Source organism: Dromiciops gliroides, chromosome 1 (genome assembly GCF_019393635.1).
Source record: "Dromiciops gliroides isolate mDroGli1 chromosome 1, mDroGli1.pri, whole genome shotgun sequence".
In the NCBI taxonomy this organism is placed as follows: Eukaryota; Metazoa; Chordata; class Mammalia; order Microbiotheria; family Microbiotheriidae; genus Dromiciops; species Dromiciops gliroides.
The window spans coordinates 511,550,343-512,127,058 of NC_057861.1; the positions used below are offsets into that span (position 1 = coordinate 511,550,343).

The window sequence follows — 576,716 nt, forward strand, 5'->3', positions numbered from 1 at the left end:
TTGGCAAAATCATTTTATCTTTATGTACCCCAATATTTTTTAAGGTTTTAAATTACAGATGAATTATCTTTATGAACATATTTTATTCATTTAATGTTTCTCAAATATATGTAAAATTTTAATTATCTTTTTAGAAAAAATTCAAGTTTCATTTTTATGCCTTCCTCCTCTCTCAGTCATTCTTGATGAGGCAGGCAATTTGACATCAGTTATACATGTGAAGTCAGGCAAAACATTCTCATATTATCCATACTGCAAAGAAAACATAGACAAAGAAATAAAACAAAAATAATGAAACTATGCTTCAATCTGCACTGAAACTTCATGAACTCTCTGTCTGGAGGTGGAGAGCATTTGGATGTGCCTTGGATTTTTGTCATTATAAGAGTAACTAAGGCTTTGAAAGTTCATCTTTGTTACAATAGTGCTGTTAGAGTATACAACGTTCTACTGGTTATGCTTACTTAATTTTGTATCAGGTCACTTTAAAATTTTGGTTCTATAATTTTCTATTTCATTTTTAATATATTCTTCTGTGGCCTTTTATTAAATTATTTTTTTTCATTATAGCCTGAAAAAATGTTTCATTTAATGTTTCTGCTTTTCTGCATTTGCTTGTGAGAATTTATGTCCCAATATATGGTTAATTTCTGTGATAATGTCATATATCTTTCTGTACTGTTATATTTCTATCATCTATGTATGTGTGTATCTATAAGAAAACAAGTATAGTCCTTTCTACTCCCATTTAGTTTACTCTAGAGGTCTATCATATCTGACTTCTCTCTTTTTTTTTTTTTTTTGGTGAGTCAATTGGAGTTAAGTGACTTGCCTGGTGTCACACAGCTAATAAGTATTAACTGTCTGAGGCCGGATTTGAACTCAGGTACTCCTGACTCCAGGGCTGGTGCTCTATCCACTGTGCCACCTAGCTGCCCCTATAGCTGACTTTTCTAAAACTCTATTAATCTTTTTTACTTCTTTCTTATTTTATGGTTAGATTTATCCAAATGGGAGATGGGAGAGTTAAAGTTCCCTACTAATAGATTTATTGCCTATTTTCTCAAGCAATTCATTGAACTTTTCCTTTTAATTATTTGGATTTTGTGCCATTTGGCATATATATATATATATATATAAATTTAATTATTGTAATTGCTTCATTGTCTGATTCCTTTTTAGTAAGATGTAGTTTCCCTATTTATCCCTTTTAATTAGTTTATTTAATATAGAAATTAATTTTTGGGGGGAAACAAGGCAATGAGGGTTAAGTGACTTTCCCAGGGTCACACAGCTAGAAAATGTCAAGTGTCTGAGGCCATATTTGAACTCAGGTCCTCCTGAATCCATAGCCAGTGCTTTATCCACTGTACCACCTAGCTGCCCCAGAATTAATTTATTTTTAAATGTTTGATAGAATTAACTTGTAAATACATCTGTTCCTGATGTTTCACCACCACTTGTAGGCCATTCATTTATGGCCCCTTCAGATTATTTTTCTAAAATATTTCATCTTCATTAGTGGTATATTCTCTTTTTTCATTTTAGATTGTAGTGATTTCATTTTCTTCTCTCTTTAAACAAAATGTTCACCAATGGTTTAATCTATTTTATTATTCTCTAAAAACAACTCCTAGTTTTAATTATTAATTCAACAGTTTTTTCTTCCATTCAATTTTATTAATATGACCTTTAATATTTTGTATATCAAATTTGCTATTTAATTGGGGATTTTAAATTTGTTTAGCTTGCCTCTTTTATGTCAGATGTGATTCCTAACTTTTTCCTCTCCCTTCCTTCTTCTCCTAGAGGAACCTACTTTCTTATCTCTTCATTATTTTTTTTGCATCATTCCAACATAATTGACTCACTCCCACACCCTCTTTTTATGTAGAATACTTCTAATTGCTCTAAGAATGATAAAGTTCTTAGAATTTATGTGTATTATCTTCCCAAATAGAAAAATATATAATTTAACCTTATTGAATTTCCTATTATTGCTCTTTCTCTTCACCTTTTTATGCTTCTATTAAATCTTGAAAGCAATTTTAAAAATTCACTTCTTTTTTTCCCCTTTCATCAGTAATGCTTGAAGGTACTGTATTTTATTGAATATCTTTTTTTTAACATTGGAATATTGTACTCATTTTTATTGCATAGGTTATTTTTACATGTACCCCTCACTCTTTTTCCCTTTTAGAATATCAGATTCTATGCCCTCCACACCATTAATGTGGTAACTGCTAAATCTTATGTGATCCTGACTGTGACACTGTGGTATTTAAATAGTTCTTTTCTGACTACTTGAATAATTTTCTTTTGAACCTGGGAGCTTTGGAATTTGGCTACAATATTACTGGGATTTTTTATTTGGGGATATCTTTTGGATTGTCACAAGTGGATTCTTTTAATTTCTATTTTTACCCTCTCATTCTAGGACATCAGGGCAATTTTCCTTGATAATTTCTCAAAAGATGATATATTTTTTTAACATGACTTTCAGATAGTCTAATATTTCTTGAATTATCTCTGCTATTTTCCAGGTCAGTTGTTCTTCTGGAATTGTCTCTTAATGAATCATGCAATCATTAGCTTATACTTGCACAATTCTAATTCTTAAGGAATTATTTCCTTCACTTACCTTTTGCACCTCTTTAAAAAAAAAAAGACTAGGGCAGCTAAGTGGTACAGTAGATTAAGTGCCCGCCCTGGATTCAGGAGGACCTCAGTTTAAATCTGGCTTCAGACACTTGACTCTTACTAGCTGTGTGACCTTGGGCAAGTCACTTAACCCTCATTGCCCCCAAAACATTTTCCAAAAAAATTGGCCAATTCTATTTTTTAAGATATTTTCTCTAATAATTTTATGCCTCTTTTGCCAATCTGTTGATTTTCTCTTCATAATTTTATTTCCTTATATTCATTTATTATTTTAATTTTCCTTGACTATTATTTGAGTTTGACATTTTTTTAAACTTAAAGGCATTCCTGTTGTTCTTGTGTTCATTTTACATTTTTCTTTGAGGCTTTCCTTGTTGCTGTTTTAACTTCATTGTCTTCTGAATTTTTATCTTGATCTTACCATGTCACCATAATAGATTTTTATGGTCAGGTTCTTTTTTTGTTTGGTTGGTTGCTGTTGCTTGCTCATTTTTCACTTTATGTTATAGTTGGGCTCTGTTACTGGTAAGGGGAGAGAGACTGGAAATTGACAACATTTCAAGCTTTGGGCTTTCTTCCACTGCTGTTCTCATAATTAGATCCATGGGTTAGGAAGTTTTTGAAGCTTCCAAAGTGGTATGATTTGGAGACAGCTGTGGACACTGCTCTCCTGGTCTGTACTCATCTCCCTATGAAGAAATGGTCTCTGACACCTGGGAGTGCAATTGAATGAAATTGCTCATCTCTACCTTTGAACTATGACCCAGAAGTAGATATAGGCAATGTAGTTTCCACATGGTGTCTGGTCCTGCCTCCAGTGTTAGAATAGGGGATACCTGTTTTCTCTTTCTGCCCCAGTTACCACATCCCCTTACCATCTCTGTCTTGAAATTCCCTAAAGATACTGATGATTCTGTCACTACCACCTGCTACCACCACTGTTGTTTCATCCACATAAGATTTGTGTCACCCTCCATACTTGTTTCATTAATCTCTCTTTCTGATCTTCTAAATTGCTTTGGGCTGAAAGAGTGTCTCACTCATTTTGGTGGCTTTGCCACGCCAGAATTCAATGTTATGTGTTATTTTAAACTTGTTTGGAAAGGAATGTTGAGATAGCTCAGCTGATTACTCTCTTTACTGTTATATTAGCTCTGCCCCTAGAACAGACATGAATTTTTTATCTGTATTGGTGGAGGGAATTTTCATGCTAAAAGTTTCCCACACTGAAATACAGCTCAATCAATCCAAGTTCCAGACTAAAATATTGAATAAATTCAATACAAACAAAATTATTCAATCAATATTAAAGGAATTAGGAATATGACATTAAAAATGAAAAAAAAAAACAATCACTGCCCTTAATAGGGAGGAGGATCAGGCCTACACAAGGTCTCTGATTGACTTTATAAACTTACAAGACATTATCTGCCACATTTATTCTACTCTCAGTTTGTTATTTTACTTCTGTGTTCATTATTATCACCTTGTGTATTTGCCATTGATTAATTCTGTCTTGTATTCTCAACCATGTGGTCCTAGAAAAAAGGATATTATACTACTAAGGAGTAAGAACTCCTTAAATCCATCTTTCTATGGAGAAGAGGGTTTCTAAGCTATGCTAACCTTAGATTTGCCTCTTTAGAAGCCTTAATTTGAGAATGTTAGAATTCAGCCTTTAAAAAACCATGTATAGTTCTTGAGTATTACTCTCTCTTTGAGAGTGGAGATAATCCCAAGTTGCAGCCTTCCACTGAGAGAAGAGAAAATTCCTGTATATTCCCACCATGTGGGAAGGGTCCCATAAACTATGCACCAATGACCAAAGCAAAAGATTATGCACCAATGACTAAATGACCAATGACCAAAGGAAAAAAAAACTAGGAGATAGAGAAAGACCTGTGTACTGGCCTATGCTGTCATTGCAATTGATTTGGAAAGGAAAAGCCCACAACTTTTGTCTACTATAATAATTGGAACATTCAATGGATAATATATTTTAAATGTTTATTATGAAGGATAAGTCATTCATGCATATCCTAGGGAGTACTTAATTGATTAATTAAAATCATAATAAATATTTTAACAATAAGAGAGAGAGAGATGTTGAATGCAGTCTAAAATAAGGATTGGCAATCCTGTTCTTAAGTGTTGCTAGGGAAAATTAAAGACAAGTGTCTGATGAATATATAAGGAAAACTTCCATATACTTGTAGAGGGGGAAAGGGTTGCTATAGAAGATGAGCTTTTTGTAACTAAACTAGGATGAGGTTTGTCTTTTGTAGGATCTCTGAATGCATGCATGGAAGAAATCCAAGAGAATGTAGGATTATGGAAAATATAATTATTTCATCAAGTTACCACATGACCTTGATTCCTTCTTTTAGGTCTCTATATTTTGAGAGCTTTTCATTATATGGAGTTTAGAAGTTATGAGGATCATTATTGATTAGAGAGATGCAAATTAAAACAACTCTGAGGTACCACCTGACACCCATCACATTGGCTAATATGACAAAAAAGGAAAATAATAAATGTTGAAGAAGCTGTGGAAAAATTGGAACACTAATGCATTGTTGGTGGAGCTGTGAACTGATCTAACCATTCTGGAGAGCAATTTGGAATTATACCCAAAGGGCTATAAAGTTGTGCATACCCTTTGACCCAGTAATACCACTTCTGGGTCTTTTTCCCAAAGAGATCATAAAAAGGGGGAAAGGACCCACATGTACAAAAATATTTATAGCTGCTCTTTTTGTTGTGGCAAGGAATTGGAAATTGAGGGGCTACCTATCAATTGGGGAATGGCTGGACAAGTTGTGGTATATGAATGTAATGGAATTCTATTGTGATGTAAGAAATGATGAGCAGGAGGAGTTCAGAGAAACCTGGAAGGACTTGCATAAACTGATGATGAGTGAAATGAGCAGAACCAGGAGAAAATTTACACAGTATCAACAACATTGTGTGTTGATCAACTGTGATAGACTATATTCTTCTCACCAATACAATGGTACAAGAAAGTTCCAAAGGACTCATGATGGAAAAGTCTCTCCAAATCCAGGAAAAAAAAAAGGAACTGTGGAATATGGATGCTGATTGAACCATACTATTTCTTTTGTTTTTTGGTGCTGTTGTTTTTCTTTTTTGAGGTTTTTCCTTTTTGCTCTGATTCTTCTCTTGTAACATGACTAATGCAGAAATATGTTTGATGTTATTGTATCTATATATATATATATCAGATTACCTGCTGTCTAGGGGAGGAGGGAAGGGAGGGAATATACAGAGAAAAATTGGAAATTCGAAATCTTATATAAAAAAAATGTTGAAAACTATCTCTACATGTAACTAGAAAATAATAAAATACTTTTATTTTTAAAAAAGTTACAAGGATATGTGTATGTAACATCTGTCAAAAATGTGATTTTTAAATTATTATGGGTCAATGTTATGTCTGGCTGATTTAAAGAAATATTTCCCCACCTTGGGATGATGCTATAGTCTCAAGAGAGTCTATTTGTAGAAAACTCTAGGACATTTTGAAATTTTTACTTCTAATGTACATAATTTTGTTTATTACTTATGAAGGCTAGAGAGATTTTGGTAGATAATTCTGACCTAATTATGTATTTTGGGGTATTTTGCAGGTTCAAAATTTTGCAATATAGAATTATATATTACACATTATCTCCTTTTTTTCCCTTGTATCATCTTAATTGATCACTAAGTCTAGGCTCATTAAATTTCTAATGGTCACAATCTGATCTTGAGTCACAAATCAAAAAGTTCTCTTTTGAGGAAACAAATCCACATAACAGTCATTGATTCAATAATTTTATGTTGAAATACCATTGTTTGAATTTATGTGTATGTTGCCCATGAAGGGCTTTTTGGCTTTTCTCTTGAATCTTTGCCATCTCATAGACTCTAATGAAAGGTAAGGAGATATTGGTTACATTTGATAAATCCATTGGGGTATATCACTCATCAAGCTTTACATGGTGAAAGAGTGTCTGTTACAAATGTCTTTTTTCTAAGTTTTGAATGTGTTTATCATGTGCTATGAGAATATCTAATAATAAATTTCTTCCTTTTTGATGTTGAAGTATTAATTTTTTTTGAGATATTTTATTTTTTCCGTTACATGTAAAGATAGTTCTCAACTTTTGTTTATACATGCTTTACAATTTCAGATTTTTCTCCCTCCCTCCCCTCCCTCCCCCTTCCCCTAGACAGCAGGTAATCTGATATAGGTTATATCTATATATCTCTATACATATACATATATATATATATATATACACACACATATATATACACATAATAACATTAATCCTATTTCTGCATTAATCCTCTTACAAGAGAAAGAATCAGAGCAGTGATGCAAAACCTCAAAATAGAAAAAAAAAACAACAGCACCCAAAACAAAAGAAATAATATGGTTCAATCAGCATCTATACTCCACAGTTCTTTCTTTCTTTTTTTTTCTTGGATTTGGAGATCCTCTTCTATCATGAGTTCCCTGGAACTCTTCTGTACCATTGCATTGGTGAGAAGAATATAGTCCATCACAGTAGGTCAACACTCAATGTTGATGATACTGTGTACAATGTTCTCCTGGTTCTGCTCATCTCACTCATCATCAGCTCACGTGAGACCCTCCAGGTTTCTCTGAACTCTTCCTGCTCATCATTTCTTACAGCACAATAGTATTCCATTGTATTCATATACCACAACTTGTCCAGCCATTCCCCAATTGATGGGCACCCCCTCAACTTCCAATTCCTTGCTACCACGTAAAGAGCAGCTATAAATATTTTTGTACATGTGGGTACCTTTCCCCCTTCCATGATTTCTTTGGGCAAAAGACCTAAAAGTGGGATTGCTGGGTCAAAGGGTATGCACAGCTTTATCGCCCTTTGGGCATAATTCCAAATTGCTCTCCAGAATGGTTGGATCAGCTCACAGCTCCACCAACAATGCATTAGTGTTCCAATTTTCCCACAGCCTCTCCAACATTTATTATCTTCCTTTTTTGTCATTTTAGCCAATCTGATAGGTGTCAGGTGGTACCTCAGAGTTGTTATATTAATTATTTTTTAAAAAAAACCTTTCAGTGATTAACAAGTATTTCATTAATGTTATACAGATTTTCATAGAATATTTTATAAATATCTTGTTTGTTTTACGGTGCCAAATGTCTATGTTGTTTTCCAAAGTGAAGATATGACATTCTCTAAACATGGTCTTCCCTCTAAGCTTTGATTTCAGAATAACAGGAAGTTTCTTGTTAAATAATCACAGCTTTCTTCTATGCTTAAGGTGTCCTGTATAAAGGAAACAAAGCTATCTAGATATATGACTGTTTTTCAATGTTCTGAATTTGTCTCTAGGTTGAATTCAAATTATTAGTCATCTTCCCTTTTGTACCTCCCTGATATACATTAAGAATTTTTTTTTCTGCGTATAAATAACATTTGGATATCACTGACAAAATATTCCAGGATATGATTAAGGACAATACTTATTTTCACTCCCATTTTCTCAGATCTGAGCTTAAAGGTGAAGTGTTTTATTGCTTAAGATTTCCCTACTTTGATCTGAAGGACATAACTTTGCAAGTTGGAGCTAAGATCATCATAGACAAAAAGCAGCATGAAGTCCTTACCTATAATTTCTAAGATTTACTTCCAGTTTTCTTATATTACTGGCACATAATGAAAACATTAATATAATCCACCTTTTTATGTGGACTAATCATTTAAACATGTAAGAAGATAGAATAATGATATTATAGATTTGTTCCAATGAGTCTTGCTTTCTTGCTCTATTAAAACTCTTAGGAATGCTCTTCTATGTCAAACTAATCATGTCAATTCCAAGTATAACTAACCACCAACCCTCTTCTGTCGCCCTATTTATTTCTTTAATTCCTGGAACCACATGTATTACACTAACCATAATTCTAAACCAATTTATGGAACCTAGAACTTATATCCAAAGTTCCAGGGATCTTTTCTTATTTTCACAGTTACAGGTTTGTTTGTTTTTTAAGTCAGAACTTTTATTTTTTTAATATTTTTTCTTTTTAGGTGATATAGTAAAATCATGTTAAACATATTTCCACATTGGTTTTCTTTTTTCACAGTTGCTTTTAAACTAAACCATGACACATTCTATTTCACCCTGGTTGTTATTCTCTTACTTTGTTATTTTTTCTCCCTTTTAACTTATGGTATGGATAAGGTATTACTACTATTACAATCGCCATTTTTATTGGTATTTTACTGTTACCTAGATTTAATACAATACTCTATATGTGACAGAATGCTTTATATGAATTATGTCATTTATTTTTCACAATCAGTTCTTACATACAATAGGTACAAACTCTGCTTTAAGATACCAGTTGCACTGATCTTTACAGGCATATGTTCTTTTTTTAAAATGTTGATTGTTACTTTCTTTATCTCGAATAAGAATTTACCATTGCATTTCATCCTGCATTAGGTTAGCGTTTCAATGGAAAAAAATAACTTGGCTCAAAGATATAGTATAATTTTTGTAAATTTAGAACAATAAGATCAAGCCAATAGACAAAAGGTCAAAGACTATGAACAAATAGTTTTTAATTTTAAAAAGTAAAAAATCACTAATAATTAGAGAAATTCCAATTAAAATATCTATGTTGTATAATATGCTAACCATATTGGCCAATATAAGAAAATTCAAAGTTAGAGAGATTCTGAGAGGCCAGACTGCCGGTACAAGTGTGAATTGGCTCAAATATTATATAAAAACTTTGAATTGTGGGGAAAAATTCACTAAATTATTCACACATTTTGGTCCATTTACTATTAGAATTATAGACCTGTTGTGGGTTAGTGATGAGGGAAAAATTCCATATGTGTGAAGATCTTGCTCCCTGGTCCACTTTTTTATTATACCTCATTCTTAGAAATAATAATTACTACAAATTATAAAGACAATAGAAATTTTGTCCCAAGATAACAATTCTCCTATCTTTACCTCACTTTGTCTATCCCGTGACTTTTTTTTTTTTTCAGCAGCTCAGCTCCTTTATTGGGAAAGACTAAGAAGATTCTGTTCTGAGATACAGTGCAGCCAGCCAAGCCTAGCCAGCATTGCTATCCAGTGGGGGCTTCCTCCATCTTTGGGCAGCCTCAGGGGCCACCTCCACTGCAGATGTCTTGGTGGATACATCTGTGGGCATTGCCAACAACTTGGGATGCACGTAAGAGCCCATGTCTGCTGCCCACTCTGCTTCTTCCTGAATGAAGGGTTCTACTGTCAGCTGCTTCAGCCTTTTCTTGTGATCTTTGGACTTCAAATGATTCTTTGAGGCTAGCGGTATCAATGGAGTATCTCGTGCAGGCCAAGCAGCAGCGGTGGCTGCCTCTAGGGAGGCTGGGGCCAGCAGGAGGCACTGTCAGCCCGATGTATATCTTCCAGGTCTGGTGGCTGCCTCTACTTGGCCTTCAGCTGGTGGGCCAAGTAGCGTTTGTGGTGAAAGCCAGTGGTGCAGGAGTGGGCCTAGCCTCTATTCAGGGTTGAGGCTCGGGGTTGGGGCTGCCCAGCTCATGGGAGCTCAGCTTCCAGTGCCATTTTTTAAATGAAAAATTTTCCCTGGGTCCATGCTCTCCCACTCTTCTGGACATCAATTGACTCCGGGAGCTCTGATTCCCTTTATTCTAAAGCAGGAAAAATGGTATCTCTAAGTATTATATTCCTGAAGATTATACACATTAAGTTTTTATCTCACTTTATTCTCTCTTCCTCCATTGGGTGCATTCTTTGGTGGCATCATCCATTGCCATCACTCAAACAACATTTGTCTCTGTTTTAAATCTATTTTTTTCTTCACATCCATGATCCTGTAGGGCCTCTTATTCCTGAAAGATTATAGAAATTACTTTATTTTTCCTTTCATTGTTAACATGATGATTCAGACATATGATATATTCATCTCTATGGAAAAGGAAATAGGTTTTCCTGTAACTATCACAGGACATAAAGTTTTCTCTGGTAAGATTCTTGGCACGGTCTTTTTTCACATGATCCTTACCTTGGAAGATGGTCTCCTGCCTAAGAGCCACTGTGGCTTAACAAAAGGCCAAAGAATGATTGATATGGTGTTTGCTGCCCAATGACTCCAGGAGAAATGTGAGGAGCAGAAAAGAGAGGTCTGTACACACATTTATCAATTTGACCAAGGCCTTTGATAGTTTTAGTTGTGAGGGCTTGTGGGAAAGCAAAGTGCAGTTGCCTGGATAAGTTCATCAGTATAATATACCATTTCCATGATGGCATACTTGCATGCATTCTGGATAATGCATAATGCTCTCACACTTTCCCAGTAACCAATGGAGTTAAGAGGGGCCATGTTTTACCCCCAGGATTTTTAGCATCATGTTTTCAGTAATGTTGTCAGATGCCTTCAAAAAGGATAAAAACAGCATCAAAGATTAATTTACCACACTGCTGGTAAATTATTTAGCTTGATAAGGCTACAAGCCAAGACTAAAGTGGAGGGAGAGTTGGTGAGTGACTTTTTGTTTCAGATGATCGTGTACTCAATGTAGCCTATGAGGCTAAAATGCAACAAAGTATAAATTGATTTTCTGCCACTTGTGCCAATTTTGACCTGCAAATTAATGCCAAAAAACATGCCATCCAAGTGAGGATAGGATATAGCAAATCGAGAAATTTTGAATGCTGTGGACAAGTTCACTTACCTTGGCAATATAACTTTCCAGGGATGTACACATAGATGATAAGGTGGACACATGCATTGCCAGAGATAGCTCAGTGTTTGGGAGACTCTGAAAAATAGTATTAGAGATAAGAGATATTAGGCCATTTGCCAAACTGAAGGTCTACAGAGTTGTTCTGCTAACTTCATTGTTGTATAACCATGAAACTGGGACAGTATACCACTGCCATTCCAATAAAATGGATTGCTTCAATTAGAATTACCTTAGGAAGATTCTGAAGATCACCTGCCAAGATCAGGTACTAGACACTGATTTCCATTCTCAAGCTTATCTGCCAAGCTTTCAAAGCCTATTGCAGAGAATGCCACTCCAGTGGTCTGACCACATTGTTCAAATGCCAAATATACATTTGCCTAAAAGACTATTTTACAAAAAAAAAATAATACAAGGCAAGCACTCACAAAGCAGTGAGAAGAAGTGATACAAAGACATTCAGAAGTGATACAGGACATATCACAAGAAGTGATACAATGACATTCTCTCTGAAGAACTTTGAAATCAATTATGAGACATGGGAGACACTGGTCCAAGACTGTCCAGCATGGTGTGTCCACATCAAAGAAGGTACTGTGCTCTCTGAGCAAAGAAAATTACAGTAGCTCAAAAGAAACACAAGATGTGCAAATTTAGATATATCTCCATTCTAAATGTTCATATGGACTATTTGTGCTTAACCTGTGGTAGAAATTTCTGAGCTCATAATGATCTGATCAGCCATAGTCAGACCCATTGTACATTGACCCCAATATAGTGAGACCATTTTGGTCTCTTCAATTATAAATGCTAACAATCATATTCATCTCTGTCTTCTTTCTCCCCTCTCCTCATTTAGGTGCATCCTTTTTAGTCCCACAAAACAATCAAACAGATATAGAAGCAAAAAACCAAAACCAAAACAAAACAAAAAACTGCACAACCCTAAACAAAACAACACTGTAGATGGGTGTTGTGAGTTATAGTCCATGATGTTTCAATCTACTTTTCTCCCATCACTTCAACTTGATTTCTACTTTCATTATTATGTCCTTGTTTACTTTAGAAAGAAATTTCTCAATAATCCTTCTGTTGTTATTTTTGTTGTTGTTTTTACTTAGGCTATTCATGTATTTTTTCAATCTAATTATTTTCCCCCTTTTTGGGGGGTAATTATGTTTTCTTGTTTGCTGTATTTGATTACCTTCTTGTAATCATTTGTCTTTGGGGGATATTATAAAGCAAATGATCTGCTCAGGTCTGCTATTTGTAGGAATGTTTCAAATTCTTCTTTTTTGAATATCAATGTTTTTTCTTGATAAATAGGTTCAGGTTTTCAATGTTTCATCTTTTCATGTTAAAAGATTTTGCTCTTTATAATAAATTATATCAACCTTTCTTTGGTTTCTAGTGGCCACAGAATAGTTTTATATAATTCAAAATTCCTTTCTTTTGAAGGTACTTGACATGGTTGCTTGCTGGAATTTTTTTTTGCTTGATATAATTGTTTACTTTAAGTACTATAAATGTTGGATTTTTCATTTGGTACATTGTTTTCAGTTTTCAAATGTTCAAGATAATTTCCCCAATAATATGCATAACTATACATATATAAGGACATGAAAGCATTATGCTGTTAAAGTTTTTTTTTATTTATGTTCTTCTAGGAGATTTGTTATCCTAAATTTGTCAGTATTCATCTTGTCTTTGAGAACAATATGTTTTGTGTGCATATATATCTTGTTTCAATGTTAGAGTAACTTTACTTCACTTTACTTCCTGTTATTTCTCTTCTTCCATATTGTCCTTTACTTCTGCATATTTGCTTTCCCAATGAGTTTTTCTCTCTTTGGTTTTTGGTGGAGTTTATTATGGTATTAAGATATATATATTTCTTCTCAAAGGCTATAAATTCTCCTTTAACAATGATTAGTTCCTTGTTGATTTAGTTACTTAAAAGAGTGTTCTTTGTTTTGAGATATTTGGTCATTTTAATCTTTGGGGAGAAATTTTTACTCTTTTTTTGTTTGGTAAGTTTAATATTTTATGGGTAAGTGGGAATTTCCCTATAAAACACTTTATGACACCTTTCTCTTTGATAAGTAGATTACATGGGGATTTAAATCTCAAAACTTAGTCAACTTCTTCCCATGCTGGGAACTTCATGTTTCACAGGCTTAAGACTATAAAGGGACTTCAAGTGACTTCTGGTGTCACAGAACTGACCATATCTGAATGTCAGTCCTATTTCCCATAAACCTAGTAGAATATGAAAATTACCCTGTTGCCTTAGACCATTTTGGTCTTTTTAAATTCTCTGTTCAGAATTTTATGAATTTCCTATCCCCAGAAGAGTGTTATGGAAGAGTTGGCAAAATTTAATTATGTTGTAAATTTTGGGGTGGAATGGTGCATCCCTGCCAAAATATGTTAACTGAAATGGGAAATGGTACTGAATAAGTCTATTAAGACTTAAAAATAAGCTTTTATTATTGGGTTGGGTTGTTACTTCTTTAGGGTTCTTTGTTTCTTAGAGCAGGGATGTCAAACAAACAGCCAGTAGACTGCATGCAGCCCACAATCCTGAACAGATTAAAATGTAATTGAGAAACATTTAATAAAATAAATAAAAATACAATAAAGCATGGACAATGTTAACATATGATTTTCTAAGTCAACACATTGCCTTTAGCTATCCTTACATATGGTTTACTGTCCCCTATTTCTTTTTTAATTTGAAACCATCTTAGACCATGACGATATCTGAAATTGCCTTATTTTCTTTGCATAATTCTTTATTTGAAGAGCTTTGAATGTATGAGAGAATCAGACAAAGGGTCTAGTCCTTCATCTTGTTTGTCACATGACCCAGAAGTCTCCCATGTATAGGTAACAGAATGCTGGAGAACTACACAGTAGTGGGTAGGGAATTCCCAAATGTGCTTTAACTAAGCTCCTGAAGAACTTAGCCCTTATAATTACCAAAGGGTGGTGAGTATGAGGAGATAAGCTTAAGTGTAAATCAGGAAAGATTGTAAAAGCATAAACAAAGGGCTCCTAATGATAAATGGAAATTTTCTTACCCACCAGCTGGTAGCTTGTCTCAAATCTCCTATAACATTTATGCAAGTATTTACAACATGTGTGATAACAAAGATTGGAAATTGAAAAAAAAATTGCTATTATGGAATACCTGAACCCAAGGGATAAAACTAAACTACATAAAGAAATGTCATGAAACATTATTTTTCAGAAAGCAAGAAGAAATGTGAGTGGGGGCAGCTAGGTAGTGCAGTGGATAAAGCACCAGCCCTGGATTCAGGAGTACCTGAGTTCAAATATGACCTCAGACACTTGACACTTACTGGCTGTGTGACCCTGGGCAAGTCACTTAACCCCCATTGCCCCGCAAAAAAGAAGAAATGTGAGTGCTTCTGAAAAATATAGGAAGACTTCTATGAAGTAATTTAGGGTGAATAAACCATATCCAAAGGAAAACCATAGGCAAGAATTTGTATAAATATAAAGATAAATATATTTTGTTGTTGTTCTGTACCCATTAGTTAATTGGAAAAGTAGATCACCAAATTGATTTAAATTAATTTAATCTAATTAACTAGTACATCAGCAAATTTTCTACAACTTATACTCATGGAAATCTGTCTGGTATACTGAGAAATTAGTAGGTTTTCCATGACTGCAAAGGGGTGAGACTGGATGTCCTAAATTAGAAGCATGTTATTTTTCCACTGACATATATTCTTTCCTAGAAAATCCACAAAAACCAATGAATCTGAGTTATAAGGCAATAGGTACCAACATTTTAAAGATAAAGCAAACTGTCTGTAGTTAATAAAAGTAGGAAGTGATGTGGGTTAGCAGATGCAATCATCCTGTTAGTTTGTTTTGAAAAATAATTTCTAGGGAATGCATTTGGAGGAATGCACTGGGAATAGGAGTGGAGCCTCATTTGGGAGTTTGTTGGACACTGTCTGTTATGTTAAAAAACAAAATTCAATAGTCTTTTTTGTGTTAAAAGACCATAGCAAAATTTAAATATATCACAAATGTCAGGATTTGAAAGAACTTCAGAGTTTATCTTATTGAAACTATACCTGAAGAAGACTCTCCAATGCAGTATGTTAAATGACCATTTAGCCATTGTTGCAAGAACTCTAGTGATAGGTAATACATGACTTACCAGTACAATCAATTCCATTTTAGATTGTATCTAAGTGTTAAGAAGTTTATCCTAATAGCAAGTTGAATTCTGCCTTTGGCATTTGCAGAACAAGTAGTACTTTTCTAAAAAATAGTAGTGGTACTCAAAATCATTCTTTCAAATTAAATTTTATTGAGGGCCTACTAGCATGCATCAGGAGTTGTGTGGGATACAAAGTTGAATAATATGGTTTCTACTTTCAAGGAGCTTATAAGCTAGTCAACAAAGAACAAATGTTGTTCTTCAACTTAAAACACTATACTAGATAAGATAATATACTTTCTCCTTTTATTGGAGTGAAAGATAGATTTCTTAGACTTCCTGGGATTTGAATTTAATTATGTACCATATCTATATTTCAAAGTAGAAAAATGGATTTTATGATGTTAACTGTTCCTTATAAAGAATTTCATTTTATTTTTGTCTGACATTTAAAAAAGAAAAAAAACTTATTTAGGCTGTAAGAACACTAAGTTAGTTACATTGAAATTCAGTTTATCCTTCAGCAATCTGGGTATAACAGATTTTTAAAAATTATAGAAGTTCTAATTTCAGTAGAGTTATAGTGAAATTATATAGTAAAGGAATGGAAGTCCTCTTTGTTTTTTAAACACTCTCACACCAAATTTCTCTAGTGGTTACTGAAACCTAGAAAAGACAAAAAACTTTGAAGAGTATATTGAGAATTGGAGTTCTCCCTCAGAATCATGAACAACAGATATTCTTTATCTTCTTTCCCCAGATCAGAATAATTTGAACATTGATGGCATTAAGCACTTTTAATTACCAAAGAAGTCATAACTAATCTATGCCTCCATATACAACTGATTGACATTTCTCAAAAATGGGTATTAGCCTTGTCTTGATCTTAGAGCCAGTACAACAAATTAAACAAGATTCCATAACATGATAGATCATATATTGTGGCTGGATAACTCAGCTAGCTAGAAAATTGTGCTAATACTTAGATTTGGAATTCTCTATTAGTAGAGGTTGGAGACAGGAAGAATCTGGTCAATCTTAGTTACTAGACCAAGTCATGTGGTTCCCTCTATATAATTCACTTATCGTGTAATGTGTGACATGGTTATTTCTATTTACATCTTATCATCCCACTAGACTAAAACTTGTGTTTTCCTAAACACTCAACATAGTGTTCTATATCCGATTGATGAGTAAATGTTTATGGAGTCCTCAAATGACTAATTAATGGAATGAATTAATGAATGAATGACTTGACTACTATTTTCTATAACAGAGATAAAAGGAATGCCTGTAACTTCAACTAGACTTCTCACAAATACATACCTTTTTTCATGAGAGTAACTGAAAAAAGACAGATGGATCATTAAAACTCATAAACAACTTTTTGTAAACACAGGTCAAAATGTATACATCCCTGACAGTGAGGCAGAAATGACATTTTCAGATTTGTTATTATCACAGCATAATTAGTCAGTTATTAAACATTTGCTCAATGTCAGTCGTTATTTCACTCATGGCTTTATATTCTTGCATTTCATTCTCTTTAGTTTGTTGAATAAAATGTGTATTTTTGTATCACCAGAAGGCACATTATTAAGACAGGTTTGTTTATATTTTATAATATGTGTGGAGACATGAGGGGGCAGGTGTCTTAGATTTATGCATAAAATTAAACTAAACAAAAGCAAGCTTCAAAGGCTATCCAGATTTTTGTTTGCTTTCCACTTTGTGTCCATCTTGTCAAATTAATCTAAATTTACCTTTTTTCTTCCAAGAAGTATCTGTTTGGATGAGTTTATCCTCTCAAGGGATATATCATTTATTGACACGCATGACATTTTTCACAAGAACAAAAGACCTTAGAGGGTTACAAATTACATTATGCATAGACACATATATCCACAACTTCTGTCATTTCACTTAGAGACACAACATAGCCAGCTGCTTCTGAGATGATATCAGGTGGCAACTAAAATAGTACCAACAATGTTGAGCTCAAGTTTAGGCAGAGAAAAAAATACTACATGAAGAAACAGAGATATTTAGATAGCTAGAATGTAAGTGCTCAAATTAATGGGGAGATGATATGAATAACTTCAATATTTAGCTCTGGGATGCTCAGCTATATTGGGTACTACACATGCCAGTGACTGTCTTTGCTAGACACCAGTCAGGCCTATAACTCTGTCTATTAAAAAAGGGCACAGTATGAATTTGAAGAAATGAGTGACTGAAATTGCCATAAAACCTAACTAGAGAGATATTCATATTTCACTTAGTTTCCTTCCCCACTCCTGTAAATCATAGTGTGATAATTGATGTACCCCATGGGATTGGCAGTCATTATTTCAATACCTGTTATTGACATGCATATGGTATCTCATTCTTTGGAGAGTGATGCATGTCTCCACTTGTACAAGCTAACTCTTAACTGATCAAGCATCTGTGAAAGCAGCTGCAGTAGAAGGGGCAGACACAATTCCTTATATACTAGCTATTTAGAACATAAGCAGCATTTATGACCCAGCTTTGAGACCTATGCCCACAACCTAAGTCTGTGGCAAGTAGAAAGCCTTAAACCCTTTCTATTTTCTACTCATAGGACTTTGTAATAATTCAGCAGTGGGAAGACTTGAGGGGCTCCATTGGAATTCCAAAAGAGGGAGGAATCTTTTGTATATTACACTTTATGGATAATTTAAATAGAGAGTTGATAGAATCAAAACCAGATTCAAATCCTGATGTCCTGGTGTATGTGTGTGTGTGTGTGTGTGTGTGTGTGTGTGTGTGTTAGTATTCTCATCATTCAATTCTGTGATCATTTGCTAAACAGTTCATTACCTAATTCCTTCTGAGATCAACACTCTGCATTTTGTATTTTTGGCTGTAGTTCTTTCTCTTCTTCCCTGGGATCACTTATGTGATACTCTAAAAGCTTCTGCTAAGAATATTAGAGGAAAATGTGATTTTCACTTCACCTCCACTGGTCTGCAAAAGTAAACATGAGTCCAATACAGAAATTTTAAGGAAATTGATAATTTATTAGAGAGAAAAAATTAATGAAGGAACTATGTCAGTGTAACCTCATTTCACAAACTCTGTAGGAGTCAGGGACATACAATTAGTTATCATTACATACAAGAGCTATACCGCCCCCCCCCCCCCCCGGCCAGGTAGACCTGGAACCCAACCTATTCCTGGCTGTCCCTAAGATCTAGGAAAACCAGTACAAGTCCAGACCCACTCTAGTTTAGACCCCACATATTTGTTCTTTTGTTTTCTTTTGTTTAAGAAGGATTACTATACAGTCTTTACTTGACACCTATCATTAGGACCACTATAAAATAGTGAAGAACATTGCCTTTGATATTCTTTCACATTTCTATATTCTTCTATTTTCTGGTGACCCTTTTACCAGCTATGGTGGTATGAAGCACTGGACTTGAAATAAAAAATATCTGAATTTAAATCTATTCTTAGACATTTCTAAATGTGTGACCCTAGGTAAGTCACATAACTTCCATCTGCCTCAGTTTTCTCCTCTCTTAAATGGGGATAATAATAGCACCTATATGCTAGGGGAGTTGTAAAGATCAAATGAAATAATATCTGTAAAGCACTTTCCAAAATTTGAAGAATTGTTTATATATGCATATACACACATATATATATGTATGCACATTTATGTAAATGTATATATGCTATTACTATTATTGTTAATATTTTAGCATTACTATGGTACCATATTCTAATACCTGGTTCATTCTAACATTCCATTCAGTTCTTGTTCCCCTTTATAACTCTCCATTATATGAATTACCTTCCTTTATTCACCTTCCTCCTCCACTTACCTCACAAAAAATTCCTAATTCCTCAATTTGATGTAAGGGAAAACATAGTTCACCTTAAGATGCATGGGGCATCATATTAAGCTTTGGGAATTGTAGTCCAATTGAATCTACCAATGGTAGAATTTCAAGCAAGATAAATGAAGTACAGTAGATATTTTAAAATCTGAGTGAAGAAGGCCCTCCTGGTATCATTAGAAGTATCTTGTAATTAAAACAGCTTAATGTGAAAAAAATAAGTATTGTGTTTACGTTAGCTTTACATTCTTCTGTGAAAGATGTTAAGATACTACAGCATTGTTTGGAAGTAATAATCTTTGTAAATCACCTCTAAGTGTGCGTGTATGTGTATACACACACATACACACACACACACACACACACACACATATATATATATATACATATATATGCATGCCTAAAGGAAATGGTGAGAGAGCTGATATAATAGTTCTATACATGTTACTTCTAATTGTATGATCATATGAAGCAAGAACATAATCAAATACTTTATAAAACTAAACAAAAATATTTGGAGAAACAAAGTATCTAGGTTCATAAGGGAAGTAAGTTTTTTTTTTAATGAGAATGAATGGGAACATCATTTTCAGATCTCAAATTATATTATAAAGCAGAAATTATATCTAAAACTATTAGGTTCTGGTAAAAATATAGAAAACAGAATAGTATTAATAGGTTACATAAGGAAGAATAAAAATGATTGAATTCAATAATCTAGTGCTTGATAAACATGAGATCATGTGTTTTGAAGAACTCTTTGACAAGAATTGTTAAGAAAACTAGACATTTCATAGAAATTAGGTTTATATAAACATTAAATAACATAAGCTACAAATGAGTTATAAATGAATGAAACCTGAATATTGAAGATAATATTATAAAATATTATAAGGGGCAGCTAGGTGGCACAGTGGATAAAGCACCGGTCCTGGATTCAGGAGGACCTGAGTTCAAATCTGGCTTCAGACACTTGGCACTTACTAGCTGTGTGACCCCTGGGCAAGTCACTTAACCCCAATTGCCTCACCAAAAATATATATATATATTATAACAGCATCAGGTAAGGTACTTTCATATCTAGTGTGAGGTCTTAAGGGGCAGGCATAATTAGAAAAAATAAAGAATTTTATTGCATAAAATTGAAAAACTTGTGCTTAAATAAAATCAATGTGATTCAGATATTAAGGGAAGTTGTCAAGAAGAAAATGATCTTTATACTAAATATCTCTGATGAAGGTATTATATCTAAGATATACAAGTAACACAAGAACAAAAGCTCTTCTTTCTCCAAAAGAAGAGCAATATATTAATGACTGTATAAACTATTTGTTACATAATACTAAACAGAATAAAAATAAGAAATTTGCAAATCAAAAACAACCCAAAGATACTTCATACTCAGAAAATTAGCAAAGATGATGACAGGTTAACATAACCCAAGTCCAATGAGTTGTCATGAATTAGTCAAATTATTCTAAAAGCTAGTTGTAATGATTCTTTAAAATCATTTAAAACATTAATAGAATGCCGATGCTTTTAAAATATTATTGAGGGCAGGGATTTGTCTTTTTATATCCTATACTTAGAACACTCTTTGGTACATAGCAGGCACATAACAAATACTTCTTTGTCGATTTATTAATTCATCCAGAGATCCCATTCCTAAGTATAGATGGCAAGAAAGTCAAAGATAGAAAAAGTCCCACATATACTGAACTATTCATAGCTATACTTTTTGTACAAAATAGGTGCTAAGGAAATGGGGAATGGCTAAACAAAGTGGTAGGTGATAAATTCAGAGTGAAATAGGATCAGGAAAATAATTGCCACCATTACTACCACAATCTAGAGAAAGAGTTAAAAAATAAGCTGAATGATATACTATTACACTGTAATGACAGTGCTGGAAAATAGAAATGAAAATGAAAATGAAATTCCTTCACTTCTTTGAAAATGTGGAAGGACTCATGTACAGAGCATTGACTATATTGATATACAGTTCATACATTGGTTAATTTTATTAGATTGATTTTTTCTTTTTTTCTTTTGTTGTTTGTAAAAAGGACAATTTACTGAACATAGAGAACAGAAATGCATTTTAAAATGAAGCACAAACTGTACAACACATGAAGCACTCCATTAATTATTCACTCTTGGTAGATTTGTCTTTAACCATGCCTGTGCACCTCTACTGAGTAAGATTTTTAATTGACTGAAAAATGAATGGTAACTAGCCATAAGTTATATTAAAGAGAAGAGTTGAGAAAGTTAAAAATTAAACCAGTTGCAGAAGCAATTGCAACTCATATGTTTATATCCAGTAAGAATGACAAAAACTTGGACCATTCTAAGTCTTTTGATACACATTAATACCCCAAAATAATGCCCATACCATCACTTCAGTGACAAAATTCTACACATTTTTTAAAAATAAAAGTATTTTATTATTTTCCAGTTACATATAGAGATAGCTTTCAGCATTTGTTTACATAAGATTTTCAATTTCAAATTTTTCTCCCTTCCTCCCCTCCCTCCCCCCTCCCCCCAGACAGCAGACACATTTTAAATTAAATATATGTCCACTTAAAACCATTTGGTAAATTTTTAAATACTTGATACCATTTTCATTATAGGATAATTTCCCAATTAAGACATAATCTCAATTTATCTGGATGTTTCAAATATTTTTGTGTCTAGGAATGAAGTAGCTGACATTTTTGTGATAAAATAAACATGGAAGTATATCTACTTCTGAATCCAACAAAATCTTTCATATATACTGGTAAGAATAAGAGCCACATGCAAGAGTAGTTTTGATTAATGTCAGTTTTGGATAAAGTAGATTCAAATCTTAAGGTTTCTTCCCTCCAAATCTTAGAATTTTTGTTCTTTCAGTCATTTCAATTGTGTCTGACTCTTTGTGACCTATTTGGGGTTTTCTTGACAAAGAGATTGGAGTGCTTTGCCATTTCCTTCTCCAGCACATTTTGCAGATGAATAAATGGAAGGAAACAGGGTTAAGTGGTTTGCCCTGGGTCACATAACTGGTAAGTGTCTGAGGCCAGATTTGAACTCAGGAAGATGTCTTCCTGACTCCAGGTTTATTGAGCCTTCTATTCACCCAAGCCACCTAGCTGTCCTTAGAATTTCTAGTTCCTTTCATTATAACCTCAAGTCCTACATTCTTTTGAAGTCCTTTCTTGATCTTCCGAGTTACTCATCCCCTCACAAAAAGAATTGGATTTATTTGCTATTTAGACATTTAATGGTGTTTTTGCCAGTAGAATTAAGCTCTTTGAAATTTTTTTTTTCTTTTTCTTTTTTGTATCACCAACCCTAGCACAGTGCTCATCCCAAGAAGGAATCTAATAAATAATGGTTCATTAATTTTTTGACTAACCATTGTTGAATCCCAAGTAAATGTTCTATACCCTCTTCTCTTTTTACTCTATGTTCTAGAATTTATAATTCAAATTATCAGGATCTTTAAATAAATTTACCATGTGACTTTGAACCCTGAAGTATGGATTTTTTTCCTACTTGCAAAATAGATACTATTCTTGTTGTCAAGTAACTTTTTCTTTTGTGGGTTAAAGGTGCTATAAAAAGTTACATCTACAACTGCGTGCCAATCAAAGTCAATTGTGAGTGGCACCATCATATATTTTAGTACAGCAGGAGTGTGAAGCTAAATGTAAACATTTAAATTTATATTAATAATCCATATTCATGTAGCTCATTCAACAGATATTTCTTGAGTGTCTAAATTGGATTTGGTGACACTTTAGTTCTCACAGGTTCAATTAGTATCTCTATGCAGATTATTCACAACATTATATCCATATCTATTGTCTGGCCTGAGCTCCATTCCAGCCTCTGCCTATGGTGCATTTCAAATTGGATGTCCTTTAGACAATTTGAAATCAACCTCTTATGAACAGAACCCATTATCTTTCACATGAAACCCATTGTTCTTATAAAAATTGTCTTGTTACTCTCAAGGGAATCACGATCCTTGTGATTACTCAAGTTCATAATTCTGTTGTTATGCTCTTATCTTCACTCATATATACAAATCAGTTGCTAAATCTTTCTATATCCACAATATCTCTAACATATATCCCCTTCCTTCCATTTACATAGTGACCACACTATTTCAGGTCCTTATTATTTGTAATCTGAATTATTTAAATGGTCTTATAATGTGTCCCCATGCTTCATGTCTCTCTCTACTCCATTTTCTCTGAAAAGCAGTGATTTCCCTAAAAGGCAGATCTGACCATGTCAATCTCTCCTCACTACTGCCAATCACACTCAATGAATTTCTGTGGCTTTTTATCACCTCTAGGTCAAAATAGAAATTATTCTATTTAGTATCCAAAGCTCTTCACAACCTGGGGCATTCCTATTTCTCCAGTTTCTTGACATATTATCTCCTTCTACCTATTATCAGATTCAACAAGGTGGCTCAGTGGATAAAGCACTGGGTCAGGATGACCTGAAATCAGTTCCGGCCTCAGACACTTGTTAGCTATGTGACCTTGGCCAGGTCACTTAAGCTATTTGCCTTAATCCACTAGAAAAGGAAATAGCAAACTACTCCAGTATCTTTGCAAGAAATCCACAGAGTGGTACTTGTGTGCTATTGTCCACAGGGTCATGAAGAAAAAAAAAATTATTAATGATTTAATGACTGAACAACAACAAATTATCTAGTTTAGCCATAAAAGGATTCTTGTTTTTCCAGAGGTAGATGGTGGCACAGTGGCTAGAGAACTGCATTTGAAGTCAGAAAGATGAGTTCAAATTTGTCTCTCGACACGTAATAGAAGTGCGACCTTGGAAAAGTTACTTAACTTTTTTCTTCCTCAGTGTCCTCAATTATAAAATGAAGAGAATAGCTCTTACCTTGCAAGGTATATATACATGGTGTCCTTGTTAGAGTGAAGGATTACTTTTCAATCTTTAGTATCATCAGTAGCTAGCATAGTGTCTGATACATAGCAGTGTAACGATTGGAATGATGCCACCTGCTGGAGACTTACCAAATTGTACATACCACTTTGATGCAGCAACACTAATACTAGGTCTGTATCACAAAGAGATCATAAAAAAGGAGGAAAGGACCTACATGTGTAAAAATATATATAGCATCTCTTTTCATGGTGGCAAAATATTGGAAACTGAAGGAATATCCATCATTTGTAGGATGCCTGAATGACTTGTGATATAAGAAGTTAATGGAATACTATTGTACAATAAGAAAAGATGAAGAGGAAGATTTCAGAAAAATCTGGAAAAACTTGTATGAATTGATACAAAGTGAAATGAGCAGAACCAAAAAAACATTACACAGTATCAGCAACATAGTGCAATGATGAACTATGAATGATTCACCTTTTCTCAGCAATACTATGATCTAAGATAAGTACAAAGAACTGACAAAGGAAAATGCCATCCATGTCTAGATAAAGAACTGATGGGCTCTGAAAGGAGAATGAAGTAAACTTTGTTCACTTGCCTTATTCTCTTTCATGTTTTTCCCATTTTGATCTGTTTCTTCTTTTTACAACTTTGACTAATATGTAAATGGTTTTACATGATAGAACATGTATAACCTATATCAAATTGCCTACCATTTTAGAAAAAGGGGAGGAAAGGGAGAATAATTTGGAACTCAACATCTTGCAAAAATGATTGTTAAAAATTGTCTTGGGGGCAGCTGGGTGGCGCAGTGGATAGAGCACTGGCCCTGGAGTCAGGAGTACCTGAGTTCAAATCTGGCGTCAGACACTTAACACTTACTAGCTGTGTGACCCTGGGCAAGTCATTTAACCCTCATTGCCCCACCCCCACCCCCCAAAATAGCAATTCAATTGAGTAATAACAATTTGGAAACAAGTTCTACAAGTTATCAGGAAAAATAATTTCCAATATAAAGAAAAAAGTGTTCAAATAATATGAGTATTCTGTACCCACTAGAAAATATATTAGGGGGACAGCTAGGTGGCACAGTGGATACACCACTGACCCTGGATTCAGGAGGAGTCCTCCTGAATACTTGATACTTGAAAACTTGATACTTACTACCTGTGTGACCTTGGGCAAATCACTTCACCTTCATTGTTCCATGCAAAAAAAAGAAAAAGAAAAATATAGGAGGAAATAGAAAAATGTGTTCTGAAGAACAATGGAGCTCAGTATGCATCTCAGGGTGAAGTAATCTGAGCTTAAACATACAAGTGAAAAGATGGACATCTGATAATAGAGAGAGGTTTGAAGGAGTTTTAGCAAGAAAATCAGAACTAAAAGAGATTGTTTGCTTTTCAAAGAGCAGTGCAAGAGGAGTGTGAATAAATGCAGTAGATAAGGACACTAAAAACAACAGAGAGAAAAGAGAGACCAATAAGAATATTCTTTCTAAGGGTGAACACAGAAATCTGGTAGAGGTAAGAGTGAAGAGACAGGTAAAGTGTATTATGGATAGAACCTTTGCTCACAGATGAATCCATGTGGTTTTTTAAATTAAATTAAATTTTGTTTTGTTTTGTTTTCTTGGGGAAATGTGGACTATATTACAACGTGAGGGCTGTTGTTATTATTTGTCCTTCATTCTCAAAGAGCACTGTGACATCAGGGTGATATCATGATTTGTACTGAATTAGATTTAAGCGAGAGAGGGCTGTGCAAGGTAAAAGAGCAGAGGAATAGAGAAGATTCTGGATGTGTGAGGGTCAAATCAATGACTAGCAATGAGGAGAATGTGACCTCTCTGGCCTCAGAAAGAGAAGAGCCTGCAATATGTGGGGGGGGGGGGTATTGAAATGGTGGAGGGGAAAGGAAAGGGGCTTTAATTTGGTGATGGGAGCTGAGAGATGTTGAATAATCATACAGGTGAAGAAAGATGGTATGTTAAAGGAAACAAGCATTTAAAACCGGATGAAGCCCGAGAAATCTGATTATTAAAAAGGATACTCATTCTATATCAGGAGGATGAGCAAATGAAATTTGGGATATTTATAGAGCATGGCCCCACAGAACACATTTTTAGGTAAAGGTGGAAAAAGCTAACCAGGGGAGGATTCAGATTAGTGATGGGCTGCATAATCAGAGATGTAGTGGTGAGGGAACCTACCCAGGGGTAGAGTCCCCAGCAACACCTAAAATAATTGGCATTGTTCTGAGAGGGAGGCTCAATGGAAAATGTGAATTCATGAGACAAGCCCTTCAAAACAGTATCAGAACTACCTTAAGGGGAGGGCCTAGAATGGATACATTGAAAACTTTGATTGTATGATGAATATAGAGAAAAGAAAGAGGCCCTATAATTAAAGGGCTCATGAATCAGAGAATAAAGGTCTAGAAGAAACAGAAAGAGAAAATAGATAATGAAGAGAGTTAAATAAATACTTAGAAAGGGACACACACACAAGGATCTATCAAAATTCAAAATGGAAGGGGGTAACAAATCAAAAGAGGAGATCAGGGGTGAGAGGAAGAGAACCAGTTGAACGGAACTATTTTTCTTCTTTTTTATTTTTTAAGGACTAAAGGAAAGTAACTAAAGGAACATAAAGTAGTTGTACAACAAATATTTAAAAATATTAAAGATAGATGGAGAAAAATGTAAACCTAACTCATAACCTTAAATGTGACTAGATTAAAATCTCCCCCACAATAAGAGTGATTAGGTAGGAAAACAAAACTTTAGGAACTGTAGTTTATGAGACACATATAAAAAAAGATATACACAAAAGAAAACTGAAGGTATGAAAAAAATTAATATGCATCAAGTGAATCCAAAAGAAACAGGAATTGTAATCGTACTACCTGTTGAAGCAAAAACAAAGATTTAAAAAATAAAAAAAAAATAAGGAAGGAAAATATATTATGCTGAAAGGAATTATAGAAAAAAAAAGAGTAATTAACTTATATGCTCCAAATATCTTAGTATCCAAATTCATTAAAGAAACAGTAACTGAGCTTGAAGAAGACATAGGAGACCTCACAATTTTTCTTTCAGTTTTTGAAAAGTTTAACAGAAAGAAAAACAAGAGAAAAAGTGTGTTAAGATAATGGAATTTGGTAGACACCCAGGGGTCTGACTTGATTGACTAAGTAGTGTTTGAATTGGCTGTGAATGAGGAGCTACTGGGTGCCCACTTAGAAGTGGTGATTAGATCTTGAATTTGAATTTGGCCAGCCCTGAGAAGGAGTGTTCTCAGAGGCTATGGACTGCTGCATCATCAGGAGACCACTCTCAGCCAATCAACTTGAAGAGCCTCCCATTTCTGGGAGGAGGACATGAAGTAGCAAGTGCATGCTGGCAGAGGGCTTCTTCCTCTTTTGGTTGGAGACATCAGCTTGGTGGCAGGACTTCATGTCAGTGGTTAGGAAGGCTAGGATTTCCATGCTTTAAGGAATCTGTTCTCAATCTTTCTCTCTTTTTACTATCTTATATCTTTAATAAACCCTTAAAAGCCTAAACTCTTGGTAAATTTATCAGTGATTTTAGCCAGTTTCCCCCCAAAACTGGGGAGGGGGACAGATTAGAACCCACATTTAGATTTTTAAACACCACAAAAGGATGGAAATTAACAAATTTCAGGAGAAACTAGAGCTGAAATGGCATTTTTTAAATAAGGAGAGCAAAAGTATGTAGATGTTCCTCAGCAACACATGGAACTTCTGCAAAAACTAAGATATATTAATTAGGACACGAAGACATTACTAGTAAATTTTAAAAGTCAGAAGTAGTTAATGATACCTTATAGATCATAAGGCAATAAAAATTTAAATTTGTTCAGAGACCACAAAGAAAATATATAAATCCAAATAGAGACTTAATCATGATATCTTAAATAAATGGATCAATGAAAAAATCTTAGGAAAAAAATAATGACAAATTAGCATAACAAAATATCTGTAATGCAGCTAAAGGTTTTTTTTTTCCCCATGGGAAAAATAATAACCTTACCATAATACATTGACGAAATAGAAAAAAAAATAATTAATTGATTATGTACATAAATAATTTTTCAAAGTAAACACACAAACAAGTCTAAAATAAGCACAAAAGAGGAGATATTTAAAAAGGGGAGTCAATCAAGGGGAGGTAGATTAATTGGAAACAACAATAAAAAATTGAAATGACAAAACTAAAAGATGGTTCTTGGAAAAGACCGATGAAATTGATAAACCTTTAGCTAATTAAAAAGAAGAGAGCAAAAAAAAACCCCACAAAAATGTAAAATAGCAAATGAGCAAGGTAAAATTATGGTGAAACTGGAATAAATAAAAATAATAATTAGAACATAAAATACATAATTCTATGACAATAATACTGAAAACACAAAATAAATGGAGAAATGCCTTCATAATATAAACTGTCTAAACTATTCGATGGGTAGATATCTTAACTACCCAATTTCATAAACAAAGGAAATAGATCTAAGTTTAAAAAAACTACCAAAGGGTAGAAGGATGACAACTCCTGATATTGATGGATTCATAGGAGAATTCTATAAAAGTTCTAAAAAACAGTTACTATCCATAGTTCATAAATTATTCTCAGAAACTGAGAAAGAGGGGGTAGAGCCAAGATGGCTGAGAGAAGACATGAAGTTCACTGAGCTCTCTCCAGTTTCCCCCCAAAACAACAATAAATCAAGGCTCTAAATAGATTCTGGAACTACAGAACCTACAAAAAGACAGACACAATCTTCCAACTTGAGATAATTTAGAAGACTTCAAGAAAGATCTATCTCACTTGGGCGAGAGGATAGTGCAGTGCAGTTCAGTTCAGTATGGCAGGAGTCTGGGTAAATCATTAGGAAGCTCCTGGTCACAGCACAGCAACTGAGGCTCCTTGGTCCTGGCTTAGTAAAACTATACTAGTGGGGGATCTTAGCATTCCCCTCTCAGAACTAGATAAATCTAACCAAAAAAATAAATAAGAAAGAATTTAAAGAGGTGAATAGAATTTTAGAAAAGTTAGATATGACAAACCTCTGGAGAAAATTGAATGGGGGTAGAAAGGAATATACCTTTTTCTCAGGAATATAGGGTATGTACACAAATATTGACTATGTATTAGTGCACAAAACACCTCACAGTCAAATGTAGAAAGGCAGAAATATTAAATGAATCAGATCATGATGCAATAAAAATTACATGTAATAAAAAGCCATGTAAAGATTGACTGAAAATTAATTTGAAACTAAATAATCTCATCCTAAAGAATGAATGGGTCAAACAACAAATCATAGAAACAGTAAACAACTTCATCCAACAGAATGACAATAATGAGATAGCAAGATGCAGCCAGAGAAGTTCTTAGTGGAAATTTCATATCTCTAAATTCTTACATGAATAAAATAGAGAAAAAAGAGATCAATTAATTTAGCATGAAACTAAAAAAGTTAGAAAAAGAACAAATTAAAAATCCCCAATTAAATACTAAATTAGAAATTCTGAAAATCAATGGAGAGATTAATAAAATTTAAAGTAAGAAAACTATAGAATTAATAAATAAACCTAAGAGCTAATTTTATTAAAAATCAATAAAATAGACAAACCTTTGGTTAATTTGATTTTAAAAAGATAGGAAAACCAAATTACCAGTATCAAAAATGCAAGCGGTGAGCTATTTTTTACAACTGTATGCCAATCAATTTGATAATCTAAATTAAATGGATGAATATTTACAAAAAATATAAATGGCCCAGAATTAAAAAAACTGAATAGCCCCATTTTAGAAAAAGAAATTGAACAAGCCATCAATGAAGTCCCTAAGAAAAATTCTCCAGGGCCAGATGCGTTTACAAGTGAATTCTACCAAACATTTAAAGAACAATTAATTTCACTATAAATTATCTGCAAAAAAAAAAAATGTGAAGGAGTTTTACCAAATTCCTTTTATGTAATAAAGATGGTGTTGATACATAAACAAGGAAGAGCCTAAGCAAAGAAAGAAAATTATAGACCAAATTCCCTAATGAATATCATTGCTAAAATCTTAAATAAAATATTAGCAAGGAGATTGCAAAATTTTTTTTCACCAGGATAATATAGTATGGTCAAGTGGGATTTATAGCAAGAATATAGGGATGGTTCAACATTAGGAAAACTATCAACATAATCAACTACATCAATAACACAACTAACCAAAATCTCATGATTATCTTAATAGATGCAGAAAAGGCTGTTGACAAAATACAGCACTCATTCCTATTAAAAATACTAGAGAGCATAAAAAAAGGTGGAACTTTCCTTAAAATAATGAGCAGTATCTACCTAAAACTATCAGCAAACATCATACGTAATTGGGATAAGTTAGAGGCATTTCTGTAAGATCAGGGGTGAAACAGGGATGTCCATTATCACCTCTATTATTTAATATTGTACTAGACAAGTTAGCTTTATCAATAAGAGAAGGAAAAGGAATTTAATTAGAATAGGCAAGGAGGAAACAAAACTATCACTCTTTGCAGATGATATGATGGTATACTTACAGACTACTCGAGAATCAACTAAAAAACTACATGAAACAATTAACAACTTTAGAAAAGTTACAGGATATAAAATAAATCCCCACACATCATTGGCATTTCTATACATGACCAAAATATCTCAGCAGCAAGAGAGAGAAAGAGAAATTCAATTTAAATTAACTGTAGACAATATAAAATATTTGGGACTCTACCTGCAAAGACAAACCCAGACACGCTATGAACACAATTATAAAACACTTTTCACACAAATAAAATTAGATCTAAATAATTGGAAAAATATCAATTGCTCATGGATAGGCTGAACTAATATAATAAAAATGACAATTCAGCCTAAATTAATTTACTTATTCAGTGCTATACCAATCAGACTACCAAAAATTATTTTATAGCACTAGAAAAAATAATAGCAAAATTCATCTGGAAGAACAAAACATCAAGACTATCAAGGGAACCAATAGAAAAAAAATACACAGAAAGGTTGGCTAGCTGTACTAAATTTGTTTTGTTTTGTTTTGGTTTTTTGTTTGTTTTGGCAAGGCAATGAGGGGTTAAGTGACTTGCCCAGGATCACACAGCTAGTAAGTGTCAAGTGTCTGAGGCCAGATTTGAACTCAGGTACTACTGAATTCAGGGCCGGTGCTTTATCCACTGTGCCACCTAGCCGCCCCCTAGCTGTACCAAATTTGAAGCTATCCTACAAAGTGATAGTCATCAAAACTATTTTGTACAGGTTAAGAAATATAGTGGTAGATCACTAGAATATCTTAGGCACAGAAGACACAGTAGTAAATTACTTTAGCAATCTATTTGATAAACCCAAAAACTCCATCTTCTGGTATAAGAACTTAGTATTTGACAAAAACTGCTGGAAAAACTGGAAGATAGTAAGGCAGAAACTGGGCATAGACTAACATCTTATACTGTATACCAAAATAAGGTCAACATGGGTACATTTTTTTAGACATAAAGGGTGATACCATACATAAATTAGGAAAGGAAGGAGTAGTTTACCTCTCAGATTTGTGGGGAGAAAATCAATTGATGTTCAAACAAGAGATAGAGAATATCATTAAGTGCAAAGTTGATGATTTTTATTACACAAAATTTAAAAAGGTTTTATACATACAGAAGCAATGCATCCAAAATTACAAGGGAAGCAGAAAGCTGGGAAACAATTTTTACAGGCAGTGTTTCTGATAAAGTCCTCATTTCTAAAATATATATAGGGAACTAAATCAAATTTATAATTCTGCAAGTCATTCCCTAATTGAGAAATAGTCAAAGGATATGAGCAGGAAGTTTTCAGATGAAGAAATCAAAGCTATCCTTTGCTATATGAAAACATGCTCTAAATCACTATTGATTAGAGAAATGCAAATTATAGCAACTCTGAGGTACCACCTCACTCCTGTAAGCTTGGCTAATATGACAAAAAAGGAAAATAATAAATGTTGGAGAAGCTGTGGAAAAATTGGAACACTAATGCATTTTTGGTGGAGCTGTGAACTAATCCAACCATTCTGGAGAGCAATTTGGAACTATGCCCAAAAGGCTATGGGATTGTGTATTCCCTTTGACCCAGTAATACCACTACTAGGTCTGTATCCCAAAGAGATCATAAAAGAGGGAACAGAACCCACATTTACAAAAATATTTACAGCAGCTCTCTTTCAGTAGCAAAGAAATGGAAATTGAGGGAATACCTTTCATGGTATATGATTGTAATAGAATATTATTGTGCTATAAGAAATGATGAGCAGGCAGATTTCAGAAAAAACAGGAAAGACTTAAGGGGCCTGATGCTGAATGAAGTGAGCAGAACCAGAACACTGTAACAGCAACATTGTATGATGATCAATAGTGATAGACTTAGCTCTACTCAGTAATACTCTGATCCAAGACAATTCCAAAGGACTCATGATGGAAAATACTCTCCATGTCCAGAAAAAAGAACTGTGGTGTCTGAATGCAGATTGAACCATACTGTTTCTCCTTTTTTTTGAGGTTTTTCCCTTTTCTGATTCTTCTTTTACAACATGACTAATGCAGATATATGTTTATTTTGATTGTACCTATGTAACGTATATCAAATTGCTTTCTGTCTTAGGGAGCAGGGGTGGAGGGGAGGGAGGGAGAAAAATTTGGAAATAAAAATCTTATAAAAACAAATAATGATTGAATTGGAGGTGGGGTGGGGAGGGAGGGAAGAAGAGAGCTTAGAACACAAAGTTTTAAAAATTGCTGTAAAAGTTTGTTTTTGCATGTAATTTGGAAAAAAAAATTCCATGGATTAAATACCCCCCAAAATAAAAAAAAAAATAATGAAAACCATCTTTTCATGACACTGGAAAATAACAAAATCTTTTTTTGATTAAAAAAAACTGAAAAGGAAATAACCCTACCAGATTCATTTTATGAGACAAAATAATAATAATAATACCTACGTCAAGGAAATATAAACAAAACACTATAAGCCAATATCATTAATTAGCATTGACTCCAAAATGTTGAACAAAATTCTATTAAACAGATGAGACTTTTCTATGAAATCATGGTATTGCTCTCGGCAGAATTGGCTCAAAGATGGTATCACGTACACACACATTTGTGTCTAGAAATCTCTCTTACAATGCATAAAAGTAAGAATTGTAGGGGCTAGAATAACTGGAGGAGAATAGAAGGAAAAGCAGATGGGGGAGACAGTGGTCAGAAGCAAAACACTTTTCAGAGGTGACAGGGTGAAAGGAAAAAGAATACATAGAAAAATAGAGACAGAGGGAAATACACAGTTAATAATAAAACATTATAGCAAATTTTTTTGATAAATTGTTTCCCAAATATATTGAGTACTGAGTCAAATTTATAAGAATATGTCATTTTGTTTAAATGATCTTTACATACAATTGGAAAGAATAGTAATAACAAAGAATGTCATTCCCCAATTGATAAATGGTCAAAGGATATGAAAGGGCATGTTTTAGATGAAGAAATCACTGCTATTTATAGTCATATAGAAATGTTCTAAATCACTATTCATGGGGCAGCTAGGTGCTGCAGTGGATAAAACACCAGCCCTGGGTTCAGGAGCACCTGAGTTCAAATCTGTCCTCAGACACTTGACACTAACTGTTTGACCCTGGACAAGTCACATACCCCTAATTGCCTCACCAAAAAACCAAAACAAAACAAAACAAAAAACTATGAGGTATTACCTCATGTCTATTAGCTTGGCTAATACAACAGAAAAGGAAAATGACAAATGTTGAAGGGGATGTGGGAAAACTGGGACCTTAAAGCATTGCAAGTGAATTTATGAAATGATTCAGCCATTCTAGAGAACAATTTGGAACTATGCCCAAAGGGCTATAATACTATGAAATAACCAGAAATACCACTATTAGGGAAAAAATATTTAAAAAATATGCCAAAAAAGACATAAAATACTCCAAAAATTTAGTTTAATATGGATACTATTATTTTAATATAATTATGCTAGTAAAGATGTATGTAATAGTGACTCATAGATCATATACAACCCTCTTTTTCTCTTGAATGTATGAGATATTAATGTTTTTTATATTTGTCAAGTTCATAAAATTCTTTAAAGAAAAAGAATTGTGTAAATTTATGTGGAGTGAAATAATTGGAATCAGGAGAAAAGTTTAAGTGATGGTCATTATTATAATCTGAAAAGAAACAACTTAGAAAGAACTCATTAATCTGACCAAGGCAATGAATGACAAATAGTGTTTTCAAAGGACATACAAGTAAACATACCTTCCATCTCTTGGCAGAGAGATGATGAACTAAATATGTAGAATTAGACATGCATTCTCAGACATGGAAATGGTGTTAATTCGTTTTGCATTGCTAAACATATTATTACAAGGGAAAATCATTAGGTATAGACACACATTAAGAAAAGAGCATCAATAAAATTTTAAAAGATTAAAAAGCTGTGTTTAAAAATTCACAGAGAGGGAAAAAAAGAAATGCAGAAGGTACACAAACAGAACATTTTGTTGTTTCCTTATTAACAATAAAATTGGGGAGTATAAATATGAGAACCAACTGATATTTTGGGATTTATAGTTCAAATGACCAAGTGTTCCTTCTCTTCCCTGGCAGAGATTTGGAAAAAAGATACACAGATTTCAGAAGAACATAATGAGAAAAATGTAGACTTCAGGAACTGAGCATTGACTGCCATGGTGGGTACTATACTCAACCTGGCCCAGGACTTAAATGAACTGAGCAGTGGGGAAGCAGCAGGCAAGAGGACAATGAACAATCAAAGGGAAATAAAGAAAAAAGAGCCTGGCTTCTGCAGAGAAAGAAGTAATCATAACAGGCCATTAGGTCCCTGTAGGTGACTTACAACAAATAACACAGACTGTAGCCAGTGGTTGTTATTCTCTCTTCAAGGATAGGTCTAAGTTGCTAAAGGTCTATTATTCTTTTTCCAACTTCCCCTCTACATGCTTGTAACATAATTGGCCTAGTTATATATTATTTTTTTCCTGGTTTCTTTTTAACTATGCTCTTTCCTTTATCCATAATTTCCTTTGTTTAAAAGTCCATGGTTGATCATGAAGACATCTCACAAGTCTGTTTACATAGCATTTTCCAAACAAGGGGAAATGGGGAATGATTAGGGCAAGCTGAAAATTAAAAAACAAAAAAACAAAAACACAACAACTAATAAGTAGGACAAAGTTCTAAACCTCTGCCAAAATGTTAGAAAAATTCCTAACTTAGGGCTGTGATCTGTCATAATTTTATTAATAACTTTTGTATAATAAAAATTCCACAAACTATGAAGAGAAAGGGATCACATGGACCCAAGTACTGTTCTATTTCTAGAAAGCTAAATGTGAGCAATTGCATATGTTAATTCAGTGTTAAATAAACAAGAACCAATTTATTGGTAAATGAACAAGAAAAGCTGGGGAAACTCTAAAGTATTTGGAATAAACTAGGTTTAGATGAGCCTCTTACATCTTACACTAAAATCAATTTTAAAAGGTATTAATTCAAAATAAAATCACACAAATACCTACTCCAAAACATGAGAAAATTATCAGTTACCCTATAAGCTTTAAGACTTATACCTGATTATCTGAAGGCTTAAGTTAATCCAAACCAGGTGGGAAAATGCTCAAATAATCAGTATGGATAAACCTGCCAGTCTTTTCAAATATTTCTATTTCATAAAGAATTTTTTTTATTTTCAAGAATGAAAGATAAATCTATGTTTTAAATATTTGTATTTATATATATAATATATATACATACATACATACGTATATATATACCAAATCATAATAGCATGCATATTGGAAAATAATATTTTAGATGTTATTCTTATTATATTGAAAGAACAAAATAAGTAAATAAGAGCCTTCCATGTAGATGTGTGTATTGTATAGGAAAGCTTTAAAAATTCAGCATTTTATATAACTTCCACATTACCTAGAAAATATTTTGCTATGCAATAAGATTCAAAGCAGTGTACAAAACTCATTACAAGATATTTGAATTAATATGTGTCTACATCAGCAGGAGACTCATATATTTTGGATAACAAATGTGAGTGATCAGAGAATCTCTTTGCATTGTACTTCATTATAGTCTTTTTTATTTTTATGAGTGGTGAAATAAAGTATCTACCCAGCCAAAAAAATAAAAATAAAAGTATTTTAAACCCATTTTCCCCAATAGAAAGAAGAAAAGAGAAATGATAAATAAGGGGTAGTAAATTAGAAGAAGAAATGACATTGCTAGAAAGACTAGCGAGAAATTCAATAAATCTAAATGGGTGGTTCATCTGTCTGTTCAAGTCTTTGTGATCTATGCAAATGTGTGACTATGTGTGATGGATGTAAGAAAGAAAGAGAATGAGAGTTTTTGTACTGGAAGCCCCTTAGATATTAAAATAATTTAGGAAATTATGTGTATGTATGTGTATGTTTGAAGAAAGCATGTAACAAAGATGATTATTCATTTTTGTGCTGCTACTTGATATTATAAAATAGACTTCAGAAGAATACAAGATCTTTTTTGATCACACATATTATTATTCCTTAAGATATAAAAGTCTTGTATTGATGGGTCTGTTTCTTTGCTCATCCCTTCCTTGATAAGGAACTAGTAGGGAATTCGACTTTGTAACTAAGTTATCTTTTAGTGGTTATTGGGAGGACCTAATGATAGAAATCCAAATCTATATTCCCAAGTTCATTTGTATGACTGTACTGCACCCCTATGCCTTTTGTGCCATCTCCATTACTTTTGCTGTCATCAAATAACCCTGATCTTCTGGTCATACAATCAATTAATATGTATCCTACATTGACCTACAAATAATTTTTCCTTCCTCTCCCCCTCCCTCTTTTTTTCCCCCTTTCTCCTTTCCTTCCTTCTGTCATGGGGAAAATAGGGTAGGGAGTTTGGGAAAGGAATAGAGGTTTCAGGTAGGAATTTGGGGTCCTTAGGAATTCCTATTTAAAGAATTACACCCTCTTGCACACAAAAGCAATTAGAATAAGATAGTAGGAAGAGAAGGGAAGGGAAACCATGAAAGAAATCCTTGGACTTCTCATGGGGAGAAAGGCATGGCAGAGTGTGGCTCTGAGATACCAATCTCCTTGAGGTACTTTTATAGAGGACTGATGGGAGTGACCATCTGACTGTGGAAAGTTACTTTAGTGAGGGAGGATTATCCCCTACTGGTGGTGGCTGAAGGAATTGGATGAGGGGTGGCTGCAGATCTCTCAAGTGATCTCTCTCTTCAGGACACAAAGGCAACAGCCACACCTAATCTTATCACTCCAGGTTTGAGGGAGACTAGAGTGAAGGGTGGGAGTCCCAGAGCTAGCTCAGTCCAATCTGGTTCCACTTATCTCTCTAGGTGTGTCTGTCCTCTGGTTTAGTTTCTCTAGGAGAAGATTCTTTGATGTGCCCCAGAGAACTTCTGGGGTGCTATGGGCCCATAACACTTCCCAAAGAAATGCTAAACATTGAACTAAGTTGTGACAAATCATAGATGAAAATAAAAAGACACTTCACCCTCACATAAGTTGTACCCTACTAAGGGGAATGTAACACATGTGTATGAGAATCTTAGTGAATATTAAATAATCATGTCTTCAGAAGAAAAACAAAAGGCACAATATGTTGTTGTTGTCTTCATTGTGGCTGTTGTTGTTGGCAGCTAGGCAGCTAGGTGGCAGTCAATAGAGTGCCAGGCCTGGAATTAGGAAGATTCATGTCCCTGAATTCAAATCTGGGCTCAAATATTGATTAGCTTTGTAACTCTGAGCAAACCACTTAAGCTTGTTTGTGTCAGTTTCCTCATTTGTAAAATGAGCTGGAAAAGGGAATAGCAAAATGGTCTAGTATATTTGTCAAGAAAACCCCCAAATGGAGTCATGTAGAGTCAGACATGAATGAAACAACTGAACAACAACAAATTGATATTCACTTTCTTAAGTTTAGATAATTAGCAAAACAAATCAAATTCTAAAAATTTAACAATTGGCTGGTCCCAGCACAACCTTGCATGTATGCAAATAAATATATGTATTCTGTGTTCCAGGTCCCCTCATGACCTTTCTCCTTTCTACTCTGGACTTTGCATAGGTTTTTGTTTGTTTGTTTGTTTGTTTAAATGGAAGCTTCCCTCAAGGTAAAGTTCTTTCTTTGATCTATTCTGCTCACCTAGAATTGCTTCAGTAAACTTCTTAGTATTGTTATGGGCCTGCAGTACCCCAGAAGTATTCTGGGGGAGATCAAGGAACCTTCTCCTTGAAACTTAACCAAAGGACAGATGCACTTAAAGAGATAAGCAGCACTGTATTGGGACTGAGATAACTTCATGACCAGCACCCTTCATTCCAGTCTCTACCATCCCTCTAGGAGAGAATACTGTTGTGCAGTGTCTGTGGTTGTACCAAGAGGAGACAGAACAACGGCCCCTTACCAGACTGTTTCCAATTCACCACCCAATAAGGGACATTTCATCCTCACTTGGGTGGTCATGCCATCTAGGTTGTATAAAAGGGTGCTCCCCAGTCTGGTTGGGGGAGGAAAAAGTTTTAAACTTTCCTCCCAGCCAGTTTCTCTTGTACCAAGTAAAACTGTTCTTTTATTTCTAACTAGGACATGTGTGAGAGTGTAATTCTTTACAGAGGAATCCTAAGGACTCACGAGATTTCCCCATAACAGTATTATGAAGGTATATTTAATTCCTGTCTAAGTTTCTCTAAATGTGGGAACAAGCATTTCTAGTTCTGATATAAGCATTCAAGGTATAACAGTTTAAGTGGTACAAGGCATTTAAAAATATATATTCACTTCATAGAGAAGACAAATAATTCAAACCTTATAAAATGATACAGTAACACATGAAACATTCAGATAGCCCACTGGCTTCCCTCGGAAAGGAAATTGATTGGAAATTATAACTGCAACATCTCTTTGATACTCCTTTCCCAGAGAGTCCTAAAAAAATCTCTGCCAAGAATTTTAGTAGCACCCAATGTGTTTGAGTCACCTGCCCAATATATAAACTTACTTCAGGGGAATTTCTTAATTTTTTTTTCTTCACATTGGACTTATACTGTCCAAGGAACTCAATGGTTTTGATTTTAAGGTAGTATTCTTTGAAGAACTATATGCATAAGCATTATTTTTCTTCAAGTAGTACAATTCATCAAGTAATCCCCCTCTTTCTCCAAAAAATCATATGAGAAATGTTTGAGGTAAGGATTCAAGTTGCTGGACAGAAGATCTGCCTTATCTAAATGAAATATAAAATCCAGGATTATGTTGCCAAAAGGATTTAAAATTGCACCCTAACTCCTCATAATAAGATTTTGGGGTTCATAAACATTTTCAATGAACTTTGTCTTGGCCATATACCCACCTATTCTATGGGATTCAGTGAGGTTTTTTTTTTTTTTTCATTTCCCTAACTGATTCTATGCCCTGGACTAAAGAACTCCTAGCTCTACCTTGTGCAAAGAAAAAAAAAATCCCTCTTCTCTGACCACCCGGAAAAGTACAAATCTCACAAATCACCATTAACTGCTCCTGGTCAGAAGAAAATGTGAATGGGCACAGATTTCCTCTCAGGATGAGAGGATTTTACTTGTGTAAAATGTGTTATCTCTATAAGGTTTGTTGCAGAATTAAATTTTTCCACAATTCTAAGTTATAGTTATTTCAAAAGATAGTTGCTGGGAGTTATTGTGACTAAGAGTAATGAGAAAGGCTATTGTTGAGTTTTTAATGTGATAAGCTGTTATAAACTGGGAAGAAATAGAGAACAGAACTGTGGCATGATTATGAGATAAATGTAATTTATCTGATTATAATTTTAGCCTAGAAAGATAAGGGGAAAAAGAGAGGTGAAAGGACAGATTTATGATTTCTATCAGCTAAACTGGAAGTAGTAAATTTTGATTTTACAATTGCTTTTGAGTCATAAGTCTAGCTGAGCAGAAGAGCATATTGGAGGCAGAGAATAAGAAAATTCATTCAGCAGATCAACTAGTTTGATACAGAGATGTTAGTTAAGCAAAAAAAAAATGTATCAACTTAGTTTAACACTGGAATCCTCTATTCAACACAGAGCTACATTCATCAAGGAACTTTTTATGGGCAATTCCTGAAATAGAAGTAAATCTCACAGTTCCAGAGTTTTAAAGTATTCTAAGTATATATTTTTTTCCGACTCACGGGCCTCACTGGCAGTTTTCTCTATGTGTCCACTCTCTCCCACAGATACTGCATACTTTGCTGTGTGAGAAAAGAATTATTAATAATGGATTTCTAGGAAAGATCCAGACATTAACTTAATTTTTCTTTCCCCCTCAGCCCAGAAAGTTCAGCCCCTGCCAGGGACGAGCCCAGGTGAACAAAAGGAATACAGATTGATACTTTTGTTTAGCTAGGGGAAGAAACACACCTAGATGGCAGGAATTTAGCCTTTTGTATATTCTTTAAACCATCCTAAAGTCATGTCAATCAATGGAACTATATGATGCTATAATCAATTAGCTTAGGCCTGAAGGTCTAAGGCTACGAGAAAGTTAGGGAGAGATGTGGTCAATTCTTTACTGGTAGATATGATATTAATTAATAAATGCTTGCTGCCATAAAGGGTACAGTAGCCATTAATATATAAGTAGCAATAATTTTAGAAAGTACAGTTAAGCACAATAAATTAAAAAACATAGCTGGGAGAATTTGAATATAGATTTATATGTGGATTATAATATTTTTATCATTTATGAATTTGTCATAGTATTGGCCTTGATAAGTTACTTGTTTTAATATTATTGAACCTAATGAATCATTCTATTTTGCTTTATTATTAAGTAAATGGATGTATTTAAAATTCCAAAGTGACATTATTGTGAGTCTTGTAAAAAAGACAAACATTGGCAGGGACTGGAGCAAAACTGGTGAGTAGGGGAGAGCTGTTTCTCTTAAAAATGTTGCCCCTAGGCCTCTAAGAGAATTTGTTTGTAATGCTTTGATAATGGCCTTTCTAGGGGAACTTAGACCTGCCAGTAAGAGGGTAGGCTGGAAAGATTAAGGCAACACAGATAGTAAGTATCCATATGCTAAGGGGTCCAGTTTGAAATATCACAATGTGTTTAGATCACCTAACAAACCTATTTCAAACCTCTGCTTGTATGGTATGAGGCCAGTAGTAGTCCCTGGTATTATCAGAGTTGGATTGCTTGGGAATGTAGGCCTAGAGATTATTTATTCATTCATGGATAATTACTGACATGATAGTGACTGTCAATAAATACCCAAAAGGAAAGCTTAAAACCACTTTAGAGAATTTAATTGGCTGAGATATAAGTGTAAGGGGAGGAACCAGAGAATGAGCTATGGAGAAAATACAATTTAAAAGACTAAAACTTAAAATATACAAAGACAAAAGTCTCAATAAAAACCTAATGCATAAAGAGATACAACTTGAGAGATGATCCTAAAAAGAGAATGAAAATTTGGCAGAAGAAAAATAGAAAGACAGTAACATTAGAAACAAACATGAATGTTATTTGAGACAAAGTTACTGACTTTGAAAACAGGATTCACAGGCTGGTTTGTTTCTAAATTTTATTTTTCATTACAAAAATATTTTAATACACACAGAAAAATTAAAAAGGGCAATACATAGAAAATGGTAAACTACTTAAGTTTATCACAGTAGTAACAAAATTATTCTGCTTGTCTATATCTATTTCCAAACCTCTGCTATATTAATCATATGTTTCATTAATGCTCTTTTCTTATTTCTTATTTTTATATCTCTATTACTATTTACCAATTTGCTCATTCCTTCCCACCTCCAAAATAAAGTTCTTCTTTCTATAGACCAACATTATATATGCCCATATAAAAATTTTAAAAAAAATTACAATAAATATTTTTATTTATAGTTTGGGGTTCCAATTATTATACCACTTTCTCTCCCTTCCCTCCTCCCTCCCTGAGGCGTCAAACAATCATATATGGGTTATACATGTATAATTAAGTAAAAAATTAGCATATTTGTCATTTTGTACAAGAAAACTAAATTAAAAGAAAAAAATGAAAGTGAAAAATAGCATGCTTCAGTCTGTTCCATCAATATAAGTTCTTTCTTTTGAGGTGGATAGTATGTTTTTTCAATGGTCCTTTGGGATTGTTTTGGACAATTGTATTGTTGAGAATACCAAATCATTCACACTTCTTCATCAAACAATATTGCTGTCTCTGTGTAAAATGTTCATTTGGTTCTGCTCACTTTATGATACATAATTACATACATGTCTTTCTAAGCCTTTCTGAAGTCATCCTGCTTGTCATTTCTTATAGCACAATAATATTCCATCAACATCATTGTGTAGCCATGCCCCAATTGATGGGCACTCCTTTGATTTCCAATTCTTAGTTACAACAAAAAGAGCTGCTATAAACATTTTTGTGCTAATAGGTATTTTTATCTTGTGAGGGAATCTCTTTGGGATATAAGCCTAGCAGTGGTATTGCTGGATCGACGGGTATGCAGTTTTATAGCCCTTTGGGCATAGTTCCAAATTGCTCTCCAGAATGGTTGGATGTTGGGGGCAGCTAGGAGGCATAGTGGATAAAGCACTGGCCTTGGATAATCAATGATCTTTTACTAAGATGCATATACCACTTATAAGAATATAGGTAAAAATCCTCTTTAAAGAAATAGATGGATTAATTTATTGTTGCTATATAACATAATAAAAGATAATGCTATCTTAATTTTCTTATAGATTCAATGCCATACTCACAATACTATGAAATAAAATTATAATACTAAGCAAAATAATAAAATGCAAATGGGGAAACAGTATACCAAAAATTTTAATAATAGTGCCTAGCAGCACCAGATCTTAAACTATACTACAAAGCAATATTCATCATAGTAAAAGATCTTCTAAACACTTTTGGTATGTTTAAAGTTATTTTTAAAGTAATTTCTTTTTCTCTCTCTTTCTGCCACATTATATTCCACTATTTGAGATTGTTAAGGGTCTCAAAATATGGGAGTATAGCAGAGTTCAGTTGACATTTGACCTTTAGGCTATAATCAATGATGCTATCTGAAAATATGTATGGTGGCCAAAGAAAAAATTAATTTGAGGTTACTGATGAAATCACACTGATGCTTGAAATCACAAAAGTTGTATGTGCAATTGTTGAAGATTGACTGTATATTTATTTTTTATGGAAGATGTATCATTCTAAATTTATGTCTTTGCTTTCTACATCCAAGCTCTATCACTTTGATTTAAATTCATGTATTCAGTCAAAACTGTTTTTTGCTTCTCATCTATGCAATATTCTACCACCTCTCTTTCTCCTTCTCTCTCTCTCTCTATCTCTCTCTCTCTCTCTTATCTGTCTGTCAATCTATCTATCATCTATCTATCCATTTTTGTTAAAGATCAGCTATTTGCTTATTGAGAGGTTATTCTGTGATTCTTCATCATATGCTTTTATATTGCTTTTCTTATTTATAGCTTTTATGATTTTTATTGTAAATTGATTTCTACCTTAATATCCTATTTTAAAAGTGTATTTCTTTTTTGAACCATCCTGAAATTTCTTACTATCATCTAACAAATCTGCAGAATGATTTTTTTCTATTTTAATGAAGTTTTATGATTTGCATTTTAAAAAATGAAGATATGAGATAATCATGTATTTAGCTACTTGAAACTTAAACACTCTGACAGCAATAGTTAAAACCTCTCCCCTTTTTCTAACTTGACTTTGCTTGTTTCTACTCCTACCTTCACTCTTGCTTTTGTAACTGCTTCTGTTGACCCTACTTCTATTCGGTATTCTGTGATCATTTTTTGTTACGCCTGGCATAAATTTCCCTGGAAAGAAACAACCCAGGTGAGCATCTAGGACCTTTTGTATGTAGAACCTTGGGCATGTTGTGTATTTTAATTCTGTGATAGGATTCAGGAGAGACAGGAAAGAGAATGTCTGAATGGTTGACTGCCTGAAAATCTGACTAAGTTTCCAATGCTATCATCGCTGGAGACAGAAAGAGGAAGCAACAAAGATAGGTGGTGCCTGCAAGTAGGCTGTATGCTACTCTATTCAATTCTCATACATGCCAATGATTTTTCATTTGCATCCCCTAGGGTGCACATATAGCATGTTAGAGATCAGTCTTCTACAAATATAAAGTTGTTATTGGTCCCCATGATGACATTTATAAAGGCATGAAAAGAAATAATTATGTGTCCTATAGAATTAAATTCATATAATAAAAAATTGGCTGTTTGAAATGTTACCAATCATTATTTTAACTGACCTTGTTCATGACTTCTAGTTTCTTTGTACCTGGACTGTTATATACATTTGGAATATAATATAATTTTCTCTGCAATTTAGGAATTATTTAGGCATATAGTTGATATAGAGGTTGTGATAAACAGGATGCTATGGGGAAAAAATATAAAATGATATTTAAATGCTAAGAAAACTTAATGTTTCTTCTTTGCTAAATTAACATTAGTAAAACCTCCCAGATATTTTTTACCTGAAATAAGATAATTGAGGCAAAATATCTTTATCTCTCACCTCCAACCACTATGGAATATGACCTTAATTCTCCTTAGTATTGCTATACTATAGCTTAACTTAGAATTCAATTTGTTGTTCAGTTATTTTCAATTGTGCTGGACACTTCAATACCCCATTTGGAGATTTCTTGGAAAAGATATTGGAGTGGTTTGTCATTTCCTTCTTCAGCTCAGGATTAAATGATTTGTCCACGGTCTTGCAGCTATTATGTATCTAAGGCAAGATTTGAAATCAGAAAGATGAGTCCTCTTTACCATAAGCCTGACACTCTACTCACTATACCACTTAGCTTCCCTGTTTATTAGCATATTTTTAAAAGATATCCTGTACACTTTGGAATTTGCCCTTTCTTCAACTGGAATAGAGGCAAATAGTATCCTTCTGAGCATATAACTGGGAAAACTCTTCTTTATCTATGCTTCATTATTCCTTCTACCACTGGAAAATGGCTCCACATCTACAGTATTATCTACTTAAGAGGTTCCCTCATTCCCTGAAAAAATAGCACAGACTATACCTACAAAAGTGCATATAGAGTCCAGCATTTAGGAAATTCCTTAAATGTATACATCTTCTCTAGAATATCCCAGAGATGCTTTCTTTAGAGGGTATATAGTCATCAGCTAGGTGGCTCAGTGGATAGAGAACTGGCCCTGAAGTTGGGAGGACCTGAGTCCAAATCTCACTTCAGACAATTAATAATTGTGTGACCTTGGGCAAGCCACTTAACTCCAATTGCCTTAAAAATCCAGGGCCATCTCCAGTTGTCCTGATCTAAATCTTGCCACTGGACCCAGATGATTCTTGAGAAGAGAGTGAAGTTGGTGACCTTGCATAGATATTCCTCACTTGAATCCAGTTCACTGCAAATCATGGCATCACCCTGATGTCATAGTCCTCTTCCAGAACAAAGAACAGACAACAACAAGTTTACCATAGTAGAAGTACCTTGCCCAGTTATAAAGGCATATTTTCACTATTACCAAAAGGCTATGGATTTAAATTTGTCAAACATCTGTGAGAAAATAACAGGATTTGGCAGATACTCAAAGGCTCACCTGGAGATTAATCTAAACTGACTGAATTAAGAAAGAGTGATTGACTTTGCTGATTAGCCTACTTCAAGTTAATTAGATTGTAACCACACCTGGCTGGCCCTTAAGGAGGTATTGTTCTCAGAAGCTAAGGACTTTGAAATCAACTCGAGACCACCTTCAAGTCCAGTGAACCAATGGATTTTGATGATGTCTACCAATCAGCTTGAAGCAGTGTGTAAGGATTGCCTCTGCTCCAGACCTATAAAACGCTTCCACACTCAGTTTGAGAGAAGTTCATGGTTGAAACAGGCTCGTGGCAGAGGACTTGAGGAAGAACCAGATGAGGTTGGAACTCTAGGTTAGATGGGCCTTTTCTTTTCTTTTTTCTTTTCTTTTCTTTTTTTTTAATGGGGCAATGGGGTTAAGTGACTTGCCCAGGGTCACACAGCTAGTAAGTGTCAAGTGTCTGAGGCCAGATTTGAACTCAGGGACTCCCAAATCCAGGGCCGGTACTTTATCCACTGTGCCACCTTGCCGCCCCGATAGGCCTTTTCTTAACTCCATGTGTTCTTTTGTTTTTTGTTCTAATACCTAGTATGCTTTAATAAATGCTTAATGACTAAGACTGGTGCTAAAGCTTCTAATTTAAGGTGACAACTCATTAGATTTTAGACATCATAGCTAGAATTTTAGCCCCTTACACATCAGTTAATAAACATTAGCATTCGTGTAATGATTTAAGGTTTTTAAAGTACTTTATATGTTACCTCATTTGATCCTCACAACAGTACTGGGAGATGGATGCTATCATAATCACTATTTTCAGATGAGCAAACCAGGACTGGTAAAGGTTAAGTGACTTGTCAGGGTCTCACAGCCAGAATATGAACTCATCTTATTGATTCAAAAGCTAGCATACTATGCAATGTGCCCCTAGTTGGTTAAGCAATTAATATATTAAATATACTATGCTATGAATATATATATATATATATATATATTCAAATTACTACATATTACTATTATCCAGCAGGATCATTTCCTTTTTTTTTCTTTTATATACTATTTTATTTTTCCTAATTACATGTAAAAACAATTTTCATATTTACTTTTGACAAAATTTCAGTTCCAAATTCTGCCCCCCTCCCCTTCCCCCTCCCCCTCTCCCCTTTTCCCTCGTTGAAAAAGAAAGCAATTTCCCATAGGTTATACATATTCAGTAATGCAAAATTATTTCCACATTAGTTATTTGGTGAAAGAAAACAAAGACCAAAAAAAAAAGTTAAATAAGTATTCTTCCATCTGCATTCAGAATTCATCAGTTCTTTCTCTGGAAGTGGATAACATTTTTCCTCATAAGTCCTTCAGAATTGTCTTGTATCCTTGTATTGCTGAGAATAGCTAAGTCATTCACAACTGATCATTGTGCAATATGGCTGTTAATATGTACAATGTTCTCCTGGTTCTGCTTACTTCACTTTGCATCAATTAATGTATTTCCAGGTGTTTTTTTTTTTTCTGAAAGCATCCTATTTATGATCTCTTATATCACAATATTTGATTACATTCATATACCAACAGCTTTTTCAGCCATTCCTCAATTGATGGACATCCCCTCAATTTCCAAATCTTTGCCATATCAAAAAGAGCTGACATAAATACTTTTTTTGTACAAATAGATCCTTTTCCTTTTTTTTTTTTTTGGTGGGGCTATGGGAGTTAAGTGACTTGCCCAGGGTCACACAGCTAGTAAGTGTCAAGTGTCTGAGGCTGGATTTTAACTCAGGTACTCCTGAATCCAGGGCTGGTGCTTTATCCACTGCACCACCTAGATGCCCCCCCCCCTTTCCTTTTTCTGAAAAAATCTCTTTGGAATACAAAACTAATATTGGTATTTCTGGGTCAATGTTATATATCCTTTGGGGTTTTTTTGTTTGTTTGTTTTGGGTTTTGTTTGTTTTTTGTTGTTTTTGTGGGGCAATGAGGGTTAAGTGACTTGCCCAAGGTCACACAGCTAGTAAGTGTCAAGTGTGTGAGGTCAGATTTGAACTCAGTTCCTCCTGAATCCAGGGCCAGTGCTTTATCCACTGTGCCATCTAGCTGCCTCCCCCACCTTTTTTAGGGTATGTATATTTTATAGCTCTTTGGACATAGTGCCAAAATACTCTCCAAAATGGTTAGATCAGTTAACAACTCCACTGACAGTGCATAAGTGTCCCCATATTACCAGATCACCTTCAACATTTGTCATTTTTCTTCTTTCATATTAGCCAATTTGATAGGTGTGGAGTTTTAACTCAGTTTTCTTATTTTGCATTTTTAAATCAATATTGATTTAGAACATTTTTCATATGATTTCATATATTTCATATGTTTCATATAGCTTTGATTTTTTTCACGTGAAAATTGCCTGAACTGTCTTCACATGAACTTTGGCCATTTATCAAATTGGGAATGGTATATATTTTTATAAATTTTACTTTGACCTTCCTCTACTATTGAAATGAGACCATTATCAGAGATACTTTTGAACACTTTCCTACTTTCCTTTTAATTTTGGTCATATTGGTTTGGTTTGTGCAAAACCTTTTCAATTTAACATAATTAAAATTATCCATTTTATATTCTGTAATGTTCTCTATATCTTGTATGGTCATAAATTATTCCCTTATCTATAGATTTGATAGATAAACCATTCCATGTTCCCCTAATTTGTTTATGGTATCACTTTTTATGTCTAAACAATGTAACACACTTCTGTTTTATGAGTGAGTTCATCCCATTTATATTTCCTCTTATGATTAATAACTATGCATTTCCTTCCCTCCTATTTTTTCTCCTGTTTGTCTATCTCTCTCTTTTCATCCTGTCCCCTCTCAAATGTGTATTGCTTCATACTACAGCCTTCCCCAAGTCACTCTTCCTTCCTTTATCCTTTCTCATATCTTATCCTCCTCCCTTCCTCCTTCCCAGTGGAGTAAATTAAAAAAAAAAAAAAACTTAAAGCCAACTGAGTGCGTATTGTATTCCCTCTTTGAGCCAATTCCAATGACAGTAAGGTTTAAAAATTGTCCACCAATTCCCTTTCTTCTCCTCCACTGTAAAAGCTCATTTTAGCTATGATATGTGACATAATTTATCCCAAGCTACCTCTCCCTTCCCACTGATCTCAATGTAGTCCTCTTTTCTCACCCCTTAATTTAATTTTTTTAAATATCATCCCATCATAGTCAATTGATATTTGTTCCATATATGTATATACATAATCCGTCTAACCCTAATAATGATAAAGTACTTAGGATTTAAAATTATCATCCTCCTAGGAAGGAATGTAAACAGTTTAAACTTTTTTAAACTGAATTTCTTATGATTTCTTTTTCCTATCTATCTTTTTATGCTTCTCTTGAGTCATAAGTTTGAAAGTCAAATTTTCTATTCAACTCTTGTCTTTTCATCAATCATGACCAAAGGTCCTCTAATTTTTTGAATGCTCATTTTCCCCCCTGAAAAACTATACACAATTTTTATGGGTAGGTGATTCTTGCTTGTAATACTAGTTCTTTTGCACTCTGAAATGTCATATCTCAAGCCTCTGATCTTTTTTCAGAAGCTGTGAAATCCTGGATTATTCTGTTTGTGGTTCCACAACATTTGAATTGCTTCATTCTGTCTGCTTACAGTATTTTCTCTTTGATATAAAAGTTCTGCAATTGGGCTATACTATTCCTGGGAGTTTCCTTTTTGGTATCTTTTTCACAGGTGCTCAGTGGATTCTTTCATTTACTATTTTATGATGTCCAGACAAATTTTTTATCATTCCTTTCTGGTAGTAAAATGATTCATAAATTATCTCTCCTCAATCTATTTTTCAGGTCAGCTATATTTCCCATGAGATATTTTTCTTCTATTTTTTCCACTCCTTTGTTTTGTTTTTTTGTAAATTGTGTGGGGCAATGAGTGTTAAGTGACTTGCCCAGGGTCACACAGCTAATAATTGTCAAATGTATATGGCTGGATTTGAACTCAGGTCCTTCTGAATCCAGGGCCAGTGCTTTATCCACTGTGTCATTTAGCTGCCCCGCCCTTTCCACTCTTTTGATATTGTTTTTATTATTTCCTGGTGTCTCATGGAGTCATTAGCTTCCACTTGCCCAATTCTAATTTTAAAGTAGTTATTGTCTTCAGTTAACTTTTGTAGCTTTTTTTTTTCATTTAGCCAATTCTGCTTTTTAAGGTGTTCTTTTCTTCATTTAGTTTTTTAACAACTTTTTTCCATGTGGACAACTCTGATGTTTAAGTGGTTCTTCTCATCTGTGGATTTTTGTGCCTTTTTCTTAACCATCTGGTCAATTTTAAGATGTTATTATACCCATTGCACAAAAATATTTATAGCTGCTCTTTTTGTGGTGGCGAGGAATTGGAAATTGAGGGGTTGCCCATTAATTGGAGAATGGCTAGGAATACTATTGTGCTGTAAGAAATGATGTGCAGGTGGATTTCAGAGAAATCTGAAAGGACTTACATGAACTGATGCCAAACAAGATGCGTAGAACCAGGAGAACAATGTACACAGTATCAACAACATTATGTGTTGATCAAGTGTGATAGACTTGATTCTTCTCAGCAATACAATGATCCAAGATAGTTCCAAAGGACTCATGATGGTAAATGCTCTCCAAATCCAGAAAAAAAAAAGTACTGTGGAATCTAGATGCAGATTGAACCATACTATTTCTATTGTTTTTGTTGTTGTTTTTCTTTTTTGAGGTTTTTCTTTTTTGCTCTGATTCTTCTTTCACAACATGACTATTGCAGAAATACGTTAAATGTGATTGTACATATGTAACCTATATCAGATTACTTACTGTCTTGGGGAGTAGAGAGGAAGGGGAAGGGGGAAGAAAGGAGAAAAAATTGAAACCAGAAATCTTATAAAACAAATGTTGAAAACTATCTCTACATGTAAGTGGAAAATAAAATACTTTTATGAAAAAATAAAGATGTTATTTTGTTCACCATTTTTGTTCCTCTTTTACCAAGCTGTTGATATTTTCTCATGGTTTTCTTTCTTTTCCTTTTCTTTCTTTCTTGCAGGGAAATAAGGGTTAAGTGACTTGCCCAGGGTCACACAGCTAGTAAGTATCAAGTGTCTGTAGCCAGATTTGAACTCAGGTCCTCCTGAATCCAGGGCTGGTGCTTTATCTACTGTGCCACCTGGCTGCCCTTACATGGTTTTCTTTTATCACTCTCATTAGTTTTCCATATTTTCCCTCTAATTATCTTATGTGATATTTAAAACCTTTTTTTTTTTTTACCGAGGAATTATTTGGTGGTGGGGGGTTGAGACCTATTCACATTTTTCTCTGAGGCTTTACATTTAGCTGTTTTGACATTGTTGTCTTCTGACTTTATGCTTTGATCTTCTGTGTCACCATAGTAACTTTCTATGGTCGGGTTTTTGTTCATTTGCTCATTTTTGTAGCCTATTTCTTAACATTATTTTCAAGTTAAAATTGGGCTCTTCTCCTGGGTTGGATTAGGTACTATCTTGGGCTGCAGGTTTTTACTTCTTCTAAGATGGTATTATCTAAGGAAAGGTGTGGTTACTGCTCTCCTGGCCTGTGTTCTAGTCCTTGAGCCACCACAAGCACTCTGTTCCACCCTGAAACTTTTTCCAGGGTTTCAACTTCATCTAGTATTCCTCCTTACCCTGGGATCAAAAGTTTGAACCACATATGGCTAATGCAACAGAGTCCTGCTTTCCATTCCAGCAAAGGGTTCCCTATAACCTCCTTCTTACTAGTTTTCCAATTCCCTTAACACATATAGGCTGAGAGCTTGGGAAGCTGCTACCACCCTTAATACTATTGTGCCCAAGGCTTGCTGCTAACTTTTGTTGTTTCTGCCACTTCAAAATTCATTTTTAGACATTTTAACATTTTGTGGAGGGGAATTTGAAAGAAGTAAAGAGAGTCCCTGTCTTTACCATACCATCTTGACTCTGCCCTAGAAGGATTAAATTTCAACATAGCTTCCCAAATGTTACCTTTATGAGATTAAAATAACAATTTGAGAATGTTTACTATTAGACCATTCTTTCCCAAGAGACATTAAATCTTGTTCTGAAAACTAAAAGTAGTGATTTTTAAAAATGTTATTTATATATTTATTTTGTGGGGCAATGAGGGTTAAGTGACTTGCCCAGCGTCTCACAGCTAGTAAGTGTCAAGCATCTGAGGCCGGTTTTGAACTGAGGTCCTCCTGAATCCAGAGCCGGTGTTTTATCTACTGCAACACCTACATGCCCCTGTGATTCTTAAATACCTGGAGAAATCATAGAGAGAATCAGGTAAAATATGCTACAACAAGAATAAAGCATAATAGCATGAAAAGAATCTAGTCTGGTAAAACTCCCCAAAAGAGTTAACACCAAAAGCAGTTTTAATATGTTCTGTTCAAGTTAATTTTCAATGACACTGACTAGTATCATATAAAGTCTTAACAGTATAGGAGAAAAAAATAGTTCACCTTAATTTTTTCCATATTAAATTTCACCTGCCATTATGTGCCCTATTTCTTTTATTTGTCTGCTTTTGCTACTGGAAGGAACAATTGACATGGCTCATGCACACTGATGAATTTTGAATTACTTTTAACCATTCTGGAAAATGATTTTGTCCACACTGGGGATAAGTTAATGAAGACATTTTCCCTAATATAAATGCAACAGCCAAGGGGGAAAAATACCATAAAGATGCAAAATAAGTAAGGAAAACTTGATGATATGAAAAGAAACAGTGATCTCCTAGCTGTTCCATGAACATGACACTGCCTTGCCTCCAGAAGTTTTCTCTGGCTTTCCCTTACACATGGAATGCTTTCCTTTCTCTACTCTGATCTCCCTTGTTTTCTTAAAGTCCATACTAAATCCCACCTTCTTTAACTAGCCTTTCTGAATCCTTAATTCAAGTTCCTTCTATTTATTATTTCCTCTTTATCCTGTATATATCTTGAATATATATGCATATACATATGTTCATGTATTTGCATGTTGCTTCCCCCACTAAACTGAAAGTTCCTTGTGGACAGGGACACTTTTAAAAAAAATTTTTTTATATTCCCAGAACTTAGCACGATGTCTGTCACATAGTAGGTTCTATACACACATATATACATATATACATATATATACACACATTATTCAATTTATATACAATTTAATTGCATATATAATTATAATATACAAACATGATAATATAATTATCTATGATATATGAAGTTATAAATATATTCTATATACATTATAAACATATAAAATTATGGATATTTATGTATTATATGTATGCTGATTAATAGATCATAGCGTATCAGGTTATAAAATCTAAGGTTAGAAGAATGCCATGTATCTTTGCTAAGCACAAAACTAAAAGAAAGTCATCAAAGAAGGCATACAAGCAAACATTTTTAGTAGGATAGTCTCGGTTAACAGCACGCGCTTGACTCGGTCTCTCTCCCCAAAAGTAGCCTTGGGTTTTGGTGAGTTTTATACAGAATATAGACTAAGCCTAGACTTAAGATGATTTGTATTGTATTTCTACTTTCCTATCCTTCTAATCAACATCACCTTGTGACTACCATACAATAAAGGCTCTATCTAGAAAACCAGAAGTTTCTTCCATTTACTAGTCTGGGAGATAAATTAAGGGAAAGGTTAAGTAGGGGAGATTTATGATCTAATATCCAATTTTAATCTCACAATAGGTAGAAATTAATAAGAAAAAAGTTCATATTTCATAGAAAAGAAAAAGAAGAGGTTTGTATTTTAGAAACATGGACTGAACTTCAAGATGAACATATAACATATGTGAGAAACATAAGCTACATGTATTTACTATATAAAATATCCATAAAATAGTATGAAATTATGACTCCTGTACAGAATTTGCCAATAGAATTGACTGTTGTTACAATACTTGAAGCTTAAAAAGATCAGGTATTCCAATGAACAGGAAATAGTATATACTCTGACTAGAATCAATGTTATTATGACATAATATTTTTGGCGTGTGCATGTGCACTACAGGGGCTAAAGTGATGAAATGGAGTCAACATAAAATTGAAACCATGGTTTATATCATTTAAAAAAATTTTCCCACTTATTTATTTATTTAAAGTTTTGAGTTCCAAATTCTATCTATCCCTCTCTCATTCCCTCCCTCCCTACCATCCCCCCTCCCAGAGGTGGTAAGGAATCATATATAGGTTATACATGTGCAATTATGTAAAACATTACCATATAAGTCATTTTATATAAAAAGATTCAAGTAAAAAAAAAAGAAAACACATAATAGCATTCTTCAGTCTGTGTTAAACCAATATCAGTTCTTCCTCTTGAAGTGACCAGTATACTTTATCTTTAGTTCTAAGGGATTTTCTTGGATCATCATATTGCTGAGAATAGTTAATTCATGCTCATAGAACAGAAATTCTGCCACTGTGCACAATGGTCTCCTGGTTCTGCTCACTTCACTATACATCAATTCATATAAGTCCAGGCTTTTCTGAAATCATCCTGCTTGTCATTTCTTATAGCACAGTAATATTCCATTACAATCATGTACCACAGTTTCTTTAGTCATTCCCCATTTAATGAGCATTCCTTTGATTTCCAATTCTTAGCCACCACAAAGAGTTGCTATAAATATTTTTTACATTTTTTTCCTTTTCCTTTACTATTGTTAACTGTTTCCCTCCATCCTATTTCCTTCCCCATGATATTTATTCTACTATGTATCTTCTTTCACCCTCTTTCCTCAAAGAGGATTTGCTTCTGACTGTCCCCCCCACCCAATTCTGCCCTCCCTTCTTTCATTCCTCCCTCCTTATCCCCTTCCCCTACTACTTTCCTGCAGATTACTCCACCCAATTGAGTGTGTATGTTAATCCCTCCTTGAGTCAGCTCTGATGAGATTAAGCTATTTGAGCCACTTCTGATGAGTGTAAGGTTCATTTATTACCCTGCTCCTCCCCTATCTCTCCAGTCACCCCATAAGCCCTTTCCTGTTTCTTTCATGTGGGATTTCATCCCTTTCTACCTCTCTCCTTCCCCTTCCCCCAGTGAAATCCTCTCATTCCTCAATTTTACCCTAAAGATGTCACCATGAGGCAGCTAGAAGACACAGTGGACAAAACCCCTACCCTGGATGCAGGATGAATGGAGCCCAAATCCAGCCCCAGTCACAAGACACTCATCCACTGCTTGTCCCCAGGTGTATTACCCTACTCTGACCACCGCACAAAGAAAAAAATAAACAAAAAATAAATGCTTTACAGATATCATCCCTTCATAATGAATTCCCTCTGTCTAAATTTATTTCTATCATCTTCCCTAATACTGAGAAATTTCTTATGAGCTAGATGTATCATATTCCCAAGGAGGAATATAAGCAGTTTGACCTTTAACATACCTCTTAATTTCTTTTACTGTTTAACTTTTTATGCTTCTCTTGGGTCTTGTATTTGAAAGTCAAATTTTGCATTGAGTTCAGGTCTTTTCATTACAAATACCTGAAAGTCTTCTTTTTCATTGAAGTCCCATTTTTTCCCCTGAAATATTATATTCAGTTTTGCAGGGTAGGTGATTTTTGGTTGTAATCCCAATTCCTTTGCCCTCTGCAATATTATATTCCTTGCCCTCAAGTCCTCTAATGTAGAAGCTCCTAGATCTTGTGCTATCCTGACTGTGGCTCCACAGTACTTGAATTGTTTCTTTCTGGCTACTTGCAATATTTTCTCCTTGACCTAGGAGCTCTGGAGTTTGACTATAATATCCTGGGAGTTTTCTTTTTGGGATCCTAGTTTTACCTTCTTTTTATTTAGAATTTTATTTTTTTTCCAAATTACATGTAAAAACAAAATTTTTTATCAATTTTTTTAAACTTTGTGTTCCAACTTCTCTTTCTCCCTTCCTCCCTACACCTTCCCCTAAGAATTTAAGCAATTCAATATAATTTATACATGAGTAGTCATACAAAACATCTCCACATTAGGAAAGTTGTGAAAGAAAACAGAGAAAAACAAAACTTCAGATTAAGGAGTCATCAAAAAAAATTATGCTGCAATCTCTTTTCAGATACCATCAGTTCGTTCTCTGTAGATGGATTGCAACTTTAATAAGTCTTTCAGAGTTCTCTTTGCATTGCTGAAAATAACCTAGTCATTCATAGCAGATCATCTTAGTTATTTCATACAGAGTGTATTTCACTCTACATCAGTTCATGTAGGTTTTTCCAGGTTTTTCTGATAGCATCCTACTCATCATTTCATTTTTTTGTTTGTTTCTGATAAAGTAACTAACAAAAATAATTATGTTTCAATCCATATTAAAATACCATCAGTTCTCTCTCTGTAGACGGATTGCATTTTTCATAAGACCTTCTGAGTTGTCTAGGATGATTGTATTGCTTAAAATATCCGAGTCATTCATAGCAGAACATCTCACAATATTACTGTTATTTTGTATACAGTAGATTTCACTTTGAATCAGCTCATGCAGGTCCCTCCAGGTCTTTTTGATAGTGTCCTGCTCATCATTTTAAAAATAGTAAAGTACGTTCATATAGTACTTTAAAGAGCTATTTCCTTACAATGAACCCATAAGGTTGGTTATTGAAACAACAGTAATAGCTGACTTTTATATAGTACCTTAAAGTTGACAAAGATGTTTCTTCACAGTAGCCCAGAAAAATAAATATCATACATTTTCCTATCATGATCATCAATCAAGCATCATCCATAAATCCTTATCATTATCCTTAGTCAGTCCTCATCATTGTCAATCCTCCTTCCTTCTTTCAATCCTCCTCATCAATCCTCACCTTCATCCAATCATCATCAATCCATCAGTCAATCAATCCATCATCATCATCCATCATCATCATCTTACATTAATCTTGCCTCTGCTTCAATTTTTTTCACAATTACTATTGTTTTTTTTTTTTTTTTTTTTTTTTTAGTGAGGCAATTGGGGTTAAGTGACTTGCCCAGGGTCACACAGCTAGTAAGTGTTAAGTGTCTGAGGCCGGATTTGAACTCAGGTACTCCTGACTCCAGGGCCGGTGCTTTATCCACTGCGCCACCTAGCTGCCCCACACAATTACTATTGTTAACTGTTTAATAATTAACCCCTGTAATCTCCCTCCTGGCCAACCTCTCAGCCCTCTCACCAGGCTGTGAGCTTAGTTCCAGATGACGCTGGTCCTGCAGCTGATTCAGAGGCTCTGGGGGTTCTCTTTCTCTGCTGAGGCCTGCCTGGGACTGGATCTGTGTATGAGTGACTGTGGGGTTGGGCTTTACTCCCACCCAGCACAGTAGCGCCCTCCTGCTGACCTTCTAAGCCATATTTGGCTAGAAAATAATCTCAGCCTGTTCTTTTGTGGGTTCTACTACTCTAGGAATTGTCCTATGACAGTTATTTGGAGGTTTGTGTTGTGAGTTCCAAGAGCTTACGCTATGGGTTATATTATTGCAGATTTTACAGGATTTTCACCAATTTTCCTGTGCCTTTAAATTTTCTGATTTCACATAATTATCAAATTGGGGAAAGCAAGACTAAAATCAAGGTCTTCTTTATCTGTTCAGTGGTTGTTAAATTATACTTGAGGTTGATGGTATTTAAAACTGGAAAACACTTTTAAAACCATCTAATCCAGCTATAATATGACAGTTGAGAAAACTGAAACCTCTCAAAAGATGAAATGATTTGTTCAAAATCACACAGGTCAATCCAAAATTCAAATATAATTTCTTAATTCACATCTTAAATTATATCATATTATATTCTCTATACTACCTTCAGCATTTAAGCTGTAATATGTTCCACATGTCCTTTCCTACTATAATGAAATAGGGTATTTGCTAAGTGATGAACTACATCCTACTGTTCATTCAGAAATTAGGTAATAGTATTTCCTTGCTTAAGAAATAAAACAAAACAAAACAAAAGGAAAAAAAAAAACAACAAAATGCTACCTCCCTACCCATTTTTTTTTTTTTGACTGATTCTATAAAGTATAGGGCCTGTGTTGCAAGAAAAGGAATAGTCAGGGCAGCTAGGTCACACAGTGGATAAAACACTGGCTCTGGATTCAGAAGGACCTGAGTTCAAATCCCACCTCAAACACTTGACACTAGCTGTGTGACCCTAGGCAAGTCACTTAACCCTCATTGCCCTGCAAAAAAAAAAAAAAAAGGAGTAAGCTGTCTAAGCACCTGGTAGTTCAAGAATCTGGGGATAAGTCTGTGATAGGTTTTGTCGTGAGTGTAACATTAATGATCCAAGGAGCAAGGAGTAAACTTGAGTGTTAAACCCTGCAGTAGTTGAGATGAGGATTCATCTGGCAGTGATACTGATAATTATATTGTTGGGACCAGTAGTCCTGCTGCCATTGGGGTCTTTCTTATCTAGTACTTCAAGAACCCTCATGACTATCCCTATTAATTAACAATTCCATGAATTAATTAGCAATTCACTCTCTTACTGCTCTTCAGCAATTCACTTAACTTTTTGTGGTCTTGATTTCCTTTTCAGTAAAATGAGAGAGTTTTAGATCTAGATGAACCCTAATAGTATTTTATAGCTCTATCATTAATTTTATAATTATATTTTAACCTATGGATCAGTTACCCTTTCTCATGTGGGGCACCTGCTTTGAAGTCACACAGAATGCAGATTCTTCTTGGGGATAACCTTGTCCAAAAGAGATAGAGTCAGGTTTTTTCACCTCATTGTGGCCATACTTCAAAATACTTGGAGAAATATTTACCACAAATCTTGATGTTCATATCTATGATGTTCACATGATGTTTATTTATGTTTTCCCTATAAGGATTAATAATATCCCTTCTCAGAAAAAGTGCTCAATATACAAAATACATATTAAGGATAATGCAGCTGTTTATTTCCTCTTTTACAAGAGAAATGATTTAAACACAAAAGATCTATAAATGCCATTTAGTAAATATGGAATATCAATAAATCATATGATTCTCTTCTATGAGGTAAAGATAGTTTTTGAGGTTGTCGAACAGACATTTCTCATTCAACTTAGATAAGAATTCTTCAAAAAAAAAAACCTCTTAAAGTTCTGATCTCTTGCTCAAGCAGGAATGGTCTTTCAATCATTTTAGATTCGCGATTATCTTTTTGGTTTTCATTTTCTCTGAGAAGAAATGTAATAGCAGAACACATATCCAATAAGGCATATTTCAGAAAAACAGCAACCTAGAAGTTCTCAGATTTATGAGCTATACAAAGACACTGGACATGTCCACCTTACTGAAATACCATTTGGTGACTTGTATTAAGAAAAAGAAACTCAAAACTGAAGAGACAACTAGGGACTAAGGGTTCACTTTTAGGCTTCCCTAGGCAAGTATGTGTTCTTGCTTATAGAGTCTCATAGCTATAATACCCCTCCCTGAAAATCTGAGGGAGAACTATCAGAGCCAAAAAGTATTGTGATCAAAAGAGGGTGGATCCTTTTAATAGCCTTTAAAAGGGGTGAGTCTTCTTGTATTAGTAATCAATCATCTTTGACACAGCAGCCTAAATCCCCAATTATGAAGTTGAAGGGACCAACTAAGAGCCTCTGTGTAATTAATTCCTTTTAGCCTAGGGAAGGTTTACAAGTCCCAGAGAAAACTGACAAAATTCCTGACTGATAAGTGCCTTAATCTGTCAAGAAATGTTACACTTCACTACTCCATTATCTTGTTGAAGATCATGATTCTTCTAAACCCATCTATATTTAATACTTGAGAGTTTGCATGTGTATGTGTAAGCTAATCCCCTACAAATTGAATGATTTGCATATATATGGGGGTAATAAGAGCCAATCTTGCAATCCAATCCTCTTGCCACAGAACTAGTATCATTCCTATTTCTCCACACATTTTGTTAGGAGGGGATATTTTATATTGAATGGAGTACTAGCCTTGAGTCTATAAAGCAAAGGTTCCTATCTGGCTTCACACACTGTATAATGACAGGCAAGTTAGTCTCTTTGATTTCTTGGTTTCTTTACCTATAAAGAGAAAGGGGGCAGTTTATATGAACTCCAAATTTAAAAATATAAGCTTACCATTAGTTGAAATTTAGCCTCAAAGATACATTGGAACAATAACAAGTTATGCCTTGTTCTGTCCTTGGGAAATACACAATTAATTTACCAATTTTTGTCTTTTCTTTCTGTACTAGTCCTGTTTTCTCCTGGATCCATACACATTCATTTTCATCTTGTTCAGAAGGAAGACATTTATTTATGTTTTCAAACATGCTCAACTAATCTTACAAATAAAATTAATTAGAGTCATTTTAAAGAATTAAATAAAAAATTCTAACAAAGTCTTTCATAAACTTTTTTCATGTCATGGTTGCTTTTGGCATTCTGTTGAAGTTTATGGACCCCTCTCAAGTTTCATTTGTCTCAGGTACCCACCAAGTATGAGAGGCCCTGACTACAAAATGGCTCAGACATTTCATGGCCTAAGATAAAGAAGTTTCATGAAGGTGGGACATTCCAGATTGTAGGCAGGGAGGAACATTTGAATTGAAACCTATAAATGAAGGAAGTTGCATCAGGAAACTACTGTTCCTATCACACAAGGGGTAGGTTTCATTCCTTTATGCAGGTATCTATCTATCTATCTATCTATCTATCTATCTAATCTTTCTATCTTTGTATCTATCTATCATCTGTAGTGGATGATACTACATACTTACATAACAAGTTCCCCAGGATTAGGATACTGTATCAGAATATATATAGCCAGTGTGACTAGAATATGAAATTTGTAACAGGGAATAAAAATAAATAAGGCATAAAAATTAAGTTGGAATAAGATTTTGTAGATTACACTTTCAGCTAAGAAGTTTATATTTTATCCTATAGACCCAAGGAAATCATTAAAATGCTTTGAGTAGGGAACTAATTGTGATAAAGTAAAAAGGAGGAACCAAGGAATATGCTTATTTGTTTCTCATGTCTCTGTGAGGTAAAGAATATGAGTGAAGGGGAAGTTGGCATTGGAGAGGGAAGAAAAAAATATTATGTCTTCAGGAAAAAAAATTTTTTTTCCTAGCCTCTGTGAAGATAAGTGCTAATTCACTGTGAAAGAGTGAATGAATTTGTAGCTCTATCAATTAAAACTTAGATCCAGAAACTCATTCACTAGTGAATAGGACCTATTTCATCTCTAATCTTGCTGTTCTTCAGTGAGAACTAGTTATGTAGTCGACACAATAACATGAGTGTTACAGGGAGGGGGGGAAGGGAAGAATGCATATACAAAGAAACAATAACCAATACCAAGAGAACAAAATAAATGTCATATGTTTCTGGGGTTAGGCAATTGCTCAGACTTGGCTGAGAGACCTCTCCATGTGGTAAAGCTGGGAACTTGTTTTTTGAATTGTTTTTGAAAATATTGAATGGAAATGTGGAAATGCCTCAGAGAGACAGTGGAGAATATATGGACATTCTGTAACTGCTTCAGTTCAGCTAGCCACATGATGAAGAGGAGGCACTTTTACTAGGCATGGAGACATTCAAAAAGACTTGTCAAATTCAGATACTTTAGTAGTAGTAGTAATGGTAATAGTAGTAGTAGCAGCAGCAAAGAGCTTTACAAACGAGGATCATAATAGTATTTACATCATAAGGTTTTTGTGAAGATCAAATGAGATAATATTTATAATGCACTTAGCACAGCTGGTGGAATATTTTATGCAATTCATAAAAGTTTATCCTCTTCTCTTGTACTGCCTATTGGTTCATACAGAGGTGAATCAGTGGGATTGATTAGATACATAATATATAGAAGCAATGGAAGACTAGCTTCATGTTTTACAAGTCCAAAGACTCTGGCTACTGAAATAAAAATTCACTATTTGATAAAAACGATTGGGAAAACTGGACACAATTCTGGAAGAAATTAGGGTTTGACCAACACTTTAAAGTATACAATAAGCAGCATCCAAATAGATACATTACCTAGTTATAAAAAGATCTTAGATCTATGAATAAAGGAACAATTCATGACTAAACAAGGGATAGAGAATATCCTAGAAGATTAGAGTTAAATTATATAAAATTAAAAAATATATATTTTGCATAAAATATTCAAAATAGCTAATATTAAAATAAAACAGTCAAATGCATCATTTCTCCTAAAAACATCTCATTTCTAACAAGCATAGGGACATGATTCAAATTGTTATGAATAAGAGCCATATAGAAACTGAAAAATTCTCAAGAAATATGAATAGGTATCTTTTTTGAGTAGGCATTTCTTGAGGAAAGAAATCTAAACTATTCATAACCATATAAAATAGTCCAAATTATTTATAATTAGGGAAATGCAAATAAAAGCAACTCTGAGGTTTTGCCTCAGATCCATCAGTTTGTCACAGTTGACCATGAAGGAAAATGACAAATGTTGGAGGGGCTGCTGAAAATCAGGGACATTGATGCACTGTGAATACAAATCTATAAGTTGATCCAGCTATTCTGTTTATCATTGTGTGTGTGTGTGTGTGTGTGTGTGTGTGTGTGTGAATTGGGGTTAAGTGACTTGCCCAGGCTCACACAGCTCATAAGCGTTAAATGTCTGAGGCTGGATTTGAACTCTGATCCTCCTGACTCCAGGGCCAGTGTTCCATCCACTGTGCCACCTAGCTGCCAGATGTAGTCATTCTGGAAAACAATTTGGAACTATGCCAAAAAAGCTACTAACATTTCTGTATTCTTTGACGGAGAAATGTCACTATTAACCTTACATACCACAGATATCAAAAAATGAAGTATATGTTTCAAATTTTTTTTTAGTTTTGAATAGAATTTTATTTTCCAAAATAAATGTAAAAACAAAATTTTAACATCAATTTTTTAAAAACTTTGTGTTCCAACTTCTCTTCTCCCCCTCCATTTGCACCCCCAACCCACAAGAACTCAAGCAATTCAAAATAAGTTATACATGAGTAGTCACGGAAAAATTCTCATATTAGCTAGTTGTGAGAGAAAACAGTCAAAAAACCCCAAAACTTCAGATTAAGGAATTGGCAAAGAGGAAAAGAAAAAAAAATTAAATGTGTTTCCATCTGTTTTCAGATACTATCAGTTCTTTCTCTGCAGATGGGCTGCAATCCTCATAAGTCCTTCAGGGTTATATTGGATCATTGCCTTGCTGAAAATAACCACATGCTTCCCAGCAGATCATTCCCCACTATTGCTGTTATTTTGTATACAGTATATTTCACTCTGCTTCAGTTCATGTAGGTCTTTCCAGGTTTTTCTGATAGTATCCTGTTCATCATAACCTGTATATAGTACCTTAAGCTTGACAGAGAATTTTCTTCATAAAAGCCCAGCAAAGTAGGTACCATACATTTTGCCATTATAATCACTAATCATAACTATTTTCCTCCATCCCACTCCCTTCCCACGACATTTACTCTCTCTTCTTTTTACCTATTCTTCCTCAGAAGTGTTTTACTTCTGACTATCCTCTCCCTCACTCTGCACTCCTTTTTTTTAACCCTTCCTTCCTTATCTTCTTCCCCTCCTATTTTCCTGCATAGTTAAATAGATAGCTCCTCCCAATTGGGCATGAAAGCTATCCCCTCCATGAGCCCACTCCAATGAGATCAGGGTCCCTGAGCTAATATCTCCAAGGAGATATTTCACATTGCCCTCTATTTTTTCATTCAATTTGGCTTGCTTTACTGTGTCTTGGTTTCTCATAAGGTCACTAGCTTCCATTTGTTCTTCCTCCCTCCCTCCCTCCTCAACCCTCGCTATGAGATCGAGCAATTCAATATGTCATACTGGTGCAGTAATGCAGAACATCTTCATGTTCCTTGAAAGTGTTTTGCTTTTTACTGCTCTCTCCTCCAATCTGCCCTTTCCTCCTTCCCTTCTCCCCCCCCCCACCCCTTTTCTCCCTCCCCTGCCACCTCAGGGCAAAAATATATTACTATACCTACTTGAGTATGTATGTTAGTCCTTTTTTGAGCCAATTCTGATGATATTAAGGTTCACTCACTCCCCAACTCCTTCCCCCTCTTGTACTCTCCTCCATAAGCTTTTTTCTTATTTCCTTCATGTGAACTACTTCTCCCCAGACCATCTCTCCCCTTCTCCCTCCCCCAGTTTATTCCTTCTACATCTCAACCCTATTTTAATGAAGTCTTTTTCCTGTTTACCTTTTTATGCTTCTCCAGGGTCTTGTATTTGAAAGTCAAATTTTCTATTCAGTTCAGGTCTTTTCATCACTAATGCTTAAAAGACGTCTTTTCTTATTGAAATCCCATTTTTGCCTCTGAAAGATTATACTCAGTTTTGCTGGGTATGTGATTTTTGGCTGAAGTCCCAGTTCTTCTGCCCTCTGAAATATCATATTCCATGCCCTTCAGTCCTTTAATGTAGAAGCTGCTAGATCTTGCTTTATCCTTATTAGAGCTCCACAGTATTTGAATTCCTTTTTTCTAGCTGCTTGCAGTATTTTCTCCTTGACCTGGGAGTTCTGGAATTTGGCTATAATATTCCTGGAGGTTTTCCTTTTGGGATCTCTTGTAGGAGGTGATCAGTGGATTCTTTCAATTCCTATTTTAGCTTCTGCTTCTAGAATATCAGGGCAATTTTCCCTCACAATCTCTTGGAGGATAGTGTCTAAGTTTTTGTTTTGGTCATGGTTTTCAGGAAGTCCAGTGATTTTCAAATTCTCTCTCTAGGTCAGCTGTTTTTCCAAGGAGATGTTTCACATTGCCCTCTATTTTTTCATTCAGTTTGGCTTGCTTTACTGTGTCTTGGTTTCTCATAAGGTCACTAGCTTCCATTTGTTCAATCCTAATTCTTAGGCAGTTATTTTCATCAGACAGTTTTTTAATCTCCTTTTCCATTTGACTTTTCAAACTGTTGACTTTTTTCTCATGACTCTCCTGCACCACTCTCATTTCCCTTTCCATTCTTTCCTCCTTTTCTCTACTTCTTCTTTCTATTTCTCCTACTTTCTCTTCAAAGTCCCTTTCGAGAGCTTCCATGGCCTGAGACCAGTTCATATTTTTCCTGGAAGCTTTGGATATTGGAGTTTTGACTTCTGAGGCTGTATTGTAGTCTACCTTACCCCCAAAGAAGTTTTTGATGGCCTTCTGCTTTCTCTGCCTACTCATCCTGGCTTACTATTTCTTGGCTTTTAACTCCTTCTTAAAGTGTGGCTCTGCTTCCAGGACACATTGTTTAAGCTACAGCATGGCCTGGGGGATCGTTGGGCTTCTTCTCAGCCTGCCTGGCCTCGCTTTCATTTGATTTTAAACTCTCCACTGGAGGATGGGGGGGGGGGCTGCTTCTCGGCTCCACTCCTATTCTCAGCTTCAAAGGGTCCCAGGTGTTTGGGGTTGAGGCGGGGCAGGTTTCAATCTCACCTGGCCTGTTCTCAGGTCCAGAGATAACCTCAGGCCTACTTTACTAAGCAACCAACCAGCAAAGCTTTCCGTGGTGTAGTTCTCAGCTTCCTATGAGACTGCTCCCCTGCTCTTCTCCTCTACCTGGGCCTTCAGCCTCTCAGAATTTCTTCCTGGTTGCCTGCTGGGGTGGGAAAGTCAAATCCTTCCCCCTAGCATACTGTACCCCTGCACTTACCCCCCACGCCAGTCGTTCAGCCTGACCGCACGCTCGGTTCCAGAAGATGCCTGTGCTGCAGCCGATTCAGAGGCATTGGGGCAAATTCCTCTGGGGGGTGTCTAGTGTGTCGGTCTGACTGCAGGGTTAGGCTTTATTTGTGGCCCAGCACGGGCCCCTGAAATCTATCTATAACTGGAGAAACTTCTCAGCCAGTGTTTTTGTGTGTTTTTCTGCCCGAGGGTTATTTTATTGGTATTTTGGGGGCAAATTGTATCAGGAGCCCTGTGCATTTAATGTCTTTCCTCCAATATCTTGGCTCCACCCCCATCAAAAACTTTACAGCAACTTTTTTATAGTGAGAAAAAACACCAAATTAAGAGGTTTTTTATCAATTGGGCAATGGCTGAACCAATCATGCTATACAACTGTAGTGGGAAGCTATTGTTCTATAAAATAATGAAGAAAGTGTCCAAGAATCCTGGGAATGCCTCCATGGGTTGATGTAGAGTAAAGATATAATCAGGAGAACAATTTATAACATCAATTTTGTATATATATACACAAATATATTTTGTGTATGTATATATATGTGTGTTTGTATGTATATATATACACACACACACTTTAAATTCCTGAGATGTATAATCAATGCACTAATTAACCATGATTCAAGAAGACTAATGAAGAATGCTACCTTCTTCTTTATAGAGAGGTAATGATCTAATACACAGAATAAGACACACAATTTTGAACAAAGAAAATGTGGTCATTTGTTTTGTTTATGCTTGTTTTAATGTTAAAATGACTTGGTTTTCTTTTTCAGTAAGAAAGAAAATTCTGAAAAGAAAAAAATAATTCTTATTTTTTTTAATTGATAATAGAAAAAAAAGGATCTGTCAGAATGAATTGAATTTTTACTGGTAATTCTCCTTTGAGGAAATAAAAATACATTAAAAGTTGTAATGAAAAATTATAGAAAACTGATTAAATTAAATTGTGTAAAACAGACAGATCACTTAGTAAACTCCTGTGCTGAGATTGGGAAGAAGGTAGTGTGGAATAGTGCACTGGCTTTAGCATCAGAGGACCTGAATTTAAATCCTGCCTGCCTATTCTTAGACAGGTCACTTAACTTCCTTAGTCTTCAGTTCCCTAATCTGAAAAATGAGAACTTTGGAATCTGACATTATGATCCTTTTTTACTAGGGATTAAAAGTCACTGATTCTCCTGCACTGAATACATAAACAAAGATTACATACTCAAATCAGTCAAATGGCAGTGATATCTTTGGGTAGCCTAATCTGCCTAAAGTGGAGAAAATTCAAGTGACTGTACCAAAAAATCCAACTCCCCAAAATAGTATTTCTTCTTAAATCCAATAGGAAAAAAATAATGAATACTGGGGCTTAGAAAAAGAATAAAACATGATAAGTCTTACTTATGATGAAGGAACATGGATGACTGATGTGTATTTTTTTTTGCAGGCCAATGAGCATTAAGTGACTTGCCTAGGGTCACACAGCTAGTAAGTGTCTAGTGTTTGAGGTTGGGCTTGAACTCAGGTCCTCCTGAATCCAGGGTTGGTGCTTTATACCCTGAGCCACCTAGCTGCCCCCTGATGTGTATTTTTGAGATGAAGGGATCAAAGAGTGAAAGAGCAAGGAGGATCCTCTTTGTTTTGTTTGTTTGTTTGTTTGTTTTTTGGTTGGTTATTATTTATCTTTCTTCTGTTTAGAATTTTATTTTTGATATTATATGCAAAAAACAATTTGACATCAATTTTTTAAAACTTTGTGTTCCAACTTCTCTTCCTCCCTCCCTTCCTACACCTACCCAAAGAACTCAAGCAAATCAATGTAAGTTATACATAAGCAGTCATGGAAAACATCTCTACATTAGCTAGATTGTGAGAGAAAAACAGATAAAAAATAAGACTTCAGATTAAGGAGTTGTCAAAAAAAAAATGTGTTTCACTCTGTTTTCAGATACCATCAGTTCGTTCTCTGTAGGTGTATTGCAATTTTCATAAGTCCTTCAGAGTTATATTGGATCATTGCCTTGGGTAAAATAACCACATCCTTCCCAGCAGATCATCTTACACTATTGCTGCTATTCTGTATACAGTACATTTCTCTCTGCCTCAGTTCATGTGGGTCTTTCCAAGTTTTTTTGATAGCATCCTGTTCATCATAACTTTTATATAGTACCTTAAACTTCACAAATAATTTTCTTCACAATAGCCAAGCAGAGTAGGCACCATACCTTTTGCCATTGTAGTCAATCATCGTAACTATTTTCCTCCATCCCATTCCTTTCCAATGATATTTGCTCTATTTTCTATCTTATTTTGCCCTTTTCCTCCTCAAAAGTGTTTTACTTCTGACTGCCCCATCCCCCACTCTACCCTCCCTTCATTTGCCCTTCCCTCCTTATCCTCTTCCCCTCCTACTTTTCTGTAGGGTTAAATAAATTACTCCTCCCAATTGGGTGTGTATGTTATTCCCTCCTCTAGCCCATTCTGATGAGGTTAAGGTCTTTGAGCCAATTCTGGTCTCTTAAATTTTTCTTCCTCCCTCCCCCCTCAACCCTTCCTATGAAATCAAGCAATTCAGTACATGCCATGCATATGCTGTTATGCAGAACATCTTCACCTTCCTCAAAAGTGTTTTGCTTTTTACAGCTCCCTCCCCTAAACTTCCCTTCCCTTAATCCCCTTTTCTCCCACCCCACCCATCCTATCCCCTCCCCCATCCACTTTTCCACAGGGCAAAGATATTTTACTATACCCCTTGAGTATGTATGTTATTCCTTCTTTGGGACAATTCTGATGATAGTAAGGTTCACTCACTGCCCTATTCCTTCACCTTCTTCCCCTCCCCTCCATAAGCTTTTTTCTTGTTTCCTTCATGTGAGCTACCTGTCCCCAGTCCATCTCTCCCATTCACCCTCCCCCAGTCTATTCTTCCTACCCCTCAGCCCTATTTTAAAGATGTCATCATGGGTTAGTTAGGTGGCACAGTGGATAAAGCACCAGACCTAGACCTAGGAGGCCCAGAGCCAAAATCTGGCCCCAGACATAAGACAACCCACCCTGTTTGACCCACAAAGGACAAAGATAAACAAAAAATAAATGCTTTACAGATATCTCCCCATCATATTCAGTTCAAACCTGTGTCCTCTGTGTATTCTTTACTAAGAAAGTTCTTATAAGTTGGAAGTATTATCTTCTCATTTAAGAATGTAAACAGTTTAACCTTTTCATGTCCCTCATGATTTCTTTTTCCTGTTTACCTTTTTTTTTTTTTTTTTGCAGGGCAGTGAGGGTTAAGTGAGTTGCCCAGGGTCACACAGCTAGTGAGTATCAAGTATCTGAGGCCAGATTTGAACTCAGGTCTTCCTGAATCCAAGGCCAGTGCTTTATCCACTGTGTCACCTAGCTGCCCCCTCCTGTTTACCTTTTATGCTTCTCCAGGGTCTTGTATTTGAAACTCAAATTTTCTATTCAGTTCAGATCTTTTCATCACAAATGCCTAAAAGTCCTCTTTTTCACTGAAATCACATTTTTTTCCTCTGAAAAGTTATACACAGTTTTGCTGGGTATGTGATTCTTGGCTGTAGTCCCAATTCCTTTGCCCTCTGGAATATCATATAGCATGCCCTCCGTTCCTTTAGTGTAGATGATGCTAGATCTTGTTTTATCCTTATTAGATCTCCACAGTATTCAAATTTCTTTTTTCTATCTGTATGCAATATTTTCTTGTTGGGAGCTCTGGAATTAGGCTGTAATATTCCTGGAAGTTTTCCTTTTGGGATCTCTTCCTGGAGGTGATAAGCTCAAGCCAACTTACTATTTAACCAACCAGCAAAGCTTTCTGTGTGGTGGTTTTCAGCTTCAATGAACCTGCACCCCTCCCCCACCTGAGCCTTCTTTCACTCAGGATTTCTTCCTGGTTCCTTGCTGGGGTGGGACAGCCAAATTCCTCCCTAGGTCCAGCTTACACCTCTGTACTTTCTCTGCCAGCCAGCCATTCAGCCCTCTCACCTGACAGAAAGCTCAGTTCCAGAAGACACTGGTGCTGCAGCTGATTTAGAGGCTCTGGGGTAAACTCCTCTCATGTAGCATGCCTGGGGTCTCTGTTGGAGTGATCACAGGGTTGGACTTTATTCGCAGACCAGCACGCCCCCCTTTAATCTGTCTATGACTGGAAAATAATCTCAGCCCATATTTTTATGGGTTCTTTTATTGCTGTTTTGGGGGTAATTTTATCAGGAACTCTGAGCATTTAATGTCTTGCCTCTGCCATCTTGGCTCCACCCAGGATCCTCTTTTTTTTTTTTAAGGATGGGGAGTAAAATCTAAAAGGAGACTTTTGTTGCATTTTATGTACATGTTTGTGCATTTTTGTGTGTGAATAAAGGCAAAGGAAATGTTTTTTAAGCTGAGTGGTGTAGTGGATAGGAATATGTCTTTGAAGTCAGGAAAACCTGGATTTCAATTCTGCTTCTGACATATATTGGCTATGTGAAGTTGGGTAAGACACTTAGACTCTCAGGCCCCCAGTCAACTCCAAGACTACAAGAGTGCCTTCTGCATTAATAAAGTACTTCACTGAGCTCTCCCTACATGATGGGAGAAAAAAATTTAAAAGTTTATGCATATTATAAAGCATTTTGCATTGTACATTGAACAGAGCAGGGATGATATAAATACTGGTTATTAGCTATTAAGTGTAGGCTACAACTCTCTTCTTGTATGTTATCTATGATAGTTCCCATCACTATGACTCCTTTCCTGTAGAATTCTGACTCATTGGTCTTTGATCAAAAACATTAAATGGTTCCCTATAGGGTAACAAAAAGGCAATGAAAAGTTGTCAAAGTCCATTCCATTCCAACAGCAAAATAGAGAAATGCAATGAAGATGTCATGTGCCCTGAGACTATCATAATAATTTTGAAAAACAGGCAGGATTTATGATGTGTTGATCATCGGGGTTCTGAGGAGAAAACTGATTGGATTAGCACCCCAGCCAGTGGGATGCGACTCCTTCCAAGAACCAAAGAAGTAGGCATAGAATTTGTAGGCATGAAGCTGCTGCTTTTTGAAACTGCTATGATAATCAGCTTGGAATGAAGGATGACAGAGCGCTCTTATGTTTTCTGGTACATCAGGAAGCCAAGGTAAACTGGAAAAAATCAGAGATAACAATAACCTACCTATTGGAATATTTCATTGAAGAAAATGCAGACTACTAAAGGAGGCAACTTTGAATGTACTAAAAAGAAATATTTACAATAAATGACAATATTATGTCATACAATAATTGGAAAGTTATTTTACCAGTTATAACGAAAGGCTTCATAATTTTTTTTTTCTTAATAGTACCCTAAGCTTTGAGTCATACAACAAAGTATTGCCAAGCAAATAAGGATAACCATAAACTTCATGCCTAAACTCAGAAGAGATGAATTTGAGTATTTTCTGACATCTGAAGAGTAAAAGTTTGATGAACCTGAAGCCACTGAGTATCTCCTATTAATGTAAATCCCAGAATATTGTAAATCAAATTAAAATGGTTGACAAAAATAATAACAATGTCTCAAACGACTTTGCAAAGGAAAGTGGTCATACCTTTAGATTAGAATTGCAACAGTGTGAGTCCATTTAGTACAACAATTATGACAAAGAATGGTTTTTAATGCCATTTGATTCAACATTCATGAATGAAACATTCTCCTATAATATTTGATAAAAGGTATAAAAACTCAGGACCTGTACACACCTATGTATGCAGTGGCCATTCCCATGGTAAGATGCATAGGAAGAAATGTGCACCTACCACAGAATGCTCCTGAGGATGGAAGTCTGATATCATTTCTTTCTTTTTTTTTTTACTTCTTCAGGGCAGTGAGGGTTAAGTGATTTGTCCAGGGTTACACAGCTAATAAGTGTCAAGTGTCTGAGGCCGTATTTGAACTCAGGTCCTCCTAAATCCAGGGCTGGAGCTCTAACCACTGTGCAACCTAGCTGCCCCTGGATGTCTGATATCATGATGACAAAAATGATTTGAAATCTGTAGAAAGGTGATTTCACCAGAACATATCAAGTAGAAAACTTGAGTAGCATCAATCGAGTGACCTTTTAAAGGCAACAAGAAAGAAATTAAGAAAATGGAAATATAGAAAATAAAGTGTACGTATATATGTGTTTATATATATACATGCATATGTATATACACACACATATGGGTGTATATGATTACCTCAGTCAGCAGAAAACAAAAGTCAAAAAGTTTAAGTTACTGGGTAGAGTGCTATACTTGGACTCAGTAAGAGCTGAGTTAGAATCCTGCCTCAGACACCTACCTAGTGTGTGACACTGAACAAGTCTGTTAACCTTCCTAAGCCTCAGTTTCTTCATCTATAAAATGAGGATAACACTAATAATACTAAACTCACAAGGTCATTGTGATGATCAAATGAGCTGACATATATGTGTGTATACATATATATTCATATATGTTAAATGTTTTAGAAACCTTAAAATTCTGTCTAGATACTATTATTATTATTATTTTTTAGTGAGGCAGTTGGGGTTAAGTGAATTGCCCAGGGTCACACAGCTAGTAAGTGTTAAGTGTCTGAGGCCGGATTTGAACTTAGGTCCTCCTGACTCCAGGGCCGGTGCTCTATCCACTGCGCCATCTAGCTGCCCCTCTAGATACTATTATTATTAATAATTACATGATAATTTTAGATCAATTAAAAATTGCTACAGAGGCTGAAAAAACAAACCAGAGGACGGGGAAAACCACCAACACAATGTTGTGGAAAATATCTGGTCTCTCTGCATCACAAGAAATCTAGCAGTAAAATAACTGAGACTGTACAAATAAGAAATAGGTAAATATGAGAGAAGTTGCATCAATGGAGATAATAAAAATTAGTGTCTCAACAAAACTGGAAAATGGCAGAGCTGGATAGGATTCATGATATTGGCTTAAACGCTTCAGAGTAGCACATGGATTTCTAGTGAAGCATTTTGCCAGTTTCCTCTCCAATGCAAGTCTGATCATATCCTTCTTAACAGAAGGCATCACCTATTTACTGCCAAAAAATGAGAACACCAGTGATTCCTCCAAATATAGGCCAATTATGCATTTATGTACTTTATATAAAGCATTCACAGCTTGGATCACAAAAAAATATGTAGCTTAGAAGAAAGAAATATGTTGGCTAAGGAGCTAAGAGGGTGTGCCAAAAAGCCTCAAGGTTATAAAGAGCAACTTCTTATTAATTTGGGAATTTTGGAATAAAGATCCCCACATGCCCTACTAGCCCTTTTATAATAGCCTATACAGATTAATTGATTATTAAAATTGATTATTTTACTTCAGTCCTTATCCATGACTTGTCCTTGTATAGCAATTTATAAAACTGAAAAAAAAACTATAGTGAGAATTTTGCGTATATGATCTTCACATAGAAAACTTTACTCCATTATAAACATGCCAGCAATAAGCCTAGGACAACTGATTTTAAAAATTCAGAGTGACAATTTAAGAACATTATGACTATGCCTGACCTAAATCCAAATCTACTTGCAAAAAGAACTAAGTATTACTTTCAAGTTAAAGAAGGAGTAGAATCACAAAATCAGGCAACATAACATAGTTGATAAAGTACTGGCCTTGGAGTCCAGAAGATGGGAATCCTACCTTCAATACTTACTGGCTACATAACCATGGACATATTACTTAACCTTCCAATGTCTTAGTTTTCTCACTTGTAAAATAAGGGGGTTGAAATTAATGACTTCTAATTTCCCTTCCAGCTCTTTCTGGGATGCTATAATCTTATTAATTACTTATACATATCTGACAAAGTAATATGTATTGGTTTATTGAAAAATACCTTAAATACCTTCTTTCACATTGGTCAATCTTCCTCAAGTGATAGAAATAACCATTTGGTATCAATGAATATGAAATTACCAAGATATTTCAATGAAAGTTAGAGATGCAGTTGCTAATCTTGAATCTAGAGGTCATATTGAAAGAACAAATGAAGATGTGAATAACAACAAGAGTAATAATAACAGTGGCAATATCTTCCAAAATAATAACAAATCTCTTCAAGTCCTAGTATGTCTTCAACAAATAGAAGAAAGAGGACACAACTGTCAAAAATAATGATAACAAGAGTTATATGTAGTGGGACTTTCTATGTTCTGAGACTACTATAGTAGCTACTATGATAGCTGAGATGGACTGGCAAGAACATTGAAATATTAGCTAACTGACTACTAATGACTGGGCTAGTAACCCAGCAAATGTGATAAAACTACTTCTATAAATCTAAAATTTAGAAGGGGCAGCACAGTTCTTTTATAATGGCTATATTCAAAACCAGGAATCAGGCTATTCAAAACCCAGTGGAAGGCTGCATTTAGCCCTTGGCAACCCCTATTCTAAACCAGCATGATAACCAGATTAAAAATGGGACAATGGAGTCAGTAGTGTTTTCATTTCTGTTCTGATATATACATGTGTATCATGTATGTACATATATGTGGATCCATGTAAAAATTATGAATATCAATAACCTATTTTCTGGAAATGATTTCTGTAGATAATAATGACAACTAAAGTGGGCAAACCTGAAGTGTGTATGAAGTAAATAGGAAAAAAAATGGGTGTCTTCATTATTTTTCAGTATTATATCACAGCAAAATTAGAAGCAGATTTGACCAAGCAACAATGGTACCCTTAGCTCTGGGTAATGTGACAAATTCTTACCATCCCTATTACTAGATTAGGAAAAAAAGATGAAATTTTAAAATCCGTCTTTAAGACAATTGAAAAACCCTAAAGTCACAAAAATATTTAATTCAAATTCCAGAAATTATACCTAATAGCAATGGATGATTTAAAAAAGCAATGCTTACTCAAATGATTTTGAAAAGGAAATGAGCATACTTACACTTGGGTTATACAAAGTCACTTTTGAATTTGATAGTGTAAATCTAACAAGCAGACTTATTACAACAAAACAGCCAGCATCTACTGAAGCCATCATGGATTAAGAAGATATTTTGCCACATTATTTAACAGAAAGCATAAAAAACAATTTCAGGGTCTCCACAAAGCAGTATATGTAATAACCATTTTCATGGTGAGAATAATAGAAGGAAAAGTGGTGCTACCAAGAAGAATTCCTAAGAATGGCTGTTAAACACTAAGGTGGCAGAAGCAACTACAAGTTTTAAGGTACTGTTAATTTTTATTTGCCAAAAAAGAATTATTTTTATTCAATCAATATTGTCCCCAAAATAAGTAGTTCCTGTATATGAACTGAGATAGAAAACTCACTTAATTAGGGTAAAAATCTTCCCAATTTGATTAATCAAGTATCATTATATATAGATTAAGTAAAGAAAATTAGTCTTGATTCAATGCAATCCTACCCACTAAATGCTTTATCTCATTCCAACCAGTTCTTCACCCCCCTTTTTTTCCTAAAATAGATACCCATGTGCTAATCAAGACAAATTGAAAAATGTGGTCAAACACCAAAAGACATGACATATAACCTCATTGGTTGGAACAATACCCTTTTCTTTTGTGTTGTTCCTTATCCAGTGAAGGGAATCAATAGACTTCCAATCAGAAAGAAACGTGTTCCATGCCCATTACTTGATTTTAGCCTGAATATGTTTAGCCTTCTCAATAACTTGTTCATCAGTAAAAGTGTACATATTTTATGTGATTCTATTGGTTAAAGGAAAATAGATGTCCATGATAAGGTCTCCTTGCTTTCCAAATTTGAATTGAGTTGAATCACAGGCAAAATGAGCTGACACCTGAGGAATAAAGGAAAAGACTTCCAGCTAGGAATATACACCCCAAGGCACTGAAGCCATTCCTTGATTTCAGGAAACTAAGTAGGAATCTTTCATTTTTTATTTTTTTATTTTTTGTGTGGGGCATTGAGGGTTAAGTGACTTGCCCAGGGTCACACAGCTAGTGTCAAGTGTCTGAGGCCAAATGTGAACTCAGGTCCTCCTGAATCCTGGGCTGGTGCTTTATCCATTGCACCACCTATCTGCCCCTATTTTTTTTTTTTTTTGCTTTGTGTGAGAACATAATAGCTACTCCAACCTTTTTTAAAGTTCAGTTGAAACATATTACATTCTGCTTCAAAGCTTTATGTCTGTATAATTGTGTGGTGTGTCTTTCTGTTTCATGTGTTTTTCATAAACAATATGTTGTTGAGTTCTGTTTTTTAATCCATTTTGTTATCCACTTTTCTTTCATGGGTGAGCTTATCCCATTCACAAAAACTGTTATTACTGTCTCTATAGGTCCCTCCATCGAATTTTCTTTTATTTATTAGTCTCTACCTCTTTTTATCCTGTGCATCCTCAAAATCTATTTTGTCTCTAAACCACTACCTCCATTAATTTCTTCTCCTTTTCATTATCCCTTCTTTTTCCCCGTGTCCCATTTCCTTCCTCTTTTCCTATTGGGTAAGATACATTATTATGTACAACTGAGTGTATATATGTATGTATGTATATAATATACACATATATCCACACATATATATGCACGAAATTGTTTTTGTGTGTTTAAATATACATTTGCACATGTGTTCATATAGGTATAGTTGCACATGTGTGTATATGCATATGGATATTGTGTGTGTGTATATATGTGTGTGTATGTATGAACCAATTCCAAGGAGAATGAAGTTCCAGCATTGCCTGCCACCCATGACTTCCCTTTCTGCTGTAAAATTTTGTCTTTATATGCCTCTTTTATGTGAGAACATTTTTGGCATTCTATCTTTCTCTTTCCCCTTCTCCCAGTGCATTTCTTTTTTTAACCTCTCCATTTATTTTTTTGGAGATGATTTCAACATATTTGTCTCACCTTCATGCCCTCACGTACACTCCTTTTAACTGTCCTAATAATGATAAAGTTCTTAGGAATTACATGTATCATCTTCCCATATTGGAATGTAAATAGTTTAACTTTATTGAGACTCTTATGAATACTGTCATATTTACATAAACATAAAGTTTTTTTTTAACCTTGTGTTTGATAGTAAAATTTTCTATTCAGCTCTGGTCTTTTCATTAGGAATGCTTTAAAGTCTTTTATTTTATTAAATTTTTATTTTTCCCCTGAGGGATAATACTAAGTTTTGCTGGGTAGGAGACCCTCGGTTATAATCCTGTCTTCTTTGTCTTTCATGTTGAAAGCCTTCCACTCCATTAATGTGGAAGCCACTGCATCATGTGTGTTCCCAAGTGTAGCTCACAATATTTGAATTGTGTCCTTCTGTTTGCTTCAAGTATTTTCTCTTGTATCTGGGAGCTATGGAATTTGGCTATAACATTCCTGGAAGTTTTCATTTTGGGATCCTTTTCTGGAGGTGATTGGTGCATTCTTTCAATTTCTATTTTACCTCTTTACCTAAGATATCAGTGAGGTTTCCTTGATAATTTCTTGAAAGATGATGTCTAGGCTCTTTTTTATTTTTATTTTTTTAATCATGGCTTTCAGATTATCCCATAATTTTAAATTATCTCTCCTAGATATCTATTTTCCTGGTCAGTTTTTCCCCTCAGATATTTCACATTTTCTTCTATTTTTTTTTTTCATTCTTTTGACTTTGTTTCATTGTGTCTTGATGTCTCATGCATTCATTAGGTTCCACTGGCCTAATTCTAATTTATATGTAATTTTTTTCTTCAGTGAGCCTTTGTACCTCTTTTTCCAGTTGTCCTATTCTTCTCTTTTAAGGAATTCATTTCTTCAGTGAATGTTTTTGCCTTTTTCCAAACCAGGGCAATTCTGTTTTTAACGTGCTATTTTCTTTGGTATTTTTGTACCTCTTTTACCAAGCTTTCAATTTTATTTTCATAATTTTCTTGAATTGCCTCTCATTCATCCTCCTCCCTTCCAATTTTTTTTTCTCTACCACTCATCACTTTCTTTAACTCTTCTAAGAATTTTTGATATACTTGATTCTATTTTTTTTTTGATTTTTTTTCCACATTGTCATCGTCTTAGTTTATATCTTGGCCTTCCCTTCCACTATAGTAGCTTTTAAGGTCAAATTCTTTTTTATTTTTATTTTTTTTTTGCTTGGTTAATTTTCCAGCCTACTTCTTGACTTTGATCTCTATGTTAAAGCTGGACTCTGTTCACCTGGGGGGGTGGGGAAGCATTGCTCCAAGCTTAAGACTTTTTTTGTGCTTTGATTTTCAAAGCTAGTTCTGGAGGTTTCCAAATTTTTGGTCCTTTCAAGGTATTGTGATCCTAGAAGAGGTATGGTCAATGCTTTCCTGGTCTGCACTCTGGTCTTTACACAAGAAGGGCCCCTAGTCCCTGTACCACAATCACTGCAAACTTTCTTTGCCTTCGAACTGCAACCAGGTTCTCTGCTCCCTTTTGACTGAATCCCATCACTCGACTCTGCTACAGAACTGTGTTTCAGAAATATATATAGGCAATAGACTTGCCAATTAGCATCAGATATACCCAGTACCAGTAAAAGATCTGCTCTAATTTCTTTCTGACCTTTTGTCTTGACCCCCTTATGATATCTGGGGTGAAAGTACTCAAAGCTACTGCTACTACTTCTGTGGGTGCTGTTGCTGCCACCACATGTGGGGAAGAGACTTCGACTTCAGTGTCATACAAATTTCTTGGCAATCTCCTAAGTTGTCTTAGGCAAGAAAACTGTTTCACCCTGACCTTTTGTTGGATCTGGAACTCCAAAATTTAATATGAGACGTTATTTTAAAATTCTTTTTAAAAGAATTTAGTGAAAAGATGGCAGAGGAAAGGCAGTGGGCTCTTGAACTCATCACATGATTGCTCAAAAAACCATCCAAATAATGCCATAGGACAATAACTGGAATAGCAAAACCCACAGAAAAATGTGCTGAAACCATCTTCCAACCAAGGACAGGTTAGAAAGTTGGAAGGAGGGAGCCGCTGTGCTGAGACAGGAGTGGAGCCTGACCCCACAGTCACCCTGACACAGATCCAGTCCCAGGAAAGCCTTACCAGAAAAAGAGACCCCCCCACACCCTCAGAGCCTCTGAATCAGCTGCAGTGCCAATGTCATCTGGAACTAAGCTCACAGTCTGGTTAGAGGGCTGAGCCTTTGTCAGCAGTGAGATTACAGGGGTCTATGCTGGTGCTGATGCAGAATTTGGGTTTTTCACCCCTGCTGGGAACCAGGAGTTAGGCTTGAATAGCAGTGGCCCAGGCTGGGGAGGGGGCACAGACTCATCAGAGCTGACAACCACAACACACAAAGATGGTTGGTTAGCAAGTTGGTCTGGGGTCATCTACAGACATGGGAACCTGATCCTCCTTAAATCATACCACTTGGGACTTCTGAAGCTTGGGATACTGCAGCCTGGAAACAGTGCCCCAGTTTAAGGAGCTAAAAGTCAAGTAAAAGAAAGACAAGATGAGCAGACAGAGAAAGGTGAGGACCATAGAAAATTTCTTTAGTGACAAGGAAGATCAAGGTGCACTGTTACAGGAAGAGTTCAATGTCAGGGCCTCTATATCTAAAGCTTCCAAGAAAAATATGAATTGGTCTCAGGCCATATAGGCACTCAAAAAGGACATTGAAGATAAAGTTAGAGTTAGAGGAAAAAATGGAAAGAGAAATGAGGGTGATGCAGGAATGACATGAGAAAAAAGTCAACAGCTTGGAAAGCCTAATTGGCTAAATGGAAAAGGTGGTACAAAAGCTCTCTAACAAAAAATAATGCCTAAGAATTAGGATTGAACAAATGGAAGCTAGTGACTTTATGAGAAATCAAGAGAAAATAAAGCAAATCCAAATGAATAAAAAATAGATGGCAATGTGAAATATCTCCTTGGAAAAACTGCTGACCTGGAAAATCTGTCCAGGAGAGATAATTTGGAAATTATTGGTCTACCTGAAAACCATGATGAAGGAAAGAGCTTAGACATCATCTTCCAAGAAATTGTCTGGGGAAATTGCCCTGATATTCTAGAATTAGAAGGTAAAATAGAAATTGAAAGAATTCACTGATCATCTCCTGAACGAGATCCCCAAAGGAAAACCCCTAGGAATATTATAGCCAAATTTCAGAGCTCTCAAGTCAAGGAGAAAACATCAAGAGCTGCCGAAATGATAGAATTCAAGTACTGTGGAGCTCCAGTCAGGATAGCACAAGATCTAGCAGCTTCTACATTAAAGGTTCAGAAGGCTTGGAATATGATATTCCAGAGGAGACAGGAATTGAGATTACAAGCAAGAATCATGTATCCAAAAAACTAAGCATAATCTTGAGGGCAACTAGGTGGCACAGTGGATAAAGCACCAGTCCTGGATTCAGGAGGACCTGAGTTCAAATCCAGCCTCAGACATTTGACAGTTACTAGGTGTGTGACCATGGGCAAGTCACTTAACCCTCATTGCCCTACCCCCCCCCCACATTAAAAAAAAACAAAACAAAACTGATCAATCTTTCAGAAGAAAAAGTGGGACTTCAATGAAAAAGAGGTCTTTCGGGTATTTGTGATGAAAAGATCTGAAGTGAATGGCAAATTTGACTTTCAAATAAAAGACCCTAGAGAACCAAAAATAACTGGAGTTGGAATACATACCTGGACTTGTACGGTGGGTGAATGTCTTGTGTCTGAGGCCAGGTTTTGGCTGGGATCCCCTTGGGTCTAGGGTGGATGATTTGTCCACTGTGTCACCTAGCTGGCCCATGAAGAGATCTTTAGCATTAAATTGAGGGGTGAGGGAAATGCACTGGGGGAGGGGGAAGGGTAGAGGTAGCATGGATTGAAATCCCACATGAAAGAAAGAGGATAGGGCTTATGGAGTAGAGGAAGAGGTGGGGGAGGAGCAGGGAAGTAAATAAATTTTACATTCATCAGAATTGGCTCAAAGATCTCAAACTCATCAGAATTGACTCAAGGAGGGAATAACTTACATATTCAATTGACTGGAATAATCTATCTAACCTGCAGGAAAATAGGAGGGGGAGGGGATAAAGAGGGAGGGGCAAAAAAGGGAGGGCAGATTTGGGGAGGGGACAGACAGAAGCAAATCCCTTTTGAAGAGGGAAAGGGTGAAAGAAGATACATAATAGATTAAATGTCATGGGGAAGGTAATAGGATGGAGGGAAAAAGTTAACAATAGTAATCATGAAAAAGAGAAGAGGGGAAAATTGTACAAAAATATTTGTAGCAACTGTTGTGGCTAAGAAGTGGAAATCAAGGGAATGTCCATCAATTGAGGAATGACTGAAGAAACTGTAGTATATGATTGTAGTGGAATGGTATTGTGCTCTAGGAAATGACAAACAGGATGATCCCAGAAAAACCTGGAAAGACTCATATGAACTGATATATAGTGAAGTGAGCAGAACTTGGAGGACATTGTACATAATGACAGCAATATTGTTTGATGAGCAATTGTGAATGACTTAACTAATCTCAGCAATACAATGATCCAAGACAATCCCAAGGGACTAATGATGGAGCATACTATCCGCCACCATAGAAACAACTGATAAAATGAGCACTTGTGGATTGTACATATATAATCTGGTTGATGTCTTGTGGAGAGAGGAGGAAAGGGAGAGAGGGTGAAAAATTTGGAACTCTAAATCTTACGAAAATGAGTGTTGAAAACTACCCTTTCATGTAACTGGAAAAAATAAAATAAGTATTGCAAAAAAGAAATTGAATGAGAAGAAAAGAAAAAAATAATAATAATTTAGTGAGATTTCAGCTGGGTTTCCTCTAATATTACATCTTGATCCCTTTGGTTCCTGGACTATTTCTTGCCTTTGAACTTTATGTTAAAATTGGGATCTTCTTATCTGGATATGATAAGTCACTTTCACAAGCTTGAGGCTTTTTTGTGTTGCTATTTTCAGAGATAATTCTCAGGGTCAGCAGGTTTTTGGTGCTTCTAAGGTTATGTGATCTAAGGGGAGGTGTGATTGCTGCTTTCTTGCTCTGTGCTCTGGTTTTTACCCAGGAAGGACCTCTGCTCACCTGAAGTCATAAGCATTGGTACTCCTCTGAGCCCTGGAACTGAGACCAGGTCCCCCACTCTTTTGAAACACACATTGCTAGAGATCCTGTCTGCACTGGAACTGCCACCGGGGTCCCTGTTCTCTTGTAATCAACAACAAGTTCTCCTCTCCTCCTTGGAATTGCAACCAGGTACCACCTATGGATAATATAGTTGTTGATCTGTGCCAGGTATACCAAGTGCTAGCAAAGGATTCCCTGTGATTTATTTCTCTGACCTCCTTACTGTCTCTAGTATGAGAGCTAAAGAAGCTATTGTTGCTATTGTCACCACTGTTGTGGTGACCTCATATTTATACTCTGCTCTATCCTCTTCCTTGGTGTTACAGACTTCTCCTTTTGAATGCCTAAGTTTTCTTAGATTAGAAAAATGTCTCAACTCGATTTTTTGCTTGTTCTGGCTGTAAAAAACTTGATTTGAGCTGTTTGGAGGGAATTATTGAGGAAGTTCAGCTGTGTTGCTGTCTCTAATCCACCATTTTGGCTCCACCTTGAAATGACTTTTTAAAAACTGTGGAAAAGCATAAAAAGATTATGGCAATACCTACCTGGTACATTCAGCAGAAAACTTAAATACTGCAAACTTCTATATTATATTGCCTAATTAATGGCAATAATGAAGATGTGTGTGGAAAGGAATATAGAAAACAATAGTATGTCAGAAATTCTATATTCCCTTAATCATCAATTAAAATAAACATAAAAAGCTAAAAAATAAAAAGAGTCAAAGTGCCACCAAGAATATGACAAGTACTGATCAACAACTTTACTACAGATTTATTTCATTCAAGATAATTGCCTAGATAGAAAAGAAACACCCAACTCTCATATACCAACTCTGGAAAAAACTTAAAATTCATATTGGGTTACATGATGACCAAGAAACCCAATGAAAAATTACAATAAACAACTTCTTCTGATCTAGAATTACACAAAAAGTCAGCCATAATTCTACAGGCATAAAGAAAGGGTGATGCTAATAGTTCTAGGACAGACAAATATGATGGAAGCCTTTCTGTTCAACTGGAAAAGGGACAGAGACACATGAAGCTTGGAATTCTTTATTTATGGGGGCAGAGATACCTAAATATCCCACCAAAGAGCACCAAAGAGCCTCAGGGAATTTAGAAAGCCCCAGCCTGATCAGAAAGACTGAGCAATAACATTTGAAGCTATGTAGAAGAGCCACTAACAGTGCTATGTGGTAACACTCAGACAATCCAGGTTCAAAGGGAATCCAAGGTTCTAGTAGTCTATCCTATGACATTATAACACCAAAGATTTAGAACTCTGAACTTCAAAATTCCAGGGTGGGACTAAGCTTATGAGGTGTAGAACAGTGGAGCAAGTCAGAGAACCCACAGGGAGACCAGGAGAGCCAATTACCACAACAAAATGACATGGATGGTGGAGAAAAAATGGACTATTGATTTATTTTTGATTCTTTCATTAGTGATGAAAAAGCCAGATGGAAGTAGGAACTTTGAAATACTAGCATGAGCATGAAGAGAAACCTAGAAAGATTTGAGCAATTGGAAGTGTATTTATGATACTGTAGTGCACCCTAATAATTATAATGGGGGAGATAAAATAATATGCTTTCAGAACTTTAATGTCTTTGAAGCATACCAATTAAATTTAATAATGATAAATAAATAATATCTGTAAACATATTCGTTTGGCTTTCAGAATCTCAAAGGGAAAAGAGAAAGGAGGGCAAATGGTATAAACTAGAAGATAAAGGAATAAGAAATGGGTGTAACTTCTTAATTTTCATAATTGAAGTAGGTTAAAAGAAGAGTATACAAATGTGGAAGAAGGAGTAAGGGGACCAGGACTCAGATCAACATCATTGCTATCTGAAATGGATAAAACAGGGTGGAACATGAAGTATTATATAGAAAGTATAGAAATACACCAAATTTATCTGGGAAACAAGTGAAGATAAGGAGGGTATGGTTAAATAGCAAGAAAATACCAAACAGGGAACAGTTACAAGCAAAGTAAACTCGCTAACCTTCAAAGGAGAATTAAAAGAAGAAAAATAAGAACTAGAATCAAAGGAAGGAATGCCCATCAATTGGGCAATAGTTGCATAAATTTAGACATTTATATATAATGGAATATTATTGTGCCAAAGAAAGAAAATATGTTAAATGTTTCTAGTTTGTATGAGTGAACAGAGTGAAGTGAGAAGAATCAGAAGAATGGCATAGAAGTATTATAAAGAAAAAAACATCTTTTAAAGGTGATAGAACTCTTATCAATGCAATGATCAACCGTTTTCTCTAAAATTCTTGCTATAAAGCATGTCAATAATTTCCTGACAAAGATGTGATCAACACAGGGTGTTATATATCTTTCTGTTCTCCCCCCCCCCCCCCCCGTCTCTGTCTCTGTCTCTCTGTCTATAGTATATGGCAAGATTTTTGCTGGACTATAATTATTTGTCATAAGGTTCCCGCACCTTTTCTCAGTTATTCCTTGGGGATGACGGTAGGAAGAAGATAATTTAGTAAGTGAAGCAAAGGAAAAAAAGGCATGTGAAACATTTTAATGCACCAAAAGAAGCAGAAGTACTGTGAAAAGGAAAGATGGATGAGGAGAAAGTAGCAGGTGGAATTATTATATTGTTTAAAAGCAAGACACATGAAATGGAAATTCAGAGTTTCACATGCGATTCTCTTTTTCTGTTCTACTGTCTTTTGGAAATGCTTTTCATGTTTTGAGACTTCAGGAAAAAAACATAGAACCAAACTTTATTATAGAAACTAGAAAAGTAAAGAAATCCGAGGTGAGAAATATCTTCTGAAGAAAGAGGGTGTAGGTAATTTCTTGTTCTCTAAAAAGAAGTATTCTAATATATTTAAAGTGCAAGTCCTCGGTACTGGAAATTGGAAAAGATGGATAAGAACCATGATTAATGATCAAATCTTTCACAAAGGGACATGGATTATGAACAAGGCATTTAATAGCTTATCAAATTCCAGTGTGATTCTACCTTTTGTAACAGGAGACATCATATACCTATTACTAAAAGAAAAGAACACCAATTCCCCTACAAATGTAGTGAATTCATCTTTGTGAATTTCATACAAAGTATTCAGTTTGTATCACTAAAGACAAACAAAAATCCTATAAACATAAGAAATAAATTTATTTTCTGAGTAGCTAAAAGGGTGTGTTAACAAGCCCCAGAGTTGCAGAATATAATTTATTCTTGATTTGTTAGTTATTGAATAATCTATCTCAAACCACCATGATATTTATTCTGCCTGCAGTGATTATCACAAAACTTTTGATTCAGTTCTGCACTTAAGGCTTATTTATGTACTGCAAAAATAGAAAACAGATGCAAATGTAGTGAGAATGCCAGAGTATTTTATGTCCACATGGAAAATGCTTTGAAACACTCTACCAACAGAATAATGCCAAGAACAATTGATATAAAATATGTCATTTTTCAGGCAGACAGTTTAAATATATTTTGGTTGTACCTAGGCTTAAATTCATGATATTCTCTCCACTATAAAACCAAAGAAGTCCTTCAAATTAAAAGGATTCAAACCAAATATCTTATTAATCTATAGATATATATTCAATTGTTGTCACTCCACCAAACCACATATTAAACAGATCATTCATCTTATGGATTTCATATCCCTAAGGATATGAAAATATCATTTGAACTTCATAAATGTAAAATTATAATGTAAAAAAGTTTAAAGACAGACAGAGAGAGCGAGAGCAAGAGCGAGAGCTAGAGCGAGAGCGAGAGCGAGAGAGAGAGAGAGAGAGAGAGAGAGAGAGAGAGAGAGAGAGAGAGAGAGACCAAAGGATTGAAGCTTTAACCCATAGGTTACATTGAACTGATGAATGAAGATGATGCCAACAATTAACTTGGTCTTCCTCAAGATGGCCATATTCACAAAAAAGACTTTAAAGAGATGACTATGAATAAATATATAAAGAAACTGCCAGTCCAAAATCAAAACCAAAAGAGAAAAACACATGTAAAGCAAATAACACCTTTGCAATACCTTGACACCTTTATACCCTACTTTCAGAATTGTAAAATGGATTGTAAAGTATTTTCCAACCGTTATCACAAAAACCTGAATACTTTAAACAAAACATAAGGCCAATAACTCTGAGGCAGATATGTAAAGATTGATATTTCTTCACCAAAAATAAGAGATTTATTAGACATAGAATACATAAAAATGGATTGGGGCCATTTCAGTCATCTTTATTTTCATCTTGCCGGTAGACTGATGACCCTGAAGGAGAGAGTGAAGCTGATGACTTTTCACACTTCTGCTTTACTTAAATACAATTCACTTGCAAGTCAAGACACCACACTCCTGATGTCATTAGGCCTCTTCAAACAAAGGACTAACAACAAAGATACATGGATTATAAACAACAACAACATAAATACTATTGGAATGGGCAGATATTTCTTCACAGAGCTATCATAGCTGATCACAAGTACATGCTACTATTTTGTCTCATGTAATTGAATATGACTTATTTTCAGTTGGAAATTTTGAAATGTCTCAGATCATAGAATGGACTAAAAAGTCTCAGTATAGGTAATATGCATAGACTCAGCAAGTAATTTAATGACAAAGAAGAATCAAACAAATGGTTAATTCATATTTACTGGCTTAAATGAAGGTCACAAATTAAAGAATCATTATCATTAAATAGTTAGGAAAAAAAAACCTGGTCACTAATCCACTGTTGGTGGAGTTGTGAACTGATCAAACCATTCTGGAGAGCAGTTTGGAACTATGCTCCAAAGGCTATAAAACTGTGCATGCCCTTTAATCCAGTAGTACCACTGCTGGGTTTATATCCCAAAGACATCCAAAAAAAAGACCTATATGTACCAAAAAATATTTGTAGCAGCACTTTTTGTAGTGGCTAAGAATTGGAAATCAAAGGGATGCCCATCAATTGGGAATGGCTAAACAAGTTGTGGTATGTGATTGTAATGGGATATTATTGTGCTATAAGAAATTAAAAACAGGACAATTTCAGAAATTCCTGGAAAGACTTATATGGATTGATGTATAGTGAAGAGAGCAGAACCAGGAGAACATCAGGCACAGTGACTTCATTATTGTTTAATGAAGAACTATTAATAACAAGTATTCTCAGCAATACAGTGATCCTAGACAATCCCAAAGGACTAATGATAAAGCATACTATCCACCAAGGGAGGAAGAACTGATATTGATTGAACACAGTCTGAAGCATGCTGTTTTTCACATTCTCTTTCATTTTATTTTAGTCTTCTTATACAAATCAACTAATACAATATGAAAAAGGTTTTGCTTAATTGCATACATAGAACCTATATCTGATTGCTGCCTGAGGGACAAGGGAGGGGAGGAGGGAGGGAGGGTCAGATAACATTTCTAAGTCAACACTTTAAATAAAAATGTTCATTAAAATAAAGAAGAGTTCAGACTTAAGCTGAGAGTCTGGGAGCCTCCGTCAGCGTCAGTCAAAAAAACATTTATAAAACCCCTACTTTGTGTCAGGCACTGACTCTGCTAAACTGGGAATACAGAGAAAGACAATAGACTGTGCCTGCTTTCAATGAGCCCACAGTCTAAAAGGGGAGAAAATATCCAGACAACTATGTATGATCAAGTTATATACAGGATACACTAGAAATAATCAAGCAAGGGAAGGCAATGAAATTAAAAGGAATAATAATACTAATAAAAAATCTGTAGAAGGTGATGTTTTAACCAGACTTGATTTACTAGCCATCCATCTAGTAAGTGCCTGAAGCAGGTTCAGACCTAGATCTTCTTCATTCCAAAACAAGGACTTAGCAACTAAGACAGTCTCTCATACTTTTCAGGTTGGATTTTGAGGACCTACACAGTTTGACTCCACCCCTCCTTTACAGCTCGGGCCCAAAGCCCTTCCCAATTGTAAGCAAGCCTACTGGAAATATAGTATCTGTGAAAAATCCACGCGATTACCGTTTATACATTCTAGAATTCAGTGGAAGAAAAATAACTAGATGCTTTGAGAAATGTCTTGCACTCTCCCACTAAGGGGACATAGAACAATTTTTGTTCCCCTGTTTAAATATTCTTCTTTCAAGGTGTATTGATGCCTTTGGACTCATCACCTCCATCAAGCTGTCACTGATTCCACCAGTTAAAAGGCTTTTCAAATTCTCCTAGTCTTTTTTTTTCAATATCTCTTTTTGCCCCTATCAAATTATAATTGGTATCTTAACTTGTGTGTGTGTGTGTGAATCTCCTTAGATTATATGCTTCTTGAAGGTAGGGCCCACGGTGTTTGTTGTTGTTTAATATGGCTTAATAAATGCTTGTTGAATTGGTTTGAATGTGTTCTTCAAGGTTGGAGGAAAGATTATGGCAATGATGAGACGGGCAGAAAACCCTAAATTGAACCACGTATCTGAACATCAGTACATACTATGTTTGGCAAAGGGATCCAGGCGGGATGGTTTGCGCCTTCCTTTCCCTCCTGGGCTCCCTCTGCTTTTTCCCGTGTGTGCCTGCGTGAGGGAAAGAGGGAGTGCGTGTGCAAGAGTGGTGTGTCGGGCAGGCAGGCGCAGGCGCGCTGTTCACCAGTCTGCAGCCCGGGCGCTCTCAGTGCAGTTTCTCTGGGAGTTGATGGCAGCACCACAGTGCGGCCGCCTGGCAGAGAACGAAGAGCAGAGACCCGCTGTTCAGGAAGAACCAAACATGTTGGGGGAGCAGGGTGGCTGCGGCTCCAGAGCCAGAGACCGGGGCACACAGCTCCCACTTGACCAACTGTCCTGACCTGCCTCTCCTGCCCACCTGCCCCAGCCCCCAAAGTATGTCAGCCAAGTCCAAGGGGACCACCTCCTCTTCTCCAAACGAGGGGCAGCCGGTAGCCTCCAAAACCAAGGTGAAGGAGCAGATCAAGATCATCGTAGAGGATTTGGAATTAGTCTTGGGGGACCTGAAGGACGTGGCCAAGGAACTTAAAGAGGTGAGAGGCGACAGGGTGGAGAGGGAATGCTGCGTTTCGCGTTCTTTGGAGTATCGGGGGCGCCCAATTTCCCTGGGAACTGGCAGATTTCTAAACTCCTGGGAAACTACTAAGAAGCCTTCCGCAGACATACTTTCCTTGCTCCATCCCCTTCTGCGGAGACTTGTTACACTTTTTTTTTTTCCAATCGTGAAGAAATCAACTAGTGTTTCTATGCACCGGTAGTTGGAGGAGTGCGTGTGGTTGTGTAAGGAGAGGAGTGGATGGGGGGTTGGGTTCGCCTTGGAAAAGAAATAATCAGCGGTACAGGAGAGGGTTTATGATGTTTCTTTTCCTTCCGCCTCCTCCGTCACCCGATCCCTTTTTTAATTTGGAAAGTCCGCTCTCTCAGTACTGGGGAATGAGCTCGTTCCGGACACGCGGATTAGGCGCTTTTGGCTAGGGTTGGCTGGGTTAGACTAGGGGCAGTTCATTTTTCCAGATCTGGTGAAGGTTCGGCCATAAGGAAGGAGGTAGTGTTTGGGACAGAGGGATCCCAACCCTAGTATTTTTGAAAAGGGTTTCGGTCAGTTCTTGAAGCATCCTCCTTCTCCACACCTCCCTGAACTCCCTCTGCTGCCTTCTCCCTCCCTCTCCGTCGATTCATTGCATTCATGCTGGGATACGTGATGTGTGTGTGTGTGTGTGTGTGTGTGTGTGTGTGTGTGTGTGTGTGTGTGTTTACGCACGCTTCTTGGCACTTGGTCACTCTCTTCTTGGAATAGGGTAGCACTGGTGAATATTTCTATTGCTTGTTCTCCGTGGTTTTATGTGATCTTAATGGGAAGGCTAGGAGAATGTCTTCAGTTCTGAGACCACCGAACTCATCACAGCTCGGAGATGGAGGAGTGTGCGGAGTTACTGAGGAGCTGGGCGGGGCAGAACCGGGTGACCGCCTCCGCTAGTGGGGCTTGGTTTGGCTTGGTTTGGAGCAGAGCAGGGAGCTGGCATGACTCTGCTACTGCTGCCGCTATTCTGCTTCCTAATTGGCGCCCCCGGTTTCCTTCTCAGAGAGAGGATTCTGATCCTAGGGTTGACTGAGAGCTAAAATGATCACTTAAAAAGGTGGCAGCCCTGGGAATAAGATACTGAAGGAGGGTTATCTCTGATATTTAAACCTGTTAGGGAAACCAAAGAGGTGAAATGTGTGACTGATTTTGGCATCTGGATTCCAAGGGTTACCCCTCACCCCAATACACACACACACACACACACACACACACACACACACACACACACACACACACACACACACACTTCGTTCCTCTACTTGGGTAATAGCCAAAACAAAGATTTCCTCCCTCTACACCCTCTCCCCTCTTCCCACAAGTGTGTTAAAACATCACATTCATCAACGTGGTTCAATTTGCCAGTAGCAAGTGTCAGTTCCTGTAGGTTAATCTGCAGACAGAAATGTAATTACCATGATTTCCCCCTCAGTGGCAAATGCTGTTGTAGCTGAAAGAATAAAACTTGTCCATTTTTCCTCATATTACTAGCTGACAGATGTTTAGGTTATAGGCTGAAATTTTACATCTAAAGATCCTGTTCATTATTTTGTTTACCTTTTATTTTACATTTATGGCACCATATTTTTTTTTTGTCAGAAGCACGTTTGTTGTTTTTTTTTTAATTAAAATTTGAACACATTCCTTTCATTAGGCTTCTGTTTAATGGAATAAGCTTTTGCTGTTACACTACTGCTGAGGAGCTGGGAAAGCTGCAATAACAATATGTTTTTGCTGTCTTCAAAAGAATACGATTGAAACAGAGAGAAGCAGTCAATCATAATTTGTTATGTCTTTTTAGTTGTGCGCAATCCTTTATCTTCCTTATTTTATACAACGTATTTTTGATTTCACAAATCCCATATATTCTTTTATTCATATTTGAAACATTACTCCTTGGTCAATTGGGATCTACATGCCTAGTAAAGTTTTAACTACCTTATAGCTCTTTAAAAAACCTTTTAGATTCTTGTATGACGAAAAAAAAAAGATGTAAATCAGTCTCCCCTCCCACCCACCCCCCATTTCTAATGAGCTAACTAACTGTCTTGGTAGACTTAGGATCAAGAGTCATCATTTATAAAGGTCACTTTATTTTAACTAAGATTGCTTGTTAAAATTGGAAAGCTAGTGGCCTGAAGGGGATTTATTTGACATACAATATCCTCATAAGCAACTCTTTAGCTTAGAATAAAGATAGAAAAAAAGATATAGGAAATATGAAAAACAAATAGATCAAATGTTTTAACTATGAGAGACCATAATCTAATAATGCACTGTTAAGAATATGCAAGAAATGCAAGTAAGCATAGATGTTTTCATTGATCTCCAGCATTTTTCTCCCTTTGGGGGGGGGAGTTAATAATACAAAATGAATCAGTGTAATGTCAAAACTTTGAATGCTGGATTAGACTGTATAATTGAATGTTTATGTTCCAAACACATAGTGTTTGCATGTTAAGCTATATATATTGTGACTTTTAAAAACATTGGCCCTTTCAGTTAAATATAACATTAACTGTCACTATTCTGAGAAAACTTACAAAGCATGTTTACCCTATGACATCCTGCAGTTGTTCACTATGTGTTTTTATAAGTTAGGTTGCACATGCTACTGAGCATTGGGTTAAATTTATTTTTGATGAATGCCCTGGAGACTTTCCAAATTACAGTATGGCTATATTAGACACATAAAGTGTGAAAAAATAAATGTTATAATCATTCATAAACATTCACAAGAAATGTCCAAGAAGATTATATTCTTCCCCACCCAGTCTGAGTTTTCATTGATGAAAGGAACTCCTACAGACATACAGTTCCATAATTTATAGTCTTCATTGACTGGGGCATTGTCAAGTTGTAACTTGTCTATGTTCACATAGACACTGTGTCAGATAATAAATTTGAACCCAGGTCTTCCTGTCTCTGAAGCAAATTCTCAATCTACTATGTCAAGCTGCCTTTCCAGTTTATAATTAGTATGTAATAAATCTAGAGTATCACATTTGGATTTTGCCTTCCTGCAACATTAGTGACATGTTTTGAAACAGAAGATGTTTTGACATGGATTAGTAAATAATTCTTACTCACAAAGAACAGGATTATTTTTTTAATGGTCATGAATGAATCAGTGTGCCAGTAGCCATATGGTATTTGCTTTTTTTTCTTTTCCATTGATTTTACTTTAATTAAAATATAATATTATATTTTAAAATATTCTGCTTTTTTATAATATAAACCCTTTGCTTTGATCATGGAATTGAACTTTTGTTTGAATTTCCCTTCAGTTGCATCAACATCAGTATGATATAATATTGTTTTCCTAATTAAACTGATTTTCCTCAGGTCATCAAAAACAGATAAGATAATAAACACATGCTTAAATGTCCAAGAACTAGCCCCCATTATGGACAAGGTAGATATCATAGATGTGATTTATTACTGAATTCAGAAAGTACCCCTTTCAGACCTCTTGGATGAAAGTTGAGAAAAAAAAGTAGGAATGATAGGAACTTTTCTGTTTTAGCATTTTATTTTGAGGAATTAAAGGATTATATGTAAACCTAAATCTTTCTGGGGCCCTCATAGTATGCTCGTCTTACTAAAACATGGCTTATTACATAGATTCAGAGGTTAAATGATGGTTCTCCAAATAAAACAACTAAACCCTGAAAAATCCTGATATAATGAGATTAGTTTATAAAGTTCCCTCGCCCTAATCATATAACAAGAGAACTTTGTTTTTAGGAATCTTTTGATCATTCTGTTCTTAGAAAGAGGAAATAAAGATGTGACTAAAAAAGTGAAAGTTTAAGAAGTTCTTATTGAGTTCTGCAGCGATATATCTATGTGGGATGAAAGAAAAAAAAGGTAAAGCATGGACTTCAAGGGGCTTACATTCAATGTGAGAAGAAAAGACTAACACAAAACAATGTGAAATAATACAAGCAGATAAATTACTGGTAGATAGGAGTTGCACTCTAGAGGGCTATCAGTGAGTATTCCTGGGAAGCTTCAACAAGAAAGGAGGATTTTAGTTGAGCCTTAGAGGATGGCTAACATTTGGATTGCCATAGGGGAGCAATAGAAAACAGCTCATCCAAACAGTGTTTTTCTACGTGTCTAATGTTGAAAATAGATGTAAAGCTCAAGAGTATTTGGAGCAAATATAACCCCTTAAGTTGTAGCAGGTGTAGGATAATCCATTTCCCCTAAGAAATATGCAAGGATGACATTCTTCTAAATATTGGTTTCTTAAAAATAGTGCCTGAGCAGTCTAACAGAAGCCATTTGCAGTTTGTATGTCCTTCTCTGGAAATCATAAAGCAGAAAAAACTGCCCTCTTGGTTGACTGAGAAGTATAATGACAACTTTGGTAATGAGACTGTTCGGACTGGTTGTTGGTGTTCATTTGGTGCAGGCACTCCTGCTGACTACTATATGGACATGAAAATCTGGTATTAATCTCCTTTATGGTCTCCCTTTAATACCAAATATATTACTTTTATATGGTCATTTCTGGAATCATATTTTCTAGTGTTTCTCTTTATTATTTTGGTTAAGAAAATTACCACAAGAGAAATCTAACTCTAAGGAAGTTTGATGATATTTATGAGCCAAAAACAAATAAACAAATAAATAAATGACTCTGGCCTGAGTTTTCAAAGCTTTCCCCTAATCATTGCTGTTACAAAACTGGTTGGCAGATGGATCACTGGGATACAGGGATTAGTTCTGAAAGTTGTTTTTCATTTATTATTCTTTTATTTGACCTCTATGGAGGGCAATACATACATTGTTATGATTTTTAAAAACATTGATAAATCTGAATATGTTCCTTTTTCTTAGATATTTCTTAAGTGTCTGAAGCCTGGAGAGATATAGAAGTAACAAGAATGATATTGGCAAGGAAAAATTACCACACTTTAATTTTTATAAAGCACTATACATAAAAGTGCCTTCCCTCAGGGAGCTTACAAACATGTTTTCCTTTTTATTCTGTATTATTTGAAACTGTATTTTAAAATGTACTATTAAAAATAGTTATGACTATTTTGTAAAACAACAACAAAATTCATTTAACTTGTGTATACTCTACATATTGAATGATAAGGCATTTAAAGAAAAAAATAAAGCTTTGTATTATTCCATTTTTATCCTGACAAAATTCATTTTGGGTGTATGACCAGTTTGTGGGAAAATATTTGGGAGTCCTAGATTTTTAATACACTGAGATCAAGCTAACCTCCAATTTTGAACTCTGAAGAAAAATGTAGTTTGCATGGTATGGTAGAAAGATCATTAGACACAAAACTTGAAGCTGTGGTTTGTTTTTCTTTCTTTCTTTTTATTTTTCCTAAAGCTTTGGTTATAATCCAACTTATGATCCTGAGCAAATGGAAATCTCTGAGTTTTAGTTTATTCATTTGTAAAATGATCAAGTTCTATGAAAGTATCACTAAGGTATCTTCCAGCTAAAATCTTTTGATTTTATATTAATTTCCTGATAACATACTGTTACCAAGAAAAGACTAAGATCATATGTAGATCACATATGCCACAATGAGACTTCAGAGTAGAGTGTTATTGGAGGCATACAAAAATTATATTAAAATATTTGCTGTGTTTTAATATTTTCAATTCAAATAAAGATGTTGATTCTATATTTTTAATTATCCTGTCTCTCTTCATTGTAGTCATTTTGAGTATTGTTCTCTTCCAACAATATATCATCTTCACTTTCATCTACTGCATTCAAAAGATTTTTTCCCCCAAAGCAACTGTTGAGAGATGCAGGAGATATTCTTAACAGTGCAATTAAAATCTAGCAAATGCTTTCCTTCTCTACCTTCACCTCTTGACTCCCCCTGGCTTCCTTTCAGACTCAGTTTAAATCCCACCTGCTGTAAAAGGCTTTTCTTTTTGGTTGCAATCCTTCACTCTCTACCCATCCCCTGCCACATCTTTCCTCTGAGATTACCTCATATTTACATTTAATATATCTTGCATTCCTAGGGTCAAACATTATTTTGTACACTCTAGTAAAACACAAATAAATATTTCTTACTTTAAATTGGGTTTTAACATAGGTAATAACTCTGTTGTAAAATATGTAGTAACTGGTAGATAAATTATCTTGGTTAAAAACAGCAGGGATTCACAAAATCCCTTATAAAGAAATAGAAGGGACAGTGCTTTTCATAAGAAAGCCACTGAACTTTGTTTTTTGTTTTTGTTTTTGTTTCTAAATGAATTCTCAAAGAGCACGGAAAACTTGGATTGGGGCTTGGAGAATGACACTTTGTATTTAAGAATTTGAAGAGATACTATGTGGAAGAGGGATTTTACTTATTCTGTTGACCACAGAAAGCAGATTAAGGAGCAATGAGTAGAAACTACAAAGAAGTAAATTTGGGATCACATAAAGAAAATTTCTTGACAATTAAAGATATGCAAAGATTCAATCAGCTATGTCAAGTGAAAGTGAATTCATAGTCACTTAAGGTCTTCAAACAATGGCTGACATGCCACTTACTGGTTTATTTGTAGATAGGACTTCGTTCCAGTCCACACTGGACTAGATGATTTCTGAGATCTCTTACAATTTTGAAATTCTATAGCAGTGCATTTTATTGAATTAGAACCTGCCTTCAAAAAAATAACATATTTTGGAAGATAAGGCTAGTTTATATCATTTTGGCTCAATGGGATACACACACATGTACAGACTGATAATTTAAACATTTTTATTAGTTTGTTTTTGTTCCTTTGTTTGCAATTTCTAAATAACTCTCATTCCTTTGAAATTCTATAACATTTCATTTGAAAGATACTATATGATTATTATGTTTTGGTTAATCTATATATCTAGCTATGTATATGCACATGTGCATATATATGCTGCATTAATAATAATAACAAATACCTAATACTTATATAATACCTACCATGGTACTGTGCTAAGTCCTTTACAATTATGATCTCAGTTGACTCTCACAAAAGCCCTGCCTGAAGGTAGGTGTTATTATTATCCCCATTTTATAGTTGAGAAAACTAAAGCAGAGATTATGTAACTTGCCCAGTCACACAGTGTCTGATGTCAGATTTAAATTCAGATATTATCCTGACTATAAGCCTGTTGCTCTATCTACTGTACCAGCTAGTTGCCTTGGTCAAAATTAATTTCAGAAAATATTCTGTAGAACATTGTCACACTTTTTCATCATTGAATTCGTTTTGATATGTTATCAAATCCCAAAAGCAATTGTACTTTTTTTTTTGCCAATGCACACAGTAATATAATTAGTAAGTTTAAGATGGGTTATTCAAATAAAAAAAAGAAAAGAAAATTTATGAGTGCCCTCCCTTCCTCCCTTATTTTTTTGGAGCAAAGTTGCTCATTGTTACAATGTAGTTTTTAAAAATGTGTTTGTAGTCTGATCATTAAACACATCCTGCACCCCCACCCATGCATTTAGATTATCCCTAGAACCAATTTGAAGTAGTTGTTTCAAAATTCAGGTACCAATAAAAATACTATAATGTTTCAAGTAATATTGAAATAATAAATAAAATCGTTTAATTTTTTTCATTATTACTTTCATATATTTCTTTTAAATCATGTTGCTTTTGTGAATCTCTTGTAATTAAATCAAAATACTTTGCAAAGGTGGAAATCCAAGGATAATAAAAGGATAATTTGAGCATGCATCATATAACGTGAGCAAACCGCAATACCTCCAATAAGACTCAGCATAGTACCTTGACCATTCAGATATTTGTTGGATTAATTAAATTTAGGTTTTAAACATCAAAGAAAAATTCTGAACATAGGAAAGGTGTTTCAGGATTTTTAGGAATCAAATTGGTGCTGATAGAGTACTGAATAGATTGTTTCTTACTAGTATCCTGCTGAAAAGAAGGCAATTCCTCTCCCTTCCTCCATTTAGAACCTGCATTCAGAAGAACAAATGCATATCTAGACTGTTGTTTCTTATTTTATGTCTATGTCATTTTCTTTTCCAAATATATACCTACTCTTAGCAAGTCATCATTTATAATAAAGAGTAAATTAAAGGGGGAGGGGAATCAATTGAGCAAAAAAACAGCAAACAGGAAAAAATCAATTGTCTAGCAATATATCCAATAAAGTATATATGTAACATTCTACCTATTTAAAGAAAGGAGGGAAATAGAGTTTTTAACCTTATTTAATGAGGACAGAGTATACTATCTACTTGATTTTAGTATAATGTTATATTGAATATATCCATACATACAAACACACATCTATTTATCTCTATCTACCTATTTATCAATGCTATTAAAAACAGCATTTATATCATTTGCAGAAAACTAAAAATTCCAGACTCCTATATTAAAATAAATCTATCAGTTTATTAGTCCAATCAATCAATGAGCATCTATTAAGTACTTATAAAAGACAGGCACAGGGATTACAAATAAAAAACAACAACAACCTGACACTGTTTCTGCCTTCCAGGAAAGTACACATGAAAACTTTAACTCACAAATATTACCTGTTGCCTACCAAATAGAATCCAACCTTCAATATTTTGTTTTGAAATCCTTCTGCAAACTGGTTTTAATCTACCACTCCAGCCTTGTCTGACACAAGTATTCAAAGCTCTTGGATTAGTCTCCATTCTATGACCATCTTGTCCATTTCCTCTCTTCCCTCCCCCTTTCTTTCTTCTTCTTTTTTTTTTTTTTGAGACTATTGGGGATAAGCAACTTGCCTAGGGTTATACAGCGAGTAAGTGTTGAGTGTCTGAGGCCAAATTTGAACTTAGGTCCTCCTGAATTCAGGGTCAGTGCTTTATCCACTGCACCACCTAGCTGCCCCCCTCCACCTTTCTTTTTTCACAGCATTCCCTATGATTGAAATGTCCTCCCATTCTCATCCCCCACTTGGCCAAATTTCAGTTCAAATACCACCAACAAAAATTAGACTGGCCTTTCCTTGGCTTTCAGTAGCTAAACTCTAGGGACAGCTAGTGAGTTTGAGGTAATTCTAAATTAAGGGACAGAAGCAGAGTATGAAACAGGCCCCTGAGCGGTCATCACTTTTGAGGAGGAGTAGAAGATTTCTCTCCTCTTCCCTTATAATGCCTCATCTGTTATGCCAGGCAGGAGACATTCTGTCTAGCAAGGAATACAATGTAGTGACTCACCTAGCAGAGATACTGTGTCCTGTGACATCCAGATGAGCATGTGTGTCTCTCTAATATTGTACTTTTAAATTGGCTTCCTCTCTTCCCTGAGGTAGGTATTTGTGGGAGAGTGAATGCCAGTATTATGTTAGTGAATGGTATGTAGTAACTGCATTTACTTAATCATCTTTGTAAATGTCTTTGTTAAGAGTTAATTTTGTCTATTCACTGATCATTAATGGGAATCACACTGGTATTGATAAGAGATTGTGAGCTATAGTTTTTACAAAGTGGGCCCAGATGTTATCACTTTGATTGCTAAAGTATTAACCATCCACTGGATACCAAATAAATTAGTATTAGTTCTAATTGGGGAAATAGAGCTTCTGTGTGGATATATCCAAAATACTTTTGGCTTCTACGCACATTTTTAGGGACTCACTGAAGAGAGTCTGCATTCAGAAGAGTCTTATTCATTGATACTCTAGTAATGACATATTGGAGAAAAATAAGCATGTGTTTATATATTTGTTTTTGACTATAATTAGGCATTATTTCTTATGGTTTATATACAAGTCATAAGTTTGTTTTATATAACTGTGTCATAGTTGGATGATAAGGCACTGAAATTTATTGTATTTGTAGCCTTTATATTTTTAGAAGCTCATACCAACATTATGAATTTTTTCATCTTTAGAGTCTTGGTTTTTATCTGTTTGCTTAGAACACAGTCTTAGAAGTCATAAATGTTTCCTTTCTACCCCTTTCCCTTCCTCATTCCCCTTCCTTATGCCGTCCCTTCTTTTCTTTCTTCATTCCTTTCTTCCTCCATTTCTTTCTTCCTCCCTCTTTTCTTGCCTCCCTCCTTCCTTCCCCCAAATGCATGTATATACATATAAAAATTCTCATACATGTGTATATATTTGCATGTATATTTGTATATGTCTGTATGTACACACAGACAATGCATATATACATGTACAAGTGCATGCATGCATGTATGTGTGAATATATCTATATCTATATGCATCTGCATCTATCTCTATCTCTATCCACATCCACATCCATATTCATATCCATAGCATATCATATCTCTGTCTCTATCCCTATCTATATATATCCTATCATGTAAACACTTGTAGTCAAGCAAAAATAAATTCATGCATAAGCTATGCTTGAAAATATATTAGATAAATAATTTAGAAGGATTATATGCTATATAGTAGGGACAACACTAAGGACAGCACATACACTCTGATGCTTCTTTTATTTTCCAGGCAAAAAGCATTGCCACTGGAAGGCCTGGCCCGAGGGGATTTTGTCCCTTAATCCTTAACATGGACATTGTAGAAATTTTTGGTAAACGATGCCATAATCTGAACCATGGCTTGACATCATTAGAAACATATTTGGATGTAGAAATAAATAGGGTAATATGCTAAAAGTCAGTTTATTTATATATACATATACACCGATGTATACATACATAAATCTCACACACACACACACACTTGTGTGTGTCTCTGTGTGTGTGTGTGTATCTTTCCAGGAGTCAACATTCACTTGCAAAGGTAATTTTTAACCATTCATCTCCTCTCTTCCACTTTATATTATAAAATTTTTTTCCCAAAGTCAGTAATCCTTAAAACATGTCTACTGGATACAAAACATTATTTCAGTGAAAAAAAAATGTTTCATTGTGTGTGCTAAGACAATTAAATGGAAGTCTTGTTTTTTAACCAGTTGTTTGATAAAATGTACATGGAAGCCTAAATATTTATCTCTGCCATTATCTGAGCCAGTGGTTTTGGCAAATGATACAAAATTTTTGCTATCATAGTTTTATCCCAAGGAGAATTTGGGATACTTTTGGATAAACTTTGTTTTGCATTTAGTGGGTCTTTTGCTTTAGTTTACTATTGTTATATTTATGTAGGCTTTAATAATTAGAAATTATCTTCTCTAAATAGAATGTTTGTAGCATGCTCTCCTCCAAAAAATATAATTAAATACTCATGTTTACCTAAAGATTGATTTCTTCATTCACTTTTATTTCTCATTTTGCATGCCAAAGTGAGTAATGAAGTTTCATGTCATAAAGGGTAGAATGTTTTTTAGAACATGAGGATGGAGCTTAAAAATGGTTTTTAAATTGAACCTTACTTTATACTGAATTTTGAAACTTATTCTTTGCTTTTCTGAGAACTTTCTTGGGATGTTCCTATGCTGATTCATTGTAAAAGCATTTATGAGCACCACCTAGATAAGAAGGATATGGAGGAAGAGAAGGAATAATGTGTGTAATAACTGATACAACTTCAACATTAGCAAGACAGGAGATTTGGAGCCATTAAAAAGAAAAAAAAAACTGATTAAAATCCTACCTCTGCCACCTCTCAATGTAGTATTGCCTCTAGTTCAACTTCTTGAACTATGGTTCCAAACTCACCATTTGGAGTCCCTAAAAGATAGCCAACTACTAGTATATGTGTATAGAAGGGGCTTGGGCTGAAACACTATGTTACTACAGATCAAAGTGACCTAACTTGTTCTCAAGTAAAGGTTGGTTAAAGCCAATTGTTTCTCTAGTAATGACCACATGTAAATACAAGTAAGGAATCCAAAGGAGACTCAAGATTACAGTATATATCCATCTATAGAAAAAAGGGTTGACTCAATGATACCTTAGCAATTTAAGTCCTTTAAAAAAAACAACAACCTTGTGTAGTCCTCATGAAGTTATTCTTAGACATAATTCTCTGCTTGACTTTGAATATTGGTGGTGTCCTTTTAGAAGCCATAGCTGGTCTGTTATTCTTCCAAGGTTTTTCCTTCTGAAATCGAGACTATCCTCGAATGTGTGTGCACATGTACATATATATGCACACATATACATGTACATGTATGCACGTATAGAGAGATATATAGACAGACTTATACAGTTATTTTAGGGTAGCTTCAGATCTCTATCACAATATAATAATATAGCTATAGCTATAGGTATAGATATCTGAGGCTATACTGGATTGACTATATAAATCTCTCTCTCATATCTATCAATTTATCTATCTATGTGTACATGCATATATGTACATGCACAATGCACATGTATGTTCACACATTCATGTGCACACACATACATTTATTTGTACATATACACATACATACAATATATTGCTATAGCTACCTATATCATCTATATCTAAATCTGTCTATTACTGAGGCTATCTTGAACTCTCTCTCTCTCTGACTATCCTGGAGTGACCACACACATACAAACACACATGCATACATAGGTAGATATATAGACATAAATATCTATGTAAATATGTATATATAAATATACATACACAAATATAGGTATAGGTATAGGTATGGGTATGGGTGTGGGTATGGGTATGGGTATGGGTATGGGTATAGGTATGGGTATAGGTATAGGTATAGGTATAGGTATAGGTATAGGTATAGGTATAGGTATAGGTATAGGTATAGGTATAGGTATAGGTATAGGTATAGGTATAGGTATAGGTATAGGTATAGGTATAGGTATAGGTATAGGTATAGGTATAGGTATAGGTATGCAATTCCACTACCAAGAAGTTATCAGCTCTCTTTCGCCTCCTGATAGTCGCCATCATGGGTCGCATGCACGCTCCTGGGAAGGGCCTGTCCCAGTAGGCTTTGCCATACCCCCACAGCGTGCCCACGTGGCTGAAGCTCACCTCGGACCATGTGAAGGAACAGATCTACAAGCTGGCCAAGAAGGGCCCGATGCCCTCCCAGATCGGTGTGATCCCAGGGGAATCTCATGGTGTGGCACAAGTGTGCTTTGTAACTGGCAACAAAATTTTGAGAATTCTCAAGTCCAAGGGACTTGCCCCTGATCTTCCTGAAGATCTTTATCACTTGATCAAGAAAGCTGTTGCCGTTCGCAAGCATCTTGGGAGAAACAGAAAGGATAAGGATTCTAAATTCCATCTGATTCTCAAGGAGAGCCGAATTCACAAGCTGGCTTGTTACTACAAAACCAAGAGAGTGCTCCCACCCTATTGGAACTATGAATCATCAACAGCCTCTGCTCTAGTTGCATAAATTTTGGTTTATGTACTAAAATAATAAAATCACATCTAGATAAAAAAAAAAAAGAAATTATCAGCTACTATCTGGCTTGGCTTTTTGCTGGGTTAGGCTGCTCCTTTGCCCCTTTCAGTCTCTACATATTTTCCCATGCCCAATAGATTGCTTATTTTGGCATATTCTGCTCACCATTGTTTTTTAACTTCTTAAAACCTCTGACTATTAATACCAACTCTGGTGGTTTCTGAGACTGACTATTGATAGGTATAGTACCTTTGATGGAAAATCAATACCTCTCCATATCACACTGTCACCGTATCCTTATATCTTGGTGTGAACATGCATCTAAGATCAAGAAGGTTTAAAAAAAAAGCAATATGTGTTTGATGACACATGGCAACTTGGTGAGATAGTGGGATTTTCTTCCCAGCCTCTTTCCTTGCAGCTTATAGAAGTCCTGCCTCCCTCATTGTAAAGAAGGAAAAGAGAGTGAGCTGATACTGGAATTGTCCTATTTGTATGTATGCTTAGTTCTGGATTAGTATATCATGAGTTATTCATGATTTGAGTCCTATAGCCAATTAGGAGATTTTTCATCATCACAAAATAATAACTCCTCTATCCTGTATGACTGTCTGGCTTGCCAGGATAGCTAGGTAATGCAGTGGATAGAGTACCAGACCTGTCAGGAAGATCTGAATTCAAATCTGGCCTTAGACAGTAGTTGTGTGACTCTGGGCAAGTCACTGAACCATTATTTGTCTCATTTCCTCATCTATAAAATGAGGACACATTGGAAAAGGAAATGGCCAACCACTCCAGCATCACTGACAAGAAAACGCCATGGAACTTGAAATATAGAGGTGGACAAGACTGCACAACTCAATAATGATAACGTGCCTGACTGGAAACATTCCAGTTGAAATGTTAGGCCTGGAAACCAGCAGGTAATATCTGCAAATGCTCTAAAATAAACAAACAAACAAACAAACAAACAAAAAACCCACTAGGACAAGCAAATCTCAACATGCTATAAGGACTGAGCCCTCATTGACCAGTCCCTCCATTACACTATCTAATTTTATTTTATTTTTTATCAACCTGAGCAATTCATACTACCACTGTATGCTTCAGTGTCCTCCCTGGAAAAGTAAACATAGTACTTTGTTACCTACTACCCAGCATTGTTGCTAGGGGAAAAAAAAGAACATTTTTTTTTCTATATCAGCATAAAGATAAATGATGTTATTATGCAAAACTTTGTTATTACATATAGATATCTGATATCTTGAAAATAGGGATTTCATAAAAGCAGAATAATTGCATATAGATAATTGTGATGTGATGCAGAATATGGTAAAGGCCATATCAAAGGAAGGTAAGAATCAATTCAGATGATACAGCATGATTCACTTGAAAGACTGATGTTTTGTCAGGAGACCTCAGATTATTCCCTTCTGCCGCTTAATAGTATTGTGACCTTTACCAAATTACTTAAATCTCTGCACCTTATTTTCTTTATCAATAAAATGAGAGTATTGTACTATATGATCTCTTCTTGCTCTAAATCCATGATCCTAATTGCAATGTCAAATTTTAGTGCATTCTCCATGATTTCTAAGTTTTTGTTTAATAAGGCATTTAGAAACTTAACACTACATTACTATTTGGAAAATGTGAGCCATCCTTTGAAAATTGAATATTCTAATTCCGAATTTAACCATTTCCCCTCAGTGACTTGTCATATTCTAAAGTATCAAGTACTATTCAATGCTACTTTAATGAAATAGGTTCATGTAATATATCAGAAGAGCTCCTGTAGGAAAATTCAGAACAAATGCAAAAGATTCAATGTGAGCCATCTGTCTTCTTACTAAAATGTGCTAAAAATGAATCATTCCTTTTTGCACATGGTTGTTCATGAAGTACTTACTCTTTTTTGTATTTGATTTCTTATATTTCATTTTAACTGAAAAAAACCCTGGAAAACCAAGGCATATTTAATACATTGAATATATTCAATATATTTAAAGTACATTAGAAACTTTAAAGCTTATTAGTTGATTGAGTTATATATTCTATTAAAGATAATTATTACTCTGAATTTAGGATCCTATCATTCCTCATAAATTCCACCTCTTCAAGCATCACAGTTGGCTGTTTGTTTCATGGCTATACCTTGATAGTGTAAACACTATCAAGTTTGTGTAAACACAACCATCTTGAGCTCCTTGAGCTCTCTTCTGTTGATATTCTTCCTTTTCTTTCTACTTTTACCACCCTTTCAATTTCACCTTCTTTGTTATTGCTTCCTTTGCCTATCTTTTTTTCTTTGCCCAATATCTTAATCCTTCTTCCTCACCTACCTTCTTTCACATTATACACTTATAGAACCAAAGGACTCCTTATCTTTCTTCTATTTCCTCACTTCTTTCATATAACTGCTTTTCCATAATACATTTTCTACCACCATCTTTCTTTGCTCCCTTATCTGATTTCTTTTTTAAAAAATACACATTTATCTAGTATTTTGCTTTCAAACCAAAATTCTCACAAGAATCCCATTTTCTGCAATCATTCTCTTTCTCTAACTTCTCATTTTTCATACCCTAAAGATCCCCAGGGATCTTAAAAAATTCACAAGGGTTTTTCATTCTGTGAAATTGCATGTTTTTGAGCTTTAGAAAGAGAAGGGTAACTGGAAATTTTAACAAGCATTTTTCTAAATATTATTTGTGTGTCCCTGTGCTAGGTACTGGAAGAGATACACAATTTCTAAAAAAAAAATGGTTGGCTCTCTCCCCATGGAATTGGAGAACATCACACATAAGCAAATAATTATAATACAAATGATATGTGAAAAATGCATATGAGAGGTACGAACTAAAGGCTATTTATGGTCTAATTTTGAGGAGTATGGAAATAATTTTTACTAATTGGGCAAGGGGGAAGTATAATTGGGGCAGCCTCCAAATGGTAATAAAGCATTTGAGCTAGGTCTCAAAGGATCTTCAGGATTCCAAAAGATAGAAATGAAGTGTATGTACAAGGAGAGCATTCTGGTCACAGGGAATAGAAGGAACAAAAGCATAGAAGGCAAATGGCACAAGACATTTACCCAGGATGAGAAATAGTCTAGTTTGTCTGGAGCAAAGCACTGTGAACAAGAACCAGCTGAATTCAGGGCTAGAAAGGTATGCTTGAATGCTGGGCTAAAAAGTTTAAACATAATTAGACAGTCACTAGGAATTTTTTGAAGGATGCTGAGGTGAAGAGAATTGAAAGCATTTGTAAATTAGATATGTAAGATTCTATGGCCTAAGGGTCTAAAAATGAAATTGAGTCAGGAGATTTGGGGCTCCACAGAATGAAATTCTGGGAACTTAAATTTTAAAAAATATAAGAGACTGAAATGAGGGAAATTATCTATGGAGAAATGCAAAAAAGTATCAAGATCTTCTAAGAATAGAAGACCTAAGGCCTAATAATAGAAGGTTGTCTCCCACCCCATACTTCTTTAACTAGGTCAAGAAGATCACACAAAGACTAGAACTAGTGGAAGGGGTAAAAGGAAAATTGGCAGTAGAAACAAGGTGGAATTAGCTAGATTCTGTTTGGTTTTTGTTTGTTTGTTTGTTTTTTTGTATTTGTTACTGGAGGAAAGTAGTAAAGAACAAAAATGGTTTAAAGGGAATTGAAAAATCATTTTCCTTCCAGCTTTTTTGCATATGAAAGTCCTATGGAAGAAGGCACAGGAAAAGGATAATGATTTAAGTTGAGGAAAAAAAATATGAAGGATTTTTAGGGCTTTGGAATTATGAGGAAAGTCAAAGTATTTCTTTCATTTGAGCATGTCAAAGGATAGATAGATGATAAAGATGACATGGATATTTTAAACTTGGATGAGTTGAGGATGATTGCACAATTAATCAAGAAGACTGGAGTATGAATAAGGTATTTTGGGAGAAGGAGGATTATACAGAACTTAGCTTTTTGTTTTGTTTTGTTTTGTTTTTGCAGGGTAATGAGGGTTAACTGACTTGCCCAGGGTCACACAGCTAGTTAGTGTCAAGTTACTGAGGCCAGATTTGAACTCAGGTCCTCCTGAATCCAGGGCTGGTGCTTTATCCACTGTGCCACCTAGCTGCCCCCGAGCTTGAGCTTAGCTTTTGAAATATTGATTTTGGGTGGGATCACTAAGCGAAGATGCCCCAACAGTCATGGAATAGAAATGTGAGAAATATAACATTTTAAAACATATTTATTCACTTAAATATTTTATTAAAATATATAAAATTATATTTTTATATTATATTATTTATATTCTATATTCTATAACATTTAAATATTTACTTCATTTAAAGCTCATGGTTATGTCTCTTAAGTCACTGGAAATTTTTCCTTCCCCTAATAATAAATGTGTAGCAATCCCTCTAGACTCCTATCCAAATATGAATTACCACGGACAGTGGGAGATTGGGTCATCTGTTGCTGATTTCTACATTGGATTCTAGGGAGTACCCTATAGATGAATCACTACTCCTAAGACTGGAGCTCAGAGGCCTCCAGGAGTGTGTTTCCCATTAACAGTCAAAGTACTTTCAGTTAACTTTAGAAAACTTACTTTAGGCATTTATTCAAATACTATGACAAAAAGTAGTTACAAAGCAACCCCTTCCCCTAAAGTGTGGGATATAAATTGTTTTTTTCTGCATAAAAGTATTTTATTATTTTCCAGTAACATGTAGAGATAGTTTTTAACATTTGTTTTGATAAGATTTCTAGTTTCATATTTTTCTCCTTTGCTCCCCTCCTTCCCCCTTCCCCATGACAGCAAGCAATCTGATATAGGTTATATATGTACAATCACATTAAACATATTTCTGCATTAGTCATGCTGTGAAAGAAAAATCAGAGCAAAAAAAGGAAAAATGAAAAAAAATAGAAATAGTATGGTTCAATCTGCATCTAGTTTCCATAGTTCTTTTTTTCATGATTTGGAGAGCATTTTCCTTCATGAGTCCTTTGGAACTATCTTGGACCATGCACTGCTGAGAAGAGTCAAGTCTGTCATAGATCATCAATGCACAATGTTGCTGATACTGTGTACAGTGTTCTCCTGGTTCTGCTCATCTCACTCAGTATCAGTCTATGTAAGCCCTTCCAGGTTTCTCTAAAATTCTCCTGCTCATCATTTCTTATAGCACAATAGAATTCCATTACATTCATATACCACAACTTGTTCAGCCATTCCCCAATTTCCAATTCCTTGCCACCACAAAAAGAGCAGCTATAAATATTTTGTACATGTGGGTCCTTTTCCCTTTTTTATGATCTCTTTGGGAAAAAGACCTAATAGTGGTATTGCTGGTTCAAAGGGTATGCACAGTCATATAGCTCTTTGGGCATTATTCCAAATTGCTGTCCAGAGTGTTTGGATCTTTTGTTCTATATTAAAGATTTTCTCCACAAGTGGTTCCTCATACTAATGAAATTACATAACAACAATAACAAAAAATGAAGAGAAAAATCTATAGAATTTCCTTTTTCCCCTATATATTTTTCATCTTCTTCCTTCTTAATCATTCCACATTTCAAATAATATAAAACAAAATAAACAACATATAATTTAGATGCAAACTTATTTATAATAATAATTTTTAAACTGTACTTTAAGATTACAAAGCACTTTACAAGTATCTCATTTTATGCTTGCAACAACCCTGATAGGTAGGTGCCATTTTTAGCCCCATATTACAGATGAAGTAGCTAGGTGGGGCAATGGATGGGATGAGGGGCTTGGAGTCAGGAAGTCCTCAATTTAAATCTAGCCTCAGACGCTTACTTGCTGTGTGACTCCTGACCTGTAATTGTTTGCCCCAGTTTTCTCAAGTAAAAAATGAGGACAATAATAGCACCTACATCCTAGGGTTGTTGTGTGGAACAAATAAGGTAATACATGTAAAGCACTTAGAACAACACCTGCCACATAGTAGGACCTACATAAATGCTAATTGTTGTTGTTATTATAATTATTATAGGAAATTGAGGCCCACAGAGGGTCTAAGCATCCAACACTGGATTTGAATCCAGGTCTTCCTGTTCTATGTCCATTATTCTATCTACTGTATCAACTAGCTGCCTTTAATTTAACTGTTGCCTTTCATCAATAGTCTGCTACAGTAGAGATAAATATGTTCGTTATTTATTCTCTGGAATCATAAGTAGTTTTTTAGCTGTTTAACTTTCACCTTATGGGGAAGCTAGGTGGCCCAGTGGATAGAGCACTGGCCCGGGATTCAGGAGGACCTGAGTTCAAATATGACCTCAGACATTTAACACTTACTAGCTGTGTGACCCTGGGCAAGTCACTTAACCCCAATTGCCTTGTCAAAAAAAAAGTTTCACCTTAATTTGAAAATTTGTTGATTTATTTTTTTCTTGTCATGTTCTATATTATTAATTTTCTTTTCCCCATTTTTCTTTTCATTATTTTTGCACATTTCCCCATATTTCTGTCAATTTTCATGCTCCATTTCTTACTGCACAATAATATTAACATACCATAATGGGGGCAGCTAGATGGCGCAGTGGATAAAGCACTGGCCCTGGATTCAGGAGTACCTGAGTTCAAATCTGACCTCAGACACTTAACACTTACTAGCTGTGTGACCCTGGGCAAGTCACTTAACTCCAATTGCCTCACCAAAAACATTAAAAAAAAAATTAAAAAAAATATATATACCATAGTGTTTTCCCTCAATCATTCTAAGTCCATATTTGCCTACTTTGTTTCCAAATCTTTGTTCTATAGTTATTCCAATACATACATACATGCACACATGCACACAAATGCATACATACATGTCTTTTGCTTATGTTTTTTATTTCTTAGGGGTTCCTAATAGTGGGATATCTGTGTCAAAAAAAATACAGGAAATATAAATATTTTTGTTCATAAAAATATGCAAATATTTGATGAACTCTGAATTTGAAATTGGAATACTGAATTTTTTTCCTCTTAGCTACTCCCTCTAGTGTCCACAAATATTACTTATTTTATTAAATAGTATGTTCTATCAACAGCAAAAGGACACTATTAAAATGGGACCATTAAAAAATACTAATATGTTGAGTTATATCCAGGAGAACATGATGCCCTTTGCAAGAAGTTTGAAAAATTTTGCATTACATGAAAATTACCATTTTAATTCTTACTTTATCTGAGAACTTTCATTCACTTTATATGCAGCTCTATGGATTTTATATGACTTTTTTATTAAACCTACTGAAAATGCAAAAAGAGAATTGCAATAATTGGCTCTAAATATATAGGTCATCTTAAAAGAAAATTAATATTACAATGGAATCTACCCATTAGTTATCTATCTACTTTGATATACTGTACAGAAAATAGCTGAACCATTTCTGTAGATATTAAATATGAAATAAGAGCCATGCAAAATTTCTGTGAAGAAGTAAATTTCACAAGATATAATTTTATTAGTTTCGAAATTATTAATACCTTATTTTAATTGTTCTTTTCACCAGTGTAAAATGAAGCTCTGGAGCTTGTTTAGTGAAATACTAATGGTATCCCTAAGTATGAAAGGATAGTGAGATGACTTCATTCAGTTTTCCTAATTTAATAAGAAAAGAAAAAAAATAAACCTCAACTCAATTGTGAACTTAAGTACTATTACCATTGATCTACTGCTTTTAAAAATAATGAAATAGTATTGAAGCTTATTGTATTGTCCTTTGCAGGCAAAATACGGGAGATAAAGAGTTAGGAGGAAAGCCAATGAAAAATGAGCATCTTCTTAAGGCTTGCCAGTGTACTTTATTCCCCTTTCTCTATGGCTTGTTGAAGTATTTTTGTTTTGTACTAAATTCACTTTTAAATAGAATTATAGATTCAGCAATAAAACACTTTTTTTTTCAGGGAAATTTATATCTGTTTGAAACTTAACCTCATTCATGTCAGGTTCCATTGTATACCCTTGAGGGAAACTATTCTTCTTAATGTAGCAGTAACAGAATAGTATGATGTAGCATGAATGTTTATGGTTGTCTGATTAATCACAGACAATAGGTAGCAGGAAGTTTTAAAGTTTAACATCTGCTTTATGTGAACCTTAATGTTTATGAATATAATGTCTAATGAATGTTCTACCTCATCAACAGACTAACATTCTAATATTTGTCTTAATATACTGTATGCTGATTATTAACTTGAAAGAAAATATCTTTAAAGGTTTTCCCTTTGGGAACCATCATAGAAAAGCTGCTAAAGATAATATCTTATTTGCAATGCTCTTCCTTTTATTTATCCATTAGAAAGGATAGACCTCTATGCAAATTTATCATTTAATTTTGATCAGGATTGACTTCTACAGTGTGGTAAATTCTCAGGTTGTGTTTCAATATATATGGCATATTGACTATTGATAATATATTTAATTTGCACAGGGAATTTTAAGGGAAGGGAAAAGGAATATTGAGGAGAAAACAATGAAATTTATGACCCAAAGATTGAATTGAAAATGGGAAAGAGAAATATATTGGGTGGTGATATTAGAAGGAATAGAATAAAAAGCCAGCAAAATAGTTTTCCATACAGTAAGTATTAGAACATTGTGTGCTAGAATAGTCAAGTTTTCTGTGGCCATGCAATTGTTTCTTTGAAAATGCAAGGTAATGCAGAGTAACAAAAGTGAAAAAAGTTCATATTGGCTCCCAATAATATAAAATTATGAGAAGTCTTAAATAGCTATTTCTATAAGAAATCTAGAATTGTTGGGCTTTTATGGACCCATTTTATAGTATTTTTATTTCTTCTCCAATTTAATTGCAGTAAGAAATCCAACCTATAGGAGGCTTGGTACATTAGATGTCTTCAAAACTCTACAAAATCCACCTTCCGTGATTCTTATCAACTCAGTATTTTGCATTAAAGTCAATAGGTGGGATGACTCTACTCTGCTACAGTTTGACTGACTTTTTTCAATTAGCCAATTAAGGACCTACTATGTGCTAGACACCATTAGGCACCAATGATAAACACAGGGGAAAAAATAAAACAATTGCTATGCTATGAAGGAGCTTTTATTCTCACTGGGGGACAACACATGTATACATAAATAAATACAAAATAAATGTAAGGTATTTAAATATAACATAGCAAGTATTTTTGTATCATCAGTTTTAGGAATCTGGATGGGCTTCATGTAGAAAGTTCCTGAAATCTATCTTGAAGGGAGAAAGTGAATGAGGAAGAAGAGAGGGTAAACTGCAGTGTAGAAATGGAGGCTAGACAGTGAAAAGACAGAGAACCTGGAGATGAAGTATCACATTTAAGGAACATAAGGAAATCTAGTTTGCCTTGATTGTAGCATACAGGAAAGGAAGTAATATAAAATGAAACAGGAAAGGTGCATTGGGATCAGGTTGTGAAAGTTTTAAAGAGCCATAAATAGGAATTCATATTATACACTTTAAAAAATAGGTAGTAAATGGGATTTATGAGATAGGGGTTAGTCCTTGAGGAAAATCACTTTGGTAACTCTATGGAGGACAGACTGTAGTGGGGAGAAATTAGAAGCAGAGGGTGGCAATTAGGACAATTCAGTCTAATATGGTGGCTGTGTGAGTGGAGAGCTGTCAGATGTGAAACATATGGGGGATAGAAAATATATGACTTGGCAACTAATTGGATATGTTGGTAAAGGGAGAGAATGATAGCATAGCAAGGTTATGAATCTATGTGACTTGGAATAATCATAGTGCCTATGACAGAAGATTTGTTTTGGGAAAAGAGAACAATTTTTTTTTGTGTGGGGCAATGAGAGTTAAGTGACTTGCCCAGGGTCACACAGGTAGTAAGTGTCAAGTGTCTGAGGTTAGATTTGAACTCAGGTCCTCCTGAATCCAGGGCTGATGCTTTATGCACTGAACTAATTATCTGCTCCTGAGACTGCATTCTTTTTTGGAATATATCATGTTTAAGATGCTTTTAGCAATTCAATTGGAAATGCCCAATAGATACTGGGTGATATATAATTTTCCTATTATAGCTGTTATTGTAATGTATTAATCACCACCACTTTACCAAGAGTTTTTATGTATTCACAAAGGGCCTTCATTTTTACTTAGGAAGACAATCAGTCATTGTCAGCTATGTATTTTTCTATTTTTTTAGAGATTAGAGATAAAACTGTATTTTTTGTCTTTCCTCCATGAAACCCAAATTTCTTGTGATTATTTTGAAAACAGATATGAAATTATGAAGATGTAACAAAGACAATAAGGATAGATAGGAGATTGTACTAAATTTAATCATGTTTTGCTATTTTATTTCAGAAGAGGTCAGAAAGTCAAATATGAGGTATTTGTGGTAATTTTGAAATTCCTTTTTTTTTTTTTTTAGTTGGGCAATTGGGGTTAAGTGACTTGCCCAAGGTCACACAGCTAGTAAGTGTTAAGTGTCTGAGGCCGGATTTGAACTCAGGTACTCTTGACTCCAGGGCCAGTGCTCTATCCACTGGGCCACCTAGCTGCCCGTTAATTTTAAAATTCTAATGAGTTTTGTCTTGTTTCTCTAAAAACATGTTTTTGTTTTTGTTTTTTGTGGGGCAATGGGGGTTAAGTGACTTGCCCAGGGTCACACAGCTAGTAAGTGTCTGAGGCCAGATTTGAACTCAGGTACTCCTGAATCCAGGGCCGGTGCTTTATGCACTGTGCCACCTAGCCGCCCCCAAAACATGTTTTTTAAAAGCTTTTAATTACAGTATTTTTTTATGGAATGCAGTGAACTATTTTGGTTAAATATAACCACTCAGCATTAGATCTTTTTTCATTTGACAGGTATACCTCTTCTTCCATCTTTGCAGTTAAACTCTTATAATAATCTCTGTGATCATGCTTCCTCTCATAGTAACTTACCTGAATCACTCTTTCTAGTGACTTCTGATATTTGCCTGTTGAATCAAGATAGAGACATTCAATTACTGTCTTTTTTCTCTTTTCTATCCTTTGAACTCCTTCCATCTCCTTCTCCCTTTCACCCTTTTCCTTCTCCCCCTCTCCTTCTTCTCCTCCTCATCATTTTGCTCCTCCTCCTCTTCCTCATCCTCCACCTTCTGCTTTTTTCTTCTTCTGTTCTTTTTTGCTATTTCTTTTCCTTCTTCTCCTTCTTTTCTTCCCCTTCCTCTCTTTTTTTTTCTTTCCCCTCCTCCATGTCCTTTCCTTGCTCCTTGTTCTCCCCTTTTGCTATTTCCTCCTTGGCTTTTCCTCTTCTCATTCTCATTCTCTACTTGGACCTGAAAAGTACCAATGACCTTATGTAGAAATATGCTGAATTTGGCTCTTTCCAGGGAATAATTATATACTGTAAATTCTTAGGGATATTATTTAGCATTCTATTTTAATATAACCAAGATTTTAAGGAAAGTAGAAAACTGGGAAAGAATTTTTGAAACAAATATCTCTGATAAAGGCCTCATTTCTTAAATATATGGAGAACTAAAACAAATTTATAAAAATACAAGTCATTCTCCAATGAATAAATGGTCAAAGGAAATGAACAGGCAGTATTCAGACAAATAAATTAAAGCTATCTCTAGTCATATGAAAAAAATGCTCCAGATCACTATTGATCAGAGAAATGCAAATTAAAATAACTCTGAGGTATCACCTTATACCTATCAGAGTGGCAAATATAACAAAAAGAGGAAATGTTTGATGTAGGAGGGGATGAAGGAAAACTCGGATGCTAATCCACTGTTGGTGGAGTTGTGAAGGGATCCAAGCATTCTGGAGAACAATTTGGAACTATGCCCAAACAGTAATCAAACTGTGCATACTTTTTCATCTAGCAATACCACTGCTAGGCTTATATCCCAAAGAGATCCTTCCCAAAGAGAAAAATATCTATTTGCACAAAAAATATTTATAGCAGCTCTTTTTGTGGTGGCTAAGAATTGGGAATCAAATGAACGCTCATCAATTAGGGAATGGCTAAACAAGCTGTGGTATATGATTGTGATGGAATATTATTGTGCTGTAAGGAATGACAAGTAAGAAGGTTTCAGAAAGGCCCAGAAAGACTTAAATGAACTGAGCTATAGTGAAGTGTGCAGAACCCAGAGAATGTTATGCACAGCACGAGTTAAATTGTTTGATGAAGAACTGTGAATGATTTAACTATTCTCAGCAATACAATGATCCAGGAGAATCCCAAAGGACTAATGATGAAGTATACTTTCCACCTTCAAAGAAAGAACTGATAATGATTGAATACAGACTGAAGCATGGTTTTTTCACTTTCATTTTTTCCCTTTTACACAAGTGTTCTTATACAAAATGACTAATGTTAATGTTTTACATAATCATTCATGTATAATTCATGTTTGATTGCTTACTGCCTCAGAGAGGGGAGAAGAGAGAGAGGGGAGGAGAGATAGAATTTGGAATTCTAAACTTTAAATAAAAATGTTTATTATTTTTAAAAATTCTATTTTAAACATATATATATATTCAATCAATTTGTAAGTTCATGATTTTCTTTCTTTTTGTACTTGGATAATTGCAATAACTTCCTAATTGTGTTTCTCCTGCCTCCAATATCTCTCTTCAGCATTATTATAGGTCCTTAGCGTGACATTTAAGGCTCTCTAAAATTTGACCCCAGATTGCCTTTCCATGGTCTTCTCCTATTACTCTCCTCTATATTTTCAAATCTTTGAGTAAATTCTACTTTTCACTCTTCCCCTAACAAACTGTCTTTTATGACCTGTGGGCTTTTGGCCACATTATTTTCACCACTCAGATTATAGCAAAGTTGCCCAGTGGATAGACCTCTAGACTTGGAGTCAGGAAGATATGAGGTCAAATTTGACCTTAAGACTTTTTTTTATCTTTGTGACCCTTGATAAGTCTTTAAGCTCTGACTGCCTTAATTTTTTCAACTGTAAAGGGATAATAATAACATCTTCACAGGGTTGTTGTGAGAATCAAATGACATAATTTATAAATCACTTTGCACATTGCCTGGCACATATTTAGGGACCTAATAAATGCATGATCCCTTCCATCCTATCTCTACTGTTTGAAGTTCTACACATTTTAAAATGCCAATTCAGGGGCAGCTAGGTGGCATAGTGGATAGAGCACTGGCCCTGGAGTAAGGAGTACCTGAGTTCAAATCCGGCCTCAGACACGTACTAGCTGTGTGACCCTGGGCAAGTCACTTAACCCTAATTGCCTTGCTAAAAAAAAAAATGCCAATTCAGAGGCTTCTTCTTCCATGAGACATTCCATGACAACTCCTTCCTTACCACATCCTCCAGTAGGAAGTAGCCTCTTCTAATTTGGCATTAATTGCACTTCATTGAATTGAATTAAACCTTTAAAAGAGTTTTTTGTTTGCCACTTTCATGGTATAGACGTTATTCTTAGCTCAAGAAACAAGACTATATCAGTGAAATGAAAGTTTATAGGTCCTATGAATCTCTGTACATGGGCAATTAAATAGTCAGTTCTTGGCCAAAGCTAACTGCAAAGAGGCTCATCACCAAAAAATAAGAAAAACAAATCTCTAAGTAATGAATTACATGAAGTCACTGACCCATGAAGTACTTGTTATGATATCTAAAAATGCAATAGAATTTTAAAAGTTATTTTTACTAATATCTAAATTTCTTATTCTGCAAAATTTTGTTGAATGGTAGCACTATGTGATAAGTATAACTGTAGCACTATCAGTCTGCGTTGTGAGGATGCATACATGATTTCTGTTTTACACTTTTGTTCAGCATACCTTTTTATTAGTAATTTAGTTATTTATCCACATATTCTGCTAATTTACTACATTGGATTGAGATTTTAACCACACTATAGGAGTTAATAAATTATGTGATCATATACAGCTAATTTGAAAGAGCTGTTTTTAAAGTTTTCTTTTACATATTGTGTACAAATACTAATTTGTAAATGTATAAATTATAATATTCCTTTCCTCTCTCATCCTGCTTTTACCTAGAAAAGTAAGGATGGATTTATTATTAGAAGGGATGAAAAATGCATTGGTTTCAGTTAGAGGCATTTTTCTTTTCAAATAACACAAATAAAAGAACAATAAACATAATCTAATTTGTTCTTCAACATGTTCATTGTTCATTCATTTTGAACTATGAAGAGTGGCAAGATTTAATGGACAAAATATCATTACCCAACTGCTTATGGCATCTGTTTGTGGCTGTTCTAATATACTAGAGTTTTCTAGAAAGGCAAGATAGAGCCTACCATGACCCATTTGGGCTACAATGAAAAATTCATAAAAGTAGTGAATATTTTTCTTTGTAATTTTTAGTTTGTACTTAGCTTCTGTTAGATATTTTTATTTCATATGTTGTGCATAGAATTAACAATAGGAGATCATTGTAAATGGTAGAAAATTTCTTGGAGCCAGGTGACTCATTTTCTCAGAGAACTGAAGAAATATTTGACATACTATCATCATATCTATATTAGATCCCAGGGACAAGAATTACATAACTTTCTTTTGTTGATCTAGGAATTGGAGAATGATGTTACTATGGTGCAGTACAATGGAAAGATCACTGAATCTGAGTCATGATTCCATTATGATCTAAAGATATTTTATGCTATTTTTTAAAAAGCCACTTTAAACTCTCTGAGTCTCAGTTTTTCTTCTTTAAAGTGGGAATAATAACACTGCTAGTACTAGCCTCAGTATGTTATTGGGAAGGAAAAATTTAAACATTACACAAATGTAAGATGTTATTATATTCATTAATTAGTACACAGAATGCCAGAAAGAAAAGTAATTTGTTAGTATTTATATAATTAAGAGAAGCCCAAAGAAAATAACCTATTTTTAAATATGGGCAAATAAAATCTGTGGGCACCTCTACAGTGAAAGTATAGAATATCCAGTAGTCTTTACATTTTCTTCTATTTTTTTTTCATCCTTTTGATTCTGTTTGATTCCTGATGTCTTATAGAGATGTTAGCTTCCACCTGCCCCATTATAATTTTTAAGGAATTTTTTTTTCAGTCAGCTTTTGTACCTCTTGTTATGTTTGGCTATTTCTTCTTTTAAATAAGTTGTTTTCTTCAGTGAATTTTTCCCCATTTATCCAATTGTATTTTTTAAGGAAGTGTTTTTCCTCACTTAATTTTTGTACTTCTTTTTCTAAGCTATTGAGTCTTTCTTGCATATCCCTCATTTCTTTTACCTCTCTAATTAGATTTTTAAAATACTTTTGGAGCTCTTCCAAGAAGGCTTTTTGGTCTTGAGATCAATTCATCTTCGCATTTGAGGTGTCACATGTAAACATTTTGACAGTGTTGTTTTCTTCTGAGTTTGTTTTGGTCTTTCCTCTGGCCAGAGTAGCTTTTTATTGTGAGGGTTCTTTTAGTTTCTTACTCATATATTAACCTATTTCATGCCTTTTAAAGTTGAACTCTGCTCCTGGGGCACAGGGAGCACTGTCCCAAACTTCTTGTACTTGGGGCCAGGGGCTTGATCACTGGCTTTCTGGTCAGAGACGTTAGGGACTAATGAGTTGCTCACTGCTCTGGTGTGGCCTGGCCTATTCATACATGTTGTGTAGGGGATACCCCAGCTGGAAGATTGCCTTCTGCACTGTGGCTGGAAGTCTCACAACTGGCCTGCTGTGATATTAGTCTGCTGAAACATGACTGAGGAGCCTTAACTCCTGATCTATGGCTAAGTCTCCTACTGGCATGCCCAAATACCCTCTGTGCTGCACTGCACTCCCCTTTTATCCAAGTCAGACAAACTCTTCCTGAAGTCCTTCTAAGTTTTCTTAAGCTGGAAGATTGTTCTACTATATCATTTTGTAGGTTCTGTGGCTCCATAATCTATTTAGAGATTTGATTTAATATTGTTTCTAAGGGAAATTTGGGAGAGCTCAGGCAACTTCTTGGTTTCTCCCTGCCATTTTGACTCTGCCTTCGAAAGTCTTAATACCATTTTTAAAAAAAATTATTTATTTATTTTGCGGTGCAAAGGGGTTTAAGTGACTTGCCCAAGGTCACACAGCTAGTAAGGGTCAAGTGTCTGAGGCCGGATTTGAACTCAGGAACTCCTGAATCCAGGGCTGTTGCTTTATCCACTGTGCCACCTAGCCACCCCAATACCATTTTTTAAAAATCATAAAAGTATTTTATTATTTTCCAGTTATGTATAAAGGTAGTTTTCAACATTTGTTTTCATAAGATATTTAATTCCAAATTTTTCTCCCTCCCTACATTACTACCCCCCTCTCCAAGACAGAAAGTGATCTGATACAGGTTATATATGTACAATCACATTAAATATATTTCTGCATTAGTCAAATTGTGAAAGAAGAATATGAATACAAGGGAAAAAACCTCAAAAAAGAAAAAAAAATACAGCCAAAAAGCAGAAACAGTATGGTTCAATCTGCATTCAAAATCCACAGTTCTTTTTTTTTTTCTGGATGTGGAGAACATTTTTGATCATGAGTTCTTTAGAATTGTCTTGGATCACTGCACTGCTGAGAAGAGACAAGTCTATCACAGTTGCTGTTACAATGTTCTCCTGGTTCTGCTCATCTCACTCAGCATCATTAAGTCTTTCCAGATTTTTCTGAAATCTGCCTGCTCCTCATTTCTAACAGCACAATATTATCCCATTACATTAATATACTACACCTTGTTCAGCCATTCCTGAATTGATGGGCATTCCCTTGATTTCCAATTCTTTGCCACCACAAGGAGAGATGCTATACGTATTTTTGTACATGTGGGTCCTTTTCCCTTTTCTTTGATCTCTTTGGGATACAGACCTAGTAGGGTCAAAGGATATGCACAGTCCCATAGCCCTTTGGGCATAGTTCCAAATTGCCCTCCAGAATGGTTGGATTGGTTTACAACTCCATCAACAATGCATTAGTATTTCAATTTTTCCACAGATTCTCCAACATTTATTACTTTCCTTTTTTTTTGTCATATTAGCCAATCTGATAGGTGTGAAGTGGTACCTCAGAGTTGTTTTAATTTGCATTTCTCTAATGAATAGTGATTTACAGCATTTTAAAAATAGGTATCTTTGATTTATTCATCTGAAAACTACCTGTTTATATCCTTTGACCATTTCTGAGTTAAAGGAATAACTTGCAATATTATAAATTTGATTATTTCCCTATATATTTTAGAAATGAGACCTTTATCAGAAACACTGTCTCTAAAAATTGTTCCCCAGCTATCTGCTTCCCTTCTAATTTTGGCTGCCTTGCTTCTGTTTGTAAAAAATAAACAAAAAACAAAAAAACTTTTAAATTTAATGTAATCAAAATCATCCATTTTGCATTTCATAATATTCTCTATCTCTTGTTTGGTCATAAATTGTTCTCCTATTTATAGATCTGAGGGGTAAATTATTTTTTCCTTTCCTGATTTACATATGGTATCACCCTTTATGTCTAAATCATATACCCATTATGACCTTCTCAATGCTATTTTAAAGCTTCAATGTACATTTGTGAATATATTTACTGACTTTGTTGTATTCATAATCTGAACCCTGAAAGCCTATTTCTTAACAGCTAATGTCTTAAGAATATATATTGGGAATATTTTTGTTTAAAAGGATGTTAGATCATAGCAATGGACACTCATTGTGAACTTCTATATATTCCCAAAGACAGAGAATAAGTAAGGTAAGTCATGACATATTAAGGAAATGCATGATTGGAAATGAAGGTAGAATAATCATTTTAGCAGGAGCAAAGAATGCCATTTTTTTGTGGGGCAATGAGGGTTAAGTGATTTGCCCAGGGTCACTCAGCTAGTAAGTGTCAAGTGTCTGAGGCCAGATTTGAACTCAGGTCATCCTGAATCCAGGGCTGGTGCTTTATCCACTGCGCCACCTAGCTGCCTCCAGAATGCCAAATTGATAGCCAAGTGGACAATAATTACAAAGGTTGAAAATATATAAATGGGGGGGGGGGGCAGCTAGGTGGTGCAGTGGATAGAGCACCGGCCCTGGAGTCAGGAGGACCAGAGTTCAGATCCGACCTCAGACACTTAACACTTACTAGCTGTGTGACCTTAGGCAAGTCACTTGACCCCAATTGCCTCACTAAAAAAAAAAAAAAAGAAAAAAAAAAGAAAATATATAAATGGATGTTATTAAAGCATCAATACATGCTTTTAAGAAATTAGAAATCCTTTGAATAAATTAAAGAACAAGAGAGGATAATAATTTGGACATACATATATTCTTTAATCTGCTATTTTTATTTTTATTTATTTTAGAAATACTAATACTTGATGTTTATATTGTTTATAAAACACCCCCCCACACACACACAACACACATTTTATATCATTTTATTCTTACAAGTCTTTGAAGTAGGTCCTATAGGTCTGTTTATGTCCTCTAGACAGATAAGGAAATTGAGGCTGAGAAAAGTGTAATTATTTTTCTTATGGTAACACAAGTAGGAAGTGTCAGAGATGAATGATTTGGGCCTAGCATTTCTCTGATTTCAGGTCCAGCACACTATCCCATACAAAATACTGACTTCTCATCAATGAATAGGTTGATTAAAATTGGGAATCATTTAACAATATCATCATTTAACAAAAACTTATTTGCAAACCTACTGTGTTCAGAGTCCTATGGTAAAGGAGGTTAAAAAATAGATTTAAGAGATACATTTTTTAACATAAACATGTGTAAATGGTATTCAAATTAAGGCATTTTCTGGTGAAATGTTGGCTTTGGATCATGAATCACAATTAAAGATATTGTATTCACTAAAGAGCAGCATTTATTTCCTAGTTATTTCCTGATCCTTTTTAACTAATGGAGGTATTACATGGCAAATTGATTCACACTTAAAGGATCTGAAATATCAATTCAGATTAAACCCAATTCATTGTCATAACCTGTTAATTAACTTCATTAAATGTATATTATTTTCAGTCTGCTTTTTAAGCAAGTCAGCAGCATGCTATTAAAGAACCTTAAGAAGACTTACAACAGGTAAATTCTTCATTTTCTTTAATAGCATGCTGCTGACTTGTTTAAAAAGCAGATTGAAAATAATAATATACATTTTTACATAAAAAGCTCACACAGGCTAAAGGACATGTGTAAGGCCACATAGCTAGCTGGTTACAAAGCCATAACTACAACCTAAGCCTCCTTTCTCCCAGTTTTACCACTTTCCCACTGTTCTTATATTTATTCTTTAAAAATAAATCCTCAAAATCCTCCTTATTTTTTCTTGACTGGAAATTCATTTAAAGAAATGAAGCTTTTGATTTCTTGAATGCTTTTAAGTGGAAATATACTGACCTTACATTTAGAAAGAGTACTCAAATGGTCTAAGTGAACAAAATTAGCTACCATAAAGAGTGAAAGAATTGGGAATATGCTTGGCAGTGATCTGAAAGTGCATAGAAGAGAGGAGGGAAGTGCATCCATTAACAGTTTAACACAGTACTAGATATTTATTTTGTCTAAGAAGTAAAAATAGCTGTGGGATTTGAAATTGCTGGAAATTGGTCCTGGCTAAGCAAGGAAGAACTAGAAAGAAACCAAGTCTCTGATAATATACTTTTGCATTTATTTATCAATTTATTTTTATTAAACCAGTTTCACTGGTATAGGGAGTTCTTAGTGAAGACTTTCCTCTATGTGTTTGTATATCATCATCTCCTTGGTAACTTGTAGTTTGGGAGAACTGCCTGGAGAGGCAGCATTTCACAGTAAAGTAAACTGAGAGCTGTCCTCAGGGTCAGGTGGTACACATTCTGCTTTTGGCCAGCAGGTCTTAGTAGTTCTGAGACTTTGGGCAAATCACTTAATCTCTCAGTGCCATAGTCAACTCTATCCCCAAACTTTTATAATATTCTCTCAAAAGAATTGAGAAAATATTAAGGCTATTAGGAAAAAAAAAAAGCTAAGGTCCTTTGATTGAAACATACATCAACTCAAATGGTTCTGGAATTGTTCCACATATCTTTTTTAGTCTGATATACATACTTACAAAGGCACACATGTCTCTCTGTCTATCTTTTCTTCCTTCCTTCCTTCCTTCCTTCCTTCCTTCCTTCCTTCCTTCCTTCCTTCCTTCCTTCCTTCCTTCCTTCCTTCCTTCCTTCCTTCCTTTCTGTCTTGTCTGTCTATATATCTTTTCTTTCTCTTTCTTTCTTTCTTTCTTTCTTTCTTTCTTTCTTTCTTTCTTTCTTTCTTTCTTTCTTTCTTTCTTTCTTTCTTTCTTTCTTTCTTTCTTTCTTTCTTTCTTCCTTCCTTCCTTTCCTTCCTTCCTTCCTTCCTTCCTTCCTCCTTCCTTCCTTCCTTCCTTCCTTCCTTCCTTCCTTCCTTCCTTCCTTCCTTCCTTCCTTCCTTCCTTCCTTCCTTCCTTCCTTCCTTCCTTTCTTTCTTTCTTTCTTTCTTTCTTTCTTTCTTTCTTTCTTTCTTTCTTTCTTTCTTTCTTTTTTCTATATTTTCCTTCCTTCCTGTCCATGCATCTCTCTGCCCAGAGGTCTGCCTGCCTTCCTAATTCAGCTCTCAATGTACTTTGATGCACAATTCTGCCTCTCCAGGAATTTCTCCCAAAGTACAAGTTGCCAAAAGATGCTAATATGCCAAAGCATAGAAAAGGGTCCTCAATGAAAGTTCCCTATTTGAGTGAAACCACTAGGCTAGTAAAAAATAGTATGTGTATGTACACACATATAAATATAACTACATATACACACACATACATGGATAAGAATATATATAAATTTTCATATACTATATTAAATCTTGCTGCATCATATCCACTTGTAAACCCATATTATGTGACAAGTAATAGCTGCAGAGACATAAACATTGCCATCTCTGGTAATGAGAACTTATAAATAAATAAACAAATATCTAACACGTACCAGAGCTCTTTTATTCATCTGCTTGAATTCTTACTTGGTTTCCTTGTATTAATTTAGTTCTTGGATTTAAAAAAATGAAAGCAGTTTCTGAATTCATTATATGGTGTGTTTGTTTTTTACTTCTATATTTCTTTCAGGAGAAGAATAAAATCTTAGACTGAAATTATTCCTGGAGGCTAAAAGTTAGAGCCTGAAGAATAAGGTATTTTGATCAAACATTTCAGAAGAAGCTTGTGCTCTCAAAATTAATTGGTATTTTCTTAAAGTGAAAGTACAGTTAGTGGCATGTCATAATGGCTGATGAGATTTCTGTGATGTAATAACACTTTTTTGAATAAATTTCTGTCATTTGATAGGGCCAAAGACCCCTACATCATTTCCTGTCCATCTTTAGGCATTTCTCTTCTTCCCTTCCCCATTCCTCTTCTGAATATAGATTTGAAAGTAATTATTAAATCAACACTACCCCCTCTTAAAAGAATGTATCTATAAATTGATTTATGACACCGATCACTATCCCTTTTCCTTCCTCAGCTAAAATACTACTTTCTGACCACCAATTCCTTGTATTCCTTATCTTCCTCTATTAGAATGTAAGCTCCTTGAGAGCAGAGAAAGTCTTGCTTACTTATATTTTCATCTCCAGTGCTTAGCATAGTGCCCTGTAAATAGTAAGGATTTAATAAATGTTTTATTATTAATTAATTGCTTTTTGTATTCATTCAATTCATTCATTTATAAAGTCTAATATATTTCTTTAAGGAAAGGGAAGCCAGAAAGGGTATTTTAGGCTGAGAAACTTTATTAACTGATGAGTATCAGGGTGGGCCATGCTGAGGGGTCCTAATAAGAAACAGAATTTGGTTGAAATCCTGAATATATATGTTTAAATATATATGCACACATATATGAAGCACACACATATCTACATATATAATTATGAAATAAGTGGACTGTCTGATTCCAATTAGCTTATTTAACATGGTGCAAGCCGTGTGATTTATTGGATTTGACTTATGATATTTATTATAAAGACAAAGCAAACAAACAGTTCAATTTCATTTTAGAGAAAAGCCTGTGAATGTAAAACTCACATTTTATACTTTTTCTTTTCTTCAACATGCTCTTTCCATGATAACCATTTCTGGTTCTTTTAGACTCCAAACTTGGAATTGTGAAAGGAAGGCAGAGAAGGGGGGTTGGAGGAGAAATTTTATTATGAATACCTATTGCTTCTTATTATGTAGGGGTGGATCAGACATTCAAATACAGCTGTTTGAATTTGTTTGAAGTAACAGACAGAAATATTACTCATATTCCTGTCTGATAAAAGAATTAGCAGACAAAATGAATTTGGTCTTCCAGAGACTTTCTAATCTGTGACCTAGTGGTTATTTATTCAGAATGAACTGCTTTACAAAGCAGTAAATTTATAATTCAGAAGGACCTAGATTGGAAAATTACTTCTTTGTACAGCAGGATTTACTTTTATATATTTGCTATACTCAACAATTGAATTAGGTGGGTAAAAATTAAGGAAACCCCAAATTCCTTTTTTTTTGTTTGTTTGGTTTTTTTGTCTGTTTTTTTTCTTGTTTTTGATTTTTTTAATTTTATTGAATAGAATTTCATTTTCCAAAAAATATGTAAAAAAAATTTAAATTTTTTTAAAAAAATTGTGTTCCAACTTCTCTTCCTCCTCCATTCCCCCCCCACACACACACACTAGAACTCAAGCATTTCAAAATAAGTTATACATGAGTAGTCATGGAAAACATTCCCACATTAGCTAGGTTGTGAGAGAAAACAGTAAAAAAACAAAACAAAAAAACCCCAAAACTTCAGATTGAGGAATTGTCAAAAAGAAAAAAAAAATTCTTAAAAAGGTGTTTCCAGGGGCAGCTAGGTGGTGCAGTGCCGGCCCTGGAACCAGGAGTACCCGAGTTCAAATCCGGCCTCAGACACTCAACACTCACCAGCTGTGTGACCCTGGGCAAGTCACCCAACCCCAATTGCCTCAACAACAACAAAAAAATAAATGTGTTTCTATCTATTTTAAGATACTATCACTTTTTTTCTCTGTAGATGGGTTGCAATTTTCTTAAGTCCTTCAGGGTTATATTGGATCATTGCCTTGCTGAAAATAACCACATGCTTCCCAGCAGAGCATCTTACACTATTGCTGTTATTTTGTATACAGTACATTTCACTCTGCTGCAGTTCATGTAGGTCTTTCCAGGTTTTTCTGATAGTATCCTGTTCATCATAACCTAAATAAAGCACCTTAAACTTGACAAAGAATTTTCTTCATATTAGTCCAGCAAAGTAGGTACCATACGTTTTGCCATTATATTCAATCATCATAACTATTTCCCTCCATCCTATTCCCTTCCCATGGTATTTACTCTATTTTCTATCTTCTTTTAAACTATTCCTCCTCAAAAGTGGAGGACTTCTGACTGCCCCTCCCCTACTCTGCACTCCCTTTTTTTTTACCCTTCCTTCCTTATCCTCTTCCCCTCATACTTTTCTGTAGGGTTAAATAGATTACTCCTCCCATCTGGGTGTGAATGTCATTCCCTCCATGAGCCAACTCTGATGAGTTTAAGGTCTTTGAGCTAATTCTGTGTTCCTCCCTCTCTCCTCAATCCTCCCTACGAAATCAAGCAATTCACTATGTCATACTTGTGTAGTTATGCAGAACATCTTGTTTCCCTTACAAAAGACAAAAGTTATACATTTGTGATAGAAGTACCAACTATCTTAATGGTAGGTGATTTCTTTTTCAATATTGAGTTCTATCCTACTGGAACTGAGGCATCACTTGATGATCATCAATGATGAGTACAGTATCAGCATAAAAACAGGAAATTCTTATTCAATGTATGTAGAGATAATATCTGGAAGACATTACTTTTGCATTCTCTGTTTTAGTGTTTTATTCTTTTCTACTGTCACTGGGTATTCAAATGTAGGTAAGTATTATAAGGAATTAATTGTGATTTGGGGTTTTCATAACCCTATCTTTGCTTCATTATGATCAGATTATAATGGAGACAGCCCATGTGGGTGTGCTGAGCAAATTGAGGACTCAGCATGGCTAAGAGCCACCCCTTCCTGTGGGAGAGGCAGTTAGAGGCAGTTAGAGGAAGAGGGAGAGGGGAGTTTTTCTGAGAGAGACAGGGAAGGAAGGTAGACAGAGGAGCTGTTGGTGTTTGACCTTCAGACCAAAACAGAAGAGACTGCAAACTAATTCTCCTTGGAGCTACAGATTTTGGGTGGTGGTAAGTTTGTGCTTTTGAGGCAAAGCTAGTTGGAAGCAGTTTCAGGGTGCCTGGAACCTTTTTACCCCAGAGATTTAGATTCTTTCTCATTGTTCCTAGTTCTATTAATTTCACTTGTGTTGTAAATTTGTTCCCATTAATAAATGTGTTTTGGGGCAGCTAGGTGGCGCAGTGGATAAAGCACTGGCCTTAGATTCAGGAATACCTGAGTTCAAATCCAGCCTCAGACACTTGACAGTTACTAGCTGTGTGACCCTGGGCAAGTCACTTAACCCTCATTGCCCTCCAGAAAAAAAATAAACGTGTCTTGTTTTTGAAAGAGGCTGTTTCTTTTCTTACTCCAATATTAAGGCAAGCCACTCAATTAACTCTTCCCATACTAAATTTGGCCCTTACAGTACTCAGACTTTCACTGTGGGGAAGGAAAGACTCTGAATGTCAATGTTCAGTTCATTATCACCTTTCCTTAAACCTTACTCAATGATTATAATTTAATATCTACTTACAATATTGATCAATTCAATGATGTAATAACTGCTTTTTGCCAGAAAACAAAATCATTTTAATTATGTAGCATAGACAGAAACAACCTAATGTATCATTGTTTATAGATAAACATTATTAAAGTTAGTTACTTAGTAATTCATGCCATTATTTACTATAAAACAAGTCTGATACTTAAGAGGAGAGAATGGAAATTTGGATAGGTAAGATGAAAGTTTGAATACTTAAAATAATCTACATTAACAATTTTTCTTTCAAAATGTGTAATTTATAATCTTTAGTTACATATTTATTTTGTCCATAAACCTACATTATGAAATTTTTTTTGGCTGGCAAAAAATAGCATAACAATGTATCCTTGTCCTTTATAATAATTTGCCTTTCGTATTTCAGGTATTCATTTTATAAATATTTATATTCACACAGTTTATAACCATCACAGCCTGTTATACCCATGAAGTTCACTATGATTTAATCATAATCTAAGGCAGATTTTCTCTTTAGTGTCTATGTAGTTCCCTATAACTAGCTGTAGGATAGCCTTTTGGTGTTATGTTAGGAATATGGAAAATTGTCTAGATATATTAGAAGATTTGCAGCATTAATGTGCTCCTTGGGCAGATGCAATCTCATTTTTGAAAGTGTCAGATATTTTGTTAAAGCTTTATATTGATTTATATTTTACAGGTTCTATGAAATACAATGGTATTAATTTAACAAATGTTTATTAAGTGTTTACTCTGAAGAGAGACCATGGCTAGAGAAAGTTTAGAAATGATATGGCAAGTTATTTTCTTTCAGGAAGCTTTCAGTCTAGTGTCAAATATATGACAGCCTCATTATTTTGGTGATTGCAATTTAAAATAGCTAAAAAGCTTGGTGAAAGCAGCCATTATCATTATCTTGTGTATGTCAGGGTATTAAAGAAATTAATTACAAATATCTTTCATTCTTCTCTTCTTTCCCTCTAATTCTCACAATACTTAGGAACAATTTAAGAACCTAAGAATAGGAAGAATTTAAGTAGTTAGTAAACCGGCCATTTAAAATGAAAATAAAACAATTTAAAAAAAACTACACCACTTATTCTAGTCCTAGCTTATGCAGATTTTTGTGGAGCATAACTAAGGAATCCATATGTGTTCTGCTTTAGTGTTTGAGATTCCACAATTTTTGTGCCTTAGATTGCTTTAATTCAAAGTAAAAAAAAAAAATTAGAAGACATGATTGTGATCTACTTGTGAACAAGACAATTTCACTACAATTAAAATAGACCATAATGGTGTCTTTTCTCTCTGACTCACATGGCCTTTCTCCATTTTCTGATTTTACCTTTTATTTTTCCAAGCTGAGTTTCACATCTCTTCCAGCTCTTCTTACCCAGATTCATCTCTTTCCTCTTGGCCTTTCACTTTCTCTGCTACCTATATTCTATGTCCATTTTTTAAACTTCTTCACTTATTTTACTTTCAGCTTTCCTTGAAAACTTCTCATAATTTTTCATTATTGTTGATTGTGTATTAACTTCCTCCTTTCACTTATTTATTTTCTCTCTGGTAAGCTTTTTAAAAAATTTCTTTAAAAGTATATCAGATGTTGGGCATCTAGGTGGTACAGTGGATAGAGCACTGGCCCTGGAGTCAGGAGTATCTGAGTTCAAATCCAGCCTCAGATACTTAACACTTACTAGCTGTGTGACCCTGGGAAAGTCACTTAACCCCAATTGCATCACTTAAAAAAAAAGTATATCAAATGTCGTATTAATGGATACTAAGCATGTGGTAGCCAACAATTTAAAAAAGTGATATTAGTTATTTGTGGGTAAATTTTACATTGAAGTCTTTCTCCAATGTCCCATCATTATATGGAGAAGCTGCATTCTTATAGGCTAAACTAATGGATTCTAAGTTATGGTAGGGTCTACCAAACTGGAAGGAATGAATTCCTTTGAGTAATGGACTGCAATTCAAGGACCAGTTTAAGGGAGACAGAAAGGGTTTATCACCAGATGCCTGCTTACTGGGTTCGACTTACTGGGTTTGCTGCCTAGCAAATCATGATATGAAAGAGAGTATTAAGTATTTTCATTGATGAATGGAGTATTTATATTCTTCTCCCAACCAACACACACACACACACACACACACACACACACACACACACACACACACACACACACCTTAATGGAAGTTGAAGGTAATGAAGTTAAAAAATCATTTCAGTGGCATTTAGTCCCACTAAATGCCTAATACTGTTACTAGCTCCATGCAGAGAAGACATAAATAGTAGACCCATTCTCTGCCTACAAGGAAGTTAAAATGTTGCTGGGGACACTACACATGAATACATGAAACAATCAGTGAACATGACTCCCCTCATTTAATTATGAACTTCTCTAGGACAGGGATTGCCTTTTATTTATATTATACAATTGTATGGGAAAGACATTAAGCACAAATGGAACAAAGAGAGATAGATGTGGAATAGAATAATTAGTCAATACATCAGACATTAAGGAATAACATCAGTTATCAGGGAATGCCATCAGTCATCAGAGAATGTCAAAACTTAGCACAATATTGGCTTATCTGCCTCAAACACTGAGTCTTGCCAGATGAGATTGATTAATCTTCTGAATGAGAACTGGGTACCAGCTCTATTAATGCTTAATACGTTCTCATTCTAGTATATAAAAGCAGGTAAAATACATAGCCTCTGCACTCTCTTAGTCTTATTATCTTAAGTCAGTTCCAATTTTGTCCTTAAATCATAATGATTGAATTTTATTGCTTCATTGGTAAAAACGGGAAAACATTTCCTGCATGAAATCAGTTAGATATCACTATGAACATATAAAACCATGATTGACAGAACCTGTTTTGTTCCGAAGTGCCATGTAAATTCTAAATAACTACATTAGATATATAAGGCAGTATCCAGCTAATGTATGTAGGAATACAATTTATAATAGAAATGTTGGAAACTGATATGCCTTTATAGCTGAAACTGCTTCTTAGTTGAAATTATTAAGATTTATTTTCAAGAATTACTCTCTGTCTCACTTATTGTGAAGCAGGAGCCTATTATTTGCATGGCTTAGAGTACTGTGCAGTCACTATTGAACAAAAGGATCATGCCTTATGAAAAGCCAAATATGCACATATATATATATAGTAATTTATACAGTACATCTTATATATGTGTGCACACACATACATAATATATGTATATGTGTGCATGTATGTTCATTTTTACATGGAATGATCTAAACATTTTGGAAGAAAGTTATCAGTAGAACAAGATGAAAGGAATTCAGTTGATTGTGCCAAACTTCTTAATTTGAAAAGTGGGGTATGATTTCAGGATGCTCAGTTTAGCTTCACTACTTTACTTTCCAGAAATTAAATACCTAAAGGGTACTTGCCCAGCTTTGATCCAGGTATTTTATCACAAAAGAGAGTATCAGATCCCCAAATAACTATTACACATAATATGAGGCACTAGAGAACAGAGTGTCTTTGCATAAAGTATCTAAACATAAGTTCAAGGATATTGCCAAAATAAGATTTACCAGAATATACCACTATCAGTTTCTGAGCATGAGAGATATAAGATAATGTGTCTGCTTACTCTAGATTTAGGAGTTAGAACTGGTTGAAGTTTATAGCTCTTATATTCCTAGTTTTCAGGTGAACACTGAGACTTGATGTTGTCACACTGATTAAAATATTTATTAAAAGACCTGAGATTCAAACTGTATTCCTCTGAAACTTAATCTGACACTATTTCCATTACACCATGATCCAAGAACCATAGACTTAGAGCTGGAAGGAAAATTATAGATCATCTAGTTCAACCACTTCATTTTAAAGGATAAGGCCTTTGAAGGTTAAAGGACTTACATTAATAGTATATAAGATCACTGAGTATAGAGATGATTTCATTGTTCCTTTAGTATCCCCAGTGCTTAACAGTTCCTGGCACATAGGATGCATTTATTAAATGTTTATTGACCAAATGATTTCCTAATGTCACACATCTAGTACATGGAGTTCTTTGACTCTTTTTATTTGGGGGGGGCAGGGCAATGAGGGTTAAATTACTTGCCCAGGGTCACACAGCTAGTAAGTGTCAAGTGGCTGAGGCCAGATTTGAACTCAGGTCCTCCTGGATCCAGGGCTGATGCTTTTTCTATTGCGCCACTCAGCTGCCCTGTTCCTTGACTCTTATGTCCAAAACTCTAAAGCATGCTATTTCCCCAAATACTATACACCATGGGCAAAACACTTCTCTTCCTCATTAACACTGTCAAAATCTCTTTAAAATACTGCTTTATCCATCAGGTTAATGTACAACTTTTGATTATCTCTGCTGTATTTATTTATTTCCTCATTTTGCCCCCTACTTCAGGCTACCTTGACAAATCACACTGTTCTGACCTAGACAAATTCTAGCTGTTAAATCCCAAATTTTCTGCCCTAATATCTTTCTGATTGTCTATCTCTGTGTGTGTATATGTATTTATGTATATTTATATATATATATGCACACAAATATACACATAAATGTATATATGTAAATATATGTGTGTATATATATATATATATATATATATATATATATATACACACAGGTAATGCATTATCTGTGTGTTTTTCTCCTTATCTATTATCTTGTTCTTTTCCTTTTGAAGGTTAATACTTATATCAGTACTGTTAATACCATGCCCTCTGAGTATCTTCTTGATCTCTACCATCTGTGGTCTCTTTTTGTTGAACCCTAAGATCACAAGGAATAGAGCAAAAGCAACCTTAGAGATCATCTCATCCAATTCCTAATTTTAAAGGTGAGAATATTGAGTGTAAGAGAGGCTAAGTGACTTACCCTAGATTATAGACAGAGTTATGGAATTTTCGGTTGTATGTTAGTATGGTTTTTAGATTTCAATTTCATTCTCTCAGAAATGAAGTATAACAAATTATAAAGAACACTAACAAGCCAAACAGAAGGGTACTCCCACTATTACCTTGGCATCATCCTAGCAAACACACTAAAAAGTATCACCAATATCTAATTTATATGAGGTTTGTGTGCAAATGAAAGAGGATGATTTAAGAATCCCTTTGAAGCAGGGGTCCAACATTTTCATCCAAGCAAACAAAAACCTACTAAGCAAGAATAATAAATACCTCTCATATTTATCTTGGTCCTATGGAAAGATAATAGTTTACTGTGAGATCTAATGGAACCCTAAGAAAGTACATTACCTACTAGTGGAAGAAAAAAAATCATTATCAATTAACCCCTGAAAACCATTGTGATAACTGATGTTTATATTTTTAAAATATTTTGTGAATATTATTTTACTTAAGTTTACAAGAACTCTGTGAGTTAGGGTCAAAGAGGCTGAAATACATTTCCCTTAATCCTGCAGGTAGTGAATGTTCAGAAAAAGAACTGGAACATCCAGTAATTTATCCACATACTACCTCTCTAGGCAGGGATCAAAGAATCATAACATTTTAGAGCTATATGAAATCACTCTGTCAATCAGTGGCAGAACTGGATCTAAATCTCTGGTTTTCTAATTTCAATTCATGAGTATTTTTACTAAGCCATTTCTAAAATTTAGTGAGCATTTCTTCTAGGCTCTCAACCCCCAGCAGGATAAAATTGCCTGGCTTTCAATTCTCTTTATGGTAGCCCCATTCCCATTCTAATCCAGGATATATCCATTGCAGTCTCTGCTTTCTTTCTGTATACATAGTGCAAAACCTTTTTTTTTTTTTTTTTGTGGGGCAATGGGGGTTAAGTGACTTGCCCAGGGTCACACAGCTAGTAAGTGTTAAGTGTCTGAGGCTGGATTTGAACTCAGGTATTCCTGAATCCAGGGCCAGTGCTTTAACCACTGTGCCATCTAGCTGCCCGCGTGCAAAAACTTTTAATGGGAGAGTTCCTTCTTGACCCAGTCAAGGGCAAAATGACAACCTGAAATTCTTTTACTGCTTTGGCAAGGTGGTGATACTACCATGACATTTTAGCAATTCAGTTACACACTGGCTTCTTTCTCTACATACAGTTTCCAACTTCTAAAGGGGAATTACTAGGTACTTTCTCTATACACAAATTCCAGTCTTTTAAGGGGAATCACTTACTTTTCCCATAAGTTCTATGTTTGAGTGATAGAGAGGAACATCTTGGTAATTGAATCCATGAGTTGAATGATGGTGAGGGCTGGGCTTCTCTTCTGAGTGTGCTTTCCTCCTTGATGGAAATTAATTAAAGGAATACATTAAGATAGTACAGGTTCAATTCTAGATTTTTTTTTTTTTAGTTTCCCAGTGCATATAAAAGTTATGTTTATATTATACAGCAGTCTATTAGGTATGCCATAGTATTATGTGTGAAAAATGTAGATACCTTAATTAGAAATAATTTTTTGATAAAAAATGCTAACCATCACTCACTTTCAGTGAGTCATAACCATTTTCGGTCAAGAATCTTGCCTTAACATTGTTGACTGCTGACTGATCAGGGTTGTTGTTGCTGAAGTTTGAGGTAGCTTTGGTAGTTTCTAAAATAAGACAACACTGAAGTTTGTCACATTATTTGACTCTTCCTTTCATAAAATATTTCTCTATAGCTTATGATATTGTTTGCATTTTACCTATAAAGGAAAATCTTTATGTTTGTTTGTTTGTTTTTTTTGCTGAAGCAATGAGGGTTAAGTGACTTTCCCAAGGTCACGCAGCTAGTAAGTGTCAAGTGTCTGAGGCCAGATTTGAACTCAGGCCCTCCTGAATCCAGGGCTAGTGCTTTATCCACTGCACCACCTAGATGCTTCCCACAATAGAAATTCTTGGAAAATTAGTCAGTCCCATCAAACCCTGCCACTAATAAGCTTATGTGATAATCTTCAATATTGTTATGTCTCAGGGAATAGGGAGGTCCAAGAAGGAGAAAAACAGAACAAGTTATAATCAGTTGGTGGAGTAGTCAGAACAGTTTGTTGTATTATATGGGTGTGTTTCACAGGGCCTCCCAGCAGTTACAACAGTAATATCAAACATCAGTTTTCACAAATCACCATAACAGATATAATAATGATGAAAATTTTGAAACATTGAGATAATTACCAAATTGTGACACAGCATGAGCACTTACTTTTGAAAAAGAAATGACACTGATATACTTGTTTGATTCAGGGTTGTGAAAAACTTGTAGTGTCTTAATTTTCACATATCCTCTTCAACACTTATTATTTTCCTTTTCTGTCATATTAGTCAATCTGAAATGTGTGAGGTGGTTCCTTAGAGTTGTTTTAATTTTCATTTCTCTAATCAATAATGATTTCAAGCATTTTTTTTATATGGCTATATATATCTTTGATTTTTTCATCTAAAAGCTGCCTGTTCATATCCTTTGACCATTTATAAATTTGGTTATTACTTTTATTATTATAAATTTGACTCAATTCTTTATAAATTTGAGAAATGAGGCCTTTATTAGATACGGTTTGTAAAAATTGTTCCCCAGCTTTCTGCTTTTCTTTTAATCTTGGTTGCAGTGATTTTTTTTTTGTTCTAAAACTTTTAAATGTAATATAATCAATACTTGTTTATTATCACATAGCTTATAAATGTCTAAGAATGGATTTGAACTCATCTTACTACCTCCAAGTTCAGTGCTATATCAATTGAGCCACCTAGCTACCTTCATTACAATAATGTGCTGTTCAATTGTAGAAATTATCTTGGAAGAACTCCCAAATGAGATTTCAAGCTTTATAAGTAGATTTCTATTGTACCCTCCTGTCAACTTCTGTTCTCAGGAAGGAGTTGTAACTTCCTCTCCCAAAATTCATTGTTTTAGCAAGAAAGAAATCAAATTTGTAAATGTAACCAGGTTCTCTGTTTCTTGAAATGTGAAAAGTTAACTTAAGAATATCCCATGGATCTTGAGATCTCAGAGTAATGTGCTGATGACACTTTTATTGCAGTTTTCCCTGAAAACAAAGGTAGACTAAATCTGAATCAGTTATATGATATTATGACACCTGTTCTAGCCTGATGATTTCACACAAACCAAAAGTTTAGAGCCAGAATAGACATTGGAGATGAACGACTACAACCCTTCATTTTATAGAGAAAGAGAATGAGGCCCAGGGAGGTGAAGTAACTTGTTCAAAGTAGTAAAATACTAAACAACAGAGCTATGTATTAATATTTGATTACAGTTTTACATGAACAAATCTTCTCACACAATTTAAAAAGCGAAATGGCACAAGATTTTAATAGTAAAAGTCCTTGAAGAATGTATAATTCATATGTAAGTTTTGTCTCACATTTCTTTCTAGAAAAGTGGTTTTAAACTTCTGTGAACTACTTAAGTATCAATAAGAATTGTTTGTTTTAAAAGAATAATGGCATTGGATTCAGGAGGACCTGAATTCAAATCTGGCCTCAGACACTTGATACTTACTAGCTGTGTGACCCTGGGCGAGTCACTTAACCCTCATTGCCCCAAAACCAACAAAACAAAAGAATAATGACAGTGATTAGAAGTTGAGATGTATCTGCCCTTTTTACAAGGGATAATTTCATGGCTGTGGAGGTATGGAAATTTACAGTTAAAAACCAAAACTACAGAACATTACAAAGGAAGAATCCACAAGGAAGATACACTTATATTGTCAATTTAAGCTTTCAAAGATTTAAGAATTTGAGTGAGCTCCTGAACTCATGACACGATCGCTCCAAAAAACATCCAAATAAGGCCATAGGAAAATGCCCAGAGCAGCAAAACTCACAGAAGAATGTGCTGAAATCATCTTCTAACCAAGAACGGCTTGGAAGGTCAGAAGGAGGGAGCTGCTATGCTGATACAGGAATTGGGTCCAACCCCACAGTCACCATGACACAGATCCAGTCTCAGGAAGTCCTCACCAGAGAAGGAGACCCCCCAGAGCCTTTGAATCAGCTGAAGCACCAGTGTCATCTGGAACTAAGCTCACAGTCTGGTGAGTGGGCTGAGCCCTGGGCAAGGGGGGAGACTACAGGGGTCTACGCTGGTGCTAAGGCAGAACTTGTATTTTATACCCCTACTGAGAACCAGGTGGTAGGCTTGAGTAGAAGTGGCCCAGGACGGGGAGGGGCACAGGCTCCTCGGAGCTAACAACCACAACACACAAAGCTGGTTGATTAGTAAGTTGGTCTGGGGTCATCTAGGACCAGGAAACAGGCTAGGCGAGGGAAGAACCTGATTCTCCTTAAATCATACCACCTGGGACTTCTTAAGCTTGGGATACTGCAGCCTGGAAACAGTGCCCCACAATAACAAGGAAGACCAAGGGGCACACTCAGAGGAAGATGTCAACATCAGGGCCCCTATATCTGAAGCAAAGATATAAGAATTTGAGAAGTGCTCTGAAATACCGAAATGTAAAGACGTGAAACTTTTACATGGGATAAAAAAAGTCATGTTCAAATACATTCTGATAAAATACTATGTGCATTTTTGTACATTTTTAATTTTGGTGTAATATCTTTTCTCTACAAAATATTCTGTCTTTCCTACTATATATAGAGCATTACAAGACAAAAAGAGGTAGAAAAGACTACATAATACATTAAATATCTGAGTCCTTTAAATAATTTATAGAAACTTGGGATTTTCACAGGTGGTGAATTTTCCTCCTTTTTGAACAGTCCTTCCTGAAACCCCCAACCAGATATAACTTCTTTTGAAATTCTATAGTGTTATTATTGTTGTTGTTCAGTTGTTTTCAGTTGTGGATGACTCTTTATGACCCCATTTAAGTTGTGGGTTTTTTTTGGGGGGGGTCAGAGATACTGCAGTAGTTTCCCATGTCCTTTTCCACCTTATTTTATGACAAAACTGAGACAAACAGGGTTGTGTCTTGCCCAGGATCACACAGCTAGTAAGTGTCTGAGGCCAAATTTTAACTCAGTTAAATAAATCTTCGAATCTCCAGGCTTTCAATCCACTGTACCACCTATCTACGAAATCCCCACTTCCCAATCCCACAATTCATTATTACTCTGTACTATTCACAATAAACTTTAAAAATCATCCTGTGTATTACATTTTATGGCCCAAATTTGGTGCCCTATCCTCCTCAATGCCTACTCTCATCACTCTAAATATAAATTTGGAATAAATGAAAAGTTTTTCACTTGTGTCCCAAAACACAAATGGCCTCACAGACATAATGTGGAGGAGGCATGGATAGATAGCAATTGACCTAAAAAAAATCTTTGGATTTTAGTGTAGTACAAAATCAATATGAGTAGTTAGCAGTATGAAGTGGGGGCTAAAAAAAAAAAAAGATAATGTGAGTCTGAGCTTCCAGCAATAGGGGAATAATAGTCCCAATGTACTCTTCTTTTGACAGACTGTGTTCTGGGTGCTATGCATAAAGATGGATATGGTTAAGATAGAGAATGTCCATAAGACAAAAATCAGGTTGGAGAAGAGCTTCACCTTCTTGACATATGAGGATAGGTTCTGAGACATTTTTATCCTGAAGGAAACTGACATTAATCTTCAGGTATCTGAAGGGCTATCATATAAGAGGAGGGTATCATATAGTGGTTGTTCTGCTTGTCCTCAAGGGACAAATCAAAGGCAAGCATCTAAGTTATAAAGAGTCAAAATTAGGCTTCATGTCAGGAGAAAAAGCAAACAAATGAACAAACTTCCTAACATCAAAACTGTGAAAAAGTAGAATGGGCTACTTTTAGTAATGGTAGGTTTCCCCTTATAAAAGATCTTTAAGCAGAGAATGAATGATAACAGACTGGAGATTCCTTTTATAAATGGATTGTACTACATGGATACTGAGGTAATAGTAATATTAGCTAACAATTATATAGCCCTTACTATGTGTCTGGGACTGTGTTAAGTACTTTACATTTATTATCTCATTTAATCCTCACAACAAACTTAGGAAATAAGGAATTTAAGGAAAGGTATAAAAGAAGCTTGAGTAGATCCAGAAAGAGATTGAGAAAACATATCAAATTATGATGAGTGAAGGAAAATATTGTAACTGCATCTGAGTATTTAAAAGGCTTCTTTGTGGAAGAGAATGGGGCAATCTGCTTGACTTTAGACTAAGTCAGAATAATGGGCTGAAATTTGAAGTATATTTAGGCTTTAAATTGTGGAAAATACCCAACATCCTTTTAACAATTAAAACTTCAAAAGCTGTCTTGAAACTATCAAAAGTCTTCTCTTTGTAGCTGTGTGACCATGGGCAAGTCACTTTACTCTCATTGACCCAAAACAAAAAACAAAAACAAAACAAAAAGTCTTCTCTTTGGATGTTTTTAAAAGACTAGAAGATCAGAAGGGATTTTGGTCAGGTATTTGTTGAATATCTGAATTCCTTTTCATAGTTTAGAAAAAAAGCACTCCAGGATTTCTAGTCAAATCCATAAACATTTATTATATATTTACTATATGCTTGGCAAATAGTAGGTGCTTAAGATGTTAATTGATGGATTGATTGATTTTAGTACGTAATTTCACCTGGGCCCCCTTACTCAGCTCATGGATTTTTTTTTCTTCTGTACTCTTTATTACCTATCTTCACCATTCTCTCTTTTTCCAAGCTTCCCTATCCATCTCTGTTCTCTTCTTTTCCTGAAAATTTACACCAAAGACTATTCCTTCACTGAGAGGATTTTTGAGCACTTTTATTTTTTTTTTTAGAAATCTTTCAACTCTGAGCAAAATTTCACAGTGTCAGTTTCTCATGGAGGTATATAAGATTCTTGATTCTTTATTGACTCTCTGGAACTTGGGAATTGCATTTCTAGAAGACTTCAATAAATGTATAACTTAGTCTTGTCTGAAAATGTATATTCCAATTTACAACTCATCTTCCCTACTTCTCTCGCAGGTGGTGGATAAGCAATCTCCATCAGCAGTATCCTGGAGTCCTGATTATTGATCAAAATTCTTAAGACATTCCAAGATATATATATATATATATATATATATATATATATATATATATATATATATGTTTTGGGTTTTATATGTATATTTTTTCCTTTTCTGCCAACTTCACTCTCCATTTGCATTGTTGTTGTTCAATTGTTTCAATTGTGTCTTACTCTTTGTGACCCCATGTAGTGTTTTCTTGGCAAAGATACTGGAGTGGATTACTCTTTCTTTCCCTTGCTCATTTCTCAGATGAGGAAACTGTTAATTAGTGTCTGAGACCTGATCATGATCCAAAAATGATACATGTTCTATTTCTGCCTTTCTGCATTTGACTGTGAGATTTTTATGCCCTAATATATGGTCAATTTTGGATTAGGTGCCATATACTACTGAGAAAAAAGGTATATTCCTTTCTATCCCCATTCAGTTTTCTCTAGAGGTCTATCATATCTAACTTTTCTGAAATTTCATTTACCTTCTACACATCTTTCTTGTTTATTTTATGGTTAGATTTATCTAGTTCTGAGATGAGGTTGAGGTACCCCACTAAAGTAATTTTTCTATTTATTTCTTTCTGTAACTAACTTAACTTCTCTCAGAATTTGGATTGTTTGGTGCACATATGTTTAGTATCAATATTATTTCATTGACTATGGTAACTTTTATTAAGATGCAGTTTCCTTCCTTGTCTCTCTTAATTAAACATATTTTTGCTTTTGCTTTGTCTGAGATCAGGATTGCTTCCCCTGATTTTTTATTTTCTTTCTTCCTTTTTTTTTTTACTTCAGTTAAATCATAATATAATCTGTTCCAGCCTTTTACCTTTATTTTGTGTGTATCTCTCTGCTTCAGATGTGTTTCTTATAAACAATGTCTTGTAGGATTCTTGTTTTTAATCCACTCTCCTATTTGCTTCTTTTTTTATGGGAGAGTTCATCCCATTCATGTTCACAGTTATGATTACTGTGTATTTCCCTCCATGTTATTTTCTCCCCTGTTTTTACTTTTCTTTATCCTTTCACCCTTTTCTTCCTCACTAGTACTTCTGACTACACCCTCCTTCAATCATTTCTCCCTTCCATGAGCTCCCCCTTCCTTTCTTTCCTCTTTCCCCTCTTACTTCTTCCCTTTCCTCTTCCTTCCCTTCTATCAGCTTCCTCCTTTTTCTCTTTTCCTTGCCCTTTCCACTCCTACTGCCTTAATGGTGAGATAAATTTCTAGACCCAACTGAATATGCATGTTATTCACTCTTTGAGCTGAGTCCAATGAGTGTAAGGTTCAAACAATGCTCATCCCCTCCCTTCTTTCCCTTTCCTCTAATAGGTTTTTTGTGCCTCTTCATGTGATGTAATTTACTCTCTACATCTTCCACCTTTCCTCTTCTACTAGTACAATCCTTTTGTCACCCCTTATTTTTTTATATCACATAAAAGTCAACTTATACCCATGTGAGATTTAAAATTGGATATAAGAGCATTAAACTCCCCTTTAACCTTTCCCTTATATATCCCCCAGACCAGTAAGAGGAAGAAACCTCTGAGCTTTAGTTAGAAATGGATTACTTAGCTTTTATTGTTTGGGAATTAATTAGCCAACAAACAAGGTGATGCTGATTAGAGAAATAGGAAAGTAGAAATACAAATAAATAGTCTTAGATCTAAGCTTAGTCTATATTCCGTATAGAACTCACCAAAACCCCAAGGCCACCTCTGAGGCTGAGAACCACGTCAAGCACGTGCTATTACGGAGGACCAGGCCAATCACCAAGGACCACCCTGTAGAACCTGAGTCAGTGTGTGTGTGTGCAGAGCGAGCGAGTGGGTGAGGAGAGAAAAAGGCACCACTTCTGTTCTCTCCTTGCCTTTAAGCTCGCACCCGAGAAGTGGAGTACTTAGCAGACTCACAGCTGTTCATCATGGTCTCCTCCCCGAAAGGGCAGTCCTTCAAAAACTGGTGTCCTTCAGTTATTGCTAACCCACTCTACAAGGTTTCACTTTTTACCACACCCACATCCTCTATGTTTACTACTTCTAACTGCCCTGATATGTAAAGTTTCACCTTATTGAATAACATGTTTTTTTTTATTTCCTGTTTACATTTTTATGCTTCTCTTGAGTTTTCTATTTGAAGATCAATTTTTCTGTTCTGTTCTGACATTTTCATCAAGAAAATTTTAAAAAATACCTAATTCATTGAATGTCCATCTTTTCCCCTGAAAGATTATACTCAGTTTTGCTGGGTGGTTTATTCATGGTTGTAACCCAAGCTCTTTTGCCTTCTGGAATAACATGTTGTAAGCCCTCAATTCCTTTAATATAGAATCTGCTAAATCCTGTGTAATCCTGACCATGGCTCTTTGATATTTGAATTGTCTCTTTCTAGCTGCTAGCAGTTTTTTCTCCTTCCCTTGATCATTCTGGAATTTGACTACAATATTCCATGGAGTTTTCATTTTGGGATCTCTGTCAGGAGGTGATCAGTGGATTTTTTCAATGACCTTATATCCTGTTTACCCTCTCTTTCTAGGACACCAGTGCAGTTTTCCTTGCTAACTTCTTGTTTGTTTTTGTTTTTTGTTTATTGTTTTGTTTTGCTTTGTTTTATTGTGTGGCAACGAGGGTTAAGTGACTCACCCAGGGTCACACAGCTAGTAAGTGTCAAGTGGCTATGGCCAGATTTGAACTCAGGTCCTCCTGAATCCAGGGCTGGTGCTTCCACTGTGCCACTTAGCTGCACTCTCATTGATAACTTCTTGAAAGATGGTGTCCAGGATTTTTTTTTTATCATGGCTTTCAGGTAATCCAATAATGCTTAAATTATCTCTCCTAGATCTATTTTACAGGTTTCTTGTTTTTGAAAAAAGGTGTTTTATATTTTCTTCTATTTTCTTATTCTTTTGATTTATTTGACTAATTCTTGATGCCTCAGTGTTATTAGGTTCCACTTACCAAATCCTAATTTTTAAGGAATTATTTTCTTCAGTTAACTTTTGTATTTTCTTTTCAGTTTGGCCAATTCTACTTTTAAAGGAATTGTTTTGCTCAGAGGACTTTTTTCCCCATTTGGCCAATTGTATTTTTAAAGACATGATTTCCTTTTCCAAGCTGTTGACTCTTGCATACCTCTCATTTATTTTCCAATTTTTTCTTCTACCTTTCTTATTTGATTTTAAAAATGTTTTTGAACTCTTCCAAGAATGATTCTTGGTCTTGTGATCAATTCATATTCCCATTTGAGACTTCACATGTAGTCATTTTGACATTGTAACTTTATATGGTTAGAGATTTTTTTCTCATTTTCCTTATTTTTAGTATATTTTGTGACTGTTAAAGTGGAACTCTGCTCCTGGGATACAAGGAATACTGTCCCAAGCTTCTTGCACTGGAGGCCAAGGACCTGTTCAAGGGCTTTCTGTGGTGTGGTCTTTGGAGCTCATGTCTTGCCCACTGTGCTGGCTTGGTCTGGCCTAGTTTTGCCTGTAGTGTCCTGTTCCTGGGCTGGAAATTTGCCTTCTCCACTGGGGCTGGTGGCTTCATAGCTGTCATTCTGTGCCACCAGCCTGTTGAGGCAGGACCAAGGTTCCTCAGTAGCTGATCTGTGTTATATCTGAGTGCCTCCCAATAACTAGCCAAGACACTGCTTCAGCTGGGCTGAACTCGCCTTCTATCCATGTGAGACAGACATTTCCTGAAGTCCCTCCAAGTTATCTTGAGCTGGAAAATTGTTTCACTATGTCTTTTTGTGGGTTCTGTCACTCTAAAATTCATTTAGAGCCTAGATTTAAAGTTATTTTTGAGGGAAACTGGGGAGAGCTCAGGCAGCTTCCCTCTACCATCTTGGCTCTACACCCCAAGAATTACATTTTGTTTCTTTCGTTTAGGGCTTCTTAAACTTTTTTTTCACTGGCAACCCATTTTCACCCCAGAAATTTTTACTCAACCTCAGGTATATAGGTATATAGGTACATAAAATAGTTATACTTTTACTTTTGCCAAATTTCTAATGACACCCACATTCAGTTATGTGACCCCATATCTTAGCTTAAGAAGCTAGGCTTTTGGATAAAATGCAGCTAACTCCCCCTCTCCTGCCCCAAATAGCTATATAATGTAATCCTTTTATAGTTTGATTAGTATAGCACTGAATAACTAAAGTAATTCAGTAAATTTATTGTTATATTTATTTTATTGGTATGGCCTAAGTATAATAAGCAAAACCAAAAAATAATGCCATTATATAAAGTTTGAACAGTTACAAAGTGATAGTCATTGTCTCATTTAGTCCCCAATGGTGTAAAGACGGTCTGTTTATCAAGCTAGGTTCTGATTAGTTTGAATAGAGTCTCATGACATGGTCACATTGTTTCATTTTGCACTATATCAAGTTATAATAATATGTTGTCCTCTATACCTCTCTCTCATCCTTCATAACCAATCTGTTGCCTAGGCCTGTAGATTCCACTTTTGCAATGTCTTTCAAATATTTCCTATTCTCTCCTTTGATAATGTCACCACTCTGGTACAGGTTCTTATCCCTGCATGCCTCGACTTTTATAATAGTCGGCTCATGGGTCTGCCTGTCTCAAGTATCTCCTCACTCTTATCCATCCTTCATTCAGCCACCAAAGGGTTTTCTAAAGTGCAGGTCTGTCCATTTCACCCCTTTTTTTCAGTAAGACCCAGTGTTTCCTTATTGCTTTCAGGATCAAATAAACAATTCTCTATTTGGCATTCAAATCCATTCAACACCTAGCTACTTTTCACCTTTCCAGTTTTCTTATACCTTACTCCATGAAATATTTTCTTCAATCCAGTGGCATTGGCCTTCTTACTGTCCCATGAACAAGACACTCCTTTCAGATTCAAGCATTTTCTCTGGCAGTCCTCCATGCCTATAAGAGTCTCTATTTATTTCTGCCTACTGGCTTCCCTGGCTTTTCTTAAGACCTAAATAAAATTCTATCTTCTACAGGAAGCCTTTCTCAAATCATATTAATTCAAGTGCCTGCCCTCTATTAAATATTTCACATCTACCCCGCATATAATTTTTTAAAATAAATATTTGTCTTTATGTTGTATCCTCCTTTAGAGTGTGTGGTCCTTGAAGTCAGGGACTATCTTTTGCTTCTTTTTGTATCTCCAGGTTGGCACAGTATGTGGGACACAGTAAAAACTTAATAAATTTTTGGTGATCCATTTATATATAAAATAGGTTAATTGGTTCCATTCCAAGGGAAATATATCATGAAAACTTAAAATAATTTAAAATCTATTAACAGCAATAGATAAAAAATATCTTTATTTCAAGTTTATTCCAAATTAATATAAAGGAAGCAAATTTCTTTTAAAAATCCAAAATTGCCACAATTTTAAAGACAGCATTAATGTCACTTCAAATATTTTAGTAGCTTAGACTGAACTATCTTCTTTTTGTTTAAATAGCTAGGTGCAGAGAGCTTCATCTGCATCTCAGTGAATTTGCATGCTTCCATTGATATTTGGGTCAGCATCCATTTTTTTTCTTTGTGACTTTTACAGGTCAAAACATATCTTCAAATTCAGTGACAGTGAACTATGCGGTTTGCATATTATCTTCTTTTTAGCACCATTGTCAGGTTCTTCGAACATCCATTGATCTAAATGAACATAATCAGTTCTTCCAAGTTGTAATCAAGTAGTTCCCACATATTATCATTTTCTAGTTATCAAAAGCACAATGTCTTTCTTTTTTCTTCTATAACAATCTGCTTTGACAGGGGAAACTTTCAAAATCAGTATTTGCATAATTTGGAAAAATGTTCTTCTACACTGCTGCATCCTCACCTGTATTGGCAACTGACTTTAATTTTTTAGCATAAAAAAAACAAGTTCTAGGGGAAGCTAGGTGGTTTAGTGGATAGAGCTCCAGCCCTGGAGTCAGGGGGACCTGAGTTCAAATCTGACATCAGACATTTAACACTTATTTAACTGTATGACCCTAGGCGAGTCACTTACCCCCAATTGCTTCACCAAAAAAAAAAGTTCCAAATTCCTTCCCTCCATCTCCTCCCTTGCTCCATTGAGAAGGCAAGGAGTATGATATCCATTTTACAAATGAAGTCGTTCTAAATTAGCCATGTTGCAAAAATAAACACAATGAAATTATATATATATATATATATATATATATATATATATATATATATATATATATATATATATATATATATATACATATATATATAAACATATTTATGTATGTGTGTATATCTACATCTAACCTCTACCGCACACACAAACACAGACTTCAATCTGCACTCAGAGTCTATCAGTTCTCTTTCTTGAGGTGGATAACATTTTTACTTCAAGTTCTTTAAATTTGAATTGGATCATTTTATCGCTTAGAGTAGCCAAATTGTTCACAGTTTATCACTGTTACAAAATTGCTATTATTCTATACAATGTTCTCTTGATTCTGTTCATATCAGTTCACATGAATTCATGTCTTCCCAGATTTTCCTGAAACCAAATCCCTCATAGTTTCATATAACCCCATAATATTCTGTCATGATAATATACTATAAGTTCTTTAGCCATTCCTGAATTGATGAAAATTCCTTCAATTTAAAGTACTTTATCATTAAAAAAAAGAACTTCTATAAATATTTTTGCACATCTAAGCTCTTTTCCAATTCCTATGAACTTTTTGGGTTACAGACCTAGTGGTGGTAATGCCCTGACCTCAATTTTTAAAGCTATTGAACCTATCAGTGCTTGCAGTAAAAGTTTTTTAACTATCCACTTCATTTCCATTTTCTTTTACTACCTTAAATAAATGATTATTTTTTAATGGCTACTCTGCCATATTTCATTGCAGTCTTCAATTCATAAAGCTAAAAGATATTCCATTTCTATAACTGTAATACTTCTGTTCCATATAGTTGTTTGCAAACCACACACACATGATTGGTGGATGCTATTTTTTTCTTTCCTTATTGCTATAGCTAGTATTTCTTAGACTACATCAAATAATAGTGATAATAAGCAACATAATTGCTTTATCCTTAATCTTTTTGGAAAGACTTCTAACATTTATCCTTTATATATAATATTAGCTCTTTGTTTTAGATAGATATTCATTGTATTAAGATTTTTTAGTCTTATGATTTTTAGTGTTTATTAAAAATGAGAGGGTGGACACAAGATGGCAGAGGAAAAGCTGTGACTCCCCCAAGCTCCCAATAGACCTGTCCACACACTACAAAAATAATGCCATAGGACAACTTCTGAAGAAGACTAACCCACATAAGAGGAGAGTGAAACTATTTTCTAGCCAAAGATGGCAACTGGGATCACCTGCTGCGCTGGCTGAAAGAGGAGCTCAGCACATGGTGTGGACCCAGCTAAGAACAGACTATGTTCTAGGAACCTCCAGTGCCTAGGAGTCTTCATTGCCAGTGGTTTCTTCTGAGGCTTGACTCATAGACCAATGAGGAGGTTTGGTGGTTGGCCAAGTTGAAGTAGCTGTGGTCTCTGCTGGAGTTAGGGCAAAGTGTCCAGGTTCTGAATCAGGGGGCTGACTAGTGGTGAGGGCCTAGTGGGGGAGGGGCACAGGCACACCAGGCTTCTGACCATAGAGAATCAGATTTCAATCAGACATCTGCTTCTGGGTCTGCAGAAGTAGGCAAAGAAAACAGCGGACCATAGAGAACTTCTTTGGGGGAAAGGTAGAACAGAATACACTCTCAGAAGAAGATAACAAAGTCAAAGCTCCAACATCCAAAGTTTCCAAGACAAATATGAATTGGTCTCAGGCCATTCAAGTCCTCAAAAGGGACTTTGAAGAGAAAGTAGGAGAGATAGAAGAAAGATTTAGAAAGGTGGAGGAAAGAATGGAAAGAGAAATTAGAGCAATGCAGGAGAGTCATGAGAAAAAAGTCAACAGCTTAAAAAGCCAAATGGAAAAGGAGATACAAAAGCTCTCAGAAGAAAATAATTGCCTAAGAATTAGGATTGAACAAATGGAAGCCAGTGACTTTAGGAGAAATCAAGACACAGTAAAGCAAATCCAAATGAATAAAACAAATTGAGGGTAATACAAAATATCTCCTTAGAAAAAACAGCTGACCTGGAAAATATATCAAGGAGAGATTAATTTGAAAATCATTAGACTACCTGAAAACCATGATTAAAATAAAAATTTAGACATCATCTTCCAATAAATTGTTAGGGAAAATTGCCCTAATATTCTAGAAGCAGAAGTAAAATAGAAATTTAAAGAATCTACCAATCACCTCCTGAAAGAGATCCCAAAAGGAAAACTTCCAGGAATATTATAGTAAAATTCCAGAGATCCCAGGTCAAGGAGAAAATATTGCAAGCAGCTAGAAAAAAGGAATTTAGATATTGTGGTGCTACTGTAAGGATAAAACAAGATTTAGTAGCATCTACAGTAAAGGACCAGAGGGCATGGAACATGATATTCACAGAGGGCAAAGGAACTGGGACTACAGTCAAGAATCACCTGGACTACAGCCAAGAATCACCTACCCAGCAAAACTGATTATGATCTTTCAGAGGGGAAAATGGGACTTCAATGAAAAAGAGGACTTTCAGGCATTCGTGATGAAAAGACATGAACAGAATAGAAAATTAAATGCAAGACCCTAGAGAAGCATAAAAAGGTAAACAGGAAAAATAAATTATGAGGGATATTAAAAGATTAAACTGTTTACATTCTTACTTGGGAAGATAATACATTTCTTAACTCATAAGAACATTAATATAATCATGTGATTTTTACTTTTCTTAATAAAATATTCTATTTATACTTTAGAACATTAAAATAGCTCAAGGTCCTCTTTTTATTTTATTTAATTCCTTATATCTCTAAAAGATCTTATATATATATTTGTGAGGCAATTGGGATTAAGCGACTTGCCCAGGGTCACACAGCTAGTAAGTGTTAAGTGTCTGAGGCCGGATTTGAACTCAGGTACTCCTGACTCCAGGACCGGTGCTTTATCCACTGCGCCAACTAGCCACCCCAAGATCTTATATTTTTGAAATGACATGTTTTTCTTCTCTAAAACATAAAATTTTATCTTCATCAAATATATTTACCTTTCTAGGTCTCTCTTTACACTTGAATTTCCATTTCAGGTTTTCCCCAGATATATTATTTTCTGCAAGAATTCTTGAAAGGCTTCTATTCCATTAAGCATCCTCCTCCCTAATATCCTTGTAATATTATATTCACTTTTGTTGGGATATTTTTCTTGTTTATAAATTTTTATCTTTTGCATTTTGGAATATTGCCTTCTAAGATCTTCTCTTCTTCATATTTGTACTTGGCAAATCTTGGGTAATCATGAATATAGATATTTTGTGTTTCAACTCTATTTTCATATGTTTATAGCATTCTCTCTTTGATTTAGAAGTTTACAATTTTGACTACCATTTTCCTAAGAAATTTTATTTGGGAATTTCATTTATCAGGTGTTCAACAGATTCTTTCTATTTTTGTTTTTGTTTTTTGCTCTCTTCACATAGATTTCCAGAATGACTTATAATTAATACATGATTTTATGAAATATATTATTTATATTTTTAATTTAAATTTTGGCATTTAAAGACTTTGATTATTCTTGGATTATCTCTTGTTCTGTTTTCCAATTCCTATTTTTTTGATATTTTTATCTTTCATTTTCTCCTCTTTTCCTTAAACTTTATATTTTGTTCTAATATTTTTTAAAATTTTCTATTTTTTTATTTAATTCTAAATTTTAGGAGTCTGTTGTTCCAGTAAAGTTTGCTTCTTTTTATTCTAAACTATTGATTCTTTTTTTTTTTGCATTTCACCCTCAAAACTACTATGTCTTCTTTCTGTTCCTTACTTTATATAGTCTAGATATTATTGTCATTTTTGTGTCCAGGTACTTTTTTTCTTCTGAGGGTTTGCTTGCAATTGGAGTAATTTTTGTCTTCTTTCAAATTGGTCTTCAGTAGTTCTGGACTAATAATATCTTTTTTATTGTACTCAAACTCATTTTTACCAATACATTCAAATTTATTTCCTAAGTGGAAACTTTGTGTTAGGGTTACATTCTTTTTGTTGGTGGTAGTTTACTCCTGTTTGACATTGATATTGATTATCTAGTCTCTTGCCTGTCACTTACATTTCTATGGGTCCTGATAGGTTGCAGGTCCCCTTGGATCATGTGATATGTGTATTTGATATTGAGGTCTTTTGACTCCTGGAACTCATGTGGTTGGATGGCCTTAGCACTTTTTTTTTATTATTGTTTTTTTTTGGTAGGGCAGTGGGGGTTTAGTGACTTGCCCAGGGTCACACAGCTAGTGTCAAGTGTCTGAGGTCGGATTTGAACTCAGGTCCTCCTGAATCCAGGGCTGGTGCTTTATACACTGTACCACCTAGCTGCCCCTTAGAAATTTCAAAACAGTCCTGGATTCTGTTAGCTCAAATTGAGTCTTTGGTCACAGAACTGTATAATTTCAACTAACCTGAAGTTTCCTCATTTGAATCCTCTAGCATTCCAGGTTCTGGAAAAGGCTTCTATAGGCATTCATTGTCTCATGCTGGGAGGTTTGTGTTTGTTGTTATTGTTTGTTTGTCTAGGGCCCATTAATATTGTTTGTAAGATTCTGATTGACTTTTTGTTCATTGTTGGGCTGAAGAAAAAGACTAATACAGTTTTTATTTGGATTTATGGATCATTGTTTAGTCTAATACTATTTTCAGATCTTTCTTTTGGTGCTTGTGTGAGAGTTGAGTTCCTTTGTTTTCATTGTCTCAATATACTTTTCTTTAAATTTGTTAATTGACTTTTCATACACATATGGGATTTCATGAAGCTTTGGGTTGTTTTTTTGGGGGGGTATAATGTAGCATTGTGTGATTATTATTTTAATTTCTTTTGGAGATTTCATTATTCACCATATTTTATTTAGTGTGTTAAGACCTTTTTTGCATATTCCTTCATTTTTTCCTTTTGTTCTATGAGATAGTTCATTTTTTTATTACTTCATTTCCCCCTTCTGTTCACTTATTCTTTTATTTTATTTGGTACATTTCATGCTGTCTAGATGTGGATATGAGGAGCTGGGATTAGACAGAATTTATCTGTCCTTTGATACATTTTCCCCATCTTTGATGTTTAAGCCCAAGGAAGGCAGAAACAAATGTGTTTATATTAAAATATTCATAGCAACACTTTTTGTAAGAGTAAAGATCTTCAGGGGCAGCTAGGTGGCACAGTTTGCAGAGCACCTGCCCTGGATTCAGGAGGACCTGAGTTCAAATCTGGCCTCAGACACTTGATAGCTACTAGCTATGTGACCTTCAATAAGTCATTTAACCCTCATTACCCTGCAAAACAAAAGGAGTAAAGAGCTGCAAACAATGAAACAATGTTGAGATTTATCAGTTGCACAATGGGTAAGTAAATTGTGGTACATGAATATAAGGTAATATAGTAATATTATAAAAATGAAAATAGGAAAAATTACATGAAGCATGGAAACATATAAACACTGATACATATGGAAGAGAATAGACTCTGGCTAACAATATAAACAATAGATTCAATAATGTAAATGGAAATAATAAAGAATTTAAATGCAAAACTGTCTAATTATAATGAGTTTGCCTGACCCAGAGAAAAATTGAGAAAATGAATTCTTTTTCCTGTTCTATGTAGAGTAGAGAATATGAATGAATGTATAATATTACAAATACAATTAGAGTGAATCTATTGTTCAATTTTTCTGAATCATTTTTTCTCCTTTTATTATTCTTCATCACAGGGCATGGTCACTGGGTAGGGCAAGGGAATGACATATGTTTGGAAATTAAGGTAATATCAATGAAAGTAAGGAAAAATTTATATATATACTCATATCTCTATTTGCTTATTAGCCTCTTTCTCCTTACATTCATCTAGTTTCAGTTACAATCTATTTAACTGATTCTTTCAAAGATCTACAATAATCTGAGAATTGCCATATCTATTGATTTCATTTAAATCTTAGACTCACGATATGAATATAATATTTTAAATGGTTAATTATTCTCTCCTTCTGAATATTCTCTATTGACTTGACTTCTAAGGTATCATGCCCTTATTGTTCTCCTTTTTTATTTCCTTAATTTCTCAATATCCACTTCTTGTCTCATAATGTTTGCTTACCAAGGTTCAGTCTAGAGCCTTTTCTGTATTTTTTCCCTTGGCAATCTTAATCATTTATATCCTCTCTACTTTGATTACTCCCACATATGAAATCTAGTCTATACCTCTCTTTTAAGCTCCAAACATAGTCTATAGGATGGTTCCATCAGGAAAACTGAAGCATTTTTTCAGAAAATTGTATATTACTTACTATTTATGATGATATCCAAAGATGATGCTTTCCTGGATAGTATAATATGGTTATATTATCTCTTCCAGACTCCATCTGATTTTATTCACACTTTAAAGTGAGTTTTTACCAAACTGCTCCAAAATAGATTCCACTTTCAATGTGATGCCATGATCTCAGTGGTCAATTCCCCCACCCTCCACCCTGACCCTTGTGTACAAAGTACTTTGTCTGCATAACACACCAATTGTTTATAATCTAATTATTTATGGGTGTTTTCTATCCCTCACCAAGAATACAAACTTTATAAGGATAGCAATCATGTATTATCCACACTTTTTATCTCATCAAGGACTTGATTAATACAAATGATTTGGATCAATCTTTCTTAAAATGATTTTCTTTTATTCTTTTTTTTCTTCTGAAATATGATTTTTTTCCGTTGAGATTATATTTGAATATCTTCTCCAGCTGTGTGACCTTTGTTTAATTTTCACAAACTATTTCTATTATTTGTAATATCACTGAAATGCAAATGTATGTCTTTGTTTTTGAGGGAGAGGCAAAGTTATATAAATGAAACACAGCAACATTAGAATCAATGATAAATAATAGCTTTTAAAAATGAATCATTTATTTTTGGTTACTAGGGTATTTTGAATTTTTAAAAAAATTGTCTTGGCTGATGTGCTTTACTTTTCTCAGAAAATACACACACACACACACACACACACACACACAGCAGGATGGTTTTTCTGCCAGGATATTAATATTATTCCTTTATAGATTACTGGACTTTCTGTTTACCTGATAAGACATATTTAGATTGTTCCTGTACAGCCATTTTTAATGCCATCAGAACCATATAAAGCAAGCCTTCCTTAGTTTAAGACAAGGTTTTGGGAAGAAGGACAGGTGTTTCAATCACATGACTCAATCTTAAATTAAGCTGCTTTAATCTAGGTAGACAAAATATTCAATATTTTTTTGACTTGCTACCTCATGAAGACATAAACATAATCTCTTAGTAAATTTCTGGGAAATAATGCATCATTTCAATTCCAATAGTATCATATTAATTTATACTTAGGATGTTTAAAAGCATAGGTCTTGTTTTTCTCCTCGGATCTGCTGGCGGTTTGTTGTATCTTCGCGGGAAAAAGAAGGAGGAGCTACTTAAACAGTTAGGTGATTTAAAGGTGGAACTTTACCATTTGAGAGTGGCTAAGGTCTCTGGAGGAGCTGCATCCAAGCTATCTAAGATCCGAGTTGTCCGAAAATCTATTGCCTGAGTCCTGACTGTCATTAACCAAACACAGAAAGAGAACCTCAGGAAATTCTATAAGGGCAAGAAATACAAGCCCCAGGACCTTTAGCCCAAGAAGACCCGTGCTATGTGCCGCAGGCTTAATAAGCACGAGGAAAGCCTGAAGACTAAAAAACAGAGGAAGGAACGCCTGTACCCTCTTTGGAAATTTGCTGTATAGGCATAATTTGTAGAAGTGCTAAATAAAAAGACAAATTTTTATTAAAAACATAGGTCTTGATTTCTCACACACAAACACAAATTCCATTGAAAATGTTTAGGGGTGAATTATATCTCTTAAAACAATGTAATTTAATGCAATGATAATATTACTAATTACAGTGTACAATACCTCTATACACTGCTATAATATTTAATATTATGACTGGTGATGTAATTTTACCCATTAGAAGAGTCATGTTTTTAATAGTAGTCATTATTACTGTCAATCTTTAGACAAAGAGACTTATAAGGGAATGACTATTAGTAAGTTTACTTAATTACTGTTGTGTTCACTCTATTGTCAACTAAAATTACTTTTTTTCTGAAGTTTTATAGATCATTGAAATCATTATAGCCTGTTAATGAGATGATCTGCATCATTAGCTATGCATTAGGCTGCGATTGTTGTTTATTTCCCTGTCACGATTAGGATGTTTAATTTTTGATTATGACATATTAGTAGCATACGTTGTCACTGAGACCATAAATGAATTTAAATATTGCACTATAAAGCTACATAGCTCACTATATCTAATCAGTCCCAATCCAGATCATGTTGTTTATTCTATTTTTTTTTGTTGTTGTTGTAGTGCAACTCACACTCCGTTGACACTGACTTTCTACCTCATAATCTGTGCACAAAAATCAAATCAATAGTACAATACCATTGTTGCTGGAATGTGTGTCAATTAACTGCCTTTTAGACCAACCCACTCTATTTATGACTCACTAGACCAAAATTATCTTACCTGGACACCACTCCCTTTTGGATTTATTACCTTTTTTAGCATTTAAGCTCCTTGAAAACGGGTTGCTTCTTCTTTGTAGTCATATTCTCTGAAGTTAACACAGGAATAGCCCATATTAAATGCCAAATTAATAATTTTGCATTCCTTAATATACACATCAAGTTAATGTTTCTTTGAGGGGCAGCTAGTTGATTCAGTGGATAAAGTATAGGACTTGAAGTGAAGAAGACTCATCAAATTCAAATCTTGCCTCAGACACTACCTAGCTGTGTGACAGTGGGAAAGTCACTTAGCCTTGTTTGCCTGTTTTCTCATCTTTAAAATGAGCTAGAGAAGGAAATGGAAAACCACTCCAGTATCTCTGATAAGAAAAGCCTAAATGAAGCCACAACACAAGGAGTTGGATATGACTGAAAAATTACTGAACAACAATGATTTTCGAGGCATATGTTGTATCTGCCTTTGTACTACCTAAGGTTGTAAAAATGAAAATGATTTCATTTTCATCTATTCTTTACGTAAAATGTGGAGATATATACATATATTTTTTTTTCTACTTGGGGCTAGAGGTGGGAGTGGGGAAATTGAAAATGTTTCAATTATTTTAATGAAGTAAAATAGTTTATTTATTCTAGTTAAGGTTGTGATGACTTTAAGAAATAGTTGTGTAATGGAACACTTATGTACCACAAAATCCAAACAAATAAATTTATTTACTTTAATAAGAGATCAAAATTATGTAGTTAATAATTAAAATAGATGATGCCACCACATTCCCATGGCTGCAATGTCTTGAATAACTGGGGTAATGCCACTAAAATTCCAGTTTTCAATAGGATGAACTTTTTAGGCTTCATGTGATGAGACCATAATACCAATGGTTCAACTCCCAATCCCCTACACCAATCAAATTACAAGGATAGCCTTCTTACTTCCTTAAAAGAAGACATTCCTACATACCTAAAATTAATGCTGCTCCTACTTCAGCCTGTCATCTGAAAATATGTAGCAGCATTCTAGTTGTTTACACTATAGCAGCTAGAGATGGCTAGGCTTTTTATATTTTATTATTATTTCTACTGAGAAAAGAAACAAATTCCTACCATGCTACAGCAAGAACATATAGTGATATAATTTTTGTCTCTTTGCCTCATGTTTTTCTTAAATATTTTCACAAAGAAAAAGAAATACTTTCAAATGCACCATAGTTCCAGAATATATTGGAATAATCTAAAGAGCATACCAGTTGTTGAAATAAAATGAAAAATGTCATCAATAATGTCTGTACATGCTCATGAGACAAGGATATAATTAAGAATAAGAGTTGGCATTTATATAGCACCTTAAGATTTGTAAAGTGCTTCATATATACATACACACATAGAGACACACACACACACAATCTATTTGATATTCACGGCAAGCCAAGAAAGTAACTACTATATTATCACCATTTTACAAATAAGGAAATGGATAGAAAGGTTAAGTGACTCTCCCTGAGTCACAGAGTTAGCATATGTATTTATCTCTATCTCCATCTCCATCTCCATCTCTATCTCATCTGTATCTACTTGTCTCTCTCTCTCGATCTCTCTTTCTTGCAGTTAGGTAGTATAATGGATTAAGCACTGGACTAATTCAAGAAAACCTGAGTTTGAATGTTGACCCAGGCATTTACTAGCTCTATGAACATAGCCATCATTCTTGATGTTTGAAGCAGTACATACATACATACATACATACGTACATACATACATACATACATAAACACACATATACATAAATATACGAACTATGTATAAGAACTAAGCTTATACAGAGTTTTAATCAATCTTTGAAAGAGCTGTTTTGAATGAAGTCTGAAAAATATTAAATTTGGATGGATAAATAAAGAAATACAATGCTTGTATCTCTGTATCCCAAATAGGATAATATGTTCAATGAAATATAGCAGTTTTTCTGGGTTCCAGTACTACAGTATCTTCCAATAAACTAGGACACTTATTAACCTCTTTGGTTTGTACTAATATAGTTGGTCTCTCAAAGGAATTAATTGCCATGGTGATAGGTGTTTTAAAAATGCATAGGTAAAGTCACTCAATTATCATATGAGGAAATATTAGAACAGCATATTTATATTCAAGGGATTTCCATTTCTGTTTTCTATGTTCACCTATTTTCTATCACATGAAAGAAATTTTTTTTTATTTGTTTGGGTTTTTGTTTGTTTGTTTGTTTTGTCCTGAAGTAGGAATGGAAATATGCTTTGTACTTTTGCATTAGATTTATTTTGGGTTTATTGTTGTTTTTCTGGTTGTTTTTTTACAATACTCCAATCAACCTTTTCTCTTACTCGAAAAGCTAAGAAAAATATGGACACTGCCTTTCACTTGTGATATTTTGAACTTCTAAATGGTTGATTGCACTGATTTCTTCTCCATATAGTTGCCTCACTCTCTAGATAGCAGCCAAGCTGATCTGGAATAATGTTCCCCTCTAGTGGCCAATGCTAGCAGAAGTCCTTTCCAGGCTGTACTTCTGACTCCCCAGGACTTTCTCTAGGATGCTTCCCAAACTACTTTCTATCCTGGAAGCTTATTCTGCCCTTGGACTTCACACACTGGGAGTGTCCTCTACCCCTCTCTCTGATTGTCTCTTTCCTTTCAGAGCCTTTATTTTATGAACTGCCCAGGCCAGCCACATCTTTATTATTCTCCAGGCTATACACCTGATCCTGGAGGATATTATTTTCAATAGCTGGATACTGCAATGAATAGTTTCAGTTGCTCCTTGAAAAATAGAAAAGTATCATTAAAACATTTTTTCAATAAACCTGGGGAATCCTTACCATAAATATAGGCTCCATCAGTGGGAAGAGAGGGTTAACATATGGAGCACATATTACCAGGGTAATTCATAATTCCTACACTGCTGTGTCACTGCAGTGTCACTGCAATGTCTTTGGGTGATGCCATAAACCTATTTCTTCCTCATTACCACTGGATGCTTAGCCTGCACCAGACGGTCTTCTAGAGAACAGTGCTCCACTTAATGCTGCTTTACTGGACACATAGTCTGTTGTATGCTATATTCTGCCAAGTGCATAATCTTTAATGTATCTTGCCAGAAATGACCTTATTAGGTATTTGGTGCTCAGATTACAACTTCTGGTTTTAGCTATAATGCTTGGCTACTTATGAGAAAAGTGGGCTCTGCAGTTCTCTTTTAGCCATAGGAAATGTAACTAATTTGCAGAAAAAAAAAAGAAACAAAACAATTTCAAGTTGGCTTTCTGGGGTTCTAATCTCCAATAAGAGAATTTCAGCCTCCAGTGACAAGCATTTTAGATTCTACAGAAGTCTTGGCCAGCAGACCACATGCTCCTATAAAATTGAGGGGTGGGGAACAGATTAAAATATAATTGAGATGGGGCAGCTAGGTGGCTCAGTGGATAAAACACTGGCCCTGGATTCAGGAGTCCGTGAGTTCAAATTTGGCATCATATACTTGACACTTACTAGCTCTGTGACCTTGGACAAGTCACTTAACCCCCATTGCCCCACAAAAACAAACAAAATATATAATTGAGAACGTTTAACACAATAAATAAAAATACAATTCATTATAAAAAATGATAATGCGTGCTCTTCTATGTCAGTATACAACCTGAAGGAATTGTTTTCTATATCAATTTCATATTCCTTCCTTAGAATCAAAAGCCACTTAAGAACCAGTAATCTTAAGATCAAGCTTGTGTTTTCTCTGAATTCAAATTTCTATTATAGAGGCTTTCATCTTTCTGTTAAAAATCTCTCCACAGTTTGAGGTGATTATTCTCTATGACTCCCAGTTTTAATCTATGAAGCCTAGGCCATTCCTTGGCAAGGACTGTGCAAGGGCTATTTGCCCAGTAACCACCAAACAACTCTAAGATTAAAAGTTCCCCAGTTTTTCAGTTACAAGTCTCTCTTTATATCCCAAATAGATGAGTAGGTAATGGTTTTCGAAATTAAAGTCTCTTCTACATGCTCAGCCACATTCTTGTCCTTCTGTATGTATACATGGCCAACTAAAAATGAAAGGGGCTATGAAATCAGTTTTAAAAGGAATATACTCAACCCACTGCTTTTTAGATCACCCATAATTTTGATTCTTTAGAGATTATGTTATTCCATGACTTAGAGCCATAGGACATGACAGGAGAATATTGGTATTTAAAAGAAAATCTGTTGTGCAAGTGTATATACATGTGAGTGTATAAGTGTTTAGGATGACTTAAACACTGTGAAGTCTCTTAAGTAGAATCTATTCTGTTACCTTACTCCTTTTCAATTCAGGTCCCAATTCTTAAATAGACACATATAGATAGATAGATAGATAGAGATAGATAGATAGATAGATAGATAGATAGATAGATAGATAGATAGATAGATAGATAGATAGATAGATGCTACATATTGATGTAATATAGCCATACAGGTTTTCTGCTTGGGGAGGCAACACTTCTTTCTGTTTTACCCTCTCTTTATTCCTTTGTGTTTATTCTTTTTTTTTTCTCTTATCTCATCCCTCTCCCTGTCTTCATATAGCTTCCTTCTCTCTCTTCTTGGTTAATATGTGAACCAAAATTCCTAACCTGATCATTGCTATTCAGCATAAGAATAGTACTATTGATCAAGAAAAAGGAAAAGTAAACATTTCAAAGTGAACTTAGATGTAATATAAAATTGGCATCATCAATATCTAAAAACCCTTGAAAGTCTACAGGAGGCCTCATATTTGTCAAGTCTCCAGCTGTAACTCCACACTCCTATTAAAAATAACAACAAAAACTACTTTTCCTGAAGCATCAGCATTCATAGAATCATTATCTAGAGCTAGAAGCGACCTCAAAGGCCATCTAGGTTAACCCCATTTGACAGCTGAGAAAATCAAGACCTAAGGAAATTAAATGATTTGCTTAGTATCACACAGTTGTCAGAGTGGAGATTTGAATTCAGGCTTATCAACTCCAGAGGGATTACTCTTTCCACTGTACCACATAACATTAAAAATTCATGTTTAAAATATTTTTACTCAGCTTTTTTGTTTGCAACAGAAATATTTTCTATTTTTTCCATTGTTCATTTATGTCCTACATATGTTCATTTTTGTCTTACATTATCAGTTAAGTTATCATAACTTCTGTTTATTATAAGAATGCTTCAGAGGAGATCCTCTTCCTAAGATCTCTAATAAATGGTTCAAAGTAAGGAACACTTAAGATATAAATTTGCAAAGGCTGATTTTTATGGTAGCTGTTTGTAGGCTAAACAAATTGGGGAAAAGGGGAGGCTACTAAGAGCCTCTTTTATCAATTGGTTTATAATCTGGATTTGCACTTAAGAGTTCTTATAGTCTAGAAGAAGTATAAAGTGTGAAGATTTTAGATCAAAGGAATTATTCAGGATTACCTGAGGTTGGCCAAGGAATATATTGTTCAATTTGGTCAAGATATGAGTAACATTAATTTGCCTGACTGATGCCCTAATTATGTGATAGTTCAAATAAGCTTTTTCCCTATGTTATTTTATTTTATTTTATTTTATTTTATTTTTGCGGGGCAATGAGGGTTAAGTGACTTGCCCAGGGTCACACACAGTTAATAAGTGTCAAGTGTTTGAGGCTGGATTTGAACTCAAATCCTCATGAATCCAGGGCCAGTTCTTTACCCACTGTGCTATCTAGCTGCCCCCCTCTCCTATGTTATTAAAAAAAAATAGAACTGTACTTTTTAGTTAAGCATTAAGAAAATAATTGATGAACATAAACAAATGATAGCATTAAGTATCTTATGTAAAGAAATGGAATAAAAATGAAGCAGCCTGCTAAAGCTAGATTAGTATTTAGATAAGTATCATTTTCTTTGCCCATCAAGAGCTAAGCAGGTTATTATCCCAAGTAAGAAAATTGTTTCCTACAAGTTGTAGCAAAAAGAAGAATGTCAGTCTTACAAAGAAATTTGGCACAAATCTAGCCTTCATCTCTTTATTGAGAGTAGTTTTGACAGTTGATTAAATGAAGATAGTCACCATATGAATAAAATTTCTACCTTAGATTTAAGATACGCTGGACTTAAACTATAGCAACTTCCTTTATGATGCCTCATCCATCCTCCTACTTTTCTCCATAGGCAGGCATATATATGATACCTTCCCACAAAGGACTATTCATAATGTCTCAAATTGATACACATTTCTTAGAGAAAAACAGGAGGGGAGGTAGAGAATGTATTCTCAGCTCAGTATAATACTAAACTGTGAATATTTAATCTTGTTATGCATATTCAAATGTGTAAAAATGGCACCAAGTATAATTAATTCATTGAAGTTCTGCTATTGGACTGTTGAACAGCAAGCTGATGAGACAGTGATAAAAGAGTTTCAAACTGACATGTAATGAGTTGAAGAAATCATCGTTCAGCTTGTTAACAGGCAGTTAATGTGAATGTTAATTCCAACACCAACTCAGTCAGGAATTACAGGCCTTTTTGTTTGTTTGTTGATTTTGTTCTTACATTGATTTCTCTCATTCTTTTTTCCATTTTACTAAAATGATTGGGAATAAATTTAGACTTGTATGAAGATTAATGTTCATAATCCTCCTCCTCACATCTTTCATTTATTTAGTTTAATGGTTCTCAAACTGTAGTCCAGGGACCCCTGAAGAACCATGAGACCCACTCAGGGAGTCCATAAGGTCAAAACTTATTACATAATAATAGTAAACTATTTTAGTTGCTGAAATAGTATATATCAATAGATATAACCTATGTGAACAAAAGAAATTTTAGGGCTTTTCAATACTTTTTCACAATGTAAATGGGTCCTATGACTAAAACATTTTAGAACTATTTATTTAGAAATTTTCAGTTTTGAAAGTAGGTTGAGGTAAGTTCTGGATCTCTCTAGGATTTGGATTTTGTTCTATCAAATCAGATTCTAGTTTGTATAATATTAATCTTTGTCCTTGTGCAATTCCATAACTAAATCCTTAAGATCTAAGATTCCTGTTCCTGTTCATATTTGTTTAACTGTGATTCTTTAGGCCTCTGAAGGCCAGATGCATTACATTTCCACCTCCCAGAGTTCTGCAGTACTTTTGAGGGTTTGAGGATCTCCCATCTTTGTGATTGGCTAAAGCCTTCACTGATTGGGTTCCTCCATTTTTGAATCTAGCGCCTTCAGATCCAATTAACCACTTAACAATAAGATTAGCTTTCATGGAGGAAAATTTACCTTAAAGATATAATAATAGGAAACATACATTTTCCTTAACACCTCAGAAGCATTCATAACCTCCCCACTCCCCCCCACCAACACACACTACCTCATTGGGTTAGGCTCACAAGTTAATTTAGTTCCAATATAAAATATGTCCCACCAAATTCCAAATCCCAAACACTTTTTAGGATTGCATTCTGGACCCTAGCTTCTTAGGGTTTCCCTTCTGGTCTGGTTACAACTTCTGTCCTGGAATTCTGGGCTCCAAAATTCCCATGACTTTAATTATAAATTCTAGACTCCAGTTAGTGCACCTAGAATTGAAAAAGACAAAAACCCCTCAGGGTCATAAAGCCTAAGAGGAGGGGAAGGTGGTCCAATATGGTAGCTCTCAGAGAATATGTCCTTCACCTCTGGATACCTCTGCAAAGAGACAAACTGTGTCTGTCAGTTAGATACTTTCTGCTCCATAACTTATGGAGAATAAGCTGCTCTAATCTACATTGTAGGTCAACACAAAATGCCCAAACATTCAAAAATCCTCTTGTCTCATAGAATCAGGTCCCTGACATCTTCCTTGTAGGTCCTTCTATTTTGGGTGTTTTGTACATGCGCCAAACTTGTTACATCTGCATCACAAGGGGTGTGCTGGCACCAATTTAAACCATTCACTAGAGTAATTGCTAAATTTTCAATGTGAACATGTATACCTTGGGAATTGGCAAAGTCTACAAGTAAGGTCCTGATTTATTGTTTTATTGATTGTCTAGAATTAAGAAAGTGATGCAGATAAAATTTAAAGGTTCATAAAATTCCCTCCTCCCACTCTCATTTGTTAATCATTTAGTAGCACAGACCTGTGCATTTCCAACCCAAAGCCAAATACTCTAAGTATAGAAAATGAAGCACAATGTTAGAGCCCAAAGATCACTAGATTTGGTGTCATAAAATCTGGGTTGGAGTTTTCATTATATTACAGACTGTCTTTGTTATCTTGGACAGGTCAGGTTGGTTCTTCTCTCCAGGATCAGTTTCCTTAATAGTAAAATGAGTATGTTTTATAGGTCACCTTTAAGGCCCTTTCAACCGGCAATCTATCGTCCTACTAAATGCTTGCTTAATAAACGTTTTCTTGAATTGAGTAATATCCATTCAACTTTTAATTGTGAAACACATTATGTATTTATTGAGAATACTTATCTACCCATTCCTTTAAAGTACACATGAAACCCATATGTGGAAAAACATTTATAGTATTTTTTTCTTGCTGTCAAAGTGCTGAAAACTAAGGAATTACCTATCAGTTGGGAAATAACTGAACAAATTATGGTATAGGCATTTGATGTAATACTGTTGAGCTGTAAGAAATTTTGAAGAGGACTATTCTGAACCCTAAGACTTATATGTACTGTGAGGCAGGGTGGAATGAGCAGAACCAGAATAACATTTCATATACTATTGTAAAGACAAACTACTTCTGAAGATTTAAGAACTATTCAGTGGAATGATCAACCATGATTCCAGAGAATATATGATAAATCATGTTTCCAGCCTCTTAATAGAGAGATGTTAGAGTTTAAGACATATTTTTTTGGACATAGCCAATGTGAGAATTTGTTTTCCTGGACTTATTTGTTTCAAGGATATCATTGTGCTTTTTACCCCATATGGGAGGATTTTGAGTGAGAGAAAATAATTCTATTTATTGGAAAAAATTAAATTAATTAATTTAATTAAATTAAAAATAAAGTTCCCTTTCTTTCCTCCTTTGTCCCCCCCTCCTTCCTCCTTTTCTTTTTTTAAATATATTTTTTCTTTTCTTTCTTCTTTTTTTCTTTTTTGGGTGGGACAATGAGGGCTAAGTGACTTGCCCAAAGTCACACAGCTAGTAAGTGTCAAGCGTCTGAGGCTGGATTTGAACTCAGGTCCTCCTGAATCCAAGGCCAGTGCTTTATCCACTGCACCACCTAGCTGCCCCCTTCTTTTCTAACTAGAAGGAAACAGTAACAATTAAGGCTAGCACCTTCTTGTTGCTTTACAGATGAAGTAAGTAAGGTCAAAAGAAGTTAAGTGGATTTTACACGATCACAGAGATATTAGTATTAGAAACAAAGTATGAAACTAGGTCCTCTGACTTTAAACATAGTACTATCATGCCATTTTCACATATATTGTTTTAATTTTTTTAAAAAAGTACAACTGAGATGAGAAAGTGAAATAAAATAAATGTTATATAAAATCCTATTATGATATGGTATATTAGAAAAATAACTAAGAGATACATCTAGATCTTCCACAATTCTAGAGAATGTGGAGCATTGCTTATACATTACGCTATTAGTTATTTTTGATGAATTGTATTTTATGCCATTTCATTTCCTTTTATTTGGTGTTGTTATTTTTAATAAAATTCTTTGTGTTGGGATATAGTGGAAAAGAAGGTAATATAAAAATCAATAATATATGAATAGATTCATATATACATGTATGTTTAATTATATTATGTATGGATATAAATATTTGTGTACATGCAGATATATCTATATCTCTTTCTATCTATCGTTTATCTATCAAGTGTACCCCTCCACTCAGGAAAAAATACAGGTTTCTTAGTCTATCATTTCAATCCCTGAACTGTGTGCTTCAAAAATAATATTTCAGCATATTTTACCTTTAGAAGTAAACTGTAGTTTCAGAATTTTCTTTTAGCTTTTACAAAGAGATATTCACTTTGAAGATACAGCAAAACCAAAAAACATTTTCCCCCCAACACTTTCAGGAAACACTCTTGGCTCAATGCCTATATAATATTGACTCCACCAAGTTCACATCCAGATGCTGGCTGAATGCTGGGTTTGTCTTCATTCCAATTACCTCTGGCCTGGGTCCAGAAGATCGTGCCCTTTCCTATCTGGGTACCAATAATGCCTAACAGCAAAACTCTGATTCTGAACTATGGTTTTTCTGACCCTTTCTTCTTTACCTATTTGTTACTTTTTGTTTAAATCTTTGTAAATATTAAATCCCTTTTTAAAATATAATTCTTTAAGTCCCAATCACTTTTCAGAAATATTCGAGTAAACAAAAGTATAACACAACAAAACAATGAGGTTCTTTATAATATAGTTTGGTCCTTTGGAGCAAAAGGCATTCAGCCAGTCAGTCAGGAAAAAATCATACAGGGTTGACCTTCTCTATCTTTTGCAAAATGTTTAAATTTGGAAAGATATGGTTTGTTCTTATAAGCATTGTAACTAAACTGACAGTAACTTCTTCTTTGTTTTGTTTTTTTGGTTTTTTTTTTTTTTAGGGAGGCAATTGGGATTAAGTGACTTGCCCAGGGTCGCACAGCTAGTAAGTGTTAAGTGTCTGAGGCCAGATTTGAACTCAGGTACTCCTGACTCTAGGGCTGGTGCTCTATCCCCTGTGCCACCTAGCTGCCCCAGTAACTTCTTCTTGTCAAGAAATGAAAGCCCTATTGTACTCTTAAAAAAAGTTTCTTAATTCTATAAGCAGTTTTCCCAGGTTTCTCTTTCCCCTAACCCAATGTAATATGGTTTCAGTGAACCTATGAGTACATTATTATAAAATGTTCTAGAACATGTTTCAACCTATTGCATAAAATACAATAGTTAACAAATGTAGTACTAGAATTTAGAGAATATGGAACTTAGAGCAGGAATTCAGCCAACCCATTGAATTTATAGAATATCTGTGGATGGAATGTCTATCTTTGTGTCTCTGTTTATTTCTGCCTCTTTCTGTCATTCTATGTCTGTCTGTCTTGTCAGTCCCCCTAAGATAGTATGGGAACTATCTATGTTTTCTTATGAAGCAAGAAAGAAAACTCAATACAATTCCACCCTTCATTCAGGCTAAGCCAGAATCAAATTTGACAGTCACCATGAAGCAGAAGACTCCTTATAAACCAACCCAGCTTAATGGAAGTTGTCTTCACATCTTTGTTTGTTGAAATGTATTAAGTGACTTATCTAGAGTTACAAAAATATTAAGTAGCAGAGCTGGAATTTGCATATATGTCCTCAAAATCCAATGCATGGATATGCATTGTTTTATGACTAGCCATATATTTACTATTAGAGTAGGGCACTCTTTATGCAGAAGGTTGAAAACAGTCATAATATTTAGAAAGATAAAACATATGCTTTCCAAGAAATTATGATTTTATCTAACAACAATATTTGGGGGATTTTTTTGTTTGTCTGTTTGTTTGTTTTTGCAGGGCAATGAGGGTTAAGTGACTTGCCCAGGGTCACACAGCTAGTAAGTGTCAAGTGTCTGAGGCCGGATTTGGTGTAAGTCCATTCCTTCAGTATGAAGTAGGACTAGCAGCGGAAAGCTATGTGCTATGAGGACCACAAGCAAGGATCAGGATACCAGTTTTATTCAGTATGGAAGATAAATAGTTTATAATCTAGTGTTTTAGCCACTTTGAATAAGTATACAAACCTTTGGAGGGCAGATGAGTTGAGTTGAGTGGAAGAAGTAGACAACAGCAAAATTAAATTAGTCAGTCAAATCCACCAGTTAAAATTAAGTGACTGATGTAAGGGATGTCACAGAAAAGCCAGCAGGCTAGAGGTTTCAGTCCAGACAAGGGAGATTTAGGGAATCATGACCATCAGAATATATAATCCAAAGGACTCTCCAAGTCTACTTCATTCCTGATAAACTCACTGATTCTGACTTATGAGTTGGTTCAGGACTTTAACTATTTAACTAGAGCGTTATTCAAACTTTTTGAGTAAGCTTGGAGTTGGGGGATGTATGAATAGCTAAGGTGTTTTTTAAAATGAAAGTACATTTAGTATTTATAATTATAATTATGCCAATTATTATTAATATACATTTATTTTAGTTTAGTTTTTAAAAAATTACTACAAAAGCAATTTCTTCAAGATTATCAATCAGTGGGGCAGCTAGATGGCACAGTGGATAGAGTACCAGCCCTGGACTCAGTAGTACCTGAGTTCAAATCTGGCCTCAGACACTTAACACTTACTAGCTGTGTGACCTTGGGCAAGTCACTTAACCCCAATTGCCTCACTCAAAAAAAAAAAAAGATTATCAATCAGCAGCATTGTACTAGTACCCATGAAGTATAATGAAAAAGAAGAAATCAGTTAAATTTGGAAAGGATTCCCATGTAATATTTTTACATTTTTTTGGGGGGGAACCCCTTCTCCCATTAGATTCTGAGCTCCTCGCAGGCAGGGATTTCTTTTACCTTTCTTTTTATCCCCATTATTTAGCACAGTGTCTAGGATATAGTAGGTATTGGAAAAAATGCTCATTGATTTGCTATCTCACCCAGGCTGTAAATGCAGTAACCATTTCTGTTTCTAACCTGGAATAGTCTGTCATTGCTTAGATAATCTAGTGGCCTCTAGCTCCCTGGGAGCTGACTGTAATGGTAACAAACAATGTAGATGCCTCATGAATTTTAGTCTTTCTGTAGTTCACAGCTTGTAAAATCATGAGATCCACCAGCTTCAGCCTCTCCAAGATATGGAATTAAAGGCACGTGTCCTACCTAAATTGTATATAGTACTAATCTTCAGAGTACCTAATAGTGGGGTGTGGAAGTGGTAAGTTTGGTGGGGGGAGTATGAATAAAGTGTTTTTATTGAAATGCTTGAGCTCTAGTGGGTGGGGGGTGAGAATGGAGGAAGAAGAGAAGTTGGAACACAATTTTTAAAAAAAATTGATGTTAAAATCTGTTTTTACATATATTTTGGAAAATAAAATTCTATCCAATCAAAAAAAAAGTTTTTCACTGGTAGTGAAGCCTGAGATAGGTAATCTGAGACTACTTTTAAACTCACAATAGAATTGAATATGATTCTATCATAAATTTATCCATTTTTAGGTGGAAGGGAACTTAGAAGTCATTAGATCAAAACACTGATTATATAGCTAGAAAATGGCAGATCTAGAAGTTGAACTGAAATTTTCTAATGCCTGTTCTCATCTTCTCCTGCTGCTTTGAGTGTTGAATGGGAAGGAGTTTTGTTTCTATCCTGCAGGATGAAGAAGCTCAAAGAGGCTTCAAGGAGTTGGTAGCATAATGAAATGAGCTTTGTAGAATAGCTAGGATTTTGATAGTTGGAGAAGGGAGATAAAAAAGTGTGCATCATAGGAATAGGGAACTCCATGGTCTAAGACAAAAAATTATGGTAATTGTTCTGAAGAATTTTATTATAATGCTTTAACCAGATTTATATAGGTATTTCAATGCTAGGTTTAGGAGTTTGCATTTTTTTCAGAAGCAATGTGTAACCACTGCAGATTTTGATCAATATAATGATTGTGATCAGAGCTGTACATTAAGACAATTAATCTGGAAGTCATGTATTGGACTGGAGGGGAAGAGACTGGAGAGAAAAATGAAGAGAAAAATTATATTACTCTAAACAGAAGTAATGAAATGACCTAGAGTTATGTTAGTAGAAATAGTAAAGAGAAAGGGAACAGATATTTTAGACACAGTACTTGTTAACTATCTAGTAATTAGGAAGTAAGAGGAGTCTAAAGATTATAAGTGTGACTGATTGAAAGAATTGTAGTCTTATGAATATAACTAAGAAAATGACAAAGAATAACCTGCATAGGAGGAAATTTGAGGAGTTTTATATTAAATTTGTTGAATCTGAGCCACCATTGGAATATCTAGGCACATGTCCAACAGAGAGTTAAAGAGGTGAGTTTGGAGCTTGGTCAGAGGCAAGGCTAAAGATATAGTTTAGGAGTCATTTTAAAAGAAAGTGAAAGTTGAAGCCAGGTATGAACATGAGGTCACTGACAGAAAGGATGCTGTGTTTGCTTCTTTCTTAATAATAATATAAGTTTTTGGACTTGTGGTATGAAGCCAAAGAAATCATGGCAGGGGCAGAGGAGATATACCTCTAAACATTTTATTCAATAAAAGAGATCAATGAGTTGGGCATCAATTAATAAGTCTTGGAACAAAAATTTATTTTTTCCTATGTTCTAGGATCAGTGGTAAACAAGAGAAAAGAAATGAACCAAAAACACACCTTGTCTTCAAGTAGCTTTAAAATTATAACAAAAGGGAATTAAAATTTATTTAAAAATGCATATGTAAGATGCTTACAAAGTAGATATCAGCTAAAACTTAAAGGAAACCAGAGCTCCTGGGAAGCAAAGGTGAGGAAGAAGAGCATTTCAGGGATAGGGCACAGTGCTAACCAAGACAGACAGGAGATAAAACAGCCTGCTATCAACAATCAAGTGGAACTTTATGGATGGATAATAGAGTATGTAGAACAGAATAATACATAAAAAGATGGAACCAAGAACATGTTAAAATGAACCTGTGACAAACAATATGGTTTGTGTTTGATCCTAGAGGTAGAACTAGTCACTGGATTTTATAAAACAAAGAAACAAAAAACAAATTATAAAAGTAACAAGTAAAAAGAATGCAAAACCCCCTGCAAAACCTAAATGAACACAAAATTAAAATTCTGAAAATAAAGGAGAAAAAACTGAACATAAAAAGGATTAATAAATAAAATTAGCTTTTTTTAAAAACACTAATAATAGATAAACATTAGCCAATCTGATTAAAATTAGATGAAAAAAACAAAACTAGAAACATTATTGTTCAATCTTCATTCAGAATGCACAGTTCTTTTTTCTGGATGTGGAGAACATTTTCCATCATGAGTCCTTTGGAATTGTCTTGGATCATTGTATTGCCAAGAAGAGCAAAGTCTATTAGAGTTGATCATCCCACAATATTGCTGTTACTGGGTACAATGTTTTCTCGGTTCTGCTCACTTCACTCAGCATCATTCCACTTAAGTCTTTCCAGGTTTAAAAAGGGCATTTTTAATATATTTCTACATCAACATAAGGTTAAATAAAGATTTCCTTAACCTGGTAAGCATCATCTCTTAAAGCCTAGATGAGATGCAAATCATGAGAAGCACTCCTCAATCAGAAAAGCATGGGCCCTAGAAGAAGTGTTCCAGCATAAAAAAGTTTAAGTTCCAGAGGGCAACATCATTGGTCCAGAGTGAGCAAGCTGTTGAGGCCATTGAATGTATTTACCTTGTACCTGTTTTGTATAGACCTACATATGCACTCATTTCCCCTGATAAGATACTTATATAGAGGTACTCCCCCCATTAGTAACTTCCTTAAGGGCACTGATGGCCAGCATTTTTTCTTTGTATCTACTTTGCTTAGCATAGTGCCTGGCAAAAAAGCAGGTACTCAATAAATATTTGCTGATTAGTTGGTTATATTAGTGGAGATTGAGTTAATGGTATCATGCAAAGTTTGTAATATTATCAGTCATTTTAATTTAGGTAATATAATTTGGCATTTGTTATTTTTGGAGGACATCTTCCCCTCTTTGCCCCGGCTCACAAACCAGGTCATCTTATGTTTTTTTTATTCTGGAGAATTCCTTAGCCAAATGCAAGTAACTAGTGGAATACTCAGTGGAATCTGAATCTTGAATTTTTGTCACAGCTCTTTGACACTACCTGTCAAGAAATGACATGGTAGACCACCTAAACTCCCCTTTTACTTGGTTTGCTCGGTTGCCCTGCCTTGAAATTTAGTTCATGCCTGGTCCCTGGAAGTAATCAAATGGTGATTAAATGAACATTTTAAAGCATCATTTCAGATGTTATTATTCAGTCATTTTTTTCAGGCATGTCCAACTCTTCATGGCTCCCTTTGGGGTTTCCTTGACAAAGTAGTTTGCCATTTCCTTCTCAAGGTCATTTTATAGAAGAGAAAATTGAGGCAAGCAGGATTAAATGACTTTCCCCTGGTCTCAAAGCTAGCAAGTGAGGCCAGATTTGAACAACAGACTTCCTGATTTCACCACTGTACCACCTAGCTGTCTCTTGATAGGATTTTAGTAGGGATTGGACGGCAAGAATTTTGAAATTTATGCCAACTCTAAAAACTGTAAAAATGAGGGAGGGTGGGGTTTAGATAACTTATAAACTGCCTTTCAAACTCTAAAATTCTATGAACTTCTATTCTACATTAGGCTGTGGGGAACTCATGTCCTATGTTCTAAATCTCTGGAACATAAAATTATGCAATCTCCTAACTAGAGGAGAATTCAGAGATCAAACTGAATCTCTAGTATAATCTGAATCAGAATCCCCTCTATAACATATTCAACATTTCCAGTGCCTCTGTGCTTATTATACAAATGAGGGTTTGCATTACATTAAAGATGGTCTACTGAACCTGCTCCTATAAAGAACTGCTCTGTGAAAATCTATTGTAATACTAGGATAGAAAGCCCTCATTATATTGGTTACTTCTTAGAAATACAAAGTTACTGATTTATTGGAGAGGATAAGTCATATATATCCTTTTTGAAACTGAATTTTTGATACTCTTCCATCTTAGGAAATTAGAAGGAGAGAAAGAACTGAAAAATATTCAGTCTTCGTAGACAGCCTTAAGGTCATTCCCCATCTAGGAATGCCTCCAAGACAGTGTCATCATCCTTGTTTCAGAACATAGTTTGGACAGACTATATCACTGATGTGAATGCATTTCATGGTAAATTCTTGTGGAACCCACAAGCTCCATGCTATGTCCTTTATCACTATACTGGAGTAGTATTTTTCAAGCATAAGGGTGATCTCAAAATACCTTTGAAACTTAGTTAGACCAAGATAAGATCAAAATGTATAAATGATTTAGACATAAAGGGTGATAGATTTATGTTTCTTTTTGTTTGTTTGTTTGTTTGTTTGGTTTTTTTTGCAGGGCAATGAGGGTGAAGTGACTTGCCCAGGGTCACCCAGCTAGTAAGTGTCAAGTGTCTGATGCTGGATCTGAACTCGGGTCCTCCTGAATCCAAGGCCGGTGCTTTATCCACTGAGCCACCTAGCTACCCAGGATGATAGATTTAAATTAGAGAAGCATGAAAAAAATGGACCTGTCAGATTTATGGATAAATACCAAATAAGAGATAGAAAAGGTCATGGGAAATAAAATAGATAATTTTGATTACATGAAATTAAAAAAGTTTTTGCTCAAACAGAAATAATACAGTTTAAATTAGTAGGAAAACTGAAAACTGAAAAAAATAGCTTTTCTCTGATAAAGGCCTCATTTCTCAAATATATAGTGAATTGATCCAAATTTATAAAAATAAGAGCCATTTCCCAGTTGATCAATGGTCAAAATATATGAAAAGGAAGTTCTCAGAAGAAATAATGGAAGCTAATTTCTAGTCACAGGAAAAAATGCTCTAAATCATGGGGAATCAATGAAATGAAGATTAAAATAATCATGGGGTACCTATCAGATTGGCTAACATGACAGAAAAGGAACATGACAAATGCTAAAGGAGATGGGGGAAATTTGAAATACTAATGAACTGTTGGAGTTGTGAACTGATTCAACCATTCTGCAGAACAATCTGGAAATATGACCAAAGAACTATAAAACTGCATATCCTTTTAAAAATAAACATTTTAATTTAAAGTTTAGAATAACAAATCCTATCCCTCTTTCCCTCCTTCCTGCCCCGCTCCCCCTGAGGCAGTAAGCATTATGTTATAGGTTATACATTTGCAATTATGTAAAACATTACCATATCAGTCATTTTGTTTAAAAAAAAAACTTAAATAAAAGGAAAAAATAATGAAAGAAATAAAGTGAAAACATATCATGCTTCAATGTGTGTTCAATCAATATCAGTTCTTTCTTTGGAAGTGGTTAGTATACTTCATCATTATTCCTTTGATATTAACTTGGATCCTTGTATTTCTGAGAATAGTTTAGTCATTCACAGTTCTTCATCCAATAATATTGCTGTCAATGTGCACATCATGCTCTTGGCTCTGCTTACTTCACTATATATTAGTTCATGTATGTCTTTTTAAGCCTTTCTGAAATCATCTTGCTTGTCATTTCTTATATGTGTATACCCTTTGACCCAGCATCATCACTACTGAGTCTGTTTTCAAAGAGTTCAAAGAAAAGGGAAGATGATCTATTTATCCAAAAAATATTTATAGCAGCTCTTTTTTATGGTAAGTGTAAAGAATTAATTGTTATTTGAGGTTTTCATGACCCCATCTTTTGGCTAGAATTAAAAAAACCCAGAAGTGGACTGGCCTGGGGCTCAGGTACCTGACCTCTGCAACAGCATGATGCTCCACCCACTGGTTGTAGCTGTCGACATGGCACCGGCACCTCATGTCATCATTACTCACCGAGGCCTACATGGGCTGGCAAAATTATAATGACTGGAAGCCCAGTGAGGGCAGTCATGTGACTGTCAGTCAGGGCTGCCAGCCAATTGGCTTGGGGCTGTGTGTGGTTAGCCTGGGTTCTGCTGGGAAGGAGAAGGGAGGAATTACACCATTCTAACTTGAACCTGGAAAGTGACAGGATGCAGCATGTGTTTTCAGCTGATCACTGGAAGGTGGTATTATTCAGGTTGTATTGTCTCCCTTCCCCCATTATTTTTTTTTCCTTTCCCTTAATTCTACTTATCTTGCTTGTGTTTTGTGGGTTTTGTTTTGTTTTGTTTTGTTTTTTTTAGTGAGGCAATTGGGGTTAAGTGACTTGCCCAGGGTCACGCAGCTAGTAAGTGTCAAGTGTCTGAGACTGGATTTGAACTCAGGTCCTCCTGAATCCAGGGCTGGTGATCTAGCCACTGTACCACCTAGCTGCCCCCATTGCTTGTGTTTTTAAGTTTGTTCTTGTTAATAAACCCTGTTCTGTTTTTGAAGGAGGCTATTGGTCTCCTTCCTTGCCCCAGTATTGCAGCGAGCCACCTAGCTAACACTCCCCAATTAAAATTTGGCCCCTACAGAAGGAATTGTAAATTGAGGGCATGCACATCATCTAGGGAATGGCTGAACAAATTGTGGTATATTATTATGATGGAATACTATTATATATAAGAAATGACAAGCAAGATGCTTTAAAAAAAACTGGGAAGACAAATAAACTGATGCAAAATGAAGGGGGAAGAACCAGGAGAACATTGTACACAGTAACAGCAATAATATAAAGGTGGTCAACTGTGAAAGACTTAGCTACTCTAATAAGACAATCATCTAAGACATTTCCAAAGGACCCATGATGAAAAATGCTGTCAATCTCCAGAGAACTATTTAACTCTTAATATATATTGAAGCATACATTTTTAACTTTATTTTTCTTTTTGCAACTTGGCTAATATGGAAATATGTTTTCCATGATATCACATATATAATTGAAATAAATTTGCTTGCATTCTTAAGGAGGGGGAGGGGAGGAGAGATTATGGAACACAAAACGTTAAAAAATAGAATGTCATTTTTACATCTAAATTGGTAAATATTTAACTTCATGAACCCATTTGGTGCTTTCTTGGCAAAGACACTGCAGTGATTTTCATTTCCTTCTCCAGCTCATTCTACAGATGAATAAAATGAAGCAAACAGGGTTAAGTGATTTGTCCAGGGTCAAACAGCTAGTAAGTGTCCTAAATAAGCAGCAGTAGTATAGTCTTATAAGGGCAGGAGCAACAGTAGTAGGACTAGAGTATTGCTAGTAACCATAGTACTCTGGGGCATGGCATCACCTTTTCTTCCCTTGAGAGCATAGATTCAAAGACTTCAGCTAAAGTCAGAAGCTGTAGATAGTGATGTATCCAGAGGGGCCATGTTGAACTCATAAAGTCTACAGTTGCAGTTAAGCAGCACCTAAGGGAGCAATATCTGGAAGAGAAATAGCTGGTGGATACTCAGTGACCAGTAGAATAATATCCATTGGAAATCAACAGGGAGTAGACCCAGAGAGAGCAGTGCAATGACATCACTAGCCCTGCTACACTGAATCATGAAGTGACCCTCCACTTGTGCACCTTGGCCATATATGTGTCAGCTTTTCTCATTGGTGTTGTATATATTTGTGGAAAAGTTATCTTTGATTTATGAGGGGAATGTTTGGCTAGTTTACCCACAATACCTTTTTGATAAATACTTTTGCATTGAACTATTAATATCCTTTGGCTAACTATTAAAGGTAATCACATTGGGACAAGGGGCTTGTAAGATGAAGTTTTAATGGCTGTGGTCCCACTGTCTATCCGGAAAATAGGGTAGCTTTTTATGGGAACCTACTCTGTGAGTTGGGGAGTCCCCTCCCTTCTAGAACTAACAAGGTCATTTTAAAAATCAATGTACTATGAAATCCTAGTATTCCCAATTTGTTGACCACCCAGATGAATTTGTTGTTTTCCCCATTTGTATGAGTTCCTTGTAAGTAGTATTCCCAGTGCATAGCCAGTACTTGGCACACAATAGGCATTTAATAAATGCTTCTGGATTGAATTTTTTAGAAAAGGCAAAAGACAGTCTCTGCCTTTAAGAAACTTATAGTCATACTGGGAAGACAACATATAAACAAATTCATTCAAAGCAAGTAATATGCAAGATCACTAGGAAATAATTAGCCAGAGGGAAGTCACTAGAGTTAAGAGGGGTTGGGGAAGGCTTCCTGTAGAAGGTGGTACTTTACTTGAGATGTAAAGGGACCCAAGGAGGTCAGTAGGCCAGCGTGGGGGACAGACAGAGAAAATGCCCAGAACCAAGAGATAGAGTGTTTATAGTTATTTTTTTTTCATATATACAAATAGATTTAGCTGAGTTAGGCCAAGTCCCTGCTTTATTTATGATGAAAAAAAAGAAAGACTAAGTGAAAGGCAGTGCATTTAGTAAATGCAAATAGAGACATTGGTATGTATTTTTACTTGACCAACAGTTTATGGTCTTTTAATCTGGCATTCATTTTTAAGCTTTAAATATATCTCCCACATAATTAAAAAAAAAGGCTTTTGGAATGGCATGGTGTCTTTTACAATATGACATGGGAAATCTGAAAGGCATCACCTCACACTTTTCCCCCTTAATGGCTATGTCAAATAAATGGGGCTTATTTTTAGGAGAAAACTTTGGCATGGAAATGTGACTCTTTTATAAAATATATGAAAATATGATATAACACAATGCTTTAAAAATTAGATTTAAAATGCTTCATGGATGGTTTTATGGTTCTTAAAATATATCCATTGAGGTGAAAAAGCCTAAAATAAAATTTTTGCAATAAAATATTTGGGAGTACATTTTTCTTTGGGTCTCAGGGCAATGTTTCACTAGATTATTAATTGCCTCATAAAAATAAAAGAAATGGTGAAATTTGGAGATATGATCTTTTTGTTGATGATTCTCAAGTTCTTATATACAAATTGGATGTTCAGTCTTTATGTGAAGACATTCCTCAGTCTGCTGAGCAGTTGATGTTTGCCAAGAAGGTTGCTTGTCTTTGTCCTTTCAGAGTTCTGAAGAAAACGAATTCAGAATCCCACTTTTCTTATTAAATCACATCAATTTAGACAACACAGTAGGCTAAGATTACCTATTTTAAGGTAGACTTTATATTTTTCTGAAGAGAGTTTGCTTAGTTACTGGCAAAAATTTATTAATAGAATAACATTAATTAAAGTACACAACTCTTTTGAGTACATGGGAGGATTCTGTTTCATACAGATCTGTCTTGCATAGAAAATTGAACTGGTGGTTAATATAAAGTCTCTAAGTTCTCATAGGAGGAGGAAATATACTGGGAAAAGATCATTATAACAGTCTCCTTGCTAGTTTCTCTGTTTCCACTTTTACTGCACTATAAACCTTATTTCACATTCCTGCCAAAATATCCTTTCAAAGGCACTGTTCTGATGTCACTCCCTTATACAAAATCTTAAGTGGTTCCATACTGCCTTTAGGATAAAATGTACACTCTCTCAGCCCAGCATTTATGATCCTCCCAAGAGTACACCCAACCTATATTTCCATCCTTGTTTCATTCTTCCTTCCTTGCACGTAATATGTTCTAGCCAAATTGGACTAATAGCTCTACTTTGATTTTGTCTTGGAATCTCCCACTTTGTTCTTTTTGTGTATATGTATGTATATATGCATGTAAGTATATATGTTTCCATGTGTATGCATGTGTGTGCATATATATGTATAGGCATGTGTATATACAAACATCCATCCATCTCTATATACATACACATATATATGTGTATACCTATATGCATATATGTTTATCTATCATATATCTATCCATCTATCTATATGTATTTCCCATATATATCCCATGCCTAGAGTACAGAATTTCCTCATATCCAAGTTTTGAAATGCTTCATGATTCAACTCAATTGCTGACACCTCTACTATATTTCCCCTTTTCAAATTTTTTCAAGATAATTCTTTCAGAAAATTTCCTTTGCTCCTATAACAGTCTATCTTATATTATACCATTTCATGCACATGTCATATTCCTTGTAGTACATGTTAAGCTTCTTAGGGTAGTGACTGTATCACTAGTTCATCTTTGTATGCTTGGCACCTAATTTACATACAATGTATAATTAAAATGAACAGAGTTCTTGACTACCTACATTTATCCTTAAGATTTACAGGGATTTGTGGTTATCAATAAAATCAGACTGCCAAATCAAGGGATTCATATTCTAACTCTAGTGTCTAATAGTTCTGAGGGTATATATTATTCTCCAAAAGGAGCAGACTTAAATGCCCTAGAAAAGGAAATCAATTTTCTTTTTTCACTCCCTATTCTCAATTTCATTCCCATCATGATGATGTCCCTACTTCCCTATGGAGGTTCATGAGGGAGAAACATGTGCAATCATATGTAATTTTCATCTCTTAACAAATGAATCATCTTCGGGTGATGGTCCAAAAATAAATGACATAATTTGTTGTTGTTGTTGTTGCTGTTTTTATCTCATGAGATATGAAAAAGGTAGAATGTAAACCAAAGAAACACTCAGACTATTCAACTATTTAGATTATTTTAAAGATTTTTGTTCCAACCTCAAATTTTAAATGTCCTGTGAGACTGAGGATGTAGGGAAAGTTTGTAGGTCACTGGGAATAGCACAAAATACACTTATTGAAAGTAATCTTAACACAAACTTGAATGAGTAATTTATTCTTTATTGAGGGTCTACTAAAGCAAGATATATATATATATATATATATATATATATATATATATATATATATATATATATATATATATATATATAAGTTAGAGTGGTGGTATAAGGGAAATTGGAAGGAAAATGGATATGAAAACAAGCAGTTTTGAAAATTTTAATTACAGGTAGTTTGGGATTAGATCTGATTCCGGGATAACATAGAACTTTTCTGATTGGGATGATAATACTATGAAGATAGTGAAGGTAAATGAGAAGATGGTTTTAGATTTCTTTACATTGTTAAGTTAGGGGGCAGCTAGGTGGTGCAGTGGATAAAGCACCTGTCCTGGATTCAGGAGGACCTGAGTTGAAATCCGGCCTCAGACACTTGACACTTACTAGCTGTGTGACAATAGGCAAGTTACTTAACCCTCATTGCCCTGCAAAAACAAACAGACAAACAAAAAAAAAACCCAAATATTGTTAAGTTAGATAAAATCATAATTCCTTGGAAAGCATATGTTTTATCTTTCTAAATATTATGACGGTTTTCAACTTTCTGCATAAGGAGTGCCCTACTCTAATAGTAATATATAGGACATATATTCAAATTCGAGCTCTTAATACTTTTGTAACTCTAGATAAGTCACTTAATACCTTTCAACAAATAAAGATGTGAAGACAACTTCCATTATGCTGGGTTGGTTATAAGGAGTCTTCTGCTTCATGGTGACCATCAAATTTGATTCTGGCTTAGCCTGAATGAAGGGTGGAGTTGTATTGAGTTTTCTTTCTTGCTTCATAAGAAAACATAGTTAGTTCCCATACTATCTTAGGGGGACTGACAAGACAGACAGACATAGAATGACAGAAAGAGGTAGAAATAAACAGAGACACAAAGATAGACATTCCATGCACAGATATACTATAAATTCAATGGGTTGGCTGAATTCCTACTCTAAATTCCATATTCTCTAAATTCTAGTACTACATGTGGTAATTATTATATTTTATGCAATAGGTTTATAGATGTTCTAGAACATTTTATAATAATATACTCATAGGTTCACTGAAACCATATTACATTGGGTTAGGGGAAAGAGAAACCTGGGAAAACTGTTTATAGAATTAAGAAACTTTTTTTTAAGAGTACAATAGGGCTTTCATTTCTTGGCAAGAAGAAGTTACTGTCAGTTTAGTTACATTACTTTTAAGAATAAATCATATCTTTTCACATTTAAATGTTTTGCAAAAGATAGAGAAGGTCGGGGCAGCTAGATGGCGCAGTGGTTAAAGCACTGGCTCTGGATTCAGGAGTACCTGAGTTCAAATCCGACCTCAGACACTTAACACTTACTAGCTGTGTGACCCTGGGCAAGTCACTTAACCCCCATTGCCTAAAAAAAAAAAAAAAAAGATAGAGAAGGTCAACCCTTTATGGTTTTTTTCCTGACTGACTGACTGACTGAATGGCTTTTGCTCTAAAGGACCAAACTATATTATAAAGAACCTCATTGTTTTGTTGTGTTATACTTTTGTTTACTTGAATATTTCTGAAAAGTGATTGGGACTTAAAGAATTATATTTTAAAAAGGGAAATTGTTGATTTAATGGGACCATAATTGTATTTGATTTGCCAGTCACTAGAAATTATACAATATGTAACAAATTAATATGAATAGTCCTACAAAATCTAAACTTCTGGTTTTTCTCATATCAATACATCTGTATTGATATATTTGTCAAGGATAAGTCACAATCTTACTCTTGCATTTGTCTGACATGAAATGAACTACTTATAAAATTTTAAAACTTTTTACTCTTGGTGTGACAAAAATACCAGTTTATTTTCCCCCATTATTACTGAAGGCTGTAATTGTCTATAATGTGCCTAAAATAGGTTTGCCCTTCTCAAGGATTTTTTTCATCCTAATATTCCTCTCCTTTTTTTTCCTACTTCCACTGTTTTGAAATAAATAGCTAGACAAATAATTTTAAAACAACAATATTATTACCTTGCTAAAGAACCAAAATATAACTGTATTGCTTTAATCATAAAGTGCCAGGTCCTGAATAATCTGACTTTATTTTAGCTCTAACTCTGTCGCTTTGCTTTTCACTATTTTGTAATATATACCCTATATGGTCAAGCTGATTTCCTCATTGTCTCCACACATGCCATGATCATTATCTCCTTCATGACTTTTTTATCCATGTGACCTGTCCAATGTAGAACTATCTCAATGTTAAAACTATATGTACCTGTCAAAGTCCATACCTAATTCTGTTCTAACTCTTTTCCATGATCCTTTTCTGACTAGTCAGAATTATATCTTTACAATAGTGTTGTATTTTGATGTGGATTAGAATCCCATTTCTATTACCTATGACTTCTGCAGCCTTGGGCAAATCCAAAAGCCCTAATTTCTTCATGTTTAAAATATGAACCAAATTCACCTTTAAGGTCTTTTCCAGTTCTAAATCTATGGTACTATGACTATTCAAACTCACATTTTCACCATTTTCTATTGCCTATGTAGTCAATATTAGGAAAATTTGTTTTTAATTATTCTTGAAATGTTTCATATGGCTTAGTTTTTTTTTTCTTTTCTCAACCAGATTTCTAATTTCTTGTGGTTGAAACTATTGCACTGTACTAACTTTATTCCACACAACTCCCAATTCAGTTCTAGATGCCTAATTAGTCTTCAACCTTCAATGAATTCTAGTCTCTGTAGTCAACTGAATTATGCCCCTAGGCACAGAAAGAACTGACAAATAAGATTTCTGAATTACTATCAATGGTTTTTACAAATCATGGGAAATAAGAGAAGTGCTATAGGACTAGGGAAGAGCCAATGTAATTTTGGTCTTCAAAAAAGGGAAGTGAGAAGAGTTTTCAAAATATAGGCTGGAATATTTGAATTCAATTCCTGTCCACATTATTAAATTCAACATAAAAGAAATAAATTCTCAGCATTTAAGAAATGAAAAAGATCTCAAAGAGCCAGAATGCCTTCATTAGAAATTGTGGGAGCCTAAATTTATTTTTAGACAGTTACTAAATTGGTTGATTTTGGGATTAACATATATGTATTAGTAGCAGGATTTCAGTAAGACATTTATCAAGTCTGATATTTGTAATTGAAATGAGTTAATAGTATAGTTAAGAGAGTGATGAATATAATTACACTTTTCATTAAAAGAAGCAGATGATTCATAAGAATGGAAGTAATTATCTCCCTATATTCTGTACTGTTCAGGACACTTTGTGAGTTTTATTTGCATTGATAGTCATGGTCTTTTAAGGGGACAATTAATAAACTAGATATGTCCAGAGAATGGTGATTGGGATGGGTTGACAGAATGTATAATGATGAATAGTGATTAGCATAGAAAAGATAAAATTATCTGGGGAGAGGAGAATGTACGAGATAGCTAACCAGATATTTGAAGTGCAAATGTGAGAGGGAGAAGGTTTATTATACCTGGCTATAATAATAGAGGGATAATACCAGAGGATTATACCAATGGATACAATTATATGGAGACAAATGTAGGTCTGATGAAATGTAATGGACTATCCTGTGAAGTAGTGAGTCACTTGACACTGTAAATTTTAAGTTAAATTTAGTTTGGTCTGTTGTAATATAAAGAAAATTCCCTTTTTGAGTGGGAAGTTGAAATAGATGTCCTCTGATGTCATTTCCAGCTCTAGTTTTCTAAGAGTATATAAATTCACATATTTGGGTCTCCAAGGTTGAAATTTTTTAAATATCATAAGAATTCCTGGAACATGAGGCAGTCCTATTCAAATATAATTATGAATACTAAATCTTTGCTGCATTAGTGTAGATAATTGAGAATTAGCTGCATTTCTTTATATCAAAGCATTATCACACTAAAATTTGTAATAGAGGATGGATTATTGATCAAAGCATGTTAGATGTTGAACATCTACAATATTATACAGCATTCCTTTATATAACATAGCTTACTCTTCAATTTTTTCTTATAAATTTTTAAGTTGCAATTATTTTCATGAACTTTATACTATTTAGAAAAATCATACTGGTCATTTGTCATTTTAATTTTTTCATATCATTCCCAATAGTTAGAAAGTATTTATCTTTTCTAAGAACACAATTAAGTAGCTGGTCTTTTTTTTGAAAACTCTAATAGTTTTAATTTAGAAAATAGAGCTTTTTAATTTTTTTTCTTTTTCAATCTTTTTTGAACTTCTTTTGAGTGTTTTATAAAGGCAGAATACAAGTAATATCTACTTCATGGAGGAGAGCAAAACATATACTATAGCCAAACCAATACTATATGTAATTGCAAGAAAAAAGTTTAAACTTCTCTACATGTATGGATTCTACCACCTATAAGTACCAGAGAAGAAAAAAAAATTGGTTAAATTCTTTGCTCTAGTGGGACTGCAGTTCAGCTCTGAGTTTCCTCAGAACATCATGAATTTCCTTTCAATGGAGATCTTCAAAAATAGGTTTGATGAATACTGGTCACTAATGTTATAGAAGGAAATAGGTTGGATTAAATATATTAGATCCAAAAACTTTGTAATTCTACAATTCTCTCATTCCAAAAAATGGTAATCCTACTTATTCTTCAATGTCTGACTCAAATATAATCTCCTTTATTAAGCGTTTCATGATCTTTGTGATGATTATCCTTCAGAAATGACCAATCCCCTTTATTTCTTTTGGCCTTTATAAATATATGGAGAACTTTTATCCACTTTCATAATCTAGAAGTATAGACTATAAGTTGCAAGGAAACTCATGGATCATTTGCTGACAATCTCCATTGGAAATATGAAATGATGTTACAATAATCTTGGATAAATAATTTTTAGTATGTGTTTCTTTATATTTAGCCAAAACCTTCCTTCTTGTAATTTTCAGCTATACCCCCTAGTTATACATTCATTGTACAATAGAGAATAAGTTATATGCCTCTTCTGCATAGGAGCCCTTCCAAAAAATTAATTAAATTAAATTATTAGTATGTGAGAGGCACTATGCTAGTTCCTATATATACAAAGATGTACGTAACATTAAACTTTCTTTCAAAAAAAAATTCAACCTAATCATTAGGAGGACACATATACAAGTATCACATTCTTTCATTGCTCCCCTATCTCACTTCTATTTTTACTCTGAACATCCCTAGTTTCTGGTTAAATAAAGAAAAGTTAACTGTGTTTGTAGATCAGGGAAATGTAGGAATTACTGACATATATTTAATAGGGCAGTGAACAAAATTCTCATGCTATTCTTGTGGAAAACATGTAGATATGTATCAGCGACTTAGAAAAGTCTAGTGGTTTACTCATCAAATTTACTTGGAGAAATAGCTAACACATTGGGTGGAAAAGTTGGAATCCATAAATATTATTTGAATTAAATTATATGATATAAAGGGATAAGGAATAGATTTATGTTTTGATATAGTTAATTACCTGAAGTAGAAACTCCTTTACTGAGATACTTATAGCCATAGAAAGTTTACTAAAATATTGAGAACTTAGGCATCTTTCCCAATATTTCCTAACTAGTGTCAGAATTCAACCTGGGTTTTTTTTTTTTCTGATACTGAGACCAGCCCATTAACCACTATCAAGCATTGCCTCTCAAGATGAAATTTAATGTACCTAAATGTAAAAACCTATACTTGGATCTAAAAATCATCTTCACAAGTACAGGATGGATGGCAACATTAGGTAGGGGCTGTATATCTGAAAAAAATCTTGAAATTTTAAAGACTGAATGAAGCACATAAATTAATGGTATGAAAAAACAGTTTTAAAATTAATGCAATATTATTATGGTTTAAGACAGAAATTCTCCAGTACTAAGAGAGGGAAATCATAGTACCAATGTATGTTTACTTGATCACACCACATTTGGAGTATTGTGTTCTGATTTGAACTCCTCTTTTAGGAAAAATATCAATAAGCTGGAGGGGAACCAGAAAGATGAAGGAATTTTAGATCATGTCAAATCAAGTAAAGTCTATTTTACTGAATGCACATGCTTTTATTTTTTATGATAAAAGTATTTTATAATTTTCTACTTAAATGTAGAGATAGTTTTCAACATTTGTTTTTATAAGATTTCTAGTTCCAAATTTTTCTCTTTCCTTCCCTTCTTACCTCCCCAAGACAGCAACCAATATGATACAGGTTATATTTGTACAATCACATAAAACATATTTCTGCATTAGTCATATTCTGAAAGAAGAATCAGAACAAAAGAAAAAAAAACTCAAAAAAAAAAAAACAAAAACAAAAAGTAGAAACAGTATGGTTCAATCTGCATCTAAATTCCACAGTTCTTTTTTTCTGGATGTGGAAAGTACTTTCCATCCTGAGCCCTTTGGAATAATCTTGGATCATTGTATTGATGTGAAGAGTTAAGTCTATCACAGTTGGTTATCACACAATGTTGTCGATACTGTGTACAATGTTCTCCTGGTTTTGCTCATCTAACTGAGCATCAGTTCATGTAAGTCTTTCCAGGTTTCTCTGAAATCTGCCTGCTCATCATTTCTTATAGCACAATAGTATTCCATTGTATTCCTATACCACAAATTGTTTAGCCATTCCTCAATTGATGGACATCCCCTCAATTTCCAATTCTTTGCCACTACAAAAAGAGCAATTATAAATATCTTTATACAAGTGGGTATTTTCCCCTTTTTTATGATGTTTTTGGGATAAATACCTAAAAGTGGTATTGCTGGGTCAAAGTTTATGAACAGTTTTATAGCTCTTTGCCTATAGTTCCAACTTGCTCTCCAGAATGGTTGGATCAGTTCACAGCTCCACCAACAATGCATTAGTGTTCCAATTTTTCCACAACTTATCCAACATTTATTATTTTCCCCTTTTTGTCATATTAGCCAAGGTGATAGTGTTAGGTGGTACCTCAGAGTTGTTTTAATTTGCATTTCTATAATCAGTATTGATTTAGAGCATTCGTTCATATGGCAATAGGTAGCTTTGATTTCTTCATCTGAAAACTGCCTTTTTCTCCTCTTCATAGATGTAAGAGTTAAACTATTGCTTCCTTTCCTAATTTACCTATTATATCACCCTTTATATCTAAATCATGTGCTCATTTTGACCTCATTTTGATGTACAGTGCACATGCTTTTTATTAAGTACCTACTATATGCCAGGTACTAGGTTGAGCACTAAGAATAAAAAGAAAACCTGTGCAATCTCTCTCTCTCTCTCTCTCTCTCTCTCTCTCTCTCTCTCTCTCTCTCTCTCTCTCTCTTTCTCTCTACCCCTCCTTTCTTTATCTCATAAATTGGAGAGGATTTCTGAGGGAAACACTAACAATGAGGAGGATTGGGAAGCCTTCTTGAACAAGAAGGAATTTTAGCTGAGACTTCTAGAAGCAAGAGAATCCAGAATGTGGAAGTATGGAGGGAACTAATTTGAGGTATAGGGGACATGTGTTGAAAATGGACAATCAATAGTTGGCATGTATTGTTTGTGAAATTTCAAGGAGGTAAAAGTCACTAGATCACAGAGTAGTTGAAGGTGTAGAAAAGGGTAATGACATGGTTAGACATTTGCTTTAGGAAGAAAACTTTGATAGCAGATTAGAGAATGAACTGTACTAGGGAAAAGAAAGAAGGTAGACCAATAGGCTATAGTGATAGTCTATTCATGAGATGATTAGATCCTATACCAAAATAGTTACAGTGTCAAAGGAGAGAATATATTGCGTATATGTGGTTTTGTGAAGGTAAAATCAATAGGATTTCAAAATAAATTGGGCTCAGGGGTAGTGGATGTGAGGTGAAAAGGATTTCTTTTAGGTTATGATTCTTGGTAACTGGGAGGATGGCAGTAACTTTGGCAGTAATAGGGAAGTTGGAAGAGCATGTTGGATGAAGGAAAATTACTTAAGTTTGAGACATATTGATTTGAAGATGTTTATGGAAATTCCAGTTCAAGATGTCCAATCAGCATTTGCAGCTAGGTGGCACAGTGGATAAAGCACCAGCCCTGGATTCAGGAGTACATGAGTTCAAATCTGGCCTCAGACACTTAACACTTACTAGCTGTGTGACCCTGGGTATGTCACTTAACCCTCATTGCCCCCCAAAAACAAAAAGAAAAAGAAAGAAAGGAAGAGAGAGAGAGAGAGAGAGAGAGAGAGAGAGAGAGAGAGAGAGAGAGAGACTGTAGGTCAGAAGAAAGATTAGGACTGGCTAAATATATCTGCAAATCAGCTCCATAGAAATATCAATTGAATTTAGAGGTATTGATGAGATCACCAAGCAAGATTTTATAGAGGAAAGAACAGGGCCCAAGGCGGAAACATAAGGTTACTCACAGTCATAGGGTATTACCTGGATAATGAAAGATGTTACAAAAGACACAATTTGATTTTTAAAGTTTCAGATGGTATTAAAAAAGGAGTAGGTCTATCAAATACATTGTTTGATAAAAATTAGTGGGGAAAAGGATCTTTGGAGGGCAAAATGATAAGCCCCAAAGGGGACAAATATAAACTTCTGCAATTGGATTTTAAATATAAATAGAATGAATTTGATGTTGTTAGAAATAATACTTCTTAAAGAGAAAGACAGTTGTGTGGGCAAAGATAGCATTTATATAGCAGCTTATCATCATTAAATATCTTTCTGAACTATTTAGGATGTCAGTAGATCCTTTGAAGCTAGTGATCAGGTATGGGAAAACATTGTGCATATTCTTGGTATAGTATAGAATGTTTTTAAATGAGTAAATTAGAACCTAGTTGAATCACTGACAATGGAGAAGAAAGCAGAATCAAAAAGGAAGAGTAAGATAGGGACTCACCTGAGCTCTCCTAAATTTCCCCCATCAAAAAGAATCCCGGAGTGGAAGAACCAAGAAAAGGATAGGCTAAAACAATTTCCTAGCCTAAGATATCTTAGAAAGTCACCATGAAAGTTCTGTCTCACTAAGGTGAGAGTAGAGCACATTGCAAGCAATACCCACGCAAATCAGAAGTAGGCCTAAGGAGCAAATAAATTGTCACCAGGAGTTTCCTCACCTCTTAGTAAACAGACTATAAGGGAGTCAGATGACTGGTCAGAAGGAGTTTGCAAGGCACTCTTTGTTGACTGGGTACAGAACTGTTGCATTGTCCATAAAAGATTCTGGGTCACAGTTCCAGGGAGAGGAGGAACATTAGGAACTAGAGTATATGGCTGCAAAAGAGTGGGGACCCTGGTGAGAGCTCCAGGGTGGAAAAGAGTGTTTGTAGCTGCTCACTGAAAAGAGCACAGGGCATAAGAGCAGTGACCACACATTTCCTTAGATTATACCATCTTGGAAGAACTGAAAAATTGTAGATCCTGAGAATAAGTTCTGAAAATAGCAGCACACACACACACACACACACACACACACACACACACACACACACACAAATAAAACAGAAGCTTGGGACAGTTTTCCCTCTTTTCCAGGAATAGAGGTCTACTTTAACATAAAGTTATAAGTCAAGAAATAGGCTGGACAAATGAATAAACAGACAAAATAAACCCCTGACTATAGAAAGTTACTGTGGTGATAGGGAAGATCAAAACACAAACTCAGAAGACAATAATGACAAAACAGCTACATTGAAAGCATCAAAGAAAAATGTGAATTGGTCTCAGGCCCCAAAAGTAATTTTAGAAAGAGCTCAAAAATATTTTAAAAATCAAATAAGAGAGGCAGAGGAAAAAATTGGAAAAATAAATGAGAGTGATGCAAGAAAATAATGAAAATAAGAGTCAAAAGCTTGGTAAAGGAAATCCCAAAATACTGAAGAAAATAACTCCTTAAAAACAGAATAGTCAAAGGATAAAAGAGACACAAAAATCCAACAAAGAAAAGAACTGTAAAAGCAAAATTGGCCAAAAAATGTACAAAAATCAATGAAGAAAATAAAAGCCACTTTAAAAAAACAGAGAATAAAATAGAAAATGAAAGAATCTAATGATCACCTGAAACAAGATCCCAAAATGAAATCTTCCAGGAATATTATAGCCAAGTTCCAGAGCTCTTAAACCAAGAAGAAAATACTTCAAGTAGCCAGAATGAAATAATTCTAATACTGTGGAACCATGGTCAGGATGACCCCAAATTTATCAGCTTCTTCATTGAAAGATCAGAGGTTTGGAATATGATAATCCTAGGGACAGAGAAGCTAGGATTATAACCAAGTATAACCTATCCAGCAAAACTAAATATAATCCTTCAGGGAGAAAATGGATATTTAGTGAATTAGTGGATTGTCAAGTATTCCTGATGAAAATACCAGAGCTGCATAGCAAATTTGACTTTAAAATTACATGACTGAAGAGAACCATAAAGAAATCTTAAGCAATTCAATAGGTTGAACTATATGCATTCCTACATAGGGAAATGATACTTATCATTCCTAAGAACTTTCTCATTATTAGGACAATTAAAATTAGTAGACATACATACATGCATGCATACATATACACACATAGATGGTATGGATGTAAGTTGACTATGATAGGATGATATCTAAAAAAATAAAATTAAGGGGTGAGAAAGAAGGATGCACTGGGAGAAGGGGGAAAAAAGAGGTAGAATGGAATAAATTTCCTTCCATAGAAGATGTCCAAAAGAGCTTTCACTGAGGAAAGGAAGATGGGGGGAATGGCATACAGTGATTGAACCTTATGTTCACAAGAATTCACTAAAAAGGGGGTGATAGGAGAGAGGACAAATTTGGGGAGACAATGGTCAGAAGTAAAACACTGGGGAGGGGTATGATGAGAGAGAGAAGGATAAATAGGGCAAAATAAGATGGAGAAAAATACACTAATCATAACAAAAAATTGCAGCAAGTTTCTCTGATAAAAAAGTAATTTCTCAAATATATTTATCAATTCTCAAATGATGAACTGAAGCAAAGTGAAGTGAATAGGAACAGAACAGTGTACACAATAGCCGAAATATTGTATGATAATCAACTATGAATAACAGCTATTTTCAGGAAGACAATGATCTAGACTATTCCAAAGGATTCATGATGAAAAATGCTACACACTTATACAGAATGAACTGATGGATTATTAATACAAATCCAAGCATATCTTTGGGGAAAAAAAACTTTGTCTTGTTTTATTTTTGTTTATGTTTTCTTTTGCAACTAAACCTAAATCAAACTGTATCACATTTATTTGTACCGATTGTTCTTTTTTACAAAGAAGGACAAATCCAGTCACTCTTCCATATGACAGCCTTTTAAATGCTTGAAGATAATTTTCCTTCACCCACAGTGTTTTTCTTCTCCAGGCTAAATATTGCCAATTGCATCAACCAAACTTTATAAGTCACCAACTCTGCATTGGCTATAATAATTTCCCTTTCTCATCTTGTCCCATTGGCAAAACAGTTCAACTCTACACTATCATATTCTCTTGAGTTGCTTGTCCTATTATACTATCACTGATCTTGTCCTGTCAAGCTCCAGGCTTGAATTGCCCCACACATCCATTCTCTTCTATATTATTCAAGGAAGTTGAAACATAATAGTGATAAGCACACAGCCTTGTACCACTCCAATCATAACCAACTTCAAAACTGATATTGATCCATTAATCAATACTGGACCAAGGAGAAAGTAGTGGCAATGGTAATTGAATTTATATGGCACTTTAAGGTTTTGAAATCACCTTACAAATATTGTTTCATTTTATCTTTACAATAGGCATGCTACATGCAAGTACTTCATGCCAGGTTTTCTGTAAATAATGGGTTGGAAGAAATAGTTAAGACTGGTATCACCCTGAGCCAGTTTAAGCTGATCCAAGTCCCCCAAAATTTAGAGGAACTGTTTGTGTTACTTTTAAAGAAAAGTTGTATTTCTTCCAGTGTAGGTCCCTGTGCATATCCCCTCTCAGAGAAAGGACATAAAAATTCTCTAAGGAAAAACATTGAATTACTATATGGAAGCAGACAGAAACTTCCAGATTCCTGGAAATTAGTTCATAGTTGTAACTACCACATTGCAGAAGCTAATCTTTTGTTTAAGTATACTCTGTAAACTTTTTGGATAGTGAAAACATAGTTGCATCAAAAATTAAAAAAATATCTTGGGATCATAATATTAATGAGAGAGATGAAATTTCCCTATATGAGGATAATAATACTTAAAGTGCACAAAGATATTTGGAAGAAGGTAAACATTAAAGTGATATATAAACAGGTATGAACTTATGAGAAGTCTTTGCTTTTCTAGGAGCTTATTTAAGGTTAAGTAGGAATTTCCTTGGGTGTGGTATGTGCTTTTCCATTATAAAATCCCATAGTTTGAGACCAAGTGAAAAAATTGAATTGAATTAGGTGAAATATCTACAGTGTTAAAGGAGGAGATATGTCCTGCTGGCCACACACTCAATTTGGCTGAAAGAGTATAGAAGCCACATTATAAGAGTCTTCATCATAGAGCAGCTTGAGGGACGTTGGCAAACTGCATCCTGTTTCCTTCCTTTGACCTAGCTACTGGAACTTTCATATGCCATACTTCTATCTTCTGTTCTTTTTTTTTTCTCTTTAGTTTCTCACCCAGGACCTCTTTCAATAATCTAATCATTTATTCAGCAAATCTTTATTCCCAGTATTTTTTTAACCTGAATTATCCTTTATCAACTAACCAGATAGCCAAGACAGCAGCACTCATTTTTACTACAGAATTTTTGGAAAGGAGATCCTTCTAGAGACTAATTTAGATTCTTGAATGTCTACATAAGATCATTGCATTAAGTAGAATTACTTGCAGAGAATACAGGTTCAGTTCTTTTAAATTAGCATGGTTCTATCAGAAACGTTGCTACAGAAAGAGTTCCAACAATCATTTTGTCTTAGTTTTTTCCTTCTTTTTTCTCTTTTTTTGTTTCATGTCAGAAGGAAGAAACACTTTTGTATTAACTTCCATTATGTTTTGCATGAGTTATGATAATGAAGACAGGCAGTTTTGCGATGGTTGGTCAAAAAGAACAAAAACATTCATGATTTGTATGATTTTTGTTTTCAATAACTATTTTTTCATCTAAAACCATGTCAGAAAATGGTTACCATCATTTTCCATTAGTTATGCATTGCAACTCAATAGAAAAAAATACTTTTAAGAGATTCAGCTTCCATAAGACAAGTTTTTTGAAAGATGGGAGAATTCCAAGAAATAGTTCAAAATGGATGAATAATTGAATGTTCTTGTGGATTCTCACTAATATGATTCATACCTCATTGCAGACAGTAGGAAGAACAGACGTAGATATTGTTTGTGGCCTTTTTCATTATTTAATTTTCTCAGCAATTTAGAAAACATTAAGGCTTTTACATTTTTACACAAAATCTTTTTTTATAGTAGTCCTAGCTCTACATTGATAAAATTTTGGAATAATGGGATCTTAGTTAAAGACACTACTTATATGGCCTGAAAATTACAATGACTTGACGTATATACATACATACATACATACATGTGTATATATATGTGTATGTATGTATGTGTGATATATTTTTTAGATCTGGGGATAATTTTATGGCTTCCATAATCTCCACTAACAATGTCTGGTTCAATGTATTAGTCTAAATTTGAGGGGGAAAATAGAAGAAAGAAAAAAAATGAAACTTAGAGTGTTTAAAGATTGTTTAATTTTTGTAGTTTTCATTTCTATAATACATTGAAATATCTTCATCATATTTCTTTTTGGAAACAGTCCTCCACTGACAATGTGATCTTTGACAAGTCATAGAAGCTTTCTGGGTTTCCCAAATTGTATGTGTTCCACTTTTATGTTCCTGATATGCCTTTCTCTTGTTCCCAAACTACTATAGGTCCCATCTTTCCTAGTAATCCCATCTGAATATTTGGAAGGGACCCTGATGGACCAAAATTGTTTCAAAATAAGGTTACATAATATGATTGAATAATTACCACAAACATAAAGTCTATGTCTAGTCTAGTAAATTTTAGAAATAAATTCACTTTTCAAATTAATGAAATATTTTTTCAAGTACTCTAAGATGAATTAGAAATTTCTAAAAGCTTATTTTATTTAGACATTTATTTGTTAATTATTGTGTCTCTACAGGAAATTAATTTAGTTATTTATGGATAGCATTGTAATCAACTCATTTGGTCATGTTATTTTAACATTTGAAGAAAGTGATTTCCTTTCAGCTAGATACTCATTTGCTCTTAAATAATTGAATAAAATGGTTCTTTTACAAATTTCAGAGTTGGAATTTTGGTTCAGTTAATGTCAATTTCTACCTCAAATGTGATTCTACTAGGGGACAACTAGGTGGCACAGTGGATAGAGGACCTGCCCTGGATTCAGGAGGACCAGAGTTCAAATATGACCCTAGATACTTGACACTTACTAGCTGTGTGATCCTGGGCAAGTCACTTAACCCTCATTACCCTGCAAAAAAAAAAAAAGACTTTAGAAGCTATGTAATCCAACCCCTCAAATGGGATTCCACATCCAGCTTTGTTAAGTGTCTAGATTCAATGCAGAAAGGGTACTGTTTACCCGAGCTCATGAGAGTAGAGACAACAACATTAAATAGTTCTGGGTATTTGATGTGGACCTGAAGTCAGGAGTCAGACATTTTAATTTGTGTAATGATCAGTTTCAAACAATGTTGTTGTTTTTTTTAAGCACAAATGTAGCAATGAAAATATAAAACCTTTCATTCAGATTCTTTATTAAAACTGTATATTTTGTTGGATCTAAATAAAGACCACTTTTATTGATTTTTTTTTCCATTTTGGCAATGTGTTTTTCTCTCCTTTTATATTTTTAATCAAAATAACTTAATTTCATTTGTTTTTGTTAGCATTTTTTAAAAACTCATTTTTATTTTGTCCATCATTTCTAAAGAGTTTTGTTTCTTTTCTTATCTTTCTTCTATAATTTGCAAATTTTCTCCATTTTATTTCTTTTGAGTTTATTTATTGATTTTATTTTTTAAGTGTGTATAGAGTTCATTAATACTTTTTTTTCTTTACTTTGTTAATATGTGTTTCTGAGATTCCCCTCAGGAATGACTTAACTGCAAGAAAGATATTTTCATTATTATCCCTTTCTCAATTCCCCCCCCCCCCCGTGTTTTGTAGTTTGAATTACTTATTATTAAAATGACATTGTTTAGTTTTCTTTTAGGTGTTTTTTTGTTTCCTCTCCTATTTGTTATTTTATTGCATTATCATATGAAAGGCTATTTTTAATATTCATTCTTCCATTTATTTAAAATTTCTCAGGGGCAGCTAGGTGGCGCAGTGGATAGAGCACCAGCCCTGGAGTCAGGAGTACCTGAGTACCTGAGTTCAAATCCGACCTCAGACATTTAACGCTTACTAGCTATGTGACCCTGGGCAAGTCACTTAATCCCAATTGCCTCACTAAAAACAAACAAACAAAAAATTCTCTGTAATCTATCACACAGGGTTTTTTTAAAGCATAATGTAAAACCTATGTATATTCATTAAGTTTACCATTCAGAATGCATTACACACTCATACTGTTTAATTATAATTACATTTTATTCAACTCTGCCCCCTTTTGTTTAACATTCTTTTCTAGTTAGGATTGAAAGAGGATATCTTAATATTACTTTGATAGTATTTTTTTCTTTTTTTGAAGTTAGTAAACTTTTTCTTTTTTACTATTATGGACTTTTAATTTTTTCACCTTTTTATTTTATTTATTCTATTTAGGGAAAAAAACAGGTATAGAACAACATTTCACACTGTATTCCAAGATAAGGTCAAAATGAGTACATGATCTAGATATAAAGGGTAATATCTAGGGAAATTGGGAGAGGAAGGAATAGTCTGTCTGTCAGTTATATAGAGAATGGAAAACTTTATAACCAGACAAATGATAAAGAACATTCTGAAATGCAAAATGAATAATTTTGATTATATCAAATTAAAAAGGTTTTGCAGGGAGGAAAAAACAAAACAAAACAAAAAAATACTGCAACCAAGATCAGAAGGAAAGCAAAAAGCCTGGCAATAATTTTTATAGCCAGTGGTTTTGGTAAAGGCTTTATTCCTTAAATATATAGAGAATTGAGTCAAATTTATAGGAATACAAGTCATTCCCCAGGTGAGAAATGACCAAAGGATATACACAGGCAATTTTCAGATGAAGAAATTAAAGCTATCTATAGTCATATGAAAAAATGTTCTAAATCACTATTAATTAGAGAAATGTAGATTAAAACAACTCTGACACCTACTGAACAACATGACAGAAAAGGAAAATTATATATTTTGGAGAAGATGTGAAAAAAATTGGAACCATTCTGGAAAACAATTTGGAACAATGCCCAAAGGGCCATAAAACTGTGCATTACCATTTGACCCAGGCAATACCATTACTAAGTCTGTATCCCAAACAGATCATGTAAAAAGGAAAAGGACCTGCATGTACAAAAGTTTTTATAGCAGTTCTTTTTGTGGTGGTAAAAACTGGAAATTGAGGGGCTGCCCATAAATTTGGGATCGGCTGAACAAGTTGTGTTATATGAATGTAATGGAATACTACTATTGTGTTCTAAGAAATGATGAGCAGGCTGATTTCAGAAAAACTTGGAAAGACTTATATGAACTGATGCTGAGTGAAATGAGCAGAACTAACAGAACATTATACACAATAACCACAACATTGTGGAATGATTGACTGTGATATAATGAGTTTTTCTCAGTAATACAATGATCCAAAACAATCCAAAAGACACATGATGGAAAATGCTATCCACATCCAGAGAAAGAACTATGAAGTTTGGATGCAGATTGAGGCATATTATTTTTGTTTTTGTTTTTTGTTTGATTTTCCCTTTCATTCTGATTTTTCTTGAACAACATGACTAATGTGGAAATATATTTAACATTATTATACTGTGTAACCTATGTCAGATTGCTTGCTGTCTTGGGGAGGAAGGAGGGAAGGGAAGGAGGGAGAAAAATTTGGAACTCAAAATCTTACAAAAATGAATGTCGAAAGCTATCTTTATATGTAATTGGGAAAATAAAATACTCTTAAGTGAAAAAAAGAATCACTGATTTTTAGATAATTATGTACTGGATTATAATGCCTAAATAAACAAAAAATAGTCTCAACTAATATTTGGTTTTCACCATGTGGAGCCAACTCAAAAAAGAAAAATAAACATAAGCCCAAACCACAAATTTAGTTTTGACTTGGACATTTATAATAAAATACCATATATGAAGCCCATACTCAAGAGGAGGGGGCCAGGTAGGTATAATGGGAAAGGTAGATCCAGAAAAAAAGAAAAATGTCCATATTATCTTCTTTTTAAAAAGAAAGGCCTACTAGAAAGAAAAGTGTCTGTCAAATACCATAACATATATAGAAAAAAAATTCACTTATGCTTGAATTGTTATTCAACAATAATTTATTGTCTGCTATGCTCAAAGTGCTACACTAGGCATTAGTATGAAGAAAATCCATAAGCAATTATTATGGGCAAAATGTATGAAAACATTATATATTACACATTACAGATGAAGGAACTATAGGGTCCTCTCAAAGATATTGCAATCAGACTGATTATAGGGAACAATATAATTTGAAGAGGCAAAAAAAAAAAAGTAAAAATTAGGAAAACAAAAATTTCATCCCATAAAAGAATGCACATAAGCTGACAAATGGTACATGATTATTTCTTACAAGTATAGAAAGAATAATAAGGCTTGTAAATTTATAATTAGTTTACAACAACTATATGTGCATAAGAAAAGTATAAATCTTATCTTGTGAATATATTGGGGGTAAAAGTCATTGCTTTCCATGAAGATCAAGCAAGTCTTCAGGGGAAAAATTGGTTTTAATCAAGATTTTGAGGGTGAGATAGGAACAGAGTAGTACATTCTAGGAATAGGACACACATAAGCAAAGATGTAGAGGTTGGGGAAGAGAGACAAAGGTGCTTTCTGGGGAAATGAAAAATAATTCAGTTTATCCAGAATATAGAGTTTGAAGGGGAGAGGAAAAGTTAGGCTTCAGATAGTTTGTGGAGGGGTTTGACTCTAAATTAACAAGTTTGGATTTTCTCGCAGAAAATGAAAATGTCATAAAAGATGATCACTGGGGAATGCTGTGATTATAATTTTGGAGTAAAAAAATATTTTGGTAGCACTATGTAGGATTTATGAGGGTAGAAGCTGGAAGCAAGACCTGCAGAAACATGCAGAAAATTAAAAGAAAACAACCATTACATCTTCTTTAAACATGTATTACCTTTAACTATTAGCATGTTTGATCTAATTTCCTATTGTTATGGCTATGTTATGACATCAATTTTATTTTTTTCACACATAAAGCATGCTTTTTTACTGTATACATTTTTCATCATCATCATCATCAGGTCATAATTTATAATACTTCACATTAAATGCTTTTAATTTTCTCTTGATGTGACTCATGACTCTGAACTAAAAGAACTCAATTGGGCACTTTAGGATATGGTCTAAACGCTTTTATTTATATGTTGTTATGACTTATGAATATACTTCATCATTATGTCATTTATCTATAAATCCCAAGAACATATGAGTTGTTTCCAAAACCAGAGAGTATTATTTGAATTTGATTGTTTCATGTGTCTTTAAGATCGAAAGAAGAGAATGCACCTTCTTCAGAATTTCTTATCAGTGATCGTTTTGTCTGAGGCAATTTCATGTATGTATTTTCTAATAGTGCTATATTTACTATATTTTTCAGTCCCATAACTGAATTATTTGATTTTAAAATTTCTTACCTTTCAGGAAATGTAAATTTACATATTTTATATGAACATTTTGAATTTGTTTTTATGACATGTGGCTGTATTTCAAATCAGTTGAATCTTTAAAAATGAATAGAATTAATTGATATGATAATAATTAGGTCATATTCAAATACTGCTTTGTAGCACTGCTCCTGTTTAAATTGAAGGCAAATAAAAACTTTACAAATGATTTTTTCCTTTTTTATTAGTAAACCTCAGGTAACAAGTATATCATCCATCACTTTCCCCATAATATAAGTCTTTCTAGTTTGTAAGCTTGGTTGGAATCACCAGAGGTTTTCTTATTCTTTTTTCATTATTTGCATGGTGAACAGAATGGAAGTCATAGCCTTCAGGAATCCAGAGTTAACACAATGTAATGATCAGACAGCATAAAAAATGACTTTATTGGTGGCTATAAAAATTCTCTAACATTTACCAAGTGCAAAGAACTCTGATAGATGCTTACTTAGGGACATATGGATGTATAACTGGAAGATCATAAAATTATTTTTATATAGGTTATCTAGGTTAACCCCTATGCAAGAAGGAATCACATCTTGAAATATCTACTGTAAATAATCAGACTGAGTTTATTTGGACAGCACTAATTAAGTAGATTTCTAGCCATAGGTCTGTCCTCTGGTGTGAAGTAACCTAAATTTAATCCCTTTTCCACAAGGGAAGAATCACCTTCTGGTGATTGTTTACCTGAGTCATGGGATAATACCGTCTAGAATTACAGTTGAGTATCACCCAAATGGCAATGGAGAGATGCATTTTAGACCTGTGTAAGGTATAGCACATTATCAGCTAAGAATTGTAAAGGACAAAGTGTTGTAAAGAATATTATGAAAGAGATGTTTGACTGGAAAAGAAGATAAATTAGTCCTATGGTGAGAGTGAGATTATCAGTACATGTCCAAACCACATGTACCTTTGTTATCCACTAAATGTCAAAAGGTTTAGAAGAAGATTCCAAGTCAGTTGGCTAGATATCCAGTGGATAATTTAAGGAAAGACATGAATAGGAGCCCTCAAGTTTGAAAGAGGATGAATTTGGTAGCTTTGGAAGGAGGATCTAGATTAAAGAGATCATCGATTCATCAAAGTACCATATTCCTTTCTAAGCACCACTTCATAGGTCCTGTAAAAGAAATTTGCAATTTTGAGCAACACATTTTAAACCAAAGCAATCCCCTGAAGGAATTTTACTAACTATGGCTGGGATTAGATGTCTCAAGTAGAAATGTACATTATCTCTCTGTGCTTCACACACCTTGGTTATGTATTATCATACTGAAAATTTGTCTTGTGGTATATGAGAGAATTTTTTTAGGAACTGAAATACAATTTAAAAAATGAAACAAAATCAAAAATTTGAGTTTTAAATAGGATGCTTTGGTCATAAAAGCTTGCAAATAATTTTTTCAAGTCTGTAAAAATAAGAAGAAACCAAAGTATTAATTATTGAATGTAGCATTTATTGAATACTTACTATTTATAATCCACTGTACTTAGTGCTAGACAAAAAAAGAAAAGTAAGATAGTTCTATCTCTCAAGCTCATATTCTAATGGGGAAAAGAGTTTGTACAGAAGGTTTCAGTGGCCAGTCAGATGGAAAAGTTTAGTGGGTCCTTAAGTAGTTGTGTTTAAATCACATGTAATGGCTCATCTTAGATGTCATTTTTTTTTTTGTTTTTTGTTTTTTGTTTTTTGCGGGGCAATGGGGGTTAAGTGACTTGCCCAGGGTCACACAGCTAGTAAGTGTCAAGTGTCTGAGGCCGGATTTGAACTCAGGTACTCCTGAATCCAGGGCCGGTGCTTTATCCACTGCGCCACCTAGCCGCCCCTTAGATGTCATTTACACAAATAAAATCATATAAATTCCTGATGTTGAGCCATTTACAATGAACAGGATTTTGGTGGTGAGAACTTTCTTCTCTGGGTCTTTAGTATCTTTGACTGTAATTTGTGTAGGAGCTATTGATAGGCTACACCTCCACAGCCAGGGTAGGAGCATTGCTATTCCCAAGGATCATAATTTCATGATGCTGGGTTCTCTCCATAAGGGTCTGAGTAATCAAAGTAGATTAATAGGCATACCAGCTATTGGGATTTCTTAATTCTGAGTATGAATTTCAAAAATACTGATAACATTAAAAACTAATTGAGCTGCAAGAAAACCAGAAACCCATTCTATTCCTACCTGCATCTTCCATTCTAATTATGTAATGAGAAAGGAAAGTTTCAATTGTTGAAACACATTTAAAAATCAATGAATTTTCAATTGATAAACAATAGATATGAAAAAAAATTGTCAATTCTACTGTAACATTTAATGAACACGTACCTTTTATTGTAGTTGGTTTGATTTTTAATCATTAGAATTCCCAAACAGCAGAATAATAGTATTCACTTCTACATAATATTTCAGGAGAGGCTGACAATTGAAATTCTCTGCAGTGCTTAGAAAAATATTTCTGATCATAAAGTCTTGCTGTTGCTGAAACTGGAGGCAAATAATAGCACTTTAAAGTAAAACAAACACGGGGCAGCTAGGTGTCTTTTCAACTATTTTCTCTATTAAATTTCTAATTTCTAAGATATATAAGGAACTTATTCAAATTTATAAGAATAGTAGTCATTTCCTAACTAATTAAAAAAATATGAAAAGACAGTTCTCAAACAAAGAAAACCAGGCTCTCTATACTCATATGTAGAAAGTGTCTAAATCACTACAAATGGAAACATGCAAATTTAAGCAATTCTAAGAATCCAACTCATATCCATCTGAATGACAAAGATTACAAATTAGAAAAATGCTAAATGTTAGAGTAGCTGTGGAAAATCAAGAACATTGATATACTGGTGTTGGACTGTGAATGGGCAGCAGCATTCTGGAAACAATTTTGAATAATATATATACACACAAAAATGTTTAAGCATAGTTGCCTTTTTATCCAGCTATATCACTGGTAAGACTAAATCCAAAAGATATCAAAGAAAGAAAAAAGTCCTCTATGGAATGTATGTATTGTAACGATTGGAATGACGCCACCTGCTGGATACTTATTGTAGAAGAGTTCTGCCCATGAAGCGAAGGTCTTTGAGGGCAAGACCAGGAGTCTTTTCTTTGGCGGGGAGGAAGTGACGCAGACTAGTGGGAGGAGGAAGGAAGAGACTGGCGCTCGGTCTGGCTCTCTTTCCTCTGGACTCTGGCGGAGAAGAGAGCTAGAAATGCGCTCTCCCTTTAATAGATAGGAATCTAGACCTTTCTCTCTCTCTTTACCAAATTCTTATTCTCCTTAATAAATGCTTAAAAGTCTAACTCTTGCTAAAGCTTATAATTTATTGGCGACCACTCATTAAATATTTTAGACAGTTTAGCTAGAATTTTAGCCCTTAACAGTATATATATGCACAAATGTATGTATGTATATATACAATATGTACATATGAGTATAATCAAATAATGAATATATAGGAGAAAATGTAAGATGTCTTACAAACAAACAACTGATATTTTAAAAAAAAGGTCTGGAGAGATAAATTAAGAATCACTGGATTCCCTGAAAGGCATGACTTAAGAAAAAAAAATAAATAAACAAAGAAAGAAAGAAAAACCAAAAAACAAACCTGGACACTTTATTTCAAGAAATCATAAATGTAAACTTCTCTGTTAGGAGCAGGAAGCTTCTTTTTTGAAATCATGTTTCCTTGTTCTTTCAGCACAATAATATTCCACTACATGTGTATACCATTATACACATACACACACATAAATATGGGCATGTGGGTGTGTACATGGATGGATGAATGGATATGTGCATTATTGAAATAAAATGTTCATTTTTTTCTTTTTTAACATCATGGTTTTCAGGGAATCCAATTATTCTTTTTGATTTTGTTTTTGCTCTTCTGGGGCATTGAGGATTAAGTGATTTGCCCAGGGTCATACAGCTAGTGTCAAGTGTCTGAGGCCATATTTGAACTCAGGTCCTCCTGAATCCAGGGCCGGTGCTTTATCCACTGCACCATGTAGCTGCCCCCAAATTCAATTATTCTTAACTCCTGACCTTTTTTTCCCCATGTAAGTTGTTTGTAATGTTTTCTTCTATTTTTTTTTAAATCTTTGATTTTCTTTTAACATTTACTGTTCCTTTATTGAGTCACATTTCTATTTGTTTTTTTTTCTATTCTAGTTTCTAGGTATTCTATTTCTTGGGTAATTTTTCATCTAAAACTTCTAAACTTTTTTTCCCTCTTGTTCCATTATTTCTAGGTATTCATGTAGTACTTATGTAAAATCTGTTTTTTCCACTTTGAATCTATGCTTGAAGTTGTAATACAGTTGGACTTTTATATATGTATGCATAATACACATGCATATAATAAACATGCATACAATATACATGTATACACCTGCATACAAACATTTTTTTTTTTAGTTTAGTTACTGAAGTAGGAATTCGTGCCAGGGCCATCCTCCTCCTTTTATTGTAGTTTTTTAGTGGGGCAGTTTACTGTGTTTGTTCTCTCTCTGGATCCTTGGAGTCCATAAGCTGATCAACACCACCCAGAATCAGTCCACTGGATTTTCAATGTCCTCAGTATTCAGTTTTCAAATTGCTTTCCATGTCTCAAAATAAAAGGATCCTTGAGTCCCCTTGACCCAAGCTCTCCTGTCTGAATACTGACACACTCTTTACTGGTTGGGACTACATTTGTTACTGTAAAAAACCGCTGTCTGAGCTTCACTGTTCACACTCCCTGGCCTTCTGAAAACCTGTTGGTTTTCTCAGAGAAGCCCTCTACTCTTACTTCCTCTGGAGACAGAGTTTTGCAGGTTGCTATCTTGAATTGGTGTTAACTTTTTGTGGAAGTCAGGGATGAAAGAAATCAGTTACTGTAATTTACAATTTAATTTCTTGATCATTATTCAATCTGGGATGAACTACAGATAATTGATGGAATAGGTATGTGGAAGTTAATATGCCACACCTTCTTAGCAGGAAGTCTATGGCCAAAATTTAAACATGCATTTTGAAAGTGCCCAAAACTACATAGATCCCTATTATTTCTATTGTGCATACAAATAGACATAATTGTATATTGCTTAATAATTTTGCAAGTTGATAGCATTGCTCAGCTTGAAGTTCAAGAAGTTATTATTTGAAGAGTTAACACACTACAAAGTAAATTGCAAAGTTAATTATTCTTGTATATACTGATGCATTTGATATTTTGCTCACTCCTAAAAATAATTTTGGCAGAAAAAAAAAGTTTTGACTTTGTTTTCTTTTTTATACTTGAATTTTTTGGAAATGTCTTCAATTCTTTATGCAATACTGTATTATAGAGGTTTCCTGAGTATGCAAGATATTTAGGTAAATTTTAATGTTTAGAATTGAAAATAATATTTATAATCTGATAAAGGAAGTTAGGTGACACAATGAACAGAATATTGGGCCTAGAATCAGAAACACTTGGGTTCATATCTAGTCTCACTTATTAGATATGTGTTTAGGTAGGCATGTTATTTAACCTCTATTTGACTCAATTTCTTTGTGAACAATGGGAAAACAATAGCACCTCACTTACAAGATTGTTGTGAAGATCAGAAGAGATAATATTTTTAATAGTACTTAGCACAGGGCCCATACACAGTAGGAGATTTATGAATGCTTATTTGCTAACACCTTCAGGTTTAATATAGGAATCTTTATCCCTTCATCTTGAGGCTTAAGTTCAGGTAAAAGGTAAAACTTTCAGGATGATATTAATTTTCAATTGTCATATGTAAATCAGTGTAAATGTCTGCAATAGCTGGAACAGAAAGTGAATTCTTTATTTGAAGCAAAGAATAATACTGAAATGCCTTTTATTTTTTTCAAATAGTGCAACCAATTTCAATTCTTGTTAGATTAAAAAAATATTATGTTCATGATCAAAATGTTTGAAAGAGATAAACATTCATAACAAAAGTATTAAACTATTGAGAGAGTTTGGGCATATGTAATGATTTATTTGCTACATAACCTTTCTATAAATTTAGACAGCAAACAGAACCTGGTTTGATGGTTATATGATATTTCAAAAATTCAGTTTTCATTGCAATAAATTATAAAGAAAGCATTCAATTTCCTACCCTGGAAAATGCACATGGATGTCTGGAAAATGAAATGCAGTACAGCACCCAATGTTCTCTGTACAGTGAGTGTTTAGTATAGAATAACTTACTGGCAGGTGGTATAGCCTTGTTGTTGAAATGACATATTATATATATATATATATATATATATATATATATATATATATATACACAGGAGGAAATGGAATGCTATGTTTCTTTTTTTCCTTTTACAATTTCAAGGCAAACACATTATTTGTGAGAGACAGAACAATCATCTGTTGATATTGTGTTCAGAAGCAATACAGAATCTTGCAACTAAACATACTAGTGAGTAATTATTTGTCTTTCTCTGAAAAAAAACAAACACCAGCACAAAACTCAAACTTTTTTTTACTAAAATCTCGACAGCAAGAAATTAAATTTATTTATCTATCTTTATAATATTGCATATCATTTTTGATCTGAATGAGCTCTGAGGCAAAATTTGCTTTTTCACATTTTCATTTTTACTAATAATCATCTTTTGTAATAGCATAAAATCCCAATTATAAGTAGTAAGGTCTCCGAAGTCATGTAGCTCCATTCTCTAAAGTCTAATGTATGATAATTATTTTAATCTGAAATCCTCAGCACAGGGGTGAAAATGTAACATTGAATATGCTTAGTGTATTTTTTTTCTCAGCAATTGGTAAAATTTGCTTAAATTAGCTTTTGAAGCTTTCTATGAATTTCTAACTGTCTATTAAGATAGCTTTCCCCCCCACATATTACTATCCATTTTTTGCCAAAGAATTCAAAGTTATCAAGTATAGATTACAGTGGATGTCTAAGTAGAGTTCCTCTAAAATCAGAGGTCCTAAACAAAAATCCCACATCTGGCAGTTGCTACTTCAATTTCCTTATCTATAAAATGAGGACTCTAAAATATCCTCCAACTCTTAATCTATGATCTTATGGAAACATTGGTCTCCTTATTCAAGTTATAATCAAAAAGCCTTTATTAAATACTTATTATGTGCTAAAAGCTGTGCACTTTTTCTGTTTACATTTCACAAATTTCTCAGCCTCTGTCCCAGTAAGCCATCCCACATAATTTTTAAGAGAAAAAAAGAAGAAAACACACATACACACATATATTTCAGCAAAATCAATCAGTACATCCAAATGTATTTTATTATGTATGAAATATCCCATTCCTGTGACCAACCTCCCAACCCTAACCTGGAAGAAGTAACGAGAGTCTCCTTCCTCATAGCTCTTCTTTGAGGCAAGGCTTGTATAGTAATTTTTGTATTATTAATATTTGGTTGTCATGTTGTTGTAGTACTGAACTGCATTGGAAGAGTTATTTTCTAATGAGGCTACTGTTCCGGTATTTATCTCTAGACCCTTCAACAAATAAGAGTCATGTAAAATGAGTTTCTTCTATATACATACTCAAACAATTATAGATGTCTGGACTTGATTAATTGGTCAATGTATAATTGGCATGGTACTAAGTTTAGTATTGGTGTTGTCATGGATTAGACTCTTTTTGCAGACTGAAGTTTGCAGAATCAGGAGAATAATTTATACAGTAACATTATTGAAAAAGACTATGCTTTGAAAGTTTGAAGAACTGTCAAAATGACTAATCATAACTGAGAGAATTGATTGAATTAATGTTTGATGTTCACATTTTTTCACTTTTGAGTTTGTTCTAATACTTCATGTCTTGTTTAATTATTGAAATCTCTTTATTTCATTCTGTTTGTAGGGAGTCTAATACTTTGGTGATATTTTCCATGTTCTATTAAAATATATTTGGTATCTTTTCATTTTTTTCTGTCTAAATATCTATAATATCATTTTTTCCTTTCTTGTTTCACATGATGGCTCTACGGTTTTATAATTGTGATCAAAACATTCTTTATTTTCTGAGACATTTCTAGTATTTATCCTTATCATAGCATTGTTCTCTGTCTTTGTGCTGCTACTATCATAGTATTTTTTTATTATATTCCATGTTCAAAAGATGAAAAAAAATCTTTCATCTCTAAATTCTTCAGTAGGTTTTCTTTTTCTGGTCTATATTTCCCTTTTCTCTTTTCATTAAAAATATCCAGCTCTGTGAAAAAAATGTTAAATTCTCCTGCAGTCATTGTGTTAGTATCTATATCTTTTTACAATTCTGTTAACGTTTTTATCATTCAATTTTTTAAAATTTTGAGCCCCAATTTTTCCCTCCCTTTATCCCCTTCCCCTCCCATTGAGAAAGCCAACAATATGTTATCAATTATTCACATGAAGTCAACCAAAACAATTTCTCATATTAGACAATTTGAAAAGAAAAGGGAAAAAAAGTGAAAAAGCAAGATCAAAAATCAAAAATAAATTCCTTTGGCATTTAAATCCCTATGCAACTTGACTTCTTCCTCTTTTTCCTTATCTTCTTTTACTTTACTCCTTTCCATATACTTAACAATCCAGTTACATTTACTTACTTGCTATTCTTCACCTATGGCATCATATCTCCCAACTCTTTCAAATTTCCAGGCTATTCCTCATACCTAGAATGTTTCCCCTCTTAGCTTCTCTGACCTCTTTCAATACTCACTCTTCTGTAGGTGTCCTTTCCCTACTCCACCCCTGCCCTACTTCACTGATAGTTGCTTTTCTGTGAGATTACCTTCCATTTATAGGCACTAGGCTCCCACTCACCTAATTCCACTCACACTAAGGGTTGGGTCTCCAGGTGCAACACTAAAGAAATAAAGGATTTTTTGTTAATTATTTTGGCTTGATCCTCTATTCAGTGTTTTCCCCCCAATACTAATCCACTTATCTTTTCCATAATTGCTAAACAGTGATTAGTTCCCAACAGAATTTTGACCAGTTGAGATATCCTCAATCGTATTGATAACAAGTTATATCAATTAGCTTTGATAATGTGATATTTAGTTAAAAAAAAAAAGTTGTAGCAGGAACCCAACATTCTCTCAACTAGGGCAGACCCTCCTCTATAGTTTGGTTCCTGGGAAGAGTGAGTAGGCAAAAACTTAAAATAGTAGCTACACATCTTTTCTCCCCCAAAAAAGTCACTTCTGGGATTGATAGAACTGATGAAAAAAGTCACTCTCTTGATTACAGGGCACAATATTTTCTCAGTGGCAGACTCCTGGAGAAGTTTGAGCAAGCCACTTAGTCCTTAGGATTGGTTTCTCCCCAGGTTCAGCTGCTGGTAAAATATGCTATGGGCACAAACTCCTGGAATTCAAGTGGTTCTTCTAACCCTTTGAAGCTCACAAGATTTTGTCCTGGTATGTTTTATCTCCAACTCTTATTCACCTAAGATTAGGAAAGAATGGAGATAAAGAGACAAAAAACAGTGGCACTATATGTTTTGTTGGCCTACATGAGAAAGAGATAATAAAGCATTTCAAATTCCCTTCACTGATTTTAATTCTTGACTCTCTCTCTCTCTCTCTCTCTCTCTCTCTCTCTCTCTCTCTCTCTCTCTCTCTCTCTCTCTCTCTGTGAATTTGGGGCTTAGAAAAGGAGACATATCTCTCTCTCTCTCTCTCACTCTCTCTCATATCTATCATCTTCATTTCTGTATTTGTTTTTATGCTGTCTTAGTGTGTGGGGAAAAAAGACCTGAATAGACATTTTTTTTACTTGATATAATTCTCTTGAGAATGCTAATTTTATAAGACATGTAGATGTGACCCTTGGTTACTCTTGTCTCTAAGAGACAGTGAGGTTCTTGCCACAGCTTACCTGAATACATGTGCTGGCTTTGGAATAAATAGCCCATCATCCATGTATTTTATCTATGAATTACCTAAAAGATAAATAAAATAAACCAAGAATGTAAACCATAGTAAAGTTTGTATCTTAAATTATGCTACAAGTTCTTTCACTGGGATTTTCAACCTCATAAAAGTTTTGTCTTTTTTATTTATTAATCATTCTGTAGTTGTGGAATCATACATTTGGAAGTAACTTAATAGGTCATTTAAGACAACTTCTTTGATGCTGTGTGTGAAGGCAATGCGATTTTATTCTTTACATTAAATACCAAGGGCAAGGAGAGGAAAAAAAAACAAAATAGCTAATCATCTGGCTATTCTACTCTATTTTCTAAAGAGTGTTGTAGCTATTGTTGTTGCTACTGCTGGTGCTGCTGCTCTTGCTTTTGCTGTTATTTCCTTTTGGAATGCAGTTTGTGCCTTGATGAGATAAGTGTCTAAACCTGACTACATGGATCCAGACATAAATGCTTAGGATTCATACACACACACACACACACACACACACACACACACACACATATAATTTATACATTCTACCTATTCTGACAGCTTCTTATAGATACTGCAGTAATTATTGCTGTATTGTTTTATGAAATTAAACTTCTATGCTGAAAGGACAATGGAGATGCAGATTCTGTTGGCAGTCTTTATCATTAGAAAGGATCATAGATTCAGAGGTAGAGGAATGTAAAATGCAGTTTAGTTCAATCATCTCATTTTACAGTTGAAGGAACTGAGATCCAGAGAGGTCAAATGATTTGCCCAAGGCCACACATATAGGAAATGACAGAGCCATGGTTTTAACTAAGGTCATCTGACTACAAATCTAGAGAGCTTTTATTTTATCACTATACACACTGTTTAGTGATGTATAACTTTTTTTTTGTTTGTTTACTTCTTCCCTCATTTCCAGTGTCAGATGAAAACATTTTCTTTATTTCCATTGACTCTAAAAATATAGTACTGGGATCATTTAAAATTTGTTTTTTAATTTTGGGGAGGGGAGATCCAGAACATACATTCAATTAGTATAAAGATCTCACAGTATGGAAATTCCTCAAAGCGGTCAGAGATTCAAAGTGTTTTCCCACAGGAAATATGAAGTAGAGATAGGGCTTGAACCTATTTCTTCCTGAGACTAAGGCTAATTAGTCACTATGTCACATAGCACCACTTTTTAGATATTAGTGATCTCTTACAGTAACAACGATAATATTAATGTCCAGGGGCAGCTAGGTGGTGCAGTGGATAAAGCACTGGCCCTGGATTCAGGAGGACCTGAGTTCAAATTTGGCCTTCAGACACTTAACACTTACTAGCTGTGTGACCCTGGGCAAGTTACTTAACCCCCATTGACCAGCAAAAAAAAAAAAAAGATAATAATAATGTCCATAATGTGACAATGTGGTTTATAATTTTTAAGAGTAGTTTTTTATTTTGTTTTTCCTGAAGCACCAAGATTAAAACTTTTATTGTACTGTGAAGCATGATTTAGGATACCATGAAAAGATATATGAACAGATATTTGCCTTCTAAATTAATTGAATGTAAATACACTCAGCCTTTTAGAGTGGTTATTCATCTTTCTTGTTTTGTTTTGTTTCATTTCCTTTGGACTCACCAGTATTCTAATATCATATTTTGGTTCTGAAACCTCACAGCAGGTTTTTTTTTTTAACCAAAATGAATGATTGGTTGAGTAGGCATCATAGCTTACTCTCTCATATAACATAAAATTGTATTGGTGGTATTCCAAGGACATTTGAGAATTATCTTTAGGGTGTAGTTTATTGGCAAAGCATCTTGGTAGCAATTTTGATAGAAATGGGATTTACATGAGTTTGTAAATCCATATACTTGTATATGTTGTATATGTTTGTCACATATATCTGGAATCTAAATATGGTCATGTAATTCTACATATATGTGTGTAAATATTCATGTATTGTATATATACATATATATATATCTTTATATACATACTTTTTGTAAAATAGCAAATGTTTTCTAATTCAGTGGTTTATTTTCTGCCTAATGTATGTCGAAGTAGAAAGTTTGATCCTATTATTTTGTAAATGAGGAAATTTGATGTTTAGAGATCTTAGTTTAAATTTTAGCAGTAATCTTTGAAAGTTAAATGTGTTTTTATAACTTGCCACATGGAAAATTCTAGATTCCTTTTTAAAAGCAGTACTTCAGTGAATTTTCAGCAAAAATCCTAAGATCTTCAGGAGCTAAAAAATCTTTGATAAAGTAAGGGGGAAAAGAAACCCTAGGATGCCAGATGGATCATCCCTACAGATTGTCAACAATTTTATTACATATGAAGACTTTAGAAATACAAGAAATGGTGCCTCCATTCCATAAGCTACCTCAATAACTTTGTTCCTAGTCACTAGTCTACTAAAATTCCCAAAAGGCTATTGGAGGTGAAAATGATTGAACTCAAAACCAGGAAGAAATTGCTGATAAGAGAGGCCAGCTCTTGCCTTTCTTTTGACATGATCCTTTGAACTGAGATGACCAAGGTGTTAAATGGGGGAGGCTTCTGTCAACCCCAAAATAAGGCTCATTTCCTTAGCAGAATGAGTTTTGTAGGATTCCAGCTAAAAAGAGATTAATACTCCAGGGAAAGTTTATGACCTAGCCCAGGATCTGAAAGTAGAAAAAGACTGAGTGCCACTGTAGCTGCCCATTGAAGAGTAAACCCAGAAGACCAGTTCATTGATCTGTCCAATAGCAAGGGTATCCTGAGAAGAACCCAGAACAGTAACAACCTGTTGAGCTCAGACTCACAGCTGATGGTGAATGCCAAAGTGGCCAATCCTGCCAGATTTAGCAGCCACTGTCTAGCAGCTTCCTAGCCAAGCTTCAGCAGTGACAGAACTTGTTAAAGACCCACTACACCTACCAAGTAATTTGTTCAGCTCAGGAACAAGTTTTCTTATCCAAACAAGATACTGAATTGTAGGAATAGTAAGCAGCTAAGTTTCTAGTCCACTGGAGATATGATTGTCTTTATAGATGAACAAGAATATAACTCACAGCTGACTCTGAGAACTCTCTGAAGAAAGAAAGTACCTTTCGGACCTGCTATTTCAGAGTTGCATGTTACCTTGCCCACATGCGTTACCCATATTACCATTGTACAATAAGTTTATTTGTATTCTCCCATCATAGACACTTGGGGTATTTTTGGGAGATTGTAAAACTGGTGTTAAGGAAAATAATTTGAAATTTCTCTTATTGCTATATAATTTGACTAAGTGCTTTTGCTAATGGACTGCTAAAGGACTATTTGCTGATTTTTAATAGAAACCCACCAATGAGGGCTTTTGAGCTAGCATTTAGAAAGCTAGGTACTCAAAGGATTATCTCCATGACCCTTGGAGTGATAACAACTTCCTCTCTGGTGAGCCAACAACTTAGTGGTGGTGATGTGATTTTGATAAGTGAGTAGCAAGGAAATATTATACTGTCTACTAATTTCTTTTCCTTCAATAACCTGAAATAAATTGATTTTTTACTTATGTACAAAGGACACACTAGGGAGAAAGCACTGAACTGATACAAAACAAGATATAAAATATCTCTTCAGACTCTTACTTGGTTTGAGACCCTGGGCAACTCATATACCATTTTTCAGTCTCAGTCTTTTTACCTTTAAAATGGAAACAATAATGGCACCTATCTTCAAGGGTTTCCATGAGTATCAAGTGAGATGACAAATATAAGGTCTTCGTAAATCTTAAAGTATGATATAAAAGCCAGTTATTGTTTTGCTAGTAATAATGATTATAAATATATGGTCTGTGAAGCTTTCAGGATTTAATAATTTAATTTAATAAATTCTATGACTTTTAAAGTGATTAGACAAATTATTTATTTCCATAACAATATTACATAGAAAACACTAATATTTCTGTTTTGTAGATAGAAGCACTACTTTGATTTTCTATAGTTAGGCCCTAGGAAGAACAAACCAAAAAATATGACTCATTGCATCAAATTACTTTTTTAAAGTCACTAGAAAAGGCTTATGTCTCTGGTCATTTAAAAAAAAAAATTCTGTTCATCACGAACCCTTTCTGTGATTGAAGTGATAGTGATTCTTTCATATTCCCCATCAATTCAGTTTGACAAACAACAATTAAGATGTATCTGATTGTGTTAGGCACTGAAGATACAAAAATGTAAAATGGCACATCTCTACCCTAAAGCAGTTTATAATATAATTGGGAGGAGAATAGAACATATATACAAAAAGGTTCATATTTTATTAGATAAAGAATGAAAGTGTAAAATATGTGTTATGTGCTTATTATATTCAAAGCTCTGTGCTACGTACTGGGGATGCAGATAGAAAAAAATAAGAGTTTCTGCTCTCAAAAAGCTCATGTTATAAATGGGGGAGTCAAAAGGTTTTAGATGCTAATCAGTTGGAAAGGTCCTATGGTCCTTAGTGTGCAGGAAGGAGGGAAACAGTGAATAATGCCTCTTCTTTAGTATCATTCTCAGTAATATAATTCTCAAAATAGTACGAAAATTCTAATGGGATATTAGGTCACATTAAAGACTAGCCTAGGGACCAGTTCAACAGATGTGACAGTTCTATTTTACTCTACTTTAGGGTCATAGATTTAGAGTTGGAAAGACTTATAACTACTACATAGCCAAACACTCTCATTTTACAGATGAAGAAATTTAGGACCAAAAAGGTGATTTATCCAAAGTCACCCAGATCCTCTAACTCCAGATCAGTATTCCTTGCATTTCATCACATTGCCCTAGGGTAAGAGTACCTTCTGAGTATTGCATTCAATATTGGACATTAAATTTAGAAAAAGCATTAATAAGCTGGGAGATAAGCATGATTGTGAATAGCCTTATACCATCATACAAATACTTATCTTCAAGATTTGAAAGGCTCAATATGTAACTAGAGAGATTAAAATTGCTTTACTTGGCCTCAGAACACAGAATGTTCTCTTTCCTCACTTCTTGAAAACTCTGGCATCCTTTGAAGCTAAGCTAAAATGTCATCTCCCAAATGAGATATTCTGTGATCCCTCCCTTATTAGTGCTTTCCCCGTGCCTCCCCAAGTTACTTTATATTTAATTTGTATATATTTCTTGTTGGTTTATATGTGTCATTTATTATCATACAAGTATAAACATATAACATCAACTAGAGTTGAGAAATTTTCCATTTGATTATGGGCACATGATAACTGGGAAACAAAGTAAGTTTATATATGTGTATATATATGTGTGTATGTATATGTATATATGTGTATATATGTGATCTTCCTTTGCTTTATTGCTTCTCTCAACATTTACATATAAAAACCATATGCATATATACATATGCATGTGTAAGCATGCATACATACATATATACACATTGTAGATCATTTCTCTACAATTTAAATTTGATTTGGCTAACTTGACCTGACACCATGTCTAAGTCAAATGAGGTAATTTTTCAGCTAACCTTTTCTAAGAAACTGAACAGAGCATAAATAAAATGGCTCACTAAGAGTTTTTGCCAGGTAAACAGGCACTCTCAGTAAGACAAGAAAATAGAGTCTGTTTATAAATAATTAAAATCCAATGTTAATTCTTCATGGTGTCATAGAGAGAACTCTGGCTTTTCACATGCTATTCTAGTGAATAAAACAAGCTCTGGCAACTAGTTGAAGGGACTTGAAGTGTTCTAAGTTATAGATTATATACCTAACATACAAGAATAACCAACCTAGTTAAGTGTAGATGGTCTCTTCCCCAGAGGTTCTCTATGATGTGATCATTTATTTGCAGGAAGAGAGAAACTTATAAAGATAGCCTATTGAAATGCAGATAGAATTACAATTTTTAATATCTGAGGGAGAAGACACATGTGAAATCATGAATCTTTCAAGTTTTGAAGTTCATAATATGTGAGTGTACATATGCATATGTGTTCATGTGTATACAAACGTGTATGTTGTATGTATGCATGCGTGCATTACACGGATGCATGTGTGTATGTATATTAACTCTTCATTGCTATAATTTCCACTCTGGGACTTCTCTACACTCATGAAATTCTTTGTTTAGAATATAAATATATAGGGACAGCTAGGTGGTACAGTAGATAGAGCACCGGCCCTGGAGTCAGGAGTACCTGAGTTCAAATCCGGCCTCAGACACTTAACACTTACTAGCTGTGTGACCCTGGGCAAATCACTTAACCCCAATTGCCTCACTAAAAAAAAAAAAGAATGTAAATATATGTGTGAATAATATAGATATCACATATATGTTTACTTATATATATACATCATTCTTCACACATATTAAAAACACAAAAATGGAGGAGGAAAGCAGAGGTATTTATACAGCTAGGAAATTCTTTGTGTATTTTTGCTTTGTGTGTAGTGAAATATGAGTGCCAAATATCAGAAATTGGTCATGCTTCTACTATATACAAATGCATTCCTTGACCTTTGTGGAGATAAGAAGACATGTGGAGTGAGTCTGTGATTTTGAGTCATTCATCCCAGGAGTTCTGAGGGCTTCTGTTGAGAGAAAGAATGTTCTAGGCAATGGTCATACAATATAAATATGGGGACTGCACTTCCACTCTCCTACTTACTTAGTTTAAACTAAATATCTGGATTCTATGGATGGAGGTGCAGATTAGGGCTTAATTTTAGAAGCAGTATTTTCAAAATTTAAAATATATATTTTTTTTCTTTAAGCTCAGGAACATTTTGGCCATTGTCTTCCCCCCAACTCTATATTTAAAAATATATTTCTCAAATGTCAGAGGAAATATTTCTTTCTTGTTGTTGTAAATGATGTAATTTTATCATTTCCTCATTTCTCTACTGTCAGTTCCATTGTTAACTTAGAAGCACTCAATTTAATAAAAACATTCAATTCAATAAGTTTTTATTGAATATTATAAGCACAATGACAAAAAAGTAACTGGATGGGATTTTAAGAAGTTACTTCACAAATGTGTAAATATCTGGGTTATAGTTGTTCTCCAACTTTGTAGTACTACAAAATTTTTCCAACACAATTCTTGAAACTAATGTTTCTTTTTAAAATTGTGGAAATGCTTGTCAGTTTTTTTTTTTTCTGAGTTATGTCTCAAACCTATTTATAGCTATATTTTTTCTTCTGTCATTGTTCTGAGGTTAAGTTCATGGAGTTAATTGGCTGTTGACTTGTAAAGCAGCAAGGGGTTGAGGCTGACTGTGTTCCATCTGCTAAGCAAAGAGCCTATATGATATGATATGATTTCTCTCTTCTCTGCTTTCAAACTCAGGCAGCTTGTTAATGGTGTCCTGACTCAGACGATCTAAAAGAGATGTAGAATGTTAGATTCAGAAGTAATTTTTCCAAGGTTATACAGTTGCTTGATGATAAAATGGTAGATTAGGGAGTAGAACATTTTGGACCAACAATTCAATATTTATTCTTCTAAGTCTTTCCTATTTACTACTTTTTTACTCCTCTAGTCTGAGATATAAGGTAGGGTAGCAAAACTGAGAAGTTCTAAAGGCCCTGAAAGGAAATCTATTTGATATCTCTTTGTTGTTATGTAGAATTCTGAGAAATATATTGGTATATTGAATAGAGACTTGGCTTCAATTTCAGGAAATTATTGGTTCAAGTCACATTACCTCTGACATGTGGTGGCTGTGTGACCATTAGAGTTACTCTTAGAATCCTATTCAACCCTTAGAGTATATTTTGCAAAGCATTTGTTATATGTCCGACCAACCTTCCCTAGAAATGATCACATTTGTTTATATTTTATTTTTCTTCATAGTTTAGATAAATAAGATTGGTTTTAAAAAAAGATTAGTTTAGCTGTGTGTCATTTGAAATTATATAGAGGTGCCTATGTCCTAGATTTTAGGGAATTTAGCTGTGGTTTCTAATATATTGCTATTTATAAATTAGAGGCTTTAGCATATTAAATGTTAGTAAAGAGAGAAAGCACATTGCTCAGAATTAGAATCCCCACATACCTAGGTAGAGGGGGGGGGCCTATGACTGCCTCCCCCAACACTCTAGGCCAAGCTTAAAATCACAGAATGGAGAGAGGCTCAGTGAGAAGAGCAACGGAAAGAAGAGCATGACCCCCCTCTCCCAAGGATTTTTATCCTTTCTCAGGTAGAGGTGGATTGATCCAAGCTAATTGGCCAGGCCATTGATTGACATGACTTGGGGGTTGCCTGGGTGAGTAAACTTCCTTAAGGTAGTCAGGAAGGTCAATCTACATTTCTTTTGCAATTCTGCTGACTCTGGGCTGGCTTTAAAAGAGGTCAGGTAAGGCTCCCAGAAGTCCATTATTTTCTCACAGCTGGTTCAACTTACTATGTCCTTTGGCAGTTGTGTCAGTTTTAGATCAAAGTTTGATTATTGTTTCCTCTACCTACCATATCTAGGCCTTACCTTCCTGTTGCCCATCAAATTTTCCATCTTTTTTTGTGATTCCTTTTTTTTTTTTTTGGTTCAGATATTATTTAGAATTTTATTTTCCCAAATTACATGTAAATACAAATTTTGACATCAATTAAAAAAAAAAGTGTTCCAAATTCTCTTCTTCCCTCACTCCCCCACCCCCACCAAGAACTCAAGCAATTCAATACAAGCTATACATAAGCAGTCATGAAAAATATTTTCACATTAGCCAGATTGTGAAAGAAAACAGACAAAAACAAAACTTCAGATAAAGGAAATAACAAGAAAAATTATGATTAAATCTGTATTCAGACGCCATCAATACTGTCTCTCTATATGGACTGCATTCTTTATAAGACTTTCAGAGCTGTCTTGGATCATTGTATTGATGAAAATAATCTAGTCATTCACAGCAAACCATCTTGCACTATTGCTGTTATTTTGTATACAGTACATTTCACATTGTATCATTTTATGCAGGGCTTTCCAGATTTTTCTGATAGCATTCTGCTCATCATTTTTTAATAGAAAATTACATTTATATAATACTTTAAGGAGAGATTTCTATACAATAAACCCATAAGGTGTAATTCACTTTTGATTTCTTCAGTATAAGAAACTCAAGTTGAGGGATACATTTTGTCTAGGCAGATATGTGCTTAGTCTTCAACTTATAGTCTTGGAAAGGAACAAGAATTAAATTTTAAGAAGTGGATACTGGGGGGCGGCTAGGTGGCGCAGTGGATAGAGCACCGGCCCTGGATTCAGGAGTACCTGAGTTCAAATCCGACCTCAGACACTTAACAGTTACTAGCTGTGTGACTCTGGGCAAGTCACTTAACCCCCATTGCCCCACAAAACAAAAAACAAAAACAAAAACAAAAAAAACAAACAAAAAAAGAAGTGGATACTGTTCCCTTTTCATCTATTTCTACTCTTCTCCACCTAATATAATACATTTGGTAAAATGTAAATCTCAACTTGATGAGCTGGATTTCTTTGGTGTTGGGATCTAGGTAAAGAATTCTTATTCATCCTTAGAAATGAAAGGGAAAGAAAGGGGTAAAAAATTCATTTAACAAACAATCCAGTTATAGTGTTCATGGTTTTAAAAAAAGATATCTCAGCAAAATGTTTGCATTGGATACTTTGTAAGAAGAAACAAAATTGGGAAGTTTGCAATTATGAGCTCTTCATTTCTAGGTTCAAATAAATTGATAGATTATTTTAAAATTCACCAAAATAATGAAAATAAGTTTCTTGATTTTTGACAAGAGATGCTGTTGATAGACTGTTTACATTGACTGATTTATTTTTTCTATTTCGATCATTCTTCCACATGTTTTCAGTATATATATCCCCCATCTATCAAATCCTCTTTGTCCTCCATTCAACTTTTCCATAAGTAACATGACTCATTCTTACTGAATAACATCTACCTTTTCATAAACTCCAGCACCTTGTTCAGTGTATTTTGGACAACATGAGGTAAATATACTATTTTTAAAAGTTTTCTAATTCTCTTAACAGAAGCTCCATAACCTACTCCCACCTCCCCACATGATGAAAACAGGGGAAACAATGCTGCAGGCAGACAATGGCAACAGGACAACAGGAAATACTTGAAAAGGTCAGCCCCACCTTGAAATGATGTTTTCAGTAATTTGGACACCACATCCAGTTTATTTAAGTTAGGTGTAGTCCCACTATATCAATTATTGTTTGAAATATTCTAGTTGAATATTTTCAAAAGTTGAGGTTATTAAATTGACTTCCTTTGAATATTTATATAACAATTGAAACATGGCAGGAATTATCAATGCAAAAATAGAATGAACATAGAGTTTCCCATTTTAAGATAACAAGAGGAAATATTTGATTCCTCAAAGGTTGATTTTTAGAGCATATCATTTATTCATAATGAGGACTTGTTAGTTGGTTTTCCATATGTAACTATCATAAACATCATTTCTTTTACAAAAGTGAAAGTTAATGGAGTCACAACATATACTGCTTAAGGTCAGCAAATTTCTTTAGCTATAATTTCGTATTTTAATATCACCAAAACTACCACTATATGTTCCACAAGATTAGTATTTTCCTTTGTATCAAGGGACATGGGTTTCGTATTCAGAGTATATCTACCCCAACAGAGCCTCTAGTTATTCTGATTATCTCACTTAAAACACACTTAGTAAAATTCACTTCCATCAGAGCTCTAAGAATTGTTAGGATCATTCAAGTAGCTTTTGTTTTTGTTTTCTGAAATGGAAACTAAATAAATCTGAAAGAACAAGAAAAGATAAAATGTTTCTAGCAATGTTCAAGTTTCAAGCTTGTAGCATATTATTTTCAATCCATACATGTTGATATCCTTACTTTTTTTTTAATTGCTTATTTCACTAACTCAGTGATACTGAAATAAATTTAATAGGACTCATTTATCTATTTTTTTTTTCAAATAGCTTATAAAGTATTGGGATTAATTGCATTTAAAATGTTTGGTAGAATTTATTTGAAAATTCATCTGGTCCTAGGGATTTGTTCTTAAGGAACTAATTTATGACTTGCTAAATTTCTTTTTCTAAGCTATGGTTATTTAAGTATTCTATTTCCTCTTTTATTAATCTGGGTATTTATGTTATTAGAAATATTCATCCATTTCATTTAGATGATCAGTTTTGCTGACATAATTGGACAAAATAACTTTTTAAAAAATTCTTGAATTTAATCTATTGGTACATTGACCCTTTTCATTTTAGATATTGGTAATTTTGTTTTCTCTTATTAAAAAATAACTAACTAATATTTTAACTATTTTATTTTTTTTAATAAAGCCAGCTCCTAGCTAAATTTATTACCTCCTTTTTAAAATTTCAATTGTTAATCTCTCCATTTATTTCCAGGGTTTCCATTTTGATGTTTAATTGATGATTTTTAATTTATTCTTTGTTTTACAATTGTTTTAGATGCATGCACTATTTACTGATTTTGCTTTCATTTTGTATGAGATGATTGCCACCACTGCTTTTATTTTTCTTTTACTTCAGATGAACTATAATAGATTCTATTGCAGCCTGTTATTTTAACTCTATGTGTATCTTTCCATTTTAAGTGTGTTTAATGTAAAGAGCATATTATTTGGTTCCTTTTCCATTCCACTATCTGCTTCTGCTTTATAGGTGAACTCGCCACATTTTCATTCACTGTTATGATTACTTATTGTTCATTTCTTTCCATTTTATTTTTCTGTTTATCTTTTTCTTTTTCTCTTTTTTTCTTGTCCTTCCTCTATTCTATTTTACATTTGACTACCAGCTCCATTAATCCACCTTTCCTTTTATCGCCACTTCTTTCCCTTAGTCTCTTTCCCACCTACTTCTTTGTTAACTGTAGGAAAATTTTTTTAAACTTAATTGTGTTTATTAATATTTCTTCCCTTTGAACCAATTTATATGTGAATGATTTTCAAGAATTTCCATCCACTATAACCATTTTCTTCTCTGCTGTAAAAGTGCTTCCTTCCTTGCTACTTTTACATGAGGTAATTTTCCCCAATCTTTTTCTCCCTTTTCCCTTTCCCCAGTGTAGCCTTCTTTCTTGCTCAACCATTTTTATACCATGCTGTCATGATTGAATCACTCCTGTGCCTTCTGTATAGAATCCTTCTAACTGCCCTAATAATGATACTGTTTTATAGGTTACAGTTATCATCTTCCCATATAGAAATGTAAACAGGTTAACCTTATTCAGTCCTTTATGATTTCCCTTTATTTATTTTTTGCTTCTCTTGAGTTTTGTATTTAAAAGTCAAATTTTGTTTTGAGTCTGATTTTTTTTTTAATCAGGAATGTTTGAAAGTCCTCTACTTCTTAAATATAAATGTTTTCCTCTTAAGGATTACAATCAGTTTTTTTGTTTGTTTGTTTGTTTTGTTTTGTTTTGTTTTTTACAATCAGTTTTGCTGGATACTTTTTCATTGGTTGTAATCCTACTTCTTTTGCCTTCCAGAATATAACACTTCAAGCTGTTTATTCCTTTAATGTGGTAGTTGTTAAATCTTGTGTGAACCTGATTCTGGTTCCATGATGTTTCAATGGTTTCTTTTGACTGCTTGAAGAATTTTCTCTTTGACCTGGGAGCTCTGCAATATAGCTATAATGTTCCTGGTAGTTTCCATTATGGGAGCCCTTTAAAGAGGTGATTTTTGGATTCTTTCAATTTCTATTCTCCCCTCCAGTTCTAAGATATCAGAAAAGTTTTCCTTTATAATTTCCTGAAATATGATATCTATGTTGTTTTTTATTTTTCTGAAAATTGTTTCAGGTATTCCAATAGTTCTTAAATCACCTGTCCTCATTTTTCGTGTCATTTGTTTTCTGAGTTATTTCACATTTTCTTCCATTTTTTCATTCTTTTGACTTTGTTTTATAGTTTCTTGATGTCTCCTGGAGTCAGTTTTCACCAGACTACTTCTAATTTTGAAGAGAATATTTTCTTCAATTAATTTTTTTAAACCTTTTTTTCCATTTGGCTATTCTGTTTTTAAGGTGTTATTTTCTTTGGCATTTTAATGCCTCTTTTAGAAAGCTGTTAATATTTTCCCCCATAATTGTCTTCCTTCACTTTCATTCTTTATTTAATTTTTCTGGTACCACTCTTATTTTGAGATGCATTTCTTAGGTCTCTCAAGAAATTATCTTTGGCTTCTATCCTATTTACATTTGTTTTCCCCTTGAGGTTTTGCTGTTTTTTCTTTATTCTCTTTTGAGTTTGTATCTTTAATTTCCATGTCAATATAGTTGCTTTTTTATGCTTAGTGTCTTCAACTTTTTTCTTGGTGGTTTCTCTTTTTTCTACCTTATTTATAGATTTATAACTTTATGTAAAGGTTAACTTCTTATCTTAGAGTATAGGGTGCTGTGGCATTGTCTTAAGGTTTAGGGTTTTTTGCATTGCTGTTTTCAGAGTTAATTCTGTGAGTTTGTTAGTTTTTGATGCATCCAAGGTGCTGTGATCTAAGAAGAAATATGGTTACTATTATGTTGATCTGTGCTCTGATCCTTACCCAGGAACAGTACCTAATCCCTTAGGATTGCAATTGATATTGCTTCTCAGTGTCCCTGGTTCTATTCTGGAAGTAGCACTGCTCTTCAGGTCCCTTGTTTTATTTTGTTGGAAAGTCCTCCTCTCTGCATATGAACTAGGACTAAATAGGTATACACAATAGAATACCCAAACAGCATCTGGTCCTATTTCCAGGGCTGTTACAGGGGTTCCCATTTATCATCTTCCCTTACAATTTCTGACTTTAGATAAACTCCAGAAGCTCCTGTTACTTCTGTTGCCACCACATATTTCCACTACTGTTGTTTCTTCCATGTGGATTCTGTGCCAGCCTATACCACCAAGACATACATCTCTCCTTCTGACCTCCTAAATTGTCTTGGGCTGAAAGAATGTCTCAATGTTACCCTGTTGGTATAGAGTCTACCATTCCAAATTTTGATTTAAGAAGCTGTTTTAAAGTTATTTGGAAGGGAATATTGTGAAAGCTCAGCCAAGTATTTCCTCTATTCCACCATTTTGGCTCTGCCCCTGGAATACTGGGAACTTTTTAGAAGGAACTCTTGACTAGTAGAATTTATTAAGTATATAAAATACAAGTACTAATTTTTTATATGATTTATGAAAAAAATAGTTGAAGTTGAAATGATAAAACATGCTGAGAGTTCCCAATTAGAAATGTGAATGGTTGATACTCAAATGAACCTGTGATGCCACCAATTTCTACATTGCATCCAAATTATGTACATCATGATCCATCCATATCAAATGGTTATGGCTTTGGCCATATCTTTGCATAAGTTAGCCAAAGGGGATCCACCTAAAATGGCTAAGCCCTTCTTCAATTTCTTTTAATAACTTGAGAATATCAACGAAGCACTTTGGTCATTCACCTGTCATTTTTCATTCTTACTACACAACCTGTTTATGTTGTTGTTGTTGTTGTTGTTTTCCTGTCATTTAATTCTTTGACAACATGCTTATACTTTCTCCTCATTGGTTTTCTGTTTTAGTATGCTTACATCCAGTCTGAACTTGACAGTTGCCCTCTATATGATGCTTTTCAGGCAATGTTATGCCATATATTGCTGCTACATGGTATTAGCAAGTTTTTTTTTTCTATTAAAGACATGATCCAATCCAAATCTGGAAATCTTAAGATTGTAAAAATGCTTTGTAATTTTACCAAAAATAAGCCATCCCACTTTTCTCCTCCTTTACAAAATTGGGTCCATTTTTTTATTCATCTATAGCTTAAGATAGAGTTGGACAATCTTTATATGTTGTCCATTCAGCTGTGTGTTGAGATTTGTGCAATATACATTTTCGATCCATTTGGCCTTTCTCGAGGTGATAGGTAGATCAAACTCCATTGAGTCATTACAGAATTCTTCCTGGAGCCTCTGCCTTGTCTTGGGGCTTGATGAAATAAGCGCAACATTCACATATAGATGGACTGCTGGAGGACTTTATCATACATAACAAATCCCTCCTCTACCTCAGTTCTGCCCTGGGTATCCTTCATTAGAATTGTTCATGCTTCTCTCAAGTACATAGGCCTCTTTGTTATTCCTCAGCTGTGGTTTATTCTCAGAAAGTTATTTAACAGAAGTGTTCTGTTGTACATATCCCAAAAAACCCTGAAGATTCTTGATGCAAAACTGAAAGACATCCTGTTTTAAAAGAGCTAGAATTATAAGATTTATCAAATGGATAGTTGATATCAGGTTGTCTGATCTCATTATAATATGAAAATCCTACACATTAATTTCAGTTTTAATCCTTTTAAAATTAGATGGAAATAAAAAGTCAATAATCCTGTTTATGTGCCAAAAAATATCAAATAACACTAGAGTCATTTTCTTTCCTATGAGATAAATCATTATTGTTATATAGCAGGTACTCTCCCCTTTCACCATTTCTCCCTCGTTCTCTTCCATCTTAAGGTGTTTTAGGAAGGTACCAAAATATTAAGGTCTTATTCATTACTTTGTGACTACTCTCACTGAGAGCAGAACATTAAATAGATTTAAAAAATGTCACTTTAGAATTAGAATAGGCAAGGAGGAAACAAAACTATCACTCTTTGCAGATGATATGATGGTATACTTAAGGAATCCTCGAGAATCAAGTCAAAAATTACTTGAAACAATTAACAACTTTAGCAAAGTAGCAGGATATAAAATAAATCCACATAAATCATCAGCATTTCTATACATGACCAACAAACTCCAGCAGCAAGAGATAGAAAGAGAAATTCCATTTAAAGTAACGGTAGGTAATATAAAATACCTGGGAGTCTACTTGCCAAGACAAACCCAGGAACTCTATGAACACAACTACCAAACACTCTTCACACAAATCAAATCAGATCTAAATAATTGGAAAGATATCAATTGCTCATGGATAGGCAGAGCTAATATAGTAAAAATGACAATACTGCCTAAATTAATTTACTTATTCAGTGCCATACCAATCAGGCTACCTAAAAATTATTTTTTAGAGCTAGAAAAAATAATAACAAAATTCATCTGGAAAAACAAAAAATCAAGAATATCCAGGGAAATAATGAAAAAAAATTCACAGGAAGGTGGGTTAGCGGTACCAAACTTGGAGCTTTACTATAAAGCGGCAGTCATCAAAACTATCTGGTACTGGCTAAAAAATAGAGTGGTAGATCAATGGAATAGGCTAGGCTCAGGAAATACAGTAGTAAATGACACTAGTAATGTAGTGTTTGATAAACCCAAAGACTCCAGCTTCTGGGATAGGAACTCAGTATTTGACAAAAACTGCTGGGAAAACTGGAAGATAGTATGGCAGAAATTAGGCTTAGACCAACATCTTACACCTTATACTAAAATAAGGTCAAAATGGATACATGATTTAGACATAAGAGGTGATACCATAGGTAAATTAGGAGAGAAAGGAATAGTGTACCTATCAGATCTTTGGAAAGGAGAACAGTTTCTGACCAAACATGAGATAGAGTATATTATAAAATGCAAAGTGGATGATTTTGATTATATTAAATTAAAAAATTTTTGTACAAACAGAAGCAATGCATCCAAAATTGGAAGGGAGGCAGAAAGCTGGGAAACAATTTTTGAGACCAGTGCTTCTGATAAAGGCCTCATCTCTAAAATATATAGGGAATTAAATCAAATTTATAAGAATCCAAGTCATTCCCCAATTGAGAAATGGTCAAAGGATATGAACAGGCAGTTTTCTGATGAAGAAACCAAAGCTATCTATTCCCATATGAAAAAATGCTCTAAATCTCTAATGATTAGAGAGATGCAAATTAAAACAACTCTGAGGTACCACCTGACACCTATCAGATTGGCTAAAATGACAAAAAAGGAAGATAATAAATGTTGGAGAGGCTGTGGGAAAATTGGAACACTAATGAATTGTTGGTGGAGCTGTGAGCTGATCCAACCATTCTGGAGAGCAATTTGGAATTATGCCCAAAGGGCGATAAAGCTGTGCATACCCTTTGACCCAGCAATCCCACTTTTATGTCTTTTGCCCAAAGAAATAATGGAAGGGGGAAAGGGACCCACATGTACAAAAATATTTATAGCTGCTCTTTATGTGGTAGCAAGGAATTGGAAGTTGAGGGGGTGCCCATCAATTGGGGAATGGCTGGACAAGTTGTGGTATATGAATACAATGGAATACTATTGTGCTGTAAGAAATGATGAGCATGAAGAGTTCAGAGAAACCTGGAGGGTCTTATGTGAGCTGATGATGAGTGAGATGAGCAGAACCAGAAGAACATTGTACACAGTATCATCAACATTGAGTGTTGACCTACTGTGATGGACTATATTCTTCTCACCAATGCAATGGTACAGAAGAGTTCCAGGGAACTCATGATAGAAGAGGATCTCCAACAACAAGAAAAAAAAAGAAAGAAAGAGCTGTGGAGTATAGATGCTGATTGAACCATATTATTTCTTTTGTTTTGGGTGCTGTTGTTTTTTTTTTTCTATTTTGAGGTTTTGCATCACTGCTCTGATTCTTTTTCTTGTAACAGGATTAATGCAGAAATAGGATTAATGTTATTATGTGTATATATATATATATATATGTATATGTATAGAGATATATAGATATAACCTATATCAGATTACCTGCTGTCTAGGGGAGGGGGGGGAGGGAGGGGAGGGAGGGAGAAAAATCTGAAATTGTAAAGCATGTATAAACAAAAGTTGAGAACTATCTTTACATGTAACGGAAAAAATAAAATATCTCATAAAAAAAATGTCACTTTAAATAATTTTTAACAACTTGCATCTATCTTTAAATCTTGCACATTTTCCTGTATATTATTTAAAAGAAGCTTTAAAGAAATCAGAATTTTATTTGTAGAAACATTAGCAGTGCCTCTCTTTCTAAAATATTCAAGAGGAAGCATGAAGAATAAAAGTTAGCTTAATCTTCTTAAAAATACAACACAATTTTGGGGACACTAATCCACTGCTAGTTGAATCATGAACTGATCCAACCATTCTGGAGAGCAATTTGGAACTATGCCCAAAAGGCTATCAAACTGTGCATGCTCTTTGATGCAGCAATACCACTAATAGCTCTGAATCCCAAAGAATTTTTTTTCAAGGAAAAGGACTGATATGTAAAAAAATATTTATAGCAGTACTTTTTGTAGTGACTGAGATTTAGAAATTGAGGTGATAATCATTAATTGGGGATAGTTTAACAAGTTTTTGATATATTGTTGTAATGTAATGCTATTGTTCTATAAGAAATGATGAGCAGGACAATTTCAGAAAAATCTGAAAAAAACATTCGTTTACTGATACAAAGTGGAGTGAGAAAAACCTGGAGAACACTGTAAAAAGTAACAACATTATATAATGATCCACTGTGAATGACTTAGCTTTTCTGTATATAATCATCCAAGACAATTCCGCAGGCCTCAAAATTAAAAATTCTGTCCATCTTCAGAGAAAGAACTGATGAAGTCTGACTACAGATTGAAGCATGCTATTTTTCACTTTTCTAATTTTTCTTACTTGTATGTTTTGGTCTGTGTCTTCTTTTTCAACATAACTAATATGATAATATGTTTTACATGACTGTGAATGTGTAGCCTATATTATATTGTTTACTGTCTCAAAGAGGAAGGAGAGTAGGGAAGATATGTGTGTGTGTATTCTTATCAAAATCAAGAGGGTAGATATCCATTTTATTATTCTTTGTATTTATATCAAAGTTTTTTTTAAATCTATGATTAGTTTAAAAAAAGGATAAAATGAAAACCAGTAAATAACAAAGAGGACATGAATAAATGAAAAAAGCATTATGATCATTTGTTATTAAATACATAAGAAGTTAATTTGAGGAATGAAAATGACAAACCAAAGTCAAGGATGAATATATTAGAGCAAGATGGGACCTCAGAGATCACTTAGCCCAATTCTTTAATTTTATAGATGATAGGCTATTTAGAACAACAAGCTTAGTGAGCCTGGAAGTGACCCATATGCAGAGAATGATGTATAGGGGATTTGGGGGTTCCAAACTCTACATCAGGAATTCTGATGTGAAAAGCTAAAGACATAGTTGGAAATATAGTAATTTTTCTATAATTTATACTTGAAATAGGCAAAGTTGGACATTTAATCTCATGATCAAATATGTTTAAGACAATACTCCAAATTAGAAACTACATCACTGGCAAAAAGCAGGTTTAATATTGAATTTCTTTTAGAAAAATACATTCTATCCTGAAACAAAAATGCAAATGAATGAAGAATTCAGTTACATTATTACTTGAGCACTAAACACTCTTCTTTTTCTCATCACTGACTTTTTTCTTAACTGAATATAACACAGTGTTTTCTTGGTACAATCAATATATCCTTTTGCCATAGCACAGTCCTTTCACTATAAATAGATTTTCTTTTTTTAATTTTTGCAGGGCAGTGAGGGTTAAGTGATTTGCCCAGGGTCACACAGCTAGTGTCAAGTGTCTGAGGCTGGATTTGAACTCAGGTACTCCTGAATCCAAAGCCAGTGCTTTATCCACCATGCCACCTAGCTGCCCCTAGATTTTCCTATATATTCTATTTTGTTCCATATATCTGATTGAGTTTTAGATATTATTTGCATGACACTAGGTTGGTGAAAGAAAAATGACTATTTTTTACATTATTTTAAAAAAGACAATTAATTGGCAATACCTTCATCCTAGAGATTTTGACATTAAACATTCACAGAAAATGATAATTAGAATTATATTTCCTTAGCATAAGGCATTTTTTGTGTTAGGTTGCTTAACAATAATGGACATCCTCCTTTCTTGACTCAATCCTTTCCTTTTGAATAGCAACCCACTTTTATGCTGTATTGTTGGTGGCTATTTTTGATTTTTAACACATGCAGTGGATATTCCTGATAATGTAGCTTTTTTCCTTCTTTTTCCTATCTTGCTCCAATTTTCTCTCCTGTGACTCATCTAGGAAAACAGCAGGAAGTGTCTCCTCTAAGGAAGCTATGCGATTCTGCTGCCAACACTTTTAAGCCTATTCACATGTGGTCAAAAACAATGAAGATGGATAGCTACTTCCTTGGCGCGCGAGCGCACACACACACACACACACACACACACACACACACACACACACACACACACACACACACACTTAGTTCAACTCCCACCTTCAAAACAAACTAATTATGTGATCTTGGCAATTCACTTAACCATCATTAGCCTCAATTTCCCTATAAAATGGGATAACAAAACTTGCCTCCCAGGGTTGTTGTGAAGATCAAATCAGATAATATTAAAAGGTGCTTAGTACTGTGTTTGGCACATAGGTGCTATGTCAATGTTAACTCCCCTCCACACCCCATACACATACCTTATTTCCTTCTTATGTTCAAGAATAGAAAATTGTGGGGATAGTATACAGTGATTATCCTGAAAGTAAGACAATAGAGACAGAAAAAAATAAAATCTTATTTTAGCAATGTTACAGCTCTCTTAAATGGCCATAGACATTAGGGCATAAATTGTGTGGGAGCCTGACAGAAGTAATACTGCTGCATGTGATTCCATATTTATGATTTAGTATTTTGTGATCAATCCCTATTCTGTAAAGATTTTTTAAAATTTCAATCCTAAAATTTGAGCATAGCACTTACTTATAGTTCAATGATGAGGGCCAACCAAACCTAATACCAAGTTAGAAAACACAAATCTTACATATAAACTATTATGGGGAAATAGGTGGGGGTTTGGGATAAGGGTAGGGATAGGGGTTGGGCTAGGGGTCCTTACAAATTCCTCTTTAAAGAATTACACTCTCTTGCACATGAAACTAATTGAATGAGATAATAGTTTATTTAGGGGCTAGGGAAGGGAAACCAAGAGAGAAATCCTTATACTTCTCATGGAGAAAAGGCATGGCACAGAGGTGTGGCTCTGAGATACCTATCTTTTTGAGCAGGAGATAGGCAGGTACTTTTATAGAGGATTAATGGGGGTGATCATCTGATTGTGGAAAGTTCCCTTACTGAGGGAGGACCATCCCCCACCTGTGGTGGCTGAGGGAGTTTGGTGAGGGATGGCTGTGGATCTCTCAAACCATCTCTCTCCTCCTCCCACCACAAAGGTAGCAGCCACACCTAATCTTATCTCCCCAGGGGTGAGAAAGACTGGAATGAAGGGTGGTGGTCCAGGAGCTAGCTGAGTTCCAATCTGCTGCCACTTATCTCTTTAGGTGTGTCTGTCCTTTGGTTTAGTTTCTCAAGGATAAGTTTCTCTGTTGTACCCCAGAAAACTTCTGGGTTTCTAGGCCCATAACATAAACAAATTTGTATGTGTGGGTGTGCATATATATATGCGCACATATAAAATACATAAATAATACATACATATATAATGCCAACACAAACTCCCATCTTCCATGAAGTTAATATGTGGAATAAAATTAAAAATCATAATAATTTACTACTCACCTGAGCAAATTATGATTTATATTACTGATAATAAGGGAAGATTTAATTTCATTGGAAATGTAGAGTTGTCTGATATTGTTGATTTGTTTTCTTTAGTGTGATACACTAATAGTTGCATATGAAGTATATTCAAGATTATATTCCTTTTATAACATTTCTTCAAATTAGAAATTGTAATGGGTGGCACCATGGTGGCATCCAGTTGCATTTCATGCTGACAGTCTACAAAGTAGCTTTTGCAATCATTCTTCTGTACCCAGCTTAAGAAACTTCATAAAAATACTAGTAGGTTGCAGAGTTGTTTAAATTATTTCATATGACTTTGAACATCAAAATGGGTGGAGGTGTAAAATCTGTTTTAAATACTTTCAACAGCACTGGCTTTGAACCATTATTAACCTCAAATTATAATATGGGTTCACCAACATTAAAGTTCTGAAATGGAGCCATAGGTATGTTGAGCATGGATAAAGAGTGCTCATTGAACAGGTGGAAGAAATTAGAGGATTCATAACAACATAAATAAATTATTGTATTACTGGTCCCTAATCTTTGTGAAGTAGGGAAAAAGAATAATAAAAAACCCAAAAAACTTAGGTCATAATGTCTATTTCCTTTTCAGTATCTCAAAACATCAATAACTCCATCAAATAAATTTAGATCAGATTTTTTTTAAAGAAGGAGGGAAATACTCAAATAATAAACATTGCAGAAATTTTGGAAGAGAGATTGATAAAACTAGTAAGCAAAAAATAAGTTCTAATAAATTTAGTAGATACCAAAGGATATGGAAGGAAGCATGTGGAAAGTTAAACAATGATACTACAATAATAACTATGCATGCAGAAGAGAGACAGAAACAATACAAAAAACTTAAATGTTTAAACTGTCTTGGTCACATTATAGCTATTATTCTGTGTGACAGGTTGAGTCTGATAAACAAAGCAGTATTAAAAAATAAAGTAAATTATAAGTGTGGAAATTAGAGCTATAAAGAATAACTCAAAATTCAAACAAAATATTTCTTTAGAACAAATGGTGGAAAAATCTTAAATAAGTAGTTAATGTCGAGTCTTAATTTTGAATAAGGCTTTTGGCCACATAAGAGAAAACCTTTTATATATTTAATTTTTAACATTTTCAAAAATTAATGTGTCATTTTTATCAAAGACCATTTTCTCTTACAAACACATACTTCACAAAATTTCAAGTTAATATCCCTAAAATCCATTATTTTGCATTATAGGATTATGTGGGATAAAGCAAGCTTTCCTTGTTTCCACTATTATTTAACATTTGACATGTGAATATAATGACTACCTATGATAAGAAAAGGGAAATTAGTATTTATTCGTATATGTTTGGCAAAATTATCTCTGTGGAAGATATCATTGTTTACTATGCAAATCCTAGAAAGTCAACAAAAAATCGAGTCAACCAATTGCTTCAATAAAATAGTAGGATCCAAAACTTAATCTAATTGTTAATAAGGCCAACAGGTTATTAGTAAAAAGGATGGTCATTGGCCATCTCTCTCAGATCAAAGACCAAAATCATGGTGGGCTTACAAATTGTATATTTTTCCAAATAGTAGGTAGTTCATCCAAGAACAATCAAATCTAATTGATTGGGGTGATAAGAGGTGGGTTAAATTAATATGAGGTCTCTGGATACATGTTTCAGGTCACTCAAATGTTGGTCAAAGAAAAATCAGAGAAAGCATGTAGACCCCACACAAGCTCATCAAAACACAACAGGTTCCACCTGGGTGTGGTTTGGTACAATAGAGTAAGTCAAAATCTCATCAATAAGGAAGGTAAAGATAAACTCAAGCATTAGTAAGAAGTGGGGGGAGCTCTGAATATAACCAAGATACTGGTTACAAATAATCCTTTCTTACAAAAAGAAAGGCACAAAATGACCAGTGTTGCTGTATATTGCTTTTTTTTTTTAGACCATAGGAAAAAATAAACAAATAATTCTCAAATTGTTTTGTAATATCAGCAATGTGTACATTTTCCCATCCTTGTTTTCTTATCAACTACATCTCTTTCCTACATCTTCCCATCAGTTTTACCTAATTCTATGAGTTTTGCTCCAGATCTTCTGATAGTACAAGTATACTAGTGGAGCAGGTAGGTTGCCCTTTGCTTACTTTTATTATGCAGTAAACATATCTTCCTTTTTGTCCATGCATTTCTTTGACTTTTAGAGGTGCCTTTTCCATGCTTCACCTTCAAAGTTGCTTGTTTGTAATGTTTTGAAGCATAATTCTGCCCACCAGGTGACTTCTCTTTTGCCCTTTCAATGATTCTCAACTTCTCTCTCTCTCTCTCTCTCTCTCTCTCTCTCTCTCTCTCTCTCTCTCTCTTTCTCTCTCTCTCTCTCTCTGTCTCTCTCAATCTTTGTGGGGCAATGAGGGTTAAGTGTCACAAAGCTAGTAAGTTTCAAGTGTCTGAGGCCAGATTTGAACTCAGATCCCAAATCCAGGACCAGTGCCTTATCCACTGTGCCACCTAGCTGCCCCCTCAACTTCTTTTCTTAAAAGACTCTTGAAAGTTCTATGATATATAGCTTTATATAAAATACATACATGTATAATATTAATGAAAAAATTGGCATTTAATTTCAAAAATGGCTGTATTCCAGAAAGAGACATTTCATTTGCAATAGCAATTTATAATATATCTTAGAGTTAGCTTCTTAAGAAATATATGAATATTGTAAAAACATGTTGATTATTAAAATTTTAAAGAAGTATAATATTGGAAATAGTTCAGAGGGAAGAAAGCAACAACAGCAAGAGCAAACCAACAAAATAAACGTTAAAAACAATGCAAATACAAGAAGTGATTTTGGTGCTAAATTATTAAATTTAAATTAGACATATTTCCTTTAATCTTTTATTGTTAACTTTAAAATATGGAAAGTAGAATGCATTATCAATTATAGTCACATTATTTTGTTTTTGTTTTTGTTTTTTTGCTTTTTTGCAGGGCAATGAGGGTTAAGTGACTTGCCCAGGGTCACACAGCTAGTAAATGTCAAGTGCCTGAGGCCTGATTTGAACTCAGGTCCTCCTGAATTCAGGGTCAGTGCTTTATCCACTGCCCCACCCAGCTGCACATTATTACTGCACAATATCACATTATTAATAAACTTTGCTTACATATTTAGAAATTGGGATTGGGATATTTGGGTCTTTGTTGCAATGTTTCTATTGTGTCAAAACAAAATATACTCCCCCAAAATGTGAGAAAAAACATCACAGATCATGTGTGTTTAATTCCCCCTTCCAATAAAACATATTAATTCTGATTTTTGAAGCTTTTTTATTGAGTGAGGCAATGAGAAAAAGAACTCTGGTTATCACAATTTGGTGGATGCTGATAGCACATTGTTCTTCTTCACAGAAAAACAAACAAGTAAGCAAACAAACAGAAAATACCCCAAAGATAAAACATTGAGTTTAGAATCTAGTTTGAAAAAATAAGTATTTACAATAGGATATTGCCACTTCCCTTAACCCAACCAGGTTAATCTTTTCCTAACACAGGCTATTCTTCTTACAGGGTGAGCCTGGGGAAGAATGTCTCAAGGTGTCCTAGGTCTCTGTCAAATTTTCTTCTTCTGTAAAATCCAGGGATAATACTTGAACTAATTACCTTATAGAGTTGTTATATAACCCCTCTTCCAGAGAGGCTGCCATCAAAACAGGAAAGACTTGCAAACCAGAGTGTATGCAAACCATATAGAAAGTTTGAGGTCCTTCTAGCTTGCCATGACCTCGAAAAGAAATTCTGTGGAGAAGCCACTGGCCAAGAAAGAGAGAAATCACATGATAGAGATGGAAAAGGTTGAAGACTATGAGCTGTTTGGGTCCCCTTATGCTTCTCCAAATGAATTACAGGAAGTAAAGGAGAGGCTCTGTGAGCTGCCTTCTGGGAAATAAAGCAAGGAAAAAGAGCTGAACTTAGACCTTGTGGTGGAGTATTTACTCACCTGCTTCTTCCTTCCATCCATATTCTGTGGAGCCCCCAATGTTTGTTTCAGGGAACAGTGTGAAGTACCCCTTCTAATGCCATCTTGTTCCATGAAAGCTTAGGTAGGGAAGAGGTTGGAGGGGAGGAACTAGCATGGCTTCAGATAGATAATTATATTTTTAATCAGTATTAATCATCAATATTTTGTAAACTTTCTTCCTCTGCTAAGAGGAGGTAAGAGGACTATAAGACAAATGATGTTAGAATTTAAAGTACTTTCTTGTTAAGAGCCTTAGCACATCTCCTGCCTTTGGAATTCATCATTATCATTCTTATTATTTTTGTTCTTCTTGTTTTTCTATATTTATATATAGTGTTTTAGGGTTTGCAAATTTCTTTACATATATTATCTTATTTTATCCACACCACCTGGAATTATTACCCCAGCCTTACATATGAGTAAACTGAGGTAGATAGAGATTAAATGTCTTGTCCAGAGTCATACAGCTATGTGTCTGAGGCCATATTTTAACTCGGATTTTACTGATAACATGTCAGATATTTAGATGCATTCATCTAAATGTTAATATCTTTAATGAATTTGTATTTATATCTTTAAAATGCAATGTATTCTGTTAGGTACTAGGGGATATAAGTATAAATACGTAACAGTCCTTGACCTCATAAGGCTACTTATATTGATCTTGATTAGACACTTGCAGAGACTAGTGTTACTCAAATTTTTTTAAAAAGTCATAAATACAGATTGCCATATGATTTAATATTAAGGGATGAGTTATTGCTTGGAGGAGTATGTCAGTTATTGTCATTATTTAGTTCATAGTAATTACATTATTCCACTGTTCCTAATTCTTGTCTTTTAGATTTAGCAGAAAATAAATAGCTAACTTTTTTTTTTTTTGGTGAGGCACTTAGGGTTAAGTGACTTGTCTAAGGTCACACAGCTAGTTAAGTGTCAAGTGTCTGAAGCTGGATTTGAACTCAGGTCCTCCTGAATCCAGGGCCGGTGCTTTATCCACTGTGCCATCTAGCTGCCCCAATAGCTAACTTTTTAACCTTTTTTTCATTATTTTTGAATATTTGATTTATATTTGAAGTTTTTTTTAATGGAAGACTGACCTTGAAGACTTAATGTATTACTTTTTTTTTATGATCCTTTTCTTTTCATTTTATGGTTTTCATCGTCAGAACCTAACATTCTTGTTGGCAGTGGAATTAAGATTGTCTTCCTTTCAAAATGTAATGCAAATTGTAAAAATATGAAGCATTTTACTGGTTACATTATTCTGTACTTAAGTGATAGATGCTTTTTAAATATAAGTGGTCCACATGGTGTAAAGGTAACATAAAACATATGTACTGGAAAATTTCACAAATACTTGCTAGACTCTGTCTCGTGATATAGAAAAACAATGAATTCTGTTTCTTACAATGCAGGACTTTTAAAAAGTAGGAGATGTGTGCTAATTAGTACCCTATTCTTTTCTCAGGACTCTGAAGAGCATATGAAAGAGGGAAAAGGGGGAAGACATGATGGAATTGGGAATAGTAGGGAAGATTAAATATATCCAGGGTATGAGCTAATCCTCTATCACCTAAGTAAAAAAAAAAATTAATTAGGAAAAAAAAATGTTAAGCACCTACTATGTTCAACATAATGCTCTACATGCTTCTTCAAGTTATGAAACTGATGTTGTTTGAGGGGAGAGAGACAGACAGAGACAGTAAAAAAAAAAACAGAAAGAGAAAGCAGAACAGATATAATAGTCAATCAGGTTTTTGCATTTGTACTTTATTTTATTTTTTTAAAAAGGCAAATAATGACATAAATTAGCTTGTATCAGAGATTTACTTCAAAATAGAGCTTCTAGGGAATATTATGGGATCATTAGAGAAGAATACCAATCTACTTTGCTTTCCACATATGTATCTGTATTGAAGCACAATGAGAGGTAATGATTACAATATAGACTGATGACAGTGAGGTACTTGAAAAATCCTTAGCCATTTAAAAATAATCATCTTCACCTGCCTTTAAAATTTTTTGTAAATGACATAAATAGGATAGCTTTTAAACGTGTGAAAGTAAGCAAATTAGAACGATAATATCATGCATGTGTAGCAGAGGTTCTAGGTTCATTATCCCAACTCTGACTCAACTAGTATATTGGGTGTTCAGAAGGTAGGGTAACTGTGGGGTTTCTAAAACTGTCACTCAATAGAGTCAGTTGGTGTGTCACCCATTATCAAATCAGTTAGTCTGTTAGACAACAATCATTTATTAAGTGCTTCTTATGTGTCAGGCTCTTCATTCTCCTATAACCAATCAGTTAAGAAGTATTATCAGTTCTGACTTTAAAAAAATTGTCACATTTGTCCTCTTCTAGCTGTTCCCAGTGGAAAATTGCATTCTTCCCACTTTAGGCCATTCCATTACCATTTTGTTGACTGAACTATGGCAATGGACTTCTAATTGATAGGTAGGAAGCACAGTGGACAGAATGTTGTACCTGAAGTGAGGAAAAACTGGGTTCAAATGTAGCTTCATTTACTGTCTGCCTGACTCAGTTTCCTCACCTGAAATAGGATCTACCAAGTGATGCTGTGAGGATCAAATGAGATATCTATAGATCACTTTGTAAAAATTAAAGCAATATGTAAATGCTACCTATTATTATCATTTATTACTTGTTCTTCTTTAATCCAATATTCTCCTACTCCAAGCTAATCTCCACATAGTTAAGAAACAAGTTTTCCAATAAAAATTCCTCGATTAGAATTTAATTGGATTTTTTTTCACAGTGTAATTCCAGGCTTATTGTACATTCCTCATTAAGTTCCAGCCATACTGGTCTCTTTGTTGCTCTTGATAGCTTTATACAGACATGTCTTCCAGGGCTGAAATGTATTTTCTCATCAAATTTGGTTCTTCAACTTCTGAACTTAATTCAAAAGTCAGTTCAAATGCCTCCTCCTGTATAAGACCTTTTCTATCCCTCAAACTACTGTTATAAGTATTTTTATATATGTAGATTCTTTCATTTTGATGTTTGATCATTTTGTGGTATATGTCTTCTAAAAGTATTCCTAGCCTGAGTTATATTCAAAGATTCATAAAATTGGGGGTACAGTTTCAAATTTCCTTCTAGAATTGTAGGATGAATTTATAGTTCTAGAAACAGTACATGTCCTTGGGGCAGCTACGTGGACAAGTTAATAAAGAACTGGCACTGGATTCAGGAGGACCTGAGTTCAAATCTAGCCTCAGTCACTTGAGATTTATTAGCTGTGTGACCCTGGGCAAATCACTTAAACCTCACTGCCCCACCAAAAAAAAAAATTAATATATTTTTAAAAAGTACATGTCCTCACACAATTACCTCCCCCCCGCCCAGTTTTTAGGGGAAACTAGCTAAGATTTACTGATAAATAAAGCAAGAGTTTAGACTTTTAAGTATTTATTAAAGAGTAAAGACAACACACATATTCTGTAATGCTAGAAAAGTCTATCTATGTTCCTCTCCTTTTCTCTGCCTGCCACCAAACTGAAGTCCCAAACAAAAAAAGCCAATCCAGGGAGCCAGCCTAATCTTCCTACTTCCTGTCTCCCTCCCCAAAAGGGCAGGTCTTTCAAGCTGATTGGTTAAGAGTAATCTCCTGATGATGTTGTAGTCCACAGCCTCTGATAACAATACCCCACTCAGGGCCAGCCAGGTGTGGTCTCAATTTAATTTTCCTTAAGTAGGTTCTCAGTCTCTCAGTCTCACCCAATTCAATCAATTCCAAATCAATCATCAGGTGGGGGGCCAATTCATCAATTAGAGAATGTTGTTTTTTCTTATATCTTTGTATTAATTCTTTTGCTATTAAATATTGTTGTGTTTTTTTTTCAGAAAAACTTGCTGCAGTGTTCTATTCCCCATAGGTAGCAGTTTCTTTTCTAATTGTAAATTCACTGACCTTTATATTTTTTCCATTTCTTGTTACAAAAAACATCTCCTCTCTTCTACTTTTTTATGGTCCAATTTATCTATTAGGTCTAACATATCTAATTGGAGCCTATTGAATATATAGAGCAAAATATTAACTTGAGTATATAACTTTTCCTATATTGCTGACCATAGGTACATAAGTGCTAGTGAAAAATGGACTGTCTTGCTTTACTTCTGAATTTATTTGAAAATCTTCTAGTTTTTTTTTCCCATCATAGATAATGCCAGCTCTTCATGATAGGTAGATACATTTTAACATATTAAAGAAAGGTTCATCTAATCCAATGCTTTCAAATGTTTAAAATATAAAAGGCAAATGATTAAAAAAAGTTTTTTCTATAGTGATATAATCATGTTATTATTATTAATAATAAAAGCATAGATTGATATATTTATAGTCAGGGGTGTGCTGGTACATTCAGAATTCTGAATAATATTACTTTGTTATTGTTCTTTAAATTGTAGATATAATAATGGTATAAATTTCTTCAACTATCAAGTCCACAGCAAATTATTCTCATTCTTTATTTAAAATGGTGATTAGTGAAGTCTGGGACTCAAGTAACATAGGTAGCAAAAGATTGAAACCTATTATTATATTTCAACTTGATTTTTTTGTGTTTTTTAACATGATAGATTATTTTATTGCTTATATTGGACAATAGATTCTATCAAAATCTCATGCTGACTGTATTAATGTATATCACTTTTCTTGAAGTAAAAAATTAAATTGATGACATTCTTCATTAATAAGCTATTCTGTTTATGTTTAAATGTCTCACAAATCATTATTGTGCATTAGAATATCAGTTATATAGAATTTACAATGTCAGTTATATTTTGAAATTTAGCCAATGTACTATTTAGGCAATAGTAAAATTATCACTTTCAGGAGTTTTGCTTTCTCACTTATGAATACTGTAAAACATTTAATAATTTGCAAAGAAATTAAACTCTGCTTAAGTCAGCTTCATGACAAGGCTTTTAGGTGGAGAAATGGAGAATTTTCTAGTGAATTACATTTTTGAGAGATTTTTCTCATTGACATATTAAAAACTTATTAATTTATTCTATAATTAGACTATTGTTAAGATTGCAGAATGGACAAAACAATGATTAACTTGAAATGCTTTCAACAACCATTTGATATCAACCACAATGTGCAAAGTATATAGTAGTAGTAGTAGTAGTAGTAGAAGATATAGATGTAGATAAGAGCTGATCTTTGAGTCAAAGGATGGAGGTCAAGTCCTGCCTTTGACAGATACGTGCTCTTTGATGCTCAGCACTTAAAATTATCAATGCCCATGGCAATTCTCTAAGGAGATAAGTTGCAGAGTAAATTTGAATTTTTATTAATCTTTAATACATATTGTAATTTAAAAACAATGTTATTAAAATAAGTTTCATCTCACTAAATCTAAGATGTTTGGGTAGATTATGAAATTTATTCACCTTTCTATCTTTCTGTCTGTCTATGAACCTGTCATGCAGGTACATATGTATATATCTATCTATATTCCTTTTTATGTATCTATCATGTATCTACCTAATTCTCTCAATATAGCATGTGCACATATAAACATATGTAGACATATGCCAACATTTTTATAGACAGGTAAGACTACTATGATGAAAACCTAAAATTTAATTGTCATTGTTCTAACATGATTACTTTTTAAAAAAAAAATTTCCTCTCCTTGACTCACAAAGAAAGTAAGATTAAGTCCTATAATTAAGATGGTAGGACCATAATCTCTTTTTTTAAATTTTTTTTTAATTTTTTGTGAGGCAATTGGAGTTAAGTGACTTGTCTAGGGTCACACAGCTAGTAAGTGTTAAGTGTCTCAGGTCAGCTTTGAACTCAGGTCTTCCTGAATCCAGGGCCAGTGCTTTATCCACTGCGCCACCTAGCTGCCCCCATAATCTTTTTAATAGAGAGCTAATTAGAAGTCAGAAGTATATGAAAATTTACATTTTAATTTTACTAGTGTTATGGTCCTGGGGTACCTCAAAAGGTTTCTGGGGTTACTCAGGGAACCTTCTTGAGAAGCTAAACCAAAGGATACACACACCTAAAGAGATAAACAGCACCCAACTGGAATTGAATCTACTCCAGGACCACTGCCCTTCCTTCTACTTTCCCTCACCCCTTGGGGAGATAAACCCATTAGGCATGGTGGCATCAGGAGGGATGGAGATAGGTCAAGATATCAGAACCACCTCTCACCCATCTTCCCCCATCCACCAACAATGGGGGATGTCCCAACCTCAGGTGATCACCCCCGATAAGGGAACTTTCCATAGTCAGATAATTACCCATCCATCCCTTGTGAGTGTTAAAATTAGCCTCAGGCTCCTGGAATGGAGCAGCCCTTCCCTCTCCATTTTAGCTGCAGGGGCTTCTGATCTGGGCTAAGTGGTGTGGATGAAAACCCTAGGCTCCAGGCATGACACAGCCTCGTGCAGAGGCCCCTTCAAGCAGGGAGGTGCATGGGAGTCATGAGGGATGCTGGAGCTTCCTTAGCCCAGCCCCCAGCTCCCTGTGAACCAGGCATGGGGCTCTGCCCAAGCCCTGGGCTGGTCAGTGAATTAGCTTGGCATTTGTGTGGGCGCGGAGTGACCCAAGTGTCTGGTGAGAAAGGGTTTATATTCAGGAGCAGAGAGTGAAAAGGGGCTGACAGTGAAAGGAGAGCAAGTAGAGAAGATGTAGTGAGAGAAGAGACACTGAGAAAGGAGAAGAAGTACTGAGGATGCTAAGGAAGGGAGCGGACAGTAGAAGTGGAGGAGAGCTAGCAAGAAGGGAGAAACACTGAGAGGTCAGTGGGAGAAGAAGCACAGGGGAACTGGAGTGAAAGAGAAAAAGAGTGAAAGGGAGAGGATTGAGAAGGTTGGAGAGGACTGAGTCAGTTGTGGTTGTAGGCTGAGGTGGCAGCAGCCAGCATACCCTCAGGAGAGAGGCAGCAACAGCAGGAAAGAAAGTTTAAAAGGCAGGGCATATTTTACTTTTGTTACCTTTATCCCTAAGTTATTTCATCTAAATAAACCCTTTGCTGTTAAATTGGAAGAGGCTGTTTGCTTATCAATTTGGGAAAAGCAGTGGGGGGGATTTCTAAACAGCACATACTAAATTAAAAGCAGTCAGATAGCCAGCCAGGAGTTCACAGATTAGGCCCACCAGTTAAGTTAAATTATTTTTACATCCTCCACCATCAGTCCTCTATAAAAGTATTTGCCTTTCTGCTGCTCAAAGAGATAGGTATCTCAGAGAATCGTATCTCTGCCTATTTCTCCTTGACACTTGTCTCAAGGTTTTCCTTTTTCTAGCACCCAAATAACTTCAGAAAGTACAAAGTTAATGCAGTAAGTTTTAGGATAAGGTAGGTTTTAATGCAGTAAGTAATAGGATAAGGAGGACAACACACAGTTATCGTGCTTCAAAACGATTGTCCTGTTATTTCAACCTGAAAATTAATGAAACAATCAATATTGGAGATTTAAGGTCTTTAATAGACTCAGAGAACCTATAACTCAGAGTATAGCAAAGGAAGATTGCTGGAAATACCCAAAAATGGAGACTGGGGATGGGTTTTTATGACCTAAGAGAACAGAGGGAGCTATGAGACCACGTTGGGAAAAGCAAGTTTCTCACAGTTAGAAACTACTTAACTCTAAATGAACCTTTTTTATAATAATCTAAAGTTCAGGAAGTAAGTCTGGGAAACTTTGAGATGAGGATATTTTATTTGGGAGATCCATAAAACAATCAAGAGTCTGGAATTGGTCAGCCCCAGGTGATTCACTGGCCTGGGAATAGAGAATAGGTGAGGATGAATAAGCTCTCAGTAAATTGCGGTTATAACTAACTATATGATATTGGGTAATCCTTATATCTCTTGAGTTCTTTCTTCAAGGGCTTAATGAAGGAGTTGGATTATATATTTGATGTGCTGCCCATCCATAAACTTCTATAATTCTTAACTTCTGAGTTAAAGCATTGAGTTCCTAGTAAGACTTAGTTGAAATGCAAAAAAAGAAAGAAAGAAAGAAAGAAAGAAAGAAAGAAAGAAAGAAAGAAAGAAAGAAAGAAAGAACCCAAAACAAACAAACAAACAAAACCACTACCACCAACAGCAACCACAACCAAAAAACAAAAGCTTAGGGGCAAAATACATAAAGCACTGTGAGTCATTAAAATTTTAGGTTGAATTAATTTATTAAATAATTAACCTTTTCCATACAAGACTCTGAAGAAATAGGAGACAATGTTGATAAAATTTAGTAGAGTTAAAGGAGATGATGCTTTTTTTTTGGTGGGGGAGGGGTTTGAAATCCTGGGGTAGCAATTTTCTGTGTACGAATTCTAAAGGAAAAAGAAGAAGAAAAATGAAAATCAGAAAAGGGCATGGAAGGTTACAAAAGCATAATGGGCCTATTTATGTCTTATTTCAGCAAGACAATTGACATTGCTACATAGGTAGGGCAGAATTTCAACAGGTCTAGAGAAGACCTTTCTTTAATCAGCTATACTCAGTTTTATTTTTTTTTCCTTACTCTCCTCTCTTGGCTGAAGGGAAGAATAAATACTCCACTTGACATTTGCCTATGGAATGACTTTATTTTATTTATTTATCTATCTATCTATCTATCTATCTATCTATCTATCTATCTATCTATCTATCTATCTATTTATTTATTTTGTGGGGCAATGAGAGTTAAGTGACTTGCCCAGGGTCAAACAGCTAGTAAGTGTTAAGTGTCTGAAGCCGAATTTGAACTCAGGTACTCCTGACTCCAGCGCTGGTGCTCTATCCACTGTGCCACCTAGCTGCCCCATGTGTGCTATTTCTTAATCATTATAGTTACGTGAAACAACTTGCCTTGTGAAACATGTGAAAAACTTAGTCTTCCAAAGACTAGTCTCATAACTCTCTCTGTTTTGGTACCCTATATAAACTGGTCTCCAATTCCCTTTTCAGGTATCCTGGCATCTTTTGTATGGTATCATAAGTTGCAACCCCTCTGCCCTTATTAAAGACCTTAACTGTGTTATATTAAGTGTTTTCATTGATTTTCAGGTTGACCCTCCCTTCCTTCCTCCCTCCCTCCCTCTCTCCCTTCCTTCCTTCCTTCCTTCCTCCTTCCTTCCTTCCTTCCTTCCTTCCTTCCTTCCTTCCTTCCTTCCTCCTTCCTTCCTTCCTTCCTTCCTTTCTTCCTTTCATCCTTCCTTCCTCCTCCTCCTCCTCCTCCTCTTTTCTATAGGTCTGGAGTAATTTTCTTGTAATAACAAAAGTTTTATGGGAGCCAACTTGTACTGGCTCAACATTGTTAAATTTCCAGTGTTAGTATTTACACATTGGAAATTGGCATATTTACAGGACTTGATTCTTTTAAAAAACTGTCTAGACCTAAGAAAATGATGGAAAAAATTTTAACAATGAAGATTACATATTAAAGTGTGGTCTGCATGCTTGTTGTTGAGAGCTAATTCTTAAAGATTTACCAGCATACCAATATAGCTATATTATAGTTCAACTAGTTAAAAACATCTCAGATATCTTTGAAGCAAAAAATGGGTTTTGTTTATAATTTTAAGGTCCCTCAATCCTTTCAGAAGAGCTAGACCTACAGCAGACTTGTTGTGGAAAAAATTGGCAGTTGGAAAGGTCTAAGTATGCTAAGAGCAAACAGCTGGGGGAAAATGTCAGACAGTGATATTATTACAAATGATATTTAATTTTGTTCAAATTTTTAATAAAAAGCAGGCTGATGGGATTTAAGGGAGCACAGGGCAGATGGATGGAGCACGTTAACACATACAGTATCTGCAAACAGGGATTTCCAGAAGATCTGACATTCCAGACATTGCATTTACACCTGCAGTAAAAGAAAATCAAATTACATTTTTATTTTCATTTAAAGTTGCTCCTTGGGTCAAAATATTTCATAACCCCTTGAGCCAATGACCTGTCCTACCTCATTTTTCATGATGAATTAGAAGTGATTCTGTACCTGACCTGGTATTTGAAACTGTAGCTGCATTTCCAAATTCCCCTTGCTCCCTCTTGGATGAGGCATACCACCTTTATTTCACAGACAAAGTAATGGGGGGTAATCACATAAACTGCCCAGAATTCACATTTACTTCAGTTTGTGTCTGCAGACAGCAAGTTCCCTTGCCACACAGTAATTTTAATAACCAGAAATAAAACCTTTGATGGAAAGCCTACTGTTTGTCTCTTACCTGATTTTCATTTACTGTAAAGAGAGATGCATTTGTACCACTAACTCATCTGAGACAGCTGTCTGCTACACTCCAGGGTTCCTTTTCTCCTTTTTCATCTGAAAGTGTAGTGTGCCTTTCCTGCCATTTCAATCTATTACTCTTCCTGAATATATTCACATATATTCATTTTGTTTACCACTGGGCTTTTGGTATATCTGGGGGACTTGCTACCTGGGGTGGGGGAGGGTGTAGCTCACCCAAAGAATTGGAAGCTCATTGTGAATCTTGAAAAAAAAAAAGAGATTTATTAGGAGAGAGGAATATATGGCCTGGAGACAGTAGAATCACTATGGAGATTGTCCCACAGAGTTAAGAGAAGGCCTGATCTTTTTGTATGTTTACAGAACAAAAGGGAAGGAATTACAAAGCAACTGGGAGGGGATTTTTGAATAATGGGGTATCAATAAAATTTGTACCACCCATCTATATCTTGCATATCATTTTTCAGATCTTGGAATTGCTTATCAGTAGTTAGACACCTATATTCCTGAGGTAGGAGGCAAAGCTGTTTTTCCCTTGAGAAAGTTTAAAGATAACTTGGGATCTTTGAGTTTCTTGTGGTCCTTCATCCCACAAAAGGTATCCCTTATGCTTTAGTGGAGGTGGTATGGTATTGGGGCTAGAGAGCCAGTTGGAGAGTTAGGAATATCTATGTTCAAGCATTGCTTCATATATATCTTGGCTGAATGATCCTGGGCAATTGTTTTAAGCTCCAGTATGACCATACAACTTTCCAAGTTTTTAAGTTATATCTGATCTATCTGTATTGGCAGATGATGTTTCATAACTGGAAATTTCCCATAATAATGGCTCTTAAATTAACGTATGCAGACACCTGAGGTTCTTCAGTACCCTTTCATGGGATCTGAATTCAAAACAGTTTACATAATTTATTTAGACAGTTTACATATTTTTATCTAAATAGTACTATTAAGATGGTTTGATTTTCTAAAAGGATAATTATTACACATATAAAGGGTTTTCTGAGACTAAAATGTTTGAGAAGTGCTTCCCTAAAATGAAATCACAGAACAAGTCCAGAAAACATGCCTTTGGTTTGTTTAGTTTCTTGATTTGTTTTGCTTTCTTTTTCCCATAAAGAAAATAGGTAAATGTGTATCTTCTTCATTACACAGGATTTGAATTTAAGAATACTTTTGATGTGGGGAAAATAGGGTAGGGGGTTAAGGATAGGGATTAGGGGTTTGGGGTCCTTAGGAATTCTTCTTTAAACAATTACACCCTCTTGCACACAAAAGCAATTAGAATAAGATAGCAGTTTATTTAGGGGCTGGGGAAGGGAAAGCAAGAGAGAAATCCTTGGACTTCTTCTCATGGGGAGAAAGGCATGGCTCTGAGATACCAATTTCCTCAAGCAGGAGGAAGGCAGATACTTTTATAGAGGTCTGATGGTGGTTCAATGAGGTGATTGTCGGACTATGGAAAGTTCCCCTATTGAGGGAGGACCACCCCTCTCTGGTGGTGGCTGGGGGAGTTGGGTGAGGGGTGGGGCTGCAGATCTCTCAAGCCATCTCTCTCTCTCCTCCTCCTCCTGCCACAAAGGCAGCAACTACACCTAATCTTATTTCCCCACGGGTGGAATAGACTGGAATGAAGGGTGGGGGTCCTGGAGCTAGCTCAGTCTAATCTGGTTCCACTTATCTCTTTAGGTATGTCTGTCCTTTGGTTTAGTTTCTCAGGAAGAAGGTTCTTTGATGTGCCCCAGAGAACTTCTTGGGTGTTATGGGCCTACAACACCTTGAAAGAGCAAGCTGCATTAATGGACAAGTACAGCATATCTTAAGTGTTCTAATTTACTTATTTTAGTTTCATTTGAACTCTTCCTTCATTTCTTCCATATTGCTTATGAATCCCTATAGTTAATCCATTCTGGTCTTTAAAGTTCTACTAATACTATTTATAGGAGTACAGAAGTTGCTTCCCTGTGGCTCATAGCTCCAGGATCTTCCTTCTTTTATAACCATGGCTTGATATTGCAGTCCTGAACTGGGACCATGTTCTAGATTAAGCATTAGTAAGAAGTAGAACTGATTGTGACCATTTGTGGCTTTTCTATGTCTCCTGGGATTTCCTCAATCTCTAGTCATTTTTTCATCTGTCTTTACCCAATGTGGAGTCACTCAACTGAAGTTTCAGGCCTCCTGGAACAGTCCCTTGGAGATGTTTCTGACTTCAGGAAAATCTCCTAAGAAATTTTTAGTCTCTCAATTGCATTATTGTTCTTTGTCTGCTCCCCCCCCTCCCGCCCCCAGTTTCCTTGTATTTTCACCACAATTACTTGGAGCTGCCTTTCTTCATATATACTGTCTTCTTGTGCCATCTGCTATTGGCTAGTAAAGAACTTTGTTGTGTTTTTCTTTGGCTTTATTTTTTTTAAACATAAAGTTATCTTTATTTTAAGCTAGTGTTTAAGCAAATATTTCTCCAGGGAGTAAAGTTTGGATAGAACATTTTATATTACCATCTTAGATGTGAGTTATTTGACTGTTTTCATCCAGAGTTCACATATCCATTTCCTTTTACCACCCTGCATTCCTCTCCACCTTCCCCACTACAAGTTTGAATAATCACTTTCTTCCTTCAGACCTATACTGTCAGGTCTTAGTACTCCTAGGCTTTGTTCTTTAAGATATACTCAGGAACTATGTAAATGATCACTTTCTTTCTCCATGGAACATGATACATTAATAAATCCCTTTTTCCTTCCCTCACTTTCAAATAGCAAGGGTCAAAATTTTAAACTCTCAAGTAGGAACCACCAAAGTTGGAATTACCCATGAGGCTAATCCTTAAGCCTAAATAATTCTGGCCTAACTGATCAGTCCAACTCTGGCCTAAATAACTGGTCAATAATAGGTCCCAGCCCAAGTCTCATTTTGCCATCTTTTGTCCTCTTGATGGCTCAGAGTAGGCCTAAATTGTTAAAAATAACAATTGTACCTCTTTTGGACAGAAACCTTGAGGATCTTTCCCCACTCCCAACCCCTTTTATCTATTTTTTTTAATAGGTAAAAGAAGCTTTTCTTTCTTTGCTTCCTTTGTTACCTAGCCTTAATCACTGAATGGGCATTTCCTCAGGCAAACTGAGACTTGGGGAAGGCCTTAGTTTAAAAGGTCAATGTCTCCCACCTGTTTCTGGGGCCATCTCCAGTTGTCCTGATAAATATCTTGACATTGGACCCAGATGACTCTAGAGGAGAGAGTGAAGTTGGTGACTTTTCACAGTCCTTCCTCACTTAAAACCAATTCATTTCAAATCATGACACCACCTCCTTGTCTTCTTCCGGAATGAAGGACAAACAACAACTGCTGGGGATGCCCACACTCCTGAGTTCAACAACCTATAATATCATCAAATTGATTATCATTTATGCTTTAAACCTAGATGCCCTCCATGTCAAGAACACTTTCCCTTTTCTTCTTTGCCTTTTAGAATTTCTGGTTTCCTTTTGGACTTAGCTAGTTATAATACTGACTTATATACAGGTCCTTTTTTAGCCTCTCTAGATGTTAGTGTCTTTCTCTCTAAGGTTATCTTCCATCTAATCTGTATGTATCTATGCATTCTGATGAATACATAATACAGAATGTAAACTTTCTGAAAGCAGGGGCTATTATTCCTTTAGACACAGTAAAATATTCACTAATTGAATAGAGTAATTCTTCAAATTGATCAAGGACTTCTGTGAGGAGAAGGGATAGAGGAGGCAGATGTTGAAAATTAAAATAAAACCCAATATTTATCATTTTGAAATTGATAGAGGTGTATACAGAATAATTTAGATCAGAATTTTTTTATCTATTGACACTTTCAAAGTTCCTCATAGTCAAAAGTTTTAAAGTAATGGGGCTTTAGCTGTATATAATATCTCTAATAAACTGTGATTGGAATAGTAGTTTGTCCTAATTCATAATTCAAGTCTATAGTGGATGGAAGTTAAAGTGTTTCATATGGCTTGAACTTGTTATTAAAATCAAATGTCATTCTACTATAGGGTGGTATGAAGATATATGGATATATTTGTGAATATTACTAAAATGTTCCCACGTTGGTGATTAAACAAAAAGCTGAGTTGTTTTGACCTTTGTTTTCCAATTCTAGAGGAGAACTCTAATCAGATTTAAGTATAAAATTACCTGATAGGTCATTGCTGTCAGTAAGTACTTAGATTTAACACAATCAGAAGCCATTTCTTGAATTGAGCCCTAATTATGTTCCTTATTAAATAGTACATCATGGCATAGTAGAAAAAGTATTGGACTTTGAGTCTAGAACAGAATTTCTTAATTTTTTTTTCAATTTGCAACCTCTTTTCGTATGAGAAATTTTTACACAACCCTGGATATATAGCTATATAAAATAGGTATACATAGCCTTTTACTGTTGCTAAAATTTTTGCAATCCCACACATTCAGTTACATGACCTCATATGAGGTTGTGACCCACAGTTTAAGAGGCTTTGTTCTAGGAGACCTATGTTCAAATCCTGCCTCTGTGACATGAAAGCTCTTTAATTAATTTAGCCTCTCTGAGACTCAAGTGACTTTCAAGAATTTTAGATATAAATGGATTTTTAGTATTTCTTGGTAGAAGGAGTTCTTATAGTTAAAAATCATGGCTACTATCAGTACTAGGATTCAAATCTTGTTACTTGTCTATGTATGCTCTGCTCTTTCTACTATATACACTATCTCTATATCTCCTTGATACATATCTTATTTTTTAACTACTATTGTGATCTTTTGTGTTTGATATTATAGAAAAATAAAATAATGATATAGGAAAGTCATACTACACATAATTTTGGCATGGGGTGGGGGGAAGTGTTATCTATTTCCAGTCACCACTGGAGATAAGGACTGAATTTTAGATATCACAATTCCTATTCTGGGCTATTACTATCTCTACCACTGTTTAAGAATATTTAGAATGTGTCTTATGTGATCTCTTTTGTTCCCTCCATAAAGTTTCTTCCCATGTGACCCTTTACATCCCCTGGGGGAAAATGATAACACTTTATTATTTTCTTTGGACAAAATGAAGCCAGGAAGATGAGTCACAGGGATAATGATCCTGTGCAAGTTTACTTTGTCTTAAATTACAAGACACCAAAAATTTTATTCAGAGCAGTACCAAGTTAGGATTATCCTCATCTTTACAAGGAGTTCCTGTATTTAGTACATAAGGAGGTCCAAAAAAGTTAGGTTATTTGTGTGAAGATACTGGAGCAGGTGTTTTCTAGTTCTTCCATGGACACTCTCTTATGGGCACTCACTCAATTGAAACAGATTGCCAATCCCTCCACACTTTGGTAGATGATATTCATGAGTTTCTCTGTATTCTGACCAAAATAATTCATTGCCTGGTGTCCAGCCATCTGGTGATGTGCCTCTTTGTACTTGGCTATTCTGGTCCTCCAACAGCAGATGAAATCAGTACTAAAATCCTTTCCAGCTTGGTACAGTCTGACAGGTTCAACACTATATCACTATGAAACATCAGAGTAGGACTTTATTAGAGAAAGGATTTTGTAAAAAAAAGAAGTTCTTACAGCAGTTTTATTTTAAGTGATATAAATTTTTGTTTTAACTAAATCAAGAGGATGATCAATTCAACAACATTAATAATCAAAAAGGAAGATTTGGGCTTAATGACCAACTTGGAGATAAGTTTAGCTAAAACATTAACAGGAGAAAATATTAGCTAAATTGTAAGAGATTTAATCCCTGAAGGTGGCCAAAAGTAATTAATATTTTGGCCATAGAAATTCATGAAATCTTTCAGTAGGGTGTAACTGAAATTCTCTCTGCACTAATGGAAGGATTGCCCAAAATAAAGAAGTCACAGATCTTTGGAAGTGTTTAGAAGTGTTGAATTAGACACACATTTTAATTTGGTCTCTGATTTATATTTATCTTAGTAGGTTTAATCTTTAAGATTATGTAGGTGTAATATCTATTTTAACTCCTTCCCAAATTGTAAATGGTCACAAGAAAAGTGTTTTGTTTACTAATTAACACCCCATGAATCTAAAGCTATACAATTCAGTACCCTCATCCATCTAGAACAGAAATGGAAACCAGGAAATACACAAAAGTAAAAATCAATATTTAAATAGCCAACTTATCTTATCTTTCAAAAGGAATATCTTTCCAAAAGGATAAAGTATAGATAGATAGATAGATAGATAGATAGATAGATAGATAGATAGATAGATAGATAGATAGATAGATGATAGATGATGGTTTTTTTTTCTTTTCATACCATTCTATCAACTTTGGTTATATAATAACCAGTGTCACTCTTTGGCAAAAATTAGAAATGCCAAATTATGTGTAGGGAGTAGAGCTGAATCAGGCAGGAATATTCATATAAGCAAAAGACAAAAAACAAACAGGGCAAAATAAGAGACAGGAAAACTATAAGAAAAAACACAGATATCTGGAAAAGTTTGTTATAGGCCACTTTTCTTTGGGGAAAATAGTCCTACACACTTCCCTAGGAAGTAATCAAAATATAACCATTGTGTTCATATTGATGACTTTGAGTCAAATTACGTTTAAAAAACTTTAAGAAATCAGGAAAGAGTATAAATAATTTTTAAAAGATTCACCTAAGGAAGGGGGAAAATATTGGTTATTTGAGAATTGACCCTTTGTCTATTTCATTCGTTGGACATATTGGTAGCCAACATTTCTACTGTATTTAACTTTTCTTATATACATGTGTATTTTTATATTTAATCATAATATCAATATATGATCATTTTTTAAGTTCTCTATGGAAATTTTTATTATTTCTCCTATTAGCTGTAAAGTATCTTAAACATGTGACATCTCAATTTAACAAATTCCAGTAGCAAAGGAGACTTCTAGTTATTAAAAAAATTTGAGTTTTTTGTTGTTGGTGGTGGTGTTTTGTTTTTTTGGTTTTTTTGGTTTTTTTGGCTGGGCAATGAGGGTTAAGTGACTTGCCCAGGGTCATACAGCTAGTAAGTGTCAAGTGTCTGAGGCCAGATTTGAACTCAGGTCCTCCTGGATCCAGGCCCAGTGCTTTATCCACTGCACCACCTAGCTGCCCACTGTAATAAAGTTTTAATAAAATAAAATTAGAGAATGTTATTCTTTATTAAAAAAAAAAAGATTTGTAACATAGAAAATATATTCTGCCCCACAAATACTCTATTGATATACACACATACACACACACACATATACACACACCCTGTCTTATCCTGTTTTGTACATTCTTCCTAATGACAATTGCCAATGAGCAGCTTTCAATTCAATTGAGATTTTGAGCTATATTGCTTTCAATTGTCTACTATTGAAATCAGGTTCAATACATTTTAAAATGCAGATTTCAGGCGATTGCTGGAAGACTCATCAGGAAGCAATGGAGATAGTAGTTAAGTGGGATAGTCAAAGGGGAGATTTAAAATAGATTTAAGAAATTCTCATTTCATCATCAACATTAGCAAAATATAAAAATTGACAATAGTTATCCTTAGAATTGCAATAAGACAGCAATGTATCTGCAACCTACTCTTTAAATATTTAGAACAGAGATTATGTGCCTAACATTATGTTTTTTTTGTCTAGAAAATGAGACAGCAAATTTTATAGCAAAAATTAGTATCATATACATTCAACTTGTTCTTTCTATGCTGAAATGTCTGTTAATGATTATTAGTCTCATAATAAAATAACATTTTAAAAGATATGAAATTAAATATTACTGTTTTATGTGGAATTATTTGTTTCTTCTCTTCTGTAATTTTTTTTTTATTGATACTTGCTTCCCCCAAAAAGGGAAATGGCTTAGAGTAGTCATTTTCCTAAATGTCATGATGAAGTTCTTCAAATGTAGACATTTAAAATTTATTCACATTATGACTATGTTTAAAGGAAAAATGGTACCATGTTTTAGTTTACATAAATTTGACTCACAGTATGGGTAGATGTTTTTATATAGATATATACACAATATTTTAAATAGTTTTTAAAAATTGTGTTATAGTTACTGTTTTCTAATTTAAAATTTTATGTTTCATGATTATTACATTTAGTACTTTAATCCTTTAAGTATATATAATATTGAATTCTTTCTCAGCATGTACATATTCTCTATAGATTAGTATAAGATATTTTTAATTTACTATGGCTCAACATATTCCAGTATTGTTTCTCCATAATCTTAGCTGGACTAGTGCTTAAAATATAACCATAAAGTCTATGATTAGGTACATGAATCCTTAGTGTGTCAGAATAGGCACAGATTTTGTTCTCATGCCTTCTAAATTGTAGTATGTTAAGGGCTAAAAAAATTTTGTTCATTATATCAGATTAAGTACTGAGTCTAATTAATGATAATATACTATATAAATGATATATGTATAGCAATAAATGATAATAATAGGTAATCACTAATCACTTTGGAAATATTAGGTGAGTAATATTTGTAAAGCATTTAGCAATTGTTATATAAATGCTTATTGCTCTTCGGCTCAAATTAGGCTACTTTGGATATGTTTTAAATAAATATTCAGAATTTTCATTGGTCTGGAAGTGATTTTATCAATATAGTGAGTTTGTTTTATTTTAAACATTGCCTCTACCAAATACAGAGCAGCAACTTTTCCCAAACTATAGCCACATTTTTTTTTTCTTCATATGTTTCACTTTGGAAAAATCTATTTTTATCTTACCTCTTTTGCTGTTTTTTTTTATTCAGAAGCAGCTTGTAGGTTTGACTAAAAGCCTCAATATCTTATTGTTCTCTTTAAATGGAAAACACTACTCAGAATGTCAGGTTCCTATAAACCCCTTAAAGGTTTCTTTTTCCCTAAGACATTTTTTATTGATTCAAAAGTGCTTTGGCCTAAACACCCTAATATCACAGAAACAATTATCTATAGGAACACAAAGACAGCTGCAGCTTGGACTCTGAGAAACCCCATGATGATCTTTTGGATACACCTTTAAAGGACCCTGATATTGTCCTCTATACAGATGGATCCTCTTTTATGAAAGAAAGCACCCGTTACCCTGGGCCCACTATAGTTTCTGATTATGATACTATCTGGGCAGCTTCTCTGCCTTCCCATATTAGTGCACAAACTGCTGAACTTGTGGCTCTCACACAAACCTGTAACATAGCCAAAGAGAAGAGTGCCACCATTTTTACGGATTCCAGATATGTGTTTAGTATCTGCCATGCTGTAGGCATGCTTTGGCTACAGAGTGGCTTTCTAACATCCTTGGGAAAAGCTATTGCTAATGGAGACCTTATCAAGGACCTATCTGCCTGAAACTTCCTTTGCTCTATCCATTGTACATTGACCTGCCCACACAGGGAATAATGATACTGTTTCAAAGGGGAATGCACGAGCTGATTCTGCAGCCAAACTCGCTGCTTTAGAATCCCCGAACATGTATTTAACCTCTTACCTTCTGAGGATATTCCTCTCCACCTAACTTATTATGAATCAGAGGTGGAAAAATGGAGAAAGAAATTCAAGGCAAAACAGATCAATGGATTCTGGGTGTCTCCAGAAGGAAAGCCACTTCTCCCCTGGAAATTCTATCACCCATATGCCTCTCTATTCTCAGAAAAGTCCATTTTGCCACACAAGGCATTGTGGACTCAGTTAAGAGGACCTGGATAGCACTATGCATGACTAACACAGCATCTTGAATCTGCTCAGGCTGCTCCACATGTCAATCTTATGATCAAAATTCCTTCAAGGCCAAAGCTTATGGAGGGCATCCTTTAGCATATACACCCTTTGAGCTTCTAGAAATTGATTATATCACAATGCCTAAGGCAGGACATTATATGTTTGTCTTGTTATAGTTGATCAACTTACTCTAGGGTGGAAGTGTTTCCCAGCCCCTGAGCCACAGCTGCCTTTGTTGTCAAAACTCTCCTTAAAGATTGTTCCTCGCTTTGGCCCAGCCGCCTGCATTGATTCTGACAAAGGCACACATTTTACTGATTCTGTTCTATCCCAAATCTACTCTTTCTTGGGAGTAACACCAAAATTCCATACACCCTACCACCCACAAAGTTCAGGCCAAGTTGAAGGTATGAATAAAGAGTTTAAGAGCATGACTGGCAAATTATGTACTGAAACCCATTTAAAATAGCCTGAGGTTCTACCCTTAGCATTATTCTATCTATGCAGTGGCCCAAGAGGAGAACATCATATATCTCCTTATGAGATGCTTTTTGGTCACCCTCCTATCCAAGCTAAAACTTTTCCCCCAGTTTATACATAACTCGTTGGAGATGATACTTCTGTTGCATCCTATATATAAGAATTACAAACTAGGCTACATGAACTCCATGAGGCAGGAGTTGCTATACAAGCTGGTCCTTTAGATTTTTCCTTGTATGATTTAAGTCCTGGAGACAATTTATATATTAAGAATTTTCAGCGGACCAGTGGGACCCAGCCCACTTGGGAGGGACCTTTTCAGGTATTATTGACAACTCTTACTGCTATTAAAATTGGAGAAAAAGAATCTTGGATTCATTGTGCCCATGTAAAGCCTGCACATTTTGTAGGTAAAGAAATTTTAAATAAAACTTAACCAGCTGTGTGAGCGTGTATACACACACACACACACACACACACACACACACACACACACACACACACACACAGTATTAAGAAGGAGAAAAACACCAAAATGAAATCACTAGGACAGTTGCTTTAACCTTGATCATCAAAATGTATAGGGCACTGAAAGGCTTTTTTTTTTTTTTAACTCTTTAATCTAGTAGGAACAATGGACTCTGCAGGAATGAAAATAGCAAGCTACCAAAAAGTAAACTTCTCTATCTCCATTGTTGTATTCTAGACGTACTCCTCCCTACCCTGCTCCCTGCTCTGCTCTCTTTCCTGGTAGCAGCCTGCTCTTCAGCTACTTTACATGACCAGTATTCAGTCTTTCCTCTTGTGCTACCCGATGTTTTAAATCTCTTTCTCTGCCCTAGGACCCTAATTTATTTTTGCCCATTTTGTAGTATTTACCATGTGCACCAGAATTGTTAATATGGTACTCTATCCACCCTTTATGTAACCTTGTTCTATTTTTCTATGACTTCCCTTACAATTCATCTTTTGCATTTATAAGACTACTTTGGGGATTGGGCCATTGATTCCTTCTCTTGGGAAATAGCATTTCCATATTTGATGAGAGGTGTCCCTGTTATATCTGTAGCTGGTCTGTATGCATAGTTCTGGTCATGTCATTCATCTACTCAAAAATTATCAGTAGTTCCCAATTGCCTCCTATATAAAGTTCAAATTTTATATAGCAAATCCTTGTTTCACATTAAAGAAATTCCAAAACCTAGAGCCCCTTTCATCTCATAATGGCCACATAACATATTCCCAAGCTTAACTCCACTACTTAAGAAAGGGCCCCCCTCAACATGTTTATCCCTTCTGTGTGTTTGCTCACACAGTTGCCCAGACCTTAAATATATTATCATTTTTGTTTAAATTCTTAAATATCTGTTAAATGTAAAGTTAACCTCAAATGCTAACGTCCTCAAAATCCCTCTCAAGTCCCTGCCAATCAGTACAGAAGTTCTCCCCCTGGATTAAGTGGAGAAGGAGGAATGCAATGTGCATGATTACAAATATACAATATAGAACAATTTACATTATGTCATAATAATCTATTTCTGCCAAAAAATACCCCAGAGACTATAAACTCTACAGAAACAGAAACCATGCTTAATCTAAACTTTATATTTCTCTCAGCAACATGAACAGACACCATTAAACAGATATTTTAAAATGTTTGTTTAAATAATCTAAGCCAGCTAGAGCAAAAAATGATACATCTAAGATGAGTAAGTTCAATGTTGTAAACCCTTAACAAGAACAGTATATTTTGTGTAACTGTCTTTTTATCTTCAGGTTTTTTAAAGGTCTTTAGTATAATAGTAAAGGTAAATCACTATTGTTACTAATAATAACTTATATTAATACATTATTATGAGTTTTGAAAAGTGCTATACATATTTATCTTCTCTTCTTGAAAGACTTCTAAAGAACATAATATAGGTGGAGGAGTTACTATCTATATAATAGATAAAGAATTGATGATGGGGGTAGCTAGGTGGCACAGTGAATAGAGCACCGGCCCCAGATTCAGGAGGCCTCAGACACTAGCTGTGTGAACCTGAGCAAGTCACTTAACCTTCATTGCCCTGCCAAAAAAAAAAAAAAAGAATTGATGAAAGCTTAGATAGGTTAAGTGACTAGTAATGTCACTTAGTATAGGTATGAAACATTTCGAGGTATGAAAAATTTTATAACTATAATTCTAACCCTCTTTGCACTACACCATGTTAGAATAAAAATATGCATATTCTTTTTTGATCTGGACATTAGAATTAATGCAATTTCTTTTTTATAATTGCTTTTGATGAACACATATCACTTTTAGCAAAACTTTGCAAAAAACCAAACTTTTGTTTTGATACAGAAAATTTCTAGGGAAAATGTCTAAATGTAGATGTTAGACTTTTTGGAATTTACTTAGCAGTTTATTTTCCCCCAATTACATGTGAAAATAAGTTTAACGCTCATCCCACTCTACGTCTCCTTTTCCCTTTCTCTGAGTGCATTCCACTAACACCCCTTAATTTTATTTTTCATATATCATCTCTTCATATCCAACTCACACCTGTGTCCTCTGTCTACATATACTCCTTCTACTTACTCTAATAATGAACAATTGTGAGAAAATAGTTATTAATAATGAATTTCTTGGGGAAACCCAGAGATCGGTTTCAGTCCTCTCCTCACCCCTACTCCAGAAAGTCCAGAACATCAGCTTTTGTCTGGGACAAGGCCAAGGGAACACAAGATATGGATATTTTTTTTTCTAGTTCAATCAACTTATGGGATTAAACCACACCTACATACTAGATTTGTCTTTGTGCTTCAGGGAGGGTCTCTTATCTTATTTCTTAGTGTTAATTTTAATTTTAGAAACACCCGGAAAGATCTTAACCAGTTAGCTTTGATCAATGTATAATGACCTGCCTTTATCAAAAGAGGATTAAAACCCTTGACCTTGTGAGGGTCACTCTCTTTATTCCTTTGACCCACTCCCTTGGCTCAGCATGCTGTTTCTTGGTGTGTACTGTCCTTCTTAGGACAATGTACAAATTGTTTCAGGGTTATAAGTATCACCTTCCCATGTAGTAATGTAAAAAAAAAAATTCACCTTATTAAATCCCATATGATTTCCTTTTCCCTATTTCCCTTTTTATGCTTCTCTTGGGTCTTGTATTTCTATTTGGCTCTGGTCTTTTCATCAAGAATGGTTGAAAGTTCTCTATTTCATTTAATATTCATTCCCCCTCCCCACAAGGATTATACTCAGTGTTGCTGGGTAGGTGGTTCTTGCTTATAATCTTAGCTCCACTGCCCTCTGGAATATTATATTCCAAGTCCTCGTATGCTTTAATACAGAAGCTTCTAAATATTGTGTTGTCCTGAATGAGGCTCCATAATACTTGAAATGTTTTTTTTTGGCTGCTTGCAAAATTTCAGCTTGACCTGGGAGCTCTGGAATTTGGCTATAATATTTCTGGGAGTTTACAGCTTGGGATTTCTTTTAGGAGGTGAGCAGTGGATTCTTATAATTTCTATTTTATACTCAGGTTCTAGAAAATCAGGACAGGTTCCCTTGATAATTTAGTGAAATACAATGTCTAGGCTCTTTTTGGGGGGAGAGGGGGTGGATCATGGTTTTCAGTTAATCCAATAATTTTCATTCTTTTGAATTTTTTTCTTTATTTCTCATAAAGTCATTATGACTTCCACTTGCTAAAATCTAATTTTTAAGGAATAATTTTCTTCAGTGACCTTCTGTACCTCCTTTTCCATTTGACCCATAGTGCTTTTCAAGGCATTCTTTTCCTCATTGGCTTTTGGAACCTCTTTTACCATTTGACCAGTATGTATGTGTGTGCCTGAGTGTGTGTGTGTGTACATCCTTTACCAAGCTGTTGACTTTTTTTCATGATTTTCATGAATCACTCTCCTTTCTCTTCCCAATTTTTCCTCTACCTCTCTTACTTGATTTTCAAAATCCTTTTTGAACTCTTAAATGACCCAAGATCAATTCATATTTTTCTTGTAGTCTTTGAATGTAGGAGCTTTGACTTTGCCAACTTTTTCCAAGTGTAGGTGCCTTGATCTTCCTTATCACCATAATAACTTTCCATGGTCAGAATTTTTTTCTCTTTTTTGTTCACTTACCCAGTGTATTTCTTGACTTTTCACCATGTGCTAAAGTGGGGCTTTGCTTTTAGGGTGTACGGTGCACTGTCCCGGGTTTCAGGGATTTTGTGCAACTCTTTCCAGGGATACTTCTAGGGACCTGCAAGTTTTAAGTTCTTGCAAGGTGGCATAATCTATGGAGAGGTGTTTTACTCTTTTCCTGGCTTGAGCTGTGGTCTGTGGGAGTCCACAAGCATTCTTTTCTACCCTGGAACTTTGATGAGTGTATCTGTTACACTGGGGCCACAAACTCTGCTGCACTAGTGTTCCTTCTGGCTTTGGGACTACTACCCAAAACTGTGACCCAGAACTGAGTTTGGGCAGAGGAACAGACTCCTGCCCCAGTGTTAGCAAAGTGTTAGCAAAGAGATCTTTTTGATCTCCTTTTGATCAGTTGTTCAACCCTCTTACCATCTGTGGGCAGAAAGTCACAGAAACAGCAGCTGCCACTGCAGATTCAAAGGCTCCCAAGGCCTGCTCCTGGTTTCCTGGGGCTGAATCTGTGCTGGTGTAGCCTGAGTTAGAGTGTGCTCCACTCTCACCCAGGCACAGCAGACGTTTCCTGCCAGTCTTCTAAGTTTTCTTTAAATGGAAAATTATTTCAATCCATTCTTTTGTGGATTCTGCTGCTCCAGAAATTATCTTATGACATTATTTAAATGTATTTTGGGGGGTTTTCAAGGAGTTGCTGCATTTCCTCTGTCATATTGGCTCCACCTTGATATGAGACAATAAATGGTGAGAGCTTTTACCTAACACGTTATATGAGGATCAAAATAGGTTTCAGAGACAACTACTCAGCTACTCAAAACTACTGCAACATCCTAAAAATGTGCTTACCCTTGCATAATAAATTCATCAGCCAATAATTATTTTGTTAATAATCTATTGTCTGCCAGGCACTGTGCTGGGTACTAGATATAGAAAGGAAAAAATGTATAGACACAAACATACAGATACACACAAAAGCAATAGATCAATTAATCAATAACCTTTTATTAAGTAATTATATTTGCCAGGTACAAATGCTAGCAGCTGAGTTTACAAAGAATTCTTATTCTGAAGGACCTCACAGTCTAATGAAGAATATCTTCTCTGATCTATTCCAAAGAAGATATATTCTTTATTATTCCCTCTGGACTCACTCTCCCAATTCATACTCACGTTGGTGTGTAGGACACCCAGAAGTCAGTTGACTAATCTCCCCTTAGAGGTTCCCTTTAGATATCCCTGACTTGTCATATAAATTTTCTAATTCTATTCCCTATGAGCCTCCATCCAGTATTCTCCCACTAGTATTGATTATCCAATTCATATCTCCTCATTATCAATCAGACAATGGGTATCAATTAGCTTTTTTAAAGGGCTATTTGGGGCAGATGGTGGCACAGTCACAGTGTATAGAGTACTGTCCCTGGATTCAAGAGGACCTGAGTTGAAATCTGGCCTCAGACACTTGACACTTACTAGCTGTGTGACCCTGGGCAAGTCACTTAACCCCAATTGCCTCACCAAAAAAAAAAAAAAAAAAAAAGGGCTATTTACCAGTACTGTTCAGCAAGAACATTAATGAACTAAACAACTACCCAGTCCAGGATCATGCTCAGTCCTCATTTCACACACTCTCCCTGGTGAGAGTGGGCTCAAATTCAAAGTGTTGTTAAGGGCTAAAATTCTAGCTTGTCTGTCTAAAATATCTAATGAGTGGTCGCCAATAAATGATAAGCTTTAGCAAGAGTTAGACTTTTAAGCATTTATTGAGGAGAATAAGAATTTGGTAAAGAGAGAGAGAGAAAGGCCTAGATTTCTATCTATTAAAGGGAGAGCACATTTTTAGCTCCCTTCTCCACCAGAGTCCAGAGGAAAGAGCCCAGAGTCAGCGCCAGTCTCTTCCTTCCTCCTCCCACTAGCTCGCATCACTTCCTGACTCCTGGTCTTGCCCTCAAAGACCTTCCCTTCATGGGCAGAACTCTTCTACAGTAAGTATCCAGCAGGTGGCGTTATTCCAATCGTTACAGTGTGTAGCAGTGGGTAGAAATCATCTATATATCCACATGTCTATATCTATCTATATCTGTGTGTGGATGTGTGTGTGTGTGTGTGGTCTCTGTGGAGAGTAGGCATAAACTTAAAGTACTAGATAACACATGTAAAGAACATATGTAACCAAGGAGTATTTCATAGTCCTAGGAGTTCTTTTCTTTCTTTCTGGAAATTCCTAAAAATTTTACTTCTGTTTTTGTCATAGTCAATAGACAAATATCTCTGGGGAAATCAGATGACTCCTCAGGGCTAGCTTCTCACTAGACTTGGCTGATATAGCTACTTGTGTTCCTAAGGGAATACTCACATTTAGGAGTCATAATTTTGATGACAGTCCAGTAAAAGACACTGAGTAGATAGATCTATGGATAGGAGCACCAGGAATGAGTAGTTTTACTAAAGCATATAGAGCACAGAATTTATAGATAGAGATGGTATTCCATACTGTTTAATAGAACAAATAATTTGATAAGGACAAGGAATGAAAAAAGACCATCATACTTGGCTATTAATAATTATTATTAAGTTGGAGGAAGAAATTTTAGTTTGAGTGATAAAGTCATAAGTCAGATTGCAAACAATTGAGGATTGGTTGAGAAGAAGTGGAGGCACCTTGTATAGACAACTTTTTATAGAAGAATGAGAATGGAAGGTTATAGGGTAATAGGTTTAGGGAAGGTAGGGTGTAATGTAAGATTTTTAAGGATAGGGGATACTTAGACATATGTGAAAACAGTTGAAAATCAAGTAAATAGGAAGAAGATACAGATTCAAGAGAGGAAAAAAAAGATAATTTACATTGCAATTTTCTAGAGAAGATGAGAGGGAGTAGGTCAAGAGGGGTTGGGGTTAGGCAAGGAGAATGGACATTACATTGTCAGAAACTTAGGGAAAGGAGGAGAGAGTATGGAGCGATGTCAAGGGAATTTGAAATGAATCAGTTGGATGAAGAGTTGGTACTCATTAAATGTTTTCATTTTTTTAAGTAAAGTGGGTGAGTTTCAGCTAAGATGAGTAGGTAGAACTATGGAAATCTTGAGAAGAGAAGATTCACGGGAAATGAGATACCGAAGTACTTGGAGAAGAATAAAAGGAGAATCTTGTTATAATGATACAGGCTTTTTTGGTTCTGGTTGACGACACAAACGTATAGAAGGTCAGGGAAAAGCCTCATATATAAGGCTGATTGGGAAGAAATGAGAGCTTCTAAGAGGGAGAAGTGAAGAGCAAGTATATTTCACCCAGAAGGGGCAGTCAATGCAAATACACAGAGACAAAAGATAGAACAATGCAAGTAACAAGAAGGACTGTTTGGCTGAATTTTAGAGTGCCATGGTGGAGAATAATATATAAATAGAATGGAAAGGTACGTTGGAGTCAGATTGTGATAGACTTTGTATTCCAAACTGAGAAGTTCGAATTTGATCCTGCTAATAGCGGGGCATTACTGTAGTTTATTAAATCATGGAATGGCATGGTTAAAATCACTTTAGCAGCTTAATGGAGATATTGAAGTAGGGGAAATTTTTGGCAAGGATACCACATTAGGAGCTATGCAATATTCCAAAAGGAGATAATGGAAACTGAGATTGGGATGGGGTCCATGGGAATTGAGAGAAGTACACAGATTGAGAGATGTGGAGGTAGAAAGGAAAAGACTTGGGAACTAGGAGTATATTTGTGGTGAGGGAGAATAAAGAGTTAAAGGTAACTAAGTTGGTAGAACTAGGTTACTGGAAAAATGGTAGTGACCTCAATATAAATAGGGCATTGATAGTATAAATCCTTATGTCTAGTCTTAATCCTGTTTTTGTTTTTTGTTTTGTTTTTTGTTTTTTTGGAATTGTTAAAAGCTCCATCACCTTTTGGACATAATAGATATTTTATAATATTTACTTCCCAACTCCTCATATTGTCTTTTTTAGGTATGGAATATTTAGGAATAATTAGTTCCTATCTTTCTAAGTTGCTTCAAAACCTATAGTATCACAAAGAGAAAGCTTAATGATCTGTAATGATGAAAATTTAAAAAAGAAAATGGGTTTCTGTACATTAGTAGATGCCCTTGGAAACTTAATGTTATTTTACATTTAATAAATGGATGTTAAAGTGAAAGTTTGGGGCCTCTTATTTTCAAGTTAAAACTGATGCAAAATAATTTAAGCAAACAACACTGTTAAGTAAATTTCCATTTCTCATAGTATACCTAAAAGTTATCAACATGTTTTTTTACTATTTAAGACATCACATTTTAAATATATATACATATATTTATAAAATCTAATAGAAAACATGAAAATAATATGGAATCACTTGAATATATGTATCTTGATATACTAAATCCTGTCCCAGATTAAAAATAAATAAATGAGCATTTATTAAATTCTTACTTACTATCATCAGATACTATGTTGGGTGCTCAGGATACAAAGACAGCAATCAGTCCCTGAAAATTCAAGGAATTTTCATGATATCAGTAGAGATATCATCTATGTATATTAGTAAAGCAAAAATGTTCATCTAAAATATGTTAAAATCAATACAAGTTAATTTTCAGGGTAAAACAAAAATGAAAGATGGGATTTAGAAAGGCCTGATGTAGGAGTGGCATTTGAGGAAAGTTTTGAAAGATAGAAATGATCTATAAGAAGAGTTGAGAATTGAGTGCATTCCATACATGAGACATAAGGTGTGTAAAGGAAGAGGGGAAATAGTTAAATATCATGTGTGAGAAGCAGTAAGAAAGCCAATTTTGCTGGACTGAAACATGGGTGAGGTACAATCATATATAGCAATAATAGAAAAGTAGGTTAGGACCCAGATATAAGTGACCTTAAATGACAAATAGAGCTTATATTTATTCATAAATTTAATAAAGAATCCTTGGCGCTTATTAAATAGGATTTTTTTTTTTTGCAGGCAATGGGGGTTAAGTGACTTGCCCAGGGTCACACAGCTAGTAAGTGTCAAGTGTCTGAGGCCAGATTTGAACTCAGGTACTCCTGAATTCAGGGCTGGTGCTCTATCCACTGTGTCATCTAGCTGCCCCATTAAATAGGATTTTAACCTAAACAGAACTGTGCTTTGGCAATATCATCCTTGTCCCAGGCTATGTGAATAATGGCTTGGAGAAAACTGTCATATAGTACAATTAAAATGCTAATTAGCAGAATAGTTGAGGAAGATCACAAGGGCCTTTCCCCATTGAGTGGAAAAATTAGGGTGGATTCAAAGAATGTTTTGGAGATGACAGGACTTGGCCATTGATTGGATATATAGGCTTAGGGAGAGGAATAGAAGAGAACCCAAATTGTAAACAGTGGTAACTGGAAAGATGGTAGTCCTTTTGAAAGAAATTGGTGTTTACAAAAGAAGGGTTAGTTAATTGACAAGATAATGAGTGAAGTTTTTGATATGCTAAGTTTAAAATCACTATAGGACATCCATTTTGAAATGACTAATAGAAATTGTTGATTCAGGACAGGTGTTAGGCAGAGAGATTGAAGACAGACATGTACATATGAGAATCTTCTTCAGAGTCATGGCAGTTTGAATCCATGGAAGCTGATGCTACCATTGAGAGAGAATATGGAGAAAAAAGACAACCCAGGACAGAACCTTGGCAAACATCCTCAGTTAGGGGACAGAATATGTATGATGATCCATCAAATAAGACTGAGGAGTCACCAAATAGGTAGCATAAAAACAGATAGAGAAAAGTATAACAAAATCATAAAGAGGAAAGAGCATCAAAGGAGGAGAATTTGGCCAACAGTTCTAAAAACTACAGATGATTCAAGAAACCTAAGATTTTAGAAATGACCATCAGATTTGTCAATTAAGAGATACTTTGTAACTTTGGAAAGAGGAGTTTCAGTTGGTGATAATGTATATCAGATTGCAAAAGGGATGAGAAATGAGTGAGAGAGAAATAAAATCAGTGAATGTAGACATTTTTTTTTTAATTTTTGTTTTATTTTCTAGTAGGAGATTGTTAAAGAAAGGATAGTGTATGGGGGGCAGCTAGGCGGCACAGTGAATAAAGCATCGGCCCTGGGTTGAGGAGGATGTGAGTTCAAATCCAGCCTCAGACACTTGACACTAGCTGTGTGACTCTGGGCAAGTCACTTAACCCTCATTGCCCTGCAAAAAAAAAAAAAAAAAAGGATAGCGTATGATACTTAAGAAAATAATATGACCAATGAGGGCTTTTTTTTTTTTTCAAGTATAAGGAACTGATCATTAAATCATGAATTAGTAGATAAAGAGAAGTTGAAGATTAGAGAAAGGGATTCATTGTAGAATCAATTTGCTGGAGGTTATACAACAGAATGAGATATAGAACGAAAGTACAGGGGTTCCTCAGTTCAGGTTAGTCTTTTTATCAAAAACTTCAGTAGAGGAAAGAATGGTAGATTATGTCAAGGGTTTCTTAGGATGAGGACACAGTGAATGAATATTGACTCTGTAGTGAGAGGAATGGGTTCATGTCTCACCTTTGAGTCAATACATCTATGACCTTAGAAAATTAATTTGTTTCCTGTGCTGTGACTTCCTCATCTGTTAAATTAGAAGGTTGGGCTGGATGACCTCTATTATCCTATTTTTAGTTTTCTGATCTTTTGTAGAATAGAGCAGAGGTGAGAGTCCCTAACATATGTCTTTTATTTCAGGAAATATGTATATGTAAGAGATATTCTCTTGAAAGGGTAAGGCAAGTGTTTAGTGTAGGAGTAGGAAACAAGTTTAGCCACTGTAGGAGTACAAAAGAGAGTAAAAAGATTGCCTTGCCACTGTGGGGACCAATTTTTAATTGGGAAGTGTTAACTAAGAGGCTCACCACAATATTGGGGCAAGGAAGGAGACTGGCAGCCTCCCTCAAAACAGAACAGGTTTTATTTTAACAAGAACAAACTTAAAAAAAAAAATACACAAACAGGATCAATAGTATCAAGAGAAAGGAAATAAAATTAGGAAAAGGAAATTATATAACCTGAAAAAAATACCACCTCCCAGGAATCAGATGAGAATACACAGCCCCACTCCTGTCACCTTCCAGCTTCCAGCTAGAATGGTGAATTCTCCTCCCCAATCCCATAAAACCCCTCACAACCCCCAGCCAATTGGATGGTCGCTTTGACAGTCACATGAAGAAATCAAAACTATCTTTTGCCATGTGAAAAAAATGCTCTAAATCACTATTGATTAGAGAAATGCAAACTAAAACAACTCTGAGGTACCTCCTTACACCTATGAGATTGGCTAATATAACAAAAAATGGAAATAATAAATGTTGGAGAAGCTGTGGAAAAATTGGAACACTAATGCATTGTTGGTGCAGCTGTGAAATGATTCCACCATTCTGGAGAGCAATTTGGAATTATGCCCAAAGGGCTATAAAGCTGTGCTTACCCTTTGACCCAGCAATACCACTTTTAGGTCTTTTTTCCCAAAGATATCATAAAAAAGGGAAAAACGACCCACATGTACAAAAATATTTATAGGTGCTTTTTTGTGGTGGCAAGGAATTAGAAATTGAGGGGATCCCCATCAATTGGGGAATGGCTGAACAAGTTGTGGTATATGAATGTAATGGAATACTATTGTGCTGTAAGAAACGATGAGCAGGTGGATTTCAGAGAAACCTGGAAGGACTTACATTAATTGATGCTGAGTGAGATGAGCAGAACCAGGAGAATATTGAACACAGTATCAACAACATGTGTGCTGATCAACTGTGATAGACTTGACTCTTCTCAGCAATACAATGGTCCAAGATAATTCCAAAGGACTCATGATGGAAAATGCTCTCCAAATCCAGAAAAAAAAAGAACTATGAAATCTAGATGCAGATTGAACCATACTATTTGTATTTTTTTGTTTTTCTTTTTTGAGGTTTTTCCTTTTTGCTCTGATTCTTTTTTCATGGCAGGACTAATGTAGAAATATGTTTAATGTAATTGTACATATATGACCTATATCAGATAGCTTGCTGTGGTGGGGAGGGGTAAGGGAGAGGAGGGAGAAAAATTTGAAACTAGAAATCTTATAAAAACAAATGTTGAAAACTATCTCTACTTGTAACTGGAAAATAATAAAATACTTTTATGTAAAAAAAAATAAGAGAAAAGGATAGGGGATTTGAGGGAAGACGATAGTAAGCCTGAAGTGATTAATGACAGGGTTAAACTCAGGAAGTGAAGCCAGAGCAGGATGGATGTTGAAGGATTCCCCCAGGAATGGAGGGACTGGAGGTAACAGTGAGAGTGAGAATTGGGATCAGAAAGAATGAAGCATATGAAGATATTAAATAATAGGAGGTTATATTTGGATAAATAAATTTAAGAATTCTTGATCATGGCAGTATAATACTTCTGGGTGACAGATTAAAATAGTGACCATTGCTGTGCTATACAATTAATGTAGACTACAGGCTAAAGTTGAGGGGTGGACTAGACTTGTCATGGTAAATGACATGATTGAAGAACTGTGATTCCAAATAGGAAGCATCTGTGTCTATATTGAACCGCAGGTGCCAGCTCCCCCACCCCCACCCCCCCACACACATATCAGAATAGGTGTTGGGTTGAGAGAAAGACTCTGAGAATCAGTACTGAACTCTATGAAAAAAGAGGGAGAATGATCTTGGGGGCCAATAGCTAACCATCACATGTTTCTTAATTGGATAGTAGTTCTGGATAGGAGGAGGGAATAACATACACACTCAATGGAGTGGAGTAATCTATCTAACAATGCAGGAAAGTAGGAGGGAAAGGGGATAAGGAGGGAGGGGTGAAAGAAGGGAGTACAGAGCTGGGGAGGGGGCACTCAGAAGAAAAAACATTATTAAGGAGGGATAGGGTAAAAGAAGATAGAAAATAGAGAATAGAGTAAATATCATGGGAAGGGAATAGGATGGAGGGAAACAGTTAACAATAGTAATTGTGAAATTTATTTCGTGGCAGAGTCAAGAGTGATGTAAGATGATGATGATTGATTGATTGATGATGGGTTGATTGATGGATTGATGATGATTGATTGATGATGAGAACTGATTAGTGATGATGAGGACTGAAAGAAGGAGAATTGATTGACAATGATGAGGACTCCCTTCAGATAATGAGGATTTGTGGATGATGCTTGATTGATGGTTGATTGATGATGATGATGGTAAAATGTATGGTACTTATTATGCTGGGCTATGGTGAAGAAAATTCTTTGTCCAGTTTAAGGTACTATATAAAAGTCATCTATTACTGTTGTTTCAATAATCAACCTTATGGGTTCATTGTAAGGAAATCTCTCTTTAAAGTGCTATGTGAATGTAGTTTAGTATAAAAAAATCATGAGCAGGATACTATCAGAAAGACCTGGAGGGACTTGCATGAAGTGCTGCAAAGTGAAATCTAATGCATACAAAATAACAGTAATATTGTGAGATGTTCTTCTGTGAATGACTCCGTTATTTTCAGCAATGCAATGATCCAAGATAATTCTGAATGTTTTATGAAAAATGCAATCCATCTACAGAGAGAGAACTGATGGTACTGATGGTATTTGAATACAGATTGAAACATAATTTGTTTTTTCTTGGTTACTTGATCGGAAGCAAAATAAGAAATAATGTGCAGGATGCTAGCAGAAAAATCTGGAAAAATCTACATGAATTGATGCAGAGTGAAATGTACTGTATACAAAATAACAGCAATAGTGTAAGATGATCTGCTATGAATGACTTGGTTATTTTCAGCAGTGCAAAGATCCAAGATAGCTCTGAACGTCTTATGAAAATTGCAATCCTTCTACAGAGAAAGTACTGATGGTATCTGAAAACAGATTGAAGCATATTTTTAAAAATAATTCCTTAATCTGAAGTTTTATTTTTGTCGGTTTTCTTTCACTAACTGGCTAATGTGGAGATGTTTTGCCTGACTACTCATGTAGTGCTTGGGGGGTGAGATAGAGGGGGAGTGAGGAAGAGAAGTTGGAACACAAAGTTTAAAATAAATGAATGTCAGTATTTGTTTTTACATGTAATTTGGAAAAAATAAAATTCTAAACATTAAAAAAATAAAAATAAACCCAACAAAGAACCCTGAGAGTTGACTGCATTTTAATGTATACCAAGAAGCAGGCATGCATTCTAAAATGTTTACATTCATCTTGTATATTATGAATCATTATGATATTTTTCTCAAATAAATGTAAATCATTTGGCAAAAAAATGTAATGAAACAATTTTATGTATTTTTGGACAGCTCATTACGTTTTTAGAATATCTTTTTTTCAAAATATAACAAAAACCCAATAATACAGTGATTTGATTCATTTAAGTACTTAAATAACTAAGTGAAAGGTTACTACCAAGCTAATATTATAGTTCTGTCCAGTAATTTAGATTCAAGGTTTAGAATGCAATGAAGTGCAGTTTTGCTGAGAGGTCAGCAAATTTCAGTCATCTTCCTTGAAGTAACACTTTGATCTTGTGTGTGTGTGTGTGTGTGTGTGTGTGTGTGTGTGTGTGTGTGTTAACAGCATAGAAAACTTTCTGGTTGTGTTTGATACAACTTGAATTCATTTTTGTTTGGTTGAATTTCCTCATCATAAATATAACCTCCTTTGTTTTTTTTTCCTTTCCTTTAATTTCTTTCCTTATCAAGTCTTTGTAGTAATAATTTTAAAATCATATTGAATTTTCATTTTTTAGGATGCTTCCATTACTTATATCAACATTCTCCATTGTTCTTTCTGTTGTTTTCTTTAATAGAAGATAAGACATTCCAGATTTCTACTATATCAGCTACTTGTAGTATGCAAATTACTTGACAGAAGCAATGATTTTTATATAGTTTCATTTTGTGCAACTGTGGCCATATGGGTGTGCTTCTACTGACATGAGGTTGACTTCACCAAATGAGAAAACAACAACAACAACAACAACAACTGAGTAACTTTTTTCTACCTTTAACTAGTCCTCTGTCAGTTGAGTGCTGGATTTCATGACACATATACACATCATGGCTCTTTTTTTTGGGGGGGGGGAGCAGGGCAATGAGGGTTAGGTGACTTGCTCAGGGTCAAACAGCTAAATCATGGCTCTTTTAAGGTTGTTTTTATTTCCTAATTATCATTTTGAAGGAATTTGTATTAGTCCATGAAATCATACAAAAGTTGTAGCCTTTACAAAGCACACATCAACAGCTATTAGAAATTTTGCAGTAGCTATTGCTATCAGCAAATCGTGTTCTAAGATCATTCAAGTTCAGAATGAAAGAAGTTCATCCACACAAAGCACAAAGGATAGTATGGATAAAACAGTAAATTCCAGTTACTAAAATTTTAGAGACAAAAGAGCTTAATTAATACTCAGAAAGCAACCAAAGGTCTTCAGATACACTTGGCATCTGAAGTGGATATTATTGATTCCTTTCTCATGCAGGTTTCCTGAAGTTCAAAGAATAATTTTAAAAAAGAATAATTTTTTAAAATTAAAAACATAAATGCTGTGATAAAGAAAATGTTCACCAGGGTCAAAGAAATATTAGAAAAATGTAAATATTACTATTGAAACTTTTTTCATTCAATTTTGTAGCAAAACCATTGTTAGAACTCCGTCTAAATTTGTAAGATGTACATTACACTGTAAACTATACACCCCCCCCCCCAAATGTTTTTTGAATTTTCTTTTGTTTCCAGTCTGCCTGGAACTGTCTCCATTAAGATAATGAACTCTGATAAAAATGTTGATTAACTGATGGACACATTTTTTTTTTTCTGGGATTATAGAAACTTTCAAAGTTGAAAAGGAATACCACAAACATCTTTCCAGCATGACAACATGACAAAAGCTTAAGAAATTTATCTAAGAGATGGACATCTACATGCATAAGTGGCTTAGAAACTCACCTGAGTCAAACTTCTCTGAAAAAATGAGCTAGATTCAAATCAAGTCTAGATTCAGAAAAAAAGTAACCCTCATCAAAAGTAATTTGCATAATTATGAATTTTAAATGGTTAAAAATCTTATGAATTCAATAGAAAATCATGTAAAATAAATTATTCTAGCAAAATAAGGACATTAAATGTAAAAAAATAAAGATGCCAGAAGTTCTAAGATTAATGACATGTTAATATGTTTAGTTATTTTACTTTTTTCCAAGTAATTTGCATAATATTCTAGATACTGATTTAATCCTCCAATGTCTTTGTTTAGGTCTTTAATAATTTTCTCAAGCTATTCCTATCATGATGATGGTTGACACATGTCCTTAGGAATATTATTTTAATTGCTTCATATTTCCTCTGGTTCTTACCATGATAAAACTACCCTATATAGTGCTACAAGCATGTCCTGAAATACTTTTTTTAATACTTCATGTAAAATATTATAGGAGAATGAAATTATTAATGATTATTTTTAGCAAATGACATTTTTCTATTATATTTTGGTATAGTGATCCAACTTGTTGAATTCATGCCATCAAACTAAAAAATAATTATTTGAAATTCATGTTTAATTATATATAGACTCTTCAAACTTGTTTGAGACCTTATTATTATTTTGTTGTCCATGTCATTATTTTGTAGAATATGTGAATTTTATGTTGAGAAGATTTTAATGTCCTCATGTGCTTCAGCCTTTTCATCTCCAGAGTTTAAAATTTCTCTGTTTCAAGTCTTATTTCATCTAATCTTGGTTTAGAAATGGAATTAATTCTTGTAATTACTCTGAACTGTTCTTCAGTATGCTCTTGTTTGACTTGGAGCTGAGACTATTATTCACAAAAAACAAAATAAAACTTTTGTTAACTACTGGTAAGATGCATCCAACTTTATTTTATCTACACAATTCTCACGCTTAATGAAAAAATTCATATTTTCAGTACATTTCAAGCATGCTCATGATTTGACTGCCTTTGCAGTCAGTGATGCAGGCAGTGAAGTATTTCTAGAAGGTAGGTATTATTATTTCTCATTTGTTCCAGTCTGTCTTGCCTTGTTGTGGTTTTAGAACATATGGGAGTACAGTTTGGTCTGCAGTCCTCCTTGTTATGAACCATAATGGTTCCAATGATAGCCACCCTGTAACATTATACCATCTCTTCTATTTCTTTGACATTTAAAAATTTTTTAAATTTTTGTGGGGCAATGAGGGTTAAGTGACTTACCCAAGGTCACATAGCTGGTGTCAAGTGTCTGAGGCTGCATTTGAACTCAGGTTCTCCTGAATCTAAGGCCAGTGCTTTATCCACTGACCCACCTAGCTACCCATTTCTTTGACTTTTTAAACATGTAGATGCATTATATTGATCAGGATGCTGACTCATTCATTCATGTATTATTGCCCAATTATCCATTGCTTCAGGTATGCTAGACATTCCTAGAGGCATATAAAGTCCTCACTATAAATCTCCTTTGCTGCCATTACTGTACTCTGCTATGGGACATTCTCTCATATCATCAAAAATTGATTTGATTTTGAGTAATGATTATTGTTGTTCTTGTTGCTATTCAACTTCTAATTTTTTTCTATGAAGTTTAAATAGAGCTGGTCCTAGGACAAGTTGCTATCTTCATTTTATTAATTTATATTTAATGTTCTGAAAACTTTTTTTGGTGGGGTGCAATAAGGGTTAAGTGACTTGCCCAGAGTCACACAAGTACTAAGTGTCAAGTGTCTGAGGTCAGATTTGAACTCAGGTCCTCCTGAATCCAGGGTTGGTGCTTTATGTACTGTGCCATGTAGCTGCCCCTGGAGACCCATTTTCTTAATGCCATTTAATAGTTTCACTTTAGGACAACTTATTTCCTTTTAAGTAAACAGTCGATTTAGATCAATTTTTACAAAAGCACTTCAAGCGGGGAGTTTTCCAAACTCTGTAGTGATCATTTTCCACCTTTCCCTTTTCCATTTCTAAATTGTTAGGTCAGGAACAGAATTGTAATGTTACCAAGCTTCATTCATTCATTCATTCATTCATTCATTCATTCATTCATTCATTCTTCTGTCTATCTATCTATCTATATTTTTTTGTGGGGCAATGAGGGTGAAGTGACTTGCACAAAGTCACACAGCTAGTAAATGTCAAGGCTGGAGTTGAACACAGGTCCTCTTGAATCCAGGGCCAGTGCTTTATCCACTGTGCCACCTAGTTTCCCCAAACCTTATTTATTCTAACATTCTGTCGTTACTTATTTTACAGTGTCTCTTCCAATAAACTGTTAGCTCTTTGGGAACAGGAAGTATTTCATTTTTGTCTGGCCCAGTGACTAGGACAATGTCTTGAACATAATTACCATATAACAGATGTTTGTTGCTTTATTGTTGATTACAGCAGTCATTTTATAAATCAATGAATAGCTAGTATTTATCACTTGTTCAAAATGATGCTGTGGAGAGAACCCAGCATGGGAAGCCTAAATTGTTCCAATTTTCTCTTTGGCTATTCTTCATATTTTTTGCCTTCTTGTTTTCATGCAGGTGGTTGACCAGATTGACACACTGACCTCTGATCTACAGCTGGAGGATGAGATGACAGACAGCTCCAAAACTGACACACTGAACAGCAGCTCCAGCAGCACAACAGCATCCAGCTTAGAGAAGATCAAAGTGCATTCCAATGCACCACTTATCAAGCCACCAGTCCACCCTTCTGCTATCCTCACAGTCCTGAGAAAACCTAACCCTCCACCCCCTCCTCCGAGATTGACACCTGTGAAGTGTGATGATCCTCACAGGCCTGTGCCTACCATCAATCCTGTAAAAACGAATGGCACGCTTCTCCGAAATGGAGCTTTACCTGGAGCATCAAACAAAATTCCAAATGGGGACATCTGCTGTATACCTAGTAGTAACTTGGACAAGGTGCAGATGCAGCCTCTGATGCACAGACCTGAGAAGGACAGGTGTCCCCAAGCAGGAACACGGGAACGGGTACGGTTTAGCGAAAAGGTGCAATACCATGGGTATTGTCCTGATTGTGATGTCCGGTATAACATAAAAAACCGAGAGGTCCACATCCACAGTGAACACCTCCACATGCCTGGAAAGCTTCTTCACCAGTGCCCTCCTCTCCCACCCCCACCACCACCTCTCCCTCCTTTTCCTCTAGAAAATGGAGGGTTAGGAATAAGCCACAGTAACAGTTTTCCCCCTCTCAGACCTGCAACTGTGCCTCCACCCACTGCACCTAAACCACAGAAGACCATCTTGAGGAAATCAACCACTACAACAGTGTGATGTATGCCACTTGAAAACTGTTTTCATTTTTTCTATATTATAAACATAAAATAATAGATAATGATGAGCACTTTCTACTCAAGCAATAAGAAGCCCAAATATATTACAGCCTGTGTTCAGTGAAGTGGCATAAAATCACCTGGTAAGTGTAGAGAGCAATGTTTATATCTCATATAAAAATAAACGAATTCTAGTATTAAAACTCATGTTATAATGCAGATTTCAGAAAGCATTTTTTATTTACAGATGGTTTAAATTGTGATAGAGATTTTACTCTATTTTTATTTTGATATGTCATAGGGAAGATTGTTTTTTTAAGACATAATAAATCACTGCCCCGAGAGCTAGTCATATTGTGCACTTAAGTAAAAAATAAAATAAAATAAGGAATTTTACAGATAAAAATATATTTATTGCTCTTTAAAAGATCATGTTTGCAATGTTTTAGACTTGTTATTCAATCATGCTTAAATACCAGTCTTTGAGTGCAATATATGGAAGCCAAGTGGGAGCTTTGTATTACCTAATTATAAATATAAAGTGATATTTTTAAAATCTAAAATTTTTCTCAATGGTAATTCGAAGATATGACTAGTAAGTGGTATGTAATAGCAGAAGCAAATAAATGTTTACTAGGATTCAGATAAAACAGTGGTTTTAAAATCTTTTTTTTCTATGGATTACTTTAATGAAATGACACACTACCTATTCTATGGTAACTGTATCATATTTCAAATATCTGCATTTTATGAAAAATACCAGTTCTTTCCAGAAGTAAAATTTTAAATATTTTCATATTATACATGTTGATGAGTACAGATTAATGTATAGATCCTTGAGGCAAACCAAGGTCTTTGTACTTCTCTTGGAGAACCACTGAAATAATGGCCATTCCCCGCCCCCCCCCCTTAATCAGGATATGCTGGATCCCTGAGTAAATTTGTAGTATATAAGGTAGGGTAGAAATTGTTGCTGGTATCTAATTGCCTTGGAATTACAGGGGATGCAGAAAAGATTTTTTTTTTTCCTGCTGGATATCTTTTTCTGTTAATTTCATAGGTTAACAAATTCTAATTTATATCATTTGGGAATCTTGCCTTAGGGCTTACAAATTATATTTTTTGAAGATTGTTTTTTATCTGTAAAAAAGGAGGAATGTAAACTAGGTGTTCTGAAATCTATTATAACTCTAACATTCTAAGAGTATAATGGTTTTAGTAGACATCTGCTTGTAATCATTTCCTTTAAAGAGCTGGCACTGTATTCCAGGTGGAATCCATTAAGGAGTTGAACAAAGGACTTTTTTGTTGACTTTTCTTTGCTGTTGTTGGTGCTTGTGTTTTAAGGAACAATTCATAGATTGGATAGGCATAAACTTTAATTAACAATTCAGCCAAAAAAAAGGAGTCTGATTTAAATACACACACACACACACACACACACACACACACACACACACACACACACACACAGTATGTATCATCAAACTGAGAATCCCATATAGACTCATCTTGCTTTTTTTTTCATTTCCTCTATATTGACGAACTCATTACATGTATTCCACTTTCATACTCATCCCGCATATGCAATATATTTTCTACTTTTATGTCCTTTCATATAGCCACCTTCCTGGTACAGACACTTGTCACCTCTTACTTGGGCTATTTGCAAAAAACATCTTAATTTGTCTCCCACCCTCAAATCTCTTTCCACACCAATCTATGCTAAACTAAGTTGCAAATGTGCTCTTCCTAAAGCATAGGGCCAAGCATATCATTATCTTTCCATAGTAAACCCCACAGTCCCAGTGACATCTCTAGTATTATATAGAAAGTTCTCTGGCATCCCTCACAACTTGTCCCTTTGTCCCCCTCCTCCCCCCAACCTTTCCAGTCTTTTTACACTTTACTCCCCTCTATGTACGCTATGAACCAAAAACACTAGACTATTCATTGTGCACAAGACATGCTTCCTCTATGTTCTATGCCTTTGTGCTAGCTGTTTGCCATGCTTGGAATATTCTTCAATCTCACTTTTCTTTTACTTTCCCAGGCATCCTTCAATACTCAGGTCAAATATCAACTTCTATGATAAGCCTTTCCTATTTCCCACTCTTAGACCCCATTACCTTCTCTTGTTCTTTACCTTCTATCTACACTAAATATGTTTTCAAAGTACATAGATATTTCCATGTTTATCCCTCTCCCTTAAAATATGAGTCCCTTGAAGTTGAGAATAATATTATGTTTTGGTTTTCTCTCCTTTTTTATGCCCTATGGTAAGAAAAATATAGTAAATAATAAATATTTGTTTACTGACTGATTATAAGCCTCTCACCATTGAAGAATTTATAGCCCACAGTGTTTAAATGAATGTTATAGCTATAAAGTACCTTCAGAGACATCTGGTACAACTTCCCCATTTTAAGGAAAATAAATTGAAGGCCAAAGAGATTATCTGAATTTTTCAGTTAATTTCACTTTTCTATCAGTGGCTTTGTTTGGTTTTGACTTCATGAGCATTATTCTGCCTCTAGGATAAAGTGATGACCTGAAATCTTGTCACCATCCAGATCAACTCCATTTTTGGTACTCAAAACCTTATAGGTTCCTTCACTTACCTCTCTCCTATGACTAAAGACTTAGGGAGTAGAGCCATAAACTCTTCCAAAAACTTTCTTTATTGAGGGCTCTGAACTCACCTGGCACATAGGAGATGATTAATAAATATTTGGTGAACTAAATTATATAGTTAATTGGTGACAAAACTAAAATTATAATTTATGTCTCATGAGCCTTGGTTTAGTGATTATTTTTTTTTTTTGCTGAAGTGTGAGGGTAAGAGAAGTGGGGTACAGTAAACTTTATATTCTGGGTTTAAGGCTGTATATTATTATGGGGAATAGACAGAGAGGATAACCCAAATTATCAATGATGAATTAATGAACAACCATTGTGTATGACTATTCATTTAGCTTTGAAGCTACCTAACAATCTAATTTTTTCTCCCACATTTTTCTATCCTCTATAAAAGACATGAAAATAAATATTAATTGCTTTGTCAAAATCCATATACACTTTATCTCTTGTATCTTTAAATTTATCCTTCCAACAATAAGGAATTCGTTCTGGGATTTATACTTGTTGAACTTAGGTTAGATACTTTTCCAAGCTGATATTCCTGAACTTCGCTAAAGATTGATGGTTTGCAAAATCTACACTTTAAAAATCATTTTTGAAAAGTTAAGATATTTACTAATCTAATATTTTGTGAAATCTTTCCCATTTTCCATGATTTCTCACAGGTTACAAGCAATGTTTTGTTTTGCTTTAAAAAAATCATAGCTGCACATTTCTTCGGTATATAATTTGTCTGGGTCCCCAAATTTACATTCATTTAGTATGGCTGCAGTCTGTCCACCACAATCTTTCTTCTGAGGCATAGGAACTCATATAAGCATCCATTTCCTAAAGTAGATTAATTCTCATCTCATGATTCTTTTCTTTTTCTTTTTTGGCTTGGTTCAAGATATTTGCCAGATATTACATGGCTTCCATTTATATAATTGTCTAATGAATAACTCTTCAATGAGAATGTGATTTATTAAGAGAGGAAAGATAGAAATCTAATATTAGCATCCTGCTTCATACAGTATTTAATTTTGTTTTAAATGTGTTTTATTTAAATTGCATACTACTTATTTACATTACTATGCCATCATTTGTACTAGTGTTTGGAATCTATTTAGGATTTATTTGCTGAATACTTGTACCTCATTTTTTATTAATATATCTCTGGAATTTATCATATCAATATTTCTGTTTGTCAAAGTGATAATTCTCCAACCTTCACTTGAACCTAATCTTTTAATTTAAAAATATATAATCTTCCAAAACATGGAAATAATTAAGCTAGAGTTTCATGATATTTGTCTTGAAAACTGTAATTATGGTGACATAGAACACAAAATATAATTTGCTATTCAGCTGATATTACTTCAAACTTTAAATTCTGAAGTACTAGTTATATAAAACACAAAATAGCAAATATTGTTGATGTTCAGAGCAGAAAAACTCACATCAAGAGCAATTTCTTTTAAATGAAAGATATATGTTTTCATCCTAATTTAAAATAACCAGTATTCCATGTACCAAACATCTGTATTTTGGAGAAACCATTATTCCTGAAAGATGTTATACACTTAACTTTTATAATAACATCTATTATCATTGAATATATTTGGAAAGACTTTTTATTTCATCCTGAAATCAATTTTTTTCTTTAGAGTTTAAGTCCAAGTTGCTTCATTTTCATTGAAAATGTCATTTCAATAAGACTTTGTGTAAAGATTGGGAGGAAAAATGTAATAAAAATGATAGAATCACTGCATGCTCCTCCTGTAATGATTATTAATGAAAAGAGGAAATAACAATATTTAGATGTTCTATATTTTTAGATACTTCCTAAATTAAGCAAAGAAAGAGATTACCAAAAAAGAAAATGAGTAGGGGTAAGGAAAATATGTATTTTTTTTCAGTCCTCATATTATTTGGAAGAAGGTTTATATATATATATATATATATATATATATATATATATATTCATTCCTCTCTAATTTAGATCCAATGCTCAATGATGAATATGGAATTATTGAACTTTGTCAATCAGTCAAATCAATTCCATTTACTTAATGTATTAGGATTATATTCACATGTCCTTTTATTTATGCTTGATGAAATTATAAAATAATTTATGAAAATTATTAAATAATTAAAATTATCAAAACAAGTCATGCTGCTGCTTAGCTTCAGTTGCATAGCTAAATTACTGTTTTGTTTTTGTTTTTCTTTTTGTTTTCTTTTCCTGAGGGAAGCATATGCTTTTCAATTCTGGATAGTCATATAAATATAGCTTTTAAAATATGTGAAACACTTTATCTGCATGTTGTAATTGTATTTTCTTGAATGATTCCATAAAGAACTCTTTGTATAATTGAATTGGGAAAGTTACAATCTGATTATAAACCTCAATTTTGCATACTATTTTTGGTGAAACCACCATAAAATAGTTTACATTAAGACATTTACCGTGTTTTAGAGCAAATTAGTTTAGATCTACACTGTTCTCCCTACCAAATTTCATGTCTTCAACATACTTTGGCATAATATAAACTAAGCAATATCTTCACATATATGATCAAGATTTCCAAGTGAGGGAATGATTTCCTAGCACCAAAATCCTTAAAAATAATACTTATAGCATCATTGAATAGAAGATGCTATATGAGGCACTTAATCTGAAAATTACTAGCTGCCACTTTGACTGTATTGTTTTCTGGGCTTGTGTGTAATGCATGACAGTGTAATTAAGTCCAAGGATGGAGCATTTCAACAGAAAAACTGCATAATTCTAAAGTGACGACAGGTCTAGTACTATCAGATATTGTACACAGCAGTATAGGGCATAAAACTGTAGCACTGTAACAGCTTGATTGTGTAGCAATTACCCAGTGTGTCATTTTATGGGAAGCAATTGGATTTTATCATGCTGACTTTTTTGTGATGCAAGAGAAGCTTAAAGACAGGCATGGAGATGCTCAGCAAATGAGCCTCTATTTAAAATGTGATTAAGTCACAATGGGGTATAATGCAAGGAGAGTAACAAAAACAGACTATATTAAAAAGGAGCTATTTGTATTTGTCTACATGTTGTTGTTGTTGTTTTTCCTGTGAATAGCAAAATAATGGCTTCTGTCATCTGTGTATTTACCAAATTTTCATACTGACTTATACTTGGATAACCCACTTCTTATTTTTCTTTATTAAATTAAATATGTCTGAATAACACATAAAATAGCAATCTTTTTTTTTCATTCAATTCTAAATTCTTTACCTCCTTCCTGCCCCTTCCACCTCATTAAAAAAGCAAGCATTTTAATTATATATGTGGAGTCATGAAAAACATACTACCATGTTAAACATGTTACAAAAGAAAACACAAACAAAAATATGTTTTAAAAAGAAAGTCAAATTAAAAGGATGATTCAATCTGTATACAGAAGTCATCAGTTTTTGCTCTAAACCTGTTTGGCATTTTTCATCATGGATACTCTGGAATAGTCTTGGATCATTTCCTTGATCAGAATATCTAAGTCTTTCACAGTTGATGTTGCTGTTACTGTATACAAAGTTCTCCGCATTTGTCAACAGTTCATGTAAATCTTACCAGATTTTCTGAAACCATCCTGCTTATCATTTCTTATAGAACAATAGCATTCCATCACAATCATATACCACAACTTGTTCTGTATTCTTCGATTGATGGGAATACCCTTGATCTCCTATGTATTGACACCTAAAAGGAGCTGCTCTAAAGATATTTGTATAAATAAGCTACCTTTCCCTTTTTTTGATTGCTTGGTATAAAGACCCCATAGGGTTATAAAGACCCATTGGGGTATTTCTGGGTCAAAGGATATATACAGTTGTATAGTCCTTTCGACATAGTTCCAAATTGTCCTCAAGAAGTGTTGGACTAATTCACTTTTCCATCAACATTACATTAGTGTCCCAATTTTTCTATAGCATCTCAAACAATTGTCATTTTCCTTTTCTGTCATGTTAGCCTATCTGATAGGCATGTGAAGGTATTTTCATAGGTATAACTTGCATTTCTCTAATTAGTAGTGGTTTAGAGTATTTTTGTGTGACTATTGATAGCTTTGATTTTTTCTTCTGCAAACTGCCTCTTCATTTCTTTTGGCCATTTTAAAATTACAGATTGGCTCTTATTTCTATAAATTTGTGTCAGTTCCCTATATATTTGAGAAATGAGGCCTTTATCAAGGAACTTGCTATAAATTTTCCTCCCATTTGCTGATTTCTTCCTAATTTTGGATGCATTAATTTTGGTTTTACAAAAGATTTTTTTAATTTCATGTAATCAAAATTATCTATTTAAGCTCCCATAATCCTCTCTATCACCTGCTTGGTCATAAACTTTTTCATTATCCATAGACCTAACAGGTACATTTTCCCATTCTCCCTAATTTGCTTATGACATAACCCTTTACATCTAAATATATATATTTTTTCATTTTGACCTTATTTTGCTACATGGAGTAAGATGTTGGTCATTGCCTAGTTTATGCAAAACTGCTTTCTAGTTTTCTCAGGATTTTTCAAAAATTTTGAGTTCTTGCCCTAGAAATTGGGATCTTTGAATTTATCAAACACTAAATTAATGTAGTCATTAAATATTGTGTATTTCTATACTTCATCTATTCAAGTGATTTTCCACTCTATTTCTTATCCAGGACCAGATTGTTTTGATGATTACCTCTTTGTAATATAGTTTGGAATCTGGAACTGCTAGACTGCCTTCCTTCACACACACACACACACACACACACACACACACACACACACACACACACACATACACACACACAGACACTCACACACAAATATAAAATTGGATTCCCTTGATATTCTTGAACTTTAGTTCTTCCAGAAGAATGTTGTTACTACTTTTTCTAGCTCTTTAAAATAATTTTTTGGTAATTGAATTGGTATGGCACTGAATAAGTAAATTAACTTAGGTAGAATTGTCATTTTTATCATATTGGCTCAGCCTACCCATGAGCAATAAATATTTCTCCTGGTCTGTCTATTTGTGCAAAAAAGTGGTTTGTAACTGTTTTCAAATAAACTCTGGATTTATCTTAGCAGGTATATTCCCACATATTTTATATTGCTTGACATTATTTTAAATGGTGATTTATGTGGGTTTATTTTATATACTACAACTTTGCTGATGTTGTTAACTGTTTCAACTGGTTTTTAGTTGATTTTCTATGGTTGTGTAAGTATACCATCCCATTATTTGAAAAGAGTGATAGTTTTGTTTCTGGGCCTATTTTTATTGTTTTTTCTTGTCATTTCTGTAACTAACATTTCTAATAGATTATTGAACAATAGTGGTGATAATGGAAATCCTTGCTTCACTCCTGATCTTATTGAGGTTTCAAGTTTATACTTGTTCTTGGTTTTAGATAAGTATTGCTTATAACTTAAAAAAAGTTACTTTGATTTCTATGTTTTCTAGTGTTTTTAATAGGAATAAGTCTTGTATTTTGTCAAATGCTTCTTACCTACTGATATAATCATATGATTTTATTGTTTTTGTTATTGAAATGGGCAATTATACTAATAATTTTCTTAATATTTAACCAGTCCTAAATTCCTGGTATAAATCCCACCTGGTCAGGGTGTTTGAACTTAGTGACACATCGCTGTCCTCCCCTTGTTGCTACTGTTGTTGTTCATCATTCATTCTCAAAGAGGAACAATGATATCATGAGGGTAATGTCTTGACTTGCACATAAATTGGATTTAAGTGCAGCAGAGCTGTGCAGTCATGAGTCTCACTCTTTCTTCCAGAGTCATTGAACTTCAATGGCAAAGTCAGGATGACTAGAAATGGTCTGGGATGTAGTGGGTGACTTTAAGCTTTTTAAATCAAGACCTTTCCCAGCACTTAATTTGTCTGAAGCAATACCCATTTAATGATGAAGGCCTGGCAAGAATAGAAAACAATTGCTATTTCTACTCATTCTAAGTCATCAATACCTAAACAATGAGTTACAAAGGTTTGGCTGTGTGCTATTATCAGGCATACTATGAAAGCCAGAATAATTTAAGTTTAAAGGCATTGTCAGGTAGCTTCATTTGAAACAAAGTGGGCCTTTTTAAAGCCTGTTTTTTCAGAGCTATATTTCAAGAAATCATAGATAAGGGGCAGCTAGGTGGCGCAGTGGATAAAGCACCGGACCTGGATTCAGGAATACCTCATTTCAAATCCAGCCTCAGACACTTGACATTTAACTAGCTGTGTGACCCTGGGCAAGTCACTTAACCCCCATTGCCCACGCAAAAAATAAAAAAAAAGTAAAAAAAGTAAATTATTTCAGCTTTTTGAGAAAAAAAAAATTAAAAATATAAAATCTAGCCCCCAACCCCATAATAGGCAACAATTTTTTTTTATTCATCCTTCATTCATGAGAACCTATAACATCTGGTGGGTAATGTCTTAAATTGCAGGTTAATTTAAGTTGAAGCTGAAAAATTAAGAATTGAGATAAAAGATGGCCCAATTTTCCATCATAAAATCATGTGGTCTTTTGCAATCACTATGGTATTTCATTGTTCTATAGACAGGCCTTGCTTATAAGCTCTTAGTCCCCAACTCCCTCCTACCACTCCACTTCTCTCTGATACTTGAATTGAAACATTATTCTGAATGTATATACACATACATCTATATCTATATCTATCTATATCATCTAAATCTATCATCTATCAATCTATCTTCCTCATCATCATTGTCATTGTCCTCATAATCATCATCATCTATCTATCTTTAAATTTACCCTCACCTCAAGCCTGGGTAATTTATTTTAAATCAACTCTTTAAATGCCTTGTCATCCTGCAGTCTACCTATAGTATATTGGCATATGTGTGTGTATGTGTGTACTTATTTATATATATGTGTATATATATATATATATATATATATATATATATATATATATATATGTGTGTGTATATATATATATATATGTGTGTATATATATATGTGTATATATATATGTGTATATATATATATGTGTATATATATATATGTGTGTATATATATATGTATATATATATGTGTATATATATATTTATATATATGTGTATATATATATGTGTGTATATATATATGTGTATATATATATATGTGTATATATATGTGTGTGTATATATATATGTGTATATATATATATACACACACACACACATATAATATATATACATGCACACACACATAGATATGTATGTATATATTTATATAGGGATATACACATATATATTCTCATAGACTGACATAGACATATAGACATTTATGTATGTATGTATAATATATACTTTTATAGATAATAAATAATACTTAAGAGCTAAAAGATAGCATTCCTAAACTGATCACCATTTGTAATCTTATTTTTTTCTGACCATTCCTTAAGGTTAAAAACCCTTTCCCAAGCAATTATAACTTAATATACATGGTGAAAGGACTAGTGACAATTGTTATAAGATTGGACCTCTTTTTAAGTTTAAGTCTTGAACATCTGAGGAAAATAAATATTATGATAGACAAGAAATAAATCTTTCCTCATCTCACCAACTGATAATGGCTTCTAGAAGCTAATCCAAGTATTCTAGCATCCATCTCTGCTTCAATTGCCATCCAACAATGGTGTTATTTCTCTCCCATTGTTCTAGAAGGCAATTTGCATCATTATGTTTCAGTCTCAAGTGTCATGACTACAGAATCTTCTGGGCCCCACATGGCCTATTATTCTCTTTGACCAACACAAACTAGAAGGAAGCAATCCTACCTCATTCCTTCCAAAGAAACAAAACTGAAGATGTTGGGAAAAGTACATTCATATTATTTTTTCACCTTATCCAGGGCCTCACTGATGTATTATTTTACCTTCCATTAGCTTCTGGGAGACATTAGAAATGACGGATTTATGTTTTATTGACGCCTTTTGTTTTAGTTAACATTTTTTCCAAATTACACTTTGTTTCTCCACTATGAATATCACCTCTTTCAACAAAAACAAAAACAAAAAAAGAACACCCCACACAGACATGCAAAATTCCATCAGAAGTAACTGATACATCAATCCTGTCTGAAAGTGCATTTAGCATTCTATGAAGACTACTGTCCCCCACTTCACTAGTAACAATGAGGGAAGCACATTTTCTCATCTCTGCACCCAAGCTTGTTCATTAAAATTCAATTTTGTTTTACTGCACTTTATTATTATACTGTTGTAGTCATTCTGTATATTACTTTTTACCAGTTCTGTTTATTTCACTCAGTTGTACTATTGTTTGTGTTTTCAGATATTAAGATTATTTCCAAATCTATATTTAGTCAAAGACTTCTTTCTAGATCTCTCAACCCAGATTTCACATGCTATACTGAATATGTTCCCATGGATATGCTATCACATCCTCAAATTCAATATGTCTCAAACAAATATTTATCCCCACCCACCCATATTCCCACATTATTTCTGACCATGATACCACTATTCACCCAGTTTACCATATATGATAGCTTTCTATTATTTTTTAATCTTCTCTGTTTCCTTTAACATACCTAAACAGTTACCAATCTTGTGAGTTATAGGTTTTCAATATCTCTCACATCTATTCCTTAGTTTTATTTGCACTGCTATTACTCTACTTTAGGCCCACATTATCAACCAACAGAACTATTATAATAGGCTCCTAACAGGTCTTTCCACCTCTATTCTCCTTCTTCTGGTCCATCTTTCATAACACAGATAGACGAATTTTCTTATGATTAAATCTGGTCTTGTCACATCTAAACCCAAATACATTCTCTTAGTTATCTACCAAGTGAAATCTAAACTCCTTACTTTGATTTTATAGCTTTCCACAAAATTGTAATACAGTTGACGGAGCACTATATCTGTGACCTTGGTCACTCATTCCAGCCTCAGATATCTCATCTGTAAAATAAGGGAATTGGGGAAAAAAACCAAAAACAAAAAATCTAAAGTCCTTGCCAGTTATAAATATATGAACCTGATACCACCCTGACTTTCAAGATACATCTCAAACTGCTCACCTCCTCATAATTTAGCCAAATTGGACTACTCCTTATCCCTCATGCATGTTTCATCCTCCTTCATTTCTGTGTCTTTGCTCATACTTTGCCTCCTTAGAATCCTCCCCTCTTTTAAATTGACTTCCTTATTGAATAGATCACTATTTCTCAATAATAAAAAGTTAATGACTTATTTATTCTTGGTCTACAAGTGGAATTTTATATTTCACTTCTGCATTTATAATTTATTCTTCTTGTATAATAATGCAAGTAAAAATACAATAAGAACTGATGTAAAGTAGTGGATAGAATGCAGACCAAGGATTGAGTAAAGATTGAATTTAAGTACCATTTCTAATTCACATGTGATGCATGACCCTGAATAAATCACTCATCTCCACTGTGCCCTAGATAAGTTTCTAAGACTATAAGTTACAGAAGAGTTTTTGATCTGCTTTAGTGTTTCTCTGGCTTGGGGTGGGGATGGGGAGTATTCCCTCAATGTGTTTTCCCCATACCAATGAAGTCATATGTCTGGGAGTTGAAGAGAATCACATAGCTATTTGGGCTATGTATCTCATTGTCAATTAAAATAAGTCTTCATAAGAACATGGATTATGGGGCAGCTAGATGGCATAGTGGATAAAACACCGGCCCTGGATTCAGGAGGACCTGAGTTCAAATCTGGCCTCAGACACTTGACACTTACTAGCTGTGTGATCCTGGACAAGTCACTTAACCCTCATTGCACATTAAAAAAAAAAAAAAAGAACATGGATCATATCATTTAAATTTTCTGCATCTCTTAACAATGAACATGGTGTCCTGGTATACAGTAGGCACTTAGTGAATGCATGCTTCACAAATGCATGATTGTGAATTCTATTTCCAGCACCACTCATTCATTCTATTTCCAATCTTATGACATTCATTTCTATTGTTATTCAATTGGTCACCACTTAGCTTTATGTCATATATTGTAAGATCTTCATGAATAGGTATCATATATACATGTATAGATGTATACATATAAACATACATATGTATATTATCATCTGGAGTTGTACCAGGCACAGGTTTATTCACATACTAGATATTAAATAGATCGTTGTTAAATGAATGTAACAAATGGGAGATAATAGTAAATAGAGAATATTTTCTCCATCAGGATTCTTGGAAGATCATATCAATGATAACCCTAAAAATGCTACAGCTCTTCTGGAATTGTTTCTACCATTTTTTTTTCTAAATCTAGAACTTGTGCAGAACATAAAAGTCAGGTGAAAAGTGGTGATTGTTTTTGAATTGACTTTGGACATGGGATCACAGAAATGAAGAGTCAGAAGAGATCTTATAAATAATCTAGTATATTATCCTTGTTATAGAGGCAAGAAATTGAAGGCTAGAAAAGTTAAATGACACTCTTGGGGTCATGGATGGAAAAAAAAAGTTGTTTCAAATAACAAAAAGTTCCCTGTTTTGAATTTGATATGAGAAATTTCCAATCCATCATGAACGAAGATACTCTGGAATCCTATAATCAGCAACTTAGAAGACCAAATGTAGAAGGATATAATTAAATCAATATAAAATATAACAAGGTCAAGAAAATTGGGAAATACATATATAAATGGAAAAACATTATTTGCAGTTGAAGTTCAAAGTAACTTAGAAAGATACACTATTTTTGACATGTCACTTGGTGCAAAAGAAAGACGTGTATGTTACTGTTTATTTGATATAATTTTTAATTTTTTCCGATTTCATTTAAAGATACTTTTTTGAGTTCCAAATTTTTCTCCCACCCTCCTTTCCCTTCCCCCCACCCCAGGCCAGAAAGAAATCTTACATAGGTTATACATTCCAATCATGTTAAACATATTTCCATATTAGTCATGATGTAAGAGAAGAATCAGAACAAAAGAGAAAAAAACGCAGGAAAGAATAAAAAGGAACTATATCACAAAAGCAACACATATGTTACTATTTGAAGATGTAATTACCACTTTTTAGGGTCTTCCCAGGATGTGACTATTAATGTATCTTTTATGATTATAAGTCGTCATTCTTATTCATATATTTTTCAAAATTATCTGTCTGAATATAAAAAAAAAATCACTCCAAAACAGAAAAGCCTATTTTGAAAATATACCCTCATCTTTTATATACCAATACAGAACATATTCTATTTTATGTATAATGGAAATTTTTGGTCTATATTTTCTTGTTACAACCAGGAGAAATGTATAAACTTTGGTTTAATTTAATTGAATGTAATAAACAGAGTATCTGATAGTTCTTTGTTTTAAATACTTCGGTGCCTATAATGTAGCCCTATTTAGTTTGTTATGCACTAATGTGAATGCAATGTCTATTGTTCAGGGATCACTATTCAAAATACTGTTTTGGTACTAAGAAAATAAAGAGACATTCTAGGCTCTCCATGAACCATAGAATGACAGAATTTAAGGTTAAAAAGGTACCTGTGAGGCCAAATAATTCAGTTCATTAACAGAGTAAGAATTTCCTCTATAATATTCCAGCAAAGTAAGTGGTTAGCTAGCCTTTGCTTGAAGAACTCTAATGATAGGTAATCTACTATCTCTAATATTCTTTTTTGGGGGAAGTGTGTCCTTATGTAAAAAAAAACCATATATATATATATATATATATATGTTTTATTTGGTAATAATGAAAGAAGATGTACACCTGAAAGGGAGTTTCTCTGACTAAGATCTCAAGATTGAGCCAAGTCCAACAATTTCAGTGTTATAATGGGTTGCTCATTATAAGTTACTTAGACACTAATAGCGTGCACATTGGATTGATTAAAAGAAAGATATCTAAAGTGTAAAGACATAAATAAAAGATTAAATATGATATACTGGAATAAATTCTACTATGAATCTGGTGAAATCCCAAAGGGAAAATAGGAGTTTATATTTGCAAGTTGATCTAAATGGTTGATTGAGACAGGAAATTAGCCCAGAACTGTCTGTTGATGGACCTTATTCAGAGATAGATAAAGAATTTTGGTCAGTTTAGGAGGAAGCAATGACAGGAACATTTTTTTTCTTTCTCTGTTTAAAAAAAAATCTGAACCTAAGAACAAAGAAAAATTCTAAATATTCAGAAAAACAACATAAAATGGATTATATATATTATATAAATTAAATCATGAATCTCCATTTGATACCATGTGCTTTAACAAAAGTATATTAATAATTCCATATCTTATTTTTTAAAATGTCCCTCATGTCTTTGCTTCTGTCTGAACTTCCTTCCTTACTTTTATTCCCTTCTTTAACTTTAAAAATAACTTTTCAGGGCTTCTAGGTGGTGCAGTGGATAGAGCACAGGCCCTAGAGTCAGGAGGATCTGAGTTCAAATCTGGCCTCAGACACTTAACACTTTACTAGCTGTGTGACCCTGGGCAAGTCACTTAACCTTAATTGTCTCACCAAAAAAAATGAAACAAAAATAATTTTTCAATGGCCTTTATTTTTGGCATTATGATTGTAAAGTCACCTTTCTTCTTGCTCCACACCTTTGAAAACCAAGAAAAGGTGTGAAAAACAAATAAATAAACAAAAAACTCTTTGTAATATTAAGCATAGTCAATTACACAGTGGCTATGTCCAAGCATATGTATTTTAAGTCTTTCATTTAGCATGTGTCTTCTGCAGATATGGTTGGTCATTGAATTGGTGATAATGTTTTAAAGTTATTGTTCTGTCCAAGCTTTTCCTTAACATTGAGTCTAAATTTGCCTCCTTGCAAACGACCAACATTATTTTTGGTTCTGTCTAATGGGACCTTTCTGAATATATCTAGATTCTCTTCATATCAGTCTCAAAGCAGCTATCTTTTCAAACTAATTATTCTCTTCTTTTCGGCCTAAAATGAGTATTCTTAGCATGTGTGTGCATGTGCAATGAGTCTCTTCAGAGGTTTGATGAAACTTATGGACCCCTTCTAAGGATAATGTTGTTGATGTTGATGATGATGATCTTATTGTTGTTTCAAATGTAAAACAAAATACATAAAGTTACAAAGGAATTCAAAGGTTATTATGAAAATATATATATATATATATATTTCCCTCCCATTGAAGTACAGGGACCCATTCAAATCTAATCTATCTAGGTGTCTGGAGACCTTAGGTTAAGAACCTCTGGGCTAAGCCTTTTTAGTTCCTTTAACTGCTTCTTTTATTGTAAAAGGAAATCTAGTTCCAAAATAAAGATACAGATTCAAAAAATTAAGATACAAGGAGGAGACTTATAGATGGTGTTAGCCTTGAGTTACACTAACATATCCCCTCCAAATTAGTAATAATTGTGAAGGATAGGGGATACCTAATTTTATCTTACCTTTTGGTGAATTCTGAATATTTTCTCCCTGGTTATATTATTTTTTTTCACTGATTTAGTTTGTAAACTCAAGGGGTTGAATGCTTATCCTGTAATTTTCTTCTTTAATATTAATCCCGCTGAAGGAACATAGGTCAGCTCTCTCATTTTGTTAAACAAAATTGTATTAATAAGGATTAGTGAACAACAGACATGTCCTATGTATTTTTCTACTTAAAATCTGGCATTATACTATTTTGATACTGTTTTTTAATGTACACATTTGATTGGCCACATTTATGCAGAATTTTCATGATTGGTTTTTTAAAGCAGTGATTCTCAAAGTGTTGTCTGGGCAACCCTAGAAATCTCTAAGACCATTTTAGAGGGTCCTTGAGGTCAATATTATTTTCATAATGATACTAGGAAGTCTTCATTTTTAATATTGCAAATATAGCTAGATAAGATCCAATGAACAAAACTCTTTAGATCCTCAATAATTTTTAAGTGTAAAGGTTTCCTCAGGCCAAAAATTTTGAAAACTGCTATTTTAAAAGAAAAACATTTGAAATTAATAGTTTAAGATTGTGAAATTAACTTACCTTGCCACTGAAAAGGTCAACCCTCATAAATCCTCTTACCCAGGAAATTGGAGAAATGGCTCTAAATTTACTGTAACCTGTGGGCTGCTATAAATAACTGAAGATGTTTTAATTTTCTCTTAACTTTTAAACAATAAATGAATGGGATGAGATCTGACTGTACAGAATCCTTTTTCTCCTAAAGCTATTGCTACATGCTCTTCAAAAACAAGCAGCTCTGGTAGTTGTGCTGTGATTATACTGGCAAACAGCAGCTGGTGTTTGCCCAGCAGTCATGCAAACACTGTCTTTGATGCTGGGAAACATTCTGCTGAAGGATCACTGGCCTTTTCTATTTCTTTTCAGTGACCATTAGGTCACTGTTCCTTAAAAGAGATCATAAGGACGAGACTGCAGATTTAGAACTAGAATGGAACATAGAGGCTACCAAGTTCAACCCTCTCATTTTACAAAGGAAGAAACTGTGACCACAGAAGTTTCACTGACTTGTCCAAGGTCACAAAGGTATTTAATGATAGAACTTGAGTTTGTACTCAGGTCATCTGATTCCAAATACAGCATTTTTTACCAATTCAAAATAGAAAACTGTAGACTCTTGGGTGTGTTGAGAGTGTCTGAATGAGAAAAGAATTCAGGTGATCACAAAGGAATTGTGTTGGGTCAAGGAAACCCTTAATAGCTATTCTGTTTGTAGGCAGTAATAAAAGGTGGGGTTAAATGACATATCTCTTTAGTCACTAGCTTTGACACTTCTGTGTTTTTGAAATTAATTACTATTGCTATGGCACTAGTTTTGGGCAAGCATATTATTATTTTATCAATTTTATATGACAGTAAAGGATTGACCTTGTGTCTCCCTATCTTCTCATGGTCTTAGGCCACATGGTAGAAAAAGCAAGGGGAGAGAGCTTCAGCATACCACTTAATGTGAGCAGGAGAAAAGCACTCAAAGACCCAGAAGACCTAGGAAGGAAAGAGTCTCATAGTTTCTTTCAAGGCTTTTTATCCTCTTTTGATAGAGGCAAGTCATTATACATTGATCAAAGCTCATTGGTTACCATCATTCAATTCCATTGGTTGACATGATTTGAAGGGGTCTACATTAAAATGAACTCTACAGATGACATCAGGGAAAAGTATGCAAAAAACCCTCACTCAATTTGCTTAAGGCAAAGTCCATTATCTAAATATTGTTTGATCCTATCAGTCCTTCACCAAACTAGACAAAACAATCTATCTCCATTTCTTTTAGTTACTTGCTTTTGTCCCACGTCAAGAACTGGGCTTTTTTTCTGGAATGGGGTGGGGGGAAGAAGAAAGGACTAAGAAACTGATCTCTGGGTCCCCCAAGAAATCCATTATTAATAATTATTTTCTCACACTTCTTAAGGAAAAAAAGCATTTTTAAAAAATATTACTCTCTCCCACTGTCCCTTCCCCACAGAACAATAAAATACCTTCACAATAAATATACATAGTCTACCATCATCTCTTTCACATCCTACACATCTACTATAATAAGACAGCACTTTAATATTTGGAAAGCACTTTGACCACAGCAGCTGTATCTTTGGTAAATACTGCAGGGTGACCCCAAGTCACAATGTCAATTTCAAGTAATTAAAGCCTAAAACTACATTAAGACTTTTGGGACACCCTGTATTATCTTTATCTTGCAGATAAGAAAATTGAGGTTCTAGGAGCTTGTGATTTGCCCAGTCACATGTCTAATAAGTATCTGTTTTTTTTTTTTTTTTTTTTAGGCAATGGGGGTTAAGTGACTTGCCCATGGTCACACAGCTAGTAAGTGTCAAGTGTCTGAATTTAGATTTGAACTCAGGTCCTCCTGAATCCAGGGCCGGTGCTTTAACCACTGCGCCATCTAGCTGCCCCCTTTTTTTTTGTTTTGTTTTTGTTTTTTGGTTACATGTCTAGTAAGTATCTGATGGAATGATTTATCAGTTAATATCTGACTCTAAGTCCAATGTTCTATTTCCTAGCTTTTTAAACTGTAGATTGTGACCCCATATGGGGTCAGATACTGAATGTGGAGGTTGTGAAAAATTTGGCAATAGTAAAAGGTTATGTACACCTATTTTATTTACCTATATACTCATGGTTGTGTAAAAATTCTTCTACCAAAAAGGAGTCATGAGTGGGAAAAGTTTAAGAAGCCCTACTCTATTTCTTTTTGTTATCCTAAAAGGTCAATTGAAGCAGCAGAATTTCTAGCAACTATCTGATGGCAAAGCTTCCTTTGAAATGAACTTTGCTTTATACACAGGAAGTTTAGTGGGACATGGGAAGACAGAATTATAAGGATCCTTGAATTAGGGGGACATAAAAATTCAAAAACATTTGCATAATCCCCTGAGGGGAAAGAACATCAGACCAATTTTCTGATGACCTCTACTAATCAAAAAACCCATACCAGAATTTGTCCTTAGCTTCTGCCTGGGGATATAACTGTGGGCTTAAAATTACTTGATGAGCATGTAAAGTGAGGGCAAGTATAATGTATATTATGAATGTATATATCTGCATATTACATATATGTGAGTTGCTGTGTGAAAAAAACTTTTTAAACTCTTAAATAGCAATTAGATATATTATCTTAATATTTGTTATATGAAAAGTCTCATATGATGTTTATTAATTCTTCATAATTGTAGTAGGATAAGTTATATTATTTCAAAATGATATTGTTCCCCATGAATCATCTACATTTATGCTTAAAATAACTACTATTTTGCAACTGGAAAATATGGAAGACACAGAAGTTACATGACCTAGTCTAAAGTTCACATAGTAATTGTCAGAGGACAGATTCCAGCACCTACATTATAGTCCATTGCTTTTTTTCAAGATAGTCCCTCTTCATTAAGTAAGACAAGATGAGGAAAACATCTACTAAATTTTTGATATAGAAGAGAATGTTCTCTGAAAAACCATGGTGAAAAAAATGTATATGTGGAACAGTGTACTTTTAAAAAAAAATTTCAACTTTTTAAAATTATTGCCTAAAAATGAAGAAATTCTTTAGGCAGATATTTATGTAACTTGTTCATATCAGTTTGTATGTGGGTATTTATATATATATATATATATATATAGAGAGAGAGAGAGAGAGAGAGAGAGAGAGAGGGACATATATATGTCTATATATAGCATACATAGGATACAAGATGATATGTAACACGTAATGTCATTGTATAGTGATTTATATATACTGCTTTGAAAACCTTAAAGGACTTGAATAATAATGATAATAATAATTATCATCATTATTATTATTAATAATAACCATTTAATACAGCAGTTGCCCTGTTGTTAATTGGTTCAGGGCTGGGGAGGGGAGGAGTTAAATCTAGTGTGTATCTTGATATTCTGACACTCTCTGAATATTGACTTACCTTTTTCCAGTCTCCAAAATGAACTTATTTTCTACAAATCATTTGTATTTGCATTATCTAAATCTTTTAAATCAGAATCATTTTAGAAATGTCTTTAATGAAATATGTAAATACCTTAATAGTAACCATGCCAAATTCAAATACATTTCAAATGGTTTCCTTTCTCACCTTGTCTGTGTGACTAAAGAAATAGAAGTTACTTTTCAGCATTCAGAGAACTGAGTAATTAGTGTAATGTGATTAATAAAAAATTCAAGCTTCATGCTACAACCTGAAGAGAAAAAAATAGAATAGGAAACAGAAAAATAATACCAAACATTTATATAGAGTTTAATATTTGCAAAGCACATCACACATATTATCTAATTAAATACATACAACAACCCTGGGAAAGTAGGTAGGTACTATTATTATCCCCATTTCACAGATGAGGAAAAAGGCATTTTTGTTAAGTAACTTGCCCTGGGCTACAATGTTAGTAATTTTCTAGGGCTAGATTTAAACTCAGGTCTTCCTATCTCTAAGTGTAGTGTTTTCTCTGCTAAACTACCTAAGGGCCTAGTCTTCTTTCAGATAACAGAACTTATTTGTAAGATTAATCATTCCACTCAATAAGCATGGGATAAGTGCAAAATAGGATACAGTCGTCATGATAGAAATACTTTGTAGTAATGAAATATCCTTAACACAAATTTACAAATTTCTCTGATTGTAAAAAAAAAAAAACGCAAAAAGGGAAATACTTCAATTGGAGAACACCCAGAACTGACTGAGAAGATGAAAAGCTACTTCTATAATTGGTATATTGGTAGGGAGTGTAGGAAGAGGAGTGATATGCAAAAAGGTAGCAGGTAGGTAACTGGAAAGGTAGCTTGGAGGCAGATCATGAAGGGTTTAAAATTGCAACCTGAGTAGTTGGCATCTTAGTCCTTGAGTTGAGATAGCAACTTTTCTTTACTTCTTTGAAAAAAAAAAGGAAATGAGTTTAAATTATTGTGGAATGTAGAGTCTTTAAAGGCAGGGGTTATTTATTTTTAATTCTATATCTCTATTTTCTAGCATAAGGCCTCGAATTCAGTGGGCACTGAAACGTTTGTTTGACTTAATTGAATTGGTTAGCTGCAATCACATTCAATAGGAACCACCTAAATCTCAAAAAGTACTTTCCCTACCTTTTTAAAAGAAAATCTTACTCTGTTTTCACATGAAGAAATGTCATTTCTTCTTTCTGTTTAAGCCATTTCTCTTTGTGTGCTTACCTTTATTTACTATCAGAATCAACACTGAATTAGGGTGAACCACCCTACCCTCCATAGTGTCTAAGAGCTAGGAAGTGACTGAGGACAGAATCCTTTGGGATACCTGTAGTTACAAGAGACTGCAGAGCTATTTGACCAATAGGAGGAAGAGTCTATGGGATGTATGGCAATTATAAAGACCACTCTAATTCTATAATGCTTTAAGGAATTATAGGATTCTAAAACTAGAGATGACCCTCATTTTACAGATGGGTAAACTGAGGCACTAAAAGCTTGACTGACTTGCCCAAGCTAATAAATATCAGAACTAGAGTCTGAACCTATGTCCTCTAACTTCAGTCATTGATGCTTCCAATTCAAGCAAATTTACAAAGTGCTTTGCCATAATTGTCCTATGAAGTAATGAATTCTTGTTTTACAGATGGGTAAAATGAAGCTCAGAGAAGTTAAATGCTTCCCCCCCCTTAAAATCTTATAGTGAGTGTCAGACCTTAGAAAGAAACCCATTGCACCAATAGAGGATGCTATTTGTCACCATTAGAGAAAATTATTTGACTAAGTATTCTCATGTTTGACATTTGGAGGTTGTAAATATAACACATATGACAAGTTTCATTAATTTGGCTATTCAGTTTTCTTATAAGCAATTATAATGCAAATTAAAGGAATATCACTCACTGATTGGTCTGTGACATTTTCTATACTACAGTGATTCTCTGTTCTGTTGCTGCCTAGGGTATAACCTTAAAAACTGCCTCCCCTACCTATTTTTGTTCTCTCACAGGGAAATGTCTTCTCTTTACTTTTTACTTATATGACAGTAGCATTTAGTTTGATAAATATGAAAAGAGGGCATTAATTTGAATGTAGGGCATAGTTCTAAAATGAGCTTTGTTAAAGAAAAAAAGTAGAAGAATACATTGAAAAGTTATCTTGCAAATAATTACGTAATGTATTTGTTGTGAAAGGATTTTCAAAAATTCAGTATGAATAAAAATGTTTATTCATTTTTTGTCATCACAGCTGTCTTCATCTTTGTATCTTTCATTTTCATTCTTCCTCCTGAATTATGTCATCTTTACTACCATATTTTCCATGTGAGAGCCAGGTTTTTTTCAAGCCAGGGATTTAAGCATCAACTGTTGAGATTAACAAGTGACTTTTACTACTGAACTATGCCAGAATTCCAAAATTTCTCTGGAAATATTTACTCAGATTCTCTCATGTGCATTAAGATGCCCTTAAGGTTTCAGTGTGGGGGTGAGGGAGTGGAGCCTCTTTTCTACTCATTACTTTTTCTCATGACTTTCCTGCAACGCTCTCATTTCTCTTTTCATTTTTTCCTCTCACTTTCTTACTTTATCTTCAAAGTCCTTTTTTAGCAACTCTATGGCCTGAGACCAATTCATATTTTTCTTGGAAGCTTTAGATGTAGGAACCCTGACGTTGCTATCCTCCTCTGAGGGTGCACATTGATCTTCGTTGTTGCTAAAGAAACTTTCTATGGTTCTCAACTTTCTCTGCTTCCTCATCTTGCTTGTATTTTACTTGACTTTTAACTCCTTCTTACAGTGGGGCCCTGCTTCCAAGGTACACTGTCCCAAGCTTCAGGAGGTCCTAGGTGTTTTGGTTAAAGGAAGGGCAGGTCCTTCACTCACCTGACCTATGCTCTGGTCTGTAAATAACCTCAGGCCAACTTGCTAATTAACCAGGCAACAAAATTTCGTTTGCTGTGGCTGTTATTTCCTACATGCCTGCACCCCTCCCCCACCTGGGCCTCCTCAGCTCAAGATTTCTTCCTGGATCCCTGCCAGGGTAAGACTCCCAAATTATTCCTTAGCCTCTGCAGACATGCCTGTATTCCCCTCACCCCCTCACCCCCAGCTGTTCAGTCTTCTCCCCTGATTTAGAGTCTAGAGGGGTAAGTTTCTCTGGTGCAGCCTGGCTGGGGCTGGATCGATGTCAATGTGATTGTAGCATTGGGCTCCACTTCCAGCTTAGCACCCGCTCTTTGTGGGTTCTGTTGCTCCAGGGATTGTCTTATGGCTGTGTTTGGAGATTTTTGGAGTATTTGTTTCAGGAATTCTGAACACTTAATCTTTTCTACTCATTTTTAATACCTTAAAATCAGAAGGAAACTTAGAAATCATCAAATCTAACTCCTTTTTTATCCCCAAGATGAATAAACTGCTGGTCCACAAAAGTAAAGTGAATTCTGAATGTCGTGTTAATAGTTAGTGGAATTAGTATTAGGATAATTGTCTTCCTGATTTCCAGTTCCATGCTAATGCCAAATACTCATTCTAAGGGAATGTAAAGGTTTCCACAGAAGCCACAGTCATTTATAAAGGAAATACTCAAACTTCGTTAAGATGGAGCATTAAAAATTAACTTCAATGAACACTCATTTAAATTCTTACTGTGTACTATGCTAGGTACAATAAAGAAAAAAAGATGAACAAAATGTCCCTTATTTTAAGAAGGTGAGGTATTCAGAGATGAAGCTAACCATGTTAAAAATCAGAGTGTACAAATGCATGGGAAAGATACAAAGACATTGCTGTGAAAGCTCCAAATGTCATGGTATTTGAAAAGCTGCAAACGACTCTGGAAAACCCGACATGTTTGCGTAGCATATGAGAATTAGGCATAGCAGCTGGCAAAGAATCCCTCAGCTCTGCTCCATATGGAAAACTGTAAACTTAATGGACCGATGGCATTAAAGTGCCACTTGTCTATTGGTTACTGTTCAAAATTTAGCTTCTAAGGAAGAAATATTTCTGTACACAAATCTCAGCATATATGACAACATGTAACATTTTCACCTTCAAAGGAAACCTTCAACTTATAAACAACTAATAGTTTTATGCCTGCTTTTTTTTTTTTCAAGATGTATAATAGCAGTGATGACTGCCAAGTAAAGGTTGTTCTGGAATTTAATGACTGGCAGGTTTAACATCCTTAAATTCTGCCTCATGTCCTTAAATGTTTCAATCACTTCTTTACTAAAAGAAAAGTACTCAGAGTTATTCATTATTTCTTGTTTTTTAATCTAATAATATGTCAAATACAAAAAGCCCTCCTGTTCATCAGTAAATTTCTCAGAAGATAAGATCTAGTTTTTCAACCCATTTACCCTGACTTCACTTCCCCATGTTGTTTAAAAATCAAGCTTTTTATTTTTGTCATTTTATATGAGACACAGTCTGGTTGGTTTTTACTTGTCAGGAAATAATTTCCTTATTTCTTGCTTAAAATTACATAAAAGCCATTTCATTCAAATGTGACACAGTTCTACATTTGTGAACAATTAACTAAAGATGGGGAAACTGACCAAGGAAGTCATTAACGTAGAGGAAATAGCATGGCAAGTATCAAAAGAGACACTGTCGTTACATTATTAGGCATAAGAATCAATTATCAAGTGCAATGATTGCCAAGGAAAATAAATTATTTGATTTCACATTATATATTTTACAATTTAACCACTGAAAGGAGAAAGAAAATGGGGCAACGAGGGGGGTGAGGAAATACATGCATTTAAGGAGATTAATAAAATAAAAAAAGGAAATGAAATAAATTTGAGTTGAATAAATTGATTCAGTTCAAGTGAAACTATTAGTTATGTTTGTGGAGAAATGTGATTTCTGATTTCCCACTGATAGTGAAGTTATTGTCAATGATGAACTTTCCCTACTTGGATTGAGCATAATGCTATGCATTTCTTTTTGTTATTAATATCTCATTTGGTTTTATATTGTATTTATTTGTGCATGGTTACTAGATTGTAAAGTCCAGGATATCAAGTACCATGAATTATTATTTCTTTTTTTTTTGGTCTTAGGGTTCTTTCTATCTATATCATTATAGTAATTATGCATGCTATTGTCCTGTTTTGTCTTATTTCACATTACTTTGTAAAATTCTTCCTATGTTTTGCCAAATTCTGCAAGGTTATAATCCACTTTGATGCTAATATTTCATGAAATTCATATATATGCCACAATTGTGTGGCTGTTTCTCAATGTATGGTTATCCATTTGTTTTCAGTTTTTGTTCACTAAAAAAAAAAAAAACAAACCTGATATGACAAGGGTGTTCTGGTGTCAGTTCAAATCCACTCACAAGAGCCAATTACAAAATTTCAGCCTGAGCATGTATGCCTCAAAAATTGGCAAACACTATGAATCAAGGCTTGATTTACTGTTGTGTTGGATACATACGGACACACAGACACATATATTCCAATAGAGATTTTTGTTAATATTTACTCGTACATTCTTGTGTTATGAGCTTCTTGATAAATATAAGAATATTTTTCTGTGATTTGCCATGCAATTTCTATGAAAAAGAATTATGTTATTATAAGTTCATTAGATCTATTTTCTTTATTTTTTATTCTTTGCAAAAAAATAAGTAGCATATTTATTTAACAGAATCCAGGGATTTAAAGGTCAGTATGCAAAAAGAAGAAATAACAACAAAAATATGCTTCTTTAATATTATGAAAATATATGTGTACATATGCCTATGTATCTATAGATACATGTATCTACATATCTATTGATATATAGATAATGAATTGATAATTAAATTACAAAATTATGAAATATGAGCAGGTCTTCCTGGTTCTTTGGCAACTCACTAGGAATGACCACAATTAGAGAAGAAAATGGAGCTATCATCAGACTTTAAAAACCACAAAGGATGTTACAGAGACAAATAGCAAAAAAGGTAGAGGAGTACAGAAGTAGATGTCGTAGAGACAGGTAATGATATGGGAAAGGAAGACAGACAGAGTAGGGAAGATGATGGGAAGGGGTAGAGCACATGGTTACTATGTAAACTTGGATTGAAATTAGAGCACTAGGCTTCATGGGCCAGAAGGATATGGAAGAGTACTTGGCTGGGAGATTAAGGTCTCATTTTTATACGGTTTTGGGGGAAGTAGACCAACCTTTATCTATATGACCTTGGGGTTGGTTCATTAACATATCCCAACCATTTCAAAGTTGTTTATAAAACTTTAAAAGTAACATGTTCAGGGGCAACTAGGTGGCTCAGTGGATAAAACACTGGCCTTGGATTCAGGAGGACCTGAGTTCAAATTTGGCCTCAGACACTTGACATTTACCAACTGTGTGACCATGGGCAAGTCACTTAACCCCCATTGCCCTGCCAAAAATTAAATAAACAACATGTTCACATCATCTTAAACTTAGGAGTACATTTTGAAGTTCTGCAGAGATCAGTAACTTGTCCGAGAATTACAGATATTGGTTCAAAAACCTTGCCAGTGGCATTTAGATGGCTTCCGCTGATTCTCCACATATTACCAAGTTGTAATTTTGGTTAGTATATCATACAATTTCTAAATTATGCTGCTTTGATTTTGGGGATGGTTTATAAATGTGACTTCCAGGTTCCTCTTTGCAATCTTATTTCCTGCTATTGCCCCTTTATGTTGGTTACTTATTTTTTTTTAATAAAGGATTTTATTTATTTTTTTCCCATTGCATGTAAAGATACTTCTCAACTTTTGTTACTACAAGCTTTCCAATTTCAGATTTTTCTCCCTCCTTCCCCTCCCTCCCCCCTCCCCTAGACAGCAGGTAATCTTATATAGGTGTTATATATGTGTGTGTGTGTGTGTGTGTATATGTATACATATATACATATAGAACATTAAACATATTTCTGCATTATCATGTTATAAGAGAAAAATCAGAGCAATGAGGAAAAACCTCAAAATAGAAAAACAGCAACAACAGCACCAAAAACAAAAGAAATAGCATGGTTCTTTCATATGCTGGCTACTTATAAACTTATTTACTATACTTACTACAAATGGGGAGGGGTAGTTGAGAAGATAAGAACATGATAAAATTTTAACAGAGGTAGGAAAGAGCACATATACATAGGGCCTGTTTTGATTAATTTGCCCATGATTTTACATTCTTTGTAAGTAGTTACCTTATCAACCACTCACTCAGTAATCATTAGCTCAGTACCTACCAAATGCTAGACTCTGTGTGCCATTTTCAATCATGATTTTTTTTTTACAAGAAGCATATGGCAGTCATGAGAGAATTCTAGATATTCTAGATTTAAAGTGTCTGAGTCTCTTACATATAACTAGAAAGTCAGTGGACTGAACCACTCTGGACATATTCTTAGGAATAAAAAGTAAAAGACCTGTCTGTTAGAAGAATGCCTTACCAGTTTTGTTATCATGGATAGGCTTCCACCTTTGTAATTATTCTATTAAGTAATGTATGCATTTCCTACAATGTATATACCAAGTAGATACTATTAACAAATTATTGACAAAAAAGTATGCCAAGTCCTGTATACTACATTGTTGATTAAATATAAATATTAATCCAATGATGTTAATGGTTTCTTTGTTTTAGCCTATTCAATCCTTTCCTTGCAGGTAGCTGTTGAGAATTTTCTTTAGGCACCCTCTGTGTATTTATGGAAGGACTCCTGGTGGAGGGGGATATATGTGTAGAAATTATATAGATTTTTCAATATGTCACATTTCCCAGGGGTTACCACCACCCTGCAAGGTCATTCTGTCCAAAAACACTAGTCAGGAAGTTAATGTTGAATATTCTTAATGTTCAGATTGAGTCATTAGAAAACATGTTATCATAGAAATCTTAGTATTGAACAAAAATACCAAAATATTTCTAGTAGCCCTCTTGTGAAATAAAAGTTCTGGAATCAAAATTGGTGCCCATTGGAAAGGGAAATGATGTAAAAAAGCTTGTAATGTAGGAATGTAGTGGATCATTATTGAATATATGAATGAATAAACAATGATTAAGTTCTTACCATATAACAATTAATGTAAATACGATTACAAAAACAATGACATTCTCTCCACTCATGGAAGTTACATTCTAATAGCTAGAGAGAACAAAAATAGGGCATGAGGTAAGAACATTTTTGCTTAAAAGGTTATAGAACTAGTAAGTGGGTATTTTTTGAGAATAGAATTACAAATATCCAGTTGTCATAATGGCAGAGTTGATTAGATCATGATTCCAGAAATGAAACATGAGAAGAAGGAGGGAAATTGATCTTTACTAAGGCAATGCAGTTGGTAAGAGAGTGGTGAAACAAGAATGGTGCCTGCCTGTAATAGTGGGCTGAGTAAGTGGGGCCACAGAACTAAAACTCCAGAGATTAAAGGACTGAAACCTCCAGGGCATTATTTCTGGAGCTGCCAACAAAGCAGCTAGCAAGAATATGTTTGAAAAGTAGGGAGTTATATTATTCATTAAGGAATGATAGTTGAGAAGTTTAGAGAGAAATTACGTCTGATTTAACACAGAGTGAGATAAGCTATTTATGAATTAATGCAGAATGAAGTAAGCAGAACTAAAAGAGTGATGTACACAAAGACTTCAGTGAAAATAAAAAGATCACTAAAAGGAAATTGAACTATGAAACTGAAGTATTTGTAATAGAAAATTCAATAATGCCAGATAATGAAACATGATTCCTTCTTCATATAAGAGAGATGGGATACTACTAGATAACATATTGCCTATTTTGTCGGACATCCATACACATGTGTATAGCCTATGTGTATATGTATGTAACATTAAAGATTTCAAATTATTTGACAAATAATATGTCATTTTACCCTGACCATAAAACTGTACTATAGATAGTATCATTAAAGATGAAACAGATTCAGAGTTTGCAATTTTCCCTTTTAACATAGATATTAAGTATGAACTTGAATTTGAACCCAGATGTTCTAATTCCAACAGTAGTATTTTATATCCATTGCTCTTTGCACTCACAATATGTGTTGATTCCTTAACACTAATAATTCACTTATAATCAGTTATTGCTACTCCCATATATTTAGCAATAGGATGTGCTACCTCTCATTCTATGGGTGAACCAACCAAATTTAATTATTTCTCACTCTATGTACTCCTTTCTAATTATTCTGAATATTCATGAAAGGCAATTATATAGTTTAGTGAAAAGAAAAACGTTTTAGAATGAAATATGGTAGCTATTTTCCCACATAAAGAAATATGGTACTGATTTTTCATTGTTGTGGGAGAGTTATGATCATTTTCATGGTAGCTATCTTGTCTATAATCTACTAAATGCTTATACATGTAGTATATTATACTAGGTGTTCTGTTCAAACTTTTCATTTCTGATTCAGCAATGAACATTTTATTCATTTTCAATGATTTTCTGTCTCTGTCTATACTGTTCTATTTACATTGATGGATAGCTGTTTTCACATTCTCAGGAGTATACTTTTGTAATCTCAGTATTAAAAAAAAATTGGAAACTATTTCCTGACTCTGCATGACCTAATGCTCTTACTTTACTTTTAGTGGCTGAAAGTAGGAATATTTGTAAAAATTCAATGACTTTTAGTTGAAGGAAATGGACATAAATGGTGGAATGACAGAATATCATATAAAGGAAATACATTAACAATTATCTCATCAAATCTTCTCATCATACCAATTACACATTGGTGGCCTGGAAAGGTTAAATCATTTCTCCAAAGACAATCAGTTAGACAGTGGAAGAGTTGAGGAATAGAACACAAATCTCTTGACTTTCTGTCAATTCTACTGATGTTCATGGGGTTGAAATCACATGACCAAAGTGAAAAAGTAATGAGAAGGGTCAGGATTCAAGCTCCAAACACTTTACACTGTCTACCCCAATATGCTATCTCTTGGGTTAGGGGAGGACAGAATCTTGGAGGCCCTTGAATAATACTCTAAGTCTTAAAAAGAATTTAAAATGTATTTGGAAGATATTGGCAAACTCTACTTAAAAATGTGTTTATATATTTGCTATTTATTAAATTTGAATTATTATTTTCAAATATTAGAAAATGGATAGTAAATATTTTCTTAAGTTACTTCATTATAGGCTATTTTCATGCACTTGTTCAATAGGTCTTTATTGGAGATAAAAATGTACAACTCACTTATGAACCAGTCTGTCATAAGTTCTTTATATTATACATCAGATTATATTATATATTCATGAAATATCAATTTTAAAATAGATTCAATGAAAAATAAATTACTCAAATATGAATATGTAGTAATAATGATAACATAAGCAACAATAACATGAGCACTTACATGATATTTTAAGGTTTAAATAGTGTTTTGTAAATATTATCTCCTTATAACAACCCAGGAAAGTAAGGACTATTATTATCTTCATATTACAGATTAGGAAACTGAGAAGAAAAAAAAGATTGAGTGACTTCCTATGGTTCATGCAGCTAGAAAGTGGTCAAGGCAGAACATGAATTTAGAACTTCCCGAATCCACATCCAATGTTCTATCCACTGTACCAACTAGCTGCCACTACATAAGGATTTATAATTGAGGATCTATAATATGGATCTCCTGTGGTTGCTTATATTTTCACACAAGCATAGAATTTCTTAGGTGTAAGGGATCTTAATCCAAAGTCCTCCTTCTTTCTATAAAGTGTAAGTTGATAATTCTTACATTCAGCTCAAAATAGCATGGTATAGAGAACACTGGAATTGGAATCAGGAAGACCTGGATTGACTTCCTGCCTCAGACAATTACTGTGTGACATTTGTTTTAAGTTAGTAATATTCTATCAACTTCAATCTCCTCTCCCTACCTCCTTCTCTCTGTCTCTTTCTCCTCTCTTTCTCCTTCCCTCTCCCTCTCCCCTTCCCTCCTTTTCTATTTCCCTCCCTTCCTTCCCCCTTCACTCCCTTCTGTCCCTCTGACTCTGTCTCTGTTTGTCTCTATCTCTGTCTGTCTGTCTGTCTCTGTCTCTGCTTCTCTGTCTCTCTGTATCCCTTTCTCTCCCATAAAACAGTGTTAAATCTTTCTTCTCTTTCTTATGTATTTTACTAATCTATGGCCTCTCTCTGAGTTGCAGTTAAATAATAAATGAAAAAAAATAGATTAGTCATGAAATTATTAGCCACTTTATCTTAAAATTTAAAAAATGCAAACTACATAACAAACATGGATTGGGAAATATATTTATTTCACTCCTTTAAGAAAATGTATGGGGGCAGCTAGGTAGCACAGTGGATGAAGCACCAGTCCTGGATTCAGGAGGACTTGAGTTCAAATCCGACCTCAGACACTTTACACTTACTAGCTCTGTGACCCTGGGCAAGGCCCTTAACCTTCGTTGCCCTGCAAAAAAAAAAAGTATGGAGATGAAACAAAAATAACAAATTATATGTACGGATTTACCAGTTATGTTCTAAACTTCAGAAACAGCTACTACCATTCTTTTTATTTTCTGTGTCCTGGGTATAGCCTCCATTACAAACTTTGTCTTAAATCTTGGCATTCAACACCCCCCTCCAAGTACCCTCCTCCCAATCAGTTCTCATGACAATGGCATAGGCAGCACAGCATCAATGGAATTGCAACTACTATATCAGTTCCCAGTATGCTTATACCCCCTTCTCTCTTCATGCACATCAATTCCTAGCAAAGTTGTTAAAACATTCTCTACTTTTTTCTTGAGTCAATGGTAACAGCAACATCCAGCTTCTACCTAGCAGCCAGTGTATTTGGGCCAGCTCTCCTGTTTGATTCTGCTTCATGTTACTTTAGTGCTGCTTCTTCTCCTACACCCCTTTACTTAGAAAGTACATGGGTTTAGTGTTTGAGGAGCTCAGTAGAGAATCATTGGAAATTTCCTGTTTTACCAGAAGATATTAAAATAGCCATTGCACTGATATTGTAGAACTGGAGGTGATGATATTGTATATCTCTTTGATGTAGGGGTTTTTTTTCATTTTGAATACATAATAAATTCAGCATGTAACTTTCAAAGATCTTGTGCTTGTCTGGGATTCCCTATGGTCTTCTTTTTCTTATCATTTAATTTTTTGTTGTTTGTTTGATAATTCTAATTCTAATCTTCTGTGCTTCCTAACTGTTCTCCTACCCCAAATGAGGAAAAAAAGAAAAAAATCCCTTCATTCTTTCTAAAAACATTTTTTCTCAATATTCATTTTTGATTCATCTCTTAGTGTGTGAGTAACATGCCTTATTATCAGTCCTCTGGATTGATTGGTGTTAGACCACTACACCTATTGAGCTTTAAAGAAAATTAAAGTTATTTTCTTTAAATCATTGGTCTTATTGTCAATTTTGCTCTGATGATTCTTCTCACTTCACTCTGTATTGTTTCATGTTAGTTTTCTACAGCTGCACTAAATTTATCTTAAAATATCTTGGCACATATAAATCCTCTTCATTTTACTTTATCTTTGCGGTATAGGCCTAGTAGGCTTTTCCATTCCCAAAGGAAAAGTCAAAGGGGATCCAGAGTTTAGTGACTTTATTGGAATAGTTCCAGTTGTCTGTGACAATTCACAGTAGTTGAATTAATGTATCTCTTTCCCCCACATCCCCTCTAATACTTGTCAATAAATGCCAATCTTATGGGTACAATGTTGAACTAAAGGGTTGTTTTCATTTGCATTTCTCTATTAGTGATATGTCATATGGCAAAACACTAATGATATCTGATTATCTCTCATATTTCATTATTATCCCACTTTTTTTTCCTGTTACATGTCTTTGATATATCTTTTATACATCATCTCACATGAAAGTCATTATTCTTAACATAATTAACATTCTATTTACACGCACTTTGCATCTTTCCATTGTTCTTTGGACATTCATTGTTCTGTAGGCTCATTATCTAAAACCCAAGTGGATTCACATATTGGGTTAAGAATATGGACTTTTCCTACAAGGGCTACGTTCAAATGATAAGAACAAAATTATCAAATAAAAATTGTAAACTTTAAGCAACTATAAGAAACTTTCTTCAAATTAATAAAATTAAGAGAAATAAAAACAAAACAAGTCTGAGGTTTTACTTCATACCTGGTAAATGAATAAAGATGACAGAAAATGGAAATAATCAGTGTTGGTTAAGTTTCAATTATGAAATGGTCCAAACATTCTGGAAAGCACTCTGAACTTATTCTATAAAAATGAATCAATGTCCAGAGATCCCACTCCTATTGGTATATATCCCAGTAAAGTCAAGTACAGAAAAAAGGATACATAGTGGATAACCATCAATTGATCATCAGCTAAACTAATTGTAGTATATAAATATAATGGAATATTGATGGAATTTAAGAATTGACAAATATGTAAAAATCTAGAGAAACCTGGGAAATTATAATGACCATTATTATCTTTACAGAAGAATTAATGAAATTTATCTCACATCCTTTATGGTAGATTTGGGGAAATTGGGAGAATAATATGAGAGCAATATGGTGTTTGCTGTCATACATAATGAAAATCTCAGTTTTCCTGAATTTTTTTTTTGCTCTTTCGTTTTAATATTAATTATAAGTTATGGCTCACTGGGTAAGGGAAGCATGAGATGTACATACTTGAAAATTGATGTGATGTAAAAGCATGAATATACATATAAAATTTATTTTATATCTAAATTTTTATCTATATGCATATACATATATGCATGTATTTTGTTATTGTTGAATACTTTCATTTGTATCTGACTCTTTGGGTGTTTTCTTGGCAAAGATACTGAAATGGTTTGTCATTTTCTTCTATAGTTCATTTTATAGAGGAGCAACAGGGGCAAACAGGGTTAAGCAGCTTGCCCAGGCTCACACAACTAGTGTCTGAGACCAAATTTGAACTCAGGTATTTCTGATTCCAGGCCCAGTGCTCTACCCTAATCACCGATATTTATGTATACAAACATTCATGAATATACTTATATAGTATTTGTATGTATAATATAATATACAAATAAGTAATTTATATTAATATATAATAATATATGTGTATATAGAAATACATATTTGTATATAGGTATGTATGCACAGTCTTGCATGTGCTTGTGTAATGGAATTGAGCAGCTTAAGATAATTGAATGTGCAACGGTATATTATTTTCCCCAATGTGATCCATCTTCCAATCCAATTGTAAATTCCATTCATTATGCATCTTTAGTTAACCATCTTTAATTAGTCTATAGTGTTAGTTTAAAAAAAAAAAGTAAATGAAGGGTCTGCCCTGAGTTAAAAAGAAGAAATATTGACTAGAAACTAAGGAAAAAGGGACCAAATTTAATATTTTTTATATCATTGAATGTTTTATCTAATCAAGTGAACTCTTACTTCAATTGATTTTTATGTTTTAAGATTTTGTGTGATCTTTCAAAATTAAAAGTATATAATAATGCTATGAATATTAATATTTTATCAGGTAATTTAAATTTATAATGTTGAGAAATAATGATTTTTACCCAGTTGACATTGGAGGATTCCACAGCTTTTTCTAACAGAACTGTAAAAACAGCTTTTTGAATTTTATTGCTTAACGTTTTTGGGAATCCATTAATTTTTATGACTATTTCCTTTGTCTTAGTATTTTCTCACTCTTTTCTTCAGCAAAGTATACAAGTTTTAAGTTTTCCCTTAATCATTCTATAATTATTTCACAGAATCCTAAAATGTGAGAATCGAAAGAGATACTATTTAGTAGAACCTGCATATTTTACAATTGAGGAAAATGAGGACCCAACATGTGAAGTGACTTACTTTAAATGAGAGTGAAAGCTAAATTAGATTTATATATACATGTATTCTAAATAGTTTCACCACATTATATTACCTTCCTACAAACATACAGTGAAGTAGTAATTGTACTTGTAGTGATTAAATATCTCTCAAGGGAGTGAGTTTTCATCATTTACTTTATTATCATTTATAAGACATGGCTTTATATTACAGATGGTATTGGAAATGCTTTGCTCCTTCTTCCTCTTCAATTCCCTACCCATCTACATATGTCTATTGGCATTCTGTAATGTTTAAATTTTATGATACCCAGAAAAATGTCACAATCACATTTGCTGAATGGATGCTTCAGGGAATTCTAAGTTTCAGTTGACCACTAATTATTTTTCTACTTCAAGGTAAATTCTTGAACTTGGCAAGCAATTTTATATTGGATAGGAAAGTAATTGAGCAGTAATTGCACACACATCCCCTACTTAACTTGATGGGAAATTACAGTATCAAGGAAGAAAGAAATGGGAGATCATTAATCTATAAGTACTTGGGCTGTTTAACTTTCAGGTTACTGCTCATGGGAATTAATTATTGCTCAGTTTATTATTGGTTGCTCAGTTATGTGGAAAATAAAATATTTTTAAAAGGGTAGAGATGTAGTACAATAGGAGGGTATCCAAATCACTTCAACAAGTTTATATTATGTGCCTACTATATATAAGATACAGTACTAGAATATTTAGACCCAAAGATATCAAAGGACCTCAATTCAAATTCTTTTCTACCTTTATAAATGTGGGCAATTTAACCTCTGCCAATATCAGTTTCCTCAATTATAAAATGAGCACTTTGACCTAATGTCTTTAAGATTTCTGCCAGCTCTTAACTATTGGCATGTGTATATGTGTGTATATATACACACTCACACATACACACATACATACTTACATATTACATAATCTTTTACCAAGGAGCTTGCAATATGATTGGTGAGAAAGCCCCACACACAAGTTGCCTTCAGATGATTAGAAAACCTTCCAAATCCCATCTTTGCCACTTACTACCTATATGACCTTGAAAAATTATTTAAGCTCTACTGGTCTCAGGTTCTTCATATGTAAAATCAAGGGGTTGTTCCAGATGACCTCTTGTCTTTGATACTATGAAAATGTAAAGGAGAAGTCCTTGCCAAGTGTTATTTGAAATTTAAGAATGTAGAGATCTTTAATGCCAGAAGGTACTAAGAAAATTTCATGCCAGAGCGGGTACTTTAGTCATTGAAAGAAAGGGAGGGACTTCTAAAACTGAAAAAGAAGCAAAACATCCAATGCACACTAGATTCCTATTACAAGCTGAGGTTAGAAGTGATTTCTAAAATTATTTCTGCATTCACCTATATAAAAATATTTATTTTTTTACTCAGTCCTATAGAACAGTTTTTCTATAATTCCAAAGAAATTGGATAAATGATCACAAGACCTAATGAAAATTCCTTTCATTCATAATATGAAGTCTAATTAAATGTAAATAAATTTTATAAGCACACGTGCTGATAAAAAATTTGGAATAATTGCAAAAAGAAGCCAAACAAACATATTTTCCTGTTACTAACGCCATTAAATATTGCCTCTTGGAATAAATTCTAGAATATCATTAATTACTCCATTTCTCCTAGAAGATATTCATGATTTCACTAGCCTGAAGTGAGTCATCTTTATGGCATTTCTATTGCCTCAGTACTTTGCCTACTGCCAGTTTCATAGAAGGTTATCTTGTATCATAGAGATCATAAGTACAACTTACCTTCTTCAAAGCACAATATGTGTCTTATATACATAATACAGTTGGTAAAATGGACTAAGATTTTATCACATTATGCTACATTCCTAGCAACATATAGTGGGATAGTATTTGCACCTATAGTGATAAATTTGTCCCAAAGGATTGGATCTTCATCATTTAGTTAACAAAGATACAAGGCACATTCTCTCTCTCTCTCTCTCTCTCTCTCTCTCTCTCTCTCTCTCTCTCTCTCTCTCTCTCTCTCTCTCTCTCTCTCCCCCTTCCTTCCTTTCTTTCTCTCTCTCTTTCTTTCTCCAATTTAACCTGTACACGTCTGGTTGGTCAACAGTGTTCTGCTTGTGGTCTCTCCCATTAGATTGTCACTTTCAAGCTGGGCCACAGCCTCAGATCGAAGGAACTTAAAGACACCCTCGTGCCAGTTCTCCCACTTCGTAAGGCCCTCATTGAGCTCGGGGTGGATGAGGATCTCCCGGATAAATTCCCACAGGTGCTCTATGGTCCCAAATTCAATGTCCCAAGGATGGCTGTCCCTATGATCATCCCAGCAGAGCGGGCTCCGTGCTTAGTATAGAGGAACATTGGAGTCCTAACTCTGGCTAAGCACTTATGGGGTCTTGAGACAAGTCATGATTTTGTGCCTCAGTTTCCAGATGTACATGCTAAAAGGGTTGGACTAGAGATGCTCTAATATTCTTTCAAAAAAAAATAGATACAAGGCATTGCTTCATACCATAGATGAGCTTGGAAAGAAGTCAAGAATTCCTGTTTAAATCTTTTACACTTCAAAGTTGTCTAACCATATTGGGGAAGTCATTTGATCTTTGTAAATGGAGCTTCTTTGTTTGGGAATTTGTGATAATCATGCTTGTAGTACCTGTTTCATAAGTTATGTTCTTTTTTTTTTATTGTTGAACATCAGATGAGATAACACAAGTACCAAGCTTTGAAATGTTTAAGAATTATGCCTTTATCAGCTCTAAGTGTTGCTATTATTTTTCCTGCTCACAGAGCCTTGCACAAAGTTTTTTTTTTTTTTTTTTTTTTTTTTAGTGAGGCAATTGGGGTTAAGTGACTTGCCCAGGGTCACACAGCTAGTAAGTGTTAAGTGTCTGAAGCCAGATTTGAACTCAGGTACTCCTGACTCCAAGGCCAGTGCTCTATCCACTGAGCTTGCACAAAGTTTTTGATAAAATAGGTCCTCAGTGAAGATATCTTGAATTGAATTCAAGTCCTACTAATAAGTTTATTCTGGATTGAACTAGCCCAAAGTTTACTTTTGCCTTATTTATGAAAAACTGATCTCCAGATTAATGTGTCAACATGATTGAAAGAGGACAATTGGAAGAAATCAACTTTTTGAGTGTCTTAGTATCTCCAATTTGTATACAAATAATGTCCTAATTGCAAGTTGTTTTCATTTAATCACTGAGCCAATTCTACTAGTTCTTGGCAGCTCTATTTATCAGTTAAAATTAATATTTGTACTAGAAAGTAATATTATGTCTATTTTGTGATGTTCACTAATTCAGACTTCCCAATAATTGAGTATTTCTTTCATCCCAATTTCTTGAAATTTGTGAGGATTAACATTCATTTAAATGGGATGTTTTTTATCTATTAGGAAAATGATTAATTATAATTAATATAAGCAATTAAATATATAGTAGCTAGAATGCTGGATGAGTTAAAGAGAGTTGTGAAGATCAAATAAGATAATATTTGTAAAATACTTAGCACAGTGTCTGGCACATAATATGTTTGTTCTCCTCTATAATATTTTTATTTATGTCTTGAGACTATTTTGTCTTCTTTTCGAGATCCTAATGATTCTTTTTTTAATTTAATTACTAAGTTAAACTAATCATTTTAACCTCTTTAAACTTAATTATTGCTATATTTTTGAAGAGAGGAAGCTACCATAGGTATATGTGGGGTTTATATGGAGGATACTGGGAGACCCTGAGGAAAGGTTTTCATTTGACCTTCCCTTTACTCTGAGGGCAGCTAGGATAGAGTTAAGAAGATTCATCTTCCTGAGTCCAAATCTAGCCACAGAAACTTACTTAACTATGTGACCCTAGGCAAATCATCTAACCCTATTTGCCTCAGTTTCCTTATCTGTGAAATGAGCTGGAGGAGGAAATGGCAAACCATTCCAGTATCTTTATTAAAAAAACCCAAATGAGTTTACAAAGAATTGGGCATATCTGAAAAAAGACTGAACAGCAACAATATGCCTTTGTTGAAAAAATTATATTTTTGAACCCTCAAAAAGTGACCAGGAAATTTTCAAATAAAATATCAGAATATAGTACAAAGAAATTATTTTAACTAAAGTAAAATTTATAAATCAATATTTATTTATGATAGAAACAAGATGGTTTATTATGAACCTTAGCAGATTACTATTAAAATTGCTAGAAAAAATTATCAGGTTAAAGGTTATTATAAAAGAGCAGAGTTGATTTTTCTTTCTCATTTAACATCTCAGTGAAATTCAAATATCCTTTTGTGGGAAGTAGTGGGGAGCTGGTTAATGTTTAACAACTGTGGGGGGTGTACCTATGGCACACTTTTACCTTTTATTAACACTATTGATGTTGTCTTAAGTTGAGATACCAATAAAACAATAAACTAAACCCTAATTTTCAGAGTTTACCAATTTCCAAAATGTAAATGCTCACACTGAAAATTTAACAGTTGGAGTGCTATATCATGTAACATAATTGGTCAGAGACTATTTTTTTAATAATAAATGTTTTATATATAGTTTTGGGTTCCAATTTTTAGACCTCTTTCCCTCCCTCCCCTTTCCTCTCCCTGAGGAGGAAAGCAATCAGATATGGGTTATACATGTAAAGCATTACCATATTTTTCATTTTGTACAAGAAAACTTGATTAAAAGGGAAAAAAATGAAAAAGTGAAAAATAGCATGCTTCAGTTTCTTCATTCATTATCAGTTCTTTCTTTGGAGTTGGATAGTGTGTTTCATCAATAGTCCTTTTGGATTGTCTTGGATAATTGTATTGTCAAATCATTCACAGTTCTTCATCAAACAATATTGCTGTCTCTGTGTATAGTGTTCTCTTGGTTCTCCTTGCTTCATAATACATCATTTCATACATGTCTTCCCAGGCCTTTCTGAAGTCATTCTGCTTGTCATTACTTTTTGCACAATAATATTTCATCTCCATCATATACCACAGTTTGTTTAGTCATTCCCCATTTGATGGGCATTCCTTTGATTTCCAATTCTTAGCCACCACAAAAAGAGCTGCTATAAATATTTTTGTATAAATAGGTCTTTTTCTCTTTTTGGGGATGTGTTTAGGATATAAACCTAGCAGTGGTATGCTGGATCAAATGGTATACCTAGTTTTATAGCCCTTTGGGCATAGGTCCAAATTGCTCTCCAGAATGGTTGAATCTTTTCACAACTCCACCAAGCGTGGATTAGCATCCCAGCTTTCCCATGTCCCATCCAACATCCAATATTTTGCCTTTTTTTTTTGCTATATTTGCCATTCTGATAGGTGTGAAATGATACCTCAGAGTTGTTTTAATTTGCATTTCTCTGATCAATTATGATCTAGAATATTTTTTCACATCATTATAGATAGTTTTGATTTCTTTGTCTGAAAACTGCCTATTTATATCCTTTGATCATTTATCAACTGGGGGATGACTTGTATTGTTATAAATTTGATGCAGTTTTCTCTATATTTGAGAAATGAGGCCTTTATCAGAGGTATTTGTTTCAAAAATGGTTCTAAAAATTATAAATAGCTGAGAGAGAAAGATATAGACCAAAAAAGAGAATTAGAGACAAAGACAGAGAGAGAGAGAGAGAGAGAGAGAGAGAGAGAGAGAGAGAGAGAGAAAGAACAATAAGAGAAAGGGGAAATGTAGACAAGCAACCAGCTAATGGAAATTATATAACAGGAAATTACTAGATCAGGTTTGTGTTAAAACTCTCTTCTTAACATCATTGCCTTTTTATCTTCTTATGCCTATGATTTTGATTGGAGATTATTAGAACAGTCATATTACTGGTCAAGCCTAAGGGAGGAATTGATACTTGCTCTTTGGTTGAAAGGTTCATTATATGCTTGAGTATATTTCCCCTTTTAATAAATGAAGATCTATTTATGCTTATGTCATAGTGCAATAGGAACAAAAAGGTGATTCTAACAAATACCCTTCCTATAATGGGTGACATAATGTGAATTGCTGCATGTATTAAACAACCATTTAAAAGGCTTTCATTGGTTCTGACATATTGTCTTAGTGAATTAGTAAGTCATTGAGAATAGACTCCAAGTGACCTAATACACAACTGAATTATTTGGAATGTACCTTTGCAAGTACAGAAGGTTTCTGTAGAAATAATAAATTCTAGACTTAAACCATTTAAGTAACTAACCTAGCAACCAAAGCATGATGATGACAACATTAATTGTTTGGGAATACCAAAATGCCTGAATTTGTCATTTGTTTTACTGCCTAGCATTTACCACAGTCCTTTCATCATAGTACACAGATTTTATTTCCTATGCTGTAGAATATCTATAATTCATTTGTACCATAAAGGGAGACCTGAGCCAAGCTGTACAGAGGAATAGCAACATTTAGACACCATGAGAATGCCCTTTCCATCTGCATATTTATGATTATGCTAAATGCTTGTCAAAAACAGATATATGTATTATTATACAGTATATACCATATTATTGATTATTAATGAACATAAATTGATTTTTATTTTTGTTACTTAAAATGTAGGGATATACATACACATATGTATATATGTATGGACATGTACATGCATATATATGTGTATAAAATATGTGTATACACACAAACACACACATATAAAATCAATCACTGCCTCATGCAATTCTTCACTATTTTAGCTTTCCAATTCAGGTGAATGAGGAGGACATTGTCATAGGAACCATCTCTACTCCAAGGAAATCAATCAAATAAAGCAGTGTAAATTATTACTTTCCATAGAAAATAAACATTAGGGAAACTTGTTGAAACAGAAATGTTTTCAAACAATAGCAGCTTGAGTCCTAGATAACTGGTTCTGTTTTGAGAGCTAGGGGGATGTGAAAAAAGCCCTGTCTTCCAAGCTCTGCTTTTTTTTTTTCCACACACAAAAAATATATATAGTTGGTCCTTAGGCCCATTCACTAGCACAGTTAGAATTGTGTTGCTCATTTCCCACTGGCATGTTTGGTTAAATCTATTTCTAAAAGAGCCAAATGGTAGTAGTTACACAATTTCCCCAGATACACTCAGCTAGCTGTTCAAAAGAATTGATCTTTTCTTAGTGTACTCCTCCATCCAATGCAAACTAAATAGGCTTTTAAAAATGTGCTTCATCTTAAAGTTTCAAAAGCTTTGTTACAAATATACTACTTGTTCCAATTTACTTCCTTCCCTTTGTGATGTTTGCTGATCTTATCTATTTTTAAAAGATAGCTACATCCCCTTTATTCACCAAATATCCACTAGAGAATACACTATTATTTGCCTGCTAAGTAACTGTAGGCTTCTTATTTTATTAGTCTATTTCATTTTACATAAAAGACTAATAGTTAGCATCTATTAGTGATTTGAAATTAATTTTACTTCTTTTGTGTAATGAAATAGTCTAATAAAATAATCTCCAGTGTGTTAGCTGACTCTAAATGGTATAGAGTACATAGTCGCAAATACATTTCTGTATTATCATGAATACATATACTCATATGCTCAATATGTTTTATCCCATAGACATTGAATATTTATGATTTTTGGAAATGAACAGGAACAGTTTCCTTACACATGTGCTTCCACCCAAACTGCTTCCCCCTCTTTTTTGGGTTATTCCCAATGATTTCATATAACGTAATAGATGTAGGTGCCCAGAAGTTTGGGGATAATAATTGGGTTTTTAACTTGTGAAATAAATAATGGTATTATTTAATGCTCCGTTTCTAGGCCTGGATATTTTGCAGGGCACTTGCTTTCCTTTGACCTCTGGCATAATTGCCTCTCCTTACTAGATGTCTTCTCAGTCCTTGGAGGTGCTTCATGAAATTTCTCTGCAATATTCTGACTTGAAACCAACACCAAGAAAAAGAACATCTGTTGTCATTATATTATGTTCTTATGGCTCTTATTGCTTGTTATATCCATTTGTTTCATTCATTCATTCATCTATTAATCTATTCATCCATTCATCCATTTATCTATTTATTTATTTATCCACTTATCTATTTACTTATTTATTTATTTATCCATCCATTCATCCATTCATTCATTCATTTGTTTATTTATTTATTTATTTGGTGAGGCAATTGGGGTTGAGTGACTTGCCCAGGGTCACACAGCTAGTAAGTGTCAAGTCTCTGAGACCGGATTTGAACTCAAGTCCTCCTGAATCCAGGGCTGGTGCTTTATCCTCTGCACCACTTAGGTGCCCCCCCCATTTTAAAATTAAAATATATATATACATTTGTTTCTAGAGACAATATTTAGAGACAATTTAGAAACATTGATTGAGAGGTAAAAAGTACCTTAGAATTCATGTAATACAGCTGTCATATTTTATTGATGAGAAAGCTGAGGACCAGAGAGATAAATTAAATCTCATCACATTATCTACAGAAGTGCCAGAGCCAGGATTATGAACTGTGATCTTCTGGCTACTGATTCAGCACTCTCACTATCATTGTTATGTCACTGCTATGTGACATATCATAGTGTCACACTATGGAATTTATTATTATTCCCTAGACCTAGTAGTGGTATTTCTGGGTCAAAGGGTATGCACAGTTTTAAAGCCTTTTGTGCATGGTTCCAAATTGCTCTCCAGAATGGTTGGGTCACTTCACAGCTCTGCCAACATTGTATTAATATTACAATTTTCCCACATCTTCTCCAACATTTATCATTTTCCTTTTTTTTTTGTCATATTAGCCAATTGGATAGTTTTAATTTGCTCTAATCTTTAGTGATTTCGAACATATTTTCATATGACTGTAGATAGTTTTAATTTCATCATCTGCAAACTGCCTGTTCATATCCTTTGACCATTTCTCAATTGAGAAATGACTTGTATTCTTGTATATTTGATTCGGTTCTCTATATATTTGAGATATGATACCTTAATTAGAAATACTGTCTATAAAAATTGTTTCCCAGCCTTCTGCTTTCCTTATAATCTTCTTTGCATTGGTTTTGTTTTTGCAAACCCTTTTTAATTTAAGGTAGTCAAAATGATTCACCCTGCATACCATAATGTTTTCTATCTCATCATTGGTCATAAATTCGTCCCCTCTCCACAGTTCTGAGAAGTAAACTAGTCCTTCCTTTTCTAATTTGCATATAGTATCACCCTTTATGTCTATATCTTGTATCCATTTTGACTTTACTTTGGTGTATGGTGTAAGATGTTGGTCTATGACTAGTTTCTGCCATACTATTTTCCAGTTTTCCCAGCAATTTTTTTCAAATAGTGGGTTTTTATCCTGGAAGCTAGAATCTTTGGGTTTATCAAACAGGAGATTGCTATATTCATTTATTGCTGAGTTTTGTGTGCTTAACCTATTACACTGATCCTCCTCTCTATTTCTTAGCTCCTACCAAATAGTTTTGATGATAGGTGCATTATAATATGGTTTTAGATCTGGTACAACTAGGCCATCTTCCTTAGCAGTTTTTCCATTAACCTAGCTGCCCCCGATTCCCTTGATATTTTTGACCTTTTGTTTTTCCTTATGAATTTTATTATTGTTATTTCAAGCTCTATGGAATAATTTTTGGTAGTTTGATCAGTATAGAACTAAATAAGTAAATTAATTTGGGTTGAATTGTCATTTTTGTTTTAAATCTCACCTGATTACAGTGTATTTTTCTGGTGTTAAATTGCTGTAATCTCTTTGCTAGTATTTTATTTAGAATTTTTGCATCAATATTCATTAGGGGGATTGGTCTATAATTTTCTTTCTCTGTTTTTGTTCTTCCTGCTTTAGGTATCAGCACCATATTTGTCTCATAGAAGGAATTTTATAGGATTCCTTCTTCACCTACTTTTCAAAATAGTTTGTATAGTTTTGGAATTAATTGTTCTTTAAATGTTTGGTAGAATTCATGTGTAAACCCATCTAGTCCTAGAGATTTTTTGTTAGGGAATTCATTGATGATTTTTTCAATTTTTTTTTCTAAAATGGGCTTATTTAAGGATTTTATTACCTCTTCTGTTAATCTAGGCCATTTATATTTTTGTAAATATCCATCCATTTCCTTTAGAGTGTCAAATTTATTGGCATATAATTGGGCAAAATAGTTCCTATGTATTATTTGAATTTCCTCTTCATTGGTGGTGAGTTCACCTTTTTCCTTTTTTATGGTCGTGATTTGGTTTTCTTTCTTTTTTTTAAATCAAATTAACCAAAGGTTTATCTATTTTTTTTTCATAGAACCAGCTCTTAGTTTTATTTATTAATTCTATGGTTTTCTTAATTTCAATTTTACTAACCTCTCCTGTAATTTCCAGAATTTCCAATTTGGTATTTAATTGGGAATTTTTAATGTGTTCTTTTTCTAGCTTTTTTAGTTGCATGAACAATTTGTTGATCTCCTCTTTCTCTATTTTATTGATGTAGGCATTTAGAGATATAAAGTTTCCCCTAAGAACTGCGTTGGCTGCATCTTGTATGTTTTGGTAGATTGTCTCATTATTGTCATTCTTTTGGATGAAGCTATTGTTTGTTTCTTTGATTTGTTTGACCCACCCATTCTTTAGGACAAGATTAGTTTCCAATTAATTTTTGGTCTATCTTTCCATGGCTCTTTATTACACATAATTTTTATTGCATCATGATCTGAAAAGGATGCATTTACTATTTCTGTCTTTCTGCATCTGACTTTGAGGCTCTTATGCCCTACTAAATGGTCAATTTTTGTGTATGTGCGATGTTCTACTGAGAAAAAGGTACATTCTTTTCTAAACCCATTCATTTTTTCCCAGAGGTCTATCATATTTAATTTTTCTAAAATTCTATTCACCTCCTTAACTTCTTTCTTATTAATTTTGTGCTTTATCTAGTTCTGAGAGGGGGTGGTTGAGGTCCCCCACTAATATAGTTTTGCTAATTATTTCTTACCAGAATTCTCTTACCTTCTCTAATAATTTGGATACATACATGTTTAGTATTGATATTACTGCATTGTTTATGGTATGTTTTAGTAAGATGTAGTTTCCTTCCTTATCTCTTTTAATTAGGTCAATTTTTGTTTTTGCTTTGTCTGAGAGAAGGATTTCTACCCCTGATTTTTTACTTCAGCTGAAGCATAATATATACTGCTCCAGCCTTTTAACTTTACTCTGTGTGTTTCTCTCTACTTCAAATATGTTTCTAAACAAACAACATATTGTAGGATTCTGGTTTTTAATCTACTCTGCTATCTGCTTTTTATAGGGGAGTTCATCCCATTCACATTCACAGTTATGATGACTAACTGTGTATTTTTCTGCATCCTATTTTTTCCTTCTTTGTATTTTTCTCTTTCCTTTTCCCCTTTCCCTTCTCACTAGTGTTTTGTTTCTGGCCACCTCAGTCTATGCTCTTTTCTTTCTTTTTTTTTTTTTTTTTTTTTTTTGCGGGGCAATGGGGGTTAAGTGACTTGCCCAGGGTCACACAGCTAGTAAGTGTCAAGTGTCTGAGGCCGGATTTGAACTCAGGTCCTCGTGAATCCAGGGCTGGTGCTTTATCCACTGCGCCACCTAGCCGCCCCCCAGTCTATGCTCTTTTCTATCTACCCCACCTCCTTTTTATTCCTTTTCCCCTTTCCCCTCCAAGTTTTACTCTCCCTTCTATAGGCACCTCACCTTTTTCTTTCCCCTTTCACTTTTTTAATTCCCTATAATGTGAGATAGAATTCTATATGCAATTTAGTTTGTTTCTTATTCCCTCTTTGAAGCAAATCAGATGAGAGTAAGGCCAAAACTATGCTCAGCCTCCCTTCTTTCCCTCTAGTGTAATAGGTATTTTGTGCCTCTTCATGTGATGTAATTTACCCCATTCTGTCTTCCCTTTCCTCTTCTCCCAGTATAATCCTTTGTGTTTCCCCTTGTAATAAACTTTCTCTTTCAGTGTCAAATTCTAATCTCTTAGAATCAGAAAAAATGTCATTTTACTGGCTATATAACTTATTAGCAATTCACAGATTATGTAAATATACATATATGTATATCTAGTTATGTTATCATGTATAGATACACAAATATATAGTGGTAGGTCTCCACCAGTCACGGATGACCATGGATCAACGCCTTGAAAAGCCACAGGCCACAGTGTGGCTGTGCAGTGCAGCTCCTGACTGACTAATAACCGGTAACTGCCACATTCTGTGTTATATCTACCCCATAAGGAGTAGCTGGAGTATCCTCTCCAGGGTGCTGGCCTGGGCAGATCAATATGGAAAACAAGCTGTTGCCCATGCATCAGGTTTTCCCTCTCCGCGACATTGGTGGATCCAAAGGAGATGCAGAGCCAATACAGTTTGGCACCAGTGCCACCTCAAGAGTTGCCAGAGGGATGTGATGTCCAAAATCCAACTGCCCTAGAGACTCCAACTCCTGATTTTTCCTCAGGGTTAACTCCCGAACCCTTTCCCATATATGGGTATAGCCGCAAGGCAGCAGAGGTTTAAAATCAGGGTTCCTTCCCCTAGGCGGGTTGCCTGCCAAGGCTAACCAGCCCCACCTGCCCAAAGTGACTGGTTTTAAGGCCCCAGTGACTCGCCTTTGCTCCTTCTCCTGTTAGTGGAAATAGTTCTGCCACGAGAAGGCCAGAAGTTGGGCTTCAGTTGTCAGAGGCTATTTGAGACGCATGCCATTGGAGCATTTTATAGAGAGTGTGAGCTTATCCCCACTCCCACCCTGGCATGACAAACCTTTGGAACCAACATATTATGATTCAGCAACATCTACATTATTTCCATTCTTCAGAAACTACTAGTACTGTCCGTCTGAGATTATATTCCATCTTCTCTGTTTTTTTGTTTTTGTTTTTGTTTTTGTGGGACAATGAGGGTTAAGTGACTTGTCCAGTGTGACACAGCTAGTGAGTATCAAGTGTCTGAGGCCGGACTTGAACTCAGGTCCTCCTGAATCAAGGGCCAGTGCTTTATCCACTGTGCCACCTAGCTTCCCCTCCCCTCTAAAATTTCACAACTAGAAGAATCTTTGACCATTGACTATAGCTGCCAACTTTTCTTATGCAGAGGAAACCAATTCAGTCATTCAGTCAGTAAGCATATACTAAGCAATTATTATGTGCCAGGGACAGTACTAATCCCTAGGAAGATATAAAGGCAAATGAAATGTCCCTCCCTTAAAGGGACTCAAATTCTTAGGAATCAGATAACATGAAAACAATTAAATATATGGAGAGTAGATGGGAGGGTAGCAAAAACAAAAACAAAAACAAAAAACAAAAACAGAAGATGGAATATAATCTCAGAGGGACAGTACTAATAGTTTCTGAAGAATGGAAATAATGTAGATGTTGCTGAATCATAAAGTCCATGGAGAGGGTTTGGAATCTAAGAACGAAGGGAAAAAATAGAAATGGGTAAGTTTATGAAAGGCTATCAATATCGTCAGGTTGCTAGGCAGAGGTTCACAATCTTCCTGGAAGAGTTCTAGCTAAATCCTCCTTGATTTACCTCTCCAATACAAATATATCTTCATGTGACACATGATTGAAAATGGGGTGGAGATTTTAGACAGGGGAGGAAAAGGTAATAGTAATAAAGCTATTAAACAAGCACAGTGGAGACTAGGGTTAACCTTTTACCTACTTTTTCTAGGACATCAGTGAGAACCATCTCAAACTGGTTTCGATCTCTAGCCCTGAAAAACTTTACTTTTTCTTTAGTTGACATAATTCACTAGATAGTATTACTCTGCTGTTCCCTATATGGGCGTGCTTTCCTTGAGAAGGTCTCTTCATGAATCAAGCTCTTCTGAGATTTCACCATGTATCAAATTATTACTGTTTCTCACAGTATCAAACAGAGGATTTCATATATGATCTGTGATGTAACAGAGATTGCATTTTGTTGAGTAAAGAAGACAAGATGGTCACATTTGCACTTTAGAAAAATCACTGATTTTGAGTAGAAGATGCCTTAGAATGGGGTAGAGACTAGGGCAAAGAGACAAACCTGAAAGCCGTTTCAATCATACAATCATGGGACAATGAAAGAACACACTAGAGTGGTGGCTATGTAAAAGGAAAGGTGGGGATATAAGAGAAATGTTGTGAAGGAAGATATATCAAGACTTGAAAAAAAGATTGGTCATATACAGTGAGTGCAAGAGCATAGTTAATGACATTGAATTTGTGATCTTGGGTGACTGGGAGGACGGTATTGTGATTGACAGTAATGGTGGAATTAAACAGAGAGAAACATTTGGGAAATAATGTAATTAATTCTGTCTGGATATGTTGATTTTGAGATACTTACGTGATAACCAGTACTAGATACATGGTGGGCAGTTTAATATATAATTCTGGAATTTATGAGAGAACTTAGGCCTGAATATATAAGCTTGGGAGTCATCTACATCAAAATAATATTCAAACCCATGGGAACTGGCAAATTCACTAAAGAAAATAGTATATAATGTGGCGATATAAAATCTCTGTGAATGTGTATTTGTGTGTGTGTGTGTGTGTGTGTGTGTGTGTGTATGTGTGTGTGTGAGAGAGAGAGAAGAGAGATGGATCCCCCTCCCCGGAAGTCTGGTTGAAATCTATGGATTCTAAAAATATAAATACATAAAATAAAATGCATGGCATTTCAAAGGAAATCATATCTACTGAAACAATTATCAGAAAATATTTTTAAAAAATTTTCAGCCTCAGGGTAAAAACCTCTATTATAGAAGAAAAGAAATGACACCAGGATAGAGTCTTGGGGGGATACTATAGTTAACAGGTATGACCTGGTTGAAGAACCAGCAAAGGAAATGGAGGTATAGGAGTAAAATAGACAAAAAGAAAGCCATACAAACTTGTCATGAAAATCTTTTTTTTTTTCAAGGCAATAGGGGTTAAGTGACTTGCCCAGGGTCACACAGCTAGTAAGTGTTAAGTTTCTGAGGCCGGATTTGAACTCAGGTACTCCTGAATCCAGGGCTGGTACTTTATTCACTATGCCACCTAGCTGCCCCCCCTTTTTTTAATGAAAATCTAAAGAGGAGAGAGTGTCTATGAAGAGTATAGTCACAAAATGTGAGCAAAATTCTCTATATTTTCTTCACAGAACATGCTAAACCCAATTCTTTTAAAGTGTCACTATAGATTTTCTCAAACATGACAATTAACTATCATAGTCTCTGACAATTTTTTTCTTCAATGGCCATTATTATAATTCTCCAAATCTTTTCAAGAAAAAAAAAAATCTTCTTTCTTCTCTTTTCAGTCATCACACAGAGTCTCCCTGCTATGATGGTTAACTCATAACATAATAGTTAACTGTCATTCCCCTCTATAATCTCTTTCTTAAAAGCAAAGCAATATTAGCCAAAGTCTAAGAGAGCAATGATTGAAGCTGGTGTTACAAAAAATAAAATATCTGTTTTTAAATGCACATTATTTTGTTCTAAGAGGTGATTTTCACCAGCAATTGCTGTTTAAACACCAGCCAATTCCCTAGGCTGTCTTAGTACTATGTAAGGAACATTTATTTGCAATTACACTGGCTGGTTTGTAAAATAATTCCCTTCCAAAGTTGCCAAATGTTTCCCTTCTGGAGGATTACTCTTGTCTTCTAGTCTATCTCTCCCAAATTATGAGATGGCACCGACTATATCCAACAAAATCATGAAATGAAAACAAGGAGCAAATGAAAACAATTTAATTCATTACAACATTGCTTGTTCAACAATTCCCTTCACTATCTAGTCAATCATTAAATGGAATAACCAGCATTACATAGTTTATAATTCCCATTACACGATCTTTTTAGGAATTTTTTATGTTATGAAGGTATAAGCTTGATATTCATTTGATTTTAAACCAAGTTCTAGAGAGCTAATAGCCCTTTCTGGCATTTCTACTCTTCAATTGTGGCTGATTTAATTTGGCATGGGTAAGTTGTATGGTTGGTCAAAAAGACAGGATACTGGAGAAATTATAAAATTTAGAATATGCATGTGTATATACATATGTATAATTCATAGGAATATGTATATTTACAAATGAAAGGACTAAGTGAAGCAGGAGGAGGAAGAGCAGGAAGAGAATGAGGAGGAGGAAAAGGAATAAGAAGAGGAGGGGGAGAAGAAGAAGGTAGAGGGAAACAAGATGCTCTAACCTTTTTTTCCCCTTAATATTCTTGACAATATCTGATACTTCCTTGAGGCAAAATGTTGAAGATCAGAGTCAATGCAAATGACTTTATTTTATGCCCAGTAAACAAGGTTCAATTTACCTCAGCAGAGTGTATATTGTGGTCATCAAGGATCCCTTCACTGACCTCAGTTATATACTATATGGTTTATATGTTGCAATATGGTTCTACACATAGCAAGTTCAAGGCTATGTCAAGGTTAAGAATAGAAAGCTGATCCCCAATGGAAAAACAACAACAATATTAACAAGAATTCATTACAAGCAAGAGTTTGATTATACCAGTATTATGTGAGAAGAGGTTGGTCAGCATTTACAGTGTTGTAGAGTGTATTGTTCATATAGTTCTTTCCCATCTTAGATTTTATATTCAGTCTTGAAGTGTGAACCTCAGCATATTTATACTGATGACTTTATATTTGTAGTGGGAATGAATTATAAGAAAAATTAGAAATCTCTTAAGAGTTTCAGTAATTCTGCTCTCACCACAAACTGTTTAAAGCCAGCCTGTTGCTAATAATGAAAAAAATGTTATTGTCAAATAACTCTTGATCATGATCCATGATACACTCATGAGAGTACTGCTATCCAGAAGACAGTAGTTGGCTCCTCTGGCAAATTATGGCATAATAGGTGAGACTCCTCCCAGAACATCATCTATGATTACACTGCTACTAAGGAAAGGTTATCCATAATCTTAATATATCTGTAAAGCAAACATCAGAGGGATTCTTTAAAAGCATTTTGTGATAACTAGACAACCTGGTTGCATCATGTGCCTTTAACAACCCATTTATCAACTCACTCTTATGCCTTTGATGCTAATATTTTTATTATCCTCAATAACTATTTTTCCAATTAATTTCTTGATATAATAATGAGGATCATTGTAACTATGTAGTCGGCCTGATGGCTTACATCCAAAATGTCAAACATGCCACATTGTGGTCCACAATACTCCTGAGTATGGGCTGAAAAAGATTAAAATAACATAAAGAATAATTTTGTAAAATAAATAAAAATACAATAGAACATACATAATGGTAATATGCGTGTCAATATATGGCCAGGGGGATCCTTATGTTTGGTTCAGTGGGCCTTGTTTCTAGTAGAATTTGATAAAAGATTTTTAAAAACACCATTTGACTTTACATAGCATCCAGGTAGGAAAATAGCAAGCCATGGATTTTTGTTCCTCTATCTAAAATAGCTATCCTATTATTTGGAAACCCCTATTCCAAATATAGTTCTCTATACTAAGTGTGTCTGACCTTTCAAAGAGTCCCTATAATAATGCACTCTCTCATAGTAGGAGTGGGGTGGGGAACATAAAGCCCTTTGTTCTATACCACACTCGACACCAATATTAGTGAAGGGAGGTAGGAAAACATATACATACACATAGATATAGATATAGATGATATAGATATAGATATAGATATAGATATAGATATAGATATAGATATAGATATAGATATAGATATAGATATAGATATAGATATAGATATAGATATAGATATAGATATAGATATAGATATAGATATAGATATAGATATAGATATAGATATACTAGTAGAGACAGAATCATAACAATTTGGGAATCCAGAGCAATTCAGTTGAGTTAAAAGGCAAAGTTCAGGATAGCCTAGGAGGAATTCATTAAAGGTGTAGTCTAAGTATTCCATCTTGTTGTTTCCCATTTTAACTATCTATTCTTCCAAGCTAGATATAAAAGCTGCCAGAATCTTCTTTGTTTTTATGACATAGTACAAAACTTAATTTGGCTCAACATAGGGCTTTAAGAAGGGATTTTTGAAAAATGAACATTAGTCTATTTACTTTTCCCCTGAAGAGGAAAGTAGATAATTATGCATTTTTTTTAAAGTGGCAAATGGTGCTATTGTCTTTCCTTTTCTTCCAATCTTCTATTAATATTTCCATTCAATGTTACCATTTTTTCCCTCTTCTAACATATGAACAAATATTTCAGGTCTGTTATGGAAGGCAACTAATTTCATACCACTTATGACATGGAGGAGAGAAAGATCCCTTCTGTATTTTTACCTCTAAATATTATATGTTGCTAATTCAAGAAACTCTACATGGGGCCAAAAAACAAAAACAAAAACAAAAACAACCCTCTGCTATATTTCCTGCCCTGCTACTATGCTATGTCAAGGAAGAAAGAATAGTACCTGTGTTGGATCTTGTTCCCTATCCAAAATTGTCATTCTACTGTGGCACTAAGTAGGACAGTACTGTGACAATACCTATGCTGCAAGTGTGAAAGTTAAAGTGCCTAAACATCAGCTTCACTAACAGCACTACACTAATTATAGCCATTTGGGGCTAGAGAGCTGAGAATGAGCCCTGGGAAATTCAGATTCCTCAGGATAATGAGGGGGCAGCTGGGGAGGTGGTAGAGCACCACACTCAATAAATGTTTTCTTTATATGGAAGCCTAAAATAGTTCAAATTCTGTAATTAAAGGCATATTTTTACAAATTTCAGTGACAGACATAGTGAACAACAAAGATCTTGTGGGCTTGATGCAGACTTTAGAGGTTCACATAATGTTTTTAATGTGAAGTGACAAAAAAAAAAAATACTGGTAAAGGAAAGCCAAGGTTTAAACAGGTCTGTTTTTCAAAACCAAATATCAGCAGAACAAAGGAGCCACCTCCTTCAGAATCACAAGGATGATTATAATTATCTGTGGGGTGCAGATACATCATGATTGCAATTTCACTTTTGTAAATATTTTGTGACAGTGCAGCTGGTGGTAAATAATAGTGTTGAAATAGTTGAAGAATTTGTAGTCTAGAGGGAGAGTGTGTAGAGTTGAATAACATTAGCAAAGTGTAGAATCTCCCTTCCCCACCCTGCTGTTTATTTGTTTCACTTTCCTCATGCACTCTCTATTCAAGTCATACTGAGTTACTTGTTATTACCTACAGAAAGAATTCCAACTCTTGCTCTGGGTCATTTAGCATGCTTAGATTTCTTTTCCTCTTTACTCTTGCCCCTTAGAATTCCTAGCTGCCTCCAAAACTTAACTCTAGTGCCATGTCCTACCTGTGACTTTTCCTCATTCTCTAGTAATTAACATGGGTGCACTGGCACTGGAGTCAGGAGAACCTTAATTAAAGTCTCACCTCAGACACTTACTAACTGTGTGACCCTGGGAAAGTCACTTAACCTCATTTGCTTTAAAACACCCAGGGTCATTTCCAGTCATGCTGATATTTATCTTGCCACTGGACTCAGATGGCTGAGGAGGAGAGAGTGAGGTTGGTGACCTTGCAAAGTTCTCCCTCACTTAAATCCAAGTCAGTGCAAATAATGACGTCACCCTGATGTCATGGTCCTCTTCAAGAACAAAGGACAAGTTTAATGTGATTGTAGATATATAACCTATATCAGGTTGCTTTCCGTCTTGGGGGGGCTGGGGAAAGGGAAGATGGGAGAAAAATTTGGAAATAAATTCCTTGAAAACAAATGTTGAAACTAAACTTACATGTAACCGGAAAAGAATAAAATACTTTTATGATAGAAAAAAGAACAACGGACAAACAACAAGTTCTTAATGTCTTCTTCCCCATAATTTTGTATCTATTTTGGCTATATCTTGCATTATCGATGGATATGCTAAATCGAACCCATCCACCTCCCTCAATAGATTATATGTTCATTTAACTCTAAGCCTTGGCAGGATGGGAGATAGGATTAGAGTTGTAGATTGTAGGGTGTCTGTGTGTGTAGGTGTGAGTGTGTGTATCCCAAAACATCCACCATTTATAAGTAAATGCAAGATATATATGGAAGAGATAAAAATAATGGAGTGAGATACTGTAACAATTGGAGGACACTAAGAATATTAAGAACTTTTTGAGGATAATAAACTATTAGGGAATTTTATATATTTTTTTCTCTCTACTTGATTCCATTGCTGGGTTTCTTTTCTTTTCTTTTTTTTTTTAATCTGTTATGCTTTAAGTGAAATGGGCAAAGCTTTCTATGGGTGATAGATTTACTTTTCCCCTCTTCTGCTAATTTTCTAAGATTTAATTTTAGTGTCACAACCAATAAACTTTTGCACAAACTGAATCACATACAGATTCTTTACATTACCGACATATTAATTTATTCTACAAACATTGCCTATGACGCAAAACTTTTTTAATTGTCCCTGAAAACTGTGGTTTTAATTGAACAAAGCATGGAATCATGAAATCATAGATTTTGAGGTAGAAGAGATCTCAGAGGTGTCCTGGTCAACCCCCCACAAGGAAACTAAGGCATGAAAATCTTAAAGGGCCCAAAGGTCACACTGGTAGTAAGTGGAAGAGTTAAGACTTGAACTCGTTGTAGTATAAATGTGTATAGAGCTAGTACAGACCTTAAAGGTCAACCTTCTAAGTTTAAAATTAAGGAAACTGTGAGAAACCATTTCAGAAAGGTCCATTACTAGTATGATATCTGAGGAAACAAAAAAAAATTCCTTATATTTGGATAACCAAATGTATGTAAATATTATAAAAGCCTCAAATTTATTTTTAAAAGATTTATATAAATATTTATTCTAGACCCTAATAGATCACCCAGGTTTTTGTTGCTTTTACCTGAAATACATGGAAGTGTGTGTATTTCTATTTTTAGAGAAAATGATTGTTATTATACAGCTAACATTGGAAGGAGATAATTCAACTCTGTAAGTTTAAAGATAATGAAACTGAGGCCTAGTGAGGTAAGGGAACTTGCCCAATTTCACATAGGTAGTAAGAGGCAAAGGCAAGGAAAGTGAAGTGGCAGAAATCACCAGGCCTATAGTCAAGAAAACCTGGTTCTTAATCTGGTCTGAGACAACTATGTGAATCATGTCACTTAACCGTGCTTACCTCAGTTTCCTCATCTGTAACATTAGATGGAGAAGGAACTAATAAAACACTTCCATTTCTTTTCCAAGAAAACTCCAAATGGGTTCATGAAGAGTAGTCAGATGTGACTGGAATGACTGAATAACAACAACAAAAGTAAGAAGTAGGACTAAGATTTAAACCCAGGTCTCTGGACTCCAAATTCAACATTCTTTCAACTCTAGTAGGAATCCTCATAATTCTATTTTGTTTGTCATTTTCAGAAAAAGTGGACCTATAATAATCTAACCAAGGAATCATAAAGATGTTTTAAGTATCATACTTTGATAGCTAATATAAATAACATCATAAAGACCTCAAGTGTATAATAATATAAATTTATTGGGATAGAAAATGAATCTGGAACTTTACTGGTATAGGTAATTCAACCAAAGAAACTCCTTTACCAGTACAAAGCTTCCTTTTATTTTCTTCTTAGAGAGTTACTTAGAAACTGAGAACTAATGTGATTTTCTTAGGATCACATGGCTGTTTATATCAGAGAACTGGAACTCAGGTCTTCCTGGCTCCCAGCTTTCTGTTCACTAGAACTTGGCTCCCAGGACTACTCATAATTATCTATTCCCTACTCTAGCCTTAATGATTGTGAGGGAAAATATATATATATATATATATATATATATATATATATATATATATATATATATATATAAAGAGAGATTACTCCATCTTAGAGAACATTTGCGCAACTAGGAAATCTTTATCTGCCTTTTACTAAACAGATATATCAGGAATATAAATTTTCCATGCCACGAAGTAAGCTGAAATATAAACAAACTATATTTACATTAAAATCAGTGGCTATTAAAATAAGAAATGTTAATTGATATTGCCTTTACTTTTAGGATCAATAAAATCAGTTCTAAAAGTTTTAAAACATATGAAGTACATTAAAAATTGGGTGACAATATATTACAACCTTGTAAAAAAAGAAAAAAAGCAGACTCAAAATGTCACAAAATATCCTGAAATATTTAATATTTATATTCAGTTCAGCAAATATTTATTTAATACCTATTTGTGTGTAAGGCAATTGAGGATTCTCTCCCCAAATAAAGAACAAAACCGGGTTTATGACTTAGACTATGTATCCTAGACAATTGCTTGAGACATAGAGAAGTGTTAGTGCGTTTGTGGGAGATGGTAGATTCTAGGATGGTTTTATGTAGGAGAATGATAATAATTATAGCACTTTACACAAATACAAATATCTAGCACATATAGCCTTTTAAGCTTTGTAAAACACTTTACAAATATTATCTCATTTTGTCTTTACAACACCCCTGTGAAAGGTTCTATTTTTACAGATGAGGAAACCGAGGCAATAGAAAATTGAGTGACTTGCCTGGCATCATAAAGCTAGGAAATGAAAGAAGTAGAATTTGAAATGTTTTTATTTTTTCCTGCCTCCAGATCCAGGATTCTACTACTATATTATCTATCTGTGTAGTATTTGGAAAACAAATGAGTCACATTAGAAAATAATGACTTCAATGATCTCCATTGTCTTTTAATTGGCCATGTCCAGAAGGTAAGCATACAGAACAAGCACCAACAAAATAATTAATTAATTAAATAATTGATCAACTAATAAATTAATTAATTAATCAGTTACTTGATTAACTAATTCATTAATTGGTGTTTTCCATGGAAGGAAATTGAGGTACATATTAGGTAGACAATTTGTCTCTAATGCAATGAATTGGCAATTACTTTTCTTTTGAATAAGAAGATGCCTTTTCCCCTGGATGCCACTGCCAAACATTCTTAATTACCATATGAACTTACCTAGTTTGGCAGAAAGTGAAAGACTTTCTTGGGACTAAAACAAGTATCAAGCTTCAGATTGAGCTGCATTGGTGGTATTGCATTTGAGTAACTCATCCTGACAAGTTTATGAGTAGCATTTATTAGCCCTCTATGGAAGTATATTGAACCTGTCCATGATACTGTTTCCTATGTCTTTCTGTGGCCAGACAGCAGCAAAGTACCAAAGAGAGGCTTAATCTCCACCTTGTATTTGGCAACATTCCCTGTTATAACCTTGGAACAATGACATCATACTATCAAAATCAAAACCATTAGCCATTGTGTTTAGGGATCATGAGCCCTATTATTTGAATGTCTGGTTGCAAAGCTATAAGCATCCTCAAAGGGAACACCTGCAATGATCTCTTTTGTTGTTGTTGTTGTTGATCTCAGGTAAGAAAATAAGGTCAAATTACCAGGTGTTCAAGGCGTATACCAACTATGCAATTTTCCATCTCACTCAACAATCCCTCTTCCCCATATAATTTCATTCCTGCAGGTGAGAATTTTCTCTCTCTCTCTCTCTCTCTCTCTCTCTCTCTCTCTCTCTCTCTCTCTCTCTCACACACACACACACACACACACACACACACACACACACAGACAAGAAAGTAGGACAGTATTACTGCTGTCCTTAATTAAAGTACTCTTACTTTTAAGATGTCATACTGCACAAAATTTCCTTGGAGATTTCAGAAGATAGCAGGGATAAACCTAGACCATAGGAGTGAATTATAATATTAGTTGATTAATGCTACCAAATCACTCAACTTTACTCATTTAGGAACATACCCTCTGTGACCTTTCTTTCTGCTATAATTTACCATCTCTTGGAACTTATAATTTACCACCTTACACCTTAGGGAGTTAATTCATTCAACTTTTTATACTTTGAGGTTAAATTGTTCTGATTAGTAGATGAGTAAGTTAAAACACTTTTAACTCATAATATGCATGTGGATTATACTTTCTATCCAAACCTATCTGGAGTGGGCAACTTATTGTTTGCCTTACACTTCTCATTTTTTTTCTGGTTTTCTATTCTTGTTCTTACTTAAGAAAAAAATAGTCAAATTGCAATTTGATTTTGAGGGACCTTTTTCAGTTTGTATTCTCATGTGCTTGGTAGATCTCTTTATTAATAGGAAATAAATGATAAACTCTCTCTCTCTCTCTCTCTCTCTCTCTCTCTCTCTCTCTCTTTCTTTTATTTGGGCAGGGTAATGAGGGTTAAGTGACTTGCCCAGGGTCACACAGCTAGTGTCAAGTGTCTGAGGGGGAATTTGACCACAGGTCCTGCTGAATCCAGGGCCGGTGCTTTATCCACTGTGCCACCTAGCTGTACCATGATAAACTCTTAGTGACTCTGTGAAAATGTGCTATACTGGGACCCCACTCAAAATTCCTGAGGATTCCTAGATGAAAAGATTTTTTCCCATGGTTAACTGTCCCAATAAATATTGTATCCCCCTACAAGAATATAAGCTCCTTGAAGGCAAGGAATTTCTCAATCATGTATTTGTATCCCTACTACCTAGCACCTATTACTGATTGGTTGATTGATTTGAAGTTTTATCTCCTTGTGACAGTCCATCATCCCCTAATAGTTCCTTTATCTCTAAAAACAACATTGCAACATCTTTAAACCACCTCATCCCTCATATTTAGTCATAAGAGTTGATAATAAAAAGTTTGGAAACTTTTTCTTCTGCTGAGTAGCTGTTAGCTACCTCACAACTTTCTTTTTTCTTTCTTTTTTTTAGGGAACTCTCATTATTTTATTTTATGTTTTTACTTCATAGTATTTTTTCCAATTACATGTAAAGATAGTTTTCAAAAGTAATTTTTTGTAAGATTTTGAATTACAAATATTTCTCTCTCTTTCTTCCCTACCTCCTCCCCAAGACAGCAAGAGATCTGATATAGGTTATACAGTAAAATCATGTTAAATATATTTCCCCATTAGTCATATTGTCCAGCACAACTTTCATCCTAAACTTTTGTATTATAACATGGAATTGGAGTTTTTGAAGCTTATGTTTAAAGGCTCATATTAAAATTGTTTTTTTTTTCTTTTGTCTTCCCAATATCTATGGAGTGGAAGCATAAACAACATGCTTAAGAATTCTAGAGTTTCTTGAGGTGAAAAATTCAGCATTGAAATCAATCTGGTAGAGTAGCCTCACTTATAACAACTTTAAGTACATGTAGAAAATATGTGTGGGTTTTCAAAAGACCAAAACTTGCTGGATTTAATTGCTAAGCCTAGAATATAATGTCTAAGATCTTGGATCAAATGCTTTACAGCTGTTTTTGCAGCAAACAGAAAGCACACAATAACATGAGTTATTGCTTTAGTGATAAACAGGATATCTCCCTGCTATGAGTCACTGAAAAAAATATATATATATAGGATGGACCCATTCGATCCTTTTATGTCGACTCCTTTTCTTAAAGTTACCATCACCAGTGAATTGGGATTGCTTAGGGGAAATATACTTACCTGTTTTCTTTATTTTCAGGCAGAAGAGGAAATGTTCTAGATTTTGGAAGGTTATTCATAAATATAAATCCAATTCTACATGAAGAGATATTCTTTTTAATTATTTCCACAAATAAATGGGCACAGGTTTATGATCATTATCTATCTCACTGTTCCACTAACATGTCCTTTTCATTATCTAACCTGAGCTAAATTTTTGCTTGGATTACAGAAAATTATTGAGACACCTCATGTAGTAGTTCAAGGCCTATAATCATGAACAGCATCAGATCTATGTTCAGCTGTCTCATAAATTATCTTCTTGGTGACTGTTATTATACGACTTGGAATCTTCTTTAGCTCTCAAACTATAATTACTATAAAACCTTTCAAACCTTGCCTGATTACCCATCATCCCCATAGTTTTAATGAAGGGGCTAAAAGGGCACTGTTAAATTTTTGTTCCTTTTTAATAGATTTTTTTCTTCCTCTTTTATTAATTTTGATCTATAGTAGTTAATGTGTTCATGGGATTGCAAAATGGGAGCTAGTTCTTTATCAATTGTGTTGCTTTCCTTTTATTTTTATTGTATTTCCTTCAATTATTTCATATATAGAATACTTTTGAATTTTAAAATAGATTTTTAGTGTGTGTGTATATAGAAATTTCAATTTACTTAGAACCTTTTGTTATAGGAAATAATTTTTAAAAATAATTAATAAAATGTCTTATTTTGTTCTATTTTACTTCCCCCCTCCATTATACATTTAATTTTAGGCTAATGTTATTTTACTGATTCTGAGTCTTTTTTAACCACTTAAGATTTTGCATTCCTTAAAATACTTTTTAACATTAACCTTTGATTTTCAAAATTTATTCTTCTCCTTTATTGCTTTTGTAATTATCTGAAGACAGGCATTGATGTATATCAGATTCAAGCCCTGAAACATCTGTTGTTTTTGTCATTGTCCTAACACATTGATTGCCCCTCTAAATTTCTAACTAATAAAGTCACAAACTAAACCCAGCAGCTGTTATTATATCAGTGGAAGCTAAAAGGAATACTAAATATTCTCATTTCAGATACTACCTTGCTAACTATAAACTACCACCATATCAATTTTGTTTTTAATTTTACCCAATTATCACTTCCAGGTGCTCAAAAAACAAACTTTAAGAAACATAATTGTGACAGCATATTTGTCTACAAATTTTGTATCTATTATTACTTTGCAAGCAAGTTGATCCTTTCCTATCTTTGTGCCCAATAAAGAAATAAGAAATCTAAAACAAGAAGAAAATCTGTGTTGGCAGAAACACTCTGTATTTTCTTAAGCTGCTTCACAATGCCTAGAATAAAAATAACAACAAAAGAGCAAATATATATTAGGTGCTTAGCAATGGAGATATAGAAAGTTTCAGAGTGAAACAAAGAAATTATGCTCACCAACTTCAAGGATTGTGGGTGTGTATGTGCGTGCATGCGAAGTTATGCATACATTCATGCATACGGGAAATAAGAAACGAACATATATAGTTGTATGTGTATAACTTTACATATATTATGTATGTGTTACTTTACATTGGAGAAATGAAAAGTATTTTAAGAGGTTTAAGAGAGGAAGTCCATAGGTGATATGGGTGACTAACAAACAGGGATTAGGGATCTATCTCTGAAGAAGATAGAGTTGAATTTTTTTATTCATACGATTTATATTTTTGTTCATGGAGAATCTCTTCACAGTTATTGCTGAAAAGAAAATAGTATATTATCCTTGATGCTCTGTTGTTAAAAATACTCATCATTCATAACTATATATGAAGATTAATTATGAATTTATGTAGTAATATTGCTCCAATGTTTTTAAAAGCCATTTGAACTTATGTAACATTAAACTTTGTAAGGAAAAGAGATAGTAGTATAAAATGTATTCCCTTTGTACCAAAAAAAGTAATATTTTTCTTTACTTTCTTTTTCATTAAAACTGACATGGTGGGGCAGCTAGATGGCTCAGTGGAAAAAGCACGGGCCCTGGAGTCAGGAGGACCTGAGTTTAAATCCGGCCACAGACATTTGACACTTACTAGCTGTGTGACCCTGGGCAAGTCACTTAATCCTCATTGCTCTGACCCCCTCCCCCACAAAAAAAAAGAAAAAAAAGAAAAGAAAAGAAAAGAAAATGCTCATAGTTGGGAGATAGGTCATTTTGTTCAGGAAACAGCAAGGATGTCAGTATAATTGGATTGTAGTGTGCTTTCTAGTAGAAAGGGGCTGTGTATGATGTCATAAAATTGGAAAACTATGGAAAGGAGGGAGCAGATGGTGGCAAAAACAAGAACATGAACAAAATAAGCCTAACAAATATATGAAAGTTAGAAATAAAAGTAGAGAAAGCATAATGATAATCAAATCACTCAAATGGAAACTCATATACCTAGATAGAAATAATCCAGAAAACAGGTTTTTAATAATAATGAACTAAATTTTAACACAATTTTGATTCATTTGGCACATTCAAGGAGCTCACTCTCATGTTTGGAATACGAAAAGACCCTGAATCATACACAAGGCAATTGTGGCAGCTTTTTTTTTCCTTTTCTTTTATCTTGCAAATGAAGGAATCTCTTAACCTGAGGAAGAAAGTTTCTTGAATAATGCTGAGTATAATAAGTTATCAATAAATCTTTTTAGTAAAGAAAGTTTATAAGGAGAATGGAAAGGTACATTGGACCAATGGGTTGAACAACAATTTAAACCCAAGATTATATAATTCAATTTTTATTAATTTCTCTTTGAATTTCTTCTGATCATCATCATAATGACAGATCACATTTACAACTTCATGATTTCCTCACAACCTTGTGTTTATAGTGTTGCAAATATAGAGTGTCAGTGTGGTTTTAATCTAGAAGCATAGAATTGCAATGAGAGTTTTGGAACTTCCTATATTTTATGATTCTTTAACAAATTATAACATATTGTCAAATAGCTAATGTCAGAAGTGGGAATTTGCCTTAGGAATTACAGATAGAAGAGACATCAGCAATCAGCTATTCAAATCCTCTCATTTTACATATGGAGAGACTGAGGCTGTGACTTTCCACATATGTAGTAAGTAGAGAGAAGCTAGGTAGCACAGTGGATAACGTGCCAGGCCTGGAGTCAGAAAGACTCAGATTCCTGAGTTCTATTCTGGCTTCAGACAGTTACTAGCTGTGTGACCCTTGGTAAGTCATTTAACCTCGTTTACCCCAGTTCCTCATATGTAAAATAAGCTGGCGAAGAAGTGGCAAACCACTCCAGCATCTTTGCCAAGAAAACCCCAGATGGGGTCACAAAGAATATTAGACATAACTGAAAAACAACTGAAGAGTAAATAGCAGTCAGTAAACCCATGTCTTTTGGGTTCACTTGTAATATTCTTACCAACCTTCATAGAAAAGAAGTAATAGCTACCTCAGAGAAAGTTAAAACAAATAGATCATTTCAAAGCATTTTAATATAAGCTTCAAGTAATTAGAGTAGTTTTTAATTCCTAAAGGACATCACTCATGTCATGCTTGCTTGATGCCTTGCCCCTGTTTTTATTTTTATCACCAGTAGCCTGATGCTCTCTGTGGTAAAGGTATTTTACTGGGCAAGTAAATCATCAGTCTATTCACCATATCTCAAATCTGGCCTTTTATGCTTAAAATAAACTCAGCTACATGAGATAAAACTGAAATTCAGCCACAGTAAGATTTTTTTTCCTGACATGTTGGCACCCATGGTAACATTCATTTATCTTACCTGGAATTTGAGAGGTGAATGGATAATTTAATTACAATGTCTGATTCTGTCTGGGAATAGTGTCAGCTGTAACATCTGGTATTTGTCTGCCAGTGGAAATTCAGTTTTATTTTGCATTTATTTATGTTTTCGGCTATAGTAATATTTGTGACATATTTTGCACCTTTCAGAATGTTGATGTTTAACACATTTAACATGTGCTTGTAATACAGGATAACATATTTCATAATCTAAAGCAAATTTTGTATTTGATATGCAACAACTTTCTAAATAAAAGGGGCTACAATGGGATGATATAAAATCCCTTTCCTCTTTCCTTCATCTTATTTCTGTCTAGGTCTATAATATTTGATAATAAGGAGTTGTTGTTTATCCTTTATGTCCAAAGAGAACCACCACATCAGGGTGATGTCATGAGTTACACTGAATTGGATTTAAGTGAGAGAGGGCTGTGTAAGGTCACTAATCTCACTCTTTCCTCCAAAGCCATCTGGGTCCAGTAGCAAGTTAGAGATCAGTATGACAGGAGATGGCCCTGGATGTTTAAGGTAATTGGGATTAATTGATTTTCCCAGGGTCACACAGCTAGCAAATGCCCCAAGTGAAATTTGAACTCAGTTCCTCCCAAGTTCAGGACTAGTGCTCTATCCACTGGACAACTTAGCTGCAATAATAAGGGAAATAAAATAGAAACAACAACAACGTCATTTCTGCATATCATGGGCCCAAATAAAATATAACTTGAGAGAGGAAAAGAAAAGGTTTTTATATCACAATCAGGAGGTTCTTAGGAAGAATAGTGATAGAAAAATCTAAATTTGGTGGCTCTGTGTGTGTATGTGTGTGTATGTGTATGTGTGTACGTTGAAGGAGTTAAAATTTTTAGAAATGTTGCTGTGTCACTGTCCCTATCTCCTAGTACAGATTAGGAATCTGAACTTCATACTTTATCTCACTGTAATGGAGTAGTCATATATGTATTATCAATGTTATCATCAGGGACGGCACATTTATTTTACCTAGTCCATTATTGGTACTTAATAAATCCTTGCTGACTTAATCTAACCTTCTCCAGAATAATGAAGGTTACTAATATTCTTCTTCAAGGAATGAAAGAAGGAAGAAATGAACAAATAAACAAGCATCTAAAAACCATTTGCTATATTCCAGGGATCATGCTAAGTACTTTTTTTTACTGTTGTTGTTGGGGCAGTGAAGGTTAAGTGACTTGCCCAGGGTCACACAGCTAATAAGTGTCAAGTGTCTGAGGCCGAATTTGAACTCAGGTCCTCCTGAATCCAGGGCTGGTACTATTGAAATTTCTAAAATTTTACTTAATACCTAAAATGCTAGAGAGAATATATAAAATAAGTTTGAAATCTAATCAGAGGACTTTAAGACTTCATATATACAAAGAAAAGGAGCCTGTAAATTTAGAATATCTACTAATTAAATAACTTACTTTAGAAATTCTTATAAACATGTTCACAATGACATAATTTCATTTTAAAGGCATACAGGAAGTCATATTCAAAGATTAATTTCCAATTGATGCCTCTTACATAAATGTACAAGGCCATATCACATATTGAACTAGTCTTAAAGAAAAACTTATGTTGACCTTGTGACAAAAATTGATTCAGACATGATTGACTCTTCATTTTTTAGTATGTAAAATATATTGCCCATTTTGGTTTTAGTTATAATTCCTTCAACAAACATTAAAAGCCATCTAAGAGAATTAAAAAGTTTAAATAAAACATGGATATTTAGGTAACATCCAATTCAGTAGAAAGATAAAATATAAAAACAGAAAATTATTGTGTAATGCATGATAGATGCTTTAGATAATAAAAAATAAGTTTTTAATCTTAGAGAAGTGGATGCTTATTATCATCAGAAAGAATAAAAGGAGGGCCCATGGATGATGTGGTATTTATTTGGGATTTAAAAAGATAGCTAAAAATGCTGGCAAAGGAGGGCATTCCAGACTTAGGGAGCAGTGGAAGGAGACATGACAGTAGAAATTAATGGACCCCAGTTTTGTTGTAGTATGACATAGAAGAAATAAATTTAACAATGGTTATGTAGGGTCTTCCAAACTATGGAGTGTCTGGAGAGCTAGGTAAAGGATTCTGAATTTAAAGGTTATAGATCTGACAAAATACAACAAAAAATTCTATTTTAACCCATATAAAGGAGAGGAAAACTTCCTTCTACATGGACCTGTGAGGGCCTCCAAACTTACAATTCTATGTTGAGTCTCTGCCTTACCCTAAAAGGGAACATAACTCAAGGATCCTAGTTAAACAACCCACCTCTTGATGACTTATAAAGTCTTGTCTCTGGAGAGCCCTATAAAGATCCACCCCTGGAGGAGGTCTATAAAATCCTCTAGACTATTACTGTCCTAGGTGGGGGCCTCCTTGCAATAAAACAGCCCTACAGTTCACATGATGCATCCCAACAAAGGGATTCATTGATTCAAGAAGACAAGAGTGACCTGAATATATACCAGAAGGTCATATATTTATAAGATTACTAGCTATTAAAACCAATTACTCAACATATGTTATGGTCTCTGCTTGAAAATACACACATCTATCTCTCCCTTTCTCTCTCACTCTCTCTCCCCTCACAACACATATATACATATGTGTGTATATATACACATACATATATGTGCATGCAGAATGCATATACGCATGCATGTGTATATATGCAAATATCTATTGTGTTTATGCATACATACATCATGAATATGTAAACAGTAATGCACACATATGTATTTTGAAGGAGTTTACAATTTTTGGAAATGTGCACATTTATATATGTACACATACATGCACAAGGAGCTGGAGGTAGACAGTGGAGCAAAGACTCCAAAATAATACATAGTTTAAAATGCACACATACACATGATATCTTCCTCTAGCAGATTTACCTTTTTAATTATTCTGTGTCAACTGTTTAAATTAGTTTGCATTCTCTACTGTACACTCTTCTTGATAGCAAAGAATGTTAGATAGAGAGGAGAGAACTAATTACTTACAAGTATGCCAGATGGCATGAGAAAATTTGTATGAAATAAAAACTTTATCATGGATATTCCACCATTTCTTTAATAATGCTAAACCAGCTAGTTTACCTAATGATTCTAATACAATTGTCCCATTATTCTACATAAATATATACAAACAATTGTATTACAATCATATATAAATTTAAATAACATATATGTGTGTATGTATATATGTGATATGTGTGTAAATATTCATATATGTGTGAATTGCCCTATAGGAATTTTTTTTTACAAACAGAGGCACCTAGTAGCTCAGTGGATATAGCGCTGGGCCTAGAGTCGGGAAGACCTGAATTAAAAATCAACCTCACACATTTCCTTGCTATATGAAAATAGTCAGCTTGGTTTGTGATTCTTCCCTCAATAACATCAAAGGTCTCATCTTGGGGGATGGAGGTGAAGAAAAGGATTTGAAATCTCTGAATATGGGTTCAATATAGGTTGGACTTTTGCCCTAAATGCCCAAATTTCAATCCGTCCCAAAAGTTCATTCAAATATGTAGCTGTTATTACTCATGCTCTCAAACTAGAAAAAATGTTTCTTTATAGAAGCTGATGTTGATAAAAACAATTTCACACACCTAAAAAAATAATGAATTTTGAGATTAAAATAAATTAGAATCAGAAACTAACAGAAATTGAGAGTTCTTAAGAATATGATAGCTAGAAAATTGGATTTGAATTTTGAAACTAAAAGTTAATTGGGACTAAAAGCTATATAGACTTTTTTTTAAACAAATACTCATTTAAGTGTCTCAGAAATCTTTTTCTCTTCTCCCACCAATTGTGAAGGTGTTATTTTTATAAGAAGTATATTAAAGAGTTGGTTTGATACTGTGAATAGGCATTGTGAAGTTAAAAACACTTGGAAACACTATAGTTCACAAGAACTAGAAGGGTGACAGGGTTTGAAAAGTAATCAAAATGTTAAATAGGCTGCCTGTACTGAATTTAAATAATGAATTTGGGAATTTATTCCCTGGAAAGCTGAATGTGTATTATGCTATAGCTATAAACAATTTCTAGTATCTGCTGGTATTGATATTAACTTAAAGATAATTGCACCTTGCTTTAATTGTAAACATTGGTACTAACTGTGTGAATTGAAGTCCCTTGGCATTGTAAATTGAATAACTCATTATTTATGAGCTCAACTGAGATCCTGGCAAAAGTGTTTCTGTTGGTAAATCTCATCAGCAAGGGGAAAACACCAGCAACTGCTAACTGGAAAGTGCTAAATGATGCATACATATTTAAACCAGTTCCAAGTGGATTTTTTTCCCCTAAGAAGGTCAAAGTAAGAATTCTCTGAAGGCAGAAATGGGATCTCTCTGACCCATTTCCTTCACCATGAATGGAAGTTTTCCTGTCTGTCAGACCACAAGCATGGCTTTTATAGCAATTAAACAAGGTGAAGTCATGTTGCATAAATCAGAATCCCCCAAAGCTTTTGATGTTTATCCAGCATCAAACAGAGTTAAGGGAGCCTTGTCCCTATACTCATAAGAAAGGTTGGTCAATAGCTTTTAGATCCAGACCTAACAGAACAGTTTAATTCTGCTGTGTCCCTCCTCCTTATCTTAGGATCATAGCTGTATATCTGGAAGGGAGCTTGGCACTCACATAGTCTAGTCCCCTCTTACAGATAAGAAAGATGAGGCCTAGGAAATTAAAGTGACTTGGCCAGAGTCACACAAGTGATGTATGTCAGAGGCACAACTTAAACCCCAAATTTACCTCCAAAACCAGTATTCTTCCCACACAATAGTGCCTGCCTCTCTCTGACCAAAGATACGAGTGCCTTGTAAGTGCAGTTTAACTGAATTCAAAGTGATAGGACCACAAGCATAAAATGTTATTCTTTTTTTTAATCAGAAAAGTATTTTATTGTTTTCAAATTACATGTAGAGATAGTTTTCAACATTTATTATTATAAGATTTCTACTTCCAAATTTTTCTCTCTCCCTCCCTTCCTTTCCTCCCAACTCCCCAAGACAGCAAGCTATCAGATATAGGTTGTATATGTACAAATGCATTAAACATATTTCTGCATTAGTCATGTTGTAAAAGAAAAATCAGAACAAAAGGGAGAAACCTCAGAAAAGAAAAAACAAAAACAAAAAAGGTAGAAATATGGTTCAATCTGTATCTAGATTCCACAGTTCTTTTTTCTGGATGTGGAGAGCATTTTCCATCATGAGTCCTTTGGAATTTTCTTGGACCATTGTATTGCTGAGAAGAACTAAGTCTATCACATTTGATCATCACACAATGTTGTTGATACTGTGTACAATGTTCTCCTGATTCTGCCCATTTCAGTCAGCATCAGTTCATTTAAGTCCTTCAAGCTTTCTCTGAAATCCTCCTGCTCTTCATTTCTTTTTTTTAAAAGGGATAAACACGAAAACCATGTAATGCTGAAAAGAACCATAAACAACAAACCATTGTCAGTAATAAACTTTTAAGTCTCAAATGCCTTAGCATTCAAACCCCTAAAGGAAAAATTAAAGCTTCAAGAATACACAAACAATGAGGAAAAGATAACCCCCCGAAAAAAAAAAAAACAGCGATAGGCCAATATCATTAATGAACATTGTCTAAAAACTTTTAAACCAAATCCTATCAAATAGAATACAGTGATTTATCCAAGAAATCATTAATTATAATAAAGTGAGATTCATACCAAGGATACAACAATGTTTAAATATCAAGAAACTAATAACAAAATTAGACATATTAGAAGCTAAAACATCCACAACTACATAATCATATCAATAGATGCAGAAAAAGTTGTTGACAGAGTACAAAATTATTTTTTAATGTTATGCATTTTTTAAATTTATTTTAGTTTTCAACATTTGTTTAGATAAGATTTCCAATTTCAAATTTTTCTCCCTCCCTCCTCCCTCCCCTAGACAGCAGGTAATCTGATATAGGTTTATATATATATATATATATATATATATATATATATATATATAAAACATTAAACATGTTTCTGCATTAGTCATGTTATATGAGAAGAATCAGAGCAAAAAGCAAAAATGAAAAACCTCAAAAAAGAAAAACAACAGCACCAAAAACAAAAGAAATAGTATGGTCCAATCAGCATCCATATTCCACAGTTCCTTTTTTTTTCTGGATTTGGAAAGCCTTTATCCATCATGAGTCCTTTGGAACTTTCTTATACCATTGGATTGGTGAGAAGAATCAAGTCTATCACAGTTGATCAACAGACAATGTTGGTGATACCATGCACAATGTTCTCCTGGTTTTGCTCATCTCACTCATCATCAGCCCATGCAAGTCCCTCCAGGTTTCTCTGAACTCCTCCTGCTCATTGTTTCTTACAGCAAAATAGTATTCCATTAGATTCATATACCACAACTTGTTTAGCCATTCCCCAATTGATGAGCATCCCCTCAATTTCCAATTCTTTGCCACCATAAAAAGCACCTATAAATATTTTTGTACAAGTGGGCCCTTTCCCCTTTTTTATGATCTCTTTGGGAAAAAGACCTAATAGTGATATTGCTGGGTTAAAGGTTATGCACAGCTTTATAGCTCTTTGGGCATAATTCCAAATTACTCTTCAGAATGGTTGGATCAGTTCACAGCTCCACCAACAATGTGTTAGTGTTCCAATTTTTGCACAGCTTTTCCAACATTTATTATTTTCCTTTTTTGTTATATTAGCCAATCTCATAGGTGTGAGGTGGTAGCTCATAGTTGTTTTAATTTGCATTTCTCTAATCAGTAGTGATTTAGAGCATTTTTATATGGTGATAACTTTGATTACTTCATCTGAAAACTGCCTGTTCATATCCTTTGACTATTTTTCAATTGGGGAATGACTTGGATTCTTATGAATTTGATTGAGTTCCAGACATATTTTTAGAAATGAGGCCTTTATCAGAAATACTGGCTATAAAAATTGTTTCCCAGCTTTCTGCCTCCCTTCTAAATTTGGCTGTGTTGCTTCTGTTTGTACAAATCTTTTTAACTTAATTGTTAAGGGCTAAAATTCTAGCTAAACTGTCTAAAATATCTAGTGAGTGGTCGCCAATAAATTATAAGCTTTAGCAAGAGTTAGACTTTTAAGCATTTATTAAGGAGAATAAGAATTTGGTAAAGAGAGAGAGAAAGGCCTAGATTCCTATCTATTAAAGAGAGAGCACATTTCTAGCTCCCTTCTCCGCCAGCGTCCTCAGGAAAAAGCCCGAGACTGAGCGCCAATCTCTTCCTTCGTCCTCCCACTAGTCTGCGTCACTTCCTGATGCCTGGTCTTGCCCTCAAAGACCTTCGCTTCATGGGCAGAACTCTTCTACAGTAAGTATCCAGCAGGTGGCATCATTCCAATCGTTACAGTCCCCCCTGTTGTTCCTCAAGAAACAAAATGTTTCCTTGACGGAACAGTAAAAACAATATGATAACTATTGCTAACTAATAATATGTGAACAACAATATAGAAAAGGAAGAGAGGAAAGTTTTGTCCAGAGGGGTGATTTTTTTTTTGTCCTCATGAACCGACGCTTTGACATTAGTCTTGCAAAGGGAGGGCCTCTGCAGAGAATACATGTTACAGATGGTGTATATTATAATAGAAAGAGAAAAAAACAACAAATCAAAACTGTTCATTTAAAGTCTCTGAAAGTCTTTTCTCAGATGTCCTCTAGGTGTAGTCGTGGAATGGAAGTCTCTTCAGGGGTTGATGTGTGGATACTGGTAATCAGCCAGGAAATTTCCTACAAAATTGAGCTTAACACAACTTTAAAATAGCTTTGTCAATAATCAAATCCAACAATGAAAGTTCTCAAAAACATGTCTAAGGGAATTCAGAATCTTAGTTGTTACACATGAAACATATAATAAAACAAAAATTGAACCATTCTTTAAAATTATAATATTACTATATTCCCCCCCTTATGGAGGGTAATTGAGAAGACAATTGCTGCGATATTAATTATTAAAAATAATTTTTTATCTTTGTTTCATCACTTTTTGCATCATCTGCCTAATTATCCTCATGCCATTATGAGAAATTAAAAAAATCTAATATAATTGGTAACAGGTGTCAAGGCCAAATTCAACACTGTATTTATCATGACACCTGAGATAACTATGGGGGTTACCATAAAAGAACAGAGAAATGATGGGATATGAGCATTCCCACACTTGAGCAATATGTACTGCCCATACAGTATGCCAGGCTTAAAATAGGTGGATGGAATATATGTCCATGCCACCGAACATATTGTAAGAAACTGAGTCAGACTTAATCAGATGCATGGGATTGAGATGGTCCATGGCATCAGGCATATAGGAGGGAGCATAGAAGCCAGGTGTAGAAGTGAGATGGGTGGGATCAATACTTCCAGCCATCTGTACAATATTGTGGGGAAAAATAAAATAAAATATTAAACCAAGAGAATCCAACCTCAACATTTGTCAAAAGCCGTTCCCTCGGCCATACCTTGACTTCATGCATTTCTCCCCTCATGTGACAGTTCAGTGTCTGCTCTTGCATGTATTCCTCTTGTGATTGGATGGCATCTTGGCCAACTGGCATCTGATAACTCAGAATAAAGGTAATTAGTGTCTTAAATGATAAGTTCCCATAATCCAAGTCTCATATGGATTTAAAAATTGAGGATAATAAATGATTGCAAAAAATGTGAATACATCTTGACTCAGAACACAATATATAGTTATGCAACAATTTCAAATAATATCTTTTTTTTTTACTTAGTATACAATTACTTTTGTGAAAAATTGAAACATTTAAATACAAGTTAAAGCACAACACAATCTCAAAGAAAACTTTTTTTTTTTTGAAAATAGAAAACTTTTACAAATGTTCCTCTCTCTCTCTTTTTTTTTTTTTGGAATATGCTTATCAAAAATAATACTTCTTTACACTTGCCATGGCAACCAATTTGCCAGGAAAATGCTTTAAAGAGTTTGATCAAATAATCAGTTGAGAAAAAAAAATAACAAAAACAAATAACTCAGAATATGGGAGCACAATACTCCTAGAATTAACATTGTATAATAAAATCAAAACCATCTTGCAATGTTTCAAAATTAGATAGACAAATGAATAGAAGAAAATACACATGGAACAATAAAAGACAATGAAATTCAAACTAAGGAAATCTAAATGAATATGAACTTAATATTAACAAGAGTATTATAAAATATAAACCTGATCACATGACTATAAAAAGCTTTTACAAATATTCTCCTTGTTTTAGAAACTAAGTATAAGACACAATCTCAAAAGCATTAAAATCTCTATGAAAATAAACCTATACCATTAATTTCAAAATGTATATGTAATAGCATAGAAATCTATGTAACCTCTGAACTGACATTAATAATCTGAGTGAAGTTAGAACACTTTTGATTCCGATAACTAAAATCCCCAATACTCATATCAATACCTTGCTGCTTACTTCTACATTTCTGTAAAATATATACCCTTCCATGGCAAAAGAAGCAGAGTCTTGAACTATGGTGATGATTGTCATTCTCATTCAGCTTAAGTTTTTCTTCTTTAACCCCTCTATATTGTCTGTCAGTCTTTTCACCATACAAATGCTTTATAAGATTACTAATTAAAGACAAAAGCAGGTTAGCAAAATTATGAACAAATCGAGCATATCTGGAATTTAAAGGGTTTTCTAAAGTTTTCTCAGAAGCACAGCCAGGCTGGGGAAGGGCTGAGCCTGAAGCTGCAAATGTAGTTAGAGAAAGTTGCGCATGAGCATTAGATCTCTGGACTTCCCAGGCTGGGGAAGCAATGGGCTTGGCCATGGGAGGAGTAGAGGGTGGAGTCTGGAGAGGGGGGGAGGGACCAGAGCAATTTGAATCAGACTTGATTTTGAACTCAGGCCTGGATTCCTCTTTCCCCCACTTTGCCTCCAGGTGCTAGGGGATTAAAAGCTTCTAGAGGGTGGGTCTTTGCCTCCAGGCATGCAAAATTAGAGCAACAATTAGTGTTAGAACTGGGAAAAGCTGCAGGAATCTCTTCAGGTTTCTCTGAAAAAGCATGGTTGGGAGAGGGAGAGATATTTCCTTGTGCGAGTAAGTTGCTGGCTCTTTTAACAAAAATAAAAAGAAAAATAGAAAATCCACAAAAAGAAAGCATTAACATGATCTTATCTCCCATTTGTCTGCTTAAAGAGACTAAAATCAAAAATAGGGTAATTAGGGAGTTTAAAAGGTCCATTCGAAAAAATTTAAAGGAAAACACAGCCAGTACGCCAGTACTTAGCAGTTAAAGGGAGAGGGAGGGGAAATTTCTTACCCAACCAGAAGATCAGAAGAAGACTGAGGGTTAGCTTTCCTCTTCGTGGTCAGCCATCTGTTAAGGGCTAAAATTCTAGCTAAACTGTCTAAAATATCTAGTGAGTGGTCGCCAATAAATTATAAGCTTTAGCAAGAGTTAGACTTTTAAGCATTTATTAAGGAGAATAAGAATTTGGTAAAGAGAGAGAGAAAGGCCTAGATTCCTATCTATTAAAGGGAGAGCACATTTCTAGCTCCCTTCTCCGCCAGTGTCCTCAGGAAAAAGCCTGAGACTGAGCGCCAGTCTCTTCCTTCCTCCTCCCACTAGTCTGTGTCACTTCCTGATGCCTGGTCTTGCCCTCAAAGACCTTCGCTTCATGGGCAGAACTCTTCTACAGTAAGTATCCAGCAGGTGGCATCATTCCAATCGTTACATAATGTAATCAAAATCATCCATTTTACATTTCATAATGTTCTCTGTCTCTTATTTGGTCATAAATTGTTCTCCTTTCTATAGATCTGAGAGGTAAACTATTCCTTCCTCTCCTATTTTACCTATGGTATCACCTTTTATGTATAAATCATGTACCCATTAAAATGTTATTCTTATAAACATCTTAGTTATGGCTGTGGCCAATCTTACTACTTGCCTCAAGAGCTGAGCATGTCAGTTAGGATATGGAATATGCTCTTTGCATCAGAATCAATCAATCAGTCCATCTCTCTATCTCTCTGTCTCTGTCTCTGTCTCTGACTTTCTGTCTTTGTCTCTGTTTCTGTCTCTGTCTCTCTCTCTTTACATTCTCTTTATAAATGGCAGTCTTCACTACATCAGTCCATTGGTCAGGCAATCATTAAGTATTTAAATGCTTACTATTTGGCAGTAACTGAATTAGGCACTTGGTGTATGAACAAAAGCAACACACATAAAAAGGTGCATATAAAATCCTCTTAAGAATGCTACTACCATCCAAGATCAAATTCCCCAAACTGACAATAATATTTGGTTACTGGAACCATATGTTTTTTACACTGAACATCAACAGTGTATCATTGCATCCAAGTATTTAATCCTGTACATTGTTCGAGTTCATTAAGGCACAGTTAACATAAGAAGGAGAGACAGAGAGACAGAGAGAGAGAGAGAGACAGAGACAGAGAGGAAGAGGATGATGGGGATAATGACTATGAACCCAGAACAAAGAGGGTCTGGCTCCAAATTGTTCACTTATGAACTATCATTTTGCATATCCTTGAAAAATAAATCAGCTACACATGGAAAGGACGTAGTTTGGACCCCAACTCAGTTTCCAATCTTCTTGAAACTGAGCCAATCATTCAATGAGCTAAACCTAACTTTTTCTTGTTTGCTGTCATGAAACCTGTGACTTATGTTGATATAAAGCTAATATTCTGTATAAGGTTGACAGAAACCTAATTTCAAATATCTCTCTCATTAACTGTGATGTAATCTGTCTGATATCTATGATATTGAAATGTTTGAAGTAAAAGAGAATTCTTCCATTCATACCATACCCACAAACCCCAAATTAGTCTGATTTACATCTTTGGCAATTTGGTGAATGACATATGGTGTTTTGAGTCTAAAGTGATGTTAACCCAGGTGGCTTCTCAGTTACAAGTGTCAGTTTTAAGTGTGAGGTGATATGGTAATACTGTATTGGTAGGGAAAAAAACTTGGTCCAGGTGCTCACTATAGGGTTCTAAGGAAGCCAATGTACTCCTACATGGATACTGTCATGAAAATGTTTTTTGCCACCTCTCACATACCTTGTAGCCAACAACCCTCTTTTTATTCCTTCCACAGCTAAAGGACTCCCACTTCATGGTCCTTGAGCTTTAAAAAGATCATCACTGTACATGCTAAAAGGCTTTACCTGTGAAAAACTTGTGAATTGTGAAAAAAATATCCTTATATCTATTTTGATTTATTTCCCTTTTATGCTAGAAGGACAAAAAAGTGGGGAATGTGGAATCAGGATTGCAGTATTCTTGTGCTGCTAGAGAACTTGACATTACTGCAAAGGACCATGAGCAGACTAAGTATTTCTAACTTGAGGAAACTAGAGGTAGAATACTTTTTGTTTCTGAGACCAATGAAAACTATTGTTTTATTTGTGTATGGAATGCCCCATCACAACTAAGTCACTTTGCCACAATAACTATACCTTTATATCCTTCTTGTCTGACTGTCTTTATGAATCTTTCACATTGTACTACTCCCAATCTTTACTTTTTCTTATCAATCTCATCATAGGATTCCAAATTGGCCAGCAATACTTAGCTTAGCTTGTTTCAAGAATATGGCTATGGTATGGCTATTTATATGTGAATAATCCACTACTTCCCTTTCATAAAAATGCTTTGGCTAAGTTTGTAAAAAAAATCAGAGTATTGATGTTCTTCAATATTGCCATAGTCAAGAATATTGTCAGTATCTCAGACATTTCCCCCCATATACTATAATATCTAAGTATTCCAGTCCTTAGATTCATCTGTTAAATTGTTCTTGACACTTTATCGATCATTATTATGTATGGGTAATTTTAGGGAACATTTTGGCCTTTGATAATCCTCCAGTTCCTTGACCTAGTTATAATTTTTGGCAATGAAATTAGAATCTGATTTGGATTTGATATGTGTAAACTTCTTTATGTATATAAAAGAAAGGTCTTGACTGAATCTTTCAGCTGGAATCCAGAGGTCACACTGAACTCAGGATGGATGTGACAGTGTGATCTATTTGTATCAATGTTTTTCCTTCCTTCCTTCCTTCCTTCCTTCCTTCCTTCCTTCCTTCCTTCCTTCCTTCCTTCCTTCCTTCCTTCCTTCCTTCCTTCCTCCCTCCCTTCCTTCCTTCCTTCCTTCCTCCCTTCCTCCCTCCCTCTCTCCCTCACTTTCTTTCTCTCTGTCTGTCTCTCTCTGTCTGTCTCTCTCTGTTTCTGTCTGTCTGTCTCCCCCCTCCTTGTTTCTTCAATGTCTGTTGATTTCTCTAAGATGCTTTGAAGTCTGCACTTGTAGTATAGGGATTTGTCAACTATCACTTCACAAAAGACAGAAGTCTTCTGATATGTAATTTCATCCTTGGTCTGTTTATAGGTTTGGGGTAAGTCGAAATTTTTACAACTGGTAGTGTTGAATTACTCAATTTCTATCACTTCTTTGTATGGTCTCAATCAATCATTAACTTAAGGCTCTTCAAGAATCAACCTTTATTAATTTATGGAGGAAATGAACTGGCCATAAATTATCATCATAACCCTCTGCATTTTCAGAAACAAATTATCATGACATCCATTTTTGATGAATTTCAGCCATGTATGGCCATCTGATTGTACTTATCAGCCTTAAATATTGCAAGGTAAAGTATTTTTTTTCCTTCCTTCAATGGAATTTCTATTTATTTTTGATATCCTTATCTTGTGCTCTCATAATGTCTATCATTCTTTTTAAACATTTGGCATGGAAGTACTAATCTTTCCTTAACTTACTGAGCCCTGGTTTCTCTTATTTCTTTTCAGTTTTTATTAGGATACTTTCCAAATCTTTTCAAATTCATTTTCAAGTTCCAAAAATATATTTTATTACTAATATTGCATACATGTTAACTGTCTAGATGTATTCTTTCCAGTTCTGATTTCAAGATGCCAATGAATCTCACATTATTTATTCATATATCCTACTTAATGTCTTTGTTGTGGTTGTATTTTGTGTAGAAAAAAATAGAAAGTTATCTATATGTATTACCTTTATCCATTTCTTCAATGTGATCTCTGACTTAAAGCTCAAAGCCTTTAATTCTTATCTTTATTTGACATACATCAAGAATTTTACCCTAATAGAGGCCAAATAATAGTCTGATATCATTAGAGAACAAATCTACATGATGAAGTAGCTACTTACTATGTCTTTATGGTTGAACTATATAGCTTGATGTCATCCATTTACATTAAGTGATTCAGAAGATGTTCAAATTCAATTATATCATTATTTTGGAAGCCATAATTACTTTCATTAAAGAGTGATGATAATAGATTTAAGACTTGGCAGATCCGTAATTAACAACTAATTTTTCATTGAGATGACTGGGTGTCCAAATCTGGCTGACTGGAAGAATGATGTGCAAGCTACTCTAACTGAAGGAGGGAGGCACACTGAGGGAGTGACAGAAGATAGCTCATACCCCAATTAAAGTGGCCTAGGACTATGAACCTAAGACCTTTGGGCATAGCAATGCCCCTTTTCCCCCAATCACCAAACTTACTTTCATTACAGGCCCCATAGCCATTACTGAGGAGAGAAATCACTGTGGCAAGGCCATTTACCTTTTGCATTACCATCAGCAACAACTACTGTCCAACTGCCATCAACAGAAAGGTATAAGAACCACAGAAGTGACTGCATTCCCCAGATTGCTGCTCTTGTTTCCAACCCTGCCCTCAAAGTCATCATCTAGGGAATCAACTCCTATGGAAAAGGAATGAGCCATACTTATCAACTGCCACAAGCTAGCAGAGCTAAATCAGCAAGGCGTCTTGAGGAAGAGACAGGAAGTATCATGTGCAGACAAGTCAAATGTCCACTACTCTGACCAACATGTTTATGTTATTAAAAGGGAGAATAAACACAGAACTGAAAGATTCAGAGAGAAGTCCTTCAGGGAACCATTTGCTCCAGGGAAGCATGACATTGCAAGTGAAGGAGAAGCACATGGTCATAGGATGGTGTCTAGAAATGGTGGTGAGGCAGTGAAGAGTTTACTAGACAAAGCAGAGGAATTTAAGGAACAAGCCTCTTGAGTTCTTGGTTAAATTTGAATTCCTGAATGAGAGAAAGAATTCCAGGGCTAAGTAGGTGCAAGAGACAATGCCCCGATTTGGGGAGGTGGTCCAAATGTTGATCTGAATTAGTGGTGTAGTTATGTGACCTAGGCTTTGAGACCCAGAAATGCCCATAAAGATCATCTAGTTTCTATCTTCTCACTGTACCACCTCATTTTACAGATGAGAAAAAAGCTCAAAGATTTGACCAAGATCACATAAGCAATAAGCAACAGAGTGCGTATTTGCATTCAGATCTTTCAATTCCAAATGTAGTATCCAAAGGAGAGTAGATCAGGAGTCATCCAGTACATACCCCTCATTTTGCAGATAAGGAAATTAAGTCTTAAGGAAATTAAATTATTTACCCCAGCTCATAGAGTAGGATGTGAACTTTGATTCTTGGACTCCTAAGTTCAGATTTTTTCCACTGTTACATGCTACGTACCAGTTCTATTTCTGGCCAACTTTGTGCTTTCAGGGGATGACAAAAAGAGAGAGTAATTAGTTTTAGATGTGTAGAGGAGTATATAGTGCCTCTTGACTAGGTGGGGCTCACCAGAGAGGCAGGGAAGATTTATCTTGACTCTTCATGGGTTCATGCCATGTGTATTTTTTTTCTCGGTTAAAAATTCCCTTGCATTCACTGTATTTTTAACCTAGGTTATTGTATGGTATTAGAGGATAGGTTTAAGTTTGCTGTGGTGATATTGGCAATGCTTTATTTTGCTAATTTATTATGCTAATTACACACATTCTATATTCTTCAAATCCTAGTTAAACTTGTACCTTTCCTGATCCTTCTTCATGCTAATGACTTCCTCTGATCATGATTTCCAAATTATCATATATATATGTATATATGTATATGTATATATATATGTATGTGTGTTTGTGTATGTGCATATATAATACATGTATGTGTAAATATATGCACAGTTATACATTCTGCACATATGTATGTGTATAATGTATGTCATAGTTTTTTGGATGTTTCCTCCCCCCTTGTACTGTGAGCTCCTTGAGAGTAGGATCTATCTTTTGCCTTCCTTTGTGTCTACAATGCTTAGCATAGTGTGTGGCACGTAGCTGGTATTTAACAAATGCTTGTTGACTTCACTTACTATTTCCAGAAGTGACCCTGTTAAGTGCTAAATGAGCCAAAACTGATGTTAACAGGGGAAACTCTGGGGGTAGGGGAAGAAGCCAAAGAATAATGTAGAAGTTCCAAAATATAGAATATATTAATACAGAGATTTGTTTCTGGGCCACAGGTTTTCTACAGAGACCTGGAGAGAGGTGAGCAGAGAGGTGTATATATACATATACATATATATGTATATATGTGTATACCCTCGTATATGTATGTTGTGTGTATGTACATGTGTATGTATATGTGTGTATTCAAAAAAAACCCAAGGCTTCTAAAAACTAACATATCCTGACTAAATGGACAGTCAGACAGCTGAAGATAATAACCAATCTTGTTTATGTATCTATTTAAGTTCAATTCCCTAACTTTCTAGGTGAAAGTTTCTGTATATGAACTTTTTTTCAATTTGGCAGAAATCAATGCTTTTGAGTAAAGCCTTTAATTAGGGGCTTGAATCTAACTGAATCATCAACCAAGAAACTGGAATAAATTGTACTCATTTTCTGATCCAAACATAGAATTAAATTCTAATATTAATCTTGTTACTGAACCATGAAATGAATCAGATCCATCTCTCTTCAATCGTCCATTTTTCTATCTCTCCCACCTCGCCCCTTAAAAAAAAGAACACTTAATTGATCCAGTTTGAATTGATATTATGTATTTTCTGAAGTCTTTATTCTGGAAAAAAAAAACAGAACTGCAAAATATTTTCAGAACAGATACTACATTTGATTCAAGTGCCTGGGGTAAATGAAATATTTCTTAGTATAGAACTACACTAGAAATGAATACTCACATAGATGTAGTGGTTTAGTCTTTTCCCAGAAAAAAAAAATATGTGAAATCATGTAAACTTATCTGTTCTGTGGTTTAGACTATGTTTAAGCAAATGAACTGAATTATCTAGATAATTTAAGGCAAAAAATATTTAAAATTTAAGAAATTACTGAAATATCTAGGTATATCCTTTTAATAGTACACACTTCTTGGTTTATAAGGATATCCTTTGTTTTCAAGATTAAATTTGAAGCAATCACATTGAAGAAATGTTTTAAACATTTTAAGTATTAACATTTATTGATAATTTTCTTTTTTCTTAATGTACTATTTCCTTCCCCTGATCCCCTTGTATAACAAAGAAAAAAATGACTGACTAATCAACAATATGAACATATTTGTTGATATATGCAAAAGTCTTCTGATGTAGTGTCTATCTTTTTTAAGAGAAGAAGGAATTAAATTCATCACCTTTTACCCTGGACTATAATTGATCCTTGTAAATAACCTTAGTTCAGTTGCCCTTTGCTGTTATTTTCATTTATATTATTAGTCATCATATTTATTGTCCTGCTTATCTTCTACCTACCTCTCTGTATCAGAGTATGCTCACATTTCTTCTCATATCTGTTATGGTACACTCATATTCCCTTAAATTCATATACCATAATTTCACCAAAGCCATAAAATGCTATACAAATAAAGCCAACTATAATAATGCTCACTTTTGATTTTCTAATTAGTTATTCTATGAGTTTCAGTGTCTTTGTCTTCTCTTAACAGAAATGAAAGCACAAAGCTATTATTTCTAAAGCCAAGTCGGCATAATTGTGACCATCCCAGTACTACAGGGTAATACAGATTGAAATGATGAATAGACATGTTCATTTGCCATGAAGAATCTAGACATGACTCTTTCTCAATATTCCCACTGCAGATATTCGATGTCATAAATTAACATAAATAAAATTATGTTCTCAGCATGTTCTGGCACAGAGTTTGAACTTAAGTTTTAAATATGAGTTATGGCAAATGAAATGCAATGAAATCAAGTTAGCAACATGAGACATTCATAGTCTATGCAAGCACTGTGTTCATTCATTTTGGACAGCCAGCATAACAGCGTTAAATCTTTATCAGATGTTGTTAAGTTTGAAACTACAAGTAAATTTCAATAGTACGGATTGAATCTATAGTGCACATTAATGAATACTGAAGAGCAAGATCAAGTAGTAATCCATTAGTTATTCATCACTAAGTGTTTGAGATGTGCTAATCATTGAAGATACAAAAAATGAGAACTTCACTGCCCTCCAAGAGCTTCTTCTCTATTAGAGGGATAATTTGTTAAAAAATAAGTAAAGCAAGATATGCACACACACATACATATACATACATACATACATACATACATACATACATACATACATACATACATACATATATTGTTTGGGACTGAGGGTAGAAACTACTGGAGAAATCAAGAAAGGTTCCTTAAAAGAGCTGGCACTTCAGCAGAGCCTTAAAGGGAACCGGGAGCTCCTAGTAGCAGAGACAATGACAAGAGATTCCAGGTACTGGAGAAAGCTTTTGCAAAGGCACAGATGTGGAGATTTCATTAGTTGAAATCTGGCTATAGAAACTTACTAACTGTGTGACCTCATAAGTCGTTTAACCCTGTTTGCCTCAGTCCTTCATGTATAAAAGGAGTTGTAGAAGGAAATGACAAACTACTAAACTACTCCATTGCCTTTGCCAAGAAAACCTGAAATGGTGTCATGAAGCATTGGATACAACTGAAACAACTGAACAATACCAACGAAAATAGGAAAGGAAGGTAGGTAGTTTGGGTGAAGATCAACCTGCAAGATAGGGAATAAATTATAATCAGTCTATTAAGACATACTGGAATAATGGAAGAAGATGGTAGTGTTGAATAGGGTTCCGAGAATGATAGGGCTGACAGAGATGTCTAGTGGGAGCATGTATTTATTATTATCCAGCAAAGGGAGTTTTATTCTAGGCAGACTATGATTCAGAATCACAGGAACTCTGAGTAGAGCCATAGAAGCAATTTCAATGTTAATTTCATAATTGTTAAAAACAATAATAAACTACCAACCATAGGGCAATTCATAATTCACCTAGTCTCTTGTGTCCTGGATGAACTGAATATTTTGTTGTTATAATAGAAAATGAGCTTTCTTAGATGGGGAATTGATAGAAGGAGGTTCATAGAAGTGCTCTCTCCAGGTCTTTATACAGCAGAGGCGGATGTCATAAACATTTCGGCTCTGCTCAAGAACTTGTTCTTATAAAACCCCAGGTTTGCAAGGAGATGAATTAAAGGACAGAAGAAGATACTATAAAAAGCATTCCTTCAGCGATTTTTTCAAGGGAAATTTGATGAATCACTAACTATCTAGCCTTTTCCAGACTTCCTTTTTTTTTTTTTTTAATGTTAACACATTTAAAATATACATTTTGCTTAACCAAGAAACACAATTTAAGCTAGTAGCTAGATTATTCTCTGGAACCTTGGGAAATATAATCTATATTCCCTTTCTCCTTTTATTAACATTTAAAAATTTTCTTCTATAATCTTGATATCATTTATTTTTATACTACTTTCATTTCCATATAAATCCCTGAAATCTTACCTACCCAGAAAGCCAATATTTATACAAAAAGAAAAGAAAGAAATGTAAAAAGGAGATAAGCAAAACTAGCCAAAACATAAACCAAATGAGAGTATCCATAATGTTTTGTACCCCTAGTCCCTTATTTCTGAAAAACAGAAGTACCTTTTCCCATATCTCCTTCAAGACCAAGCTTAGCCTTTATAATTATAGTGTTCTATATTATTTTTGTTATTGTTTTTCCCATATTGTAACCACATGCATATATTTTTCTGGATTTATTAAGCATGTACAACGTGCCAGCCACTGAGCTAATTGCTTTACAAATATTATTTAATTTTATCCTCACAACTCTGAGGGAGAGGTGCTATTATCATCCCCATTATAGAGCTAAGCCTTGCATCAAACAGATAATAAGTATTTGAACCTGGATTTGAACTTCAATTCTAGGATTCTAGGCTCAATGCACCACCCTGCTATCTTCCTTTCTATATCATTTTGGGGGGAACAGTGATAAATTAATGCGCCACAACTTGTTTAGACATTTTCTATTTAGTAGACACCTACTCTGTTTCCAACTTTCGGCTAGGATAAAAAAAAAAGAGTTGCCATAAATATTTTGTTATTAATGGGACTTTTCTGTCTTTGACCTCTTTCGAATATTTCCTTAATATTGGAATCTCTGGGTCAAAGACCATGATCATTTTTGTCACTCTATTAGCATAAATACAAATTGCTTTCCATATTGTTTAACTCAATATCATATAAGTAAAGTATCTGAGGCAAGATTTTAACTCTTTTTTTTTCTCACTCCAGGTCCAGTACTCTATTGACTGAACCATCTAGCTTCCAATTCAGAGACGTCAAGTTTCTGTCAGTGATAGATTGGATTTTAATATTTATTGTCCCATTTATTTTTCATATTCCTTACCTTCATAAAAGAAAAAAAAAGATATGATTATCACTATATCTTAGATAAAACTTAAAACTCAATGGACATAAGTAATCCTATACCCACAGAGATACCATTGATTTCCTTTCACTTTTCCAGTCAGCCTGAGACAATCTCAGTTTTTATTATAATAAAGTTAAGGGGGGAGAATTAATCTCTATCTCTATCTCTATCTCTATCTCTACCTATCTCTATCTCTATCTCCATCTCTATCTACCTCTACCTCTACCTCTACCTCTACCTCTACCTCTACCTCTACCTCTACCTCTACCTCTACCTCTACCTCTACCTCTACCTCTACCTCTATCTACATCTACATCTACATCTACATCTACATCTACATCTACATCTACATCTACATCTATATCTATATCTATATCTATATCTATATCTATATCTATATCTATATCTATATCTATATCTATATCTATATCTATATCTATATCTATATCTATACCTTGTTCAATGCTCCTTAGATAATAAACATCAGGCATAAAACAAGGCGATATGTGCTCCCAAATGGCACTCACCACTGTGATGGAAAAATGCAATGAATAAGGATATCTATAGATATAGATATAGATATAGAGATAGAGATAGAGATAGAGATAGAGATAGAGATAGAGATAGAGATAGAGATAGAGATAGAGATAGAGATAGAGATAGATGTATAGGTATGCTTTGTTTGGTATACATAAATTAATATACTTAAATAAAATAATCACTGAAGGAGTTTATGGTGATTTACAATTTCAAGTATCATTTTAAAGATGGAAAAAGATATTCAGAAATAAGGAGATTTTACTTAACTCAAATTAAAAGCCTGTGACTATTAATGAATATGTGTTTTATTATGATTATCCTTATATTGATCTGTTTATCTTTTGCTACAAAATGTCCCTGAAAATATCTTTATTTTAAATAATAGCTAAGAAAAAAAAGTTACATGTTCTACATGCCAGAAAAATACACTTTCTTCTCTTCAAATATTTGTGATTCTATTGGTGAGGGATTCCCTCTACCAATATAGATTAAACTTTTTTCAGAGTTTAGTAGATGGTCTTTGAAAACTCTGGTGAACAGAAAAAGGTCATCATTGCAATCAACCTGTCCCCGAACTCTTTTAACCTAGCTAGGTCAAATTTTGATACAGTTATTCAGTCTATCGCTGACCTATACTTGAAACATTTTTACCTTGCTAAAAACTGCCAAACTGATGCACTGTTAGCACAACCTTTAAGAACTCATATTCAATTTTTTGCCTTGACAAAGCATCAGATGAACTCTTTATTTAAGGGAAAATGTAGATACTTTTTAGTAATAACTACCCTGATACCCTAACAATAAATAGTTTCTCCCTTGTCTTCACTTATGTAGGAGAAAAATACTTTGAGGAAAAAACATTTATTAGTTCATTTGTATGTTCTAGGAGTCAAGATTATGAAGACAAATTAGAAGCATTTTCTGCTCTTAAGAAGTTTATTTCTGCTGGATAGGGGGTGGGATGAAACACAGACATAAATAAAAACAAAGAAATAAAGTAGGAAGAGAAAACAAACCATTTGGGCTATGCGTGTTTAGTGGATGGAAGAGAAGGAAAAAAGATTTATAGAGAAAATAGTACATAAGCTGACTTGAATAAGTATTCTAAGCTGGAGAGCTAAGTAGGAAATATATTCTAGGCACTTAAAATGCATTATAAGAATGAAACAAGTGAGTAATGGAATGATGATTTTGGCAAAAAGCTATATGGAAGAAGGGGTCAAAGAAGAGTGGTTCTAGGTTTTAAATCTGGATTACTAGAAGAAAAAAAGGATTGAAATAGAATGATTCACTGGTTTTATTGCTGATAATTTACAAATGATGAATTTACTTGTCTTTATTAATGAATGGTTATTATATAGCAAATATACAGGGAAAGACTTTACTTGTTATTAGTTTTATTTTAGACTTCACAAAGGAAGACAGCATAACTGATATGATTGCTTCTAGTTCAAGTGAATAGATGAAGATCAGTGGGTTGAATAGGGGAAAGTAAGAAAAGAAACTATTTAAAGATTTTTAGATATTAAGAGCGCTAGTTTTTACTGATTGGTCTAGCAACAGGACTTAATAAAGAGCTTTACATTTCTTTTGGGAAGCATTAGACAACATTGAAAAGCATTTGTGGAATTCAAGTTAATTCAACAAATATTTATTATAATATGGTTAGACATTCGTGGGAAAAAAGTGACATAGTCTCTTTTATAGTAAGGTGTTTTCTATTCAAACATCATTATAATTCAGGATTTATTGGAAGATGTAACAAGAGAAATGACCTTGTTCAATGCTCCTTAGATAATAAACATCAGGCAAAGCATGAAACAGGGAGATATGTGCTCCCAAGTGGCACTCACCACTGTGATGGAAAAATGCAATGCACTCAGATTAAAGAGGCATTCCCTGTGGATAATGACATCCTTCACATGGTTCTGTTTGCAGATGATATTGTACTGATAGTATCAAGTTTCAACACACTGCATTATCTCCTGTAAAGACATGCATAACAATCAACATATTCATGTCCTGTCCACCCAAACATTTTTATATGTGGGTAAGATAATGAACATGAATAATTAGCTGTACCCTGTAAATTGAAAAAGAGAACAGGCTTAGATTGTTTTGGGAAATTGTAAAGTTCTTTTTATGAACCCATGAAATCACAAGTAATTAACTCTTGTGTGAGTTAAACTCACCCAAACTCACTTTTTGATACTCAGATTTTATCATTGTAGCTATGTAGCAGTGAGACATAAAACTTCATAGCCTCTGAAGAATTGGAGGTAGTATTGTAGAGAGGAAAATGGAGAACCACATGGCGGGGGTTAATAGATTGCAATATATAACCAATAAGGATCTCTGAAGAACAAGAACAAAGGACATCATTAAGCAATTGTATCACTACCTGAGAAAAGAGGGTGTTCAAGGGTCTAGAATGAGGGATAATAGCAAACCATTTAGAGTACTCCATTAGTACTCTCATGACGCCAGAGAAAAAGCAAAGAAGCCTTCCAGTGTTCTAGCATTGGTTGGACCATCAATGTCAAACTTTTGCAAGAACCCATGTGAGTCATACAGGAGTAAGTAGATCAGTGTCTAGTGATGTTGTTGGAGGAAACTCAAATACATGAGGTCATGGATCCATATGAAGATTTGAGAGGTACTGAAAGATATTTAAACTTTTCTAATGTATAGTTCTTGAAATCATAGTGTTTATAATAGTGTTAAGATAATCATTTTCAGTTTAGATTGGGACAGGGTGAGAATGGAGAAAGGAAGATTATTTACTGTGTTGGATTTTAAATGGATTGAGTTTATGGTGACAAAGAAACATACAATAGGGAATTAGACAACTATTGTATGAAAGAGAAATTAGCTTTAAAATATATGTTTTGAGTGCATTTTTATAGTGATTATATTTGAAATCATGAGACTAAATGACTATGCAAGGAAGTCTGTGCTTACATGTGTATGGGTAAATGGGGGATTAGTTTGAAGAAGAGCTTAAACTTTGAGGCATACCCCTATGTTTAAGGGCGAAAGGGGTGGGGGTGGGGAAAGGAGCATCCAGCAAAAGTGATAGCTCAGAGAAGTCAAAGTAGAGTTGGTGTAGTGTCATGTTACAGAAGCAAAAGGGGATGTTTCCAAATATTTAAATGTGTCAAAGGGATATTTTCCTATATAGACGACAAGCAGTATGGGGACTGAGAAAAACTCTTGGCTTTGAACATTACAAAGTCTTTACTTGGGTAGAATAGTAAGAATTAAAACTTGATTATTGGTAGTTACAGATTGGTATGAAAAGCAGAATTTAAGGCATGGAAATTTTGTTTTTGTTTTTGGTTTGGTGAGGCAATTGGGGTTAAGTGACTTGCCCAGGGTCACACAGCTACTAAGTGTCAAGTGTCTGAGGCCAGATTTGAACTCGGGTCCTCCTGACTCCAGGGCCAGTGCTATATCCACTTCACCACCTAGCTGCCACTAAGGCATAGATTTTAACATAGATGCAAGGTGGTGTGAGGGTGGGACCTATGATTTTCATGAAAAAACAAGAGCAAAATTAAATTTCTAAGTTCCACTACAGTAGGACTAGATGTCATGGAAAAAAGAAACTTTATAGGAGCTATTTGAAATGCATAAAGAATTTGTTCTTGTTGAGTGGACTATGTAGGAGAAGAAAAAAAAAAACATTTATTTTGCTTTTGTTAAATAGATGCATCATACATGAGAAAGTTTTATGTCAGAAACACATAGACAGTTATTCTGATTAAGGTAACATGCCTTTTTAATAAGACCCAATCTTCCAGGCTTCCTGATATAAGTAGAACTCTCAGAAAAAAAATTTGTTGAGGGAGATGCCTGAATTAGAATTAAAAGCAAAAAACAAAAACCTGTATCATTAATCATTGTGTATTGCATATTCTTGAAAGATGAACCTTCTTAAATGATAGTAAAAATAGTATAATGTCTTTCATATATGTATATATACATAAGTATATGTATATATTCAAGTCCATCCCACCCCATTTTATTATTATTTTAAAAATCCATTTTGTATTTTTATTTAACTTTTACTTATTTTAATTAGTAAATTTTATGGGAGGCAGTATGATATAGCACATAGAGAGCTAGCATCATTTATAAGACTTGGGTTTATGTATCTCTTTCCTCACAGTTAAATGAACCTAGGTAAATCACTTAACATCTTAGTACTCTAGAATATAGACAGTTCCCTAATAGCAGAGAAATAAATGGATGAAATTGCTAAAAGTAGTTTCCTCACTTAAGAATTTTCTGTTCTATTGAAATCATAGTACTAGTATTGTGATTTCAGAAGGGTCTATCCATAGTAGGCAATTTGTTTATCTCTATGTAACATTATTGAAGAAATTCTGAGCTTTTAGTTGGAGTTGTGTTGTATGGGTGTGATGTAAATCAAAATGTTGGCTTTGTGCAAAGATTTCTCTCCTGTAATGAAACCCTATTGTGGTGATTAAAATTGTCCAGCCTGCAATAAAAGAGACTGATGTAGAGGTCTGAGCCAATGGCACTTTATTAAAGGGTCCATGGTCCCCCCTAATGAAGTGGACCTCAGATCTTCTTCATGATCTGAGATGCTCACTTCTTCCAGGATTGTTTTTTTATTATTATTATTTCTGCTTTAGTCATATTGTGAAAGAAGAATTAGAACACAAGGGAAAAACCTCAAAAAAGAAAAAAAAACAAAAAGTAGAAACAGTATCCTTCAATCTGCATTCAGAACCCACAGTTCCTTTCTCTGGATGTGAAGAACATTTTCCATCATGAGTTCTTTGGAATTGTCCTGAATCATTGCACTGTTGAAAAGAGCCAAGTTCATCACAGTTGATCATCATACAGTGTTGCTTACTGTGTACAATGTTCTCCTGGTTCTGATCACTTCACTCAGCATCAGTCCATTTAAGTCTTTCCAGGTTTTTCTGAAATCTGCCTGCTCATTATTTCTTACAGCATAATAGTATTCCATTACATTAATATACCGCAACTTGTTCAGCCATTCCCCAATTGATGGGCATCCCTTCAATTTCCAATTCTCTGCCACTACTAAGAGAGCTGCTATAAATATTTTTGTACATATGTGTCCTTTCCCCTTTTTTATGATCTCTTGGGGATATAAACCTAGCAGTGGTATTACTGATCAAAGGGTATGCACAGCCCCATAGCCATTTGGGAATGGTTCCAAACTGCTCTCCAACATGGTTGGATCAGTTCACAACTCCACCAACAATGATCTAATATATAGAACATAAAGAGTAGAATGGGGTGTAATTTTACTTTTTATTCATTCTCTGTCCTGTCATTTCCCCTATTTGAAAAAAAGAAACATTCCCATTACTACAAAATTATGAAAGTAAAAATAATTCCACAGAGATATTGGAATTAAGGCTTTGCTTTTGTTAATGTGGAAAATTTAGGCTCCTGTCAGGGAAGTAAGCTAATCAAATTTTCATTGTTCAGAATGTTAACTTTGATCTCCTTGTTGCTGAGAACAAAAAATACAATTAATACCTGTCTTTTTATATCCAAAAGAGATTTCCTTATATAGTTCTGGTTTTAAAAGGTTTACTTAATGTGATTCATTATAATTAATAGTACTATAGTAACAGTTAAGGTTACTGTACAGGAAGAATGTAGTAGTTATTAACAGTTAGTCTATTAATTTTTAATTACAGCAGGAAAAAATGCTAAGGCAATTAAATTTACCATGGAAACTAGGAAGAAAGTTTATCAGGAACGATCTGTCAAATATGTTTCAATCCATAATATCCTTTCCTCATTTATGGAATGATGCATAAGGATTTGCTCCATTGCTATAAACTTTAATAATTTCTGTTTTAAAGTTTGAAACTTGTGCTCTTATTTTTTTTCAGCCTTAACTTTAAATATACTCTGATTCAAAAACTTTGTGTAGCTTGCCATTGGAAAACATCCATTTTAGTCTGGAGAAATAATTATAAACTTTGACTGAACAGAGACTGAATTTAGTAATTTCCTTTTCTTTTTCTTTTAGGCATAGTGTACATTAGGTAGGTAACTCAGGGCTTTCTATAAACAGTATATACACATTCTTCCTCTGACTACACTGATACTCTAGAAGGAACAGTCCCCTAAAGTGAATAGGAACTTGTGTTATGGAAGAGTTCATATGTATACTTCTCATGTTCTGTCATACCAAAATGGGAACTGTAATCAAACTTATGCTGTTCTTCACATGAAAAGAAATATTCTTTAGATATTCTTTTCATATAATCACAGCCATTCAATATTTTTTTTGGGGGGGTGGGGATAATTTACTGGGATAACAACCAAAATCCCAAAAAGGAATGTGATGTTGAAGAAGCTGCTTTACATAATAATGCATTGATAATATAATGGATTTTCATAGTACTAGGTCATCAATTGATTTTCAAACAAGCAGTTTTCACAGATAGTGACTCTGTGCATGGGCATTTTATGCCATTTCAAGTATCTTAGAGCAGGGAACAATAGAGATGGCAGGAACCTTAAAAATCCTCCAGTTTCCTCATTTTGCTTAACAGGCAGCTAGGTGGTACAGTAGATAGAGTACCAGCCCTGAAGTTGGGAGGATCGGAGTTCAAATCTCACCTCAGACACTTACCAGCCATGCAATCTTGGGCCAGTCACTTAACACCAATTGCCTTAAACAGCCAGGGCCATCTTTAGTTGTCCTGATGTATATATTGTCACTGGACCCAGATGGCTCTGGAAGAGAGAATGAGGCTCGTGACCTTATACAGCCCTACCTCACTTAAATCTAATTCACTGCAAGTCATGAAATCACCCCAATGTTATGGTCCTCTTCAAGAAAGGACAAACAACAACAACATTTTGCATACGATAAATAGACCCAAAGAGATAAAGAGACTGAAGGTGATTAAAAGAAGGATAAAAAATTAGAACACAGATCTCCCAGCAATTTGTCTAGTCCCCTTCACATTTCTTTAAGTTTCATCTTAGTCTGTTTAACTCCCTTACTCCCTCCTGTTGTTTGCTCATTTTTTTTTTAAATCTTCACATCATCAACTCTCAGTTTAAATTACTTAGCAGTCTCTGGCAAATCATTCACATTTTTTGAGTCTGTTTTCTATTGAATTGGATTAAGTAGAAGCAGATTTTCTACAAAGTAAAATATAAAATCACAAGAAAATAATAAATAAAATGATTTTAAAAATGTGTAATGTCAGTTAGCGATAAATCATACTCATAGTGGTAGATTGTTTCTCATATGAGAAGCCTACTGTTTTGTTTAAAATTTTCTTTAGATACCCCAACCTTATTTCTCTCCTGTGCCCAATGGGAGAGAGAAGAACTAGAAAAAAGATTTAACTTGTTTTTAGGTAGGTTCATTTTCCCCTCTTTGAATTTCACTTATTACAATTACTTTGTCGAGGACATAGTTTCTTCTATGACTCAAGGAACTGATTTACCTTTTCAAATATAATTGCATTAGAAAGTAGGGCTATTAAGCAATTCTGATTTCAATTAGGCTTTTCACTAAATAGTATTCTTTAAATATTGGCTTGTTTAGATCAGTAAATCTATAGTTTGTTCATCTTAAGGTGGTTTGTTGCTATTTTCATTGATACCAGAAATAGAGTTTGGCATACATCTAGTTAGATTCCTCTGGGTGGGTGGGTGGGTAGGTGGGTGTCTTACTATCTAGAGAGATTTTTTTGCCCTATAAGAATTGACAGTAGCATATATTTCATGTTTTGTAGGAGATAACTTTGCCTATTTTGCTAACAATGGTGAAATTCACTCACTTTTTGTTAAAGAAGTTATTCTATGGCAGAAGGTACCCACTACTTCAGAATCTGGTTTAAATTAGAGAAGTGTTTGTGTTTGTTTTGTTGTTGTTTTTCTTCTAAGTTATAAGCAATTCCAGATGGATGTAGAAATGAAGATCTGTTATTAGAGCTTTTGCTCTAATGAAAAAATAGAGGAATGTATCTGTTGTATCTAAGTAAACATAAAGTGTTATTTTTTTTTAATTTAAAAGCTTCAAATCTTAAAATAATTGGTACAAACACTGCACACTAAAACTTGGTTTTTATGGTTTCCCACAAGAGCTTGGTTGACTTATATTTGTAAGATCATAGAAATTAGAACTGAAAGGGACCTAAGAAATTATCTAGTCCAGTCTATAACTTTATAGATGATAAAACTGAGGTCCAAAAATTGACATACTATGCCTAAAATCTCATGGGAAGGAGAGACAGGCCTACTTTGTCAAACCTCAGATTTCAAATCCAATGCTTTTAATACTATAGCATGCTGTTTTTATTTTAATGTACTTTCTTGTATTACCAGAACAACACAGGCATTAAAGGGGTGGTGGTGGAGATGGATGGCTATTATAGGCAATCACAATTGTAACCACAGGAAAAATGACAGCTAACACTTGTCTTTGGAGTGTAACAATTGGAATGATGCCACCTCCTGGAGACTTACTGTAGAAAAGCTCCACCATGAGGAGAAGGCCTCTAAGGGCAAGCCATGCAGTCAAGGTCCTTGGCATCAGGAAGTGACATTTGCTTGTGGGTACTGTCTATCAAGGCTACCAGCCAATCAACTTGAGGAGCCTCCCATTTCTGGGAGGAGGACATGAAGGAAGAAGAAGATGCTGGTGGGACTGTGTTTCCTCTTTGGCTGGGAGACATCAGCATGGTGGCAGGAAACTTCAGAAGTGGGAGATTAAAAAGGTTAGGATTGCCAGGTTATAAGAAATCTCTTCTCAATCTTTCTCTTTCTTTTACTATCTTTCAATAAACCCTTTAAAAAATTCTAAGCTCATTCATCAGTAATTTTAATCAGTTTTCCCCCAAAACTAGGGGGGACAGATTAGAACCCACATTTAGAATTTTAAATTACACAGGAGGAAGAATGGGAAGGAAGTCAAAAGCTGATGCAGAACTAGGGTATGTTACAATTATATGCCCTCATGGCAAAGGGATCCCTCCCACAAAGAGCTCCATTCTCTGCATATTGGACCTCAGATTTATTTTTGAAGAGATTCAATCCAAAGATTCATGCTTTTTCCCCCCCTGTCCGGTTCATCATCAGAATAAAACTCTGAGGGGATCTCTTTCTTTAAAAAAGTTATGTGGGGCGGAGCCAAGATGGCGGAGAGGAAGCAGCAAGCTGCCTGAGCTCTCCTTCTGTTCCCTCAAAACGAACATTAAATCAAGCCTCTGGACGGATTCTGAAACTACAGAACCTGCAAAGAGACAGAGAGACACAGTCCTCCAACCAGAGATAATTTAGAAGACTTCAGGAAAAGGTCGGTCTGACTCGGGCAAAAGGGAGGCGCAGCGCAGGGCAGCAACCCAGCGCCGAGGGGGTCGGGGCAAGTCAGCAGGAGCTGCGGGCCACAGCCGAACAACTGAGGCTCCCGGAACCTGGTTCAAAAATCTGGTGGCCAAGAAGGACAGTGGAAAAACCTACCTGCACCGGCCGAGAGGGCCACGAACGGCGGGATCAGACGCCGGGGTCTGGCGCCTGGCTGGCCGAGCACAATCAGAGAGGAAGTGCAGGGCGGGGGATCTCCACACACCATAAAGGCCTCAGAGTAAAAGCCCGGTCACACAGCACCTATACCCCTGCACAAGAAGCCCAAAACAGGGACCCTGGTGCCCCCAGAGCAGACCTCAACTTAAAGAATAAATAAATAAGCTGCAATAATGAGTAAGAAGCAAAAAAGAGCCCTCTCCATTGAGAGCTTCTGTATCAATAGGGAAGAAGCCAACACAAACTCAGATGAGGACAATAGCCTCAAATTGTCTACATGTGAAGCCTCACAAGGGAAGGTGAATTGGTCGCAAGAACAAAAAGCCTTCCTGGAAGAGCTCAAAAAGGATTTTAAAAATCAATTGCAAGAGGTAGAAGAAAAAATGGGGAGAGAAATGAAAGCAAAACAAGAAAACTATGAAAAAAGAATCAGCAGCTTGGAAAAGGAAGCCGAAGAAAACAAAGCCTTAAAAAATTCATTTGGCTAAATGGAAAAAAAGCTGCATAATCTCACTGAAGAAAACAATACCTTAAAAAATTCACTTAGCCAAATGGAAAAAAAGGTGCATAATCTCACTGAAGAAAACAATGCCTTAAAAATTAAAGTGGGACAGTTGGAAGATAAGGAATCCATGAGACACCAAGAATCAGTCAAGCAGAATAAAAAAAAATGAAAAAATAGAAGAAAATGTGAAATACCTCATTGGAAAGACAACTGATCTGGAAAACAGATTGAGGAGAGACAATTTGAGAATCATTGGACTGCCTGAAAGCCATGACCAGAAAAAGAATCTAGACACCATATTCCAGGAAATTATTAAGGAGAACTGCCCTGATATCATAGAATTAGAGGATAAAATCATCATTGAAAGAATCCACCGATCACCCCCTGAAAGAGACCCCAAAAGGAAAACTCCAAGGAATATTGTAGCCAAATTCCAGAATTATCAGGTGAAGGAGAAAATACTCCAAGCAGCCAGAAAGAAGCAATTTAAATATCATGGAGCCACAGTCAGGATTGCTCAGGACCTGGCAGCTTCAACATTAAAGGACCACAAGGCTTGGAATATGATATTCCGGAAGGCAAAGGAGCTTGGATTGCAGCCGAGAATCTATTACCCAGCAAAAATGTGCATTTTCTTTCAGGGGAAAAGATGGACATTTAATGACATTGGGGACTTTCAATCTTTCCTGGTAAAAAGACCAGAACTGAATAGAAAATTTGATCTCAACATACAAGACTCAAGAGAAGTTTAAAAAGGTAAACAGAGGGGAAAAAAAAAGTTACCCTATTAGGTTAAACTGTTTATATCCCTACACAGGAAGATAATACTCATAACTCTTAAGAACTGTAAATGTATTTGGGCAGAGAGAAGGACTTTATATAGAGGGTATAAATATAAATTGTCTTTGATGTGATGATACCAAAGAATTAAGGGGTTAAAAAGGGAGTCTATGGGGAGGAGAGGAAAGCGGAGGTGGAATGGGATGAATTATATCATATGAAGAGGTGGAAAAAAACCTATTACAATAGAGGGAAAGAAAGGAGGGGGGGAACATTATTTCAACCCTATTCTCATTAGATTTGACTCAAAGAGGGAATAACATATACGTTCATTGGGATAAAGAAACTTAACTCATTCTTTAGGGAAACAAAAGGGGAAGGGAAGGGGGAATGATAGAAGGGAGGACAATAGCAAGGGAGAAAAGGGTAAAGAAAAGAGAGGGGGGGTGATAAAAAGGGAGGGCAGATCGGGGGAGGCAGGGGTAAGAAGTAAAACGTCGGTGAGGAGGAATAGGGTGAAAGAAGGGGGGAAAAGTACAAAGGGGGTAAATAGAATGGAGGGGAATAGACAGTCAGTAATAATAACTGTGAATGGGATGAACTCTGCTATAAAACGGAAGCGAATTGCAGAGTGGATTAAAAACCAGAACCCTACAATATGCTGTTTACAAGAAACACATTTGAAGCAGAGAGATACACACAGAGTAAAGGTAAAAGGCTGGAGCAGAATATATTATGCCTCAGCTAAAGTAAAAAAGGCAGGGGTAGCAATCCTTATCTCAGACAAAGTGCAGGCAAAAATAGATCTCATTAAAAGAGATAAGGAAGGAAATTACATCTTACTTAAAGGTACTATAGATAATGAAGTAATATCAATATTAAATATGTATGCACCAAGTGGTATAGCATCCAAGTTCTTAGAGGAGAAGTTAAATGAGTTACAAGAGGAATTAGACAGTAATACTATACTAGTGGGGGATCTGAATCTCCCCCTCTCAGAATTAGATAAATATAGCCAAAAAATAAATAAGAAAGAAGTGAAAGAGGTGAATAGATTACTAGAAAAGTTAGACATGATAGATGTCTGGAGAAAATTGAATGGGGATAGAAAGGAATATACCTTTTTCTCAGCAGTACATGGCACATTTTCAAAAATTGACCATGTATTAGGGCACAAAAACATCATAGTCAAATATAGAAAGGCAGAAATAGTAAATGCATACTTCTCAGATCATGATGCAATAAAAATTACATGTAAGAAAGAGCCAGGGAAAAGTAGAATGAAAATCAATTGGAAACTAAATAATTTCATTCTAAAGAATGAATGGGCCAAACAAGAAATCATAGAAACAATCAATAACTTTATCCAAAAGAATGACTATAATGCGACAACATACCAAAATCTATGGGATGCAGCCAAAGCAGTGTTTAGGGGAAAATTTATAGCTCTAAATGCTTACATGAATAAGAAAGAGAAAGAGGAGATTAATGAATTGGGCATGCAACTTAAAAAGCTAGAAAAAGAACAAATTAGAAATCCCCAATTAGACACTAAATTAGAGATCCTGAAAATTAAAGGAGAAATTAATAAGATTGAAAGCAAAAAAACTATAGAATTAATCAATAAAACTAAGAGCTGGTTTTATGAAAAAACCAACAAAATAGATAAAATATTGGTTAATTTGGTTAAAAAAAAGAAAGAAGAAAACCAAATTACCAGTATCAAAAATGAAAAGGGTGATGTTACCACCAATGAAGTGGAAATCAAATCAATAATTAGGAATTATTTTGCCCAACTATATGCCAATAAATTTGACAATCTAAATGAAATGGATGAATATTTACAAAAATACAAACTGCCCAGGTTAACTGAAGAGGAAATAAAATCCTTAAATAAACCCATATTAGAAAAAGAAATTGAACAAGCTATCAATGAACTCCCTAAGAAAAAATCCCCAGGGCCAGATGGGTTTACAGGTGAATTTTACCAAACATTTAAAGAACAATTAATTCCAATATTATACAAATTATTTCAAAAATAGGTGAAGAAGGAGTTCTACCAAATTCATTTTATGACACAAATATGGTGGTGATACCAAAACCAGGCAAAGCAAAAACAGAGAAAGAAAATTATAGACCAATTTCCCTAATGAATATTGATGCTAAAATCTTAAATAAGATATTAGCAAGGAGATTACAGCAAGTGATCACCAGGATAATACACTATGACCAGGTGGGATTTATACCAGGAATGCAGGGCTGGTTCAACATTAGGAAAACTATTAACATAATCAACCACATCAATAAGAAAACCAACCAAAATCATATGATTACCTCAATAGATGCAGAGAAATCTTTTGACAAAGTACAGCACCCATTCCTAATAAAAACACTAGAGAGTTTAGGAATAGGGGGAGCTTTCCTTAGAATAATAAACAGTATCTACCTAAAGCCATCAGCAAGTATTATATGCAATGGAGATAAATTAGAGGCCTTCCCAATAAGATCAGGGGTGAAACAGGGATGTCCATTATCACCCCTATTATTTAATATTGTCCTAGAAATGTTAGCTTTAGCAATCAGAGAAGAGAAAGGAATTAAAGGAATTAGAATAGGCAAGGAGGAAACAAAACTATCACTCTTTGCAGATGATATGATGGTATACTTAAGGAATCCTCGAGAATCAAATCAAAAATTACTTGAAACAATTAACAACTTTAGCAAAGTAGCAGGATATAAAATAAATCCACATAAATCATCAGCATTTCTATACATGACCAACAAAGTCCAGCAGCAAGAGATAGAAAGAGAAATTCCATTTAAAGTAACGGTAGATAATATAAAATACTTGGGAGTCTACTTGCCAAGACAAACCCAGGAACTCTATGAACACAACTACCAAACACTCTTCACACAAATCAAATCAGATCTAAATAATTGGAAAGATATCAATTGCTCATGGATCGGCAGAGCTAATATAGTAAAAATGACAATACTGCCTAAATTAATTTACTTATTCAGTGCCATACCAATCAGATTACCTAAAAATTATTTTATACAGCTAGAAAAAATAATAACAAAATTCATCTGGAAAAACAAAAAATCAAGAATATCCAGGGAAATAATGAAAAAAAATTCACAGGAAGGTGGGTTAGCGGTACCAAACCTGGAGCTTTACTATAAAGTGGCAGTCATCAAAACTATCTGGTACAGGCTAAAAAATAGGTGGTACAGTGGATAGAGCACTGGCCCTGGAGTCAGGAGTACCTGAGTTCAAATCTGGCCTCAGACACAACACTTACTATCTGTGTGACCCTGGGCAAGTCACTTAACCCCAATTGCCTCACTAAAAAAAAAAATTATTTTAAAAATTCTTTTCTTTTTTAATATTGAGTGCCAAATCTCTCCCTTCCCCACTTTCACTCACAGAAAAAGGAAGCAATAAGATAGTCATTATAGAAGAGAAATAATGCAAAACATATTTCCATATTAGCCATATTGCCAAAAATAGAAAATTATATTTCATTTTGTACCCAGAGTTCTTCAGTTCTCTCTGCGGAGGTGGATTATTTTATTCATCATGTGTCCTTTGGGATTGTCTTGAATTATTGTATTGTTCAGAGTAGCCTAGTCTTTAACAGTTGATCATCATCACAATGTTGCTATTACTATGCACAATGATCCCCTGGTTCTTCTCACTTCACTATGCATCAGTTCATATAGGTCTTGCCATGTTTTTTGTTTGTTTTTGTTTGGTTGGGTTTTTTTTGCCCAAGGAATGAGGGTTAAGTGACTTTCCCTGCATCATACACCTAGTAAGTGTCAAGTGTCTGAGACTGGATTTGAACTCAGGTCCTTCTGAATCTAGGGTTGGTGCTTTATCCACTCCACCACCTAGCTGCCTCCCATCATCATCTCTTATAGCACAATAGTACTCCATTGTATATTTAGACCCTTTTCTTTTGTCTTTGATCTCTTTGAGGTACTGATGTAAAAGTGATATTGCTGAATCAAAGGGTATTTATAGTTTTAGAGTTCTTTGGAAAAAGTCCCAAACTGTTCTCCAGAATGGTTAGACCACTTTGCTACTCCACCAGCAGCTAATTAGTGTACTTATTTTCCCTCATCCCATCAAGGATTTGCCATTTCTGATAGTTGTGAGGTGGTACCTCAGAGTTATTTTAATTTGCATTTCTCTGAACAATATTAATTTCGAATATTTTATATAACTACAGATAACTTTGATTTCTTCCCCTGAATACTGGCTGTTCATATCATTTGATGATTAATCAATTGGGGCATGGTTATTATTTTTATAAATTTAATTCAATTCTCTATACATTTAAGAAATTAGGGTTTTATTAAAGAAACACTGATTTCTTTTAATATTACTTCATTGTTTATAATACATTTTAGCAAAATATTGTTTTCCTCATTATCTCTTTCAATTAGAACTATTTTTTGCTTTTGCTTTGTCTAAAATCATAATTGCTCCCCGTGTTTTTTTTTTATTTTTGCCTCAGCTGAAGCAGAAAAGATTATAATCCAGCTCTTTATTTTAACTCTGTGTATGTCTTTCTGTTTTATGTTTCTCTTGTAAATAATATATTGTTGGATTCTAGTTTCTAATCCATTCTTCAATCTGCTTCTGTTTTATGGGTGAGTGCATCAAACTCAGAATTATGATTATGTGTATTCTTCCCTATTTGAACCAATTCCAATGAGGGTGAAGTTCAAACACTGTCTGCCTCCTTCAACCCCACCCTTTTTCCTCTTTACTATAAAAGCTCTTCCTTTTGTGACTCTTTTATGTGAGATACTTTCTTCCATTATTTCTCCCTTCCGTCTTCTTCCTGGGTATTCCTTCTTTCTTGCCTATCCATTTTTTTTCTTACATCATCTCAATATAATTAACTCACATCATTCTCTTACTATGTAGATACTGTTTACTACTGTAATAAAAATAAAGCTCTCAGCAGATATCAGGGAAATATTCCATTATAATTTCATAAAATATGATATCTAGTTTCTTTTTAAAATCATATCTTTCTGGTAATTAAATAATACCATTTTTTATTAGAATTTTCCCAATTACATATAAAAATATTAATAACCACTTAATAAAATTTTTATTTCCCTATTCTCTCTCTCCTTCCCACATCTCCCATTTTTTTTTTTGAGAAGGCAAGTAATTTGATACATGTGAAGTCATACAAAACATATTTCCATGTTAGCCATGTGGCAGAAGAAAACACTAACAAAACAAAACTATAAAAAAAAAAGAAAAAAAAAGAAAAACAAGTATGCTTCAGTCTGCATTCAGGTGGGTGGCATTTTTCATCATGGGTCCTTTGGAATTGGCTTGAATCTTTGTTTTGATAAGAGTAGCTAAGGCTTTTCCATCTCATCATCCTTACAATATTGTAGATATGAAATACAGTATTGTCTTGGTGATGTTCATTGCCCTCTGCATGAATTCCTAAAAGTTCTCCCAGGTTTTTCTGAAACCATCCTTGTCATTTCCTATAGCTCAAGAATATTCCATCACAATAGTATGCTACAACTTATTCAACTATTCCCCAATTGATGAGCATCCATTTGATTTCCATTTCTTTGCTACGATAAAAAGAGCTGCTATAATTATTTTTGTACAAATGGGTGATTTTCCCTTTTCTCTGATCTCGGTGGTATATAAACCTAAGAGCAGTATTGCTGGTCAAAGGGATTGCATAGTTTTCTAGCCATTTCAGCAGAGTTCCAAATTGTTTTCTGGAACGTTTGGACTAGTTCCCAACTTCAGAAACAATGCATTATTGTCTCAATTTTCCCCTATATTAGCATTTATTGTTTTCTGTTTTTGTCACGTTAGCCATTCTGAGGGTTATGAGGTGATACTTCGGAGTCATTTTAATATGCAAACCTCTAAACCATAATGATTAAGGTAATTTTTCTGTGACTTTTGAGAGCTTTGATTTCTTCCCATGAAAACTGCCTGCTTATATACCTTTGACTATTTACCAAATGGAGAATGGCTTATTTTTATAAATTTAGCACAATTGCCTATTTATCTGAAAAATAATGCCTTTATCAGAGACACTTGCTGTGATTTTTTGGCTTAGTTTCCTATTTTTCTTCTTATTTTGACTACATTAATTTCATTTAAAAATGTGTTTAAAATTTAAATTAACTTTGCTTTAAATTGTGTTTAAATGTTTTAAAAATGTTTAAAAACACAAGCCTTTTAATGTTTTATTACCAAAATTATCTATTTTATATCCTGCAATCACTTCTGTCTCTTGTTAGGTCATAACCTCTTCCTTTATCCATTGATCTGAAAAGTACATTTTTCCCCATGATCTCTTAACTCATTTATGATATTACCCTTTACATATAAATGACTTATCCATTTTAGTTTTTATATAGTGTGATATTTTGGTCTGTGCCTATTTTCTGTCAAACTGATTTCCAGTTTTCCCAGCAATTTGTGTTAAATGTTGAGTTCTTTCTCCCAAATCTTGAGTTAATTAAACACAAAATTATTATGGTCATTTACTACTGTGCATTGTGTACATAATCTATTCCATTGATCAACTATTCTATTTCTTAGTCAGCACCAATGTTTTTTGATGATTAACACTATATTGTATAGTTTGAAATATGGAACTGCTAGGCTGCCTTCTTTAAGCCTTTTTTTCCTTGATTCCCCAAATATTCTTAACCTTTTGTTCTTTCCAATAAAATGTATGACTTTTTTTGGCCCTATAAAATAATTCTTTGGTAGTTGGGTATATCACCAAATAAATATTTTTTCATTTTTATTATATTGGCTTGGACTATTCATGAGCAATTAATACTTATCCAGTTGTTAAGATATGTCTTTATTTGTATGAAAAATGTTTAATAATTGTAAACATATAATCCCAGTGTTTGTCTTGCTAGAAAGACTCCCAAGTATTTTATATTATGTCATTATTTTAAATGAAATTTCTCTTTCTCCCTCTTATTGCTGGCCTTCTTCTTCTTCTTCTTCTTCTTCTTCTTCTTCTTCTTCTTCTTCTTCTTCTTCTGCTGCTGCTGCTGCTGCTGCTGTATCATATGGAATTGCTGATGATTTGTTTGGCTTTATTTTATATGCTGCAAATTTCCTGAAGTTATTAATTGTTTAAACTATTTTTTTAAAGTTTTTTTTTAAGTATACCATAAGGTCATTTCCAAAGAGTTATAATATTGTTTCCTTGTTGCTTATTATAATCCCTTCAGTTCCTTTTTTCTTGTATTACTGCTACACCTAGCATTTCTAGTACAATATTGAATAATAGAGGTGATTATGGTCATTCTTGCTTCACTCCTGAGCTTATCTGGAATGCTTCACATTAATTCCCATTACAAATAATGTTTACTCTTCATTTTAGATAGATACCACTTAGCATTTTAAGTAAGGCTCCATTGATTCCTATACTTTCTATTGTTTTTCATAGAACTGGGGCTGTCTTTTGACAAGGCTTTTTTCTTTTCTTCCTGAAGCTATAGAGATAATCATATTATTTCTGTTGCATTTATTATTGATATGGCCATTTGTGCTGATAGTTTTCCTAATATTGAACCAGCCCCACATGCCTGGTATAAATTCCACCTGTTCAGAACTTATAATATTTCTGATATATTACTTTAATCTCCTAGCTAATATTTTAGTTAAATTTTTACATCAATATCCATTAAGCAAATTGGTCTGTAGTTTTATTTCTCTATTTTTGTTCTCTTTGGTTTAAGTATCAAGACCATATTTGTGTCACATATATATGCATATATATAACCATAGCCATACATACATGCATGCATACATATATGCACATATTCATACATACATATGAAAATAATTTATTGGAATCAATTATTCCTTAAATGTTTGCTAGAATTCAATTGTAAATTTCTTGGGTCTTCTGGATTTTTTTCTTGTGGAGTTCATTTAGGGCTTTTTCAATTTCTTTTTCTGGTAGGTTTATTTAAGTATTCTAAAAAGAATACTTTTTTAATCTGGGCAATTTTGGGGGGTAAATATTTGTCCATTTCACTTAGATGATCAGTTTTTCTGGCATATAACTGGACAAAATTATTTCTAAGAACACTTTAACTTCATCTTTATTTGGTGGTGCATTCACCTTTTCATTTTTGATATTTAGTTTTCTTTATTTTTAGATAAAATTAAAGAGTAGTTTATCTGATTTTTATAAAAATGTTTGTATAATTATTTATTAGTTCATTTTTAAACTTTGTATTTTATTGATTTCTCCTTTGATTTTCAGGTTTCCCATTTTGCTTATAATTGTGGGTTTTCAATTTCTACTTTTTATGTTTTTTTAATTTGCACAGCTTTGTCATTTATTTGCTCTTCTTCATTTTTATCAATGTATACATATAGCAATATACATTTACCTCTAAGTATTGCTTTATATGCTTCCGCAAATTTTGCTGTTATTTTCTTTGACGAAACTATTGTTTATTTGCTTTATTCTTTTATCCATTCATTCTCTTAAAATTATTTATTTAGTATTTTATTTCCCTGATTACATATAAAAAAGAATTTTAATATCCATTGAAAAAATGTTGATTTCCAAATCATCTCCCTCTTTTTCCACCTGCCCCCCTCATTGAGAAAGCAAGCAATTTTATATGGTTACTATATATATATACATATATATATACATATATATACACACATATATATACATACATACATACATACATACATACATATACATATATACATATAACAAATATTATACAACAGATATTTTCCCATTAGTCTTGTAAATGAAAATAGAAACACCCCCTCAAAAAAATCAAGAAACTAAAAAAAAAAGGCTTTGATCTATATTTCAACTCCTATTGGTCTTTTGGCTTAGGATTGTTAGCATTTTTCATCTTAAGTCCTTCAGAGTTGTCTTGGATCATTGTATTGCTGACAATAATTCATTCACAATTGATAGATAATCTTATAATATTGCTGTTACCATGTACAATGTTCTTGTTCTACTCATTTCATTTTGTGTAAGTTCATTTAAGTCTTCTGAGTTTTTTGAAAGCATCATGCTTTGGTAAATGCCCACAATGACCAGGGCCACTGACCCAAAAGTAGTGATAAAAACAAGCTATATTTGCAGGCTGTAGAGTGGGTAAACACCTCAGGGGAGTGCCACACCTGATGCTTGTTTCAGCAGGCTTTATCCCCTGGTCCCTATTGCAAGTTCCCTCCCCTCATTCCTTATTGGTGCAGTACTAGAGAATCACAGTTTTCATATCCATCCTACTTCATGGATCCACCCTCCACATACAATACTTCCACTTCATACATTGCATGTCTCATTATAATGTTAAATCTCTTTCCAGGGTTGTGTTAGTTGATATGCAATTATCTTATAAAACAATTGCAGTTAAGCTAGGGATCTACTCCAGGTCAATTCTAGGAGTCAGTTCTGCTAACTTGACTTACATCTATATTTTGTGGTTTATACTTTCGTCCCTGCTCTATCCTGATTGGCTGAAGTCTGAGTGGGGACTTGGGGACTTTCCTACCCTGTACTGATTCATCAAAGCCAGAGTAGGGACTTTCCTGATCCTTCCTGCTGCTAAACCACAGGAGAAGGGGCTTTCTACAGGTCTTCTGATGTGAGAAGACAACACTTTATAATCTTTTCTCTCACTGCTTATCATTTCTTATGGTACAAAAGCATTCTATCACAATCACGTACCACAACTTTTCCAGCCACTTCCCAATTATTAATAAACCTCCACGTTCTAATTCTTTACCACCAGAAAAGAGCTACTATAAGTATTTTTATACATATAGGTTCCCTGTCCAGTGGTGTATATGTTTCTATAGGTCCAGTAGCAAAACAAAAGTTAAGATGACTGACTATGGTCCAGGATGCTGTGGATGGGCTTGATAGCTTTGATTTCTGATCAAGCTCTATGCAAACCATATCAGCAGCTTCAGTTGACTTCATAGCCATTGTAACAAATTCTTCCACATTCTGTCAGGGAAATCTCTACATGCTTGGGTTTGACAGTTCCTTAACTCACTGATGTGCTTGAGGCCTATTGGTTGCCCTCAACTTGGTTTAGCCCATCTTCCAAGACAGTTTACCTGGGTGTGACCATTGAGCATGCTCCACCTTCTTGGAGTCACAGGTGAAAGCTGAGTGCCAGTGACCCAAAGTATATGAGTAGCTCTGAAAATGGCTTGGCAAGTTATCATTCTCCACCTTTAATACAATATATGTCCAACAAAATACACAGCAAATGGTGACAAAAGAGGAAAATATTCCCTTTTGGGGAGGTACAAATGAGTGAGTTATTGGTCAAGAAGTGGAGGATCAGGCCACTGGAGGCAGACAGATGTGTGTGTAGATGATTGTATGAGGATGTGAAAGTGAAACAAGAGATATCTACCTAAGACAGATTAATCAAAATTGTTAGTCTCTTGCAGTGGAGAAGGAAACAGAAATCAGAAAGCTGCTACAAGGGATATGGGTTCTCTTATGCAATTTCAGGCTCATTATCATTGTCTTGTGATTCTCAAGTAAGATAACTTTTATGCTGGGGTTGGGGGAGGGAAGAGAGAGAAAAATCCTTCCTTGTCTTGCTGGAAAACTAAGGAAGAAAAAAAAGTAGTAATAAAGAACTCCAAAAAGAAAAAAGGAAATCCCCAAAGAGACTAACAGCCCAGTCTTTTACAGAGGGCAGAAGGGAATTACTTCACAAAATTTTGACCTGAATGATAGTCACAGAAAAATAATCTTCACATACCCTCTCCCCTACATATGGCATTAAATTACAAATTGTTCTATCATTTTAGCAAATACATTTCTATTTAAAGGTCCAGAGCAAATGTCTAGCTCTAAGGGAGGTGCTTCAGTAGAGCTGATCAAGGTTCCCCTCATCTGTTCTGCTACAATAATAGAGGTTTGTAAGGATAATTAAACCACAGAGAATAAATTTAATTATATTATATCCTCTGCTCATGAAAAGAGGGAAATGAATGCATTTTAAATGTCTCCCATCAAATATGGTTCAAAGTTTTAAAACAGTGTTTAGAAGATGAAAGCTTGAATTATTTGGAAAATGCTGTTGAACAATGCTGAGGAAATGAGATCTTTGTGAACTACTTCCAACACCTTCATCTAGCCACCAAGAATTTTAAGGGCAGTTGAGATAAACAGCTTTCCTTGTAGAGCTGAGAGAAGTAGTTCTCCTCTCATCAGACAAGATAACAAGCTCTTCAAAAACTGCTGCTCCTTCTGCCAAGTCCTTAGCATCTTTTCTCCCTAAAGGAGTAGGGAGGGAGGGGGAAGCATTGGCCTAGAAAATCAGCAGCTCTAGAAAGTATCTGAGTTTGTCCTCTATAGAACTGAGACTCTGCTATTTCTGTTTTATCAAATCTGGCATGCTTTGAATTTTGGAATATACAAGTTGTACTTATAGCTACCCAGAGGAATAAAAGAATGAAGACAGAATGAAGTCATAAGAATCAAAACAAAATAATATCCTTCCAGAATAAAACAAGTTAAAGAAATATCGAAGACAACAGACAATATATTATTTGATACCTGACATGTGATTCTAATTTCACAAACATTTTAGGTAATAGTTTCCACAGATATAAATTTGCCAAGAATTATAATAAAGTATAATACACCATATCCTAACATTTTTTACCAAGAATTAGATTTTTTCTATAATGATTCATAAGTCATAGAAAATCATTGAAGAAAAAGAACCCAAAGTCTATATTATACCTCGATTAATTATAACTGGACAACAAGACTTCTATTAAGTATAAACATTAAATATACATGATATGGGGGTTTGCATTTGAATAGGCACTGGATCTATGATTTTACTACTTTAGTGAATTGCATGATCAGGAAACTACCTCTACTAATGCAACCTTCTTTGCAACTTATTGTCTTAGACAGTTGTCTAGGGGACTGAGTAGTTAGGTAGCTTGTTCAGGGTCACATCACCAATTTATGTCAGAGGCAAGACTTTAACCCAGATCTTTCTGGCCAGCTCAGTAAATAGAATTAAGTATGGAAATTTTGCATTTTATTCATCATTTCAATTGAATTTAACTAAACAATTAATTTTTACTTTTGAAAAGGAGGACCTCAGATAAGAAGGTCTTATATGATAAAGAAAGCTGCTTCTTGCTTCACACTATGGCAATCTAAACTTTATTTCTCAGTTCCTGACTAAATTTAATCTTCTTCCTGAATCCTTTCCCAAATCCAGCCCATTTTACTCTTTCCCTTATCTAAATTCCTAGAGAACTATTCCAAATTGTTGCAAGATTTTCTACAACAGCAAAGTCTCCAAGCCATAGAAAATAGGTTTATTGAGAGAGGGTACCTGTCTGACAATAAAGTCAGTTTCAGGTCTAGGACCCAAAGACCCAAAGCAGAGCCAGAACTAGTATTTATACCCCATACAAGGCTTAAAAGTATTTATACAGTACTATTTTTAGACAAACTCCTCCCACAGTGGAATACACCCCAAGCAGTACATGTACAGAAGTTTACCATCAGAATTTGCTAGCTCCTTGTATTTCCCCTTTACCATTTAAACAAATGCCTCCTTAATGGCTAAAATCTGCCAACACAGGTTGCTGACCACTTAGTTGCTGACTACTGAGGTGGAACTAGATGATGGCTAGAGGAATAGATGAATGGCAGTTAGATGGTTTCTAGGATTGATGGTCATATGGCATTAGATTTGGCTCTACTGGTATCTGTCTTACTCCATTATTATTTGAATAATCTACTTAAAATACCACTAAAGAATCTTTAAACATATTAAATCACAATTTGTAGGCAAAATGCTGATAATTACCAAAGTTAAATCTCTTATATTTAACGGGTGGGGAAAATCTCACTCACAATATCCCACCAAACTATTGACGATAACAATTGTTTGTCTTCTCTAAATGGTATATACAAGCCTTCTCTTCACAATGAAATTGTAATTCACCTATAGAGGCTCCTTTGTTGTTGTTGTTCTTCAATCTTTTTTCAGTCCTGTCTTATACTTCCTGACTCTTATTTGGCATTTTCTTGGTAAAGACACTGTAGTGGAGCTTATTTTGCACTTGAGGAAACTGAGTCAAACAGGGTTAAATGACTTGCCCAGGATGACATAGCTAGTAACTATCTGAGGCCAGGATTTGAATTTATGAAGATGAGTCCTTCTGATTGTAAGAGTAATGCTCTATCCATTGCACCACCTAGAGACCCATTAACTTACCATAATTATGTGTATATATGTATGTATATATAAATAGAAATTGTTATTTACACTCACTTTGAGCCATCAAGGCAAGGGGTGTGTGTATGTGTGTTTGTGTGTGTGTGTGTATGTGAAGACTGCTTAACAAATGTATTCACTTTGCTTGATTTTGAGACTATGGCTATTACAAATCATTCCCACTGTGAGTTTAAAAAAATAGAGGTATGATTAAGCTTTATAATTATAAATACTAATTCAATCAGAATTCCAATTAAATTAATATTATTACAAAATATACCTTTGGCAGAAAAATAGCAATTAAAATGGTGTTTCCATTAATTTAAAATCATTTTAATGCATTGAAAAATTAACATAATCAAATTGATGAAAAATTCAATTTTATATATATGAATGTTAATACTGATATTATTAACTAATTAATGAATATTAATGTCTGTTTAAAAATTTTTAACAGAGATTTTGTATATATTATCATATATCCCAAGATTATGAAAATGAGATTACAAGATTAAGAAAGTGAGACATTGGTCTTTTAGAGATGATAGATTGATCACTACCCCAGTATAAAACAGTGACTACAGTAAGCCTCAAAGTCATCTCTCAGATGATGAGGACTTTAGTTCAATATAACTTTGATGTATAGGTGCTAAAGTTTCTCTACACAGTTTGAAATTTAATTCAACAAGAAATGAAGATTAGATTAGAAGTTCATCTTTTACTGGTAAAATGTTTTCATTGTTCCCAGAAAGAGGAGTATCATTAGAAAATTTTTGGAATTGTCCTTAAATGTAAAATAATTGGATTTTTCCAGTGTTAATGAATTGTATGTATGTATGTATGCGTATATGCATATGCATATTCATTTACTATGTCTGTGGCCATTGGTGATCAGTGTTGATCAATCTTTCATTAAATGGAACTTTCTTCTTATGGATTAGAAAAGAGTTTTAAAGGAATCTATACAGTGTTTTAGTTGTTATGTTATGGAAAGAATGTTGGGTTGGGGATCACAAGACATGGGACAAAATACCTGTCCTGCTGCCTATTACCTATATAATCTTAAGGAAATTCTTTGATACATAAAATGAGGTTTTGGATAGGAAGAATTCTAAAATCTCTTTTCAGATTAAAATCTATTAATGATTTAACCAAATAATCCTGTTTTTAGTGACAGAATTAGAGAATTTATATGACTTTCTATTTGTTTGCTTTTTGTGGAATGGTTTGACCTCCTGTATCTGTAATCTATTTAGTCATTTTTCTAATAGACAAATTTCTAGACTTAGTAGACATTTACTACTAGAATTTTTACAAATTGGGTGTCAAACCGACAACTAAAAAGTTACCTTCCCATTTTAGTTCTTGATGTACTAAGGAGGATAAATATCATTAATAATAGACCACTGATGCAATCTTGGAAGGCTCATGGAGAAAATGGTATATAAATTCAATTTAACATGCAAAAAATTAAAAGGTTTTTTAATGATAAAGTTCTCTTATACTTTAAAGAATAAGTAATAGTTACATAAGGGAAATGAGGATTCAAGACACAGGAAAGAAGCCAAGGAACATACTAACAAAGATATCAGTGAAGAATTTATATCTTTTGAGTTGTTTCATTGGTCAATAAATGTAGTTATTCTTCACAGATATAGAATTTTTTCCAAGAATTTTAGCTATGAAAGTAGAAAGAAATAAAAGATAATAGTTGTATGGGGATAATGGGGTAAATTAATTTCTTTTCTTTTAATTATTTGGGAGACAGGTATATTTCTAGAAAAATGTGGAGAAAATTATGATGGAGAGATTGAAATGGAAGTTTCATATAAGAAAGGTGATGATTGGAGCAGCTAGGTGGTACAGTGGATAAAGCACTGTCCCTGGATTCAGCAGGACCTGAGTTCAAATCCAGCCTCAGACACTTGACACTTACTAGCTGTGTGACCCTGGGCAAGTCACTTAACCCCCATTGACCCGCAAAAAAAAAATAAAAAAAAATCCTTTAATATCAAATAACATTAAGAGACCTGTTCCATATAGTGCTGTTTTCAATTCCTAGATTCCATGTACTGGGTCTTATGGTTTAGTTAGTGTAGTGTCATCTGAGGCACACTCCTTCAAGCAAGGCTTTATAATGAATGCTAAGATCTCTAGATCTGTAAGCTCTAAGATCTTATATCATTTTAATCAGACCCTTTAGGTGTGTTCAATCCATGAGCTAGATAGCATATAAAAGGCATTTTCAGAGGAAGCTGATTTATTCCAGAAAGGCATTTAATCTCTTCCCAATGAAAGATCATTCTTGTCCACCATCTAGAGAATGTTTTCTCTAGTATCAAGGCTCTTTACACAGGAAAGTGAATTAGTAATTATAAAATTATTTTGGAATGATAGAATTGAGATAAGGGTTTGGATAGTCTGGAGAAGTATTCATTTTATTTATAGTACTATGGAGCTTAATGAATTATCCCTACTACACTATGAGGTTTAAATATGAACAGAATCATTATTTCTATAAGATATAGCATCTCTTTCCCATGAAGAGTCCTGAATGACTCAAATAATTCTTACTCTTTTAAATATATTCTATGTTTACTTTCTGTTTGAATTGATCATTACAACTTGCCCTTTTCTTTCCCTTTCAATATATATCCTTAATATATTTCCATATTTGTTTTTCTCCCATATGACAGACAGTGTTACATTTCTATTTGAATCTGATGTGCCTTGCACATAATAAATGTTTTATTCATTCATTCATCAGGAAATAATATCATGCATTAAAAAAAGCATTGAATTTAGAATTAGGGCATGGGTTTAAGTCTAATGTCTTTTACTTAACTGATTTGTGGTGAACACGTTATTTAACCTCTTGGCTTCATTTTCCACAATTTTTAAATACATAAAATAGTGCTTTAAAGCTCTACTTCAAAAAAGATGGGGGTGGTTAGATATCACAGTGGATAAAGCACCAGCCCTGGATTCAGAAGTACCTGAGTTCAAATCTGTTCTCAGATACTTGACACTTACTGGCTGTGTGACCCTGGGCAAGTCACTTAACCCCCATTGCCCTGCAAAAAAAAAATTAAAAATTAAAAAAAGATGGCAGAGTACATAGTGACCAACCTGGAGTCAGAAAGACCTGAGTTCACATCCTGCCTCTGGCAAAAACTAGCTGCTGTTGTTGCTGTCTTTGTTTGTCTTTTGGAAGAGGACTATGACATTGGGGTGGTGATGACTTGCATTGAATTGGAATTGAGTGAGGCAGAGCTGTGCAAAGTCACCTGCCTCAGTCTTTCTTCCAGAGCCATCTGGATCCAGTGGCAAGCTATAGATCAGGACCACTGCATATGGCCCTGGATGCAGTGGAAGATCTTGACCATTTAAGGTAATTAAGACAACACCCATTCAGTGATTAAGTCTAGGTAAGAAATGAGGCAAAGAAAGACCTCTTTTACCTGGTCAAAAGAAAAATAAATAGAAAAATGGTGGAGGGGTTGTGACTCCTCAGGATTTCTGGCCAAAATGGAAACAATTGCTATTTTTACCCACTCTGAGCCACCAAGAGGCCAAATGATTAGCTGTAAGGTCTTGAGCAAATTATTTAATCTCTCAGTGCCCCTGGCAATTCTTTAAAATGAGATGCTGAACTGTTTAGGTAAAGAGAGTTTCCAGGGCAGCTAGGTGGCACAGTGGATAGAGCACCAGCCCTGGATTCAGAAGGACCTGAGTTCAAATCCAGCCTCAGACACTTAATACTTACTAGCTGTGTGACCCTGGGCAAGTCACTTAACCCTCATTACCCTGACCCCCAAAAAAATTTTTAAAAAAGAGTTTCCATACGTACATACCAAAGCAAAAGCAAAAACAAAAAATAAAACTCTACATCACTAGGTTGTTATTAAGGGAGAAAAATCTGAAAAATGTAAAGCACTATATAAACATTAAATGGAAATTATAATTCTCAAAATATCAAGATTATTTTCATTGATTTCATTATAAATTGATGACTTTATAATGACAAATAGAAAGACACACCTTTCAATGTGATCAAAATATGATTTAGTCTCCTTAAATTAGGAGATCTAATTCTTGTGTCTCTTTTAGGATTTGACTCAGGGTATACCTCAGTTGCCTGTTTGTTAATTTCAACAAATTCAGGAAAAGCTCCATAAAAGATAGTCAATCGTGATAGACTTTTTCTATGTTTTGTCTCTTTCTCTCTAGCTCAATATATGTCTCTGCCTGTCTCTTTCTCTTTCTCCCACTCTCCCTTTCACTCTTCCTCTACCTCCTCTCATCCCCCAATCTTGTACAATTATGCTTTGTTACATGAAGGCTACAAAAATGGTGTTTGTGCTTAAAGGTCCCTATGATATTGGCCTATTGAAGGAAAGCACTGGAGCTCTTACAAAGTGAGTAACTAGACTGTCATTTAAATTGACATATGAATTATACTTCTTTCACTGAGTCAAAATGTTGCAGATATTTTGTTGACATAAAAAGCAAGAACAACAAATAATTTCCATTCTCAATAAATTAGTCTTACAAATGGTTCTTAGGAAACTGGTCTAACAAATTGATATAGGAGGAAAAAAGGGGTTAACAGAAAAACCTAAGATTCAAGCTCTAATTCAGATATGAGCTCTAAAAGGGATTCAGACCCTGGTAAATGGATAACATACAAGTCAGGATGCTAGGTTGTCTTACCCACATAAATTAGTACCTATGGAGGGAACATGGGGTGGTAGACCATGAAGACCTTAAATTATAACAATGATAAACTGACAGGTTATAAAAAATCAAACTAGAAATAAATGATAATTGAAGATGTTTTGAAACTAAGCATGGGAATCAGAAAGACACATGTGCAGAAAAGGCCAAATTCATCTCCAGATTCACTTTATGATGCATAAACCCCCAAAACACACCTCCATGGAAAAAGGTACCCACCTCAGGGTTTAGCTTAGGACACCAGGAACTCCAAATTAGGATAAGCCTTCCTCTGTACCTCCCTAAGGTGGAAATTATTATAATGAGACTGATAATCAATTTATCTATACTATAAATATAACTAGCTTTTCTTTCAGTATTTGAGAGATACCTTTCCACTTTTCTGGTTCTCTCCCTGTGGTCACTCATAGTGTTGCAATAAAATTTGGAAAACTGAGTCACTGAGTCTTGTAATTCTTTTGGGATTACTCAATCAATCTGACCCTAATTCCATCCCACATCAAAATGGTTGAGGAAAATTTAAAAACAATCCATTTTATCCACATCAGTGGACACAGGTCCTGAGTAGGATGAGGTGACTTAACATTCTATCTCTGGCCAACATGCGCATTCCATTTTAAGCCTCTGTATTTTTGCTCAGGGTATTCTACATGCCTGTAATACACTCTTTCATGTCTGCCTCTTAAAATCCTTAACTTGCTTTGAAAGTCAGCTCAACTAATCTCAGATGCTATATCCTACATGAAGCCTTTCCTTATCCCCCTGTTTCTTCCTGATCTTTCCCTCCTCTATCTTTTGTATATTTATCTGTTCATATGTAGTAGTGAGTAGAAGATCACCTCATTGGAGCCATAAATTGTTTTTTCATTTTTGTCTTTTGTCCCCAGTGCCAAGAATCATGCTTTGCCTATGGTGAACACCTAAGAACTGTTTCTTAAAATGATTTAGATTTTGGAGACACATCTCCATAGTTCCAAAGCACTGTGACCAGTATGCTATACTGGCTAGTTTTCTCAGATACAGAACATGTGCTTTATATCATATGATTTGGAAATAAAAGGGAACTTAGGATTCATTTAGGTCAATTAAATCATCCATCATTCCCCCACTTATACATCAGGAAACTGGGTTTAAAAGATATTAATTGGGGGGCAGCTAGGTGGCACAGTGCATAAAGCGCCAGCCCTGGGTTCAGGAGGACCTGAGTTCAAATCTGGCCTCAGACACTTGACATTTACTAGCTGTGTGACCCTGGGCAAGTCACTTAACCCTCATTTCTCCACACACAAAAAAAAAAAAAAAAAAAAGAAAAAAGAAGAAGATATTAAGTGGTTTTCTCAGGATCACATGGGTAACTCAGGTCCTCTGCAAATTGAGTGCTCTCTTCACTCTATTATACTGCCTCCTTAGATAAGACCTGAAATATTAACACCACAAAATTAGCATATCAAGTAATCCTTTTAGAAGTTTTGGACATGATTGAATTAGATGTCAGTGGTACAGTGAAAAAAAAAATTGTTATCAAAGGGTCTGAGTTCAAAACCCATCTGAAAAACTTGTTATGTATGTCTTTTTGAAAAAGTAATTTCATTTTCATTAACCTCACTTGCACTATATTTAAAATGAAGAGGTTGGGCAAAGTGAACACCTTTAAAGTCCCTTCTAGCTCTATATCTATCATATTAATGCTGTTATACCTGTGTTGTTGTTATACTTGTATATCTAGTTTGTAATGCTTGGTGAAAATTTTAGTTAGCTTATTTAAACAGGGTGGATATTAAGGAAGATAGAAAGGTAAATATGAGAATAAAAATGAGAATAAATCATTAGATTATATCTTCTAGCTGAACCTGAAAGCTAAAGGTTAAAAGTAAACCTCCTTTGGCATAAAACTAGCATTCTACAAATAACTCATTCTAATAGATATGTGTTACAAGCCTATATGCTACACTCATTTGACCCAATTGAGTAGATTCTGCTTTTAAGATCATTACTATTTTGTATGGAATAGAAGCAAAAGAAAGACCTTTTTGGTGCTTCCAGATTAATTTCTCTTAAAAAATTAAATGACTAGGGTTAATTTCCAATAAATTCTATCATCTTATTGTTTTGCATTATATTAATTGTGATAGCCACTTAACTTAAGTGTACACTTGCAATTTTCTTTTATAAGTTGTCACATTAGAATAAAAACTATTGTTACTAAAACAATTTTAACAATGGGCTTCTAAAGCCCATGGTAATAGCATTTTGTTTTTGCTTTTCTCACAACTAATTTATAGCTAATATTTCTGTATATTTCCTTCATCTCAGGTCCCCATTTTAATTTTAACCTGAAAATGCCATATAGTAAATACATTGATGAGGATATAAAACCATAATAAGGTTTTTTTTTATAGAATGTACATAGATTGTGCTGAATAAAAATTTGCTGAGTAAATATAACCTCAATTATCTCAATATTGTACAATGACAGTGATTTCATCTTCCATTACAAATGTGTGAATTTTTGTGTGGATGCATGCTTTTGTGTATATATACATCAACACAACATGGATATAATTATATATTCACACATGCAGAACAATGAGACAAAGCCAGTCATTTGTCAAGTATTCTCTCATGCAAAGGGACATGAGAATGAAAGAAGATATCATGGCCAAAAATTTGAAAGGGAAATAAGCCTAGAAGGGATAGGAAGCTCTTCAAACAGGAAATTCTGAAGAATCAAAGAGAATTAATTCATCAAAGAAGAAATAAATGAAGAAGAGACTTTATCAAAACCTTTCCAAGATCTGGTAAACTGGATTCAAGCACAGGGATCTGATCTTGGCCCAGTGTTGGTAGATGACACAAAGCTGGGAGGAATAGCTATCATACTGAATGACAGTCACAATCTAAAGAGAACATGAGAAGATAAAGCATTAGGTTAACTACATTTTTAACTGTCTCTATTCTCTTTTTTGTGGGCAGAAGATAGAAAAAAAATGATTCAAGAATACAACTCTTAGATTCAGAATTGGTCCAAAAGTCAAGGATTTATGTTAATTATTTTATGTCAGCTAAGAAGACAGAATGTTGTGAACTTCCCCAACAATCTGTCTTTGGCCATGTGCTATTTGACATTTTTTATTAGATGAATAAAGGTATAGCTGGCATGGTTACCAAATTGTCTTATATTGAGCTATAATCAGAATTCAAAGAGAGCTTGGCAGTCTACAATTTTTGATCTAACCTATTAAAGGTACATGTAAAATCCACTGCTGGGTTTAAAAAAAAATCAACTTCAAAATTACTAAATACTGGAAAGGAGGCAGGGAGGCATGTAACTTCTTAACTATATCTCTATAATAGAGTCATTGATATTAATATAATAAAATCAATTGGAGTCAATAGTATGATATGAAAGTTAAAAAAAAATCAACTCCAATCAAAGGCTTCATTAAAAGGTACAGGACTGTGCTCATGATGGTTCTGTAATTTGCCCTGTTCACACCAAATACGGTGGTATAAATGGTGAATGCCTCCATGATCTTGCCATATGAGGAAAGGTTAAAGGAAATTACTATAGCCAGGAGAAGTGGTGTGTGTGTGTGTGTGTGTGTGTGTGTGTGTGTGTGTGTGTGTGTGTGTGTGTGTGTGTGTGGTGGTGGCAAAGATGGGGGGGGAGGAATAGAAAGGAATAGGGCCTTCATCTGTGATACTTAAGGACAGGGAGTTCCTAAATGAGGAAATCCTCTCAAATTTTTCAGATTGGAACCTTCTCTACAATTTAGATACTTGCCTAAAGCATTGGGAAGTTAAATATGTTGCCCAATGTTAGAGAACTGTTAAAGTTGAGACAAACTGTAGAGTTTATTTTATTTTATTTTATTTTACTTAAAGGTTGACTTTCAATCTGCTAAACCATTATGCCTCTCATGTTAGCTATTGTGACATTGAAAATAATTACTATAGACACCTATTTTGGATAAGTTTACATTAATTTATCAATATTATACCAGTGAGGGATTGACCGTGTTTCTCCCTAACTTCTCATGGTCCCAAGCCATGTCATAGAGAATGCAGAGAGAGAGGTTCAGTATGCCAGTTAGTGAGAGCAGGAGAAAAAACCCCAAAAGAACATGTGGTCCCCCACGGAGACAAAGGAAAGAGAGTGAGAGAGAGCAAGAGAGCAAGATACATCACATGGCTATGTGTACAGGTTTTTTTTTTTCCCTTTTTTGGTAAGAGGTGGGTCATTATATAAAAATCAAATATGATTGGTTCATTATACATCAAACAAATATAATTGGTTAACATTTTCAAATCTAATTGGTTGATCTGACTTGAGGTTGGACTATAATGAAGTCCAAGGATGGCATCAGAGAAAATAATGCAAGACCCTCACTTAAGTTGGTTACAATGAAATTCATTCATCTAGGTGTGATTAAATCCCATCAGCAATCTAAACAAAGAATATGTCTTCATTCTTTTCATTCCCTTGGGTTTGTCCCAGATGAGATTTTGATGAAGTTTCTTAAGGAGAACTCTACTTTTTTGGAGAGGGGGGAGAAACAAATAAGAGATATCTGGGTCCCCCAAGAGAGTGATTATTAATAATTATTTCTCACAAAAAAACTCATCTTCATGAGTTCAAATACAGCCTCATCTGTATCAGAGTAGGGGAATTACTAACATCTGAGAGAACTCATTCTACTTTTGGATAGCTGTCAAATAGAAGCTTGGTGACCACCAATGGAGGATGGTGTAAAGGAGATATCAGCTTACACACAAGTTTGGCTAAATTTCCTCTGTTGTCTATTCCCATCCAAAATCAATTATTCTCTTTCTTAAATACATAATTTTCCATATCTTTAATGTAACAGAGTAGTGCTAAAGTAATCAGGATGCATAGACCATTCTTAAGAACTGATTATATCACAGTGCATTCTTTTTTTTTTTTCCTTTCTTTCTTTTTTTTTTGGTGAGGCAATTGGGGTTAAGTGACTTGCCTAGGGTCACACAGCTAATAAGTGTTAAGTGTCTGAGGCCGGATTTGAACTTGGGCCCTCCTGAATTCAGGGCTGGTGCTCTATCCAATGCACCACCTAGCTGCCCCCACAATGCATTCTTAAAAAACAAACAAACAGAAATGCATTAGAACTAATTGTTAAAACCACTGGAAGGAACTTTCTACATTTTGGTTTCCTTACATTTTTTATACACACACATATGTATGTATGTATGTATGTATGTATGTATGTATGTATGATTACACACATGTATATATACACACACATATATAAGTATGTGAATGCATGTGTGTTTATATGTATATGTATATGTGTGTGTGTATATATCAACAGATTGTGCTTAGCTAATGTAGGACAATTCCCAGGTTCTAGATTTCCCTGTATGAACACGAAAATAAAATTTTCATAGTGACACAGATTTACATATATTATTAAATATATTAAAGATAGTATTTTCAACCATGACTTTGTTTCTAGATTAATTTATTTTAGAATGTATGAACTTCTTATTATGATTATAATATACTTATTATAATTATAATTCAGATTTTCCATTATTTAAGTTTAGGTATTTTGTTTCCTTAGGATGAAGTTGATTAGAACCAAGAGTATAGATAAAACCCTTTGGCTAGGTTATAGCATCTCACTTCAAATAAGATTATGAACCTATGAAGAAAAAATGGAGATAATACATATTTTTTCAAAATTTAATCCAAAATTTACTTTTGGAAAGTTAAGGAATGCTTAGTCCTTCTAAATGGATTTGATGGACAAAAGAGGAAATATTGGAGATGTTTTTTTTTCCTACTTTCTGGACAATGAAAGGTAGATAATTTTATTTCTCTAACAAAACCACTATGCATTTAGAAATCTCTTTCTTAAAAAGAGGTTTGGTTTAAACGTGTCATGAAAATGTATTTTAATACTTTACAAAAGGAAATGGAATAACAAAACATGATGAATGGAAAGGGATGTGGAACTAAAAAAACCTGGGATCAAATCCTATTTCTTACATCCTTACATCCTTACATCCTTACATGTGTGACTAATTTTCTGGGCTTCAATTTTTTTTTTTTTTTTGCTGGACAATGGGGGTTAAGTGACTTGCCCAGGGTCACACAGCTAGTAAGTCAAGTGTCTGAGGCCGGATCTGAACTCAGGTCCTCCTGACTCCAGGGCCGGTGCTCTATCCACTGCGCCACCTAGCCGCCCCCCAATTTTTCATTTGTAAAATTAAATTAGGCCTGATGACCTCTTAGGCCCCTTCCAACTCTAAATCTATGATTTTAGGACTGGTTTGCATTAAGTGACAGAGAAGCTCAGTAGTAGATATCAGTTAACTACTAATCAATATTGACTTTGACCATTTCACTTTTCTCTACCTCAGTTTTTACAGCTTTAAAATTGGAATAATTTAGGAAATCTATGAGGTTATTAGAGATAACTTAATGTTATCTCATTCATGAAAACATTTTCAAGATAAATGGGAATAAATATATATAAAATATATGAAACTACAAATATGTTTATGCATATAGTTATATATGTGTGCCATTATGTGCACATATACATATGCACATATATGAGAAACTATAGAATGTTAGAAATCAAAAGCACCTTATACATTAAATATAAATATAAATAAAAACCTGGATGATTTTATAGATGAGAAAACTAAGGCCCAGAAAGGTTGAGTGATTACCTTGTAGAGCTTGGGTATAAACCTAGTTCTCCTGACTCCTAATCCAGGGATATTTACAGTTTTCAAATCTGTCTTGAAATTACTTTTAAAAAAAGCATTATGCACATTCTATAATAGTAACTGTGGGAATATAAGGAAAATAGCATTGTCTTTATTAATCAGAGAAAATTGGTATACAATGAGCCCATTGGAGGATTGAAATGCAAAAAGTAAAATCACATTCAGTAACTAAATTGAATCTGTCTCCTGACTTTAATTCTAGCTGTATGGCTTTTTATAGCAGCATAACACAGAAAATATATTACACATATTTAATTGAATCTGCCAATTCTCTTTTTCATTTATTTGATAGGTCTTCACATAAACTAGATATTTATACTTATGTATGTATCCACTGCCTCCTATGATCTCTACCCCCTGAATTAAAAATTCCAAGGAACATAAAAAGCAGTTATTTATAATTCCTAGAAATTAGAAAGAACTATACATTTTTTTACTTTTTTCATAAGAAAAGTTTTGACTAACCACTTCAAGTATGCTTAACTCTCTGAGGACAGGCCAATTTCAAAGCCATGCTTCTTCCTTGCTTTCTTTAATTCACCAAATTGTTTCTATCAAATACATGTAAAAATTTCTTGATGTTGTTTCCAGTCACTCATCTGCCCCATATACATGAAACACTTTCCTCTAGAGGCTTACATAATATATTAAAACTTAATATCTCAATTTTTAAAGTATTCCTTTCCATTTGCTCTCATAACATTTATGCCCTTTATTTCATGCTTAATACTACTTTGTATTATAGTTATTTCTACACCTGACTTATTCACTTGGTTCCTCCTTTATTCACTATATTAAACCACCCCTCTTCCCTGCCCCAAGCCCTTGCCCATCTAACTAAATAGTAATCTATGGAAAGGCGGGAAACTGGCTTTATTAATTTATATATCCAACACATTTTCCAGTAGAGTCCTTTCTAACATATTTTTTCACCTCTATAATGAAGTTAAACTGTTCCCTTGCCTTTCCTTCCCTTGACTTGCCTTGTCTAATCTTTCCTTCCCTTTTCTTTACTTTCTCTTTCTTTATTTTTCCTCCCTGGGGTTTTAGGGTGAGGAATGGAAAGGAACTATGATTTAATTGGTAGAGGGATCTCACCAGAAAGTCCTTCTACTAGTACTAATTGATACATATACTGCAATTCATACTCTTTTGGGATATACTACAAGACTAAATTACTTACCCAGGGTTACACAGCCAGTATCTATCAGAAGCAAACAAAGCCAGTATGTGGCACAGACAGGCCAATACAACACATCACCTCTCCTTTTATAAAAACATTGTTTAGATTTAAAATAATATTCAGAAAAAAAACAACAACATATAATGTATTTATGGTCCAATTAGATTGAAAGTTCTGTGAGAAACAAGAACCTTGTCTTATATTGGAGGTGTTGAATATCTGATGATGCTCTGCACAAATGAATCTTTAATAATTATTTGCTGAGTAATGAAATCACAGGCTTGAGATGGCCTTCAGAGGAGATCTAGCCTAATCTGAACCTGAACAGAAGCCTACTCTGTAATATCCCTGAAAAGTGGTCATCTTGTCTTTACTTAAAGACATCTAATGTGAGGAATTCATTTCACTTTTCAATTGTTAGGAAGCTTTTTTTCTTTTCTTTTGTTTTTCATTATGCAAAGCCCAAATTGGTCTGTTTATAAAACTTATAACTATTGTTCCTAGTTCTGCCTTCTGGGGCCAAGTGTAGCAAATGAAATCCCTCTTGCACATGACAGCCCTTAAAATACCTGAAGACAGTAACTATTATGTTCTCCCTAAATCTTCATTTCTCCTGGCTAAGCATTCACAATTCCTTCAATTCATCTTCATGTGGCATGATCTTGAGGCTCTTCAACAATTCTGGTTGCCATCTTCTTGATTTTCTCCAGTTTATCAATGTCAGTCTTAAAATATGGTGCTTAAACTGAATACAATACTCTCCAAATGTGCTCTAAGGCAGAATACAAAGAGACAGTGGCCTCCTGTATTCTAGCAGTTATGTCTCTCTTAGTGAATCCTGGGATCTCATTTATGATGTTGGCAGCCATATAACACTGTTGATTAATGTTGAGCTTATACTCTACTAAAACCTTCAGGTTTTTTTTCAAGGAAGCTGTTGTCTAGCTATGCTTCCCCCTATATTATATTTATGAAGTTCATTTTTAACCTAGAGTATGATTTTTACCTTATTATATTCAGCTCAGCATTCTACTCTGTTGAGTTTTTTTGGATCCTTATTCTTTCACTGAATGCTCTATTCTTCCTCTTCTTATGTCATATGCCAAATATAAATGAATCAGGTATTTATTATAGTTATTTCTCTTCCAGGAAGTAAGCACCACACATTCAAGGACTGTCACATCTAAACTTTTTATCTCCCACAATGCCTACCTAATGCAGTAATGTGATAACAAATGCTGTGGGGCACCCATTAAATATATGCCCAATATAATCCTGCTATGTTACTGTGCTAGACACTGGGGATGCTAAGTACTTAATAAAGGTCTGTTAATCTGTTCAATTGAATTTTTAAAAATTGAATTGCAAAAAAGAAATTACAAAGCTGAAAATTATAAATCAGGCTACATGTTCTAAAATATTTATAGCAGCTATCTTTGTGGTGGCAAAGAACTGGAAATTAGGAATGGCTAAACAAGTTCTAGTATGTGATTGTGATGGGATACTACAGTGCTATAAGAAATGATGAGCTTAATGATCTTAGAAAACCATGGATAGACTTGCATGAAGTAATGAAGAGTGAAATGAGCAGAAGGACAAGGATGTTGAATATAGTAACAGCAGTATTATCTTAAGAATGACTAGGACATATGAAGGAAGATGCTATATGCATCTGGAGAAAGAAGTGATAAATAAAAGTACATATAAAAGAATTATGTGTGTATGCATGTATATACACAATGCGTGCATGTCTATATACATATATATGTATATGTACATTCACAAACATACACACATATATGTGTCTAATGGTAGCCATCTCTGGGGGGAGGAAAATAAATTTACATGATGTTAACCTGGAAATTAAGGAAACAATCGATATAGGAGAAATAAGGTCTTTAATCTGGGCAGAGGTACTATAGCTCGTTGTATCGCAAAGTTCTGAAGCTAGGAATACCCAAAGATGGGAACCAAGGACAGGGTTTTTATGAGATAAAGGAACAGAGGCGGAGCTATGAAACTGCCCTTGAGAAAAGTAAAGTTTCTCTCAGAGAGAAACTATTTAATGTAAATACACCTTTTTACATAATAACCTAAAGTCTAGGAAGTAAGTTTGGGAATCTTTGGGAGGGGATAGTTTGGGGGAGATCCATAAGCAATCAAGAGTCTGGAAATGACAAAGACTGGTCAGCCCAAGGCAATTCATTTGTCTGGGGAAAAGGAAACTGGGTGAGGAATCAGTTCTCAGTAAATTTTTCAGTTCTCTGATAAGTTTATTATATATTTGAAAGGAATAGCAAGTTGTACATGTTAGATTTGCAGTTTCATGTGCAAGCATCTTTTTCACTATGCTATATTATAGAAATGCTCCTTTTATTCCATAAAATAAATTAAAATGCTTAAAAAACCAAAATTGAATTGCAAAAGCCCCTTAAACTACATGAAGCACAATCATTTATTTTTAAAGAAATAGATACAATAAAATAGTGTAAATTCAGAATCCATAGCTCAGCTCAGTAATAGAACATAGACTGGATTTTTCATTTCATTGAAATTGGAAATCCCTCCATCAATGCAGTCTTCTCTGAAACTTATATTAGAGTGTTACCTAAGCAGGTAAGTGATATGCCCAATCAATCTATCAATCAATTAAAAACATTAATAAGCACTACTATGTGCCAGATAAGGTGCTGAGCACTAAGGATACAAAACTAGGCAAAAGACAATTCCTGCCCTCAAGGAACTCACAATCTAAAGAGGCAGACAATATGAAAATGCATATATAGAAAGTATGTAAACAGGATAATCAATAGAGAGAAAGTGGTAGAATTAAGAGGGGCTTTGGGAAGTCTTCCAGTTAGAGGATAGGGTTTTATGAGGGACTTAAAGGAAGTCAGAGAAACCCAGAATCACAGATCAATATGTTAGAAGAGAGACCTGAACCTTATCTTCCTAGCTTCAAGGACAGCTCCATCTCCTCTACTCTAACAAAGTAATAACTTTGTGAAGGAAATTTAACTTTCAACCTAAATCATTCACAAGAGCTGCAAAAGAAGAAAGACTGGTCTCCAAGAAGTCATGGTAGAATTTTGTGAAGCAGTATTATTTTACTTGAACATTTTATAGGCCAATTCTTCTTTGTCCCAAAGAACAAAGGGGTTTGTGGGGTGGTTTTTCCAGTGGTTTTTAATTTTTTTGGTTTTATTTCATTTTGTTTTAGTTTAGTTTAGTTTTTATTAATACTACATACACACACAATGCAAAGGATCAAAATACTTTACCATGTCCAATGCAATAAAAGATGATTTGTAGGATCCAGGAAGTTTGCATGATGAAGGAAATATTCAACCTGAGCTTTGAAGAGTTTGTACAAATAAGCATAGGTTTAGTTAGTATTGGGGAAGAAGATAAGGCTCTCCCACCTGCATAAGCACAGACTTAGGACAACAAAGTATGTATATGGGGGGATAGTTAGTAGTACAGTTTGAAAGGAACACAGAGTATGTGGTGAAAAGAAATGTATTATAAGGCTGGAAAAGTAGAATGACATTAGATTTTGAAAGGTCTTGAATTTGCCAGTTTCCTAATCATATATGCTAGGTGCTTTACTGTGTCCTGGTGATAATTTTTTTAAAAAGATATTCTTCTCTTAAGAAATTATTCAGGGTAATTAAAACAAGATAAATGTGATGATAAAATAAATTCCTGGTTTTATTAAATGAGTACATGCTGATGCTATTTGAAAAGATTGCAGATGTGATTGCTATCAATGATCATTGAGAAGGGAGAGATGCCAAAGGATTTCAGATAGAGAGAAGTACCACATTTCCAAAGGAAGATGGCGGATTTTTAAAACACTAAACCAAAAATCTTGATGTTGATCTCTGGGAAAATTATAAGACAGATGTTGACATGGTTTGTTTGTGAGCTCTTAGGGAAACAGATGGATACATTAAAAATCCATTGAAAAAGTCACATCACATAAATTTCATTTTCCTTTTTATTATTCAACTAATGTAGAAGCATTGATTAAATGCTTGCTATTTTCTAGACACTGTGCTAAAATCTGTGGGTCCAGATAAAAAACTTACATTCTAATGGGGAAGTCTTGAAGGAAACCAAGTATTCCAAGAGGCAGAGGTGAGGAAGGAGAGCACTCAAGGAATGCATTACATAAATAAGCACGTATAAGTTACATACAGAGTAGATGCATGGTAAACTCAGAGGAGAAGTAACTAGTCACTGGAGGGACGTGGTAACTTGCTGCTTGGACTTTGGACTAAGTAACTTGGTGCTTGAGGTAAACCTTACAACAAGCCTGGGGTTCTGAGAATTAGAGGTCATGAGTGAAAGCATTAAAAGTAAGTTTTGAGGGCTACTATTTGGAGGCTTGAGAAGAAAAGTGAAGGCATGGAAGAATGACTATGGGAAATCAAATACACTGTAGGTTAGGAAGGAATACAGAAATTGTCTTTCAGAGGGAGCACAGTTGAGATTAGATAACATAAATTGTTTTGTTTTGGAAGCATTCTATTGTAACTTTTTCCAACCCCATCCAAAAGCTTACAAGTTAGATCCAGTATAAAGAAGGAATCCCTAACAAAAGATTGAATCAGTGGAATGGACTTCTTCAGGAATCATAGAATTCTTCATATCTTGGAGATATTCAAACACATTCTGAGTGACCACTTGCCAAGGATGCTAGAGGATATTCATTTTTCAAAGATTGAGTCATATGATCTCTAAGGTTCTTCTCTAATTTTAGGGTACAAAAATTGCATTTTTGAGATAAATAGGGTAAAAAATATATTAAGGAATACTAAGCATGAAGATAGTAAGTTCAGTAAGTTACTTCATAAATTTTCATTTAATTTCCAAATAGAAATTTATCTACTATCCCTAGTATGCATATATTTAAGTGGCATATAATCTGGGTTCATTAATTTATCTACAAACCAAAATTAATCTACAAAACCATTTCTCTTTAGTGTACTAGTTCTATGAACTACCACTACTACTACCACCACCAACACCACTGTAATATTACCTAGCCTTTATATAGAGACATAATGTTTGCAGAGCATGGTACATGTTACTTCATCTGATCCAAACAAACCAGCAATTTTATCTTCCTATTTGTGACTCAGTTTCAGCTTGCTTTTACTCAGCCACACTAGTGGAATCTTGTATACACTCAAATTTTTCATCTTAAGGTAATAGGAATGTACAACCATGATTCCAGAAGACCGATGAAGCTACCTATCATATGACAGAGAAGACATAGATTCAAAATGCAGAATGAGATACATTTTTTTTTTTGGTGAGGCAATTGGGGTTAAGTGACTTGCCCAGGGTCACACAGCCAGTAAGTGTTAAGTGTCTGAGGCCAGATTTGAACTCAGGTACTCCTGACTCCAGGGCCAGTGCTCTATCCACTGCACCATCTAGCTGCCCCGAGATACATATTTCTGAAAGTTGACAAGGTAGACTTTTTTCTTCATTATGCATATTTGATTAATTTTTCCCTTTTAAATTGAGGTGAGATGTGAAAGAGAAAAATGCTTGTTAACTGAAAAATAAATAAAATGTAAAAAGTAAATTGCAATAAAAGAATAGTCAACATAAAAGCAGAAATAGGTCTTGTGAAAGCAAAAACTTAAAAGAACCAAGACATGGGCAAGTTAATCATTTAATTCAAATTCAATGAACACTTGCCTGATACCTCCTTTGTTGAAAACACTCTCCTGGGAACAAAAAGAGAGATAGAATTTAGGTAATATCTAGTCTCTGCCTTTTTGGAGATGGTATAGTAAATAGAGCTATGGAAATGAAATCAGATTGATTTTCAATCCCTATTGTTCTACTTACTATATCATCTGAGTGAACTTCTGAAAATTGTAGAAGGGAGTTGAACTAGATAGAATCTAATGTAAACAAAATTCCCCCTCCCCCAATTCTATGGCTGAGTTTTTCAGTAATACAGGTTGTAAGATTTCTTCAATGAATATTTGTTTGTTTTATGCATCTTCCAAAGGACCCTTTAGCTTTTGCAATAGATTGACAAAAAAAATTGCAGATTGCGCTCATTAGTTCATCATGGCACAATTGAGGTAGAACAGTGGATGGAATATTGGACCTGGAGTCAGGAAGATCTTAGCTCAAATCCAGTCTCAGATGCTTACTAGTTGTGTGACCTTGGGCAAGTCACTTAACCTGTTTGCATCAGTTTTCTTATTAGTAAAATGGGAATAATAATATCTCTCAGGGTATTTGTGAAGTTAATGAGATGTTAAAAGTGCATAGCATAATGCCTAACTCTTTCTCTCTCTCTCTCTCCATATATATATATAGATATACACATACATACATACATATATATACATACATACATACACATATATACATACACACATATATGTATATGTATATGTATGTGTATGTGTATGTGTATATGTATATGTATGTATATTTTCTTGGTGGGGCAGTGAGGGTTAAGTGACTTGCCCAGGGTCACACAGCTAGTAAGTGTCCAGTTTCTGAGGCCGCATTTGAACTCAGATCCTCCTGAATCCAGGGATAATGCTTTATCCATTGCACCACCAAGCTGCCCCCATATAGTATATTTTTAAAACAAATGCTAGCATTACTACCACTACTACTACTACTATTATTATTGGTACTACACAGTCATCAGGACTCCACTGTGGTAATGACTTCATTCCCTAAAGCCTCTACTGCACTTCTACTAAAATTAATCAATAATTTTACAGCAATAAAGGAGTATGCTGATAAATTTTTAACAGCTAAGATCTCAAAAAATGTACACACAAACTTTTATGTTACTCTTCATTATTAATGCATTATTAAGTCTATACAGTCAACAAAATAACAAATTAGACCCTGACTTGTAATTGACTGCTGATTTTTGAAGTATAAATGCTCACACTGAAAATTTAACACTGTACTCTCACAAGAGAGATATACCTGGTTTCAGCCCACACCTACTTTCAAGTAATAATAGTACCCTGTGCCCATATAACATACAATACTCTATTTGTAATGCATTTCAGAATAAGAATAATTGGTAAAATTAAAATTTTTTAAAAATTTATAATATTGAAAAAAAATCAACAAAAAGTAATAAAGTTGTCTTACTGACAAACCAGAAAGGCACTTATTTAAGATGAGCAAAAGCACTCAATATTTCTCAGCTAGCAAGGAGAGAAAAGTTTTTTTCTCATTTTAAGATGAAGTGACCTACACAAGTAATGTGTACTTCTGTTGTAATATTAATATTATTCCTCAGAGTAGATATCTATGGTCCATAAACTATATGTGCATACATATGTATACATGCAAATATATACACTCATGTACCTTATATGTATTAATAACTGTACTTCATGTATACACATGAATATATTTGTTGATAACTGGACTTCAATATAATTATTCCTTTTAAATTGTATTTTATGTATTTTGAAACATTCTGAGATGGAGTCCATACGTTTCACCAGCCTGCGAAACAGGTCCAATTAAAAAAAAAAAAAAGAGGTTGAGAACGTCTACCTCAGAAGGAAAATAGTTTTTCTCTAGAGTAGAAATGTGAATCTAATTTTATAGGTCTTGACATTATTTAATAGAACTGCTGATGGTCTAGGGTTCTTGGAGTGATGTTTTCCCATCAAATATTATGGTGGTCTTCCTCTTAGATGGCCTAGAGTGAAAATCCAGTATTTAACATGCAAAAAAATATTTTCTTATGGTACTTGAAAAACACAAAGGTGAAAAAGTAGTCAATTGTTTAATTGTTTTGCCCTACATCCCAACATTATTTGACTAGCAAATTAAGTAAATAAGAAATTTTAGAATATACTATTTAGTCTACGATTAGTATTATGGTATCACAATCATAAGTAATTAATTCAGTTATCATCCAAGTAATTTTCCCTTTGGTTAGGAGTTTATTTTAACATCACATGTAGACAAATAAGGGAGGATTTTGATTTGTCTAGGACTTTTAAATTGGACTATCAATGTTACTTTCACAAATAGTATAAAGCTAAAATGATCATTTCCTTCAAACTTCAAGAAGCAAGGCTCTCCATTTCCATTTCCTTATCTCCTCTCTAGAGATACCATGTATTTTTTCCTCTTCATGAAAAACAAAAACAAAAACAAACAATAACAATAACAAAACATTTATAATGGTATAGTGAAGAAAGTAACTATTCTAAGCAAAATCAAGTGACAGAAAAATAGAAATAACTAAAAAGATTTTTAAAATCTTCAAAAAGGTAGGTTACTGTATTTATCAGTATTTTTCTGAAAATATCTTGTGAGATCATAGATACTTTTAGGTTGGTCAGGGATATAATTTCTAAGAAAGGTGTATTCTAGAAATTAAAGTTTAGTCTAATATGGCCCCATACAAAAAAATATAGTATACACTGATGGTGTCTCTTTTTAAAAGCAAGGTAGTCTATTAACAAGTGAATTTTTTTAAAAATTAAATTTTAAAATGTTATTGCAGGGGGCAGCTAGGTGGTGCAGTGGATAAAGCACTGGCCTTGGATTCAGGAGGACCTGAGTTCAAATCCAGCCTCAGACACTTGACAATAGCTGTGTGACCCTGGGCAAGTCACTTAACCCTCACTGCCCTGAAAAAAAATGTTATTGCAGTATATTCATTCAATATTTTAATATGAGAATTATAGTTTTACTGCACTGTAGGGTAATTTTCAGAATGAGATAGAGGTTTGTATTTTATATTTGATAAACTAGCTTTAAGCTAAGGAGAGGTCAATATTCTTCAGATTATGGTTCCATTCAGAATTTTCAACTCTTAAGTAATCAATATAATTTAATGGTCATTAAATTCTGAGATTTTGTCTTGAAAAGGTCTATAATGGCAAAATAAAACCCTTGACAATGCAGTTAAGCTAGATTAAGGTCTCAGTGAATGAATTTAATCAAATATAATATTGCAGGTCATAAAAAGAAGTATCATTTCACAATTGTAAGTAGTAAATGACAAAGAATAATGCAAAACATACTTCCATATTAGCCATATAATAGGGCAGCTAGGTTGCACACTGGTTAGGGCCCTGGAGTCATAAGGACCTGAGTTTAAATCTCACCTCAGACACTTAGCAGCTGTGTGACCCTGGTCAAGTCACTTAATCTCAATTGTCTCAAACATCAGGGGCCACGTGCATTTATACTGATGATTATCTTTTCACTGGACCTAGATGGCTCTAGAGGAGAGACTGAGGTTGGTGACCTTGCACAGCCCTCCTGACTTTAAATCCAATTCGATTCAAGTCATAACATCACCTCCCAATGTCATGGTCCTCTTTGGGAGAGAAGGACAAATGATAACAATAATAAACAACAACAACACCAATAGAAGTGATAAATTCATACTTGAATTTGCACTGAGTTAATCACTTCTCTCTCTTGAGGTAGATAACATTTTTTTAATCATAATGATAAAATTATTACATTGATCAGAGTAGCCACATTTTTTACAGTTGATTATCATTAAAACATTGCTGTTACTGTGCACAATGACTTCCGGTCCTTCTTGATTCACTTTGTATCGGTTCATATGGGCCTTGCCTTTAAGATTGTGTCTTTTTCTGAAGCAACCCCTTCATCACTTTTTTATAGCATAATAGTACTCCATCAAACACATATGCCACCACTTGTTTAGCCATTGCCCAGTTGATTATTGTCCCCTAGAATTCCAATTCTTTGCCAATACAAAAAAGCTGCTATAAATATTTTAGTACATATAGGTCTTTTCTCTTTTCTTTGATCTCTTTGGGGTATAGAGCTGGTATTGTTAATCCTGAGTAAAAGAGTTTGTGGTTTTATACCCTTTGGACTTAGTTCCAAATTGTTCTCCAGAATGCTTGGACCAGTTCACAACTCCAAAAATAGTTTACTAAAGTACCTATTTTCCCCCATCCCATCTAGCATTTGTAATTTTTGATAGGTATGATGTGGTACCTCAAAATTATTTCAATTTACATTTGTCTAATTAATAGTGATTTGGAGCATTTTTTCCTATGATTTCTCCTCATGAAAACTACCTATCATATCCCTAGACCATTTGTAAACTTGACTTAGTTACCTATATATTTGAAAAATGATGCCTTTATCAGAGAAAAGGAGTAAAAAAAATGATCTTAATTCATTGTATATCAACCATTTTAGCAAAATGAAGTTTCCCTGGTGATCTCCTTTTTAAAAAAATAATATGTTATATTTTTTTCTTTTGCTTTGTCTAAGCTGATGATTGCTACCCTTGCCTTTTTTTTTCTTCAGCTGAAGTATAAAAGATTCTGCTCCAGGCCTTTATTTTAACTCTACATATATGTCTTTCTGTTTTGTGTATCACTTATAAATAATATATTGTTTGATTCTGGTTTCTAATCCATTCTGATATCCATTTTAATTTTTTTTCAGTGAGCTCATCCCATTCACAGTCACAGTTATAATGACTAATTCTATATTTTTCTATATCTTATTTTCTTCTGTTTTTCCTTACCTCTCTCTTTTTTATCTTGTTCCTCATCAAATGTCTATTTTCCTTCTGACCACTGGCAATCTTAATCCACCTTCCCTTTAATTATCTATTCCCTTCATATTTCTCTATTGGGCAAGATAGATCTCTATATACAACTTTGTGTGTATGTATATATGTGTGTGTATATATGTATATATGTGTGTGTGTGTGTGTGTATAAGTATATATATATTCTTTCCTCTTTGAACCAATCCTGATGAGAGTGAGGTTTAAATATTGCCCACCCTCATTTCCTCCTCTACCATAAAAGTTCTTTCTTGTGCATCTCATTTATATGAGAAAAATTTTCCCATTCTACTTCTTCCTTCCCCATTTTCCCATGCATCCCTCTTTCTTATCCTTTCCTTTTTGGAAAGCATCCCAATAGAATCAAGTCACAATCACGCCTTCTGTCTATGTTAACTCCTTCTAACTGCCCCAATGATGATAAGGTTTTGAGTAGTTGCATGTATCCTATCCCCTTATAGGAATATAAACAGTTTAACTTTATTGGGTTTCTTATGATAAGTCTTTCATGTTTACCTTTTATGCTTCTCTTGATTACTGTTAATTTTTATATGTAGCCCTGGTCTTTTCATCAGAAGTGCTTGAAAGTACTCTATTTCATTAAATATCCAGTTTCCCCCCTGAAGAAACCTTCTTTCTTATACTTGGTTTTGCTGGGTAGGTTATTCTTGGTTGTAATCCTAGCTCCTATGATTTCCAGACTATATTTCAAGCCTTCCCCTCTTTCCATGTGGATCATGCTAAATTTTTCTTTCTTTTGTATGGGGCAATGAGGGTTAAGTGATTTGCCCAGAGTCACACAGCTAGTAAGTGTTAAGTATCTGAAGTTGGATTTGAACTCAGGTCCTCCTGAATCCAGGCTGCTGCTTTATCCACTGTGCCACCTAGTTGCCATAACTAAATTTTTCATTGTCATGTCTGTGGCTCCACAATATTATAAGGTGTTCTTTCTAGCTGCTTACAATATTTTTGTTAGAGCTGGTAGTGCTGAAACGTGGCTATAATATTGCAGGAGATTACATTTTGGGATCTCCTTAAGGAGAAAATTAGTGGATTCTTTCAATTTCTATTTTACCTTCTGGATCAAACTTATAAGGGCAATCTTGATAATTTCTTGAAATATGATGTCTAGGTTCTTTTTATTTTATCATGGCTTTCAAGTGGTCCAATAATTCTTAAATTTTCCCTTCTTGATCTATTTTCCACGTCGTTTGTTTGATGAAAAAAGTCATACTTCCTTCTATTTTTTCATTCTTTTTTGCTTTATTTTATTGTTTCTTGATATTTCATCGTGTCATTAGATTCCAGTTGCACAATTCTAACTTTTAAGTAATTATTTTTTTCAGTGATCTTTTGTACTTCTTTTTCCATTTGGTTAATTCTGCTTTTAAAGAATTTCTTTTCTCCCATGAATTTTTCTAACTCTTACTATTAGGCTAATTCTATTTTTAAGTTCTTATTTTCTTGAGTATTTTTGTTTTTCTTTTACAACACTCTTCTCTTTTCACTTTCATTTCTTTTCCCATTTTTTTCTCTACCACACTTTCTTTCTCTCTCTCTCTCTCTCTGTCTCTCTCTCTCTCTCTCTCTCACACACACACACACACACACACACACACACACACTCCTCTCCTACTTTCACTCCCCCCCATTTTGTGAACAGGCCTTCAAATTTGTGAAAATATTTAAAAATCTCATGAAACAATTCAAAATGGCATTTACCCACTAAATTTCCCCTTTTTACCTAATTGTGGCAAAGATTATCTTATAAATGCATATTTTCTGAAACTGTATCCCCATAATTTCTTAGATTATTACATAAAACTTCACCTTTCACATTAAGGTACTTTGTGATAAATTTGGTCACCCAGAAAGAAAGTAAACATCCTGATTCACTTTTCACACTCAATTTACTTTGCTAGGTCTCTGGTTCCTTCACATTTTATTATGTTTTTTTTTTCTCCCCAGAGAAAAAGGAATTTGGAAATTTCTAGTGGTAAAATGCCAGAAATGGGCAATTCCAGGAGGAGGTAAATTGAAGTAGCTCTCTTTATGAAAATTTGTCATAGCCGTCTTCTATACTTGTGACAGATTGGACAAAAGGAAGCTTTGAAACCTTTAAGAATTCCCTTTGGGCTCTTCTACCTGGCTGTGGTCTCTAAGTGTAGTGGAAAATATACTTAGTGTAATTATTGCATGCATAAACTCCCCAGTGACTTTTTTAGCACTGCTGCAGAATACATCTGCCAACAATACATTTTTCAAAATGTCTGTGTTTTTTTTTTAAAAAGAAGTGTAGGCACTACACAAGCATTGTTCTCAAAATGTGCAGTCAGCAAGCAATACCTCCATCATGGCTTAGGACAATTTTTTATCCACAAAATGAAACATGCACCCATATGTGTAATACTGTTGTATCCAAACTGTCTACTTTTCAGGATAGAAATACTATAAAAATGCAATTTTCCAATATTCTTTGGCTGTTTGATAAACTCTGAATGATTTGTCTTTCCAGTTATTTCTATACTGTTTTATAGAATGTATCCCTCAGTAGAAATTAAGTTCTTTGAAGTCAGGGAATGGGGTTTCACTTATTTCTATGTGTGCTTGATTTTGTTTTGTTTTTAATGTCTATTCAATATTTCTTCCACAAATGCATAAAATCCAAACTTTCCTTCATTCATCTCCTAACTCGATTTCATGCTGCTGATACTTCACTACTATGCCTCATCTGAATTTTCAGCTTGGAAGTCCCTCTGCACCTTTGACATTCCCTACACTAGAAGGTTCCTTTATCCTTAAAGGCCTTCTTCCTACACAAAATCCCTCTGACATTGAGGTCTTCTCCCATCGATAAGTTTACTCCTGGCACCTCCATTTTGAGGAAGGGCTTAAGCCAGCTGGCCTTTATTCTTCTCTAATCTCTGCTTATTACTTTCTGAATGTTATAGTATGTCCTCATGTAGGAATCTTCCAACCCAATCTTATTATGCCTTATCTCCCTTTAGAATGTGAAATCCTTGAGATCAGGGACTAATTTTTCTTTATGCTTGTATTTGTATCTCCAGCAGTTAGCCCAATACCAAGTACATAGGAAGTGGTTAATACATTTTTTTCCTTCGATTTAAGGGTTAACATTGAGTGTGGTTAGATTCATCAGGAATCCATCTGTGGGTCATATGGGCAAAAAAAGTATGTACAATCAGTTTTTAAAACTTTTTCCTGAGAGCTCCTGAGACCCCAGGGAACCTCTTTGCCAAATGTTTTAACATCCTTTCCAGCAGCTTTTATTTGCTTTTAACTTCTTGAACTTCCTTTTTAACCTTGGGAACTACTTTTCCTGGGAGTAATTTGAATATATAATAATTATTATTATTATTATTATTATTATTATTATTATTATTATTATTTTATTAAGTAAATTCTTTGAAGCCTCAATCTCTGGGTGATCCATTTTACCAGATGCAGAATAGCAATCAGGACAAATAGAGGGAAAAATCAACAGAATTGCAGAGTTGTTTAATTTGTCTTTCAGTGCAGCCATATGGCTTGATATTACCCATACACTTCAAGTAGTTAATAAGATGTTTTGCTTTGACTCCTTTAATTTGGAAACCATACTTAGTTCTATTTAGGAGAGATGATAATGGATTTAAGCCTAAGTAAAATATAAGAGGCTTATACAGTCTCCCTGAAAAACACCATGTGTCATAGCAATTATTCTTATATTACTGTGTTGGCATCAAGTTTTAAATAGAGAAGTTTCCCATGTAGACATTACATACTCTAACATTTGCCCTGTACTTAAATCTATAATACATGTTTATGGTACCTGAATAAACTATGACTTTGGAAGAGAGGCAAAGATTTTGGAATAATCAATAAAGATATTATGAATTTTAGAGGTTATGAGACAGCTTTCAATATTTACCAAATTTATAGTAAGTTGGTATTTATACCCCTTGTATTCTTCAGAACAACTTTTCTTTTCTCCTTTTGTCCTTCCTTGAGAAATTAGAATTGCATTCACCTCCCTTGATGGAACTATTCTATTCACATGTAAGCTTTCTGTTTCTCATTTGACTCAGTTTGAGTTGTAGTTGTGGGGGACTTCTTGGGACCATAAAGATAACCAGAGATTTTTTATTTTTCACATACTCCCTGAGGTTCGTTCTCTCTCTCTCTCTCTCTCTCTCTCTCTCTCTCTCTCTCTCTCTCTCTCTCTCTCTTTCTCTCTCTCTCTCTCTCTCTCTCTCTCTCTCTCTCTCTCTCTCTCTCTCTCTCTCTCTCTCTCTCTCACTGTTTCTCTCTTTGTCTCTATCTCTCTGTCTTTCTCATTTTGTCTTTTGGAAGCTTTCTGTGTAGTAACATCATTCAAAACCAATTGCATATTACTTTCCTTCATATACTTCATATTTGTCCCAGGCAAACTGGCCTTCTTCTTATTATTTATTGAACATGACAATCCATACTTGATCCCTACACCTTTTCACTTGCAATCTCCTATGCTTGGGATCCTTCTACTCCTTTTGGCTTCTTAGAATTTCTAGCTTCCATCAAAATATACTCTAGTGCCACTACTACAAAAAAACCTCTCTTGATTCCTACTCCCACTGCCCATTTTTAGTTCTCTTCTTCACCCTCAAAAATTACTTTGGATTTATTGTGTGTGTTACTGTGTAGATATTGTTGATACAGTGATATTAAAGTAAGTAATATCATCTTTCCTAATATAAAATACACTGCTTCTGTGTAATTTTTCTTATTAGTCAGGATTAGTCGGGATAGTACGAAACAAAAACAGCTTTACCTAGTAACTAACTACTAATCAAACTTGCAGGTCAAATGTGAGTTTACTCACTAGTTCTATTCTTTCTAATTTGATTACATGGTTGCTCTTTGTGTTATTGATATCCCCTTGGATTTTTTACAACTCGAATTTGTAACTTAGGAATACAGCATTTTGTAGAATAGAAAGTCCTGTCCTAACCACCCTATGAGGCAAGTATTAAATGATTAACAGCATTTCACAAGGGAGAAAAAAAAAGGCATCGAAAAGATATGTGTGAGTTTCCCTTTATCACAGTGCTACTAAGTGACAGCACTAGGGCACAAATCTAAATAGTTTGCTCCCTGGCCCATAGTTGATAAATAATAAATGTTTATTGATTTATTTATTCTTAAAAGTATGATATTCTTTCAAATATACCATACTGCCTTTGTCAGGTCCTATATCATATATGATATCTCAAATTAATATATAATGATTTCTTGTGGTTTTTCCATCAGATTTGAATTGTTGAATTTGAGGATATTTTTGTTAGGACACACTTTCTATATTCTTTTTTTAGTTCTGCCACAGATTTGGCAGGAAATATAGAGTATTGCGTAAAAATATTGCCATTATTTTTTAGAAGTGTTTTAAGAAAGTGTAGTTCCAAAAAAATAATATTTTTGCTAGATTAGTTACCATGGTAATTAATAGCTAATAATGCTTTTCTAATTTTTTTATACTATGTACTTATTAGATGTAATTTTGATACATTCTGGCAAAGATTAGCATATAGTACTCTCCTTTTTGGTCTATTTAAGACCAAATAGAAGAGGCTGAGAGAGAAATATATATACATATATTTTTAAAACAAGTATAAATTCCCATGTAAATCTCCCTTATTTCTTAGGTAAGGTGTTAATAAATATGTGTTCCTGAACACACATACTTCTAAACAATTGTGGCTAGTAAAATAACTGAATGATTGGACTGTGGTGCATTTGTACCAAGTAAATACCAGCAAAGGTGCTTTTTTTCTTTACCTCTGAACATCCAATGTCTCTACCCAAATGTGGTCTCACCTCTTTCCCAAGAACAATAAGGAAAATAACCTTGATTTCTGTCAGTTTTTTTATGTCCCACAATACTTATTAAAGGGCCCTGTTCAGAGTGGGGACTCTAAAATATTGACAGAATGAAAGTTTTTGGATTTGATTTAATTAGAGGTATGAGGAAATTTTCATGGTTTAGTTCTTTAAATTTGAATAAATTAAATCAAGGGTAATTGGGATGTATAGTTAATATATAATTTAATTTATAATTTAATACATACTACCGAAACTCTAATTACACTCTTCTCATTTTTGTCCCAATTTTAGTGAAAGGGACAAAACATGTTTTGTCTTCATAGAACTAAAATGGAGTTAAAACAGAATCAGGTGGGTTTTGTCAACTTAAGTGGAAGTGGTTTACTGGTAATAGCTACTGTGGAAACAGTTTTCTTAAATGTAGTAAAGCAACTAACTACTACAGGGAACTTCGGATGGATTTAGTGCCTTGATATGCATAGGAAGTGTAGGATGAAAGTAGCCAGCTGGGGAGTTCAGTACACAGTGAAAGTAGAGAGAGCCTGGTGACTGGGACCAGGATCCTACTAATAAATAATAAAAAAATGAGTGACCTTTGAAGAATAATCTAATCATTGACCTGTTCCTGCTACCTCTTGAAAAGTGCAGCTAGTTTGAGGGGATTTATTCCCTTTGTGTTTTTTAAATTAATTACAATTTGGGGCAACAAGATGGCACAGTGATTAAAGCACCAGCCCTGGATTCAGGAGGCCTTGAGTTCAAATCCAGCCTCAGACACTTGACACTTACTAGCTGTGTGACCCTGAGCAAGTCACTTAACCCTCATTTCCCTGCAAAAAAAAAATACAATTTATAATAGTTTGGGCAGTAAGCATTTATTATTAATTAATATTATATGTGTGTATACATTCACACACACTATATATATATCATAATATATTATAGGAATGTATGTGTGTATGCATGCATGCATGTATGTATGTATGTATGTATGTATGTAAAGGATTGACTGTGTGGTAGAGAAAGCAGGGAGCTTTTTCATGGTAGTTATTGAGAGCAGGAGAAAACCCCTAGAAGACCTACAAGCCAGAGAGCCAAGCACACAGCAAGCTAAGAGAGAGAAAGCCAAGCACCAGCCAAAAGAGAGAGCCAAGAGAACTCCTGGCCTTTTCCAAAAATTTTTATCCTCTTTTTATAGAGGCAGTTCATTATACATTGATGAAAGCTAATTAGTGTCATTCAATTCTATTGGTTGACATGACTTGAGGGTGTTCTACATTAAAATGAATTCTACATATGACATCAGGGAGAAGAATGTAAAAGTCCCTTGCTGAAGGACAAAGACAAGTCCAGTATCTAGGTGTGATTGGATCCCGTCATTCCTTCACTGAGCTACACAAAATAATCTATCTCCACATATTTGTTCCCTTTTGTTTGTCCCAAATAAGATCTAGGAGAACAGGACTTTCTGGAAGGGGGTTAGAGAGACAGAAAGCACTGAGAAGCTGAACTCTGGGTCCCCCAAGAAATCCATTACTAATAATTATTTTCTCATACCTTCTATCATCAGCCATAGCATATTGCATTAGAAACACTTGGCCATAGGATACTGTGCTTATATGTTACCTGAGAAGTACATTGCTTCCTGAATTCCATCCTTCTGAACAGATGAAAAAGAATCTTGAAGTTTTTGAAAATTTTTATCTCTGGGCCAAGTCTCTCAGCAAAGAAGAAAAATTGCTAGGGCAGCACCAACTTGGAGAGTAATTCCAAGTTGAGAAAAGTTCTAGAGTTGAAGGCCCTGATTTTGTAGATAGATTTTTCTGAAATAACTTGCTCCTTGTAAAAGAAAGAAAATATTCCACACATTTTTTGTTTACTATGTTATTTGGATTATTTACTATGTTATTTGTGAAGCTACTAAGGATTTCTTCAAAAGATAATAAGGGAGCATGGGTGATAACAACTCTGCAGTGAAGTTTCATCCATTAGAGGGGCATCTGATTACTTTGCAGGTTTAAATTGCTCTTCTTTGAAAGTGTGTTGGCCACACATGTCGCAAAATATGTGCCTCTCTACCAACATCTATTTTTGGATTTTAATATGCATCATATCTTCATTACATTACCTTCTCCCCCCCCCAAAAAAAAATCATTCCTCTTTCCAAGCTACCCTATTCAGGTCTAGGACTTATTTATTCTTCTTGACTCCTAAGTTTTCAACCTCCCCATTATCCTTAATTCCTCACTTAATGGAGACTTATCACTTCAGTAACAAATAAATAATTAATTGTCAAATTGAATGACCATTTCTCAGGCAGAATCTATCTTAATCTCTCTGTAGCATTTGGTAACCTCTTTTCTTAGATTCTTATTCTCTCCTCTCTGGATTGTGGAAAATGTCCCCTAACTTATATTAGTACAATGAAGAAAATAATCATGGAAACAGACTTTAATAGACTATTTAATAGACTAGAAATAAAAAGTTGAAAATGCAACATCATCTGATTAATTTGGGAGCACAACAGATTGTCATTAGGTCAGATGAAAGTTTAGTGGCAGAATTTCAACAAAAACTTCTGTATAATTGGGAGGTAGAATTAAAAATGAGTATCACCATTTAGTTAGTGAAGTCCACAATGAACTTCTATTGGTTCTACATATTTTTTCTGATATAATTAACTTTAAACCTTTAAAAAAAATAATTTAGAAAACTTAAGATTACTGCATGGCAAAATGTTAAACCAATATATATGTTTAAAATATTAAACATATTCATTTACCTTATTTTCAATAAAATAACATTAACAATATTTTATTGAGATCAAAAAGCTTTTTATTCCATCAATAAAATATTTTTTAAATGCAACTTCATTTTTAAATCCCATCACTTTAAATATCTATTATAAATATAGTTGTATACAATATATAATATTGAAACAGGTTTGGATTCTACAGGTGTAGGTGACTTGGAGGCTAAGTATATTGATGGTAATTCATGAAGTATAATTTTAATATTACAGGCCCACTTATTACCTTGAACTTAAAATAATCACCCCTTTTCTTCCCCTATGTGTATGAGAGTTGGTTAATTGCTTAATGGGGAGGTGGAGCTATGTAAGAAAATCCATTCCCAATAACAGAGAAAAACATTTAAGTATGCAAAGGGAAAAGTGCACATTAAAATGTTTTCTGCCAAAATTTTTTTTTCTGTTCCAGTGCTAAAATCGTGCCTCAATACTACTGTTTGTTGTTCAGTAGTTTCAGCGATATCCAACTTTCTGTGACCCCTTTTGGGGGTTTTCTTGGCAAAGATAGAAGAGTAATTTGCCATTTCCTTCTTTATCTTATTTTATAAATGAGGAACCTGAGGTAAACAGGCTTATGTGACTTTCCTTCAGTCACACAGTCAGTCAGTGTCTGAGACTGAATTTAAACTCAGGTCTTCCTGATTTCAGGACCAATACTCTATCCACTCTTTCACCTACATGCTGTGGAAGAGCCTAAAAAGCTGGAAAACTATTATAGGTCTAGTGTTAGCTTTTATGTCTGCTGTCTGAGAGAAGTTAAGCTCTTTGAGGGAAGGGGCAGTTTTTATTTTAATCTTCTTATACCTGCCATTTATACACTATGTTTAGAAAGTTTAAATCCCTAATATGTTTAAATAAATTCAGAGGCTCATCATCTAGATGGCTACAGAATAATGCATTTTTAGCCACAGAAATTCTCCAACACCAGGACATGAAACAAAAATAAATACATGTCATTGTATCAACCCAATGCCACTTTTAAGTTCTGCAAACCTGTTTGTAATTCCTATCTCCTAAAATAATCCCTATTAGTCCTCCTCCTCTATGCATTTTTCCTCATGATTCTGTATTTATCACATAATACTATATTTTCGTGATTTTAAAAAAATGTATTTTAAAAATTAATGCAAATCAGTAAGAAAATTAACAGAGCATTCTCTAATTGCATATTACCTAAATCAAATTAATTCATAAGCCACTGGGGAAGGTTGGAAGCTTTTGAATTTAGTCTAGTTCCAGTTCCATTTTTCTTTTGTCCACTTGGCACAGACTCAGGGAGAAGGACATGGTGGACTTATAACTTGACTTTTGGATGACCAAAAAAGTGGTCTTGATATTTGGTTCACTCCTGCTTCTTGCCACAAGACCTCAGAGTCTTCCTGTCATAGGAATGCTGACTTAAAGAATTTTCAATAATCACTATTGGTGCAAAAGGAGTGAGGTATACCCACAGTGGACAATTCCTCAATCCAAAATCTGTGATTACAGGTGGGAAAGGGAAAACTCTCAATATTTACAGACTGCCCACAAGGATGAAGTGGGAGAAGCCACTTCCTTTGGCAATGTTCCTTGTCTACTTTCTTCTCTTCCAAACTTCCCTGGATCTGTTTTGCTAAAACTTCCCAACTAAGAAGGCACCCTGTATTTTGTTTGTTTGTTTGTTTTGGTTTGGTTTTTTGGTGAGGCAATTGTTTTTAAGTGATTTGCCCAGGGTCACAGAGGTAGTAAGTGTCAAGTGTCTGAGACCAGATTTGAACTCAGGTCCCCCTGAATCTAGGGCCTGCACTTTGTCCACTGTGCCACCTAGCTCCCTGCCCCTTGTATTTTGAATCCATTTATACTTTACAATGGCAAGAAGAGTTTCTGTAGTCACAAAGCTTTCTATGAATGGAACAAACCTCATCAAAGTCTTTCCTCAAGTAAAACCTCAATTAAAAAAAAATGTTTTGGTTTGGAGAAGCCAAAGAGGTTTGGCAAGGAGATCAAAATAATTATTCTATTCAAAAACAAAATTTAAAAACAAAAGTTAGGACTGATAAATATGTATTTATACATCACAATAACTAGCTCTTCCGTACCTCCCTCTTCCCTCCTAAAGATGTACAAATTAATTATAGTGATTAGTATGATTGATTAAATAAAATGACATTTGTGTTTCAATTTACTCCGTTTCACTCTGTTTAACACTCATTAGTCCACAGTAACACTCAACGTAGTTGATTGACCATTTAAAACTAAAGTGATAAAGCATTAGTTAGACTATCATAGTTCAATTTAATGTACTGACCATCATTAATAATATTAATAACATCATTAAATTTCCAAATTACCTAAAGGTAAGCAAACACTGGTATTATATTTATACTAGCAAATCAAGATTTATTCACTATTCTAAATAAGAAGAAGAAGAAGTAGAAGAAGAAGAAAGAGAAGAATTTCTGTATCTCTTTAAGGTTTACAATGTACTTTATGAGTTGTTTTGTTAATACCTAGCAATTAAACATGTCAAAATTTACCAAAAATGTTTTCTATATGTTGTTTCTTTTGAGCCTCATGACAAATTTTTCAAGTTCTCTTCTACATTTAAGAGATGATGAATTATTTGAGAAAAAAGTAACTTGGCCAGTACCATAAAGCTATGTCTTGGAAGCAAAATGTGAGACCAGATCTTCACTCTTGATTTGTGAGAGCTCTGCCATTTACAATGACATATCTCGTAATAAGAAAATATTAATATCTTCTTAATCATGTTTTGGGAAAGTTCACTGCTTAAAAAGCAGTAAGGACTTCTTGTTTAGGTAACTTAGTCTTCGAATGGAATTATTTAAAATTATCAAGTCTCATTATGAGTTTAAGATGCCTTGATAATTTTTCACAATTGAGCAATTTACATAATATATCATAAAATAGACATGGGTTAATAGGATTATGAGCTGAAAGGAGAATAAAGTTCATCTAGTCTAACTATCATTTTGTAGGCAAAAGGTTTATGGCTTTTAAATTATTTTTACTTTAAAAAAGGTAAAGTGACATATTTTTCCTTCAAATGCTGAAAATGTGATTTTGTCCTATATGTTTTTCAATAGACTGCTGGCTTTCAAAATGCTCAAAGTAGAACAATCTGAATACTTCTAGAATTTTTAATGGCCCATGCTATTAAACATGAATTTCTTCATTTCTAATAACATTGTTTCTTTTTTAAATGATACTCAAGAAAGAGATTTCCTTGCTTAACATGACATCTTCTTTCTCTCTCTCTCTCTCTCTCTCTCTCGTTCTCTCTTTCTCTCTCACTCTCTCTCCTTTCTGATATTCTTTTAGGCTTAAAGGAATATCTACTTTTGGAGGCATGTCAGTTAATTATTTTCACATCAGATTCATCACTATGACTTCTTGCCATCTAGAGCAGATTAATGGAACCAAGAACCTGACCCTCCTCAGAGCAGCAAAGCCCTCAGAGATGGAGCACAAGATTTCACTGGAGTAGTCTGCATCCATTCATCTGCCTTGAACCCAATAGCCATGTGCTGAAAGCCCTGAAGAAAAGCCACAGCCTTAAGTTTCATTCACTTGGAAATTATTAGGAAGATAAAACATAGATGAAAAGGACTAAAGCAAATTATCTTAGGAATTATTACACTTGAGGAAACAAAATTTTAGCAATTGGGCCATGATTTTATTTTATTTATTTATTTTTTGGGTGATGGTTGTAGGAGAGGGAGTTATGCCAAGGAGGAAAAAGGATAAAGGAGATACTTCTAGAAAGAATAACTCCCCAAAAAGAAACTTTCAATATATGCCAAATGGAAAGATAGAGCACTTAAGTAACAGCAGTAAAACTTATTGGACAAAGTGAACATTGTCATTTGTGGAGAAAGAAAATTGTTGCCATCCAATGAACAAACTCAAAGCCATAGAGGACCAGCAGTGATGATGTTCAATGCTTGAAAAGATTCTGCATCCAATCCTTCCCACATATTTGAAGAGAGGGTTTGGGAAAAGTCAGCTTTTACCGACTGCATCTCAATGCACTTCTAATGTTTGCACTGTCACTTCCATTCAGGGTAATGATGTGTGCTGGTATTTGCACAGATGGTCTCATGAGATTTTAGACAGCTAAGAAACTGTTTCTTGTAAATGCTCTGAAAAGGGAATACTGAAAAACTGTGAAGAAAACATTCCTTTTTCTTCATAAGGAGGAGAGGACTTACATTCAGTGAAAATGATCCTTTCTTAAATTTGATAAACCACCAACAATAAAAGTTACCCCCAAATTCCATGTGGTCAAATATATTTAAAAAGGATCAATTATTTTTTTAAATGAAAATCATTTTATATCATAACAATAACCAAGAAGTCAAATTCAACGAACTGGACAGTCCATCATTCTTGCAAAACTTGGGTCCCACTTGATAGTAAAACTGAAAATCATTTTTAATATGTATTTGACATATAAAAGTTTTTATAGTCATTTATCTATGCTTCATGGAAAATGTAACAAACAGCATTTTCAGTTTATTTTTCTAAATAAATATGTTGTTTGTATTATTTGCTGTTGCCTATTCAAATTGCTTTTCATTACCTGAAGAATAATTTCCCCATGAAACACATAACAAATCTTTTGTCATGTTAATTCAGAACAACTGACAGACTGAAAACTCAAACACAGTGTGCCAGTAAAATAGGAATACATTTCCACTGAAAGTCTTAAAGGAGAAATGGGATATTTTTAACCATAGGTTTCATTTAGGAGGATGTTTTGTTATTCATGAGAGATGACTACACTCTCTTACCAGGAGATAATAGTCTTATACTGATGACAGACCACTTAAGAAATAGTTTGGGGTCGAGTTCTTATTAGAATTTCAGTTTTCAAAACAATATTCTGAATCCCATGGGTTTTCTGATATGATACAGCACAGGGTGATAAATGGGAAAAAAATGTTGGGCTTCACATACAATTATTGGCTCTTACAATTATATATAATCTACCTAGAGGTCTGTTTACATTTTTCATCACACCTAAAGCCATGATCACAACAGAATGCCTGAACAGTTTTGACTCAGCGATTAAGGCCATTCATTTTAAATCTATAAATATTTATTAAACATTTCTTTTATTTCTGACTTCTCAGACTATTAGTATTTAAACAGTTAATGCCTTCCATAAATTGTGGGAAATTTGAATAAATTTTTCCATAAAAATAGATCATTGGTGTCCTCATTTCCCAAGTAGGAGCCACTAATACTGTGTTCACTTAAATCCTTTAACTTTCTGAAAATTTCCTCGATATTTTTGCAATATCCTATAACATGACCTTAAGAATGAATTCATCATGCATGATTTGATTATTTGAAAACAAAGAACTTATACGTGAAAATAATCCAGCATTTTTATAAGGAATACACATTTCCAGGCCCCGTGGGATCTTGGTTATCAAAGCTGGGAAGCATATAGTCTGGTTCAAATTATTTATGAATACATTTTGATTGCTTTGGGCTATAAATGATTCAGAACCAATGTAGAAGAATCAAAATCCCTCCAAGCATTTGAAACCAGATCAAAGTAACCAATCAAGAACAATAAAACTAATTGTTTATTCATTTTGGGAATATATTAAATGTTACAAAAAACAATTAAACATACAGCCTCTAAAATCCAAGCTTGAAATAAGTAGAATTAATCATTATGTCCTAAGTTAAATATCCATAGTACAAATGCATAGGATATCATGATGGATCTGTTATTTTCTGACTGTTATTCCATATTACTATTTACATTAGATGAGACTGCATAATTTTATAATGCCTTTTCTTACTGAGAATAAGAAAATGTTATTTATCATCATCCCTGGAAGTAAATATCATGAAGTAAAAAGGTTTGTGAAGTTTCATGGAATATAATTCAAAATACAAACTACTTCTTGGGCCTGTGATATTCCTGAAGGTAACCAACTTAATAACTGCCCAATTAAAAAATTAACTTAGGTTTCTCTTTTTATTTGTTTTGTTGTTGTTGTTGTTGTTGTTGTTGAGGCAATTGGAGTTAAGTGACTTGGCTAGGGTCAAACAGCTAGTAAGTCTGAAGTGTCTGAAGCTGGATTTGAACTCAGATCCTCCTGACTCCAGGGCCAGTGCTCTATCCACTGTGCCACCTAGCTGCCCCAACTTAGGTTTCTCTTTAAAGAAAAACAAAAGCATCATGAAGCATATAAACCAAGAAGCAAGGTGACCCTAAAATTAATGGTTTTTTTGGTCTTACAAAATAGGTATTTATACAGTTTGATATCATTTAATTGTGATAAATATGCATCAATGATATAAACTTAATTTTCCTTTGTTTATGTTTTTAATACTGCTTACTTTCTATTTCTACAGTTTCAGAAATCTTCATTTCAAAACATCACTGCCATACCTTTTACTATTTTCATCTTCTTCCTCACTTTACAATTTTTGTCTAGGGATGTGGTGGATGGATTACTGGGCTCTGACTGAGGAAGCACTAAGTTGGTATCATGCCTCAGACACTTTATAGTTATGTGACAAGTCCCTTCACTGCTTTGAGTATTACATTCCCTATCAGAAAAAAAAAATGGAAAAAATAATAGCTCCCACCTCATTGGGTTATTTTGAGGAGCAAGCAAACTGACACATGTAAGGTGCATTGCACACTTTAGAGTACTATTATGTGTTGACTATTATTATTGTACAATTTATTTTTCAAGCAAAAATAAATCACCTTTATTCTCAATAATGGAATTTGCAATTAAGCAGTTTTTCTAATCCAATATCCAAGCAGTCAACCCACAGTTTCATCAGGACATGATATGGGTTCATGAATTAAAATGGTCCTGAATTTTGAAATCAAAGTCTGAAAACAAACCAAAACCTGCTTCTCTTTTTAGGTAAATGTTACACATTGAATTGTTTCTTCTATACTTGGATGAATCTCTTTTCTCATCAATGAAAGTATTCCTCCTACAGATGATATTCCATTCCTAACTTCACATCCTATATGGCTTTTGATCATTGCCTCCTGTAAATTCTCCACAAGAGGATGACCAGAATGTTGAAGGCTTAGTCTCTGTCACTTGATATTCCATGAGTACATATAGCATATGATCTTTCCATGGGCATTACTTTATTTTTAATATATTTCTAATTCCTTTCCTTTTCTGATGATGCATCACTTTGATGCATTCACTTCTTTAAAAAATATGCTCCAAACTGTTAGTTTTCATTGTATAAATGCCTTTATTGCTTTTGGGAAATATTTTGTTAAGGAGGGGGAGGATATACAACACATTCCATTCAAATATTTAGTTATCTTAGCAACTATAAATAGAATAAATGCATATAAGGAGGATATTTCAGTCTTTAATTAAGATGTACATTATATTTGTTTCCTATGGGGTGGGGGCAAAGGAAAGTGATGCTAGTTCTGGATTTTTTTTTTTTAAGTAACATTTAGATATGGCATAAAGCTTGTGAGTCATGTTTTTCAAAATTAAAAAAAAACACATTGGTTTATGACTCGACTCTAGAAATATTTTGTTCATTGCACTTGTCTTTCTAGTTTATGCAATTTAAGAAAAAAATCATTTTGACTATTTAGAAGAAAAGGCTTTTCCCTTATTTGGCATTTCTGTAACCAAGCCAATAGTTCACCCATAGGGACATCCTCCAACTAGACGCACATGATGCAAGTGTTTACAAACTGTAAGGGCTATTTGGGCCAAAAAGGTTTTCTACCTCACCCTTCCCTATATTTTGATTTTACACTTATGTAGAGAGGGTTGTGGAAATGCAGGGATGGGAAGCTGATTTAGCTATTCAGGCACTTTAGATGATCTTAAATTAGTTGAGAAACAAAGGCAAAAAGAAGGGGAAAACCCAAATTAATTCCTAAACTGAAATGCTAACATTGACAATAATATTCAGAGATGCCTATTTCTTTCCAGGCCTTCAGACCAGAAATAAATGCACTCAATAATGATTATAGGTGTTTGCATGGTTTTGAGATATTGACAAGAAAACTATAAATTGACAATTTTATTAAGATAGGTTAGGGTCCATTTGCACAATAGTAAATCAGAACTAGGCCTAGAAGTATTTCATCTGTCAATTTTTTATGATCATATGAAGCCATTGCTGGCTAATTTAACTCAATGCTGAAATAGCTTGATTGTTATTCTAAATTTTCAAATATAACTGACATAGTTTTGGACTCAGAGTTTGCTCTTACAGCTTATCTGAAGAGTTCACAAGTTTCTAACATAATCATGTTTGTATTATTCCTGTATTGGCAATCTGTAGACCAAATCAATATTTTTCTGCATTCTTAAGAATGTAGTGATTTTTTCCTTTGCAAAAATATGGACCTTTGTGTGGTAAGCAACAAATAGAATAAATAGGGATTATAATAATATTGTACTACTAGAGATAAGAATGTATCTTTAGTTGAAATTATTCTGGGTATTAAAAACTATTTGACGCTGGAAAGGAATGGAAAAAAAATCATATGTATAACCTAAATCTTAAAAAATACTTACACCTGAAAAAGTCATACAGTGAAAATAAAACTTTTGGCTTTTTTTCCCCCTAGTCACTTTGATTCTCCATTTCATTTTGTATTTGCGAAAATGTCGGTTGATTGTCTTCTCCCATGCAGCACATATATGATCTTTTAGTAAGAAAACAATAACAACTAAGCACCTCAAATCAATGTGTAGCTTAATGTTGTGTTTTTGTTTTTGTTTTTGTTGTTGTTGTTGTTGTTGTGTTGGATCAGTTGCTTTTTTCTCCCATAGGGAAATGCTTCTCAGTTGTTGGTAGGAAGTGAAGATCAGAAGTGGGAAAGCACAGGAGAACCAAGTGTAAAGAGGTAATAGGTTTGTTTTTTTTTCTCTGAAACATATTATATTACATATACATCATTCATGAAATGATTAAGTTAGAAAAATGTAGATGAAAATTCTACCTTAGGTAACAGAAAAGAGGTGAATATATATTACAGAAGGTAAAACATTTTAATTATGTTCCCAAACTTGGAAAATACAAAGTTTTTGAAACTTTCCAATCTGTGTGTAGTTTCAATAAATGTGAGAACCATGTGGGCATTTTCTTTTAAATATGTCATTAAAAGTCTCTTTCTTTGTGGAATAAAATCAGCATTTTAATAAAACAAATTATCAATTGTAGACTAAAATGTGAGATGTGTTCTTCTTGCAACAATATAAAAATACAATGCTTTTAAGTTTCAAAAACTTCTCTCCCTCTCTTTACCTTCCCCACAAATCTTCTCTTCTTCCCATTGGAAAAAAAAATGAGAAGAGGGAGGTGTGGTGGATAGAGAAGTGATCTTGAAGCCAGGAAGATCTGGGTTTAAATGTGATCCTTTAAATTATACTGAATATGATTCTAAGGAAGTCACTTAACACTCTTAATGCTCTAGGTGTCTCAATATCTCTAATATTAAAGTACAGATAATGCAGAGAAGGTGCTGATCTACATTGGTAGAATGAGTTTCCTCACCTGGGAATTTCCTATGCCAATGAAATCATGGGCCTAATTCCTATCTTTTAATTAATGTTGACTGACTGCAATTATCCAGTTAGATAATAGAGCATCTCTCTCTCTCTCTCTCTCTCTCTCTCTCTCTCTCTCTCTCTCTCTCTCTCTCTCTCTCTCTCTCTCTCTGGTAAGGCAATTAGGGTTAGGTGGTTTCCCCAGGGTCACACAGCTACTAGCTTGTCTAAGTTGGATTTGATCTCAGGTCCTTCTGAATCCAGGGCCACCTGGATTTCATCCATTGCACCACCTAGTTGCCACTGAGCATCTCTTTAAAAAAACAATACACAAAATATTATTTGTGTTTTCAAATGCAGCAAAACCTTGCTATTTTATCATTTAAAAAGTCAGGAGTCTCAAAAAACTGCAAGTGTCCTAAATCTACTGTAATTGCATTGTTGTAAGTAATGTTCAAGAAAGATGTAAATGACTACCTTTATATTTTATGTAAATACCAATAAATTTCTGAATTAAATGGGCTATTTCTTCTAGCAAGGATTGTTTTTCAGGTCTTAAAGATCAGAAAAAGAAAAAAAACCTCTACCCATTCTGCTTGGGGAGGTCACTTGGGATTAGGCACACTTAACAGAGACATGTTAGCTAAAACCCTAGCAAATGTATTTTTTCCCAGCATGTTTGATACCAATTACATACACAGATGCTTCACTGAGTGAAATAATCCTGTTTCATAGTCCAATTTAGAATTCTGAGGAAAAAGCAAAGCCAAGAGGGAAAAGCATGCTTTCACCTTGGATTTGGTAATAGATGGACATTTGATGAGGCAGCTGGTTTATATTTACAAATCTCTCCAAAGAGAACCTGTCTACCAACAGTGACCTGGTTGCTGTCTGAAAAAATGCTGATACTAACATTCTGAGAAAATCAAGAAAAGCAGTCACCTTTACCCTCCTCTCCTTACAGATCATCAATGCTCCTGAACATTAGGGATAATTCTCCCAATTTGGAGACAAGCTTACCCTAGGGATCCTCCATTTTGTCAAAGCAACTTTCACTTTAGATTCTTCATAGTACCTGCCTGCTATATTGGGAAAGTCAGTAGGAGAGTTATATGTGCAATGTACTATTGGTGAAAATTCTTGTGTTTGTCATCTTCTCCCAGAGACCTTACATAGAACTTTATCATGTACTTATCATATAATATTATATATTTGAGTTTAATTCTACTAATATACTATAAACTCCTTAAGGTATCTTGTCTTATTTAAATTGTGTTGCTTGCAGTGCCTAATTCAGTATTCTGCATGAAGCAGATACATTATATAATGTACATTCCCTTGACATTCTGAAAATTCTGTTCCTGTTGTCCCTTAATTTTTCATTCTTTCTATGGGAGTGGATAGTATGCTTCATTATTAGTCCCTTGGGATGGTCTTGGATCATTGTATTGCTGAGAGTAGTTAAGTCATTCACAATTGTTCATTGAACAATACTGCTGTCACTATGCACAATGTCCTTCCAGTTCTGCTCACTTCACTATATATCAGTTCATATGAGTCTTTCCAGATTTTTCTGCGATCCTCCTGTTTGCCATTTCCTATAGCACAATGCCATCCCACTACAATCATATACCACAACTTCTTCAGCCATTCCTCAATTGATGGACCTTCCCTTGATTTCCAATTCTTAGTCACCACAAAGAGTTGCTATAAATATTTGTTGGACAATTTCCCCCCTTTTCTCTTTTTCACATTTACTATTGTTAACTGTTTCCCTCCATCCTATTCCCTTCCCCATGGTATTTACTCTATTATCTATCTTCTTTTACCCTATCCGTCTTCACAGGGGATATGCTTCTGGCTGTCTTCTCCCCCAATTTGCCCTGCCTTCTTTTGCCCCTCTCTCTTTATCCTTTCCCCCTCCTATTTTCCTGCAGGGTTAGAAAGATTACTCCAACCAATTGAGTGTGTATTTTATTCCCTTCTACTGAGGAGACTGAGGTGTTTGAGCTAATTCTGTAGAGTATTAGTATCATTTACTGCCCAAATTAAATAGATTACTCCACCCAATTGGGTGTGTGTTTATTAATCCCTCCTTGAGGCAACTCTGATGAGATTAAGGTCTTTGAGCCTATTCTGATGAGTGTAAACTTCATTTACTGCCCTGCTCCTCCCCCATCTCTTCCCCCACTCCATAATCCCATGCCTGTTTCTTTCATGTGGGATTTCACCCCATGCTACCTCTGCCCTTCCCCCTCCCCCAGTGCCTTCCCCTCATCCCTCAATTTTACCCTAAAGATGTCATCATGGGGCAGCTAGGTGACACAGTGGACAAATCATCACCCCTGGACCAGGGGAATCCCAGCCAAAACCCGGCCTCAGACACACAACAGTCACCCACTGCATAACCCCAGGTATGTCCCCCAACTCCATTTCTTTTTATGGTTCTCTGGGGTCTTGTATTTGAAAGTCAAATTTGCCATTCAGTTCAGGTCTTTTCATCATGAATATCTGAAAGTCCTCTTTTTCATTGAAGTCCCATTTTTTCCTCGGAAAGATTATAATCAATTTTGTTGGATGTGTGATTCTTGGTTGAAATCCGAATTCCTTTACCCTCTGGAATATCATATTCCATGTCTTCCGGTCCTTTAATGTAGAAGCTGCTAGATCTTGTGATATCCCAACTGGGGCTTCAAAGTACTTATATTCTTTCTTTCTGGCAACTTGCAATATCTTCTTCTTGACCTGAGAGCTCTGGAATTTGTGTATAATATTCCTAAGAGTTTGCCTTTTGGAATCTCTTTCAGGAGGTGATTGGTGGATTCTTTCAATTTCTATTTTACCTTCTGCTTCTAGAATATCAGGGCAATTTTCCCTGACAATTTCTTGGAAGATGATGTCTAAGCTCTTTCCTTGATCATGGAGTAGTAGAATCATTCTTTAACCCCATGGATAATAGGGTACAAGTTTCTGTTCTCTGCTGTGTATTCTTCAATTCAGTGACACAGGCTTCCTTGCTCTGCCATGAACAAGACACTCCATCTCTAGCCTCTAGGCATTTTGTTTGTCCCCTCTATCAAAATGTTTTCCCTCCTAATCTCTGTCTCCTGGCTTCCCTGGCTTCCTTCATGTCCCAGCTAAAATTATTCATTCTACAAGAAGACTTTCTTAGTTCTAGTGCCTTCCCTCTGTTATTTCCTATTTATCTTCAATATACCTTGTTTAAACATTTTTGTTGATTGTCTTTCTCATTAGATTGTGGGATATAGTCCTTCAGGACAAGTACTACATTTTGCCATTTTTGTATCCCCAGGGCTCATTGCAGTAGGCACTAAATAATTGCTTATTGACTGACTGACTCAGTTAATTGAGATGAACATTTACTAGCTACAATATAGCAAGTGCTGAGGAAACTATCCCTTAGTCTCCTATCTTTTCTCAGTATATTATTAGTGCCTATCATGGATATCTGCCAGACTTTTAAGGCAGACTAGAATATTTTAAAACCTTTTGGTTTGACTCCAGGGTCACCAGGACTTTTACTTTTATAAGGTGTATCATAATACAGAGGAGTGCTGGAGTTAGCTTTAACCTTGCAAGGGCAAATTGTCAAAAATGCAGTGAGAGAATTTATGTGTCAGAAATAGAGAATTGCTACAAAGGATGGCTTGTTTGTTTTGTTGATTGTGTAGACTTAAGAATGTATTAAAAATGAATATTAAGTTCAAAAGTTTTGAGCATACACACTTACAGAGAGATATACCACACCTGTTAAACATTTACCAGCACACACTTGGCTAAATTCACCCTTTCATTGATCAGCTCCAATAAATGTCTAAAACACAACCCCCACAACAATCCACTATTACCTAGCTCTCTTGCATTCTAAAACCTTCTGCCACTGACCTGAACCACTACACAGACTAACCTTTTGCACCAGATGTTAGCTGTTAAGGACAGTGATAAATATGACCTTGATACCTACAGTGGCTATGCATCACATACTAGGAACCTCTTCCCCACCCCACACATACAGACCTTCAGCATGATCCTGTAACACATTTATGTTGGTAGCAGTTTCTGAATTCTGAACCCACAGCCCTGTGAATAAAAGCCTCCAGATGTCTGGATTTCATTTTTGGTGAGGGAATTTTCAGTATTAAATTCACCTTTTTGGCTGGTTGTATTGAATAATTATTTATTATGAACCAATAGGGGCCTATGATTTCCCTGGAATTGGAATTCTCAGATTAGAAAACTCATGTATTCAATGTACATGTGAGGTAGTGTCGCCCTTTTTAAAAAAATGTATAATCTAAAAAAGTAGCCTGAAGCAAAGAGGTTGAGACTTGCCCAGGGTCACATAGCTAGAATATGATGTAGACAAGACTTGAACTCAGGTCTTCCTAACTTCCAGGCCAGCTCTATATCCACTATATCACTTTACATTTCAATTATAAGAAGCAATTATTATTTACGTCTAACTTATTCCATAGGATATGCACAGGTAATTTTTAAAAGTGAAATGATTATGCTTGTAGTGTACTCTAGTTTGTAGACACTATGGATATAATAGTTTGTCAATGTCATTATATAGGAAGTGTCCCACCACAAACACACACACACACACACACACACACACACACACACACACATTCACACATGCAAAACCTTTTATATCCACAGAGTTTCATTAGTTATTTTGAAAATAAGTGTTTATAATTCAATAAATTCAATGCAATAAGCATATATTAAATGTCTACTATGTGCCAGGCACTGTTCTAAGCACTGGAAGTAAAATTAATAAAAAGAAAGACAGTTCCTGCCCTCAAGGACATTACAATCTAATGTGGGGAGACAAGTCTCAAAAAGGATCAGGAAAGGGTTAGTGACCACACTAGGAGTTACACTGTGGAGGGAATGCGGTTCTGTGGAGTTGAAACTCATAAGATCAGTAGATGCAAATGGAGTGAAAAAAAGAATCATCTAAGTTAAGATGACATACGTTATTCTTTTACAAAAGAACATTTCTGAAATTTCCTCATCTTTTCTTTGAACGTTGGCAGTCAGTAATATGCTACTCAACAGATTTTTATTTTAAAATAAAAACACTTAGTCTTTCCCTGAAATGTAAAAGTGACATTAGAATGAACAAATGAGAAAATAACAGCTTTTTGAAAGAAACATTCTATGGAGAGAGCATTGTGAAAATAAATGTTTGGAAATGTTTCCATCATTATGTGATTTTGTTATTGAAAATGATGTAAGAATGTGGCCCACAAAAGCCTCAGCTATGCATGTTAAAAGATAGCGAGAGGATTGTCTAACCTGTTTAAAAATCTTTTCAATGAAGAAATCCAATGGGTTTCTTAGGCTTATTTGTTAAAAATGTAAAAAAGGCAGCATCTTCTTTTGCAATGAAAACTGAAGAAAATCAAGAAAGATGTGCTAGGCAGATTTTTTAAATTATAAAAGTATTTTCTTATGTTCTTGTTACATGTAGAAATAGTTTTCAACATTTGTTTTTATAAGGTTTCTAGTTTCAAATTTTTCTCCCTCCCTCCCCTCCCTCCCCCCTCCCCAAGACAGCAAGTAATCTGATATATGGTATATATGTACAATCACATTAAACATATTTCTGCATTAGTCATGTAATGAGAGAAGAATCAGAGCAAAAAGGAAAAACCTCAAAAAAGAAAAACAACAAAAACAATAGAAATAGTATGGTTCAATCTGCATCCATGTTGCACAATTCTTTTTTTTTTTCTGGATTTGGAGAGCATTTTCCATCATGAGTCCTTTGGAACTATCTTATACTGTTGTATTGCTGAGAAGAATCAAGTTTATCACAGTTGATCAACAAACACATAATGTTGATGATATTCTTGACAATGTTCTTCTGGTTCTACTCATCTCACTCAACATCAGTCTATGCAAGTCCTTCCAGGTTTCTCTGAAATCTGCCTTCTCATCATTTGTTACAGTACAATAGTATTCCATTACATTCGTATATCACGACTTGTTCAGCCATTCCCAAACTAATGGGCAATCCCTCAATTTCCAATTCCTTGCCACCACAAAAAGAGCAGCTACAAATGTTTTTGTACATGTGGGTCCTTTTCCCTTTTTTATGATCTCTTTGGGGAAAAGACCTAATATTGGTATTGCTGGGTCAAAGGGTATGCACATCTTTATAGCTCTTTGGGCATAATTCCAAATTGCTTTCCAGAATGGTTGGATCAATTCAAAGCTCCACCAACAATGCATCAGTGTTCTGACTTTTCCACAGCTTCTCCAACATTTATTATTTTCCTTTTTTGTCACATTAGCCAATCTGATAGGTGTCAGGTGGTACCTCAAAGTTGTTTTAATTCGCTTTTCTCTAATCAACAGTGATACGATATATTTCCCTATATATATTTTAGAAATGAGGGCTTTTTCAGAAGTACTGGCTTTAAAAAATGTTTTCCAGCTTTTTGCCTCCCTTCTAATTTTGGATTCATTGCTTCTGTTTGTACAAAACCTTTTTAATTTAATGTAATCAAAATCATTTTGCATTTCATAATATTTCTATCTCTTGTTTGGTCATAAACTGTTTTCCTTTCCAAACATCTGAGAGGTAAACTATTCCTTCCTCTCTTGATTTACCTATGCTCTCACCTTTTATGTCTAAATCATGTAGTCATTTTGACTTTATTTTAGTATAAGGTGTAAGATGTTGTTCTATGCTTAGTTTCTGCCATACTATCTTCCAGTTTTCCCATTAGTTCCCTTGATATTCTTGACCTTTTGTTTTTCCAAATGAATTTTGTTATTATATTTTCTAGCTCTATAAAATAATTTTTAGGTAGTCTGATTGGTATGGCACTGAATAAGTAAATTAATTTAGGTACAATTGTCATTTATATTTATATCAATTTGGCCTATGTGTAAGCAATTAATAATTTTCCAGTTACATAGAACTGATTTGATTTTTGTGAAAAGTGTTTTGTAATCATGTTCATAGAGTTCCTGGGTTTGTCTTGGTAGGTAGACAAATAAAATAAAATTAAAATAAATTAAAATATAAATTAAAATAAATTAAAAGTATTTTATATTGTATACCATTACTTTAAATGGAACTTCTCTTTCTATCTCCTGCTGCTGGACTTTGTTGGTCATGTATAGAAATGCTGATGATTGATGTGAATTTATTTTATATCCTGCAATTTTTTCAAAGTTGTTAATTGTTTCAAGTAATTTTCAAGTTGATTCTCTAGGATTTTCTAAATATACCATCATATAATCTGCAAAGAGTGATGGTTTTGTTTCCTCCTTGCCTATTCTAATTCCTTTAATTCCTTTTTCTTCTCTGATTGCTAACGCTAACATTTCTCGTACAATATTAAACAATAGAGGTGATAATGGTCATTCCTGTTTCACTGCTGATTTTATTGGGAAGGCCTCTAACTTATCTCCTTTACATATAATTGTTGCTGATGGTTTTAGGTAGATATTGCTTATTATTTTAAGAAAAGCTCCACCTATTCCTAAGCTCTCTAGTGTTTTTATTAGGAATGGGTGCTGTATTTTGTCAAAAGCTTTCTCTGCATCTATTGAGATAATCATATGATTATGGTTAGTTTTCTTATTGATGTAGTTGATTGGTAATAGTTTTCCTAATGTTGAATCAGCCATGCATTCCTGGTATAAATTCCACCAAGTCATAGAGTATTATCCTGGTGATCACTTGTTGTAATCTCCTTGCTAATATCTTATTTAAGATTTTTGCATCAATATTCATTAGGGGAATTGGTCTATAATTTTCTTTCTCTGTTTTTGCTCTACCTGGTTTTGGTATCAACACTATATTGTTTCATAAAACAAATTTGGTAGAGCTCCTTCTTTACCTATTTTTCCAAAGAATTTGTATAATATTGGAATTAATTGTTCCTTAAATGTTTGGTAGAATTCACTTGTAAACCCATCTAGCCCTGGAGATTTTTTCTTAGGGAGTTCACTGATGGCTTGTTCAATTTCTTTTTCTAAAATGGGCTTATTTAAGGATTTTATTTCCTCTTCAGTCAACCTGGGCAATTTGTATTTTTGTAAATATTTATCCAATTCATTTAGATTGCCAAATTTATTGGCATACAGTTGGGTAAAATAGTTCCTAATTGTTGCTTAAATTTCCATTTCATTGGTGGTGAAAGCACCCCTTTCATTTTTGATACTGGTAATTTGGTTTTCTTCTTTTTTTAAATCAAATTAACCAATGATTTATCTATTTTATCGGTTTTCTCATAAAACCAACTCTATTGATTAATTCTATAATTTTCTTGCTTTCAATTTTTTTCATTTCTACTTTAATTTTCAGGATTTCTAAGTTAATATTTAATTGGGGGTTTTTAATTTGTTATTTTTCTATCTTTTTAAGTTTCATGGCCAATTCATTGATCTCTTCTTTCTATTTTTTAGTGATGTAACCCTTTAGGGATATAAATTCTTTCCTAAGCACTGCTTTGGCTTCATCCCATAGATTTTGTTATGTTGTCTCATTATTGTCATTCACTTGGATGAAGTTATTGATTGTTTCCATGTTTTGTTGTTTTACACACTCATTTTTTAGAATGAAATTATTTAGTTTCCAATTAATTTTCAGTCTGCTTTTCCATCACTCTTTATTACATATAATTTTTCTTGTGTCATGATTTGATAAGGATCCATTTACTATTTCTGCCTTTCTACATTTGACTTTGAGGTTTTTGTGCCCTAATAGACAGTCAATTTTTGAATATGTGCCATGTACTGCTGAAAAAAGGCATATTCCTTTCTATCCCCATTCAATTTTCTTCAGAAATTTATCATATCTAACTTTTCTAACATCCTAATCACCTCTTTAATTTCTTTCTTATTTATTCTGTGGCTAGATTTATCTAATTCTGAGAGGGGAAGATTCACATCCCCCACTCATATAGTTTTGCTGTCTATTTCCTCTTGTAACTCATTTAACTTCTCTAAGAATTTGGATGCTATACCACTTGGTGCATACATGTTTAATATTGATATTACTTCATTATCTATAGTACCTTTCAGCAAGATGTACTTTCCTTTCTTATCATTTTTATTTAGATCTATTTTTGCCTTTGCTTTTTCTGGGATAAGGATTTCTACCCCTGCTTTTTTTATTACTTCAGCTGAAGCATAATATATTCTGCTCCAACCTTTTACTTTACCCAGTGTATATCTCTCTGCTTCAAATGTTTTCCTTGTAAACAGCATATTGTAGGATTGTGGTTTTTAATCTACTCTGCTATTAGCTTCTGTTTTATAGCAGAATTCATCCCGTTCACATTCACAGTTATTATTAGTAACTGTCTATTTCCCTCCATTCTATTTACTCCCTTTTACCTTCCCCCACTTCTTTCACCTTATTCCTCCTCACCAATGTTTTACTTCTTACTCCTGCCTCCCCAATCTGCCCTCCCTTTTACCAGCCTCCCCTTTTCTTTACCCTTTCTCCTCTGCTTCTGCTCTCCCTTCTATTAGTGCCCCCCTTTTCCCTTACCCTTTTACTTCCTTAAAGAATAAGCTCAATTTCTTTATCCAAATGAATGTATATGTTATTCCATCTTTGAACCAAATCTGATGAGAGTAAGGTTGAAACAATGCTCACCCCTCTGTTCCTTCTCTCCACTGTAATAGGTTTTTTGCACCTCTTCATATGATGTAATTAAACCCATTCCACCTCCCCTTTCCTCTTTTCCCCATAAACTCTTTTTTAATCCCTTAATTTTCTGTATATAATCTCATGAAAGACCATTTATATTTGTAACCTTAATGTAGACTTCTTCTATTTGTCCAAAGAGAGATACAGTTCTTGAGTCATAAGTATTATTTTCCCATGTAGGAATGTAAACAGTTTAATCATGCTGAATAACTTTTTTCCCCATTTACCTTTTTAAACTTCTCTTTATACTTCTATGTAAGATCTAATTTTCTATTCAGTTCTGGTCTTTTCATCAGGAAACCTTGAAAGTCCACATTTTCATTGAATGTCCATTTTTTCCCCTGAAAGAGAATGTCAGTTTTGCTGGGTAGTTCATCCTTGGTTGCAATCCAGTCTCCTTTGCCTTCTACAATATCATATTCCCAGCCTTGTGATCCTTTTATGTTGAAGCTGCCCAGTTCTGTTAACTCCTGACTGTGGCTCTATGATATTTCAAATGCTTCTTTTTGGCTACTTTGAGTATTTTCTCCTTAGTCAGATAATTCTGGAATTTGGCTACAGTATTCCATGGAGTTTTCCTTTTGGGATCTCTTTCAGGAGGTGATTGGTGAATTCATTCAATGATGATTTTATCCTCTGATTCTACAATATCAGGGCAGTTCTCCTTGATTATTTCCTGGAATATGGTGTCTAAACCTTTCTTCTGATCATGGCTTTCAGGTAGTCCAATAATTCTCAAAATTTGTACATGATTTAAATATAAAGGTTGATACCATTGGTAAATTCAGAGAGGAAAGAATAGTTTACCTCTCAGATTTATGGAAAGGAGAACAGTTTATAACCAAACAAGAGGTAGAGAATATTATGAAATACAAAATGAATGATTTTGATTACATTAAAATAAAAAGTTTTTGTACAAACAGAAGCAATGCATCCAAAATTAGAAGGCAGGCAGAAATCTGGGAAACACTTTTTATAGCCAGTGTTTCTTATAAAAACCTCATTTCTAAAATTGAGAAATGGTCAAATGATATGAACAGGCAGTTTTCTGATGAAGAAATCAAAGCTCTCTATTACCATATGAAAAAATACTCTAAATAACTATTGATTAGAGAAATGCAAATTAAAAGAATTCTGATATACCATCTGAAATCTATCACATTGGCTAATATGAGGAAAAAGGAAAATAATAAATGTTGGAGAAACTGTGGGAAAATTGGAACACTAATGCATTGTTGATGGAGCTGTGACCTGATCTAAGCATTGGAACTGTGCCCAAAAGGCCATAAAGCTTTGCATACCTTTGACCAGAAATACCACTATTAGGTCTTTTTCCCACTTGCCTGAAATATGTCATTGTAACTCTCTGCAAGAACCCTTCAGGGAAATAATAAACAAGAAAAGAAATATAACTTAGCACATTAGATAATATTTTAAAATGAAGTAAAAGAGCTACTGAAGGAAAAGTTGGTGAACTTGAGGACATTAAAATTTTTATTTAATGTAAATTTCAGAAATGTAATGAATAAACAGAAGAAAACAGGTGTTAATATCTTAAAATGACCTGGGAGGGGTGGGCATACATAGATTGGAATTCCAAAATCCCTTTTCAGACCTATCAGCCGAACAACAATACCAAAAAAAGATTTTTTTCTTAAAAAAGCTTGTAGGTCTTATAACCATCATGAACAAGCACATCCTTTTATAATATTAACATAAATATTATTAACTAAAACATCTTAGGATCAGCACACAACTCTAGTGGCAGTAGTAGCCAGAATAAGAAAAATAGAAATGAAAGTAGAACTATCAATGAATACCTCTAAGGACAGGTACCAAATATTATTTTGGTAGAAGTAACTGGAGAAAGCAAATAAGATTTTCACAAAGTCATTCGTAGATTATATTAATATTTGGCTGGTACATGCAGTGAATTACTTGAATGATTTATTTTCTGGTTAGAGGCTACAAAAAGTACAAATTCATGATTCTCTTAATTAGTGGCTAAAATTAATAGTTGAAGGGCATAAGGTAACACAAGGAGTCAAAGTAGAATCTATACACACATTCACATGTGGATGTGTGTACACCACACACACACATAAAAAGACACACACAATCAGATAAAATAAATAGTCAAATATATATGAAAAAAAGTTGACTATAATGGTATGAGAAGAGAGTAGAAGTGGGAAAGAACCCCTGAAGAAGAAGACTGTGAAAAACATCTGGTTATCTAAGTCTCATTAATCTTAAAAAAACAAAAGTCATGTGTCAGAGTGCTATGTTGCCTCCATTGATATACATCAGTAGCTACCAGTTGGATGTCATAAGCCAATTCTCATATCTTGGCTCTATTGTCAGTGACAATTTGTCGCTTGATTCTGAGATCAATTATAGGATTGGAAAAGCTACTTCAATCATGGCTAAGCTTGCCAAACAGGAAACTGACAAGATGAAACAAATTTGTTGTCTATAGAGCATGCGTCCTGAGTACCTTACTGTATGGCAGCGAAACATGGACTACATATACTAGACAAGAGAAGAAGCTTAACAGCTTCCACATGCACTGCCTTCAGTGCATCCTTGGCATATCTTGGTCAGATAGGATCACCAACACAGAAGTGCTCCAACCCGTGCAACTTCTGAGCATCTACACGCTACTGAAACAAAGACGGCTGCCCTGGCTCGGTCATGTGCACCGCATGCAAGACGGGCACATTCCTAAAGTCCTACTCTATGGCAAGTTAGCCTCAGGCCAAAGACCTGCTGGACACCCCCGGCTTCGCTACAGAGATGTATGCAAGCAAGACTTGAGTGCTCTGGGAATAGACATCAGCAGCAGGGAGGAGATGGCCAAGGACCACGCCAGATGGAGTTCAGTACTCAGAAGCAGCTTGCGTGCAGCTGAGATGGGTCTTCAAGCTCAGAAGGAAGAAAAATGAATGAGACGCAAGAAATGAGGGCAACAGAGAGAGCAGTTTTCTGATGTCCTCTTTGAGGCAGGAGCTGCGGCTCCCGTATCGGACTGCACAGCCACACTGTGGCTTGTGGCTCTTCAAGGAGCTGATCCATGGTCATCCGAGACTGGTGGAAGCCTACTACTATCTAAGTCTCATAAGAAGTAAAACAATAGAAACACAGGTTGCATCAAATGAGAAACAGAAAGCTCAAATATGAATACAATTAATAATAGAACACATGTCAAAGAGACTGAAACACTAGCTCCTCTAAAGAACAAGAAAGTAACAATGCTAAATAAAATAGTAAAATATTTGGCTCAAATATTTCATATTATAATTACATTATTTTCAACATACTTCTTTATCAGCTTTCTCTCAGACACAAACCTATTTTCATCTGTATTAGCACAACATTTTAGCACAAAAACAATATTCAGAAGGTTGTGCTCTACCAACAGTATCCCATCAATGAATTACTAAATAGTGTCAATTTATTTATAGAAACAGAGGGCTTTTTCACAGATCAGAACCATATCAATACAATGTGAAATACTGAAAGGTTACCCTTAAATAAAACACATGTAGTGATCTCAGCAAATTACTTGAATGAGTAGTAGAAGTTGTGCAAAATTATGTTGCAAAATTTAGTACTTCAGTATTAGCAGAATGAAAACACTAGTGACCCCTCCAAAATTATGTGTTTATTTACTTTATACAAAATATTTACCACTTATTTTACTTTTAAAATCTACATTTATAAGAAAACAAAGTAACTAAGGAACAAAAAAAATGTACACCAGAAAATCCTAGAGAAATAAATCATAATATTATCTATTTGTTAGATACCAAAAAAAAAAAAAAAAACCTGACTAAAAGTACTAAAACATTTTATTTCCTTTGTTTGCTTTTCACCTGTTTGGTTCAGTTCCACCCTAATAGGTTTTTTGTATATTGGAAATATATAAAATAGGCTAAAGCATATTAAGAAACTCTTTGATGTCCACATGTATAACTGCTTTCTATTTAAAATACTCTATTTAAATGTTATTTCAGGAACAATTACTCTAAAATATAACATTTTAGGGAGAAAATAGGAGTCAATTTTGCTTCATTCTAGCCTTAAATATATTACTATATCTCTAAACAGAAATAAATATGACTTCTCCATTTAAAAGGGAGTCAGACCAAAACATTTACCTAATGTAAATAGAAAATATCAAGCCCTGTTAATCTATTGAAAAATACATCAGAAAGTTCTATCTTCTCATGGACTCTTTCCACAATGATAAAAAATGTTAAATGTATGTTGTTTAGCATGTGCAAAGGAGGATTAGAGACAATACTTTGCAAGCTAGAATGGAGAATTTTATTTGAAGCAATTGATGAAGGTGATATGTACAAATATTTGATATTCCTTGGGCAAGAAAAAAACTTTCATAAATCTTTCCATTGGAATGATATGACTGTGTATGTCAAAAGACTTACTGAAAACCTGAAGTCAAAACTGAATGACAAAAAACTATTTCATATCAATTGGTACCTATGCCACATATGCCAACATTATATGTCAATACATATACATATATATAATATGATAGATAGAATGAGTAAAAAAAGTAAAAAAATAAATAAGAATGTATTGATATAAAATGTCTGATATGATGGAATACGGAGCTTATCACCCACTGAAAAGCTAAAGCAAATATAACATTTCTCTGTAAAATGTTGAGGGATAATTGATAGATCTTCTCAGAAACCAAAATTAACCAGTTAAAACTCAAAGAAATAGTTTTGGAATAAACTGACATCACGTCACTAAGCAAAATGAATACTGAAAATTTTCATACAACCCCTAATTGTGTTGACTATATCCAAAATGTCTGACTTCTATAAGGAGCCTAGCAAAATGGCAAAGATGCAAGAGGAGAATTGAAAGGACATAATCACATGTATCCAACCAATAACATTTCATCAAGAAGTTGAAGAATAATAATAGCTATTTATTATATATAACATACATACAATAATACATTACTGTCATGTCAATTCTTATAGAGATAGAAAAATGTATTATAACAATTCTGGACCACAAGGAGTAATACAGAATGGGTTCCTATAAGGAACCTAGACTTAGTGATCAATCCACATAATGAAAAAGAATGGTAGACATCATGCAGAATTTTCAATTTGCAAAGTTTTATCACCAAAGAGACATGTATTAGAAGTTTACTATACTCTGTAAAGTTCGAACAACAAATTCTAGTAGAATGAACGCAGAACCTAAAATATTCTTGAGGACAGATCAAATAAACTGATCTGAAGTGATATAATTTTGACAGATAAAACTAGTCCCCACAGTTAAAAACATTTTAAATACATATCAATACATATAAACTCCAAGAAAAGTAGAAAGAAAACAATTCAAAATATGAAAACCTAACAAGGAAAATAAAAACTACAGGATTAGGTACATATCATTCATATTGTCCTATATACTACTTTTTTTTGGTGAGGCAATTGAGCTTATTTGACTTGCCCAGGGTCACACAGCTAGTGTCAAGTGTCTAAGGCTGGATTTGAACTCAGGTCCTCCAGAATCCAGGGCTTGTGCTCTATCCACTGTGCCACCTAGCTGCCCTGGTCCTATATACTACTGCAATTATCCTGGTGATGCTTTCTGTGTGTCTAAAAAAGGTGAACTTACATCCACAGCTGTTATTTAATTACAAGAAATAGTCATTTTATCTCCCCTATAGTAGTTCACAGAACATGAAATATAAAAGAATGATGGCAGGAGATTACTTGTCCCACCACTATCTCTCTCAGAATCCATTAAAATGATAAGAAGAATCAGATCAAAGCAACAACAATGAAAATAAGAACAAAAACAATTGACATTTAAATGAGGTTTGCAAAATGAACCACATACATTTTCTCATTTATGTTTGCCAACAACCCTGTGAAGTATTTTAAGTAGTCTTACTTTTATTTCCACTATGCAACAAAAGATAGTAATAGTAAAACATTTAGGTGATAAAGGGGAAATAAACCTCATAAATTGCAATTGAAGAAATTAAAAAGAATTAAATGTAAGGGGAAAATTTCCAAGGTAGCATACTTGGCAGGACTGGGGCAGGGGGAGAATGCAAAGTATCAAAATATGGAAAAATTATGACAGACATAGACCAAAGGAAAACAAAAATCTCTCACCGAAAAGGGAAAAAAATAGTCAAGCCTTGGCCAAGGAAATCAATGCTTTCTGCAGGTGCAACAATGCAACAGTTGTTGCATGTGCAACAGTTAAGTCTGACTGTTTACAAGCCACAAGCTTGAACCTAACAAGCCATCTCAAAAATGCATATTTCTTAGCAAAAGAGGTTCAACAAAAAGAGGTGGTTGTATTAGAATAAATATGTTTCCATTATAACTCAAAAGACATGAAGTTTTAGAGCATTATTTTGGAACAAGGACAAAACCTTTAATCACTGTTTATTCAATATGTGGAAAAATTATTGTGTTCAGCCTTTTATTTTCCATAACAAAGTATATTTCAGAAGAATGGCCAATTACCAAGGAACGGTGATGAAGAATGGTACCCACTTCCAAATGGAAAGGTAATAGACCAATATGCAGAAGATACACATTGTTGAAGATGGACAATGTGGAAATTTGTTTTGCTTGACTATGTGCATTTTAAAAGGTTTTTTGTTTTTAATTGTCTTTTGTAATTGAGGAGGGAAAATAAATTCTTGATGATTAAAAAATATTTTAAAATGTTGAAATATTATTGAGTCCAATAAGGAAGATTAACCATTGATTCATTAAGAAATGCAACAAATGTGCACAGTACAGTGCAAACTATCAAAATAAACTAAGTTTAAATAATAGGGTCCCTGTGTTTGTGGAGACTAATAATAAACAAAAATATAGATAGCTTCAGTATAAAATCTTACATATAGATATACAATATAGATGTGGAACAATATTCCATATGAAGTCAAATGAGAGAAACATTTCAAGAAAGGGCATTAAAAGAAGACTTTAAGTCATTTAATTTGAGTTTTAAATAATTGCTATACAGTCAGGGTGAGTGATAATAAAAATATCATTTAGAATGAGGCTAGGGAGGAATTTACTTATTAATGTTGTTTTTTTTTCCTTCCATAATCATATTGGTGTTGACTAAGAATTTTCTGTTTTAACTGAGTACAAAAATAGAGAAAATAAAAACATGAAATATGCTTTAAAAAGATAGAAATAAGGAAGAATTTCCTATCTATGATGAATATTGACATTGATTGGAAGAAGTTGTTTCTCTTTTGTTTAGCATTTTAAATAGTACTAAAGCTCAGAATGAGTTGAGGCTAATGAAAAAAAGCTAAGAACAAAAAGGACTATTTCTCCCAACTATATTGAAGAGAAATGGAAAGTCAAAGAATGTATTTGATTACTGCTTAGGGTCAATGCAGGTGAGCAGGACTGCTTAACTATTACTCTATTTCTCCTCCAGGTAAATGATAAATGGAGCAGAAAGGACAGGTCAAAAAGATATAATAGGTAGGTGAAAACCAATGTAATAAAAGGGGTTAGTAAAATATCACTTAGCTACCTTTCATCCTTTCAAATTACCATGGCCAAATGAAATCCATTAGATGTAATCATGTTCACTGTTAAACTTTGCAAAAGTAAACAATCATGGAAAATAGGAGTGTGGTAAAAATTATTTGTGGTAAAGATTAATATCACAAGTTTTAGCTGAATCATTTGGGAGGGGCCACACATGGCCCACCCTGAGATTACATATGCTACTGACATCAGAAGAACTCTCTATGAGCAGCTTTTGAAGGACCTCCCCTTTTTGCACAGGAAAGATTGCACTCGACCTGAAGGGAGGCGAGTCACTTCGGGTAGGTTAAGCTCTCGGGCACTTCCGGAACATTCTCTCTGGCGGTTGACTGAGTTTGAGGTGGTGCGTGAGCAACCTTAGACTGGTGGGCTATTCAGGTTGGTGAGTTACCTACTGAAAACCCTAAATTCCTTTGAACCAGCTTAGGCTAAGTTTAGAGTTAAGGGCATCTATCTGTATTTCTGTTTTCCCATTTCCTTATCTTTGATTTTTATTAGTTTCACCTTTGTTGTTTAATCAATTCCCAAGTAATAAAATCTGATCCTTTTGTGAACTAAAGCTTAGAGGCTCCATTCTTATTGGCCTGGGATAAATTTCTAAAAAAGAATAGTTCAGAGGGGAGATTAAACCTAAAAAGGTCCCTCATATTTCCGGGACCCCAATATTAAGGCGAGTCACCCAAATAGCTCTCAGTATATCTAATTTTGGCTCTCACAGTTGAAAGGGAAAATGTTTGATTTTCCAAAAAGAGATAGGGGAGTAGGATGAGAGTAAATTCTGGAAACTGTAAGCTCATGACTTTGATACCGATTCCTGGTTTTGGTGTGTGTGGGGGGGTGGAATCTAAACATATTAAAGCTATGACTAAAGAAGCACTGATAAGAAAGTCAGTATGGTTTCATAGAAAAAAGGCATACTAGAATAATGTTATTTCCTGTGATTAACAGTATTACTAGACTTATAGATGAAGGGTATAATATAACTGTAATTTACTTGGATTCTACCTAAGTATTTGAAAAAGACACACTATTCTTGTGGATCAAATAAAGAAACATGAGCTAAGTATTGGTATGTTTGTGTGTATTTTAATTGGTTGAATGGCTCAAACACCAAAAATGTTCATAAATGAGTCAATGCCAACTTTGAAGGTCTCTACTGGACTGTCACTTAGCTTTATTAGATGTGCCCTAAATAACTTTTTTTTTCTCAAAAACTCCAATAAAGACATAAAAGACAAATTTATCTAATTTTCAGATGCTGAGAAGGTTGGTAAGGATGGGTAACCTAATATATGCTGGGGTCAGGATACAAAGATATTGTAACAGGTTAGAACAGTAAGTTGAATCTTAAAAAATGAACATTAAATTATTAGAAGATTTATGTAGAATATTATATATAGCATAAAAATCTTGGGAGTATAAGTTGAGAGAAAATACTGCTTGTTTGCCTGCAATGTGTCAAAAACATATGGTAACAACAACAAAACAAAAAGCTAGTGAAGTCAGGTTGCACTGAGAGTCATACCTTCCAGGAAAAAAAGAAATGTAAATAAGTATCATTCCCTCTGTACTCTGTCCTGGTCAAACCACATTCAGTGAAACATTTTCAGATAGGTATTGTTAAGCCTGACTAGTATGGTGAAGGAACTCAAGTTCATGCTCTTTGAAGATCAATTGAATAAACTAGGGGTATATAGATGCAAGAAGAAAAGACATCTTAGCTGACTTCAACAATTTGAAGGGTTATGCCTATCAATTGGGGAATTTCTGAACAAGTTGTGGTGTATGTATGTAATGAAATACTATTGTGCCATAAGAAATAATGAGCAGGTGAATTTCAGAAAAGCCTGAAAAGACTTACATGAACTGATGCTCAGTGAAGTGAGCAGAACCAGGGGAACATTGTACACTTTAACAGCAAGATTGTGAGATGATCAACTATAGTTAATTTAGCTTTTCTCAGCAATACAACAATTCAAGACAATTCCAAAAGGCACGCACATGCTGGAAATTGCTATTCACATATAGAGAAAGAACTATGGAGTCTGAATGCAGATAGAAGCATACTGTTTTCAGTTTTTTGTGACTTTCCATTTTGTTCTGTTTCTTCTTTCACAACATGACTAATGTGGAAATATATTTCATGATTGTAAATTTATAACCTGTATCAGATTGCTTATTGTTTTGGGTTGGGAGGAAGGGAAAAATTTTGACACTCAAAATCTTATTAAAAATTAATGTTGAAAACTATCTTTGTGTATGTAATTGGAAAAAATATTTTACACCCTAAAATAATTTAAAAGTCTGCCATATAGAAGAGATCTTCAAATTATTCTGCTTGACCACAGACAATCCAACTATTAATATAATAGAAGTTACAGAGAAGGAAAATAAATAACCTGCATGTAAGGGAAAAGTCACTAACAATTACAGAAATCTCAAAGTACAGTAGTCTTCTGTAGGAGATAATTCACATTACCAGAGGACTTTAAGAAAAAATTGAATGACTATTTGTTGAATGTATTGTAGAATTCTTTTTTTCATGTAAATGTTACCACATGACCTTTGAGCTCCTTTCCATCTCTAAGATTACTCCCTGAAAGCTATGGAATAGATTAAATAAACATCTAGAGTGCATTCCTGGTCATATTCCAGGATACTACTAATAATTTAAAATTTCACAAATTAAAAAGGAAGCGGAAAAAAGGAGGATAAAGCTCACACTGTATTCTAGCAAAATTTGCAGTCAAAACTCATTTTGGAAGTTGGAGTGGGGCAAAACATTCACTTTAAATGTCCATCTGACAGCCTATAAACAAAATAAATAATAATAACTTTTATCACTATCATTAATAATGAAAATAATAATAAAAGAGCATCTATGACTCTGGTGTAAAATGTGCCATTTAGGACACATTTTATGAATATTACCTTCAGCATCCTTTCCAATGATTTACTCTTTGAGCTTCTTATTCCTTGAAGAACTGTCCTCTTTCTTTTCTGTAGTATACATTTTATTTACACGGTTGATGTAAGCTATATGTCAATAACCATCTACTCAGGACAAAGTGGAGTTTGTGCAGATCTAGCTCAATCCTTTTTTTGGGTGCCTTATCCTTCTCCCCAGATGAGGTAATAAAATAAGTGTTTTGTCTGAATCTTTATAGCTGAACTCAGAAATAAAATTATATAAATATTTTACATAATTTTAAATATTAGACACAAAAATCTGAAATCTTAGATTATTAGAAGTTCTCTTAGGGGGTAAGGAATTAAAAAATGAGAAGGAATTGATATAACTTTTCCATTATCCTATAGCTTCTGGTGCTATTGCTCCTGGTAGAGCTACCCCCTGGAGGACAAGGTACCATTACTTTCTACATTACTCTACTTCTGCCAGGACAGTATGAACTATTACTTGTAAGCATAAGATCATTAACCTTTTTATGTCATAGACAAATAAATGAAGGCCAGGCACCACCTCCACTTTATCTTCTCCAGTTTATTAAAAGAGGGCATTGTACTTGATCCCATCCTCATTGGTAGTTGTCCCAATTGTAGTTTCATATGATGTAGGGGCAGCTACATAGTGCAGTGAATAGACCACTGGCCTTGAAGTTAGGAGGATCTCAGTTCAAATCTTACCTCAGACACTAGCTGTTTGACTCTGAGAAAGTCACTTTACCCCAATTGCTTTAAACATCCAGGGCCATCTCTAGTCTTCCTGATGTATATCTTGCCACTGGACCCAAATGGTTCTGGAGGAGAGTGAGGTTGGTGACCTTACATGGCCATCCCTCACTTAAATCCAATTCACTGCAAGTCTTTCATGGTCCTCTTTGAGAATGAAAGACCAACAACAACATATCCTGTGCAAAGCAAGAAAAACAAAAACAAAAACAAGTCCTAAGCTGGTATATAAAAACATAAGTAAGGTAAAAGCATTTAAAACTTATGTAAGCAGATAAAAGTAGTTATCAAAAAAAGTAACCAAGATATCAGAGGATCACTGAAATAGAGATATCAAGGAGCCATAGCTGGGTTCCAGATCAATCTACTTGGGAACAAAGTTGTCTCAAACTTTCCCATATCTGCTTGCATAACTTCTTAGCTCATAATAGCCCTAGTTTGGTGAGTGAATATATGGGAGTGAACACGGGCTTCACTTTCTCTATTATCCTGCCCCATAATGTTCTATCCTTTGAACTCAGGTCTTTTCCAGTTCTTTAGATTTTACCTTTGTTTACTTTATTTGGGCCTCATTGTACAATATTGAAGACTGCTTTTTCCTGGAGATTTTTGACTATATTTTAATTAAAGAAATTGATTATTTGATTCCTCAGGATCTCAGTGATCCATTGTATCAAATGTGGGGATCTGAACAGTGGTTTCTCTTTGGAAAAAAAAAAAAAGAAAAACTAAAGGAAAGAGGAAGCTCATTTAGAAGTCCAGGAATGGAAAAGAGTAGGAACATTCTGCTATGAGATAACAGTTCAGGAAGCAATGGCAACAACAAAATAATGGAAAAAGTAGTGGTATCAGGTCATGTGACTAATACATTGATAACAGTGACAGCAACACCACTAGGAGGATGACAGAGAAAGCAGCAGTGGCTAGATAGAGAGTGACATTCATAATAACATTTAGGCTTTGAGAAGCAGATCCACAGTATCAAGAGTGAGAAGAAGGGGTAGTGTCACTCTGGTTTGTAGGTCTTACCAAGCTGGGTATTTGATAACTTTATGCCCACCTCAGGTGAGTTATGAGTTGAAAGTAAGCATGGTAAAGGTAGGGAGAAATAATCTAAGGGCAAAAAAGGTATGGGCAAGCCCTAGCCATGATGATTTAGAAGTACCATGAGACCCAGCCAGATTTAAGAGTCAGAATAATTTAAGTCTCAACCAGATGGATGAACCAGAAAGAGGAGTAGGCCCTTTGTTGGCCAATTGTTGCTGTTTGGTAAAGCCTTCTTGGCTTTGCTGTGAAGATGATATTTGTGACCCTGGTCACCAGGGTGATTAGCAGCCAGTATTTAAGGGAAAAGTGCTGAGTGCCAGGATATTAGTATAAATAGAGACTTTAGTTAACCCCTATCTGTTCACACCCTTAACTGACACTTTTCTAAGCCAAGGTTTGTGCAATAGATGTAGGGCAGATTGAGTAAACTTTGTTCTTAGGTAGATTAATCTGCTTACCAGCCATGGGTCATTTTGGGGAAAATTATATGAAAAAAATTAAGATTTTTAGAAGGGAAGTTCTTAGATCCCCAGAGAATTTTCTTGCCAACTCCTTTTAATCTCTTTGCTGTTTTCCTGCAGTTGACAACTTTTTTATGGCCTTGAGGATAGCTGGAGGTCAGTAAACATGTTTTATTAAAATAATTGTTTTTTTTTCCCATCCTGAATCAGGGGTATGCTGAAGTCACCTCAAACTGGCTTGTGAGAATGGATTGTAAAATTGTTACTGTGAGCACTTTGAAAATTGGCAAACATGAGAAAAGTGAATTTGATTTAACATGTTGTCAATTACCCAGATTTAAGAAAGTGAGGGAGAAAATGTTAATACAAATGAAACTTAAAAGGGTGGCATGCAGACAAAATTATGCAGTTGTTAAACCTTTACCAGTACCCCTCTGATATGAAATTTAAGGTTCTAATTGATAGATTGTACAAGATGTGGGACTGCAACTGGGACAAAGGGTCTAGTCTTACATACATAATAATGAAAATCTTCTAATTGGCTGGAAGAAAAGGGAGAATTGATTACTTAGGAGATGCCTATCTCTAACTTACTTTTTTCAGGATCCCCATAAGAACAGCACCCCTCTCTTTTCTCTCCTTTCTTTTGACTATTAGGAAATACTCTGTTTTCCAGAACTAAAGCTCAGCAAGCAAACTATGCCCTGGGATTGGCATGAGAACAATCCTTTGTGCTTACCCTCTGGGTCATACCAGCTCCAGGTGGTCTCTGAGCACAGACAAGCTCCTCCAGGAACCATGTTCTGGTCATGAAGACCTGCTGTGATTCAAACTTGTCTCATTGTTGCTGTTTCTCCTCACTGACACAGCTGCATTGCCTCTATGGTTGTTTCTTTATCTAGCCACTATTCTATGTATCAATGCTTAGCCTCACTGCAGTGGGTTTCCTCTTATAGAGGACCCCAGTATGCATATCTAGTTTCTCTCCTTCAAAAGGATAAAGAAGGCTCTTAACCTATAACTTCTGTGAGCTCTTTGGTTTTATTTTATTTTATTTTTCATAGTTAACAGTTGGTTTATAATCTCTGTTGTTCTTTCATAATTTATTTTCAGATTTTGACACTTTACCTAACAAAAGTCTGCCACTGTCCTTTCCTTCCTGGTAGTTAGAGAGGCAGCTGGGTAACAAAGTAGATAGAGTGCAGGTCCTAGAGTCATGAAGACACATCTTCTTGAGTTCAGCTTTGGTCTCAGACACTTACTAGCTAGGTTGATTCTGGGCAAGTCAATAAACACTGTTTACTCTAGTTCATCTGTAAAATGAGCTGGAGAAGGAAATGGCAAATCAATCCATTATCTTTGCCAAGAAAATTCCAAATGGGGTCAGAAAGAGGTAGATCAGACTGAAAATGATTGAACAGCAATGAACTATGGAGACAAGAATTGTTTTGAGCTGTAGGCTGAGGCAATGACAACCTGTGTTCCTCCACTTATAGGCCACCAGTCAACTTGACACATATATATTTTCCTTTTCTTCTTTCCTGGTCTTAAGTGAATGAATATATGGTGATAAAATTGTTCAGATGGTAGAATACTATCAAAGCCATTCAGGTCCCACTGAAAACCTGAGTGAGCAGTTGGGTCCACCAAAGATAATATTGGTCAGTAAGATAGACCATATTTTTGGATGATTGTAAAAAGACTTAGGCTAGTGTTGCCTCATAGAGTGTGACTATCAAAGAAAGAACGACAGTTTATGGATTCTAGAAAGGAATATAAAAAAGGGCATTGTGGAAAGGTAGTGGAGTTGGTAAAAAATTTCCAGGCTCTCCAGACTTCTTCCACAGACTAAAAATTGCCATGAAATGAATGTAGATGAGCGAAAATAAATTGGTGGAGCAATTGTTCTCCTAGGATGGCTTGAGAGGACTTCAGAAAAGACACGGTCTCCAGGGGCTGAGGTTTGGACTGAGTAAAGTGTAGGCAGCTTCAGGTTGATTAAACTGAATAAACAAACAACAAGCCCTGGAGAGATTGTCAGGAAGCAGAACAGACCAGACCACAAGAAATTTCACTTCAACTTTTACCTCACTCATGGCCTCAAGAAATTTTACCTCAAGAACTTTTACCTCCCAGCCTTAGAAGCTTTCACCTCGTAAGCTTCTACCTCACAAACTTTCATCTATGGAAGAACAGGTGGCTGAGTAGGGGGATATTGAGGACTCCTTCCCACCCCACTGATTCCAGAAGCCAGGCCTAGCATTGCTGACCAGAATTAACCTCAGAATTAACCAGAATTAAGCTGTGGCTGTGGGTGAAGAGGAGTGAGCAAACACCCAGTAAAAATTTTATAGCAGGAACAAAAACATATTGAGATATAATGGCTGAGGACCCTAACTATGGTTTAGGGGAGGATAGGAGACCCTGATGTTGAGCCCCTGGAGAGAAAATAATTGTAAGGTGACTTGATTCCTATGGCAACATTGCCAAAATTCAGCATTAAAATTCTGATTAAAATAATAAACTGCTAAAAGCAAAATAAAACGAAATGGAAATGAGTAAGCAAGGGCAAAAGAATATGACCACAGATAGCTACTTTTATGTAAAAGAAGATCTGCAGGTCATATTCAGAGGAAGATAATGAAGTTAAGAAAAAACACTCCTACCCTAAAGAATAATATAAAATGGTCATGAACCCAAAAGAGTTATTGGTAGAATTCAAAAAATGAATTAATAATTAAATAAGAGTGTTTAGGAAAAAATATTGAAAACAAAAAAGCAATCAAATAAAATTATAAAAGCAAAGTTAACCAATTGGAAAAAGGTCCACAGCCTTAAAGAACAAAATCACTCCTTGAAAACTATAAATATACAAGAGAAGTTGAATCACATTATAAGACAACAAGAAATAATAAAACTAGAAAAAATAGAAGAGAATCCTGAATTATGGGTAATATTGTCCTAGGCCTCAGATCTTCCTTACTGTTATTTTCTGAATTCTGTTTTCAGTTGAGAAACTGGGGAATTCCAAACCCTAGAGCATTTTAAAAATTATTAGTTAAGTGGCCCTTGCATAAATAAATGCCACAAGTAGTCTTGGCTTCAAAGTTTAAAGTCCAATCAACAGTGAATGTTTACCATAAACTATGGTGTAAGTGTAAGAAAGACTCAAGACCCCTACTTAAGGAATTCAAATTTAAATAAAAGATAGCCTCTAGTCTGAAGGTACAACTATTTAGCTACAAATGTCTCTGTTCTTTGTGCTAAAGACCTAGATGACCAAGAAGAGTCACTTCTCCCCTAATTCCTAATGCCCAAACTTACCTTTCTTCCCTATAAATTGGGGTGAAGTCCACAAACATGATATAAATTATTTTCACATTCTTTCCCCTTCTCCTTTGATCTGCCTTCAGTAATATATAAACACCTTGATGGAAAAAAAAAACTATTTCATTTCTGTCTGTCTTTCTGATCCCTAGTATAGTGTCTAACACATAGTAAACACCTCATAAATGCTTGCCAAGTGAATGAATAGATCAATAATTCAATAGTATTCTTGGGGTAGAATCTGGTAGGTTGTGGATGATTAAACCTACATACAAACATACATTTTGTGAATTTTAAAGTATAATTCTCTTTATTTAAAAAAATGAATTTGTTTTAAATATGTACCTGTGGCACTTTTCATAATAGAAATAACTGCTAAGAAGTGAACATTTTAATTGTCATGATGTATATAGGTTTTTCCATTTAATCTTCTGCATGATGAGAATGAGAAATAAAATATATTAATCCCCCCCCCAAAAAAAACTGTCAGTGAGTTTTACATCATAGTTCCACAAAATACATCTAAGCAAAAATCACAGTAAATGAATATTGTACATTTCTGAGGTTGGGAGATGTTTCTTTTGGGAGAAAATACTATTAAAATAGATTTGAATTACATCTGAAAAGGTCAATAGTGGTGTTGACTGACATTAATGTGAAGAATATGTACCTGTCTCTTGTTTAATTAGGTTTGCATTAAATTCTATGACTCTTGTTTATGATCAATAATTAATTTCTTCTAAGAACACTAAAAGGTTATGACCTACTTTGCTCATAGTGATCAAGATTTATTATGACTTGTGAGTCATCTCTATTGAAATCAGTCTATTGACTCATCTATTTTCAAAAACACAAGTTCCCTTGACAGATAAATCACTACCCTTTGACTAATGAAGATTTGGGCTCAAATCTTGGTTTAGGTCACTCATGAATTTCAGTTAAAGAAGCTTATCCTCCATCAACTGTGTTTTCCATGAGGCATGATGCCATGGAGCACAAGTCTATTCCAGTAGAGGTCCAGCCTAGAGATAAAACAAGATCTGGGAAGGTGAAAGTAAGAATTATTTTGCTAATGAAGTCATGTGACAAATGTGAAATTCACTAAATCTACAAAGAACTATCCCTTTGTTTTGTTTTTGTTCATTTAATCATTTTTTTGTAGTAGTATTAAAGGGATGGTGTGGTGAACAGAGTTGCTTACCTTCTCTTATTTTCTCCTCTCCCTCTAGTTTGGGGGTATTTTCTCTCTCAACTACTTTCTCCAAACTGCATTCCCAGTAAGTACATCCTAACTAGTAAATTCCACTTGTTTACACTTCCTAAAAGAACAAAGTAAAACTTTGAGTACAGCTGTCCAACCACTTCTGAATCCATGTAATTGTATTATTGTCTATCCAGTGGTACCATACTCAGATAAAGTAAGGTCACTAATCCATGCAAAAGGATCCCCATGGATTACATGGGTTCCCTTCCTCCTTCTCTCTCTCTTTCTCCCTCCGTCCCTCCTCTCCCTCCCTCCTCTGTTCCTCCCTCCACTCTCCCTCCCTCCCCCCTCCCTTCCTCTCCCTCCCTCTTCCTACCTCTCCCACCCTCCTTCCCTCTCTTCCTCTCCCTCTCTCTTTGTCTTATTGTATTTTATTTATTTTGTTAAACATTTCTTAAAAATGTTTTAATATGCTTCAATTGCACTCAGGCTGTGTGTGTCTGAGACTCCTGTTCTAGTCTGCAGTTCTACATATTCTCCATAAGAATAGCATGAGAGAATTTATCAAAAGCTGTGCTAAAATCTATAGAAACTTTGCAACATTCTTCTCATCGCCTGCTTTAGAAATTCTGCCAGAAAAATGAAAGTCCTTTTTCACTAACCTTGATAATGTTTTCCAATACCATTTACATTAGTGCATGTCACTGTTCTTTGATTCTAGAATAGATCCAGAGTTTCATCATCGTGGTTACCATCACCATTAATACATAACCCATCCCATTCAGTCCTTGAATGGTAGTGATTTACACCTTATAAAGAAAACAAATGGCATGACCATATCTTTACCAATTATTTAAAACTTCATTATAGTTTCTTTTGTGACTAGGTCCTAAGAGTTCAAGGACATTCCCTTACATTCCTCCCAGAGTTAAACATTTGATGCCCTAACAAATCAGCAGAGTTGTGTTTTGGCACAGACATCCATAGATCCAAATTTGGGGTATCTTTCTAGTGCCTATAGGTCTAAATGACTTGTGAATTACTTTCTTTCCCCTTTAACACACAAAATTAGTTTGGTCACAGCTCTACTAGACCTTCAGTAGGTCTATTGTGTGCTGGTTGATCTATCTGATCCTATAGCCAAAGTAAATCATAGTAGAGTTGATCATAATAGTCATTAGGTATATAGTTCTAAATTTCTAAACCTGAACTTGCAGAGAGCCTCAACAAGCCAGAACTGTTATGCTCCATATTATACCTCTATGTTATTGATTGTCTATAGCTAAAATACATGAAACAAAATGCTTCTGGGTTCAGCTCTCAACTTTTACTTGGACTTGTTGTTATTTTGTTTATGGTCTTCACTTGAAATACCTGTTTTGAGCCATTGTCTGCTTGGGGCATTCTTCAAAAATGTAGCAGGCAGTCTCTTTGCTTCACAATCCACTGAACTAAAGTGCTTATTACTCTTTTCCTTTTTATCCAAGAGTCCACTTTCTATAAGCAATAAATAGTTGTAGTGAATGACTTTTGTAGGATCCCCTCCAATTTATGGGCTTATTCTGTAATTTGCCAATTTTCTGAGTCTCTCTACATATTGAATTCATCTCAAAATGTTGTATCTGTTTCATTCTGTACTTGTAACCCATCAACCTTCTATCAAAATATGGAAATTGTAATTCTTCACCAGTCTTCTGAACTTATGATTAGTCATTATATTGAAAAAAATTATTTTGAATTTTTATAGTTATTTTCCTTTGTTATATTGATATTGCATATATTGTTGTCCTCATTCTTTTAAAATTCATCTTGTATTGTTTCTTACATGTGTTTCAAATTTCCTCTGAATTTATCTCTTTCATTATTTCTTATCATACAATAACACTCCATTTCATTCAGATAGGATAATTTATTCATCTAGTCCCCAACTGATGGGCAGACATAATATTTTCATATGTTTACTATAACAAAAAGGGCTCTTGTAATATCTTTGACATTTGTGTTCCTCCTTCCTTTTTTCTCTCTTTGGGGATATATACCAGTAGTATTATCACTTACCCAGCCCAAAAAAATAAGGGTAAAAGGGCATAGAATAAGAAAGCCAAGAAAAAGAAAAGAGTCTCACAATCATCATGTTCAAATAGAAGTATCCCTTGACACCTTGAGACTGTCACTTCTTGGTTAAGAAGAGGATATTTGACTTCAAATTTCATCTGGAAATATTTTTTGTCATTGTTTGTGTCTTTCACTCTATATAGAGTTATCTATTATTTTTTTCCAGGAGCTTCTATTATTTTATCTGTAATAATTTATTAAGGCAAAATAATTTTTCATTGCATTCAAATATCACAATTTGTTGAACCAATAAACAATTGCTGGGAACATTTGTAGTTTTTACACCATCTGTCTTATTTTTTTTTACTTATCTTTTCCATTCTCTATTTTCCTCTCTTTTTCTTTAGTTCTCTTAGGGATTAGGATGATTATTTTCCTTAGAAACATTCCCTTCCTGGTATTCTTTTTCTTAATATTCCTTACACCATACCCAACAGTTTCTCTCTCTCTGTCTCTGTCTCTGCCTCTCTCTGTCTCTCTCCTCTCTGTCTCTCTGTCTCTCATTTCTGTGTAAATGTTCATGGAACCAAGGTTCTTTTGGCTCTTTCATATAAGAATGAGTTTCACCAGATTCTCATTCACAAAGCCATTACTCCAAGTTCATCTACTATTCTTTAAATACATGCTAATTATGAGAGACAGCAAGTTCTATACCTTTCTCTTCTTTCTACACTATTGTAGTCCTTTAATCTGGCCTGATTTTTATCCTTAGAAACCTCAAAACAAAATTTCTGTTCTGGACACTTTGGTTTATTTATTTTATTTTTATATTATTTTTTACATTTATTTTCCTTTGTACCCTTTGAAGACATTAAAGTAACAAAAATATTTTTCCCCACCATGAGAATGTCAACCCCTTCATTAACAAATGGCTCCAGTTCAATTGTTTAGTTTTAATTATTCAAATCCATTTACCCTCTTAGTTTTCTCCAAATTTGTGTGCTTGAATTTCAAAATTGCTATTCATTTCTACTACTTTCACTAAAAATTATTGAAAGTGTTCTGTTCCATTGAAGATCATTTTTCACGTTCATGATTATACTGAGCCTTGGAAGGTGCTAATTTTGGTTATAAATGTGTATCCACTGCCTTTTGTCATCCTGTATTCTAATATCTACTCTCATTAATAGTAGAAATTGCCTGGTCTTATGGAATCCCAAATTAGTCCCTTTGCTTTTGAACACTTTCTTCCTGGTTGTTTGCATTTTGTTTTTTAATATGGAATCTCTGCATTTTGGATATAGCATTCTTCAGACGTTATTTATGTTTGTTTTTTCTTTAGGAGTTGACAAGTTAGAATGCAATTTGTTTTTTAGGACAAAGCCTGTGATTTTGCCTTTCTCTATATCCCCAGCACTTAGTGCAGTATCTGCCATATAATACCAGTTTAATAAAATCTTGACTAATACAGGGATTTTAAAAATTAATTTTGTTCTTTATTTCCTTTTATTTAACTCTCTTATTGATTTTCTACTGTATGGTTTCTGAATCACATTCTAAGGTATATGTCAAATGTTTTGTTAGTCTTTTCTTGACTAGTCTAGGCCACAAAATTCTCTCCTTTCTTTACTTTTTAAACACTTAGTTAAGTCTAGTATTATTAAAATATGGTGTGAACCTAGGAAGATGAGTCTTCTAATTCTAAGAAAGGCATCATCTTGACCAGAAGTCCTTTGAAATATTTTGTCTCTTTGATTTTTGAGAACAATTATTACTCCAAGGAAATGTTTAAAAAGTTGTATCACTTAAAGAGAACACATCAGTGATTGATAGAGATATTGCTTAGTCTTTTAATATGGAGAAATCAAGTATTTCAAGAATAATTTAATCCTTAGATGGAGAAAGGATATTATACCAAAGCACAAAGGCAATTGTGAATAGTTACAAAAAACAAACAAAACAAATTATTCTAAGAAATGACAAATTATTGGCATACAATTGCCTAATTTGTCATCACAAAGAAGTACACCTTCAGACAGATGGTGGTGTATGGGTATGGGGAGGATGGGTTGTTATTTATTCCTCTACAAGGTTCTATAAGCTTTTTGAAATTGAATAAACAATGAGAACATTTTTAAAAAAACATTGCTAATCATTTGTTTGAAGGAAAAAAATGGTTTTCTATGAGCAAGAGTATACAAAGTTTGGAATCCTAAAGATTGGGTAAAATCATTTTTTCCCTAATTAAATGTACTTTTCATTCAAACGTATATTAAACTATTGTCACAAGTCCACATAGATGAAGATCTAAGGATTGTCATCAGGCTGTTAAATATTCATCCAAAAATAATTGGAGGAAGAGAAATTTTACTTCCAATAGACCTACAAGTCTTGTCCTCATTGAAGGAATAATGAACTCTGATATTTATATATAAAGGAGCAATCCCCAAGCCCCTGCCAAAAAAGTATTTAAAATCTTAAATGCAGATAGAATATTTCACCACAAACTTGACCATACCACAAAAAAGAAAAGCAAAGAAATTCATCTAAGGGATGATAAAAATATGTCAGTGAACTTAATTATATACCACTGGGGTTGAACCTCATGGATCTAGATTTGAGAAAAAGTACTGTTTACTAAGGGTATTCATAATTGTTGATGTTACAGAAATATGATTTCACAATGAAAAATTAAAGAATATGCTTCCAAATCTTGTCAATCCAATGCTAAATAAAGTAAAATAAGACTGCAGCATAATGTTTACATAATAATAAAATGACCAACACTTCATAACATACATCTTTAAGTCCCAAATAGATATATGACCTAGATACAAAAGGTCACATCATAATCAAATTAGAGGATTAAGTACAAAATTATATTTCAGCTCAATGAACAGTAGAATGTTTTACACCTAAGGAAGGAATATAGAGGTAACCACAAGGTAAAATGGACATTTTTACTATGGAAAATTTAAAAGCTTTTACATAAATACAATGAAATTAAAATTTAAAAGGAAGCATTTAACATTGAAAATAATTTTCACATTTATTTTCTCTGATAAGAAGCACACATCCAAGATATAAAAAAGATCCAAATGTATAAGACTAACAATCCTTGCCAAAGAGATAAATGATCAAAGAATTTGAAAAGGAAATTTTTAAAGAAAGAAATTAAAGTTATCAATAAACTATGCTCCAAAACACTAATAACTGGAGAAATAAAAATGAAAACAAATTTGAAGTTCTTTTACTCACTTTATAGACTGAAAAAGATGGCAAAATTTTAAAAAATGACAAGTAGTAGCAAACCTATGGGAAAACACTGTTCATTTGTGAACTTTTAGTTCAGTGTGAACTCCAAGGAACTTTAATTGACCACTTCTTTAGAGAATTTATAATTTGATTTTGCTAGTGCCAACATGGATAGGGAATGCTTTCATTTACCTCTGGAATATAATATCCTTATATTTTACAGACCACTCATGTACTTCTTGGAGCCTGTGTTTGCTTTAATTCATCTAACTCTTAAAGGAAGCAGAACAGTTTTTAAACACATTTAATACCTAAGGAAATGAAAGCCCATAGCAGTCAGTTAAGGCAACGGATGGTGGTACCAGTGCAGGGATTTAGAGTTGGTACTTGGGTTCAACTTACATTACTTTTATGATGTTGAAAGGACCCCTGAGTCTTCTTCCAGAGCCTTTCACAGCCATAAATGTATGAACATAGGTCCTTACAAGAGTATATTTGACATGGTTTTGTTTTTTAACTTCTAGGGAAGATGGTGGTAATGATGCAGTGATCTACTGATCAAAGGTTTAGTTTGTAACTACTGTGACTAATCAAATAGTTAGATAATAACTATAATGAATACTTCAAGGAAACATGAGGTTCAGAACTTTAATTATTCTTGGGTTTATGTGAGTTTTTATGTCACTCATTAAGGTATATTTACTGTAAACACTTGATGTTTGTTGGATGAATGAATGAATGAATGAATGAATGAATGAATGAATGAATGAATGAATGAATAGGGTTTGAGGTCTAGGGTTGCAGCCTATAAGGTATGTAGGGGTTTTTTGTTGTTGTTTTGTTTTGTTTTCTTATATAGGACTCTATCTTGCTTACTTTGCATTTTGGGAAGCAGGGGAAAAAAGATTTTGAAACAATAAGCACAAAACTTCACAAAATAAATTATTGAAAACTATACTACCAAGCTATGTTCCTTCTTTGAAATTTTTTCCATGACACTTTACATTTTATGAAAGAGTGATAGTATGATCACAGGGTGGAGCCAAGAGGGCAGAGAGGAAGCAGCAAGCTGCCTGGGCTCTCCTTCTGTTCCCTCAAAAAGAACATTAAATCTAGCCTTTGGATGGATTCTGAAACTACAGAACCTGCAAAGAGACAGAGAGACACAGTCCTCCAACCAGAGATAATTTAGAAGACTTCAGGAAAAGGTCGGTCTGACTCAGGCAAAAGGGAGGCCCAGCGCAGGGCAGCAACCCAGCGCCAAGAATCTATTACCCAGCAAAAATGTGCATTCCCTTTCAGGGGAAAAGATGGACATTTAGTGACATTGGGGACTTTCAATCTTTCCTGATGAAAAGACCAGAACTGAATAGAAAATTCAATCTCAACATACAAGACTCAAGAGAAGTTTAAAAAGGTAAACAGAGGGGGGAAAAAAAGTTACCCTATTAGGTTAAACTGTTTATATCCCTACACAGGAAGAGCATACTCATAACTCTTAAGAACTGTAAATGTATTTGGGCAGAGAGAAGGACTTTACATAGAGGGTATAAATATAAATTGTCTTTGATGTGATGATACAAAAAAGAATTAAGGGGTTAAAAAGGGAGTCTATGGGGAGGAGAGGAAAGGGGAGGTGGAATGGGATGAATTATATCATATGAAGAGGTGAAAAAAAAACCTATTACAATAGAGGGAAAGAAAGGAGGGGGGAACATTGTTTCAACCCTATTCTCATTAGATTTGATTCAAAGAAGGAATAACATATACGTTCATTGAGATAAAGAAATTTAACTCATTCTTTAGGGAAGCAAAAGGGGAAGGGAAAGGGGGGGACTGATAGAAGGGAAGACAAAAACAAGGGAGAAAAGGGTAAAGAAAAGAGAGGGGGGGTGATAAAAAGGGAGGGCAGATCGGGGGAGGCAGGGGTAAGAAGTAAAACGTCGGTGAGGAGGAATAGGGTGAAAGAAGGGGGGAAAAGTACAAAGGGGGTAAATAGAATGGAGGGGAATAGATAGTCAGTAATAATAACTGTGAATGTGAATGGGATGAACTCTGCTATAAAATGGAAGCGAATTGCAGAGTGGATTAAAAACCAGAATCCTACAATATGCTGTTTACAAGAAACACATTTGAAGCAGAGAGATACACACAGAGTAAAGGTAAAAGGCTGGAGCAGAATATATTATGCCTCAGCTAAAGTAAAAAAAGCAGAGATAGCAATCCTTATCTCAGACAAAGTGCAGGCAAAAATAGATCTCATTAAAAGAGATAAGGAAGGAAATTACATCTTGCTTAAAGGTACTATAGATAATGAAGTAATATCAATATTAAATATGTATGCACCAAGTGGTATAGCATCCAAGTTCTTAGAGGAGAAGTTAAATGAGTTACAAGTGGAATTAGACAGTAATACTATACTAGTGGGGGATCTGAATCTCCCCCTCTCAGAATTAGATAAATCTAGCCGAAAAATAAATAAGACAGAAGTGAAAGAGGTGAATAGATTACTAGAAAAGTTAGACATGATAGATGTCTGGAGAAAATTGAATGGGGATAGAAAGGAATATACCTTTTTCTCAGCAGTACATGGCACATTTTCAAAAAATGACCATGTATTAGGGCACAAAAACATCATAGTCAAATGTAGAAAGGCAGAAATAGTAAATGCATCCTTTTCAGATCATAATGCAATAAAAATTACACATAAGAAAGAGCCAGGGAAAAGTAGAATGAAAATCAATTGGAAACTAAATAATTTCATTCTAAAGAATGAATGGGCCAAACAAGAAATAATAGAAACAATCAATAACTTTATCCAAGAGAATGACAATAATGCGACAACATACCAAAATCTATGGGATGCAGCCAAAGCAGTGCTTAGGGGAAAATTTATACCTCTAAATGCTTACATGAATAAAAAAGCAAAAGAGGAGATTAATGAATTGGGCATGCAACTTAAAAAGCTAGAAAAAGAACAAATTAGAAATCCCCAATTAGACACTAAATTAGAGATCCTGAAAATTAAAGGAGAAATTAATAAGATTGAAAGCAAAAAAACTATAGAATTAATCAATAAAACTAAGATCTGGTTTTATGAAAAAACCCAATAAAATAGATAAAATATTGGTTAATTTGATTAAAAAAAAAGAAAGAAGAAAACCACATTACCAGTATCAAAAATGAAAAGGTTGATGTTACCACCAATGAAGTGGAAATCATATCAATAATTAGGAATTATTTTGCCCAACTGTATGCCAATAAATTTGACAATCTAAATGAAATGGATGAATATTTACAAAAATACAAACTGCCCAGGTTAACTGAAGAAGAAATAAAATCCTTAAATAAACCCATATTAGAAAAAGAAATTGAACAAGCCATTAAAGAACTCCCTAAGAAAAAATCCCCAGGGCCAAATGGGTTTATGGGTGAATTTTACCAAACATTTAAAGAACAATTAATTCCAGTATTATACAAATTATTTGGAAAAGTAGGTGAAGAAGGAGTTCTACCGAATTTGTTTTATGACACAAATATAGTGTTGATACCAAAACCAGGCAAAGCAAAAACAGAGAAAGAAAATTATAGACCAATTTCCCTAATGAATATTGATGCTAAAATCTTAAATAAGATATTAGCAAGGAGATTACAGCAAGTGATCACCAGGATAGTACACTATGACCAGGTGGGGTTTATACCAGGAATGCAGGGCTGGTTCAACATTAGGAAAACTATTAACATAATCAACCACATCAATACGAAAACCAACCAAAATCATATGATTATCTCAATAGATGCAGAGAAAGCTTTTGACAAAGTACAACACCCATTCCTAATAAAAACACTAGAGAGTTTAGGAATAGGGGGAGCTTTCCTTAGAATAATAGACAGTATCTACCTAAAGCCATCAGCAAGTATTATATGCAATGGAGATAAATTAGAGGCCTTCCCAATAAGATCAGGGGTGAAACAGGGATGTCCATTATCACCCCTATTATTTAATATTGTCCTAGAAATGTTAGCTTTAGCAATCAGAGAAGAGAAAGGAATTAAAGGAATTAGAATAGGCAAGGAAGAAACAAAACTATCACTCTTTGCATATGATATGATGGTATACTTAAAGAATCCCAGAGAATCAACTCAAAAATTACCTAAAACAATTAACAATTTTAGCAAAGTAGCAGGATATAAAATAAATCCACATAAATCATCAGCATTTCTATACATGACCAACAAAGTCCAGCAGCAAGAGATAGAAAGAGAAATTCCATTTAAAGTAACGGTAGATAATATAAAATACTTGGGAGTCTACTTGCCAAGACAAACCTAGGAATTCTATGAACACAACTACCAAACACTCTTCAAACAAATCAAATCAGATCTAAATAATTGGAAAGATATCAATTGCTCATGGATAGGCAGAGCTAATAGAGTAAAAATGACAATACTGCCTAAATTAATTTACTTATTCAGTGCCATACCAATCAGACTACCTAAAAATTATTTTATAGTGCTAGAAAAAATAATAACAGGGGCAGCTAGATGGTGCAGTGGATAGAGCACCGGCCCTGGAGTCAGGAGTACCTGAGTTCAAATCCGGCCTCAGACACTTAACACTTACTAGCTGTGTGACCCTGGGCAAGTCACCTAACCCCAATTGCCTCACTTAAAAACAAAATAATAATAATAACAAAATTCATCTGGAAAACAAAAAATCAAGAATATCCAGGGAAATAATGGAAAAAAATTCACAGGAAGGTGGGTTAGTGGTACCAAACCTGGAGCTTTACTATAAAGCGGCAGTCATCAATACTATCTGGTACTGGCTAAAAAATAGAGTGGTAGATCAATGGAATAGGCTAGGCTCAGGAAATGCAGTAGTAAATGACACTAGTAATATAGTATTTGATAAACCCAAAGACTCCAGCTTCTGGGATAGGAACTCAGTATTTGACAAAAACTGCTGGGAAAACTGGAAGATAGTATGGCAGAAATTAGGCATAGACCAACATCTGACACCTTATACTAAAATAAGGTCAAAATGGATACATGATTTATACATAAGAGGTGATACCATAGGTAGATTAGGAGAGAAAGGAATAGTCTACCTATCAGATCTTTGGAAACGAAAACAGTTTATGACCAAACAAGAGATAGAGTATATTATAAAATGCAAAATGGATGATTTTGATTACATTAAATTAAGAAATTTTTGTACAAGCAGAAGCAATGCATCCAAAATTAGAAGAGAGGCAGAAAGCTGGGAAACAATTTTTGAGGCCAGTACTTCTGATAAAGGCCTCATCTCTAAAATATATAGGGAACTAAATCACATTTGTAAGGATCCAAGTCATTCCCCAATTGAGAAATGGTCAAAGGATATGAACAGGCAGTTTTCTGATGAAGAAACCAAAGCTATCTATTCCCATATGAAAAAATGCTCTAAATCTCTAATGATTAGAGAGATGCAAATTAAAACAACTCTGAGGTTCCACCTGACACCTATAAGATTGGCTAAAATGACAAAAAAGGAAAATAATAAATGTTGAAGAAGCTGTGGGAAAATTTGAACACTAATTCATTGATGGTGGAGCTGTGAACTGATCCAACCATTCTGGAGAGCAATTTGGAATTATGCCCAAAGGGCAATAAAGCTGTGCATACCCTTTGACCCAGCAATACCACTTTTAGGTCTTTTGCCCAAAGAAATCATGGAAAGGGGAAAGGGACCCACATGTACAAAAATATTTATAGCTACTCTTTAAGTGTTGGCAAAGAAGTGGAAGTTGAGGGGGTGCCCATCAATTGGGGAATGGCTGCACAAGTTGTGGTATATGAATACAATGGAATACTATTGTGCTGTAAGAAATGATGAGCAGGAGGAGTTCAGTGAAATCTGGAGGGTCTTGTGTGAGCTGATGATGAGTGTGATGAGCAGAACCAGAAGAACATTGTACACAGTATCATCAACATTGAGTGTTGATCTACTGTGATGGACTATATTCTTCTCACCAATGCAATGGTACAGAAGAGTTCCAGGGAACTCATGATATAAGAGGGTCTCCAAATCCAAGAAAAAAAAAAGAACTGTACAGTATAGATGCTGAATGAACCATACTATTTCTTTTGGTTTTGGTGCTGTTGTTTTTTTTTTCTATTTTGAGGTTTTTCATCATTGCTCTGATTTTTTCTCTTATAACAGGACTAATGCAGAAATAGGATTAATGTTATTATGTGTATATATATGTGTGTATCTATATCTATATGTCTATGTATATAGATATATAGATATATAGATAAATAGATATAACCTATACCAGATTACCTGCTATCTAGGGGAGGGGAAAGGAAGGGGAGGGAGGGAGAAAAATCTGAAATTGTAAAGCTTGTATAAACAAAAGTTGAGAACTATCTTTACATGTAACGGAAAAAATAAAATACCTAATATGTAAAATTTTTAAAAAATTGAAATTAAAAAAAGAAAGGGTGACAGTATGCATTGTTTTAAGATTTTAAATATATTCCAACTACAAAAGATATATAGAAATAACTTTAATTAAAAAACTTACATAGATTATCGTCTCAGATTTGACATCAAGATTCAAGTTTAATGTTCTGAACCAACTGGTGTTTCTGAGGCTTTTGTTTTTGTTTTTCTTCAAAAATAAATGTACAATGAAACCACATACACTCACACACACATATACACATGCAAGAAATATACATATATTTTTGGATTTGGCTAATGTGGGAAAAATGCTTTTACTACTTTGTGTAGTCTTTATTTTTGATGTGGTTTTTGTTTGTTTTTAATTTCCTCAATAATGGGGAGAGGTGGTAGTGTGAGTGATAAATAAAGGAATAAAACAAAACAAAAACAAAATGAATATTTATGACGTGATATGATACCCTATATGTTTTTTATCAATTTAATTTATGACTGTACTGTGGTATTACCCTGAATTTAAATTCAAGGAGACATTGGATAATACTGGCAAAGAAGAATGGTGAAAATAGACTGTATCACTTCAGCACAAAAGAAAAAGTGACAAGCTATTTCAGCATACTGTCTTAATGGAGTTGTGGAAAGAAATTATTGAGAAGGCATGGGGAGTATTTATTTTAAAAATGATGTGTTAAGTGCACAAGATTTAAAGTGATAGCATTTGTACGTTTAAATCATTTCATTGCTGATATGTACTGTGTTACAAGATAAAACAAAGCAAAAAAAAATTTTTTTAAATTATGTGAAATGTATAGTGTAGAATGTATATCAACAAATTTCATCATGTTATTTCCTTGGTTGCTTTGTACACAATAATACCTATAAATAATATCACACAGATAAAGAAAATTGTCTTTTTGACCAGAAAGTGGACACCAAAGGTGGATAATCAGCCCTGAAAAGGGCTCAGCAAGCAAGTCCTCGCATGATAGCTGTGAGGTACAAATTCTCACTGAGGTGTATAATACACAAAAATGTATAATCCTCTCATACACCCCATTTTGGCAGAAAGACTAAACTAGATTGAGGCTAATTGACAACCTCAAACTTATTTGCGAGTTAGGGGGATATCTACCCCAAGAATGAAAACTTCCCTTGGTAGAACAGGCACATGAGGGCTATTTGTTCCATTTACCATGAAGGCAATTGAAGCAGGTTCTGTGGAACACTTAGAGTATGATCATACATTACAGAAGCCAAAGCTATCCACTGAATTCTGGGCCATCACCAGTCATCTTGACTTTTGGATTTTGATTGCTCTGGAAGAGAGAGCGATGCTGATGACTTTGTGCAGCTCTGCTTCATTAAATCCAATTTATTCACAAGTCAAGACAACACCCATGATGTCATTGGTCCTCTTTGACAATGAAGAATAAATAACAACAAGAAAATATGGCACATTTGATAAAAATGAAAGTATGTAAGAATATGTTTTAAACATTTTTGACAAATCAATGCCTCTGATCCATGTCATAGGTTGGATATTGACTGAATTCTTATGTCAAAGTCTGCAAAGTAGTGACAAATTACTTTAAGGCCTTTTTCACCTTTGTTGTCTATGGCTTGATCTATAAGCACATCATGATGCTATTTGTCTGAAGCTGATTAGGTTGGTTGGACAGAGTGCTGAGCTAAGGGAACTCTGGTAATGGGCTCAGTCTTCATGTTGGCTATAGGCTTGATATTATGTATAATCACAGACTGCATTCCTAACCCTAATCCTGCTGCCAAGCAAGTGTAAACTATTGGTCCTGACGTACATGGGAATAGAGTAGAGTGTCACTCATGCAAAGCTTCCATCACTACTGACAAAGTGATTCAAAATACATTTGGTTGATTTTTGAATAGGAACATAACTTTCTCAAATGGAGAACACATATTACTACTTAAGAGTTACTTCTGAAAAAAAAGTCAAAGTTAGTGACTGAAATAATCCTTTGTGTTGACTATACCTAATGTGAATAATTTTATCTTTGAGCTGCATTGTTTGAACCTCTACATTAAATTTAATGTATATATTTCATTCATGTATCTATTTACTCAGTTAGCACATTTCATGGTACTCATTGAGAATAATAAAGCTATGGGAATAATTACCATTACATTTAGTTATATTACCGGTGTTTCATAGAATATCTTTCTTATGTCTCCTTAAATCAGAATTTTTAAAATATGTGCTACTGGTCACAAAAGAACCTGTGCGAAAGATGATAGATATCTCAGGTTTGTCAACTGAAAGTAGAGTATTTACTTATTGTATATAATGGTAGCCATCTCTAGGTCAGAGTTAGGGGTGGAGAAAGAAGAAAAAATGTACATAATAATTTTGTTGTATATTTGAAAGGAGTAGCAAGTTGTGCACAGTAGACTTGAAATTTCATGGACAAGAATATTGTTATTGTACTGTTATAAAAATGCTTATCTTATTCCACACATTTAAAATAAAAAAGAAGGTAGAATAACCACTCAAACTACATATATTACTAAATCTATATTAGTAATGACAACCTAATAATTAGAAGAAACTGCATTTATATCACACCATACAGATGCTATTTAGTAATAAACTGAGCTGAAAATAATCCAGTACTGGCTGCTCTCTATCTTTCACCAACTCAGCATTATTAAAGCACTTAATGATGACACTGTTTCTATGGGATGTCACTGACTTATCTCTTTAATTCTAATATGAGCTATGCTCTTTTTAATTAAATGTACTTTATCATATTTTTAAACAATAAATAACATAAAGGAGTGTGTGGGGTATTCAGGGACAACCAGTTGTTCTGGTGTGAGTACTGGCCAAGTGCATTTCAGGGATGCTAATCTGCCTTTTCTCTCTTCCTGTCATGCAACTCTAACTCATAGTTTTTTGAATCTATACCATTTGCAGTGGCTACACCTTGGTAAAACCATCTCAGCAGATGGGATAAAACAGGTTGAGAGTTACTGACAGGCCTCAAACACATCAGTGAGTTAAGGAGATATCTACCCCCAAGCATGTGAAGACTTCCCCTGGCAGAATAGACAGATGAAAACGATTTGTTCCAACAGTCATGAAGTTAGGTTAAGCAGGCTCTGGAGCACTTAGAGCTTGGTTCAACATCAAAGACACCAGTGACACCTGCTGCATCCTGGGCAATCTTCAGTTATCTCGACTCTTTTTCTTGCCCCTGGAGTTCAATGTATCTGGAAGAAAAAGTGAGGCTGACAACTTTGTGAAACTCATGCCTCATTTAAATCCAATTCATACATGTCAAGATATCACCCATGATGTCATTGGTCCTCTTAAAAAATGAAGGATGAATAAGAAGAACAAATAATAAAGATGTGTTAAGAGAATTTAAGGTAAGCTCTTGGTGCCCCAGGCAACTCTCTAAAACTTCAAGTTTGATGAATTTCAGACCTGTCAAGGAGAAAGGAGTTGCCCATACTGATGTTTTCACAGGTCTCAATCACTCAATCAATCAATCACAAAATACAATGGAAACGCAATAAAATAGTGACTTGAGGGAATCCAAGTAGCAGTTCTTCCATTAATAGACAAACATCTTTCATTATTTACATGATAGAACCAGTACATTGTCTTTTACATAGTAAATGAAAAATAAATGTCTGTTGAAATAAATTGAATTGAATTTGATGTTAAAAGCTAGATTGTAATGTACTTATAAAGTCTTTGTGCTTCTTTGACAAAACCAGAAGCACAAGGAACTTCTTTTCCAGTAAAACAAATTTCAAATGCTTAATAATATGCTTTCTACCTTCTTTTTGTTTCTATTTGAAGTGTGTATGTGTGTTTTAAATTAAGAACGAGAAAATCTTATTTTGTTGATGGATGTGTATTCAATTTTTTTTTACCCCCCTAAACTGGATCTGTGATTTTGTCAGCATGGAGAGATGCTGGTGTGGTAAAAAAATGAAAGTTTTTAACTGTCAGTGAAAACTGAAGGACCACCCTTTTGGGGAGGAGATGAACACCCGTGCATCTGCTAAGCACTCCACCTCCATCCGCTAGGCACTCCACTTCCGGGGTTCTAGCTTAAAAGGCAAGGAGAGAAAGGAAGTGAGGTCTTTTTCCACTCTCCTCGTCTGCTGGCTGGCTCTGCACAGACGGACGCTGACTCAGGTTCAACTTGGCCTGGTTCTCCTGTGTGACCCTGGGCAAGTCACTTAACCCCCATTGCCCCGCAAAAAAAAAAAGAATTGTAGCTGTCTCCCAGGACCCTTTAAAATATCATGACATTGTTACATATACATCTGGAGTGCTGGACTTATAGACAGAAATGATTTTCTCCAAATATCACATCTGACTTATCATTTGCTAAACTTTAACTATGTCCCGTTTTGATGGAGTGGAACACTAAGAGCTTAAGTATACAATTAAAGAGGTTCTTTATTTAAACAATGACACATTAATATGTAGTATAGTAGATGCTGGTAGAAACATCTGACATGGGACTTGAGGAGATATCAGAATTGAAAAATCTTTGAGAAAAAGGTGGGGGAATCCTTCTGCTGGCAACCCATAGGAAGGCAAATAACTACCTGTACTCCAGGTCATTGAAAGATCTTAATCAATTCTTTCTAGCTGAGCCTTATTTAACTTAATTCCAGATTACCACAGTCCAGCCTACCTATTGCTACCTCTTGTCCCTTGTTCACCAGTGTCTTGGGGCAACTCAATTGTCTAAAATGGCAAAGAGGTTCCAGGAGTGGGTGCCCCTGGCAAAGATGAAAAATGTCAATCCCACAACATTGTAACACTTCTCCACTGGAGCGCTCTCTCTCTCTTTCAGTAAAGTATTGGTCCACTAAGTTTTTCTGTTCCATCTTCCTTGGAACCCTCACAATAATGTTTTTTTGGAAATCTTTCTTTTGTCCATGCCCAACTATTTTTTATTTATTTTATTATTGGTGCAAAAATCATTCTCTTGGGGGACAGCTAGGTGACACAGTGGATAAAGAACCAGCCCTGGATTCAGGAGGACTTGAGTTCAAATCTAATCTCAGACACTCGATACTTACTAGCTGTGTGACCCTGGGCAAGTCACTTAACCCTCATTGCCCTGCAAAAAAAGAATAACAAAACAAACAAACAAAAACAAAAACAAAATCATTCTCTTGGAATAAATTTTCTTCATGAAAAAGCAGGTTTTAGATGGGGAGGAATAATAGATTGGGTGTAAGAGGGAAATATAGATGATTCTGTAAGGGATAATTTAAGTTAAAGACAGGAGAGCATGAAATTGAATCTATCTTCTATCCAGCCTTATGGCTAAAAGTCAAAGTATGGGCAAAGGGACTCCTTTGGAGGAATGTGTGAATCATGGCACTTTTGATTAGAAACTGGAGTTTTACTTGCTTAGGGTGGATGTTTCTACATGATAAAGGCTATAGCCAAGGGACCAAGAAATAGAGGATAAATGGCAGCTCTCCTGTGAGTGATTCATTATTTCAAGTTAAAAAAAAATTGTAAACATGGAAATTTTAAAATCCTTATTTTCTTATTCCTGATAAAATTTTGCAGATATTTTGGAGTAGCAATTTTCCCCTCAGCAACTTAATCTTCCTTGTCCTTCTGGATTTGATGGTCAGTCTCTTATTCCTGGTTGTCTTTATGCTGTTTTCAAATGATTACTAGGCCTAGAAAATCTTGACAAGGATATGTCCCTGATGCCTTCACACTCTTCTGAATTCAATTTTAGTAACTTTTTTTCACATTTTTTCTCTCTCTTTTCCTTATGGACATTTTAGTCATTTTATTTACATAATTCCAGACTGAATTGCATAGATTCACCAACAGTGTATTAGTGTTTCTCTTCCTTTTTCCTATTGTGTGACATAGCAGTATTCAAAAAAGGCCCTTAATGTATTCTTTGGAATTTTTCTTTTTTATGAAGGAACATTGACATCACTCAGATACTTGACCTTATACATGTACTTTACAGAACTACAGAGACCTGATATTATGGCAAACATTGTGGAAGTAACAGTTTTGTTGGCTATGTCATTCTTGTGCATGTCAGAGATGGTGACTATTCTGTAGTTTCCAGCAGACTTTGGAAACTGAGTCAATATTCACTAAAAATTAAGGTGGTGGTTCTTTTGCTCATTAACACTATAAATGTTGCTTTGGCAGATCTGTGAGATTACTGTTTCTCCCACTGTATACCTTTCAATAATACAGATTGTAACCTGTCCACTCATTTTTGTCATTTGTAATTCTTGTCTACTTCTTCAAATAAGTCCTCAGAAGGAGGCCTATCCATCCACCTGAGGGACTTTCTCTAGGATCATAGGTTTAGATCTAGAAAGGACCTTTGATGTCATTAAATCTAACACCTTCATTTTATTTTATTTTTAATTTTCAAAAATTATCGTAAATTATTTTATTATTTTCCAGTTACATGTAAAGATAATATTCAACATTTGTTTTCATAGGATTTTTAGTTCCAAATTTTTCTCCCACACTCCTCTCCCTCCCTGCTCCCCAAAATGGAAAGCAATCTGATATAGTTTATATATGTACAATCACATTGAACATATTTCTGCATTAGTCGTTTTGTGAAAGAACAATCAGAACATGAGGGCAAAACCTCAGAAAAGAAAAAAAGAATAGCCAAAAAGTAGAAACGGTGTGGTTCAATCTGCATTCATAATCCACAGTTATTTTTTCTGGATGTGGAGAATATTTTCTATCATGAGTTCTTTGAAATTGTTTTGGATCATTGCACTGCTGAGAAGAGCAAAGTCTATCACAATTGATCATCACACGATGTTCCTGTTACTGTGTACAGTGTTATCCTGGTTCTGCTTATTTCACTGAGCATCAGTTCATTTAAGTCCTTCCAAGTTTCTCTAAAATTCTCCTCTTCTTCATTGCTTACAGCAGACTAGTATTCCATTACATCCATATACCACAACTTGTTTAGTCATTCCCCAATTAATGGGCATTCCCTTGATTTCCTATTGTTTGCCACCACAAAGAGAACTGCTATACATATTTTGTATATGTGGGTCCTTTTTCCTCTTCTATGAAATCTTTGGGATACAAACCTAGTAGTGGTATTACTGGGTCAAAGGGTATGAACAGTCTCATAGCTTTTGGGGCATTGTTCCAAATTGCTCTTCAGAATGGTTGGATCCATTTACAGCTCTACCACCAATGCATTAGAGTACCAAGTTTTCCATAGATTCTCCAACATTTGGTATTTTCCTTTTTTGGTTACATTAGCCAAGCTTATAGGTATGAGGTGGTAACTCAGATTGTTTTAATTTGCATTTCTCTAATCAATAGTGATTTAGAGATTTTTTTTTCCATATGGCAATAGATAGCTTTGATTTCTTCATCTGAAAACTGCCTGTTCATATCCTTTGACCATTTCCCAATTGGGGAATGACTTGCCTTCTTATAAATTTGATTTAATTCCCTATGTGGTTTAGAAAGTAAGCCTTTATCAGAAATACTGACTATAAAGATTGTTTCCCAGCTTTCTGCCTCCCTTCTAATTTTGGCTTCATTGCTTCTGTTTGTACAAAAGCTTTTTAATTTAATGTAATCAAAACTATCCACATTGCATTTCATAATATTCTCTATCTCTTGTTTGGACAGAAATTGTTTTCCTCTCCATAGAACTGAGAGGTAAACTACTGCTTCTTCTGCTAATTTACCTATAGTATCACCTTTTATGTCTAAATAATGCACCCATTTTGACTTTATTTTGGGATACAGTGTAAGATGTTGGTCTATGCCTAGTTTCTGCCATACTATTCCTCTTCAGTTAACCTAGACAATTTGTATTTTAGTAAATATTCATCCATTTCATTTAGATTGGCAAATTTATTGGCATACAGTTGTGCAAAATAGTCCATAATGATTGCTTTAATTTCCACTTCATTAGTGGTGAATTCACCCCTTTCATTTTTTTTTTGTAGGCAATGGGGGTTAAGTGACTTGCCCAGGGTCACACAGCTACTAAGTGTCAAGTGTCTGAGGCTGGATTTGAACTCAGGTACTCTTGAATTCAGGGCCGGTGCTTTAACCACTGCGCCATCTAGCTGCCCCCACCCCTTTCATTTTCGATACCGGTAATTTGTGTTTCTTCTTTCTTTTTAAATCAAATTAACCAAAGGTTTATCTATTTTATTGATTTTTTCATAAAACCAGCTCTTAGTTTTATTGATTAATTCTATAATTTTCTTACTTTAAATTTTATTAATTTCTTCTTTGATTTTCAGGATTAAGTTAGGGTTTAATGGGGGATTTTTTCTTTCTCTTTTTTAAAAGTATATTTGCATGTTGCTCCACCCTCAGGTTTTGTTTTTGTTTATGTTTCTTTTTTTAATTCTTAGAGTTAGAATGCTTTTTAATTCTTAGAATCTGTTTATCAGTATTATAAAAATATGACCTTGATACAGGTAAGAGCAATTAATGGCATGATGTAGGTTTCATACTTTCAGTGTAGGCTTTATTTCCTCTGGGATTGACTAGGTTTCACAGTTTTAGAGATTCAAGAAATACATGTAGTTAATAGTCTTAGAGACATGGAACAAGGTTATAAGTAGTAAAATACTAGGCTATTATTCATTAGATGATTGGATGAATTCACTAATTACATTTTCAGGATCAAATGTCAGAAAAAGGGATACGGTTTTATTCATTGAACATGATAGATTCCAGATTCCCAGGCAGAGAATTATCAAACTAGGCTTATCATCATGAATGGAGGAATGTGGGAACTTAACCTATCCACTGGTATATCTGTTACTGGCTAAGTAAGAGAAAGGTAGATCAATGTAACAGAGTATACATATATTATATAGCAGCATATCAATATAATAACTCTGTGTGTGTGTGTGTGTGTGTGTGTGTGTGTGTGTGTGTGTAATGGTTGCCATCTCTAAGTCGGGGGAGGGGAAAAGTGGGGGAAGTTACATGATACATCTATTATATATTTAAAAGGAATAGAAAATTGAACATAATATATTTGCCTTTTCATGTGCAATCATTTTTTATTATAATTTTATATAAGTTCTTGTATTCTAAAAATTAAAAATTAAATTAATATATATGGATCACGTGGTGTATGATTATATGTGTGTGTGAGAAAGATAGGGAAAGACAGAGAGAGAGAGAGAGAAAGAGAGAGATATAGCACAGACACCTGGGAGGACTTTCCCAGAAGGCTAGTGGGCTCTATAGACTGTTAATGTACATTCTAAGGGGAACTTAATTTGTTAAGAATTCAGTTTGTTTTGGTATTCCAGTGGCCCATGGAAAACCTTCTGCCAAATGTTCAAGCACTACGCAAGGAGGTGGAATGCAAAGGGGGAGATGCAAATAGATAGATATATATAAAACAAAGAACAAGAGGAGAGAAATGCATATGTGCTGGATGAGTGTCTTGGAACTGCTGAGATAGAAGTTATAACAGTTGGTGACTGCAAAATTCAGTTAGCAGCTCATCTTTTCCTATTTTTCCAGAAACTAGAGGTGACTATTGCCTAAGAGCACCATTGCAGCTTCTACACAATGTTTAAGCATATATTTGCATTTACTTTTAACTTCATACTATTAATACATTGCAATGTCTTTAACAGTTATTTTAACTTTAACTTGTATGTTTGTACTTTAAGAATGAAAGAAGATAAACCAGCTTGTGGTGGAGATATTTCCTCAGTTTACATCAGAGTAGCAAATGAAACTAAAAATCTTTTTTTAATTCTTACTACTTTCTCTCACATTTGCTACTCTGACCCGTCACTGTGCAAGTAGTAGAATGAGGCTGCATAGAACTAAAGGGCAGCTTGTACTTCCTTTTTTTTTTTGCTTACCATAGACAAACAACATCAACAACTAACCATCCTAGTAATGATGAACTTCTCTCTTCTTAGAGAGGTTCATCTTCAGCAAGTTGAGTATAGCATAATGTTGGATAAAACCTGGAATAGCCTTGAAAACCCAGGGTCACTTTTATATCAAATTAGGTATCAGAGTGGGATTATGTGGGAAAATATATATGTGAATAAATTTCCTTCCTTACATTAGGATCTATACTTCATCTTTATTGTTATATAAAGCTTGTGCCTGTACGTTAAAGTAGATAGATTTCAGGGTTTGGAATTGGGAATAGGTGAGTTCAAATATAGCCTCAGACACTTACTAGTTGTGTGACTCTGGGTTAGTTGTTTAACTTCCATTTGCCTAAGTTTCCTCAACTGTAAAACAGGGATAATAACAGCACACACCTCCCATGGTTGTTATGAGGATCAAAGGAGAAAATAAAACTTAACACAATGCCTGGCTCTTGGCAATACCATATAAATATTAGCTATTATCATGTGTGAAGTTCCCTGAGGTTAGGTATTATAGAGTTGGTTGCTTTCTTTGATTTGTTTCCAGTTCATTACTGAATTTCTCTGTTTCTATTCTTATTCTTCATACATTTTATCTAAGTTGTATGGCACGTATCTGAGTAGATAACAGCAGTAAATTTTCACATGCATTGTCTATTTAAAAACATTTTGAATAGAATTTTAAGATTTGAGTCTTCTGGCTAAGGTGGTTAAGTGAAATTTAAGTCCTAGTTGATTAACATTGAAAAAGAGCACCATAAAACAATAGAACAAAGATAAAATTACTACAATTTCATAAAAAATCTAAGGAGGATATGGGACATGAAACAAGAAAAATTTTAGTTGTTTATGCCTCCTAATAGAGGATAGTGTAAGAAAATAGTCAAGGCTAATGTAACAAGGGTTCTGAGGATTCTCTAGAAGATTGATATTGCACCTCAATCTTCAGTGCTATTACTACATGGACTGAGGCCTATGGTTGTCAGCTGATGCCTTGGGGAGGATATTGAATGATTAGGTACCTGATGATGCCTAAGGAGACCAGATTGAAGTCAACATAATTTGGGTTGGCTCCCTCCAATGGCTATAATATAAAGCTATGGATCTTTCATAGAATAGTACACAAGGAAATGGACAAAATCAGAATGACTAGGATGAGAAGCCCCAGAAATAGAGAGAAGCTACATAATGAAGCAGTGAGTAAGGTTTGGTATTAATACTAAGTTCAGTGCTAAGCCTCAGGTCAGTTCTAATGAATGAAGTTAGCCTAGCCACAGACAGTCTCTGCCTCTGAGATTATAAATAATAATTTCTGAACCAGAAACATCTATTGGCCACAAGGATTCCAAGAGTGAAGAATAAAATTAGGACACTTGGGAGGAATATAAACAGATTAGGATAGAAAGTGGGGTTCTCTTGGGGACAGCTAGGTGGTGCAGTGGATAGGGTACCTGCCCTGGATTCAGGAGGACCTCATTTCAAATCCAGGCTCAGACACTTGACACTTACTAGCTCTGTGACCCTGGGCAAGTCACTTAACCCCAATTGCTTCACAAAAAAAAAAACAACGAAAAACCCCAAACGAACAAAAAAAACCCAACAACGAAAGTAGGCTGCCTTCCGTAAGTTGTAAACACTCTGAAAAAAATGGAGCAAACTGCACACAATAAAGCAATAAACCAAGTAACAGAACAAAATAAAAAAGCACTTTACAATTAGAAGAACTTGTTAGATTTATGCTATCAAAAATATTTACCCAGAAGATCAATTAAGCAAAAATACTTTAGAGAAACATTGGATTTACTATACACCATAAGAAAATAAAAAATAAACGTACTATAAGCAAGAGAAAAAAGAATGCACTATGGAATGAGGAGGAGTTTAGTATTTCTTATAACTTTGATTAGGCATGTGACATTTAAAATTTAATGTGTTTGTCCTTACCTGTCCCCCCACCCTCGCAGTGTTGGGGGAAACTAGTTAGGATTTACTTATAAATTCAGCAACAGCTTAGCCTTTTAAGCATTTATTAAAGTATATTAGAAGTGTAAAAAATTAATTGCTATTTGAGATTTTTGTTTTGTTTTGTTTTGTTTTTTGTAGGGTAATGAGGGTTAAGTGATTTGCCCAGTGTCATACAGCTAATTAAGTGTCAAGCGTCTGAGGCTGGATTTGAACTCAGGTCCTCCTGAATCCAAGGCCAGTGCTTTATCCACTGTGCCACCTAGCTGTCCCTCCCCCATTGTCCCCTTAGGCAATCTCCATTGCTCTTAAAAAACCTTAGTGTTTATCTTGCTGGTCAGAGAAAAGCTGGTTCATTTTGAACTGCACCATGATTGAATATTTGTCTCCCCCCTTGTATGTTCTAATTGGCATATTTTGGGACAGCATATTGTCCCGATTTAAACTGTTGGCATGCTCAATACTTATTCATGGCATTGCTGGTTTCCTCCTCACAAACACAGTAAAAAAATCTTTGGAACAATGGTATGGGAGAGTTTATCTTTCCCACTGAGCACATATACAATATTACTGGAAGCATTACAACTAAATTCAAACTTTACTATACTACTATCATTATAGCTCAAAGGGCTATAAATTTTATTCTCGTTATTGTCATTATTGCAATGTGGTATTTTTTCCAAAAAAGCTATAAAGAGAGGAAGGGATATGACCATAGTAGTCCATGTGTTCAGAGGGAAACCAGAATGGGTCCCTCTATTGGAGATGACGTGAGGTACCAGCACTATGGCAATGGCTACAACCAGTGGGTGGAGCACCATGTGGTTTGCGGAGCCCCAGGCCAGTGCGTGCCCAGGCATAAAACCTTCAAATAGCAATTAATTCTTTACAGAAGTTAGCAAAGAGAGAGGGAGAGCACATGTCTCTGAAAGAATGGAAGAAAACCCTAGCTCAGACCTACACTCAAGAGAGAGAGAAAGAGCTCCTTCACCTAGCCATCACACTTCCAAAAAGAAAGAGTTCCTATCAGTTCCCACAGAAACCCCCTGTCAAAAAGGAAGAGGGGTGGTCCCCACACATAGCTCCAAGCTAATTGGCTGGTCTCATTCAAATCCATTGACTGACATGACTTAAAGGTGGTCCATGAACTTCTGGGATACTAATATGACCTTAGAAACCTCAGAAAGGTCATCTCATGCACACTTCCCTCTGTGCTTCATAAAGAAACATTGTTTCCTTGCATAAAGCAATAACTTTACAGATACTTATGACTAACAAAGTAAAGGGAATGAAAAGAGAGAAAAGAAATTGAGCAACACATTGACAAAAACTAAAGGGGGCTTTGCCCCTTAGTAAGTGGACATTATAAATGATGTATGTATGCAATGGGGAAAAAAAAATAGGAAAATGTCCACTTAAGTTTTGAAAGTCTTATCTTGGGCAGCTTGTTGGCGCAGTGGATAAAGCACTGGCCTTGGATTCAGGAAGACCTGAGTTCAAATCTAGCCTCAGAAGCTTGACACATACTAGCTGTGTGACTTGGGCAAGTCACTTAATCCTCATTGCCCCAGAAAAAAAAAAAGAAAGAAAGTCTTATCTCAGATGGTTCTTGGGATGTCTTCTGGGTATAGTTGTGGAGTGAAAGTCTTTCAGGTGTGGATGCCGATGATCAGCTGGAAAGATTCCTACAAAATTGATCTTAACACAAATTTAAATAGTTTTGTCAGTAACCAAATCAAACAATTAGAGTTCTCAAAAATATGTCTAAGGAAATTCAGAATCTTTTAGAGATTTTACAATTATTGTCCAGTTGTTACACATGAAACATATGATGAAAATAAAAATTGAAACATTTTCTAAAACTTAATATTACTACACTCCCACCTGTGGAGGATAAATTGAAAAGACAATTATGATATTAAGAAAATAATTTTTATCTTTGTTTCATCACTTTTTGCATCATCTGCCTAATTATCCTCATGCCATTATGAGAAATTAAAGGATCTAATATAACTGGTAATAGATGTCCAGGCCAATTCCAACATTGTATGTATTATGACAACTGAGATAATTACCATTATCATTACCAACAATACCATTACCATAAAAGAACAGAGGGGAAACTAAGTCAGGCTTAATCAGATCCATGGGATGGAGAGATCCATGGGATGGAGAGATCCATGGCATCAGGCATATAGGAGGGTGAATCTAAGTCAGGTGTAGAATGAGATGCCATAGCCCAGCCATTAGGTGCTATGTGGGGTGGGGGGGGGAATCAAACCAAGAGAATCCAACCTCAGCTCTCACCAATGGCCATTCTCTCAGCCTTTCCCAAGGCAGTGCACTACATCGACTTTGTGTATGTCTCCCCTTCTCTGACAGTTAAATACCTGCTTTTGTATGCATTGCACATATGGTTAGCTAGCATCTTGACTGCTCTGATCTGATAACTCAGAATAAAGGAAATTAATGTTTCAAATGGTAAATTCCTATAATCCAAATCTCATATGAATTTAACAACTGAGCATAATGATGACCACAAAAAATGTGAATTTGCTTTGACTCAGAATATAATATACAATTATGCATTAATACCAAGTAAAAACTTTTTTACTAAGTATATAATTATCTTTGTGAAAAATCAGAACATATTTTAATACAAGTTAAAACACAATCTTAAAAGAAAAAAATCCCTGTGAAAATCAGCCCATACTATTAATTTCAAAATATAAATGCAATAGCTTAAAAAAGAAACTCTTATGTAACATTTGAACTGACATTTTTTTTCTCTGAGTAAATCTAGAATATTTTTTATTTGGATATCTAAAATCCCCAAATCACATATTATTATCTTGTAAAATAAGTCCCTGTTTATGGCAATAATAAATTTGATTACATGTATTTGAAAAATTTTTGCAAATGTTCCTTTTTTAAGCTTAGCAAAAATTATATTTCTAGAATTAATTTACACTTCTCATGGCAACCAAGTTGCCCAGGGAATACTTTATAGAATTTGATCAAATAATAAGTTGGAAAAAGAAAAAAAATTAGAATATGGGAGAACAATACTTGCAGAATTAATCTTGTATTATGAAATCAAAACCATCTTGCATTGGTTCCAAAATAGAGAGATAGATGAATAGAACAAAATACACATGGAAGAATAAGAGACAATGAAATTCAATGGTCTGCATGTGCTGGTATTGGTTTTATGTGGGAGCAATGGATCCAAGAGTCCTTTCCAATTTTGATGGTAGTCAGAGTTGTTAGCCATATCTGGAAAGGATCTTCCAAAGCTGGCTGAGTTCCACTAGTCCACTGAAAATTTTATATACATACATACATACATATATATATATATATATATATACACACACACACACTCTACTGGTCTCAAACCATGTAAGGAGAAGTGCAAGGGGAAAGCCTGTACTGCTGCTACTGCTTCCTGGAGTTCACATAGCCTGGCCTGTAATTCCTGTATATAGGAAGCAACAGAGGTATCTCCCCACACCAATGATGTATTTACTGGGAAAAAAGGTTTTGCTTGGATAGGAGGATGGCCAAAAAGCATCTCATAAGGTGATATATGTAGTTCTCCTCTTGGCCTGCTGTGCAGGTAGAACAGTGCCAAAGATAAGACATCAGGTAACTTCAAATGAGTTTCAGTGCACAATTTGCCAATTATTCTCTTAAGCTCTTTAGTCATGCATTCCATCTTGCTTGAGCTTGGTAGTTGGTAGGATGTATGGAACTTTGGAGTTACTCTCAGGAAAGAGTGAATTTGGGATAGAACAGAATCAGTAAAATGTGTGCCCTTGTCAGAATCAATGCGGGTAGGTGGACCAAAGCAAGGAACAATATCTTTAAGGACGGTCTTAGCAACAAAGGCAGCTGTGTCTCTGGGGCTGGGAAACACCTCCACCTACTTGTGAGTTGATCAACCATAACAAGACAAAGCTTATAAGGTCCCAGCCTTAGGCATTGTGATATAATCACAGCCCAGAAAAGCATGTTGATTATAAGTCTGACAGACATGGCAAGAGGCACAAACCCTAGAAGCCACATTAGTAACTCCAGGGGCAATCCAAACTCAAACATGGAGATAGTAAATAGGTAAGTCCCATGAACCTCACATTTGTTTGAACTGAGAGAAGGAATAATGTATATATATATATATATATGTGTGTGTGTGTGTGTGTGTGTGTATGTATAGGTCTAGACATATACATGTATATACATATGCATATATGTGTATGTGTGTATATATATATATATATATATATATACATACAAACTGTAGGGACCAATTTTTAATTGGGGAGTGTTAGCTAGGTGGGTCATAGCAATATTGGGGCAAGGAAGGAGATTGGCAGCCTCCCTCAAAACAGAGCAGGATTTATTTAACAAGAACAAACTTAAAAAAACACAAACAGGATCAATAGGATCAAGGGAAAGGAAATAAAATGGGGAAAAGGGAAATTATACAACCTGAAAACCACCACTGCCCAGGAATCAGCTGAGAACACATAGCAGCATCCTGTCACCTTCCAGCTTCAAGCTAGAATGGCAGAAAACCTCCCTTCTTCTCAGCAGACCCCAGGCTGACCACACACAGCACCCAGCCAATTGGCTGGCTGCTCTGACAGTCACGTGACTGCCCTCACTAGGCTTCCAATCATTATAATTTTGCCAGGCCCATGTAGGGGACAGCGAGTGGTGATGACATGAGGTGCCAGTGCCATGGCAATAGTTATAACCAGGGGGTGGAGCATCGTGCAGTTTGTGGACCCCCAGGCCAGTGCCTATGCTGAGGTTTTTTTAAATTCTAGCCAAAAGATGGGGTCATAAAAACCTCAAAGAACGATTAATTCTTTACATTCCCTCCTTTATTTCATCAAGAAACACAAGGTGTTTCCTTGATGGAACAATAAATAATAAACAATAAATAATTTTTAAAAAATAGAATATCATAACCAATGCTGACAAACAATATGCTAATAACAATATAGGAAAGGGAAAATACATATTGCAGATGATGTATATAGTAACAGAAGGAAAAACAAACAAAAAAAAGTCCATTTAAAGTCCTTAAAATATTGTCTTCAAAGAAGGGTTGAGACGTCATCAGGGGAACCGGACTGTGGTCTGGGTTCTGGCTGTCTCTACATTCTGGTTGTCTTTGGAACTGCTGGGTTTTCATTAATCTTTAGCATAGCATTGTCCAAAAATGTTCAAATTAAGTTACGAAAGTTCTTCAAAATATACAAAACAAATTTAAACTTGATATATACAGCATATTGGAGTCCCCTTTTTGGAGGATACTCATATCCATACGCAATACAAAATTGAGACAAAATTGAGTTATGACATAGACTTTTTCCCACAATATGTGTGGATCAAGGCCAAATTTAGTTATTTGTCCATGATGACACTTGAAAACTTTATGGAAAGGTTACCATACCACATCTCATGGTGCATAGACATCTAATAATTATGTTAGGCCTTAGGTGGATGGATTCTGACCATGCCACCAGATTGAGTGAAAAAAACCAAGTTAAGTTAAACCAGGTGCATGTGTTACAGCTAACATGACACCAGATCATTTTTGGAGTGAGAGAGGAAGAAACTGGATTGTGTCCAGCAATTGTGCTCTACATGATTGCTATCATGAGCAAACTATGGACTTCCTGCATGTATTTGGCTGTTCTCTCAGCTACAACCGAATTGAAGCAGGCATTGTTATCAGCACCTGCACTAGGCCTCCCAGATTACAGTAAGTCTTTTACTCTTTTTGTGTATGAACAGAAGGGAGTGGCTTCTGGGGTCCTGACTCAATCTTTAGGACCTGTCCAGCCAACTAGATTCTGTGGCCTCTGGGGTGCCACCCTGCCTCAGGGCAGTGGCGGCTACAGCCCTTTTAGTAGAAAATGCCTCTGATTTGGTCCTAGGTAATCCTCTTATAATACAATGTCCCCATGAAGTAGAGGCCCTCTTACTACAGCATAGAATACAAGCCTTTTCAGATCAAAGGCTGGCTAAATATGAAGTAACCCTGATAGGTCATGAAAATATTACTTTAAAATGCTGTACAGCCCTTAACCCAGCAACACTGCTCCCTAACTTACCACACTTGGGGGAGCTGTTGCATGATTGTGCCTCTTTAGTTAACATGGCTGAGAGATGCTGGGAATCCAGCTGTAAAGGTTCTGGGGCAAAATTTTTGGTTAGAGCTATAAGAGGCTTAGTAATTTCACCAAAAGAGGGTATCTATTGTCTGCAATACCCAGCTGCTTCAATAATGACCCTTAACTGCTTCTTAGTAGAGGGAGCAGTGAGTTGTTGAATAGCCTGGACTCACTTAGGAGAGACAGAGTAAGTTCCAGCAGCCAGAATGAAGCCCAAATATTCCACCTGACATAAACACCATTGCACCTTTGACTTAGAGACCTTGTGGCCTCTCTTGTATAGTTCTAATAACAAATAGTGGCTGTCTTCCTGACAGGTGTCAGCATCAGGGGTGGGTAAAAGTAAATCATCAACATACTGCACTAAAATGGAACCTTTAAAAGTAATAGAGGCAGGCAGCTAGGTGGTGCAGTCGATAGAGCACCAGGCCTGGAGTCAGGAGTACCTGAGTTCAAATCCGGCCTCAGACACTTAACACTTACTAGCTGTGTGACCCTGGGCAAGTCACTTAACCTGAATTGCCTCACTAAAAAAAAAAAAAAAAAAAAAGGTAATAGAGGCCAGGTCCTGCTGTAAAATTTGAGAAAATAATGTAGGACTGTCCACAAATCCCTGTGGAAGTCTAGTCCAGGTCCACTGTGTATTTTTCCAGGTAAAGGAAAATAAATACTGGAAGTCCTCATGCACTGGTACAGAGAAAAAGGAAGAGCAGAGGTCTACCACTGTGAAGCATGCAGCCTCACATGGGATTGAAGAAACTATGGTGGCAGGATTAGGGACTATAACATGTCTAGGAATAACATTATTGTTAATCTCTCTAAGAACTTGTACAAAATGATAAACAGCTTTGCCATCTGGGCCAGGCTTGGGTTTTTTAACTGGCAAAATAGGAGTATTACACGGAGAATGATGGCATGGGACAATAATACCCTGACTTTTCAGAGCCTCAATTATAGGGGTGATCCCTTCTATGGCTTCTTTAGAAAATGGATACTGTGGAATGGATGGAGGTGGTCCCACTTTAACTTTAATAGTAACAGAGATTTAAGGGCCTCATCCTCTACTATACATATATGTGTGTGAAATACCTTGAAATCAACAGGGAAATTTATATTGATAGACAAGAAAAAGAAAGGGAGTTCAATTTAGCAGAGGATATAATTGAAGAAAGATGATATATGGAGAAGAGATTACAAAACATACAATTGAAAGAAGACAGAGAAAATGTAAGATCCAGCAACTTAGGTCAGGCCTGGTTATGAGAAGAAGGGTGAAAGAGTAGGTAGAGTTCACTGCAATTACAGATTACGAGTAATGATCCAATTACGTTTCCTCCTCTACCATCTTTTTATTTGTAAAAGAGGTTGGTAGAAAAGAGTAGACATATTACAATAGCATATAATGTACAGAAAATGAAAACTAAGACACATAAACATGGCACTATATGTGATAGACATCTATAAAATGGAGTAAAGTGCCACAATTAGAAATCAAAATGGAAAAATATATTCTTTATAGGAATAATAATTGAAAAATAAGATATATGTATAATTTAGATAAGAGGTGGAATTACTGTAACTTGGTCAAATTTTTTTTAATTGAGGCATTTGGGGTTAAGTGACTTGCCCAGGGTCACACAGCTAGTAAGTGTTAACTGTCTGAAGCCGGGTTTGAACTCAGGTACTCCTGAATCCAGGGCTCTATACACTGCGCCACCTAGCTGCCCCCACCTTGGTCAAATTTTAAAAAAACAGGAATGATAATTATAATCTTTAACAAGGCAAGAGCAAAAATTTACAGTTAAAAGAAATACATAGAGATAAAATAATAATTACTTTAAAATATTTTCATGAACAATCAGGAGAAATATAATACAAGAGAATAATTTTGGGGGTCCTTAGTGCTCCTTTCAGACCTAGACAAAACTGAACAAAGATAAAAAATAAAGTTAAAAAGTAGAATGTAATTTTAGGAAAAAAAATAGATTGATAGATTTCTGGAGAATACTGAATGAGAAACAAAAAGAATATAGTTACTTATCAATTTTGTGTGGTAGCTTTTACAAAAAATTGTCCATATATTAGTGTATAAAAATCATAAACAAAAGTAGAAAAAACAGAAATGTTAAACATTCATTATGGAGCACACCACAACAAAGAATCAAGAAAACATATACAGAAGATATAATTTTATAAAATTTTATCAAGGAAATTAATAACTATGATACATCATTAAAAATATTTTTGGGATGCTGACAATGCAATTCCTAGTTTAAAAATCATTTATTTAAATTCTTTCATTATGCAAGGTGAGATGCAAAGGATTAATCAATAGGCCATTAAAAATCTACAAAGAAATCAACTTTTAAAATTTCAAAAATGGAAATTCTGAAAATATCCCAATATGTAAAATTGCAAAAAAGAGAAATAATGAATTAATGCATCTACATATGAGAGGTTTTTTAAAATAAAACAAAGAAAACATTATATAATGGGCCAAATTATTGTTATTAAAAACAAAAAAATAAAATTCACAAGAGTGAAAAGAGACATATAAAAAAATTGTTTTTTTAAACTATTTTCCCCCAAAATGGAACAAAAAGTATAATGAAAGCTGATGAGGATTTATAAACATATACTCAAATTAACACAAAAAAGAAATAGAGAATTTTAACAATGAATCTCAAAGACAGCAATGAATTTTTTATAATCAAACACCTGTGAAAAAATAATTGGGTTTTGTTAATGCCCAAAGGGCATTCCCCCCCCACCCCACCCCCCAGGGATTGATTGGATTAAGATTAATTGGATTGACTGATTTTGCTGATTGACTCACTTAAAGTTAGTTCAATCAAAATCATTCCTGCCTGTCCCTCAAGAGGGTGTGTTCTCAAAGAGTGTGAACTCTTACCTTAACAGAAGACCACCCTCAAGTCCAGTGAATCAATGGATTTGGTTGATGCTAGCCAATTAGCTTGAACCAGTGTGTAAGGACATGCAGTTACTCTCAGTTAGATTCTCTCAGAGGTGCTCTTGATGGCAGAGGACTTAGAGAAAGAAGCAGGCCAGGTTGAGCTCTATTTTCTCCTCTAGGCTAGATAGACCTTTTCTTTTCTTTTTTTTATTTTTTGGCTGGGTAATGAGGGTTAAGTGACTTGCCTAGGGTCACACAGCTAGTAAGTGTCAAGTGTCTGAGGCCGGATTTGAACTCAGGTACTCCTGAATCCAGGGCCGGTGCTTTATCCACTGCACCACCTAGCTGCCCCGATACACCTTTTCTTAACTTTCAGAGACATATGTGCTCTCTTTACTAATATTTAATATAATTTAATAAATTCTTAATGCCCCCAAACTGATGCTAAAGCTTCTAATTTATAAGTAACAACTATGTTAGGATCTCCACACAATTTTCCCGAAACTTGGAACAGAAATAAGGCAACCACATATATAGTTTGACAATCTATACCATTGATACATGGAATGTGCATATACTTATGGACCACAGAAAACCAAGTAGACCTTTAAAGATGAAGAGCTATTGTTGAGAGAGAACTCAGTAGGTGTCATAGCCAGATGAAGGCCAGTTTACTTACATCAGAGACGGATATGCTTTTTTTTTTTTTACCCTGGAGTTGCTGCAGTGATGGGAAGTGTTGTGGTAAAAATTATTTGTGGTAAAGATTAATATCAAAAGTTTTAGCTGAATCATTTGGGAGGGGCCACACCTGACCCACCCTGAGATCACACTTGCTACTGAGCAGCTTTTGAAAGACCTCCCCCTTTGGGGGAGAAAAAATTGATCTTGACCAGAAGGGAGGGAACTTCCTGGAGGAGGGGCATGTTCAAGGAGTTTGAGCTCTTTCGGTCTGGCCTCACTTTTCACCTGGCAGATGATTCTGGAGCTGTCCTTGGACCTGGTGGACGCATGTGTTTTGCTCCATTTTGGGTGACTGCATTTTTCTAACAAGCAACTGTAAACTGACTGGGGTTGGTGAGTTTAACCCTAAAATCTTTTTGACTAGCTTAATTGGGAATGCTCTGGGATTGCATAGGCTAACCTTAGAGTTAAGACTATCTATCTGTATTTCTACTTCCTTATTTCCTTAATTGATTTCACCTTTGTGGTTTAATTAATTCCCAAGTAATAAAACCTGATCCTTTATGAAGTAAAGCTCATAGGCTCCTTTTCTTATTGGCCTGGGAGGAATATATAAAAAGGAAAGTTCAAAGTAGGGATTAAACCTAAAAGAGTCCCTCATATTTCCGGGACCCCAATATTAAGGAGAGTCAACCTTAAAATGCTCCATATATCATATTTTGGCCCTCACAGTTTCATGAAGCTGGCATATATTTTGTAATCAATTATCATCCAGTCAACATATTTGTATGCCTCCCAAAAGCAGTGAATAACAGGTTCATGAAAATGAAATTCCTGGGGCAGCTAGGTGTTGCAGTGGATAGAGTACTGGCCCTGGAATCAGGAGTACCTGAGTTCAAATCTAGCCTCAGACACTTAACACTTACTAGCTGTGTGACCCTGGGCAAGTCACTTAACCCGAATTGCCTCACTTAAAAAAAATGAAAAAGAAAATAAAATTCATCTTTGAAGGAAAGGACCATGCTACCATTGTCATTGCATATGCTCCTATCATGATAAATTCTAATGAGGTGAAAGAAAAATCTAATGAAGACACAGAAACTCTCATCATCAAAGTGACAAGAGGACAAATTTGTAATTCTCTGTGCCTTTGATGCTATAGTAGGCAGAGCCAACATATATGGCAGGGAGTTCTTAGGAGGAATTATGAGAAAATAATGGGTTTTGGAATGCCCAACGGCTCCAGCTCAAAGCGATTGATTGAATTAAGATTGATTGGATTGACTCTGCTGATTGACTTGGCTTAGTGCCAAGAAATAGTCCATGGTCACATGGGCAGGTACAAGTAAACTTTCCCATGGCAGTTGTTTTTCTGTTTAAAATTACTATGATGGTATAGATCACTTTCTCAGCTTTTGTTCCCACCATGCAATTCCCCAACTGGCTGCTGTCTTGGACCTCATGATTCTCAGAAACTCATCATTCTGCAAGCTGAAATCAACTTTAAAACTCATGCCTCCCCAGCACCCATCCCCCCTCATCTCATATTTCTACCTCCATCTGGTTAAGGAGGATAGACATCAAAGAGCTCTTCCCTGATGCTACACTATTTAAAGAGGGACTCTGGGAATTCAACATGTCCCTGTGCTGGTTAACCCCTAACCTTTTCTTTATAGCTTTTTAAAAAAAATTGTTGTTTTTTTTTCCCCATTAGATTATGAGCTCCATGATGGTAGGGACTGTCTTATGCCTTTTCTTCATATCTTCAATCCTTAGCACAGTGCTTGGTATATAGTAGGTGCTTTATAAAAACTAATGAACTTAGTCTTGTGATGAAATAATGGGATTTAGCAGATACTCAAAGACGACCTGGAGATTAATCTATACTGATTGAATCAAGTGAGAGTGATTGACTGCTCATTAAGCCTACTTCAAGTCAAGTGGATGTAATCACACCTGGCTAGCCCTTAAGAAGGTATTGTTCTCAGAAGCTAGACTGTGAACTCAACTTGAAAACACCTTAAAAGCTAATGGATTTGGATGACACCAACCAATCAGCTTGAAGTAGTGTGTAAGGACCGCCTCTATTCCAGACCTATAAAAAGCTTCCACAATCAGCTTGTTGGAGAGTTCCTGATTAAAGCAGGCTCGTGGAGGAGGACTTCAGGAAGAACCCAACCATGCTGGAACTCTAGGCTAGGTAGGACTTCTTTTTTCTTAACTTTCTGAACTTCATGGGAATATCTGTATGCTTTAATAAATGTTTAATGCCCAAAGATTGGTGCTGAAGCTTCTAATTTAAGGTGACCACAATCTAGATTTTAAACATCACACTCTATAATTTCATTTTAAGAAAGGAAGCCCATCTTAATTTTTATTTGATATCCTAAATTGCTATTATTTTGTCATAACACCAGCTTCTTGGGGTTGGAAGAGGTGGTAAAACCTGCCAGTCTAGTTAGATATGGTTGATATAAACAAGGATCCCATCAAAGACAGACTGCAGACCTATGAGGATTCATTACTCTATAATCTGTTTCCTCTATGGTTTAGTTTTGTGTACTTTCATACTAGTTATACATCATTTTGTTTTCTTTACTATTTCCCTTGTCCTGTTTTTCTCAATTTTCTCACCATTTACACTTATTTTGGTATCTACTTCTGTCTGCTAACTTAGATTTGACATTTCCAGTTCTTTCCCCAGGTCTCAATTTACTCCACTTTCTCTGCCAAAAATACTCTTCCCCAAGGAATTCTCTAAATTCTGGCTTAAACTGCTGATTTCAAACTCTTAATTTTTGACTGCATTTCTGCAGGTCTCTGACAATGTTAAAAAAAAAATATATATATATATATATATATATACTTTTTTGGGATTTTTCATTATAACTCAAACTCTTAGCATCTTTCCTGCGGCCTCCTTGCCAACCCCTTCTCCTGACACGTTACTTGAATATTCTGGTTTTTCAGAGAAGCACTAGATTTACCAACCAAGAGTCACTTGCATACATGGTTCAATTATTATTACCAAAGGCTGTCACATTTGAACACTGCTAAACTTTGTCATATGACATTACAAAGGGATTGGTTTGTTTCCACTATTTCCTCCTTAACAAACTGACAACTAGACCTTGCTTGGGAAGATAGGTTTTGCTCACAATCCTTTGACTTTTACTTATTACCTTCTATCATCACTTTGGCCCAACCTGAAGCAAGTTCCATGGACTAAAAGATCCCTTGTTTTTAAGCAATTTAATATCTATGACTAAACAACTATTGTTGTGATGTGATGCTTCATCAAAATATTCAAATATAATATCTTCTATTACCAAAGATTTCTTGAAAGCATTCTTTCTCTCTTTAGTCCACTGAAACCATTTGTAATTTAATCATGCAATTTTCCCAAAGATCCTTTCACCTGCCTTTTGGGCAGAAAACATATTCCAGTAATGAATATGCATATTCTTCCCTTCCCAAACTTCTACTTATTAAAAACAGATTTTTCAAAAGATACACATAAGTTATATACTGTCCAATTTAAATCCCCAATAATTTAGTTTCTGCATTCAATTATACATGGCATTAATTTTGGCTCCAATATTTAGCTATACCTTTTCCTGTGACATATTTTTAAAGTCCCAACATTCTTTTGAACTTCTGGCAAATACATCCAAATCTGTTCTGCTTTCTTGGTTGGAGTGACTTATTTATGCCCTTGATACTTTTACTCTTTTATTCCTTGTTATTTCTTTTTATATCAACTCAATTGATTCTAGCTTATGGTGAAATCCACTTCTTCAGTAGTCCACATTTAATATATCTTTCTAGCGGCTAATTTTAATTTTTCCAGCTGAAGATTATTTTTAATCTCCCTTAAAGTGAGTGAAAGTATTATATTTTCCTAATTATATTCCACAAATGGGATTGTTGAATGTTTAAAAATCTTAAATTGGGAGTTCTCTTCTTTTAATTAGTGTGTTTTAATTTTTTTAAAAATCTTTAATCTTAATAGTAATTTTCTAGTTACATGTAAAAATAGTTTCCAACATTTGGTTCTTATAACATTTCGAGTTAAAAAATTTTCTCCCTCCCTCCCTCCCTCTCTTCCTTGCCCACTCCTCGAGACAGAAATCAGTATAATATAGATTATGTATGTACAAACAAATTAAACTTATTTCTGTATTAGTCATGATATGAAAGAAGAATCTGAACAAAAGGGGAAAACCTCAAAAAAAAATCTTAAAAAGCAACAAAAAAAGGAGAAATAGTATTGTTAAATCTGCATTCATATTCCACAGTTCTTTTTTCTGGATGTGGAGAGAATTTTCCATCATGAGTCCTTTGGATCATTGTATAGCTGAGAGGAGCTAAGTCTATCACAGTTGATCATCACATAATGTTGCTGTTATTGTATACAATGTTCTCCTGGTTCTGTTCATGTCACTCAGCATCTATTGACTTAAGTCTTTCCAGGTTTTTCTGAAATTTTCCTACTCATCATTCATTATAGCACAATAGGATTCCATTACATTTATATACCACCACTTGTTCAGTCATTCTGCAATTGATGGGCATTCCCTTGATTTCCAATGATTTGCCACCACAAAGAGAGCTACCATAAATATTTTTGTACATGTGGGTCCTTTTCCCTTTTTGATGATCTCTTTGGGATACAGATCGAGTAGTTGTATTACTGGTTCAGAGGATATGCACAGCCCCATAGCCCTTTGGGTATAGTTGCTCTTCAGAATGGTTGGATCAGTTCACAGCTCCATCAACAATGCATTAGTGTTCTAATTTTTCCAAAGCTTCTCCAACATTTATTATTTCCCTTTTCTGTCATTTTAGCCAATCTTATAGGTTTGATGTGGTACCTCAGAGTTGTTTTAATTTGCATTTCTCTAATCAATAGTGATTTAGAGCATTTTTTCATATGGTGATAGGTAACTTTGATTTCTTTTTTTTTTTTAGTTTTGCTTGACCATATTTATTTTTATACAGCAGGACTTATTTTTTAGTGCAGATTATTTTTTAATTATAAAAATATTTTATTCTTTTCCAGTTACATGTAGATATGGTTTTCAACATTTGTTTCCATAAGATTTCCAGTTCCAAATATTTCTCCCTCCCTCCCCTCCCTACCCCCCTCTAGAAGAGCAAGCAATCTGATAGAAGTTATATATGTACAATCACACTAAACGTATTTCTGCTTTAGTCATGCTGTGAAATATGAATTAGAACAAAAGGGAAAAAGCCTCAAAAAAGAAAAGCAAAAAAAAGTAGAAACAGTATCAAAGGGTAGATTACTATAGAGCATTTCTCTTTTTGTTTATTTTTTGTTATAGTGTTATTATGCTAATTTGAGCTTACAATATAATTTGAGCTATGTGTATAAAGTGGGATCATTTTGTGAAAATATAAACATTTCTCCAATATCATAAGGATACTCCACTGACAAATACATTTCCTAAACACTTTGAATCTGAAAACATTCATTCTTTAAAAGTGGGAAATACCAGGTTAAATTATGAATTAAAGCTTATAGAATTTTTATGAGTGGCTTTCTAAATCTCAACCACTCTTTATGCAATTAACATAAACTTCTATGCTCTGATAACCTTATGTTTACCTTTGAATTTTGAAATCAATCAATATATGGAACTGTAAAATGGGTGAGAATAATTCTTAGGCACTTCTCCTAAATCAATAAATAAACCAAATTTGTAAGTCAAATGTTAATATACTAGTTAATAAAATTGAAAGGTATTTAAATACTTGAGCCATTGGATCAAATAAGATGACAAAATATATTAAGGTTGGTTGAGAGAATTAGACCTACCTCTGGATCAGGAAAAAAAAAGTTTCCAGAAGAAAAATTCTAGCAAATGTTTTGAGGAGAAAAGTTTGGAAATATTTTATAGCCAGATATTTGAGTCTGTAATAAAAGATAGTAGGCAGAGAACACAGAGGAAGTGAAACACAGTTCCGCAATTATTGCATCAGTGAGACTGGACCAATAGCAAATAATGCATCCATCAAGAAACTAATAGAAGGAGACATATTTTCAAAAGTCTGCTTCAGAGACTCATTTCTCTAAGGTAGAGTGATGTGTACCTTTAGAACTCCTCAAAAGTCCTGACCCTCAGGGCTCCCATATATAAAGCTTACTTTTGTGCTCTAGCAGTAAGCTTTCAAGTTATACCTCACAGGTTCCATGGCAACCTTGCTCTAACTTGTCTCATACCAGCTGCTCCCATCTAATGTCAAGTTGCTCTGCTTGTTTCTACTGTTTCTCAGCATCCCGCAGCTATGCTGTACAATATAAATGTTTAGTATCATAGCTTATCAGGTTTTAAAACAGTGAATCTAATTTGGTATTTTAGGGGCAATTATACAATACTTTTGATGTCTTGTTCAACTTAAGGTTTTCTCTTTATTTATTATTTCCTAGCTCACATACGTTTAAGCCCAAAAGTAATATTCTTGTCAAGTATTAGAAATCTATATACCCGATGGATTAGATTTATGAAATCATATTCAGGTAATAAAAGTCAAGAACTAAAAACAGTTTATATTTAAGCTGTGACATTGATCAACCAAAATGTCTCAGCTTTTTCCAATTATATGTGTATATACATATATGTATACATATGTATATGCATGTACATACACACAGATATGAAAAGCAAAGGGATTCTAAGAATTTTTTTCATTATTTTGCTATTGTGTGAATAGTAAGAATGTAGAAGGAAAATACATGTATACATATACATATACATAAATGCATACATATATAATTTTCTGGGTGTTTGTGTGTTTATGTGCATTTAATAGGACACAGTAGTTACTCCTCTTTGGTTTAGCATTTCTCTCAGAAACCACACATATATATATATATATATATATATATATATATATATATATATATATATATATATATATATATAAAAGTATTATTGGAAGGGGCAGCTAGGAGGCTTAGTGGATAAAGCACCAGCCCTGGATTCAGGCAGACCTCAGTTCAAATCCAGTATCAGACATTTGACACTAGCTGTGTGACCTTGGGAAAGTCACTTAACCATTGTTGCCCCGCAAAAAGACAAAAAACAAAAAACAAAACCCCAAAAAAAGAATTATTGGAAAATGAAAATATAGTGTCAAGCTTATCCTTCAAATAAATCCATTAGTTCAAGGAATGCAGACCAGAAACCAAAAATTAATAAATTGGAATTGGCTTTGCTACTATTGATAAAGAAAGCATAAAAAGGGGATGGTTTTAGCAGGATCACAAAAGATAATGTAGAAACCAACACACATTATCTGAGAATGTGGTACAACTTAACAATTAGCCAGACATAATGTGGAAATGGTCCAATTTGAGCTTTATAAATAGCAGTTACAGTATAAGACATGTCCACAGAGAATACTCCTTTTTGTAAAAAAAAAAAAAAATCAAAGTTAAAATATGGCCCTCAGTTTCACAAAAATCTCATATTGTTGAATGCCAATCATTTGAATTCTGATACACATGGTAATTTAATAGCCCATTTTGAGCTAATGGCATGATAAAACTAATGTGGTAAGTACAGACATTAAAATATTTAAACCTTTTATAGTGAGAAGAAAAAAAGAAAATACCCACACCACTGAAATTGCATATAACAAAAGAAATATAAATATGAGTAACCAATTAAAGAATAAGGTTTTGAGGTAATTTTATTTAAAAAAATGTAGCACTTAAAATATAAAATATCTTGTATATTGTAAAAGCATTTTTTCAGAAAAAACCTTTTTAAATGTTGGTATATATAGAGGAAATGTAATAATATATTATGATAGACTGAAAATAAACTATATTTTATTTTTTGTTTTTGTTATTTATTGGATTATTTATTTACTAATTGATTTTGGGTGGTGCTTTGTGAAAAGGAAAGACTTTTAATTTTATGAGTGAACTCCCTGCTTCTAAGCTTCTAAAATTGATATAAATCAGTAAAACATATAGAGGTTAGTAGGATAAAAGTACTATGATCCCTTTATGGTTTAGAGTTCTCCAGTGTTAATTCATAAATACTTTATTTTTTAATCCTTTTAAAATATTACCTATTTATTTTAACTTTATTTTCTTTTAAAATTCCACATTCTTTTGATCTCTCCCAAATTTAAGTCAGATTTGAATTTAGATTTTGTTGACTCCAAATTCAGTGCTTAATCTCATATATCATTTATCTGACTAATAGAGGAATATGTATACAAATTTTAAAAATATTTAGATTACCAGAACAAGAAATGTAGGATTTAAATATTCCCACCTCAGAAACAGAAATTGAACAGTGAATAAACTCCCAAGGCTTAGAGATGGACTTAAAAATTTAACCAAAATATTATATGAATAGTTTTCAAATTTAAAGAAAAAAAGCATCTTCGCATTCTCATGCTTTAAAAGAATTATTAACATGATAAGCAAATTAGGGATAGGAAAAATATAGAAAGAAAATATATGAAAAGGTTCATTGTACATATTCATATAAACTAGTGACCAAATATTAATGAAGAGGTTAAAGTACTCTAGCAAAATATTTCTTACAATCAGTTTGGATTTGTATCATGGATGACAAGCTAGTTCAACATTAGGAAAACTATCAACATTATTCAAATTATTTTAAATAATATTTTAAATAATTAAAAAGATGGGCAAATCAAAAGACGCAAAAAAGCCTTTGCAAAATCCAAGTCATTTACATTAAAATTCCTGAAAAATCATAGAAATAAGTGCAACTTTCTTTACCTTGACAAATAATTAAATCTATCTGAAATCAAAAGCTAGAATTATATATGATAGAAAAACAGTTCTGACATTTTCAGTGTGGAAATTTATTTTGATTTGGGGACCCTACCTTTGGGCTGAGATTAGAAAGCCTTGGGGCCCTCAGTGTTTTGTTTTGTTTTTCCCTGTGAGAGGTGCTGGTGCCCCTCCTCCTCTGCTACAGATGAGCCAAAATGTCCTGTGGGCTGTACAAGATGCCAGGTCAGAGAGCTGGGGTAAAAAGCCCCAGCTCCAATGCCCTGAGCAGATCTATCCGAGAGATCCTGGGCTCGTCCAGGCCGACCTCTAGCATAGCCTGTGCAGAGGTCCCTGGCCACACAGCAGGGGGCACAGGCCTCTGGAGCCCTGGGTGTGATATGCATGGGACGCTCGAGCATCCCCCCCAGCTGCAGCCCTAGTGCAGCTGGCAGATTAGATTGGTATGTGGGGGGGGTGCAAGGAGCCCCAAGGTTTGAGTGAAGAGAAGGAAGAGTTAGACACTGGCAGGGGGGGGGGGGGTGTGGACTGACGGAGCAGACAGACAAAACAGGAGGCGGCAGAGAGCACAGAAGAGGTCAGCACAGGGTACAGGTTTGAGAAAGCAAAGATTAAGAGAACAGAAAGGCTGGAGTACTAAGAGACAGGGGAAAGAGAAAAAGCTAAAAGCAAGAAGGGATGGAGCCCGATACGGAGCAGGGGGGCTTTTCAGTGAGGGGAACACTAGAAGAAGGTCCATTGGTACATAGGAGGAAGCTAAAACAGTTCCAGGCACAGCAGGTGGAAAGAGACATGCTGGCACGCAGTCAGGTTGTATATTTTATTTCCCTGTATTCTTAATTTTAAATTATATCTCATAATTAAATGCTTTGCTGTTAAAATGGAAGATTCTTCTTAATCTTTTGCTTATCAATTTTGGGAGTGGAGCAGTGTGGTGGAACTTTATAAATGGCCCATATTAAATTAATTGCAGTCAGATAACCAACCAGTCAGAAGTCCCCAGATTAGTCATCCACAGATTAGTCCTCCCAAATTAGGCAAGCTGGTTAAAATATTTTTACATCAGTAAGATAGAAGAGGATGATTGTCATTTAATAGAATCTTTGATAATCTAATTTGATCAATAAGGAAAGAAAATTAAATAGAAGGAATAAACATAATCAAAAAGCAAAAAAAATTCATTGCCATTTTTATGTGGTGTGAGTTTAATTATAGAAATATAATTATTCAATGAAAAATCAAGTAAAAATTAATAACTGTCAAATAGCAAGATAAGAAAAAATAACCACTAGTCTTTTTATATATTACTAAAAAAACAAACAAACAAAAAAAAACAGCAGAGTGAGATAGGGAAAAAATGCTTTCATCTAAAAAAAAAAAAAGCACAAAAGAGGTGGAGAGAAGATGACTAAGAAGAGAAGATGGCTAAGAAAATGCAACAACTCACCTGAGCTTTCCCTAAAGACCTCAAAATACTTTTAAATAATGTCATAAAAAATTTCTAGAGCAGCAGAACCAACAAAAGAATATGATGAAATACTTTTCCAGCTAAGGACAACTTAGAAGGTTGGCAGGAAAGGTGAGTTGTACCAGTTTCTGTTCTGCCTGTGCAGACCCAACCCCAAAGGAGACCCAGTTCCAGCAAATCAGAAGACCTTAGAAGCCTCTGAAGCAGTAGCAGCAGCAATTGCTTCTGCAGCTCAGCCCACAGCTGGTAAGGGATTCCAACAGTTGGCCAGAAGGAGATTATAGGTGTCTCTTTGCTATCACCAAGGCAGAACTCTGTTGTTTTGCCCATAAAGTGATCCAGGTCAAAGTCTTAGGTCCTTGTCCCAGCCTGGGGAGAAGCACAAGCACACCAGAGCTTGCAGCCACAGTGTAGCAGGACTCTATTCATAGTTTTAGGGCAGAAAAGCAGCCTGTTTTTGCTTGCAGACCAGAGCACAGGCCAGGAGAGTATTAGATATACTTCTCCTTAAATTATACCAACTTGGAAGAACTAAAAACTTACAAATTTCTAGAAGTTTCTATGAAAATATCTGCACAGGGCAGCTAGGTGGAGCAGTGGATAAAGCACCCACCATGGATTCAGTTGTACCTGAATTCAAATCTAGCTTCAGACACTTGAAACTTAATAGCTGCGTGACCCTGGGCAAGTCACTTAGCCCTCATTGCCCCACAAAACAAAACAAAACAAACCCAACAACAACAACTAAATATCCGAACAAACACCCTGAATCTTGAGACAGTGCACCCTCCACCCTGGAAGCAGTGCCCCACTTTAACAAAGAGTCAATAGTCAAGAAATAGGCTGGGAAAATGAGCAAACAGAAAAATAAATTATGACCATAGAAATTTTCTATGGTGATAAGGAAGATCAAAATATATCTTCAAAAGGAGATAACAGAGCCATAGCTCCTACATGCAAAGCTTCCAAGTAAAATATGGATTGGGCAAATAGAAGCTCATGAATTTATGAGAAATCAAGAATCAATAAAGTAAAATCAAAAGAATGAAAAAAATAGAAGGCAATGTGAAATATCTCATTGGAAAAACAAATGACCTGAAAAATAGATGGAGAGATAATCTGAAAATAATTATAATTGGACTACCTAAAAGCCATGATCAAAAAAAAAAAAAAGATCCTGGACATCATCTTTCAAGAAATTGTCAGAGAAAATTGCCCTGATATTCTAGAACCATAAGGTAAAATAGAAATTGAATGAATACACTGATCACCTCCTGAAAGAGATCCCAAAATGAAAAGTACAAGGAATATCATAGTCAAATTCCAGAGCTCCCAGGTCAAGAAGAAAATATTTCAAGCAGCCAGAAAGAAATCATTCAGGTATTGTGGAGCCTCAGTCAGGATGACACAAGATTTAGCAGCTCCTACCCTAAAGGATCAGAGGGCTTGGAATAGGATATTCTGCACTGCAAAGAAATTAGGATTACAACCACAAATCACCTGCTAAGCAAAACTGAGTATAATCCCTCAGGGTAAAAAAATGGGTATTAAATCAAAGAAAGGACTTTTAGGTATTCTTTATGCAAAGACCTGAGCTGAATATCAAATTTAACTTTCTAATACAAGACTCAAGAGAAGTACAAAAAGTTAAACAGGAAAAAGAAATAATAAGGGATATTAAAAAGTTACACTGGTTATATTCCTACAGGGAAAGATGATAAGTGTAATTCATAAGAACTATCTCATTATGAGATCAGCAGGATGGAGTATATTTAGACAGAAGACACAGGCATGTGTGGAATACGAAGGGATGATATCTTTAAAAAATAAAATTAAGGGGTAAGAGAGGAATGCACTGGGATAAAGGGAAAAGTAGAGGTGGAATGGGATAAAATACCTCACATAAGAGAAGCAAGAAAAGCTCATACAGTGGAGGGGAATATGGGGAGGTGTTGAGGAGTGAGTGAGCCTTACTCTCATCAGAATTGGCTCAAAGAGGGAATAATATGCGCACTCTACTGGGTATAAAAAAATCTATCTTACCCTGCAGGAAAATAGAAGGGGAATTCTATAGGGGTATCTGTGTGAATAAAGGGAGAGCAGATTGGGGGAGGGGGCAATAAGAAACAAAACACTTTTGAGAAGGGACAGGATGAAAGGAGATAAAGAATAGAGTAAAAGTCATGGGGATGGAATAGGATGGAGTGAAATACAGTTAGTAATAGTAATTGTGAAAAAAATTAGAAGCAAGTTAGTCTGATAAGAGCCTCATTGCTCAAATATATAGAGAACGGGGTCAAATTTATTAAAATAAGAGCCATTATACAATTGATAAATGATCAAAAGATAGGAAGTTTTCAGCTAGAATACTCACAGCTATCTATAGTCATATGAAGAAAAATGTTCTTACTCACTATTGATTAGAGAGATGCAAGTCAAAACAATTCTAAGGTGCTACCTCATGCCCATTGGATTGGATTATAGGAGAGCAGAGGAAAACGAAACATATTGTAGAGGATAAAGGGAAAATGAGACATTAATGCACTGTTGTTGGAGTTGTAAACTGATTCAAACATGCTGTAGAGCTATTTGGAACTATGGCCAAAGGACAAGAAAACTATGCATAGTCTTTGACCTGGTAATATCACTACTTGGTCAGTATCCAAAAAGAGATAAAAATAAAAAAAGTTGAAGTATGTATATAAACAAAAATATTTATGACAGCTCTTTTTTAGTCCAAAGAATTCAAAACTGAGGGGAGTTGGGGAGTGGCTAAACAAATTGTGGGATGTGATTTTGATGGAACACTAGTGTGCTATAAGAAATGATGAGGAGGATGCTCATCATGGAAAGACTTCCATGACCTGATGCAAAGTGAAATGTAATGTATACAGAGCAACAGCTATATTGTAAGATGGTCAACTATGAATGACTTTGATATTCTGAGCAATACAATGATCCAAGACCATTTTGAAAGATTTATGATGGAAAATGTGATCCATCTCCAGAGAAAGAGCTGATTTAGTCTGAATACAGATTGAAGCATATTTTTCTTGAGTTTTTTTCTCTGGTTTCTTTCATAACTTGACTACTATGGAAATGTTTTGCATGACTTCATGTTTATAACTTATGTTGAATATGTTGTCTTCTTAAGGAAGGAAGGAAGACAATTTAGAGCGTAGAGGTTTTATTTATTTATTTATTTTTTATTTTTGGTGAGGCAATTGGGGTTAAGTGACTTGCCCAGGGTCACATAGCTAAGTGTCAAGTGTCTGAGGTCAGATTTGAACTCAGGTCCTCCTGACTCCAGGGCCATAGCTCTATCCACTGTGCCACCTAGCTGCCCCTGGAGCATAGAGTTTTAAAAATGGACATTAAAAATGTTTTTTCATATAACTGGGGAAAAATAAAATTTTAAATAAATTTTTAAAAAATGACTAGGGAGTGGAGAGGAGAGATAATAGCAATGTTTTGCCAACAGGTAAAGAAGCCAACCAATTTAAAGGGGTAGGGCTCATTTAAGAACTAATTTTTTGGAGATGGGTATATGGGGTCTTAGGGACAATTTCCACATTTGATAATAGGGCTTGGTGATTACCTTTCAGTACTGCTCAAGAACCTGAGGGTCTTTCCCTCTCTGATTGTTTATTTATTTATTTACCTATCTGGTGGTCTGTTTATCTATCTATTTATTTATTTCTTTGCTGGCTCATTCATTTATTTATTTACTCACTCATTTGTTTATTCATTCATTCATTATTTGTTTATTTGTTTGTTTATTTTTGGACTATGTAAAAGAGGCTATTTTTGGCCTCATTTCTTATCTAGTGTTAATCACTGAATGAGCAGACAAGTTGAGACTTGGAAAAGATTATCAGTTTAAAAAGACCAAGGTGCTACTTCATAGTTCTCTTTGCAGAAAGAAGGAAAAAGAGCAACAGCAACAACAGCAGCAGCAACAACAAGCTTTACTAATGAAGATGCTCTTGTATGTATATAGTTAATTTTATGCTATCTCACTCATTAGTAAAAAAAATCTCCTTGGGGTTAGGAACTGTTTGCTTTTCTTTGAAACTTCTGTGCTTAGCACAGTGCCTGGCATATTATAATGCTTAACAATTATTTGCACAAATAGATAATATAAATAGCATGAGTTCAAATAATTTCTACTTAGAATTTAGACAATAATAATGATGGCACTTTAAGTTTTTCAAAGTGTTTTACATATATTATCTCATTGTATTCTCAAGGCAACCTTATAAGACAGGAGCTTTGTCATCCCCATTTTATTGACAATTTAAAAAACAAAGTGACTTTTTCAGCTCTCACAACTCCTAAGTGTCTAAGGCAGTGTATGAACTGAAATCAGTTTAACTCCAGGTCTTGCATTCTATCCACTAATCTACCTAGTAGTGTCTGTTAAAATTATCCATTAAAATGCAGTACACATACACATAGCAATCTGTTCCTAAATTTGACCTCTTCTGGCAGTCATTTCCAAATCACTTTTCTGTGTACAGTTGAAAGATTGACTGGTTAGAGCAAAGACCAAAATCAATACAAAATCAAGGGGGGAAGCAGTGTAAAAGGTAAGAAGGAAACTTTATGTACAACTACATGAGTTCCAACAAATTTTTATTGATGTTGAAAAATGATAAAAATATAATAGTTTGCATAAAGGAAAAGCCATTGACTCTGATTGTGTGCTCTGCAAGGCATTTTGCTAGCCTCCCTTTTTTTTTCTGCTTTTCTGTTTCACATAATGATCTCATCAGTTTCCATAGATTCACATATTATCTCCTTGAAAATGAATCTCAGATATATTTATTGAGCTATAAACTCTCTCCTGACTCCCAGTGAGTCAATAAACATTTAAGTATCTACTATGTGCCAGTCACTGTGCTAAGTGTTGTACATACAAAGAAGGGCAAAAACCATTCCTTGTCCCTGAGGAGCTTATAGCCTAATGGGGGAGACAACATAGAAATAATTATTAAGCAAGCTATAAATAGAATAAGATGGAAATAATTAACAGAGGTAAATCTCTAGGATTAAGGAAAGTCAGGAAAAGTTTCATGAAGGTGAGATTTTATCTGGAACTTAAAGGAGACCTGGGAAGTAAGGGGATGTGGAAGAGGAGGGAAAGTGTTCTAGATATGGAGTTCTGCCAGTGAAAATGCTCCAAATCAGCAAAGATAAGTATTATGCAAAGCACAGCAAGGAGGCCAGTACCTCTGGATAACAGAATATGTAGAAATTACCAATATGTAAGAAGACTGGAAATGTAGGTGGTGGTAGAAAGGTATGAAGGGCTTTGACCAGGAGAGTTTTTTTTTTTAATATTTGATTATAGAGGTGATAGGAAGTCATTTGAGTAACTATATTGACTATGTAATTTAGTCAGACCTGAGCTTTGGGAAGATAACTTTGGCAACTGAATAGAAGAAGTACAGGAGTGGGAAGATGTTGTGGCATGAAGACCATTGCAATAAGTTTTTGCAATAGTCCAGTTGTGAAGTGATGGGATCAGATAGGTAGCATGCTGGACAGAATATTGGGCCTGGAGTCAGGAACATTCATCTTGGAGAGTTCAAATCTGGCCTCAGACAATTACTAGCTAAGTGATCTTGGCTAAGTCCCTTAACCCTGTTTATCTCAGTTCTCTCATCTGTAAAATGAGTTGGAAAAGGAAATGGCAAACTACTCTAATACCCTTGCCAAGAAAACCCCAAATAGGGTCACAAAGAATTAAACATAATTGAAAAACAATTGAAAACACAGAGGTCATGAGGGCCTGTACCTGAGTGGTATCAGTGGTAGAGGAGAAAAGGAAAAATATATGATATCGGACATTTCAATCTGGATGTCTTATTGACATGTTAAAACTCAACATGTCTAAAACTTTAACTTGTTAATTCAAACCCCCCCCCCCAACTTCCTTATTATTGCAGAGGGTATGGTACCATCATCTTAATAGGCATTTAGGCTCACAGCAGTAGGTTTCATTTTTAAATCCTTATTCTCACCCCCATAATCAAAATATTGTCAAGCTGTACTGTGTGTGTTGGTTAATTTGTGAAAGAGAATACTTCAAGGTTTCGGGCTCTTTGGAATTATACTTAGGTTTTGCTGCTGTTGGCCAGGAAATGTGCTTTTTTGTACTATGTGAGAATTTGTCCTCTGAGATTATAATTCATTACTGTACCCAACCAAACAGTCTCAAGTCCTCATATATACTTATTTATAACTCTATTTGTATAAAGGTTGGAGGGGGGGGCAAGGAAAGGGTGAGGGAATGTGCTTTTGACCACACAGAGTGAGTTTGGGGAACAATATTCCTTAGAAAAGGCCTTGGGCCCAAGAGCCACTTAGAAGACTGATTAAATATTCCCCAGAGAATTCTTTATGGACTAGGGATGCAATCTATGAAATTAGGATAAAAGGAATATGAAGATTCTAGGCATCTGTTTTGGAAGACCTAATGAATATAGAAAGCAGAAAATAGTGCTTAATTTCCCTGATCCCACCCCTACAAATTTCATCAAAAGAGCAATAAAGATTTTTTGAATTAAAATGAAAAGGCTATACTGGACTGGGAACTAGAACAAATTAGAGGAAGCTAAAGTTAAAATTTTATGAGTTGCCCTGATATCCTAGCCAGTCCACTAGAGACCATAGTATCATTTTTCTTAATATCATCTTTTGATACATGCTCATACTTAAAGATGAAAATGTCTTTGTAAAAGCAAAGCATCATAATATGGTTTGGAAGAGTACACTTCAAATATTAGAAAAACTGTCTAGCACCTGAATCATGAGGATTATTTGCATAGATCTATAGTGTTTTATTTAAAAAAATTTATTGATAATTTCTTACTGTTATTTCACTTCATTTCCCAATATATTTTCCCTTTACTCAACCAGTGAGGAAATAGAAAGGGAAACAGGAAGGGAAAGAAAGAAAGAAAGAAAGAAAGAAAGAAAGAAAGAAAGAAAGAAAGAAAGAAAGAAAGAAAGAAAGAAAGAAAGAAAGAATAAAAAAAGAAAGAAAAAAGGAAAAGAAAGAAGAAAAGCAAAATATTAAAAAGTATAATCAGAATTCTCTTATCTCCTAGACTAAAGCACCTCCAATGGAACTGGGCATGAGCTCTGATTTCTTTCATTTGGTCATACTCTGGTTCCTTGCTAGAGGATATGCTGAGATAATTTAGCACCATGGGAGTAATAACCATTAGTGAGGATATCATCAAAGATCATTGACCTAAAAGAATCACATATTTGTTAGTCTGTAAGATGAAGTGAGGAAAAAAATGTCCGTTTCTCTTTGGGACCACTTTCCATGCTTCCTCTCCCTGATATTTACAGTGGGAGAGGTTTGTGGAATGTTTCTCTTCACCAAACATCATTCTCCAAGCAAAATGCCTGGCAGAATGTCTTTCCTCAACAACAATGGAAGCATCAAACTATGGCAGTGAGAAGATATGTTTGTCTAAATAAGTCTTACTTGTAGAATAAGGTTATAAATATAAGCTGAAAGGGACCCTTGAGGGCATGTAATCTAATAACTTAATTTTATCAATAACTAAGCTGAGATGACCCTGGGCAAGTCACTTAACCCTCATTGCCCTGAAAAAAAAAAAGATGAGTCACAGAGGTTTAATTTCTTGTCTGAAGTCACACAAGTAGTAAGAAAAAGAGCTGGATTATAAACCCCAGTTCTCTCACTCAAAATCCAGTGTTCTTTCTACCATGCTGACTAGTCAAGTTTTGCTTTCATTTTATTCTGTCACTATAGATAGACTAATGACCAATGATGCTTCTGAATATCAGAATTTTGGATATTTTTTTGATAAAAAAAGTCCTTCAATCACTTCCCTTTATATTTTGAGCATGGTTAATTTGTTCTAAAGATTTTTAAATTCACATAATCAAAATTATTTATTTTCCCTTTTTTGATGGCTTTTTATTTCTTCCTTAGTTGTGAATGCCCTTTCTAGCCTTTTATTTATTTATTTTTACTTATGGTCTTTAATTTTGGGGTTACTATTTTTGAACTTATGGTGGCACATGTTCAAAGCTATTGCTCCACACCTAAATTTTTTCAAATGTTTTACTGTTTTCTCTATTTTTTTTGTTAAATAACATGTTGAGTTCTTCACAAAACAATCCATGTCCTTTGCTTTACCAAACCCTCAGTTACTTAGTTTAGTTACCTTTGCTTCTCTCTTCAGTTCTACTAGTCTACTTAAAAAAATTAAAATGAGATAAAATAGTTTTGATGATGATGTATAAGTAAGATCTGGAAGTGCTATTCCCACTTAATTAATACTTCTTTTCATTATTTTCTTGAGATTCTGAATACTTTGATCCTCCAAACAAATTTTGTATTATTTTGTCAGATATATAAAGTACCTCCTTATTAGTATTATTGGCCTAACATTGAATTTGTAAAATAAATTGAGGTCATATTATCCTTTTTATTATATTGAAATAACACAGCTGTGGACACTAAATATTCCTTCAATTATTTGTTATTGTTTCTTTGAAAAGCTTTTTGTAATTATACCTATCTAGGTCTTGATTGTGGTTTCACAATATGGCTTAATACTTTTTGCACTTTTTAATGCAATATCCATTTCTTTTATTACCTTGGTGGTCCAGTTATTGCTCTCTAGAAATGCTATTGACTTTTGTGGGTGTTTTTTCCCTTTCTATGTGCCCCTGTTTATACTTTTAGCTTTTTTATCCCATTTTATTCTCATATTTATCATTTGGACAATCATTTCTCAGTGAATATTTATTGAAAACTTTTCACAGAGCACTTTTCTCAATCCTATCAACCTCAATAAAATAAAATATTTTCAATATCTTTTTTGTATTTTTAATATGATCAACATAGTGTTTGTATGATTATCAGTTTTTCTTTTCCTTGAAGGCATGTGTAATAGAAATAGGGGCCTTGTTTTGAACAGTAAGAATTTGTTTTACCTAAAAAGTCAATGAAGGTGTCTCTGGGACTTGATTTTCTCCTACTTCTCTTAATGCAGCTTCTTGGTTATCTAAGATCATAAAAAGTGCCATCTACATGGACTCAGTGCCTCTTTGACTTGTTGGATTTCCGAAGATAACACAAGTCACCACGCCTAATAATCTAAGTATTTATAAGGAGAAGAAGGTAACAGTGGTCAAGGAAGCCAAATGCCACTGTACTTTCTTTTTTCATATAATTGCTTCGATAAGGCAAAATAAATCTTCTTTAAAAACCACAACTGTTCAGTGACTTTCTAGTTCCTTGTTTTATCCCAACAATGAACTAAGAACTTGTTCTGAACTAAGAAATTGCTTCTAAGCCTGTCTCTAACAGCATTATTTGGCATTATATGTTTCATTGGTATTGGAAAATTCAAGATAGAACATTTGTCAATTAGAAAAAACCCCTGGGAAGAGATGAAAAATAGGTATTTACTTCCTAAAAATAGGGAAGAATGGAAGATTTGTAAAGAAAAGAACAATGTTTAATATGAAACTCTGAAAATTGAAGGTAGGAAGAAAGGGGAAAAGGAAGGAAGAAAGGGAGGGAAGAAGGAAGGAGACATATTTATTTATCAGGTACTTAATTTGTGCTGGGGTCTGTGCTAAGTGCTGGAGATAATCACTGGTCTTGATTACTTTTCTAATTCAGTTTTCTAATGAGAGAAGATATCTCACAAAGGGCAGCTGAAAAGTAGGGGCAAGGAGGAAGAGGGAAAAAATAGAGGTATCTGCTGGAAGGGACAGAAAGTGGAGGATGATTTTGAAGAATAGAAAGTCAGTACAGGATAACTAGGGGAATGAAGGTAATTCTTCCTAGGCCCCTTAAAAAGTATATACTCTAGGGGGCAGCTAGGTGGCACAGTGGATAAAGCACTGGCCCTGGATTCAGGAGTTCCTGAATTCAAGTCCGGCCTCAGACACTTGACACTTACTAGCTGTGTGACCCTGGGCAAGTCACTTAACCCCCATTGCCCCGCTAAATAAATAAATAATCCAAAAAGTACATACTCTAGAAGGAACTCACCAAGGAGAGAAGGGATACAGGTTATACAGAGGGATACTCCAAGATAACTAAGCCTTAAAGACGGTAAGAGGTTCTAGGAAAAGGAGTTCAGGTGCTGAGGAAAATTCCAGAATGAAACAGCAGTAGAGGCATGGCTTTGAAATCTGGAAAGTCAGGCAAAAGAGGTAGTGGGGGGAAAAGCAAATACTTAAAAACTTTAAATATTGTTTCTTATTAGCTCTCATTTTCTCCAGTTTCTGGGACTTTTTTTTTTCTTGGCAGCTTTACTTATTTTTGTGTGTTTTCCTCTAATTGCTTTTGAAATCGTTGACCAGCATAATGGATTTGGTCCTTCACTTGTCCTGCTTCCTCCTAAAGGATCTCATTTGAAGCATACTTCCCATGATCACTATTTTTTATTAGAATGAAAAGATAAAAAATTATTTTCTTCAGAAACCGAAGGGCAAATGACATTTGATTCAGCAACAATCAGTACTGCTTATACTAACAATAAGTTACTGAAGACTAAAGCAAATCCACACTCCAGGTTGGTGAGTGGGTGGTCTTAATGATAACCAGTTTCAGTAGAGCATGATATTCTTAGTGACATTACTGGAAAATTATCAACAGCTGACTGCATTATGTAAATTAATCTCTAGATGCAATTTGGGTGGCCTGAATGTGAAAGTACTGAAAATACAAATTCATTTTCTGGTCAGGGAATATGTACTAATGGAGAAATATTTAACCCTTGCTGCATCTGTTTACTTTTAAAGGTATCTCTAATAAGTGAAACATCCATTAACAAAACAAAGTCATTATACATAGTGCTATCTAAGAGCACATCAGGGTACATTAGTGTCAGGATAATGAATGAAAAGGCTATAGAGGGGAAAATAAACAAACCTCTCCAAAATTTATATGTTATCTTGGTAGATAGCAAGGCTTTTCTAAATCAGTCAGCCTTGAAAAACCAAGTAAAATAGGGAAGAGAAGGGAAGGGAAGGGAAGGGAAGGGAAGGGAAGGGAAGGGGAGGAAAGGCGGGGGGAGGAAAGGGGAAGGGAGGAAAGGGGAGGGGAGGGATTGTGATACTTGTTCTCTCCAGTTGATGACCATATTCTACTGTTCTTACATTGTAAATAAAGTATGATAGAATAAAAATAAGTTAATTTAAAAAGCTTATGCTTCTTTGAAGGCCCAAATACATTCGTTGAATCCGTGTAATGGTTTTCCTTTATAGTACTGAAACCATGGTTATGAGGAAGGGAAGGGGAGAAAAAGAAGAATGAAAGAAAAGAAAAAATGGAAAGAAAAGAAGAGGAAAAAAAGACAAGACGATATTTCCCTTCAATGGAATTATCTTTCTTCCTGTTTAAAAACTATTTTATTTTCTCCCAATTACATGTAAAATCATTTTAACATTTTTTATAGTTTTACGTTCCAAATTCTATCCTTCTTTTACTCCTTTTCTCCATCTTTGAGATGCTAAGCAATATGATATAGGTTATACATGTGAAATAATGCAAAACATTTCCATATTGTTTTCTGAAAGAAGACAAAGCAAAGAAAGAAAGAGAAAGAAAGAAAAGAAAGAAAAAGAAATAAATTGAAAAATAGTATGCTCCAGGTTGTATTAAGACAACATTAATTCTTTTTCTGGAGGCCAATAGCATTTTTCATCATGAGTCCTTTGATATTGTCTTGGATCATTGTATTACTGAGAATAGCTAAGTTATTTGCACTTCTATGTACAATTTTGCTGTAACTGTATATGATGTTCTTCTGGTTCTGCTCACTTGGCTCTACATCAGTTTATGTAAGTCTCTCTAGTTTTTTTTTTTTTCTGAAACCATCCTTTTCACCACCAAAATGTTATACAACTTGTTCAAACATTCCTCAATTGGTAGATATCCCCTTAATTTCTAATTCTTAGCCACCATGAAAAAAAAATCTCTTTGGGATGTAGACCTTGCAGGGTATTGCTGGGTCAAAGGGTATTCACAGTTTTATAGCTCTTTGGGCATAATTCCAAAATGTTCTCCTGAATGGTTAGATCAATTCACAACTCCTCCAGTACTGCATTAGTGTCCCAGTTTTCCCACATCACCTCCAGTATTTATCATTTTCCTTTTTTGCTATATTTTCCAATCTGATAGGTGTGAGGTGGTAACTCAGAGTTGTTTTACTTTACATTTCTCTAAAAGATAGTAATTGAGAATATTTTATATGACTACAGATTGCTTTGATTTCTCTCAGTTTCATTATCTTAAAGGGACTTTTCTTATCCACAAAAATAATGGCATTTTACTATAACTGGGTTTTAAGAGATTGTCTATGGTTCTTAACATCAAAGAAGACTATCTGAATCTTTGATTCTTGAACTTCACTAGTTTGATTAGCTTTAAGTCCAGTGATAAACTTAGCTAAATTTGAAAGGGCTTACTACCAAATTGTGAGATTATGGTGATACTATTATTCAGTAGCTCTGGAAGGTAGCATACTAAGTATTAGCATATCCATTGTAAGAGAAGATCTACCCTGATGAAACACATGTATACACACACACACACACACACACACACACACACACACACACCAGTTCACTATTTATCCCCTTTTGTTTTCTTTTTGATTCTAGGAACAGCATGTATTTTATATAGACTGGGATGGCTCCCTTTTAACGAAGAAAGGGTGCTGTTGGGATTTGTTGGTACAGAAGACAGTGGGAATAAGAATTTGAAAACAGGAACACAGTTAATGGGGAGTGGAACTTAAGCTTTGTCAAAGTTCCCACTTGAAGTTTTTCTGACTTACAGCTGCTGCCCTGTTAAATGCAAAGGTAGAGTAGAGAAGTGTCTTTTTTTTTTTTTTTTGTAAATTACATTCTTTTTTCATATGTTGTAATAATTCAACCACCCTGTGGTTTAGATCTGACACTGGAACAGAATGAGTCACTTATAATTAGGAATGGTTAAAATGTTTTACAACTGAATAACAGGATGGGGGTGGGGATAGACAGGCATTTTTTTTTTAAGTTTGATCTGAACCATTAACATGTTTTCTATCACTTTATTCATCCTAGAGACTTAATAAAACAATAAATCTGCCCTGGTTTGTAGTGATTGTTGATTTCTAATGTGAAATGCTCATTTAAAAAAAAAAAGAATAATATTCTGAGCCACTGTGAGTTGCTTCCAGTATAACTTGTAATCCATCTAATAGTTTAAAAAAAGGGGGAGGATGTTACTTAGCCATAGTCGGTAAAGGATATTTAGAGCAAATGATATTCAGGATCAAATGAGATAATATTTATGAAGCACTTATCACAATTCCTGACAGATAGTAGGTGCTTAATAAATTCTTGTTCACTTCCACTAGATTAGGAATACCCATGCATAATAAATATTGATTGAGCATAGCATCACAGTGATATTCATGTGGCTGATCATTGATCTGAAGCATCATAGAAGAATATAGTACAAGTTATTTATATCCAAGAGATCAAGAAACAATGTCAATAGCCTAAGCCTTAGTCCCTTGAGTGAATCAAATCTCAAAGAAAATTTTAATCTATTTCAAGGAAAAAAGAAACACAAAAACCCCTCTAACCTACCTATCTGGTTGAAGAATTTTCTTGGCTTTGGGAGCTTATTAATTTACTTCTACAAAGTTAGTTAAATTAGTTCAGGTTTTTGAGGGGCAGAGTTGCTTATAAACTTTTAGATATCTAACATGGGGAATGTTTCATATACCCGGGACCATAAACATGAATTTCTTTTGTAGTCATATGGCTGATAGGGAACAACAAAGGATGAGGCAAAATTCCTAAAAATAAACTGTGCGGTACTGTCTCTACACACACACACATTAAAATATTGAACATATATTAAATATAATATACACAATATAAATTATACGTATATGTTTGTATATACACACATCCACTTACACAGATGAGCCTCCCCCCCATACACACAAACATACCTCTAAACCCCTATGGCCAAATTATTTAAGATGAAATTCAGATCCCTTCCTGGATAGAAACATATCTGAGTAGGATCTGTATTTCAATATGGCCGTCTTCTGATGCATTACTGTAGTGGCCTGGGCAAACCTTGTAGCAAAATTAAAGTAGGACACTCAGATAACCACAGGGGCTTTCTTGGTAATATGGCTACACATATTTTAGAAGTTCTGGCATGACAAGAGGAGATATTATATTGATCACCATGTTATATAGGTGGAGGATGATAAAACATTTTCCTATGAGAGACTTTGAATGTGATTTTTGAAATGTGAAGTTGAAATGAATAATTTGATCATGAGTCCATGGGGGTAATAGTAAAACAATATCTTGACAACTAGTATTAGAACAGAAATGGTTCCTCTGCTCCATCCAAACTTAATATATCCCAAAAGAACCCACCCCATTTCATCATTTCTTGTCTTGATATCCAGACTTGTTGGACTTAGGATGAGTCCCCTTAGGAAAAAGGGAGTAAGTAGTTCTAGCCATGTTAAATTCAGGAGCAGGGAAAGCCTAACACGTCTGAGGCATGGTAACTTTGAAAAGGTTGGTGGGGAAAGTGTGTCAAATATATGAATTATTGGATAATCCATCCAGATTACTTATAGGGTAGGGAATATATTATGGGTGCTTATGGGTACTCTGTCTTTTAACATGGGATCTTTAGAATTAAAAAAAAAACAATAAGGAAAGTAGTATTTTTGAATAGGTAGGTGTTAGAGAAGCTTGATCTAAGTCACAGTTGTAACTAGAGTTTGTATTATAAGAATATGTATTCTTAAGGGTTCTTGGAAGTCAGAACCCATGTTAGTTCTTACAATACCTACCATGTTGTTTCTTTAGGATTGAATCCAATGGAAACTCTTTTATTGCTTGAACCATTCTGTGTAGTTAATATGAAACAATGGTGGGTCCCAAGTCAGAGTATGGAAAGTTCTTCTTCCTAATGATAGAGACAATGGGTCTGGATTTCTATATAAACCAATTTCAAAATAGCCTTCTGTGTCTGGTGAAGATGGATGTTACTTGGCAGTTTATTATGTATTATAGATTGCTTAATAAAATGTTATTTAAGTTACTCTGACTGACCTTGTGATTAGTCAGGTCACTGAGAACCTAGGTCATAGTATGGAAAATTTAACCAATGCCTTTTCTCTATTTTCAAGGCTGAACCTGGTTATTTTTTTCTACTTGGAAGAAGTTTAGAATAACTTTACCATCCTTTCCAGTGGTTACTTGAATTCCCCTTCTCATTGCCATGGGTTAGTGAACAGAAAATTGAAAATGTCTTAATTCTTGAGGACATTGAACTGTACCATAAAATTGTTGATATAATGTTGACTAGTCTGGCGGTCACATTAGCAGACTTCTGGAGCTGGATGATAACTCATATGAGAGTCAAAGGATAATAGATCAACCCTTACACATTTCAAGGTTCTATTCCACTCAGTTAAATTTTAAGGAATTTGAATGAAAAACACATATTATTCTTCTGGATGCAATCCATAAAAAGTTACTAATACTTATACACTCACAGTCTAAGAAAGGAACCTCACTTGAGTATTTTAATATCTTTTATTTCTATTTCACCAACAGGTACTCCTCCAAATGGGCACAGAAATAATCTATATCCCTGGACAGCCTAAAATGGACTTTTCTGTGCCTTATACCCCAACATCCTTACAATATATCAGGGACTATGCTTTTAGAGTTCTCTATGTAAAAAAACAAAAACTGAACAGAGCTATTGGAAGGCAGCAATTGAAAAATAAATTAAGCCATTATAATGTGCAATATATAATTGGGAAAACAACTGACCTGGAAAATAGGTCCAGGAGAGATACCTGAAAGGCATGCTCAAAAAAAGGGCCTAGATATCATATTTTAAAGAAATTATGAAGCAAAATTTCCCTGACATCCTAGAACCAGAGAATAAAATAGAAACAGAAAGAATCCACATATCATCTCCTGAAATAGATCCCAAAGTGAAAACACTTAGATATAGTGAAATTTAAGAGCTCGCAGGTCAAGGAAAAAGTATTGCAGATAGACAGAAAGAAACAATTCAAATATACTGGAGCCATAGTCAGGATCAGTAGCTTTGACATTAAGGACTAGAGGGCTTGGGATAATATATTGCTGAAGGCAAAGGAGTTAGAATTCCAATCAAGAATCACCTACCCAGTGAAACTGAATATAATCCTTTGGGGGAAAATGGACATTTAATGAATTAGAAGACTTTCATACATTTTTTTTTTACTTTCATACATTCTTGATGAAAAGACAACAGCTTAATAGAAAATTGGATTTTCAGATACAAGGCTTAAGAGAAACACAAGCAAGTTAACAGGAAAGAGAAAACAAAGGATTCAATAAAGTATGATTGTTTACAAGTCTACACAAGAAGATGATACTTATAAATCTTAAGAATGTTAGCACTCTTAGGACAGTTAGAAAAAATATATACATAGTAGTATGGGTATAAGTATAATGGGAAGATATTAAAAAAATAAGGGGTGAGAAACATTGCAATGGGAGAAGAGGGAAGTGAGAGGGAGATTAGGTTGTTTAACATAAGAAACTGAAAACATTTTTATAATAGAAGGAAAGATGGGGGTGGCAGGTAGAATAACATACATACTCAGTTGGGTAAAGAAATCTCTCATAGAGAGGGAGAGGGGAGAGGTATAAAAGAAGAGTTCAGATTGTTAAAAGGGAGAGTGGATTGGGAGGGGCAGTGGTTAGGAAAAAAATACTAAAATGGTGGTGAGGAAGGATAAGAATGAGAGAGAGAGAGAGAAGGAAAATAGAATAGGGGGAAATGCAGACATTAATCATAACTGTGAATGTGAATAGGAAGAACACACTCATAAGGCCAAAGTGTATGGCAAAGTAGATTAAAAACGAATCCTGCTATATGTTTTTGTGAGGGGGGGGGCAGTGAAGGTTAAGTGACTTGCCTAGGGTCACACAGCTATTATCAAGTGTCTGGACTGGATTTGAACTCAGGTCCTCCTGAATCCAGGGCTGACACTTTATCCACTGTACCACCTAGCTGGCCCCTATATGTTGTTTAAAGGTAAGAGACTGGAGCAGAATCTATTATACTTCAGCTGAAGCAAAAACAAAGAAACAAATACCAAATCAAAAACAAGATGGGTAGCAATCATGATCTAAGACAAAATAAAAGCAAAATTAAATCTATTTAAAAGAGATTATGTGTGTGTGGGGGGGGCGGTGGGCAGCTAAGTGGCACAGTGAATAAAGCACTGTCCCTGGATTCAGGAAGACCTGAATTCAAATCCAGTCTTAGACCTTTGACACTTACTAGTTGTGTGACCCTAGGCAAGTCACTTAACCCTCAATGAACTGTTTTAAAGAGAGAGAGAGAGAGAGAGAGAGAGAGAGAGAGAGAGAGAGAGAGAGAGATGGCAGGAAACTATATCTTGCTAAAAGATACCAAACAAAATGAAGTAATATCAACAATAAACATATATGCATCAAATGGTATAGCCTCCACATTTTCTAAAAGTAATATGCCTTTTTAATAATAAATATTGAAGAAGTTGTGGAATAATTCGAACATGAATACTTTGTTATTGAAGTTGTAAACTGATTCAACCATTTTAGAGAACAATTTGGAACTATGCCCAAAGGACTATGGGGTTGTTCATACCCTATGTGCATACCTATACCTATTACCACTACTAGTTCAGTATTCCAAAAAGATCACAAAAAAGGGAAAAGGACCCACATGTACAAAAATATTTATACTACCTCTCTTTGTTGTAGCAAAGAATTGGAAATCAAGGGAATGTGCATCAATTGGAAAATTAATGAACACGTTATGCTATATGAATGTAATGGAACATTATTGTGCTATAATAAATGATGAGCACGCAGATTTCAGAAAAACCTGAAAAGACTTAAGTGGACTGATGCTGAGTGAAGTGAACAGAACCAGGATAATATTGTACACAGTAGCAGAAACATTGTATATTGATTAACAGTGATAGAATTAGCTACTCTCAGCAATACAATGATCCCAGACAATTCTAAAGGACTCATAATTGAAAATGCTCTCCGCATCCAGAAAACAACTGTGAAATCTGAATGAAGATTGAATCATACTGTTTCTACTTTTCTCTTATTTCTGTTATTTTTTGAGGTTTTTCCCTTTTATTCTTATTCTTCCTTCACAACATAACTAATGCAGAAATATGTTTAATATGATTGCACATATATAACCTATATCAAATTGCTTTCTGTCTTGGGGAAGAGGGAGGGAAAAAATTTTGGAACTCAAAATCTTTTTATTTATTTATTCATTCATTTATCTTTCTTTCTTTCTTTCTTTTTGCAGGCCAATGAGGGTTAAATGACTTGCCCAGGTTCACACAGCTAGTAAGTGTCAAGTGTCTGATGCTGGATTTGAACTCAGGTCCTCCTTAATCCAGGGCTTGTGCTTTATCCACTGAGCCACCTAGCTGTCCCTCAAAATCTTATGAAAACAAATGTTGAAAACTATTTTTACATGTAACTTAAAAATAATAAAATACTTTTGTCATAAAAAAGCTGAAAAAGGAATATGCCTTTTACTGAGGGTTACATGGCATTTATTAAAAAAAATGGCTATGCATTAGGGCAAAAACCCTAAAAATCAAATGCAGAAATGCAGACATATTAAATGCATCATTTTAAAAATATAATGAGGGGGCAGCTAAGTGACGCAGTGGATAGAGCACCGGCCTGGAGTCATTGCCTCATTAAAAAAAATAATGAAATATAATTACATTTAATAAAGGACCACAAGAAGATATATTGCAAATTAACTGGAAACTAAGTAATCTTATCCTAAAGATTGAGTGGGTCAAGAACAAATCATATAAATAATCAATAATTTCATTAAACAGAATGTCAGCAGCTAGACAACATAGTAAAATTTATGGGATATAGCCAAAATAGTACTTCAAAGAAATTTTATATCTGTAAATGCTTATATCAATAAAATGGAAAAAGAGTAGATCAATGAATTGGGCACACAACTAGAAAAAAAAACCCTAGGAAAAGAACAAATTAAAAATCCTCAGTTGAACCTTAAATTGGAAATCTTGCAACTTAAAGAAGAGATTACTAATGTTGAAAGTAGGAAAGCCATTTAACTAATAGATAAAATAGAACTAGGAGCTAGTTTTATGAAAATATACAATAAAATAAATAAAACTTTGGTTAAAAAATCAAATTACTGGTATCAAAAAGGGAAAAGTAAATTCACCATCAATTTAACATAATTATTAGAAGCAATTTTGTCCAATTATATTCATATAAATCTGACAATCTAAGTGAAATCAATGAATATTTACAAAATTATAAAATAACCAGATTAACAGAAAAAAAAACCTAGAATATTTAAATAACCCAATTAGGAAAAAAACAATTGAACAAGCCATAAATGAACTCCCTGGGGGTGGGGAGGGGTATAGAACCAGATGCATCCACAAGTGAATTTTTTTTTTTTTTTAGTGAGGCAATTGGGGTTAAGTGACTTGCCCAAGGTCACACAGCTAGTAAGTGTTAAGTGTGTGAGGCCGGATTTGAACTCAGGTACTCCTGACTCCAGGGCCGGTGCTCTATCCACTGCGCCACCTAGCTGCCCCCACAAGTGAATTTTACAAATATTTAAGTAACATTTATCCTAATAATACATAAACAATTTGCAAAATAGGCAAAATCCTAATTCCTTTCATGACACAAATATGGTACTATACTGTGAAAGGAATTTGGTACACTTCTAGACAGAGGACACAAGTGTGAGTTGACTACAATTGGGATAATATCTAAACATTTTAATTGAGGAGTGAGAAAGAAGAATGGATGGGGAGAAAGAGGATGGTGGAGTTAGAATACGGTAAATTATCCCACCTAAAAGAAGTGCAAAAGGAAGAGTTTTTACAGTGGAGGGGGAAATGATGGTGGTTGGGAGGAATGTTTGAACCTTACTTGCACAGGAACTGGCTCGATGTGGAAATATTATACACACCCAGTTGGGCAGAGAAATTTATCTTGCCCTATAGGGAAATAAGAGGGGGAAAGAATAAGAGAAGGAGGGTGGACTGATGGAAGGGAGGGCAATTTAAGAGAGGCAGCAGTCAGAAGCAAAACAGACTTTTGAGAAGGGACAGGATGGAAAGAGAGAAAAAGAGCATGAGAGAGAGAGAGAGAGAGAGAGAGAGAGAGAGACAGAGAGACAGAGAGACAGAGAGACAGAGACAGAGAGACAGAGAGAGACAGAGAGAGACAGAGAGAGAGAGAAACAGAAGAGCATAAGATGGAGTAATATACACAGTAATTGGTACTGTGAATGTGAGTAGGATGAACTCACACTTAAAATGGAAGTAGTTGGCAGAATGGATCAAACCCCAGAATCTAACAATATGGTGTTTACAAGAAACATTTAAAACAGAAATACTTGTACATAGTAAAAATATAGGACTGCAGCACAATTTTTATGGTTCAGCTGAGGTTAAAAAACAAAGCAGTAGTAGCAGTCATTATTTCAGATAAAGCAAAAACAAATATAGACCAAATTAATAGAGATAAACAGAGAAACTACCTTATGTTGAAAAGTACTATAGACAATGAAAGTAATATCAATACTAAGCACATATGCACCAGGTGAAATAACATCTAAATTTTTGAAGCAAGTAAATGAGTTGCAAGAAGAAATACTAAACATGAGGGACCTCAACCTTCCTTTCTCAGAATAAGCCAATCCTAAACTTAAAGTAAACAAAAAAATAATTAAAGGAGAAGAATACAATTTCAGAAACATTACATATGATAAATGACAGTGGATAAAGGACTGGGCTTAGAATCAGAAAGACTCTGAATTTAGACACTGTGACTCTAGGCAAATAATTTAACCCTGTCTGAATAAAACTGGAGAAAAAAATTAGTAAGCTGTTTTAGTATTTTTCCCAAGAAAATTCCATGTGCAAATGGTCAAGGGGCCATGAAGGGTTGGGCATGACTGAAGGACTGAACAACAAATATATGATAGATGGTCAGAGAAAATTTAATGGGAAGCCTAAAGAATATTCTCTCAGCTGTACATAGTACCTTTACAAAAACTGACCATGTGGTAGGGCATAAAAATCTTACAACCAAATGTAGAAAAGAAGAATTATGAAATGCATCCTTTTCAGAACATAATGCAGTAAAATTAGATTCAATAAAAAGCTGTGGATAAATAGATTAAGACTCCTTGGAAACTAAATGATCTAATCCCAAAGAATGAGTGGTTCAAAAAACAAATTATAAAAATAATACATAATTTCATCAAAGAAAATGACAACAATAAGGCAACATATGGGATGCAGCCAGAGAAGTACTTAAAAGAAAGCTTCCATCTCTAAGTGCTTACATCAGTACAATACTGAAAGAACAGATGAGTGAATTTGGGATGCAACTGAAGCAACAACAACTAGAAAAAGACATGGGGCAGCTAGGTGGTGCAGTGGATAGAGCACCAGCTCTGGATTCAGGAGGACCTGAGTTCAAATGTAGCCTTGGACACTTAACGAGTACTAGCTATGTGACCCTAGGCAAGTCACTTAATCCCAAATGCCTCACAAAAAAAAAAATAAAAAAATAAACCCCAACAATTTAAAAGTCACCAATCAAACAACAAATTGGAAATCCTGAAAATTAAGGGGGAGCTTAATAAAACTGAAAGCAAGCAAAACCATTGAACTAATAAAATTAAAAAGCTGGTTTATGAAAAATAATAAAATAGATTAAATAATTGATTAGTTTGATTTAAAAAAGAAAGAGAAAAATACCAGTTTCAGAAATGAAAAGGGTGAAATCACCATTAATGACAAGGGAAAGTAAAGCAGTCATTAGGAGGTATTTTGCCCAATTATATGCCAACTAAGCTAAAAATCTAAGTGAAATTGATATCTACAAAAAATTAAACTTCCCAGATTACAAAAGAGGAAATGGAATATTTAAACAATTCTACCTTAGAAAAATTAATTGAAGAAGTCATAAATAATCTCCATAAGGAAAAAAAATATTCAGGCTCAGATGGATTCACAACTGAATTCTACCAAATATTTGAGACACAATTAATTCTCTATAAACAATTGGGGAAAAAAGGCAAACAGGAAGTCCTACCAAATTCTTTTTACAACAAGAATATGGTTAAGATATCTAAATAACAAAAAGAATAAAGGAAGAAAGAAGATAATAGATGAATTTCCCTTATTGATTATGTGCGTGTGTGATTTATGGAACAAACCAAGCATTTTCATTATATAATTAAAATATTTTTGCAGATGAAACTGCAAGTCCATTATGTATAACTTACTGTTCCTGTCAAATATATAATAATTATCATGGAAATTTCATTTTTCCCTTTTTTTTCCCTTCCCATGCTCACCCTAGAGATGCCTACCATTAGACACAAATATGTGTATATATACACACATGCACATATGAATACATATGTATACATGTGTATATGCATATATATGCATATGTACATTATGTACATATATTTTGTGTAAAATCATTGCATAGCTAATTCTTTTTGTCATCTCTCTGGATGCAGAAAGCATCTTCCTTCACATGTCCTTTATAGTTGATTTGGGCATTTATATTAGTAAAAATAACTTATTCCCACAAAGTTAGTCTTTTTGTTGTTGTTGTTGTTGTTGTTGTCATCCAAAGATCTTTAATGTAACAAGGACTAGGAGAATTAGTTTTGGTAGCCTCAGCTGGCCTGGTGGCCCCTGGCACACTCTAACTTTTTGGCCCTTGCATCAGACATATGGTTTGGTGTGGCTGTGGGAAGTGCTGGGTGCCTTCCCAAAATGCCTGTACCCCTTGCGACCCTTCTGGAAACCAGACAGCAGAACAGTGCCCTTGCCCTTGGGTGAGCTCATGGTCAACTGGTCAAAGATGAGGGTCTTCCCACCAGCCTTGAGGATGCAATTCCGGGCATTGCTAGTAACAGGAAGAGCACACACCTTCAGCCTGGAGACATCCTTCATGGTTCCAACAACCACAGCTGTCTTGTTTTCCCTGCCAGCCAGCTTCATCTTCCTGATCATTCCAGGACAGCAACAGGTGGGGCTGGATGGTCCAGCTCATGAACAGCCTTTTTGTAATTTAATTTAATTTAATTTTTTTGCCAGTAAGTGAGGGTTAAGTGACTTGCCCAGAGTCTCACAGCTAGTTAAGTGTCAAGTGTCTGCCAGCACATTTGAACTCAGGTCCTCCTGAATCCAGAGCCGGTACTTTATCTGCTTAAACAGCCTTGTTGAAAGTCGAGGTGGTTCTATGGTCCAGGAACCAGTAGAGCTTCACCAATAGCTCCTTGGTCCCATGCTGGCACCGTCCCAAAGACTGGCCCAACCAGGAAAAGGCCAAAAAGTTATTCTTAAAATAATTTAAAATAACTTTATATGGTATAAAATACCTAAGAGTACACCTGCTAAACAGAAGAATTATATAAGCAAAATTTGAAAAATAATTATAGAAATAAAAGTAGATTTAGAGAAATATTAATTGTTCATGAGTAGGAAGGGCCAATATAATAAAATTATTATTATTATTATTATTATTTTTTTGGCAAGGCAATGAGGGTTAAGTGACTTGCCCAGGGTCACACAGCTAGTAAGTGTCAAGTGTCTGACGCCAGATCTGAACTCAGGTCCTCCTGAGCCAGGGCCAGTGCTTTATCCACTGTGCCACCTAGCTGCCCCCATAAAATTATTATTTTACCCAAAATGATCTATATATTCATTGCTACCCCAATTAAGTTATCTCCCCAACTTACCAAATTATAAAAAAATAACAGAACTCATTTGGTATAACAAAATATCAAGAATATCAAAGGAACTAATAAAAATGTGGAGGGAGGAAGTATAGTAGTATTAGATCTTAAACTATGAGGCAGTAATTATAAAACCTATGTGGCACTGGCTAAGAAATAGAAAGATGGATCATTGGAATGGAGTAGAAATATAATTTACAGCAGCCAATAAATATAGTAAATTTGTATGTTGCCAGTATAAAGACTTAAGATTTTAGGATAAGAATTCATTAGTTGGTAAAAATTGTCGGGAAAACTGGAAGCAGTATGGCTGTAATTGGGAATAGATCAATATCTTATAGATCAATATTTACCAAGCTAAGTTCAGAATAGATACATGACTTAGATTTAAAGAGAGATATTACAAGAAAATTTGAAGAACATATAAACTATTATCAGACTTATGGATAGGCAAACCATTTGTGAATAAAAAAGAGACAGAGATCAGTGTGGTATAAAATGGAAAATTTTGATTACACAAAATCAAAAAGTGTTTGTGCAAAGAAAACAAATATAGCCAAGATCAGAATGAAAGTAGAAAACTGGGCAAAGAAAATGTATAGACAGTTTTTGAGATATACAAAGAGCTTTGCAAAATCTATAGTAATATGCATCATTTCCCAATTGATAGATGGTCAAAGAGTATTAACAGGCATTTTTTAGGTAAAAAAAAATCAAAATAATTTATAGTCATGAAAAAATGCTCTAAATCATTATTAGTCAGAGAAATGCAAATTAAAAGACCCTTAAGACAACATTTTACACCTACCAGATTGACTAAAATAATTGAAGGGGAAAATTGCCAATGTTATAGGAGATATGGAAAAATTAGAACACCAATTCAATGTTGGTGGAATTGTGAACCAATCAACCATTTTGGAAAGCAATATGGAATTATGTCTGAAGACTTATTCAACTGTCTACATACTTTGACTCAGCTACTGCTACTAGGTCTATTTCTAGAGATCAGGGGAAAAAGAAATGCAGATGATATAATGGTATTCTAAGAGAACCCTAGTGTATCAACTAAAAAACAAAACAAAACAAAAACAAAGACAAAATCGTTGCAATAATTAACAACTTCAGTAAATTTGAAGGATATAAAATAAACCCACACAAATACTTAGCATTTCTGTATATCACCAATAAGACCCAGTAGCAAGAGATAGAAAAAGGAAATTCCTTTTAAAATAAATGTAGACAATAAAAAATACTTGGAACTCTACCTGCAAAAACAAACCTTGGAGTTTTAGGAACACAATTATAAAACACTTTAACACAAATAAAGTCATTTCTAAATAATTGGAAAGAGTATTGCTGCATAAATATAATAAAAATGACAATTCTATGCTAAATAATTTTACTTATTCAGTGACTACCAATCAAACTACTGAAAAGTATTTTGTAGAGCTAGAACAAATAATAACAAAATTTATTTGGATGAACAAAAGGGGAAGAATATATGGGAATCAATGAAAAATAAATTAAGGGAAAGTAGCATAACAGTACTAGATCTCAAATAGCATTACAATGTGGTAATCATCAAAACTATCTGTAACTGTTGTAGAGGGAAATGTCAGTGGAATTGATTGGGTACCCAATGCAATGTAGATACGTACACAATGTAAATGCCATAATAATCTAGTGTTTGATAAACAAAAAAGATTGAAGATTTGGAAACTCACCTTTTGACAAAAATTGCTTGGAAAAATGAAAATCAGTTTGGCAGAACCTAGACAGACTAACATCTCACATACTATACCAAGGTAAGATAAAATTGGGTAAATGATTTGGATACAAAAGTTAAGAATATGAGCAAGTTAGGGAGCATGGAAATTTTACCTGATTTTTGGATGATGGAAAAATGTATGTCCAAAAACATATTTACTGTATTATGGATATAGAATGGATAATCTTCATTGCACTGAATTAAAAAAACACACAAGATTTTGCAGAAACCAAACTAATGCAGCAAAAAGTAGAAATGTGTATTCATCTGAAAGACATGGTAACCTTTAGCTAACTTGCTAGCAATATTGAGTCCCTGGATTAAAGATAGAAAGACTTTTTATCACTGAAAAAAACCTTGAATAAAATGGGAATAGCCCCTCAGCCCATGCCTTTAGAAAGGCAAGAATTTTTATCACTCCTATGTTGAGGCTGCCAGGGAGGGAGAAGTTTGAACTGTTGACCTAGGGAATATACTGAGTCATTGACAGAAGAGGATGATTCTTGGTTTTAGTTCAGATTGTATAATAGGTTGTATATAGGAGGCATATAACTTTTAGCTTCTTTGATACATATGATCTTGCACCATGATGGGGATTGGTGATTATGTCAGAGGTATACTCACAGGTGCTATGGAACTATGGAGTTCTTGGCTTCTATTCATTATTGATCTTTTAAATCAAGAAATCTAATAACCCTAGTATTATCATTAATATATAGACTTTTTAGAGGATTTACAATTGATTTTAGATAACTTTAATATATGTATGTGTGTATGTGTGTAGGTATGTAAATTAAATGTCTAGCACTACTTATGGTTGGAACTTCTCAGGTCAGAGTTATTTGAATTCTGAAGTCTCAGAATAACCTCTCCTCATTTTCACATAGCTTTGATTTCTTCTTCTGAAAACTGTCTTTTTATATCCTTTGACAATGAGAATTGAAAGAATTTCTAAAACAAACTCCGTACATATGCCATGCCATCCTTTGATTAATTGAAACAGAAATGAGTTCAAGTGATTCGTGTTCACCTTACCCATTTTGTGTTTGTGTAGAATTTTACTTGCATAACAGTATTTCTTCTTGTTCTCTTTCTCCCCAGCATATCTTTTCACCTCCTTATTTTCCTTTTTTCTTTCAAAACCATCACAGCATAATAACACTACTACTAGGCCCCCTATTTTATTTGTCTCCTTCTATGATGCCTGATGACATTTTCTGAAGGGACCCTTGTTTATCCTCCAAAACCCTTTATTAGAATAAAAGTATATGATTCTTATAAATTCCCTTCCAATTTTTCAATTATATTCAACTTTATATTCTATTTCTCTTGGCCATTATGTTTATATTTCATAATTCTGACTCAGCTATTCTTTGAATCAGGAATGTGGAAAAGTCTTTTATTTCAAATAAAGTATATTTTTCCTAAAAATGATTATTATCAGTTGTTCTGGCTATGTTATTCTTGCTTTTATAGAGTCAGCTATGTGGTGCTATATCCAAAGTATAGGACTTGGAATCAGGAAGGCCTGAGTTCAAATTATTCCTCAGACACTTATTAGCTTGTAACCCTGGGCAAGTAAGTTATTGTTCCTGTGCCTCAGTTTCCTCATATTTCCTCAGTTTCCGTAAAATAGAAATAATAATACCGATTTCACTGCGTTGTTGTAATGAGATATAGTGAAATTACTGAGGCCCCTTTTACCCAAGAATTGAATTGTATGTAGTGAGGGGATGGGGGCAAATGGGTGATCTGACCTGTGATTGCTTCCTATTATTATGTTACATTGGCTCTTCTCACATATGTAAAGTATTTATCTTTTTGTTGTTGTTATTTTTTGTCATGTAATTGGGCAGAAGAGATACTTTTTTTTAATTTCCTTTTCATAAATTATGGATTTCCCTTTCTTTTTTCATCTGTGAATATGGTTAATAGGTTTTCCTCTCTTATTTTTCATCCAAAAACCCTCCAAACTAATTCAAAAGTTTAATATGATGTTTTAAATTGTTGTTTTTAGTTTTTAAAATATCTTTTTTGATAGAATTTTCACATTCGGTATAGTTGTTTTTATTTGATTTGTATGCTTTTTAGGGTTTTGTTTTATTTTTTGTTTGTTTTTGTTTTTGTTTTGTTTTGTTTTGTTTTTCAGGGCAATGAAGCTTAAAGTGTCACACAGCTAATATGGGTCAAATGGCTGAGGCTGGATTTGAACTCAGCTCCTCCTGAATCCAGGGCCAGTGCTTTATCCACTGCTCCACCTAGCTGCCCCCTGATTTGTATGTTTTTTAAAGGTGTTTGATAATTTATTGAGCAGTTATTTATCCTTTTTTGTTAATGGAAGCTTTATAGATGATTTTACCTTCCTCAGGACTGCTTTAGCTGCAATCCATTTTTTTTAATGATATAATTTTCTACTGTTTCTGATTTGTTCTCTGACTCAAGAATTCTTTCAGATTTAGTCTCTCATTAAATTTTACATCTTATTTTCAAATGTCCCTCATTAATTATGATTTTGATTTATGGTCCTAAAATGATACATTTGGTATTTCTGATTTTCTGTATTTGATGAATATTTTAAGTTTTAGGAATTGGTCAGTTTTTGTAAAGGCAATATACAAACATAATAAATATGTATACTCCTTTCCATTGACAATAAGTAAATACTTTTACGGAATTAGATACACACAGAGAGAGACAGAGACAGAGAGACAAAAGCAGAGAATAAAATGTGGTAGCAGGTAAGAGAAAACCAAAGAAAAATGAACAGCACATTAAAAGGCAAAATGTTTTACAAAATATATGGAATTTGGGAGCAAAAGTACTGGGTCAGTCAGGTAAAAAACACCCCAAACTCACACATTTATTAAGCATCTATTATGTATTTTTGAACACTAGTTTCTCTTTTATTATCTATGTGACTTTGGATTAGTTGTTTTATTCCTCCCACTCCCTGACTCAGATTAGGCTTCTATGAAATGGCAATACCACCCACCTTACTGGATTGTTTTGAGGAAAGCACTTTGCCAAATCCAAAGCACTATATAAATGTGAGCTATTATTAGGTAAGTCATGAAATTAGTATGTGATTACAAGGTTTTTTTTTTTAAGTATCAAACAATTACAGACAAAAAATTGAATTTATTCTTGAAAAAGGCTAGGAAGCCAATAAATGAAAAATATATGCTAGTGAAAAATAAAAATAATGAAAATTTTACATTGCATGACTTGAATAAAATAAAATATTTTAAAAAGCACATCTACAGATGTCCTCAATATCCCTCATAAGTATGCTAGACATGCAAATCTACATATTATGTTACAAAATATTTGTGAGGAAACATCAATTTTTGTCAAATTGCTTGTATGACATTAGTGTTAAACAGGACATTTAGTTCCTATTAGGTGAATTTAGCTTTCCTTCCATTATAACTATTTGTGAATTCCAGTATTTTTTTTTAATTAACAAAACATTTATTCAGCATCTTCTACATGCAGAACACTTCCAGGGCATTAGAGACATACTAAGGTCAGGCAAAACTCCTTATCTCATGGAGTTGTGTAGGTAACATAGGAGGATAATGTTTTAAATGCCAATTCATTGTACACATTCATATCACTCATTTAGGATATTTTCCCTTCTTGCACCAAGGTCTGTTACTTGCTATATGTTTGACCATAGTCAAAATATTCTCCTATACTGATACCTTAGTGTCTTCTTCTATAAATTGTGGGATCATTTTCCTGAGTTCAAATCTAGCTGCAGACACCTACAGGTTGTGTGACCCCAGACAAGTCACTTAACCCTATTTTTGGCAGTTTCCTCATCTGTAAAATGAACTGAAGGAAATAGCAAACTACTCCAATATCTTTGCAAAGAGAAAGTCAAAATGGGCCATGAGGACTTGGACATAACTGAAAAAAACTGATAAACAGCAATAACAGAACATTCCCCTTTTGGTTTCTCAGTGTCTTCATTTAAAATGTGGGATGAGAGCTAAATGATGTCAATAACACTTTCTAACTTTAAATTCTATTTTAACCATCAGGTGATATTGCTAGTTATTAAAGAGATCCTACTAAAAACCACCACCAACACGTGTACCTGGGAATTTTAATGCCTATCCTTGATGGTTATATGTTCTACCTTGCCAAGAAAAAAAAGGGAAATAGTCAGTGTTAGATATCTTGTGGGAAGACAAGGACATCAGTTAATTATTGATAGAGCTATGAATCAGTAAACCATTTTGGAAAAAAAATAAAGTTTTACAAATAAAGTTACTAACATATGGATTTTACTTGACCCAGAGATTTCACTACTTGGAATTTACCCAAAGGAGGAAATTGACAATAAATAAGTGCCCATATATATAAAAATGTTTATAGCATTCCTTTTTATGGTCATAAAGTACTGAAAATAAATATTTGTCCATTGATTAGAGAATGCCTAAACACACTGTGGTATGTGAACATAAGGGAATATTACCTGCTGTAAGAAATGATAGATATGAAGAAGACTAAGAAACTGATATGAGAATGAAACATGCAGAGATAAGAAAATAATATGTACAATGATTATAGTACAAATTAAAAGAACAATAACAAAAAAAATTAAAAAGTGAACTTTCAAATGAAAATAATAACCATGACCCCAAAGAAAAGGTATCAGAACATAGACACACAAACACACACACTCACATTTGTTAAGGTAGGAAAGTACTAGGATGAGGAAAATTATATGTGTTTTCAGATATTTTTTCAATTGATTGGTTTTACTTATCATATTTCCTCCCTCTTTAATTTCCTTTTCTTTAAAATAGTATTTATTACATGGGATTTCTTATTGAAATGGGAACAAGCAGTCATACTGGGAGAAATGTATTAAATTAAAATAACAATGCAATTTTATTGTAAAATATTTGAAAGGAATGGTAATATTATAGTTACTGACATTAAATCAATTGCATACAAAATAACATAGCTCATAATACAAATAAAAAGCCATATCATACTCTCTTCACAATGAACTTAATAGCTATGACAATGAATGTGCACAACTTATCAGAAGCTGGAATGGAAACACATTAGGGAAGAAAACTCATGTGAGTAGTGAAAACTTAAAATTCTAGACTGAAGGATTTAATGCTATGGATCCATTTGGGAACATCTGCATCACCAAAAAGTGCTTTTATTTAATAATTGATCCTTACCACTCTTCAAGCAGGAAATTACCTTTTCCTCTCTATTTGAACATAGCCTTTAAATTTTTTCCCTTAATTAATCATCAACCTAATAGTTTGTTTATAAAGTATTAACCTTTAATGCAAATAGATATTCTCTATAAGTCATGATGAAGCTGCTTAATCTCCTCATGAGAATTCCAAGGCAGCTACAAGAAGCTGCTCTATTTTTTTTTCCTTTTTGAATCAAAAGTAGAAACATAGTGTAATAAGCCCTTATGAAAAGTTTTGCCTTTCAAAAACTTTATGTGGAAAGACAATTACTGTAACTGAAGCTCCTTGATAATTATTTCAATTCACCAAGACCCACAGTCACTCAACTGAACTCTTTTCAGTTTTTTGCTTCTGTAAGTTCATTAATAGAGCAGTTTTTCAGTCCCTCTGTTTCTTCAATTGCTCTCATATTTCTCTTTCTCTCTTAATGCTTTCCTTTATGATACACTCAGTGGCTCAAACATAAGCCTCCTGACTCACAGTAACATTCTTAATAAAAGGCCATAGATTCCCAAATTTCCACTATTAAACTAATCATCATTTTCAAATGGCACCTCAATTTCCAAATGTTTATGATTTCATATTTCTTTTTCTTAGTTTTAGTTTCTTTATAAAACATTTATATGCAAATTAGAAGAGGAAGACATCGTGCTTAATTTTAAAGTCTCTAATAAAGCAATATCTCTTTGGTGCACTTGAAAATGTATACAATCGTATTTCTCCAGTGTTTAATAAAAATAGCTTTCTTCCCCTCTGTATTACATTAAACTGTCCCCACCCACACAGAAGTTTTCCAGTCTAAACCATAGTTCATTCTTTTGTTCTTACTGTCTAAATCCTACCTGAAAATGTTTTTTTCTACATGTAATTTAGCAACATGTGTTATAAAAATAGTTTTTCTGCCCATTCAATTAGATATTCAAAATACTCATCCCTATCAATGACAATTTCCCATTCACTTTGACAATGAATATGAATTGCTTCCTTTGCTAAGAATCTCCTTCTCTGCCCTTTTCATCTTTAACTGTTTTTTTTTTTTTAATGAAAAGGCCTTTGGTGAGTGTACTATATCCATTACCTAATTCTTATGGTTTCAAAATCAAAGGATAAGGATTTCATCTTCCCAATGTAACTCTCCAATTTTGAGCACATTTCTCAAGGCTTCTGAGAAGTAACTGATTTGCTTCAAAGATTAGAAAAGGAGTCAACGATAAAAAATAATTGTAAGTACTGTGTATCTTGATAACATCATTTTATTGGGAAAGACTCTGGAAGAACATGAGGAAAGAGTAATGAATATTGGTTGGATTGACTAGAGATAAATCATCTCATACCTTCAACTGACAAGTACCTATTTTGTAAATCTTTTGTTAAGTAAGAAGGTCAAATATCTGTATAGGTATAACAATTGAGACATAGACAATAGAGGCACTCAAATCAGCCACATCCAAAGGATTTTTGAGAGAGGAAATCTTTCCAAGGTTTTGTCAGTCTTGATCACAAATTGGATACAAATGATACTGCTACTGCTACATTATTGATTAATCTCACAAGCATATATGATCAAAGAAGCACAGAAGTAGAACTAGAAGTGTTGTCTTAAGACAAGTAAAACCTTTTAGAAAGAAACCAGTGGACAGATGGGAGCAATCTCTCAAAAAATTTGTCACCTGTTTCACATGTGAGTGAGTTTAGGCTTATGTAAATCCAAATAAATATTTTGTCCTTTACTCAGAGATCTCATGACAAAACAAACAAATAGATACATGGATAGATAGATAGATAGATAGATAGATAGATAGATAGATAGATAGATAGATAGATGGATGGATGGATGGATGCAGAGATAGATAAAATTGTCACTAGAAACAAATACATTTAAAACAAGTTTGAGCAACAGGAAAAAGCATTGCCCCTTTCATAACTGCAGTTATTGCCTTTGAAGTTGACTGCTATTGATGAATTCAGACTAAGGAACTCAGTTCTTCTTTAGTCCAATGTGGAAACTTAGTACAATAAGGCCTTATGAAAACTGTTGTCTTTTAGTTTGGACTGATAATAATCCACTTACATATTCTAACCTGTGTCAATTTAAACATCAATTGCCAAAGAGAGATGGCAGCAAAAGTCAGCTATAAAATCAGCATGTTATACTGGCCATGGATTACCAATTTGAACACAGATATCCTGCCCAGAAAGCCACACAATGCTGAAGGTTTGGTGAAAATTAATACAGAATTGAAAACTGTATGTTATGCCTAAGGAGCTAGATGTTACAAGGCAGTATGCCACAACATATTTAAAGCTCCCTGTATTGAGTCAACCTTCTATGTTTCAGTTGCTTGGAAATCATTGGCAAAGAACAAATGATTTATGACAGAATTCACAAAGTTATACAAGCCTACAAAGCAAAGTAATGATGGCAAGGGACTCAAATGCTGATCATGAGAATGTATTTCATTGCTGGGAAAATGACAGAAGTTAGGGCTCTGCAATGGTGTACTTTGTCCAATTGCTACTGATCCTATTCTTGGTTCCAAAAAGAAGTTGTTGCAACCCAGTGCATATCACTAAGTCTTTAATCTGATTTCTTTGTACATATAGCCAAGAAGATATCCTCAAATTAGTATGAAACAGTTCAATATCAACATGAAATCGATCCTCCAGTGGAATACCCTAAGTATACTTGCTTAACTCTGTGCTATGTAACATATTTTAATATTAAAGCAATAACAGTATAGATGAGATGTACATAAAAATTTCAGATGACACTAAGCTAGGAGGGATTGCTAACATACTAGATGGCAGAATCAGGATTCAAAATGAAATTGGCAGGTTAGATCATAGGGCTGAATATTATAAGGTGATATTCATTGATGAGAAATGTAATGTCTTGCATTTGTCTTTTAAAAAATAAACTTCATAATGACATAATGGGGTAGGTATGCTTAGACTGCAGTTGTTCTGAAAAGAACCTAGGAATTGTAGCATATACATGTGATGTAGAAGACAAAATTACTAATGCAATCATGAACTACATTAAGAGAGACATTGCTTCTAAAAATAAATCCCATTGCACGCTGACCTCATAAGACTTCTTCTTCAAGTCAACTCTGGGCATCAGAGTTTAAGGTGGATTCTATCCAGAGAGTGTCTGGAAAGGACCTAATACTATTGTGAATCCATGTCAAATGAGTTTTGGTTGAAGAAATTAGGCAAATTTAGCCTGGAAAATATAAAGCTCAGTGGGAATGTGAGTTTTGTTGTGGATAAGTCATTTCAGTTGTGCCTGTTGCTTAATAACACATTAAAGGTTTTCTTGGTAAAAATACTAGAAGGGTTTGCCATTTCCTTCTCCATCTTGTTCTACAGATGACAAAACTGAGTTCAAAGATGTAAGTTCAAATTGGGATTTAGATGCTTACTAGTTGTGTCACCCTGGGCAAATCACTTAACTTGTTTACTTCAGTTTCCTCATCTGTGAAATGAGTTGCAGAAGGAAATGGTGGGCAGCTAAATGGTGCAGTGGATAAAGCACTGGACCTGGATTCAGGAGGACCTGACTTCAAATCCAGCCTCAGACACTTGACACTAGCTGTGTGACCCTGGGCAAGTCACTTAATCCTCATTGTCCTGCCCTTCCCCCAAAAAGAAGGTAATGGAAAACCATCCAGAAGGATGCCTCCTCTCTATTTTAGATAGCCTACCAGCCCAAACTTTCCCTATTAATTTTTGTCACTAGAGAAATGGACAATAAACACACAAACACACACAGTCTCTTTGTGATCTTTCCTTATCTTTTCACATTTCCCTTTTTCTTTCCTCCTCATTTCAGCCCCCATATGGTTTTGAACCACTTCTGTAATCTCTTACAAAATGGCTTATGGACATACGTCGGGAATCTTGCCTTCAGTAACCATCTGCCACAGGGCCTTGCATGTTACCTGTAGCATAATTATTGATTTGACAGTTGCAGAGACTCTTAGTCCTGGAGCTTTATCTTTTGGGCTATTGTCTGAAGTTCTCCTAAGGTAGAAAGTCCCGTTAAGTTCTGTGGAATGCAAAATGTGCCATGAGAAAGAGGTTCAATATGTACTTTTTTCTTGAGCAAGTAGAGATCACGTAATTGTTCACTTTTCCCTACTTAAACATGTGTTTGAATTGATACAACTGTATTTCTTGCCTTTTTTCCCCATTAAGGATCACTGTTTTATTTAGCCATGACAGCTATTGCAGCATAACCATCTGTTAAATCTTTAACTAAAACACCTCATGATTAAGCAGAAAGTGTTAGTAATTAACAGAAATTCATAACTGAATGTGTGACTTCATGTTTACCTATTTGCATGCTTACTTAAAAACAGTATTTATTTTTCTGCTAGTCTTTAAGAAAGTGATCCTTCTCTGTTATTAAAAGTTTACTCATTTGGAATATGTTTCAAGCAAAGCATTAATTTTTCTTTAAAAATACTAGTCACAGGGGCAGCTAGATGGCGCAGTGGATAAAGCACCGGTCCTGGATTCAGGAGTACCTGAGTTCAAATCCGGCCTCAGACACTTAACACTTACTAGCTGTGTGACTCTGGGCAAGTCACTTAACCCCAATTGCCTCACAAAAAAATAAAATACTAGTCACAGCCAATTCCTTCCACTTCCATTCCTTTTCCACATATGATAAATTCCCCTGACATCATGCTGTTGTTCACCTGATTCTTTCTTTCTGCTATATGAAATAAACTGGGCGAATTCCTTTCATGTAGAATTCATATTGACGCAGCACCATACCTTCTAAAAGATTTCTCATTTTGTCTATCCATTAATTTTTGAATTGAGTGTTTATTTGTTTTTAATTTCTCTAATGATACCCATTTTTAATAATCATATTCATTTCCCAACCTCTTTTAAACACTATTGCTCTCCAGAGCCCCTTTTTGTCTGTTCACTAAAATGATAAAGGTATTACATGCACTTTCAGGCATTTAAGTAACAAGTATCTATGTTTGACAGATTTCTGCTCTCCCAGACACATACTAGTAAGAAATATTTAGTAAATAACCTGAAGCATTGTCACAGGTTGAACAAAACATTAAAGAGAGGGGGAAAATGTTTCTATGAAAGGGAGCTCAGTAAACTGAAACCCATTTCTGAACAACTCTCAATTACTGTGTTACATAAAAGAGACTATAGTTACACACAATCACTAGGTTCAAGTGTCTATGGCATTCCTTCTGCCTCTTGCCTCCCTCCTTCCCCATTTCCTATGTAGAGCATTATCCATCACAGAAATGATTGCTAATTAATAGGACTTAATTATGTTTTTGCTTTATCCTACCTAGCACCTGGATTTTAGCAGATAGTTTATCTTTTTAATTTATTGCCAGATTTTAAAATCTAACTGGAAGTTGTAAGAGCAATATTTTTCAACTACCAAGGTGTCTAGGTTACTCTCCATTGACTATACTAGAGTTTACTCTGTTAGTGTACTTGATGTGTATTTACTTTTCTCACTGATGCTGTTTTTATTTGTAGGAAAGTGTATTCAAATCTCTGTAAGGAAGAAAAGATAGGTATGTTAATACTATTTATTGCCTACCACCATTGAAGCCTTTCATTTTCTTTGAACTAAGTTACTTTTATAGTTTTCTTAAGGTCAGTTGGAGAAATACTATGATATTGGAATGATAGCACAAATAATATTTATAACTACAAATTGAAACTTTAATGAAATAAAAGAATTTTCAGATACTCTCGAAAGCACTTGAGAATGCATTTTTTTTGAGAATGCATTTTTATATTTTTCTTGTCCTTATCTCCAAGAGGTTGTCTTAGAAGGGGAAAGCAGGAGGGATTTTAAAGGGTTTTTGTTTGGTTGATTGGTTTGGCTTGTTTTTTCTTTCTCTAGATTAAGCATGTAGAAGTTGTGGTGCCTTCTTTCATTCAGGCAGACATTTTTTATCTTCCTCTCTTCGGTATTTGACTTTTTTTTTTTTTTTACTTTGTCATTTAGAGGTACCTAGGTGGCAGAGTGGATAGAATATTTGTTCTGGAGCCAGGAAAACCTGAATTCAAATCTAACCTCAGACACTTATTAGCTGTGTGACCCTGGGCAAATCACTCAATGTCTGTTTACCTTAGTTTCCTCATCTATAACATGGTTATAATTGAAAGACCTAAAATAAATAGCACTGGTTCACATCATGCTGGTTGTAAGGATCAAATGAGATATCTGTAAAGTTTTTAGAGCAATGTCTTGCATATATTAGAGACTAGTAAATAAAATATTTAATGTATATTAATATGTGTATCATAATAATATACTAAAATATATTAAATATTAGACATTGATAAATACTCATTCCCTCTTTTTTCCATTCAGTACCTAAGGCTTAAATTGTTGTCCATCTCTCTTTCTAAGATGTACTTGCTGATGGACCAGAGCAATGTGTTTTATCCACAAATTCTTACCATAATCTAGAAAAAAAGGACATTCATCATCTATTAAGTTTTTCTTGTATGGATGAAGAGGGACAATACTAGTAATTATAGCTTTCATCCAACAAATTCTGCAGTCTTCCCAGGTTTGATGTAACCAGTAAAATATCATCTGGAGGAGTTCACCACCACTACAGAAATTCTTATTAATTTAAATCTTTGTCTGGATTTCTGAAACAACTACCCAGTCTCACCAGTGATGTTTCATACATGTGGGTTTTGGTCCAGCCTCCTAAGTTGTTTTGGACTACAAATATTTCTCTGCTACTTCAGAATTCAATTTCAGTCATTACTTTAAAGTTGTTTGGAGGAGAATGATGGGAATGCTCAGCTGAGTGCTTTATTGCATCTTGGCTCTGTCATTGGACGTACTAATAAATTCTTCATAGTATTTCTCTACCTCTTCATTTTATTTTATTTTTTTGTTTTTGTGATGCAATGAGGGTTAAGTGACTTGCCCAAGGCCACACAGGTAGTAAGTGTGAAGTGTCTGAGGATAGATTTGAGCTCAGGGACTCCTGAATCCAGGGCTGATGTTTCATCCACTGTGCCACCTAGCAGCCCCCTCTACCTCTTCATATTTAGCAACCAGTAATGTTTCTTAAATAACCCTTCTTTACTAAATGGTAAAGAAAATGTGTTGTGAGAAATCTTATACTCTCTGCAGTATAAGATAATCAGATATCCCATTAAATAATATTTCTCATCAACTTTGTACATTTAATAAAATATAATCTACCAACTTATCTCTTTACCTTTTCAATCAGACACTGTAACCCATCCTTCCATTTAGTTGCAAGTTTCTTCTATTTTGGGGAATTCTAATCAAGCTTAATTTGATTTGCCTCCTACATAAGTATGTCTACTTGGTCCTACGTGTACATTTCTAAGAACCACATTATTTATAGATGTTCAAAAACTGATTCATAACAACTTACATCCTGTTTTCCATGATTTCTGCTATGACAGAAGAGAGCACCAAAGAACACATAGACTTCCCTCTATTCCTCTTTATTTTTTAATCCCCATGTCTGAAACATTCTCCCTCATTATCTCTACCTTGATCAAAGAACCTCTCTCTCGCTTTAAGATACAGCTGACACCATTTTCTGAATCTTTCCTAATACCCCCAAACTGCTATTGTTTTCTCTTTCATGGTACCTTGTTTCTCTCTATTTGTGTGTATATATTTTATAGGCACTTGTTATATTCTGTATTAGAATGTAAGCTCCAATGTCATTAGAGTATGTGGTCCAAAACATTCCTAAATATGGCTTGAACCATATTAAAATGTAATTGGTAAATATTTAACAAAATAAATAAAAATAAAATAAAACATAGATAATTTTAGCATGTGATTTTCCAAGTTAATATTCAATACACAGTGATCTGTATGTGTAATTAAATTTCCATCATTTATATTTCAGTTTAACACCACTTCACAATGTTCAGAACTATACTCCCATAGATCTACAAAGAGTCTTTTCTTAGTGTATTTTTTTTTTTAGTCCAGCTTGGTCATTATAATGTCTCAACATTTCAGCCAGGATAATACCTAGGATAGGAACCTGGGTGCCTGAGAGGATGATTGTACCTCCAACAGTAATAGGGTAGATGAGAAGAGGGGAAATTTAAGGGGAAGAATAATGCATTCAGTTTTGTACATGTTGAATTTAAGATATTTACAAAACATCAAGTTCAAGATATCCCTTAGACAACTGGATTTGTGAGACTGGAATTAAGGAGAATGTTAAGGCTAGAAAGAAATAAGAGGCTGCATAGAGGTAATCATGTAAGAGATAGGAACTGATTTTCAAAAGAAACTTAGTGAGTTGATAGATTGACTACACACAGATTCAAGTCAATGTTTTCCATTCTTTACTCCCTACACTTTGTTTTCCTCTCTATGCTGTTGCATCATTTAAAGACCATGATTGTGACACTCTTCTTCCTCCTCTTCACCTCTTGCACTCCTTGGTTTCCTTTATGACTCACCTTCTGCATGATGCCCTCACAATCCTCAACCCAAACTTCTATGGTCTTTCCCAGCAAGGTTACCTTGTATTTTTTTTGTAAGTAAAAATAAATTGGGGGCAGCTATGTGGCGCAGTGGACAGAGTACCGGCCCTGGATTCAGGAGGACCCGAGTTCAAATCCGGCCTCAGACACTTAACACTTACTAGCTGTGTGACCCTGGGCTAGTCACTTAACCCTAATTGCCTCACCAAAAAAAACCTAATAATAAATAAATTCGTACAGAGCTATGGATATTTAAGGTACCTTCTACCATTATCAGCTTTAGACTCACATTGGAAGAGTTTTCAGGACTGGCAATTCCTCTTTTTTGTTCAGTATTTTATTATTTTCTACTTAACATATGAGGAGAGTTTTCAACATTTGTTTTCATAGGATTGTTAGTTCCAATTTTTTCTTCCACCCTCCCTTCCCTCCCTCCTCCACAAGACAGAAAGCAATATAATATAGGTTATATATGTGCAATAATATTAAACATATTTCTGCATCAGTCACATTGTGAAAGAAGAGTCAGAGCACAAGGGAAAAACATCAAAAAAGAAGGAAAAAAACAGCCCCAAAGTAGAAACAGTATGAATCAATCTGCATTTATAAACCACATTTTTTTTCTGGATGTTTATAACATTATAACATTTCTATTACAAAGTTCTTTGAAATTATTTTGGATCATTGCATTGCTAAAAAGAGAAGTCGATCACCATTGTTCATCACAAAATGTTGCTGTTATTGTATACAATGTTCTCCTGATTCTGCTCTTCTCAGTCAGCATAAGTTCTTGTAAGTCCTTCCAGGTTTCTCTGAACTTCTCCTGATCATCATTACTTTTCACATTGATTTTATAAAACTTTGTGCTCTAACTTTTCTTCTTCCCTACTTCCTCATCCTTCCCTATGTAATCCAGCAATTCAATATAAGTCATGCATGTACAGTTATTCAAAACATCTCATTAGTCAGGTTGTGAAAGAAAATAGACTAAATACCTTTAGAAAGAGGAGCTAACAGGGGGCAACTAGGTAGTGCAGTGGATAGAGCATCAGCCCTGGATTCAGCAGGATCTGAGTTCAAATCTGGCCTCAGACACTTAACACTTACTAGCTGTGTGACCCTGGGCAAGTCACTTAACCCTCATTGCCTCACCAAAAAAAAAAAAGAAAGAAAGAAAGAAAGATAGAAAGAAAGAAAGGAAGAAGAGCTAACAAAGAAAAGCATACTTCAATCTGTATTCAGATACCATCAGTTCTATCTCTGTTGACGGTTTGCATTTTTCATACATCCTTCTGATAGTATCCTGCTCATCATTTCTTTCACAGTTACTATTGTTAAATGTATTACCCTCCATCTTATCCCCTCCCCTTGATATCTACTCTATTTTCTATCTTCCTTCACCCTATACCTCCTTGAAAGTGTTTTGCTTTTTACTGACCCCTCCCCCAATTTGCCATTCCTTCCATTGCCTCTACCCCCCTTCCCTTATCCCCTTCATCTTCCACTTTCCCATAGGGCAAGACATATTGCTCTACCCTCTTGAGTGTGTATATTCCCTCTTTGAGCCAATTCTGATGAAAGTAAGGCTCACTCACTCCTCTGCTCCTTGCCCATCTTCCCCAGTACTCTATAAGCCTTTTCTTATTTCTTTTATGTAAGCTACTTTTCCCCATTCCACCTCTCCCTTTCTTTTTCTTCCAGTGCATTCCTCTTACCCCTTAACTTTATTTTGAATATATCATCATGGGTCAGCTAGGTGACAGAGTGGACAAAGCACCAGCCCTGAACCCAGGAGGCCCTGAGCCCACATCCGGCTCCAGACATAAGCCACCCCACCCTCCCTGCCCCCCCCCAAAACAAGGTAAACAAAAAATAAATGATTTACAGATATCATCACTTCATATTCAATTCATACCTCTGCCCTCTGTCTAACTATATTCCTTTCAGCTGCTGGAATACTGAGAAAGATCTTATGAGTTAGAAGTATTATCTTCCCATGTAGGAATGTAAACAGTTTAATATTTTAATATCTCTCATGATTGTTTTTCCTGTTTACCTTTTTATACTTCTCTAGGGACTTGTATTTGAAAGTCAAATTTTCTATTCAGTTCAGGTCCTTTCATCACAAATGCCCAAAAGTCCTCTTTTTTCCCCTGAAAGATTATACAGAGTTTTGCTGGGTAGGTGATTTTGGTCTGTAGTCCAAGTTACTTTGCCCTCTGGAGTATCATATTCCATGCCCTCTGGTCCTTTAATGTTGATGGTGCTAGATCTTGTTTTATCCATAGTATTTCAATTACTTTTTTTCTATCTTCTTGCAATATTTTCTCCTTGACCTGGGAGCTCTGGAATTTGGCTATAATATTCCTGGAAGTTTTCATTTTGGGATCTCTATCAGGAGATGATTCGTGGATTGTTTCATTTTCTATTTTGCCTTCTGCTTCTAGAATATCAGGGAAATATTCCCTGATTATTTCTCAGAAGATAATGTCTAGACTCTTTTTGTGATGATGGCTTTCAGGTAGTCCAATGATTTTCAAATTATCTCTCCTAGATCTATTTTCCAGGTCAGCTGTTTTTCCAAGGAGATATTTCATATCACCACCTATTTTTTTTATTCAATTGGATTTTCTTTACTGTGTCTTGGTTTCTCATAATGTCACTAGCTTCCATTTGTTCAATCCTAATTCTTAGGCAATTATTTTCTTCAGAGAGCTTTTGTATCTTCTTTTCCATTTTGCTTTTCCAGCTGTTAACTTTTTTTCTCATGACTCTTCTGCATTGCTCTCATTTCTCTTTCCATTCTTTCCTCTGTTTCTCTAAATATTCCTTCTATCTCTCTTACTTTCTCTTCAAAGTCCCTTTTGAGCACTTCCATGGTCTGAGACCAATTCATACTTTTTTAGAAGCTTTGGATGTTGGAGCTTTGACTTTTTTATTATCTTCTTTTGAGGGTGTATTCTGGTCTACCCCTCCCCAAAAGAAGCTGTCTTTGTCCACTGTCTTTTTTGCCTACTCATTTCAGCCAGGAAACAGGTGTCTGATTGAAATCTGATTCTCTATGGTCAGAAGCTTGACACGCTTATGCTCCTCCCCCACTGAACCGCCACCATTTGATTTGGTCCACTGGTTCAGAACCAGGGTGCTTTTCCACAACTCCAGAAGAGACTGAAGCCACTTAATGCCAGCCAATCACTAAACCCCCTCAATGGGTCATGAGCCAAGCCTCAGAAGAAGCTGGTGCTGAAGACTCCAAGATGATGGAAGCACTGTCTGTTCCTGGCTGGGTCTGGGCTGTGGGCTGAGTTCCTCTCTCAGTATGATCAGCAGGTCCCAATTGCCCCCTTTGGCTGGAAAATATTCTCACTTTGTTCTTATGTGCATTAGGCTGCTCTGTTTTCGTTTTTGTTTTTAATGGCATTATTTGGAAGTGAGTGGACTGGTTTATCTGGAGCTTGCAGGAGTCACAGCCTCTCCTCTGACATCTTGGTTCCACCCTCTGGCAACTCTTCTTTTCTAAAGAGAGGATTAAGTTCTTTATTCATCACCTCTGGCTTTTTATGCCCCCATAAGAGAATATAATTACTTAATGTTTAACTTTTATCACATCTTCTCAAAATAAAGTATTGAACCCATTCATCAATGTACAATGGAGATTCTGAATATGACAGTTAAAAAATCTCTTGTGTTCATTGAGAAAGACATAAATCATATAATAATCTACAACACATTATTCTCCTTTGGGGATTAATACTTAAAACTTAAAAACATAACCTTATTGTGACTATGGAAAGGGAATTTCAACTTTGCCTCAGTTCTTGACTAAACAAACTCCCTCAAGGGGTGAACTTCAAACCTACCCTAGTTATATGTACATATCTACATATTTGCAAATCCTCATTTAGATTGTAATCTTTTTGAGGGTACAGACTGATATTATGTCATTTTATTACTAGCACCAAAAGCATGCCTGACACATACTAGGCACTAATGATTTTTTACTGTTTGAGTCCTCTTTTTTCTCATCTGTAGTGGAAATAGTCATATATTTAGAGGCAGAGGACACACAGTGGAATCCTGCCTTTGCTGTGTAATGCATGTGTAGCCTTAGTCAAGTCACATTGCCTCTATATAATTCATTTTTTATTCTCTACAGAATGATGTGCTTAGACTAGATTATCTTAAAGATATCTTCCATCGCTGTGATTTTATGAGTATATGCCCTACTACTAACACTGGTCATGACCATGTCCCCACAGACATTTTCTTGTTCTTTGATATATGCTATATGTGTAAGGAGCACTTATAGCAGTTCTTTTTTAACTGGTGACAAAAACTTAAAAGAAAAGAGATATCTATTAATTGAAGAATTTTATGTATGATAGTATATGGGAATGTGATGGAATACCATTTTGATGTAAGAAATAAGAAAGTAGTTGATTTTGAAGAGACTTGGAAAGATTTGTATGAACTGAGGTAGAGTAAGTGGACAGAAACCAAAGGAAAATATATTATAAAATCAATATTATAAAAATGCACAGTTCTGAAAATTTTTAGAAACTAATGAAGAATGAAATGAATAGAACCAGAACAATTAATATAATAAGAAAAATAATATAAAAGCAAGCAACTTTAAAAGCTGTAAGTACTCTAAAAAACACAAAGACTATCTGTGATTTTAGATTACTAAGGAAAAAATATATTATACAACTCTTGAAAGGGTCATTAAATATATTTTTATCAGCCAAAGGGGGATTAATTTTGCTCATCAATGAGTATTTGTTACAAAGAATTGATTTCTAATTTTCTTTATTTTTTAATGGGAGTAAGAGTAAGAGGGAGAAAAATAGTGGGTTTTTGTTAAGTAAAAAGGTCTTTAAAATATAGAGGTGAGGAGATGTAGAATTTTGCATAGAGAAGGTCACTGCTTGGTTGCTTTTTCTTAATTGCTTTAGTTTATTATAAAGGAACTCTTATGAAGTGGGCTTAACATGTCTGTAATTTAATAAAACATGTCAATAAAACTTTTTTTTAAAAGAAAGGTTATCTGGCCAAGTCTCAAATTAGAAGTTACACATCTTCAAACCTATACTCTCCAGCTTTACTCTGTGCCCACAAAAGAAAGGCATTGTTAAGAAGGATTTTCTCCTCTTACTTCAATTTACATGTCTCTTACTTTGAAGACCAGAGCTAAAGGTCAGGGATGCTTTTTATGGCTCTTATTTTTTTGTACTTTTACTATATAATAAATGAAACTCCATTTTTTTCTTTAGTTTTTGCCCAATTGTTCAATTGGGTTAAAAGTGCCCTTGGATTATAACAAATAGATTGTAGAGTCAAAATTGCTTTTATGGGTAATATCTATGGTTAATAGCTCATTTGGGAAATCCACATTTTCTAAGGCAGTTGTACAAATAATATGATTTGTTTAGATGATTTTTCTTATGAAAATGTAAATTTGAAAAATGCCTTTTGCATCCATAATTGCTAAAAGATCCCCAGCGTTATAAGTGAATTCTAAAGCTAGAATTTGATAAACATAATAAAGCTAGTGCTTACTTATTATTTTTTTTATTCTTAAGTAGCCTCAGTGAGTTCACATTCAGTGAAATAATTTTCCAACCAGTCTAGTAATATCAGTAGGGAAGGTGGGAACTTTGCTTACTTAAATGATGCATTATGATCTATAAAATATCTTTCAGACTTTCTGAAGATTTTTCCATTGGGAAAAAATAGTAAAAAGAGAGCGACATAATTCTTTTCTATTTTATAATAATTTTCTATCTGAGAAGTTCCATGATATAGGTTGGTGAACTTGGCATCATGAAAATTTAGATTCAACTCCACTTGATAATCTTGAGGAGCACAAAACTTCTTCCCTCCCTCCCTGCTTTGGGATGATGCTAATTGTTAGGAATTTATGTAAACATTGATCCTAAATCTATTTCTCCACAAAAATATAATAGATTTAACATCAATAATTCAACTAAATAACCATTTAAGTGCCTACAAAATTCATTGAACTGTTCCAGGCATTGGAGATACAAAGATAAAAAATGAAACAGTCTTTGTCCTGTAAAGAAGCTTAAGGAGGCATAATATGTTTATAGATGAATAAAAACTTAGCAGTGCAAAGTAATTTAAAGGGGAGAAGAGTATGTTAACAATTATAAAGATTGGAAAACATTGAAATTCACTTGAAATGTATTTTGAAAGAAATTAAAGGTCATAAGGCCTTACAAAATATGATATGTATCTTTCATTAAAACAAGATTGCTCACCACTCCATTCTTTGGAGAATTAATTTTGAGTGGACTCAGATTTGGGATCAATAAAGAATGAATACTTTCTTTAACTCAGATCAATTACAACATTATCTATCAAGGATACAGGATGAAGACTAAGATCTCAGAGCAGTTGTGTTCAGACAATGTAGAAGCAGACAGGGTAGGCATCCTTGCTTCTCTCCCTCATACAAACTTGTTTGCCTCCCAAAAGATTCATACTTTAATTGTTATTTGCTACATCAACTCACAGACACAGCTGGTGTATCTCAGTGGATAGAACACTGGTCTTAGAAATGGGTATTCTTGAATGCAAATCTAGTCTCAGACACTTTTTAGTTGTATGACTTCAGACAAGTCACTTATACTCAGATTACCTGAAAAAATGGATCTACTAGATCCACTGTAGAAGGAAATGGCAAACCACTCCAGCATCCTTACCAAAAAAATCCCAAAAGATGTTATTAATGATCAGACATGATTGAAAAGACTGAACAATATCAACCCAGAGAGTTTCTAGATCAGTTTTCAAAACAACATCTCTGTGACTTGAGGCTATGTGACAGAAATTGCCTTCCTTTTTTGTGTATCCCTACCTGAATCCCTATTTTTTCTCCTAACATTTAGTTAAATTGTAGCTAGTCTCACCATCCTTTGGGCATGTTCTCATTATAGTTATTGGAAGAGAAATTGGGACTTAGAGGGGGTTATCATAACCTAGCCAATGTCAATTTTACCAGGTAGCCTAGGGTTAAATGATATAAAACAATCCTACATCTTTGTAACAAAACATTCAAGGTCTAGCAGGCAATTTGGCTTCAGAGCTATTCCTCTCCCTTCTCCTAAAACAAATAACAAACAAAATAAAACCTATTTTCCAAAGTTTAAAAACCTTTATCAATAATTATCAGCAAAGAATGAGTAGAGGATGACATTACCTGAACATCCTATGAACAGAAGGACTTCTCATCTGAAATAATGAGAATTTTGTATAATGGAACAAATTGAACATCTCTAGTGGAGTCATTCCCCAATTGATAAAGGACAATAAACAAGCAGTTTTCAGATGAAGAAATTAAGGGATTTGTAGTCTTATAGAATGCTTTAAATTGCTATTGATTAGATGATGAAAATTAAAACAAATCTGAGCTACCTCTGATTACCTATCATATTGATTGCTATGACAGAATAGGAAAATGCTAGATGTTCAAGGGAATGTGGGAATCATTTAAGGATTTATTTTCTTCAGTTAATTTTTGTACATCTTTCTTCCATTTTTGGGTGGTTCTTATGTAGTCATGTAATCATGACTGCTCTTTCATTATTTCACAATTTTTCTTCTGCTTCTCTTGTTGATTTTTCACATGTTCTTAGAGGAATTCTTTTTAGGTCTATGACCAATTCATTTTTTTTTCTTTGAGGCTTTGGGTATAGATATTTAATAGTGTTGTTCCCTTCTGAATTTATGTTTTGATCTTTCTTGTCACTATAGGTAACTTTCTATGGCCAGTTACTTCTTTTAGGTATTTCTCCAACTTATTTAATGACTTTTAAATTTAAATAAAAATTGGGCTCTGATCCTGGCATTGAGGGGGCATTCTTCCAAGCTTCTTGTATAGGGGATTCAGGGTCTTTGGAGCACATTGTCTGCCTGCTGGCCTGTTGGGAAGGTCTATAGGTCCTTGCTACTGGCCTGTACTAGTAGTCTCCCCACTTCCCTGCACCACAGCTACAGGGCCTTGCTATTGGCATTTGAGGCTCAGGGGCTCCTTTTTGGCTTGTTGGGACATAGCTTTCTGCTAGTTTGCCTGGACACTGTCTATGCTGGACTGCTCTCTTCCTTTACCCCAGTGAGGCACGCATTTCCTTTAGATGTTTAAGTTGTCTTAGGCTGAGGATTTGTTTTGTCCTGTCCTTTTGTGGGTTCTGTTGCTCTAGAATTCATTTTGAGGTATTATTTTATAAATGTATAGAGGTGAATTTGGGAGAATTCAAGTGAGTTCCTGTGATTCTATTGTCTTGTCTCCACTCTCTTCCTTAATCAAAATATTATCTAAAGTAGCTTTCTGATCATCCCCTCCAAATCTTAACAAGTTTTTTTTATTAAAGATACATTCAATATTCTATAAAATAAATATATTTGATTTAATTTTTATTAAATAAATGCAAAGAAAGATTATTTTTATTAAAATTTATTCATTAGGCACATAATCAACCACACGGATTTGAAATTATCTTAGGAATAAACTCTTAATACTCACTAAAACACATACTGACAAAATAGAAAAATCTTAAATTTGATTCACAGTATTTTTGATTAGGGTAAAGGAAAAAAAATATATATATACATAGACACACAAATATATATATATATATCCTACACATGTATTTGTGTATATAGAAATACAGGATAAAATAACCTCCAATTTTTTTCCCAAGATTCCTCTTTCATTACTCCCACAATTAAAATTTTCTACAAAGGACTGAACCTCAAATGTAAAATACCAGTATAATCCATGCTAAATACGTCCTTGTTAAATGTGTTTATGCATCAAATGGATTTACAGCTATAATATCATGAGCTTCAATGTCAATTCATGGTGGAATATTAATGAGGTGTGTAAAGATGCAAAGCTTTTGTACATAATGAAATCAGGAATAAAATGAAACTGACAGAATAAGCCAAGGAAAGGAAATGTGCTTTAAAGACAATAAATATTTATCAAAAAAATCATGAAAGCCAAAGTAATTGAAAGTTGAGGTTGGAAGCTGCATAATATCCTTAACTCTCAAAATATGGGGTGGGGGAAATAATTGCTACTGTGAAGACCCAGGAAAAAGTTAATCTATAGAGATGGATAAATCGTTGTCATGTAATTATTTGATTTAAAAATACTACTCAATCTGAAACCTGGCATTAAATGGGACTAGATTGTTTTTCCTCTAGTTTCCCTATTTTGTTTATAAGAAAACAGACACCTTGATGACTTAAATGATTTTTATAAGACTACGCCTGGAAAGATCATGACTAGAACCTGGAAGTTCTGATTATTAGTCCAGTGCTTTTTTTTTTTCCAAAACAACTTATATAATTAACACAATACTAAATTATAGTACATGTTGGATAATTTATCAGGGTGGGATTGGCAGTTTGTTTATACTTTACCTCCTTAAAATAACTTTTAAAAAATTTCAGTGAAATCTTTGCTCTCCTAAGTGAAAATTTTCTTCATTTATGCAGATCATCATTTTATATATGATATTCTATTCTAGAGAGTTGCCAAGTGACTTGTTCATGGTCACATAGAACATATCAGAAGTAGAACATGATTCAACTTATAAAATGAGTCTAAGGCTGGTCCTTTAAACATTGTAAAACACTAATTCTTTAAGGTATCTTTCTATCTGTCTAATTTTCTTATCTAATCAATGTAAATTCTAGATGAAGTGGAACTAAATACTATTTGTCAAGAACTTTTATTACATGGAAGAAAAATTTGTAGTACACAAGAAAGGACACTAGTTGCCTTATATCTACAACTGTTGGTGATGTTTTCTTCCCTTAGCTCATCTTTGCTTAATAATCTCTTCTCTTGGGCTAACATGGCTCTTTTCTAATTCTCCACCCTGTTTTATCACTCCTTCTCAGTCTTCTTTGCTTTATATTTTTTCACATTCCTTTATTTAACCATGTGTTTACTTTAAGTCCTTATCTCCTAGGTCATTTTCTTGTCTCATTCTCTACTTTCTCTTGAAGTAGTGTATACAATTTAAACTCATATTTTTTCATAATATATGTAAACATTATTTCAATATATATTATCATGATATACTATAATATGCTATACTGTGATATGCTATATGACACTACACAACACAGTTCAGCATAGTATAGTACAGTATATATATATATATATATATATATCCTAAAAAGTTAACATATGTGTATATATAATATATACATATAAATATGATATATGCATAACATATTTATATATTATACATACATATACATATATACAATGTAAACATTTTACATATACATATATATGTATATATATTTTCTTTCTTTATATTCTTGATATTTCAAGAATATGAATCAAAATAATCAATTTGAGTGTTCGTCATACATAGATTTCCATGATATTTTTCTTTGCCTTTGAATAGTTTATTTCTTTAGGCTTTAATTTGTTACCTCCTCACTTTTACTCGTCATAATCACTATTGCCTTCAATCCTCAGCTCAGATGCTAACTTTTTCCTACATGAGCTAAACTGAACCACTTAACTACTGGTCATCCCCCAAATATTTTATATCTGATATGTATATTTCATTACCATATTGCTTTGGAGATAAGATACTCAAGCACACATTATCCCTGAATGCATCAGTAACTCAACTTGGATTTCTGAGACTGTGTTTGTGGATATTTCTTGGAGAGTGGAACCAGGAGGAGGAACATATTATCCTGCTGGGCCACATGTAGGAAAATGTTGACCCTCAGTTCTATGGAAGGAAGGAAGGAAGGAAGGAAGGAAGGAAGGAAGGAAGGAAGGAAGGAAGGAAGGAAGGAAGGAAGGAAGGAAGGAAGGAAGGAAGGAAGGGAGGGAGGGAGGGAGGGAGGGAGGGAGGGAGGAAGGAAAGGAAAGGAAAGGAAAGGAAAGGAAAGGAAAGGAAAGGAAAGGAAAGGAAAGGAAAGGAAAGGAAAGGAAAGGAAAGGAAAGGAAAGGAAAGGAAAGGAAAGGAAAGGAAAGGAAAGGAAAGGAAAGGAAAGGAAAGGAAAGGAAAGGAAAGGAAAGGAAAGGAAAGGAAAGGAAAGGAAAGGAAAGGAAAGGAAAGGAAAGGAAAGGAAAGGAAAGGAAAGGAAAGGAAAGGAAAGGAAAGGAAAGGAAAGGAAAGGAAAGGAAGGGAAAGGAAAGGAAAAGAAGGGAAAGGAAAGGAAAGAAAAAAAATACATATTACTATGTGATTCTCTGATTTTTTTAACTCCATCATATACTGGGGTCCATTTTTTAACTCTAACTTGTGAAACAAATTTAATTTCTTGTGGAAACATCTTATCTGATTTGCTGAACTGTCTTCCAAACCTTGGCTGTCTGTGACTGAATATCCTAATAAGCAATTATCTCCTTTTTTCTTGGCATAAGGGTATCATTGTGAAGATGGCCAACATTATACTGGTCTGTACTTACCACTTCATAAAAGAAGACCCTCACTACCATGCAGATGGACAGAGGAACTTCTTTGAAGAAAACTAGGAAGAAAATCCTGTGTGCTATCAGTCCTTTGATAAAGCATCATTGTCTATCACTTTCAACTGATTCTGAGGAATTTTATCTTCCTTACCACATATATTGCCCAATTGCCAAGGCATGATATCCCAGGAATTTCTCCTCTTTCTTTTTTCCTACCTCTTCTGATGAGTTTTGCTGCTTGTATCATTGGCTTCTAGATTTGTTTATATCCACCATTGCCCATTGGTAGTGATAGGTATCAATATGATACTAATAAAGCCTCTTTTAATGACTTGAAATTGTCCTTTTATATTAGAATGTAATTGAATCAACAGGATATGTAATAACCTCAGTTTAGGCCATCTGTATCTCCCATTAGTTCGTGAGCTGCTGACCAAAGCTAAGACTCTATTTCCTGGCAGCTCCACTTTGGTGTACAGTGTGGAATATGAAGCCTAGCAGCCACCCTCTATTTTCTCCAGGGAAAAAAAAGCCTTGCCACTAAATTTCATGCTTAATTGGTAGGAAAGCCCTACTCTCCCACTCAAGTATATAAATATGATTTGGACACCTTCATAAACAGGACTTTTTCCCTTCAGCGAAGAGACGAAGGGTTAAATGTCCTCAGTGCCTTGGTGGCAGTGAATTTCCATCTCATTGTGCCTCATAGTTCCACTGACTAGAGATAGAAACAACTATTGGGATTTGATATCTGTGCCCCTGAAGAAGGGAATTGCTCCTTAATCACAGAATAAAGCTTATATCCCTCATCAATATAGAAAATAGAAAGCAAAATTTTGTCAAGCAACTACTAGTCAGCGTCAGATGGCTGTACTAAAAATTATCTCATTTGATGCTCATGACAACCCTGTGAAGTAAGATCTACTATGATACTCATTTTACATTTGAAGAAACTGAGGCAGATGGTGATCCAATGCTCTCCCCAGGGTCATGCAGCAAATAAGTGTGCGGGGTAGATTTGAACTAGGGTTTTCCTGACTCCAAGATCAAATCTATCTACTGAACTACATAGTTACTAACCATTGGTGCTTGTTTCCTGGTACCTTCCTTAGATTTTTACAAGCAACTACTATAGGATGTTTTTGCTGTTGCTACTAAATATAAGCAAAGGTGAGATAATGTTGAGAACTGGAAATGAGAGTTTGTAGGACAATTCAAGAGCCTCTCTAACATAATTCTCTATTGTCCTGACTGCCCAGAGAATCCAGAAACTCCCATTTACTTTACATCTCCCTTTAATTGTGTCTCCTTCCTCAAAGGGAAAGGGAATTAAATATGATGTTAATTTTTTTTTTCTCTGCAGGCAGTGATGGAAGCCACTGGTCACTCTACATGTTCATTATTCTTGCCTTGCTATTATTTTATTCCTTAAGGTATTTATTAGTGGCAGCAAAGCATAATCAGCAGAGAATTGGCCCTGGAGGCAGGCAATCCTGGGTTCATATCTTACATAACTAGCTTTGGATCTTTGATAAGTCTCTTAACCTTTCCAAGTTCTAGACAATTCTCTCAGGCAATAAGATACAGAGAAGTTACCAATCTGCTTTGATAGAAGGACTGTCCTTGTCTGGGAAGTATCAATGATATCACTGGCCTTACCCCTCAATTACACATAGACATTAAGAAAAATCTGGTGGTTATTACTCATTGTTGATTGATTAATTCTACCACAGAGATTTGGAAGGAAGGTTTGGATCTAGGTCAAGAAGGATACATCCAGTGCAGCTAGGGGGCACAGTGGATAAAGCACTGGTCCTGGAATCAGGAGGACCTGAATTCAAATCTGGCCTCAGACACTTTACACTTATTAGCTGTGTGACCCTGGGCAAGTCACTTAACCCCCATTGCCCAACCAAAAAAAAAAAACCGAAATGAAAAGAAAAAAGAATGATACGCCATAGTCCATCCTGAAGTGAAAGAGAAGTGAACAAATTATTCCATTCAAAGACCACAGATTTGAGGAAGCACTTAGAGATAGTATCCTTAAACTAGCACAAATTTACATAAATGGAAGAATAAGTACAGAGAAATTAAGAACCTAAGTGTAAATTGGTCCTTAGACTTAGATTGGTGCTAAATTTATGTGATAATATGTGTTGTTTAAATGAATATACATAACTTTTGGCTAACTTGGATAAATATTTCCATACTCTGGTCTACCTCTTTCAAAGGAAGACTACAATTTCTGTTTCCAGGGGAGTAGAAGACATAGCACCAATTTTCCTTCTCTTCCTTACAAGAGGAAAAGCAAATGGGTTTTCCTTCAGTACCTCAGAATCACACACTAGATCAAAACTTCTTAAGCTATGGGTTGCAACCCCATTAGGAGTTGTGTAACTGAATGTGGGGCTTGTGAAAAAATTTGGCAAGAGTAAAAGTTTATGTATACCTATTTTATATACCTATATATACAGGGTTATGTAAAAAGTTGTCAGGAAAAGAGGATTCAAAAGTGGAAAAAGTTTAAGAAGTCCCTGCATTAGACAAGCAATATTTAAGGGTTAAGAAGGAAAGTTCCTTCCATGATTTCTCTTAATAAGGGAGCTTAAAGTCATTCACTCACTACCAACAAATGCTAGTTATTAAAGAACATCACAAATGGCAAATAAACCCATTTATCAAACTAAGTAGCAAACAAAAATCTGTTATATAAGTTGAAATATATCAAAGAATATCCAGTTGTTAATGAGGTATTGAGGAGAGCAAGATGAGATACCTGCTCAAGCCAAGAGAGAGGAGCAAATATCATCCTCTGCAATTTGTTTTTTCTCTAAGGTTTCTAGGGAGCTAAGGTAGAAATCAGAAACATGCTAAGGACTTAAATTCCCCAAGACATCTACAGCTTCTAAATGACATTTTTGCTTGTTTTCTTTCCATATGTTATTATTGATAAGTATCTAGAAACAGAAGCTTCTATCTCCAAAATTCTGTTCCTCTTACCACCCCAATACAGGTATATATCATCATGGTTCTCTTACCATAAAAGCTACTATAAGAGAATTATTACACTCTGAAAATGCTACTCCAATGGACAGCTCCTTTACTTTTCCTTTCAATTTACACTTATGTGTGTGTGTGTGTGTGTGTGTATACACACACACACATGCATAGAGAGAAAGATAGATAGATAGATAGATAGATAGATAGATAGATAGATAGATAGATAGATAGATAGATAGATAGATAGATTTCCTCTTCTTTTTTCTCTTCTTCCTTCCTCTCTTTCCGAACCCCTTAAGGTGGTTACTCCCAAATAATGTATCTTTGGATCATTTTTGTTCTCTCCTTATACTCCCCTAGAAATTTCATCTACTCCAATAATTGTAACTATTCTATCAAAGATGACTTCTAAATTCTTATGTGTAGTTGTGATCTGTCTTCACAACTTTAGGCCCTATGCCAAAATGCTCAAAAGACATTTATATTTAAATCAACCATTATTTTTTTTTCCCTAGGCAGCTAGGTGGTATAATTGGTATAGTTGCTAAACTTGGAGACAGGAAGACTTTACTTAAAATCCTACCTCAAACATTTACTAGTTGTGTGCCCTTTGTCCAAGTCAATTAATCTCTCAGGCACAGGTTCCTCATCTGCAAAACTGGCAAAATAGCACCTTTCTCAGTATTATTCTGAAGATTAAATAAAATAATCTAGTTAAATATTTTACAAACTTTAAAGAGCTATATAAATGCTATTATTGTTATTGTTGTTTGTTTTCTCCCTGAATCTGCTCTTCCTTTTTTACTTCATGACTTAGGGATATCATCTCATACATTGGCTCACTTAATTGAAATTTCATTCACCTCTAATTTCTATTCAATTAAAGTCTTGTCACATTTACTGTAATAGTCACCATCTCATAAAGCACCTCTTGGGATAGACCCACTTGCAAGTGTTTCTTGGATTCTTCAGGTGATATGAGCTATGACTGAAACATTATCCATGGAATACTGATTCTTAGTACTGATTTATTTGTTATTCTGGAATGATGCAATAAACCTTAAACATTATTTTGACTTCCATTTCCTTTCTTCCTGGTTGTAGCAATGTTCTGTCAAAAAAGATTTGACTATTGAACTAGGAATAATTTCCCCCACAGAACACTTTAAGAACAGTAACCACATAGAACACGGTATTCACCACTTAAAGACATGAAGTGATGCAAAGTGAGCAGAAGGAAAGCAATTAAAATTTTCACTACAACAATATAAGTGGAAAGAAAGATGAACAAGAAAATAACAAATTAAAATCCACAAAATTATAAAGACCAAGTGTGGCCCCAAAGAAGATGTACAAAAACCCGTGTTTCTTTGTAGAAGTAGAATATCATGAGGCAGTTAGCTGGTTCAGTGGATAGAGTGCAGTGCCTGGAATCAAGAAAACCTGAACTCAAATCTCCTCTCAAACACTTAATAGGTGTGTGACTCTGGGCAAGTCACTTAACCTCCTTTTGCCTTAATCTACTAAACAAGGAAATGGCAAATTACTCCACTATCTTTACAAAAACAAACCAACATGGAGACTTTTGACATGATATGATCTATGAAGAGTCAGACATGACTGAACAAGAACAATAGCAACAAGACAATCATGGGTGCACAACACTGCATATAGCATCAGAAATTTTCATTATATTATTTATCCAAAACAAAAATTGTCTTTTCTCAATATTTTCATTTGGTGAAATCATAAATAATTACCTCTTTTAAAATATGAACTTTGTTGAAACTTCTATTTTTATATCATGTAGATTTTCCACTTTACCCTTTTTCCTGTTTTTCAGAGAGCCAACCTTTAAAAAAAAGAATGAAAGAAAAAAATGAAAAAGTGAAACAAATTTAACAAAACTAATCAATCAAAAACTGTTGATATAATATTAAATCTTTTTACACCAGTGCAGCTCCCACATTTGCAAAAGAGTCAGGAGAGACATCTTTTCATATCTTTCATATCTTTTCATACAAACCAATCCTATTGTCTATAATTTTTCACTGTTTTTTGGTTATTATATGGAGTTCTTTCCATTTATATTATTGTTACTGTGTCAAGAAATATTTATTAAGTGGCTACTATGTGCCAGGCATTTTACTTAGCAGTGGAGATACAAAGAAAGGGGGGGAAATCAAATAAACAAACCAAAAAAAACCAGTCCCTTTTCTCAAAAGGCTCACAGGATAATGGTAGAAACATCATGTAAAATATCTATGTACAATCAAGTTATGAATAGGATAAATAAGAGATAGTCATAGAGGGATTACACTCAATTAAAGGATGACTGGGAAAACTTCTTGCTGATGAGACTTTATTTAGCTTCTAAGCTTCATTTAACCACTTAAAATTGACTTTTTTTACATGAAATTTTTTACATTACTTTTTATATAAAAGTTATAGCAAGAACAAGCATACAAACATTTTCCCCAAACCTCAAGGATGTAATAAACCTTTACATCATCTCAGCTTCCAAGGAGATTAGACTTGAAATTTAGTTCAATTCCTACACAGCATATGTCCCATCAGTTTCACATCCAAAGGCTGAATCATTGGCAGGTTCTTTTGTGTTAGAGTTCCAAAGATCATTCCAAATGATTGCTCAGTACTACTCAGGGTGTTAATGTTGGGCTGACTGAAACCCGTGTGCTTTATTGCTGAACTTCCAGATTCCTGTCTTGTACACTGGACATTTAAAACTTCCAGGGTTTGAGACTCTACTCTGTAGTCACAATGAAGAAAGTTCCCCAAGAGGGGAAAATATATATACTTATATTCTTAGACATGAACGAGTGTTACCTCACACCCTCAGACAAGATTGCTGGAATTGACTGAATTCCCTTATAAGACACTGATATGTACATATATATATATATATATATATATATATATATATATGTGTGTGTGTGTGTGTGTATGTATATATGTGTGTATATATGTATATATGTGTGTGTGTATATATATATATATATATATATATATATATATATATTTGTGTGTATACAGCCAATAGGTGAAAAAGACTCCTCCCAACCATATTACAGGCCAAGGAGAACTGGTCACCTAATATCCACAATGCACTTCCACAAAAGTTCTGGAAGCATCTCTCTAGAGTCTTATGCATGGATATGTGATGCTCATAAGCTTATGAGGTCAGATCTTCATTACATCTGTAGTCATCATTTTTGTCATATCTTACAGCACAGTATTATTCTCTCATATTAATACACCAAAATTTATCTATTACCCTAATCATTGGATATCTTTTTTGCATGCTGTTCATTGATATATTGTGAGAAAATATCCTATCATGACATAGAAATATGTCCTTTCCTCAGATCATCAGTACCAAGAGCCATGGCTTCTTTCATTCCCTTGTAAAGTGTGAGGGCATCACTATCAAGATTTCTATGTGAAAATTGTAAGGTTATCAATGGTAGCAAGTTGTAATTTGGAACTATGGCCAAAGGGCTATAGAACTGTGCATACCCATTTAATTCAGCAATACTACTTCTAGGTTTATATCCCAAAGACATCCCCCAAAAGATAAAAAAGACCTATTTGTACACAAATATTTATAGCAGCTCTTTTTGTGGTGGCTAAAAACTGAAAATCAAAGGAATGCTCATCAATTGGGGAATTGCTAAACAAACCGTGCTATATGATGTTAATGGAATATTATTGTGCTGTAAGAAATGATGATCAGGATGACTTCAGAAGGGCCTGGAAAGGCATGTATGAAATGATGTATTGTGAAGTGAGCAGAACCAAGAGAACATTGTAAACAGAGACACCAATATTATTTGATGAAGAACTGTGGAAGACTTGACTATTTACAACAATACAATGATCCAAGATAATCCCAAAGTACTATTGATGAAACATACTATCCACTTCCAAAGAAAGAACTGATATTAATGGAACAGACTGAAGCATGCTATTTTTCACTTTCATTTTTTCTTTTAATCAAGTTTTCTTGTACAAAATGACAAATATGCTAATGTTATATATAATCATACATGTATAAGCCATATTTTATTGTTTGTCACCTGAGGGAGGAAAAAGAGGAGGGAGGGAAAGAGGGATAAACATTGGAACCCAAAACTATAAATAAAAATGTTTATTATTTTTTAAAATGGTATCAAGTTGTACACTAACCAACACAAGAATTTTGTATGCCAGTGTGCATGCTTACAAACTGCCTTTTAAGCAATATCTTTGTGAACAATGAGGACATTCCATCTCCTGCTTCTGCATCTTTTAAGTGGCTGCCTCCATACAGTGAAGTACCCTGACCATTTAACATTTTCTCTTTGGTTTTCTGCCTTTCTTCAAAACTCATACTTAATCACACTTTTTGCAAGAGGCCTCTACTCATCAACCCCGTTGCTAGTTTCTTCCATTTGAAATTATCTCTCATTTACACACACACACACACATGCACACACATGCACATATACACACGGACACATATGTACACATATATGCACATACTCTAAGGAAAGAAGTGACATTAACTTTGCTATGTACATACAACTTCTATGTATATATACTATGTATGTGCACTTCATAAGATAACTATCTAAAATAGCAAATTGTTCATCCTTCGTTTCACAAAGGAACAATGGTACATGCTTGGATTTAAGTGAGGAAGAGTTGTACAAAGTCAACAGGTTCACTCTTTATTGCAGAATCATTGAAGTCCAGGGGCATGACAAAAATTAGGACAATGGGTCATGACCCAGGAAACCTTGGTATTTTCAATGTCTGACCAAGCTCTCAGTACTTCTCGGTGCTTGTTTTAGCCACTTTAATGGCCATTAAAACAAACTGTTCTAGGGGGCAGTTGGGTGGCACAGTGGATAAAGCATTGGCCCTGGATTCAGGAGGACCTGAGTTCGAATCTGGCCTCAGATACTTGACATGTACTAGCTGTGTGACTCTGGGTAAATCACTTAACCCCCACTGCTCTGAAAAAACAAAACAAAATGAAACAAAACAAAAGTTAGTTGTAGTCAGCTGCCTTCTGGAGTTGCGAGCTGCTGGTTCAAATGTGAATTGAGGAAATGGCTACATTCAACACCTGACCAAGAAAAAAATCAGAAAAAAACTGTTCTCATTTGCCCATTCTGCTGGGGGAAATCTTCATGTACTTTGAGTAGACATAGTCATAATTCACCAAGAGGTTTGAAATCTCTTGGATAGTATCACCAAGGTTTAGCCCATCTGCAAAGACAGTTTTACTGCATTGTAGTTTCTACACATACTACAGCTTCTTTGAGCCATAGGTAAGAATTGGATGAAAGGTAGATAAGCAGCCCTGAAAAGAGCTTGACAGCCCTCATACCAGAGTTGCATGGAGTGTTCATAGAGTAATATAACATAAATCAATATGTTATATGAAACATTTTAAATTACATAAATAAATGTGTCTATGTATTAATAACCATGATGCAAATTTTTGTGTTTACAAAGTTTTTTTTTTGTATGTTGTTCTCTTTAAGGTGTAGGCTCCTTGAAGTCAGGGACTATGTGTTTGCCTTTCTTTATATCCATACTGCTTAGCATATATTTAGAACTTCATAAAGGTTTGTTGACTTGGTGGCTATTATATATCAAATGCTGCTATAAATAGTTTGTTGTATATAAAAACATTACTTTTATCAGTGACCTAATTGGGGCACATGCACAGCAGTAAAATACCTGTATCACAAGGTAAAGGTATTTTTATCTGCATTTATTTGCATAAATACAAACTAGTTTATAGAATGGTCATATTAACTCTCATCTCCACTAATAAGTATTTCTGTATTTCTATAACTCATCTAGCAATAAGTAGGTCTGTATTTTGTCTCTTTGCCAATTAGTTGGGTAAGTTGAAAACTTTGTATTGTTTAGATTTACCTTTCCCCTACACTGGTATAAATGGCATCTAGAGTGATGCTATGGCTAAGTTAGGTTAAACCTTGCCTTTTGCATGTTTCTTCTGGTTTCTGTTTATTGCACTGAGCACAGGTCACTCATCATCTAAGAAGATAATTTTCATGATCAGGAGGCAAACATGTGATCCAAAGAATATTGGAAGTTCTGGTTATCTTAGATGATATTAGATGATCTGTAAAGTTACCCTTTATAGCTTCTATTTTTTTTGAGGGGCAATTGGGGTTAAGTGACTTGCCCAGGGTCACACAGCCAGTAAGTGTCAAGTGTCTGAGGCTGGATCCAAACTCAGATCCTCCTGAATCCAGGGCCAGAGCTCCATCCACTGCACCACCTAGCTGCCCCACCCCTGATAGCTTCTTGAGGTAGATGATTCTTGAAAGTTGAGGGAGCCCAAACACTGGCCTGACTTGCCAGAAAAACAAACAAACAAACAAACATGGATCTTGAAGGAGATGATATAAAAGTGAGAGGAAAGTACCAAAAATAATTTCATAGACCTAGAAAAATGAATAACAAAATTCATATAGAAGAACAAAAGGTAAATATTATCAAGGGAATTAATGAAATAAAAATGTAAAAAGGAAGGTGGCCCAGTTGTATGAGATCTAAAACTATATTATAAAGCAACAATCATCTAAACTACTTGGTACTGGCTAAGAAATAGAGAGTTGGGTCAGTGCAGTACCATAGACACACAAAACACAGCAGTAAACAAACACAGCAATCTCCTGTTTATAAACCCAAAGACTCTAGCTAGGCTCCATGATAAGAACACACTATTTGACAAAACCTCTTTGGAAAACTGGAAAATAGTATGGCAGAAACTATGCATAGACCAACATCTTACACAGTATACCAAAGTAAAGCCAAAATAGGTACAAGATCTAGACATAAAGTGTGATACAAGAGGCAACTTAGAAAAGGAAGACATAGATTACTTGTCAGATGTATGGAAAGGGGAAGAATTTATGATCAAAGATGAGATAGAGAACATTATGAAATACCGTATGGATCACTTTGACCACATTAAATTAAAAAGTCTTTACCAAAACAAACCAATGCAAGCAAGATTAGAAGGAAAACAGAAAGCTCGAAACAATTTTTACAGATACTGTTTCTGATTAGGGCCTCATATCTAAAATATATAGAGAACGGAATCAAATATATAAGAATACAAGTCATTCCCCAAATGAGAAATGGACAAAGGATATGAAAAGGTAGTTTTCAGATGATGAAATTAAAACTATATGCAGCCATATGGAAAAATCTTCTCAATCACTACACTGATTAGAGAAATAAAAATTAAAACTACTCTGAGTTTTATTGGCTAATATGATAAAATATAATATTGGCTAATTAAACAAAAAAGGAAAATGATAAATGTTGGAGAAGACGTGAGAAAATTGCAATATTAATGGCCTGTTGGTGGAGCTATAGCCTGATCCAACCATTCTGGAGAGTAATTAGGAACCATGCCTAAAAGGCATTAAAACTGTGCATACCCTTTGACCTAGCAATACCACTACTAGATCTATATTCCAAATAGATCATAAAAAAGAGAAAAGGACCCACATGTACAAAAATATTTATAGCTGCTCTTTTTCTGGTAGCAAAAAATTGGAAATTCAGGGGATGCCCATCAATTGGGAATGGCTAAACAAGTATATAAATGTAATAGGATACTTTTGTGCTCTAAGAAATGATAAGCAGATGAATTTCATGTAAACCTGGGAAGACTTACATGAATTGATACTGAGTGAAATGAGCAGAACCAAGAGAACATTGTACACAGTATCAACATTTTGTGATGATCAAATGTGATAGACTTAACTCTTCTCAGCAATACAATGATCAAAGACAATGCCAAAAGACTGATGGTGGAAAATGCTCTCCACACACAGAAAAAGAACTGTGGAATCTAAATACAGATTGAAGCTTAATATTTTCACTTTTCTTGTTGCTTTTTTGTTATTTTTCTTGTTTATTCTTTCTGGCATTTTTTTCTTTTTCTTCTGATCCTTCTTCCAACATGACTAATTTGGAAATATGTTCAACATGATTGCAGTGTATAACCTATATCCGATTGTTTGCTGGCCCTGGGAGACAGCAGGGAAGGGAGGGTGGGAGAAAAAATTGGAACTCAAAAAAATCTTTACATGTAATTGGAAAAAAATTTAAGATCAAATAATTTTTTAAAAAGTGAGGGGAAATAGAAATGGAAATAAAGTAATAGAGAGAATCCTTTAGGTTTTCAAGTTTAAAATATCAACCTCCGGGGCAGCTGGGTGGTGCAGTGGATGGAGCACCAGCCCTGGAGTCAGGAGTACTTGAGTTCAAATCTGGGCTCGGACACTTAACACTTACTGGCTGTGTGACCCTGGGCAAGTCACTTAACCCCAATTGCCTCACTAAAAAAATAAATAAATAAAATAAAATATCAACCTCCCCAGAGAGTTAAATAGCAGTTTTAAATTTCTACGTGTCAATATATTCTCACTGGAATTTTGTGATTTAAGTATTTCTTTCACTTGCAGGAAATTAACCTATATTTTAAGCATTTTTTTTTCTCCAGGGCTCTAAGACTGTAGTATCAAGAGGCAGATAATCTGATAAAGAACCTGAAACTCCTCAGTGGAGGGGGGTGAGGGGCGGGAGCAGATCATCTAGGGCTCAACATACTCTATATACATGAGACCAAAATCAAGGGTCCACTTATACAGTGCAAGTGGCTAATGTCCCAGTCCCTTACAGCAGTTGTATTCTTATATTATCACTATAATGTCGTTCTTCCTTGTTCCCTTTTCTCTATCATCAATGTTTCCATGAAGCTTCTCATTTTCACACATCTAAATTTTGAAATGGTCCCCTAACTGATCTCTATATTATCTTTCCCACTCAAACCAAGTCATCTCATGGTTGCTGTATTATCCCTCCTTCTGCAGAAATCTGGCAATGTTACTCTTCTGCTCAAATCTTTTCAGTGACTCCCTACTGATTAGTGAATAAAAGTTCAAACCCCTTATCCTATCACTTATAGCTGTCTATAATTTAGCACCCTAATGACAAAATATTTCCAGTTTTCTTACATGACTCCACCCACATACTCCACAGGCAATCCTGATAATTTCATCTTCTCCCATGCATGGCTCAAACATTTTATCCCTCAAGATTTTGTTTATAGTAAAATCAGGGTGACATAGGAGGAAAATTTATTGTCTTGTTATCAAAAGAGAAGGATTTGAATATTAGGAATCATAGAGAATTATGAGCTGTAGATTTTATTATTTGTCCATTAAATAAATATTATTTTTCTATTATCAATATCGGTGTTTTTTCTAGTTCCATGTAAAAACAATTTTTAAGGGGCAGCTAGGTGGCGCAGTGGATAGAGCACCAGCCCTGGATTCAGGAGGACCTGAGTTCAAATCTGGTCTCAGACACTTAACAATTACTAGCTGTGTGACCCTGGGGCAAGTCACTTAACCCCAATTGCCTCACCAAAAAAAAAAAAAAAACACCCAAAAAAAAACAAAACAAAACAAAACAAAACAAAAAAACAATTTTTAGCATTCATTTTATAAAATTTTTGAGTTCCAAATTATGTTTCTTCCCCTCTCCCTTTTTCTCCATCTTCACTGAGAAAGAAGCAAATTGATATAGGTTATACAGGTGAAATTATTCAAAACATTTCCATATTGGTTCTGTGAATGAAAACAGATCAAAAAATGGAAATATAAAAAATAAAGTGAAAAATACTATACTTCAATTGATATTCAGAGTCTATAATTTTATTCCTATGTAGGTGACTACCATTTTTACCAATGGGTCCTTTGGAATTTTTTTGGAGAATTATATTGTTGAAAATAGATGTCATTCACATTTGATCACTGTACAAGATCACTGTTATACCCCTTGTTTTCCTCGTTCTGCTCACTTCACTCTGCATTTGTTCATATAAGTCTCTACAGGTTTTTCTGAAATCAACCTGCTCATCATTTCTTATAGCACAGATACCATTACATTGATATAACACAACTTGTTTAGCCATTCAACAATGTATGGGCATTCCCTTAATTTCCAATTCTTTGCCGCCACAACAAGAACTGCTCTTAATATTTTTGTATATATAGATATTCTTCTTTTTAATGTCTTTGCGATAAAAACCTAGTAGCGGCATTGTTGGGTCAAAGAGCATGCACAAATTTATAGACCTTCAGGCATAGTTCCAAATTACTCTTCAGAAGGGTTAGATTGGTTCTCAATTCCAGCAACATTTCATTAGTGTCCCAATATTTTCCATATTCCCTTTAAATTTTATCATTTTCTCTTTCTGTCATATTATCCAATCTGACAGATTTGAGGTGAGACCTTAGAATTATTTTAATTTGCATTTCTCTAAGAAATAGTGATGTAGAACAGTTTTCCATATGACTACAAATAGATTTCCTTTGTTTGAAAACTGCCTGTTGATATCCTTTGACCATTTTACAGCTTGAGAAAGACTTGTATTCTTATATATTTGATTCATTTTTTTGCGTAGAATAACAAACATTTTTATTTGGAATGTTGGGTTCTAATTTTTATCCTTAGTTCCCTCCCTCCCTTCACCCTTCCCCAATCATACATGTATGATTATGTAAAACATTAACTTATTAGTAATTTTGTATAAGAAAACTTGAATAAAAGAAAAAGATGAAAGTGAAAAAATTGCATGATTCAGTCTGTGTTCCATCCATATCAGTTCTTTCTTTAGAGGTGGATAGTATGTTTCATCAATAGTCCTTTAGATTGTCTTTGTTCATTGTATTGTTGAGAATAGTTAAGTCTTTCACAATTCTTCATCAAACAATATTGCTGTCTCTGCACAATTGTTTCTTGGTTCTGCTCACTTCACTATGTATCAATTCATACAAGTCTTTCCAGGCCTTTCATAAATAATCCTGCTTGTCATTTCTTAAAGCACAATGATATTCAAAAACCATCATATTACATGGCTTTTTTAGCCATTCCCTAATTGATAGGTATTAATTTTATTTCTAATTCTAAGCCACCATAAAAAGAGCTGTTATAAATGTTTTTGTACAAATAGGTCCTTATCTCTTTTTTTATATATCTTTAAGTTATAAACCTAGAAGTGGTATTGCTGGATGAAAGGGTATGCAGAGTTCTATAGTCCTTTGGGCATGGTTCCAAATAACTCTCCAGAATGTTTGGATCTTTTTACAACTACATCAACAGTGGATTAGCATCCCAGCTTTCTCACATCTCCACAAATATACAATATTTTCCATTTTTGTTATATTTGACACTCTGATACGTGTGAGGTGATACCTGAGTTATTTTAATTTGTTTTTCTCTGATCAATAGTGATTAAGACCATTTTTTCATATGATTATAGATAGCTTTGATTTCTTTATCTGAAAACTGACTGTTCATATCCTTTGACCATTTATCAGTTGGGAAATGACTTGCATTTTTATAAATTTGACTTAGTTCTCTATATAATTGATAAATTTGGCCTTTATCAGAGATATTTTTTTCAAAAATTCTTTGCCAGTTTTCTGCTTCCCTTGTAATCTTGGTTCCATAAGTTGTATTTGTGCAAAACCTTTTTTTAAAAATTTTATATAATCAAAATAATCTATTTTACATTTTGTTTAACTTACTATACCTTTTTTGCTCCTAAATTCTTCTGCTGCCCATAAATCTAACAGATAAATGATTCCATACTCTCTTAATTTGCTTATGTTTCATCCTTTATGTATAATAAAACATGTACCCATTTGGATCTTATTTTAGTATACAGTGTGAGATGTTGATCTATACCTAGTTTCTGCCATACTGATTTTCAGTTTTCCCAGCTGATTTTGTCAAATAATGTATTTTTGTTAGAAATCTGTAATCATTTACTGTAGTGTAATTTATACCTATTCTAGTCCAAAGATCCATCTCTCTATCTCTTAACCAGTACCAGATTGTTTTGATAATTACTACTTTATAATATGGTTTGAGGTCTGGTATTGCTATACCACATTCTTTTCTATTTTTTTCCATTGATTCCATAATATCCTTGAACTTTTGTTTTTCTATATGAACTTTATTATTTTTTTCTTTATCTGTAATATTTTTGATATTTTGATTGATATAACACTAATTAAATAATTAACTCAGCATTTTTATTATGTTGGCTTGGCCTACCCATGATCAATTAATGTTTTTACAATTATTTATATCTGTCTTTATTTGTATGAAAAGTGTTTTATAGTTTTTGTCATATACTTCCTGTGTTTGTCTTGGCAGGTAGACTCAAGTATATTATATTGGGCACAGTTATTTTAAATGGAATTTCTCTTTCTATCTGTGGTTGCTGGATTTTGTTGGTAATATATAAAAATGTTGATGACTTATGTGGGTTTATTTTGTATCCTGCAATTTTGCTAAAATTCTTAATAATTATGTGTAGCTTTTTAGTTGATTCTCTAAGGTTTTCTAAGGATAACATCATTTCATAAACCCAAAGACTCCAGCTTCTTGGATAGGAACCAATTATTTGATGAACACTACTGGGAAAAATAGAAGATAGTATGACAGAAACTAGGTATGCACCAACATTTTACCCTGTGGACTAAAATAAGGTCAAAATGGGTACATGATTTAGACGTAAAGCGTGATACCATAGGTAAATTAGGAGAGGAATGAATAGTTTACCTATTGGATCTATGCAGAGGAGAACTATTGATGACCAAGCAAAAGACAGAGAATATTATGAAATGTAAAATGGATTATTTTGATTAAATTTAAAAGATTTTGTACAAACAGAAGCCATGTAGCCAAAATTAGAAGGGAAGCAGTAAGCTGGCAAACATTTTTTGTAGCCAGTGTTTCTGATAAAGGCCTCATTTCTAAAATATATGGCAAACTAAATCAAATTTATAAGAGTGCAAGTCATTCCTTAATTGAAAAATGGTCGAATAATATGAACAGCCAGTTTTCAGATGAAGAAATCAAAGCTATCTTTTGCCAAATGAAAATATGCTCTGACTATCCACCTCCAGAGAAAGAACTGATATTGATTGAACACAGACTGAAGCATGCTATTTTGTGCTTTCTATTTTTTTACATGAGTCTCTTTATGTAAAATGACTAATATGGTAATGTTTTACATAATTGAATATGTAAACCCGTACTGATTGCTTGCACCATTGGGGAGGAGGGAAGGTAGGTAGGGAGGGAATGACAGAGGGATGGAACTTGGAACTCAAAAATTTAAATAAATAAATATTTTTTTTAAAAATGCTTTAAATCACTATTGATTAGAGAAATGTGAATTAAACCAACTCTGAGGTACGACCTCACATATATCATATTGGATAATATGACAAAAAAAAGGAAATAATAAGTGTTGGAGAAGTCGTGGAAAAATTGGTTCACTAATGCATTGTTGGTAGATCTGTGAACTGATCAAAACATTCTGGAGAGTAGTTTGGAACTATGCCCAGTGGACTATAAAACTGTGCATACAGGGTTAGCTAGGTGAAGCAGTTGATAAAGCACTTGCCCTGGATTCAGGAGGACTGGAGTTCAAATCCAGCCTTGAAAAAAAACCAAAACCAAAACCAAAACCAAACTGTGCATACCCTGTGACCTAGTAATACCACCATTAGGTCTACATCCCAATGAGATCATAAAAAAGGGAAAAGGACCTACATGTAGAAACATATTTTTACCTGCTCTTTTTTGTGGTGACAAAGTTTTGGAAATTGATGGAATGTCCATTAATTGGGAAATGGCTGAACAAGTTGTGGTTTATGAATGTAATGGCAGATTTCAAAAAACCTGGAAAGACTTAAATGGAATGATGATGAGGGAAGTGACCAGAACCATGAGAACATTGTACACAGTAACAGGAGCATTGTGTGATAATCAACTGTGATAGACTTGGCTCTTCTTGGCAGTGCAATGATCCAAGACAATTCCAAAGAATTCATGATGGAAAATGTTCTCCACATACAGAAAAAAAGAACTATGGATTCTTAATCCAGATTGAACCATACTGTTTCTACTATTTTTTTTTTGAGTTTTGTTCCCTTTTGTACTGATTCTTCTTTCACATCATGAATAATGCAGAAATATGTTCAATGTGATGGTACATATGTAATGTATATCATATTGCTTTCTGTCTTAGGGAGGCAGGAGGGAATAGAAGGAGGGAGAAAAATCTGGAATTAAAATCTTATGAAAACAAATGTTAAAAACTATATTTACATGTAACTGGAAAATAATAAAATATTTTTATGTTTTAAAAAACAAAATAAAACTAAAAAATGTAAATCATATAATTTGCAAAGAGTGATAGTTTTTTCCCCTCATTGCCTATTCTATTTTTGTATTACTTTGTCTTCCCTCATTGCTATAACTAACATTTCTAGTAGAATATTAAATAATAGGGGTCATAATGGGCATCCCTGCTTTACCTTTGAATGAATTGAGAAGGCTTCTAGTTTATCTACATTACAGATAATGCTTGGTGACAGTTTTAGATAAATAGTATTTATCAATTTAAGGTAAGTTCCTTTTATTCCTATGATGCCTAGTGTTTTTAATATTTTGTCTTTTGAGATAATCATATGATTTCTGTAGCTTTTGTTAATGCTATGCTCAATTATGCTGATAGTTTTCCTAATACTGAATCAGCCCTGCATTCCTGGTATAAATTCCACCTGGTCATAATCTATGACCCTTGTGGTGTATTGCTGTAATCTTTTTGCTAATATTTTATTTATAGTTTTTGCATCAATATTCATTAGTGAGATTGGTCTATAATTTTCTTTCTCTCTTTTGGTCCTTCCTGATTTGGGTGTCAGTACCATATCAGTTTCATAAAAGGAATTTTGTAGGACTCCTTCATTTATTTTTTCAAATAATTTATATATTATTGGGATTGATTGTTCCTTAAATATTGGATAAAATTCACTTGTGAATCCATCTGGTCCTGTGGATTTTTTCTTAGGAAGTTGATTGATGTCTTGTTCAATTGCTTTTTCTAAAATTGGGTTATTTAAATATTTTATTTCTTCCTCTGTTCATCTGGGTAATTTATAGTTTTGTGGCTATTAAACTATTTCATTTAGATTGTCAAATATATTAGCATATAATTGGGCAAAATATTTCCTAATAATATCTTAATTTCCTCTTCTTTTGTGTGTGTGTGTGTGTGTGTTTGGTGAGGCAGTTGGGGTTAAGTGACTTGCCCAGGGTCACACAGCTAGTAAGTGTTAAGTGTCTGAGGCCAGATTTGAACTCAGGTCCTCCTGAATCCAGGGTGCTCTATCCACTGCACCACCTAGCTGCCCCTTAATTTCCTCTTCATTGATCTGCTTTTTTCTCTATTTTACTGATGTAAGCAGTTAGGGATATACATTTTCCCCTAACTACTGCTTTGGCTTAATACCATAAATTTTGAAATGTTTTCTAATCATTGTCATTTTCTTTAATGAAATCATTAATTGTTTCTATGATTTGTTCTTTGACCCACTTGGTTTTTAGGTTCATGTTATTTAATTTCCAATTGACTTTTTTCTTTGTTTTTGTTTTTGGTGAGGCAGTTGGGGTTAAGTGACTTGCCCAGGGTCACACAGGTAGTAAGTATTAAGTGTCTGAGGCTGGATTTGAACTCAGGTATTCCTGAATCCAGGGCTGGTGCTTTATCCACTGCGCCACCTAGTCACTCCAATTGATTTTTAATCTCTCTTTCAATTGTCCCTTATTGAGTGTAGTTTTTATTGCATTAAGATCTGAAAATGATGTGTTTAATATTTATGTATTTCTGCATCTGGTTGTAAAGTTTTTGTGCCCTAATACATGGTAGATTTTTGTATAGTTCCCATGTACTGCTGAGAAGAAGGTATTTTCCTTTCTATTCCAATTCACTTGTTTTTTTTTTCAGAGACTTATCTAAGTTTTCAAGAATTTTATTCAATTTCTTGACTTCTTTCTAGTTAAATTTTTCATTAGATTTATCCAGTTCTTAGAGGGGAAGTTTAAGTTTCCCCCACTGTGATAGTTTTATTATCTATTTCCTCATATAACTCATTCAACTTATTCTTCAAAAATTTAGATGATATACCATTTGTTGCATATATGTTAAGTATTGATAAGACTTCATTGTCTATGATATCTTTCAGTAAGGTATAGTTTCCTTTTTTTATTTTTTTTTATTTTTTAGTGAGGCAATTCGGGTTAAGTGACTTGCCCAGGGTCACACAGCTAGTAAGTGTTAAGTGTCTGAGGCCGGATTTGAACTCAGGTACTCCTGAATCCAGGGCCAGTGCTCTATCCACTGTACCATCTAGCTGCCCCTAGTTTCCTTTTTTATCTCTTTTAACTAGATCTGTTTTTGCTTTTGCTTTTTCTGAAATCATAATTGCTACCCCTGTTTTCTGTGCTTAAGCTGAAGCATAATAGATTCTGTTCTAGCCCCTTACATGTACCCTGTGTATATCTCTCTGCTGCAGATATGTTTCTTCTAAACAACATATTGTAGGATTTGCGTTTTTAATTCATTCTGCTAAATGCTTCCATTTAATTGGTGAATTCATCCCATTCACTTTTATAGTTATGATGACTATTTATTTCTCTCCATGCTATTTTTACCTGTTTATCCCCCCACTTTTACCCCCTACCCTTTCCTCAGAAGTGTTTTACTTATGATCACTGCTTTTCTAAATATCCCCTCCTTTTATCAATCCCTTTTCCCTTTCTATTATCCTCTTCCTTTTTCAAACTTCCTTATAGGGTGTAAGAATATTTTAAATGACTGGGACTAATTTGGGGAGCCTGATCTATTGGGGTACTTAATCTGGGGCTGTTGACTGACTGGCTATCTGACTGCTATTATTTTAATATGGGCCGTTAAAAAGTTCCACCACACTGCTCCACTCCCAAAATTGATAAGCAAAAGATTAAGAAGCCTCTTAACTAAATAATCAAAGCAGAGTTTATTTATGAGATACAATTTAGAATTAAGAATACAGGGAAATAAAATGTACAACCTGACTGAGTTCTAGGTGCATCTCTTTCCACCTGCTGCATCTGGAACTTTTTTAATACAATAAGGACCGTTGCTGCCTCTTGCCTTAGGGTATGTTCCACTTTCACTGCCTAGCTCCTTTCACTAACTCCCAGCCCCTTTCACTTTGTCAATCCCCTGCGTCTAACTTTCATCTCCATACTGCCATGGATGAACGCCCGTGTTTCTCTCTCGCTGATCTCTCCTTCCATTCTCCTAGTGCTCCTGTGTTCTTCTGTTCTCTTAATCTTCACTTTCTCCAACCTGTACCCTGTGCTGACCACTCCTGTGCTCTCTGCTGCCTCCTCTTCTGCCTGTCTGTCTGCTACATCAGTCTGCCCTTTGTTGCCCCTCTAATCTTGTCAGCCCCACTTCTGTTCTTCTATTCTTGGCAGTTCCCCTCACTGTCTAACTCCCTGGTGTATGTATATATTCCTTATAAAAACTTCTATATTCCTTATAAAAACTCACCAAACCGAAAAGGCCACCTTTGGAGAGAGAGAGTCTGTGCCGCCCCGTCAGGAGTCCCGCCAAGCAGGCAAAAGGCCTACTCTCGTTCTCTCCACCCTGGAAGTCAAAAACCCGGCAGGCAGTCTGACATGCGCAGCAGGCGGACTGTTCATCTCCTCCCCAAAAGGGTGGTCCTTGAAAAACTGGCGTCTTTCAGTTATCCTGGTGTATGTATATATATATATATATATATATATATATATATATATATATATATATATATATATATATATATTCCTTCTCTCCACTCAAATCTTGGGGCTTTTTGTGCCCCCATACACATCAAGCTAATCCGCCAGCCAGGGCTGCGGCTGGGGGTGGGGTGGCAAACTCGAGCCTCCCATGCATACCACACCCAGGGCTCCAGGGGCCCATGCCCCTGGGACCTCAGCATGTGCTATGCTAGATTCCGGCCTGGATGAGCCCGGGATCTCTTGGATAGATCCTCTCAGCATGGAGGGAGCTGGGGCTCCCTCCCCCAGCTGTCTGACCTGGCATCTTGTACAGCCCACGGAGCTTTTTGGCTCAGGTGAAGTGGAGGGGGAGAGGCACCAGTGCCTCCCACACAGAAGAGACCCTGAGGGCCTAAGGCTTTCTAATATCAGCCCAAAGGTAGGGTCCCCAAATCAAAATAAACTTCCACAAGGGTAAGATAGATTTCTATATGCAACTAAGTGTGTCTGTTATTCCCTCTTTGAGGCAACTTTGTTGAGAATAAGGTTTAAGCTTTGCCCATTCCCCCCATCTTCCCCTCCATTATTATAGTTATTCCATTCTTCTTTTGAGTGTGTATGTGTATGTGTGTGAGACAATTCATTCCATTCAAGTTCCCCCCTCCTTTTTATGAGCAATTTCTTTCTTATCCCACTTTATTTTGTTTTCTGGGGTGTCATTCCATCAATGTCATCTTAAAACCACAACCTCTGTCTACATATATTCCTAATTCTTCTTCTTCTTCTTCTTCTTCTTCTTCTTCTTCTTCTTCTTCTTCTTCTTCTTCTTCTTCTTCTTCTTCTTCTTCTTCTTCTTCTGAACAATGAGAGTTAGGTGACTTACCCAGGGTCACACACCTAGTACATGTCAAGTACCTGAGGCCACATTTGAAGTCAGGTCCTCCTGAATCCAGGGCCAGTGCTTTATCTACTCTGCCACCTAGCTGCCCCCTCTAATTTCCTTTTAAAAATCCTTTTTGAGCTCTTCTAATAATTCTTTTTGGGTTTTAGATCAAGTTACATTTTTCTTTGAAGCCTTTAGCCATTTTTTTTACTATTCTCCTCCTCTCTGTTTATGACTTGATTTCCGTATCTCTGTAGTAACTGTCTATAGTCAAGGATTTTTTTTCCTGCTCATTTTTGTGCCATGATGTTTTTATGAGAGAATTCAACTCTGTTCCTACACTGTCCCAAGGTTTTTTTTGTTTTGTTTTGGTTTGGTTTTGGTTTTTGGTAATCTGGGTCCTACTGGTGACTTTTGCTGGGCTTCAGGGCTTAGTTTCTTGCTTTCTCTGTAGAGTAAGCTTCCCTTCTGATTAGTTTTGGGGGGGGTTAGTCCTCTCTTTTGGCCTCCCCTGTGTGTGCGCTGACCTTCTCTGGGGCTGGTGTCCTGGTGCTACTTTGCAAAAGATAATAAAGTCTTTCTGGTGCCCGGCCCTGAAGGAGTGATCTTATTGTTGGTCTGTCCCAGGGGTGGTGTACTGCTGCTGGGTTGCTCTGTTAGCAAGGCCTCTGTTAGCAGGCCCTAGAGGAGTAATTTTCTTTCCAATCTACCCAAATGTAGGTGTCCGGATGCTGAGTTGCTATGGTAAATGAGTCCCTCTGCTAGCAGGCCCTGGAAAGGTAATTTTGTTGCAATCTGCTGAGGGTTATAGTCCCCTGCTGTTGACAAGTCTTGGATGGGGCTTTACTACTAGTCAGCAGTGAGATCAAAGCCTCCCTGGTGGTCTCTGCTACCTGTAGGGTGATTGGTGAGGTGCCCTGCAATGCTGCCTAGACTGTTCACCTGCCCAGGGAACTGTTGGTTTGCAAGTGGCTTAGAGCCTTGTTTGAGGCTCCCTGCTGTGAATTCAGAAACTGTTGCTGCTGCTGCTCCTGGACCTCACTTCCTTCTCACCTAGGTAAGACAGACCTTTCCTGCCAGGCTGGTAGGTTGCTTCCCTGCTCCTGGAATAATTCAGAGAAAATTTTATATCAGTGTAGAGGGGAAATTTGGGATAGCTCCAGAGGGTTGATTCCTTAGTCAGCCATCTTGGCACAGGAAGTCTCCTATTCAGTTCTTCATATAGTTGAAAAATGAAGCCTTTATCAGATACATTTGCTATAATTTTCCTAAGCTTTCTGTTTTCCTTCTAACTTTGGCTGCAATGGTTTCCTTTGTGTAGTCCTTTTCATTTAGTAAAATAAAAAGCATCCATTTTACAACTTATAATGTTCTCTCTTTATTGTTCAGGATTCTTCCCTTTTCCATAGATCTGACAAGCAAAGTATTTCATGCTCTTCTAATTTGCTAATGCTATCCCCCTTTATGTCTAAATATACCTAGTTTCTACTTTTTTTTTCTAGTTTTCTGAGCATTTATTTTGTCAGATATTCAGTTCTTTTACTAAAAGCTTGGATTTTTGGATTTATCAAAAACCGGATTACTATGGTCACTTACTATTGTGTATTGGTATCTTATCTATTTGATGGATTTAACTCTTTAATACTTACCCAGTACCAGATTATTTTGATAACTATTACTTTTAATACAGTTTGAGATCAAGTACTCAGACTTGTTTTAATTTGCATTTCTCTCAACAGTGATTTAGAGTATTTTAATATGAATATAGATAGCTTTGATTTATTCACATGTTTATATCTTTTGACCATTTTTCAGTTGGGGTATGTTGTATTCTTATAAATTTTGCTCAACTCTCTCTATACTTGAGAAATGAGACCTTTATCAGAGAAAGTCCCCCCCCATAATTATGATTAAAATATATTTCTATCCATCTTATTTCCACATTTATGATTTTTCCTCCTTTCACTCCATCTCTACTCAAAAAATGTTTTGCTGCTGACCCACTTCCCATCCCTTATATCAGCCCTTCCCCTTCCCTTAGCCAATTCTCCTTTTACTTCACTTTAGTGTAAGATAGATTTCTTAATTTGAATGTAAATGTTTTCCCTCTTTGAGCCAATTCCAGTAAGAGTAAAGTTCAAGCTTTCTCTGGTACTCTCCCTTTCCACCTTCATTGTAAAGACATCTTTCATGTTTCTTTTATGTGAGATAATTAACCCCATCTATTATTATTTTACTATTTTTATTTAATTTGAATATTTACTATATTACCTCATCTCACCATAGTCAACTCACACCTATCCTGTTTATGTGTATGTACTTTTGAAATTTCCCCAATGATGGTAAAGTTCTTTGGTGTTGCAAGTGTCATCTTCCCACATAAGAATGTAAAAATTTAACTTTATTGAATCCCTCATGCTTTCTCTTTCCTGTTTACATTTTATGCTTCTCTTGAATTTTTAAAAGTCAAATATTCTATTTATCCTTTCATCAGGAATTCTTGAAAGTCCTCAACTTCATTATATATCCATTTCCCCCCTGAAGTATTATGCTCATTATTTGCAATATTTTCTCCTTGACTTAAGAGCTCTGGAATTTTGCTATAATATTTCTTCAAATTTTCATTTTATGCTTTCCTTCATGAGGAGATTGGAGGATTTTTTTTATTTCTATTTTACCCTCTGGTTCTAAGATGTCAGGACAGTCTTCCTTAACTTGAAATTTGCTTGAAATTTGATATTTAGGCTTTTTTTCATGACTTTCAACTAGTTCAAAAATTCTTAAATTTTTTCTCCTAGATCTATTTCCCACTTGTTTTTCTATAAGATATTGTATATTTGTTCTATTTCTTTCATTATGATAATTTTATTTTATTCTTTCTTGATTTCTCAGAATCATTAGCTTCCACTTGCCCAGTTATTAGTTTTAAGGAATTTTTTTTCAGTGATCTTTTCTACTCCCCTTTCCATTTAGCTACTTTTTTTTTTGGTGAGGCAATTATGGGGTTAAGTGACTTGCACAGGGTCACACAGCTAGTAAGTGTCAAGGGTCTGAGGCCAGATTTGAACTCAGGTACTCCTGAATCCAAGGCCGGTGCTCTATCAACTGCACCACCTAGCTGACCCTCATTTAGCTACTTTTTAAACATATTTATTTTCTGTGATTATTTTGTACACCTTTTCCATCTGTCCAATTCTGATTTTTAAGGAATTCTCTTTTTGTATTTTTTTTTTACCATTTAGCTTAGTCTGTTTTTTTTAATTAATAAAGTATTTTATTTTTTTCCGTTACATGTAAAGATAGTTCTCAACTTTTGTTTATACAAGCTTTACAATTTCAGATTTTTCTCCCTCCCTCCCCTCCCTTCCCCCTCCCTTAGACAGGTTATATATATAATACACACATAATAACATTAAACATATTTCTGCATTAGTCATGTTATAAGAGAAAAAATCAGAGCAATGATGAAAAACCTCAAAATAGAAAAAGACAACAGCATCAAAAACAAAAGAAATAGTATGGTTCATTCAGCATCTATACTCCTCAGTTCTTTTTTTTTTTTCCTTGGATTTGGAGATCCTCTTCCATCACAAGTTTCCTGGAACTCTTCTGTGCCATTGCATTGGTGAGAAGAATATAGTCCATCACAGTAGATCAACACACAATGTTGATGATGCTGTGTACAATGTTCTTCTGGTTCTGCTCATCTCACTCATCATCAGGTCACGCAAGACCCTCCAGGTTTCACTGAACTCCTCCTGCTCATCATTTCTTACAGCACAATAGTATTCCATTGTATTCATATACCACAACTTGTCCAGCCATTCCCCAATTGATAAGCATCACCTCAACTTCCAATTCCTTGCCACTACATAAAGAGCACCTATAAATATTTTTGTACATGTGCGTCCCTTTCCCCTTTCCATGATTTCTTTGGGAAAAAGACCCAAACATGGTATTGTTGGGTCAAAGGGTATGCACAGCTTTATTGCTCTTTGGGCATAATTCCAAATTGCTCTTCAGAATGGTTGGATCAGTTCACAGTTCCACCAACAATGCATTAATGTTCCAATTTTCCCACAGCTTCTCCAACATTTATTATTTTCCTTTTTTGTCATTTTAGCCAATCTGATAGGTGTCAGGTGTAACCTCAGAGTTGTTTTAATTTGCATCTCTCTAATCATTAGAGATTTAGAGCATTTTTTTCATATGGGAATAGAAAGCTTTGGTTTCTTCATCAGAAAACTGCCTGTTCATATCCTTTGACCATTTCTCAATTGGGGAATGACTTGGGTTCTTATAAATTTGATTTAGTTCCTGATATATTTTAGAGATGAGGCCTTTATCAGAAGTCCTGGCCTCAAAAATTGTTTCCCAGCTTTCTGCTTCCCTTCTAATTTTGGATGCATTGCTTCTGTTTGTACAAAATTTCTTAATTTAATGCAATCAAAATCATCCATTTTGCATTTTATAATATACTCTATCTCTTGTTTGGTCAAAAACTGTTTTCCTTTCCAAAGATCTGATAGGTAGACTATTCCTTTCTCTCCTAATTTACCTATGGTATCACCTCTTATGTCTAAATCATGTATCCATTTTGACCTTATTTTAGTATAAGTTGTAAGATGTTGGTCTATGCCTAATTTCTGCCATACTATCTTCCAGTTTTCCCAGCAGTTTTTGTCAAATACTGAGTTCCTATCCCAGAAGCTGGAGTCTTTGGGTTTATCAAACACTACATTAGTAGTGTGATTTACTACTGCATTTCCTGAGCCTAGCCTATTCCATTGATCTACCACTCTATTTTTTAGCCAGTACCAGATAGTTTTGATGGCTGCCGCTTTATAGTAAAGCTCCAGGTTTGGTACCGCTAACCCACCTTCCTGTGAATTTTTTTTTCATTATTTCCCTGGATATTCTTGATTTTTTGTTTTTCCAGATGAATTTTGTTATTATTTTTTCTAGCTCTATAAAATAATTTTTAGGTATTCTGATTGGTATGGCACTGAATAAGTAAATTAATTTAGGTAGTATTGTCATTTTTACTATATTAGCTCTGCCTATCCATGAGCAATTGATATCTTTCCAATTATTTACATCTGATTTCATTTGTGTGAAGAGTGTTTGGTAGTTGTGTTCATAGAGTTCCTGGGTTTTTCTTGGCAAGTAGACTCCCAAGTATTTTATATTATCTACTGTTACTTTAAATGGAATTTCTCTTTCTATCTCTTGCTGCTGGACTTTGTTGGTCATGTATAGAAATGCTGATGATTTATGTGGATTTATTTTATATAGTGCTACTTTGCTAAAGTTGTTAATTGTTTCAAGTCATTTTTGAGTTGATTCTCTAGGATTCTTTAAGTATACCATCTTATCATCTGCAAAGAGTGATAGTTTTGTTTCCTCCTTGCCTATTCTAATTCCTTTAATTCCTTTTTCTTCTCTGATTGCTAAAGCTAACATTTCGAGTACAATATTAAATAATAGGGGTGATAATGGACATCCCTGTTTCACCCCTGATCTTATTGGGAAGGGCTCTAATTTATCTCCATTGCATATAATACTTGCTGATGGCTTTAGGTAGATACTGTTTATTATTGCCCAGTTCAGACCAACTTTTTCCTGAAGTCTTCTAAATTATCTCTGGTTCGAGGACTGTGTCTCTCTGTCCCTTTGCAGGTCCTGTAGTTTCAGAATCCATCCAAAGGCTTGATTTAATTTTCTTTTTGAGGGAACAGAAGGAGAGCTCAGGCAGCTTGCTTCTTCCTCTCCACCATCTTGGCTCCTTAGTCTGTTTTTTAAAAGTGTTTTTTTCATCAGTATTGTTTTGTGTCTTGTTTATTAGGTTATTAACTCTTTTTTCATAATTGTATTGCATCACTTTTCCCAATATTTAATTTACTTCCCTTATTTGATCTTTTCACTCCTTTTTGAGCTCTACCAAAACATATTTTTCGGTCCTAGACCAATTCACATTTTCCTTTATAGCTTTTGTTATAACTGTTTTAATTTTGTAGTTTCTTCTGAATTTGTTTTGACTTTCCCTATCTTCGTTTATTTGATCATTTTCTAGCTTATTTCTTAATTTTTTACTCTTTGACCTTTTTTTTGATCTTCAAAGTTGTCTTGGACTGGAAAATTATTTTATCCCATCCTTTGGTTTGTTCTGCCACTCCAGAATTTATTTTGAGGTGTTATCTTAAAGTGTTTTTGGAGGAGAATTGGATGAAGCTCAGGCAAGTCCTTACCTTCGCCATGATGAATAGACATCACCCTCCTGATGTCATTGGTTCTCTTCAAGATCAAAGGATGAACAACAACCTGTGAATGGTAGTAGCTGTCCCCTTGTTGGACCAAACAGACCATTTCCAGATGAGCAATGCTGCTATCATCTCTTCCTACTCTTATTTTTCCTACTCCTCCCCTTCCTTCTTCAATGTCCATGTGGGGAGTAATGGCTTTATATGTGGGTGCTCTGTCCATAGGAATATAAATTTTGATCACAAACTTGGCAAGGTATTTTGGGGCTAGACTTTTTCTTCCCTCCTTATTCATACTATTTAAAAAGAAATGCAGGGCAGCTATGTGGCACAGTGGTTAAAGCACCAGCCTTGGATTCAGGAGTATCTGAGTTCAAATTTGGCCTCAGAAACTTCACACTTACTAGCTGTGTGACCCTGGGAAAGTCACTCAACTGTCATTGCCCTGCAAAACAAAAAAAGAAAAAGGAAAAAAGAAATGCAATTGTTAACTTTTTCTCATGTAGTTTTTATATATGATTTCTTGAAATGTAGCTCTGGGAAACCAGGCTTTGATAAAGCTTATTGGGATTCAAATGGAGCTAGTTTGACTATGCCATTAAACAAAAATGACTCTGGGATTCACTGATTGGCCAATAATAAGCCCCAGACAAAGCCTTACTTGTTTATTATTTTGGTTTTGATAGCTTACAGTGTGCATAAATAGCAATCATTTCTGTTTTAGCTAAAAGCTCTGTGGACTTTCCCCACCCTGATTGATTAGGCCATATTTCACCTCAATTCTTACTTAGTCTTTAATTACTGATTGAGTGATGTCTCAAAGTGAAACCTGGGAAAAACCTTAGCTTAAAAAGGCCAAGATCTCCCACTGCATCCTGGATCACCTGTAGTCATCCTGATCTATGCCTAGGCACTAGACTATAATGACATTGGATGAGAGAGTGGGGCTGATAACTTTGAATAGCTCTGCTTTACATAAAGCCAATTCACTTGAAAGCCAAGACATTACCCTCCTGATGTCACTGGTCTTCTTAAAAACGGAATGAAGAACAGCAAACAAATATCTTGACTCCACTCACTAAATCTGAGATTTAGACTTGAAGTGGTCCTTATAGACCATTTGAGCTAGCTTTTTTGTTTGTTTGTGTGTTTGTTTTTTGGTGGGGCAATGGGGGTTAAGTGACTTGCCCAGGGTCACACAGCTAGTAAATGTCAAGTGTCTGAGGCCAGATTTGAACTCAGGTCCTCCTGAATCCAGGGCCAGTACTTTATCCACTGTGCCACCTAGCCGCCCCCAAGGCTAGCTTTTTTTTTTTAAAGGAGGAAGTCTGTGGCCAAAAGTGGAATTGTCTTGTTAGAAGTAACATAAATAATAGGAATCAGTGCCAGATACTCCCCCAAATCAGAGACTACTATTATTTTTCTGTGCTTGAAATACCCCATGTCTGTTGAATTCTTACCCATCCCTTAAAACTCAACTGAAATGTCTTCTATTCTTTAATCAGAGATTTAAATCTATAGAGAAACAAAGAGGCCATTGAGCCAACTCTTTTATTTTGCAGTTGAGGCATCTGATGGGCAGAAGGGATGTATGATTTGCCTAGGTTTACAACACTAGTAACTGTCTGAAATAATATTTCAACTAATTTGTTCTGCATTTCAAGTCCAGCTCTACTGATTACTCATGGTTCCTTTTACTATTTCTCTATTAATATTAAGCCTTAATTAATCTCATCTCCCTCCATCTCAGCAGATAATAACTTCTTACTTAGTTCATGTTTATTTAACTTAATTGAATTACTAAAAATATTAATTTTGGGGGGACTGAAATGTCATGAATACATAGTCTGTAATGATAAATGTTAGCAATATAATAATGGAGACCAATCAAACCAATACTAGCTTTCATTGAAAAGAAACTTATTATCTGATTGTATTGGTGCTAAATATATATGTACATGGTATGATTTTTAAATTCATTTTAGAATCACTTTAAAATATTTTTAAGTAGCAAATTTTCTTTATAATCAATACACTATTCACCTCAGAAGTTTTGTTATCTAAATTATATGATTTAGTAGAGATGAAGCAATATTCCTGACTCTCAGCTGTAGCTGAAACTCGACCTTGAATTTCAAAATATACTTTTCCAAGAGTTAGAATGCAGACATTTACTCTTTTCAAATAGTGATACAAGTGGTTGAATAATGTCTTGAGTTAACTGCCTGAACCACTCTGGAGGGAATTTAATGTAAAGTCTGTTCTGAGGGAAGGCACATTGTGAATGCACTCATCCCTCAGTGCTTCCAGTCAAAATCTTGAGTGAGGGCGTGAACCCTACTTCTAGAGCTCTATCTCATGCACACAAGAAATTACCTTGACATTTGGGATGGAAAATAAGTACTTACATTTAGTAAACCATGAACATGATTGGGACTACTTGTTTGCTTTTATTTCTTCATTTTCTATGGTTCCTTTCCCAAAAGCAAAGACAATAATACCCTTTTGAAATTATGATGAATTTGTTTAGAAAACAGAAAGCTAGGTTTAAATTTTATAATTCCACCTTACATTTCAAAATACACTTTCCCTTTTCATCACAACCTAGAATAAAATATCCTATTTTTCCCCAGGTTTCAGGTTGTGTTGACATAGTGTAAGACACTCAAAGATGCACTCCTCTGTCTCTCTTGTAATCACTCCACTCCTCCATCTGGAATGCACCCTTTTCTTACCTTACTCACAGTCCTTTTCTCATTTAAAATACAGCTCACACATCATCTTCTCCATAAAACTACATAAGACTAGAACAAAAACAAGTGAGAAATGTTTTTCTTTAGGTATTTTCACCTAAATAAAATGATACCAGGATTGTGAGTTCTATGAAAGCAAAATCTGACCTTACTCTTCTTTCCATTTCCCACAGTATTCAGTACAGTGTCTTACTTTGTATGTATAATACCAAAAAGAAAACCCCTCTGGTTTGAGATATATAGAAGTTTGATTTTTAATGGGGAGTGTCATGAAAATTTCTAAGTCTAACAAAGGAAAGAAAAACGAAGTCTCCAAGTCATAGAAAAAAGGTTTATGGAGAGAGGGCCTATTTCACAATAAAGCTGGCCTTTGGCAGCAGTTAACCTGCTGAAAGATCCCAAGTCTAGGGATGTGTTGGCTTTTATACCCCAGCAAGGCTTAAATGCTTATATACCCTACTAATTTTATTTTATTTACTTATTTTTTGGGTGGGGGTGGGGCAAAGAGGGTTAAGTAACTTGCCCAGCTAGTAAGTGTCAAGTATCCGAGGTCTGATCTGAACTCAGATCTTCCTGAATCCAGGGCCAGTGCTTCATCCACTGCACCACCTAGCTGCTCCTGTCTCCAACATTGAGAAGTGGTCATTCTTTTTCTGCTTGTAGTTTTCATTTGCATTAACCTGTTGCACTATCAATGAATCAATCAACATTTATTAAGCACCTAAATTAAGCTAGGTGGTCCAGTGGATAGAGCACCATTCCTGAAATCAGGAAGATTCATCTTCATATGTTCATATCTGGCTTCAGACACTTGCTTTGTGACCCTGGGCAAGTCAACCCACCCTGTTTGCCTCAGTTTCTCTTTTTTGTTTGTTTTTTATTGAATGGAATTTTATTTTACAAAATATGTGTAAAAACAAACTTTAACATCAATTTTGTACAAATTTGTGTTCCAACTTCTCTTCTTCCTCCATTCCCACCCCTCACCCACTAGAACTCAAGCATTTCAGCATAAGTTATACGTGAGTAGTCATGGAAAACATTCCCACATTAGCTAGGTTGTGAGAGAAAACAGACAACCCCCACTCCCAAAACTTCAGATTGAGGAATTGTCAAAATGGGGGGAAAAGTTTCTTTTTAAAAAAATGTGTTTCCATCTGTTTTCAGATAATATCAGTTCTTTCTCTCTAGATGGGTTGCCACTTTCAAAAGTCCTTCAAGGTTATATTAGATTATTGCCTTGCTGAAAATAACCACATGCTTCCCAGCAGATCATCTTACACCATTGCTGTTATTTTGTATACAGTACATTTCACTCTGCTTCAGTTCATGTAGGTTTTTCCAGGTTTTTCTGATAGTATCCTGTTCATCATAACCTGTATATAGTACCTTAAACTTGACAGAGATTTTTCTTCATAATAGCCCAGTAAGGTAGGTACCATACATTTGCCATTATAATTAATTATCATAACTATTCCCCTCCATCCCACTCCCTTCCCATGATATTTACTGTATTTCTATCTTCTTTTATCCTATTCCTCCTCAAAAGTGTTTTACTTCTAACTGTCCCCTCCCCCACTCTGAACTCCTTTTTTTTCTCCCTTCCTTCCTTATCCTCTTCCCCTCCTACTTTGCTGTAGGGTTAAATAGATTACTCTTCCAACTGGGTGTGAATGTTATTCCCTTTATGAGTCCACTCTGATGAGATTAAGTTCTTTGAGCTAATTCTGTGTTCTAAATTTTCTTCCTCCCTCCCTCCTCAACCCTCCCTATGAGATCAAGCAATTCAATATGTCATATGTGTGCAGTAATGCACATTTTATCTATTGTAGTTAATACTTGAAAAAGACCCTTCTACAATAGCCCTGTGAAATTGTAATCCAGCTCTATTTAAGTACTTTGGTATTACCAAAGCAATAGCTTCCCCATGAAACCCATTTCAATTTTGGACAATTTCCCCTTTAAGAAAGTTTTCCTGGGGTCAGCTAGGTGGCACAGTAAATAAAGCACCAACCCTGGATTCAGGAGGACCCGACTTCAAATCCAGCCTCAGATGCTTTACATTAGCTGTGTGACCCTGGGCAAGTGACTTAACCCTCATTGTCCCACAAAATAAGGAAAATTTTCCTTATGTTAAATTGAATGTTGACCTCTCCACATCTTCAACTCCCTCAAGTCAAGAAAAATAAACCTTATTGCTCTTCCATACAGCAGCCCTTCAGATACTT

At 34.5% G+C, this 576,716-nt stretch overlaps 2 protein-coding genes and 2 pseudogenes across 3 annotated transcripts; 3 read left to right on the forward strand and 1 right to left on the reverse strand.

Annotated features, from left to right (window-relative positions):
* Positions 1 to 88,597: 88,597 nt before the first annotated feature.
* Positions 88,598 to 417,302, forward strand: PRR16 (proline rich 16). Of its 2 annotated transcripts, XM_043977026.1 has the most exons (4): positions 88,897 to 89,003; positions 215,737 to 215,836; positions 270,405 to 271,305; positions 416,029 to 417,302. In XM_043977026.1, the coding sequence occupies exons 2-3, from the start codon at positions 215,804 to 215,806 to the stop codon at positions 271,161 to 271,163; spliced, it is 792 nt and encodes a 263-aa protein (XP_043832961.1). In that variant the 5' UTR covers positions 88,897 to 89,003; positions 215,737 to 215,803; the 3' UTR covers positions 271,164 to 271,305; positions 416,029 to 417,302. The 2 variants fall into 2 exon arrangements, with proteins under 2 accessions (XP_043832953.1, XP_043832961.1); XM_043977018.1 differs by lacking the exon at positions 215,737 to 215,836 and having other exon boundaries at positions 88,598 to 89,003.
* LOC122735469 lies at positions 101,860 to 102,315 on the forward strand (annotated as a pseudogene).
* On the forward strand, positions 151,202 to 152,862 carry LOC122737277 (annotated as a pseudogene).
* Positions 417,303 to 515,845: 98,543 nt separating the features above from the next.
* LOC122750982 lies at positions 515,846 to 551,240 on the reverse strand. Its single transcript, XM_043997877.1, is given in 5 exon segments — positions 515,846 to 516,139; positions 516,141 to 516,193; positions 516,338 to 516,464; positions 527,754 to 527,911; positions 551,057 to 551,240. Coding segments are annotated over 5 exon segments (816 nt in total).
* Positions 551,241 to 576,716: the final 25,476 nt, after the last annotated feature.

Excerpts from the sequence above, each read along its gene's own strand:
- PRR16 (XM_043977018.1), top strand. The coding sequence starts at position 88,848 with ATGTCAGCCAAGTCCAAGGGGACCACCTCCTCTTCTCCAAACGAGGGG. Across the intron at positions 89,004-270,404 it reads TGGCCAAGGAACTTAAAGAG|GTGGTTGACCAGATTGACAC; the intron begins GTGAGAGGCGAC and ends GTTTTCATGCAG.